Source organism: Acartia tonsa, chromosome 3 (genome assembly GCF_053477335.1).
Source record: "Acartia tonsa isolate MP-2025a chromosome 3, ASM5347733v1, whole genome shotgun sequence".
In the NCBI taxonomy this organism is placed as follows: Eukaryota; Metazoa; Arthropoda; class Copepoda; order Calanoida; family Acartiidae; genus Acartia; species Acartia tonsa.
Genome location: NC_137262.1, coordinates 38,080,104 through 38,535,605, shown reverse-complemented (window position 1 = coordinate 38,535,605; position 455,502 = coordinate 38,080,104). Strand labels below are relative to the sequence as shown.

Below are 455,502 nucleotides of genomic sequence, written 5' to 3'. Positions count from 1 at the left end.
TAATGTATGTACATCCCCAATATTGATACATTAAATAATAAATTATAAATACAAAATTGATTGTCTGTAGATGACAATTAGTGGTTGAAAAGTTTTGATACTCATCTTAATGAACCAACCAATAAAAAATCAATCAAATTTCCTAAAGTTGTTATGCCAACGAATATAAAAACGTTATTATAAAACTTTGAAGTTTGGGGACTAGTGTAATGTCCTCTCCCTTTCTAAATAAAACTGCTAACGCTAAACATGAAGACCATGTACCTACATAATTTAAAAACAAAGCATTACCAATAGATAGACAGATAGACTACTTGCTAATTCCAAATTATAATGATTATAAGAACACTTCGTTATTTGAATATTATCTTTACCTTTCCGCAGTGAGAGAGGGGACATTGGGCTGTTTATAAAACTAGTCCCCAAAGTTTTACAGTTGTGTGTTCAAACGTTTTAACTACTAACTTTAATCTACACAAGGGGTAATTTTGTGTATTATCATTGGGGATGTACATCAATTTATTGACCTTTGTCTTATCCCTTTAGATCCCTGATATTTGTAATAATCCATAGAAAAGATTATTCAGTTAAATTAAAACATCAAACATAAAGAGGTTTAGATTTAGGTTTAGCCCCCCCCCCTCTCCATCATTTAGTGCAATAGAACTTGAAAATATTCATTATCAACTTTAATTCAAAGTCTGATCAAATAAATATTTCTCATAACTATGTTTTTGCGTCTTTTATTTATATGTATTACATCTCACATATTGACTTTAAAAGCGCGTTTAAAAGATTTTCCTAACAAACTTTTCGTGCACCCAGCCTCAGAAAACGCGCTAAAAACCCCTACGGGGGCGCGGGGGGGTAAGTGAGACCAGTACAGGCGATTATAATATGTCTTTGGGTAATCAAATATCGTATTTTTAGCCGGTGGCAACCGGTGAAAACATGTTTCCTCTTACTATCTACTCAAATGTTGATTATAAAACAAACAAAAATAAACTAAAATCTTAACCTCAACTAGAATTATTTAGGACTAATATCTTTAATTTGTGTTTTTTTCTTTTATATTGTCAAAATACATGTAGTGCATGACTCACCTGAAGTTATTTTGTCTAATTACGTTAATTCTAAGAGATTTTATAATACTTTTAAAATTGTTGGTGAAACACAAAATATATGCCTTTTTCTGTAAGAAAATTTTTGCATATCTTGACTTTCAGACTTTAGAAAGCTTACTTAAAAAGCGTATTTTTACGATTCCTTTGAAATCTGATGTACATTGGGTATGATAATACTCATATAATGATTAAAACTTGATTTGGGGGTGGTGAATTGATGCCCCTTGTTGCCCCTATGTGCAATGGGATAAATTATTATTATAATGGTGAAATAAATCCACTGCCATACATGATTTAAAAATTCAAATGAATTACATATTTGTTTTTTAAAAATCTGTCTATTTCTTTATATTTTCCTTCAAAATCTGCAAAGAATAAAACCAGGGTTTCGGATCCGGATCTGGATCCAGATCCGCAAGGATCCGCATATTTTCGAGTCCAAGGATCCGGATCCTTGGACTCAAAAAAATGCGGAAAAAATGGAAAAATCTACCTAAATTTATATACAATCTCAGACATTCTCTTGATGAGAGCCAATTTTTAAGGTTTAGGGTCAGACTTGAAAATTAAAAGTATTTTTGACTTCGAATTAAAGAATAAATATTTTTTGAAAGGTTTGGTGATTTAATTTTTATTGTCAAGGATCCGGAACCGGATCCGGATCCGCACTGACCAAATTTTAAGGATCCGGATCCGCAAAAAATCAATGCGGATCCAAAACCCTGAATAAAACACAGTAAAAAGTTGCCTGAAACCCAATAAGAATTGATTGTTCTTTATAGTTCAATAAAACTATTCACTGCCTGCAAAGAAGATTTTCATCCCTCACCTGGCCGAGCTTTAATATAATTGTGGATAACTTCATAAATTGAAAACAGCTGCTCAGATAGCAGCCGTGACATATAGATAGATAGTTTTGATAGAAAGATACGTGTTTAGATCTATAGAGAGATAAGTAGGGTAGCTAGAAAGGTATATTTTTAAAAGCGAAACTTTTCTATAATTAGAGCCAGTCCAACCATCTGTAATGGATAGGTCTTATCTCTAATTTAGACATGTTAGAATTATCTTATCTATTTTAAACTTGGCATGATGATTCATGTATCTTTTTGGTAATATTTATTATCCATAATCGCTACCATAAAATATGTACATTCATTAAAAACATGTTGAATTTTAACTTATTTTTACAACATAACTATCATATTCATCTGTTTTTTTGCAATTATGAATTCTAGGACAACAAGACACAGTTTTATATGCGAAACATCACTATAATCAAATCCTAAAAATATTAGTATGTACTTCAATAGTATCCTGTTGATATTTTAGCAATTTTGCTACTAATTTACGTACAATTGTCAAGTCATGAGATTCTACAAATGATAATGTTCGTCCTTTTTTTGAGATTCGCTTGTATGGATGTTGTCATTAATAGACAGATAAGAAAGATACAGAATACTAAGCTGTATTTTTTCCTTGACCACACTAGTCCCCAAAGTTTTATACCAGCGTTTTCCTATTCGTTGACTTAACAACTTTTGAGACTTTGTTGTATTTTGTTTGGTTGGTTCATTTAGTTCAGTGTGCAAACGTTTCAACCACCAATTCTAAGAGTATATTTTTTTTCATCATTGGGGATGTACATCAATTTATCGGCCATTGTCTTATCCCTTTAGATCTTTTACCCCTATTTATAAAAAGAATTTGGGATTATTCAGTAGTTAACAAGGATGACAACATACTTGAATATTGAAGCTAAAAAAGTCATATATAAACGGACAAACGGTGAAAGTTAGTTATAGAGCAGTTGTTGAAACGCCATAACAAAAATAAAAATATTGATAATATTTTTAAAAATCACGAAACTTTTTAAAAGTAAAGTTTATGTCTTTTGTAGCATGACCGATTTCAATAAGAGCTGAGAAAATCACGAATTGACTGACTGACGGATAGACAAATTAAATTATATAGTAGGTTCGCTACAAAAAGTTACTTTTATCCTTATGATAAAGTAACAGGATTTTTGTCTGTATTTTTGTACCAAAGAATCTCGCTAACCACTGAACCCATCAGGTTCTCCTTTACAGGGTAGCAGGGTAACAGTCCCCAAAGTTGTTTTGCAAACGAATTATAAAACTATGGGGATCTTTGTAAAAACTTGGATAAGTAGGTAGGGAGGGGATATTATACTGTAAATTACACTGGTGCCCAAAGATTTATTTACACGTTCTTTCATTCGTTGAGTTAAGAACTTAGCAGGATTTTCTTGAATGGTATAACATCCAATGATTTTTAAATTGTACATCAATTTATCGTCCATTGACTTATCCCTCAACATCACTAGGGATAGGTCAATTATTGATAGAAATATCGTCTTCCTTAAATATTTATTTAGTAACGAAGCTACTTTCATATTTACTTTGTCCGTAATTCCGTAAAAATATGGGGTAAATTTGTTTTTCTTGACTGCTTTTTTTGCGAAAATTTCCAATATCAATAAGCATCCAGTATGTAATCTGCTTGTCCGTATTCCCATCCATAATATATTGTGCTTCGCTACTTATTGATGGTGTCATCCTTGTTTTAAAGCTTATTAACTCTATAATAATTAACGTACGATTGTTGTTTTTTTATATTCAACCCATTCATTTTTGGATTAGGGATTTCTAAGATTATTAGGTATGCTTCGTATTTCTCATTTGACAAACACACACATTATTAACAGTTTATAAAAGTGGTCATAACTTACTTTACTATGGATATGATTTTCTAATGACCATATATCATGATATAAAAGTAACAGGATTTGTGTCTGTCTGTGTGTACCAAAGGATCACACAAACCGCTGAACTGATATGGTTCTCGTTTACAGTGTAGCTTCTTATAGGCCCTGGAAAGTTTCATTGGTATTTGAAGGGGTTAAGAGAAATCGCCCTATAAAAAAAGAAACTCCCTCCAAAAAAATTGTTATACTAACTAAAATTGAAAATGGTAAGATCTCCTCTCCTACAAGTGCCTCTAGGGGCGTATCTGCTGGAATAAATGCTCAAAATCTTGATGAAACAGACGAATTCTATACCTTAGTTATATAGTAGCTAAGACACTAATAATCAACAATTTTTTATCTACGAATAATTTACTACAAAAATTTTGTATTAGATACAACTCTTAATTAATTGTTGGAAAAATAAATCAAACATTATAATTATTAGTACAGTCGTCCTATTTGAAAAATATGCCTTTAACATAATAATATTAAAATTTCTTAAAGATTAAAGTATTATTTTAAAAGGTTATTTTACTTTTGATAAAATAAACAAAAAAACTGTTTTGCAATATGCAAATGAGCAAGAAAAATAGCATTTATAACAAAAACTAATAATAGTTATTAATTGCATCATATTATAGACAGCTTTCCGTGGATATCAAAATGAAAAATTTTAAGACCAGTTTTGTAAGACAGTGCCTTCGGCATCTCGGGGCTAACAAAACTGGTATAAATCTTAAATGTACTTTTTTTTATTTGCGGAAAGCTGTTTATAATACAATGCTATAAATAACTGTTGTTTGTTGTATGGAATGTTTTTTATTATTATTATGACTTAGATAACATTAACAAATTTAACTAAAGAAATATTTTGTGCTAGCAGCGGGTATGCCTTTAGAGGCCTCTAGGGGCACTTGAGTTTTTGGAGTAGGGGGGGTTGAAGTCATCCCCCTGTCAGTCAATTTTAGTTTTAAAGAAAAAAGAAAAAAAATTCTAGGGAATCATTTTTATAGGGACCATTTCACTTAGTAAGGTAGGGGTACCTTTCTCCAAAAATATTTATAAACCTTCTCATGACCTATGAGAAGCTATGGGAGATCCATATCGGTTGAGCCGCGAGCCAGAACATTTAGTGCAGACAAACAGTATGACAAACATCCTGTTACTTTTTTGTAAGGATTACATAATGATTTTTATAATTGAAAATATTGTTAGGCTATACCTACCTTCCTAAAAACAAAAAAACATTTAAAGTTTTAACTTCTGAAAATTAAAAATAAATACCTATCATTATTATGTATTAAAACAACTGCTCGATAAGAAAAAACTAAATTTTAATTTACAATTATTTCTTTCTATTGACTAGTTTCTGTTATATTTATTGTAAAAATTTCTTTTAGTTTAATTTTAAACTCCAAAAAAAACCTAAAAAATTTTTGTAGTTATATGTGGCCTTATATTTGTTCACTTTTATAATTATTAACATAAATTAAATACATACAAAACCATCGCGCGTGTTTCAATATCATCAAAATTTCCATATAAATGTTTTTCTTTATAATTCTGATAAATATTCTAACTAAATTGACCAAAAAATACTGTCAAAGTATTTATATTTATAAATATTTCACTTTTTATAGTTTTTTTTGGTCAAACTGTTTTTAAATTTAGAGAAAATCAATTTGAGACCTCTGTTGGGTGATTTTGTAACTAAAGACAAATATATTTTGGTGATTGATTGATTGGGTCTCCAGGTCCTGTGGGTCCACCGGTGCTGCCATAACTGTGCCAAGTGTGCATAATTATCAGGGATCCAAAGGGATAAGACAATGGCCGATAAATTGATGTACATTCCCATTAATGATAGACAAAATTCCTCCTTCTGTAGAATATAATTAGTGGTTGAAACGTTTGGTTACTTAACTTAATCAACTTAAGTCAACGAATAAGAAAACATGGGAATAGTCCCTTTCGTGACATCGCACCTTAAGGGGCGATTTGTCATATTTTTTAAAATGGCTTTTTATAGGCTATTTTAGGTTAGGTTAGGTTATATTGGGTTAGGTGATTGCCCAACAGGGTTAGATAATTGGTCCCGCAGGGTCAGAGCCCCTGCAGGGGCTATAAATAGGAGAAAACCTACTGTGAAAAATACGAAGAATCGCCCCTTAAGGTGCGATGTCACGAAAGGGACTATACCCGAAAACATTATTATAAAACATTGTTAATTTTTCAAGTTCAAAACTAATCATGAAATTGAAGGTGTTATCTAAGGGTTATGTATGCTTAAAGAGGGGGGGGGGGGAGGGGACAAATCAATAGCCTAAAACAATCCCAAAACTTGAAATAGATTAGTCTATAAAGTATCCTATGTTCTATGTGAAGCCCTACTGTAATGGAGAACATAATCGGGTCAGTGGTAGACTAACAAAAACCTTACTACTTTTTATGATATAGGATATTCTAATCTAAAATTTTCTGTTATTTAAACTAGGCTTAGTTATCAAATACATTTTTATTTTAAGGTTATTTTAACTTGGAATACATTAGAAAAGTCTTGGAATAAAAAGAAGCTTATTCTAATTTATTATCATACAAATACTCAAAATGTTGTTTTAAATTTTTATAAAAAAAACTTATTCCCCTGGTCTCTTCTTAGATAATTATTTACACATTTGGTTCAGTTTTCTTTATCCTTTTAGGAGGGTTATAATCCCCCCTTACCCCCCCCCCCCACCCCCCATATATTTGTCAGACTAAATCCCCCTATTAAACCCCTCATATTTTAAAACCATTTCCCCAAATACAAATTACAATATTAATTTACCCCCTCTTTCTTATATTTGAGCAAAGCATGTTTCTATGGTTAATAATATCACAAAATCACAGATCTTTTACAGCCTAACATTAATATAAACTCTGGTGTAATATTACAGTTAAAAGAACCAGCCCAACAGTTTTTGAAGTAATTTTTCCCCCATGACTCTGCCAACACTTCTTTGAAGTTTTTCTCTTCAAAGTTGATCCAATTTGGGTTGGATTTTTGGTGTGTGTGTATGTTTGTGTGTAGTTTTTGTATGTGTTTGTGTGTGGCTTTTTTTCTGTGTTGGTTATGTTCATTTTTTGTGTGGAAGTTTTATTTTGTATTAGTTTGTATGTTTACTGTAAATGTTTATGTATACAATTTGGATCTTCTGCAGTTCACGGTAAAATGTTCCTGATAAGTTGTAACGATTATCTTTAAAAATCTATGAATTTATGAATGAATGAAAGGCTTTAATAGCTGAACGTACATATCATACCTTCACACCGTGTTGAGCGGCATAAGAAGGCCAACAAATAATCTAGAATAGCCAAGATCCAAAGGTGCACAGGGAAAGCTTTACTGAAGAAAGAAACACGTGAAATAAGACTAACGCGCATTTACCAGGAACATTTTTCCGTGAACTGCACTCGACCCTACATTTTTAGTAGCGAAGCTACTCTATAATTTGAAATGTCCGTCTGTCCGTCTTAGTTTGGGGGAAACGTAAATTTCTCGGCTCCTATAAAAGATAAAAGGCTGAAATTTTTTGACAACATTCCTATTATTAAGGAGCACAATTAACTATAAAACATCAATGGCGGTCGGACCGCTTTTTAGCAGGTTTTAGGCTATTTTTGTATTTTTCATATTTTTCTCCATATCTTTGGTGTTTATGGTCCGATTTCCAAAATTTTTTCAGTTAAAGATATCAAAATTTAATTTCCTGTCGATTTAAGAAAACAACTATGACGGTCAGACTGTCTTTAAGAAGGTTTTAGGCTATTTTTGTATTTTTCACATTTTCTTCCATACCTTTGGTGTTTATGGTCCGATTTCCAAAATTTTTTCAGTTAAAGATATCAAAATTGAATTTCCTGTCGATTTAAGAAAACAACTGTGACGGTCAGACTGTCTTTAAGCAGGTTTTAAGCTATTTTTGTATTTTTCACATTTTATTCCATACCTTTGGTGTTTATGGTCCGATTTCCAAAATTTTTTCAGTTATAGATGTCAAAATTTTCTATTGTTAAAAGAAAACAACTATGACGGTCAGAATTGCCTTTTTTTCAGGTTTTTGGCTATTTTTATATTTTTTACATTTTTCCTCATATCTTTGGTGTTTATGGTCCTTTTTTTTTAATTTTTGTAATTAAACATATCAAAATTAAATTTCCCGTTGTTTTGAGCATCCACTATGCAATTTACTTTAACCATCAGTACTGAAATATAAATATTAAGAAATTTTAAAAAAATGTTGAAAAGGTTTCGTGATTTTTTCCTAATATACATACTTTTGACAACTAATATCTAAATTCTTATTTAATTGTTTGTGCTTCGCTACTTATGGATGTTGTCATCCTTGTTTTATATTTGTTTGTTTGAAATTATTGTACATTTTTATGATCAATATTGTCTTTTATCAACTTTGATCTTAACAACAAGGATGACAATATCCAACAGAAGCGAAGCTAAAAAAAATCATTATATGTAAACAACGGCATCGCTACAAATAAATGAATTCATGGGTTCCTGAAATAAGTTCTAATGTTCTCATTTAGCAAGATAAGAAGTGAAGGGGTCCAAAAATTAGAGTAAAACACTAGAGGAGGAAGGGGTTAAATAACTGCATGTCCCAATCCCAAGGACCTTGTGCCGACTCTCAATTGGGTCTTTGAAAATCAACCAACAGCAGAAAACAGTTTGCTAGGAGACGAAAAAGGTCCTAGGAAAAAAGGGGTTAACTGTATATACATACATACTATTGATCTGTTGTCCCAAAAGAAAATTTGTTTGGTCATAAAGTTTGGAATAGAAATTGGAATTTATAAAACTTGTCTTTTATAATTTGAAATTATAATGTTTGAAATAGAATATTCTCTGGTTAATTTGTTTATTTAGACAACTACATAAAGGAGTTTGCTCTTTAAAGAATGAAGGGATGGAACAATGGACCAAAGAAAAAAAACACTAAAACTAAATAAAGAATAATAATCTTATAATATTTTATAAAAATTTTAAATAGATTTAATTTGAAATCTATAATACAAAGTAAATAGAACGATGTCTGTTTGTTTGTCTGTATGTTAGTCTGTTTGTAGCGAAGGATCTCGCTAACCGCTGAACCGATCGGGTTCTCCTTTACAGGGTAGCTTTTCATAAGTCCCGGGAAGGTTTATAACTATTTTCTTGGGGGATGGGACACCCCCAACCCCCCCCCCCAAAAAAAAATGAATAATACCCCCCCCCTAAAAAAAATTTCTTTTAAAAATTAAAATAGTGGGGTCGTTTACCCCCCCCCCCCCTTCCCAAAAGAAAAATTTCCCCCCCCAAAGAAATTTTTTTTTTAAATCTAAAATACGAAAAGTTGGTTTGATCAAACCTCTGGGGGCAAACCCCCCCCCCCCCCCCCCAAATTTTTTTCTTTTAAATCTAAAATACGAAAAATTGGTTTGATTAAACCTCTTGGGGCAAAGCCCCTTGAGGCTAGGGGCGAAACCGCTAGTATAAACATAAACAAAGTAGGATTTCTGTGTGTTTAAAAGTTCTTATAAGGTTTATTTAGGTCTAATGCATTTTTCATTCATTTTGGAGAATTTTCTATAAGACTCAAAATATCCAACTTACAAATTGGGGGGAAATAATAATTATTCATCCAATGTCCTCGTCCTATATCTCTGGTAGTATGAATTAACAAAACAAACAAGGTTGATAATGAGAGAGAGCATTTGGTTCTCTGTTAATTAGACCTGCACAGGAATATAGGTATAGGGTAATGATAGATAGATAATTAGAGAATAGTATTAATTATGTTGGTTCTCTGTTAATTAGACCTGCACAGGAATATAGGTATAGGGTAATGATAGATAGATAATTAGAGAATAGTATTAATTATGTTGGTTCTCTGTTAATTAGACCTGCACAGGAATATAGGTATAGGATAATGATAGATAGATAATTAGAGAATAGTATTAATTATGTTGGTTCTCTGTGAATTAGACCTGCACAGGAATATAGGTATAGGGTAATGATAGATAGATAATTAGAGAATAGTATTAATTATGTTGGTTCTCTGTGAATTAGACCTGCACAGGAATATAGGTATAGAATAATGATAGATAGATAATTAGAGAATAGTATTAATTATGTTGGTTCTCTGTGAATTAGACCTGCACAGGAATATAGGTATAGGATAATGATAGATAGATATTTAGATAATAGTATTAATTATGTTGGTTCTCTGTGAATTAGACCTGCACAGGAATATAGGTATAGGGTAATGATAGATAGATAATTAGAGAATAGTAATTATTATGTTGGTTCTCTGTTAATTAGACCTGCACAAGAATATAGGTATAGGGTAATGATAGATAGATATTTAGATAATAGTATTAATTATGTTGGATCTCTGTTAATTAGACCAGCACAGGAATATAAGTATAGGGTAATGATAGATAGATAATTAGAGAATAGTATGAACTATGTTGGTTCTCTGTTAATTAGAATATATTAACATAGATATAGTTAAGTTGTTTATTTAAAAGATTGCTAAATCACAATTGCCAAGTAATAATTTAGAAAAAAAAGAGAAAAAATGTTTTTTGGGCAATTTTTTTCTACGAAGGATGTAGGCACCCTTCCACTAAAAGATAAAGAATCTTTCTTTGTAATATCTTTAGCTAAAATCTATAAACCTACACACAGACACACACATAGAGACATCCCATTACTTTTGCTTAAGAATTAGCTGGAACTATAAACAATTATGCACAATGCCTAAGATCAGGAGAGGCGTGGCAGCCTGCAGCAGGATCCAGACTGCCACCAACCAGAAGTCCGCTAGGAATGCCGCCAATAGAAGAATGTGGACCGCCATTGCCGCCTAAATTACCAGTAGGACTCATGCCGGGCGGCGGCTGCAGCGGCCCAAGACTTGCGGATAGGATATTCGCGGCTGATCCCAGACTGCCAGAGGTTGACATTGATGAGCTGCTGGCGGCGGCGGCTGTCAATAGACTAGAATTCATGTGGTGACTAAAGCTGCGGAGGTCTAGCAGCGGCTCGCTGCAGGCGGTCACCAGGCTCAGTGGCGAGGGGCTAGGTCCCCCCGGATCTAGGGAGCTGCCCCCGCCGACCTGGGCACCTGGTGGGGGTGGCCCTGGCTGAGAGAAAAGGGGGACTGTGTCCCCGGCCCCGTCAATAGCTTCCTCTGGTCTAAAAAACATTTTGTTTAGTTGTATATGAATAGGTATTTATCACATTGAATAATAGACCGATTTCCGCGGATATTAAATGAAAAATTAAAAGATTAAAACCAATTTGGTCGGCCACAAGGGGCCGCAGGCTCGAATAAAAAAATAGTTTTTAATTTCATGATTTTTATCTTAATATTTGTTAAAAATTGTCTGTAATACAATACTAAACATGATTTTTCAGTATGTCTAAGTGAATATTAATCGGTTTCAAGGCCAAACTGGAAAATAAAAATAAATAACAATATTTTTTTTAAATTAAAAATACTAGAAAATCGATATATTGCTGTATCTTTACTTCATTAAATATCTTACTTAAATAGACAGACAGCAACCATTTTATTATTTGTCAAAAAGTTCAATTCATGATATAACATCTTTAGTTATGACGGGGACTGATACGAACCAGACAACTTACTTGCAGGGGCGGTACCAGAGATCTTGTTGGTCAAAACCTTGCCGACCCCCCCGGCATTTCTTCAAAGGGCTTCCTGAAACAAACATTGCTGCGATTTAAACATGATACCTGCTTGGCACATAGTGATTGATTGATTGATAGATAGATAGATTTAAACATGTTACCTGCCTGGCAAATAGTGATTGATTGATTGATAGATAGATAGATCGTTAAATCAATTTAAAGTTATATCATTAGAAAGATAAATAGGTAATTTGTTAGATTAAAGATAAGATTAATAGCTAGGTAGATCAATAGTTAGATTGTAAGATAGATTGATTGATAGATAGATATACATATATAGATAGATCAATAGTTAGATATATAAATAGATCAATAGTTAGATATATAAATAGATCAATAGTTAGATATATAAATAGATCAATGGGTAGATCCTTAGATAGATTTGTAGATGGATTAATAGAGAGATGGATAGATAGGTTGATAAAACGATAGACAGACCATATAATAGCAAACGGACCGATGAATTATAAATATAACCATTGATTTATAGTTATATTAAAAATGTAGTTACAGATTTTAAATTGTAAAAGTTAGATGGATTATAAATATGAAATTGTTTAAAGAGATTCATAAAAAAAATCCATTCTTAAAAAGTCAAACCTTGCATGTCGCCGTTTTTCTCCCTTTTTCGCTTCTTTTTCTGGTTTACAAATGTGAGCACATTGTTGATATAAGGCAGTCTCTTTAATTGGTATCAATAATTTTGTATTTAGTGTCACTATGCCCCTTGAAAGGGGGTGGGGATGCTCTAGGGGCATTTGAGGTGTTTAGGGGTTTATTTTAGTTTCAAGACACAAAGAAATAAATAAATAGGTCAGGCTATTTTGGAGGTTTGCTAGTACTCTCCATCAAAATAGTTATAAACCTTCTCAGGACCTATGATAAGCTACACTGTAAAGGATAACTATCGGTTAAGCTGTTAGCTAAAGATCTTTTGGCATAAAAGACATACAAAGATCCTGTTACTTTAATATACGTATCTTGTTGATATAAGACAGTCTCTTTAAATTAATTGGTATTTTAGTAATTTAATAAAGCTAAATATTCGTACAGATCTTCCTAGAATCAGGATTAAGAAGGTATAATTTAGAAAACAAGGTATATAACAAAATTAGTAAAAGTTGATTTATATTAATAATGATAACAATAAATTGTAACAAATATTTGTGCACTGCTGGTTGATAGTGGCTAAAATAGTGAGATAATGAAATTTATTATAATTTGGCTCCAAATACATGATTCTACTAATATATTTGTAGCTTAGAGAAATAATTGGGTAACTATGTTCCAGATTTTATCAATGATCTTTTATTGTACTAATGAATGTAGAATATACTTGAATATTATGACAGGAGAAAAATTGTCGTAAATTCATGTTGCAATTTCCCCTCGCTTTTATTGGTTTGGCCGTTTATCCAGTAGGAGGGGAGAGAATGGGGGAGATCATTATTTTAGCCCGCTACAGAGTTCACTTTGTTAAAGAAAATGAAAATTCTTTAAGGAAAAAAATTAACAAAACTACAATTTTAACAAAATAGTTGAAAGCAAAGAAAATTTTATTGATCCTAAAACAATTCAAGAGAATTGTATCTGCGCACATTTCCTTGCTTTGGGCATAGTTGTCCCGCGCCGACCATCCAGGGTACAACTGCATGTGGATTTGACGCTCCTTGCGGGCCTAAACAATTTTATTATACAGCATGACCCTCGAAAAAGTATTTTTAAGCATCTGCAGCCCATATTTCTCAATGAATTATCAAAAAATGTATATGTTCTTGTTCTCTGTAGATTTCCACATAAGTAACAGTAACAGTAACAAGCCCTTTTCACTCCACAGGGGGGAGCATAGGCCGCTGACAATTCGTCAGTGTTTCTGTAACAATGTGGCTTATGGATATGGGATAGAGTTGTCAGCCCTAAGCCCTATGATTGCGGTGTAAAGCGTCTATTTGCCTTCAGACAACCAACCCTTTGATTGCACGACCTTTGTCTGAGAAGTCCTAACTGTGCATGGTAGTGAGTTGCGCCTGTTTTGGGCCAAGGCATTCCCCCTACTCTAACTATTTATGTCGCGCACCTGACATAGCAGCAGTAGGAACCATTTTTAACGTCTTTAGTTATGACGCGGTGTCGGAACGAGATTCGAACCTATCACCTTCCCGACGACGAGCGGATGCGCTACGTGTTGAGCCACGGTCGCGGGTATTTCCACATAAGTAGATATAAAAATATTTTTTTTTTTTACATCAATTAACAGCTGAGATTTTTTGAGCCAAAGTTTTGAAAAAGTGGCTGAGGAAAAAGTAACTTTTCAAGAAAAATGTTTTAAAGTGAAATGACGTGTTTTCCTCATAATTTCAATACTTTTTATAAAACTTATATAAAGATGTTTCCAAGAAATTTATTTCATGCTGAAAGCACTTTTTTTCACTTGCTCTTAAAGGCATTTTTAGATTAGTGTAAATAGCAAAAACACCCTTACAGAAAGAAATCCTATAAAAAATAGTAGCAAATTGAAAGTTTACATAAACAGAAATCAAACACTTTTTTATTTTATCAAAATAAGTTAAAAAACCAAAAAGTTACAGCTACAAACTTTTATTAAACATTTAATAATTTAAATGAATTTTTTATGTGTCTTTGATAAGTGGGCGTGAATTTATTAGTAAAGGTTGCGCTAATCCATCTGGTAATGAGCATAAATTAGGGAGGGGTTTTTTTTAAGGTCATATTAATAAGTGGGAGATATTATAAGATTTGAGGGAAAATGGTTATAAGAAAAATGTATTCAGTAAAATTTGAAAAGTAGTTTTTTATATGTAAAAGTAACGTTTTTAAATGCAATAAAAAATGTATCAATTGTAAACTTGCTCTTCTTTCTTATTTGTTTTTTAACTGGTTGATAAAAAGTAATATACTAATAAAAAACTAAGAAATATTTAGCAATATCCAGTTTCTCAAGCACTTTTTCCAAACTTTGGCATTAAAAATCTCGGCTGTTAATTGATGTAAAATAAATATTTTGATATCCTTTGATGTAGAAAATTATAGAGAACAAGTACATATGAATCTTTTAATATTTTATTGAGAAATATAGGCTGCAGATGCTTAAAAATACTTTTTCGAGGGTCATGCTGTATATTTCTAAATATAGCCTCTAGATGGCCATAGTATAGATGACATTGCGGGCCTAAACAATTTTATTATATAGTTCTAAAAACAGCCACTAGGTGGCAATAGTATATTAGGAGCGCGATGAACTATTGTAAAATATTAGTTTTAAAAACCGTCACCAGGTAGTAGAATATTTAAAGTACCTGTTCATAATACTTGGCTTGTTCTTCTCTAGACAAGGCATGCCACTAAAATAAAAACATTGGTTATAAAACTTTAAATTTTAGATAACTAACAAAATGTCATATTTAGTTATTCATTGACAATATGCATAAGAGTCTTAAGTTATACAGTATAGAACTTATATTCAAAAGTTCTGCATTAATAGAGTTGCTTGTCTGAAGCAAGTTATTTAATGTTTGGTATAACTAAACAATTTTTAAAAATACCTTTCTGCCCAAAATTTGGTTGATAGCCGCACTCTCCTTTAGTGTACATTCTGCTACGACCTAGACAGATATATAAAGATGTAGATAGATAGACAAAAAGATAGAAGTATATATAGATAGATTGATACATAGAAAGATTAATTTGGTTGATAGCCGCACTCTCCTTTAGTGTACACTGCTACGACCTAGATAGAATTTCAATTATCAAAACAAGAAAATAAAGTGAATATAAATTTTTATAAATCACGTCCAATTGAAATTTATCTTGATGAAAAACGGTTGGATACACAAAAGATTTTACTTCACATGAAATTTAGTGACTTAAATTGCCTAAAGAATAGTACTTCAGAGAGATCTTGATAAAACAACTCCTTCCTACCATAAATGCCCATCAAAACCTCGGGAACGGCAAAAAACGTAAAAAAAAACGCCGGTCAGGTAGATAGATAGGCAGATAGATATTATATAGTCCACATAATATGAATAACAAAAGATTATTTGTAAAACATCATGTTTTATGCATTAAAGCAATCTTCAGTTGCAACTATCTTTTAAATACTGACAATAACATTAGTATTCAAAGATTGTTTCAATAAAATTCAGAAGATAGATAGAAAGATAAGTATACCTTAGGTCACATCTCCTTCATGTACAGTATAAAAGCATTCAAGGATAGGAAGATATAAAGATAGATAGATAGATAGATAAGTATACCTTAGGTCGTATCTCCTTCATGTACAGTATAAAATCATTCAAGGATAGGAAGATATAAAGATAGATAGATAAGTATACCTTAGGTCGCATCTCCTTCATGTAAAGCATAAAAGCATTCAATGGTTTCTTGATGTGAGGTTTCTAAATACAGCAGCGAGTTATATACACTTTTTAACAAAATAAAAGGGGGTAGTTGTTATTTGGGGACCCTCCTGACCAAGATAGCCTAAAACCTGTACTTTAGCAAAAAAAAATTTTTTTGAAAATAATAGATTTTTGATCCAGCAATTTATGAATTCTTAATTAACACTCAATACATTTGCCTAATGTAGATATTATTAGTTATTTTTTAACAAAGCTAAACAGACAAAGGAACTAAGCAAGTAAACTATATAAATTTAATGTAGTCAAATGAATTTAATTTACACACAGAAATCTTATTTAAACTTAGCCATATGACGTCATAAAAATGAAGAAAATGAGAGGAGAAGTGGGAAAGAAAACCCCTACAAATGAAATAGATAGATAATCCCTCATTTCATGACGTCATATGACTGATTTTTTTGTTACTTTGTCTCGCCGCTGCTAAACTTCATCGTAGTAAAAAGAACAGATCTAAGGATGAGAGAACGGACAACAGACAAACGGACATTTAGAAATAATATAATGAATCTTTGGGTTGGGGTAAACTGGTGGTTTTTGGAAATTATTTAAAAGTTTTATTGCAAGGTATATGCCTATATAACAGACAGACAAACGAACAGTTATTAATAAAACGTTTATTAAAAGGTATATTCCTTGGATCCATGTTGTAGACCAGGTTCCAGTTTTACCTGCAATAAAAATAATACAATTTGTCTCAGTAATGATTATTATTAATTACAAATATTGCAAACTAGGGTAATTGGAAAAAGAAGAATCATAGAACCTATGTTAAGCTTCCCTAAAATGGAGAACTCAAACACAGAACTTATGTATATCTTACCCAAAATGAAGAATCCTATTGGTTCAGTGGTTACTACTTTATATAATACTAGCGGCTTCGCCCCTAGCCTCTAGGGGCTTTGCCCCAAGAGGTTTGATCAAACCAATTTTTCGTATTTTAGATTTAAAATAAAAAAGGAAAAGATTTTTTTTTTTGGGGGGGGGTATTTTTCATTTTTGGGAGGGTTAGGGGTGTCCCACCCCCCAAGAAAATAGTTATAAACCTTCCCGGGAACTATGAGAAGCTACCCTGTAAAGGAGAACCCGATCGGTTCAGCGGTTAGCGAGATCCTTCGCTAAAAACACACAAACAGACAGACATCGTTCTACTTTGTATTATAGATGATAATTCCTTTTAGTGTTTATTGATGTTTTAAGGGTTTGATTTAAAAAAAAGCATAACTACTTTTTAATTCCAAATGTCTATCCGTCCGTTCATCTGTCCCTCGGACTGTATAAAATTATTTTTGTAAGAAAATTGCTTTAGTTTACCCCTTAAAAATAAGTTATCAATGTTTTAAAGAAAATTTATATTTTTTAATATTTGAATATTCACCAAACCTTTTACAATCAAATTTTATTATTAGATAGATGAAGGGATTGCTAACATGGACCTTATTTATTGGTCAGTTTGTCCATACTGTGGGAGGAGATGGTTAGATTGTAAAAATCGTTATTTTAGCTCGCTGCGAGTTTCACTATATTAGAAGAACATGAAAATCTGGTATAACATCCAAGTAATAATATATCCATTAGTAGATAGAGATGTCACCTACCTGATTTAGCAGGGGTAGCCCCTTGGGAGGGGAGAGGGGCGGGGAGCTGAATCCTGATCCGCCAAACAAGCCACTAGAGAACCTCGAAATAGCACTAGATAGATACATAGGTAATAATTAGATGGATAGATAGATAAATAAAGAAATGGAAGTTGGATAATGATTAGATGTATATATAGCTGGATATATAGATGGATGAATAGATAGATAGATAGATAGAAGGGTAGTTTTAAAAAAATAAATGCATTTAATATGGATAGATAAATAGATAGGTAGATAGGTGGACAGATAGATGGATAGATAAATGGATAGACAGATGGATAGATAGATGTATAGATACATGGATACATAAATGGAAGGATAAATAGATAGATGAATAGATTTATTTATGGATATATCCATAAGAGTTAGATACTTAGATAGATGGTTAATTAAATGAATAGACAGATGGATAACTTTATTAATAGATGGTTGGATGGACAGGTAGATGAATAATATATTGGATAAATAAATTGATATAATTATATTTTTAGATGCATTTATTGATGCAAAGGATAAATAGAAAGAAAGATTAAGGTATGAAAAAATTTCCTATTAGTTGGCTTACAACTTTGGGGTCTTTAGTAGGGTTGGGCCGGATACTTTTTTGGCCGGATACCGGATATCCGGCTGATTTCTAATGCCGGATATCCGGTTCCAGCTGGATATCTGGCCAACGTTCGATATCCGGCAAATTACCGGATAACCAGATATTCGGCGTCAAAAATCAGCCGGATATCCTGTAACCGGATAGTTTTAATATAGTTTTAATATCCGGTATTGGCCGGATATTGAAAATGGCCGGGTAACCGGCCAAACCGGATATCCGGCCCAACCCTAGTCTTTAGTGAATTTGGATAGGTTGATTCATTAAGTTGAGTGTTCAAACGTTTCAAACACAAATTTTAATCTATTTTTGTGTATGTATTATTATCGGGGAAGTACATAATTTTATCAGCCATTGTCTTATCCCTCTTTATCCCTAGAATTAAACACATAGATAGATAGATAGTAATTGATATATTTCCCATATTTTTAGACATATAGTGTGCAAACTAAACTTGATATCTTCTTCAAAAAAAAAATAAAGTAAATAAGAGAGTAAGATAAGTTCTTTTTTAGTAGCGCAGCTACTCAATAACTACTCTACTATGTCCGTATGTCTGTCTTGGACACAAAATTCTTACAAGTTACAATTTACTATTTTCCATTGTTTTCAAACTTTGCATGCAGATGCGTTTGACCTACCTTTTAAAATAGATATTCGCTTGCTTTTATGAATCATCCTTAATCATCAAGATATTGGTAGCTTATAATTACGTTTCAGTTTATAGATTTTGCGCAGATTTTGCAAAAATGTATCCTTGTTTTTTGCTAACATATGGGCACTAAATTTACGCCTTTAAAATGAAAGAGAAAAAAATTAAGGTAACTAGGATGACAGCATACATAGAATAAGATTGTCATAGACGTCCAAGGGGGGGGGGGTAATGGGGCGATTACCCCTCCCCCCAAAAAAAACGAATACCCCCCCCTTAACAAAATTTTACCCCTTATAAAAAGCTTGGACGCCCCTGAAGATTGTTAAAATATGATAGCTAGAATTAGGATGCAATTTTTATTATGCAAAGTTTTATTTCTATGGGACAACTCTTTTAATTTAAACTGTGTAAACTTTAAGGCTAAACCCACATAATTTTCATTTGAACAAAATTGTATTGCCTTGGCTGTAAATTACACTGATACCTTTAGTTGTATAACTACGTTATTTTATTCATCGGTTTAAAACTTTGGGTATTTTTTGAACTTTTGATTAGATTTAGTTGATTCCAAACTTTTACTGTGTCAAAATTTTTGAAGTACAAGAGATTTGATTGTTGATGTATATAAATTTATCGTAGATTGCCCTATCCCAGATCCATGGTTATAAAGCGAATAGCTTTCATTTCAAAGACAAACGAAATATCCTAATCTTAGAAAAGCTTCGCTCAAAAATAATAAGATAGGAAGAATGATAACACTTTGAATGGGAGAGATAGATAGAGAGAGAAAGAGAGACAGTGCAGAGAGAATGAGAGAGAGAGAGATTGAGATATTTAGATATGTTTATCAAAATGTTAGATCTTACTAAATGCAGGGTTAGTAAGATGCGACGATTTAATAAAATTTTAAATGATTAAAAATGATTTAAAAAGAATATTAAAAACGTTCTTTAATAGAATGAGGGAATGCTTTAGTATGTAAACATTCGAATATTTTGAAGAAATGTTTTTTTATCTAATTTCCTACCTGGAAAATAGCTTAAAACATGCCAAAGACCTTTACTTATTACTTTATGTTAAAATCAATCAGTGCATTGATTTATAAGATCTAATTCGACAAACATACATCCAACAACTATTGTACTTATTGGAAGGTTGACACATTGAAAGATATAAGAAATGAGAGGACCTTGGAATGTACACTTAACTAGTACCCAAAGTTGTACAACCATGTTATCTTATTTATTGTCATAAAACCTTTTAATTGAATTTGAGGGTCCTATCTTTCAATTTGACTTATAGAGGGAGTTATTTGGTTCATCATTATTGAGGAGGTTAATCGTTCATTGTCTTATCCCTTAATATACTTATAATATATAAAAGATATAAAATCGACTCATACTAATACATCTGCCTTAACCCCTTTTAACCTCTCCGCCCACTTTTCAGGGAAGTTTCTATGGTCCTCTAATAACAGTAAAATAACAACACATTTCTAGACTAGCCAAGGTTATAAATAAACTGTAACACTATGGTGTTTTTATAACCATAGGAATTAAATTTCAATTTTACATCCCTCTAATATTTACTATCGCTGTAAAAAAAGCATTTAAAAAAATTGTGGCTGCGCCCCTAGCATCTAAGGGCTTAAATCTAAAAATAAAATATCTTAAAACCATTCTGGAACCTATTTGAAAACTCTTACTACTTTATGTTGTAGTACTATCAGCTGAGCCCCTAGCATCTAGAGGATCATAAGTTCAGTTCAGACAAAAAAAACCTTATATCTTAACACAGCAAACAACGATGTGCCAATAATCATTATTTCATTATTGAAAAATCGTTAAAAGGTTTAGTAGATATAGGTTTCTAAAGAAAGACGTATTGCTAGTTTATCGGCTTTATAATATTTTTTGTTTAAAGGATGGGTTATCCTATCATATATTATAGGTCTTGGGAAAGGTTTGTAAGAAATTGGGGGAGTGTATGAAAAAGAAATGAAAAATTGTCCTCCCATAAAATTTTCCTTTTCCTTTTTAAAACTAAAACTAAAAGTTAAGGGTTGACTTACCGCATTTCATCAAGTTTCCTTAGAAGCCTCCAGGGGCGTAGCCGCTAGTATCCCAAATAGTAGCATCGATGTTAATGTTATGCGATATACTCTAATACCAAAGGATTAAGTAACATTCAAAAGACAACCAATCCTTTGATTACTTTGTCTGAGAATTCCTTATTTTGCATTGTAATGAGTTTTTTTTCTGGGGCAACGTATTCTACATACTATAACTATTTATGTCTAACTAATCCCGAAGCCAACAAATAAGAAAACTTTTCAAAAAAAAACTTTGGGGACTAGTGTAATAAACAGCTCATTATCCCTCCCCCCCCCCTCTCTCTCACTCTGAATAAACGTACATAACTTAAGGCTATAGAGTTGTTAAACTTCCATCACATGTAGGTTTAAAAAAAGAACAACCAAAAAACATTAAACACATAGTGACATTTTCAATTTTTTCATCTCTCGTTTTAAGGATTAAATAAGCGGGTTCAGTAAAGTAAAAAATTCCCTATAATAACAATCTACTTTAAGCATTTGGCTAGCATAATAAAGTTTTATCATACTATTGTTACTATTTGACTTTAGAAACCACTATAAAATTGAATTTAAACTGATTTTTTTGTGTATTGGTATATTTTCAAATCAGAGAGAGAGAGAGAGAGAGGGGACAATGGTCTGTTTATTACACTAGTTCCAAAAGTTTTAAAATAACGTTTTCTTAAACAACTTTTGGGACTCTGGTGAATTTGATTGTTTGGATCATTAAGTTGAGTTCAAACATTTCCACCACCATAATTTTAATCTACAGAAGGGGTCATTTTGTGTATCAGCATCTGCATCAATTTATCGGCCATGGTTATCCCTGTTTTTACAATGCAGCTAAACTCAATCTCAAATGATCATGTCCCTTTTTGTTCCAATAACGATTAATGGATGACAAGCAAATTCATGGTCCGATTTTGTACAGTATATACACGGTGACTCAAATAATGACACAACCAGAAGTAATACAGAAAAAAAACAATTATTTTCTTATTCGCCGTAAAAAAATATTTTATTTGTTAATTAATAATTATTTTATAAGACTTGCGCATATTCTCGGACTTCTGGGTATCTTGAACTGATGTATTTATTACCCTAAACCTAAAATATTCCAGTCAGACTTTGTAGAATTGTTTTAGATTGAGTTAGTATGACTCTTGCCATTATTCCATCGACTTTCAGTTAGTTATCCTACTATTAAAGTAGCTTGATGTTCGTCAGTCTATCTGTTTGTACCAACTGAGCTTGTTAACCGCTAGGACTCCTTTAAAGTAATTTTTTTTTATATTTTAGGGGGGGTGCCTTGACCCTCTGGAAAGAATATGCCTGGAGGCAAAATAACCTCCCGATGTTTTTGATTTTTATTTCAAACTAAAACTATCCCCCTTCAAAGATGCCTCTAGAGGCGCGACAGTTAAGAAAATGATTAACCTTGCCCTTTATCCCTCTGCTACAGCCGTTATACAATACAAAATATAAATTCATTTTTTGCTAATTCAATTTACAAATTAATTTGTGTGCATTTTTAACCAGGGATTTGAAGGGATAAGCTAATGAATGATGTACATATCCCCAATGGTAAAACAAACAAAATAAAGATTCAATATAAGTACCCAAAGTTTTCGAGCCAACCAACTATAAAACATGATTAGGAAGCTTTGGGTACCAGTGTAATTTACAGTCCAATGTCCCCTGCCTCCCTGAATTTTACCAGTTTATCTAACCCCTTATTCTCTCTCTAACTAAAATACAGTGGAAAAATTCTATTGGAAAAGAATAAAATTAAAATATTCAGAATAGTTATTTATTGGGTCGTATTATTCATCTACTTTCATTTTTAGACTAAGAAAAAAACAAAATTTTAAAAGGGCGGGGAAAGTTTTTACAAGGGGGATAGTTATAAACCTTGCCTGTACATATAAAAAGCTTCACTGTAAAGGAGAACCATATCGGTTCATTGGTTTGTAAGATCCTAAGTAACAGACACACAGAGAGGCATCATGTTACTTTGTTATTATGATATAATACATCTTTTAAAATTCTAATTTTACAGCATTCTTTGACATAGTGTAGTTGCATCGGTGTCTTTGAAATTCAAGATGAAAATTTCCACAATGAAATTAATTTGGACTGCAAAAAAGAACATTCAGCCAGCAAAATATTGAAAATTATTTTCCAGTATGGCTTCGGAAACTATTAGTATCCACTGGATTAGAACCGGTTCCGAGCCATACTAAAAAAAACATGTATTGTATCATATTGTACACAACATCCCAGGAATATTGAAATAAAAATCATAAAATTTATAACATTTGTTTTTGCCCAGGTTTCAGTTTCGGACAAATAAAACCTAAATTACTCTTTTAATTTATATTTTACTATTTGCGGAAAGCTGTCTATACTACAATTCGATAAAAACTATATTTATTTCTTTCGGTAGAAAAGCTTCTGTATAAGTCAGTGGAGAGTCTCTTAGAATTTGTACTGTATTATAGTTTACTACTTTTTGTTATAAAATACAATTTCTTATTTATTTCTTATTTAGATAAAATACAAAAATCACAATGAACAGTATGTATTAACATTATTAAATTTCCAATTTTCAATGACTGAAAATTCCCTTTTCTATTTTAAGAGATAACTTTATCAGCATTAAGCATTCATGTAATATATTCATCTTTTTGGCGTAGCTACCCTATTATTAGAATCTAGGCACTTCAGTACGTTTTAACAGAAGTCATGGTAAAGTCACCCTGGTTATTTCAAACTTATTCTAGGATGATAATGGTACGAAATATTTCAAAAATTTAGTTCTCTTAGAGGTAGATCAATAGAAAGTTGATATTTAAAGTTTTAAACAATTATATATAAAGATAAAATAAAGAATAATCCTTTTAGACAGCTGTACGTGTATATTAAAATAAAAGAATATATAAGATTAATACCAACTTTGTGAGCACCGAAGGGCCGAAGTCCCGGTCTAAAAAAACTGGTATTAATTTCATGATATTTATCTTAATTTTCTTGGAAAATTGTCTGTAATAAGATGCTAAACATGATTTTTGTATGATTTAGTTCTAATACAGCGGATATTAATCGGTTTGGAAGCCACACTATAAAAATATTTCAAAAACGGCGCTAAACCACAGAAATAGAGTACACATAAGGCACCTTCTTTAATAAAAAACGTAGGTATCCTATTTTAGAAAATAATTTACAGAACAAAAACTTGAACATGTACACGAAAACATGGATATAAGCAAGGACAATTTTGTACATAAGTATCACAGCAATTTAACCCAACAGAATTACTTGTAAAGATATGGCTATAGGATATAAGTGGATATATTGACAGCGGAAAATTTAGCTTGCTAATATGTAGCTCATTTATTGGTCAGATCATTCATCCAGTAGGAAAGGAGGGGGATGGGGGTATCGTTTTTTAGCCAGCTGTGATCAGAAAATCTGGTGCAACATCCAATCAATAAAAAGTTTAGATAAAAAATAACATGTTTATTACCTGTCAGGCACACGGACAGATGCTGATTATGGGGTTGACCACCTCTTTTCAATTTTTGTTTCAGAAAGGAAAAAAATTGTGGGGATTGGGCTCTTTCTTTTGGAAGTTTCTTTCTCGGGACCTAAGAGAAGCTTCGCCGTTAAGGAGAACCATATCGGGTCAGCGGCTAGAGAAATCCTTAGCTTAACACACTGACATATAGACATCCCGTTACTTTTATAACATAATAATAAACGAACAGACTGACAACTACGACTTTCAGATAAGCTTCGCATTTAAAAAAAAAAAAAGCATCAATTCTCCTATTATAGAAAATTAAGATAAAAAGACCTCCCTTTAACTTTAATAAGGTGTACGTACTATACAACTAACAAATAAAACAGCAAAAAGCCTGATGCATTCTAAAATATTGATAGTCAGGAATCTTTAGGGGATAAGAAAATGAACAATAAATTAATGTATGCACATTGTACATCATCAATGATAAAAAAACATAACCCCTTCAATAGATTAATACTAGATTAACTTAAAAAAACAAACTAATTAAAAATATTTTTTAAAAGTAACCAAAGTTTCTAATCCAACGAAAAAGAAAGTGATTTTTAAAAATTTTGGGTACTAGTGTAATTTATAATGTCCGGCCCCTTCATCCTTGAAAGATATATTATCGTAAGATAAGGGGTAACGCTGTGAACATTTAGAACTTTGCTCTTATAGATGGTCTGTAATCTCTTTTTTTTAATAAATTGAAAAAACGCTTAACCAAGTTTGTTTGTCTAAAGCCACATTATTTAAATAATGGCGGGTTCTTTGAACATTTATAATCATATTTTAACACTACTAATCCCCAATGTTAGTACACAACATTACCCCTTCTGTAGATTATAATCAGTTGTTGAAACGTATGGACACTCAATTTGATAAACCAACCAATTAAAATTCATTAAAGTCGCCAAAGTTGTTAAGCCAACGAATAAGAAAACGTTTTTATAAAACTTTGTGGACTTTGTAATAAACAGCCTATTGTCCCCTCTCTCTTTGAAAGAATATAGTATATATACTACTGTTATGTCAGGCGATTGACATCATTATATAAACGTAACAGGACCTATGTCTGCCTATCTGTCTGTACCAAAGGATATCGCTAACCACTGAACCGATATGGTTCTCCTTAACAGAGAAGCTTCTTATAGGTTTTGTTAAGATTTATATTTAGAGGAAAGGGCCCCTAGAGTCCTCTGGTGGCTTATCCGCTAGTGACTATATACAAACCTACATTCCAATGATGACTTTAGAACTAGGCCCTGTAAAATAAAACTCACGAAATTAACTCGTTACAAACAATAAGCGGATTCAATGGGCGATATACTTTGTGTATTGGCTGTTTTTTTATTTAAACAACATGACAACATCCTTGAAATAAAAGCTTTAAAATAAGACAGTAAGATAAAATATAGAAAATAAACTTATAAGTTTATTTTAAAGTTAGTATGTTTTTCAACCTATTTTCACAAAAATAAACTATTCAAAGACATGAAGATATATTTCGATTTTAGCAATCTTTTTCAATTAATTTTGTCAAAAAAAAATGTAGGCATTAGACATTAAATGACATCAAATATGATCAAAAATATCTTACATAAGTTTGTGACAAATAATTGTCACAAATTATTTTGATCCTGGAATCATGATGGTAAGTTTAAAAGCTATATGGATGGAACAACTCAATATGTAAAAAAGCTTCGCTATAAAAAAAAGATTCTTAGTTTTTTCATTGAATATTTAACCTTCTTTTGGTACTTTATGACAATAAAAAGCACTAAAGAGGTCCCGAAAAGTTCCAATTTTGGGCGTTCAAATGTGTTTACGGTGGGTTTTAGAGTCCTTCTATTATATTATTTTATTATATTATCAGATTAGCTTCAGCTGTAAGTATACTGTCATAATAGAGAATTTTATAACTATAGAACCACTTTACTTATATTTGTTGCGTGTTGGTTTTTGTATCAATCGTGAACTTAAATAGATAGATAGATAAATACATGGATGGGTGGATGGATGGATGAATAGATGGATTGATAGATAGATATATTGTTAAATAGATGAATAGATATGAACACACACACAAAACATAAATTATCATAGTCGACATGATCAATTAAATCATAATTTATTTATTTATATTGGTTAGTAAGCTTTATAAAATAAAATAGATAGATAGTTTGAGTGAGTAATAGATGGGTGGATAAATATATTGATAGATAGATAGGAAGAAAATATACACAAAAACATCCTGTTACTTAGTATAATGGGTAGTTTTTGCAAAAGTCGGCATATTCAATCATAATTTATTTATTTCTATTTGTTATATGTAAGCATTACTTTGTGGGATAAAGATATAGGTAACATAAAAAAAACGTCCCAGGACCTAATAGAAGTTACAGATTAAATGAGAAACATATCAGTTCAGTGATTAGCAAGATCCTTCGATACAGACACAGATCCTGTATATAAATAATCTCACTAACCAATTGTTCTAGGCTTTTTTTTCTCAGGTTATTACAATCCCCCTCCCCCTATAAAAAACTACAAAATAATACACCTTTTACTACTTATTATTTAAATTTTCTATTTTTATGGAAATTTTACTTATTTGTATTTCCTAATAAAGTTTTAAATATTCAAAAGAGCAAAACAATTTATGGCAAGTGGCAAAAAAGGCTTTCTATGTATCTATCTGTCATTTAAATATTTGTTGATCTAGTCATTAGAAAAGTAGTTACTCTTAGGAATCTAAAGGAATAAGACAATGAACGACAAATAGATGTACATCCCAAATGATGACACATAAAAAATTTACCCTTCTGTATAAACAAATAGTGGTTGAAACGTTTGGACACTAAACTAAATGAACCAAAATTAAAGTCCCCAAAAATGTTAAGCCAACGAATAAGAAAACGTAATTATAAAACTTTGGGGACAAGTGTAATTAACAGTCACATGTCCCCCCTATCACTGAATTACTCTACATTCGCGTATGTATGTCTGTCTGTATTTTGAGATGTTATTAGTATGTTATTAATGTAAGAATTGCCCAAATCAAAATGAATTATCACATTGTACAGTTAGGGAGTTGAACCCATTTTTATAGAAGCAGAAATATAATCTATGATTATGGTTTGGACCCTCTAAAACTGTAATCTACCTTTCCACTTTCCCCGCTCTTGGTGAAGATATCTTCAACGGCGATACGATTTTTGAAATGTAAGATTCTAATTTCCCTTCTCTTGGTGAAGATATCTTCAACGCCGATACGATTTTTGAAATGTAAGATTCCACTTTCCCCTCTCTTGGTGAAGATATCTTCAACGTCGATACGATTTTTGAAATTTAAGATTCCACTTTTGCCTCTCTTGGTGAAGATATCTTCAACAAGAGAGACAAAAGTGGAATCTTATATTTCAAAAATCGTATCGGCGTTGAAGATATCTTCACCAAGAGAGGGGAAAGTGGAAGGGTAGATTACAGTTTTAGAGGGTCCAAACTATAATCATAGATTATATTTCTGCTTCTATAAAAATGGATTCAACTCCCTAACTGTTGTATCTTTCCTGATTTAATTTAAATTTCTTTTAATGCATTCTTTTATCAGTCTATCTGTACAGGGATGGAGGGGGCATTGGGTTGTTTATTACCCAAAGTTTTATAATAACATTTTTCAATTCGTTCCAATTTTGGGGACTTTTATTTAATTTTGATTGGTTGGCTCATTTAGTTGAGTGCCGAACCGTTTCAACCACTAATTGTATTATACAGAAAGGGTATTTTTGTGTTCAATCATTGGGGAAGTACATAAATTAATCGCCCAGTGTCTTATCCCTTTAGATCCCTGCTATCTACCTTTTTAAAACTGCACTGTATAAGGAGAGGAATTAGTATTAAAAAAGATAAAATCAACAAAAAAAATAAGTTTCATTAAACATTTTATTTTATAGCCGTTTAAATTTTTAAATAAAAACAAAAAAGTAAATAAGTTAAAATGTTTAAGAACAATTTTTATACCTCTAGCTTTAATATGAGCCAAGAAAGTAGGATTAGGATTTTTTATGTTTTTAAGTTGATAGATTAACAGCATAATGTTTTAATCTATTTAATATATTTCTAGAATATCTGTTCCTCTCTGTTATTTGATTCTTATTTCTAGAATGTCTGTTCCTCTCTGTTATTTGATTCTTATTTCTAGAATGTCTGTTCCTCTCTATTATTTGATTCTTATTTCTAGAATGTCTGTTCCTCTCTGTTATTTGATTCTTATTTCTAGAATGTCTGTTCCTCTCTGTTATTTGATTCTTATTTCTAGAATGTCTGTTCCTCTCTGTTATTTCATTTTTATTTCTAGAATGTCTGTTCCTCTCTGTTATTTCATTTTTATTTCAAGAATGTCTGTTCCTCTCTGTTATTTCATTCTTATTTCTAGAATGTCTGTTCCTCTCTGTTATTTGATTCTTATTTCGGCATCTCTAAGTGTGTAGCTAGAGAACTTTTTCAGGCAATGTTTTTTTTCTTCTACTTTTTGCAACACTATTTATAGACAGATGAATTTTATGTAGATGGATAGATACCTAGTTTTTTATGTGAACTAGATAGATAGATAGAAAGTTATATAGTTTTTATGTAAGAAAGATAGATAGATATTTAGATAGATTGATATATAGTCGTTATTATAGTATAGATAGATAGATGAGTAGATAGAAAATTAGATAGATAAAAAAACTATAGACTTGGGGGGGGGGGGGGGTTGATGTTTTACTAAATACTTTGAGGGAAATCACCAGATATTTTCCGTTATTGATGCACTTTAGGTAAAGGTGTTCGGGGAAGAAATTATTAACACAAATCTTGATTGCATATTAGAAGCGAAGCTACTCTATAATTCCAAATAACTTATTTTATTTTCGTGTGTCTGTCTTTTTTACTGTGTTTTTTTCTGTGTGTAATGTTTTCATATTCAAAGAATTTGCCTGGCTGTTTTATTTAGTTTTTTGTTCTTCGCTAATTATGTTTTCAACTTAGTATAAATATATTTCTTAAGGTTTATTATTATTACTGTGTTATAATTTACTGTTTTTCTGTTTTTTTTTATATAAAATCTTGTTCATGATAGTGAAAGAGAGAGAAATAGAGAAAAAGAAAGAAGGAAGGATAGATAGATATAAAGATGAATAGATTGATGAGTGAGAGAGAGAGGGATAGAGAGAAAGCAATGAGAGAGAGAGAGAGAGAGAGAGAGAGAGAGAGAGAGAAAAAAGTGAGAGAGATAGAGAAAAAGTGAGAGAGATAGAGAGAGAGAAGAAAGAGAGAAAAAAAGAGAGAGAAATAGAGAGAAAAAAAAAGAAATTGCAAAAAAGTAATAAAAAAAGTTGGATGCAACTCCAGATTTTGACGTGATTTCTCATGAATTATGGAGGCTAGCAAATTATATATCTTTCTTGATACCTAGATATCAAATTATATATCTTGATTGCCGCTTTTCAATATAACTGTATATCTGCTTTTCTATCCTTGTAACCAACTAAATTTCATGCTATTTATTTATATTCAAGTTGTAGTTACCGGAATTAGAACCTTCATCCAAATGTTTTAATATTAAAAAATAATGAAATATGCCAAGACCAAGACATTGCCCTACTCTTAATTTTGACAAAAACAAGTTGATGTAATTGAAAAAAAAAAACAAAATAATTATAATTTACAGTATGGCTTCCAAACCGATTGATATCCGCAGAATTAGACCTGGTTTCTCAGCCATACAAGAAAATCTTGTATAGGATTTTATTACAGACTTTTTTTTATGAATATTAAAGTAAAACTCACAAAATTAAGGTGCGAAAAATAACTATTCTGTGTCCTTTGCAATCAGTATTGTTATCAACAAAGAAATAAAATACAATTAATAAAAATAACTCTTATTTTGACAGACTCTACAAGAGATTTCATCAGAAGAAATATCCCCTTCCCGCATTTAAAACTGTTAATGATATTTTTATGAAGGAAAAAAATCCGTGGAAAAAAATTCTGTAACTTTATGATCAATTGTTTTAAAAGGGGAAGAGTTTGGGCTAGGTCCAAGAATATTTACTAGCAGTAAAATCACACCATAAAAACACGCTTGAATGGGTTGTAAATATACTGTTATTCTATGGTATGAGATATTTATAAAACCCGTCCCATCATAGGATTCAAATTTCAGAATATCACCGACAACTACGTTTTTTTCAACATTATATTTTTTATCACTTTAGTCAGAAGCGAAGCTCTTCTGTGATTTTGAAGTTGTCTTTACGTCATTATTATTACTTTCAATTGAGTTCTATATATTTATGTATGTATTTATCTATCTATCTATATATATATTTATGTATGTATCTATCTATCTATCTACCTACCATGATGTTAGGTCAGGTGACAAATAAGGATTATACTGGCTTGTGAATGGATATCCTCGCAGACCTAAATATTTAATTAGTAGTATGTTGTTTGCCACTCAAGATATCATAAACCAATAAACCTCATTATAGGGATACCACATAAGCTGATTTTTAAAAGCGAAGCTTTTCTATGATTTGGGTCAGTCTGCTAGTCCTTTTGGGACAGTTGGCTCTTTTCGTTAATTTAAACTGGCTAAATTGTTCTATCGATTTTAAACTTTTCATGGTGCTTCCTATAACCATTAGGTACGATTTTGCCAGTTTTTTTTTGACAACTAATTTTTGTATGTTAGAATTATTTTATTCATCTAATTTTTGTAATAATGATTCCAATTACCGTAAGGTAAAATGTTTTAAGCAAAGCATATTTATAATAAAGTTCTAAAAATGTAGGTATGTCCTTAAACAGAATCCTGTATTTAAGAAGTTTTGCAACAAATTTACTTACAATTTTTTAGACTTGTGCATAAATATTCTGCTTCTTTAAACTTCTGAAACTCTACAAGTGTTAGTGTTCGTTTGTCCTTACATTTCAAACCTTTGTTTTTAAGGTTGTTGTTATCCTTTTTTATATAATACAACAACATTACTACTCTACAAGGACATGTATGTCTATAAGTAGAGCAGCATTATAGTTGTCCTGTGATACAAAAATGTAATAATACCTTTATGTGGCTCTAGGCTGTATGGAATGCCTCCCATATGGGCGGGGGGAGGAGAACCTACAACAATATAATATCAAATATCAAATATCTATGGAATGCCTCCCATGTGGGCGGGGGGAGGAGAACCTAAAATAAATGGAATATAAAATACAGACACCTAGCGACTAATATTAGAACTAAACTATCTAAGCTGTATGGAATGCCTCCCATGTGGGCGGGGGGAGGAGAACCTTAAATATATGGCATATAAAATATAGACACCTAGCGACTAATAACAGAACTAAATTATCTAGGCTGTATGGAATACCTCCCATGTGGAGCAGGGGACATTAACCTAAAATGAATTTAATCTGAACTTTAGACAGCTAGTAAATAATATCTAAACTAAACTATCTAGCCTTAGGAAGAAAATCTAAAATATGCAGATCATCATCTAATGGTTATTAGAACTACACTGTATAGGCTTTCAGAAATGCCTTTTTTTATGGGTTGAAATGAATATACCACTTGAATATAATATTGAATAGAGATGACAAAACGACATCTATAAATAAAATGTTGAACTAAATTCTTACCTAAATGCTCTTGGTAGAAGAATGTGGGGGAACCACTCCGACTCTAAAAAACGGGATTTATATTATCAATCTATCTATGTATTCTCTTCCTTCAGGACCTATATTGTAATTATCTATCTATTTATTTATCTATCTACTTATCCATATATCAAACTTTATTATCTATCCAGTTTCCATCATTATATCTATGCAAGATCTATTTAAATATACATTTGTATATATTTATCTATCTATTTAGCTATCTATCCATCATCTTCTTAGCTATCTTTTTACCTATTGTCCTGTAGCTATCAGCATTTAGCTATCAATCTTCTAGGGACATAAGAGGTCAATTAACCTCTAAACAGTCAAAACACCCCACTACATTAAAAGGAATAAATATCTACACAATTTTTGTCCAATTATCCATCTATCTAAATATCTGCATATATAGCTATCTATCTATCTTTCTAGGGAACCTACAGGTCAATTAACCTCTAAACAGTCAAAACATCCCTCCTCTAAACTCTAGGGAATAAATATCTTCACAATTTTTGTCCAATTATCTATCTATCCATCCATTTATCTATCTATCTTTCTAGGGAACTAATGGGTCAATTAACCTCTAAACAGTCAAAACATCCCTTTAACTAAAGGGAATAAATATATTAACATATTATGTCCTTTCAAAACATATAAGTATTTCACCTAAATTAAACATCTAACTATTTTATTGTAGGTAAGCTAAATATATCTTTGATTAGCAGGGAGTAAGGGAGGGGACAATGGATCGAATATTCAATTTTTAGGAGTCTCAGACTTTGGGGACTGGCTTAAAGGGAACATGCAAGAATTTAGCAGTTTCTAACCAATCTTGGGGACCAATTATGAATGACGTCACGCAAAATCATGCATAATCTCGCGGCAAACTAGCGCGTCAACAAAAACATAAACAATAACAAGCAGACAAAATATTTTGATTTTGAAAATTATTTTGTAAATTGAATCATTACATTTTTTATATCTAATTCTTGTTTAATGTTAATTCATTCCGATTAGTGCGTTGTAGAAAGAAATTATATTAAGATTATTAGTTATTATGAGCAAAGCCTTCCTATAATTAGGTCCCGCACATTTGTACGTCCGTAACGGTTAGCTCTTTTCGTTACTTTAGACATGTTAGATGTTTCTTATTGATTTAATGTAAAGGCAAAAGTTTTTTGTCTTTAGCTTAATATTTCTGTAATTAATGATCCGATTAATTTCAAAATTTTAGGGAAAATTCACGAAGTCCTGAGTTGTTCAAGGTTTGTTTATCATTAAAATCTCAAGATGGTGTTATTTTTTTTTCTGTCCTGGATGCTAGGAGCGCAGCTACCAGTTATCCTAAGATATGTTACTTAAACCTTAAGATCTTTTAAATTAAGATGTACTTATGTTCTCAACTATTTTATTTATGTAGTATGAAATTTTGACGCAATGTATCTCATTTTTATTTCGTTAAATGAAATAACTTGAGTTTAAAGTTCTGTAGGAAGGTAATTGTTTTAGTAAGTTTTGTAATATAATTATTTAAAGGCTTTTTCATGTCTAAGCTTTTTAATAAATACAATAAAAAAATTTGGGTAAAAGATGTTGTAAAAGTAAAATAGTATGTTTCCTTAATTTTCCGAAGTTTTAATAATAATAATTATGGAAATAAATTGTAAACAAGGGTTTTGATCTCTAGAATCAAGGGCTTGAAGTAAAGCATCAGTTTAAGGATGGTGCATTTCGTATGAAAAACAATTCAAAAAGTCAAAAATTTCCACTAAAGGTTGCTATATTGTAAATACTTGTTTTATCTGGAAATATCTGGGTTTTCAACCTTAAAGGGTCACAACTATAAAATTGAATTAACTGCCCATTGTCCCCTCCCTTACTCCCTGTTTGATTAGCCTATCCCTTCATCTCTGGACTTTAAATACAAATTAGGTGGCAAATAGCAGAGCATTCTTTTTTCGCATTCCTATGATTTTTAGCGACAATAGTGAACATGTATTCAGATAAATAAATAGTAGAATATATTCTAACTAGCGGCTTCGCCTAATAGCTAGAAAATTGCCTAAAACCACCACAGGACCAGTAGGTATATTCCCTGAAGAGTAGAATCCGATCGGTTCAGTGGTTACCGAGATCTTAAGCTTCAGACGGACGGACGGACAGACGGACAGACATCAAGCTACTTTGTATTATAGATAATAACATTTTTGCTAAATGGCAGGAAGGGAGAGAATATTGGACTGGTAATTACCAAATTGTTACCCAAAGTTTAATAAAAACAGGTACTCAATATAAAAAAACTTTCGGTAATTCTTGATGAGTTGATAAGGGGTAATTTTGTTTATCAATTTATGGTTCGGTGTCCATAAAAAACCAGAGCTAGCGTAATATTGATGTGCATTAAACTTGATTGGAAAGTTCAAACTTTTTAACCTCTGATTTAAATCTACAGAAGTGGAAATGATGTTTATCTAGAACGTAAAATTGATGTACATTAATCAGCTTTTATTTTATACTTATCTAAATTTGACATAATTTTCTTTTTTTGGGGATATTTTTTCTCTGTTCCTACGAGCGACTTTTACGAAAAAATTTAGCAAATTCTTTCGTTTTGGCCAAATTAGGGTTTGTAACAATTGTTCAAATTGCATTTTAAAAAGTAAGGCTACATTTAAAATATTAATTAGAATCATCCTATCAAACCTTGTATAAATATTCATATAGCAATAAGGTATACTCATAAAGGCGCAGCAACTCAATAATGTTTACTAGACGCTTGTTTTAATGGTTAATCCTAGGACAATGAGGCAACTTATTAATGTAATAACATGCTTCAAATTTTCAAATAAGTGTTTGATGAAAAATTGTAACAATCCCTACAAAAAAGTGTCAATCTTTTACTGGTTCCATAAAACTAAAATACCCTACTATAACAGTTTAATAATATACTAGTATATACTGTTACTTTAATGTTATATTATTATCTTAAAATAACCATGGGACTTAGAATTCTACATTAAACTAAGTGATATAATTATGTCAAAATAAGTCTGTAGTCAAAGAGTCATGACTAGACAAGCGCTACTTGGTCAATGCTAATTTTTTATCCTGTACCCAATAGAAGGGAGAGAGGGAGGGGACATTGGATTTTTATCACATTAGTCCCCAAAGTTTTATAATTACATTTTCTTATTCGTTGGCAAAATAACTTTGATGACTTATTTACTAAGTATATTTGCGATTACTTTTATTTAATGAAATCTTCCAATTTTTAACATTTACAAAACGGCCTGCTTTATTGCATCAAGATCCGTGACAGATCTATATAGGAAATAAACGTCTATAAATGAGCTCGAGTCTTCCAATGGTAGTGTGTTTAAAACTCATAGTGCTTCAATAATCCTCATTAAACTCTCATTGACCAAAGCGATAAGACCTTTATTCTATTTGTTTATGGAATGAATTAAGTTTTTCACTTCATGTTGTTTTTTGAATTACATGGAAGTATTTAATCCTTATTTCATAAATAAAAAATATACGTTCATAATAGAGTAAATCTAAGAAAACTCTATTTTTAAAGAATTCGATTGTGGCGACACTTCCTTTGTGTTAAAATATTAAAACTAAAATTTTAATCATATTAACCCTTTGGTGATGGTAATGTGAAAAAATACAATTGAAAAAATATTTTTAAAATCATTTAAATTAATAAATATTTACTTCTTTCTTTTAGATAGTAATGGCGGGGGAGGAGAATTGATTTATTGAGAAATGGATAAATAGATATGTACTTATAGAAAACTAGCCAATAGCGAGATAGTTATATTGAGCCAACTCTAGTATTGAATATTGATTGGTTCTTTAAGCCGAATGTCCAAACATTTCAACCACTAATTGTAATCTACAGATAATTTTGTGCGCCATTGTTGGAAGTGTACATCAAATTATCAGCCATTGTCTTTTCTCTTTAGATCCCTGGGTAAAATGTCATCAACACGACATGTATTAAATGTATACAGCAACCTTAATAATCATTAGTCAAGGCAAAACCTCTATGTTTAACACGGCATTAAGACATTGTCAGTCAAGTTTAAATAGATTAATTAGATTTGGCACGGAGCGGTGTGTTTAAAGTAGCAAATATAGACAAGAAAATACCTACTAGAAAAGGGATAAGAGACATTTGTGTTTGTGTTTAATTAAATCAATAGTATAGATGTATAAACAGATAACTACCTGCCCCCCTTTTTCATGGACCTTTTTCGTCTGCCAGAAAATTGTTTTCTGCTACTTGGCTGTGTTAAAATTCTCGGCACTATTGGTTGATTTTCAAAGACCCAATTGAGAGACGACACAAGGTCCTTTGGATCATGCAGTTTTTTTAACCCCTTCCCCCTCAAGTGTTTTACTCTAATGCTATAGAACGGGATTCTCCTTTGATTTTAAGAGGCTTGCAATGGGATGTGGTACTATATCGCACTCCATTCGACAGACAAAAAACCATATCATTGCATGATGTGCAAACTGCGTGTTGAAATGAATTAAGCCTGTTTAATTTTATTAACTAAGGTTTTTCCCTTTTTCTTGTCATTAATGCTGCTGTTATTATTTTAACATATCTAGTATGACACAGTTTGATCCAGAGTCCTTTTTTTATACGAATCCTTTTAGTCCCTGGATAATAGTAAATAGTAGTAGCAAGGGAAAGGTGGAAAGAAAAGTTTTTTTGGAATTGTGAAAAATGCTTGAAATTTGTAAATACAAATAAACAAGTAAAATTGTATACAAAAGTAGCGAAGTAATATCAAGATTACAATATTTTCAGCTTATGCCATAAAAGACTAGATAGACTGAGACAAACAGTAAATTAAACAGCAGATTAATAGGCAAACAGAAAGACAAACAGACAGACAGACAAACAGACAGACAAACAGACAGACAAACAGACATACAAGCAGACAGACAAACAGACAGACAAACAGACAGACAAACAGACAGACAAACAGACAGACAAACAGACAGACAAACAGACAGACAAACAGACAGACAAACAGACAGACAAACAGACAGACAAACAGACAGACAAACAGACAGACAAACAGACAGACAAACAGACAGACAAACAGACAGACAAAAGGACAGACAAACAGACAGACAGACAAACAAACAAACAAACAGACAGACAATCAGACAGACAAACAGACAGACAAACAGACAGACAAACAGACAGACAAACAGACAGACAAACAGACAGACAAACAGACAGACAAACAGACAGACAAACAGACAGACAAACAGACAGACAAACAGACAGACAAACAGACAGACAAACAGACAGACAAACAGACAGACAAACAGACAGACAAACAGACAGACAAACAGACAGACAAACAGACAGACAAACAGACAGACAAACAGACAGACAAACAGACAGACAAACAGACAGACAAACAGACAGACAAACAGACAGACAAACAGACAGACAAACAGACAGACAAACAGACAGACAAACAGACAGACAAACAGACAGACAAACAGACAGACAAACAGACAGACAAACAGACAGACAAACAGACAGACAAACACACAGACAAACACACAGACAAACAGACAGACAAACACACAGACAAACACACAGACAAACACACAGACAAACAGACAGACAAACAGACAGACAAACAGACAGACAATCAGACAGAAAAACAGACAGACAAGTCATAGATTATCATTTTCTTCGCTCCCAACGACACATATTTTGTGATTCCCTTTGAAGTGAAGTTGTACTATAACTAGAGAGAGTCTAAATAAATAATTAACATTTCTAAACAACATTCAAATGTACTTGATATCTATCTATCTAACTTTTTAGTGGCTATCTTTCTGTCTATTATATATTTATCTAGATGTCTTTCTATCTATCTATATAAATAATATTTGTATAAATAACTTTCTAACTATCCATCTAACCCGATATAACAATCTATCCATCTATCTATCTTTATCTATCTTGCTGTATTTCTATCCTTTATCTTTATCTTTATATATCCTTATAATAAAGTCAAAGGATCTCTGTCTGTGTGTATCAAAGGATTTCGCTAACCACAGAACCGATATGGTTCTCCTTAACAGGGTACTTTTCATTTCTGGGAAGGTTTTGACTTTTTTGGGGGGAGGGTACCACAACCCTCCCTAGAGAAATAGCCCTCAAGTGCCCCTAGAGGCATCTAGGGGCGTAGCCGCTAGTTTATACATTTAGATTAAATATAGGGGGGAGGGGAGAGGTTACATAATACTACTTACCAAATGTGGGGGAGGGTAGGATGAGTAGAGGGGTCCAAGATACCCTGGGGGTGTAAACGGGGGGCCATCCGGGTCTAGCTTCCCTGAAAAAAAACATACATAATTATCAAAGTTATGACCATTGATACTGCAAATTTTTACTTGAACTTTCAGAAAGCCACCGTTATAATAAAGTAACATGATGTTTGTCTGTTTAGGATCATGCTAACCGCTGAACTGATATGGTTCTCCTTCTCATAGGTCCTATAACTATTTTGGGCCCCCTAAAAGTAAATCTCCTCCTCCACCCCCCCCCCCCCCCTCCAAAAAAAATAAAAATATTTATTTTTATTTCTTCTTCTTTAAAAAAAACGGGATATCGAATTCAACTACTCCTTCCATCAATGCCTCCAGAGGCCTCTAGGGGGTGTAGCCGCTAGTCTTAAATGTTGCAGTTAGGAAAATGAAAATTTTGGCTTACAATCATTACTAACACAGCTTAATGGACAGACGTACAAAAAGATCAAAAGAGTAGATATGTAAAATAAACCAAGACGTCACCGAAACTGTCCCAATTTTGTATAACTTTTGAGAAACAAGTTCCAATTACGTCATATTTTTCTTTCCCGAAAAAGGGAGGGGGGGAAGAAAATCTCTTCAAAAGAGATGGGGAAAACCCCCTTTACTCCCATCTCTTTTTTCTTCCCCCCTTCCCTTTTTTTTCTTACCCCCTTCTCTTTTTCGGGAAAGAAAAATATGACGTAATTGGAACTTGTTCCGCAAAAGTTATACAAAATTGGGACAGTTTCGGTGACGTCATAAACCAATATTAAAATAGGATAATGGTTTATTATGTGAGAGTATAATTATCATTGCTGCGCTACTTATGAACCTTACTATACTTGTTATAAAATATGTAAGATAAACCAATATTAAAATAGGATAATGGTATATTAAGAGCATATTAAGTGGGGGATTAACAAAACAAAACATTTGTTTTCAAATTAATCACTGAGGGGACATTTAATCAAAAATTTTCCCTTTGTGGTATTTTTATGATATCTTATTTATTCACTCAACTTCTATCTTTCTTATATAAAAGTAAAAGGATCTTTGTCTGTGTGTACTAGAGGATTTCTCTAACTGCTTAACATTGTACCTTCTTAGTGGTCCTGGTAAGATTTATAACTATTTTGAGGGAGGGTACCAACACCCTCCCAAGAGATAGACAAATTATTTTTCAGCTTATATATTTTCAAAAAAAACATTTTAGGTTCCGCTAGATGCCTCTAGGGGCGTAGCCACTGGCAATAAAAATTGTTAGAAAGGAAGGCTATATCATAATTTAACCTTGTACCAACAATCCATACTATATATTGGTTTAGAAGGGTTGGGGTTAAAAAATAACAAAAACATTTAAAAAGAATTTGTGAATACTTATCCTTGATGATAGATTACTATATTATTATAATGAGAATTGTCGCGGAGATTTTTTATAACAAAGGGAATATATTTCTCTTAGTGGATAAGTGTTCTAAAATAAGAAAAAATTTATGTGTATGTAGTATAGGATATCTATGTTTATGATCGACTGTCTAAACTAAAAATTTGACCAATCATAAACAGTTTGTTGGGCAGGTTTTAGGCTATTTGTGGAAAATTGGTCAACCTTGCTAAAAGATAAGGGCCAAAGAATTTATTTATTCATTATCTATGTTCTTAACTATTTGGGGGGGATTAGCAATTAAAAAGATAAGGTAAAACTTTCAATCAGATTTTCTTGACAAGACAACAGAACAATAATACTGTAGCAGAGCAGAATGATAAATTGATAAACATTTGAAGGTTTTTAGTATCAATATCTTGTGTTGGACACAATGTTAGTGTGAATATCTAGTAAATAATCTCTTACAACTGCATGTCTATAGTAAGTCAATTATGACAACTTGAATTGACTTTCTAGGCTTTTTAAGTAACAATTAATAATGTAAAAATACAATATACAGTCTCAGAAAAATATTTATTCATCATGTTTATAATTTTTAAAACATTTAGTAAATTTGTACCTTAAAGTAAATTATAATAGAATGTACATTCTAAGTTTTAATTAGTTTAGCAATTAAACATGACACTGACCTTGGAAATATTTTGATGCTAGTTACCTATGACTTTGATTAAAAATTTATACCTGGCAAATACATGGGTGAGGTTGGGGGTTCCAGGTCTGGAGGATCTGGAGGTATCAGAGGTATACCTGGATCCTCCTGTAGCTCAGCCTAGAATAATATAATTAGATATCTCCTTGTTTCATTATATCCATCTATCTTTTTTTTAGGTGTATATAATAACAATCTAGAATTTAATTGAATTAAAAAAATCTTATTTATAGAGGTAATTTACTTTTAAAAATAACCTAAAATCTACCTAAAACTGCGGAGCAGCTTCTCTTAAAGGAACATGAACTCAGCAGTATAATCAACAATACAATATTTTTAAACTAAGGACAGGGATGAATGAAACACTATAAATAAAATCACAAAACCTCATGGTTTTTATATTATTGTTTCTTCAGATGTGTCAGATGTGTGACAAGTTAAAATTGGAAGAGTGAAAAGAAAATGAATCTATCTATCTATTGATCAGAATGACCTGTAATTGTTCACTACAATTCATCTCACTTTCTTCTTCTCCCTCTTCTTTCCAAATCTAAATAAATTTTACTCATTTTGAACTAAGGTGTTTAGGATCTTGAAATAGAAATATGTTTGAAGACTTTTTAAAAAATCTTAAACTAGATGTAAATATCCTGCAAAGGAGATCCTATTTGACACAGAACTTAATGAGGTCAATTGCTTCCTTCATCACAACTGGTCACCTAAAAGCCAAAACTTGTAACTGTACAAATTTTATTTAATAAGAAAATACACTCAAACATATCCTACTACTTTATATAAATAAATAATCTCACCTTCATTTCATCACAACTACTAAGATCAGATGACCTAACTGACAGGTTGACCTCCACAAGGTCATCACACTTGGACCGGAGTAGGTCACTCACCAGCTGGCCAGCTCTGACAGGGAATTATTGTTTTCATATTTATTTAGTCAATAGTTGTCTGTGAGTTGTCAGGTTTGAGTCTGGATTATAACTTTCAAAATTAGAAACATTAAAATTAATATCTTATTTTATGCCAAAAAATGTAGGGAATGCCTGTCATATGGAGGTACAATTAGATTCTCAGACAAAGGTAAGGCAATCAAATTGATGATTGTCAGATTGCTTCTTTTTAATCATGAAAATCTAAACAATTAAACTACTTATAAAATAGTGTAACTAAAGGGTTGGGTGTTAGACAATAGGGATTCTAACTATCATAGTTTCATAATAAGAAAGAACAACATTCCTGGAGGTACTAAGACTGCTGACACCGCTGCTAAGACTTGTGCTGATACTGACACATGAAGGGGAGGCAAAACAGCTGCTCACAATGAGACCAGGTGCTGAGCTTGTAGAATACTTGCTACAAAAATAGTTTGATATAATTATTGAAAGTTAGTTAAAATTTGAGAGATGCTTAATTAGGATACCAAATAAACTTACCTTAATGGTGATGTTGGAGAAAGACCACCAAGAGAATGTGATGAAGAAAGAGGAGGCGGAGAAGACAAATGATGATCTAATGGACCACCAGGAGGATGCAGATCCTGACCTGGTCCTGTTAGTGGAGGCAGGTGGGACAGTGAGCGCTGCTGGTGATGGAGGTCACTTATTGACCTTTGCAGGTCACTGATTGACCTAAATTTAATGTAATTCATTACAATATTTAATCTCTTTCTATTGCAGGAAAAAATACAGATGTAGAAGTTAACTTTGAGAAAAAGAATGAGCATTGACTACAACAGAATATATATACAGCTACCTATCTTTCTATGTTAAATTAGGTACCTAAAATTGATTGCTGATGATGACAAAGAATGAACATTAACTACTACAGAATATAGCTACCTATCTATCTAGGTTAAATAAGTTACCTAGAATTGATTGCAGATGATGAAAAAGAAGTAGCCAAAGAAAAAGCAATACACAAAGATAGTGAAGTTAAGTTTGAGAAGAATTATGAGCATTGACTACAACAAAATATTTATAGCTACCTATCTTTCTCTCTAATTAGATACCTAGAACTGATTGCAGATGATGAAAAAGAAGTAGCTACAGAAGAAGCAATACACGAAGATAATGAAGTCGCAGAAGTAGAAGTTAACTTTGAGAATAGGCTTGAGCTGGAACTGCTGCTTGTGTTGAGACTTGTGATACTGCTTGGGGACATATACTCTGAAGGCATGCACAGTACCTGAAATATAATTTAATTATTTTAACTTAAGTTTTCATATCTTTATATTTATTTCTTTATTCTCTATTAAAAAAAGAAAGAAAAAATACCCTTCCCCAGAATAGTTATAAACCTTTCAAGGACCTATGAAAGGCTATAATGTAAATATGTCTATCAATTTTACTATCCAAACCTTGTAAAAAGAATAGATGTAACAATTCATTACTGAAATCATCTTTAAATCTTTAATTTTTAATCAAAATTTCAAGCCTTCTTTGATCAATCTAATATATCATAATTCTTCTTTTCAATCCAGTGTTAACACTCTATCAATTTATGTTTAATACACCTATCCATCTATCTATTCATCTATGTATAGATCAATCTATCTATCTATTCATCTATGTATCAATATTCTACTTAGACAAAATGTCCCTTTAATCTTCATTGGAATTCATATCTCCTTAAAATTTGAATGCAAATTTGAGTAAGGCTGTTCCTGTGTTTATTTACTACTCTAGCATGACTATAGGATACTACCCTAGGCTTTCTAGTTACTATGCTGTCACACTACTTGTAACATTATTTCCTAGAACCGTCTCTAGTGGATGGACCCTCCTACCAACCTCTTTAAACCCAGTTTTTAAACAATATTTAAAAAATCTTTGACATATAGGACAAGAGTACAAAAAATTATAAGGAAAAATATCAATTTTAGCCGTCCTGTTTAAGGATTATATAGCTGCTGGTTTCTGTTTTTTTCTAGCAGCAAAAATATGCAGAAATCTGCAAACAAACTGCATTAATCTACAGCTGACAACAGGGTGGCTGATCGATTGTGATACCACACATTTTTTTTTTGTCAAGCCCAATGATCTAAAGGGATAAGATAATGGATGATAAATTGATGTACATCCCCAATGATGATATACAAAATTACGCCTTCTATAGATTATAATTAGTGGTTTAAACATGGACGCTCAACTTGATGAACCAATCAATCAAAATTCAATGAAAGTCCCCAAGGTTATTTATCCAACTAATAATAAAACGTAATTGTAAGCCCAATGTCTCCTCCCTCCCTGCATCAAGCCACTATTATTTTTATTTTATTTTTGATTATAAAGAGCAACCGTTTTTTTAACTGCAGCATAAATAACCAAACCGTTAATTTTTCCACAATCTGCAGCTAAACTACTTTTCTATTCAAGAATTTGCAGCCGCTGAAAGCCATTCAAAATATATAAATAGGGTAGATGCTTCTGTGGTCAGCGGATTATTTACTTAAAACAAATTTAGCCATCTATCTTTATTAGCAGCTTAGAAAAATACAAAAGTGATGTCTCCTGAAGCTTTTAGGACAGATTTAATAAATTTTCCAGTATGGCTTCAAAACTGATTAATATACGCTGGATTAGAACCGGTTCTTAAGCCATACTGAAATATCCCACAGTTAATAAAATAAAAATCATAAAATTAATACCTGTTTTGTTAAAACAAACTTGTTTCAATTTGATAATTTTTCATTTTAATATCCGCGGAAAGCTGTCTATGTTTGTGAAAAATAACAAAACAAACCTTTAAACATATGACACTAGTATAAAGAAATCTCAAAAAAACTATTTACTTTTTTTTTTATAGATTTAAAAATATTTAAATTGCCACCACCCCTAGAGAAAATCTAATAACTTTAGGATCTACGTTTTCGGGCGGATTCATTGGGTCCAACCAATATGCATATCCTCTAGTTGCCAGGGAGGTTTGGGTTCCAGTTTTATCCCCTGCTAAAATGTTTAATGCCTGACATTAAAAGAAATAGTAAATTGAAAACGTGATAGTCAAAAAAATGTAGTTAATTCCTTAGATAGGACTTCAAGACAAAGTTCATGAAATCAACGGGCATATTTACTGAAGAAATATGGAAATGGAATCTAATTTATGCTTGTATAATTTTAATGTAAAAATAAAAGTTTATTATTAAGCCACTAAAATTGTGCATTTGATAATGTCTTCCTTGTTTTACAATACATATCTAACAAACCCGCTACTTTCCCTACTCTTTCCCCCTTTCTTTGGCTGTTTCTTTAGCAGTATACTGCCCTAGTATTACCGTGAAATTAAAGTCTTGTCATATTTAACCCTCTACTGTTATTATACTCTAAATAAGGATTAAGGAAACCACTTCTTAGCAATTTCAAATTCTCTTTGAAGATCTGTATAAGCTTTGAAGTCGAAAATTTAAACAGAAATGAGTGTGTGTGTATGTGTGTGTGTGTGTATGGATATGTGTGTGTGTGTAAGTGTGTTTGTGTTTACTTATATAATAATTTCATATCCAAATATAATTTTGAACGCCACTTTTAGAAAGGGATATATCCATCCATCTATTTATCTATTTTACATCTGTCTATTAATCTATATTTCATTTTATTTATCTAATATATCTAACTATCTAAATGAATACATAACTGCGCCCCTAGAATATACTGGCTATGTATTGAAAAAGTATTAAAGGAACCATAGGCGTCCAAGGGGGGGGGTAATGGGCCATTTGGCACCCCCAAAATTTTGTGAACAATACCCCCCCCAAAAAAAATTACCCCTACCTTGGGGGTGCCGTAGGCACCCCCAACGATTTTGGGGGGGGTATTTACCCCCCCCAAACGATTTTGGGGGGGTAATTACCCCCCCCAAAATAAATGTTCTTTAAAAAAAAATTTTGGGGGGGGGTATTTACCCCCCCCAAATTGAATGTTCTTTAAAAAAAAATTTTACTGATAGTTTATTTTAGGATAGGTTATATTGGTTTAGGTGATTGCCCCACATGGTTAAGCAATTGGCCCCCCGCAGGGGCTAGAAATAGGAGAGAAGCTTGTGTGAAAAAAACGAAGAAACGCCCCTTAAAGAGCGTTGCCACAAAAGGGACTATACCCCAATATAGTCCAACCAGTTAAAACAGTTCTTAACCATGATAACAAAAAATTTAATAGTTTGATCATGTTTTATTTGCTTGGGCCTTTATAAGGGCTAAAACCATCCCGGGGATCTATGATGTAATTGTAAAGCACTGAAGATTCCATAAAATAGATACCTAACTAAATTAAATATTTCATTAAATAATGAAAAAGAATTTCTATAGGCGATTTCTTTTGGGAGGATGTCAGGGTGTCTCAAAACTAGTTATAAAACTTACCAGGACCTATAAGACGCTTCACTTTAAAGTATAATCATATTGGTTCATTGGTTAGTGAGTTAATTATTGTATTTTTATGTTCTAAAGAATGAGATACTACTATATATTTGAATAGTAGTGGCGCCCTTAGCATCTAAGAACTCGTGTTTTCTAAAGGGTAAAAAGGGAGGAGAAAAATAGCCTAAAACCACTCAAAGGATTGACCTATAATAGTGTGGAACCATCATGGGATCTATGTGAAGCTTTCCTAAAAAGGAGAACTCAGTATTAAAAGTAATGAAATCTGAAGCTATAGTCAAATAAACCTTACTTACTACTTTATGTTATAGGATAGTACTTATTAACTTAATAGATTAGGTAGGTGCTTTTTTTACATAATTAAATTACCCCCCCCAAAAATTTTACCCCCGGGGTAAATTAGTTTGGGGGAGGTAATTACCCCCCCCAACAGATTTGGGGGGAGTATTTACCCCCCCCAACAGACTTTAGGGGGGGTAATTACCCCCCCCAATCAAATTTTACCCCCGGGGTAAAAATTTTGGGGGGGGTAAAAAAAAATTTCGGCGCGCTTCGCGCGCCATTTTACCCCCCCCAAACACGAATTACCCCCCCCCCTAAAATTTTTTACCCCCCCCCAAAAAAAAAGCTTGGACGCCCCTGAAAGGAACAGTAAAATAGCCTTAACCCAACCCAAGGCTTAAATCTAAAGCTTAAATAGCCTAAAGCCTTCAAAGGATCTATGTGAAGCTTCCCTTATAAGTAGAACTCAATCAGTTCAGTAGTTATTGAAATCTTAAGCTTCAGACAAAAAAGCCTTACTACTTTATAAAATAGGATATAAGTCTTTTGATAAATACATCTATACATAGCTTTTTATATCTAATATCTATTTATCTAAGTAATGGTAATATACATATAATATATAATATGTGGATATTGTGAAAAAGGAATTTTTGTCGCCAATTTATATTGCATATATTGGTCAATACGTTCCTCCATTGTCAGGGGAGGGGATGTGATAAAGTCATGAGGGGGTATCGTTATATTAGCCATCTAAAAGAAACGAGAAACTTTCACAATATCCACGTATTATATATCCATTATCTAAGTAAGGTAGCCATCTATTTATCCAGGTAAGGTGGCTATCTATTTATCCATCTATTTATCCACAAATATATATTTTCCAAAAAAAATGATTAGATTATCAACCATTAAAAAAATTTCAATTTTAATCCTTTCTTGAAAATATAAATTTTTGATGTGCTATCAATTCCGTAAAAATTTTGAAATTATTAAAATGCATTTCACTTAGTGATCATAAGGGTTAAGATAAAATATTTGTTTAAAAGTTAGGATACTACCAGCATGTTAAAATTCTATAAAAGTACCCAAATTTATTGTGTCAAGACTCAAAGATTAAGAAAACGTGGTTATAAAAACCTTGGGTACCCGTGTAATCCACATTGCATTTTATTACAACAGCACAAACTGTTCCATCACCTTTGTTTCACAGAAATAGTTAAAAGCGAAGTTTTTAGGGTCGGTTCGTCTGTTAGACCGTAACAGATAAATCTTTCGTTAATTTTAGTCACGTTAAAAGTGACTTTTAACTTGGCATACTAGAGTAAAACAGTAGAGGGAGAAGGGGTTAAATAAATGTATGTCCCCATCCCAGGACCTTGTGCCGACTCTCAATTGGGTCTTTAAAATTCAACCAATAGTGTCAGGAATATTAAACCAGCCAAGTAGCAGAATTAATTTGCTAGAAGACGAAAAAGTTCATATTTATTACCAGAAAGTATATTTGTTCATTTTAAATTCACTTCATTTTTGGAATATGGTTTCCATTTGGATTAGGGTTCTAAGCTAATCATATCATAAATATACTTTATTTTATTTTTATCTAGACTTCTAAATGTTGAATATTTGATATTATGCGGAATCCATGCATACTTCAAAATTTTGTAAAAATTTCTTTGATCATAAAGAAAATAAAAATTTTAACAATAGTTTAAAGTAAAATTTTAAATATTTTTTTTTCAAAAATATGCTAAATATGTAAAAATTATAAAATAATACTTTTAAAAATGTTTATACAATTGGTTTTGTATTTTAGTGTTAGATAGAATAGCCACATTGTTTTAAAACCAAAAGTTTAAAATTTATTAGAAATGTAAATATTTAAGGAAATAGCAAGGAGAGAGGGGACATTATACTGGTACCCAAAGTTTTTAAACAGGCTCTTATTTGAGTACATTAGAGTACATTATCTATATATCTAACTTCTATGGCTAGCTATCTTTCCATCTATCTTTGTACCTTTTTGTTTCTGGAAGAATTTCTATCTGTAGAGCCGTCATCTTTATGGTGGTCGGATTTGGTGATAACTTTAGATGTCCGAGACACCTTAAAACATAGAAATTGATGCTGTACGTATTGGTGCAAAAAATGGGGACAATTTTTAAATTGATTTGACGGAGCTGTTTATTTACGTCACAAGTGAGGGGAAAGAAAAGGGAAGGAGGAAAGAAACCCCATAGAAAAGAGATGGGGGTATGACGTCACACGCCAAAACAATTTGAAATTTGTCCCCATTTTTTGCACCAATACGTACAGCATCCTAAATTCCCTATCTGTAGCTATCTTTATGGTGATCGACATATGCACATTGGATGTTATTAGCTGACTTAACAGGTCTTTGTAAAAGGTTTCTACTCTTATTGTATTTTACTTTGAAATTCAAAAACCTATCAATATAACTTCTTAGTACAGAAGCTTCTATATAATTCACTTTGTCTGTCTGTCATTTCAGATCTATCTTTAGCTATCCTACTAGCTATCTATAAATTTTTTCTATCTCACCTGTAAAGACTGTTTTCTGGATGTCTTCTTGTTGTGATTGTTGTTATTTCCAGTTATACCCTGTGTTTTAGGAGATAGATAATCACATATGTATCTAGACCACTAACTATCTATTTATTACTGATCTATCTATATATCTACATATCTATAACAGTTATAACCTGGGCACGACAGGAAGATAATTTTGATTCAAGCTATCAGACCAACTAATGTCTGTCTATCTTTCTTATTAAAGTTATATCTTTTGTCAACAGCAATCTATCTAACATCTCTATCGCTCTAATCACCCATAATCCATTTATTGTTCTCTCTGTCTATATATCTATCTATTTATCCATCCATCTATTTATCTACCTATATATCTCTTGCCTCGGGGGAGAGTGACAATTTTTTTCAAACTACATAATCTATCAATCTACCTATCTATCTCTCTATTTATCTATCTATCCATCAATATACTTATATTTCTATCTCTCTATTTATCTATCTATCCATCAATATACTTATATTTCTATCTATCTATTTATTTATCTATCTCCTGCTTTCATGAGACTGACCATGGTTTAGAAACAACATTATCTATATATCTGTCTATCTATCTTACTATCTATAGATATATAGTTATATCTATCTATCTATCTCATGACTTCACGAGAATAAACATAGTTTAGAAACAAAATTATCTATCTATCTGCCTAGCTATTCATATATCTGTCCATGTATCTATATATCGCCTGCCTTCATGAGACTGACCACGGTTTAGAAACAACATTATTTATCCATATATCTTTATATCTATGTATTCATATATTCATATATCTAATCATATATCTATCTATCTTTCTATCTATCTATTTATTTATCTATCTATCTATCTCCTGCCTTCATGAGACTGACCATGGTTTAGAAACAACATTATTTATCCATATATCTTTATATCTATGTATCTATCTAGATATTCATATATCTATCTATCTTTCTACCTATCTATTTATTCATCTATCTATCTCCTGCCTTCATGAGACTGACCCCGGTTTAGAAACAACATTATTTATCCATATATTTTTCTATCTATGTATCTATCTAGATATTCATATATTTATCTATCTTTCTATCTATCTATTTATTTATCTATCTATCTCCTGCCTTCATGAGACTGACCATGGTTTAGAAACAACATTGGAATAAAGTTCTAAAAAAAACAAAGCTCTATGTAATCTTATGATTTTTATGGTTTTTTAAATGCCATTTTTTATAGTCAAATTTTCAAATTTAAGTTGCGCCTGTTTATAGACCATGGTATTCCCCTCTCCTTTGAATATAATTGGCAAAATTCTAATTCTAAATTTTGATATACTTTCAATTAAAAACATGTTTTGTTTTAAAAATGATTATTTAACAGGCAAATTATGATTTTGTTTATATAAATTATATTTAATTATACATAGAGCTTTCCTCTATCAAAATTTAGGTTAAGTTGAGCCTTGTGTTTATTAGCAATCTACAGATAGTTATAGGAATATATTTTTCAATTTATTCTTGTTCATTTCGTTCATTTTTCAAATCTGAAATAAAATTTATTAATTCACAAATAAACAAACAAGGTTGACAACATTAATGAAAGCGAAGCTCAGAAACGGTAGGACAAACGAACATTAACACAAGTAAAGTGTCAGAACTGTATTCCAAAAATCATTATAGAGTTGCTATGCTTTCTAAATCTACCACAGGAATCACCATGCAAAGTTCGAAATACATAGGACAATTCTAACATGTCTAATTAATAGCTTTCCGTTATGGGCGAACGTAGGGATCGACCATAATTATAAAAAAGCCCCCTTTTTAAAAAGAAAGAAAATTTTTTGTGAATGGTTGTCTAAAATTTGCATTTTTACAGGTCTCTTTTGTTTGTTCATTACTTTATGTTAGGTTGGGTTAGGTTATAATTGGTACTAGGTAGTCCCGCAGGGCTAGAACACCTCTGGTATAGGCCAGTAGGATTAGGGCTCCTCGCAACGGTTAGACAATACTAATTATCAAAAATAACGGTGTGCTCGACATGGACTTTAAGGGAAAGCACCTAAGAAACATTAAAAAAGACAGACAAAAAAAAATCCTTCTTTTTAAAGTTTTCTTATGAGTCATTATGTACATAATTATATATATGATTTGAATAATCTGTCATGAAAAACACCCACAATATAATTTATAACTCTTTTTTTATTACTCATGTCTGTTTTATATAGCAAATCTGTTCTTTGACTTTGGTTGGCTGTAAAATTGTTTGCATGATAAAATCTCTAAAATTGCTAGAATTATCATTTAATTTGTCATCGGAAGGCTTTAGCAACTTGGATAGCAGGGTAATGTCATTTTTTACCCCCTTTGGGCAAAATAATCAAAGAAAAGAAAATTAATGTAAAAGAAATATGGGGAACGAGAGAATGAGAGAGAAGAAAAAAAGAAAAAGAGAAAAAGAAAGATAGAGTAATGGACAGATGTAAATTAAAATGTAAAAATTGTATAAGAATTTTAAATTAGATATTATATTACATCTTAAATATGTGCTAACCTAGACAAATTACAGTTACGCTACTTAAACATAAGATGGACAGACAGACAGACATGCTTAAACATTACATAGACAGACAGACAGACATATTTATAACAAAGCTTTCCTATAATTAGGTATGTACGTCAATACTTTTTGCGTCTGTCAAGTTATTTGTGATTTCTTAGATAATGAAATTGAAAATAAATGAAACAAGAATGACACCATCAATAAAAGCGAGGTTTGCCAAATTTGACAAACAACGCATTTAAAATTTAACAATATATTGTATAATTCTATGCAAAAATTGTTTAAAATCAGGGGTACTTAAAGGAAGCCTGCAAGAAATACCAAGCTTTAACTGCTGAAAGACTGCCACAAGTAGACCAAATACCCCAAATTTGAAGCCTTCAGCTTCTATAACAAAAAAGTTCTAGGCATTTTAAAATGACATTTTATGTACAATGGAAATTTTAAAAGAATTGCAATGCTTATGTTGAAAACTTTAAAATTAAACTACGTGGTCTAGAAACAAAATTATAAGCTTATTTTTGTCATAAATTTAGGTTTCCAGTAACTAATTATATTTTTACAATAAAAATACCCATTCTTATAGTCAAAATCATTAAAAAAAATTAAGTTTTACTTGCGTTGTACCGAATGTACTGTAGCCAAACAGAAGGCTGAATCAGCTTAACAACCAATCACAGCTAAGCTTGTATTAGTTTACCCCTTTGTTTCCGCTATGATTTTCGTTTAAAAATGCAATTTAAATCGAATTTTTTTCATAGATTTTGACTATGAAATGTGGTGTTTTTATTGTAAAAATGTAATCAGTTACAGGCAATCTAAGTTTCTGACAAAGATAAGGTTATAATTTTATGTCTAGGCAACGTAATTTAATATTGTTTTTTTCTTTTATGAGCATTGGAAATCTTTCAAAAATTCCATTGTACATAAAATGCTATTTTGAAATGCCTAGAACTTTTTTGTTATTGAAGCTGAAGGCTTATAATTTGGGGTATTGGGTCTTCTTGTGGCAGTCTTTTAGCAGTTAAAGCGTGTTATTTCTTGCAGGCGTCCTTTAATATTGAAATAGTAGCATTTTAACCTTTGATTATAGAGATGCTTTGCTTATAACATTATACCTAATTATCCTAGTAATCCATCATTATCATTATGTATTTTTTAAAGTTTATATCTTTGTTGGTATCCTCTTTTTTCATGAGATTTTAAGGGACAAAAAATTGTCATTATTCCCCTTGATTTTAATCCCATGTTAGGGCTGGTTTTGAAGATAATTTGTTACATAAGTATAACATTTCAATAAAAGGAGCCAAGGTTGTAATTAACTTGTCATAATAGGATATTTCTTTATCAGAGAAAGCGCCTTTTTAGTCTTTAAAAACCCACTCGACTCAAAAAGGAAAATTATATAAATTTCTTTTTACTTTTCTGTACTTGATAAATTTGTTGCTTAAGATGCCAAAAATGGCATAAATGGATTATGAAAGAAACTTGTACTTTAAAATTAAATAAGATTATTCTATCCATCTTGAATGGGTTGTACAACCCTGCAGTGTCCAAACATTTTCACCAATAATCTCAATAAAATAAGTAATCGCAAATTATCAAAACATTTTTATATATTTATATAGTTACGAAGATTTTGCGTATTTTGATATAAAAAGTTCCATAAAACTTCGATTTATCGATTATTTAATAGATTGATTTTAGTCATAGGGTGGAATTGTGTTAGACCTAGATTTTTTCAGGCTGACCTGGTCAAAATTTGTTTCCGCATCAAATTATAATGAATGGTCTTTGTCGACTATCTATAATACAAAGTAGAACGATGTCTGTCTGTTTGTTTGTCTGTCTGTCTGTCTGTTTGTTTTTAGCGAAGGATCTCGCTAACCGCTGAACCGATCGGGTTCTCCTTTACAGGGTAGCTTCTCATAGGTCCCGGGAAGGTTTATAACTATTTTTGGGGGGGGTTAGGACTCCCCCAACCCCCCCTAAAAAAGTACAGCATAAAATAAAAGATTTTTTTTCTATTTATGCTATGATATCATTAACGTTGACTATATGGTATTCAATATGGTGAAAATAGGTCACTATCCCTGATAAATATCTAACTACTAGAAATGCCTGGATGTACCATCCAGGTTTAGATAAATTAGTGAAAATTATTGTTTCCTTCTGTTATAATACATTATTGATATTGCTTCTTATAGCTATTCTTTCATAGCGTAGTGGTATGATATGAGAGAATAGGGTACTAAGAACAGTGGTTCAATTCTTGTTGTTAGAGTAAACATTTTTTATTTCCTTTAAAAAAAATTGAATTTTTTATTAAATAAATAAAATAAAACTAAAACTAATTTTGAAAAGTCACTTAAAATCTTTAAAAAAGCAATTTAAAAAAAATTTTGCCAAGCCTCGAACCGACTTCCTTGGCCCTAAATATTCTAAAGAATATTTCTTTTTATGACATTGTAAACATTATCGGTAATTAATAAAATAAAACTAATTTTGAAGTCACTTAATATCTTTAAAAAGGTAATTAAAAAAAAATTATCGCCAAGCCTCGAACCGACTTCCATGGCCCTAAATATTTTTAAGAATACTTTATGGTAATTGTTTAAATTAACAGTAATTTTAAACTTACCTCTTTAGCTCAGTGGATAAGTTTTATTGTTAATATTTTAAAAAAATATAAAAAATATATTCTTCTATTGTCTTATCCCCAACTAATAGCTGTATTCATCCATTGCCTTATCCTTGACTATTAACCCTTTACTTTTATTGTCTTAACCCTGAATATTAACTCTTTTCTTCCATTGTCTTATCCCCTTCTTTTAACTTTTTTCGTTCATTGCCTTATTCCTAAAAATTAAACTTTTTCTTCCATTGTCTTATCTCTGACTGTATAACCATATTCTTCCATTATTATCTTCTCCCCAACGACTTTTTCTGACATAAAAATCAGCTTCTAATAAAATTAGACAAATTGAAAGCCAATGATTTTCAAACCTGTCTCATTTCAACGTTAAATCTCTCTTTATTTCTCTCTCTCTCTGTTTTTCTGTATGTCTCTCTCTCTCTCTTGTGCGTTCGATCTCTCTCTCTTTCTCTCTTTCTTTCGTGCGTTCACTCCATCTCTTATCTCTCTCTCTCTTCAAATCAAACTACAAATATTAATCATTTGTTAAAGATTAAATGTCCCTCTCTCTATCATCCCTTGTCTTCCATCTCTTTATTAATTTCATTATTTTATTTAAAAACATATTTTTAATTTTGCCTCTCTTTCTTTAAAATATTAGGTATGGGATCCTAATATTTTTTTAAAATTATTTATTTAGAATAGGGAACATGTTATGAAACTATAAATGTTGTGTTCCTATAAGATATTATAATCACGCAACCTCCAAATTGCTAAATGTAAAATCACGCAACCCCCTTGCTTTTTTCCCCTTCAAGGATGATATCTATATTTTTTAGTTTACGAAGCATTCAAAATTAAATAGTTGGATTATAAGTTTATAATATAATGTCTCATCCCTCCCGGATAAAACTTTTAATTATTTTTTTTTCAAAACACAAATAAATAACAATTACAGTATTGTAAAAGATTCCTTCTGTAGTTGCATTAGCTGTGTTGTTGTGAGGGCTAAGGCGTCTAGCTTATGTAACAAAAAAAACCGTTTATATATATCCTATATATATTATATACACATACAATAGTCATGTATTATTTTATTTACAATTTAAAACAGGTTTTAAAAGTAAGTACTTATAAGAATTACATACTTACGCAATTTAACACCCTTAATTTATTATTTGCGTAACCAAATCTCAGAACTTTATTTTTTTATTTAATACATGTTCTTCTGCGTATTAATATATATTGGATATTGAATCACAACCGCATGTTTTACTTGAACTGAACAGAATATGTCATTTACTAAACAACTGTTATAAAGTAATTTATATGATAAAGCCCCTATCTATATATAAATTCTTATGTTTAAAAATGCAGTTCATTATGCCGCTATGGTCTTAAGGTAAAATTTTACGTAACTTGTCTAAGAATTCCAGTTCAAATCTCGGCATGTAACTTAAACGATTGTAGCTATCGTATCCATATAATAAAGTAGCAGGATGTTTGTTTGGCTCTCTGTTTGTTTGTTTGTACCAAAGAATATCACTGTTTATAATACGATGCACACCTCCATACTCAACGGATGTATATTTTTCTCATTTTTGTTTAAGAGCCTTAATTTTTTTGCAAAAATTTCTTTTTTTTAGTCTTGTGGTTAGAGGCCGCGTTCTAAAATTATCACGCGATTGGCTAGATTTATTCAATGTTTTTTTAACTTTCTTTTGGTTTTACAATATAAAATACGCTCTATATTCTTTCATCGTATTATAAACCGCTTTCTACGAATATAGAAATGTACAATGTAAAGTAACAGGATATTTGTCTGTGTGTTTGTATGTTTGGAGGGAAGGGATGTAATATAATAGTTATTTAAAGCATCCTATTATTAACTATTATTATATGTTATATATCAACCTGAAATGATTGTCCATTTTTATATTCATAGAAAACTGGATATAATAAGATGTTAAATATATTTTTCAGTCTGTTATGTTAAACAAAAAAAATGTTGATAATTAATGTCTCTGCCTGGAGTCGATCTTGGATAACCACGACCTTGGCCGTACACCATACCCCTGTGCCACAAAAGCCGCATTAATAACAAACTAAAATTGGTCATTTTTTCACAACCCACAACAAAATTAATAATGGGGGTTAATCAACCCTCCTTTTTCTTCCATTGTTCTTTCCTTGAATATTAATCTTTTTCTTCCATTGTCTTTTACCCTACTATTAATCTTTTTCTTCCATTTTCCAATCCCCGACTATTAATCTCTGAATATTATAAGAGGGGATAGAAATTGAAATTTAGGGAATGGGGGGGAGAGGGTTTACCAAATTTTTTTTTATAAATATTATTATAATAGCTAAAACTATTACACCGATATTAAATTACACCAAACTTTTGTTAAAAATATTGCTATAAGAGCTAAAAAACGTTCCGCCATCATTAAAATACTCTTTTGTTTTAATTTATTGAATATTTTAAATTTTAAAAAAAGTATTTTGGAGAACCCTGATGTATATTGTTAAAAGAATATCGTTTTTAGGATTATTATATGTGTATTTACTATATATATGTACGGAAAGTAAAATAAAGAAAATTTTTTTTAAGATAAGATAAATATCTCAGAAAGTACTTTACGTATCTTATTGGCATGTTTAATAATCAATTTAAAATGAATATAATAATTTTTACAAAGACGACATTAAATGGGTATAATTTTTAAACATGTTGATTGTTGAATTAACACCTCAACATGTGTAATTTCTTGCCGCGTCAAATTTTTAAAAATTAAGTCGCTTACGCTAAAATATAATAGTTTAGATAGATGACCATTATGAAAACATGTGAAATTTTAAAGTATATTATAAGACATAAATTTTTGTATACATTGTCTAATTTTGAATTCGATAACTGGCGTCCTCCATAGCTCAGTGGGAAAGTATTGGTGACTGGTTATAATAATCGAGCGTTCAATTCCCGGCTATGATTTGTTTTTTTCAGTTCATTTCCTTGTCTACCTTGGATGCGAGTTCAAGACTTAAGAAAAACAAATTTTAAAAAATAGCTTTTTGATATTTTAAGTGACTGTTAATACAATGTAAATGTAAATATATAAACTTTTACCAAATATTACTTATTATATCAGAGAGTGAAAATGATATTTAGTGTTTGGGTAGTTTCGAACTGACAACCTTCCAACTTGAATCGTTTCAAAACTGAATCCTCATCTCTACCCCTGAGCTTAGATGACCATTATGCAAACATATGAAATTTTAAGTATACTATAAGACATAAATTTTTGTGTACTTTGTCTAATTTTGGGCATAAAAATTGACGTCCTTTATAGCACAGTGGGCAAAGTACTGGTTATTAATTATAATGATTGAGCGTTCATATCCTGGCTGAGATCTATTTGTTTTTTCAGTTCATTTCCTTGACTACCTTGGATGCGAGTTCAAGACTTACAAAAACAAATTTAAAAAAATAGCTTTATGATATTTTAAGTGACTGTTAATACAATGTAAATATGTAAACTTTTACCAAATATTACTTATTATATCAGAAAGTGAAAATGATATTTAGTGTTTGGGTAGTTTCGAACTGACAACCTTCCGACTTGAATCGATGCAAAACTGAAACCTCATCTCTACCCCTGAGCTAAGATGACCAATATAAAAACATGTGAAATTTTAAAGTATACTATAAGACATAAATTTTTGTCTACATTGTCTAATTTTGCACATGATAATTGGTCTCCTCCATAGCTCAGTATATAGAATGTTGGTTTCCTTATCCATAGATCATGGGTTCGAAACTTTCCGAGAGGGCCGGGGATTTTGATGTTGTTGAAAATTGGGAGTTTCTGTGTAGTAAAAGTTGTCGCAAATATAGGTATTAAATGAATAGATTTTTAAAATAATGGATAGATGAAAAGAGTGCTTATTAGGTAGATTGATATAATAATGATTAGATGGATAGAAAGAAAAATAGAATATGTTTAAATAAAACGTACAATTTAACTAAAAACGTATATTTACGTAAATTAAATTTGAGTAAATCCCCCAAAAGTTTTCCCCCTTTGTATTTATAATCCATGTAATTTGAAGGACCCGTTCCATGGTCTTTATACTATATAAATATTACAGCAGAGTATCAAGTTACTTTTAATTTTAATTCTATTGAAGAACTAAAGTTTGTATTATTTTAGAAACAGCTTTTCAACAAATTATCAGATAACAAATTTCAATTGGATAGTTTTTTAGAAGCGAAGCTTAACTACGAATTTGTGTTAAGTCTGTACGTCATTCCGTCAATTGTATTTTTTAAGGCTTGATTTCTCCAGGGAGAGAGGGGGCAGCCTTCCCAAAACTAGTTAAAAACTTTCACTGGACATATACGTAGCTTCACTATACACAGTCAGACAGAGATCCTGTTACTTAGGGTTCTATAAAAAGCAAAGAGTATATTCTAATGGTCCACATTCGTAAAAAGGGATTTTGCCTTCTAAAATTTAATCCTCATTTAATACTGTAGGTATATAATATATATGTACTTGAAAGAGTTTTGACACGCGCTTGTAGATAGATAGATAAGATAGATCGATAGATAAATAGATGGATGGATGGATGGATGGATGGATGGATGGATGGATGGATGGATAGATGGATGGATTGATATATGGATGGATGGATGGATGGATGGATGGATGGATGGATGGATGGATGGATGGATGGATGGATGGATGGATGGATGGATGGATGGATGGATGGATGGATGGATGGATGGATGGATGGATGGATGGATGGATGGATGGATGGATGGATGGATGGATGGATGGATGGATGGATGGATGGATGGATGGATGGATGGATGGATGGATGGATGGATGGATGGATGGATGGATGGATGGATGGATGGATGGATGGATGGATGGATGGATGGATGGATGGATGGATGGATGGATGGATGGATGGATGGATGGATGGATGGATGGATGGATGGATGGATGGATGGATGGATGGATGGATGGATGGATGGATGGATGGATGGATGGATGGATGGATGGATGGATGGATGGATGGATGGATGGACGGATGGATGGATGGATGGATGGATGGATGGGTAGATGGATGGATGGATAAATGGATGAATTTATAAATGGATAGATGGATGGACAGATGGATTGATGAATAGATAGATAGATAAATAGATTATATAGGATTAGATGGCCATTTAACCAGAAAATAACAGGCGTCAAAATTTTAAGAATAAAATGGGTTGTAGGTGTTTTTACAAAACAGCCCAAAAATTAGGAATTTAATTCAAACAAGCATCTTACTGATTTTTTATTATCAGTTAGAGGCCTCTAGGGACACCTAAGGAAAGAGGACTCCCTCAAATGGTTATAGACCAACCCTGGACTCATAAGAAGCTTCAATGAAAATAGTAAAGCAATATAGTCGGTTAACAAGATCTTAAGATACTTCCAGACAAACAGATAGAAGCCCTGTTACTTTCATTTAAGGTTATTTTCAATAATAACGTTTAAACGTTTTTTTTCTGAAATGTATACAATATAAATAATAATATGTAATTTTTGGGGATTAAGTTTATTAACAAGAACAATTATTTCAATAAGTAGCGCAACACAGAAAAGAAAACAACATAGTTGTTAAGATATTAAAGTAAAATAATAAAGGGGGCAGGAGTTAAATAACTGTATGTTCTCTGTGTCGGCTTTCAATTGGGTCTTAGCCAATATCCGCCAATAGCGTCGGTTATATTAACACAGCCAAGTCGCTTCAAAAGAGTAGAAAATAATTTGCTAGCAAACAAAAAACGTCCCCCACCACTAGAACCAGGTAATCATCTGGGTTATACATCTATACTAATACATTTAAACAATATACTGTTATACAGTAATAATTAACAAAAGTATCCTTTAAAATTTGTTAAAGTGTGTTTTTTTCTTAAATCATTTTCAGGGACAAACGGACAAATTCCAATCAAAGAGAAGCTGCAATCTTAAAAAATAAGAGGGGGGTGAGGGGATTTTAGTTTTGATACTATTATATTCAATAGTGTCAAAAAATGATTTAAGCCTACAATTTATAAATGGGATATTTAAAAATTATTTTATTGCACCAATCGAAAATATCTGACCCCCCACAACCCCAATATAAATTATAAGGAGGTTGAGGGGTATTTTACACCCAACTGGGGTTTGTTTACCTTTTTAACGAATTTTGTTTCCTATTGCTTATCCCCTCGTCAGAGATTTTGGTGGGAGGAGGAGTTTTCCACCCCAAAGACTTTTTGACATTTTTTTACATATATTTAAACAATAATCATAAGATATATATTTAAGTGTTTCTTTTATATTATTAGTTTTCATCCCTTTACAAAAATCTATGGAGGGGGGTTGGGGGGGATTTTACACCCCACTGCCTTTACTAACAATTGTAATAACATTGTTCAAACAATAATTATATAGGACATAAGAAGGGCTATTGCACTTCCAGTAAAACTATAATGCCAACAATTAAACAAATATAAAAAAAATTGTAGAAAATATAATGTACGGTTTGCTAAATATCTTCAATATAGGTTGAATTATAACTCATGATGCTAAATTAAAACTTGCTTCAGTTGTATATTTATAGGACAATTCATTCAAGTATAAGGTCATATTCAAATTACTATCAAGCTTCCCTTTAAAAAATACCAAAAAAGTAAGTAATCCTTAATAATAGTTGCAACAAAAATATTATTTCTATCCTATAATATAAAGAAGTAACCTTTTTTTTTGTAGCGAAGGATCTCACTAACCGCTCTAGGGGCGAAGCCGCTAGTGCATATTTAAACTATTTATTAATTCTAGAGTGCGTAGCTTCTCATTAATCAGTGGTGTGCGTGCTTAGGGCTTTGCCAGGGGGGGAGGTGACTTTTAAGACACCCCCATATGCTGGTTTAACTTTATTGGTGTGTAAATACAGAAATGTCATATTCAGAGATTTATTGACACTAACTGCTAAAACTTACAAAAATAGCTTTAAATCATACAACTTTACTGTATGATACTTTATTATTCTTTTACATTAAAAATCTTAGTTAACTTATTACTGCTGTGAAATTTATCAATTTAAATGGAACACAGTAATAGTGTCTGACTGATTATGACGTAACAAAAAAAAATTAGCCAATGAGAGGCCGTTATTGATCAATAGTAAAATTTATAGTGGCCTCTCATTGGCTATTTTTTTGTTACGTCATAATCAGTCAGACACTATTACTGTGTTCATTTAAATGTCCTTGTTTGAACAATATTAAAATATGATAATCCTAAAATTTGTATTTGAAAAACATATGTAGAAAAATAATGCTTTGTCAAAGACCTATGTTATTTTAAAATACGACAAGAATGACAAAATTCATAAGAAACGAAGAACTAAAAAAAGGAGCTTTTCTATAATTAGTTTTAGTCTTTCCGTTTGTAAGTCCGTGTGTCTTTACGTAATGGAGAGCTCTCAGAGTTAAGTTAGGTATGTTAAAATTGTCCTATGGATTCAAAATTTTTCTTTATGATTCCTGTTACAGTTAGGTACGTTAGACTGTGTAGCAATTTTATAATAGTTACCAGAAAGTCTGTAAGTTCATTAAAAACATTTTTATCCCATCCAATCTAACTGATTTTTGGAACCTTCATTCCTAGGACATTTAGGTACAATTATTTAAGGAAAGGAACTCTCTAATTAAGTCCTAAAAAGTCAGCCGTCTTTTTTATCTATCTACCGAGTAACAAAACAGTCTTAAACAATACCAAGACTCATATGAAACTTTCCTAGGATGTAGATCTCAATTGGGTAAGTAGTTATCGAAATATTAAGCTACGCCCCCAACTCCTAGGGGCTCTGTATTCAAAGAGGCAGATATGGGCTAGAAAAATAGCTTAAAACCATCCAAAGACTTTCATCTTTAAATAGAATGGCCTAAAACCATCACAGGAGATGTGAGAAGCATACCTTAAAAAGAGAACTCAATCGGTTTATTAGATATTGAGATCTTAAGCTACGGACAAAAAAAGGCCTTGCTTCTTTATACAATAGGACTAGCGGCGACGCCAAGAAGCCTCTAGGGGCAATTAAGGTAGGAGGGGGAAAAGTCGAACCAGCCCCATTTCAATTTTAGTTTTAAAAAGATAAAGTAAAAAAAATTTTTTTTTAGGGGGGGATCATTTTTTATTGGAAGGGTGAAGATACCCACCCCCAAAATAGTTAAAATCTTCTATAGACCTATAAGAAGGTCCACTGTAAAGGAAAATCATATTAGTTCAGCGGATAGTGATATCTTTCAAAAAAAGCTTACTACTTTAAACAATAGGATATCTAAACGTTTTGAACTTAAACCCACATTTTTAGATCTTTATCAATCTCTCTTAAAATCTAATTGTTTAATTCTCTTTCAAGTTTCATCTGTTTATCCGTCTATCATCTATACACATAATTATCTTTCTATCCAGTTATACATCCAATTATCTTTCTATCCGAAGTAATGTGCATCTATCTATCTATCTATCATTCTATATGAATTGATGTATACAATACATCTATCTATTCATTAATTCTTTTATTTGTCCATTTATCTATCCATCTTTTCATACATATATTAATCCATCTATCTTTCTATCCATCTCTATATCCACATATCTATTTTCTATCTATCTATAGATATTATGAGTAATTTAAAATCAAACCATAGAGCTCATTTTACATCTATAATACCAGCGATTATACATAGATAGAGATATATAATCTGAAGAAAAGAAGATAGTTTTCTTCCAACCTTTCCGCAATTGAAAATAATATCTAATGCTAAATTGTAAATTAAAATTAAATAACCTATATAATATATCAAAAATCAAATGCACATTTTTGATCACAATAGCTTGGGGAAATATTATTTGTATTATCACTGTATCCTTAAAAGTTTTGACCCCCCCTCTCTCTCTCTCTCTCTCTCTCTCTCTCTCTCTCTCTCTCTCTTTCTTTCTCTCTCTCTCTCTATCTATCTATCTATCTCTCTCTCTTCCCTCAATCTCTCTTTATCTCTAAAAAATTCTAAAATGATATTTAAATTCAAAATGGACACATAATACCATTCTTAAAAGACGGTTCCACATTTATTAATTACTAATATTACAGTAGATTACTATGCTTGTCCAGGCTTTAATCATATTGATAAACTATGATATTACACATCCTAAAACCAATCCTTTATCCCTTTTTAAACATCCGTAAAATCTCAGTTTCAATGTTTGTATGTGTGTTTCTCCTTTTTTTGACAAGAAAAATTGTGTTCGAAAATTACGCAACAACAACAATCCTTTGAAACGAACTTAAACCTAGTCTCTAGTAAACCAAGAATACTAACTTTTAACTGCAAAATCTATAAATTAGTAAGGTTTTTGGTTGTCTGTTAAGATCCAGCTTACCACTTTTGTTAATTCTACAAACATTTTTGCTTTTATATAAACAATGTTATATTAGGTAATTTGGCTTTCAATGATGTTTAATGTCGGTAGATTACTACTGAACCGAATGAGTTGCAGATTTCAAGGAAGCTTCACATAAGCCACTGCCCAAGGATTATTTAAGGTCATTTCTGCCCATATCTTCCCCTTTAATTATGAGACCCTAGATGCTAAGGGGAGCAGCCACTAAATATTTAAAGTAAAGATTTTAGCTGATTTGTAAAAATGTCACTAAACATGAGTATGTTGTATCTTTTTACTAAATAGTGTGGTAACAAAAGAGGCTTATTTCATAGAATGCAATTTTAAAACTAACCAAAATCTAACCTACAAAACAAATATAAAAACCTAAAGCGGGACTTTAAGAGACGAAAAGACATCCTATCCCATTTACATTTGGATTGTTGAAATGATCTATGTATAAAATTTGATATCCAAATAAGTTAAAATGCCAAATCCAAATAAATATTATGTTTCTTAAAAACTTTTTTTTATTTTGTACTTTGTTTTGGTATGTGGTCTATTTTATTTCAACACCCCCCGGCATCGGCTATTTGAAATCTTTTTAAGCACATGTTTGATGTATATCATATTTGTATTACAAATGGCAAAAATTAACCCTCGCTGTCCGATTTCTTATCATATAAAACATGTTGTAGCCCATTTAACCCTATCTTGATGAGACATTGTTTGATGTATTTTATATTTGTATAACAAACGGCAAAAAATAGCCCTTAATTTTTGTGTTATGATAAAATAAAACTGTCAAATTGAGATCATTATCGGTGAATTTTTAATAAATGGTTAAAGGTTAATTTTGAAACTTCCAAAACCATCATTAAAGGGTTCAATATGGGGCATTACACACTTTGACTAGTTTGGCGCAAAATTCTAACAGTTTCTTATCACTCATCAGTTAAGGGTTGAAACCATTTTTTTTGTATTTTTTTAGAACTATCCGCAGAGGGATAAATATGGAATATTACACACTATGACAAGTTTGGCGCAAACTGATAACAGTTTCTTATTACTCGTCAATTAAGGGTTGAAACTTGTACTTCTAAGAGCCATCCGCAAAGGGTTAAATATGGGATATTACACACTGTGACAAGCTCGGCGTAAATTCAGTTAGCCATACCACACGTGAAAGGTTAAAATCCTAATTTTGAATAATAAGTATAAACCATCTGTAAAGGGTTAAATATGGGATATTACACACTATGACAAGCTCGGCGCAAATTGAGTTAGCCCTGCCACGCGCATACAAATCTATTGCTTAGCACACTTGGAGACCATTTTGCGCGCGTTTTAAAGACCAACGGTTTTATTAAAGTCACAGTAAAGTTGTAGGTTTGCTTAGGCTTGAAATATACTGTGACTCTGAGAATCTGTAGGATTGTTAATGCGCTTATCTATCCATCTATCTGGATGGAAGCACACACTTATGCGCGCGCGGCATCCTTTGATCCACAGATTTGGTTGCCTTTAGATTGGCGAAAAAGTAAAGGCTTATTTTTGCCTTTTTGTTTATTAGAATCATAGGAACGGTTATGATACATTTCACTAGCCACTTTATTATTTCACTAAATGTCATTAAAATCATAATACAACAATTGACGACAAATTAAAATACCCTAATTATGATAATCAGAAGTACTTCTTCTAAAAAAGAATAGTAAAAACAAAAAACGTATTTAACACAGAAATGATAAAAAAGATAAACTTTTTAAAAACATTAGTGATAAATTAACTTTAATTCAGATATTATTACTAGAAATATTAGGTTAAAATAAGAGTTATGAGAAGAAGGTCCCAACAATCTATCTCCTATCTATCTAAATTTTTTCTCTATGATAAAAACTCAAACATAATTTAAAAAGCATCATACTATTTGTCAGTTAGGCCTTTTATGAATTATCAAAAAAGCCATCTAAATATCTTATTTTCTATCTATCTATCCAAAAAAAACTGTCTATCTATCTGTCTACATATGTTTTATAAATTATCAGAAAATCCATCTAAATATCTTATTTTCTATCTATCTGTCCCAAAAACCTGTCTATCTATCTATCTATTTTTGTATCTGTCTACATATCTAACCTAATATTTATCAACCATCCAAAAAGCCATCTAAAAACCTTATTTTCTATCTATATATCAAGCAAACCTGTCAACCTATCTATCTATAAATCTGGCATACAATTTGTCACTTAGGCCTTTTTCGTAATTATCTAATAAGCCATTTAAATATCTTACTTTCTATCTATCTATCAAATATACATTTCCATATATCTAACTATATTTCTATATCAAGCAAACTATTTATCAATAAGCTTTTAAGCAATTATTAAAAACCTTCTAATTTATCTAATTTCTTTAACAATCATTCTATTTATAGTGTCTAGGAGAACTGCATTCAAAGAAAAATAAAACTTAAATCTAAAAACAATGGCCTAAAACCATCACGGGATCTAAGTGAACTTAAAATAGATCTGATATTTTATTCAACAGATATGCCTTTTATGGACAAACAAAAAGCCATACATAATACATACCTTATTTTCTAATTATATGTCTGTTTATTTACATAATTATTTAGTTTTAGTATCATGTAACTATCTGTCCAACTATCTAGCTATCCATTTATTCAGCATATTAATTTATTGAAAGGATTTGGAGAAATAATGAAAAAGACATCTTATTTTTTTCCTTTCTATCTATATTACTTTTTAATTCTTTTCCTTAAACCAAAATAAAAATCTCTTTAAAATTAACCTAATAAAAATACAGTATAATAAAAATAAAAATAAATATTACAACATAAAAATTAAAATCGACCAATAAAATTTACAATAAATATCAGATTTCAAAAGACATTTAAGAGGTGGAGTTTAGAATACATTTTTTGTACTTTTTAAAAGTTTGCTAACCTTCCCTTATTTTCAAAAAAAAAGATTAAAAATAAGGTGTTTTTTTGTATGTATTTTTGGGGGGAGGTTATCCCTTCGGTAAGTAAGTAAACTTATCTTAGGTTATAGGCAAACAAACGAAAAAATACACCCACCCCGCTAATTTTCAGTTTATTTTTAAAAGATATGGGGTTGGAAAACAAGTGCTCAATAAGGTACTTTGTGTGAAAGAACCGATAGATGTAAGGATAGATAAATATTAAAATAGATTAATGGATATATAGATATATAGATAAATAGATAGCAAGATAGCAAGATAGCAAGATGGCTAGATAGATAGATAGAAAGATAGATAGATAGATAGATAAATGGATAGGTCCATAGATAGATAGATTGGTAAATGGACAGGTCGATAGTTGGATCGATAGACAGATAGAAAGCTTGATAAATATGGATAGATAGATAAGCAGATTAATAAATAGATATTTGCATGCATTCTATGTCTGACAGACATACAAACAGAAATATAGATAGGTGATAGATAGCAGATACTAATAGCTAAACTTTTTTATTAGTAGCGAAGCTTCTATATAACTAGAATATGTCAGTCCGTCTGTCCGATATCCTAGTTTGTTCCCAAAAAAAACTATAGACAATTTAAAGATCCTAAACTCCTAAAAGAAATAAATAACATAGAGGACGGGGACATTGGACTGTTAATTATACAGGAATTTAAAGTTTTATAATCGCTATTCAGCTCATTTGTTGGCTTTTAACAAAACAACTTTGGGTACTATAAAGTAAATCCTAATTGGTTGGTTCAAACTGGAAATCTTTTGCTCTTATATATATATACCTACTGTATTACAATACACTGTTCTTTTAGAGCTAAATTAATTTAAACTTATTAATGCTGCGCTACTAATGATCATAATTCTCTTTGGTTTTGCTAAATATCTTCGAGCAATGGATATAGAATATACGTGGATATATTGACAAGGAAAAATTTTTCGTTAATTTAGCTTACTGGTCAGTTCATTCACCCAGTAGGAGGTGAGGGAATGGGGGTAAAGAAAGTGGATCATTATTATAGCCAGCTTATCATAGTTATTAAAATCTGATGCAACATCTAAGTAATAATATATCGATTCTCCGCGCCGACAAAAGCCTAGAAGAAAGCCAAGAGAGGGAAAGGAACCGTATAAAAACTTGGGCAAAAAAGTAAGAGAAATTCTTTTTATCAGAGAAATAGAGGGTGCAAAACTATTGATAAATAGATAGAATTATACATACATAGATAGTTTAATTTACATACAACTGAACTAAGAATATAAATAGATAGATAGATAAATATAGAGTTTGATAAGTAGATAGATAGATAAATATAGAGGTTGATGGGCAGATAGATAGATAAATAATACAGAGGTTGATGGGTAGATAGAAAGATAGATATAGAGGTTGATGGGTAGATAAATAGATAAATATAGAGGTTGATGGGCAGATAGATAGATAAATATAGAGGTTGATGGGTAGATTGATAGATAAATATAGAAGTTGATATTTGGATAGATAGATAAATATAGAGGTTGATGGGTAGATAGATAGATAAATATAGAGGTTGAAAGATAGATACATAGATAGATGGATATATATGTTGATATATAGGCAGATAGATAAATAGATTGATAGAGGAATTTCTAAGAGCAAATTTAGCAAATTCTACGAGTTTTTGCAATTACTTGGATTGCTACTAAAAAACAAGGAAAATCCTGTACTAAAGAAGCGCACCAATTACTAGGTAAAAAATTATTACACTTAATATATCAATTCGTTGGCTTAACAACTTTGGGGACATTAGTGAAATAACATATAATTAAAGTGAGTGTTCAGACGTTTCAACCACTAAACTTAATCTACAGATGGGTTAATTTGTGTATCATCATTTGAGATGTACATCAATCTATCACCCATTGCCTTATCCTTTTAGATCCCTGGATTTTAAACGTATGGACACATTGACAGATCTGTGTTAAAGATTTGCTGAACTTTGATCAGATTATTCGTCGTCACAAAATCAGCGCATTTCAAGGGAAATTCTGAAACTGTACTTTACAGGAAAATTTTGAAATTAAACTAATGCTACTTAATATCATTAAAACGGCAGGATTTTGTATTGTTATGTGCTGAATTAAATTGATATTGAAATGTTATTAAACTTTTTATTATTAAAATTATATTTAGCCAGGCAAAGTATATTGAGTAAACTATATTCTATTATGGCTTCCAAAAGATTTTAAAAGAAACTATATTGACTAAAGTTTGCCGAAAAAATATCGATCGCTCTTATTTTGCTGTCTATCTATCTTGATAGCTTCCTACCTATTTTGTAAGTAGCGCAACAATAAGAGTTTACTTTTAACAGAAGAAGTCAAATATTTAAAAAGTTAAGACTGGGAGAATTTTCAAGAAACAATTTTGCCTAAAGTGTGCCGATAAATATATCTATCTATCTATGTATCTAATTGTATGTATATCCATCTAGCTTATGTATCTATTTATCTATATTTAAAAAGGTTTAAATATAGCATAAAACCAACCAAAAACATTTAAAGCTTCCATGAGAAGAAAATACCTTTTGATGAACCAAAATTTATTAGATCCAAGGCCCGAGTTAACAAAACTGATATTAAATTTAGGATTATTATTTTAAAATTCATAAAACAATTGTCTGTAATACTATATGTACATGATTTTTCAGTAGAGCTGAGAACCGGTTATAATCCAGCGGTTATTAATCGGTTTCGAAGTCACACTGTAAAGTTGTCTAAATGTTTTTAAATAATGAAACTGGAAAGTTCACAGAGAGAGAGGGGCCAATGGGCTGTTTATTACACTAGTCCCCAAAGTTTTATAATAACGCTTTTTTATACGTTGGCCTACAACTTTGGGTACTTAAGTCAATTCATTGGTTGATTCATGAAGTTGAGTGTCCAAACGTTTCAGCCACAAATTTTAAACTACTGAAGGGGTAATTTTATTTTTGTGTATCATCATTGGGGATGTACATCAAAATATCAGCCATTTTCTTATCGCTTTAGATCCCTGAAAGTTAAATTGATATTCCCACTTTGCAAGTATTTGACATTACCCCCACGGTTGATTAAGTTTTAAAACTCACTCAATCATCAGTTTTTAGCAGCGTAGGTACTCTTTAATTAGGATCGGTACGTCCGTCCATCAGTAACGATTATCTCTTTTTGTTAATTGTAGAATTTTCCTATCGATTTTAGAATTTGCATGGTGATTTCTATAACAGTTAGGTACGTAGCAACTCTATAATTGTTACCAGAAATGCCGTACGTCCATTTTAAACATTAACAATCCAGAAAAGGAAAGTATGTCTTTTTTACTGTATGTATTTGGTAATTTTGAAATAAATTTAATTGCAATTTAGTTTAGACATACAAATTAATGTTCTGTTTTTTTAAGTTCTGACACTCTAAAAAGAGTTATTGTTAATTTTCCCTTCCTTCTGATTTTGGAGCTTTGCTTTTATTGGTGATGTTATCCTTGTTAGAAGTATATCTACTCTATATATAGTACGTCGTTATGTCCATCAGCCCGACATGTCACAAATCTCAGGGGGTGGAAATTAACCTAAACCTCCTCCTGAAAAAATAACAAAATTAATTAATCTTCAAAAATTGTTTAAAGACAATATTCGTGAGAACAGAGGGGGTGAAATAATTTCCATTCATTTTTAAACTTGACATTAAATAAGAGTGATGGGGAAACAGGAGTGGGTAGAGAGAGAGAGAGAAGGAGAGAGAGAAACAGAGATAGATAGAGAGAGAGAAAGAGAGAGAGAGAGAGAAGGAGAGAGAGAAACAGAGATAGATAGAGAAAGATAAAGAAAGAGAGAAAAAGAAAAAAATAGGAGATAAAGATAGATTGATAGAGAGATAGATAAATAGAGAGAGAGAGAGAGAGAGAGAGAGAGAGAGAGAGAGAAAGAGAGATAGATAGTTAGATAGAGGAGAGAGAGAGAGAGATAGAGAGAGAGAGAGAGAGAGAGAGAGAGAGAGAGAGAGAGAGAGAGAGAGAGAGAGAGGGGGAGAGAGAGAGAGAAAGTTCATTTCTTATCTGCAATGACAGATGTTGACTATTTTGGGTTATTAAATAATAGACACCTTTCTTCTCTATCTATCTATGTATCTAATTTACAGTATATCTATCTTCAACTGTATACCTATCTATCAAACAATTTATCTATCTAAGTATACATACATCAAACTTTTTATTAATTCATCTATTTATCTATCTATACACCAGTAAATAAATTCGTCAATCTATCTATTCATCTAAAAAAGAGATGGATAATCCCTCATATTTATTAAGTCACATGGATCATTTTTGACACAATTTTAACACAATTTGGGCTTTGTATTTAATTAATTGTCTATTTATTTATCTAAATATCTAGTTAATTATCTATCTATACAACTAAATATCTATCTGACTGAATATATTTTCTATCTAGCTATCTACCTCATTTTATGTTATTAACACAAATTTAAAGACCTTGTTTTTAACTCTTAAACGGTGATCAGTCAAAAATTGTGACTACTTTTCCTAAAAGTTCTAAAGTCAATATGTTATAGTATTATAACTGAAGAGTAACTGACTAGCCAAGGTTGTAATTGTAGTGTCATACTTGTATATTGTGTATTTATAGGAAGCACTTATTTTTACGGGGATTTTCTCACCTATTTGAATGTTTCTTAATAAGAGTTAGTAGGGGTAGGACAATTGCAAAGTATAAAAAATTAGCTCAGGTTTAAATCAATATTTCCGTAGATACTCTAACAAATTAAAGTTTACTTAGTTTTAAAATATTTCAACAAACAATAAAAATCTGAAATGGCGATTTTCCTTCCTCACTTATTTTCAAATAAATTAGATTGATGGGTTAGGTTAAGTTAATAGAAGATAGCTCCGCAAGGTTGGGACACAGTGGACCTGGAAAGGGATAGTCATATGAAAAAAGTCCTTTCAATTTAAATAAAAATCAATTGAGACGAGGGATTTGTGCTCGCTACACACTTTGAGGGAAAGCACCACAGTCATTCCTGAGGTGGATTCTTAACAAAATAGGGTTGCTGCATTGATGCCTCACCAAAATTCTTTTTGTGAAAAATCCTCCAAAATTCTTATGTTAATAACTCTTCTTTTATTTTATTTCATTTTTGGAGATTTTTTATGTGATTTTAGAGGATTTTTCACAAAAACAATTTTGTTGAGGATGCGATGCAGTGAACCTATTTTTTTTAAGAATCCACCTCTGTACAATGCATCATCCCCATACACAACTCGTTAAAATAAGTTATGTTTGTAAATAGATGATTTAATAACATGGGAAAAATGTAATATGGAAAAATCTGAAAATATTCTTAAAAAAGAAGAAAAAACAAACGCAAAAACATTTATCATAATGTTCTTAGTTTGTAATTTTTTTAATTAGCAAAATAAAATTGTAAAAATATATATTTTTATTTTTTAAAGTCAATATTAAATCGAATACCATTAGATATAATACAATCCTTTTATATGAAGCAATAAGGTTTTACTTCTGTACTACTGAATCGATTAAGTTCTCAATTTCAGGGAAGCTTGACTTTATAACGAATGTTTTTAGGCTATTTTGCTTTTAGAATTAATTAAGCATAGCCCCTGAATGCTATAATGCTATCCTATTATATAAAGTAGTAGCTGTTTTTGTCTGTAGCGAAGGATTTCGTTAACCGCTGAACTGATATGATTGTCATTCACAATGAAGCTTCTTATGGGTCCTGAGATGGTTTTCGGCTATTTTTTTTATAACTAAGCCTGGGATTGGTTTCCATGTTCCTCTGAATATTGATACCCTAGATGCTAGAGGCGAAGCCGCTAGTTTAGAAAATTTTTAAAAATTAAATATCTTTTGAAAAACTAGTCAAACGCTTATATTCCTAGGCCTGTAAATAAACGCAATGAACTTTTTATAAGAATCATATTTTTTTTTTTTTGGGGGGGGGGTAATTTTTTTTCTAGAGGCGATTTCTATTTGGAGGGTGGTGGTTCCCTCCCCCAGAATAGTTATAAACCTTCCAGGAAGCTTTGAGAAGCTACCCTGTTGAGCAGAGCCCGATCAATTCAGCGGTTAGCAAAATCCTTCGGTACAAACAGGCAAACAAACAAACAAACATCCTTTAACTTTATTGTAAGGATTTTGAATTTTGTAACGTCTACGAACCAAATTTTGATAATGAAGTGCATGTTTATGCTGCCAAACGTCATACAGACAACATAACTTTAATCGCACAACCTTTGTTCCTAACTATTCGCCTGTTTTGGGCCAAGGCATTCTCTCTACTTTAACTATTTAAGTGTTTGGCCGAGATTCGAACTCATCACCTATCCCACATCGTGCGAAAACTTTACCTTTTACGCCCCAAACGCAGGTTTATTTTTGGTTAGGCTTGGTTAAGTAAGTAAAGGAAGAGCCCCGCAGTTAATCATAAGTATAAATATATTTTTTTAAATTGGAAATCGCTTTTTTAACTCTCATTACCCTGCTACTGTGCTCGCATATTATTATAACTTATTGCCTTTAGGATAACAGCTTAGTGTTATTCTTATAAATTTGGTGTTTTAAGATTTTAATCTAACTTTTAGAAGTAACAATTAGCAAAGAAAGATTTCATGAAAATTATTTTGCATAACTAGGAATAAAAGTTTAAAATAGTAAAAAAACATGCTTCTAACGTTCGTTAGTTCTTCTTTCCAAAACTGGTATTAGCTCTGACTAAGAAATTGTAAAAACTCGAATCGTTCTATCAATTCAAAACTTCCTTAAAATTGGGTTTAATAGTAAAAGAACATAAGATTTAAATCTTTAAAAAATTTAATAAAAATAAAATATAATTTTTAGAAGAATTATCCATAATGCATAGCAATTAAATCGTAAACTGTAAGTATGTTTGTATTAAGTATCTTAATTTTAAAGCAATTTTACCCAGAGTAAATTTAATATTTTATAAAGAGTTATGTTTCTTCAATGTTTAAAGCACAGTTTGTTAATGTTGCAATTCTGTTTATCTTGCAGTGCAAATAAATGCGCGAAAAAAGATACATTTAAGCGTTTCTTCTTCAGTGAAGCTTTCCCTGTGCATCATTGAATCTTGGCTATTCCAGATTTTTTGTAGGCCTTTTAATCTAAGCATGTTTGACCCATTTTTTGGTTTTCAAAAGTTGCAAGAGGATTCCTGTAACAAGTAGGTGCAGATTAGAAAGAGTAGCTTATTTTACAACAATTTTCACTTTATGATAAAATTAACCTATTCATTCGCATTTTTTGTAATGTAGATTCCTATCTCGATTAGGCTCAGTGAAATAATCGAAAATATGATATTATTGAATACTAGCTGTGCCTTTACCATCTTGGAGCTTTTCATAGTATGGCCTAAAACCATCATAAAACCTAAATATAAAAAATAGATAGCTCAAAATAATCCCTGGATCTTTTGAAGCTTTGATAAAATGGAGATTCAATCGAGATCTTAAGCCATAGACAAATAAAACCTTACTACTTTAAATGCCAGAGAGAGGGAGGACAATGGACAGTTTATTACACTATTCCCTAAAGTTTATGATAACGCTTTCTTATTCGTTGGCTTCACAACTTCGGGGACTTTTGATTGGTTGGTGTATTAAGTTAAGTGTTCAAACGTTCTAACCCCTAATTTTAGGCTAAAGAAGGGGTAATTTTGTATATCATTATTGCAGATGTACAACAATTATTTATTGACTATTGTCTTATCCCTTTAGATCCCCGATTAAACGCCGTCACTTTGTTGATTAGTTGAGCTTTTCTTTTATGGATGTTGTCATCATTGATTATTATTTTTTTTAAATATCAACTAAATAACATTTACTTACTATCATTATTTAAAAAAAGATATTTTTGTTCAAATCACTAACACCAAATGGTTTTTTAATCACTAAAAGATTACACAAATAAGTTATAATTAAATTAAGTAAAAAAAAACTTTTTGAAAACACAGAAGTGAGAACAAATTAGGACTACAAAACAAATTTCGCGGATTTTCTTACAAGAAAAAAGCTCAGTTCAAATTTTTCGGTTTGCACACTTCGGTGCAAATTTTAAGGTTACTAAAGAAAACCCCCCGCCCGGTATTTTCTTCAAACAACCCCTCCCTCCCCTCTTTCATATGGCGAACTTATTGTAGGAAGGGAGTGTTTGTTTAAGATAAGCTTCGCCCTGAGGGGGAGGGAAGGATATTTAGTGGGGCGCGAGGTCTGCGAAGCGCTTTTGATGATTACATTTTTGCCGCCGAAATTTTGTGAAGACTTTGGGGGGAGGGGGGATTAATAGGGATACAAAAGCTTTGGGGGGGAATTAAGGACATGAAATGTGTGTGTGATTGTGTGTGTGTAAATGAAATGGGTATTTACTATGTATGTGTGTGTGCGTGTGTGTGTTTATGTGGTGTGTGTGTGTGTATGTGTGTGTGAGGGCGTAAGGGAATAGGAGTTTAAAGGGCCAGTAAATGTGTTATCACAAGAACAGCTTCAATAATTATACTTAGCATAAAACCTGTCTGTTTTTTAAATTGCTAAATAGATGCCTTATTTTGCTAAGAAAAGCTTTCTGTTGGTCCTAGGCAATTTATTAATATTTATTTTAAAGACAATGGCCGATAAATTGATTACATACCTAATGAAGATACACAAATTACCCTTCAGTAGATTAGAATTAATGGTTAAAATGTTTGGACACTCAACTTAATGAATAAACCAATCAAAATTCAATAAAAGTCCCATATGTTGAAAGAGGACATTACTATAAAACTTTGGGGACTATTAAAAAAAAACCCCAAAGCTCTCTCCCTCCCTGGGTATTCTAGAATATTATCCATAAATTAGAAAGAAATATAAAATTTGATATAATCAAAAACTATTTTCAAAAGTAAAACCTTTTGCCTATTATTTTATTTAGTGAATTATAAAGAAAAACACAATATAATGAGACCTTTACCTCTAATAGTAGATGAGATATGTGTTATAAAAATAACAAAAAATTTAAGAAACAGTTTCAATGAATTATTTATATTGAAAAAATATATGATAGCTGTCCCTTTACCTAACATTTCTCAACATCTAAGGATAGAAAACTCCTTTGATCTTAAATTCTTACCCTCCCCCCCCCCTCTCATCCACCCTCACTCGTGACACAAAAGTAACCCCCCCTCCCCCCTATTCTTCCTTGGGGAGAGGGATAGCACCCCTCAAAAATATATCACTCAAAGAATTTCATTAACACAAATGAGTATGTTATATGTACAATGTATACACTTCTAGATATCTTTCAATCTAGCTATCTAATTATCTAACTATAATATATATACACACCTCTGGATATCTTTTTATCTAGCTTCTAATTATCTATCTACAATACATGTACAAGCTTCTAGATATCTTTCTATCCAGCTACATAATTATCGGATCTACTGCAGTTCACGGTAAAATATTGCTGGTAACGAATATTGCTAAAAATTTTTGAATTTTAAAGGCTACTAGCTGCCAAACGGCTGAACGTACAGATCATACCCGCACACCATTTTAAGCGGCATAAGAAGGCCTACAAATAATCTGGAATAGCCAAGATCCAATGATGCACAGGGAAAGCTTCATTGAAGAAAAACCGCGTAAAATAGGTCTTTTTCGCGCATTTCTCTGCACTGCGAGATAATTATGCATTATTGATTTATGGCTATTCCAGATTATTTGTAGGCCTTCTTATGCCGCTTAAAACAGTGTGCGAGCATGATCTGTACGTTCAGCCATTTGGCAGCTAGCAGCCTTTAAAATTCATAAATTTTTAGCAATATTCGTTACCAGCAATATTTTACCGTGAACTGCAGTAGATCCTAATTATCTATCTATAATACATGAAAAAGCTTCTAGATATCTTTCTATCTAGCTACCTAATTATCTATCTATTATATATTCTAGATATCTCTTTCGTCTTGGAAAATAGCCTAAAACCTGCCAATAAACATAAAAGAACATCCTACTACTTGCAATAGCGCAAAACAAAGTAAATATTAATTTTAATATTGGCGTTTCCAACTCCCCCCCCCCCTCATATTTAAATATTCTTGTAAATTTGAAAGCGATCGATACTTTTCATTTCTTAGCAAGTTAGCTTCCCCCTCTAAATGTAGATTTCAAGTTTAATATTTTGAGTGTTTTACATTATATATGAACAAGCGCCTACGCCTCTAGGGGCACTTGAGAAAGGGGGTTGATTTCAACAACCCATCTTTTTGTATTTTGGATTTAAAAGAAAAAGTCGACCACCCCCCTTTTTTAGTTTCTATTTTGGAGGAGGAGTTATTTTTCTTTTTTAGGAGAGTTGGGGGTGTCCCACCCCCTGTGAAAATAGCTTTAAACCATCACAGGACCAGTAGTTATATTCCCTGAAGAGAAGAGCCAAATCGGTTTGTAGTTTACTGAGATCTAAAGCTTCAGACAGACGGACAGACAGAAAGACATCGTTCTACTTTGCATCTTAGACTGGCGGCTGTGCCCTTAGTGGCTCCGTTTACTAAGGGGTAAGACAGGAGTCAAATAATAGCCTAAACCATACCAAGACTTAAATTTGAAAATAACATCCTCACAGGGCCTATGTGCGGTTTACCTCAAAAAAGTAAATCTAATCGGTTCAGAAGTTATTAAGATGATAAGCTTCATTCAGACTAAAAACACTTACTGCTTTATATAATAGGATGAACTAGTTGCTTCGCCGCTAGCCGTATATATATGGAAAAGGTGTTTGAGAGATCACATGGGACAAACAGACAGACATACAGTGTACCTTTTATTAGGGTAATTTGGCCGGATATCCGGCCCAATCCTACCTTTATATATAGAAAAATATTTTTAAGGAGGAGTTTTTTACCTCAGTGAAGACTATATTGCCTCCTTTATCTAGGGTACACAAAAAAATTGTAAAGCTTAAATTAAATAGTAGATAGGATAATCCATATCCATATATATATGAAGTAGTAAGTTTTTTTTATCTGAAAATAAAGATTTTTATAACTACCAAAATCGATTGAATTATCTAATTTAGATGACATAGGTCTTGAGATGGTTTTAGACTATTTTATCTATTATTTAAAGCCCCAAGATGCTAGGGGCACATTCGCTTATTAATTTTAGGTATAATGATGAATTTAAAACTCTTTTTTTTCAATAAAACTTTAAGATAGATAAATATTACAATGAATGTTTTTATTTTATTATAATATATTGATTGTGTTTTTTTTTTAATAGATGGATAGAAATACAGTTTTAAATCTATATACAATTTAATGCTTATAAAAAAATTAACAAATGAAAGATGGAAAAATACAAAAAAGACTTATAGACTCTATTTTTCATAAATATATAGATTCATATATCTTTAAGTATATTAAGCACAAAGTGCACCATCTAAAATCGCGCAAAAATTTACTATTTCCCGCATTTTGCAGCCCAAAACTCGGTTTAGGCAAAAAAAATCCTCTAAACCCGGACTTAGTGAGCAGACCTGTGATTGGCCAGAGCGCGGGCGAGTGTGGCCAATCAGGGTCCGGCAAATTTGGCGGCAAAATCTATCAATATTATTCTTTATATTATGGAATATATAAATATGAAATTATTATTTTATCATAATTTTGATATTATGGGGGAAGATATTTTCTTTGGGGGGATTGGGGGAATTATTCGGGGGGTTGAATTTATGATTTTGGGGAATAATTTTATATTTAATATTCACTTTATACTGAAATTACTATTATTTGTCTGTCTATCTATCTATTTATCTTATACTTTTTTAAAAATTTTAAGGGATAAGACAATGGACAACGAATTGATTTACATACCTAATGATAATGAAATTAATTTGTAGATTAAAATTATTGTTAAGATATTTGGACACTACATGATGAAATAAACCCCAAAGTTTTTGACAATAAGATTACGTTATTATCAAACATTGGGTACCTGTGTAATTTACAGTCCAGTGCACTCTTCCTCCGTGAACAAAAACAGATATTGAAACACATATGTATGAATGTATGATCACTTTATAAGATAAAATAATAAGATGTTATCTTAAAGTAAGAATGCTTTTTCAACACTTAGCATTATGTTTGTTTTATTCATAGATAGATAGATAGATAGATAGATAGATAGATAGATAGATAGATAGATAGATAGATAGATAGATAGATAGATAGATAGATAGATAGATAGATAGATAGATAAATAGATAGATAGATAGATAGATAGATAGATAGATAGATAGATAGATAGATAGATAGATAGATAGATAGATAGATAGATAGATAAATAAATAGATAGATAGATAGATAGATAGATAAAGAGACAATAGCTAAAAAATGATGTACATAACCCAATGATCACACACAAAGTTACCCATTTTGTAGCGTAAAATTAATGGTTGAAACGTTTAAACACTCAACTTGATAAACCAACCAACCAAAACTCACTGAAGTTCCTAAAGTTGTTAAGACAACGAATAAGAGAACGTTATTATAAAACTTTGGGGACTAGTGTGTCCCCTTTCTCTGGATATAAATAGATTAATATCTAAATGTAATATTGATTTAAAATCAATAAGAGCGGCGCTTTTTAGTAGCGAACCTACTCTATAATTCACTTTGTATGTCCGTTAGTCAGGTTATATTTATTTCCATCAAGATTTATTCAGATATGCTTCTTGGTTGGGGTGCTAGATCGATTTCTAGTTTTACAAGTTTTCGTGATTTTCTTGACTCTTGTTCAATATAGACGGCTGGAATTTTTATGGATTAAATTAGTCAAAATTTTACATTTTTCACCAAGTTTTATAAAGAATTTGTATAGGTTGTTGTGCTAGAAAGATCCCTAGATTTTAACATTTTCCTTATTACCTTAATTAATGTTTCAAAAGAACATTATACATTTTTAAAAAGGTTTCGTGAATTTTTTTATTTAAGTTTTTTGAGCTTCGCTACTTAAGGATGTTGTCATCCTTGTTTATATGTATATATTAATTCAAGCGCGCTTAGAAGTGAGAAGTTAATAAAAAAGGTTGTCTATATTCAATCTTTATATAAAAGTAACAGGATGTCTATCTGTCTGTCTGTCTGTCTGTTTGTCTGGATCTTCAGATCTGCTGGACTAATATGGTTCTCCTTTGCAGTGAAGCTTCTAATTGGTGCATGGATGGTTTTTAACGAGGTATGGTATCTTCATCCTCCCATGTAAAATCACCATTGGAAAAAATAAGCCTCCTTCCCTTCCCCCCAAACTAAAAAAGTTTTATTGAAATATTCTTTTAAAAACTAAAATGGAGGGTATATGCATAAAACTATAGTAGTATTCTTATGTATGTTAAAGGAGTATGATGTCTATCTGTCTGTCTTTTTATCAAAATGGTTAACTTTAGAGTAAATATTCTTATAGGACCCAGAAAAGTTATTTCTCGTATTCATTCGAATCCGGTGGATAGGAACCGGTTCTCATCCATACGAAATAAACTATGTCTAGCATCGTATTATATCCATCTTTCTACGAATATAAAAAAAAATTGGTTTTAACCTTATAATTGTACATTCTATATCCGCGGAAAGCTGTTTAAAATACGTTGCGAGAAATAACTATTATCGCATCGTTTTTAGACAGATTATATAACTGGAATCAATTTTATCTTTCTATTTTAATATTCGTCGAAAATTGTCTGTAATGCTGTACATGATTTTTCAGTATGGCTAAGAACCGCTTTTAATCCAACGGATATTATTTGGAAGTCAAAGCCATAATGGAAAAGGTTTTTTTTCTTTTTTGGCAACTACATAGATAGACAGATAAATAGCTATCAAAATACAGAGATCTAAAGGGATAAGAATATGGCCGATAAGTTGATGTACATCCCCAATGATGATACAAAAAAATACCCCTTTTGTAGATTAAAATTAGTGGTTGAAACGACTGAACTCTCAACTTAATAAACCAACCAATCAAAATTTACAAATTTAAGTCAACCAACATAAAAACGTTATAAAAAAAAACTAGTGTAAAATACAGCCTATTGTCCCCTCTCTCTCTGAATATCATATATTTGACAAATTAAATTATAAATTGAGTTCTATAACTTTATATATATTAGTATTTGTTTATAAGATTTAAAATGGCCGTTACCAAGGTTTTAAGTTACTTTAGTATGACATCTTAGTATACGGCTACCTAAGACTATATCTATACTATAATAAAAAGACATAAAATCTGTAGAACCGAACTTTAAAATTTCTATTTATTTGTGAATGCATTTAATAAAATGGTATTGTAAATTTTATTTATAAAAACAGGGATGACAAAATCAATAAACGGACATTTTAAGCTTTTTTTTATAGGTGGGGTACTTTTCTGAATTATTGTTTTACCTTTGGTTAGGTTATATTAGGTTATATCATCTCGTAGTTTTAGGGTCCCCCTGCATTAGTTATGCATGAAGAAAAAAACTACCACCCTCATTTTAAATTTAAAATAAAAGGAAGCTGGGGTTTTTGTGCACGCTTGGCACAAAGGAAACACCGATTGAAAACCAATCTAATAAGAATCATCATATCGTGAACTTAAGATCTTTTTCACGCAGGCTTCGCGCTACCTTTTAAGTAGCAAAGCTACTCTATAATTTGAAATGTCTGTCTGTCCGTCTGAAACATTTTGGGGGAAACGTGATTTTCTTGGTTCTTTTTCAAGAAAGACACCTGATTTCAGGGATATGCCAATTAATTGGGGGTGCTAGATTGATTCCTAGATTTTTAAGTTTTCATGATTTTCTCGACTCCTATTCAAGATAAACGGCTGAAATTTTCAGGGATTAAATAAGTTCAGAATACTTCTATAAAGTTTCATTGAGAATCGCTTATTGATTGGGGTGCTAGATCAATTCCTAGTTTTTAAAGTTTTCAATGTTTTATTTAACTCATGGTCCGGATAGACGGCTGAAATTTTCAGGGATTAAATAAGTTCACATTTTACATATTTTCACAAAGTTTCATTAAGATTTACTTATTTGTTGTGGTGCTAGATCGATTCCTAGATTTTCACATTATAAATCATAAAAGGTTTTGTGATTTATTTTATTTTTTTTCCATATGTCCATTACTAATTTTTACCTTCGCTACTTATGGATGTTGTCATCCTTGTTTGATAATTAATCCACAACTGATTAAATTGCTTTATTTTAAGAATACCTTTCTATGATAAAAAAGTTCTTTTTATGATATTTTGATTGCTGCGCTACGTCTGGATATAATCATCCTTGCATCCCATCCTTAAACCTTGAAATTGTCCCTTTTTAAAACTGAAGCTTTAATTCTATAATCAGAGCGGTCCGTGCGTCCGTTTTTCATCTAGTTATATTTGTTTGAATTTTCCTTTCGATTTAAAACTGTGCATGATGTTTCCTATATGTACAATATTATAAGCGAAGCATCTCTATAATCAAAGCATAAAAAATTATGTATGTTCTCTAACAATATTTTGCTTAGACTAACAACTAATGTTTTGCTTTTTTAGTTCTGACACTCAACAAGTGTTAATGTTTGTTTGTCTTTCCTTATGATTTAAGAGCTTCTCTTTTATGAATGTTGTCATCCTTGTTTATATTGAACAAGGGATTAAATTGTATATAAAATTCTGTCAGCTCAATTTTCAGCATGATACCTTTTTTCGCTGACAATACCCCTTTCCCCCTTTTATCTGTATAAAAAAGTAACATGATAAATGTGTGTCTATGTGTACCAAAGAATCTTACTGAACCAATATGGTTCTCTTTTACAAAGTAACAGTACATGGGGTGGTTTATAAATATTGTGGGGAAGGATGCCCCCACCCATCCAAGAGAAATCGCCCTTAGAAAAAGCAATACAAAAAATTTTAACTGCCGCTAGACGGCGCCATGTATGATTTGCTGGATTTCCCTTAGTAAAAGGGTGCCGCAAATTTTTCTTTTAAAAGATTTAAAAATTAAGAAATATAATAATTATTTAATCCTAGATTTATGCATCGGTCTGACATATTTGATCACCTTTGGATAAAAAAAAGGCATAAGTATTAAAAAAATGTTAAATATCTTTTTAATAAAACTCCCAAAGCCAATGAAGAAAAGAAGCTATTTAATTATTAATCTATGTTCTGGATTGAATTAAGTAAATCTTGTGTACAATAAAAATAACCCTGTATATATATAAGAAAAACACATTCTAGTATTTCGAAATATGCTTTTTTTTTCTCCAAATATAAAATTTAAAGCGGTAGGGGGGAGTGTGGTCAACTTGGAAGAAAAGAATATTTTGCCCAAATTTTGAAATAAAATAATTGAAATTTATACATTGTACAAATAATAGTGGCTACTACCCCATCCTCTAGGAAGTTAGAGGTCTAAATCAGAGATTTAAAGGGATAAGACAATTAATTGATGTACATTCCCAATGATGATACATAAAATTGTCCTTTCTTTAGATTACAATTAGTTGTTGAAACGTTTGGATAATCAAATTAATAGACTGACCAATTAAAATTCAATAAAAGTCCACACAGTTTCTAAGGCATAAGAAAACTTATATAAAACTTTGGGGACTAGTATAATAAACAGCCCGATTTCATTTTCTCCCTTGGTCTTAATAGCATATGATATACATAAATGATTCAACCAAAAGGTCCTTGTAAACAACTGCTTTCTGGCTGCGGCTTTCTCGAAGTTGTGTCTACGGCCGCTACTTCAGTTTTGTCTAAGCTGTTATTGCATCGGCTACAATTGCTAAAAGCTGGTTTGTAGTGTATCTTAGGGGGGCCGTGGTTAATTTAATTTTTTTTTATAAATACATAGATAAAAAGCAAAATATATAGATAGATGGATAAATAGAAAAAATACAATGTATAAAATTTGTCAAATCAATAGAGAGATAGACAGATAGCTAAACATATATAATATAGATCGAAAGATAGATTAAATAGGGGATTAAAATGTATAAAATTTGTCAACCCAATTTTTAACTCATGGATAGATGTTGTTAGTTTTAGCAAGAGATTTAGGGAAAGGGCAATAGAAGATAGATAACTTATTACCACTTTTCTAGGGGTGATTTCACTTGGTGTTATTCTTCCCTAAAACTGCTTTAAACCTTTCTAGGACCTATGTAAAGCTACATTGTAAAGGAGAACCATATCAGGAGGTTCAGTGGTTATCGAGATCCTTTAGTACAAACGGATAGACTGACATCCTGTTGCTTTTATATAAGAATAACAATCAGACATCTTTTCCCCCACAATTTACCTATCTCTGTAAACCCTTTTTTTGTATTTGTGTGCATTTTAAAATAGTTATTGATCGCATCGTATTATAGACAGCTATCCGCGGAAAAAAGATAAAAACCAAAAATTTGTTAGCCACGAGATGCCGAATGCAAACAAAACTGGTTTAATTCAATATTCGTGGAAAATTGTCTGTAATACTTGAATGGCTGAGAGGCGGTTCTAATCCAGCGGATATAAATCGTTTTCGAAGCCATACTGGAAAGGGAAATGGGGATAAAATTGATATTAACCCAACATTTTTAAAAACAAAATTTTAATCTACAAAAATGATAATTTTGTAAATAATCATTGAGAATTGTTATCATTTATCGTCTATTGTCGGATCTCTAAATACAACTACTTTTACGGACATGCCGACGTACATACATAGCCCAATCCTAGATTAACTGCGCTACTGTAATAAATTACGATAAAAAAATTTGGGGGTTTGGCTCATATTTTATTCCCCTTGGTAAAGTTTGTCATTATACACACATATACATCTTTTTTAAGGTAGCGTAGGTAATCTATAATAAGTGTATGTATGTCAATCCATCCGTTTGTCTGTACAAGTATTTTAATTCCGCTTACACACTAACATTTGTACAGAAGCGCATTAACTCTATAATTAATGTTTGTCTTTACGTCCATATGTCCGAACGTCCATCCATCCATTCATCTATCTGTACAAGTATCTTTATTGTTTCTATTTTTTAGCTACGCCATCATTGATGTTGACATCCTTGTTTTATAGTGTATAGTTTTGTCATTATCGTGTCTAAATAGAAAATCTTGTTTTACGGCCAGTTCATTGGGCTGTTCTGGATTTTTGGTTCAAAATGTAATATAATAAGTTCAACAGAACATGCCCTCTATTTTTGTGTGTTTCCTACCTATTTTATACATAAACTTGCATTATTTTTAGATTATGTTCTGAATGATAGTAAGCCAGAATTCATCTTTTTCAAAGAAAACTTTTACTTATACAATATGTTTTATGAAGGCTTTTCAAACGATTTTTATCTACAATTATCCTATTTAATCTTAGTTGCAAAAGATAGATCTTTAAAAATAAGCGTAGAGGATGATTTTATTAAGTGGGATGACAACAATTTTTATGCACACTCTATTCTTTTATCTCAATTTACTTGTAAACTCCTTCATAATGCTGGCTTGAATAACAATATGATATATGATTTTATTAATTTCATATCAAACTAAGCCTAACATACACATTGTTTCTTTTATTCGTTCTATATGGATTGATTTATGTCTTTATTTTATTTATCTAATATTATTATCTAACTGTGTTTGTATATTATTTCGTATTGGAATATTTTTTAAATGTCAAAACCAATATAATTTCCGACTATAAGTGAGTCAAAGTCATATGTCTCTTCCTTCATTCTTTTATTTAACAATCTTTGTTTTTAGGTCATTTTTTCTTGAAAATTTTTAATAGCTTTAATTTTATTATTTATATGGCTAGAACAGCATTTCTTTCAAAAAATGTTTATCTTTATGAAAAATTAATATTTTCTTTGCCAGTGTTAGATGTATTTATGGCAAGAGAATTGATTTTACTGTCATTTATACAGTAAAAATTCAGTTTGTCATAAATAAATCCATTGCACTGGCGAAAACACATGCACTGTAAATTTGCTGGATGTGTAAATGGCAGTCCCCCGTTAGAAAAGCTTAATTTAAGATTTGCAGTTAAAAATTACAGTCACAGGAGCCATTTAAAGATTTCTGGAGACCTGGAAGATCATGACCTGCAGGATCATACCTGGAACCTGAAATTGACTTGAAGGAACATTTGTATTTCATGCTAGGATGTACTACTATAGAATATTTAAGTATTTTGGTAGCATAAAATAGTTTTGTTTATAAACATTGGAGATATACATGTATCAATTGATCGGCCATTGTCTTAACCCTTTAGATCCCTTTTTTCTCTCCTTATTACCAATGAACCAGCCCTGTGTATATTGTTAAGAGTGGTTATGTAATATCCCTAAAAGTTGTCATCATATGGATGGTTTCTCTAGATAAAATAATGTAGTGTGACAGTGTAATTTTAGGGCTGGATAGCTATGTAATGTGATGTTATATATTCCAGAATAATGTCTTTAAAAATTACCTTAAACCCAGAATTATATACATTCTCCAAGTTATTCTATGTCATATCATAACAGTATAATAAGACCCAGTCTAAGCCTTCTACTGAGCTGTGTTACTTTTGTTTCTTAAGTCCTCGGGAATGGCGTCATATCTTTTCATATGCTAATATCCCGCAGCTTAGCAGGGTTGTACATATCAGGATAGATAGATAGATAGATAGATAGATAGATAGATAGATAGATAGATAGATAGATAGATAGATAGATAGATAGATAGATAGATAGATAGATAGATAGATAGATAGATAGATAGATAGATAGATAGATAGATAGATAGATAGATAGATAGATAGATAGATAGATAGATAGATAGATAGAAAGATAGATAGATAGATAGATAGATAGAGGGGGAAGGGGTTAAATAACTGTATGTTCCTACCCCGTAGATTCTGAGTCGACTTTCTATTGAGTCTCTAAATATCAGCCAAAAGTGGCGGGAATATTAACACAGTCAAGTCGCTACAAAAGAGTAGAAAGTAATTTACTTGAAGACAAAAAAGGTCCCCAAAATTGGATCCAGGTAGTTAGTTGTCTTGGTCACAGATAGTCAAACATTTAAAAAGATATAAGGATGAAAAAGAAGTATATGCATATACAGATAAACATTGGTAGAAAAGACGACAAAATTACCCTCATATAACCCAAATTATTGATGGAACAGTTTGGTCACTTTTACCTTGTACAAACCAATCAAAAGTCAAACTTACTTTAGCTAGCAAATGACAAAACGTGCTTATTATCTATTATCCCCTCCCATTCTGAATGAAAAGGGAACGACAACCTCCATAAAAGCGAAGCTTAAAAATTAGAAGGAAGGACAAACAAAACTAACACTTGTAGAGTGTCAGAACTTAAGAAGCAGACCATTAATTTCTAAATCATATCGAAATTTTAAGTAAATTTGTTGCAAAATATTGTACCTTGTTTTCCTAAGAATCATTATTCCAAAAATCAGATGAGTAAGATAATTACATCATACAAAAAATTTTGTCAAACAGTTAAAAATCATCATGTTATAAATTTACTTAATGACTTTCTGATAACGATTATAGATTTGCTACGCTTTCTAAATCGTACCTAACTGTTATAGGAATCATCATGCAAAGTTTGATATCTATAGGACTATTATGATGTCTATTCTATACTAACGAAAAGAACTAACAATTTCGCACGGAAGGACGTACGAACTAACCATATTATAGAAAAGCTTCGCTTTCAAAAAAAATAGATAATTAGATAGAAACATATAGATAGACAAATAGATTAATTCAAAAACATACAAAGATTTAAATCTTATTTTGACATCCCCCCAAATTTTACGTGTGTGTGTCTGTTTATGTGTAATTGCAGGGAGGGAGGGGACATTTGACTGTTTATTACACTAGTACCCAAAGTTTTATGATAAATTTTTCAATGACCGGATCATGGAAAGAAAAAGAAAAAAAGGGTTTCGTTGTATTTTCACAATAGCTTTTGATTTTTGAAATAGGTAATATTAGGTTATATTCTTGTATTATAAATATCTACTATACAGTTTACTATTGTTTATTATTGATAAAAATGTACAGGATGTATTTATGACATAAAAAAAAGTTTAGATGTGAAATTGGCAATTAGGTTGTTTAAATGCCTGTGTTATATGTATATTTGTTAGCATACCTACGATATATAGCAAATTACTGTCGAATTTACATCGACAAACAATTTTGACAAAAATACATCCATTGTATTTCTGCCAGTTGAGGGAACTGCAACGTCCCATTAGGTTAGGTTAGGTAAATATTGGCCCTGAGGTTAGGAAATAGGCCCCGCAGGCTTAGAGCCCCCTGCAACAGCTAGAAATAGGAGAAAATCTATTGTGAAAGTGCGACGAAACCCGCTACTTTGTTTTCTGTCCATGATCAGGTAATTGTCTTATCCCTTTAGATCCCTGGTGTTAACATCACCAGAACATATTATGTGTGTGTGTGTGCGTCTGTATGTTTGTGTGAATTTGTGTGTGTGTGTGTCTGTGTGTGTGTGAGTGTGTGTGTGTGTGTGTGTGTGTATGTGTGTGTGTAAACGTCACCAGAACATATTATCATTAACTCAAAATAGCGGTTTATCTTTCAATCAATCTCGTTGTTAAAAAAAAGTCCCCCCCCCAATTTTTAATTCTCTCTTTCACAAGGGAATATTTAATATCTATAATACAAAGTAGAACGTAGTAGTAGTCTGTCTGTCTGTCCGGATTCTGAAGCTTAGGATCTGGGTGACCGCTGAACCAATTGGATTCTACTTTTTTTTACTTACCCTTCCATCAAAAAAAGTTTTATTATATAGTAATTGGATGTGTGTGTAAGTTTTTTCTTGTACGTCCAGTTTTAACAGTTTTAAGGGAGGTCTTGTTTTCAGGTCATGTTTGGTCAGGTTTTATGCTATTTTATGCACAGCTTGGATATTGGATTTTTAGATTCAATTTATTCAGTCAGATTTTTGGCTGTTTGCCTTAATAATTTTAACATTCTTTGTATGAGCTGAGTTATTATGGAAGTTTTTATTTCTTTTGTAATCTTATAAGATTTTTGTATTTTTATTTCTAAATTGTTTTTTTTACTAAGCCAAGGTTGCGTGATTATAAATGTATCATTCTGTTGTAATTATTGGAGATTTCGTGATTTTTAACATACATAGAAAGTTGCGTGGTAAAGAGTTGCTATCCTGAGGAATGAGTTTTTATATCCTGCGGGGGCTCTTTTAGCTCTTTATTTAGCATGTCCTAACCTAAAATATGCATGAATTAAATGTAAGTGATATATCAAACTCTACTATCAATAAGATATATTTTCATAAAATTAATTTAAATAGCAATATATTTCAGTGATTTATTATTACGACAATTCTCTAATTGTCCTGGTAAAGGTTTGGGCTATATTATATACTAGATTTGGGCTCGATATAATTATCTCGCTAATGGCTAGGTTTATTCAATGTTTTATTTATTTTCTTTTGGTTATCTGAATTCTGACTGTTAACCCTATTCTTCCATTATCTTCTCCCTGACGATTTATTTCTTTAAACTATTTTAGGATCTTAATATTTTTTATTTCAAAATATCGTCCTGAAAGGGTTAAAATATTTAGTTAAACTGTTTTTAACCTATTTTTAAAACATATATCAAAAATATACTATGACACCAGTAGAATTAAACTGCAGAGCCTAAATTTGAATTAAGTCCCCAATAAACTTTTTTGAGGGGATTTAAAAATTAATTTTACTGTTGCTGTGGTCTTTTTTGATCAGAGCAAAAGGTATTTTTTTATTTGGGTAAAATTTGTAGCTTTTAGAGTGTTTTGCTTCATATATATAGTATTCTGGTATAGAGTAAAATTAGGCCTTTTGATTTCATCTAAATTAATTCATTAAAAACTTAATTCTTTACAACCCAGGTTCTACGAAATACCAGAAAAAAAAATCGTTTTACCAGAAAAGTGGTAAAGCTGGTCAACCTGGTATAATATACCAGTTTCGTGGTAAATTTTACTAGCAAAAATTTTAGCCAAAAAATTAGTCAAATTTTACCATTTTTTTTGTAAAATTTGACGAAACAAAAAAACCCGTTTTTTGTGTTTTAAATAAAAAACAGCTCTTCATAATCAGTTGTAGTACTTTAAAATAATGACTTTTATACAATGAAGCCTAAATTTAAATTTTTTTTTTTTTTTTCAATTTTACCACTTTTGGAAGTTTTACCAAAAATGTGGTCAATTTTACAACTCTATTTTTCAGGTTAAGTCCGAATTTTCGGACTTAGACAAAAAAACACAATTTGGTCAATTTTTACCAAAAAGTTGGTAAAATTTGACAAGGTATTTTTTTAGGCTAAGTCCAGATTTTTGGACTTTGCCAAAAAAAATGAACTTGGTAAAATTTGACCAACTTTTTGGTAAAAATTGACAAGGTAAATTTTTAGGCTAAGTCCAAATTTTTGGACTTTGCCAAAAAAAAAAACTTGGTAAAATTTGACCAACTTTTTGGTAAAAATTGACAAGGTAAATTTTTAGGCTAAGTCCAAATTTTTGGACTTTGCCAAAAAAAAAAACTTGGTAAAATTTGACCAACTTTTTGGTAAAAATTGACAAGGTAAATTTTTAGGCTAAGTCCAAATTTTTGGACTTTGCCAAAAAAAAAAACTTGGTAAAATTTGACCAACTTTTTGGTAAAAATTGACAAGGTAAATTTTTAGGCTAAGTCCAAATTTTTGGACTTTGCCAAAAAAAAAAACTTGGTAAAATTTGACCAACTTTTTGGTAAAAATTGACAAGGTAAATTTTTAGGCTAAGTCCAGATTTTTCCAAACAAACATCCTTCTACTTAATGATAAAAATCGCAAATAAAATATAATGAGGAAATATTCAGACCTAATACTTTCCAAACAAACATCCTTTTACTCAGCACTATTTGCTTTCGTTATATGGAATATGAAATTAATAAAATATGATGATAATGTTTTTATTTAGAATTTATTTCATATTATAACATAACAGGTCATATAGATATTATCCAGGTCAATACTGAAACTACAAAAGATTGGCATCCAAGATAACAACAGTCTACTACTGATGCCTAAATGTCGATTGATAACAGTGCCACCTGGAGAGGTAAATTGTAATGCTGCTTTTATGGAGATTAATGTACGGAAGAACAATCAGGCAAGTCTCCTACCTGGAGGTACTCTGACTATTTGGCTGGAAGTTATAAAACCTGGACCTGAAAGTGCAGTATCCTGTCTCTCTGGTGACCTGGAGAATTGTTTTGAGGATCCAGAGTTTACTGATTGTTTGATAGAAACTAGTACCTCCAAATTAAAAGTGCACAAGTTTATACTTGCCTCAAGATCTCCAGTATTTAAGGTAGGTTTTTCCATTCTTACTTGTTAATTAAATTCTTGTCAATATTTTTAGGTAAATTTTTAGGCTAAGTCCAGATTTTTCCAAACAAACATCCTTCTACTTAATGATAAAAATCGCAAATAAAATATAATGATGATAATGATTTTATTTAGAATTTATTTCATATTATAACATAACAGGTCATATAGATATTATCCAGGTCAATACTGAAACTACAAAACTTACTAGTATCGTTTCTGTAAATAACATTTTTTAGAATTTTAGCTTGTGGAATGTTTGGAGCTCTCGAGTAGAACTTAATTAATAAACACCGATTGGGCGGATTGTAATCAATACGCTTTATATGTTAAAGTCAATATTTTTTAGAATTTTAGCTTGTGGAATGTTAGGTGTCAACATTGTCGTCATAATAAACACTGATTGTAATCAATACGCTTTATTTAAGTTAATTTTAACTGACTAACAGAATATTCTCTGTTCAACATTGATCGTCATAATAAAACTTATTAGTATCGTTCTGTAAATTATTTGTTAATTTTAACTGACTAACATATTTTCTCGGTTCAACATTGTCGTCATAATAAATAATGAAATTTTTTGTATAATCTGTGACTGTTACATCTTGAGATGGAAATCTAGTTGTTCTCCATGGAACTGCAAAGCTCCACACTTCAAAACTGGTTCAACTCCAAAATCCTGAAAAAGAATATTCATTTTTAAATTAAGCAATTAAAGGATTAACAAATCAAAAAGGCCTTACAAAAAGGAAAGTTAACGGTTTTGGGAAAATTTCATGGAGAAAGTAGATACAGCTTGTGTACGTGCCTGCTTATTAGAGAAAGTTTAATTCAGTTATCAATACATAACCAGACTGAGAGAAACTAAGAATGTCTTATAACGGGAATTTGGAGTTATGGTATGAATTAAATAGTCGTATGTTAGTTTTAAGAGAGAGTCTAGAGATTAGAGCCAGAACTGACAATGTCGAGATCCAGAGGGAGGTTTGTAAGAGGTTATATCAACATGGATGGATTACTACACATCTTAATCGCTGCCGTCCTTCCCCTCTGCTGCCCGCCGCTGCCCAGGCTGCCGAACTGGCAGCTGTTCTTCACGAAGTAAACATGCACGAGGATGAATGTAATGCTGTTTAGATTTTAATAATATCCTGAATGTACTGTTTCAATAATATAAAGTAGTAAAATCTAATTTTAAATAGCTACCTATCTAGTACATTATTTTTATGTATTAACTTTTGTCTAACCAGTTTAATATCTATCTAATAAATTTAATAATAGCTTAATTGTTAATATAATTTAGTATACAGTTTCATAAAGGTAGTTCGATGTGTGTCTGTGTATATTAACTTCATATTTGTTATGCTTGTATACATGGAAACTACCTTTTGGGGCCGAGGTGTTGCCGTAGTTGCGTGTAGGATTATTCCAACTATCTTTTATTACAAATAATTAAACACTTACTTTTAACGGATGAATTTCTGACGGCAACAGCTTCATGTTGGTGCAAGAAATGTTCCACGGTCGAATTGCGGTCAGCTTATAATCGGAGAATAAACCCAGCTGTGTGCGAAGCTAAACCTGAAAAAGAATATTAATTGAAATATAATTTATATATATTTTTAATATTATTTTACATAAAACACATCTTATAATATCTTTCTATTAAGGGTATAAAAATTCGTTACGCTTAAAACAATCATAAACCTTAAAGGGCGAATATAGGTTGGATATAATATGAGCTTATTTCAAAGGTGCTATTATATAGATTATAATAAATAATTTAAAGATAATGACATATCTAATTGTATTAGTCTGTTTACAGCTTATAAAACCTGTCTAACTCAAGATAATATTATGTAATTAGTGTGGTTCCCTAAGAACTCAAACACTCTACCATCACACAAGGCTTCGTAGCAAGGTTGAATTAAAAAGGCTTCGGTAAAGGATAGTCTTAATAACATGGCCTAAAATATCCATGTTCTTATTAAAATTATTTTAACACTTACTTCTATGTAAACCATTCACTAATTGCAGCGCCCATATATTTTCTCACGAATCTGATTCCTGGTTAAGTCTGAAAAACAATATTAATTGAAATATAATTTGTTAATATTTCTATTATTATTTATATATATTAATAGTAGAATACTTTAAATATTAAGAATAGGATAAAAAGTCGTTCTTATATCATATATCAAAAAGGTTTAAAAAATTATAAAACAAACAGTTTATCGAAGCAGCTTAAAACCATGCGTAAGGTCCTAAATTATATTGATTTTTTATTACATTATTTAAACACTTACTTCTATCTCGCCAATCTTTAATTGCAGCGCCCAAATAGTTATTTCTGATGAATCAGTGTTGCTGAACCTGAAAAACAATATTCAATTTAAATATAATTTATTAATATTTCTTTTACATTCATATATATTAAACCCGGATTATTTAATATTAAGAATAGGATAAAAAGTGTTTCTTAGATCAAATCAAAAAGGTTTAAAAAAGGCTTAAAACAATTATCCTATTATATAAATATATTAATATTGTTCTCTTTTACAACGAAGCTTTTTATTTATTTTAATCTATAGCTGAAACTCAAATTAAAAATAGGATGAGGCCTCGACTTTTCTCTTCCTACTTTAAGTGCCCCTAGAGGCTTCTAAGGGGCATAGCCGCTAGTAAAACTTAAACCGTTAATCGAAGGCAGCCTAAAACCGTACGCTCAAGGTCCTATATTATTAATGTTTTTATATTAAAATTATTTAAACACTTACTTTTACGCAAACCACTCTTTGATTGCAGGGTCCATATACTAACAGCCAAGACTGAAGGTGGACACGTACTTTTTTAAACTTCTGACTATCATCTCTTTGATTGCAGGGTCCATATATCAACACTAACAGCCAAGACTGGTAGACAAGTACTTTTTTAAACTTCTGAATATATAGCTCTCTAGGAGTTCTTAACTGACATTCATATAAATCTTGTGACATGGACCATCTCCTGTCAATCATACTTGGATATAACACGTATTTTCTCTAAGAGACTTGAACTATAACACTCATTGTTTACAATAGTTTTCAATCGGTATAGCGGCATTCATGCACATGCTCTGTACAGGTATACAACTTTATATTGAAAAATATTTCTTTTATATCCATTGCAATATATTTTTTTATATTTTATCGATGATATTTCATTTAAGTCATTGCAAAAATATATTACATTCACATTAAAAAAAATTTACATTTATTTAACTTTCGTAACCCTGTTTTCAGATGATAAAATCAACGTGCTGGACAAAGTTGCCAAACTTTAAAAAACACCTTATGTATATAATATCATTTTAATATTTTACCGGTTAATTAATTAAAACTGCATAACTTATATAATTCATGAAATGTTATTATTCGTTGCAATTTTACGATTAAAAATATAACTGTCTTGCAAAGTGTTTTGCCACCTATTCAATCTGTATGTTGGCAACCGTAACTTTCCATCGGCGCAATAATTCAACTGGACTATATGACTACGGTGCATTTTTGTATTTTAGTAATCATTTTTAGTGAAATTACAGTGAATTTTGAAGTTAATATGTAACATTCTGTTTTATAATTCAAATTTTATCATTAATTATTGAAAATTCTTTCTAAAATATTCTTCGTATTCGTTTTTTCTCCCATTTTTGGGACTCTTTTTAGCTTACGTAATATACAGGACTTTTTTAAATGTAAAATTAATAAATATATGTCTTGCACCGTAGTATAAACGGATTGTCGCAAATATAGGAGTACAATTATAAGAATGAAACTACTTTTTTGGCCCAGAGGTGCCGGAGGCACTGGCTAAAAATAACTGTTTTTAATCTTATGCTTTTAGATTTTTATATTCGTAGAAAACCATGCATATAATACGATATGCTAGTTACCTAGTTTTTTTGCGTATGAATGAGAACACCTGTTCCTATCCACCGGATTCGAATGAATACGAGCTATTTTTATTTTGTAATTTTTTATTTCTTAAATATTCTACCTTTTCAGATAGTTCTGAATAACAGGCTATTCAAGTCAATCACCTGGGTACGCGTACATCATAATAACAGGTATGGGTGTATATTAGCTGTATAAGATTTATTTTTTTTCTCCTGTTACAAAATTTGTTTTAAATAAATAGGGGGGGGGGGGGGGGAAGTTTTGACACATTTGCGTAAACAGGGAGTATAGGCTTTATCTTTGGACTGAGAGTATAGGTTATTAGGGATAAAATCATTCTTATATGATGAATTTTCCCAAGTTTTAATATTTTTTGGATAGGCCTCCAGGTTCCGGAGCTCCAGGCCTTCCCCCCCCCCCCCTTGTTTAAGGACAAATAAAATACCGGAAAGTTAAAAAACATTAATCACACCCCTCCCAAAAATAAACAAGACAAACAAAATAATCATTCCTCAAATTAGGATGGATCCATACCAATACCACGAGCTGCATGACAGATGGGACGCCCTCATGGTTAGGATGTTGAGACTCTTCTCCAAGTTAAATATTCGAGTTCAAGAAAAATCATGTGGCATTGATGACGCTGCTGAAATAGTAAAACTGTTATACCATCACGGTTGGGTAGAGACACAATTAAAGAAGAATGAACCTATGCCCGAGAATCTCTACGAGAACGAGAGACCCCGCCTGGATGATACCGAGAGATATATCATTGACCATGAAGCCGACTGTGCACCTTTCCTCACCAACGTCAGCCCTTTTTTCTAAATAAAACCCAGAGTAACAAGGTAAAAACTACGAAATTATTGCAGGGGTGTATATTCTGCTCCGGGGGGGGGGGGGAGGGGAGGGGGAAAAAAGAAATAAGTGGATCAATGATGGAAGTTGCTTCAAATCACCTGCTCTTGTTCATGGCTAGTTGTCTTTTGTAGCAGGGGAAAAAATTGTTTTTAACCAAAAAATGTTTCAGAATTCTTTGAGTTTTTTCATTAAAAAACGCTTTAGTTTTCTCATTTTTAATTCAATGTTCTTTCCTTTCAGGGAAGAGAAAGGAGAAGCTAGGAGAAGCCGAGCTCGCCGCCGGCGATTTCATCCAGCCTCCGGATATCCATGCTGAAAGCGAATTTTAATTGTAATTTGTGGCGTTATCCTCTTAGAAAATTTTGTTTGTATTATTTAACTCCCCATCCCCCCCCCCCCAAACTAAATTGCTGGGTTAGGTTAGGCTAGGTTAAGTTATACGGCTAGGTAGAGGCCAGGCGCCGTTTTTCTAGGGGGGGGGGGGGTATTTCCTAAGAGGATAACATCATTTTGTTCTTTCAGAACATTTACGTTAACCTCTCTTTGATTGCAGCGCCCATATATTTTATAATTAAGTACCCATGGTGACAGTGATCGAGCCCCACTGGTCGTGCAGATATATAATTTCCTGCATATAAACATTAATAAACATTATTTACCCCTAAAGCCGACGATTACGCACGTGTACAGTTTTTTAAGCTTCTGGCTATAGCTCTCTAGGAGATCTTAATTGATATGTTTTATTTTTTGTTTTTTTTGGTTTTTTGATATTTTTGTTATGTTGTTTTATATTATTTATTATTATTTATTTTATAGCAAATTAACAAATTTTCTGGGTTCAACATTGTTGTTATAATAAAACTCCATGCAACTGCAGAATTCTGCAAAAGTCACGACCAGTGGGGCTCGATTATATATGCGTTCGTCGGCTTTTCAGGGAAGGCAGGAAATTTATATAGGTATTATCCAGGTCAGGACTGGAACAAACAAAATTTTATGTATATATTGTATATAGTTATTTTTTTCAAAGTAAAAAAATGTCAGACCAACGCTGGATGACGTATGTATAATTGGATCACAATTTTGATAGGTAAGTTTAATTAATTTTATAGACAATCAAAGAATAAATAAGGGTATTTTCTTATGTTTGTAACTCTAACTCTTTATTTTGTGAGTTCCTTTGACATTTAATTTTGGTTTCAAAAAGTGTCACTCCCCCCCCCCCCCCTTTTTTGCTTTCTCCTTATTTCGTTATATGTAAACAAGTAATAACCTTATTATTATAACCAGGGGTGTATATTCTGCACAAGATTTATTTTTTTTCCCCTGCTACAAAATTTTTATTTTTTTCCCCCCTAGATTTTTCTGAAAAAGTAGGGGGGGAAATAGAAAAATATTTAAAGAACTCTATATTTCATTTATTTTATCCCTCCTACCACACATTTTTTTAGTTTTTTTAACCAAGGAGGGGGGCAAAATGGAAAAAATGTTTTCAGTTTTCTTAATTTTTACATTTTTTTTTCCTCCAACCACTTATTTTTTATTCCCCCCCCCCCCCCTGAGCAGGGGATCCCATGCAGAATATACATCCCTGATTATAACATATACTTCTTATTTCAGGAGTTACCTATACACCCCTGTTAGACGTTATTGAAATGGGAGACAATTTGATTGGTACACTCTCTAAAGCTCTACTGAAGCGTATAAGAAGTGGAGATAAGACGAAAAATGTACAGGTGACTTTTTACAACTAATTATTTCTACATATTTAAGATGAGACCTTACTTTTCATTACTGTACTTAAAGTATAATCTATGCTCGACTTTAATTTCTATTTTTCACTTGCAGTCAGCGCACTATAAACATGCTTGCTCTTACACCAGTATAGTCATATGTACTGTAATCAATTGACACGTGTAGCTTGCCCAAATAATGATCCATAACAACTCCCCTATATTATTTCAAATAAGTAATTCACTAATTATGTAATCTTTTTCCAGTTGCAGCATAAACTGAGGTCCATAAGAAAACTCTTCTGTAAGGTAACGAGAACCAGAAAATGGCGCATGCAGAAACATCAACAAAGTGAAGACAGTCAGCCATTACTAGAAGAAGAACAGCAGGAGGATTTGATGGATGTGGAATATGAGAACGAAACTGCATCGTCAAAAGGTAACCTACAATATCTGTAATATAAAGTAGAACGATGTCGGTCTGTCTGTTTGTTGTTTGTTTGTCCAAATTCCCACAAACATTGTCTCCCAATTTTTGTTTTTTATTTTCCTTTCAATCTAAATTTCAAACAATTGGTTTGATCAAACGTTAGTTAAGTTTGTCTCAAGATATCCTTGTTCCAGGGGTGTATATTCTACATGGGATCCCTTAACCTAACCCACCTTCACCCACTCTCTACATTTATCTACTTTTTCTGGAATTTTTAATTTTTTAACTTTCTAATTTGACTAGTTTTTCTTTACGGCATTATCCTTATACTAAAGTAACAGGATGTCTGTGTGTCTGTTCAAAAGGATCTTGCTAACCGCTGAACCGATTGGGTTCTCCTTTACAGGGTACCTTCACATAGGTCCCGGGAAGGTTTATAACTATAAAACACCATGTTTAACATCGTATTTTTTTAGGTAAAGTTTGTACAGGCTGCAATACCAACTTCACAAAGGAAACCGAAAGTATATGTTATCAATGCTACGCAAACCAAGTTTTGGAGCGATTAAATAACAATCCTGAAGAAACAAACTACATTAATATTGTTGTAGACAATATTAACAACAATAATACCAACGATAATAATGATGCAGACAATGACAGCATTCAAGATGCCGAGGACTGGGACCACGTCGAATTTTTTGATATACCTGAAGATTATTTTGACCCAGATGATGACGATGACCCTGATGACGAACCTGATGGCGAACCTGATGGCGATCATGACGGGGATAAATTCAAACATCTTACAGAACTTGAGAAAGAAATTGTTAATGATTTCAGAAGCGTTTGTGTTCTAGACAACCCCATCTCTCACAACAAAGTTAGAATCATCCTGGCAATTCTGAAACGCTCGTGTATTTTCAAATTTCCGTCATATAATACATTATTCAAACCCAAATACAAAGTTGAAATCAAAGAAAACAAATATAATCCTACAAATGCTCCTGGTTCACTGATTGAGTGCAGGTATGTTTATATACGATTTAGAAAGCGTAGCATTTCTATAATCATTACCAGAATTTCCGTACGTCCATTCTAAACATGTCGATTTTTCTCCTTTTTTAACAACAAACTTTCAAGTGTTCTAATTATCAGTTTGATCATTCTTTGGTATATTGCTTCCTGCGACAACTTGAGAACAATATTATAAGCGAAGCCACTCTATAATTAATTCCTTAAAATTTAAGTATGTGCATAAACCTTATCCTTCTTGAAGTATTTTTTTTTAACAAATTTACTTACATTCAATTTTGGTTCGACTTTAATATTTTTAAATTCAGTTCAGATACTTCACAATTGTTAATGTCCGTTTGTCGTACCGTTACAGTGCTTTGGTTTTTATGGATGTTGTCATCCTTGTTCCATTACTTTTCATCGTAATATTATTTGGAGCCCGATGGTGCAAAATTTCTTTGAATTGTGCAAGTTTTAGTTAAAAATATATTTCTTTTTCCAGATTCCCTACCTATGAGATCCTCCAAGACGCCATCACAGACTTTAAACGGTTGAATGGACAACAGGCCGTTGATGATCATATAACTTTTGACATCTCGGGCGACGGAGTGAAAGCAGCTCAGGGATCTCATATCTCCTATTATACTGTCTGGATTAGGTAAGTAATTAATATATTGTGGATTTGAAAGGGTTGGGTTGGGATAAAGTTCTTTTCATATACAGCATGACCCTCGAAAAAATATTTTTTAGGATTGGCAGCCTATATTTCAAAGGATATCAAAATATTTGTTTTACATCAATTGACAGCCCAGATTTTTAAAGCCAAAGTTTAGGAAACCATTCAATAAACAAATAAGAAAGAAAACTAAGTTTACAATTGATACTTTTTTCTATTGCATACATTTTAAAAATCTGTCTTACTGTATACCAGGACTTAATTAATACCATAAGTAAACCTAGTTTTTACCACTTTTACGGTAAAATTTTACCAGCCTTTACGTTTTATAAATCAGTGACTACAATTTTAAGTCTAAGGTATTAAATGCTATTATTATTAATTATTCTTTATTATTTCAGGTTATTCTTCAACAAGGATTTCAGTGTTATATTGCCAGTCAGCATATTTGAGAAGACGAGGAGGCGTCCCTACAGTTACAACTTTCTGGATAATGTTACCCGATTCATCAACAAACTAATTCAAGAAGGATTACCTGGACATACCTTTCAATGTAGAACCATCATCCACGATGCCGTTGCCAGAGCCGATGTATTCGGCATTCTTGGCCATGGATCAAAAAATGGATGCCCACACTGTGACCTTCCAGGGATGGCTTTTTCACAGACTTATCTCCGTCAAAAGAACTTGGTATTGTTCGAATCAATGAATGTATTTTACCCCAGTGACAGTCAAAATATGGGTACGCCGAGGTCTGACGAGAAATTCCGCAATTTAGAGGAAAATAATCAGAACATGAAAACCAGTTTTTCTGAGCTTGACCCGAGCTTGGATTTAATACAAGATACCCCCAGTGATCCGATGCACGCGTTGCACCTGGGCTATGTAAAGAAAGTGATGACGTACCTGAAGAAAGGACGTAATAGTTATCCAGAATTGGAAGAAGAAGACTTAGTTCAAATGGAGAGAATTACAGGGATGTACTGCATTTGACTAAAGAAATGACGCGTAAAATAGGTGTTTTCTTCGCGCATTTCTCGGCACTGCGATAAAATTCTGCATTTTTAGATTTATGTCTATTACACATAATTTGTACGCCTTGTTATGCCGCTTAAAAGAGTGTTAGTTTGAAAAGTTTAAAGAACTTAAATTTTGAAAATTTTCTCCTTATCACCCATATTTTACCATGAACTGCAGTAACTCCAATTATAGATGAAATCAACGATCAATTGAAGCTTGTTGGCGATTTTGATCGCGTTCCCCGTACGTCCATCATGCGCCTGACAGAGAAGAAGCTAGCCCTCAATTTGAAAAGTTCTGAATTCAAAGTACTGGGCTTTTACCATATGATATTTTATGCAGAGGTAGGTTTTTACCATATTATAATCTTTTTAGAATTTAAAGCTTATTTCAGTTTCATTATATTGTATAGCAATAACATTCTTTTTAAATTTGCGCACGTGTGCTATATTATATATATATTTCTATTGAGGAGGGTGGACTTCCAATAAGTATATAGGGCGAGGCCCCTAGAGGCTAGGGGCGAAAGAGCTAGTTTTACCTTAAATTATTACAATGTTTTTTTTTTCCAGTTGGCAAATCTTAAAGATGAACAACGTCTGATATGCAAGTTTTTATTCCACATATTGCGCAGTCTCGAAGAGCATATAACAACTGAACGTGTGGCTGAGCTCAAGACCATGATAATGGTCCTGAACTCAAAATTGGCGGAGATGTACGGCGAATCGTGCTTGAGTTACAATACTCACATGCTTTACCATATGCCGGAACATGTCCGCCGATTTGGACCATCCATGGCGTTCAGTTGTTATGCTTTCGAAAGTGCCAATCATGTGATATCAACTTACATCCGAGGATATAATTTTGGCCTTAAAGAGGTTTCAAACAGGTAATACTATTTTTTTTTAGTTGAGTTCCTTTGACTTTTAGTTTTGGTTTCAAGAAGTGTCACTTCTCCCCCCCCCCCCCCCACTCTTTACAAATTTTAATGTAATTTTTAAAAATGTAACATAACTTTCTTTCCGTGTATTGCTGATCAAACACTTAAGCTATAACGATTTCACCAGCAACATACCTTTCCGTTTAACAGCCATTAATGACATAAATGACATATTTAGATTGTTGATATTTCACACAGTGAAACCGTACATAAATGAAAAGCTGGCTGTCAGGGGAAAAAGGAATGCCAACAAACGAAAGTTCGAAAGAAATCAATTCTATACAGACTGCCAAGACCTCTACTTTGTCCCAGACTGCCGTCGTGATAAAACAGTATGGTTGGTCCACAAAGTGAGGACATTTTTTCCGGCATACACCTTTCCTGAAGATTCCAGAATAATAGGTAGGGGTGTATATTTTGCACATGATTAATTGTTGTATAGAAATATTTCATGAACTATACATTTCATCTAATTCCTTTTTAACCTACCACAATTTATTTGTAATTCTCTTATCATGCCAGGAGGAGAGTGTGGTAAAGGGGGGGTCTAGGAAATATGAATTAAGTTTTATGGTTTTAAACACTGAAAATATACACCCCTGGTATTAGGAGTAGGCAAGACTGACGATCCCGAAGACTATAGCCATCCTCCAACACAACTAGCCTCCAACCTACTGAAGTACAGAGTAGCACATATCTCCGTACACCTGTTGCATCAAGATGTCTCCATCGTAATTCCTATCGGAATTTAATTTTGTACATTGAAAGCAGAGAAAGGGGGGGGGGGGGAAATGACACTTTTTGAAACCAAAACTAAAAGTTCCATATTGTACCCTTATAAAACAACTGCCATGCAAAATGACAGATCTGTAACTGTTTCTTTAGTTCAGTTCCTTTGACTTTTAGTTTTGGTTTCAAAAAGTGTCACTTCCCCCCCCCCCCCCCCCTTTTGTTATAATATGTATGTAAAATGTTGTAAAATTCAACTGAAGGCCCTTCCCTCTTTATTTGGAATTTATGTGAAATGTACTTTAAAATATTTTTTTCATTAAAATTATTTTTTATAGCTAATTTTAAAAAAGGCATGTCAACTTAATTTAGCAAAACCCTACCTTTTTGGCCATCGATGGGTATGAAGTTAAAGTGTTATAAGTCTAGTCTGTAATTTGAAAGAGTACATGTTTGCAATTTAATTTAATTTTACATAAAATTTTAATTTCTGTCTACACATTTCAGATTTAAAACTATGCAAATTGCCCATGCCAACGACCTGGATACAACAGCGTAATTTCGACTTGCAATTGACCAAGCTAGATCCCAAAATGACGAGGACTGGAAAGAGTGCTAGTTCTGTAAAGGTAAAAATTATATTTAAGGCCTAATTTACTATTGTACAAATTGCTGCTACCCTTCGCTCTTAAAACTTATAAATTCGCATGTTACCGGATCGAAAGGAAAACCTTATCGGTTCATGCTTAACAGACCACAAAAGATTATTGACCAAGTATAATTATTTATTAATTTTCCACAGTGTGTTTAACATTTGATATTAGTAATTAAAATTCTAGGGGCGTAGCCACTGCTATCTAATATCTTATTATGCATTGTAAATACAACAATTATTTCTTGCTTTAGAACAACAAGCCTACTGGAGGTGGCAATCCTAATGGAAGTGCCAGAGGTGGAAGTGCCAAAGCTGCAAATGCCAAACCTGGAAGCAACAAATCTACTGGAGGTGGCAAAGGTACAACAGCAAAGGTAGAATTTTAAGTTTTATTGTTATCGGTTTTTGGTTTGTTGGTGTTTTGTTGTTAAACTAAACTTACTAACATGATGTCTGTTTGTGGGTTGGTACCAACAAATCTCGTTAACCGTTGAACAAATTGGGTCCCTCTAACCATATAACTTAACCTAGCCTAACCTAACACAGTCATTTTGTCGGGAGAGGGGGGGGGGGGAGGGTAAAGTTTTAAAAAATAGAAGAAAAAAATTAGGATAATGCCGGTGTTGTTTAAAACTATAATCCTCGGTAAGTAATGCTTTACAATAATTATCTATATTATTTTTAGAACACAACTAGAACCACAACATCTCCAATAAGGCCAATAAATATTACCCCACCTCCATCTCCACGGGCACGGCACCACTCCGCGAGTCAACGGACCGCGAGAGTTGTAGTTCCTCCTGCAACATCATCACGATCCCAGTCCCAGTCATCACGACCCCAGGGATCATCTGGCCCTTCTGGTGAGATGGAAGAAAGCGAGGTATTATTTTTATTTCATTTTTTCATCCAGAGGATACAAATTACAATTATTTAGGATATATATCGACTTAGCCTGGAAAAAATAACTTGTAAGATTTGACTAAATTTTTGGTAAACATTGACCAATAAAAATTTACCTTGTAAATTTTTACAAACAAGTTGGTCAAATTTTACCAAGTTGATTTTTTGGTCAAAGTCCAAAAATCTGGACTTAGCCTAAAAATTTACCTTGTCAATTTTTACCAAAAAGTTGGTCAAATTTTACCAAGTTTTTTTGTTTGTCAAAGTCCAAAAATGATGGAAGATGCTTAGGATCACTTGCTCTTGTTTGTGGATAGTCTTCTTTTCTACCACGTAGTTTTTAAAATACCAAGACTTGAAAATATGTGGTTTAATATGTTTAATTTTAAGGATTTGTTCACCGGGGCCGTTATGAACCAAATTCAGAACCAATTTCAGCAGCTACGTACTTTCTTGACCTCACAAATGAAAAATCAAATAGAGCCCATTAATGCGTCCATCAGAAACTTGGTAAACAAAACGTCCACAAACCATGAATTAGTGAAGAATGAAATCAAAGACCTGCAAGACAGTGTATCAAGAGATATGGCTGAAAATACTGTAACCCTGACAACAGAAATGAAGAAAACCGGCAAAATTGTGGAAACCTTGGTGACTGATCTAAGAAGACTGACCAATGTGGATGAGCTTGATGAGGAGGAGGCGAATAAAGGGCCTAGTGAGAATCAGGATGTTGTCGTGGACCAGATTTTCTCACCAGAATTTTACAAAGAAAGAATAAAGAACCATGACCCCTTGGAAAAAGATGGTTATATGCGAAGAGAAGAAATTGTCTTTTTCATCCAAAATTTCGAAGACTCACTGAAAGTGGATAAAGGCTGGCAAACCTTACTGAAAGTATGCCGAGACATCATAACCTTCCTATATGTCGTGTTCGAGCAGTTCACCTTTGACGCCCGCATCACCGCTGCCTTTTGGACTGCTCCGGAACTTATTGATGACGAAACTGGTAAGTAAATATTATTTTGTAAATTTGACATGATGAGAAAACGTTTAAAACAGGGAGAAGGGAGGTGGGGGCAAGGGAAATAAACCGAATAAAAGGGGCATTCCTATTCTTGCTAGCAGGTGACCATGTACAATAATCTTTTTATATATATATTTTATTTGTGAAAATAAATCTTGTGCAGAATATACACCCCTGGTACAATAATAAACATGTACCTATGCATAGTTAATTGAAAATTTCATTATTATTTCAGTGGAACGTTTCTTGGATCATTGTAAGTTAGTGCTTAACGAGACGTACCTACATGAAGCTATTCCACCAAATTTGTGGAGAACAGGAACCTATGTGTCTTCAAGCGACCTTTTTCTAGTGAGGAACCACATACAAGCTTGTAGGTAATTCAATTATTTATCGCATCTATTCCGCGTCTATTAAATGTGAAAGTGGTAGTTTCACAAAATGCATTTCAATGTTCTTTAGTTAAAAAAGTAGTTTCACGAAATGTTAACTGCATATTGTATTCTTGTTAAATTGTTAAACTACATTTCTATGGCATATGTTTCAAAGAATTTCAATTTTGTACCATGTATTTTTTTATGTGGCAAGACTTTTAGTTCATCTTTTCTTGATATATGTTATATGTTATATATTGAGACTGTTTTGATATAAACCCTTTTTTTATCTAGGTTCAAGCGCAATTTCGAACACACTTTTAAAAAGGACGCGACTGGTTTTTGTGAAAATATGAAGAGGGCCGAAGATTATATGATTGCTAATGAGGATCCTGTCTGCTGGAGGTTATTTCGAGGGCTGGTAACGCGAAAACAAGAACGCGCATTGTCAACCCCCCTCTACAAGTATGAACAGGTTTTTGAAATCAAGCCAAGCAAGAAGACAAGCAATAAGAAAGGCAAGAAAGACAAGAAAGACAAGAAAGACAAGAAGGAAAAGCCACAGAAACGATCACCCTTACAGATGTGTGAATTGTATCTGGCCCCTGCAGAGATACAAAGAATTAAGCGGCGTATTAAACCGAAGACAATCACAACTTCAACACCAGGTGTTACAGCCGAAGACAAGAAATTTTACTACATGTTAGGTGCCCACTCAATGGGTTGCTTACCCCACGAAGTTCAAGGAAAGAACCAGATTTACTTGAAAAGAAACAATGACAGGTCGAGTACTACATTTCAGATCAAAAATTATGCAGACATTGGGAATGCAAAGAAATCCAAGCAATTTTTCAAGACAGTCCATAGTGATAAGAAGGTTATACAAAGAGCTGTAATGTATTATTCGTACGCCACAAACAATTTGAAACCAGAAATGAGTGAAGAACAGACAAAGATTCACAATGCCAGTGAGAAAGCAACAAAAATTTCCAGAAATAGAAAGATGAATGCTGCTGATGAATCCACTGCTGATGATTCCACTGCTGATGATTCCACTGCTGATGATTCCACTGCTGATGAATCCACTGATGGTGAAGACAATGATGGTGGAGGCAATGCTGTTGAAGACAATGATGCTGAAGGCAATGCTGTTGAAGAAAATGGTATGGAAAACATTGCTGATGAAGAAAGCAACAATGGTGAGGAGCTTGTAATTGATGACGGAGGCGACGACGTTGAAATGAATTCAAATGATGATCAGATTGGGAATGAGTTACGCATACCACCCGCGGAGAATCCAGCAGTAACTCCAGAACCAGTAAAGCAACCAGTAAAGCCACGTAGGTTATATGAAGATCCAATTGTCAACAGCCAGTCCAATAATAAACCCAAAGTAAATGTATTTGAAAACATCACAAGCTCCAAAAGGAAGAAGCATGGAAAGGGCTCGAAAAAGTCGAAGAAGATAATTATTTCTGAAACAGACGATGAGGGCCAAAATGTGGGAAATCTTGATGATACAGTCCCAATGCAAGATGATGAACAACCACCAAACTTTCCACCACTGCAAAGACAGAAAGAATTTTATGGACGAAATAATTCAATCACAGGTACATATTTGTTGAACATTAATTATTATTTATAAGTTTTATCTTTCCTCGTATTGTGTATATACTGCACAAGATTTTTTTTCCTCTGCTACTAATTTTTTTAAATTTTTCTTCCCCCCCCCCCTAGTTTTTTTTCACCAAGTAGGGGGAAAATTGAAAAATATTTAAAGAACTCTATGATTTATTTATTCTATCCCTCCTACAACACATTTCCTTTTAAAATTTTTTTTTCAACCAAGTAGGGGGGGTGGGGGGGTGGAAAAAATGTTTTCAGTACTTGCTTTTTGTTTGGAAACGTATAAAATTAATGTATAAATTAATTATTTACAGGCAACAGTAACGAGAGACAGGTGACTGGAAAGGCAACAAGTGTCGTGGAGGAAAGCAGCAGTGATGAGAATGATGAGGATGCCGAAGGTATTGTTATTTATAGTTTGAAAAACGTAGGAACTGTATCACCTAAATTTAAGTTTATTAATATTTTAGTTGAGAAGTAGTCTTAGATAAAAACCCTGTGGATTAATTTTGTTTTAAGGGAAACTTCGTACAGGCCCTGACAGGGTTTTAGGCTAAAATTTGTATGGGCGCAGCCGCTATCTATAATACTAAGTAGCTTAATGTCTGTCCGGCCGTCAGAAGCTTAAGATCTCAGTAACCACTGAATCGATCGAGGTTACGGTAAAATTTTACCACCTTTTAAATCGTATAGGCTGGTAAAATTTTACCATAAAAGTGGTAAAAACTAGGTTTTTTATGGTATTAATTGTATCCTGGACATCGGATTCTACTCTTCTGTGTATTGGTCCTGCGGTGATTTTAAGCTATTTCCTTGGAGGGGGGGGGGGGGGGGGGTTGGGTAACATTTATACTATTTGAAATAATGACTATAATAATTATTTAGATGATGTGCCGATCATTCCAAAGAAGAACCGGGAGCGAAGGCAAACCGCATTGGAAGCCGAAGCAAAAACCAAGAGAAGTTTACAGCTGGACTCAAATGAACCATCATTCGAGGTTGATAACGAAGATGACGGAAACCAGAGTGACGAAATTTTGGAGGTTGAGGACATTGAGGACAAGAATGACGGCAATGCAAGTAAGGAAATTCGGATACATCCATGTGGAATAATATTACCCAAACTTGCCATTATAATTGAAAACCACACGGGTCATTATGAGGTTGTTGCAGTAGGCTCAAATGTTTCTATATACAACCAAATGGAAATTTTAGAACTCATCAACATTGACGGTAAGTTACAGGTCTTAATGTAATAAATGGGGGGGGGGGGGGTGGGCGAAAGTGACACTTTTTTGGGGCTTTTATTGGCGGTTCTCGGCGGTGGCGACGCCGTTTCTTCACAGTTCCATATTGTACCCCTATAAAGCAACTGCCAATGCAAAATTCCCCCTTTTATCTTTGATTGGCATATAAATATAGGGTAAAAAATATTGCTTGTTTTCATTTGAATCTGATTAATAGTAACTAATGTTCATATAGGTATGGAAATAATATTGAAGCTACAATTATGTACATTTGCTTTAACATTTTTTATTTCTTTGTAGGAGAAAAAGCAAAGTGGAAAAAAGATGAAGAAGAAGGTGATTTAATTTCTGACATCAAAGAAGAAGCACCAGAAAGTGATGATACAGATCAAGGTCATCAATCAGACCCAGACACTGGAACTGGCAGTAGTAGTAGTAGTGAAGAAGAAGAAGATGAACGCAGGCCAAAAGCAAAAGTGGCCCAAAAGCCAAAGCCTACCAAAGAAGTTCCTAAACGTCCCAGAAAACAAACAAAATTTCCATCAACGAATCAAATTGAAGCGGTGTTGTACAGAAACCAGAGCAGAGCAAGCACGAGCAGAGCACAAAATGAAAGCCGGGAATATGCTGAAAGTTGCGGAGGCACATCAAATCCTGATGAAGACGTAAACCCACAACCAGGTTGTAGTTATAGTCAACTCAGTGCAGAGCCAGGTTGTAGTAATAGTCAACTCAGTGAGCAACCTAACCAAATTAGGATGCAGCAAATGTTGAACAGAACAAATACACATTTGCCCGATTTCGGCCAGCGTGGTGAGACTCGGACAAGAAGAGATGCCAACAAACGAGTAAAGGCCAACATGAAGAGGCAAAGATTGTGGGAACAGGGAATCAGGCCTGAAGATGAAGAGTTAGAGAAGAAGAAAAGATCAAGCTCCAGACCACCACAGAGAGCAAGTTCTCAACAATGTTCTCAGAACATAAACAATTACAGTATCTTTGGCAGCTACATTACAGCTGATTCGGGAAAGGGGTGTATATTCTGCACAAGAAATATTGTTTGTCCACGGCTAAAAATTTTTAAAATTTACAAATGTTTTCAGTTTTCTTAATTATTACCTTTTTTTCTTACCTCCATCTATTTATATTTAATGAAATATAATATACATCCCTGTGCAGACTTGGAAAAAATATTACACATCCGAACCATGTAGAATATACATCCCTGGCAGAATGGAGACAAGTATTATTCGTCGGAACTTTCGTCTGAAAACGAAGTACAAGACGAAGAACAAGACGAAGAACAAGACGAAGAACAAGACGAAGACCTGATAGCTCCCAGTCAATCCCAATAATTCCAGGACTTTACGTATATATATATTTATATGTAATTTTTTTTTATGTCATAAGTTTCATCTTCAACTTTTTTTTATAATATCTAGAAAGGAGTAGTTTCCCAAAATGCATTTGAAGTTAATTTAGTGAACCGTATATTTGAACCTGTTTAAATGTGTTTAAACTTTATTTATATGGCATAAATTTGAAGAAAGTTAAATTTTCTACCACGTACTTTTACCATCTTAACAAAGAAAAATATGCAATTCACAAAATTAAGTTCAAATGCATTTTGTGAAACTACCCCTTTCCACCAATTAAGTTTAATGAGCTTAAAGTTAAGAGCTTAAACTGAAAATTTTTTGTTGTATAATCTGTTGCATTTTTGGTAATTCAGTATATAGCAGTTGTAGTTTACCCCCTAAACTAAGGAAAAAAAGTATTCACAACTAGCTTTTGTTAATTTTATATATTTGTTTAATTTTGTATATAAATATTATATATATGACAGTTATCATAGGGAATGTTTTAATTAATACGGTGGTAGATTTCCATGGTAAAATCCGTAATGTTTCTGTGCTGTAATTAAAAAAGAGAACGTTTCAAATTTGTATTAACTTTTTGTAAATGAAATTTGTCTATATACTTGTTTACAATATAAGATATACCAATATGTGATCTTGCTGGACCCTATTATATTAAAATTCCCTACGTCAGTTTTTTGGACATTTATTCATGAAAATTTATAATTACCAGTGATAATTTGTTTCTTTTCAAATTTAATATAGAATGTCCGACATGTCCATGTCAGCCACAGCAGCAGCCGACTTAGAGAGAGACGAACAGCACGAAGAACAGAAGCCGGAAACCACAAGTGGGTGAGTAATATTTTAATATGTATAAAACGAAGTAGAATGATGTCTGTCTGTCTGTCTGTCCGTCCGTCCGTCCCTAGCTATATTTTGGTAACCATTCATCGAATCGGATTCGACAATCCATCACAACATAATTACATAAATACATATTACATATTTTTTGGTAATTACTTCTTTGGGCAAAGGTCCGATTACCTGGGATATATAATATATATTTATATATTTCAGTGATAGCGAAAAAGAGAAGAACGAAATGAGTGTGTCTGAGCCTGAGCTGCCTGCTAAGCTGGCTGACCTGCCTGATACCCCTCCTAAATCGTCTGATACAGAAGATTTGAACCTAACTTTGGATTGCACTACGTAAGTTTATTTATTTTTGTTACCATTCTATTTCTGTTCGGAAGGTGGTAGTAGCCGGATTGAAAAGAGTAGGATAAACATTATTGTTATGGCGAATAATTATAGTTTCATTCAGGGGTGTACATTACGCACAAGATTTATTTTGTTCCCGTGGTACAAAATTTTGTATTTTTTTCCCACCTATTTTTATCTCACCAAGTAGGGACGGAAATGGAGAAATAGTGAAAGAACTAAAATTTTTGGTCCTACCACACATATTTTAGTTATTTTCCCCCCACCACCTGAACAGGGGATCCCATATAGGATATACACCCCTGATATTTCAAATTAGCAGCTACGCTAAACCCTCTAATATGAAGTATATCTCTTAAAGTTTCTTTTGCCACTCCCTTCCCTTGCCGGTACCTATGAGAAGAACCCGATCTGTTCAGTGGTTATCGAGATCCTTCGGTACATAAACACGGACATCCTGTTACTTTAGTATTATTTTTTTTTATTTTTCAGGGACGACGATGGATGGGAGACAATGCAGAAAATAAAACAAGACCTTAGGGCAGCAAAGCAAAAAATTGCTTCTTTGGAAGAGGAGATCGCTTGTTTGGAAACACAAACAAAGTAAGAAATTTTTTTCACTTCTTTTTTTGGTATTTAATCCGGGCGACTGTGTTGTAAATGATTTTTCGGTACAGACAAATTCACCTTTATATATTACAAAACTAGCAAGTATGCCTCTAGGGGTAAGGTGGGAGGGGTAAATGTGGACCAAAAAAAAAGTTTACTATTTAATTATAATATGATTGCTTAATTCAGGGAGCAATCCAAGAGATGTCCGGCGGCACAAAAGGATGACCAGAAGGTCGGACAAGCCTCTGTTATGGAAGGAGAAGCAAAGTAAGATATCCTATTATATAAAGTAGTAAGCGTTTTTTGTTTGTCCCGAAGGATAACCGCTAAACCGATATTGTTCTCCTTTAAAGTGAAGCTTCTTATAGGTCCTGGAAAGGTTTTAAACTATTTTTGTGCAGGGTGTCTTCACCCCCTCCCCCAAAAAATATTTTTACTCTTCTGAAACTGAAATTGAAAATGGGAAGATGTTGATTTTTCCCCTTCCAACCTTAAGTGCCCCTAGAGGTTTCTAGGGGCGTAGCCACTAGTTTCTTTTAATAATCTTTTTTCATACTTTATCCGGGCGACTGTGTTGTAAATGATTTTTCGGTACAGACAAATTCACCTTTATATATTAAAAAACTAGCAAGTATGCCTCTAGGGGTAAGGTGGGAGTGGTAAATGTGGACCATAAAAAGTTTACTATTTAATAATAATATGATTGCTTAATTCAGGGAGCAATCCGAGAAATGTCCGGCGGCACAAAATGATGATCAGAAGGTCGGACAAGCCTCTGTTATGGAAGGAGAAGCAAAGTAAGATATCCTATTATATAAAGTAGTAAGCGTTTTTTGTCTGTCCCGAAGGATAACCGCTAAACCGATATTGTTCTCCTTTAAAGTGAAGCTTCTTATAGGTCCTGGAAAGGTTTTAAACTATTTTTGTGCAGGGTGTCTTCACCCCCTCCCCCAAAAAATATTTTTACTCTTCTGAAACTGAAATTGAAAATGGGAAGATGTTGATTTTTCCCCTTCCAACCTTAAGTGCCCCTAGAGGTTTCTAGGGGCGTAGCCACTAGTTTCTTTTAATAATCTTTTTTCATACTTTATCCGGGCGACTGTGTTGTAAATGATTTTTCGGTACAGACAAATTCACCTTTATATATTAAAAAACTAGCAAGTATGCCTCTAGGGGTAAGGTGGGAGTGGTAAATGTGGACCATAAAAAGTTTACTATTTAATAATAATATGATTGCTTAATTCAGGGAGCAATCCGAGAAATGTCCGGCGGCACAAAATGATGATCAGAAGGTCGGACAAGCCTCTGTTATGGAAGGAGAAGCAAAGTAAGATATCCTATTATATAAAGTAGTAAGCGTTTTTTGTCTGTCCCGAAGGATAACCGCTAAACCGATATTGTTCTCCTTTAAAGTGAAGCTTCTTATAGGTCCTGGAAAGGTTTTAAACTATTTTTGTGCAGGGTGTCTTCACCCCCTCCCCCAAAAAATATTTTTACTCTTCTGAAACTGAAATTGAAAATGGGAAGATGTTGATTTTTCCCCTTCCAACCTTAAGTGCCCCTAGAGGTTTCTAGGGGCGTAGCCACTAGTTTCTTTTAATAATCTTTTTTCATACTTTATCCGGGCGACTGTGTTGTAAATGATTTTTCGGTACAGACAAATTCACCTTTATATATTACAAAACTATAGCAAGTATGCCTCTAGGGGTAAGGTGGGAGTGGTAAATGTGGACCATAAAAAGTTTACTATTTAATAATAATATGATTGCTTAATTCAGGGAGCAATCCGAGAAATGTCCGGCGGCACAAAAGGATGACCAGAAGGTCGGACAAGCCTCTGTTATGGAAGGAGAAGCAAAGTAAGATATTTCTTTTAATATTATTTTTTCATACTTTATCCGGGCGACAGTGTTGTAAATGATTTTTCTGTAAAGACAAATTCAACGTGTTCCTTTATTTATTAAAAGCGAGTACTAGCAAGTACGCCTCTAGCTGGGTAAGGTGGAAGGGGTAAATGTGGAACCAAAAAGTTAACTACTTAATTTAAATAGATTATTATATATATATTGTTTAATTCAGGAACAAAACAGCTGCAGCTGGCTCTCCAGAAAATTCGGATGAGAACGAGGTTAAGGAAGTCACTGTTATGGAAACACCAGCAAAGTAAGATTTTTTAAAAATTGTTTTTACTACTTTATCCTGGCGACTGTGTTGTAAATGATTTTTCTGTACGCTAAACCCTCTAATATGAAGTATATCCTTAAAGTTTCTTTTGCCACTCCCTTCCCTTGCCGGTACCTATGAGAAGAACCCGATCGGTTCAGCGGTTAACAAGATCCTTCGCTACATACAAACAAAAATCGTTTTACTTTGTAGTATAGATTGTTTAATTTCAGGATGGAAGACAAACCGGATTTTGATATAATTTATGAGAACATAAAGAATCCAGGACCAAAAAGCCCAGGTATAGTACAATATTTATACTAGCGACTGTGCCCAAAGCATATAGTGAAACATTTCTGTACTAGGCACTAAGAAAATGCCGTAATACATTGTATTATTACACTAGGTTAGGTTAGGTTAGGTTAGGTTAGGTTAGGTTAGGTTAGGTTAGGTTAGGTTAGGTTAGGTTAGGTTAGGTTAGGCTAGGCTAGGCTAGGCTAGGCTAGGCTAGGCTAAAACTAGAAATATTACTCTTTCTATTAATACACTAGGTTAGGTTAGGCTAGAAAAAAAAACTATTGTAAAATTGAAGTATTTTTTTGTAAAAAAAAGTAATTTTAAAAAATATTTTAATTTCAGTGTATCGGGTGTCAGATGATGAGCAGGAGATGTTTGAACCACCCCCTCCTACAATCACGCCAGCATCAAAACTGAGTAGGCGCAAAAGAAGTGCAACACCGGGGAAAATCAAGACCTGCGCCCATGGACGCAGTCCCCGAAGCGAGCTGCCATTGAACACAAGACTCATCGAATGCACCTATATGTGTCCAGACTGCCGCGTCTTCTTTCACAAGAGGCAAAAACAAAGAAAAGAAGGACAAAAGTAAGCTGATGTATAATAGTCCTTCCAGTCAGATCATATATAAACTATTTGTGATAAAAAAGTGATATATATCAAGATATCTTGAGTCAAAAATATGTTTAACCACCTTTAATTTGTACGTACATTAATCTATATGACAGTTTTGACAGTTTTGTTCTGACGATGAGAATATTCATATAATATTATATTTGAAACCGCTATTCCTATATAGCAAATTTTTGAAAATTTAATAATGGAAAGTAACTTCGTAATATATTTTTCTTGTGTATAAAAATGTTCTAGTATAAAGTACAATTAGAATCCAGATCTCAGTAATTAAAACCTATGTATATTTGTGTTAATTTCTCAGCTTAAACCGATTAAACATGCAGTTATATTATCTGTAAAACTATGTAATATTTGGTCATTTAAACCACGTCTAGAATTATAGACTAATTAAGAAAATTTCTGTGAATATATACCTATATAGTATCGCGCTATCGTACCTATGTAAATCATTATGTAAAAAAATATGTTTAAGTGTTTCAATCAATAAAGATAATAATGAAAACAATTTTTTTTTTATTTTTGCGTTTTGTGTACAAGCGAGGTTTTTCTATAATTAAGGTCGTTTTTTACCACTTTCTCGTGATTTTTACCACCCGTTTTTACCACAATTATTGGTAAATTTTTACCATATTTACCCTATTTCTGGTAAAATTTTACCAGTTTAGGGCAAAAATATTACCAGGTGTTGAACAGTTTTACCACTTTTTCGGTAAAATCTACCAGAAATTTGCGGTAAATTTTACCAAAAAAGTGGTAAAAATTGGTCAAAATCTGGTATAAATTTGCGTCCTAAAATGGTAATATTTTACCGGAAATCTGGTAAAATTTTACCAATAATTGTGGTAAAAATCGCTGGTAAAAAGCGTCACAGAGTACCACCAAAAGTGTTTTTACCACGATTACGGTAAAATTTTACCACCTTTTAAATCGTATAGGCTGGTAAAATTTTACCATAAAAGTGGTAAAAACTAGGTTTTTTTATGGTATTAATTCGATCCTGGGAATATATCAATGAATTAACTTTATCGTGCTTGTTTTCCATCACTTATTTAAAACACAAAAAAATTGGCTGTAAAGGGTTAAATAGTGAAAGATGACAACAAACGTTTACGCAATACAACAATTTTTTTTTTGTCACATATACAAATATGATAAAATATAAGATTATTTGAACTTATTTTTTTAAATATTTTTAAAAAGCATGTATCTTTTATGTGTATAGTTTTCATTCTTTTCATTTTAATTCAATAAAAATTATTTAACTACATTGGAAATAAGTCACTTTGTGAAAACACTCTTTTTTGAATTGTAAAAAACTGAAATGAAACGAGACTTCTAATTGGTTCAGACTTCAGAATAATATGTTTTATTTTAATGTTAAATTTCTTCTATATAAATTATTGTTTTAGAAAAAAATTATTTGCATCGAACAGAGAAGAGTTTTTATTGTTGTATTGATATAATCTGAATCACATCAAATTGTTCTGTAAGAAACAATTTAACCCCAAACTAAAAAATGCTTTTGCTTCCATCAAAATGATCACAGCAACATATAAAATTGACTTTTAATTCCCCCAAAAAAAGTTTATTGGGGACTTAATTCAAATTTGGGCTCTGCAGTCTGATTCTACTGGTGTCATAGTATATTTTTGATATATGATAAAAAAATAGGTTAAAAACAGTTTAACTGTTAAATTTTAGTCCAATATCTATCAATACCACATTACGCACGTATCGCTAGTATCAAATTATTTTAAAACTAAGTTTTCTTTTATTTATTATATTATAAATTTAAATTTTCTGTTTTATGGATAGAAATTTAATACTTCAATATAATTCAAATAGCAACATAAAATAAAAAAATGAATTTATTCTTCATACAGTAAAATAATGGGTCTTATCGTTCTGGTCAATGAGAGTTTATTACGGATTATTGGAGCACTATGAGTTTTAAACATTTATCCATTGGAAAACTTGAGCTCATATATAGACATTTATTTCCTACATAGATCTGTCATGGATCTTGATGCATTAAAGCAGGCTGTTTTGTAAATGTTAAATTGGAAGATTTCATTAAACAAAAGTTCCCGCCAATTATTAAATAAGTATTAAATAAATTAACCAATGTTTATTGATGAAAAAACAAAAACTTTTTGCTTATCTTTTTATACATTTCTGGATTTTTTTATTGATTCTCTATTACTAATCAAATGAATGTATTTCCTAAAATGGTTTAGATTTAACAACAGATTAACGATCAGACTATTTTTGGTTTGTCTATGTTAGATTTATAATATGTTGTTATTCTGCAAACTTTTTTTGTAAATATATTTTTTTGTTGACATTGAAGTTGACATTTACATTTATAAACTGATAATACATCCAAAATGATGAAAAATTACCCATTTTGTAAATTAATCTGTAAAGTTAAACAAGTAAAGTTAAAATTTTATTTGCAAATTAATATAAAAAAAACTTATTTTTTTTTCTGTGGCCCAACTTTATATATTTTTTTTCTACAACACTTAATTTAAAAATGCCTCAATAAAAATGCCTAATTAAAAATACTTAATTTTAAAAATAGCTAATGTTTAAATCACCCACTATAAAAACACCTTATTCATAAATGCCTAATTTTAAAATGCATAACTAAAAATGCCTAATTTAAAGATACCTAATTTTGAAAATGTCTAATGTTTAAAACGCCTGATTTAGACATACCTAATTTTAGAATATCTAATTATTTCACTGAAATATCTAAAAGTTATAAGTTAAGATATGCTTAAAATTAGGTATTTTTGAAGTTAGATATTTTAGTTACAGTTGACCAACCCCCGACTTTTAATTTTAGTTTCAAAAAGTTAGATTTATAAAAAAAATGGCGGGGGGAGGGGCGATTTCTCTTGGGAGGGTGTTAGTGCCCTCCTCTTCCAAAATAGTTATAAACCTTCCTTGGACCTAATAAGCTACCCTGTAAAGGAGAATCATATTGGTTTAACAGTTAGCGAGATCCTATATAAACAGACAGACAAACATAAAGACATCCTATTACTTTATTGTAAGGATTTAAAATAAAATTTTGCTATACAAGAAAATGTTGTAGGGTTCAATAAAAATATCCTCCCCATTCTTAATATTTAAAAAAAACTTATCTTGTAGAATACTCTTCTTAGATCTATCTCATAATTTAATTATCTTATTTATTTTTTTCAACATTGTAAACTGATACTTTAATAATCATGTTTGTTGTAAAAAGTAAATAAATAATTGTATATTATTTGTGAAGAAGTAATGAACTTGGTAATACTATACTTTATATTATCATTTTAATAAAATAAAGTGATTTCTTAGATATTCTATTATATAAAGTAAAAATTTTTTGTCATTAGCTTAAGATTTCAGTAACTACTGATCCGATTGAGTACTACATTTTAAAGAAGTTTCATTAAGGGCCTGGGATGGTTTTAGGTTGTTTTTATTATAAAAATCTCAAGATGGTTTTATGCTATTTTTCTGCTCTAGATGATAGGGGCGTGCTAGTTAAATATTAACAAAAGTTTGAATATGTCTGTCAGACTGCAACTTATTATAATAGTACTTATCAATTTCTCTCATTACAAAAAGAACCAAAAAGTATGATATTTAATATTTGTATAATACTTAGGTGACATATGTAAATGTGATATATTTTTCTTTGATTGTGACCCAAACAATTCAAAGTTCTGATGATCAGTTGGGCAGTGAAAACAAAAATCTACCCAGATCTCAGCAAAATCGTCAACGATGGGCTCAACTGCCCGATGTTCCCAGATTTGGGTCAGAAGGATTTGATTTACCCCCGAGTGTGAACAATCAACAACAGGTGGGGCAACATCATCATCATCCACAGTGTCCCAGATGTCCACCAGGTGGACACCATACTCATCCTGAAGGTGGTCACTGGACAGAGGAGCAGTGGAACTGGTGGAATTGGTGGATGCAATGGTATTACTTCCAGATGCTGCATAGTAGGGAAGAAAGTGAAGAAGGTGAAATTTTCAATTGTACTAACATTGTTGGGAATTATCTTTTTTTTTAATCTGATTATTGTAGATCTTAAAATTAATCTTCTTAGGTTAAAACATAATTCTTCAGGATCTTTGCTTTGTTTTTAACTTTGTAAAATGTATGTTAAAGGAAGCCTGCAAGAAATACCACGCTTTAACTGCTGAAAGACTGCCACAAGTAGACCAAATACCCCAAATTTGAAGCCTTCAGCTTCTATAACAAAAAAGTTCTAGGCATTTTAAAATGACATTTTATGTACAATGAAAATTTTGAAAGAATTGCAATGCTCATGTTGAAAACTTTGAAATTAAACTACGTGGCCTAGAAACAAAATTATAAGCTTATTTTTGTCAAAAATTTAGGTTACCAGTAACTAATTATATTTTTACAATAAAAATACCCATTTTTATAGTCAAAATCATTAAAAAAAATTAAGTTTTACTTGCGTTTTACCGAATGTACTGTAGCCAATCAGAAGGCTTTATCAGCTTAACAACCAATCACAGCTAAGCTTGTATTAGTTTACCCCTTTGTTTCCGCTATGATTTTCGTTTAAAAATGCAATTTAAATCGAATTTTTTTCATAGATTTTGACTATGAAATGTGGTGTTTTTATTGTAAAAATATAATTAGTTACATGCAATCTAAGTTTCTGACAAAGATAAGGTTATAATTTTGTGTCTAGGCGACGTAATTTAATATTGTTTTTTTTTTTAATGAGCATTGGAAATCTTTCAACAATTCCATTGTACATAAACTGCTATTTTGAAATGCCTAGAACTTTTTTGTTATTAAAGCTGAAGGCTTTAAATTTGGGGTATTGGGTCTTCTTGTGGCAGTCTTTCAGCAGTTAAAGCGTGTTATTTCTTGCAGGCGTCCTTTAATAAAGGTGCCTTCAGAATACTTTTCACATTATTATGCATTACTTAAAGTAAATTAATACATGGTATTTGGGCATACTGCTGACTTTCAATGATCATAAAATACAATTTTTATTGGATTCTAACCAAACTTTTTGCAAAAGTTTATCTAATTTCACATTTTTCTACCAAATAATTCATTGCTTCCAGGGCCAGATAACAGATAGGTAAATAATCCTTACCCCCCCACCATGCTCTTTAGGGGACACTTAATTTAGAATTGAATAACCAATTTGTGTATAAATGCAAAAAAATAAGGTGGGTTGGAGTTGGATTAGTGCCAAAAAAAGTCATAAAATTCATATTTGTATTTTTGCTTACAGAACCTGATCCTCCTCCACCCTTTGTACCTCAACCTCCCCTACCTCCTCCACCCCCACCCCCCGCACCATGTGGAGATCCCAAATGGGTTTTAGATCACAGTACAGGTAGTTTTCATTTTTAAAGAAAATGATAATTTACTTTCTCGTATTCAGTCGAATCCGGTGGATAGGAACCGGTTCTCATCCATACGAAAAAACTATGTCTAGCATCGTATTATATCCAGCTTTCTACGAATATAGAAATGTACAATCATAAGATTAAAACTAGTTTTTTTAGCCGGTGACTTCGTCACCTCGGGGCTAAAAAAACTAGTTTTAATTTCATAATTGTACATTCTATATCCGCGGAAAGCCGTTTATAATACGATGCGAGAAATAACTATTTTCTCATATTTATTTGAAACCAATTAATATCCAGTGGATTAGAACTTGTTCTCTGCCATACTGAAAAATTATGTCTAGCATCGTATTATGTATATCCATTTTTCTACTAATATAAAAATGCACAATCATAAGTTTATTTAATCGTTGCCTTCATTATCATGGGGCTAAAAAAACTGGTTTTAATCTTATAATTGTACATTTTATATCCACAGAAAACTGTTTATAATATAATGCGAGAAAAAAACTATTATAGTTCTGGTTATAGTTGATATATGACATAAATAATAGCATCCATATGATGCATAACACAAAAAAATAATGTATAAAAATATAAAAAAAAGTGAATTTAACAGCAGTTTAGCTATGCTCAGCGAAAAACATTCTTGCGACAAATATGGGATTCTAAACCCACGTGGAAAATAAATTTCAGCCATCTATCTTGAAAAGAAGCTCTAAAAATGACATTTCAACTTCAGCACTGGGACAAAGATAGACAAATTGAATTATAAAGTAGAATACTTCTAAAATCCAAAGTAATCTTATTTTAGGCAATTAAAAACTTATCATTCAGGTAAATGTTGGCTTTTTCTTGGTCATGGTATGTCCTGGAATGGAGCAAGGGACGCTTGTCGAAGAGAAGGTGGCAATCTTGCCACTATCAGTTCCCAGCAGGACCAAAATTTTGCTCAGTGTGAGTCTATCTTTACAGTCTCTACTGGGAATTCTACTGAGGATTAGTGTAAACTACACAGAGAACCAAAAAATAAGCAAATCAGAATTTTCATAATAGTAGCGTTATTATTCATTTAGGATGATTATACTGTAATTATAGCAGCTGTCCTTTTTTACTTTCTTTTTTTTTAATATTTCTTTTTTTAGAAAATTCATTAATTAATTTCTCAGTGTATTTATAAATGATTTCAGAATTTTACACACATATTTTCCAATGTTGATTTATCCTCTTGCAAACATCTATAAGAATTTATTAAAAGTTTACTCCTTGTTGCAAAAGATGAACATTTTCTTATTAACATAAAAGAATTGAATGACATTTTTATGACAATTTGGTTTGCTGAAATAAAACTAAAATTCACACAGCACCGAATGCTTTCTATATTTCACTAGCGGTTACGCCCCTAAAGGCCTCTAGTGGCACCTTAGATGTTTTTGTTTGTTAAAGTCTCTATGTTACTTACTTATGTTACGATACCTCTTTATGTTACGTTGAAGTCTCCCATATATTTTTTAGAATTTCGATTTTTTGTCATTTCTCTTGGGAGGGTGGTTGTACCCTCCCCCAAAATAGTTATAAACCTTCCCAGAACCCATGAAAATCTACCCTGTTAAGGAGAACCCGATCGGTTCAGCGGTTAGCGAGATCCTTTGGTACAGACACACAGACAAACATCCTGTTACTTTAGTATAAGGATATATTTCTGTATGTTAATTTCTAGCTCTCCTGTCCGACAAGGGATGTCCACATGGTTGGTGTGGCTATTGGATGGGATTTAATGATATTGGTCATGAAGGAAACTGGGTCTGGGTGAGTGGAGAACCAGGTTTGATTTCTTATTTAATCCCTAATTGTTACAGGCAACTAAACTGTTACTTTCCAGGGATACAGGGATGGGACAATTAGCAATTAATTCAATTTTAAAGTTTTCCCTGAAATGCCATGAAAACCAGATTTATCTAGAAAATTTGAAGAAAATAGTAAAGTGTCAATGTTTATCTAATTAAAACTCCAAAATGAGAGAAAGTTTAAAGAAAAAAAGCATTTACTTGAAAATTAGTTTAGCAGTATATCACAATGAAGTAAACATTCTAAAATTAATCACTAGAAAAATCGTCCTTACAACTTGCTGCCAAAATTTCAGAAAACTTAAATTTAAAATTTCAGGGTTTTAGATTGTTTATTACACAAATATCTCTGTAGGGTTTCTATCTATAAAATATTATTTTCTTGACAAAAATCAATTGTTAGAACCAGCCGAAATAATTTTATTGGATCACTTATAATTTTTTGTCTGCTAGAAATTGTGTAAATTATTTTCATTGTTTTTGTCTGCTAGGATCATAACAAATTCAGCGGCAAATGTGAGCTAGTCCCCAAAGTCAGTCAGAACTAGCTCAATCCTTCATGAACACTTTGGGCAGGTCCCCAAGTTTTGAGACCTCTAAAATATTGAATATTTGATCCATTGTCCCCTTACTCCCTGGTTACTTTCACCTTCACAGTGATGAGTTGTTTTAGACATTCACCCCTCACTAGTCATACACTTTTACATCAGGATGTCTATCTGTCTGGACCAAAAGACCTCACTAACTGCTTTTCCATTTTTTCATGATATGTTTTTAAAACTCAATTTAATTTAAACTAAATTCCCCTATAGGCCTCTGTAGACATTGTAGCTAGTTATTGACATTGTTCAACAGACATAAAGTTAAAATTTTCTGTTAAAGAACAGAAAAAGTATGTACAAACCTTTTGTTAATAGAAGAAAAAATGAAACCTTACGCTTTTTAAGTATTTCTTAGGAAAAGGCTCAACATATTATCATAACAAAAATTGAAAAAAACTATCCTAGTATAGAATAATATTAAATATATATCAATTTTACCAGTAACATACAGAAATTGGCATGGTGGTGAACCAAACAACCAACTCAAGAGTGGTGGTGATTTGGGCTCTGGAAGGGAAAATTGTGGAGAAGTATTTGAAAACAAAATAATTTTTGAACGTTTTAAAAGCACATAAAAAAGACTTAATCAAGCATGATATTATCGTATTTTGCAAATAAAAAAACAAGACAGATCAAGGAACCCAGTAATAGTGTCAGACTGATTATGACGTAAAAACAAATTAGCCAATGAGAGGCCATTATTGACCAATGGTAAAATTTATAGTGGCCTCTCATTGGCTAATTATTTTTTTTACGTCATAATCAGTCCGACACTTTTACTGGGTTCCAGATCAAGGATTTACAAGTTTTAATATGAAACATTTTTTTAGTTGGTAAAACATTGGGGTTTTCAATGGAATGATCATCCTGAAAATAAACAAAATTTTGCTGTTTGCAACAGAAAAAGATAACAGGTATAATAAAAAAGTAGGATTACTATTAGTTTTTACATCTTTTTATTTGATAATTTAATTTTCTTATTATTTATTTTATGCAATTACTATCAATTTTAGAAGAATCTGGCATTTTTCATGTTAATGGTACAAAATAAAAAATGCAATATTTGTTAATTTATTATAATCTATAATTAAAAAATATATCTAAAAATTATGCAACCGAAAAATAAGCAAAAAATAAATGTTATAGAAAAAAGGAGGTTCAAATATTTATAAATTATTTTTCAATAAATTATGCCTTATAAACCGGTTTTTCCAAAGGCCTTGTTTTTGAAGATTTGCGGATTTAAAGATTGTGGAAAAAATGCGCACATTTTTAAAATTAAAATTGCGCGGCTTGCATAAATAGTAGAAAAACGTTAAGCATGCCGTTAGAAACGTCATAAACTCTAGTTTATGGAAATATAAGTACTATTTTTGTGCTATTTGTAGTTTAGGAGCTACGTTGAAAAATGTGAGAAAAATTGTAAAGTACAAGATATTATATGCAACATATTGGTATAATTTTGAATTTCCATATTGATTAGTTTAAAATTCAATCTTTCCTATCTTCATTCTGTACTTTAAACTCTTGAAAAACTAAAACAAGAAAGTTATCATTCCTTTCAGTAATAAAAACAACATGATTTATTTTGAAAATCAAAAGCCTAACAGCTTGCTATCTCATTCCAACTAAATCAATTATGTTGATAAAATAATGTGCAGCCAGTAGTTCAGCATTCTAGGTTTTAAAATCTCTTTTTTTTCATTTATCTAACTGAATACCAAAAATAAACATACCTTTCTCTGATAATTCTTGAATTTTTGGGCTAAATAACAAAATTTATTAAGCAGAAAAGTAAAAGAAAATTAATTTAATTATCAATCTTGACAATATTTAGGGAAGCAAGCCCATTGCAAATTTATAGTTAAGTTTGTTTTAGATTGGAAAGAAAGATTATTTCACCATAAGATCTAAATTCCAATTTGAATGTTGATTGTAAATGTGACTGCAGACTATTAAGAATATTCTTTGAGTGACAGTCTGACAGGCAAAATACATACACTAATTTTCTTTGAAGTTAATTAATTAGAAATCTTACCAGGTATGAGATAGTTCATAACACTTATTATCTGTTGAATCCTCACACTCCTGCAATATTTTTATAATGAGTAACAATAAATATTTTGTGAAAACTTTCTGCACCAATTAAAAAACTTAAATAAACTTAAAGCAATGGTTAAAATCAAACTTACAGGAATTTTTAAAAAGGGGAAAGTTTAGTTATTAGATAAGGACAAAAAATCATTTACATGATTAGGAAGTCTCTAGATAATAATAGACAAACATATAAACCAATTTGTTTCAATTTACAGTATTATCAATTAAAAACTTTCCTTAAATGTTGGTACTTTTTTAACAGCACTGTACCAATCTGCCACAGAACTTGGCCAATTCAAGTATGGCTTCAAGTGACTGAAATAAAAAGATTACAGCAGCAATTAATTAAAACAATTGCATCAGTTATAACAAATTCGCTAGGGTGTTTTTTGTTTTGTTTAATTTATGCACGAATATTGAAAGAATCACATATAGATAAACAAACACCAAAAAATAAATCATGAACTGACCATAGCTCAAAACACTGCGCAAAGACCATGCAATCAAAGAGTTGGTTGTCTGTTGGATGTTACTTAACCTAATATCCAGCAATGGGCATTAGAGTATTGCATCCCATTACAAGCAGATGATGCTCTTGGGTTCTCAAGAAGATCACTTGAAATTGAAGTAGAATCCTGCCCCAATGAGGTAATAGATAACTTCATGAATATTCTTACCATGCATAAATATTTGTATAGCATTCTGGATGATTATGGTAGTTTATTGTACAAGCCTTAATTTTGTTCACAAAATTAATCTTTATAATAACCCCATGGAGACTAAACCTTTCTGAGAGGTTTGAGATTTGAGCTTTAAAAAAATATTTTCTAGTTATAAAAGTCATGCTACTTAACTTTTGCTATCTTTGAAAAAATCCATTTTTTTATTAAACTGCATTAAATCTATTTTTTGAAATGTTTCAAGGGAATTCGATTGTAAAGTTTTTTATTTTACAAAAGCTTCTTAAAATATTTAGCTAAACCAACCATTATGACAAGTCATATGGACATATGAATGAGTAAATCTACCCTTCTGAGTATCTTTCTTTGCTGTTAGAATATTTTTAAATATTGTAAACAATTCCCATATGTGATTTCTTGTAGCCCACTATTTTGATCTTTTTTGGTAATTTTTTCATATCTTTACAGGCAGAATCTTCAGGCACATAGCACCAGTTTCCTTCTTTGTCTGACTAAATATTTAACCAAATTACATTAAAAGAGAAAATCTTCTTCTAAAATAAATCAATCAAAACATTTTAACAAGAATAACCAATAATTAGAAAGCAAATTTTCAATACTTACAGTTTTACACTTTCCATGTATGTTTCCTTGATTAACAACAACTTCTAAGTTAGCACAGTTACAGGCACAATCTTCTTTGTCAATAGTAGGTTTGGGATCCACATTGTCAATAATAGCTTGCACATCTTCTATCTTGATTGTATACTTGATTCCTTGGCAAGAGAGAGAGTGATATAGTTGAAGTGTTAATGAACCAAGAAATATCCAAAGTAGTTCAAGTCAAACCCCTTAGTTGAAATATTATATGTGAGATAAAACCAATAGATGTTAAGTAATAATGTTTGATGAGATCTGCTTCAAGAGACTAGATTTATGTCATACTAAGTGGGGCAGGTGTTCTTCTTTAATTATATTGATTAAAACCTAACCGTAGATCTTGGGGGGGGGGGGGGGGTAATATTACTACATCTTTGAGATGTTGGTAGTACTAAACTAAATATATATATAATAAATAAAGTCCAACTGGTAACTAAACTGAAACTCTTTAAGGAGGGTTTATTTTTGTGTTATTTGTGAAATTAACTCTTCAACTCTTCTTGATTCCTTGAGCCTTTAACTTGTTTTCAAAGATTTTCTGAGCTTTTGGAGGCACCATAATCTGAAAGATATCAATAATTCGAGATAATAACTCAGCAAACTGATTCATCATGTAATTTATGTTAGGGGTAAACTCTGGTTAAACAATTGTTTGGCATTCATCTAACATAGCAGAAACATTATTGTGTTATTACAAAGTTGATATTATATGATTTTTATAATCAAATTTGTGCATACTTCGATGTGAATCATTCCCTTGTTTCAATCAGTTAATTCAAAATCGATTAAGAATATCAAATCATAAAGTATATAAATCATTCATTAAGGTAAATTTCATGCTTGGCAGATGAAAGATAAATAAACCTCAAAAGGTCTTCCTTTCCATGGGCCTGTCCAGAAGTCATAAATGTAATTGGCTTGCAGCATCATAAAGAACTTCATATCCTTGCTATTCCTTGCAGTCACCTCATACACTTTGTATCCATGATATTCTTGAACAACCTCGTTCCTAAAAAATTATATTTGATTTAAATCCAAACTTGTATCTTTACTATCAATTTTTCTTTATATTGTTTTCTTTCTTTTCTTTTGTAAAAATTGCTTTTAACAAAGATAACCATTCCATGAGGTTCCTGCCCTATCAAATACTTACTAATTTGATACCATACCTATAGAACCTTACCTCGTTAGGGTTTTATTCTCCTCAATTTTTAAGCGATCATCTAGCTAGAGAATCCAGAGCATCATCCGCATGTAATGGAGTGTGATACTCTAACATGCAAGGATATTAGGTTTAGTAACATCTAAACAGACAACTATGATTGCATGACCTTTCTCTAAAATGTTCTAACTGTGCATGGTAATGAGTTGCACCTGTTTATGGCCAAGGCATTCCCCCTACTCTAAAGTCATGCACCTGACATAGCACCATTAAGAACCATTTTTAACGTCTTTAGTTATAATGCAGTGTCGGTCTGAGATTTGAACCTTCCCAACATTGAGCAGATGCCATTCTCGCGGGTTATTCCATACCTGGAAAGTCCTGCTCTGTTACCATTGTATGAATTTTGAGTGGTTCTCATAGCCTCAATTATCTCTTGAGTGGCACAGGTAATACCAACAGTAACTAATATCAAAAGTGCAACATTGTTCATTGACTTAGAAATTTTTATCATTTTATCAAGTCTTGGATCCTAAAGTTTACGAGTTATATTATTTTAAAATTTAAACATATGCTAATAAAAACAAAATGAAATAAGAAGTTGTAATCAAAAGAGTTAAAAAAAGATAGAAATAAGGAAAGGGAAAGCAAGCTGTTTTAATATTTAGCGGCTAGAAGAACACAGTAATAGTGTCTGACTGATTATGACGTAACAAAAAAAATTAGCCAATGAGAGGCCACTATAAATTTTACCATTGGTCAATAACGGCCTCTCATTGGCTAATTTTTTTTTGTTACGTCATAATCAGTCAGACACTATTACTGTGTTCGGCTAGAAGCTAAAAAGCGGCCAAGGAGCGGCTATGACTAGAAAAGTAATTTTCTCAAAAAATTTACATAAACCACCAGAAAATTTTTTATGTCTCTATCTGTAACAGAAGCTGAAATAGAGGGGGGGGGGGGATCTATTAAGGTGGTAATTGGGGCCAAATCTGTAAGGGTTAATTCACATTTTATATTCTCTTTTTAAACCAACGGAAAGATTAGACCGCCATTTTGACATGCATACAATTATAGTTCTAAAGTAGCTTTGCTAAAAACAATCTTATTAATATAAATTTGAGATGTAACTGATGTTAGATTTGCAAATTGATGTTTAATTTACACAAAGAATGTTTTCATAACAACAATTTTATTAACACATATCAAGACATGTAATTAATCGAGCTTTTTTACAAGGATGACAACATCTACATACCCATCTGTAAATCTAATTAAATAATTGAACAAACAAACATTTACACAAATAGAATGGCAATTATTTTTATTTAAAATGAATGGATTTCATGAATTTAAAATTGTTTAATTACAGAATGCCTAGAGTAATAAAACCTTATTATAGAGATGCTTTTAAAAAAAAATTAACTTAGGTATCTCAGGTATTTCTGAGTCAAAGTAAGATATTAAATCTCCCAGGTCAAATTTAAATAGATCCAAAATAATCTTATTGAAATCTTAAAATTGATAGATCGATTCTATCAGACATAAATATGTATATAATCCAAGCTTCAAGGATTCTTACTTCTTTAATGTAGAAAAGCTTTGTCTTTAATAAAGTAATATGTATATTTAGCTTTCATATTAAATTACATATGATTAAAGAGGTAGGATGGCTTTATATGTAAGGAAAAAAACAGAAGAAAAAAATATAAATTTATTCTCATTGTCAGAAAAGCTTGTTATTTGTTCAGAGTAGTTTTCATTATATCATTCATTATCATTGGATGTACATAATTATTATAACTATTTATCTGATATATATCAAAATTTATCAAAATTAAGTGAGTTTAAAAAACAATGTTTAAAAAGTTGTTTATGGTTAAAAACTTATATCATTATATCAACATAAGTACATGCATTACTATAGTTGAAGGAACCATGCAAGAAATATACCGCTTTAACTGCTGAAAGACTGCCACGAGTAGACCCAATACCCAAAATTTGAAGCCTCCAGCTTTAAAAGCAAAAAAGTTATAGACATTTCAAAATCATATTTTTAGTACAATGAAAATTTTAAAGTTTTTCATTGCTAATAATAGAATTATCATTATTAAAATACATCGCCTAGAGGGAAAATTATAAGCTTATTTTTGGCAGAAACTTAGGATGCCACAATTTAATAATTATTCTCTGTACAATCCGTGTTGATTTTAGTTTTGGTTCTAGGCACAGAGTATGTTTACTTTGTTTTTTATGGATGTTGTCACCCTTGATTTAACATACAAAGAGTGTAACTGTACTCAATAATATTATTCTCTTTACAGTATGCAACAAGTACAATTATTGTTTATTTATATACATACAATACTAGAGTTGGGCTCGATATAATTATCTCGCTATTGGCTAGGTTTATTCAATGTTTTATTTACTTTCTTTTGGTTATCTGAATTCTGACTATTAACCCTATTCTTCCATTATCTTCTCCCTGACGATTTCTTTCTTTAAACTATTTAAGGATCTTAATATTTTTTATTTCAAATTATCGTCCTGAAAGGGTTAAATGTTTAGTTAACTGTTAAATTTTAGTTCATTATCTGACCACATTACGCACGTATCGCTAGTATCAAATTATTTAAAAACAAAGTTTTCTTTTATTTACTATATTATAAATTTAAATTTTCTGTTTTATGGATAGAAATTTAATACTTCAATATAATTCAAATAGCAACATGAAATAAAAAAATGAATTTATTCTTCATACAGTAAAATAATGGGTCTTATTGTTCTGGTCAATGAGAGTTTATTTCGGATTATTGGAGCACTATGAGTTTTAAACATTTATCGCTTGGAAAACTTGAGCTCATATATAGACATTTATTTCCTATATAGATCTGTCATGGATCTTGATGCAATAAAGTAGGCTGCTTTGTAAATGTTAAAAACTTCAAAAAGATTTCATTAAACAAAATTTCCCGCGAATATAAGTATTAAATAATAGACTTTGTAAAATACAAAGAGTACAATCAACATACAAAGAGTTTACACAATTTAAAAGTATTTATCTCTGTATAACATGCAACGAGTACAATCTGTGTTGATTTTAGACTTGGTTCTAGGCACAGAGGCAGGAGCGTGGTGCTTGTCAACTTTCCAGATACAAGACATATATCTGAAATAATGGATTTATTATTACTTGGATCTTACAATAGATTTTTATTTTATCTAATAGGAAACTTGTAGTGGATAAAAATACTATCTAATGATTGTAATGTATAGAATCTATTTGCTGACTGGAAGTGAGATACCCAACAGATAACAAATCCTTTGATTAAATGGCCATCGTTTGGACAACCTAACTGTGCATAGTAATGATTTGCACCTGTTAATGAACCAAGGTATTCCCCCTATATTTACTAATTTTTTCATGTGCCTAACATAGCAGAAGTAGGTACCATTTTTAACATCTTAAGTATGACCTAATGTGGTTCAGATTTGAACCTGATATCTCCCTAATAGCAAGCTGACACGTTACTAATACGCCAATGCCTTACTCCTAAATGTATTTATTGATGAGGTTTGCCGCTTTAGAGAAGATTGTCTCGGCCCAAAACAGGCAAAACTCTTTACCTTACACAATCTTATTCCAGACACTTGCAATAAAAGAAAGGGCTGATTGTTTGAGTTTATTTTACTATATCATCATGAACATAATTATGCAAGATTTAGTTTAGAACACACGAAATATAAGATCTTATGTTGTATTCTGCCTACTATAGACTATCCCTATAATTGTTCATGACCTACAGACATATTAACCAACAAAGTAGACAAAATATTTAGCCTTGTTTAAAAAAAAGAATTGAACCTGCTTAGTTCTCCATGTTTGATGGGAAAATTGTTTCTTGCGTCCAATCTAAAATCATAAATATATTTGAAAGGCAAAGTGAGATTTATTTAACAGTTTGCTTGAACTAAATGATTTCAAGAATTATTCTTCTAGGATGTCCATGTTTTTAACATTTTTATCTTGATGTATTTAACCAATGATGAAAGACAAAATAACCACTTTTGTAGATTAAAATTATTGTTGGGAAGGTTTGGACACTGCTGAAGTAAGAGAAATGGATAAGAAAACTTTAGATACCCGTGTATCTTACAGTCCAATGTTCCATATCTCCATGACACAAAATTATCCCCTCAGGTCAGGAGTTTTTAGAGTTCAGCCAATAGTGACAAGGGGAGAAGAAGCCACTAGTTGACTAGAAATCAATAACCTTGGAATCTTAACAGGATGAAACTTTGTCTGGAGGTCCTTGACTGCCTCTTTGGGAGGTTCCTAATTATAAAAATAATTATTTATCACATAATATTATGAACACCTTTCCGCGGTTATAAAAATGTACAAATATAAGATTAAAACCGATATGCCGAAGACATGGCTAAAAAACTGGTTTTAATCTTATGATCGAACATTTTCATATTCGTATAAAACTGCATCTTATAGGATGCTATACATAATTTCCCAGTATGGCTAAGAACGGATTCTAATCCACCGGATATTAATCGGTTTCGAAACTGGAACATCTTTTCCAGTATGGCTTTGAAACCAATTGTGAAAAAAATGGGACCCCACTAAGGTGTAGAGGGTGGTTGTAAACGTCCCTAAAATAGTTATAAACCTTATAATTAAATATAAACTAATGAGAAGCCAGGTTAAAAAAGGAGAACAATATCAGTTTAGCGGTTAGCAAGATCTATTGAAACAGACAGATTTACACACACAAAGATGGACTGTTACATTTATATAAGAATTCTTGTAAATTTTTTTAATAAACAATACCTTGAAATCAGCCATAGTTTGGGGTGCTGTGAATTCATCAGCTATTCCTGGGTATCTTGAAACTAAATAAAAAAATAATGATAAATTGATGTACATCCCCAATGATGATACACAAAATTATCCATTACTGTAGATTACATTTAGTGGTTGAAACGTTTGGAAACTCAAGTCAATGAACCAACCAAATAAAATTCAATGAAAGCCAATGAATAAGAAACCGTTATTATAAAACTTTGGGAACTAGAATGAAAAACAGTCCAATGTACCTTTCCTCCATGGAAACAAAAGACTTTTTTAAAAGCGAAGCTTTTCTATAATTGAGACAAAAATAACTGGAATATTATAAAACTCAAGAAATATTTTTTAATGCCTAAAAACCATCCTAAATTGTTAAACATACATAAACAATTGATGGTCTGTCAAAAAAAATTCATTTAGTCATTAAATAATACAAAAATATTTTTTGTTTTGTTTTGACTTTAGCATTGCCATCAACTTTAACACATTGAAGAGAAGATACTAATTTTGTTCTAAAACGCAAAATTTTTAGAGTTAAAACATGATTAATACCTTAATCTCTTCCTTTAAACTTGCTTGACAATCGAAAACGTTTAAATCAACACATTTATTAATGTCTAGGAGTACAGCTCTTCACAAGTAATTTTCACCTGGAGGTCGATTGTGGAAAAACCCTTGCCTAATATCAAATTTTTTTTCATAAATGGAATAGTCTATACTTGGGTAAAATATGGTATCAATTCTAGATTGGAGACGTTATTCTAACTAGTTCTATAACTGATTAATCTGTTTCCAAAAATCTAGCTTTCTTTCTTTGCATTTCTTTGTACTTGTTTTTTTTGTCAAAATGATAAAATGTTTTAACAAATAGTCTTAAATATATGAGGTAATATAAAAAGAAAAGGATATCCAGGGAGGTTGGCTAAATCTTCCCTTATTTTATTACCTCTTGGCTGATGAACTATCCCTTCCTGTTAAACCTACATAAATGGGACACACAAAAAATACATTATGCATGAAAACAACTTTACAGTAGCGAACCTACTTGAAAATTAATTTTGTTTAAACCATAGGGTATGTTTTAGTTATTTACAGGGATAAGGGATGGGAAACGTAAGAAAATATTATTCCAGGCCTATTTTCCAACTAGGCCTAAAAAACTAGTTTCGGGATGACGCAGTAGTTAGATTTGAAAACTATGAACAATGATGAAATAGCTATTATATGAATGCAAAGAAAAAAAGTATAGAATAGAATTCAGGTAGTTGATTTCACCTATCATAAAATATAATAAAAACTTTTCAAAGAACCAATATGTTAGTGGCTTTAAGTAGAATCCCGTTATTACTTCGCCAACCCCCCCCCCCCATTTAAATTTTTTTTTTTGAGATGGTTAAATCTGATTTATTTTCAAACATTTTAAGGGGGGATCTACTTCACCCCAAAATTTGTATATAGAAATAAACACCGCTTTAGCTCCCCAGCTTTAATAAATAAATTAAGTAGAATTGAATAAGTACATGGGTAACATTCTATCAACTAATTGTTCCATAGCAAACATATAAATTAAGAATTTAAAAAAAAAATTTATTTTACGTTAAATATTAACAAAAAAGTTCAATTAAGTGTGCAATAATTTTTACCAAAATTAATGAAATTTTTTTTTTAACAAAACACAGTACACTTTTATTTACATATTGAACTAGTTTTGTATTTGTGATCATTTAGATGGGTTATCAATTCCACATGAAATGTAACTTTTAAATTGTCTAAAGACATGAGTTTTTCACATTGTTCTAAAGTATAAAATGTTGAATCCTACTTAGTCTTCAAAAAACGATCTCTTAATTTATGTTTTGCTATATGGACATTTATTAATGTGTAAATTTAATAATAAGTTGATGTGATTGAACGTCATATATATTGTTGTCATTCTAATAGCAGAAAGTTTCCATTGTTGTCTTTCTAATAGCAGAAATTTATGTTTGGTTGAATTAATTTAGCCAATAATGAACTGGGGGACGTGTTTGTTATTAATTAATTGGTTAATGCTAAAAGCAAGTTTCAGGCTATTGGATATTGGCCTACAGCCAATGAGGAACTGGGGGAAATGAGTTGATTTTATAGGCAAAAAAGAAAAGTTGCCCCATCACTTTTAAAAGGAGGCTGAGACCTAATTTTCGGTCAGGTTTCCCATCCCTTATCCCTGGTTATTTATGAGAAAATATATCAACAGTAACGAAAAACTGTTGAGCTGCAAAATTGTTGTAATATTTATTAATAGCCACAGCCAGCGGCTGGTAGTTTGCAGCTCAACAGTTTTTTATTACTGTTGATATATTTTCTCATAATTAACTAAAACAAACCCCAAAAAAACAAGATTGCATTTTAAATTTTACAAGTGTAGCTGAATAATTGCACCAGTGGTCAGCCGCCAAACCGCTAAATTAAATGTTTTGCAGAATATTTCTAGACTGGGCCATAGTATTATAATTCAGAGCTCTATCTTGTATATGTTACTGTGAAAGTGTACAACCCCCCTCCCCCATATTTAAGTTTAATAAAGACTAAGAGTCATTTTAAATGTTTTAAATTACAAATCTACTTTGACACTTTACTGTTAAATAAAAAAAACAAGGTTCACAACATCCATTAGTAGCGAAGCACAAAATCTATTGTGAAATAGACAAACGGACAAAGTGAGTTATAGAGCTGATTATCTGTTATAAAAAGAAAGAAAAGAAAGATCAGTCTGACCGCTACGGATGTGTTATACTTAATTATGCTCCAAATTTATATGAATAGCTACAAGAATTTTCAGCCTTCTATCTTTTACGGGAGCTGAGAAATTATGTTTCCACCCCCCTGCCCACCCCCCCCCCCCCCCCATTTTGTCTCAAACAGACGGACTGACAGACGGACATTTCGAATGTTAGTGCAGCTTTGCTACTAATAAGAAATAATACATTGAAAAATTATAATTATTATAATTATAACAGCAGTCCGACAGCTATGGATGTTTTATACTTAATTATGCACCATATTGATTGAATGTTTACAAGAAGTTTCAGCCTTCTATCTTTTAAAGGAGCTGAGAAAATATGTTTCCCCCTCTTTGTCTCTAAAAGACTGACGGACATTTTGAATTATAGAGTAGCTTCGCTACTAAAAAAATAATAAATTGATAAATTAAATTTAATAAGGATGACAACATCCATTAAAGCGAAGCCCTTAAGATTAAAAGGAATTGATATAAAATCATGGTTGCCGTTTAAGATTTTTAATATTTACTATACCTTATATTAAACATATTGAGCTGTGAAGCATATCATGGATGCTTATATTCATCACAATCATTGGATCTTTGTTTAGGAAGGCCTAAACACCTATTTGTTAAATCATTATATCATTTTGACAAGAAAAACAAGTACAAAGAAGTGCAAAGAAAGAAAGCTAGATTTTTGGAAACAGATTAATCAGTTATAGAACTAGTTAGAATAACGTCTCCAATCTAGAATTGATACCATAATTTACTCAAGTATAGACTATTCCATTTATGAAAAAAAAAATTATATTAGGCAAGGGTTTTTCCACAATCGACCTCCAGGTGAAAATTACTTGTGAAGAGCTGATTTCTTATACATTAATAAATGTGTTGATTTAAAGGTTTTCGATTTTCAAGCAAGTTTAAAGGAAAAGTTTAAGGTATAAAACTCATGTCAACTCTGAAAATTGTTGAAATGAGAACAAAAATACGGTTTTAACATTTTTGTGTTGGCAGCCATGACTTCACCATAGACGATAAGAAAAAAATAAAATTTTCTTTATATTTATAAAAAAAGGTAACTTTTTAAAACAAAATATCAATTGTTAATGTATTTTTAACAGTTTAGGATAATTTAGGGCCTTTTTCTTTGATGCGTGATTTTTCTGTATTAACATGTATTTGGCTCTCAATTAGGGTCGGTCCGTTCGTACGTCTGTGACGGAAAGCTTTTTTTGTTAATTTAGGCATGTTAGAATTGTCCTGTCGATTTCAAATTTTGCATGGTGATCACTGTAGAAGTTAGGTACAATTTTGAAAGTGTTCGTTACCAGAATGTCCGAACGTCCAATTTCAACATGTTGACTTTTTCACTTTTTTAACAACAAATTTTTATATAATCTAATTATCCGATTGATCTGATTTTGGTATACTGATTCCTGGTACAAGAAAGTACAATACTATAAGCAAAGCAACTCTATAATAAAGTCCTAAAAATGTAAGTATGTCCTTCAATATTATCCTCCAATTTTTCAACAAATTTACTTACAATTTTGCTTCGACTCTTATACATTTATATTCTGATTAATAAGTTTTGACACTCTACAAGTGTTAATTGCCCAATCGTTTCAAAGCTTCGCTTTCATCCTTGTTGTTCATAGGAATATAAAGCTAATTTGGTAAAATAGCACCCTCTTTAGTTTGAATGACAAAAATCGTATAAATTATCTTACTTTTTACAAGATATGTAAAAAAAGAATTTGTACAAGATAAAGGAAGAAATAGTAAAAAAAATATTGTAATATGATCAACCAATTTAACAGATACATAGAATGTCACAGCTTGTTTATTTTACGATGCTTGAATGGTTTGTCCTCTTTCATGATTATGTAGATATTTTGAAGATTGCCCAATGGGTAGTTAGACAGAAAGTTTGATATATAAATCCTAGATTTAAAAGATTTTGTTAAAATGTTGGCCCCCAGCCAAAATATGGTTGATTTATGCAAAAAAAATGACCCAGCCAAAATATTTTTTCTGTAATGAAAAAATTTCGTCGGTGCAAAAAATACCCATGCAAAATATTTTTTCTATAATGCAAAAATTGCGACGGTTCAAGCACTTATTATTAAGGTCCAGAATTCATTTCATCACAATTATGGCTTCATAGTGCTCCCAAGAAAGGCCTTGAGGAGTAGAATCAGGAACTTTTGTCCGTTTCAAAATATCTCGTTCCTAGCCTGTGAAAATCTCAAACAAAAAACTTTTCAAAAACCTCTACAAATTGGACAATTCTCAATAAACTCTAAAAAATGGTGGTCTTTTTAGTCATTTCTAAGGCTAGGAACAAAATATTTTGAACCGGTCAAAGTTTCCTGATTCTACTCCTCAAGGCCTTTCCTGGGAGCACCATGAAGCCATAGTTCTGATGCAATGAATTTTTGACCTCCATAAGGGGGGCCTCGAAATTTCAAAGTGCTTGAACCGTCGCAATTTTTGCATAATAGAAAAATATTTTGCATGGGTAGTTTTTGCATAAATCAACCATATTTTGGCTGGGGGCCAAAATTTTTAAAAACCGGGACAGGCTAATAAATACATATTCTTAATGCAAAGGTGAAAATATAAAACAAAACAAAAATTGGCAATTGTACATAAGAATTTATATTACTTTATTAACATCTCAGAATGAATCTAAACTCTTTATAAATTATTCAATGTTAAACAAAATGTTAAACAATTAAAATGTTAGACAATGCAATGCATGTGTAACAATTTATTATCTAAATCTCAACTACTATCATTCTCAAAATGAATTCAAAACATGTACCTAGCTCAATTCCCCATCCATACTCTTGGTTGGAAGTTCCAGGTAGGGTGTCTGGCTTTATGCATCCTGCTTGGGTGTCTGGGTGAAGTTTTTCAAGTTCCTAGATAGATAGTCAGATATCCAGAAAGATAGATAATCAGATATCCAGAAATATAAGTAGTATAAGTTCCAGGTGGGGTGTCTGGCTTTATACACCCTGCTTATATGTCAGGATAAAGTTTTACCAGTTCCTAATCCTATTATATAAAGTAGTAAGCGTTTTTTGTCTGTCCCGAAGGATCTCGCTAACCGCTGAACTGATATTATTCTTCTTTATAGTAAAGCTTCTTATAGGTCCTGGGAAGGTTTTAAACTATTTTTGGGGAGGGTGTCTTCACCCCCCTCCTTCCCAAAAATATTTTTTTTATTCTTTTGAAACTAAAATTTAATATGGGATGAGGTCGAATTTTCAACCTCCTAACTTAAGTGCCCCTAGAGGCTTCTAGGGGCGTAGCCGCTAGTTAGATATAAAGAAATCCATAAAGATAGATAATCAGATTATCTTAAGAAAGGCGATTATTTACAGCTGACTCTTTATGTGAACGAAATGAAAAAAATATACCCTTTCTTACGCATATGTGTACACACAGTACAACATAATGTCCTGTTTAAAACGTAACAAACATACTTTTTAGAAGGATTGCTATTTGTAATTTTTAACCATTTTTAACCAGGTGCACATTTTATCATATCTAGAATTAAAACACTAAGTAAATACAAAACTTCCGTAAGAAAAATCTGCAATGTAAAATGACAATATAATAGAGTAAATAATTTATAAAATAATATTTTGTTAACTTAATTTCATAAAGGGATTTTTATTATTTATAACGATTGCAATAGGTACAACATATTTATCATTAATACACAGATTAAACATAAATGTGAAACAACAATATGAAGGGCGAAGGCAGTACTTCTTGTGATGGACTTGATCCAAGTAAAAGTTGAAAGAACAGATCAATAATAACTCTAATGTTAAAAGTAAAAAATTTCACTTTAATTCAACCAATGACAAGTGTTTAATGTTCTTTCACCCTCCTGCTATTGGTAGAATCAGACATTATGTCTCTTGACTAAATCTCTCTACTGCTAGTGTATATACTAAATGTGTATCTACTTGAATATCTATATATCAAATTTTGTAGCGGGACAAAGTGTCTCAAAAATCAGCCATGTGACGTAATAAAAATGAAGTAGATGAGAGGATAAGTGGAAAAGAAAACCCCTTAAAAAAGAGATGGATAATCCATAATTTGTATGACGTCACATAGCTAATTTTTATTGATTTCTAACCTGTTCTTTGGCAAACTGAACATCTGACCCATCAAATCTATCCATTATCTTTCCAGATACTTTGTGCTTTCTAAATAGATAGATAGATACATAGATAGATGGGCAAACTGAACATCTGACCCATCAAATCTGTCCAGTATCTTTCAAGATACTTTGTGCTTCCTAAATAGATACATAGATACATAGATAGATGGGCAAACTGAACATCTGACCCATCAAATCTGTCCAGTATCTTTCAAGATACGTTGTGCTTCCTAAATTAATTGATTCTTTTAGTCTGTTTGTCTAGCTTCTGAGGGATCTGTATTCAAAAAGGGTAAGAAATTGCCAGCAGATTAGCCTTAAACCATCCCAAGACTTAAAATTAAAATAGCCGAAAAACATCCCTGAACCCATGTAGTTCTTCTTTAAAGAGCACTCCATGAAAATCCAATAAGACAGACAGACAGATGTAGAGTTAAGATATAAAGATGAAAGACAGAAAGACAGATAAACTGACGAATGATTTAAACTATAGAATAACTGTGCTACCCAAAAATAATCTTACTTTGAGTATGGATTGATGTGAAATTTTCCAGGGGCGGTTTCCGCAGCTATTCTCTCCACTCTCATATCTCTCCTAGATAGATAGATTAATTGATAGATAGATGGATAGATAGTTAGATAGATAGATAATTAGATATATATATATTTATTTATAAATAGATAGATAGATAGATGTTACTTTTTAAAAAATTATTAGGTTATAATGAAACCACAGAAACAAAACAACATAATCATATTTATGGATGACATTATTATTTACTAAGTATATTTGCGATTACTTTTATTTAATAGATTTTTCCAATTTTTAACATTTACAAAAGGGCCTGCTTTATTGCTTCAAGATCCATGTCAGATCTATATAGGAAATAAATGTCTATAAACGAGCTCAAGTTTTCCAAGGAATAAATGTTTAAAACTCATAGTGCTCCAATAATCCATTATAAACTCTCATTGCCCAGAACAATAAAACCCAATATTTTACTTTAATAAGAATAAATTAATTTTTTTTATTTCATCTTGCTATTTACATAATATTGAAGTATTTTATTACTATTCTTAAAAAAGAAAATTTAAATTCATAATATAGTAAATTTAAGAAAACTTAGTTTTAAAATGAGTTGATTCTAGCGCCCCTCCCTAATGTGTCCAAATTTTGAAACGAAAATTAAAGACATTTTAACCCTTTCCTGACAGTTATAAAAAAAAATATATTGGAAAATAAATTCCGTAATTTAAATTGCATTTTTGAAAGAATGAAAATGGCTTTATTATAAATACGTATTTGAAGATTAAATTAAGAAATCAAAAGAAAATGGAAGAAAAAGCAAGTTAGAGAGAGGTTTTTTTTAAAAACAAGAAAACGCTAAGGCAGAATGTTAATACGTTCATAGTATCAAAGGCTTTTATTATAAAATAAATAACTAAAATCAGCTGGACAGAAATTCTAACGTAAGTAGTTGAACTTGAAGTAATCTTTATGTGTAAGTTAATATATTTATCTCTTTCTATTCTATAAATGCATACGAATATTTTAAACTAGCGGATGTGTACCTAGCATCCAGGGGCTCTCAATTAAAAGGGGCAGAAACAGGCTAGAAAAAATAGCTCAAAACCATCTGAAAATGAAATAGCCTAATACCATCATGGGACCTATTTAAAGCTTACCTAAAATAGAGAACCAAATTGCTTCAGTAGTTATTGAGATCTTAACCTTCATAAAAAAAGTGGAAAAACATATTTTTGCAGACAGACTGACGGGCCAATTGAGATGCAGAGTAGATGCTCATCACCCTGTAAAATTTTACCAGGGAAAAATTCATCTTTCTATCAATCAAATGACAATCAGAGCATTACCGATAGACTGACAGACCAGGTAAATTATATAATGGATGCTTATTTGTAAATGAGAACCATATCGATTCTGCGTTTATAGAGATCTTTTAGTACAGACAGACACACACACACACCGAGATCCTTTTACTTTATTTTAAGGACTATAGGCTAGACTTCTATTTTCAATAGAAGAAAAGGCACATTTCCCTACAGAAATTGATGTCATCTGGAGGGTTACAGACAGACTTACCGACTAAATAAGGTAGAGAGTAGATATATATATATCAGGAAAATCTTCTCTAGAAAAAATCAGTCGTGATCGTCTATCTAATTTAGAATTTGATAAATAAAATTTTTACATTTTAAATTAAATGCCTTGCAGGGTATTTCCGACAGGCTGATGGAATAAGTAATTCACATATTGGATGCTTAAAGGTATAGGGTATATTCTCAAAAATTAAAACCATCTATCTTTAATAGCAGATGGTGAATTATGTTTTACCCTCAGACGGACATTTCTAATTAAAGAGGGGCTTCGCGTAAAAAATATTATATTTAATAAAAAAGCAAGGTCAGCCAAAGTGAGGATTAGGGTGCTTTCCCATATCGAGTGCATATCGAGCATTGAAAATACACTTCCATATTTTAGAAATAAATTGTAAATTAGAAGGGATAGTTTTTTTTGCATAAGCCTAACTCCTGCAGGGGGCCCTAACCCACCAAGGTTTACCCTTGATGTGCCCTTACTCTTGATAAGATATTAATTATAGAACATATAGAATTTCTTAGAAATTTTAAAGCTAAACAAGGATGACATCATTTATAAGTCCTTAGTAAAGCTAATAAACATGGAAATAATATCTTTGATAGTAGATGCATATCAAAGCATTCCAACAGACGGACGGACAAAGTAAGTTCATCAGTATGGGGATGTTTTTAATTCCAGCCATTGATCTTTCATAACTGAAGAGAAATTCACGTTTACTTCTTTACTGTTTCTTTCAGACAGACAGACAGACAGACATTTCAATTAGAGTACCAAGAAACATATGATAACATCCATAAACTTTGTGAAGGTTATAAAAATCTAATAAAATAGACGGACAATATGGTTAAAACATTAGATGTCAATAGAAATATATACAGTAAACTTAAAACATAAAATACCATAAAATCTAATTACTAAAACTTTAGCATAATGGACGGACTGACTGACAAAGTTAATTAATTATATATGATGCTTTTTAGTCAGCGAAATCCTCACAGACAAATTTGCTTTTCATTTTTAACTTTAAGTAAATCATAATTCTGATTTTGTACCAGACAGACATACAAAGTTCAAGTAAGATTTTCTGCTAAAATATTTTTTAGTAGAGAAGCTACTCTATAATTTATAATATAATAATTTTTCCTAATTATTCGGACCCTAAGGCGGCCTGAGGCCGCTTCGTCATATCCTAATAATTGCATTAGCCTTCTACCTTTCCAGTACGGATATTTAATATTCTCAAGAGCATTACAGACCAGCGAACAACGTGAGCTGTAGGCTAGTTAAATAATAATTAAGAAAAAGAAATAAATATCTTTTTCTCACGATTTTCTAGATTTTTAAATTATCTTTTGAGTTATTGAAAGGATTTAAAAAAAAACTTCAAATAAAGAATGCATACATTTCCAATATACAGTGTGTTTTTTTATGAGAACTTTTTTGAAAGCAATTTTACCCCACTCACAGTTATCAGAATTTAATGATTAATGTCTTATTTTCTTCGTTTTTATAACCATTAAAAGAACATCAAAAAAATATTTCAGTTTTTATTTAAAAAGTATAGTGAAATAAAAAATTTAAAACTTAGGTGTCAACATCTAAAAATCTATCTGTTACGTACGGACGGACGTAAGGACGGACCGACCCTAATTATAGAAAATCTTCGCTTTTACAAGGATGACAACTTCCATAAAAGCGAAGCTTCAAACAATTAATCTATCAATTATCAATCTATTAATCTACTAGTATACCAGACATACCTTACTCTTTCAATATGTCTAGCATCCTTGATATATGGGCTATGTTCAGAGCTTGCAGAGAGCAATATTGCGCTCAATGGCCCGTTCATATCATCCATACCCGAATACATGACTCTGAAGGCCTTTTTTATATAGAAATATTTAGGATTTTCTATGCATAAAAGGTAAAGAGTTAAGTCAATATTGAATATGAAAACTTATGGAAATAGGTGAGTTGCCTAATTGCAAGGAATAATCAGCATAACCTGGATGGAAAGAGAGGAATCTTAAACTATGGTGTTATCTAGAAATGTTAAGAATGGAATTATTCTTAATCATCATGTTATAGGATCAAGTAGAATTTATCCACTTGTATCTCACTTACCACTGAGCTGATAAAGTTATTAATTTTTCAGAAGCTTAACATAGCTCCTGGGATAGTATTGGGTTATTTTATTTTATCTTTTGTTGGATTTATAAAGCTCTCACTGCCCCCCTAAATAAATAGCCCCTAGATGCTAGGGCCGAAGCCACAATAATGTGCTAAAGTAGAAGGATTTATATGAGTGTATGTCTTCAAAAACTTTTGAAAACCACCACGGTAAATTTTTTTTCAAAATTCATATTTCTATAAACCTAGGTGTATTCTTTTATTTTTTATTTCTAGAACTTTTTTTCACGTTTTTCTTTTTATAGTAATTCTAATTTTGAAAACTATCTAGTATTCATTTTATTAGACGGAATAACACAGGTTTTGGTGGTAGGCATATCTTCATTCAATTATATTAATCCCAAAATAGGAAAACCTCTCTTAATATATCAGAATACTTTTTAACTTCTGTATAGTATAACAAAGTAAATCTAACTAAACTTGTTGATTTTCTATCATTTCTCTAGTTATAATATACCCTAGTGTGACAATAAAATTAAAGCTTGAGCCAGCCTATTACTAAATTATCATAATAATTGATATTTTATTTTTTTTAAAAACACCTTAAACCTGGAATGATTATTATTAATATTAAAACCTCTTGAGTGACAGTATATTAACAGTCTTGGCTAGCCTTTAATTGTTACAGTAATATAACTCATAGACTATAGAAATAGATTTATATTATGGTTGTTACGATACTTTTCCCCCTATACTTTAAATATTCCCTTTATAATTACAACTCTCTGTCTTTTTTCCTATCACTTTTACTTCTTTATTTATATTCTCTTTCTATCTATTTCAAGGGCCTTTTCAGCGGTGTGCAAAACACTTTGTCTAGGGGGGCATTTTGAACATTGTCTCCCTCCCTTTCTTATGGCATTTAACATTTAAGGGGGCAGTGGCTATGGGGCCGTTTTGGGAAATAAAGTTATATACTTATTGCGAAGGGTGCTTTTCATAAAAATGTTTATAAAGCACTGAACCCCCTACCCTCTATTTTATAACCACCGCAGGACTAGTAGCTATATTCGATCGATGAGTAGAGCCCAATTGATTGAGCAGTTACCAAGATCTTAAGCTTCAGATAGCTTGGTCAAGCTTTATAGAAAAGGTTTGCTTTAAAAGGGAATATAAAAAAATAATAGATCAAACTTATACTATAATTATTTGTAGTGTGTTTATTCATAAAAGGGAAAACTACTTTTTATTGAAAACAAGTATCATAATATCCATAGATGTAAAGCCCAACAAACCAAATCTGTCTTTTTGTACCGTAAGATCTCGCTAACCCCTGAATCGATACGGTTCTCCTTTATAGTGTAGCTTCTCATCTGTTCTTGGAAGGTAAATAGATATTTTGAGGGAGGGTACCAAAATAATGGAGGGATCTCTAGGCAGGTATAATCTCTAGGAATTTAGAGGCGTTACCGCTAGTCCTATAGTATAATAAGGTCTTTTTTCAGAAGCTATGAATCTCGAAAATTGATGGTCTGAATTGGTTGCACTTTTCAAGGAAGCCTTATAAATGTCTTTCTGCCTGCCTGTCTGTAGAATAAGATCTCGGTAACCGGCAAGGTAAAAATTCTCTGAAAATATGGATGAGGTCCTGTGGTGGTTTTAAGCTATTTCTCTAAAAAAAAGAAAAAGTCATCCATCCGGATTATATTAATTATATTTTATCATCGTATCTCCATTATCTTTTGGGCAAGACCCCTATAGAAGCTAGGACAAAGCGCGCTACTATATATATTTTTTTAAATTTAAGTCGATAGGACAATTATAGTATATCAAAATTTAATATAAGAGCTATCCTTTACTACACACAGCCGTACAAACCGACCCTATTATAGAAAAGCTTCGATTTTAGCAAGACCTTTCAGATAATTATATTCTGTTAAAAGACGATATTTAAGAATTAAAAATTATTGCGGCATTCGCACTTACACTGCCGCACCAAACCATTAATATAAACAAATAACATGTTCTAAAGTTTAAAAGATTTTAAATTATGTCTATTTTGTTTTTATAGTTTTTTAAATCAAAAATATATATAAATACCTCTATAATAAAGTATTAAGGTTTTTAAATCTGTCGGTTAAGATCTCGCTAACTATCAGTTGAGATTTCGATTAATTTCAGTGGAATCTTTTATTTGGTAATTGGATTATATACATATACGTATACTTTTAAGCTCTTTTCTTCAACTTTCTATCCCATTAAGAAGATGTTTTTTACAAGTTAATTATAAAAATACCTTTTTCAGATTCAAATTTTTAGTTTTAATTTAAATGATACAATGATCGAAAAAGCACTAAAGGAAAAAATAAACAAAACTTTGTGGTTTGTCATTAAAGATCCCTAAAATAATATAACTTGGCCTAAAATCTTATTATTATACATTAAATATTATTAATGTTGTTTTCTAAAGAATGATCATAAATATATACATCTTATATATACACTTCAGGGATCTAAAGGGCCAGATAAAGACAATTGGCCGATAAATTTATGTTAATCCAAAATGACGATATAAAAAATTACCCCTTCCTGTAGAATAAAATTAGTGTTTGGAACGTTTGGACACTCAACTAAATGAATGAATCAATCAAAATTCTAAAAAAAAGTCTTCAAAGTTGTTAAGCAAAAATAGTAAACGTTATTAAAAAACTTTGAGGTCTAATGCAATGAACAGCCGAATGTCCCTCCCTGACTTTAATCGCTAAAAGGTGAATGTTTATTTTTATAATTTGGAAAGAAATTGACGCTTTGTATTGAAAATGAAACCAAGGAAGAAATTGTCATAATTTTTGCTGACCCAACATCTAAGGTAGGGGGGATATATTACTGGTAGTAGCGAAGCTACTCTAAAATTAGGTTTTGTCCGTATGTCAATGTTATTGCCATTTTAGGTAATCAATATATCATTGCCTGGATGCTGCATTAGATTTTCGATTTTCATGTACTCTAATAAAGTGGTGCTCGCAGCTGGCTATAATAACGATAACCCTGTTACTCCCTCTCCTCCTTATTTGTGGTTTAAAATGTTGGGTACTTTAATTTAATTCTGTTTTTGGTTCTATAGTTGTAGAGTTAAAACTTTCAACGAATGATTTTAATATCCAGAAGAGGTACTTTTATTTATAATTATTTTTCATTTATATCAATTATGTCCCTGTATTTTCTGTAGAAACTTACGTTGTTCCCGCATTTGGATGGCTATCCCATTCTCTACACTATACAGTTAATGCTAGTAGGACACCTGCCATACATATATGGTAACAATGAGTATTCTGGAAATTAATATACATCCACAACAATAATAAACCAAATTTCCACCTACTATAAATTACCATCATTGTTATAAAAGTTTAAACCAACCCTTAAAAATTTCTTAAAGTACCCAAAGTGATGGAGGCAAAAAAAGGCAACATAATTAGAGATTTGTGGGTACTTGTGCTATCTTATCTTCAGTTAAATATCCCTCCCTAAGTGATATATGATGTTGAAATGCTTTCCTTTCTAGGATTTGGAGAAGTTGATATTAGACAAATGTGTGCTAAGCCTTGTGTCTGATCTTATATGGACTAAGAAAGAGAGACAGCAAGAACATGAGAATGAAGAAAAAAATAGTATTGAAGAGAAGAAGGAGGTAAGTTTGTGATAGCTGGAAAATATAATATATATCATAGTTACATTTATTTCCCTAACAGGCATACCTATGTAACACAAACATCAGAGATATTTCAAAGAAAATAAAGTAGATTGCTAAGGTACTGTATTATTTTGACTGCGTAAATTCTAGAGAATAAGACTATGTAGATAAGGGATAAGACGATGGCCTTTAAATTAATATATTTTACAACCTAAATTATAATAAACTATTTTACCTTTTTTGTGTGAATTAAGTAAGATTATTGGTAGAAAAAATTAGACATTACTTTCTACCAACCAATCAAGATTTTTATAAAAGTACCTACCCGATTCAAGACCAAATATTCTATAAATTGTTGACAAAAAATTCATAATTTTTTCTATACATAGGTAACTATTATAGGATTTTTAAACAATAAGCCAAATTCTAATCAGTGTCATGCATAGGTTACGGACGGACGGACTTACCCGAATTATAAAAAAGCTTCGCCTTACTTTTTAAAAATCTGCTAGCAGAGAAGCTAATCAATATTCACTTTTTATAAGGAGGAAGATTGGATAGAAGCCTGGGAGAAAGAAAGATTAAAACGGAGGAATGAACTGAAACTTTTAAATAATAGGACTAAGGTAAGGCTTCCCTGTATTGTCTTATGAGCATACATCTATCTATTTCTTGTCTCTATATTAATTCTTCTAACCACCACGAGTCCTTTACATAACCTTACCTAGCAATGATAGCTTTACCTTCAAATTTTAAAATCTTTCTGTGTGTGTGTTTTATTGTTTCTTAGTGTTTGGACCTAAGTAGTCACCTTTCTACCAATTTTTATTTATTTCCTTTATATCTATCTATCTATCTTCTGTCGATCTATGGGCATTTGCGGGAATGGGCTGGGGGAAAGTCGACCCTCCACCCGCAATTTTATTGAGAAGGGTAATTTTTTAGGGGTGATTTCTTGTGGGAGGGTGGAGATACCCTCCCCTAAAATTATTTTAAACGTTCCCTAGACCTCTAAGGAGATTCACTGTAAATGAGAAAATTACAGTTTCATTTTTTAATAATCTATCTATCTAGGAAAGAGAGAAGGAAAGTATAAGCGATGACGAAGCAATTGATCTTGGCAAAGAGGAGATTCTAGACGATAAGGTATGCATACAGTTTTAGGGACAGTGAAAAATATTTTTCTATATATTGTACCAGGGAGGAGGGAGGGGACAATGGACTGTAAATTACAAAATCCAAGTAATTATAAATTATGTTAATCTTAATGTGGTAAATCAAATCCTTTTTAAAAACCTAATATGTAATATTTGATCATCAATTAGGTAAAAAATCAAAAGAATAATGATTTTTGACTGTTCGAATGTAGAAAAGAATTCGCTAACCGCACTGGTCTGATTAGATCCTGTTTTTCTAGGGATCTAAAAAATAAGACAGTGGTTAATAAATTGATTTACATCCCCAATGACGATAAACAAATTACCCATTCTGTAGATTACAATTAGAGGTTGAAACGTTTAGACACTTAACTTAATTAACCAACCAATCAAAATTCATTAAAAGTCCCCAAAGTTGCAAATTTAACAAGAAAAAAACGTTATTATAAAACTTGAGGGACTAGTGTAATAAACAGCCCACGGTTCCCTTTTTCTCATTCTTGTATTACAGTTGGATGGATTTCAAGGGGATAAAATAGAAAGCCATGAAGATGAGGTTAAGCCTGAAATAGATATCAATATTGAGGAAAGTCAAGTGTTATGTAATGTGTAAACTTTTTCATTTGCATGCACTTTTTCTTGATGTTCTACCTGTATGCGTAAATGAGTTGCCCATTTTTAAAAAATCCTTATTAAGGGGGGGGGGGGGGTTTAATGCAACCATCTCGTAATCAGTGAGCAAATGGCACTTACAATTCGAATTTCGATCTGAAATTTTTCATGAGTAATCCTTGGTAGGTCTATTTTCCCTAAATCGAACAAAAAGTTGAAAAAGTAACAGCTAACGGCTCAGCCGTTTAGCCGTTTTTTTGTCTATTTTTAGGGCAAATCTGCCATAAATTATGTAGGAATCAACTATTTGAAACATATTTTTGCTTTAAATCATGTGAAATGATACAAAATTTTTTTTTTAGATTTCTAGTACCAGCAACTAGCGGCTAGAACCGTTTGAAAACGTTTTGAAGCAGCATAGAGTATTATGTGGAGATAGGTTTCGTGATGATTTCCCTTGAAAATAGTTTTAAAAATGACTAAACTGCTGAGCCGCCAGCCGTTAGCTGTTACTTTTCCAACTTTTTGTTCAATTTAGGGAAAATAGACCTACTAAGGATTACTCATGCAAAATTCCAGATCAAAATTCGAATACTAAGTGCCATTTGCTCACTGATTACGAGATGGTTGCATTAACCCCCCCCCCTTTTATTAGTTTTGTGACATACTTATAATTAAGTACCTAGCTAAGAGGATGTTTGTCTGTTTGTCTTGAGAAATCACCCTTTGAAAAAAATTAACCCCCCCCCCCCCAATTTTTTTTATACCTTCCTACTAAAATTGAATGGCGGGGATGTGGTCGACCATCCCCCCCCCCCCATACAAAGAAATCATACACAAAGGAGGATAAATTAAGCATCCATTGTCCTATCCGTGTTTTGGAACTAGCTATCTATTAAATTCTTAAATAACACGTGACTACAAACAGGTTAAAGCAGAACTTTCAGAATTTGAAGATAATGCTATTGTTTTGGAGAATAACTCACGTTGTCCAACAGCAAGTGATAACAAACCTATAAATGTTAACTTAGAGGATTTTCATATGAGTGATCATGTTGACAAGAATGACATTGAAATTCCCGCCAAAAATACTAAAAATGGCGTCAAAAAACGCGGAACATTAAGAAAATCAACTGATAATAACGGAGGAAGACGACCCAAAAAGGCGCGAAAATTGATGAAAGAGGAAGAAGGAGAAGTGGATGGTGATTTTGGGTTAAAAAAATCAACAAATCGCTACGCGGAAATGGAGCCTAAGTTTTCATGTGAGAAATGTGATAAGAAATTTCGCAGAAAGAATGATCTAACCATGCACATTGCCAATGTTCATTTGAAGGTATTTTCATATATTTCATAGGTACTTTTTTAGCACTAATGCTGTTCGACAATTTTAAAATGTTAGTAGTTATGCTTATCTCCTTTCTTTCGGTTTATTCTAACAATGATACCAAATTTTAATATGTATTTTGAAATGATTTGAAACTGATCCTAGAAAGTTTTGATTTTATGACTCCTTCATTAAGATTCAGTCCATGGAATTGAAGGTGTTCTACTTGTGTCAATTTTTCGTAAGGAAATTATATTATACTTTTTATTTTATTATCTAATATAAGTAAGATGTAAAAATCATTTTAAAGACTAATTCATTATATTCTTTCAAATACAACTAGAGGCTACGCCCCTAGAAGCCTCTAGGGACACCTAAGGTGGGAGGTGGAAAAGGTCGACCCTCCCACCATTTTGAATTTGAGTTTTATAAATGAAAAGTAAATAAAATATTTTTTTCGGGGGTCCTTGTTAATTGGGAGGGTGGAGATATTCCCCCAAAAATAGTTAAAAACCTTCCCTGGACCTATAAGAAGCTTCGCTGTAAAGGACAACCATATTAGTTCAGCGGTCCGGTTAGCCAGATCCTTCGCTACAGACAAAAAAAGCTTAATACCTTATATAACAGGATTATTGTTTCAGGTGAAACACCATTGTGATCAATGCGAAGCTGTCCTGTCCAGCACAATCAGCCTGAAACAACATATAAGGTAAATATGATTTATTTTTCATTTCATGTTTTATATTTATGTAAAATTATTCCTAATTTAGATTTTTAAGTAGTTAGGTTCTAATCTATCTATCTAAAATCATTTAATCCATTCATTTTCTAGGTTATAGTTCTTGGTTTTTTAGTTGTCTAACTTGACTATCTATCTATCTCTTTACCCAGCGAAACTTTAAGAAAAAAAGGTAGCATGCTACCTTTTTCGATATCTATAAGAGTAGCATTTTGGCGAACTTTTGTGAGCTCGTATGATGGTAGCTAGCTAGTATTTGCGAGCTCCTACACTAGTAGCTTAATACCTCATAATTTATTAGCTTTTCTGCTAACATTGGCGATCTCGTAAATACTAGCTGAAGAAAAAACGCGATGTCGCTTAAATGTAGCATTTTACATAGTTAACAAACATTAGAAATTAGAAATTAACTTGTATAAAATGTAAAGACTTTTAAATGGGTGATGATGGAAAGACAAATCTGGTATACTCTCTCTCTCTCTGTATATCTCTCTTACCCTCTCTCTATCTCTTACCACCTTCTCTCTCTTCCCCTCCCTCTCTATATCTCTCTACCCCTCTCTATATCTCTCTTCCCCTCTCTCACTTTGCCCCATTTCCTAAAAATGGCCTAGTTGCCCCCACCCCTCCCTATATGTGCTTTGATTCGAGCATGTAAGAGTTCGTATAAGAAATGTTTCGAGTCGCCGTCGATATCTCCTTTGACGCATTTTAATTTGTGCTACTATTGTGCGACTTCGCTTCATACTCTGCTACGATATCGATGGCGAACTCGCATGCTACCTTTTGCTTGAAAGGACGATTTTCCAACGTTGTTCGCCAAAAAATTAGGTGTTAATTCATGGGGAATGGGATTCGAGGTAGCATAGGACTCCATACACATATTGCACGAGCTCGTAGGCGACTCTACGGAGAAATGTCTCGCTGGGTTACCTACCTTTTTTTTTTACTTATTTGCCTATATATCCTGTCTATCTACCTATATAGAATGAAACAGAGTGGGCTAGATGAGACACATGTATGTAATCTTATTAATCCATCTAGGTATCTAACTATATCTAATCTATCTATCTAACTATTTATCTATCTAACTTTATCTATCTAACTATCTATCTATCTAGAATGAAGCATAGTGGGCTAGAAGAGACCCATGTCTGCAATGTATGCGGAAAGAATTTTACACATAAACAATATCTGGACAAACACTTACAAACTCATGAAAACACAGAGAAATCTTATATTTGTAAGGTATTTGATTTTTTTTAATTGGTACGAAAGATGATGAAATCTTAATTGATATTTGTATAAGAAGTAATAGTAGATATTAAGAGATATAAGTTTTCCGGAATTGTAATGTAGGGAGTAGATTTGAAATCTGCATCAAATTTTAAGGATTTTTTTATAGAATTCGTTTTTTGTATAATTCTTTATCTAAAAGCGGAAATACAAATTAAGTTAATTAATTTTGGCATCTGTGATTGGTGGATTTAAAAAATCTGCGCTCTGATTGGATGTCGTACATCATTCAACCAATTAGAGCGCAGGTAGTTTAAAATCCACCTATCCTATTGGTCAAAATTAATTAACTTAAAATGTATTTTCGCTTTTAGATAAAGAATTTTACAAAAAACGAATTTTATAAAAAAAATCCTTAAAATTTGATGCAGATTTCAAATCTACTCCCTACATTAAAATTCCGGAAAACTTATATCTCTTAGTAGATATAGGTTTTAAACATTCGCATGTCATTAATATTTATAGTTAGAACAACCAGACAAAGGTCATGTAATAAAAGGATTTTTTTCGTTTTGGATGCGTCTTTAAAAAAATATCTTTTACCTAGGATCTTTTTAAGATTGTTTTAAATTGTACCTACCTACCTTATTTATTTACAAAATTGAAAATTCTATCAATCTTATATCCACTTAAAATTTGTTTTTTGTCTATAGTTTAGTATATTTAGTAAATATTATCGTTCTACTACTATTTTTAAGCCTTAAAACACACACCTTTACGGATTTTACCCGAAACCTACCTCTCCCTTTATTTTTTAAGGAATGCGGGAAATCTTTTGGCTACAAAGGCTCCTTGAAGAAACATGTTCAAGAACATCATGAAAACTTTTTCAGGTGGGGGTTTAAAGTAAACATTGATGGCTGATATAGTTGAGATCTTATAGCCTTAGGTATAACTTTGTAAGCTGTACCATTAAAGTAAAACAATAGAGGGTGGCACGCACTATGTATAGTAACTCTAACCACATAGTGAAGATCCTGTGCCGACTTTCAATTGGGTCTTTAAAATCAGGAAATAAAATCGAAGATATAAACGCACTCGGCACGCTACAAAAGAACAGAAAGCAATTTGCTAGGAAATGAAATGGGTCTCCACCACTCGGGACTTGGATTATACATCCATACTCATAGATTTATTGCTATACACATTGTTGTGCTACTTATGGACTTTATTATTCTTGTTTATTTAGATATACATGTGAAGAATGTGGACAAACTTTTATAGATCTGTTGAGATATAATATGCACATGGAGACTACACATCAAAAGGAAATTGTTCATAATTAGATAGACTGATAAATGGATGGATAGACAGATGGATGGATGGACTGACAAACTCTAGATATATGCATAGAAACCATGGATCTTAAGGGATAAGACATTGAAAGATAAATTGATGTGAATGCCCAATGATGATAAACAAAATTACTTCTTCTATAAATTATATCATTGGTTGAAAAGTTTAATAATCACTTTTAGTATGGGACCAACCAATCTTTATTCAATAAAAATACCCAAAGTTTTTGGAGTAAATGATAACGTGTTTAAAAACGTTTGAGTACCATTGTAATAAACTGACAAATGTCCCCTCCCGCCCTGATGGAAACAGAAAGAAAGAACCTTTTTTAAGAAAGTATTTTCATGCTTATTTTAGGTTAGATTTGGTTATGTTAAGGTTTAAGCATATGCTTTCAGTCATACAAACAGACATACAGATAGGCCAAACAATTCAACAAACATAAATCTAGTTTATGATCTATTCAATATGAACATTATCAAAATATAGGGAGATAAATTTACATGTAATATATGCGGGAAAGAAATCATTGGGAAGCACAGATATAAAGTTCATATCTCAAGACATCCTAAATCACTTAAATATGTACCTTGTGGAGAATGTGGGGAGGTAAGCTACCCAGATAGATATTGGATATACATATACAGAGAGAATGAAAGAAAGATAGATAGATATACAGCATGACCCTCAAAAAAGTATTTTTAAGCATCTGCAGCCCTTATTTCTCAATGAATTATAAAAAAAATGCTTATGTCCTTGTTCTCCATAGTATTCCACATAAGTAGATATAAAAATATTTTTTTTACCTCCATTAACACCGGAGATTTTTAGAGCTAAAGTTTTGAAAAAGTGACTGAGGAAAAAGTAACTTTTAACATGAAACGACTTTTTTAGCAAAATTAAGGTAGAAATCCTTTTATTTTTGTTACTAGCAGAAACTTTATACAAAAATGAAATAAAAAATTTAGTTTTTGAGTAAAAAGCATTTTTTTACACATATTTTTTGAGTCTTTTTAGTTTAATGATATTTTGAAAAACTTACTTATTAGGCAAAATTGTTTAAGATTAAAAAACCAAATAAATCTTTATGAATATAGCAGGAAAATTGTTTTTGTTTCACAATCCTAACTTTAATAACAAAAAAGTTATAAAGAAAATAAAATTAAAACATGATGATTTTTTTGTCTAAAAAGCTTAATTAACCCCCTATTAAATTATTGAGATGTCAGAAAAGTAGGCGGAGCAACTGTCATAATTAATCCTTTTCTCAAATAAGGGTTAATAAATAACCTAAAATTTGCAAATAATCAATTCATTCAGTAGTATTTTTTGCCATTAAAAATTTATATTTTTTGATGGAATAAAAAAGAAATAATTAGTTAACTTGTTTATCTTTGTGTATCATTATTCAGTTACCAGAAAAACATAATATAACCATCCAAAAAACAAGAGAAACAAAAAAAAATTCTTTTTCTCAGTCACTTTTTCAAAACTTTAGCTCTAAAAATCTCCGGTGTTAATGGAGGTAAAAAAAATGTTTTTATATCTACTTATGTGGAATACTATGGAGAACAAGGACATAAGCATTTTTTTATAATTCATTGAGAAGTAAGGGCTGCAGATGCTTAAAAATACTTTTTTGAGGGTCATGCTGTAGAATCCACATAGTCCAAACCAATAGATATTATTAGATAGATAGTTATACAACAGATATATTACTCAAAGATAGATAGTTTCATATAATTTATCATTTGAGATTCCATATAGCTCAGCCATTAGTTATTAATAGATAGACAGTTAGATAATAGATATATTACTCATAGATAGATAATAATGTATAATTTAGGAGGTTCCTGAAACTTATATGAGATTCTGAAAAAAATATTATTATTATTATTATTATTACATAGCCCATGCCAATAGATATAATTAGATAGATAGTTAGGTAATAGATATATTACTCATAGATAGATAATAATGTCTAATTTAGGAGGTACCAGAAACCCATATGAGATTCCATATAGCGCAGGCCCACAAATCTGAGAACTGGAAGTATAAATGCCCTTATTGCCCGAGGAAAATGGAAAAAGCGGCCTATATTAGAATTCATATTAGGTAAGATGTTTTCTAAATAATCTATAGATAGATACCGATTATAAGGGATAAAATAATGAACGAAAAATTTAGGTAAATCCCAAATGGATAAAAATACCACATCTGTGGTTCAGAATTATTGGCTAAAAAGTTTGGACAGTGCAAGTTTGAAGTGATTGTTTATAAAACTTTGGGTACCTTCATAGTTTAGTGATACTGTGAGTATATTTAAAACATGTATTTCTCAAACTGTACCTAGGCATTTGAATTTTTTTACAAGAGGATAAAACAATACTATTCAATAAATTAGTTAGTTAGAGAGATTATTACAGTATGGCTTTGAGACCGATTAATATCCTCTTGAATGGAACCGGTTCTCATACATACTGAAAAACCATGAATCGTATTTTCCACGAATATTAAAATAAAACTTAGCCGAAGGTCCAGGGTAACTAAAATACGTATTATTGACTAATGTACATATATTATTTTAGAAGTCATACTGGAGCTAAGCCTTATATATGCCAGGGTTGCAATAAAGGATTTACTACAAGAGAATCTATTAAGAAACATATCAAGTAAGTTTTTTTTTTCATTTATATGTATAGCATCTAATAAGATACATTTCCGTAGTTTTAATAAATATGTAAATGTAGTATGAAAAGGACCTTTGTAGGTACTTTCCTTTAAAGTGCATAGCGAGGAAAGATTCCCTATCATTATTAAAGAAATAAATTAAAAAAAGGGGTTTGGGGTAGTTAAATTTTTTTATGTCTCAGCCATGCGAAGGGAGGGCTAACCCGGCGTATTTGCCTACCCTGTATCAAACATAACCTACCTAACCTGACTCAAAGTAAATCATAAACACGAAAAACTACCTACTCTCTTTTTTTTACATTAATTTGAATACAGAGGGGGATGGACAGGGATTTCTGTGCTCGACTAGGCACTTTGAGGGAAACAGTCTGAACTTTGAGTTTTGATCGACACAAAAAGTTGGAATAGCTTTAATCATATTCCTTATTTGAAGTTAAATTAAATAATCTTCCATTTGCCTAAGTAAAACAATAGAGGGGGCACGAGCTAAATATAACTAAACCAATGGGGTGGGGACCCTGTCCCGACTTTCAATTGGGTCTTTGAATACCAACCTATAGCGTCGGAAATATTAAACCAGCCTTAACGCTACAAAAGAGCAGAAAACAATTTATTTGTTAGCAGACGCAAAAGGTACCCACCACTTGGGCCAGGTAGGTGTCTTGGTTTTACATCAATACTTATACATTTATTACTATCATTTTTTCTTTTATTTTTAGGGATTTCCACAATGACGACAAATCTTTGATGTTCTTTGACCGAAGCTTAGATGTTGACGAAAATTTTAAGATCATAAAATAACATAAGTAGTGATAAAAGTACCTTTTCTGTTGTATTTATTTACTTTTAATTAGTTTTTGAAGTATATTTTTTCAGTATTTTCATTACTTTAGGTATTAAATGACAGGTTATACTAAATCTTCTCCTTTTTTCAAGAAGTTACATCTTAGTTTGTCCTGTTGTACTATCCTATAGTATAAAGTAATACGTTTTTTTGTCTGAAGCTCAAGGTCTCAATAACTACCTAACCGATTGCCTTTCTTACTTAAGCTTCAAATAGCTCTCGTGATGGTTTTAGGCAATTATATACCTATTCAGATTTAAGTCTTGGGTTGGTTTAATAATATTTTTCTAGTCCCTCTCTGACTGTTCGATACAGCGAAACCGCTAGGTTGTTACCTAAGCAGTATTCTAATTGTAATTTACAATCAATTAAATTGTGATAGCAAACTAAATTGAATGACATTTTTACCACTATACTATGCATTGATGCAATTTTTAACATACCATGTAGGTATTATTTTATAGTTTTATACCCAAAATTTTTCAGAGTTAAATAGGATGAATCTGAAATTATGACATTAACAATGGGGGTTGCTCAAATACCTAAGTTAAAGGTAAGTTTTGATATATATCTTATATACTAAAGTAGGGGGATGTGTGTGTTTGTCAATGTCCAGTAAGATCTTGGGAATTGATGGGCCAATCTATTAACTATTTTAAGAAAGTTTATTTTTGGTCTATTTTAGGATTTAAGCTATTTGTTGAAACAATGCGGACCGAATCCTAATATATAAAGATAAGTACCTAGTAGGTTTTTGCTTGTTAATATCGCGCTAGTCACTGTACTAATTGAGTTCTTAATTGCAGGAAAACTTAACCTAGGTCCCAGTATGGCATTATGCTATATCATTTTAAGCTTTTATAATTGACATTGGAAAGTCAATTCACAAAAATAACTTATTTATTATTATTTTGTTAGAAGCTGACTGTATACTTACAAGGCGACTATAAAACTGACATTGCTGTAATCTTTGCCGAACCAGATTTAAAGGTGATAATAATTAAGTCGTAATTTGGAAGGATTGGAATATTGGATCCATCCATTAAGTACCTCTACAGTTAAATCAATTCTTTTTTAAAATATCAATCTATCTATCATTGGCAGCCTATCAAGAAAAATCAACCACACTAGAATGTATTAACAATCTTTTATAATTAACCTGTCTATCTATCAATTCTTTATTACTCTTGAATTTTTTTTATATACCTACAATCTACATACTATAGGATGTTATTGTTGAAATCCTGTATAAAAAAAATTCAACTTTACTGGAAAGCATCAATTATCTAAATATTATCAACACTACCTTTCTACTCTACGTGGAATACAAATTATCTATCTATCTACTCTAGGATGTTGAAATCCTGTTTAAAGAAAAGTCAACTATACTAGAAAGCATCAATAATCTACTATCAACTCCTGTCCAAGATATTACAAAGCAAGAAAATGATTTAGGTAAATCTTAATTCGTGTTTTTAGTAGCGAAGCTAATCCATAATTCTCTTTGCCTGTCAGTCTGTAATGCTATGAGAGTGTCTGCGTTTTTTTTGTGTGGATAATACTTATTAAAGAGCATTACTAATGAATATCTGATCTGTAAATAACTTTTGTCAGATTGTCTATTTACGTTTTTTTGTGTGTGTTTCACTTCAATACAGAAAGAGATAGTTATAACTTATGAGTGTATTTTAATTAGATATTAGTGGTCAAGGTATTTTTACAACATATTTTGTTTTACCAATAAATTTTTGTTGACTGACGAAAAAGTTAGAGAAAAACTAGGTAAGTAGTTTTTCTTTCAAATTAAATATATCTCTTTATTTAGAATCAGTTACTGAGCTAGCAGAATTAATTAAGAAAAGCAAGTCAAATAAACATAATACAGAAGATGAGAATAATAAAAAAGTTAAAAATGAAGTAGATAGCAAGGATTTGATAGATATAGAGGTAGGTATCCAATATTTTTATTGACTAGCGGCTGTGCACCCTTGCATCTAGTGGGATATGTATTGAAACAGGTAGAAAGGGGACATAAAATTGGCCTAAAACATACCAAGGATAAAATCTACAATTAAAATAACCTAAAACTATCCAGTGACCTATATGAAGCTTCTCTATAAAGGAGAACACAATCAGTTTAGTAGTTAATGAAATCTTAAACTTCAGACAAAAAACCTTAGTACCTACTTTATATAATAGGACAGAAATAGAAATACTATGTCCGTATTAGATAACAAGGGTTTCCTAGATGTATATTTATTATCTAGGCATCTTATGAATGTCTTTATATAGATGGGTGCAGAATATTAATGCAGTTGTCATGATTATGATTATTTGGATTATGAAAATGTTTAGAGGCAAGATAGACTTTCCTCTCGCCACTGATACAAATCTTAACAATCCCAATCCACCAGCAATTTTGATATGTAATTTAGTTAGATCCCTGGTAAAATATTAAGAAGATTAATAGATAGCGAACAGACATAAGTGAATGAACACATTTTTATTGTAGAAAGCTTCTTTAAAAAAACATTATTTTTTATTATTTGTAGATAAAAGACGAATGTTCTGTACATCAGTTATCAACAGACGATGAAAATGAAATATTAAAAGAAGAAAAAGTAAAACCAAAGAGGGGGAGAAAGAAGAAGATTGAGGATACTTTAGGAATTTTTTGTTGAGTTGTTTCGCCCCTCTTAGCATCTCTGTAAATACCCTTAAACCTGTCCTTTACCACCAATCAATTCTCCTAAAAATATTTGGATTATTCTGACCATTTATGAGATCTTGATAAACATTCACGCACACGAAGAGAGAAGAATGAGAGAGCGAAAAATAACCCAAACCATCCCATTATGACAGTAGAACAATTGTCGTCAATTTAGTTTGCTAACATGGACAGCATATATTGGCCAGGTCGTTCATAAAGTAGGAGGTGAGAAGATGGGATAAAAGGCGTGGATGTGGGGATCGTTATTTAAGCCAGCTACATGTTTCACTTTGTTATGGTACATAATAATCTATCTGGTGTAAGATCCAAATAATAATAAATCCATTGCCTAAAATCACCCGGGTACAACCTATGTGAAGCTTCCCTTAAATAGAGAACTAAATTGGGACAGTGATTTAGCAAGTTAGATTTTAACGGAAAAACAAAAAAAATCACTACTACTTAAAGCTATATTACATAAAAACAACAAAATAATATTTTCGTGATAGACACTAAAGTTTCTAAACTGGATTTGGAAGATTTTTCTGATAATAATTTTGATGGAGAGGTTAGTGGCAGTGATCATGAGGATAATTTTAGGAATTTCAATTAGTGAATTTATCCATGGAAGTAGGGGACGTTGTTTATTACACCAGTCCTCAAAGTTTTATTATAACCTTGTATTACACAATTTTTAGGACTTTATTGAACTATGGTTGGTTGATTAAAAAAGTTAAGTGTCCATTAATTGCAATCTACAAAAGGGGTAATTTTGTGTATCAACATAAGGTCTGTTCCTCATTTTATTGTCCATTGCCTTATTTATGCCTTTAGTTCCTTGGAATTTCTTTATATTTAAAATAAAATGTCCTTTTAAATATAGACGGCTGAAAACCGGTGTAAAAATTCACTTGTTCCGTTGGTTTGATGGTTTTGCTTTAAAAGACAAAAATAATATTTATAAAGGTTTCGTGATTTTATATTTATCTCATGTTTTTCCCTTCTTTTTAATGACAACTAAACATATGCTTGATGAATCATCTTGTTCGTTTGTAAAACAAAAAAGTTGCGATCCTCTAATGATTGATGTTGTCATCCATGTTTCCTTTATCTTAATCACTTGTTAAAACCTAAAATTTAGTTCTGAACCAAAGAAGAGAAAAACCACGAAATCGTCCATGAAATTAGATCCACCCAGCAAAAGATTTGCAAGGTATAGTTTTAATTATTATCTATCTAACAATTTAGATGTCTTATTTCTGCCAAACATCCCTATATAAAAGTAAAAGGATGACTGCCTCTGTCTGTGTGTTTGTACCGAAGGATAAAGCTAAACACTGAACGGATATGGTTCTCCTTTACAGTGAAGTTTTTCATAGGTCCAAGGAAGGTTTATAACTATTTTGGGGAGGATACCATCACCTTCCCAAGAGAAAAAGCCACTGGAAAATATATTCCTCCACATCTCCAATTTTATCCTTTTTTTAAAATTAGAATGTAAAGGGGAAGCTTGACCATCAACCCCTCCTTTATGTGAAACTTGAATTGTAATAAAGTATTTTTCAAGCTATGTAAACTAGATAGACATCTAGCTATCTTTATTATCTATCTAGATATCCATGTGAAAATTGTGATAAAGTATTCTACAAGCCATGTAGACTGGAAAGACATTATAAAAATCATCATGCCACTCAGGAAAATAAATACTTTGAATGCGGTGGGTGATTCCTGAGGGAAAATGAGGCCAAATGCTGTAATCTCATTAAAGTAAAATTACATTGAAATTGTCTATATTTGTTGAACATTTTTGTTCTGTCTTTTCTGTTTCTTCAATAATAGAAGAGCAGTCTCTTTTTAATTGTTACTTTTAATTCGTCTGATTTTTATATTTAATTCAAAAACGCACAAACTTACACGTTGTTGCTTTATAGATAAAAGATTAAAGATGCTCTACTAGCCTTCAGGGTCATACATAACTATAAAAATAGACAAAACCTGCCACGCACCTATAGCAAATTCAATTAAAAGCTACATTGAGGGTTAGCGAAAAAACATCCTGGCTTTAAAGTATCATACATCAAAATGTTTTAAGTATTTATACCCAAAATGTTAGACATGTGATTTCTGTGGTGAGTCAGTATTGAACAAGAAGGCCATGAGACAACACATAAAAGCTGCACACAGCAACGAGGTGGAAGGAAATTATCCTTGTTCTCTGTGTGATAAAAAGCTGTACAGTGAGAAATATCTTCAGGTAATTAGGGTCATAAAAGCGAATTTATTCTAAATAGTGGTTCACTTATGTTTGATAAATTATTATACTCTTGGCGGTCACGCCCTTAGAGGCGCTAAAGTGGGGTATTTGTTTCTTTTTAGGGTAGAGATACCCTCCTCTAAAATAGTTATAATCTTCTCAGGACTTATAAGAAGCTTCACTGTAAAGGCTAACCATATCGGTTTATTGGTTAGCAATATCCTTCTATGTTGTTGTTGTTTTGGCTGCTCATAGTCAGTTTCCGGTCCGGGTAGTCATCAGTGGGGTGAGGGGGGGGGGGGGCGTGGGCTTATGGTGGGGGCTCTGGAGGGGGGCGTTGGAGGGGAGGAAGGCTGGTGAAACTTGGATGGGAGGAGAGGAAGGCAGCTACATGGGTAGGATTTTGCCAGAGGTCCATAGGAGTAAGATTTGTAGGATTATTTGGGCATGAAAAGAGGTGCTGGACTGTTTCTGGGGTAGGATTAACAGGACAGGATGGGCAGTTGGGGGTAAGAGAAGCGTTGATGGAATGGAGGTAGCTTTGGAGTTTAGGGCAATAGTTGGATCTTAATTGGGAGAGGATGGTTCTGTAGTGCCTGGGGAGTTGGATTTCGGAGGGGTTGATGTCAGGGGGAGCTTGATTAAGGACAGGATTAGGGGGGTAAGAATTTATGGCTTGGGTGACAGCTGAGGTGTGGAGTCTGGAGATTGTGGATTTGTAGTTTGTGGGAAGGAGGGTGTTGTCGGGGGAAAGAAAAGGTTGGAGAGTAGGAAGGAACATGGATTGAAGGGTGGATTTTTTGGATCTAGGGCCAGGGGGGGTTGTGACGTTGTGGAAGGATGGGTGGGAGGGGCGGAGGGAGGAGGCCAGGTATTGGGAACAAAGAAGGGAAAGGTGGTTCCGTACTGGTAGGATTTTGGTTTCTTGGTGGAGGTGGCTGATGGGAGATTTTTTAGTGGAACCAGTACAGATGCGGAGGGCTTGGTTTTGGAGGACTTGGAGTTTGTCAATGTTGTTTTTGGAGGTGTTAGGGAACCAAACTGGACAGGCATAGGTGGTGATGGGGCGGAGGAGGGTGTTGTAGGTGGTGAGGAGAGTCTCCTTCTGGTGGCCCCATTTGGTGCCAGCCAGACATTTGAGGATTCTAAGGCGGGAGGAAATTTTTGAGGAAATGGTGGAGACATGGGAACTGAAATTGAAAAAGGTGTCAAAGGTAACTCCAAGGATTTTAGGGGTTTTCTCAAGGGGAAGGGTGGAGCCGTTGATTTGGACTTGAGGATGGAGGTTGGATTGGTGCTTGCGGTCAGAAGTGAAGAGGGTGACAGTGGATTATAGAAGCATACAATCAAACAATCCATTGGAAGATTTTTAGAATTATAGTATCTACCTACGCAGTTTTTCTCTCTCATATGATTATGCATGTATATATTGTAGCCTCTAGTTTTCTTTATATTACATTTTTATTTTTATTTTATATTCAGATTCATATAGAAAAGGTTCATGACACAGCCAAGCCAACTACATTCATGTGTCAGGTATCGTAATAGTTATTTTTACTTTATTTGTATCCAATATTTCACGAATCACCATTATACAGATTTTGAAGTTATACCTAGTTTAAAACAAAACCTCCCCCTACCTCTATCTTGTTTTGAAATGAATTGAAATAATGGAGGGTTGGTTTTTCCTTTTTTGGTTCATTACTCAAGGTCAGGTTAGATTTGGTTATATTGGGTAGGTACTAGGTAGCCCTGCAGAATTTGAACCCTTCGTAGAGGATAGGTAAAGGATAAAAGAACCCCGTCCCCTTCCTTATTTTTGATTATGATAAAAATAGAGTAATGGTTTAATGCTCAATAGCGCCTTTGGTTTGAAAATTTGAAATTAAATGATTTCTTCTGTCTAAACTTTAAAATTTTTGACCAATAGGTAAACAATTTTAGAATACGGACGGAAATAGTTATTTTATTTTATCCTTTTGTTACCTATTCATTAACAAAGGTAGTTTATCATTGGATTACTTACATATTTTTTATTTTGTAGGAATGCGGGAAAACATTTGAGCAAAGATCATCTTTGAAAAGCCATATAGAGATTCAACATGAGAAGTTGGAGAAATTTTCCTGTCAAGAGTGTGATCAGAAGTTCCTTACTTATTACAGGCATAAAACACGTTTAATTCGAATATCTATCCTTACTAGCGGCTACGCCCCTAGAGGCCTCTAGTGGCACTTTGAATGTTTTTTTATGTATAATATCTAATTAGAGAAATAATTGGTTTATGTTTCGTTCAAGTCTCTTTTTCGGGAAGGGGAATTTTTTTCTAGGGGCGATTTCTCTTGGGAGGGTGGTGGTACCCTCCTCCAAAATAGTTATAAACCTTCCCGGGACATATGAGAAGCTACCCTGATAAGGAGAACCCGATCGGTTCAGCGGTTAGCGAGATCCTTCGGTACAAACACAAACAAACAAACACACAGACATCCTGTTACTTTAGTAGAAGGTACTAAAGTAGCAGGATGTCTGTCTGTTTGTGTGTTTGTACCAAAGGATCTCGCTAACCGCTGAACCGATCGGGTTCTCCTTAACAGGGTATCTTCTCATAGGTCCCGGGAAGGTTTAATTATAACTATTTTGGGGGAGGGTACCACCACCCTCCCAAGAGAAATCACAATAAATCGAATTTTTTTTTCTCGAATATGGACCCCTTCGTAACATTGCACAGTATCGTAGAATCTTGATAGAGACTCCTACGTAACATTGAAAGGTATCGTATTATTTTAAAAACAAACATTTAAAGTGCCACTAGAGGCCTCTAGTGGCGTAGTCGCTAGTTTTACACATAACGTTTAAACTCTCAACTTAATGAACCATCCAGTCAAAATTTATTAACTTTCCAAAGTTGTTAAGCTAACAAATAAGTCTTATGCCATTGTGGGGTAATTATGATTCAGAATTGAATCAGATTTCTTACTAGAGTGTAGATCAATGTATTTCTTTGGTAAAAAGATGGATGGTATTTATTGAAGTTACATACAAATTGACTTGTTAGGTACAAATAAATTTGCTTCTGAAGAACTTATCCAAAAATCATGGAATATACATATTATAAGAAATGGAACAGGTTTGGCTTGGCAACATAATCATTACTATAAAATTAAAGATATAAGAATTTAATTAAGAATTAAGATACAGTAAAATACAAATAGCTGCACCCATAGACTCTAGGTAAGGTCTTAGTGTTTTCCTATTTAAGGGACAGATAAACAAACGCCCTTCCTCTGTTATATTTAAACTAGTGGCTCCAAGAGCTATATTAAACTTCATTAGAATAAGAAATCAATTTATTTAGTGGTTAGCAATATCTTAATAGTTGAATAGTTGAAATACCTTTACTAGGTGATTCATATACAAATAAATAGGTTTCAATAAAATTAATAACTACCTGAATATTTATTTGCCATTAGTTTATGTCCTTTTCTGTTTTGGCGCCTAGGAAAATTAATTTAATTTAAAAAAAATAATTTCACATAATTTAATTTGCCTAGAAAAATATATCAAATATTAAAATGAAATAGGTAACTTGTGAATGAAATATTAGAAGGAAAATGAATATTTAAAAAAAAAAATTACCATTTTGTATTAAGAGTTCGGTGATTGCTCTATTTCTTGCAAAGTCCAGAGCTGTATAACCTAAAATTGAAATAAAAAAGATTAAAGGACCTAACAACCCTGCTCATCAATCTACTTTTAGTTATAAGCATTTGAAAAAATCAGCTGCATCTTCGTTGAAACTATCCCATATAATATTGTGAATTTACAATCAAAACATTATTGATTCGAACAAACTTACCTTTTTTATTCTTTGCGTTGACATCAGCTCCACTGGCCACCAGAATCTGAGCAATATCTGCACTGCGAGCATACATTAAACTTGTATCACCTATAAGAAAACATCCATTAAATTGCCATAACTTAAACTGGCTTAATTTTTTAATTGATTCGATGCGATCAGGAGTAGAGGCTTGTTGACTTTGCTGTAAGTTCTTGTGGTGTTGCAACCTCCCCCCCCCCCCCTATAATTAAACATTTTACAGGCTCCACAATGACTGAAAGTCAGCTTCAAATGTAACAGAAAGCATTCAGATGTAAAGCTATATGATGTAAGCTGTAAGATAAACTGTAAGCAGTATGTTGTAAGCTAAACTTACCAATCTATAGATTAGCCTAAACACTTTTACTTCCTCTTTCCTTGTGTATCTGAATCACGATTTGGAGCTGAATCTTGGCGCGAATAAATATGTTCCATGATATCTCATAACCTTTCTCACCTTGATTATTTCTTGCATTTACATCAGCTCCACCTGCCAACAGAATCTTGACCATTTCTGTGCTTCTAGCTGACATTAAACTTGTATTGCCTGTTAAAAATACATTTAAAAAGGAGTTTAGTTATATAAAAAATCTCTAACTATTTGATGTCATTTACGTCCTTCTTAGTATAATATTAATTACCATTGTGATCCCTAATGTTGGCATCAGCACCATAGTCTAACAAAACTAGAACCTTTTCTGTTTGGTCAAACTCGACATACCAGGTAAAAGTACTGTAACCTGAACATATAGAAATATCTAAATAATTGAATCATTTGGTAAAAATAAGTTCTTTTAATCTAACTAACCATACATAGGTTTTTCATTTACATTTGCTCCATTTTCCAATAGTAGCTTTAAAATGTCTATGTCTTTTATTCCATAAAGATTACAGCAGGTACCTAAACAAGAATTTTTACTTGTTTCATAAAGTAGTTCAAGTTATAATAGTAATAATTATTAATAAAGGAGTTAAGTTAACCTTTGTGAAAAATAAGTTTTTATGCCTTTTGATGCATGACCAACAAACTGACAGACCAAGTATACATAGAATATATACTGAAAGCCCATTTTTAAATTCATACAGCTGAGAATGGATAGATGGACAGACTGACAGAATGAAGTGAATTATAGAGCAAGCTTAACCACTAGCATTTTGTGTATTGTTGTTGTTTTGGCTGCTCATAGTCAGTTTCCGGTCCGGGTAGTCATCAGTGGGGTGAGGGGGGGGGGCGTGGGCTTATGGTGGGGGCTCTGGAGGGGGGCGTTGGAGGGGAGGAAGGCTGGTGAAACTTGGATGGGAGGAGAGGAAGGCAGCTACATGGGTGGGATTTTGCCAGAGGTCCATAGGAGTAAGATTTGTAGGATTATTTGGGCATGAAAAGAGGTGCTGGACTGTTTCTGGGGTAGGATTAACAGGACAGGATGGGCAGTTGGGGGTAAGAGAAGCGTTGATGGAATGGAGGTAGCTTTGGAGTTTAGGACAATAGTTGGATCTTAATTGGGAGAGGATGGTTCTGTAGTGCCTGGGGAGTTGGATTTCGGAGGGGTTGATGTCAGGGGGAGCTTGATTAAGGACAGGATTAGGGGGGTAAGAATTTATGGCTTGGGTGACAGCTGAGGTGTGGAGTCTGGAGATTGTGGATTTGTAGTTTGTGGGAAGGAGGGTGTTGTCGGGGGAAAGAAAAGGTTGGAGAGTAGGAAGGAACATGGATTGAAGGGTTGATTTTTTGGATCTAGGGCCAGGGGGGGTTGTGACGTTGTGGAAGGATGGGTGGGAGGGGCGGAGGGAGGAGGCCAGGTATTGGGAACAAAGAAGGGAAAGGTGGTTCCATACTGGTAGGATTTTGGTTTCTTGGTGGAGGTGGCTGATGGGAGATTTTTTAGTGGAACCAGTACAGATGCGGAGGGCTTGGTTTTGGAGGACTTGGAGTTTGTCAATGTTGTTTTTGGAGGTGTTAGGGAACCAAACAGGACAGGCATAGGTGGTGATGGGGCGGAGGAGGGTGTTGTAGGTGGTGAGGAGAGTCTCCTTCTGGTGGCCCCATTTGGTGCCAGCCAGACATTTGAGGATTCTAAGGCGGGAGGAAAATTTTTGAGGAAATGGTGGAGACATGGGAACTGAAATTGAAAAAGGTGTCAAAGGTAACTCCAAGGATTTTAGGGGTTTTCTCAAGGGGAAGGGTGGAGCCGTTGATTTGGACTTGAGGATGGAGGTTGGATTGGTGCTTGCGGTCAGAAGTGAAGAGGGTGACAGTGGATTTGTTGGGAGCTATGGAGAGGCTGTTGGTGGAGGCCCAGTCAGCGATTGAGGAGAGGTGGGAGTTGATGGATTCAACTGACTGGGGGATGTTAGGGGAGGAGTGGAAGGAGTTAAGGTCGTCGGCATAGGAGGAGGTGTGGGCAGGGGGAATGTGGGGGGCATCTGCTATGTAGAAGTTGAAGAGGACTGGGGAGATAACAGAGCCTTGGGGGACGCCAGTGTGGACAATTTTAGGAGAGGCATTGGTGTTTTGATAGGAACAGAAAGCCATCCTGCCACGCAAGTAGCAGGATAACCATCTAATGATGTTGGGATGAAGGTTGGAGGAGGAGATTTTTTGGAGAAGGAGGTGGATGGGAATGCAGTCAAATGCTTTGGAAAGGTCGATGGAGGCAACAGTTGTGCGGCTGGGGGGGAGGTTTTGATTGAAGCCATTGGCAATGGTGGTGGAAAGGTTGAGGAGGGAGGAGGTGGTGGAGTGGAGGGGTTTAAAGCCGTGTTGTGAGGGGTGGGTGGAGAGGGATTGTTTAAGGTAGGGGAGGAGTAGGCGTTCAAGGACTTTTGCTGCAGGACAGAGGAGGGAGATTGGGCGGTAGGAGGTGGAAAGGTCAGGGGGTTTACCAGGTTTGAGGAGGGCAATGATTTTGGATAGTTTCCAAATGGCAGGGATGTTGGCAGCGGAGATGGAGAGGTTGAAAAGTTTAGTGAGGTAGGAGATGCCATTTGGACCAAGGTGTTTAAGGTGAAGGATGTTAAGGTTGTCGGGGCCAAGTGCAGAGGAATTGGAGGAATTTTTAATTGCTTCAAGGACAAGGGCAGGGGTAAAAGGTTGGAAGTTTCTGTTGAGGTGGTTGCGGCGGCGGATTTTACGGATAATTTTTCTGGAGAAAGGGTTGGAAGTATGACGGGAGACAAAGGTGAATTGACTGGTGAAGGATTCAGCAATGTGGAGGTGGGAGGTGTGGACTTTGTTGTTGTTGAAGGAAATGGGTTGGTTGGAGGGAGGGGAGTTGTTTTTACCGGAAAGGGACTTGAGGAGGGACCAGAATTTGGAAGGATTTGTTCTATGGTCAGGTTTGGAAAGGGTTTCTTGCCATTTTTTGTTGGAATGTTGGTTTACTATTGAGGAGATTTGGTCATTAAGGATTTGAATTTGAGGATCATGGGGGTTGGTTTCTCTTAAGGAGTCTCTTTGCTGGATAAGGGGTTTAGCAGACTGAGGGAGGGTAGGGTTGGAATTTTTGATGAAGCCAGCAGGAACAGTGTGTTTGGAGGCAGTTTGGAGGATTTGGCGGAAGGTGGCTTCACCTTGGGAGCAGGAGGAAGGGTCAGGAAGGTCTTCAAAAAGGGTTTCAGTTTCTAGGGTGAAGGTGTCCCAGTCTGCTTTATGGAAGTTGTGGAAGGTTTTGACAGTGTTTTAACAACAGTGTTTCAATATCATAATATACAATTTTGTTTAAAAGGCTAATGATAGTAATAGAAAGTAATGGGAGCGAACTGATAAGCATATTTTAGGTAGAGTAAGCATAAACACAGTTTTTAGAGTAGCTCTGTTCCTTTAAAAATATTAGGAACTCACTATTAATATCTGCTCCATGATTTAACAGAATTCTGACCACTTCCTGGTGTCCTTTTCTTGATGCTAACATAATACTTGACATACCTATATACATACATATAATAGTTCAGATTGTTACTAAATAAATTACAAAACATCATAATCTATTGTATATTTTTTTACATTTCATATTTTACTTAAATAAATAAGAATCTAGTAATAAATGGACTTTTAAATATTATAATGTTACTTAGCAAAAATGATTTACTAAATCTTTTAAAAGAACTAACCGCCTTGGGTTTTCCAATTAGGGTCAACTCCCTCAGCAAGAAGTTGTTTTACTTCTTCAATTCTACCATTTCTTGATACTTCTATCAATTCTAAATTATTTGTTCTTAGAAAGAGATCATAAAATTTTCAGTTATATTTCCAAAATTTTGAAAGAAAATGTTTATCTATAATTATTGTTGATGAAAAATAATTCTTTTAAAAAAACAATTGCTTTATTTTCAAAGTTATATTTAAATTGTTAAGATAAAAAAGTATTTCACAAAACAAAGATTCCTTACAGTTCAGTTACCTTTATTTTTTTCAGTATTTATCACTTTAACACTATTTGAAAGTTTCTCTATATCTTGAATCTCATCTGATGTCTCCATTTCTTAATATAATTCCTTCAATGTTGTAAGTGAAAAGGAAAAATACAATTTTAATAAAAATAGAGGATATGCAAGATATGGGGGAAGATATTACACCTATATCTAACCTACATAGATAAATGTTAAATACCACGACTTAATTGAGTCATTAGCCTAATTAGGACAGATTTTTAAGGATAATAAAGTCTACCAAATTATTATTATTATTTTTAGTTGACTCGTTAATCCACTTTTATTATATTTATTAAGGAAAACAAATTACTCCAGAGTTAAGGGTGCCATTCCAACTCATTAAAAATCTTCAAATTGTATCAAATAAACTTTGTGCTTTGCACAGTGAGATAAAAATACTTCTCAATAAAAATGTTTTCTAATTAATACTGAAAACTTAGGAAACAATTTTGATATAATCTCTACAAAAAAGCATTTGAATTACTTAAAAATAAGGAAAAAACAGACAATCTTTACACAATTATATTACCTTTATTCTCAGCAAAATAGTTTCTGATCTCATCTCTGACAATATCCTATATTTTTGTTATATCCAGTAAAGAGTTTAATTTTAATAAGTAATATATTTTACATAGGTATGAAGTAATATAATATTTTTTTTTATAAAATTTAAAACTTGGTCCTCATACTTTTAGTTTGAGATTGATTTGTTCATGTTTCTTTGCAATTTCTACCTAATAAAAGAAAAAAGTACAAATTTTATAGATATGAAAAAGTTTGATTTTTATAATTAGTCTTACTCCTAATTTTGATACTAGATGAAGTAGATTTTCATCTCTCCTTGCAATTTTGGTCTAAAATTTTAAACTAACACAATTGTGATACATATTTTAAACATTCATTAGTAATCCTGGTAATTTTCCTAATCACAATTTTATTTTTTTCCTTGTCCTCAAAAAAAAAAAAAATTTTAAACCTTAAATTTAAGCTCCAACTGTTTTTCAGTCTCTTTTAGCTTTTCCTGGATATAAATAACCGATGAATAATGTCCTGAATTTTATGTAATAACAATACAATAAATACATATATCTATTTTAGCAATTAAAGTAATTAATAGGTATATGTTTTTTACTCAAATGCTCCAATTTTAAACCCTGTATAAAATAAATTAATTACCTGAAACTTCTGAGTTATGTCATTGAGAAGATCAGAATAATCTTCCCCCGTAACTCAAATTTAAAGAGCAGATGAATATAAATACAAAAAGGATCTTCATCATAAATAATATGTAATAATGAATGCAATATGTTAACTAAAAGAGTTAAAGTCAAGCAAGAAAAATTATGCCCATTATGTCACAAATTCAAAACAAGCATTTATAATACATGGGTATAACAATAAGTAAATTACCTAACTTTTTTTTTGACTTTTTTAGCTGTTTATCTTTTAATATAGTAGTAGGGTGCATGTTTGTATGTCTAAATGAAATTTTGTATATCTTTGTTATTAATATTAGATTTTTTATTTTTATTTTGCTGTAAGTATCAAAAAAAACTCAACTAACTGTTTTGCTATTTGTTATAGTGCAGCTATGCTACAAAAAATTGCTATTATTTTAAACTGGATTGTATTAGTCAAAATGCAGATTAACTTAGACATATAAATTTTACACATGCACAATTTTTAAAAATATCTTGATGTAAATCTTATGCTACATAGTTTTTTACTTGCTCATCAATCTTTATTTTTTAAATTTTATTTCTTCACTATCAAAATATCTTTCCAAGAAAAATTTGTTTTGAAACTGTCTATCTATCTATTAAATGCCTTTATTATTGTTGTATTTGCCTGCTTTTTAATTTATCAGAATTTTAGCATTACACAAATGAAAAATTGATAAAAATATTTTTACTATTAATTAACTATCAATATACATTAACCATATAATAAAAAAAAGGTATTTGGTTTTCTCCACAATTAATTTTTCAAAATACTTTCTCATCATTTGTCTTGTTCTTGGGGATTCAAATATTTACGCTTTATGGTATAAAATATTAGTTTCCTTATTTAGCCATCAGGATTCTACGTTTAGAAACAGAAATAATAATGACCCTGGATTGAATTTGATTCTAGCTTATTTACTCAATTTGAAAATAAAACTAGAAAAATAAAGATATATTAACTATAACATTTATTGAATTAAATTTCAATACAATTTGACTTGTTTCAACTAATTTTCTGCTGTGGGACTTGTCTAAAAATTCAAATTATAAAATGATACACACTTAGAAATAAAAATATACTTTGATATGTTAGGTTAGGTTTAAGCTTTAGTTATTTTATAAAAATATAAATATTAAAGAAAAAATAATTAGATACAAGAAATATTAAACAAACTTTAAGCAATGTTTGGTGGTTTACGTCAATGAAGAATAAAACAGGTTCAATAAATCAACCTGATTTATATTTTTCTGTCAGTTAATATGCTTTCCATTTTTGGCTCCTTTAAAAAAGAAAGTTAGATTTTTAAATTAATTTTCTAGAATAAATGTAAGATTGATAAATACAAAAAAACTCGCCATTTTGTTTTAAAATTTTTATGATATCTTTGTCTCTTGCAAGATCCAGAGCAGTTTTACCTATAATTGTTTAAAAATATTTATTTACTAAGTATATTTGCGATTACTTTTATTTAATGAAATCTTCCAATTTTTAACATGTACAAAACGGCCTGCTTGATTGCTTCAAGATCCATGTCAGAACTATATAGGAAATAAATGTCTATAAACGAGCTCAAGTTTTCCAAGGAATATATGATTAAAACTCATAGTGCTCCAATAATTCATAATAAACTCTCATTGCCCAGAACGATAAGACCCATTATTTTACTTTATTAAAAATAAATTCATTTTTTTCATTTCATGTTGCTATTTACCTTATATTGATGTATTTAATTTCTAATCATAAAAAAGAAAATTTAAATTTATAATATGATAAGTTTAAGAAAACTATGTTTTAAAAGAATTCGATTGTGGCGACATTTTGTGTGTTCAAATATTAAACTAAAATTATAATCATCATCATTAACCCTTTGGTGATGGTAATGTAAAGAAAAAAGTATAATTTAAAAAAATCTTTTAAAAATCATTTAAATTATTAAATATTTACTTTCTTTTAGATAGTAATGCCGGGTGAGGAAAATAGATTTATTGAGAAATAGATATGCATATAGAAAACTAGCAAATAGGGAGATAATTATATCGAGCCAACTCTAGTTTTCTAATAAGGGAATGAATTTTAAATAGTTTTAATTTTTATTTTTATGATATAGCCTTTCAATATAGAATATCCTTTAAGGAATACTAGTTTGCCATCAATATAAACCATTGCATAGATAATGTTATTAAAATTCCATATTAACATGTTCTAACATGCTATATTCATGTACCATTGTACATCTGATGCCTGATAATTTTGAGATAAACAGGGTAAAATTATTTAAATATTAAAACTTCACATAACATATCTTACCCTCATTATTTATCGCATTGACATCAGCTCCACTGGTCAATAGAATCTGGGTAATTTCTGCACTCTTAGCATACATTAAACTGGTATTACCTAAATGAAATTTTGCAACTACAGGAGATGATTCTGGGAATGAAACAATTTATATTCTATATACAACCATTTTACCTTGATATGTTTTACAGGCTATACATTAAACTTGTATAACCTGTACAAAATGTGTCAATTTTTAAAGGAAGTTTGTTCCATGTGAATATTAATATATAAATATAAGCAATCTAACTAAATTATTTCATCACTTAAAGTCACTTAACATCCTTTAAAGTAAAATTACCTTTGTCATCCTTAATGTTAACATCAGCACCGTATTCCAACAAAACCTTAACCTTTTCTGTTTTGTCAAACTTTACCAACCAGATCAAAGCACTGTAACCTCTGAGACCTTAAAATAAATAAATCTGAACACAATAAAATCCTTTTGTACCATCAACTTATGTATATTGATATTTAAATCAGACCAACCATTCATTTGCATTTTTTCATTTACATTTGCTCCATTTTCTAACAGTAACTTTAACATTTCCAAATCTTGTATTGAAAGTAGCAAAGAGTTGGTACCTAAACAAAATTGTTTAATTGGAATATAAAGTAGATAAAGAAATTAAAGTAAACAGATACTATTTGAATTTAAAGGCCTTATCCATAAATACACAAAGACACAAACTGTAAATAATTTCAATAATTAATATTTATGTAATAACATCTCATTGTCATTTTTATGTAATATTGCTCAAAAAAGTAATGAAAGAAATACAAGGTAGTAGTTGTGAATTCTAGACATCTGATAAAGTACATTTAAGATTGTGTAAGCATTATATATTAACTTTAGAAATAGTTTTGTTTCTTTAAGAAATACTTACTATTGATATCAGCTCCATAGTCTAAAAGAATTCTGACAACTTCCTGGTGTCCTCTACTTGCTGCCTTCATAATACTTGAGGAACCTTATTTTAAAACAATTCATGAATTACAAAACATATACCTAGATAATATTTATTTAGAAATTTTAAAATTAATGTCTAGAAATATATTAGATATTTTTTATTCCTCAGCAAATTTGATAAACTGAATCTGCAAATACTAATATCAAACCATCATGATTCTTCCAATTTGTGTTAACTCCATCAGCAACAAGTCGTTTCACATCTTCAATTCTGCCGTTTGCTGATGCATCAATCAATTCTAAATAATTTGTATACAAGGATTTAACCAAATAGGAAGTCATTAAACATTAAGTATTTATTAGAACAAGATTTGATAATTATTTACTTTAATGTAGTACTAAGAGATAGGATAGAACTGGTAATATTTCTATAGTTACCTTTATTTTTTACATAAAGGACAGTGTTTGAAAGTTCCTTAAAGTTTAGATTCTCATCTGCTGTTACCATTCCATAAAATACAAATGTTTTAAGTTAAAACATTTTATAAATACAAAAAAAAAGCTTATTCATTATGTAAAATAATAAAGTTAATAAAATATAAAAATTATTCAAAGCAAATAATAAGCAGTTAAATGTTTTATAAATTAATTTAGACAAACTTTACTCATTCATATTACCTTTATTCTTAGCAAAATACTGATTGATTTCATCTCTAACAATGTCCTGGATATATAATACAGTTAATAGTCATGTTTTATAAGAAATCTAATTTTATTTTTAGAATTTAAAACTTATTCTTATACTTTAAGTTTGGAATAGATTTGTTCATCTCTCTTTGCAAGTTCAGCCTGAAAATTATTAAATAGTAAATATTTGATAGACATGCGAAAGTTTTAAATTGAAAAAATATTTTTAGTGTTGATCTATTACTTCTAATTTTGATTCCAGTTGAATAAGGTGTTCATCTCTTCTTGCAATTTCTGCCTAAAACTCAACATGTAAAGAATGTGATACTCTTGTAATGAACATACATCAGTATTCTTATTTTTGTTTTCTTAAATGTTAAATTTTTCCTAAATGTACTTTATATTTTTAAGATTTTAGTTTTAAAATTGACAACCGTAAATTTTTGCTCCAACCGTTCTTCAGTCTCCTTAAGCTTTTCCTTAATTTAAAAAAAGAATTACCCTAATTTTCTTAATAATAGGGTAGTGCGGGGCTAATGCGGTCGGGGGGTACAATTCCGGTCAATCGACCAACTTTTTTAAAACCGTTTTTTAACAGTGTTCTAAATGTTTGCAAGAGATCTTCAGAAAAGCAAAGTTGTAGTTTATTGCCTATACTTGAAAAAGTATTAAATTAGATATTCTAAGTAGAACAAAATAAAAAATACCTGAAACTTCAGAGTTATGCCATCTACAAGATCAGAATATTCTTCACCTAAACTCAAATTCAAAGAGCAGCTAAATATAAATACACAAAGAATCTTCATCATAACATTTAGTAATGAATGAAAGATGTAAACTAATTGATTTAAAGTCCCGCAAGAAAAGTTTTAAAAAGTAAAAGTATTAGATTAGTCTGTTAAAATATTAAACTTAGCATGTATTATTAATATACATTTGAATATAACTTGTATTAAAATATAAAATATTTTTCAATTAGCAATATTATATGAGTGCTGCCAGTTGTAGAGCAGCTGTGCTGCATGAAAAGTGCTGAGTTTTTGATAAAATATCTAGTTCTCCTTATAAATCTTGTTTTTATTAATCTCATAAAAATGTGTTTAATAGATTGTAGGCTAACTCAACACTAAGAAATTTTACACATGAACAATCTTAATTATATTTTTTAATCTAATGCAATATATCAATTTATTTTCTATCTCTCAGAGTTTAACAAAGAAAAGTTTATTACAAGTTTATCAAAATGTAATTTAAAATTTGGATATGCTTTTTTATAAATTAGTTTTAATGTCTCTTTGTCAATCTGTCAATATATTAAAATGTCAACAATAACTATAAAATAAATATACCTGTCTATCTATTATCCTTAAAGTTATTCATCTTTGAAAAGAATGTGTATTATGAAAACTAGGTTAACCTGCCACATGGAAAAAGTGCACACAGACAAAGCTGAAGTATTTATGTGCACAAAATGCGGGAAGCAAATAGTGGGGAGAAACAGGTTTCAGAAGCATGTCAACCATCATCCACAAAATTTTAAGATGGTTCCTTGTACTATTTGTGAACAGGTATCTATCTATCTATCTTTTTATCTAACTCTAAAGCTATCTATCTATTTATTTACCTATTTGTCAATTTATCAAAATATCCATCTATCAACTTATTTATCTAACTATCAATCTAAAATCTTATTTATCAAACTATTAAATTAATAGAACGTTGATTTTTTAAAGTCCTTCTATACGAATTAGTATCTAGTATATAAATGCAATTCTTAAGACAGTCTTTAAAACTATGTAGTATTTTATCCATCCTTAATTGCGTATTTATTTTATTAAATTAATCTTTCTTCTTAACTAACTAGATATTTTATATCTAACTATCTTTCTATCTTAGTATTCCAGATTAAATATCATATGAAAGAGATGCATAGTAATAAGAAGATGAGATACCAATGTATCTATCTTTTTATCCAAATATCTACTTATATATCTATTTACTATCTACTTATCAATCTTTCCTCTAATATACCTAACTATCTATTTAGTATCTACCTATCTAATCTTTCTATCTATCTATCTAGGTATTCCCTGAGAACCAGTTTAGATGCCATATGAAAGAGATGCACTCTAACAAGAAGATGAGATACCAATGCCCATATTGTCCAAAGAAAATGGAGAAGAGAGCCTTCATTAGATGTCATGTCAGGTTAGTCTTGTGAGAATTAATGAAGAGGGAATTCCTTGATTTAATGACAGGCTTAGAAATGAAATTGAAATGAACTGTTGTCATTCTTTTTATCCTTTTTTTACAATAATGAAAATGATTATCAAATAAATGTAAATGGAATATATAAATCATGAATAGCATGTATTTTAGGCATATATGGAAACCTATATCTTACCTATTTTTATAGTCTAAGGCAATGAAAATAAAATACTTCTCTATTTATATATCTATCACATAATCTTATTTATTCATCCACATATCTGTAAAGTTATCTATCAAATATCTATCTAACTATTTATCTATCTAATTATCCATCTATCTATTTATCTATCTATTCTAGGAACCATACAGGAGCTAAACCATACTGCTGTTTCAAATGTGACAAGTACTATATTAATTCATTCTAAGTATCTGTATATCTATCTATCTATATATATATTCTAGGTCTCATACAGGAGCTAAACCCTACTGCTGTACCAAATGTGACAAGTATTATATCAGTTCAGCCTCTGTTAGAAGACATGTTAGGTAAATTATGCTTTAATTGTCATAAACAAAGAAAAATAAGATTGAAAAGAAACAACAAACTTTCTGTAAAAACATAACTTATCATCTAATTACAATGAATTGAAACTAAACTTCTATCTATCCATGGACTAAATATCCAGCTATCTATCTGAATAAATAGCTATCCAAACATCAATCTTATCTATCTAAAAACCTAGCTATCCATCTATCTATCAAACTATATATCTGTATTTCAGAGATTACCACAGGGGTGACCACTCATTAATGAAGTATGACAGAGAAATAGACAAGGATAATCCGTTTGCCAAGCTCAAAAGTAAATTGTGATAAAATACACGGAAAATAGCGTAACTGGTTGAAACCAACTGATATATATATATACAGGGTGCGGCACATAAATCGAGACATTTTGTAATTTTTAAAGAAATGAACATAAAATGGTCAATTTTAAAGATTTTTTTGAATTTTAAAAACTGGGAAGCAAAATAGGTATATGACTAGTAGATTATTCAACAAAATCGCCGCCAGCCTCAATTACCGCCTCTACCGGCCTCCTCAACCGCCGGCAGGTCCAGGTCAAAATGTACCTGTCCAAGCTGGCGTAGTTCTCCTTGATAGTGGCAATGAGGGAGGTCTTTGTGGTATGGGCACGTCTATTGGTGCATGCTTCAAAGTAGCCCTAGGCCCAAAAGTCCATTGAATAAAGATCGGGCTGCTGGGAGGCCACATTTCCTTAGGAACAAGAGTAACCGCCAAATTGACAAAATCCATGTTTTTGCTCTCATTTGGGCTAGGATTTAGCTACAGTGGACTTTAAGTACTCAAAATGCGTGTCTCGATGAGCTTAAGACACACAAAAAAAAATTGGGTCAAATTTCCAACTCCTTCCCTGTCGGGTCCTACTGTTTGTGATTTCTTAAGGCTCAAAATCTTGAAAAATCGACCTCATTTCGGCTAGGATTGAGCTAAAATGGATTTAAACACGGCAAAATGTGTAACTCAATGAGCCTAAGACACCCACAAAATTTGGGGTCAAGATTCCAACTCCTTCCTTGTCGGACCCTACGTTTTGTGATTTTGCGCATTAAACCACCGGCGCATTTGGAATCTGCCTTGTTGAACATATGCGCGGCCAGCTCGGTGTACACGTCTATCTTCGTCCAAAGATTTTTTTGCGCTAAAAGGTCATTGCCTCAGCTTTTTATAGTAGGGTCAAACGTCCTGATTGGTCAAGTAGTTTTCGCGCCATGGCCGTTTAAAAAATGTCTCGATTTATGTGCCGCACCCTGTATATATATATCTATTAAAATATTTTGCTCAATTTAAAACAAAACAAAAATGACACTATCCATTAACGCTACGCCTATTTAAAATCATCATTTTAAAAATATCATCTATAAGTTATTACTAACATATTTGTCAAAATAGATAAAATAAAATAACGCAGTTAAAATAAACATATATAGTAAAAGTTATTTCTCGCATTTCGCGTATTATAAACGGCTTTCCGCGGATATAGAATGTACAATTATAAGATTAAAACCAGTCTTTTTAGCCCCGAGGTGCCGAAGGCACGGGGTTAAAAAAAACTGGTTTTAATCTTATGATTATACATTTTTATATTCGTAGAAAGCTGGATATAATATGATGCTAGACATAGTTTTTTTCGTATGGATGAGAACCGGTTCCTATCCACCGGATTCGAATGAATACGAGAAACTTCTTTATAATGTTCTAAGGTAATTAAAACTTGGTGTAAAGTTTAACATCATTAGGACGATTCTGATATGCTTAAATGTATAATAAGATCTCATCAGTTACAGACAAACATATTCTAAAATTAGAAAGCTTCGCTTAAAAAAAAGATTTAATGAATACTTAACTTACCTATTTATTTTGCTCAAAATACAATATATCAATATTTATAATTACTTTTATCATTTGTTTAAAAATAAAATTATGTTAATAAGAATATATATTTTGTATTATTGTTTGTTATAAATGTTTCAGACCAATTTAAAAAATGAGTTCGGTTGAAGAAAAGTTAAGAGAATACAGGAGGAGGTTATACACATAAACCATTTTAAACAGGGAGATTCAGAGATAAGACAATGGTCCATATATTTATGTAAACCAAATAGTGAAATGTCCCCTTCTGTTGATTTCACTAATCAATTAAAATATCCCCTCCCTTTTTTAGAATTGGCAAAGGATCCTATTTTATTAAGTACATACTCTGAACTGAACATGTAGATTGTAGCATTATCTATAGTTTAAGATTATTTATAAAATAGTATATCAATGTATATATGCGGTTAAAACGGATATCAAAGAGGTAGTATCTCAGTTTTTCTGTGTTAAAAGATCTCGCTAACCTGATTTAAATTTTTATACAGATACGATATATGTCTTTGGCAGATTTTTATCTATTTTGAGGTTATAATGAATTTCACAAAATAGGAAAAACATTTGGAATGACTCCCAACTCTCAGATAAAAACACTTTCAATCCCTAATCACTAGAGGCACAGCCACTAGTTATTGTGGATCATGGGAAGAAAACGAAGTAGCGGGTTTAGATTTTACAGTATCTTTTTATATGTTCTTATAGGATGGGTTAGGTAAATGTTAATGATTGCCCCGCAGGTTTGGAAAATTGGCCCCTCATGATTAGAGCCCCCCGCATGGGTTAAATAGAAGAAAAGATACTGTGATAAAACGACAAAACCCGCTACTTCGTTTTCTTTCCATGATACGTTATTTTTTTAAACTTGCAGGAAAGAAGAGAATGAAATGAAGGTGAGAAGAAAAGAAACAGTGTGGTATCTTCTGACTCTGCAATGGATTAAAGAAATACTAACCCCCCAACCTCCTCAAGGAACTTATTTTATGTGAAATTCTGCCTTTGATTTTTAGGAAAGAAAGGTTGTAACCAGAATCTTAGTCTTTCTATCGCCCTGGCTATTTCTTTTAAAACATTTCTACCTGTCTTAGAATTATAGGTAATATTTTTTTTATAATTTCAACAATAAAAAACAGCAGTACAATAGGTACGCGTTAATCATCTGATCCTTAAATTATATTTTACTAGCAGCGGCTACCCCAAACCCCTCGCACTAGAGGCCTGTTGTGGTACTTGAAGTGAGGTGGGGGGAGAGAGAAGATCTTTCACTTGAAATTTTAGTTGTAAAAAGAAAAAGTTAAACAAAAATTGGGGATGGTGCATTTCTATCGAGGGGCGAATTTACTTGGAAGGTTGAAGTTACCCTCTTCATAAATAAACACCTTCCCTAGACCTATGATAACCTTCTTTGTAACTTTGGTCGGTTTGCGAGATCCTTCGCTACACATACACACAGAAAGACATCCTATTTTCTAATGTTTGATTTGTGTATAAAAATAATAAATATAAAGTAGTGGAAGAACAGAAACCTATAAAAACATTACAACAGCCAAAACAAGAACTAAAAACCAATTTAAAAGAAAAATTAGGTAAATATCTGTAGATTATTTTGTTATCTATAATACAAAGTAGAACGATGTCTGTCTGTCTGTCTGTCTGTTCGTCTGTCCGTCTGTCTGTCCGTCCCTTAAGATCTCGGTAACCACTGAACCGATCTGATTCTACTCTTCAGGGTATCTACCTATCGGTCCTGTGGTGGTTTTAAGCTATTTTCTTGGGGGGTGGGACACCCCCAACCCCTCCCCAAAATGAAAATTTACCCCCCCCCCCCAAACACATTAGAGAACACATTAGACTATGAGCAGCACCAGTAGTAATTTTCTTGAGAACACATTAGACTATTTTTTTTACGAATTTTGCGAATTCGTTGTTTTAATCGAGAAAATGTTTTCCTGCTGGGTAGGTGCGAAAATTTGCGATCCGTTCTGCTGGGTAAGTAATAGAAGATGTAATTATACCTCTTGGGGCAAAGCCCCTAAAGGCTGGGGGCGAAGCCGCTAGTTATATAAAAAATAGGCAGATGATAAAAAAAGTTCAAAACCTAGGGTGGAATGGAACATTAGACTGTAAATTATATTATATTAGTATTATATTATTAAGTATTATAAACACGTTACTTATTTGTTGGCTTAAAAATTTTGAGAAGTTTTTTCTTTATTGATTGGGCGGTATTAAAAAGTTATGTTTTTCATAATTGGGGATTTACATCCATTTATCATCAATTGTCTTATTGTGGTATCCGCCTAGGTTAAATGGCAGACACCCGAGTTCAAATGATTACGGCAGTGCGAACAGACGTGGACACTTATATTATAGAGAAGCTACGCTTCTCTAGCAATCACTAAATAATAAACAGAGTCTATTCAGATGTTCCTTTATTCAGGGTCTAAGGTTTACTAAAGTTATTTACAACAAACAATAAATACACAGATTGGAATAAGTAATCAATAAAGCAGAATCAATATAAATACATATACAATAATCAGATTGGGCAATAATGATCCCCCATCCCTGGAAAGGGTGGGGGAACCAAACAATACAGCTTAACCATAATAAGGCTGTCAAAATCTATCATTAATTTTAAGGCATAGGGAGGGGTCGGCTGACCCCTTCCCCAGTACTCGGGGGAGGGCCCTCGGCCCTTCTCTGGACCAAGGTCAGGGTTGCCATAGAACATGGCTCACGGCTGCCGAATACCACAACTCTCCCCTCGGAAGGCTGGGAGGGGTTTTCCCTGCCAGACTTCCGACAGTGGTTGAGGCCTTCGGCCCGCTCATTAGGGGCGATTATGTACAAGAGATAATGATTCAATGGAATCCTAGTGGTGATTTTCAGGGTTGATGGGCCCCCAACGTGGGGTAGAAGGTAGAGGCTGGCTTTTGTTGGGCACGTAGCTTGGCGCCAGCGGGTGTCAGGTTGGCATGGGGCGCAGCCGCTGCGGGACCGGTCAGCAACGGGGCATTCTGGTTGTTGTTGGCAGCGGCTGGGGCACTGGCTACCAGGTTGACTGTCTGAGCGACAGCCTGGCCTCCCGAGGGGCCGCGGGGCTTTCCAGAGTGTGGCCCAGGCCTGCCTGGGCGGTCATTTCCACTATCTGCTGATTTCATGGATACCATCTCCTCGGCTGCTTCCCGGCCAATAGGAATGGCATCCCAGTTAACTGAAAAGTCCCGGGACTTGGCATGGGTGAGCCTGGCCCTGGCCAAGGCCTTACGATACAAGGTTGGGTGATACAGGAATACTTGTGACATCGCGTTCAGAGCGGCTCGTACACCTCCTTGTGCAGCTGCCAGGGAGATGATGGTTAAGTCTCCCAGCAGCTTGAGGATAGCAGCAGCAGACACAGTATGGCTGCGCCATCTCCCCACTCGTGAATAGCCTGTCTGAACCCATCCCAGACATCTAGGGCTTCCTCCCCTTCCTCTGCCAGTCGGTCAATATCGTAGGACACGATCCCATGGTCTCCGGTGGCTGAACAGCTGCCTTGCTGGACGCATGAGCCATACGACAGGCCGGTCAGCATGACGGCCTTATACGCCGGGAACGCTAGTAGCTGCTGCCAGTCGTTCAGCTCGGCCTGAGAATACAATCCTCCCGAGCTAAAGTCATCCAAGGGCTCGGTCAGCAGCTGCTTGGGTGTATCCAGCGGGGGCGGCCTCTTCTTAGGTGCAGGAGTTAGCTCTATCCATCCTTCCTTGGCGTGTACAGTTAGGGGGTAGGTGGAGGAGCAGGGAATCTTGGTGGCGTGGCCGCTATACACCTTTGTCACGGCATCTACAAATCCTGTGGGCTCCACCGGCACCTTGTCCCAACATTCATTGCTCTCCCTTACCACGTACTTATTACGTTGGCAGGTAAGCTGGAGCAATACATCTCCCCTCAAAATAGAGAACGTGCTCCCCTGGACACGCACCGGATGGGCCGGGTCTAGCTGCTGGAGCTTCCAGCAATTGGCCGCTACTTCTTCTGCTGCTGCGCTTCTCATCCGAGTTTCCAGGGTAAATCCGATGTAACCTGCATGTATCTGGGCCTGGAGGGGGACATCCACGTCCCTGGCCGATACTCTGGGCAACGCTGCCGCGGCCAGGTCGGCTGCCACGAACAATGCTGGGTGGTTGGTGGCATGGGCCTCAAAGTTGCAGTTCACTATTGAGGTGGGGGTAGTCATGTTGATGAAGAATTGGGCTTGATGGTCAACCAGGAATGCATCCATCACCAGGCTGGGCTGGAGGCTGCGGATCAGCCTCAAGGGGCAATCTCTCCCCAGGTGGTCCCACACGTATGTGGCCTCTCCAGTGATACAGGACAGCTCGGAATGGGGACACTCTAGGGTCAGGTGGTCAGACTGGGACTCCACCCGTCCGTTCTCAACTACGTAGGTCTCTTCCTTGACCAGCAGCTGTCGCTCCTGGAGCACTAATTCATTTCGGTACAGCTGGCCTTCAAAATGGACGTCCTCCCCTTCACAACCCACCCCCTCGGGGCTGTTGACCAATGCGCCTACCATATCGAGGGTAAAGAACAGGGGGTGGTTCAGCTGGAATGTCAATGGCTGGGTCTTGCCTGGCAGGGTGTAGACTCGGCTTCGGGCCAGGTCCCGGCACGTTTCTGGGTCAATCTTGGTTGGCCGCATGAGGGTGGGGACCGAGGTCACCTTCAGGTGGCCCCAGACTCCACACCTAAATGTCCACTGGGACACTGCGAGTTGACAGCTATATCCCGTGGTCTCCCAAATCTTGACTTGCTGCAGGACATGTACCTCATGGCCCAAGGGCACCTCCTGGTGTAGCGGCTCCTTGCTACACATCTGCTCCTTGTTGTAGGCGGTGACATGTGTGGGGTTGGCACAGTCCCACCCTACCAAGACATAGCTAGTTGTAGGCCACACAGCTGCTAGCAATAGGCCCCACAGAACCATCCACCAATGGGAGAATCTGCCAGACAGCCATCGTCCTCGCGCACGCATCTGGGGATCCTCAGCTCGGGTCACAACTGCTTCTTGGGGCTGGACACTGCTGGACTGCTCCTGGCTGGATATAAATTTCCATTGAGTGTTATCTTTGGGCGCCCGGGGCGTCCCGATGCCCTCCCAAATGACAGACTGACAGGCGACTGGCGCCTGTCTGAGCGTCGGCTCCCCTAGCCCCAAGGTGTCCCTTCCCTCGTCCATGGCATGCCCAGTGGCATGGGGCTGGAGTGCGTGTGGCACAGGCTCGCCCTGTATTACATCCCTCCCCTGCCCTAGGAACTCAGGTGCATGTGGCACAGGCAAGTCCTGATAACCCCAAATCTCAATCTCCCCAGCCTCTGGTGCGGGAGGCACAGGCAAGGCTGGAGGGTTACAATACTTTGGATACAATACATTTGTCAATTTTAACTTATCCTGGCTCAGTTGAGGGTGGTAGACAGCTGGACTCTCTCTGCTGGCAGGGGGCGCTGGATGTTGGATAGCTGGACTCTCCCTGCTGGCTGGTGGCGCTGGATGATGGATAGCTGGACTCTCCTTGCTGGCTGGTGGCGCTGGCTGACTGGGGGTGACGGATGTCACCCCTCCCTCTGGGGCTGCAGGCTCGTTCCAGGGTCCAGGTATCTCGGTGGCGGCGACGGTTGTCGCCCCAGGCACCAGTGTGGTGGCGCTGGATAGCACCCCCCAGTCTTCACAGGTGGCGGCGGCGGTTGCCGCCCCAGACATCAGCTTGGGGGTGCAGGGGCGCACCTCTCGTCCTTCCCAGGTGGCGGCGCCGGATGGCGCCCCATACATCAACTCCGATGCGCTGGCTAGCGCCTCTCGCCTCTCTCGCTCAGCGGCCGCCAGGGCCTCCCCGTACACTGTCTCGGTGGCGCTGGGTAGCGCCCCTCCGCTCTTGCTGGGGGGACTCGGTCTGGCAGGCCCCATCATGTTGAGGCTGAATGGTTGAGGCCTCAGGACTTCTGGCTCCGCAATGTTGGTTGGCTGCACGAACTCCGGACCCAAGTGGTTGAGGCTGAAGCCCAGGCCAACCCGGTTGGGTTCAACCGCTCCTCCCAGCACGTTGATCCTGGCTGGGATAGTCCCAAACTGTGGCATTCCTTCTGATTGGCCTGCCGCGCTGGGGGCGGCTGCTTGCTGGAGTGTTGCTGGGGGCGCGCTCCCTTCAATGTTGGCTACTCGGCTGGGCTTCCCTGAGTGAGCGCCCTTGTCAGCTACCCGTCTCCGGCCGGCTACCTGGTCCCAGTCAGCCTTGCACTCGGCTGCCGTATGGCCTGCGTAATGGCAACGTTCACATTTGGCAGGACGGTCACGGCGTGGCTGGGTGCGTCGCTCTTCTAGGCTGACCTCCATAGGCGTAGGACAATCTCTGATTCGGTGGCCCTTCCCATGGCAGCGGTAGCAGCGGCCTGGAATCTTGTCGTCTGGTGCAACCTTCCCCATCTGGTGGAGACCCGGAGCCAAGGCGCCAATCTCCATTGGCTCCGACTCATCAGACTGGGGCAACTGGACGCTGGCCGATCCCGTGAGCCCGTCGGTGGCATCCACTAGGCACACACCCTCCTTCAGCTGCTTGGTGATCATGGTCACGGTGAACATGGCTCGCCTCGTGTACTCAGGTACCGAGGCGATCTCATGACCCATCATAACGCGTTTCACATTAGCGTTACGAATGCCGCGATTTAGTTCATCTATCAATAACTCCAAATCTTCGTGGCTGTAGGCCTCCCAGTACAGCGCACACTTTGTGGATATGTAGGCTTGTATAGGCTCCGTCGAGTGTTGCCTGTAGTCTCTGAAGGCTTGCTTCAGGGTCTGAGACTCATAGGCTGGACGAAATAACATTTCACACTCGGCCTTGACTTGTTCGTATATCAAGGCTTGGCCTGCCTCTCCAAACAGGTGAGAGGCCATCTCCGCCGCTTGCCCCGCCAGGGATAGTAAAAGGGCGTTGCGGCGGTTCAGTGTGTCATGGGGGGGCACACGGTAAGCCGCCCATGACATCTCCAGCCTCCGGATGTGGGAATTCCAGGATTGCTTGGGCGGTCCTCGGTACTCCGGCAGGTTACTCAGCATCAGCTTGCGGTACTCGGCTGGAGCCGGCTGGGGATCGTCCTGGAGCCATCCTTGGAGCTGGTCGCCTCCTTGCGCTTGTGGCTGCTTCATCGGGTCAAAGGTTCAGCGGCGGGACACTAAGTTTTAAGTCAATACTATAGGTGGTTTACACTTATGGCTCTCTAGCCTAGCAGCCAATACCGTTTATCACTTGGTTGGTAGTTTGAACTACAAAGATCTAAAATAGGTGTACACTAAAATACTTGTCACTAGCTTCTAAGCTTTAAGGTAGGCTGGTAGGTGTAGATAGTTGTTGAGGGTCTGAACTGCTGTCAGGAACTGATTTGGTTTTCCTTATCACACTATAGATAGGAGGGAGGAGCTTGCAAGTCTTTTTTTCTAAAAATATCTATGTTGCTATGGAGTAGCTCCTCTCCTGTGTGTGTGTGTGTGTGCGTGAAATCTCCTTTCCTTGCAACGCGCCTACGCGCCGTCAGATTGCGCACACAGGTAAAACGCGCATCTATCCCTCAATCTGCTCTCTCATTGGTCCGCTTTATCTCCTTTGTCCGTCGAATTTTTGTTGCGTCCCAAGCTCCGCTGCGCAACCCGTGAATTGCGCTCCGTTCTCCCGGTCGCTATCTCCGCACAGTGGACGGACTTATCCAAGTGTGGGGAGAAGGGGGAGTGCGTGAGGGGACGGGGTAAAGCCGTCCTTTCCCCCTATGGGGAGGGGGGGGTGCTGCAGGTTTGAAGTGACTGGGTGGTGAGGTAATTGTGCCTCTTCCTTAATCCTTGGCTTATTGTTATGTCACCTCAATTGTATTTGCTTCAATTTATGGTGGGCCCCTCCCCTTCCGTTGGGATAAGGGGGTGTATTTGTCATGCTGAAGGCTTGGGGTCAGATTGTTTACCAATGCATTGTTATCTTACATCTAGGTTCTATTTTTGGCTTTATCACAATACACAACAAATTTGTTTACCAAGCCCTGCCCATAAATCTATTGTTCAGCTTTCACACCAGGGTGGTAATCCATAAAATCTGATATAATATCTGTTTTTCTCAATGGGTGGCTGCGCTGTAGCCTCTCAGGATACTTGGAGTTAACGTAGTTTTTCTTCTGCTTGGTATACTACACTCATATTTTCGCTCACAGCTCGCAGCTATTTGGCTTGTTTCAGCCAGTCGGCAGCAGGGAATGTCCCGTCCTGCAGCGCCGTGTGTCCGAATCCGGTTGGTGGCGGCAGGGAATGTCCCTTCCTGCAGCACCGCGGGTTTGGATCCTGCTATCTCTTGCAGTAAATGTTGGCCTATTTTCAGCCGTTTGCACTTATTTGGCCTGTTTCAGCCCGTCCGCAGGCCTGTTTCAGCCCTTGAGCGCTCAATCCTCCGTTAGATGTCGGTGCTTTTCGCGTTTCTCCGTCAAGTTTCGCTGCTCTCCGCAGTCTCTCGTCCGATTTCGCTACTCTCCGCAGCTCGGGTTCCGCCACACTTAGTGGTCTTTTGCTAGGTTTCGCTTCCACAACTGCCGGATACAGAGTTAGACCTTGCTATCCAGGGTGGGTAATTCAGGTTGCTTGTGTCAGTTTTGCCAGTTTCACTGCTGGGAGTACCTTAGCCTCAGCTGCGCGTCTGCTCTACACTTGTGGTTTGCTGTATTCTCACACAGCTGTCACCAAAAGTTGTGGTATCCGCCTAGGTTAAATGGCAGACACCCGAGTTCAAATGATTACGGCAGTGCGAACAGACGTGGACACTTATATTATAGAGAAGCTACGCTTCTCTAGCAATCACTAAATAATAAACAGAGTCTATTCAGATGTTCCTTTATTCAGGGTCTAAGGTTTACTAAAGTTATATACAACAAACAATAAATACACAGATTGGAATAAGTAATCAATAAAGCAGAATCAATATAAATACATATACAATAATCAGATTGGGCAATAATGATCCCCCATCCCTGGAAAGGGTGGGGGAACCAAACAATACAGCTTAACCATAATAAGACTGTCAAAATCTATCATTAATTTTAAGGCATAGGGAGGGGTCGGCTGACCCCTTCCCCAGTACTCGGGGGAGGGCCCTCGGCCCTTCTCCGGACCAAGGTCAGGGTTGCCATAGAACATGGCTCACGGCTGCCGAATACCACATTATTACTTAAGAATAAGATCAATGATAAAATTATTCTATGTAGGTAGCTTTCATTTATTGATTATCTAATTTTAACCTATCTATGAATCCATTGGCCGATTAATAATGTGAAACCAATATTTAGAGCCTTCAATTGAAAACTTTGAGGAAGATGAGAACATAGAAGAAATTAATGAGAGCGAACAAGGTAAAGAAAATTATCTTTCAAAGTTAGTTACAGTTATATTTTATGCTCTTAAACTAGTTGCTTCGGCTCTAGGGGAGGGCGGAAATGTCAGATAAATAGCCTAAAACCACCCCAAGATATTTAAAACCTACCCGGAAAAGAATTGCCCATTCGGACCATCTATTTGGTCGTTTCTTTTATCTGATTGAAGATAATTTATATCTTATAAATGCAATGTAATGTTCATGTATGGTTAAGGAAAGGACGGACTTAAAAACATTTTTGTATGTTGTGTATTATAAAAATGAGTAAATCTGTCGCTCATTAGAATAAAACTTATTTATACTTTTTAGGTTATATGTCTTGGTACTATTTCACAATCAAATTTCTCCTTTACGCCGTTTTACAGGTTTTATATTTTGTATAGTTTTTGTAGTGCAGCTTCTTTATAACTAGGGTATGTGAGCAGTGGTAGTTAGTGACGTGGGCATTTATTTTTTTACTTATTCATTGCCGGAAGTATAACAGTAATTAATGATCAATATAACTGCCCTTACTTTTTATTATGAAACAATGCTGATTAAAATTTCAATTTGTTATTGCAATAGAAACTATCTCACAAAATCAATACATATTGTCTTGGTACCATTTATTTTTGACCGGCAAAATGCGTTTTTAAAAGCGAAGCTTTTCTATAATTAGGGTCGGTCCGTCCGTACGTCCGTCCGTCCGTACGTCCGTCCGAGATAGATAGCTTTTATTCGTTAATTTAGGCATGTTAGAATTGTCCTATCGATTTCAAACTTTGCATGATGATTCCTGTAGTATTTGGGTACGATTTAGAAAGCGTAGCAACTCTATAATCATTACCAGAATGTCCGTACGTCCATTTTAAACATGTTGATTTTTCTACTTTTTTAACAACAAATTTTCAAGTGTTTTAATTATCCGTTTGATCTGATTTTTGGTATATTGATTCCTGGGACAACAAAGAACAATATTATAAGCGAAGCAACTCTATAATCAAGTCCAAAATGTAAGTATGTCCATAAACATTATCCTGTTTTTAAGCAGTTTTTCAACAAATTTACCTACAATTTTGATTCGACATTTATACATTTATGTTCCGATTTTTCAGTTCAGATACTATACAAGTGTTAATGTCCGTTTGTCCTACCGTTTCAGTGCTTCGCTTTTATGGATGTTGTCATCCTTGTTTATGATGAAATATTTGAAAAATCTAATGAATATGCACCCATTTGTTTTAGGCCATTTTCATAGAGTTGGAGTTTGGAGCTGTCTTTTTCATTGTTGCTGGCTTTTATCTTATGTGGACTAATATGGGCAAAAGGTAGGGACATATAATTTTATATCTATCTGGCTTATTATTTTATATCTTTTTCACAATCATTTATGGATGGACAAACGGATGAGGGTGGATTTGCAGTGTTATCAAACTATTTATAGGAAAAATACGGACTGACTTACGGACGAACAGACAGACAGTGAATTATAGAGTAATCTCGCTACTAAAAAATAGGTAGGACATAAAATCTGACTATTAACTATATATCTTTCTATCTCTCATTATCAATCTCTTAAAAGCTTGATGTCTTTAATTATAATACATTTCTTATAAATACACGAGTGTTTTATCATGAAAAAAAATTATCTAGGTAAGACATTTGTAAAGCTGATGTAATGTTTTACTGAAAAATACTGACTTTTTATTGACTCCGCATTTCATATGAATTATTAATTTTGTTATTTCAAAATATCCCATAATTAATGGCGTAAGTTAATATTTAAAGAAATTAAAATGGAAACGTCAAAAACTTAATAAAGATGAATAGAAATATGATTGATAGAAAATAAGGAAAAAGTATTATATTTTGTATCTAAAAAACATCATTATAGTGTCACTCTCATAAGTAAAGTTAATGAAGTTGTAAGTTTTGTAGAGATTAAAGTATTGTTTATACAAGTTTATCTTATTTTCTATATATTGATCCTTGAATCAGTATTATTTATCTTTTTCCATTTGTTTGTCTGTCCTTTAGCTTGCTGCTCTTTCCATCAATCTATAGCCATACAAATATCTTTCTATGTCAATTCTATCGATTTCAATCTATCTATCTATCTATCTATCTATATATCTATCTAGAAAACAAGGAGAGGCAAGTGCATACAGTGTATTCAACCCCAACTGTGAGTCTATAGATGGAACACTAACAGCTCAACAGTTTGAAAATGAAATTAGACACAGAAATATTGCAAAATAAACAGAATAAACAAATATTTAACCAAAAATCTACAAGAAATCATTTGTACATTTAAAGAGTGTTTGGTATTATCCAAGATTGAAAGGAGAAAATTTATTTGTTGCTTTAAGATCTTTATTTACTTTTTAAATTACTAGCGGCTTCGCCCCTAGCCTCTAGGGGCTTTGCCCCAAGATCTTTTATTACCTGGAGATCCCCTACTCAACCACTATTTTAAATAATTTAAAAAAAAAGCCGGGGGGATTTTTTGTTTTTTTTGGGTGTTTGGGGTGTCCCCCCCCCCCCCCAAAGAAAATAGCCTGAAACCACCACAGGACCAGTAGGTATATTCCCTGAAGAGTAGAATCTGATCGGTTCAGTGGTTACCGAGATCTTAAGGGACAGACGGACAGACATCATTCTACTTTGTATTATAGATTTTACTTTTTCTTTTATGGTAAATAATTCGATGTTTTTATTTTAAAAATTTGTTAAAAAAGAAAAGAAAGATGTGATTAAGATCTAGTAATACAAATTTCCTGTCTCTTGCCTTTGCATTGGTAACGTTAATCTTCATATTTATCTAATATGTGGTACATACTGTGATAAAAATAAATAAAATATATGTTTTATACCTCTTATTTTTCCACTTAAAAGAAAGAATCTTTCTGTGTTTTAGACTATTACAAAGCATTTAATAGATATTTTTTGCAAAGCTCCTTTATAACTAGGGTTTTTTTTATTCATGTCCTCTTCTATAAGTATAAATAACATTGTTAAAAAGATTGTGGTTTATTTAGCATTTTTGGTTATTGGCAAATTGTAATATATAAAAATATGTATTTTTTCCTGCAAAAACTTAGATTTTCATTTATGCTAATTTGTTAGTTGCGCTTATTATGAACTTTATTATCTTGTTAAAATATTTGATACTACTATACTTCTTCCACAATCTAATCTATTTTGTTTAAATAAATTTCAGACAAAAAATGTTAATTTCAACTTTAGAATAAAAGATATTTACGATGAGTGTTGAAAGTAAAAGAGAGAAAATAGCCGAATTTTCTCTAGCTCAGGTAAATAAAGAAATGTGGTGATTTACGCATAGATCTTAAGGGATAAGACACTGGTCGATAAATTGATGTTTCTCCACAATGGAGATAATTCATATGTATTAGTTTCAAAGTTCGGTCACTGCTACGTTTGAACCTACCAATAAAGATTTTAAAAAAGATTTTGGAAAATATTTTCACGTATTCATTCGAATCCGGTGGATAGGAATCGGTTCTCATCCATACGAAAAAACTATGTCTAGCATTGTATTATAAACTGCTTTCTACGAATATAATATTACCTCGGGGCTAAAAAACTGGTTTTAATCTTATGATTGTGCATTCTATATCTGCAGAAAGCCGTTTATAATACGATGAAAGAAATAACTATTCCTGTATGGCTTCGAAACCGATTGATATCCACTGGATTAGAACCTGTTCTCGTCCATCCTGAAAATCATGCATAGAATCGCATTACAGACTGTTTTCCATGAATATTAAATTAAAAAATATAATTTTCATAGCCGTGGAAGGCTTTCTTTAATATTAATACGAAGTGATAAATAACTGTCCGAGACTTCTTGTGGGTTTGTATGTAGGGACACAAAAGTACATGGATTTTTATTACATAAAGGAGGGTTTTCATCAGGGAGGAAGGGAGGGGACAATGGATCGAATATTCATATTTTAGGAGTCTCAGACTTTGGGGACTGGCTTTAAGGGAATGTGCATGAATTTAGCAGTTTCTGACTGACTTTGGGGACTAAAATATGAATGACGTCACGAGAAATCATGCAACATGACGGGGCATTCTTATAAAAACTAGCGCAATAAAAAAAAGATAAACAATAAACAAACAGACAGAAAACTTTAATTTAATTAGTTAATTCAGTGTACAACATTATTAGTGTGAAACACACACACACACAAGTCTTTATATACACTCACACTTCTGAATATAAATTTAGTGACACGTAGCGATTTTTGGTTTACCTTTTTTTAAATGATTAAAAGTTGTTTTATTGACAAGATTGTATAATGTAATATTTGTATCCCTTTATATATAGTAATACGTTTTTTTGTATTTAAATATAGTTCTCATTTTAGAGATTTTAACATCCCAAGATAATTTCAGTCTATCGATTATTCTATAATGTTTTTAAAGCGAAGCTTTTCTATTATTAGGGTCGGTCCGTCCGTACGTTCGTTCCTTACGGTTTGTTCTTTTCGTTAATTTAAACAGGTTAGAAATGTCCTATCGATTTCAAACTTTGCATGATGATTCCTTTAACAGTTAGGTATGACTTAGAAAGCAAAGGAACACTATAAGAATTATTTTTTATATTTTTCAGATGAAATCTTGTATAAAATAAAAAAAGCTGAAAATGTGCTACTGCATAGGTTTTTAGGAGAAGAAATTTGAGCAAGTGGATAGCACAGAATGGATAAGGTATGAATACAATTTTTTATTGTTTATATTTTCAATCTTATTCCTATAATTTTAAGAATATAAATTTCAAGTTATGGAATTTTTAACTAGGTAATAAATTCAATGGTATTATTGACATAAGTTTTTTTTGTATTAAAAAATATGTATTTCGACTAACTAACCGCCGAACTGATATGGTTCTCCTTTTATCAAAGCATCTCATAGGTCCAGTATTGACGAATTATTTTTTTGCCTTAAAGTTAAGCCGTCAGAACAAGCAATTTTGATAAATGCTAATAAAAACTTTATTTATTTCAGAAGACTAACAAAGGGAAAATTAGCTTTTCCGAAAGAAGAACGTGCGAGAAAGAATTAAAGATACATCACGGAGGCGTGTAGGGGCAGTCTGTGGTTTGACATTTACTATGATTTAATATTTTTTAAAAGTTTTATTTAAAAGGGGGTCTTTTACTTTACTTCTTTTCCATTTGTTTTATCTGATACTTTCCACAATATGTTTTATTCAGACTTTATCAAAGAAAAGTAATTTTGTGTAACTGGACCAAATATTATTTAGAATTGAAACCATAAATCTGAATACAAAAGTATTAAAAAAGCGAACACTTAATATTAGAAGCTACAAGCAGATTGATATAAATATCGTTGAGGCATTCTACTTTGAAACTTTTTTAGATCATAAACATTTTTAATCGATTTATATTTTTTACCTAGTGTGAGTAGGTACGTCGTACAAATACTTTAAGCTGACATTTTTAAGATTTTAAAAAGTAGAACTAATGGATATTTTTACGATAGGACAATTGACAAATTAAATATATATATTGAATTTAAACATTTATTAAGCTTCACCAGTTATTTACTTACCAGTTACTTATTATATTTTTGTATGAATTTAGTTATTATTCTGTTGTAATTTAATTATTTTTAATTCAATTGTTTTATTTACCCTTACCAGTTCTATTATGATACGATATATTATGTATGTAGAATTTTGTTGTAATTTTAATCATTTTTAATACAATTGTTTTATCTACTTCTTGTTTTTTATTTATGACGATTTAGAAACCATAGAAACTTAATTGTTACCAGAAAATCGGAATCCGTATGTTATTCATAAAAAGCTCATACTTATATAATAGCTACGCTAATCCTATTATATAAAGTAGTAAGCGTTTTTTGTCTGTCCCGAAGAATCTCGCTAACCGCTGAACCGATATTGTTCTCCTTTACAGTGAAGCTTCTTATAGGTCCTGGGAAGGTTTTAAACTATTTTTCGAGAGGGTGTCTTAACCCCCCTCTCCCCCAAAAAATAATTTTTATAACTCTTTGGAAACTCAAATTTAAAATAGGATGAGGTCGACTTTTCCTTCTCCTACCAGTGCAGTGCTCCTAGAGGCTTCTAGGGGCGTAGCCGCTAGTATCCTATAAAAAGTAGTAAGTTTTTTGTATAAAGCTGAAGAATTTGGTGTTTGATCCGATTGAGTTCTACATTTTAGGGAAGATTCATAAAGGTCATGGAATGCTTTTAGGTTGTTTTTTTATTATTAAAATCTTAAGTTGGTTTTTTGCTATTTTTCTACCCTAGAAACTAAAATTAATATTTTTTGGTAAATGAATTGCTAGCAATTTCTTAATTTTTATAATCCTAGGCTTTTATTATAATATCGTTTTGGGTATGGTGCATTTTGAAGTAAAATTTATTAAAAAATAAATAAATTTCCAATAAAAGTTGCACTATCCGAAATACTCACTTTATCTGGAATTATCTGGTTTTTCGACCTTAAAGTGTCACAACCATTAAATTGAATTAATTGCCCATTGTCCCCTCCCTTCCTCCCTGGTTTTCATGAAACTAGGTAGTTCTGCCTATCAATTAAGCTATCCAAATATTTTTTGTCTATTTTATAAATCAATCAGATTAGGAATAGAGGTCAAAGTTTTCTCCATTGAATCTTTTTTTGTCTATCCATTGACCTACATATCCATCCATCTAACTTCTATCTATCTACATGTCTAATGTACATTTTATTTTAGGCTAGAAGATATCAAACAGCCCAAGAGTGGGGGCGAAGCTTCCCCCACTATCTTGTTGTTGGACAACTTAAACCAGAAATATTTAGGAATTGCTATATAATATTATTTTTTTTTACTTCAATTTTATTTATCTTTAACTCAAAGTTTCATGCTTTCTCTATCTAAATATTATATTTAACTACTAGCGGCTTCGCCCCTAGCCTCTAGGGGCTTTACCCCAAGAGGTGATCAAAAATAAAAATTTAGAGGCCTCCTTAAGGCGCACTTCTGAGAAATTCCTCGAAAAGTTTTATTAAAATTTTTAGCCTATACATCTAAAAAACTTCATAGAAGAAAATGTAAATTAAATGTACGCATGTTCACTGACCAAGTAAAAAAATAATGTTGAATATGTAGCAATTATTAATTCAATTGCAGACAACAATATTTGGACGATTTTCTAACTGTGGTTGGAGCATTTAGTTTGGAGCTAGAAAAAGATGGAAAGCACAATAAAGTTTTACAGGTTTTTATTATTTTATCTTAATTGTCTATCAATAAATATATATGTTGGTGGGATCTTATGTAATAAGACAATTTCCAAAAGTAATTGAGAAAAAGTTTCTGACTGTCAAAATTTCAAAAATGAATTAAAATAAAGGGATCTAAAGAGACAGATAAATTGAAGCCAACGATTAAGAAAACAGAATAAAATTTTGGACACTAGTGCAATCAACAAATCTAATGTCCCCTTCCTCCCTGGTTTAAATACCTACCAAATTCTTATATTAGTTTTAGATATAAGAAAACAACAATTTTGCAAATTTACCTACAAAACAAAAATCAATACGTTTCATCTTATTAATGATTATTTTAGCAGTCATTTTATCTATCTATCTCTCCCTAGGTATATGAACAAGCCACAGAAATCCTGCCTGACCATCCAAAACTCAACACAAACTATGCCAGTGTTCTATTTAAACAGGTATTATCATCAATAGAGGTTATGGTTAAATATAGATAAACTTACCTTAACATTAAGATATTCTTTACAGCCATTTTAAAGATACTAAAGGACAATGATATCTAGGAGCTAGAGACAAACCAACAAACCAATATACTACCTACCTATTTATTAAAAATATAATTATAGACAGCTAGATAGATAGACAGATAAACATCATATTACTACCTATGTTATTTCTAGGGTAAAACAGAAGTAGTTGAAAAGTTGTTAAGAAAAGTATTATCCCAACTATTTAAGATAGAAAGACTTCTTTCTATTTTATAGGCTTATGTGAATAGACAGATAGACATCATATTACTATTATTTCTAGGGTAAAACTGAACTAGCAGAAAAGTTTTTAAGAAAAGTATTATCACAAGACCCCAACTATTTATTGGCTAAAGATAGGCTGGAAAATTTGGCATCCTCATTATTAGGTAACTTCAATGTTTTTTATATCGGTTTTATTCTTAGGAAGGAAGGGGACAATGGGCTATTTTATGTCATAGTTTCCAAAGTATTTTAATAGCGTTTTCTTTTTCGTTGGCTTTCAGCTTTGGGTACTTCTATTGGATATTGATTGGTTAGTTCATTGAGTTGAGTGTCCACACATATTGTGTTTTATCATTGGGGATGTACATCAATTTATAGTCCATTTTCTTATGTTTGTTTTGTAGCCCGTACATTTAACCTCCGTCATCGTTTATTCCAGGTAGTTCCAGGAAGGCTGCCACTTCGACTGGTTTCTCCCAGAGTGATTTTACTGCTAGTGTGGTAGGTCTTGTTGGGCAGTTGAAAAGATGTTGTGTGTCATGTGGTGTGTTGTTGCAGTGTGGACATTTGTCTTGAATCTCAGCAGAGAATCTGTTGAGAGTGTTGTTGAGGAATGAGCTCTTGCCAGATCTGAGCTGCGCTAGTGTAGATCTGGTCTTCCTTGGTAGTGTTCTCTCAGTCTTGTTGACTTTTGGTGCTGGCATGTTTAAGACAGGATTATCTTTCAGGTTTCTGATGGTTTTGGACACTTCTCGGGTATGAATCTCCTTGAGTTTTTGTTTGTAGGTGGTGTTGTCAGGGACCCTGTTTGGCAGTAAATTACTGATTTCATCACCAAAACGTGTCTTAAAAGTATTTTTCATTACTCTTGGTGGTGCTGGGGCATTTAGGTCGCTGTTGCATGGATGGTCAGGTTTCTGGGTTGACATCAGGTACTGCTTGGAGATCATCTCACAGTGGGCTTTTACAGGCATGATTTTTGTTTCTGAATGAAGATGTTCGATATTGGTCATTTTCAAACAGCCTGTTGCCACTCGTAGAGAGGAATTCTGGGCCACCTGAAGGTTGTTCCATGATGTATTACTTAGGTGGGGTGTCCAGATGGGGCATGCATAATTTAGTTGGGACTGTCCAATAGCTTTGTAGGTGTTTAGGAGGACTTCTTTGTCTTTCCCCCAGGTCGTGCCTGAGAGAGCCTTGAGCACGTTGGCCTTAGATTGCACTTTAGCTTTCAGGTCGTCTGCATGATGTTTGAAGGACAGGAGGCTGCCAAAGGTGACGCCTAGAAACTTTGGCTGGGTGACTGTGGGTACTTGTTCACCATTGATGTTAATTGGAAGTTCAGCTGACAGTTCGTTGCTGAAGGTGGTGAAGATGGTTGCTGATGACTTTGATGGTGAGATAAACAAGTTTCTTGATTTGAACCAAGCATCAAGTACATCAAGGTATGCATTAAGATCAGGACATATTTCTTGAGGACGTTTGAGTCATCAGCATAGGACACAAGTTTGATGTTGTTTGGTGGAACGGGCATCTTGGACATATATAAATTGAACAATGTCGGAGATAGCACACCCCCTTGTGGGACTCCTTGCTTGACTTTTCTGAAACCAGATTTAGCTCCCCTGTATTCAACATATGTCTGTCTGCCTCGGAGGTAGGCGCAGAGGAATCTCTTGATGTAGGAGTTGAGATTGAGCTGAGATATGTCGTCCAGGAGTTGTGCATGGTCAACTGTGTCAAATGCTTTTGACAGGTCAATAGCAACAGATATTGTTCGGCTGACTGGCTTCTTCTGGTTTAGTCCTTCAGTCACGTGCTCGTAGATGTCATGTAGAGCAGTTGTTGTGGAGCGGCCTTTCCTGAAACCATGCTGGTGGTCTGCAAGGTTTACTGCTTCAGTTATTGATGGGAGGAGAACTGCTTCCAGGATCTTAGCAGCTGGGGACAAGAGTGAAATTGGTCTATGACTAGAGCCAATATCAGCTGGTTTGTTCGGCTTCAAGATTGGAATAATTCTTCCTGTCTTCCACACCGATGGAATTGTTGTGGTCAGCAGGCAGCGGTTGTAGATGTTGGTTAGGAAGGTCAGTCCATTTAGTCCGAGGTTCTTAAGCATGATTGGAGAGAGTCCATCTGGTCCGAGTGCTTTGGAGTTCTTAGATTTCTTGATAGCTGTTACAGTCTGCTGCACTGTTATGGTGACAGTTTGTTCTTGTTTGCGCAGCTTCTTTAATTTTCTGATGACATGTCTAGACTGTTTGTTTGGTTTGATGTTGGTACCAGGTGTATATAGTCGATTAAAGTTGTCGGCTATCTTCTTTGGATCGTTTGTTGTCCTGCCGCCAAAGTTTATGCCTTGGTTGGCAGGTTGTTGATGTTGATTGTTATTTAGCTGTTTGATGGTTTTCCACAACTTTTGTGATCCAGGGGCACATTGGTCTAGGTGTTCTTGCCATTTTTTCTGCTTGTGCTCATTTATGTTCTTTGTGATGTTCTTGTTGAGGTCAGGTATTCTTTGGTCAGATGGGTCTTGTTCTCTGATTCTATCACGCTCTTTGATCATGTCAGCAGCTTCGGTGGGGATGGAGTTGATAGGTTTCATGATGCGTCCTGATGGTATGAATTTCTTTGCTGCTTTTTGAACAATTTTTCTAAAGAGCTTTTCACTTTTGTGAACGTTTGTGACAGCAGGAGCTGTTGCAAAGGCGTTTTCAGTGAAGTCTTTGAAACCTGTCCAGTCTGCTTTGGCGAAGTTGGTGTATGTTCTATTTGCAGATTTATGGCGCTTGAACTCTCCGTTTATTGTTAGTATAATAGGAAGGTGATCTGAGCTGAGTTTGGTCTCTGTACTCCAGTCAATGGACGGTAGGATGTCTGATGTGGCGAGTCCAAGGTCAGGTGCAGTGCTGGAGCCATTGGCAACTCTAGTGGGTTGATCTTCATTGGTGAATCCAATGTTAGTACCTTCTATTATTTCAATTATTTGTTTTCCTCTTGCGTCTTCATTTCCCTCAGTATACCATGTTCAGTGGTGCGCGTTGAAATCGCCGATGACAAGTGATGTTGTGTTGGTGTCGTTAAGAAGATCTTCGATGGCAGGTGTGTACTGAGTTTGACAACTGCTGGATGGTGGTATGTACACATTTCTGATGGTAAGGTTGCAGTCTTTGCCAGGAATCTTGATTGTCTGGGCTTCTATGTGGGGATCTCTGTCCAGAGCAGGTGGATTTGGCTCTGTTTGGAAGTGGATGGTTTCGTGTACAAGGAAGGCAATGCCTCCCCCTTTGTCGGATCCTCTATCTTTCCTGACCATTGTGTAGCCTGGTGTTTTCTTCGGCTTTGATTTGCCAGTCAATTTTGTTTCTTGGATTGCTGCAATCATAATGTTGTTGTTGTCCATGAAGTTGAGGAGTTCGTCTAACTTTCCGTTTATGCCATTTATGTTGTGTTGTAAAATTTTTAAGCTATCTTCGTTGCTACTGTTTGAGGGGGGTGGTGGTTGTGGGGGAGGGTTGCGTCGGTGGGGGGGGGTTTGCCTACGAGGGGGGTGGCGTGGGTTGGGGTGGGGGGGTGTCGGCCTTTGGTGGGGGGTGGGTTGGGGGGGTGGTTGTCGACTTGGGGGGGGGGGGGTGTTTCTGCGGGGGGGTGGGGGAATGTAACAGCAGGGTCCTTGCCAGGTTGGTAGTTGGCGTCTCTGTTTGGATGATGTTAGTCCTGAGCATTTTATGTGGATCCAGGTATGGCAGGATGAGCATTCAACTGATATGGATGACAGGTTTTTCTTACAGATGTTACATTTCCAGACAGGGCCTGGATTTTGCTCTATTCCAGCTCGTATTAATAATAGCCAAAGCAAAGAGGCTGGTATATGCTTTGTTGTCACACTAGTTAAAAATTCCAATTAGCTGAGGGATACTCATTGTCTGGCAGCTGGAAAAACCGGATGTACGATGACGGTGGTTGATGATAGGGAACGGTTCTTGTTGGTTCTTGGTCCCACGGTCGCCCCGATGTTGATTGCAGTTGTGGGGGTGGAGATACTGCGTGGGGGCGACCTCCTTCCTCTGCCTCCACTCGTAGAAGTGACCAACATTATCTCCTCCATCCATTTTCTTATCCTTTTGATCCCTGTCCTATTCTACTTTAATTTAGTAAAAAAGCTACTCTTATTAAATTATTTTTTCTTTGCTGTTATGAATATTTTCTGATTGTCTAATTCTATTGACATTAAGAATGTAAAAACCTACAAAAATATCTAGGGTTTTTGAAAGCGTTCTCAAATAAGTGTCATTACTCAAGTTTATTTTTTTCTGTATAGAAGTTAACTATTATTTTCCTTTAAAACAAATCTTGATATTGCTGCACTGCTTTTTAACGTAATTGGTCTTATTTTTTTTAGACAGATGGCATTTCCCCATGTTGAATGATAGAGTTAGAAATAGCAAGTTTGAGAAAGCTATTGAGAACAGAGTTAAGAATGGCTGTGATACAGTTCTAGATGTTGGCACGGGTACTGGCCTGTTAAGGTATGTTCCTTATGTTAAAAGTAATAGGATGTCTTTCTGTAGCGTTTGATTTCGCTAACCGCTGGACCGATAAGGTTTTCTTTTACAAATAAGCTTCTTAAAGGTCTAGGGAAGGTTTAAAGAATTTGGGGGAGGGTATCCTCAATCTCCAAAGAAAAATCACCGTAAAAGATAACCCACCCCAAAAAAGGGGAGAGTGTTCCTTCACCCTCAAAAGAAAAAAATCACCCCTAAAAAATCACCCTTCCCTTAATTGCCCATAGAGGCCCCCAGGCAATGGCATATCCGTAAGGTAATCTACACATTGAGTAATTAGATGCCTATCTCTAATAGCAGTGAAGAAATATTTATCTATGAGATACAAGGACATAAATATTCTTTTATGAGAGTTTCTACATATTAATTTTGAATAAAAGATAAAAGGAAGTATAGGTAAAAAGTCAAAAATAGACAAATAAACATTATCTTACTGTGTACCTATATATTTTGTTTTAGTTTGTATGCGGCTAAAGCTGGAGCCAAATCTGTCTATGCTTGTGAATCCTCTGAGGTAAGATTTTTTTCATTGCGGCTGGATTAGTACCTGTTTCTATCCGCAGAAAGCTGTCAGTTTATAATACGATGCGATAAATAATTTTTTTATTAAAGTTATAAATAAGATATAACTTAAATTTAATTAAAATCTGATTTAAAGATAGATGGGCAATAATTATCTCTTCTTTAGTCTGCGGAAAATTGTTTATAATATAATTAATTAGCCATTGAAAAATATACCTACATAATGAAAGATTTATTAAAACATTTTATTGTTAGGTTATGGCTATAACTGCTAGAGAAGTATTTGAAGTCAACCATGAATTAATTATTAATCCAAGCAATAATAGATTTTCAAATGGTATCAACAACTCAGCTAATAATAGCAGGCATATTAAATTCATCATTTATTTAGTTAGTTACAGATAATCAGGTATCTTAAGGGATAAGACAATGGAAAATAAATTTATATGAATTATGATAAACAAAATTGTCACGTCTGTAGATTAGAATTATTGTTTAAAAAGTTTGGACACCTTTGATTTTGAATCAACAAATTGAAATTGAATTAAAGTTTTTGAGCAAACGAATTAGCTTATATTGTAATATTACCATTTTTCCAAGAAATGACATATAAACTACTTATATCCCATTCTCGACTATAAACAATGAATTTACACTATGCCAATTAGAATCAAGCTGATCCCCAAGCTATCCCTGGACCTAACCAAGACTGATGTACCTGAACCTATTCAATTACTCATCACTGAAACTTTAGATGCTGGGCTTTTAGGTAAGTAGAAGAGATGATTAGGTATTGTAATTATGCGGTAATAATTGGAGAGAGGAATTACTTTCTCAACCTATAATATTGCTCATCACTGAAACTCTAGATGCTGGGTTATCGGATAAGTAGATGGGAGGGAGATGATTCCTGAAACTATTAGGTAATAATAGGGGTTTCTGAAACTTTATAATTGCCAATCCCTGAAACTCTAGATTCTGGGCTATTATGATGGGATGATTCCTGAAACTATTTGGTAAGAAAGGGAAAGAAACTCTTGATGTTTTATTTTTTTAAGTTTGGTGCAAGGGCAATGATTAAGATTCTTAAAACTATAAAGTAAGTTTAGGGGGGATGGGGCTGATACTACAAATGCTGGACTAGTAAAGTAACAATTTCCAGGTGAACATATCCTGACAACACTGCACCATGCCTGGCAGACCCACCTTCAGTACCCCAGTCCTGGCAACCCTATGGCCATGCCCAGCTGTGTCATACCATGTGCTGCTGACTTCTATGTTGTTCCCATACAATGTCAGCAAGTGCACCACAGCCATTCTTTTATCAGGCAAGGATTATTTTATATAAGCACAAGTTTCATATTGAATTTTTTTGTGAAAAGTTTCATAAAGCTAGATCTTCAATATTTATATCAATAACTTTGCTACAGAAAACTATCTCTTTGATTGCATGATCATTATATGGATGTCCTAAGTATGTTAATTATTTGGTCTGTTAACTGGATAAGTTATTTCCCCACACATTTGATATTGCAGCTGTATGTTAAAGTTTGGATGTAATGGTATGAAAATCAAGTCAAATTCAAATGGAGAAAAATATTAAATTAAATTATAATGAATTCTTTTATAGCTAATCAAAGTACCAATTATACAGTACAAAAATGTTGAACAGATAAAGCAACAGATTATTTTTTTTCCTTTAACGTGTGCATATATAAATATGTTGTGTAGACCAAAGCATGGATATCTTGACCTGAGTGGTCTTAGAATTAGATCCAATTTTTATGGCGGGGAATCATCCCAAGAACCTTACTCTTCAGAGGATCTTGACTCTATACCAGGTTAGTTAGATACACTCATGGATTACTATGCAATGAGAAAGTAGTCATATATAGATTTTTTTTTGTTATAAAAATACCTTTTAATTACTATTAGTATAGCCAATAGAATGGCATAATTGTACTATAGGCTAATTAAAATAAAGTACTAATACACTGTGATCTATTTTTGTAACTAACTACAGGAGGTTTTGCCTGCCTAGCCCAGCCTAAGTGTCTCTTTTCTATTGATTTCTCCAACAGACATAAAATTGAAGAATTAGTGACACAGGGAATAAACAAAAGTGTCATCTTTCCTGTAACTAAAGATGGAACTTGTCATGCAATAGCCGCATGGTTCACTCTCCATCTGGATGAAACTCAAAAGTTTAGCACAGCTCCAAGAGGTTTAGGCCCCGGAGGGGCAGTGAATCACGAGAAAACTTGTTGGCAGCAGGCAATATTCCCCACATCACCCAGCAAGACAACCAGTAAACAATATGGCAAATTGTACAAGGAAGTATCTGAGATTAAAGCTACATTTAAGATTCATAATCATGTAGAGTTTGTATCTTATGAAGTGTCAACTGCAGCTGATCATGAGCCAGCTATTAATGGAAATGGTTGTGCCTCAAGATGGGAAACTAATGGGCAGGGGAATAATTCTCAGCTGGTTGAGTTACCTTCATCTTCTATCAGGTAGTTTTCAATCAGTAATAAATTTTTTTTTTTATTTTTCAATGGATATAGTTATATCCCCACCCAATAATTCTCAAATATCTAAAACTTCAACAGATAAACATATCAATAATTCAAACATGTTAATTAATCTTTAATCTTTAGATGGTCGAACTGTGATAAGTTAGAGCAGGTCGCCCAATGGTTGGCCTACTACGCCTCTAACTCTGAATCTGGAGTCAACTGTGCCAATATCCTGGATTTAACTGGAGAGGTATCTGTGTTCAGCCTTCAGCTGGCTAAAACTTCTCCAGGTTAAGTATTTAACATTAATCCTATTATATAATATAAAGTAGTAAGCTTTTTTGTCAGTAGCGAGAGATCTTGCCAACCGCTGAACCGACATGGTTCTCCTTTACTGTGATGCTTCTTATAGGTTTTGAGATGGCTTTACTATTTTTCTGCCATTCCATATCCTTTATATAACCCCTAGATGCCAGATGCGCAGCTGCTAATATTGATAAACTAGTAATAGGGTGTACATTTTTATATGTTCTTCGGCTAAGACAATAAATAAAACACTTAAAATATTATATGCAAACATAATTAATGAAGAGTTTATTTGATTATTTAAACTTTACACAAGTCTTGGGGCGGTATTTGGTTATTTTTCTGTCACATCTGTACCTTACGAAAACAAACAAAAAAGCAAGGGATGTATTTGATAGTAGATAAAAATATGCGCTACTTTAAAATTTTGTTGTCATGTTAAGTTACTTATTTCAGGTAGCAGATTTACCCTGAAGATGGATGTTGGCGAGGGACAACGGGGAAAAGTGAGTTGTCTGTTGGATGTTTTGGCAGCCATAGCCAAAGCTAATCAACTTTCATTGAACAGATTTTCGTGTATTACAGGTAATATTATTTCAAGTAATAAAATGAGTTGTAACACCAAGGAGGGAGGGGAAATTGGGCAGTTAATTACACTGGTAGTTGGTACCCAATGTTATATATAATAAAGTTTTCTTATTCGTTGGCCTAACAACATAAAGGACTTGTGAATTGTGATTGGTTGGTTCAAAGTTGAGTATCCAAACGTTTCAACTAAATCATAATATTCAGAAAGGGGTACTTTTGTGTATCATGATTGGGGATGAGAATCAATTTATACATAGTCGCCGTTATATAAATTGCAAACTTTAGTCATTAACAAAAAGAAAAAGTTTATTTAGTTTTTATGAACTTTGAAATTAAATTTTAAATGTTTTATAAATGTAAAATATACCTAAGAATTACAACTTTTGCTGTTTTTACTAAGCGGACATTAAGGTTTGGATAAGAAATAGTATTTTACTGTTTTTTTCTATGTAAGCTTGATACAGTGTTTAATAATAATTTACTTCATGCTTATCAAGTTTTGACACCTTACTAGTGTTAATGTTCGTTTGTTCTATCGTTTGATTTTAGAGCTTCGCTTTAGATAATTTTAATTTAAAATACATTTTATGTAAGTTTATCCTTTTAAAATGATAAATATTTTTAAAATATATTTTAGAGTTACCTGAAAGCACCTCAGAAAAGTTCAACCTCTGCCTAATCAACCCAGTGCAGCCCTGCGGGCGGTTGGACCAGTCTGTAATGCTCAGCCTACACCAGACGCTGTCCTACTTGGTGCCCAGACAAGGCTTGATACTTCCCCATAAACTCCAGCTCTGGGCCCAGGTTTTTTTTTACATTTTTAAAATTCAAACTGTGCGGCTTGTGTTAATAGTAGAAATATTTTATGCATACCGTTTTAATCGTCATAAACTTTAGTTTTTGGAACATAGAATACCACTTTTGTGTTATTTGTAGTTTAGGAGCTACGTTGAAAAATGTGGGAAAAGGGTTGAAAAGTTTTCAGTATGTTGGAATATTTTACCACATAGGTATCTATTTATCTATCCTAGATTATATAGTGCGGCCAGCTGTGTGATCCATTACATTTAAGGAGTACTATATCTCTTTATTTATCCATCTATCTATCTAAATATCCAAATTATTTATCTATCATAGATAATAGAAAGTGAGCAGCTATGTGATTGGTCACATTTGCGGAGTAATGAGCCAGTGTCTGGGTTTAGAATTGCTGATCAAATAAATATTTTGGCCGTCACACATCAACAAGATTTGAACTATCAAACTATGCAGAAGAAAGGTATATATCCATCTAACTTTAGTTGTATTTCAATCTAATCGTCTTTCTATCTATCTATCTATATATCCCTCTATCAATATCTTAATCTATTTATATTATTTCAATCTAATCATCTTTCTATCTATCTATATATCTATCCCTCTATCAATATCTTTATCTATTTATATTATTTCAATCTAATCATCTTTCTATCTATCTATATATCTATCCCTCTATCAATATCTTAATCTATTTATATTATTTCAATCTAATCGTCTTTCTATCTATCTATCTATATATCCCTCTATCAATAACTTTATCTATTTATATTATTTCAATCTAATTATCTTTCTATCTATCTATATATCTATTCCTCTAACAATCTCTTTATCTTTTTATATTTTAACTGTAACCTATCAAAAAGTTTTTAACTGATAAACAATGCTAAAGCAATGTATTTGTTAACCTAACTATTTAATTATCAATAAACTTACTCCAATGTATTTATCCATATGATTACCTATCGGTCTTTTAAATTTTTGTAATCATTAATTCATCGTTTTATTACACAATGTTTAGGTATTTTTTGTCAATATATTTCATTCCTAGGTAAAACCTCCCAAATAAGATAAATTATTTTAACTTTATGTTATGATTTAATCTTTTCAATATCCTTATGATAAGTAACAGGATGTCTGTCTGTTTGTCTGTGTGTGTGTTCGCTTCTAATCGAGTTTTCCATTACAGGGTAACTTCTCATAGGTTTATAACTATTTTGGGGGAGGGTACTACCACCCTCTCAAGAGAAATCTCCCCCAGAAAAAATACCCCCCCCCAAAAAAAAAAAAAAAATTCATTAAATTTTTTAAAATAAAATTAAAAATGAAGGGTACACCCGCACCCCCAAAAAAATCCCCCTTCACAAAATATTTTTTTAAACTTTTCTTTTTAAATCTAAAAAAATGGGTTTTAGAATTCAACTCCCCCCTCCTTAAGTGCCCCTAGATGCCTCTAGGGGCGTAGCCGCTAGTTAGAGATATAAAATTGCTCATACACTTAATAACCTATTAATCTTTTAATTTCAGTGTTAAGTGAACCATTCCAAATCAGAGAAATCAACCTAACCAATTTCTCCATGGAAAGAGAGTTTGTCTCAACAAAAGTTGATATTATTGCATCAGGTTAATATTTAAATTCTCCTATAATGATAAGCTTGCAAAGTCTGAATTTTACACATAACAATAAGTGTTCTTTATCCTATTGCCAGGGAATGTAAAATTATACTGGTACCCAAAGTTTTATAAACACTTTAGCTCAGTATTTTGCTTAAAGCTTATGTTTTTTTATGAAATCTTGATTGGTTGGTTCAAATTAGCAGGAGTGTCAAAACTTTTCAGACAATAATTTCAAACTACAGAGATTTATCAATTTATCGTTCATTGTCTTATCCCTTTAGATCCCTGACTATTCGTGAACTATAAACAAAAATATTCATTTGTAGGCAAGGCCCATGCAGTGATATACTGGTTCATAATGGACTATGGATGGAATTTATACCTATCTACCCTAGAATCTAGTGCTTTTAGTCAGGTATGGACATCTTTCTAGCTACTTTCTATCTATCTGACTATCTATGAGTGAGTTTATATCTATATATCATAGAATCTAGTGCTTTCATCTTGGTATAGATATCTGTCTAGCTATTTCCATCTATCTGATACTCTACGGATGGAATTTATAGGTCTACCTTAGAGTCTATTGCTTTTAGTTAGGTATAGATATCTTTCTAGCTATTTTCTATCTTCTACCCGCAACCCACTGGTCTCTTTGCCAACCATCAATCTTTTTAATGGATAGTTATTCATTTTTTTTTGTACAATTTACTCTTTTTATTATATAATTCTTTTTGTGTGACCTAATTGAGCTTATTTTTAGTGTGCTTTGATGTGTAAAGAGACACCTGTTGACAATAATGAGAACTTAGAAGTTTCTGTTCAGAGTGAGGAGGGGTTACTATACTTTCATGTCAAGAAATCTTTATAAAAAGACATCCTAGTTTAAAATATTGACTAAAGCTAAAATTGTGGGGTGATTATACGTTGTTAATTTAAAATTTTTGTGATAAGTTTTGATATATTTTGAAATATATTTTTTAGATTCTTTTTTTTACATTCTTTTCATTTGTGCTGACGATAATCTAACTAATCTGATAAGGCAATTTATCAAGTTTACAAGAAGAAGAGAAGCGTCTTCTGAGCAGTACAGATAGACCTTCAAACAAAGTTATACAGTGAAATATGCACATTGGTTAGCTATATCTTTACACAAATTTCAGTCATCTATATGGAATAGTATCTGAAAATTCACGTTTCCCCTATCAATTTCTAATGTGTATAGGAAAGGACTAATGGACATTTTAAAAAATTTCTCGTATTCATTCGAAACCGGTGGATTAGAACCGGAAATCTGTTTACGATACGATACGAGAAATAACTATATTATATATCTTGTCCATCCAGAATTGCTTCGTTACACGTTTTTTTAAATTTTATTGGCAAGAACCTGCAATAGATTTCTTGAAAAATGTCGACCGCTTGTCTTTTAGATAATACAAGACTCAATTCTACATCTATATACGTTTATGTTTGTTTTTAGATAAGCTACATTAACATTTAGTCATTCTAGTATTATCTTTCTATTTTATTTTACTATAGAAAAAGAAGAAAAAAAATCTATGCAACAATTGGTCAAATTAAATAAATTTAGTATTTGAACACATGTTCAACTGATTGTTTAATATAATATGAAGCAAAATCGGATCTAGTGCCGTTCACGGCAAAATGTTCTTGGTATCGATTATCTCCTAAAATCTATGAACTTCAAAGATTACGAGCATTCCAACTGGTTAACATATATGTTATGCCTGCACACAATTTAAGCAATAAAAGAAGGTTTACAAATAATCGGGAATAACCATTACTCAATAATGTCCAATTATCTTGCACCTCACTTGAGAGGGGAGTTGAATCCCAAAACCCAATTTTATATGATTTAGATTTTTTTTTTGAGGGTAGTGGGGTGCCCCCCACATATTTTTATTTTAGTTCTTTTTTTGGGGGGGGGAGGTAATTTTTTTATAGAGGCGATTTCTCTTGGGAGGGTGGTTGTACCCTTCCCCAAAATAGTTATAAACCTTCCCGAGGCCTATGAGCAGCTACCCTGTTAAGGAGAACCCGATCGGTTAGCGAGATCCTTCGTTACAGACAAACAAAGAGACATCTTGTTACTTTATTATAAGGATGGTTGCAAAAATGTATGAATAATATTTGGGAGATAATTTTCTCATGGTATCTATGGCGTGCAAATATTTACAAATTGAACAACAATCTCCGCCTAGAAAGAATGTGAGAACTTATTTGTCTTTAAGGTTTATATAGAATAATATTTTGGGTATAGCGTCGGGACATATTAATATCCACTGGATTAGAACCGGTTCTCAGCAGAACTGAAAATTATCTATAGTATCGTATTACAGATAATTTCCCCCCAATAATAAAATTAATACCAGCTTAATCAACTCAGGCCTTCAGCTTCAGTCCTCTAGTACACAACTTACTTGGTCTGTCAATCTGTTGGTTATGCTTTGAAATATTGTATAATTTTTATTACGTTTCATGTCTCATTTTCTGTCTAAATATCCAGAGCATTGGGTTAAGTAACACACATTAGACAACCCAGACATTTGATTACAAGACTTATGTCTGAAAGTACTTTTTTGGCTTAGTCATTCCCCCACTGCGCATACTGTTGAAGTAACGCGCCTGACATATCTAAAGTATTTACCTTCTTAAAGTCTTTAGTATGGCGTTGTGTGGTTGGGACTCTAGCCCGTCAGCAACCTGAATAGATACCATAATTTCACTAATTAAAATGTTTCTGATAAATAAAAAAAAAAACAATCTCAGTTCTTTAACTGACAAATTTTTAAAAAGCTTCCTACATAAGAGAAATATGATTTGATCAGGAATAGAATTGATTAGACATGAAAGTATAGAACAGAGACGGCATCAGCTTAATGTAATTCTCCCTTCAGGGCAGGTACCCTCAATAGCCGAGTCCTTACAAAAGAAAAGAAAATTGGTAGAGGACGAAAAGGGTTCCTGCCACTTAGGGCAGTTTTTTTCTTCTGGATTATACATCTATTATTTAGACAAAAAATTAAGGGGGTTAGTGGGTAAAAGTTTCCTGTGCACGCAACAGCTTGGATAAGTAGGCTATTATGTTAAGATAGCTCAAAATGGTTTAACTATTTGGGACTTTTTAAATAATGAAATAAAAATTAATTTACCTTGTATACATGTTTAAGAAACTCTTTTAAATTTTCCTAGATAAAATACAGTATATTTATTTATCACATCGTATTATAGACAGCTTTCAGTGGATATAAAAATGAAAAATTTATAAGATTAAAACAAGTTTTGTTAGACCCGGTTTTTAAATGTTAGTGATCAAAATTGTCTGTAATTGAATAATATACATGATTTTTCAGTATGGCTGAGAACTGGTTCTAATCTACCGGATATTAATTGGTTTCGAAGCCATACTGGAAAAAAACTTTATTGACAATAACTTTATTTGACTAGAAAAGATGGAGGTATTACATATTTTGTTCAGATGTAAAATCCCCAGCAGAATCTATTCCTGAGAATTTGGGTGGGTCCTGTGTTGTAATTATCAGATCCTTTTCATACCATAGTTGACGAATAATTTTTTTTCAGGGATCTAAAGGGATAAGACAATGGCCGATAAATTAATGTTTATATCCAATGGTACACAAAATTAGCCGCTCTTTAGATTACATTTAGTGGTTAAATCGTTTGGACACTCAATTGAATGAACCAAAATTTAATGAAATTCCCCATAGTTGTTAAGCGAAAAAATAAGAAAAGTTTATTAAAAATTTTTGGACTAGTGTAAAAAAACAGTCAATGTCCCCTCCTTCCTGTATTTTTTAGTGATGCTACATAAATGTAACCAAATATTTAGGCATTAAAAATCTTCTAAGCCTAATAAATTTTGAACTGAAAGGGCGTAGGGGGGCAGAAAAAATAGCCTAAAACCATCTCGGGACCTATGTGAATCTTCGTTGAGCTCAATCAGTTCTGTAGTTATAGAAGTCTTAAGCTTCACATGAAAAAACCTTTAGAGGACGATAAAATGAAGTCTCTTCTATTTATATATATGCAATACGAATGGTTAATGGTAGATTAATCTCTCTGCCTAAAACCTATCCGTCTGGAAAATATTTTTTTGCTGTTTTTTTTTTTTTTAAACACTTCCTTTTAGGGAGGGTCGCAGATCGACGACGGAAGAATCTTGTTAAGGACGACTTGACAATTTGTCATCTTGGAGGGTTTTAAACGTACAGTTTTAACAGTAAAATTGAAGTCTGAAAGAGACCTGAATTGTACAGTTATATCATGATATTCAGGAGTATTAAGATCCAAGTTTTTCTAGTAAACATTTATGTAATATTGGTTTGAAAATCCTTTTAACAGGGGGAACCAATTGTAAGCTTCCTTAGTAATTGTCAAATGATACTTTTTAAAGTAACTAACACATATAATTATACCCAGTGCAGTGTTCGAGAAAAATCCTAACTGACCTAAAAACTTATTCTAATTTGAACAGAGCATCCTTAAATCTGTTCTCCTTTGAGTGCCATACAATTGTTGATAATGCAAGTGTCTTGATTTTATTTAGATTTTCATTAAAGTGATAATTCCAGCTGGCTAAAATAACGATACACCCTCTCCTCCCCTACCTTACTACTGGTTGAACTGACCAATGAATGAGGTCCATATTAGCAACCAATATTGATGACAATTTTTCTCTGTCATTATATCCACATATTCTATATCCATTTGTCTATGACTAGAAATATAAAGTCCACTCAGTGATACAAACTATGACATTAGATTGTTTATAACAATTTACAACCCATATCAAATTACTTTAGTTTCATCCCATATGTATTTTATTTCAGGCTTGTGACAAATTAAATATTTTGATTTAGACTCATGATATGAATGAAAATATTATGGTCAGTTTTACCACATTAGCAAGGTAATACAGGTAAAACACTAGTCACCATCTGGCCCTCAGATGCCCCACAAGCTAATCTCAACCATGGGATGAAGGTCATGTCTTATGTCCTCTGTGTATCCTTAGGCACAATTGAGTTACTAAAGAAAGACACTTATATTACAAAAATTTCACCATAAATGTTAAAATGCAAGGAATGTAAGCATTTTTACATTCGATGTTGTTTAATCCAACAGGAGTATCTAATTTTCCCAAGAATATTTCTAAAATTATTAATATTGCTGAAATGTTTTTAAAACCAAAACCTTAACATTCAAAATGTTTTTTAAACCTAATGAAGGTGTATCAACTTTTTTGCTTTTTATTTAAGATAGCTAGCCGGTTCTTTCAGTAAGTAGTAAATGTAAAATTTTTCATAGAATTCAGATATGCAATCGGTTTTTTTGTAGACCTCTTATTTTTTAAGTAATTAAGTTTTTTTTAAAAATAATTAAGTCGGTTTTAAGGTACTAAAACGCAACAAAATAAAAGAAGAAAATGGCCAGTATGAACAAAAATAGTAAATAATTTGACACCTTACTTTTAAAATTCTGTTGAGTAATTATTGAAAAAATCTATTTTTTTAACCTCGGTTTAATAAAAACTTTAGACCTAAATATTTTCTCAAACAGACATAAAAAACATGGGTTCATATATACCTTTAGAATCAGAAAAATATTACGAATCTATTCTAAGCAAAATTGAAAAAGTTTTATAAAACTATAATGAAAAAATAATTTTATTTTAAGAATCATAATTTTCGGCTTTAAAGGGTTAGCTTGAACCAAACCTGAACCAAACCTAAACAAAAGACAATGCAATGTAGCAGATATTTTTTAAACACAAGAAACAATACTGTATTTTTAACTGCATTGTTTTGAAGTTTATAAACAGACTGATGCATATTTGTTCATAATTTTTCATTCTTTACATGTTCTTTAACATCACTATATTTATTGTAGTATCTATTGTATATATTGTATGAACGTTCTCCTTTTTTACTGGCAATTCTATAGGTTAATTTTATAGGTTGAGCTTCCCGATTCGTCAATTTTTGCGATTTGTGATTGGCTAATTTAGTAGTTACAATTCTTAAAATAAACTTTTTATTTTTTCTATTTTTTTATTACAATTTTTTAAAACTTTTTATTTATTGTTATATTTCTTTGTATATGATAAAAGCTCAATTTTATGTGCTTAAATAATTTAAAACTATCCTTAACAGAGTTGACTGTAAAGAACACCAGAAAAGTGGTCTGAATACCTGAACAAGGTAAATTCTTTTAAAGGACTCTCTGGCTGGTTGTTATTTGTAACAAAGCCACTGGAATTGGTTTTATTTTAATTATCATGGTCAAAAACTTTGAAAAAGTTTGGTCATGTTTATATAACATGGGATCGAAGTATAATTTACATTCCAATGTCCCCTTCCTACCTGATTTATATAACACATTTGTTGTTTAACTTTAAAATCTCCCAACAGACGGTTATTTTTCAGAGAGGGAGGTGACGTTTGATTTTTTGTTACACCAGTCCTTAAAGTTTTATAAGAATTTTTACTTTGGGGACTTATTATGATTGGTTGTCAATTAAGTTGAGGGTCCAAACGTTTCAACCACTAGTTTTAATCTGCATTAGGAGTAAGTTTGTGTATCATCATTGAGGATTTACATAAATTTATTGGTTATTGTATTATCCCTTTAGATCCCTAATCATTTTTACATAGATAACAGCCATTGATGTATATAGAAACTCTTTTTTTGGTCATATTCGGAGAACATTAAATAGTTGGAGCCTCGCGTTGATGAGATTGAAAAATTGTAGCAAGAAGGGTTATGAAGTCGTGACTCCCATGTACATGTGTAAGTAAATGTGTTCACATAAAGTGTACAATTATTTTCCATAGTGCCTTAAAAACCGATTAATATCCACTGGGTTAAAACGGTTTCACAGTCATTCTGAAAAAAATACATGCTTAGCACCGTTTTCCTCGAATGTAGCACAGGACTTTGGACACTCGAGGCCAACAAAACTGGTTTTAATCTTATAATTTTTATCTTAATATCCGCAGAAAAGTTTCTATATTATGATAAATAACTATTACTCTTTAAATAGCTAATTACAAGAAAGCTTCTTTTGGCAATTGTTGGAAGAAAAACTTCTTTTTTGTCGGGGGGGGGGGGGTGCTTGTTAATTAGGGAAAGTTTAGGTAACATCCCCCAAAATAATCCTTTCATTCCAAATTTTTTAAACAAAACATTAATTCTTTCGCGAGTGGTTGGTTCAATCCACCAAAGTCTAAAAATTCAGCATATTGGACCATTCGCAGTTTTACTAGCAGTTTTGTATAGTGTATATCTTCACTTAGAGAGCCCGGAAGTTGTTTGGGGATATGAATACCAAGAGATTTAATATATAGAAAGTATAGATACCTAATCCCTAAATTAGACCATTTGTAACAGAGAGTAGGAACAATCCGACAGCCTTATTGGTTAGAAAAGTGTCATATTTCATTTTGTTGCTAGTATCAGTAAGAATCATGAACATAGAAACATAAACAAGTAGGTATTCATTTTTTATTTGGACGGATTTTTGGGTGTCCATCTAGCGTATTAAATCTTTTGAGAATATATTTAAGATTGGTTTATAATATTTTGAGAAGATATTATCTCAAAGCTGAAAAATCATGTATAGTATCGAATCAAAGAAAATTTTCCACAAATATCATTTAATATCATATAAATGATTTAAATCTTTTCATTTTAAGAGTTGTCTAAACTCCGATGCGATAAATAACTATTATGATTTTTATACTTTTGAAAAATTGTCTACAATACGATGCTATACATAATTTTTCAATATGGCTGAGGACCGGTTCTGGTCCAGCGGTTATTAATCGGTATTGAAGCCATACTGAAATTTTTTTTAATTGATTTATATGTAGTTGCTCAACTTGCAAAACATGCGATTTTTTAAAACAAAATATTATCCTTTGCATATTTTAAATCTTGATGTATCTTGAAATTGGTTCATAACCTTCTTCAGCTTCCGTTTGCAAAGTCATCTTCTCTAGCAAAATTAAAACCAATGAAATCTTAAATTTTCTATCCATATACTAAAGTAACAGGATGTTTGTATGTGTGTTTGTATGTTTTTACCGAATTATCTCGCTAACCGCTCAACCGATCGGGTTCTCCTTAACAGGGTAGCTTTTCATAGGTCCCGGGAAGGTTTATAACAATTTTGGGGGAGGAGGGTACCACATTTTTTTTCGTATATAGACTCCTACGCAACATAGATAGGTATCGTATTATTTTTAAACAAAATCAAACATTTAAAGTGCCACTAGAGGCTTCTAGGAGCGAAGCAGCTAGTTTCTTCATTAAATTTTCAATAGAGGCGAAGCATTTTCAAGCCAGTAACTGTCTACAAACTTTATAAGCAAGGATGACAATATAGCGAAGAACTAAAACTTCATGGAAGGACAAGCTTTTTTAAGCATTACCGACAGACTTACGGACAATGTAAATTATATACTTGATGCTCATTGATATAGGAAATCTTCACCAATAATTTGTATACCTTTAATAGCTGTTGGGAAAAGCAGCAGTAGGTACAAGCTTTAATGTCCTTAGTTATGACACAGCCTGGACCGAAAATCGAACCGTTCACTACAATTTAGCAGGCAGCTTTGCTACGGACGCAAAAACAAGAACAAATTAACCACAGAGTTTTATTTGTTTCATTAACAAAATAGGTAAAATATAAAAAAAACAGGAGTTTTAAAAACATTGGAAGTAATAATCTAGATGGAGAGTAATTATAACATATTTACAATATCATACAACATTCACGCTTATATTGTCCATTTTAACTTTAAAAATGGCACTCACAATTTTTCCATACAGTAAAATAAAAAATATCAAAAAACATTCTTTAAACAGAAAATATTTAAAATATAGAGATACAATATTAAAAAAAAGATATGAAATGAATTTGTAATTGTTTAGGTATAGGAAAGGAAAGTATACTTGAAAAAAAAGTTAAATCTAATTAGATGGTCGTGTTTTTGGTTCTAGGGGGATGTCAAAATTTTCGGGTGCGCTTCACGCACCTCATGCCAAAACCCTTTGCACGCCATTAGGTTTTTCAGTATACTTTCCAATTCCAGAGTATGGCACGAAAATTTATTTATTTTCGTTTGGAGATTTTTTATAGTCAAGATTTTGAAAGTTTTTAAATTTTGAAATTTACGCATTTTTCATAAAAAATAAAAGAAGTTATTGAACCAATAAAAACCTTTTAAAGCCTTAACTTTAAAGAAAAAAGTAAAGAAATACTACAATAATTAAAAATAGAATATAAAGAAGTAACAGAAAAATATTAAAGCTTTCGTTTGTCATGTGAGACAGAGAAAAACAGAGTATATAAAGAAAATTAAAGCTATATACCAAAGTTTTAATATTAAAAATTTAAAATTATACAGTATTGATGTAATAGTTATAATATAAAAGGCCCAAAAAAGTAAGAAATATTTTTTGTTTATGAATTTTGGATTTAAACAAAACATTTGATAATTTTCCAAATTTGGCCATTAATTGATATAGGAGAGGCGAAGCCTCTCAATAATTTATTAAAGCTGCATTACCATAGACTTAAAGCTTTCATTGTTCACTAGAAACGGTAAGAGATTTATCACTTAAATGTAATACATATTTATTGTATTAAAGACAATTTTCCATGGGTAAAAAATGAAAAATTGTGAAAATTGTCTATAATACATCGCAAAACATGGCTCAGAACTGGTTTTAATCCAGCAGAAAATCATTCGGAGCCATACTGGAAAATAATGCCCAATATCTGACTAGATATTTTTAATTTTGCCCATTTTTTCGTAGATTTTTTGGAGTTCTAAATTCTTCGTTTCTTATCGTCATAGTAATCGTAGTAATCGAATTCTTGTTCGAATAGTTTTTGATCCGAAAGGAAAACTTTGACAATTTCTGTGACAGATTTGGGGCGTACAGTTGTCACCTCCTGAAAAAGAATATTAAATAAAAATTTCGGAATTAGGATATTTTATGTCTGTCTGTCTATTTTACTTTTGTTTGTCTGTCTATCTATCTGTAAGTGTATCTGTCGATCTGATTGTTAGTCTTTCTGCTTGACTGTCTGTTCTGTCAGTTAGTTGTACATTGTCTGTCTGTTTGACTGTATGTTAGTCTGTCTGTTTGTGATTATGTCTGATGCCTGTCTGTATCTTTCACTAATTGTCTGTCCTGTCAGTTTATCTGTATGTCTATTTATTTTTCTTCCAGTCTGTCTACATGTTAGTCTATCTGTCTTTCTGTTTATCTGTCTGCTTTTAAGTAGCGAAGCTACTCTATAATTCACTTTGTCTGTCCGTCAGTCAGTCAGTCAGTAACGCTATGGGGGAAACGTGATTTTCTCGGCTCCTATTAGAGAAAGACAGCTGAAATTTTAAGTGAAGATTACTATGACATGTGCGCATCTAATCTATACATTGTTTTGTCCATCTGTCTAATAATTGGGGTGCTAGATCGATTCCTAGATTTTTACTTTTTTGCAATTTTCTCAATTCCTGTTCAAGATGAATGGCTGGAATTTTCAGGGATTAAATAAATTTAAATTCTACATATTTCCATCAAGTTTTATTAAAATGCCTTTATTGGTTGGGGTGCTAGATCGATTCCTAGATTTTTAGATTTTCTTGATTTTTTCGATCCCTATACAATATAGACAGCTGAAAATTTCAGGGATTGAATAAGTTTAAACTCTACATATTTCCATCAAGTTTTATTACGGTACCCTTATTAGTTTGGGTGCTAGATCGATTCCTAGTTTTTAAAGTTTTTGTGATTTTCTTAACTCCTGTTCAAGATAAACGGGTTTAATTTAAAAAGGTTTCGTGATTTTTATTATTGAAGTTTTTTATAACATACTCTATAGATCATTTTCCCCAGATGTCTATACATAATTTTTGAGCTTCGCTACTTATGGATGTTGTCATCCTTGTTTTCTGTTTTCTCTTTTTGATTGCTTATCTGTCTGTCTGTCTTTCTTTAGACTTAGCTAAGAGTTATATTACATGCTTACCTACATCTGTCTGTCTGTCTGTTTGTCAGACTGTTTGTTTTTCACTGTACATTAATTAGGACAATATTTACAACTAGCTAAGAATTATGTTCCAAGCTTACCTTAGCAATGCTACCTACAGAAGAATCTTCCTCAAAATTAGATCCACTACAATATAATTATTCTTCATTAAATTGTTTTTAATTTAAATATTTTATTTTTCAATTTACAGTTGAATTAATTGATTAGTTGGTTTACTTCTATGATTAGACTAAAGTCAATTTTTTATATATTTTTTGCTTTGCTTATTGTAATTTGTTTTAACACATTAATCGTAAAAAAGTTTAAGTAAGTTTTGTGTATATAGATCAATAAATGAGGTCCATATTAGCAACCTAAATCAACGACAAACTTTTCCTGTTAATTTATCCACGTATACTATATCCGTTATGATAATATATAGAGCGTATATCTAGAGACGGCTAATAAATCAAACACAAAAGTACGTTTGACCATCTTATAAGGCCTATTAAAATGACCAGCAAAGCATAGTTTTTAAAAATGATACATTTATGTTTGAATTTTCATATGTTTGTTGATGTAGTTTAGCCATATATTAAATTGTTGTAATATTTGTTAAATCTTAAAAATGGGTCTAAGAAACTTTTTCTAGTATGGCTTCGAAACCGATTAATATCTACTGGGTTAAAACAGATTCTCAGTCATATGAAAAATCATGTATAGCATCGTATAACACAAAATTTTCCACGAATATTAAAATAAAAATCCTGAAATTAAAACTTGCTAGCACGGGCCTTTACTTTTTTATATTCCTCTTAAGAATGGCAGGTATTATCTTCAAATTTTCAAAAAGTAATTTTATGTAATTAATCCCTACTGCAAATGGCCTTAATGCATCTGATTAGCTAAGGTGCATATGTAACAAAAATTATTAAAAATATATCCTCGAAAGATCTTCCCCTAAAGGTGTTTCCGCATTTTAACATAAAAAAAAATCAAACCAGTTTTGTTAAACCTGAGGGGCCGAAAGCCCGGGGTAACAAAACTTTGTTTATAGGCATGCCAACCGGCTACGTACGTCCCTAGCTTCCAGGGGCTCTGTATTCGAAGTGGTAGAAGGGAGCTAGAAAATCGCTTAAACTATCTCAAACCTTAAATCTGAAAATAAAATATCCCTAAACCATCACTAGGCCTTTGTGAATCTTCCCTTAAAAGAAAATCACAATCACTCAGTAGTTATTCAAATCTTAAGCTTCGGATAAATAGATAAATAAAGCATAATTTTGAGTAAAATATTGTGCTGTTACTTTTGCAATACTTAGGAAACACTTTGCCCCCCAAAGATAAAATATTTTGACAAGCAAATTAATTTAAAATATTAAAATTTTGCAGTAGATTTCATCTTAAAAAGATTCGGCGCATCAAATTTATCTGAAAATTAGATAATTATATCAATAAATTTTAATGTAAGGGGAGTGCTGAGTATTTTATGCTATAAAAAATCACGCAACCTTGTTCATATGAATATAATTTTTTTGCTACTATACTATTGTCTTGTATTGGGTTTTATATATGAAGGAAAAGTCTAAAAGACTTATTTTTAGAAATAACTAGCCTAAAACCATCCAGAAGCTATGTAAAGCTTTTCTAAATGGGTTAAGGGGTTAGCAAGATCGGAAGGGATAGACAAAATAATCTACTTTATATATTAGGACTATCTGTTCATTAAGACCTCAAGAACAGCAGCCGCCATTTTGTTCCAAAAAGTTTTTAAAAAATAACTATGTTTTGAAGTCTGTTTTTTTATGGTAAGGTTTTTTTAAAAAGATTTTGGAAAATACTTGTCAGATTGAGTGTACTTTTTCGAAAAGTTTTTGATAAATGTCTTGGAGGTGTTCTTAAGCAGGGAGTAAGGGAGGGGACAATGGGCAATTAATTCAATTTAAGATTTTTCGCTGAAAAGCAATGAAAACCAGATTTATCAAGAAAATTTGACCCAAAATTGTAAAGGGATTATTGTAATATAATTTAGAACAAAATTAGTTCTAAGAAAAAATCATTTACTTGAAAATTAAATTACCAATACATCACAATGTAGTAAACATTCTGTAATTAATCACTAGAAAAATCTTGTTTAGAACTTCGTCAACCCTTCTCATATATTTTAAACTGCCACCTAAATTCAAGGGGTTCTTAGATTGTTTAATACATAAATATCACAGTAGAGTTTCTATACATGAAATGACATTTTCTTGGGAAAAAATATTTGTTAAAACCAGCCATCAATAACAAATTTTTCTGTCTGTTATATTCAAAACTAACTCAGCTAGTTAGCGGGGCATTAATGCGCTAGTACCCAAAGTCAGTCAGAACCTGCTGAATTCGTGCACATTCCCTTTAAGCCAGTACCCAAAGTCTGAGACTCTTAAAAATTGAATATTCAATCCATTGTCCCCTCCCTTACTCCCTGGGTCTTAAGCTACTTTACTGACCTCCCGCTCTCTTCTATAAGCTAGGGGCGAAGCAACTAATAGGATATAAATCAGTATGATTAACAATTGCTGACTGAAATCAAACTTGACAAGCAAAGAAAAATCTAAATCCTAAGTTCTCATTTAAATAGATTACAAATAGTGGTTGAAACGTTTGGACACACAACTTAATGAACCAACCAATCAAAATTCAAGCCAACGACTGTTAAAACTTTATTATAAAACTTTGGGTTCTAGTGTAATAAACAGCCCAATGTCCCTTCCCTACCTGCTAAAAACTGAACAAATAAATATGATATATGGGGAAGTAAAAACAGTTAAAAGACCCTAGCAAGCAAAGCTCATTAAAATACATCTTCTTGAAATTAAAACTGACAACAACCTTTGTTTTATGTGCCTTGAATGCCACAAATAAAGTACATTTCATTGCTAAATATTATGTTTGTAAAATTTTATAATTAATGTATAACAGTCTACTGTTATATTTAAAACTTTATTGACTTTTATTGCTACTGTACTTAGTTATTCTTTTCCTAGTATGGCTTACAAAACGCTTTATATCCGCTGGATTAGAATCAGTTCTCAGCCTTTCTGAAAATACATGTATAGCATCGTATTACAAACACAATATTAGTTTTTTTGGCCCGGGTCTTCGGCCGTTCTGGTATAGCAAAACTGGTTTTAATCTTCAATATTTGCAGCTGTTTATAATATGATGCGATAAATAATTTTTGTTATAATAAAAACCTTAGCTTGTTTACTAGAAATCCTATTTCATACTATTTTAAATAGCTATATTCATTTAACTTATATTTCAAACATTGTTGAGAATATGAATTTAAATTAAAATAAATAAAAAATATATAGGCATACCGATACGTTAAATTAGTCTACCTATATATAACATTGGTACATCTTTCTAGCAGGTTTCAGTAGTTTTTAAGTTTAATGAAATATTTATCCCCTAAATTAAAAAAATACAGAGCTTACTGGAGATAGGGTTGTGCAAAGTATAATTTATCCTCTTTTTATATATCCATAATTTAAATGTTTCTTTCCATCTGACTGTCTAATAAATATTGTTTTTTTTAAGTATTAATATATAAATAGAAAAACAAGGACCATTGATTCATCAAAAACCGCAGCAATGTTGATAAAAAGAACAATTAAGTCGATGTTTGAAAGACATTTAAAAAAAACAATAGTTAATCAGTTAAAGCCCAAAATTTTAAGTAGATTATGTTTTTAAAATCCTTCAATAAACAAAGAATTTGCATTTATTTTTCATTAAATGGACGAATGTACGTATCTTAGCTATAGAGTAGCAGCGCTAATTAAAACAAAAAAAATCTAAAAGTCCAATAATGTTGCAAATTATCAAATCTATAATGTGCAAAATTGGAGCAAAACAGGACATGGGGTGAAGGGGGATATTGTTAGGGAAATAAAAAGTTAAAGTGGTCAGAGTTCAATCATATTTATCCCCCCCATCCAGCGCCAGAATTATTGGTCAAGCCCCGGGCATAAGTGGTCATCACAAAAAGCATGACCACAGTGTAAAAAATAAATTAAATTATGGATTTTATAATAAACAATATAATATTTTTTTTCACATTTCATTAACATTTCAGCTAACGAAAAACTATTTTGCCTTCTATTTTTCTACCGAGCCTAATTCATGGTATAATTCAAAATAATTATAAACGAGGACGAAGAAAGTCCCTTAAAAAAATCAGCATGTTACGTCATAAAAACGAGGGATTATCCATCTCTTTTTTAGGGGTTTTCTTTCCCATTCTTCCTCTTCTCGTCCCTCATTTTTATGACATCATTGAGGGACTTTCTTTGTCTTCCTTAAAAACAGCTTCACAAATTATTAAAGGACATTTGACTGTAAATTAAACTAGTATCCAAAGTTTTAAAATATAAATTATCGCATTGGATGACTATAATAAAAATGAATTGATTGGAACCCAGTAATAGTGTCGGACTGATTATGACGTAAAAAAAATTAGCCAATGAAAGGCCATTATTTACCAATGGTAAAATTTATAGTGGCCTCTCATTGGCTAATTATTTATTTTACGTCATAATCAGTCCGACACTTTTACTAGATTCAATTGATTGGTTTAAACTAGCAGTGTTTAAAGAATCAGTTATTTTGTTTATTATAATTGTGAGGTATATCAATCTATGGTCCATTGTTATTTGTCTTATCTCATAAAATCCCTTTTTTTAGGGATATATTTATATTCTACAACTTTTGTAGAAGTAAAAATATTAATATTTATAATAAACATCCACAATATTTCAACTGTCCCTTCAAATTGTAATTCTTCATTTTGACTCTGCCCCCCCCCCCCTCTCAATCCTAAATGAGAGAAAGGGCTAATTGGCCGTGTTAACAAGACAATTAAATGTTTTCATTAATTCTGAGGCCCAGGCAGAGATATTTAGTCTGAAGAATAACAATTTTGCTTTAAACTTTTGTATCAGTAAAAAATATTGTTTTTCATAAGAAATTCATAAAGCTTTCCTGAAAAGTACAAAAAATTTAATTCGTACCAGTGATAACTTACTGTTTTATTTTATACTAGCGGCTACGCCCATAGAAGCCTCTAGTGGCACTTTAAATGTTTGCTTTTTTTCTACGATACCTCGCAATGTTACGTAGGAGTCTCTATACTTTAAGCTTCCCTGTTAAGAAGAACCCGATCGGTTCAGCGGTTAGCGAGATCCTTCGGTACAAACACACAAACATCATGTTACTTTAGTATAAGGATTATTGATTATTATTTTATATTATGTCCATGTCCAACCCTGACTAAGTCCATCAGTTATTAATACATAATGATTTTAAATTATTAAAATGGTTAAAGTTACAACCAAACTAAGACATTGTTGGGTAAAAAAACTTTACATCTCTTTCTTAAACCTTATAAAAGCTACCGAATGTATAATATTACTCATTAAAGAAGGGAATTAGGTAGAAACTCTATTCATTCATCATTATTATATCTATTTATCCATCCAATCTTGAACTCGATGCGAATTGGTAATTATAGGTTATTACTGACATTTACATTAGCACGATTTTCACTCATTTGCTTTTACATTTAGTCTTGACCCTTAAACATGAAAAAAGTAGAACAATTTTAGTAGATATATCAATAAAACACTGCATATGATATGTTTATTGGATATCTTATTTAGCAAGACAAGTAGGTGTTTAATTTCAATAATAAAGTTGACGTATGTTCTTATTTATAGAGTAGCATCGTATTTAAAATGTATTTTTTTAATTTGCGATATTTGTTGTAAAAAAAGATTATTTTGAAAATTAATGAAGAATTATTAAATTGCCTGTCGAACGGCTTGGGCGTTGGTCTGAAATTGTTAGAAAACCTGGCATTAACGCCGATCCGCCGGAAGTTATTCTTTCCTCTCCGCCGACCGCCGCTTCCGTCGCGACTTCCCGTTATGGCGTTGTGTGCCTCGTCCTCAAGATTGGGCAGGGGCACCGTTACAAGGCTCTCTGTGGCGGGGGTCGTTTCTGGGGGCGGGGGTGTCGTTCTATCATAGATACTTAAATTATTTTTTTAATAAAAATTATTCAACAATGATATTTCAATCATACCTTAGCATATTATAGGTTGCAAACCAAAAACATGCGATTGAGGTTGGTTTTAGGCCATTTTATTTTTAATACTAAGGATTAATTTATGCTATTTAAGTAACCCTTCAAATACTTAAAAGTCCCTAAACATGGTAATTATCTATTAGAAAAATTAGTTTAAAAAATAATTTAAGGTATCATGCCTAGGACTGGGCTCCTGGAGGAAGGCCGTGGTGACGGGTGGATCTGGAGGCCGCAAGGTTGTTGTCACCAACAGGTTGTCCAGGTCTACAGTTGGCCTGTAATAAAACATATAGTTATACATTACAATCGTTTCATAGTAATTTAGCCTCTTTACTTGACACTAGCAACTAACAAGTAATTTTTAAGGGGTGTATTTTTGGGTAGTTTTCTCTAGGGAGTGTTGAGGTACCGTACCCACAACGAAAATGGTTATGAACCTTCTCTGTACACTTCAATTTGCACTTTATACTCTTAAACGAAAAAAAAACTTTGTGTACTTTTATCAAAATATTTATAGGTTGATTAAAACTAACAGTGTACGTACTTTTCTAACAATAATTTGGATCTACACAAGGGTGATTTTGTCCATAAAAATACATGAATTTATCTTCCCCATTGTCTTAACTCATAATAGATTATCCATTAGGATATATAAGTTGGAAGGAATTTTAATGTTAGGGGGAGATTTGAAATCTGCATCAAATTTTAAGGATTTTTTTTTATAAAATTCGTTTTTTGTATGATTCTTTATCTAAAAGCGGAAATACATTTTAAGTTAATTAATTTTGACATCTGTGTGATTGGTGGATTGAAAATTTCTGCGCTCTGATTAAAGAAGCTTAAGTATCGTACATCATTCACCCAATTAGAGCGCAGGTAGTTTCTAATCCACCTATCCTATTGGTCAAAATTAATTACCTTAAATTGTATTTCCGCTTTTAGATAAAGAATTATACAAAAAACGAATTTTATAAAAAAAAATCCTTAAAATTTGATGCAGATTTCAAATCTCCCCCTAACACTAAAATTCCTTCCAACTTATATATCTTATTATCCATGTATTTCAAAACTTACTGTTTTTGTTTTTTCTTCTAACCTTTCTAATCATAAAGTTCCTTTCATAACATTTTCTAACAAACTATGCTTTGTTTCTTTCTTTTTCATAAAAAATGTATAAAATTGAAATTGACTCGTCAGCATTTAGAAATAACAGTTTTGGAATTTGGCGCTCATATAATCCAACTTAATATTAGGCATTTTAAATAGCTAAAATGATAAATATTGAATATCAAATAAATTAGCATTTATTAACATTTCAATATTATGTTAACATTAAAGTAAAAGACTAGATGGGACATGAGCTATATTAAAATCTGCCCACTAGGCCGAGATCCGGTCCCGATTTTGAATCAGGAAATTAGCTAATAGCATTGGATTTATAAGCACAGCCGAGCCCCTACAAAAGGAGAGAATGAAATTTGCTAGAAGAGAAAAAGGGTCTTCACAACTTGGCCAGGTAGTTGTCTCGATTATACATCTATACTTATACATCTATTATGTCAACGTCAGACTCTTTTATTTAATAACCTATTGTCAATATTATGACAACAAAATGTTAATTAAAGGTTGAATATTTTAACTTTTATGCTATCTTTTATTAAATTTTTTTGCTATTTTTTGTGAATATTTTGATCTGGCTTAGATTAAGTATGTATGATTAATTACCTAAGATGTAATACATAAGGGTATTTTTCTATTTTAATAATATTAGATTGCGGATTTTTCAGAATATGGGGTGGAAATATTTAGGTAAACAATTTTGGGGTTTAAAGTTTTAGATAACTTGAATACTCGATCCTTTTTGGGATCATGTACAGCTCCCAATTTTTCTTCAAGGGGTGTTCTAGCCCCCTCCATTCCCCATAATTATACACTCTGCTGTAATATCTCTATTACGGGACTGTGGAATTTAAGTAATCAGTTTTCTACAGTCTAAGAAGCTATATTGCAAGAGCCAGGGATAAATGGGACTTTGGACTGTAAATTACACTGGTACCCAAAGTTATTCGCGTCATTCTATTCGTTGGATCTAAAACTTTGGTTACTTTTATTGAATTTTGATTAGATAGTTTCAACCAAATATCTTAATATACAGAATGGGCAATAGTATTTTTCATCATAGGGGAGGTAAACCATTTTATTGTCCATTGTCTTATCCCTCAAGATATCTGGAATTAGCTAGCTGTACATAGCACCCCGTGCTACTGAAAGTTTTAAAAACATAATTTTTCCCCCTACAAAAAAAACTTAATGTACCAGTGTATTACAAGTTCAATATCCCCACCCTCCCTGCTAAAAAATAACCTATAAAAACATATAAAATTTTAACACTTTAACCCTGCAGGGCTTTAAAATTAGTTTTCCTTTTTTTGTAGAATAAGATAATTCTTATGTTATTGGATTTTAAAAACTGAACTATAGCCTACTTTAACGGCTAACAAGGTCTAAATCTTAAAAAAAGAAAATCTAAATATTAGAATACACTATAAAATAGATTTTCATATGATCAACATATCTACAGATGTCTCATACATCTATAATACAAAGTAGTACGATGTCTGCCTGTCTGTCTGTCTGTTTGTCTGTCTGTCTGTTTGTCTGTCTGTCTGTTTGTCTGTCTGTCTGTTTGTCTGTCTGTCTGTTTGTTTAGCTGTCTGTTTGTAGCGAAGGATCTTGCTAACCGCTGAACCGATCGGGTTCTCCTTTACAGGGTAGCTTCTCATAGGTCCCGGGAAGGTTTATAACTATTTTCTTGCGGGGCAAGACACCCCCAATCCCCCCAAAAAAGGAAAATTCCCCCCCCAAAAAAAAAAAATTTTAATACGAAAATACGAAAAATTGGTTTGATTGAACCTCTTGGGGCAAACCCCCTAGAGGCTAGGGGCGAAGCCGCTAATATGATATAGAGTAGAATAGTCTGTCAATTATAATAAAATTAAGATCTCGGTAACTGCTGAACCAATTTTGTTCTACTCTTTAGGGAATATAGATACTGGTCCTGCGGTGGTTTTAAACTATTTCTTGGGGAGTCTATTTTATAAAGAGTTTTTTTTTAAGGTTTGGACTCTATACCCAACTCATCTCACATAATCAATTAAAAAGTAGCCGAGATATGAACTTAATTTTCTATATATCAAACAAAACTACATAAAAACCTCTCGTAGCAGTTAAGAAGATGAAATTAAGTCTTTTTCCAGCAGGTATTGTAAATAAATCAATGAAAAATGACATTAAGTTATAATCAATCTATGATTCTAAATTTATTATATTCGTCAAAAAAGCAAGGTATAAATTGTCAGATTTCTTAAACAAAATAACAATGTAAGGGACAGATATATATACAGACAGGCCTTAGTTATAGAGTAGCTGTTCTGTAGAATTTTTTTTTAATTTTCAAAAAAGAATTGAAAAAAAATATAAAAAATAGTTTTAATGATCATCTCAATAACGGGATTAATAGATGATTAATCATTAGAAAATAATAATCCCCCCAAATTTATGAAAAAATGGAAAGGTTGGGGTCTTTTTATGCTTTCATGTGCGTTTTTGCTTAATAGGTCAAGGCAATAGATTAATTATAGATTATAGAAGATTTTTAGGGTGCATTTTTACTTTCTGGTCATCTTAAACTATTAATTAATGTATTAAAATATTCGACAATTTAGTAGTGAAGCTACTCTATAATAAACGCTTGTCCGAACCCAACAATTAATAGTACATCAGAAGTAAACAAGGATGACAATATCTATAAGCAGCGAAGCACAAAAAATCATGAATGGACAAGTGGACAAAGTAAATTATATAGCAAATAGTCATTAGTCATAAAAATAAAGAAAAAAAGGATGAAAATGAGGTATATAAGAATGATAGAAAATCATAAAATTATGAAAGAAATAAATGTCTTTTGTGGCAAGAACGACAGTCCAAGTAAGTTGTATATTGGATGCACTTTGGTAAAAGATATTTTCAGACAAATTATCAGCAGCAATCTCAAATAGCAGCCAGAAAATCATATTTTCAAGTTCAAAGTACTTTTTAAAAAGAGACATTGAAACAGAATAAATCCTCGAACCAAATCTGTAACTCTATTAACATATCTAATGGTCAAACGGTGATTTATTTCCACAAATCATTATCTAATTGATTTAGACCGTTTACAAACAAAGAAATTGATTTTTATCAATGATTAATTGATACAGTTATAACTATGTTATTCACCTATCAACAGGGAGCTTAAGGGATAAGACAATGGATGGTAAATAAAATTATAGTTATTGGTTGAAAAGTTAGCACACTGAAGGCTTGTACAACATGATCGTGTTGCTTTCTAAAGTTATTTTAAAGCTAACAAAAGCAGATTTTACATATGAACAGAAAATTTATTTTTTCTATGTTATATCATTGTTAAAAATAGCCAATGAAATAAAGAAAGGTAAAAAAAATAACCCAACCATTTAACACCATTAGATTTTCTAAAAAAAAATAAAAGTTATTGGGCCGTTAAAATAAACTTGGTTACCAAAAATATTCTGCATATGAATATATCATGATTCTGTAGAGTTGCTATGTTTCTTTACAAATGTGGTAAAATTTAAAATTTTCTTGTCTGGATTCCATTTAGTATTTTGGTTATGGAAAAATTGTCTGGATTATATCAGTACAATACCTTTAAAAATTAAACTTTATACAGTAGGGAGGGAGTTGACATTGGACTGTAAATTATACTGGTTCCCAAGGTTTTTATTTACACGTTATTTCATTCCTTGGCTCAAAACTGTATTGGATTTAAAAACTAGTAAAGTTAAAAAATTTCCACTAGTAATTTCAATATACAGAATGGAGACAATTTTGTTTATTATAATTTGGGTTGTACATTAATTTAACGGACCTATAATAACTAATTTATAAATCTTTAAAATTATTAAAAATACTATTCGATGTCTACAGAAATTTTAAAACTCAACTGATTTACCAATCCTAAGTAGCGTAGCTGCTTCAAAGTTGTGTCTGTACGTCCGTTACTACGTCAATCATTTACTCCAGAACTGCTTACGACATAATAGTAAATAATTGTAACTTTTTTTGCCTATTGAGTAATGTTAAAAATGTTGTATACTTCGAAAATAAAAGATATTCCTGTATAATAGAATGTTTGTTTTTTAAACATAGACACATTTTTTTCAATAATTTTTTAGTTAGGTATTCATAAAACAGTTTGAATAGTTGATGTTTATAAATTCAAAATGTTTTGATTTTTATCACATAAACAGTTTCTTTTTATTTATTGACCTTTTGCGACTTCATAATATATCAATGTTTTTACCATTTGGCAAAAAATTCTTTTGCTAATTTTTTGTTGACTTTATGTCATCACTAGCGGTTAAGCTCCTAGGGGCCTCTAGTAATCCCTCCCCCTTTAATGTTTGATTTTACTCTTTAAAATTTTTGTAAAACATTTACGTGGGCCGATTTCTTTTTGGAGAGTGGTGGTACCCTCCCCCAAAATAATTAAAAACCTTTCTTGATCCTTATATGATGAACTACATTGTAAAGGAGAACCATATCTGTTGAGTGATTAGCGAGATTCTTCGGTACAAACAGACAGACAGACTGAAATTCTTTTACTTTTATACAAAAGGACCAACATCAAATATAATTTAAAGCATTGTTCTGTCAATAACAAAATTTAAAATTTTTTGCATGAATATTTTTTCAGTTTGCAAAAACACTCCAATTTATCAATGAGCAATAAATATTCAGGGCATATATCTGAAAAATTTTCATCACCCTTTGGGTTAGGAACAAACATTATATTTTTAATTTCATACCTATTGTTAAGGGATCTTAAGGGATAGGACAATGAACATACCCAATTATGAGAAACATAATTAACTCTTCAGTAGATAAAAAAATATTAAGCAAAATGTTAGGACACAGCTATTTTATACTATTATGATTTAGTAAAAGATTCTAACCAATGAATATGAGAATGTTATTACTTTAGAAAGCAAAAGTTTTATTTATTTGTATCATCTATCATTTGTTTTTAAGAATAAATGTCTTTAGAAAATCAGCCGTTAGGTGAAGTATATGATCCGTTTAATCAATGAGCTTTTTTATGATTTAAAGTTTCATTATTCAATATTTACAGTTTTTCAACTATGAACTTATTCTGTTAAAGTAGAATAATGTCTGTCTGTCCGTCCGTTAAAAATCTCACCAACTATTGAACTTTTCAATGAATTATTTTAATCCCCGTGGTTTTAAGCCATTTTTTGATTAAATTTTAAATCTGTGTTTCAGTTTACTATTTGACGAAAGCTTATAGAGCCTATAGAGCACTGAATCCTCCCTATCTTATTTAAAAATAATTGAAAGTAAAGTGAGGGACCAAACCATCCTGATAATATATTTAGAAATAATGGGGGGGGGGGAGGGGAAGTTCTGTCCTCGACTAGTCACTTTGAGGGAAACCGCTTCATATTTTATGATAAATTTTTCTATTTAATATCTATCTATATTCTTTTATCTCTAAAAAAACCGCAGTTAAAATTGAAATCATGTGCCTCTAAAGATGGCTTTTACCAAAAATACATTAACGGGTAATGAAGTTTTCGGAGAGGATACAACGATAAGGCAATGTAAGATAAAAATTATCCATATGCTCAAGTTTTAGTTTTTTTTTAAATTCTGATTTTGGTAGTCTAGAGATATACAAACTGTACCAAGGAAGGGGTTATTCTAAATCACACTGGTACCCGACGTTTTATATCCACGTAAACTTATTCGCTGTCTCAAGTACTCAATACTTTGAATTTGATTGGTTGGTTTAAAACTATGTAAAAGTGACCAAAATATCAATTCACCGTTCATTGTTTTATCCCTTACTATTCCTTGCTCATTAGTATCATGTAAAACTTATATTAAAAAGTTTTTAAGATCTTAAGAAACACACTGTATAACACACAGACAACTATCTTACTACTTATTTCAATATCTTTAATCAATAAATATTTATTGTTTATATATGCGACATTAATATAACATTTGTTTACCCTTTTCAATACCAAACAAAATAGTTTAAAATTCTGCTCACAATTTCAAATACATTATAAGTGTCCCTTTAAAACACAATTCAAAAAATATGGCAATTTTTAACTGCTTCTGTATTTTTCAGGATTTTAGGGAAGGTTTGCAGGTTTGAGGCTATTTTATATACCAAAAGGGTCATTTAACCATGCCAAAAAGTAAAATTTATTTTTGTTAAATAGAAATGTTAAATTACATTGCACATTGGGGCAAATCAACCAAAAAGGGGATTTAATTATTTAGTACCCTTAAAATTCATCTCACAAAAATTTCATTTTATACTTTTTTGTAGGTAATTTAACAACAAACAAATTTGCTTTTATGTTTTTTTTTGTCATTTGAAAGGAACATGGAGATAAAGGTCATTTTATGAAGGTAGATATAAAATTACCAGATTAACCCCTCCCGAAAATAGCCCCCCCTCTTACTCTATCCATCTATCTATCCATCAATCTATCCATCTATCTATCTATATATCTATCCATCTGTCCATCCATCTAGCTATCCATCTATCTATCCATCTATCTATCCATCTATCTATCCATCTATCTATCCATCTATCTATCCATATATCTATCCATCTGTCTATCCATCTATCTATCCATCTATCTATCCATCTATCTATCCATCTATCTATCCATCTATCCATCTATCTATCCATCTATCCATCTATCTATCCATCTATCTATCCATCTATCTATCCATCTATCTATCCATCTATCTATCCATCTATCTATCCATCTATCTATCCATCTATCTATCCATCTCTCTATCCATCTCTCTCTATTCATCTATATATCGATCCATCTATCTATCCATCAACTATTCATCTATCTATTCATATATCTATCCATCTGTCTATCCATCTATCTATCCATCTATCTATCCATCTATCTATCCATCTATCTATCCATCTATCTATCCATCTATCTATCCATCTATCTATCCATCTATCTATCCATCTATCTATCCATCTATCTATCCATCTATCTATCCATCTATCTATCCATCTCTCTATCCATCTCTCTCTATTCATCTATATATCGATCCATCTATCTATCCATCAACTATTCATCTCTTTATCCATCAACTATCAATTTATCCATCCATCAATCTATCCCTCTATCTATCCATCCATCTATCCATCTGTCTATCCATTTACTTATCCATCTATCTATCCATATATCTATTCATCTACCTATCCATCTATCTATTTATCAACTATCTTGAATTTCGTGTTTAAAATGTCTAAATAGGGGTTTTGGTTATCAGAGCAATATGAGAATTTTTTAGTAGCGCTGCTACCCTATCACTAGCTTTTTGGGCCCTTTAAAGTGTAACTAGGTTAATTGTAGTCTGATTTTAGTGTTCAAAGTGTCAAATTTGGGGTCATGGAATTCATTTCAGTAGGAGGGGAGGGGATGGTGTAAATGGGGGTGGATGGGGATCCTTATTTTAGCAAGCTACAAGTTTCACTTTATTTTTATGTTTAATAAATCCATTATAAATGTGGGCATGATTAACATAAATTTTTATTAACTAATATCTATATTTATAATGATATTATGATTCTTGTTTACTGTTTATATGTACACTAGCGGCTTCGCCCCTAGTCTCTAGGGGATTTGCCCCAAGAGGTAATTAAACAAGGATGACAACATCCATGAAAGAAGCGAAGCTCTGAAATGGAAGGACAAACGAACATTAACACTTTTGAAGTGTCAGAACTGAATATTAATGCATGTCTATACAAAATTGTAATTAAAACTGATTAAATACATGTTACATACTGACGTTTTTAGGACTTGATTATAGAGATGCTTCGCTTATAACAATAGACGTTATTGAAATAGGAATCAGTATTCAAAAAATCAGATTAATAGGATATTTTTAACATTCAAAACAATTATTTGTTGTCAAAAAAGTAAAAATCAGCTTGTTATAAATGAATGTACGGACTTTCTGGTAACGATTATAGAGTTGCTGTGCTTTCTAAGTCGTACCTAACTGTTGTAGAAATCAGCATGAAAAGTTTGAGATCGATAGGACAATTCTAGCCTGTTTAAGTTAAGTAAAAAAACTAACTGTACCAGACGTACGGACGGACCGACCCTAATTATAGAAATATGAAAAAATTGAGGAGGATTTTTATTTTTGAAAAAGATCTTTAAACAACCACAGGACAAGTAGATATATTCCCTGAAGAGTAGAATTCAATCAGTTTAGTGGTTAGCGAGATCTTAAGGGATGGGCGGACAGACAAACAGACATCAAGCTACTTTTTATTATATATGAACACCTAGGGATCTAAGGAACAAAACAATAACCGATTAATATGTACATCCCCAATATTGATACATATTTAATAAATTATATTACAAAATTATTTGTCTGTAGATGACAATTAGTGGTTGAAAAGTTTTGACACTCATCTTAATGAACCAACCAATAAAAAATCAATTAAATTTCCTGAAGTTCTTATGCTAACGAATATAAAAACGTTATTATAAAACTTTGAAGTTTGGGGACTAGTGTAATTAACAGTCCCCTCCCTTTATAAATAAAACTGCTGACTTTAAGCATGAATACCCTGTAACTACATAATTTAAAAAAAAAGCATTACCAATAGACAGACAGAAGACTACTTGCTAATTCCAATTTAGAATGATTATAAGAACCTCACGTTATTTGCATATTAACTTTACCTTTCCGCAGTGAGGTAGGGGACATTGGGCTGTTTATAACACTAGTCCCCAAAGTTTTACAGTTGTGTGTTCAAACGTTTTAACTATTAACTTTAATCTACACAAGGGGTAATTTTGTGTATTATCATTGGGGATGTACAACAATTTATTGACCTTTGTCTTATCCCTTTAGATCCCTGATATTTGTAATAATCTATAGAAACGATTATTTAGTTACATTAAAACATCAAACATTTAGTGCAATAGAACTTGAAAATATTTATTATTAACTTTAATTCTAAGTCAGAATAAATATTTCACAATATGTCTATGTTTTTGTGTCTTTTATTTATTTGAATTATATCTTAAGTTTTGACTTTAAAAGCGCATTTAAACGCCTTTTCTTACAAGCTTTTCGTGCACCCACGTTCAGAAAACGGGCTAAAAACCCCTACGGGGGCGCGGGGGGGTAAATGAAACCAGTACTGGCGATTAAAATATGTCTTTGGGTAATCAAATATCGTTTTTTTAGCCGGCGACACCCGGCGAAAACACGTTTCCTCTTACTGTCTTCTTAAATGTTGATTAAAAAACAAACAAATAAAAACTAAAATCTTGACTTCAACTAGAATTATTTAGGACTAATTTCTTCAATTTGTGTTTTTTTCTTTTATACTGTCAAAATATATGTAATGCATGACTCGTCAGAAGTTATTTTGTCTAATTACGTTAATTCTAAGAGATTTTATGATACTTTTAAAATTGTTGGTGAAACACAAAAAGTATGCCTTTTTCTGTAAGAAAATTTTTGCATTTCTTGACTTCCATGCATTAGAATGCTTACTTAAAAAGCGTATTTTTACGATTCCTTTGAAATCTGATGTACATTGGGTATGATAATACTCATAGAATGTTTAAAACTTGATTTGGGGGTGGTGAATTGTTGCCCCTTGTTGCCCCTATGTGCATTGTAACATTACCTAAAGGTACGGATTGAAGAACTTTACCATTAATTGTTTATTTAATTTCATGAAAATCATCACAAATTAGCTAAAAAGCTTAGAAATTAATAGTAATGAAGGAACATATTGGCAAAGTATTTTTCGTGCATTCCGTAAGAGTGAACAATTTATGTCTAACCGTTCAGTACTCACATATGTACATTGTATGCATATACACCAAGAATACAGGGATCTAAAGGGATAAGACTATGGTGAAAAATTTATGTACATCTTTAAATGATAATAAATAGATTTACCCTTTTTCTAGATTACAATGGGTGGTTGAAACGTTGGGACACTTAACTTAATGAACCAACCAATCAAAATAAAGAAAAACTTCCCAAAGTTGTTAAGCCAACGAATAAGAAAACGTTATCATAAAACTTTGGGGACTAGTATAATAAACAGCCCATTGTCCCCTCCCTCCCTGATATACAACAAGAATAGTTATTTCTCGCATCGTATTATGAACGGCTTTCCGCGGATATAGAATGTACAATTATGAGATTAAAACTAGTTTTTATAGCCCCGAGGTGCCGAAGGCACCGGCTAAAAAAATAGTTTTAATCTTATGATTGTACATTTTTATATTCGTAGAAAGCTGGATATAATACGATGCTAGACATAGTTTTTTCGTATGGATGAGAACCGGTTCCTATCCACCGGATTCGAATGAATACGAGAATATAATATTAAACTATTGAGTTGGCATTATATCAACATAAGAATATAGTAATATAGACTTTTAAAAACACATCCTGTATTATTACAGGAATCATCATCCAAAGTATGAAATCGATAGGAAAATTATAACACTACTAAATTAGCAAAAAAAGCTAACTGTGACGTACGGACGTACGAACGCACACGCTCTAATTATAAAAAGCTTTGCATTAAAAAAAGGACAATTAAAAAGTTTCCCTGTAGAGCAAACCTCTATTGATAAAGAGATTACTGAGTTTTATTTTGCTTCTGACAACCGACAGTCTTACAGACGAACAGTCTATTACTATAATTTTGGATATTCCTTTACTATATTGTGATTGGAAAAAAAACAAGACTTGATGCAATTCTGAAATATGTATTAATGATTGCGGACAAAATATTATGTTTTTGTATTCCAACTTGGTTTATTGATAATAACTCCTAATACATAGATTTTTATGTTTTCATTGTGTAAAATTTTCTGTTTTTTGGTTAAAAATATAAAAATTAGATCTTCTACATATTTTTGATTGGCTCTCTAATAACATAATTTTTTTTGCGATTTTGTATCCGCATATGTATACCAAAAACATCATCTAACATTACGGTTGTCTTTTTCCTGGGCCGAAAATTAATATTATCACAATATCTTAATTTTTCATATTTCAATTTACCTCCCGTGATCTTAAACTTTAATTTGACAAAATCTTATTCTAACGATTATTAAATGACATCTGAGTTCATCTTATTTTTTTTTATATCAATTGTACACGTCCGCGGAAAAGGGATAAGACCATACATGATAAACTGCAGCACATTGTACAATGTTTATTGTTTGCCCCCTAATTTACCTTGAAAATCTAATACAGTACATACCAGTATAATTTACAATACAATCTCTCCTCCCTCTGTATAAAATAATCTGCTAAATAGGCTTAATTGCTTACATTATATGTTATATATTTTGACACAGACAAAGTTAATTATTGAGATGTAACGATTATAACAATTAGAATTTACGTCACTTACCTAAACGTTGTTATTGATGAATTGTTGTGAACAGAATTTCTAAAAAATATTTTGATAATGGCAAAAACTATATTTTAAAATATATTATTAACACAGCAACCAAATGTCATCAACAACGTCGATAATATGTCAGCCCATGTCACCTTAATTTACGCCTTATAGTCATTCAGGGAAGTCCAAGCTTTTTTTTGTTAAGGGCGTAATCTAAAGTATTTTGTAAAGCAAAGGTTTTCAAAGTTTAATGGACCCACCTTTGGACATATATGAAGTCAATGTAAACCTTTTTTAGGTTTGTAAAAAGGATCAAATCCCAATATACTGAAATATGCATTGATAAAAGTATAATGTTATTTATTTCTACGCTATTTAAGAACTTGTATCCTTGTTGTCTTTTATAATTAGATTATCCTATCTTTAAAATCGCTTTTAATCTAAGGATATTAAAGAATTTTCTATCGTCTAGACGCTAATGGTCACTAAAAAGTTGAAAGGGTTAATGAAATGAAAACATTTTACAATACAAATTAAGTTTTAAATAGTGCTTTTACATAATAGCTAAAGGGTTAGCTATTTAAAAAAGCTAAATATATACTATTATAAAAACACAGGGTAGGAAAGGACAATTGAGAATGAATCAATATTCTTCACAGATATAGTTCAATTTACCCAAAATAATTTTGTCAACATATTTTGTGGAACACCTTTATTAGACCTAACATTATTTTCACTCCATTACCTCAGCATTTTTGTAACATTTTTGTAACAGGTCACTAGAGCTCGATCTTTAAATCATTTTAATGGTGGTTTAGATCGGGGTGCGCGGAATTTCAGCCAATCACAGCGTGGCATTTTTAATATCACTAAATGATTAAAAGATCGAGCTTAGGAGAAAAAAATCCAAACTGTAAAATTAAACATATCATAGATAAAAAAGTTTTAGAATGTCCATTTTTAATGTACGTGTAGTAAGTATTATGTCCAGTATGGCTTCGAATCCGATTAATATTCGCTGGATTAGAACCGGTTCTCAGAAATACTGAAAATTATGTATAGCGTCGCATTAAAGATAATCTTCGACGAATAATAAAGTAAATCAATACAAGTTTTATTCCGGCCTTCAAAACTTGATTTAATCTTAAAATTTTTAATTTTAATATTCGCGGAAAGCTTCCATAATAAGCTTTGTTAAGTTATACTTTTATTACCATCAATTTTGCAGTATAAATTATGCAATAAATATGCACAAAAAATATGAAAAATGAAACGGCACAATTCAATTCCATAATTACTGTTTTTAATTCTAAAAATTCAACGATTAATAACTTTATTTCCTTATTTTGTACGGGATATAATTTCATATTTTCAAACTCTGATTTAATACATTTAAATTTCAATGAATTACCGTTAGAATTGTTTTTGAAGATTTTTTTGAATTTTGCATTAAAAATACGGAACTAGTGATTTGAATAATAAAATTTTGAATCCTTTTTTAAGCACAGTAAAGTATTGTACAGAGAAAAGGTAATTTTTGGCAAAAATTGTATTTCAGGATTTAAGCCAAACCCAAGGAAAAAAAGGTCAATGGTAATAGTTATTTCTTTCATCGTATTATAAACGGCTTTCCGCGGATATAGAATGTACAATCATAAGATTAAAACCATTTTTTTAGCCACGATATGCCGAAGGCACCGACTAAAAAAGCTGGTTTTATTCTTATGATTGTACATTTTTATATTCGTAGAAAGCTGAATATAATACGATGCTAGACATAGTTTTTTTTGTATGGATGAGAACCGGTTCCTATCCACCGCATTCGAATGAATACGAGAAATAAATTTATATACTTCTATAGTAGATTAAAGTATTGGTTGAAAATACTAGACACCACTAGTGTTAAACCAACCAATTGAAATTGAATAAAAGTGACCAAAGTTTTAGAGCCAACCTTACTTCCTTATAAAACTTTGGGTACCTGTTCCCCCTATCTCCCTTTACATTTTACAACAAAAATGAAATGTGAGGATACTAATACCCCTCTCTTTTTTGGGTGGAGGGAGAGGAATTAACATATCAAAAAATCTGGTTCGATTGAATGAATATTAGGGCGGGTTCACATCGGAATTAGACAAAGAGGGGATATGCAACAGATAAAATTAACCTTAAAAACATTTCTGACCGAAAAAGAATTTTAAAAAATTGAGTTTTAGAACGCGACCACTAAAAAATATATTTCATTACTTATTAATATGCAAAGACGACATTCATTTTTTTTAAAATCAGAACTATGGCTTCATGGTGCTCCCTGGAAAGGCCTTGAGGAGCTGAATCAGGAACTGTTGTCCGTTTCAAAATATCTCGTTCCTATGCTTATAAATCACTAAAAAACCACAGTTTTTAAAGGTTTATTGAGAATTGCCTAATTTGTAGAGGTTTTTTAGATTTTCTCTGTTTAGAAACGAGATTTTTTCCTGATTCTACTCCTCAATGTCTTTCCTGGGAGCACCATGAAGCCATAGTTCTGATTCAAAAAAAAATTTACTCCCATTTACATATAGCTATACGATTGAATGTCTGGTCGTCAGCGGTTTTAAGACTTAGGATAAATTTTAAATCATCTAGAGGTGTATTATACTCATACAAATCATTTGCAGATCCCCGCTTTGGCCTCAGAAAAAAATGTCCAAAATCGACCCACCCTAATGAATATCCTTTAGTAGCGAAGCTAATCTATAATCCACTATGTCTGTCCGTCAGTCAGTCCACTATTTTTACCGTTACAGGGTAAATGTGATTTTTTGAGCTGCCACTGAAGATAGACAGCTAAAACTTTTCAGTGAAGATTCATATATGCGCACAAAGTCAACACATTGTTGTGTATGTCTATCTGTCGGTCATGCTTTATAAGATTTTGTGATTTTCTTTGAGTTTTACATTTTTTTTCTTTTTCTTTTATGTTCTCACTTTGTTCGTTTGTTCATTCCATTATGTTTAGCTTCTCAACTTATGGATGTTGTCAACGTTGTTTTATATTTTTATAAACAAACAATGCCCATTTTTGGAACTAATATAAAAGGGAGGCAACTTAATAAAGATTAGCACTCAAAACAGGGAAGGGTTAATAGAAGATGAATCTATCCTTCCACTTAATATTATCCCCATTAATTCCCGCATGTCCGTAAGTCTCTACATTAGTCATTAAAAAATTAAATACATCTTCTTTGTTAAGCTTCAACTGTATAAAATTAATGAAAATTACATACTTTGTGATTTGTTGACATTGAAATACAAAATTTAAAATCTAATTAATCAATACTGTTAAATAGCTAAATTGTCTTTTTTATGATTAACTTGTGGAGATTGTTATCATATTTTACTGATATCATAAATTTGTGTCATTATTGCCTGTCGTCATTGTTATGCGTTTGTCCTCTGTGATGAACATGTGCTGAGAAACTATTGTGCTGGCTCTCCTCCCTTTCATCAGAGTTGTCCTTGTTGTTCAGGTTTCCTCCTCCTTTGAACTTGTTCTTTCCTTGTTTGGCTTGCTTAGCAAGGATGTTAGATTTTACTCTGAGGTTGGCAACAATTTTTAAAAAGATTCCAGGGCAGGTTTCAAGCTATTTGGTGGTAGATTTGACAAAAGACGATAAATCTACATCCCCAATAGTGTTAAATACAATTTACACTTTTGTAGATTGAAACTGAACTCAATGAACCAACCAATCAAAGTTAATAAAAGTACCCAAACTTTTTGGGTACTATTATAATTTATAGTCCAATGCCCCCCCCCCCCCCACCTCTTTGATTTAAAAAAAGGAAAACTAAATGCTAGGTAGGTCATTTTAGAACTAAGGGGCGACGCCACTACATGAATATATAAAAAAAAAACCGGCAAAAATGTGTGTTTAATAGAGCAGTTAAATATTAATTAAGCCAGGTATTGGGCATAATTAATCAAGAATGGCTAATTATCATCCCAAAACTGTAACAAATGAGTATTTAGAAACAAGAGAGATAAAATCCATAAAATAAACACATATTTAAAGTAAAAATCAGAATTTTTACGTTTTAGAAAGGTAATACTTTAATTGATACTGTAAGTTTACTCCCGGATTTAAAAGAATAAGTCAACGATAATCAAAATTACCCCTATTGTAGATTACAATTATTGGTTAAAACGCTTGAACATTCAACTTGAGAGCCCACCAATCAAAATTCAATAAAAGTTCCCAAAGATAACGAACAACAAAACGTTATTATAAAACTTTGGGGACTAGTTTAATAAACAGCTCAATGTCCCCTTTCCTCCCAGAAGTTTGCTTCTGTTCTTAAGCCTACTGCAATACATACAAATCATTACTATAGAGTATATTCACTCTAAACAAACAACCTCCCCATATATGCGATACACCCACTAAAATTGGGCGTCTTGACAAAACATCCTACTACTTAAATTTGCTTAAATAAAATCACACACACAAAAACTAATTTTCGCTTTTTTTCTATTAATTAAAATTACAGCACTCTTTAAATAGTGTAGTATTTTTGAAGTTCGATTCCTAGCTACTACATATGCTAAACAAAATATTTAGCGATTTTATGGCAATACCTACTAAAAAGATTGATGTTAAGTTACAAATTGCATAATTTGTTCTATCTTCTCATGTATGATACATATTTGAATCAGAGAGGGAAGGAAAATTACAAAATACCATAAAGTAGTAAGTTTTTTGTCCGAAGTTAAAGATCTCGGAAACTGCTAGTCCGAATTGATTGTACTTTCCAAGAAAACTTTATAAATGTCTATTGTGGGGTTTAGGCTATTTTCCTGATTTCTTTCGCCTTCCCCTATAAGCTAGGGGTGAAGCAACTAGTATTAAAATAATGTAAAGACAATAAGAAACAATCGTTTTCTTCTAAGAACGATGTCTTTCTATTCCACGTTAAATTCACTCAATGTTATAATTCAGCTTTACTAGTTGCTTCCGCCCTAATATGGGGAGGACAGGGATGTCAAGAAAATATTCTAACACCACCCTAAGACATTTATAAAGCTTCCCTGGATAGAACAACCATTGGAACCTGCAATTTCCGAGATCTTACGCTTCAGACAAAAAATCCTAATACCTCATTTTATAAGATTAAGACGTTAAACTACGAAAAACGACTTTATGGCCAAGTTGAAATGTGATATTGAGGCATTTATTGACATTATTTTTTTATATGTCAACCAAGCAAATAGTAAAAGGGTTTCCAATAGTTACTTAGAAATGCTTAAAAATCAATATTGTTCAAATCTATCTAGAAGTAATAGTTTTTTAATAGATACTCTTTCCATATAGATAGCCTTTTTAAGTTTCGCCGTTATAAAGGATATTAATAAAAATCAAGAAAACTATACATAAAAGTATGAAAATAACATCATAAGATTCTAAACGCATTGATTTTGGGGTTTTGGAATCTTTGTGGACATACAAAATTCAAATATTCATCCTTGTTTTTAAAATATTATATTATGAAGTAGTGTGAGTGTATGTGTGTCTCAAAAGATCTCGTAAACTGCAAAATCAGTGGACTTTAAATTGGTATATAACTATAGATGAAAAACAAAACTACCCGCTAACAAACTAAATCAAAATTCTACAGAAGTATCCAAAGTTTTTCATCGAACGTATAAGATAACTAAGTTATAAAACATTGGGTACCAGTAGTATTATTTATAGCCCAAACTAAGGAAATTGGAACTAATATAAATTGACACCTGTTAGTAAGTTATCCTTGTGGATATATATATATGTGGGCGTTAGGAGGATCATTATTACTTTACCTATACTATATATTTATGTATTAAAGATAATTAGATATATTAGCAAAAGTATCTGTCTATGTGTTGCTTTATATCTCTAAAACGGATGGTATTTTTAGTCTGAACTTTACAGGAAAATGGCTAAAAACCACCCGATGACATTTATCAAACTTTTCTGAAAAGTAAAATCCATTCGGATCAGCAAATTATAATTTTCCTATCATTATATTAAAATGTTCAAATATAATATGGGTATAATACAAAAGCAGAAGATACTATTCGCATAACACACACACTTACACACACACATACATAAACAAACATAAAGTATAAAGGGATTATTTAAATTTAAAATAAAAGACTATTTAAGATAATTGATAAATGAAGTGAAGATGTAAATTTAGAAACTTAATAAGATTATCACATTATATAAAGTAGTAAGGTTTTTTGTTTGTTCGTTAAGATCCAAGTAATCACTGAAAAATTAAGTTTTTTATTCTAGAGAAGCTTTATATAGATCCAAAACGACTTTTTTATTTTCAAATTTTAGTCTTGTAATGGTTTTCTTATATTATTGCTTAAATAATTTTCTAATTCTCCACCCCTTACCACCCTGAAAAGCACAGATATAGCAAACCATTAACCTTTGCAGCGCTCTAAAAGCATTCACCCACAAAGTGTTGCAACGTTTCAGCAAAAAAATGCATAGCAATTGTTAGGTTTAAATTAGAAAGAAGTCAATTTATTGCTGTTTTTGTTGTGATATATATATCTCTAAACTGGAAAGCTTCTTGTTGGTCCTTGGATAGTTTTTTAGCTATTTTTATTTGTCTAAATTTTTGTCTGTTTGTCTGTAAGAACACATACACACGATGAGCGGAGATGAAAGAAGAGTATTAACTGTAAATAGGATGTGCTGAGGCTTTAATAGAAAAATTTAGATACATTAAAACCTTAAAACTTACATTTTGATTAATAATAATTGTTTTATTTGTTTTTAAAATAAGTTTCTTGCTATTATAGGGTTTATCATAAGAGAAATGAAATGCTTACATAAAATAAAAACAAACTTACAGATAGACTTGTCCTGTTTATAACGAGGTTCACTATTAAATAATAGATACTACACGCCAGGCTACAATTGAATCAAGACAAAAGTAAGTGCCGAGCTCTATGACCTATGTATGGTGAAATTAGACATAAAACCATGATGATTCCAGGTAAAACCAAAATATTTCAGCGGGATCTTTATGAGAAAATTAGATTTCAAAATTTCAAGTTCAATTTTCACCCCCAAGGAGTTGCCGCATAATCATGACAAGAAAAACAAAGATTATTTATTTAAAATTTTGAACAACTTTGCTTTAATGAAGTCTTTCATAAAACCTCTCTATATATGATTTATTTAAGGCTGAATTTCCGTGACCTTAGCAAAGCAACGGATAAAAATGGCAGTTAATTAACTCTCTTCAGGAGTGGTTTTTGAAAAACTTTATAAAAGCAAAGTTGTTCAAAATTTTAAATAAATAATCTTTGCTTTTCTTGTCATGATTATGCGGCAACTCCTAGGGGGTGAAAATTGAACTTGAAATTTTTAAATCTAATTTTCTCAAAAAGATCCCGCTGAAATATTTTGGTTTTACCTGGAATCATCATGGTTTTATGTCTAATTTCACCATACATAGGTCCCAGAGCTCGGCACTTACTTTTGTCTTGATTCAATTGTAGCTTAGCGTGACTAATAATGACATAGATATTAAAAACCCATTTCACCTATATTCAATATTCTAAGTGAAAAATCTACTAGGAAATTTATATACCCTAAGAAAAAATGTATTATCTAAAGGGTTGAATCAAATTTTATCCCTAAATAAATAAAGTTCATAATCAAACTAAATAATAGATTATTAACTGATATTATGCATTTCTTCAAGTAAACCTATCATAAATAATTTTTTAAAAGTTTAACACATGAAAACTGTATTCCAAATTTTTAGCCAAAAAAGCTTCCACAAAGTAATTTTTATAGAGCAAATCCACTCTATAATTATAAGTTTAAAAATTGTTGATTCCTTGGTTTTCGTCCATCTGGCTTCACTGCGGGTTCCTCGTAATCGTAATCACTCTGAAAATAAAAGGTTTCGTTAAAAAATCTATTAAGTTATTTTATTGATTATTCCATCAAATTTTTTGTTCTCAAATGCTTAAAATTAAGCATTATTGTACTATTTTGAAACTTACATTAAGATTTTAATAGAACTATGAAATAAGTACAAATAAAAATCTCCATAGGTAGCGGAGCACAAAAAAACAATGATTGAAATGGAGATAAATCAATTTAGAGTAGTTTCCAATTTTGTTGCGGACTGACGGACAGACCGACAAAGTGAATTATAGAGTATATACATTGCTAGTGTTAGATTTATTACTTCTAGATAAACAAAACAACTATGTGTTGTGTTTAAGCTATTGCGAAGTTTTTCAAATAAGGAGTTTCGCCAATGAAGTCAATATTTCAAAATGACAGCATCAAACTTTCGGACAAGCAAACAATAACAATTAGCGCTTTTAATATTGTAGAAAGTTAACTTCAGTATGGCTTCAAACCGGTTAATATCCGCAGGTTCTCAGCCTTACTGGAAAATCATTGATAGCAACGATTTACAGATAATTTTCCACGAATAATAAAATAAAAATCAACAAATTTACCAGTTTTATTAGCCTGAGACCTCAGCCCATCAGGACCAACAAAATTGGTTTCAATTTTATAATTTTTTATCTTAATATCCGCGGAAAGCTGTTCATAATACAATACGAAAAATGACAATTGATAGTGGGACGTGTTTAAAAATTATAATTATAATTATAGAAAACTGCAGCGCTTTCTATATTGTATTTAATTTTATAGGAATCATCATAGATATTTATATTTTTGCGAAAGTGTTTGCTGGATTATTTGGGTACTATTTGAAATATTGGTTGTGATTATGTAGTCTATAGGAAGCACATCAGCAAAATTATACTCATTTCATACCATAGACAGGCAGACAGGAGATAAGACAATGGCCCATAATTTGATGTACATTCCCATTGATGATATACAAATTTACCTCTTCTGTAGACTTAAATTTGTGGTTGAAAAGTTTGGACACGCAACCCAAAGTTGTTAAGCCAACAAAGTAACGTTTGATAAAACGTTGGGGATTAGTGTAATAAACAGCCCAATGTCCCCTCCCTCCCTGGATTTCATACCATACAGGGAAACAGAGGTTACGTAAATGGAAAATAAATAGTAAGGAAACTATAAGACAATTGACGATAAATTGTTGTGCACCCCCATTTACATAAAACAAAATTACCCAATCTGTAGATATTTCAATATTTTACGTTATATAACACAACTTACTTAAAATGATTAAATACAACCCAAAAGTCACTTTTTAATGTTAAAGTTAAAATGAAAAAGTTATAAAAATGCAATTTTTGGGAATCAATGTGAATGTTAATGAAAGCAATACTAGGGATGGCATTTTTTACTTGTTGAATAACGCCAAAAAATGCAAATCCGCCAAAACAAAACAAAAACTTAAATGCAAAAAATAGTTGTCATTAACTCTTTTAAATGCTTTGGTTGTTTTTTGCTTGAATAAAGGAATGGGAATATTATAAAAGTAAGTTTTTATATGAAACAATTCTTTCCAAACATACTAATAGTATTAAAACATATGCACGTTAGAGTAAAAACATTGCTGTCAATATATTAAATTTTCATTTTAAAAGTATAGCTCTTTATTGTGCCTATAAAAAATGACGTCATACTATAAATATGACCCATACAAAGTCTAAATTACCAATTGCAGACCAATATACATTTTAATTGACCAGTGATAGGCACTATAAAAAGCTTCTTTAAAATGGTGATTCCTATGATGACTAAGGTCGATGTAGATATTTTTGATAATTATTTATTATTCTCGCAATGGCCTATTCCTGTATTCGCCTGACTATTAATGCATCTTGAACATATTGTAAAAATGTTTAAAAGTTTATGTTTGTCATGATCCACTATTATCAGGTATGCAGGGATTTGTAAATCCAGCATAAAAATTAATATATTCCCAAAATGCTTTTAAATTTGCTAAAAATCAAAGGCGGTTTACCTCAAAATACTTTTTGAACTCGGAACCCCACCCCTTATTTTCAAAAATAAATTAAAATAAGGGGGTAGTCATTAGATTTATATTGCTTTAGGTCAGTTTATGTTAAATTATATTGGTTACTTGGAGTTTTGTGTCAAGAGAGAAGGTGGAATAACAATAGCATATAACAAGGATAGGCAAATCAAGAAAAGTTGAGTAATTGATACTTCAAATAGTCAGACATATTACAAAACAGATTATTCCTGACTATTATATTTTTGTTGTCATTCTATTTCCTTATTTAATTCTCTTGTTAACAATAAAATTTTAAAACAAGATCACAAGCTAGGAACCCAAGGATTTAAAAATGCCCAGTTAGGTTTTTATTTCAAGTTAATATTTTGTGTAAACCTAAATATCCCTTTCCTTCGTTAATACATTTATTTCTTTGGCTCTTTCCCTCAAAGTGCTTGTTAAACACTGAAAACCCCTTAACATATTTTTTTATAAATGAAAAAAAGAGGAGGTATAGAATATTTTTTCCTATGTCTAAACCCCTAAAGTATTAAGTAAACAAACGTAAAAACTACCCCAAGCCATTTATTTAGTTTCTATGAAAAGGAGGAGGGATCAGTACTTAACAGAAACTTTGAGGGAACTGTCTTTTCTTTCATCTATTCAGGAATGTTAATAAATGCCATTAATGTGTCTATTTATTTCTTACCTCAAACTGTTCTTCTTCAATATTATTATCATTATCTTGATCATTAAAATCAATGGAACGGCCATGTGCTTGTCTATTAACTGGAGGCTCTGTATCTTCTGATGGAGTCTTCTTACCAAATCTTCTTCCATTTCTAAAAAGAAAAAAAAACATTTGTAAAATTTATATTCCAATTTTATTTTCAGGCCCCATCGTCTGCTATTCTGACTGTATTTCGAGAGTATGAGTGTATTACTGCCTGTCGCTCGCTATAACTGACTGTATGTATAACATTTTACCTATCTAAATGTCTGCATAAATGACTGTCTGTTTTTGTAACTGTATCTCTGTGCGACGTTCTTTTTATTTGGCTGTCTGTCTATGTAATTGTCTGCCTATATGTCGGTGTTTCTAGCTGTTTGACTATTTAATTGTCTGTCTTTTATGACAGCCTGTCTATCCGTATCTCTGTCTATCAAGCTCTTTGTCTATCTGAATAAATGTCTGTCTTACTTTTTATCTATCTGTCTATTTGTCTGCATGTCTATCTAACTTTTTTCCTAACTGACTGTCTGTCTATCGGACTATTTGTCTAACTGACTGTTTTTTACTTTCTATTACTGTCTTTCTGATTATTTATCAATCTAACTGTCTATCTATCTAAATGTCTGTCTATCTAACTGACTATCTATTTATCTGACTGTTTGTCAATTTTACTGACAGTAATTCTGACTTTTTGGTCTGTCAAACTGACTGACTATGTGTCTGTATCTTAATCATTTTATGAATCTAAATGTTTTCATGTAATTATTTATCCTTACCTTAGATTGGACTTGACTCTGGGAGCTCTGCCGTCAGGAATAATTTTCAAAATTGGTTTTTCTTCTTTCTCCTCTTTTACTAAAAATACATTAACTTTAACAACAGATTTACATTAAATTCTACTTAAGATTCAATTGCAATAAAGTTCTTTTTTTTTCAATCAAATGCAACTGTAATTAAAAAAATTTACAGTTCAATCATATATACAGCCAAACCCAAAATAACATTCAATGCATAATGTATATGTACATTAGAGCCGTTCAGAATAAAAAATTTTGAAATTTTTTGGAGATTAAAATGATTTTTTACAGGCCAAAAAAAACCTTTCATGTAGACTCCAAATCTATAATTTAGGGAACTCCTTTCTAGAGGTATTAAAGAAATTTAAGAAATAACTATTTAGTAATAGTTATTTATCATATTTTCGTAATATTGTGAATGCTAGAAAGGATATTAAAATTATTTCAACAATTTTGGTCATGTGATCAAAATTTGAATTTTCCTTCTACTATTGCCCCCTCTGGGGGCGAAGTAGGTGGAAATTTAAATTTTTGTCACTTGACCTTAATATTGGTGAAATAATTTTGAATGACCTTTCTTGTATAAGCAATATTAATAAAATATGATACTTGGTTTTGTCTCATTCTCTATCTTTTTCTTAAATTCAAAAAAGTCTATCAAAAAATTTACATCATCTAAGGGTGAACAATAAATATCTCTGTCTATTTTTCTCTATATTTCTTCCCCCTCCCCCCTCCCTCACTTTTCTGTCTATTTCCTTCTCTCTCTCCTCCTCTTTTGTACGTTCATTTATACAATAGAGATAACCTAGAGACAGCACAAGGGAATTTTGTTTACATTATGTATCAGCTATAAATTGTTGAATATCTTAGGTTAAAGCTTTCCTTGGGTGAAATATTTGAAGAAAATATTTCTTCCATCATATAATGTGAAGCGTATGACACAACATATAATAAGTTAGTTACAAATAATTTAATTCCTTATAATAAAGTTATCTTTCTAAAAATTATATCATTGCAAAATTTAGTTGCAAATAATGTTGCCTATAGGGCTGTATTTCATACACAACAAAAAGTGAACAAAGGTTTCTTTTTAAGAAAAAAATGGGGTCAGATTGACCATCTATGTCTAATGTTTATACCCACATCAAATATTAAATTATAACAATGTACAGTAGAGTGGATCAATTTTGGACATTGAATTTGTAATCAACATCTACAGTTTAAACGTCATATAAGAAACCTAAATATAAAAAATTGATTTTGTCCTTGAGGGGAAATGGGGGGAAGGTGTTTCCATGCATTAAAAATTTTAGAAGTTTATTCTGGAGGTGCAACTTTTTTTCTTTCAAAGTATTGCTTTATGCATCTTTTTGAATTTGTCTTGTTGATTAATATAAGAATATCAAATTGGTTTTAAAAAATATTCATCCAAGCATGAAAAATCTTAAATTAAATGTAAAATCTCTTGGTTTTTAAATTTAATTATGGATTTTTCTTGCTAGGATCAATAGTTTTAAAAACAGATTTTTTATTCTTATTCTACTCTTCAAGACAAAATATTTTCTTTTCATTTTTTGGTCTCTTATATGATGTTCAGACAGAAAGTGTATGTAGCACATTTAAAATTAGAAAATCATTGAAAATCAAGCCACTCTAATGTACAGCATTTATTTCTTCAATTCCACAGTACAAAATTATTCCTGTATTTAAATTTAACTTATCATAAAGGAAAAAATATTCTTGTATTTAAAATTAAAAGTCATGTTGGAATTTTTTTTACAATTTTAAAATTTTTTGATAATGTACAGCAAATTATTTCCTTTTTATCTCATGTTTTGAAATTTATAAGATAGTTAGAATAAATTACAGAAATAATGAAAGATTTAAAGAAGAGAGCGTCAGGGGGGGGGTCGAGGGGGGTTTCCCCCCTCAGGAGAGGGGGGGTTGAGGGGGGTCTCCCCCCTCAGAAAAAGCTTGGGCTTAAATCTTCAACAAATAAAGAAAACAAAATTATTTTAAAAATTTCTTTTTTATGTTAAATACTATCATTTTTGTGACACTTGATTTTGAATGACAAAAAATGTTGAAATAAATATTACCCACTGTATGAAATGTTAAATTAGAAATCAATAATGATGTTGGAAAATTTATTCTCATTTTATACTCTGAAAAAAGGAATTGACAAAAAATAATAATTTTTATTCCAAACTTTTAAAACAGCATGCCTATTTCTTATTGGTTGACACTCGAATTAAAATAAAATAATAAATATTATTTCAAGACCAGAAATAAATTTGAATTAAATAATTTTCTTTCCCCTATATTTTTTATTCCAAAATGCCAAGAATTAATTTTGAAATAAAATAATTTTCTTTCCAATATTTTTATTCCTTTTTCTTATTGGACGTCATTTTGTGTCCAATGAGAGACTAGTGTTTAAATATTTTAAAGCTTATTACAGCATTTATTTTGAATATGATAATAGCAACATTCTCACATTAAATGTGATAAAAAAGTTACAAAAATGGACAGGTCTATTCATTGAAGAAGATTGCAAAACAGCTTTGATGTAATGTTGATATTCAATTAGAAAGGCCAAGAAACAAATTTTAGTAGCTAAATCTGTGCCAAAATTGTATGTGTAAATAGTATTCATGCAATTCAAATATAAAAACTTATTCAACAAGGATGAACATAAATGAATTAAGCCAAGCTTTAAAACTGCACATTGAAATGTACAATGAAATAGAGGTTCAGATTAGTATATATGTTTGAAATTTTAATGATTATTGAAGAACAATTCTTCTTCTTCTATTTTTTTATATTAAATACCACACGAACTGAAAAATGTAAAAACAAGAGATATTGTATATAAAAAGAACAGAGGAAAAGTTACACGCAAAAAAAGACTTTAATAGTTTGTAATATTGTTACAGCTGATAAAACAAAAACAAATTGATACAATAGAATAAATAACAATTAATGGAATAAACTACTCAAAGCCGAAATATTTGCTTCAAAATTGGAAATACACTTGTCTTTAGCAATATTGCAATAACATGGCAAAAAATTGTGGAGGGTGCAATTTATTCATTTCCAACTGTGCTAAAATGTTATGCTGAAAACAGTTTGCCAGGGATAAAGGAAAGGGTAATACAAGTTTTCTTTGTATTTTTGATATCTGCATTTTGTATAACAAGTGATCCCACCCATTCCATCTAGGGGCCTTGTATTCAAAGGGGTAGTGAGGGAACAGAAAAACAGCCTAAAACCACCAAAAGACCTAAACCTAAAAAAGAACTAGTATAAAACCTAAAACCATCCTGGGACCTTTATAAACCCTCCCTTTAATAAAGAACTCATTCGGTTCAATAGTTATTGAAATATTTAGTTTCAGATAAATAAGGAGTACTAATGTATATTATACATAACATTTAGATTAACACTTGAAATTCAATGTGAAATTTATGGGGAAAACCTTTAACCCATCCTTTATCCCTGGTTAGAAAATGATTGATTGTATAGATGGAAATCTTTAGTATTGAGAAGTTGTAATCTTCGTAGCTTAAGAGATCTTCATCTTGCACCACACTGCTGTGTCAGGCGACTGACAAAACAGCGCATTTTCTATTTGTATGTGTCACGGGTGAATTTGTCAAAACTGTGTCATATCAAAGATATTAAAGATAGTTAGAATTAAGATTGAAAATGGGAGTAAAGCAATATATTTTAATTTGGACAGCTAGACCTTCAAACAAAGGTCTTAACGGTATAAGATATAACAATGAAATTAAAGAAATTTGGATAATCCCAATATCTAAGAGAAACTTTATTATATTTTGATTTTAAAAGTTGTTTGAAACATTGTATGTACATCTAAAATCAGATGCTTTACATCTTTGAGATTGGGTATAGCTAATCAAAAAAAATCTGAATACTTTTTTTTCAAATCATGATTGAAATAATATTTTTCGTCACATTTTTAACAATATGTTGAGTTTTTCTTAACATATAGCTGCCAATCATATTGTGCAATTTGTACGTTCCGCTAGTAGTCATGTAAATACTTTTTCTATATAAGTTTTTCTGATTTTCAATCATGAAAAGATCGTTTTTGCTGTGATAAACCCACCACTACCCCTCTCTGTAGTATACTGATTTGAAAATCATGTATGCTCTTAATTTTACCATCTTTCTCTCTCACTCTCTCCTTTTTCTCTCTCCTTACCTTTTTCTAATCTTTTTCCTCTTTATCCCCTTTGTTCTTTTCAAAACCCAATTTATCATTTTCCAATCATAGGTGTTATTATTATGACTTTAAAAGTTTAAGGTGGTAAACAAGGATGACAAAATCAATAAATAGAAAAAAGCTATATAATAATATATTAAAAACAAAAGAAAACAAGTAAAAAATAAGATTATTGGCTTTCAAGGTTTTACTTTTAAAACAATAAACTGTTATTCAGGATTAAATCTTTATTAAGAACAATGCAGTTCCTCTAAAGTCTATACTTACACAGTTTATGTGCCTCTGCCTATTAATTTATTTGTTAATAGTTTCTTTGGTAAACTTAAGATTTTAATTATGATCGTTCAATCATCTTTAAATATCAATGCAACAACTACATATGTATTTAATTTGTAAATTTGGAAACTTAGATTTTGAAATCAAGGGAATGAAAAAATGACAAATTTCTCGATATCTAATTAAAATAGTTTTTTTTATTTATAAAGGGATCACTCATTTATTTATTGGAAGAGGAATTTTTTTAACAAATGAGTTTCAAAATAAAATACTAACATACATGAAGAAATTATTCAATGCTATTTTTACATATACCTTTTCCTCTGTTTTAGAGATATTATCTTAATTCATTTGAATATTAATAATAGCGATCCATCATATTTTTGAATTACTTTAGATAATATTGAGATTTTGAATTTTTCTTTTATCATTATATTTAACATCTTGAATTTTAAAATATCAAAATATGCGAACTGTACCTAACTGTTATAGGAATCATCATGCTAAGTAACATGCCAAAATAAATGATGAGTGCTATCCGTTCTGGACGGAAAGACATACCTTTATGTTGAAAAGCCTCGGTTTAACAAGTAAAAATCTTACCTTCAATAATTTCATTTTCTTCGATATTTGGAATATCAAAAACATTCTATTAAAAAAGACACAGATAATATTGTATTTTCTATAATTAGATGTGAAGCTATTCTAAAATAAGAATTTGTCAGGACGTCGGATTTTAACATTCGTTGGTTAAAAAAAACTTTTAAAGAGATAAGACAATAGACGATGAATTGATGTACATCCAAACACAATAAACAAAATAATCAGGAAGAGTCCCTTTCGTGGCAACGCACCTTAAGGGGCGATTCGTCTTATTTTTAAAATGGCTTTTTATATGTTATCTTAGGTTAGTTTAGATTACATTGGGTTAGGTGATTGCCCAACAGGGTTAGGCAATTGGCCCCGCAGGGTTAGCGCCCCGCGTAAGGGCTAGAAATATGAGAAAAGCTACTGTGAAAAATACGACGAATCGTCCCTTAAGGTGCGTTGCCACGAAAGGAACTATACCCAAATAATCCTTACATCGGCAATAATAAATAAAATTACTCCTTCTGTATACTTCTGTTTAGAAACTGCTAGTTTGAACCAACCAATCAAGATTTTATAAAAGTACCCAAATATTGAAGCCAGCGATTAAATGTACAAATTTACAGTCCAATTTCTCCCCAATCCCTGAATTTTCTGCATTAAAACAGATTGTTGGTAAATGAAATATAGTTTTCATGTTATTGCTGCTTTAGCTATGGACATAATTGTCTTTGTTTCAACAATATCAATGTGTTTATTTTCCTGTTGCTTCGCTCTGATGTTACTCTTCACTCTTGGTGACCTCCCATCCATGCTCTTCTCCGGAGGGTGACTGCACATGTCAAAACAAAATTAGATTTAGTAGACTTTTTCCCCCGAAGATTTTTGTTCAGATTTGAAAGAACTTAATTACTTCGTTGTCATTGGCCATGTGGGTAAAAAAAAGTAACAGCCATTATTTTCAAAATTATATTAGGGAATATTTTTGATTTTTTTGGTGGGAATAGAATCATTAAAACCAAAAGCATCTAAATAAATAATTCATTAATAAGTTGTACATATTCTAATACGTTGAGTTGTAACTTAGTAATGTTCACAAGGATTAATTATATAAGATCGAAAAATAACTGAAAATTCTTTTTAGTATATCAAATAGATAAATGTCAATATTTTAAAGACAAATGAAAATCTATTGTTACCTTTTATTTATGAATAGCATATTAAAAGCATAATCTTCATTTTTACGGGATAAATGTAACTCCCATATACCTCTCTCTATATCCCTGATAATTATTGGCCGAGTTTGGTAGCAAATTGGCATTTCCTTACCAAAATCATAAGGACCCACAGTTCCACTTAACCCATATTGGAGTTTTAACTTTGGTCATGGCTCCCAAAACTTTTGATGTATAATTTGTCATAGAAATTTCTAAAATTTCTAAAATGGCTAAAAAATATACTAAATATTTTGTTTCATTTTAGGCTTTTGTTTCATAAAAAGCTACAGGAAAGAAAGTAAAATAATCAAAGGTAAAATGAAATAGTTGTTTCTAGCATGGCTTCAAAACCGATTTATTTCCGCTGGATTAGAACCAGTTCTATGCAATACTGAAATATTATGTATAGATTTCTTTACAGACAATTTTTCACGAATATTAAAATAAAAATCATAGAATTAATAATAGTTTCTTTTAGCCCAGGCCTTCGACCCCTAGTGTCTAACAAAACTGGAACTATCCTTATAATTTCTCATTTTAATATCCGCGGAAAGCTAATACGATTTAATAAATAACTATTATGCATTTTAAGCTACGTTTTTTGGCAGCCCTGAAACCGTAATGCTGCCCGTTCCGCGTCCAAGCATAATTGGCCAAAATGATTTTGCCAATGAAATTGCACACACACCCACACACACACTCACACCCACACACACACATACACATATACACACACACACACACACACACACACACACACACACACACACATACACACAACACATGTGCAAAATCTGGTAATGGGTGTAATTTGCGCGGTGGAATGGGGCATTATTATTATTATTGTTATTGGCCAATCAAAATGATCGAGGCCTCCTAACTCAAGTTCTGATGCCCTTTTTTGGTATTGGTGTTGATCTTTTATTATTATGATTTTGTATGTCAGTCTATTTTAACTAATTATAGGAGAAATAAAATTTAAAACATGCTATTTTAAGACACTCAAGAAATGATTACTTTTGTCTTTATAACGATCAATTTTTAATTACATGAAAACGTTTTTTGGGGGGGAAAATCATCTATGAAAAAGCTATTTAAGTAGAAAGTTTGAATTTGTTTTTATATTTGTTGACGATTTTAATAAGTCATATATATCTTTTGAAATGTCTTTCCTTGTGTTTTAAAGCCTTGTCAAATTCTATAAATGTTGGGGGTTGGTTAATTTTCATTTATTTAATTATGCTTGTAAAATTGAAATTAAAGACCTTTAGTACAAATAATTTTCTTTCAAAAATTTACAATTATTTTCGGATTGAAAAAAGTATTAAATCAGAAATATATTTATTTTGTATCCTGTAAAAAAGTTGTGTTGTTTTTATTTCAACATATAAGTATGCAGTCAAAGTGTCATTAGACTACTACTAATAATATGTTGATATTATGTCATCTACGACCACCTATATTTAAGCTATATAGTTGATATAAACCCTAGAAATTGCATATCAATGAATGCAAACAGTTTTGACACGGAATACAAACAAAAAAGAATCTTTAGTAAGCTATAAAAATTGGAAAGAATTTTAATGAATATAATAGATTTGAAATCTGCATAAAATTTTAAGGAATTTTTATAAAATTCGTTTTTTGTATAATTCTTTATCTATAAGCGCAAATACAAATTTTGACATCTGTGATTGGTGGATTGAAAACTATCTGCGCCCTGATTGGAGAAGCTTAATTGATCATTCAACCAATTAGAGCGCAGGTAGTTTCCAATCAACCTATCCTATTGGTCAAAATTTATTAACTTAAATTGGATTTGCGCTTTTAAATAATGAATTATATAAAAAACGAATTTTATAAAAAATCTTTAAAATTTTATGCAGATTTCAAATCTATTATATTCATTAAAATTCTTTCCAATTTTTATAGCTTAATCTTTAGGGATAAGATAATAGACGATAAATTGAAATACATCTCCATTGATGATGAACAAAATAATACATCTGTAGGTTATAGTTGTTGGTTGAAAAGATTGGACAATTCTAGTTTGGAACCAAATTTCAATAGAATTGTCCAAAGGTTAAGAGCTATCGAATTATAAAACTTTGGGTACAAGCGTAACTTACAATCCAATGTGCCCTTCCTCCCTGCGCAATTTTTATTAATAGTCCTAATTTATGTTTGTATTAATTTATATGCTGTCTGTCCGCTTGTCTGTCTGTCTGTTTGGTCAACTTTAACCCCAGTTTTCACATTGTAAATTTATAATATAAGTGCCTTCCATTTATGGCCTATTGTATTCATTCAATCTAATAAGAGGATACAAAAATTCAAAATTTAACTTTACAGACAATTTTGCAATAAAAATTCCCTTTCTTTTTTTTACAATTAGTGGTTGAAACGTTTGGACACTTAACTTAATAACATAACCAGTCAAAACTCTGTAAAAGTCCCCAAAGTTGATAATCTAACGAATAAGAAAGGCAACGTTATTTTAAAACTTTGGAGAATAGTGAAATAAACAGCCAAAAGTCCACTCCTCCCTGCAAACTTGATGATATAGTCAGTTAAGAGTAAGACTTGAAGAAAAATTATTTAATTGTCTTTAAACTAATATATGTTATAATAACATTTTCTTATTTGATGGCTTAATTACTTGGAGGCTATTTGGAGACTTTATTGAATTTTGATTAATAGGTTTATAAAGTTAAGTGTCAAAATGTTTCAACCACTAATTTTAATCTACATAAGGAGTAATCATTGGGGATGTACATCAGTTTATCGGGCACTATCTTATCCCTTAAGATCCCTGCATCCTTCTAGACAAACTACATATTGAAATGCTTTGCAAGCTTATTTTGAATTTTTGCTAAAAATAAACTTGTTGCAAAAATTATGTTTTGCGCATGTCTTATAATTGGCAAACCACAATGAATAATAAGTCATCAATATACACAGTATACCAGGGATCTAAAGGGATAGGATAATAGCCGATAAATTGATGTACATCCACAAATTTTTGACACTCAACTTAATAAACCAACCAATCAAAATTGACTAAATGTCCCTAAAATTGTATAGCTAACCAGTAAAAACACGTTAATATAAGACTTTGGGAACTACTGTAATAAACAGTTCATTTTCCTACACACAATGTAGCCTATAAAAGTAATTTAATTTATTGGGGGGGGGGGGGGGGGGGAGCTTTTTGTCATTGTATCACCGGGATGTATACACAAAATCATATTATAAGCCATTGTCATACCCTTTAGATCCCTGGAAACATGTTATAACTCATCAATATGGGAGAAATAATAAGGAAATGCATAAATATTAAATATTTGTCATAACAAAGAACAAAAGTATGAATAACGAGATAATTACCAATAACCAGTACCTCTTTTAAATACAGGGAAGAGACATTCGACTGTAAATTTAACTAGTACCCAAAGTTTTTTAACCATATCATCTTATTTGTTGGCTAAAAAATTTTGGGCACATTTATTGGATTTTGATTAGTTGATCACAACTTTTTAAACAATAATTTTAAACTATTGAAGGGATAATTTAGGAATAGTCCCTTTCGTGGCAACGCCCCTTAAGGGGCGATTCGTCGTATTACAAAATGGCTTTTTATAGATTATTTTAGGTTAGGTTAGGTTATATTGGGTAACGTATATAAATTTATCGTCCATTGGCTTATCCCTTTACATTCCATATATATATAAGTCCTTACATTTTCTGCAAATTGGAATAGGTCAATAGAAGAAAATTAATGGTTAATTTTTTCCCGCATTTAAAGAATAACAACTTAAAAGTTATGCAGGGACAAGTGATTATTCATCTGAAGAAAGCCCAATTTACGATTTTTTACCGGTAAAAATTAACTCATTATCTATTTTTTTTTTACAATAATAAAAAAAATAATTTATGTATTTAGTCTCGATAACATTTTTAACCGGGGAGAAGCAAAATAGATTTTCTGTGGATATATTAACAATAGTCCTTGGACATAACAAACTTATTTTTTAAGATACTAATGTCTGACTCATAGCTGACTGTTTCACATCTCTACGGCCTATTTATGAATTTAATTAATCACAAATAACAAAAATGTAGAATAAATTAGCTTATCTGCATTTAAATATACCCTTTCCCACTTTTAAAACGGAAATTCTTCTGATTTTCTATGTATGTCCTTAAAAGAAGACTAAAGCAATAGTTCACGAAAAAAAAAATATTTATAAGCATGGGATCTTAGAAGATAAGACAATGGACGTCAAAGTGATGTACATCCCCAATGATGATAAATAAAGTTATCCCTTCTGTAGGTTAAAATTACTGTTTTAAAAGTTTGAAACCAACCAATCAAAATTCAATAGAAATATCCAAAGTTTTGTTAAAAAAGACTTTGGGTACCAGTGTAATCTACAGTTTAAATGTCCCCTCCCTCCATCTTTGACTTGTACTGAATTCTTCCTTATTTATTTGACTAGATGATAAGCCTTGAAATTACCATTTAACCCTAAATTTGAACTAGAGATACTTTAATTGTATGTTTATCTAGTATTTATCTATAAGAAATAGACGAAAATAGTGTATTAGATTTGTACATTAACTATGAAATACATTAGAAGATGGTTAAGTTAAACTAGCGCTTGCGCTCTTGGTATCTAGAGGCTCTGTAGGGGGCATAAAAAATTGTATAAAACCATCCCTAGGCTTAAATATAAAAAATAGCCTAAAACCATACCGCTGTCCGAAAAAGGAGAACTCTATCAGTTCAGTAGATTGTAGATGTTGAAATCTTAAGCTTCAGACAAAAGCCTTACTACTATATATACACATACAGTTGGATATTCGAAAAAAGATCTCACTAAACACTGAACCTATTGTAAAGCAATTCACATCGATCCTTGGGTGGTTTTACGTTATTAAATTCTATGAAATAAACTGTACAAACGTCATACATGACTCTAGACGATTTTATTTCATAAGATGCTTCCGAATTTTTATTTCGGAAATGTCATATCAACATATTATGTCGACAGATTTTAGGGTACATTCAAATTATGCCAGGGCTAGCAAGGATAAGATAATGGATGATAATTTGATTCACATCCCCAATTATGAACAAGATTACCAGGGTACAGCTAAATGTTCACTCCTTACCAAAGTTAGCTGGGATAAGCATTTAGATTAGAGAGAGGGAGGGAACAATGGGCTGTTTATTACACTAGTACCCAAAGTTTTATAATAACGGTTTCTTATTCGTTGGCTTTGGGGACTTGATTCGTTTAGTTGAGTGTTCGACCACTTATTTTAATCAACAGAAGGGATAATTTTGTTTATCGTCATTGGGAATGTACATTAATTTAATCTTTTAAAACTGCAACATTATTTTTAGTCAATATAGAAAGACATACCTAATTCCACCTAAAAATAACAACCAAAAAAACGAACGTTCTTTAACCTGAAACTAATTATTTTGCCACCGTAAAACTTGTAAAATCTAATTTTGACTTTCCTAAAAGCATCGGGTAGGGTATGGTCATGATGTAGATTTCGGTCATTTTGACCGCGGTCGCCGGTCAAATGTTCCTCTGCTCCCCGGTCATTGGATCCCAGGTCAACGAATGTATTATCACTGAAGCTGCTGTCATCATTTGACTGGCCGCGGTCATTGATGCGATCATCCGCAGGCAAGGCCCTGGGATTGGTTACAAAGAGGTGCGCGTTGTCCGGGATGGTGAAGGCCTTGTGGTCCGGGAACGGGGAGGGACTCGTGACGGGTACCTGCAACAAAAAATAGATATATAGATAGATAGGTAGATAGATAGATAAATAGATAGATAGATAGATAGATAGATAGATAGATAAATAGATAGATAGATAGATAGATAGATAGATAGATAGATAGATAGATAGATAGATAGATAGATAGATAGATAGATAGATAGATAGATAGATAGATAGATAGATAGATAGATAGATAGATAGATAGATAGATAGATAGATAGATAGATAGATAGATAGATAGATAGATAGATAGATAGATAGATAGATAGATAGATAGATAGATAGATAGATAGATAGATAGATAGATAGATAGATAGATAGATAGATAGATAGATAGATAGATAGATAGATAGATAGATAGATAGATAGATAGATAGATAGATAGATAGATAGATAGATAGATAGATAGATAGATAGATAGATAGATAGATAGATAGATAGATAGATAGATAGATAGATAGATAGATAGATAGATAGATAGATAGATAGATAGATAGATAGATAGATAGATAGATAAAATCAATTACTACCTCATTTAAATTTCTAAACGGTGAAAAACTGGATGGCTCAAAGCTTCGCTTGGTGGTGGTTCTTGACTGGAGGTTCTGGGTGACGGGCAACAGTGTCGACGTGAGCTGGAAGATAGGCTGGGGAGTCGTGTGACGGATTATGCCGCTGTCTCCCGGTGTTCCCTGAGTGAGTTTTGGAAATGCTTAAAGACTGGTTTTATTACGTATACGATTCCAAACTCTCTCTCTCTCTCTCTCTCTCTCTCTCTCTCTCTCTCACACACACACACTCTTTTCCTCTTTTTGTATGTCTGTCTGTCCCTCTCTATTGTTTTTAATTAGTTTGGTATATTTGTATGTTATTAGTAATACACAATCCAATAGTAAATCCAATAATAATAATCTTTAAGTTTCCTGTATGACTCTAGGACTACGTTGTGTGGTTATTTCTGGGAATAGTTGATTAATTGATTGGTCCGGCTGCTCCGTTACAAATTGATTGATTGATTGGTCCTCTGTCGTTGTTGTTTGTGGAGTGGTGCGGCTTCGCGCTAGCCCGGGACCGCGTTGTGAAAACTGTTGTCTTTGCCTGTTATCATGGGGTCTGTGAGATTTTTTTTTACTATACACACACTTTTGCTGGGACTTGAACCTTTAACCAAAATGTAACTTGGTTTAATTACTAATAAGGATTTAAATTTTCTTAACTATTTATTTGGTAATGAAAGTTTACTGAAGAGAATAATGGATATTTTTATATGAGGCTCCCCACAAATAAACAGTTATGTTTAATAACCATTTATAACATATGTTCATATAAACTGTTCATTAATTTTTTTTTGCAAATGTTTGATGGGTTTTCATAATAATATTAAAATTTTATCCATGTTTAATTTTTCTTTAAGAGTTCAAACCCTTTGATTGTATGACCTTTGTCTATCAGTATCTTTTATTGTTTTTGTATGTACTATTGTAGCATAGAAAAATTTATTGTTTTGTTAAAACACTGTGCGCCTAATAACATTGAAATATTGCAAATCACTATCAAGACTCATCTAATTATTATTAAATACTATAAGTTAGACATTTAGTATACCATTAAAATTTTATAGGACAATAATGAACTAATAACTTTAAATACCATATATATACTTATTAAGTATGTTTGATTATACTTATATAATTATCAGTTTTGCTTTTTAGGAAAGGTTCTACTTGGACATTTAATTTTTTTTGCCTTGGTTTAAATCGTCTGGTACTAATACAAATTGAAATTTTGATTATTTAGTGAATTTAATGTTGTTTTATGTCGAACTAGCTGCTCTGAATTACTAAGAGAAAAAAGGAAGAAAAATAGCTTTGCATTATCCCAATACTTTAGTCTGAAACCATCCCGAGACTTCCCTGAAAATGAGAACTAAACTATTTCAGTTGTGCTTAAGCTTCAGACTAAAAACCTTACTACTTTTTACAATAGAATGACAAACTTAGATAAAAATCTTAAAGAAGCTCATATTTGTCTAATGGTATACCTACAAAACAGTCAAAACGTTATTTCAGGAAACGGAGTAGGAACTAAACGATTTTCGTAAATTGTAATTATGTTGTTATTAGTTAAGCTATTCTACATCTTAATATTTTATTGGCTTCTATTAAAGTAAGAAAGCTTATTTTTTGTGCAAATATTTTTCTATAAATTAGCATTTATCATATACCACACTTTATCCTTAGGTAATGCTATGGGGTCACTGAATTTCTATATTGATATATCAAAGATATTTTGAGCCTTGCTTTATCATCTTCATTATGCAATTTCAGAATCTTTATGTCTATTCATCTATCCTTTAGGGATAGGTATGATTAACTTACAAAATATTTCCATTAATTTGTAGGAACACTTTCATGATGCTGATTTGTTACATACTGTTTGTAATTCCAATGTAATGCTGATAACAAATCTATTATTTATTTATCATTCAATCATATTGAACTTTATGTTGATTATTATCATACTTTTTCAATAACTTCTGTCGATATTGATGGAATTTGGGTATTTTAGTTGCTAATCAGTGTAGTCAATTTGTCAATATTCGTTAATATGTCAACCATCGCCATTTTATCTAATTTAAAATTGTCGACATAATCTATCCTTAATATTATGGTTTTGATAGTGCCTTAATAATTACTATCGATTGCGCTTCAAGCATCTTCTGTATTCAAAAATAGGAAAATAGCCAAAACCCAAACTTAGATATGAAAATTAATTAACCTTTACTCAATCGGTTCAGTCAGTAGTTACTGAAGCTACAGACAAAAACCTTTACTACTTTATATAAAAGGATTTCATTTATTTAAACTAAGGATGGACAATAAAAGAAAAAAATAAACAGTTTTGCTGTTTAATTCATCTTGTTAAATTGTATAAAAAATACCGCTATAAAATAAAAGAAAAATAAAACAAATCTTTTTTTGCCCTTTTCTCGTATCTCAATTTATTTGAAGTTTGCTGCTATTCTTAAAAGTTAAAGAATTAAGGGAATAAAACTGCAAATTTTGCTCAAAGCTATAATTCGGCAGATAAAAAACAATTGGATGCTTAAATAGTACATTTGTTTCGATTTTGATTATATTATGATTGGTCAAATCCGATGTTTTTCAGCTTTAAGTATCTTATCCTTTTTTACGGAATAGTTACTTTAATTCAGTGAAATCAATCTTAATCTTGTATTCTTAGTAAGTTTTTTTTTACTTTTTTGTTCACATCTTTACCTTTATTAGGCCAATTCTAAAGTTTAAATGTACAAAAATATAACATGTTTAAAATTAAATAAAGCCAACGAATAAATATCCTTTTCTTTTTCTAGCTTTGTGTTATTTTTATAACTATAAAGATTTTTTAAAGATAAAACTTAAAGATGTGTTATATAAAAGAAGTGTTTTTGTATTAACTAAAAACTTTAAAGCCATAAGAGAAATCTAAAGTCGAAAAGCATTAACTAACAGATATTGAAAACATTTCAAGGTATTTTTTACCACACAGAAAATCTAACTATTTTAACTAAGTCTATCTGCATTTTAAAATGGTTGCTATTACTTGTAATAATTGTCTTCTTATGTACATTTACTAAATGTGCCTTAAGATATTTTACTTTTTTACTTTTGTTCAAAATACTTGTGAATATTATCATCTCAAAATATTTTAGCTGTAATGTAATTTAACTAAAATAAATAAAAGAATCTTTTCATAGCTGTTTAAAATTAAAATGAATTATGTAATCTTCATAAAGCAAAGATTTTATACAATTGCGGTCTTTATGTACACTCATATGTCTGTAATAGATTCTTTTAACAATTAAGTAAAAAGTTGAAATCATTACTTGAAAGATCAGTTTTAGCAAGTTGATAAAAAAACTATTTTGAAACCAACATTTTACTCTATTCTAATATCTTGTTTTATGGATTGGTGAATACTATGACAATCTATCACATATTTTGGGCGAAGCTTCTCTATAGTTGTTAATATTTGTATGTCTGACAGTCAGTTTTAATGAGCTTTACTTTTATGGATGTTTTAATCCTTTTTTATATAGATAAATCTTACACTAAAAAAAATAATAAAAGCCATTCTAAAAAAGTAAAATGAAATATAAATCATTATTCATTTACCTTTGCTCTATTTCGGAACCTAGTAATAGTATCGGACTGATTATGACGTAAGAAAAAAAATTAGCCTATGAGAGGCCACTATAAATTTTGAAATTGTTCAATAATGGCCTCTCATTGGCTATTTTTTTTCTTACGTCCGACACTATTACTAGGTTCTCTATTTCGTCTTTATCTTCTGAATTCTAAGGTGTTCTTTTCGTTAAAATTTTTTTTCATTAATCTATCCATCCTTTTTTTATTCTATCTCTCTTCTTCATAAGTATTCAAAGGACAATAACAGTTTAAATTTTTTAAATTATCATTATTTATACATATAAGTCAAAAAGTAATTTTAAAGAATTTCATATTAAATTAAGAATATAGTTTACAAATAAAATTGAAATTTTTCATAAATACCTAATTTTAGTGATATAATTAGTGTTGAGCCCCTAGAAGCTAGGGAAGGAAGGACTGAAAATTGCTTAAAACCACCCCAAGATCTGCATGAATCTACCTTAAAGTGTTAGATATCTTAACAATCAAACAAAAAACTTTAATATTTTATATAATAGGACATCTGTAAGTAGCAGAGCTTCTCTTTAAGCTGCTCTACAAGTCCGGATATCCTTCCTGTGTGTGTGTGTTGGTCTGTCCGTGTGTGTGTGTGTGTGTGTGTAGTTGCTTCCGCATAGTGGGAGAAGGGAAGTGTAATTATAAAGAATATCATAGGACCTTTTTAAAATCCTGCCAATTAAAGTATGAGCTTTCCTGAAAAGCACATCTTTAGCCATTAGCTAGCCATAAGATTTTAAAAGACATGATTTTAAAGGATAAGACAATGAAGGATGAAAAAATTACGCTTTCTGTAGATTAAAATTATTAGCTAAAAATTTTCATTATTTGCTACTTTTTCTTTGAATTTTTTAGTTAAAAGGAAGACACGTTTAATATCATCATACAGTAAAGAATCGTATATTTTAAAGAAACAACAAAAATATTGTTTTTCTTAAAAGACCAATATAAAATAATTAATTCAGCATCATTTAATATCTTAAAAGAAAGTTAGAAAGCAGGGAGGGAGGGGACATTGGGCTGTTTATTACACTGATCCCCAAAGTGTCTTGATATCATTTTCTTTTTAGTTTGCTTAACAACTTTGAGAACTTAAATAAATTTAAATTGGTTGGTTCATTTAGTTGAGTGTCCAAACGTTTTAACCAGTAATTATAATCTACAGGAGGGGTATTTTGGTGTATCATCATTGGGGATTTCCATAATTTATCAGCCATTGTCTTATCCATATAGATACCTGGTTAGAAAAAAATGGTGGTATTGATAAAACACTTCAAAGGGATGAACTAAAGACTTTTTGGGCCCATTTTTTTCTCGTTTTAAACACCATGTTTTTCTTTATCTTCATGATCAATTACAGTCATAAGCATCCTAGCTTCTGGGAAAGTACAGGTATAAGTAAATGGATTAAAAACTAATTTTTCCTAAATTTTTTCAAGATATTTTATAGCTATCAGTGGGGAACAGTATCCAAAGTTTATTAAACATGTTTCCTCATTCATTTGCTGAAGGGACTTTATTATTAATGATTGGCTGAAACAAACTAGCAGTGTCTAATTCATCATCCATTGTCATATCCCCTAAGATCCCTGATAATTCGGATATATATTAAAGAGAGTTCGATGTATAAAATTTATTTCATCATTACTTTATAACAGTTTACTATTCGTTTGTTAAAAATCATTAATAGTTACTTATCGCATCGTTTCATACACAGCTCTCCACGGACATCGAAATAAAAAATATAGGATTAAACCCAGATTTGTTGCCCCGAGAGGCAGAAAATATTTTCTTTACATATCCATTTATCTATGAAGTAATTATATATGATTTTTATAGTTATTTGTTTTGGTTTTATTTCATACAGAAATGCATATAATTAGTAATACCAAGTATCTTTGGAAGGGATAGTTTCAAAAGAATAACTACTATACTCCAAAATGCATCAGATGCTTTTTTTGGGGACAAATTGCCTTGTAAATAAAAAGGTTTAACTATTTACTTCTGGAGAAGTTAAACAATATCTTTAAGTGCACATAGAATAAATACTAAAATAGTTGGTTATACAATGATATTGTACCTGACTTCTCTTAAACTACAATATTTAAGAAAGCTTTGTATGAGTCTATGCATGTTCAATGCTATTTTACAAAGGTTGATATTTGTATATTTGTCTGTACTGTTGTTCTGTTCTAAAATTTTCATCAAAATAATTTTCCCCAATCATTATAAGGTTAAGGACAACCTCAATTAAGACTAGACTTTTGCAGGGATAAAGGGGAGAGATACATGGAAGATAAAGTATTGCTCTCTCAATAAGCCTTAATAGACAGAGAGGGAAGGGACATTGAATTGGTATTTTGATTGGTTGCTACCAAACTAGAAGTGTTTAAACTTTTCAATCAATAATTTTAATCTTAAGAGGGGGTTATTCTATTTATCATCATTGGGAATGTATATCCATTTATCGTCCATATCCATACCCCTCCTTATAATATTTTGAAAATATTTATTCATCTTCTATTGTCCTATCCCACTATTCCTGCAACTTTTGGCTTTCTCCTTCTTTCTCTGTAATGACAATTTATGATTTCATTAGAGTTTCATTTTGGTTTTAGACGATTTTTTACCGAAAAGTTGCGAATTGACTAAAATAAAGGTATTTTAGAATTGTCAGGGTTTTAAAGGGATAAGACAATGGACGCATATCGATATACAATCCAATTTATGAACTACAAAATAAATACCCTCTCTGTAGATTGAAATCAATGATGGTAAAGTTAGGACACTGTAAATTTAAAACAACAAGTCCCCAAAGTTTAGAACTTAAAGAAAACATATTTTTGCTTTAATTTTTCATTCAATAATAAACACTTTCCTTTCAAAAATGTTTTCTTAGCTATGACAATCAAAGCATGCTATTCAATAAAAGAAAGTTGAAATAAGGCATTTGGAGACAGAACAGTTTTTCTTCAGATGCCTAATGTTAAATCTTCAATCTACCTTATGGTAAACAATGCTTGATAAGCCTAGACAACCTTTGACTTTTTAATAAAAAGAAAATAATTATAACAACACTGTCACTATAGAAATTTAATTAATATTGTTTTATTATGAGTTCAATTTCTTTTTTTAGTAGCGAAGCTACTCTATAACCAAAGCCTGTATTTGCTTCTATATGTACTTCATACGTCAAATAGGAATGCAAGAATTACATTTAGATATGAGCTCTTATTAGTTGGCTTTAAAACTTTGGCTTCTTTTATTAAACTTGATTTGTTGATTTAAACATTTCGACAAAAAAATTTGGGAGGGGCAACTTTGTTTTAATTAATTGAGATTCTTACATAAATTTATCGTCCAAATATTCCATCCCTGATTCCCTGATGGATAATGGATGAATTAGCAGGGAGTAAGGGAACATTGGACTATAAAATACACTACTACCCAATGTTTCATTAACTTGATCTCTCATTGGCTCATTGTTCTCTTATTAAACCTTGATTTGTTGATTTAAACATTTCGACCTATAATTCTAATCTGCAGAAGGGCCAATTTTTTATCCTTATCATTCTCTACAATTTATTATCTATCAATCCATCCCTAAATGCCTGATAAATAATGGATGAATTGGTCAATAAAAATTCAGAATATGTGTCTATCATGCGTATCAGTGAGCCAATATTCCCGCTATTTTTCTAAAACATCGCAGCCACTTTAGAGATTTAAGACAACAAGATTTTTTGAAGATGCTTAAAGTCCCTCCACAGATTATGAGGTCATACGATAGAATAGTTAATGAGAGTCCAGTATACAAAGTAATTGACCAATGGTAAAATTTATGCTGGCCTCTCATTGGTTATTTTATCATATGCCGTCATAATCTGTGGAGGAAATTTAATCATCATCAGAATTTTTTTGATTTTTAACAGTTAAACTTTTTAAGCTACTAGTTAATTATAAATTTATGTCTGCAGAAGCAACCATCTAAGATTAACAACAATTTTTGTAAAGATTCTCTATACTTATGTTCATCTTGATTCGTTGGTTTCTTGTTCATGCTACAAAAGACTATTTGCATAAAAATAAGCCTTAAAACAACTCCTTCAGTCAAAATTTCAATTGTTTTAAGATGTTAAACTATGTTCATCATTGATAAAAATTAATTATTGTCTTAATGATTATATCTAAAAATTAATTGGAATACAGAGTAACATCATGACAATACAATAGTATAAAGTATTATGGTTTTTTTTATCTGAAGCTTAAGCTTTCGATGACTACCGATTAAGTTCTCCCGTCTAGGGAAGCTCTTCATATGTCCACGAGGCTATTTTATTTTAAGTCTTGTAATAGTTTTAGGCTATTTTAAAAAAATCTTTGCATCTGCAAGGGGCGAAAGCACTAGTATTTTAGAATGTAATATCAACTGGTATTGGCTATTTTTACTAAAAGCCATAATAGCCGTAGTGTCCGAATACTAATATGCGTAACAAATATATTCTAAGATGTGCATAAGTGTGCATCGAGATGTGCATTTCAATATCCACACTAAATTTTTCACCAGAAAAGTGCAATATTTCAAATATTTTTCCCATGCCCCGGCCCTCCTTTCAATATACAATCGATACGGCCTATTGAACATATATGGTATTAGGTCAATAGGAGATAAGTTAGTATTCCCTTTGGTAAACTAAAACTGTATTTGATGAAAACTATTTTGCTATTAGGTTTTCCACCAATCAATATATATCACTTTTGAAACAAATCTCTACATATATCTAGCTTTAGTGAAGTGCAAAAGAAGTGTCAACACCCCCACCCAATCGCCTTAAAATGTAAATTTATTACCCTGTCTTCCCCTTTTTAAGCCCCTGTCAAATGTACGTTCACACTACTGAAAAGTTCTTTAAAACAGATTTCAAACTAAAATACACTATTAGGCTAAACTTACCTAATATAACAAAACAAAAACAAAAAAAACTATTAAAAGTTCACAGACCCCTGCCTTATTTGGTTGAACCGAGTTTTAGCCTGCAGCCTCTTGTTCTGAAATCTTCTTGTACCCGCCACATTGGATAGCAGTGATTCTCGTTGTCCTGTCTCCCCAGAGTGACGGTTCTTGTTCTCAACTGAAACGAAAATAGGCTTGTATGAAAACAATGTGTAAAAATTCACTTCTGCATTGTTTATAAATTTTGGATTGATTTTTAATTATAAAAAAAAGCATATGAGTAAATTGATTTTTTTTAAATACCAAAAGCTTAAAATATTTATTAAGGAGGCAAAATGTTCGTATTTTCTACATTTGACGAACATACAAACCCCATTGCCTGCTTTTTTAAAATTTATTATTCAACTTAGCGCTATCTAAATCTTACTTAACCTAACCTAACATAACAAAAGCATAGATGTTTCCAACGCGAGAAGGGTTTGTTGGACTAACAAAATAAAGGATTTTACCGCTAAACCAATATCTATGGGTGTTAACCCCTTTTTTCTGCTGATTAAACCCAAATCAATAAAGTTTAAAAGGTATAATCATATATTTTTCTTGAAAACCACACTATGTATATATAAAAAAAGAGTAGTGTTACAAAAAATCTTTATATTAAAATACTTAATAATAATAAAGATATAGTTCAACACCGTTGTTTAAATATTTTTTTGTAGTTTGCTTTTGCCACAAAATTTTCCGCTAGTCTAAAATTATTATACTCAAAATGCATTTTGTTCATGCTGTTATAGTTAAAAACAAAGAAAAACAAACATTTAAAATATTGTTTTTATGATTTTTTCTAGCATCATTTTTATCCCAAATCTGTCTAAAGTTTGCAGGGATTTTAAGGGATAAGACAAGGGACGATAAATTGAAAATTACCCAAATGATGATAAACAAATTACCCCCTCTGAACATCAAAATCATCAAAGTTTTTGAGCCAACGAATAAGACTGTAAGTCTATTACATTTTGGGTACCAGTGTAATTTACAGTCCAATGTCCCCTTCCTCCCTGAAAGTTTGTGTGTTTAAAATAAATATACATTCAATATGGGCGTAGAAAAAATCTAAGAGGTGTTCTTGAAGAATAGCTAAAAATTTAAATCTTTTTGTTTTATTTGATAATTTTGTCTTTTTATTCATTTAATCAAGTTATAGTAATTTTGCCGACTGTCTCATGAGTAGACTGACAGACTGACAGACAGAGGGTCGAACTCACTAAATATAATTAAAGAAAAGCTTAACTCCCTGTAAGGCTAAAATTTTAGGCTGATATTTTAGTAAGATTGTATATACACCATGCAAAGCTCTGTTTTACCTCAAACTATGATTTGTTCTGTATCTCAGTTGATTGATTTGGTTAAATAGGTTAAAAAAAATAGATTGGTGCTTTACCTCATAGCGCATGTTGAGCTTTAAACCCCCCTTTTTTGGAGTTGAAAATAAGGGGATTGAATATTTTTTATATGCCATTGCCTAACCCTTATTGGGTTCACTACCACTTCACTGCGGGGATTACAGTACCCAATGTAACCTAACCATACTTGTCTCAAATGTAGAACTACCTCATCCCCCCCACTCTTATATTCAATTCATTTTAAAAGTCACATTAAAGCAATAACATGCCAAAAGATTAATTTTCAAATGTTCAGAAAATGTAGAAATTAATTCATTTTTCCTCAAAAATAATCATTTTCATTTTGCTAAAAGGTAAAGTGTCTAGGATTCTAAAAAATTGCTTACCTATTCTTTGCAGGCTAATCAAGGGATTTGTCGTCGTTGACGAGGGAACGACAACCGTTATCTCGTTCAACAACGATCGTTCTGTCGTTCCAATGGACGCGACACTGTTGGTCAGCGAGTTGAACACGCTTTTGCCGCGGTTACCGCCACGCCGATCGTTATCGTTAATTTCATTGCTGTCAATTTCGTTCTTACGATCGTTATCGTTATTTTCCTGTTTGCGGCCAGTTCGTCCTCGGCGGTGTCCCAGAATTGTGTCGCGGAACTGCGGTGAAATCCGCACCGAGGACTGCTTCTTCTTCTTTTGTTTTCGAATTGTGCGGGAGCGCGAGTTGCGCGGATTCCAATAGTTGCGTTTGCGCGCCTTGATGTTGGACTTGACGCGCGGCTTGCGGCCGCCGGCAAACGTTTTCGGCGGACACTTGAACGGGTTGGAGCAGCGTTCACGCTCGGACGGCGGTAAAGTCGGGCGGATGAAACGAATATTTGGCGGTAGAGTGGTCGAATCTGTGTCAATCTCGTTGTCGAAGTTGTTGATAAAGTTTGTGTTGAAGTCGTTTGTGTTTGTGTTGGCGTCATCGATGGCAGGACGGCGGGGTTGCTCGGCAGGCACAAATCGGTTCTGATTGTTGAACCTAAATATATAAATGTATTAAAACATATGTAAGATGAAAACATTACAGAAACCTACAAAAAACTTTACATTTCTTTAATTAAGACAATTTTTTAATCCTCCATTAAAATAGTTAAAAAAAACCATCTATTGTATAATTAACTGTTAAGGAGAGCAGTATACCTTTAGCAGTTAGTAAGATCTTTGGCTATAGACACACTCACGGAGAGACAGACAACCTGTTAGTTTTATGTAAAGATGAATCAGAGATAGGACAATGGATGTCAAAGTTATCTTCGCCCATTCCATATCCAAGAAAAACTTTGAAGAGAAATGTTGGAAATTATGAGCTGTTAACCTTTCACTGGATAATTTTCTTATTAATAGTTTGCGTATAATGAAATAAGGGAAATGCGCCCACCATAATAACCCATTTGTCAATAAAATTACTTTCAAACATTTTAACAATTAAGCAAAATGAGCTATCTTTCTCAGGGAGGGAGGGGACAATGGGGTGTTTGTTACATTAGTCCCAAAATTCTTATAATTACGTTTCCATCACTTATTGTAATCTACAGAAGGAGTTATTAAGTTTATCATCGTTTGGGATGTACATCAACTTATCGGTTATTGTCTTATTCCTTTAGATCCCTGTATGAAAGAGCAGAAATTCTAAATTATTTCCCCCAAACATCAAATGTATAAAACTCTGATTTTAGTAATTCTTGGAAATAATGGAAGAAGAAAGGGCTGTAGATTAATTTCCCAATTATGAAATACAAAATTACCCATTCTTTAGATTAAAATTAATGGATGTAAAGTTAAGTTTGAACCAACCAATTATAATTCTATGGCTGATAGATTTATGTGCATCCCCAATGATGATACATAAAATTACATTAGTGGTTGAAACGTTTGGACACTCAACTTCATAAACCAACCAAAATCAAAATTCAAGAAAAGTCTCCAAAGTTGTTGAGCCAAAATATAAGAAAACTTTGGGGACCAGTATAATTTCCAGTCCAATGTCACCTCCCTCCCTCTTTCTATTTCTCGCCGCAATATTTCACCCTTCATTAACCATTCAGGTTCATCAATATTTTCCCATATTTAGAGCGGGTTCTAGAGAACACTTTTGATTAACTGTAAATTACACTAGTACCCAAAGTTTTATAAAAATTTCATAACTTTTTGGCTGAAATACACTTTTAATGATCTTAATTAATTTCTTTTAAAAATATAGTGTCCAAACTTTTCAACCATAAGGCTTGGGTACCTATATGATTATGCTAGTAGTGTACAAGTATTGTACAAGGCAAAGTATCACAAATATACATCAAGATATAACAATGTCTGTCTGTCTGTCTGTCCGATTCATAGAAAAAGTCAGTGTTGGTGTGTTTATTATGGACATAATTGCCCTTGAAGATTTAACTTTCTTGTCAGTATTATGATATAAATAGAATATTGGTTACGCCACCAGAGGCCTCTAGGGGTAATTTAGTAGAGGAAAAATTTAATTTGATAACCCATTTTTTGGGGTATAGTCCCTTTCGTAACATCGCACCTTATGGGGCGATTCTTCGTATTTTTCACAGTAGCTTTTCTCCTATTTCTAGCCCCTGCGGGGGGCTCTAACCCTGCAGGGCCAATTACCTAACCCTGTGGGGCAATCACCTAACCCAATATAACCTAACCAAACCTAAAATAACCTATAAAAATTATATAGTATGTTAAGTATAAAAATTATAGGGGGAAGTTTTTTGAAGGAGGTTGTTTAAATTTTTTTCTAGGGGTTATTTCTCTTGGAAAGGTGTCGGTACCCTCCCCAAAAATAGTTATAAACCTTCCCAGCGGTTAGTGAGATTAGTACAAACAAACAAACTTTATTATAAGGGTGTGATAAATTGACTGTAGAAACCGCCATTAATGATGTATTATTTAATATCTAATACAATTAATTTTGGCAATATAATTATGAATTTTGTATAATATAAATATACTTAATCAATGCGTGCACTGAGCAGAATGCTGTAAACTATTGAGATTGGGCCCCACAGGGATTAGACATTACTTAGAAAGGGATCAGATTAAAGAATAGAATTGACGTTAAAAATCTTTAAAAATTCTAAAGGAATATTTCCCCACAACCCCAATCCCTTTTTTCTCCCCCCCCCCCTTATTACCCACTTCCCTTCAGTTACATAAAACACAATTCATACGCCAACTTTACCCCAACAAAATATCAAATTTTGCAGAAATTTTAATTGGAATTAATTGGCTGAATAGCAGCTCCTGAATAGATGAAATAAAATATCAGATGTATTATTGTTGTGAATATGTTTTCAATTCAATAAATAAATTATTATTCCTAAAGTTGACTGTTTTTTTTGTATTCAAAAATGTGCTATAATTCATATGCATAAATAAAAGGATTTTTGGTTACCAATAAATACAACTTAATCCTTAAAAGACTCTCTGCTTAAAATAATTATCAAATAAAAATTTAGTTCTTCAAAAGATCACTGAAAACCGTTTGAGGAACTTTAAAACACACAAAAATCAACTATTCATAAAAAATGTATATACAATACATATATGTATGTGAGCGAAAAGTTTTCCTTTAATGAACCTGAACACTTTTATAGGAAGGAAAGGGTTATACAATGATACATACAATAACATTGATTTTATTCATAAGTAGCGCAGTAATAACAAAATGAAAATATTTTATACTTAAGGCTTTATATATGATATTAGTTGCTTCGCTCCTAGAATCTCGGGGAGGGCAAGAGAGGTCAGAAAAATAGCCTAGAGCCACTCCAAAGAACATTTATAAAGCTTCCTTTAATAGGCAATCAATTCGGACAAGCATTTTCTAAAAGCTTTATTTTTAAAAAAGGATACAGAAAGCAGAGAGAAATTTTAAGACTTATTATCAAGATTTTCAATATTTTAAAGCAGTTATTAACAAAAAGACACAACGCTTTAGAGTTAGATTTTTCTATTTTTTTTACTGTTGGACGTACATACATACTTTAGTATTAAAAGAGTATCTTCGCTCCCACTAATATATAGTCTACTTTAGTATGAAGGATGCTATGTTTCAAACTTTGACATATTCAATGACTTAAAAGGCTTTTAAGCAGGGATATAAAGGGATAATACAATGGCCTATAATTTATGTACTTCCCAAATAAGGATACACAAAATTACCATTCTGTAGATTAAACTTAGTGGTAGAAACGTTTGGACTTATCAAACCAACCAATCAAAATTCAATAAAAGTCCCCAAAGTTGTTAAGCCAATGAAAAAGAAAGCATTGTTATAAAAATCTTGGGGACTTGTGTAATAAACAGCCCAATGTACCCGCCCTGCCTGCTTTGAAGTGTTTATGGTTGTCTGAATTAGGGGTATGTCGTGTATACACAAGGATAGAGTAATGACAGATAAGAATTTCAATGTTACAATGATAATAATGGTGATTTAACATAAAGTACCCAGTTGATCACTGATAACCCCCTGTCCTGTTTTTGAAATAAAGGGGTCGGAGATAGTTTTTAGTTTGTTTCTTTATTACTTTAGGCCAGGTTAGGTTAGGTTATTTTGGGTAATGGGCATTCCCCCTTATTCTATCACTGTTGTTCAACAATCACTTTTGTGAAAGTTTGATATTATTTCATTTTATAGTTTTATAAACAATTTTAGCCCATTTACATATTTTTATTTTTCAACTTTATGTATATTATCATAGTACTTTTAAAAGACTTTAATTTTTTGATTTTTTAAAGGCAATGTTTCTGCATATCCATGTTATTTTACTTTTAGATTTTAAAAAGGCTTTTTTAAAAATTTCTTTTAATTATGACCTATTATATGATTCTCCCTTCTTATAATTTGATTGCTATTGTTCTATATTTTAGCCAAGAACATTACTTAATATATAAAAACTTTCTCTTTCTTTCCTTTAATTGATATTATTGCTTTAAAAGTTTAGAAACAACTTGTCTGAAACCAACCAATCACAATTAAATAAGTCTATCTTAAGTTTTGAGCCATATATAAAGATAAAGGGTTTATAAAACATTGGGTACCAGTGTAATTTACAATCTATTGTCCTCTTTCTCTCTATATCTAAATGCACTTTAAAAGTAAAATTTAATGACTTACCTAACAGCTTCGTCCGACTTGACTCTTGGCCGCTGTCCAAACCGGTTCCTGTTCTTGATCAATCCGCTGCGACCCGTGGACGAGAAAGGATTAAAGTTGGCCTCCGTGGGCTGCACCTGCTGCTGTTCTTGCGGCGGTCTGAAGGCCGGAGCCCCGCTGGGCACACTCAGCCCTGTCTGGACTGTGTTAGAGAATATCTCATTTCTAGGTGTTGTAGGGCTAAACGGACGGCCGGTAGAAGACGGGCCAAAATTAAAGCCATTTCCACCAGGTGACACACCAAACGGTCCAGGCGAGGATCCAAACGGATGGGGCGTTGGACGGGTCCTGATAGGACCTGGCGTACTGCTAGGTCCAAAGTTAAAGGGCTCTTGAGTGCTACTGGGACCAAAATTAAACGGTTCTTGGGTGCTGCTGGGTCCAAAATTGAACGATTCTTGGGTGCTTGGACCGAAATTGAACGGTCTGGGGGTGCTGCTTGGACCTGAGTTGAAGGGCTGCAATGGGCTGATGCTCTGTGTGTCCAACTGTGGCTCTGTCCTAATGTTGAATTGAGTATTAAACGGATTAGGCGTAGGGCTGACAGAGTTAAATATATCATTAGCCGGTGAAGTTGGTCCGTTATTATTATTATTGTTACCAAAAGACAACAGTGGGTTGGGTGATGTAGCCAGCGAATTAAATCCTGCGGGTTTAGGTCTCGAGGGGAAGGAAGGCCGGGGCGGCTTAGGCAAGCGGTCCAGCACAGATTGGGGTATTTTTGGCTGCGGCGGCGGGCCTAGGTTAAAGTTCGGCCTTGGTCTGTTTTGAGGTGGCGGCAATCGGTCCAGTAGTTCTTTTGGGATCTTAGGCTGGGGTGGGGGACCCAGGTTGAAGGGGTCAAATCTGTTGGGCGGTGATGTTGGTTGTCTGCTGGCTGTCGGAGCTGGAATATTGAACGGCTGGGGAGTGGTGATAAACGGCTCAGGCGTAGCCGACGGGAAATTGAATCGATCAGGGAATCCTTGCGAATTTTCCGGCTGTTCATTCCCGCCATCTTGAATACTATTGTCTCGTGATCCATCGCCATCACGAGATTTTGCCGCCAAAATGTTGGCCTTGACACGTGGCCGTTTACCGTCGGGGATAACGTCCGGGCCAAAGAAGAAGGGCTCCTCGGTTGTGACAACGTCGGGTCGCGGCTGGATAAAGTTGATGTTGGCCAGTTGGCTGCGGTTCAGCTCTACCTTGCGGCTACCCTGCTTCTTGGGCTTGTTTTGTCGTGTTTTACCAGCCTACAATTGAAAAATTCTTATTATACTGAAGTAGATATACAATACATATATGTTTCTATCTTTAATACAAAGTAGAATGATGTCTGTCCGTCCGTCCGTCTGAAGCTTAAGATCTCGGTAACCACAGAACCGAATGGATTCTACTCTTCAGGGAATATACCTCCTTGTCCTGTGGTGGTTTTGGGCTATTTTCTATTCGTATTTTTTTCCGCTGGGTAGGTAGTAGAAGATGTAATGATTCCCATACTCATTTTTTTAGGCATGTCCTTAATTTTTTTTATTACTTGTTAAGACAAAGCCCCTAGAGGCTAGGGGCGAAGCCGCTAGTCTAATGAAATAGTAATACCAATAAAGAAGATAATGGGTATAGAATACGTGGATATATTGAAAGGGAAAATTTGACATCAATTTAGATTGCTAACATGGAACTCGTTTATTGGTCAGTTCGTTCATTTCCATTTAAATAATATATGTTTGTATATGTTTCTATCTACTAGGATAGAAAACCTATACATAAGATTGATATTACTTGATTACAAAAGTCAATACTAAAAGTAATTAGGCGGGCGGACTGATAAATCTATCTACCATTGATCTATCCCTGTATCTTACCTGTTTAAATCTGTTATCAATATTGGCCTTGACCCTGGGTTTCTTTCCATCTGCGCTGATGAATGGCGGGTTGTTGAAGGGATTTACAAAATCTTCGTCTTCCACGCTGTTTATATCTGGTCGCGGCATTTTCCATCATTTATTAGTTCCAGTTTACAAAGGAGGCAGGGAAAGACAAAGGACCAAAGGACGATAAATTGATGTACATCCCCTGTCATGATAATCAAAATTGCCCCTGTTGATTAATATGCTTGGTTGAATGAATCAAATAATCAAACTTTAATAACAGTACCCAAAGTGTTCAAGGTAATGAATAAAAAACATGATTTTAAAACTTTTAGTGTAACAAACAATTAATTTATGAGTGTCTTTCACATAATTGATTAAATGTAATGCCTTTATTTAAACAAGGTTGATTAAGCCTCAGTAACGCATCAATGACAGGTAAATAATTATTTTTTCTGGTTGTGTCCTATTGCACAAGGCAGTAACGTTTTTTGTTTCAAGCTTGATATTTCCATTACTAATTATTGGGCAAGCTTTACATGGGCCCTGGGATTTATTCAGGCAACTTTATTTTTAGATTTAATGTTTGGGATGGTTTCAGGCTATTTTTCTGCCATATGTTACTCACCCCATTAAAAACAGAGCTTTATATTGTCAATTAAATCGTTAATGGAAAATGTTCCTATAGAGCTGATGGAGGCAGATGGTGGCTGTCTGGAGGTTGCCTTTGTGGGTGGAGGTGTGGTTATCCCAGGTGAAAAGAAACTGTTCTTGTTTCTGTTCTTCTGCAGGTTGGATTTCACCCTAGAAATAATTATAATTTAGATTTTACTTACTTAGTATGCAGTGATCTTAATTTAGGGATAAAACAAAAAAACGATAATAGTTATTTCTCGCATCGTATTATAAACAGCTTTCCCCGGATATAGAATGTACAATTATAAGATTAAAACCAGTTATTTAAGCCCCGAGATGCCGAAGGCACGGGCTAAAATAACTGGTTTTAATCTTATAATTGTACATTTTTATATTCGTAGAAAACTGTATATTATACGATGCTAGACATAGTTTTTTCGTATGGATGAGAACCGGTTCCTATCCACCGGATTCGAATGAATACGGGAAATTTGCATACATTCTTTCGGTAGTTTAAAATTTTGAATCAACCTATTAAAGTTCAATAAAGAACAGAAAGTTTTGAGCCAACGAATATGATAACATGGGTTTTAAACTTATCAGTCTAATTAAATATTTGATAATATATTAACTGACAAAATACCTACACTATTTAAGATATACTTTAAATAATTAAAATATAATCTTTTGTGGAAGTAATCAAAACTTTAACGAATTCATAGGACAGTATCGTAATTAACTTTAAAATTACTTATATTCTAATGAGTTTTTTTCTTTTTAGACCATATACTTCTTCATAAAATGAAATTGTTTCAGATATTTTTGATATTAAAAAGTGCCCTTCCAAAAATATATTAAATGTATTTTTTTGTTGAAAAAAATGCATATTTAAATGATTCATCAAAGCATTAAAAATGTACTCAACATCCTGCAATTTTGTCGGGGATACGTATTCTGAAAATTAAAAACAGGCAAATCAAATCCCTAGAATGGTGATAATCCCCATTGCAAAAAAATGTTTTTAGCCTTTTTTAAAAAACGATTTCAATTATTGTTTTTTTACATATATGTTTTAAACCCTTAATTTTACCCCCTAATAATTGAGATAAAAAATACATAAGTTTAGCCCCCTCAAATTTTTGAAGTTCCTTATTTTTCACCTCTCAAAATAAAAAACTTGGTCGTCACTATATGTCCTATTGCTTTTCCTTTCCTTTATACATGGAACTGTGTTGTTATAATTATGTATAAACAAATATTAATCATTGCAAGTGAACTAAGACTAAGCAATTATTTACTGCTTAAATACTGTATAGTGTATATCTCTGTGTATCTAAGAGGTATACTCTTCACATTCAATATCAATAGATTTTGTCGACAAAACAACAATTTAATTTTAGCATTCTGTATGATACTAGTATTGACAGTATGTCTGACCAGAGATCTTAAGGGATAAAACAACGGATGTACATCTCCAACGATAATAAACAAAATTATCCTTTCTTTATTCTTGGTGGAAAAGATTATACATTGCTAGTTGTACCATCTAATTAATATTTATTTAAAGTCACTAATGTTTTTAGGCAATACTGAGATACTGAGCTTATAGAACTTTATGTAACACAATCATTAAAAGTTTAATGATCCAAACCTCCCAAAAATGTTTCAGCGTTTTGTCGTTAATATTTCATCCATGACCACTTATTAAAATGTCTTATAGTTGACATAAAAAGGTCATGTTAATATTATGTCAACTCTGAATAATATTAAATAAAATCTAGTCGACCTAAACCAGGGATAAGGGATGGGAAACGTAGGAAAATATTATTTCAGGCCTATTTCAAGCCTAGGCCTATTTCTAGCCTAATAAACCAGTTTTGGGATAGCGCAGTGGTTCGTATAAAATGCTAATGAAAAAGCTGTGTGTGTGTGTGTAGATTAAGTATAGAATCAAATTCAGGTAGCTAGTTTAAAGTAAAAAACATAACTTTTTATAAACCTATATATTAATGGCTTTTGTTAAAATGAAGTTTTTTCTCTCCCAAAATTTTTTCTCTTTTACTTTGGTAATTTGAACTGTCAGAAAGCTATCGTTGGGTTTCCCTCAGACAGATTTTAGTTTGTATTATTTGCATTTTTATTAATGAGTAAAAATTTTATTTGAAAATTTCATTGCTAATTAAAATTCAAAATAAATAAATAAATATGCACTTGGGTAACATTCTATCAAGTTCTTTGGATACTATACTGGATATAATGTAATGATATATCTGTACTGTGTTGTATTGTACAAAAATTAGGGTGAAGGTGTTGTATCAACTCCATACTAAATTTTAAAAATTCAAAATACAACATCTAATTTATAAACTACCAAATGAAAATTCGTAGCTACCTTCTTTCCAAAAAAATAATCCCGTTATTTTTGTTTTTTCTATGTGGCCCTTTTTTAATGTTTAACTCTAAGCAGATTTAATAATTAAACTAATGTGATCTAACACCATTTATATTTATTTTTTCGTAGCAGACGAAATCATTATTTTTTCTAGAATTGTCTGCTTGTAAAATTTCCGCCATCTGTGATTTGGGCTTGTTTTGTATCAACCAATCACAGAACACTATTGGTTTAGAGCGGTAGCCAATATGAGCCGTCCGCCAGTAAGGTCATTAAATTAGGCAAATGGTAAAAGTTGCATGATCCCTTTCAAAACCAGGCCGAGACCTAATTTATGGCCAGGTTTCCTATCCCTTATCCCTGACCTAAACCAGTAAAATTGTATGGTTCTATTATATTTTCAGTTTCTATCTTCATAACTGTTGTATAATTGGTACATATGTTATACTATTAGTACTTCATGCTATAATTTTATATTTATTTTATGCTCATAAATCTAGGACCCGTTCCACCTATTAATTACGGCCCCTCACATCCCTAAAAGACCCGTTTAGGGTCGGGTATTAGCATCAGGTGAAAAATAAGAATTACATCATGCATTTGAATGTTTTTTGTTTATTTATTAGTCCTAACTAGGCATTGTTATGAGTTACTTCTGTTTTGGGTCAAGGCATTTCCTATAAATCTATCTATTATTCTATCTGATAAATCTTTAGTAATAATTTTTTCAACGTCTTTTGTTATGACGCAGTTTTGTGTCCAGATTCGAACCCATTAACATTTAGTTGCAATTGTTTTTTAAACAAAAAAAGTAAGAGACAAAACTCTTTTAATTTAAGTACCATATCCCATCCCTGTGTTTATCATTATACAAGGAGGAAGGGTACATAGGCTGTTTGTTACACTAGTCCCCAAAGTTTTCGTATTCGTTGGTTTTAAAACTTAGGGTACTTTAATAAAATTTTTATTGTTATTTCAATCATTAAAGTGTCAAAATGTTTCAACGACTAAATATAATATACAGAAGGGTAATATTATATGTTATCATTGGAGATGTACGTATATTTATCGCCCATTGTCTTATCCCTTAAGATTCGTGTATCCCATCTCTGAGTTTATTATTATATGTCATTAAAGTTAATAAACATTAAGAATGGGTTAAAAGGCATTTCCTAAACTCTATGAACTTGCCAAGGACAGGGACAGTTATTAAACAATTTTCCAGTATGGCTTCTAAACCAATTAATATCCGTTGAATTAGAACCGGTTCACAGCCATTCTGAAAAATCGTGTATAGCGTCGTATTACAGACAATTTTCGACAATTTAGTTTTGGTAACTTGGGCCTTCGGCCCCTAGAGGATAAAAAACTAAGAATTAATCTAAACTTTCCCCTGTTATTATCAGCTCATACCAATAACGAAATTAATGCGGGGAAAAAATCACGAAACCTATACGTGTTTTTCAGCTGTCGTTGGAGGGCAACACATCGTAAAATTGACGACCTCTCCATTTGCCCCCCAAATATTATTTTAGATTTAATTCCCTTGTTGGTTATACCTTATTCCTGTGTTAATATATCTACGTTTTCTAAATCCATTTTGAACCCGATTTGACGTTATGACAGACAGTCATATCTTATTAATATGAGAAGGTGCTCTACTAAAAATTTACATGATTCAAATTGAATAAAATAGCTGAATATATGTCCTTAGTTTCTGTAAAGATATTTCATGTTGATATAAAGTGGTGATTATAGAGCCTATTATGCCTTTTATCTTTTTACATATATGCAATATGTGCATATATATTTATGTATTTAATAAGCTTGATTAAAAGTTTACCTAAAAGATAAAATAAATGAAAAAAGTAATAATATAAATTGACTCTAGCAATTTTAACAGTCTAGTGACCGAAATTTTTTTATAGTAAATCATAGTTTATCATGAAATTTAAATAATTAAATTGATTTAGGTCTTCAGACTTGAAAAATCAACTTAAAAATTAACCTTATCAAAAAAGGAAAAAATCTTTTTTTGGAATTTTAATTTCAAAGGCTTACTAAAAATTGTAAACGAATAAAGATTAATTATAACATTTTAAGTATAACATTTCTCATTTCTTTACCTTTTTGTACTTTATCCATTTGTTACAAGAAGTTTGTTTAATTATAAAGGCTTAAACAAAAATGTTAGTTTGTGCCTTTTTTAGTCTAAAAAGCATTACAATTATGCAAAATACTTAACTTCTTGACTAATATTAAGGGAATCTTGTAAAAAGTTTAGATTTTCTAAATCTTTTCGTAAATATTCCTTGAGGCAAAAGAGGTTTGTTTAATTATAAAGGCTTAATCAAAAATGTTAGTTGAGATGGGGGATACCTTTGACTTTAAATGCTTGACCTAGTCACCTTAAGTATGCATACAAACTAACATGTTTTTTTATAATTTATATATTTCTAGAATATGTTCATTTGCTTCTAAAATATTACTAATATATCAATATTATTTATCGCAGCTTTAGACAGCTTTTCGCGGATATTAAATTGATAAATTGTAAAATCAAACTGGTTTTGTTGGCCCCAAGTGGCCGAAGACCCGAGCTAATAAAACTAGTACTATTTTTATGATTTTAATTTTAATATTCTTGGGAAAGTGTCCGTACTACGATGCTATACATGATTTTTCAGTATAGCTGATAACAGGTTCTGTTTCGAGTTTCAAAGCCATGCTGAACAATTTTTTTTAAAATTCAACTGTAATGCATAATACACTGTATCTTCAGTCAGCTCAGTTTTTAAACTTTAATTTTGGGTAAAGGGTTATTTTTAAAATTGTTATCTAGGGTCAGATCTTCAATGTCAAAATACTTTAATTGGATGTAAAGACTCTTAAGGATTGAGCTCTAACTGTATTTATAGTAAAAACATCCTTAAATAAGAATTAAAGATAATTTTTCTGCTTTTTGATATTTTTCATCAGAAAAAACCTCTTTTTTAGAAATGTAAAATTTTGTTTTAAAAATTGTTCATTATGCATTTCCTTTTATCTGTTTGATTGTAATGCACACACGAACACACACACACGCATAAAAGCACAGTTTTGTGCATACTTTTACACATATTCAACACTTTAATTTGGAATTTCAAGAAATGTAAATATTTCTTTTAACATTTATAATCCTTACCTGATCCATTTAAAAGTATATACAAATTACAAAACATTGAAATTGAAGAAAAAAAGCATAGTTTATGAACAACTTCAAATTAAGAGAGTTACATACATTTATATAAACATACAGAGTGTCCGAAAGCTCAGGCTAACAAAATTGGTATTTGTTTTATGATTTTTATGTCAATATTCCTTGAGTGTAAATCAATGCTATACATGATTTTTCAGTATACAGTGGATATTAATCGGTTTATGAGCCATACTTGAAAAGTATATACCTTGGTCTAGCATTTGGAGGCCGTCTGGTTGTAGTAAACCCCACAGGTATAGGCGTTGTTGCTATTGGTGGATTTACTCGGCTGTTCCCGCCAAAATTATCTCTCAGCTGATTGTTCCCGCCAAAATTGTTATTGCCGCGGAATCTGTTATTGTTGCTTGGCCTCTGATTGCCAAGGCTAACATCTTCATCCTAAGAGTTAAGAAGTTAAATTTTCATCATTTTTAAATGTCATAAACAGATAGCTAAAATCGTAAATTTAATTATTTTTTATTTAAGGTTTCATGATGATTCCTGAAAAAAAGTTAGGTACAATTTAGAAAGCGTGGTAAAATTATTAACAGAGATTCTGTTTGGAACATTTTATACATTATACTATCAAATAAATATTTTACACAGGTGATTCCTAACTTACTTGTTCATACTCATAATCATAAACGAGGTCATTGATGGCTGGACCGCTTGATCCCTGTTGCCTTCGGTCATCATTCAGCAGTCCACTAGGAATTAACATTTTTAGGAGGTCGCTCATTGGTCATGACTGCTTGTAAATTTTCGTTGAATATAGTGTTATTGTTATATCGAAATGATAAAAGAGTCTAAATGCAGGGGGAAGGAGACATTTGGACGGCAAATTACACTATTAGCCAAAATTTCTAATTCGTTGGCCTATATCTGTTTTATAGTTTATTTATTAGTTTATTTTTTAGTTCCAAACCAATAATTTTTATATGAAGAGGGGGTAATTTTGTTAATCATTACAAGAACTATATATTAATATCGGGTCTAAATGTCATGTATTAAACTTTTGCTATAGGTTTTTAGTATAAATGCTTGTAAATAAAACTAAGTAAAAATCATCATTCAGATGGAAAATAAATAGTTTTTCTTTAGAGGAAACCTCCCTACCTTGTTGTGAAACAAACAAGAAATTGAGTAAACGACTTGTGGAAATCGGAAATTACCCAAAAACACGCCCATTTCTTAAATTCTCTCATACATTTAGAATTTTAAGCAAGCATTAAGGGGTATGGCATTTGGAGATAAACTATTTTGCTTCCCGTTTTTTGGTCAGTCATTAAACAATAGCCATCAATAGTATATCTTATTTTATCTATCATCTAAAAAGTAGTTTTTGGAGATTAGAACAGTTTTTTATTTCATCTACCCACCAATTTTTCTTGAATCATGACATATACGAGAAAAAATTTCACATACCATAAAGTTATTAATAGTATACGTTATTAACTTAATGTTATATCTAAGTTTATTTAACATATGAATCTTACATGCCAAGCTACTGTATAATTCTAAAGTTTATTGGTAAAAAGACTTATATCTGTTCATCTATGTCCTTCTGTCCGTCTGTCGTAATCGCTGAAAAGACAAAGTTGTGTTTCTCAGGGAATATAGAAACTGGTACTGCGTTGGTTTTAAGCTATTTTCTTGGGAGCTAGGGGTGTAGACACTGGTGTAATAAAAAAAACAATATGGTTTGAAGAACCTAAAATGTTTTTAAAAAACCGAAACATAGACCCACCACTATTATCGTATTGATTTAATTAGGTTGATGTCAAACTTTAGCCTCAAGCAAATATAATCAACTAATTTCATGGGGTCGCGTGCCCATTACCATAATCTGTTAGTGTCTATCTATCTATTTATTTTTGTATGTCCCTTTGTATTTTGTCTGTCTAGTTGTCTGTTTGTATATCTTTGTCTGTCTGGTTCTCTGTATATCTGTTTGTATGTATATTTATCTGTTTGTTTGTAAGTCTGTCTGTTTGTCTGTTTATGTATCCGTTTATCTTTCTATTTGTCAGTCTGTCTATCTCTCTGTCTGTCTATCTATCTATCTATCTACCTTGAGAATGATGTCCGGCTATTGCCTAAAAAACGGTTGTTCTGCTCGTTTTGGTTGTTTCCGCTTCTTGTCTGCTCCTGCCCGTTGTTCAGCTGTTGGTCTTGCTGTTGCTGTGGCTGTGTCTGTTCTTGTGGCAGCTGCGGCTGCTGCTCATCAAAATAGTCTTCATAGCTGTCGTAATAGTCTATGGTTCCACCGCCTTTGCATATTGAATTTATAAAAATTACAATAATTATTGAATATAATAAGAATATAAGGGGGTGCAAGATGTGTAAACAACCAAATTTAAGCATTTCTTCCCTTTTTCATCCCCAAAATGTTCATACCCTTTTGTAAATCCTGTGCACGCCACTAGGGTCCGTAAATTCCTTTTCTATTAACAGATTTATGAACTACAATCTCCTTGTTAAAAATTTGAAATAATAATATAAAACATTTGATTGCAAAGTATAGTAATGATTATATGTATTTTCGTATTAATAGCACTGCTACTATATAACTATGGCCTATCTTTCTGTCTTATAAATACATTCCTGAGCCGGTGTTGGAGTTAGAACTTTGTATCCGGGCATCGAACGCGAGGTCTTCGGGGAAGAACTGAAAAAGATATGACCAGTAAGTATGAGGATGTATGTATGTCTATCGAAAAGGTCTAGAATTTTTAAGGAAGATTTAATTTAGTAATGGGTTGGATTTTTTCCTATTTAGAGGAAGGGTTAACCAAAGAAAAATAACAATAGGAAAAAAACAAACTTTTTTGAACAAAAAATCTTCAAAAATAATTGTTGTTATGTTTTGTTCAATTACTGTAAAGTAAATTGATTCGATAATATATTTTTGTGTATTTCATTCATTTCAACAATGAGTTAATTCATTTATTGTTTCTTTTAAAAACAAATAAAATGGGCCTTGTCTCAGATTTTTAAAGTTTTATATTTGAGATGTTTTGAAAGGATAGGTTTTGATTTTTAAAAAAATTACATAATGTTACAAAAATCATTAAAATTTCCCTTTCGTTGCAACGCACTTTAAGGAGCGATTCTTCATATTTTTCACAGTAGCTTTTCTCCTATTTCTAGCCCCTGCGGGGGGCTCTAACCCTGCGGGGCCAATTGCCTAACCCTGTGGGGCAATCACCTAACTCAATACAACCTAACCTAACCTAAAATAACCAATAAAAAGCCATTTCAAAATACCACGAATCGCCCCTTTAAGGGGTGTTGCCACGAAAAGGACTATTCCCTTAACCTTGCGGGGCCTAAATTGTGTTTCATTAACAAAACTTGTAAAAATACGCCAAACCTTTAATTAATAAAATAAAAAAGTAATGTTCCTTGAATAGTTAATTTGTAATATGTAATTTATGTAATTAATGTAATTAGTATAAGCTATAATTAGCAACATTGGATATATTTAGAATACGTGGATATATTGACAGAGGAAATTTAAATTGTCGTCAATTTAGGTTGCTAATATAAACATCATTTATTGGTCATTTCCTTCATTCAGTTGAAAGGAAATGGAGGAATAAAGGGGGTGGATCGTTATTTTAGCCATCTGCGAGTATTTCTTTAATAGAGTAAATGAAAATATGGTGCAACATCCAAGTAATAATAAATCGATTTTACATTTAGGCATTTGTATGTACTATCATTTTATTATGCAAGAAATTTTTTCTTCTATAGACATAATTGGCAATGTCTCTAGTGTCTCAAAGTGTAAAAAATCTATCAGTTCACATCTAATTTTTGTTAAAAGACAAATAAAAAGTAGCCTAAAACATGTCCCAGACCAAAAATTAACATACTTTAGTATTTAGTATTGGGTTGATGATAATAGCTGTATTAAAAGGCATGTGTAACAGGAAGGGATGGGGCGTTGGACAGTAAATAACACTAATGCCCAAAGTTCTATAACAAGTTATCTCATTCGTCTTGGCATAAAAACTTTGGATACTTTTATTGAATCTTGAGTGCTTGGTTACAAAACAGTAATGTCCAAACTTAATCATCAGGGGGATTGTACATCAATTTATAGTCAATTGTCCTATCCCTTAAGATTCCTGAGATATATAAAGGGAAAAAACATAAAAAGGATAAAATTACATAAAATATTATAAATGTCTTATTTCTAATCAGTCAACTTTTTGGAGTAATTAAACATTACATACCTACTGCACTTATCTATCTATCTCTCTGTATGGTTATCTATCTATCTATCTTCCAGTTAATCAATCTAACTCTCTATACATTCATGACCAACATTTGTCTATCTATCCCTCTATCAATCTATCTATCAATATATATCCTTCTGTCTATTTATCTATCAATCAATCAATTAATCTATCTATTAATATATCCTTCTTTCAATAAATATAATCAAGTATGTTTCTATCTCTGAACTTCAATCGACATATCCTCCTATCTATCTATCTATAATACAAAGTAGAACGATGTCTGTCTGTCTGTCTGTTTGTGTGTTTGTGTGTTTGTGTATTTGTGTGTTTGTGTATTTGTGTGTTTGTCTGTTTGTTTGTAGCAAAGGATCTCGCTAACCGCTGAACCGATCGGGTTCTCCTTTACAGGGTAGCTTCTCATAGTTCCCGGGAAGGTTTTTCACTATTTTCTTGGGGGGTTGGACACCCCTAACCCCCCCAAAAATGAAAAATACCCCCCCCCCCAAAAAAAAAAAATAGTGGGGTCGACTACCCCCCCCCCAAAAATAAATCCCCCCCCAAAAAATTTTTTTTTCTTTTTTATTTTAAATCTAAAATACGAAAAATTGGTTTGATCAAACCTCTTGGGGCAAAGCCCCTAGAGGCTAGGGGCGAAGCCGCTAGTTCTATATAACTTGCTATTTGTTTGTCTATCAATCTATCCATCTATCAATCAATCAGATTGTCTATTCATCTACAAATATACTTCTATTTAAACAAGTATGTATCTATCTATCAATCACTAAATCTATCTATCAATCACTAAATCTATCTATCAATCACTAAATCTATCTATCAATGTATCCTTCTATCTGTCTATATACCTAGCTGTCTATCTATCAATCTATATTTCAAGACACATTACAAACTGTCCCAATTTTGTATAACTTTTGCGGAACAAGTTCCATTTACGTCATATTTTTCTTTCCCGAAAAAGGGAAGAGGGAAAGAAAAAAAAGGGAAGGGGGGAAGAAAAAAGAGATGGAAGAAAAGGGGGTTTTCTCCATCTCTTTTGAAGAGATTTTCTTCCCCCCTTCTCTTTTTCGGGAAAGAAAAATATGACGTAACTAGAACATGTTCCGCAAAAGTTATACAAAATTGGGACAGTTTGTAATGTGTCATATTTCAATATATCCATATATCTATCTATAAATACCTGTGTTGATTGTGTACAATCCACCTCAAACCAGTTTGTACAAATAAGATGCTGTTGAAACTTCTATACATATCTATCTAATTATCTATCTATCTTGCTATCTATCTCTCTTACTAATTATAAATACCTGTGTTGATTGTGTACAATCCACCTCAAACCAGGTTGTACAAATAAGATGCTGTTGATACTTCTATACCTACCTATCTAATTATCTAACTATATTGCCATCTATCTATCTTGCCATCTATCCATCTTGCCATCTATCTCTCTTACTATCTATCTCTCTTACTATCTATAAATACCTGTGTTGATTGTGTACAGTCCACCTCAAACCAGTTTGTACAGACAAGATGCTGTTGATCAAATACTGTGTCGTTGGGACACAGAAAATGAAAATCTTGAAACTGAAAGAAAAAAGTTGGATTATTAAACTTTTTGCACACTTTAAAAAACCTTATTTCGAATTTAATGATGATAGATTATGACACATCAAAAAAATAATTTAGAATATAATTTCCAATAATTTAATCGAAGCATCTCTAAAATCAATTCTAAAATTATTAGTATGTCCTTAAACTATAATTAAGCAACACTTATATAAAATAAAAATTAATAATCTGCTTATTGAGTTCTGACACTATGAAAGTGCCAATGTTCGTTTGTTTTAACGACTGATTTTTAGATTGTTGCTTTTATGGATGTTATCATTTTTTTCATTTATTTGGTATAATAGTGATATCAGAAAAAACTAAAATATATAAAAACAAATAATGATTCTTACCTCAAAGTCAGATACTTGAACACACACATGGAAGAGTTGACAATCTGCTTCTATATCAGCATAATAACTACCAGATACCTAGAAAGATAGATATTATTAGATATCTAGATAGATGGATAGTTGAATTATGGATAGATAAGTTATGCTTCTATATCATCATAGTAACTACCAGACACCTAGAAAGATAGATAATTAGATATCTATAGATAAGTTATGCTTCTATATCTTCATAGTAACTACCAGACACCTAGAAAGATAGATAATTAGATATCTAGATACATAGATAGTTGAATTATGGATAGATAAGTTATGCTTCTATATCATCATAGTAACTACTAGATACCTAGAAAGATAGATAATTAGATAGATAGATAGATAGATAGATAGATAGTTAAATTATGGATAGATAAGTTATGCTTCTATATCAGCACACTAACTACCAGATACCTAGAAAGATAGATAGTTAGACATCTAGATAGAAAGTTAGGTCGTTAGATATCTAGAATAAAATCTGCTTCTATATCAGCATAGTAACTACCAGATACCTAGAAAGATAGATAATATTAGATATATAGATAGATAGATAGTTGAATTATGGAAAGATAAATTATTCATCTATATCAGCATAGTAACTACCAGATACCTAGAAAAGTAGATAGTTACACATCTAGATAAAATGATTGTTATTTAGATAGATAGTTGAATAGATAAAATCTACTTCTATATCCGCATAGTAACTATCAGATACCTAGAAAAATTGATAGTTATACATCTAGATAGAATGATTGTTATTTAGATAGATAGTTGAATAGATAAAAGCTACTTCTATATGTATAATCATAGTAACTAACAGATACCTAGAAAGATAGATATTATATCTATTCTAGATAGAATATTAGATAGATAGTAAGATAATGTCATAGTTCCTAACAGATAACTAAATAGAAAGGTAGTTAGTTAGATAGATAGTTGAATTATGGAAAGTAAAATCTGCTTTTATGTAAGTAACTGCCAGATACCTAGAAAAATTGATGGTTAAATAAATAGTATTATACTACATACGATGTAGATAAATAGATATCTAAAAAATATAGATAGATAATCCGATAAACAAGATATATAGTTAGATAGAAAGAAATACAATTATATAGTAGGAAAATAAAAATGGTTTTATGGATATAACGATTTTAAAATAAATTGATGTACTTTTTTTGTTTACATAATAATATACAGTAAACTTATAATTATATTATACATTCATAAATAAATAAATAGTCATTCATTTATGTATTTTTAAATTAATTATTTCCTTTTTCACTTCTTATAAACTATAAAACACACAACATAAGTCTTTGCTTTTTATCACATGTAGTTTTCAGGGATTAAAGGATTGGTCAATGAAATAGACACCCTCTCCCGAATTACAGATATGTAAATGTAGTCTTTACTGTTTAGTTTCTTGAGTGAATTTTGGGCGATTTTCTTTCAAAAATTCTATTGAGCACAGAAAAACGTTAACTTATTTTTTAGATAAGTTACAAATAAAAGTGGGGAAAGGGGTGAGGGCTAATATTTTTTTATTTGTTTCTTCATAATTTTAGTTCAGGTTAGTTAGCTTATATTGGGTTATGGGTAGCTCTGCAGGGTAAAAGGCACAGCAGGAATAGGTCCCGCAGGGGTTTCAGATTAAATCTTCACCTTTGGTTTAAATTTATTATAAATATTAAGGTGGGGGTGGGGGAGGGGTAGGGGTTAGGAGTCAGTGCTCGAGAGGTACTTTTATAATTTTTTTTTTATTATTTTAAATGATAGTTTTAAGAACAAAATTATAAAATTTTCGAAACAATCTATTTATCTCACATTGAACTATCCTTTTAAATTCTGTGCTTACAAATATATTCAAGCGAAATTAATTAGGGTAATAGATTATTGATGTTTTGTCAATGTAACCATTTGGAAAATAAAATAAAAGCAACTCGTAATTATATTGAAATTGATATAAACTTAAAAATGGAAAAACAAAATAAAACTAATAAACTAATGAAGTTTTGGTATTATTGGACGTTTTTACCCTTGTTTTTAAATGAAAAAAACTTGTATGAAGTAAGAAATTAAATTCCAAAGCCAGTCAATAAATTAATACTTACATAGCTCGTTTATCATTCATAATTAAAGCCTTAAAAACTTGCAATACATTTTCTATTACTATAAATAATTGGACGACTTTAATATTGTCATCATAAGTGCACCTTTAATGTAATCTAACAAGCTCTTTGATTGCACTACTTTTGTCTGCAGGCCCTAAACTTTTCACCTATTCATTGGCCTAGAAAATCCAAAAAAGACTTTAATCGTCTAACATACCAAAGTACTACACCTACCTTAATGTCTTTATTATGACGTATTCTGAGAATAAAAATTAGAAGTTAAAAATCATTATGGGCAAATAGTATTTAACTAAATGACTTTGCGAATTTTTCCCTGCTAAACTATCTGCAATTACATTTTTTCTAATAACATATTTTAGATGCTTAACAGAGATAAACAAGGATGACATCATCCAGAAAAAAATATCTGAGGAAAACGACTTTGCCTAAAATGTTTCCCCTCTTAATGCATGTTAACTTAAATGATACAAAGTAATAAGATGTCTATCTGTTCTTCTGTCCATCTTTCTGAAACATATTTCGTTTACAGAAGGGCAAATTTGTAAAGGTTTAATGGCTTTAACTTAATTAGCCAAATTTAAACTTATAAGTCCAAACTAAATCATATGTAATTTTTTTGCAAATTTTTTTAGGATACTGTATATGTTACAAACGTACATACGACCGGATGTACGGACAGACCGACCTTAATCATAGAAAAGCTTCGCTATTTAAAAATATGTTTAGGTATAGGATTCCTCTGTTTAGATATTTCCTTAAATACTCAGTGTCAGATTTCAATATTTGCAAACATTTGCATCACATTTAAATGCTCGGATAAATCAATAAGTAAGTAATTCATATTTTAGTAGATTTTATTAGAGACTTTTGAATCTAAAAAAGCTTGGCCAACAAACAAAAATTGTTGATTTTTAAAGTGGTATTGCCACTATAATTTTTGCAAATAAATCAATTTTAATTATGAAATGCTTACAGTTGCACGTTTTATAGGGATAAGACAATAGACGATAAAGATATGTACATTCCTAATAATGAGAGAATGTAGTTCACAATTATTGGTTGAAAATTTGGCGACTACTAGTTTGAAATGAACAAATCATAATTCAATAAAAGTACCTAAATTTTTGAGCCTATGAATTTAAAAACCATTCCAATAAAACTTTGGGAACCAGTGTAATTTACAGTCAAATGCCTCCTCCCTCCTTAAATCTCTGAAATTGATGGTAATGTATACTTTTACAAAATGGAATGTCAGCAATTTTATTTTTTAAGGTAATGTTAAATAAAAATTAAAATCCCCTTTAGAGCTTTAAAATGGCTGAAAGGAAAGGTTCAAAAGTTTTAAAAGAAGCTAAATTTGTAGGTTTCATGCTATTTATTGTATGTATAAATCATACAGTCAATTCTTTCGTTTACTATACATTAACGTACGGAAATATCCTTATTATATAGTAGCTACGCTACTTTGAAAAAAAAACATGTTGATTGAATAAACTTTTTAATTGAAAAATGCAATTGATCTTTCCATTGTAAGATATTGCTCTTCTCTCTTATAGTACGAACATGGATCGTTATTCTTTCAGTCATTTAAGTCTAAAATTTTGTGTTTATTTCAAGCTTTTATCCGATTTAAGCATGCTCAAAAGCCAGATATCTTAAAGGATAAGACAATGGACGAAAAATGTATTCCTATTACAAATTATGATAAACAAAATCACCCCTTCAAGTGAAATTTCTATGCTAATGTCCCCTAAAATTACTCAATTTATACATTTAAATTTATGCTATAATTGTATAAGACTAAAATATATCATTATACTATTGTTAAAAACTAAAAGGGCAGAAAATAGCATAGAACCATTCTAGGAACTTCATGAAGTTTCCTCAAAATGAAGAACTCAATACTGTAACGTTTGGTGAGATATTAACTGACGAACATTTATAAAAAAGTTCAAACTAAAAAATAGGTTTAAATTACTAAAAATTTTTCAGTGTTTGTGACTATTTTTCTGCTGAAAACCATTTACTTTGCCTTGCTTCATGGATGGAGGGGACATTGGACTGTAAATTATACTTGTAACCAAAGTTTTATAACATTTGTTGACTGATAAAAATTTTTACTTTGGTAATCGGGTGGTTTCAAACAATATTTTTAATCTATAACAACGTGTTAATTTTGTTTTTCATCATCGTGTATGAACATGAATTTATCATCCATTATCTTTCCCTTTATATCCCTGACATAGCTCTGACTTTATGGGGTTGAAAAAACCGCATAACTGTAGTGCGTAAAAAGGTCTTCGGATTACGGCATGAATGAATTGTTAAATAATTACAATTTTTTTTGGTTGAGCAACTAATCAAAATCTTGGGTATGTCTTTACTTCCATAAGTTCGTAATATTAACATAATGTCGATAGAAATTGGTTATGTCGGCTTTATGTTACCCATCATCACTTTTAATTACTGCCATATAGGTGACAGAAACTAATATAAATGTTGTCGAAAACAAATTTTATTCGTTTTTACAGGGACAATCTGACAATGTTTAAATGTTGGGGTAAGCTGGCCAATTTACAAACCCCTTCATCTTTTAAATTTTGGTTTATGAATTAGGGGGGGGGGGTAACATTAACCCCCCCCCCCTTTCTCTCTGCCACGAATTAGGTAACAAAATATTCTGGTGATTAATGAAGAGATCATATAATCTAACAGAGATTTTAGAGTACAGAAAACCTTAAAAATAAAACCATATTTGACATCATTCTGTCATTATATAAAAGTAACTTGATGTGTGTCTTTCTGCGTGTACCAAAGGATCTTGCTAACCACTGAACCGATATGGTTCTCTTTTACAGTGAAGCTTCTTATAGGTCCAGTTTATAAATATTTTCCATCCTACTTAGAGAAATCGCCCCTTCAAATGCCCCCCCCCCAAAAAAAAAAACATTTTAGAAAAATCTATTTAAGGTAAGATTAATATAGTTCCAAAGATGGTTTTAGGCTATTCTATTTTGACATTGAAGTCTTGAGATGGTTTTAGGATAGTCCCTAGGTGCAAACAGAGCAGCCGCTAGGAGATTATGTACATGGATATTTTTAAAAAGTTATTTAACCCTATCAACAATCTACTAAAATCTGTTTTTTCACACTATTAAACAAACCTTCACAAAGGCCGGGCATAAAAAGTTCAATTTGATTTTAATGGTAATTTTTTTCAAACATTTTTTTTGCATAAGCTTTGTAGATTTTCTTTAAACCGTTCTAAATGTTTTCATATTTCGATTAAGACTTATATTACTATCTAGAGGCTAGGGGCGAAGCCGCTTGTGATGTAATAAAAGAGAGAAAACATGTATATCAAAACTGGGTACCAGTAAAATTCCAGTCCAATGTTCCCTTCCTGCCATTGTATTATGAAATTGAAATGCTAGAACGGTCATGACTCAAATGACCACAATTTTTTGGGTCATTCGGTTCCTAAAATGTTCTTACACAGTGTTAATCTCATTAAGGTGTAGAACAATTTTACAACTAGCAAAAATATAGTCTCTGTATTTTTGACGATTTGGTTTATTTTTTTGTAAAATGAGCTCTAAATTGGATCATTGAAAGAAAACGAAGTAGCGGGTTTCTTCGTATTTTCGAAGTATCTTTTAATAGATTAGGTTAGTTAAATGTTAACGATTGCCCCACAGGGTTAGAAAATATTGCCCCCTCCTATGTATATTACCCGCAGGGGCTAGAATGGGAGAAAAGCTACTGTGAAACCCACTACTTCGTTTTCTTTCCATGATCCTCTGAATTTAACAGCCTAATTGAATTTCCTGGGTGTAAAAATGACAATGAAACTGTGTCAATGGCAGTTGGAAAGGTATACTATTGATATGAACAAAAATAGAACCACTTTTTTTTGTCAAAAACACTGACTGTCCCTTTGCTAGTTGAGAAAATAGCAGCACCTTCTTTTTACAGCACGGAAGTATTCATAGATTGAATAATTTTTAAAAGCAAAGCTTGCTTAATTTTATTTTGTGTCCGTATGTATGGCCTAAACCGTATATTTTATCATGTTTGATTAGTCCAATAAATTTTAAATATTTATACTAGTGACATTATTACACTGGTACCCAAAGTTTTATAATACATTTGCTCAATCTTGGAATTAAAAAACTACTGTAATTAAATCTTGATTAGTTGGTGCAAAATAGGAGTATCCTAACATTCCTAGAATAATTAGACACAATATACACGAGACAAGGAACTCTGTAACCATGACGAAAAAATGTAAACATTCAAAGTTTAATTTATTTTCAGTATGGCTTTGCAACCGAATAATATCCACTGGATGAGAACTGGTTCTCAGCCATACTAAAAAATCATGTGTAGTATCGTATTGCAGACAATTTTTCACGAATTTTCTTTTATTTTTTTTATTCGCGGAAAGCTGTCTATAAAACAATGCGATAAATAACTATTGAGTAATAGATAATCAACTAATAAGTTTTGTTCTCACTAATAAAACCGTTTGAGAGATCTTTACTGATTCTATCTGCTTTTCCTGGTTTGATTAAACCGCCTGAATTCTGTGACATTGATTATCTATGATTTAAACCTAAATTTCTTGCCAACCTTTAATTGAGTGTCATTGTAAAACCGCTAATGTTAACAGCAAATGGACAACAAATTAGTTTTTAAACTAATATTTTTAGGGATAGGTCCGTCCGTCCGTCCGTACGTCCATAACGGTTAGCTCTTTTCATTATTTTAGACATATTCACCCCCCGCAATTAAAAAAATGTTGATTTTAACCTTTTTAATAACAATTTTTTATTTGTTATAATAATCCTTTTATTTGAATATCTAATAATGATTCCTATAACATCAGAATGTTATAAGCAAAGCATCTCTATAACCTAGTTCTAAAATATATAAGTATGAACTTAAATAATATCCTGGATTTAAGCAGTTTTCGAAAAATTTACTTTTAATTTTGTTTAGACTCATATATTTCGTTCTGCTTATTTAGAACTGACACTCTACAAGTGTTAATGTTCGTTTGGCCTGCCGTTCCAGAGTCTTGCTTTTATTGATATTAAAGAATAAAATCTACCAAGTTTAAATATTGTAAATCAAGTTTGAATTAACTATCATAATGTGATTTTTCTGGTTGTAATGTATGATCATAATTTAATTGAATTGCAGATAATAGTGCCAGAAAAACGTCTGTATAAATTGTACAGGTGTTGAGAACATGAACTACTAAGTTATGTGCATCCATGTACAAAGATTTGCAAGGGAAATATAAGACCCAAGGGGGGGATAGGTATTAGGTATATTCCCATGGTTTAATTTATAGTTTCTTCACGGGTTAAGTGGATACTGGAATATAAATTACACTAGCACCGAAGGTTTTAAACCACGTTATCTTATTCGTTGGCTTTTGTTTCATACTAGTAATGTTCTAACTTTTCAACCAATGATCTAATCTACAGAAGGGATAATTATGTTTGTCATAATTAGGGATGTATATAAATATATTATTGTCTCATTCCTTTAAATTCTTATAATTTTCTCACCCTAACCTAACTTTTAAAAAAATGTTGTTTTAGAGTTGTATTGGACAATAAATAATTTAATTCTTTATAGAATACTATTTCTTCTTATGAGTCATAAAAAAAGAACCTTGAAATTATTTCCTTTAGACCAAAAGGACAATTTTTCACACCCGAAGAGAAACCAAGAAAAAACGTTTAATCATACCAAAATATTACACGGTGCCAAAATCTTCCATATTTCTTAAACATAAGAACATAATAGCTAAAAAAAAGATATATTTGTATTTGTAAGCTTAAAGTTTTTCATATTCTTGTTTTTATTATATATTTCTTTTGTTTTTTTTACACTGTATTTACTTAAAAGTAAAGAAAGATGAAATTTAAAAAAAACAATCGTAAAGCGAAGCTTTTCTATAACTATGGTAGGTCCGTTCGTCCGTAACTATTAGCTCTTCTAGTTAATTTAGACATGTTAGAGTTTCAAACTTTGCTTGGTGATTCCCATAACAATTAGGTACAATTTAGGAAGTTCTAACAAAATATAAGTTATTGTTTGTTTGTCCTTCCTTCTGATTTTCAACCTTGTTTTATTTTTTACATATTTATCACCTAATCTAAATGATGTGCGCAGCGCATCTAGCACATACAAGCATACATATATTCGTTAACAGCGAAGATGTTGAAATGATACACCCATTAAAGATTGATAAATTATGTCATTTTCTGTTCTTAGTTATTTTTTAAAGCCAACTATGTTAAAAATCATTGAATAGGTTTTAAAATTGATTTTATTTGGTCCTTTATAAGTTTTATAAAGGTCTCTATGTGTTTTATCTGAATGAATATAGTATATACGTAGATATATTAATAGAGGAAAAGTTGTCGTCAATTTAGATTGCTAACATGGGCCTCATTTATAGGTCAGTTCGTTCATCTAGTAAGAGGGGTGATGATGGGGTAAAGAGGCTGGATGGGGGATAACGTTATTTTAGCCAGTATCATTTTATTACATTACATGAAAATCTGGTGCGACATCCAAGTAATACTACATAAAATACCTAAAAACCGTGGGACAAACAATGTAAAATAAAAGAGCAGCTTTGGTACAAAAAAAAACTGTTCCATCATTTTTCCATGAATGTATTTATTCCCAAGGTTGTCTATAATATTTTTAAAGTCAACAGGCTTAAAGGAAAAGGTATTTGTAAAATGTTTAAATTTTCAATTATAAAGAAATAATAGTTATTTATCGCATCGTATTATAGACAGCTTTCCGCGGATATGATAGTGAAAAATTATAAGATTTAAACCAGTTATATTAACTTCGAGGAGCCGGGGTAACAAAACTGTTTTAATTGTATGATCTTTATTTTAATACTCTAGAAAATTGTCTGTAATACGATGCTATACATGAATTTTCAGTATAGCTGAGAACCGGTTCTAATCTAGCGAATATCAATGATTTCGAGGCTACACTCCGAAAGGATTATGTGCTTTCGTGTACAAACTTACAAACCCAATAGAACCTCTAAAAGTGTTTTCATTCTTTTAGCGAAGTTTTTTTTTTACAGAAGAGGGGTATTATTAGCCTATATGTTTATCCCTCTATCACTGATATTTATCTACATTTGAGTTCCATTTACCCACTCATAAACACAGATAGCCCAGGGAGGGAAGGGACATTGGGCTGTTTATTACACTAGTCCTCAAAGTTTTATAATAACATTTTCCCAATCGATGGCTTAACAACTTTGGGGACTTTCCAAACGATTTTACCACTACTAGTAATCTACAGACGGGGTATTTTTGTGTATCTTCATTGGGGAGGTACATTAATTTTTCGGCTATTGTCTTATTCCTTTAGATCCCTGCATTTACCCACTCACATATAGACTCATCTTTATTCAGTAGTTCACGTCTGACCATATAAATAAGGATTATTGGTGTCCCCACATAAATGTCAAAATTATTGGCAACTATCTCTTATTCATTGAACTTAATGGGTAAGAGAAGGAAGGCTTGATGCACAATCATTAAAAACAAAATTACCCCTTCAGTAGATTATAACTATACTTGGATAGAAATGTTTTGACACAGTACTCAAAGTTTTAAAGCAAAAGACTAAAAAATAACTTTGGGGACCAGAAAAAATTTACAGGCCAAAGTCCACTTCTTCATTTCCTGGTGTTTTAAGTTTTAAAAAATACTTGCTAGTTAATTTTTTGGTTGTATATTAATGCACACCAATCTAAATTAAGTCAACAAGCATTTCCCATTCGGGGTTTTGGCCTATTTCTAAAACAATTGACTTGGAATTAAGGTCAATAATAGCAGACACGTTGTGATGATTTAAATTTTGGACAATTTTGTTTTTATTTTTGATTATTTAAATAACATTGACAAGGATTAACATTATCTGCATCTGTCCTGTACCGAAGGATCTCGCTAACTGCTAATCCCATACGGTTCTCCTTGACAGAGTAGCTTTTCGTAAGTCCTGGGAAGGTTTATAGCAATTTTGGGGGAGGTACTCCTTACGAAATATTTTTTTACTTTTTCATTTTAAAAAGATCGGGGGTCGATTTCAACTCCTAAGTGTGTATCCCTAGAGGCCCCTAGGGGCGAAGCCGCTAGTAAGAAATAAAGTAATAGCAAGTCCAAAGCCTCGGATAGAATGAATAACAATGCACTCTATAGTTTGAAGTACCCGTCCGTCCGTAGGAAACATTTCATACATACAAATTCCCAATGAAGATTTAAACACTTGGTCCGTTCGTCTGTCTATCAATATGTTAATTACATGCAATTTCATGAAGAATTTTTGTCAACTCTGGTAATATTAGAGATAATAAACTGAAATTACTAAAAAAATTCCTTGTACTCTTTAACTTTTAAAAAAGTTTGCGGTTACGCCCCTAGAGGCCTCTATAAGTACTTAAAATGGTGAAATCGACCCCCCACCACATTCAATTTTAGTTTTTTAAGAAAAGAAATAAAACAATTTTGTTTTTTGGGAGAGGGGAGAAATTTTTTTCTAGGGGTGATTTCTCTTGGGAGGATGGTAGTAACCGCTTCCAAAATAGCTGTAAATCTTCCCAGGACCTATGAGAAGCTATTCAGAAAAGGAAAATCATATTGGTTTAATGGTTAAGGAGATCCTTCGAAACACATTCAGACAGACAGACAGACAAACATAGATCTTGTTATTTTATTATAAGGATAGACAACTGAAATTTCTGTGCTTTGCTATTTATGGATGTTAAAAATCCTTATATTTTTATTATAAAAAAGCTTTACGAAGGTAAAAACAATTTAAAATAAATCCTTGAAAACACATGTTTAAAAACAAAATACTTAAAACTTAATTCAACAACAATATAATTTTACTCACCAAAAAGTATTCTTTCATTTTTAGTTGGGTAGCTGATCAAAAATAAGTCCAAAAAGTTTTTTTTTCACTTTTTCTTTAGTTACTAGTTTTTTTACATATATAATATCTAAACTTTTAAAAACTTTTTTAAAAACTAGCGGCTGTTAGAATCTTTTGGCTCTGCATGCAATGGTATAAGGGACATAAATTTATCCTAAAACCACCCCGGGACCTATACGAAGATTCCCTAAAAGGAGAACTCATCTAGTTATCAGTAGTTATCGAATTCTTATTCTTCAAGATGATCCCAAAATAAAATTCAAAACTTATGTTAAGTTTAAATGACAGAAAATATTCATTAGTAAATATGACAAAGAACAAACAGTTGACACCATCAATTTGTATAACAAAATTGAAAGCTAATCAATCCTTATACTAAAGTAACAGGATGTTTGTCTGTTTGTATATCTGTGTGTCTGCACCGAAGGATCTCGCTAACCGCTGAACAGATCGTGTTCTCCTTAACAGAGTAGCTTCTCAGAGGTCTCGGGAAGGTTTATAACTATTATCTTGGGGAGTGGGACACCCCCAACCCTCCCAAAAATAAAAAATATCCCCCCCCAAAAAAAAAAAATTCCACCCCCCAATTTTTTTTACTTTTTCTTATAAAATCTAAAATAAGAAATTGGGTTATCAAATTCGACTTCCCCCTCCTCAAGTGCCCCTATAGGCATCTAGGAGCGTAGCCGCTAGTTAAAAAAAGAAAATATTAAAATAAACTTTGTAAAAAATGCGTGTAGGTGGTTCTAACTCCTTATAAACAGCGCACGCCCCTTTCCTTCCTTTCTAGGAATCGATTTATAATTAATTGGATATTGCACCAGATTTGCATGTACTCTGATAAAGTGATGCTCACAGCTGGCCTAATTAACGATACCCCCCATTAACCCTCGTTACCACATCTCTACCCATCCTACTGGATAAATTGGGTAAATATAAACAAGCTTGATTTACAACAAATTTTTCCTTGTCAATATATCCACTTATATCCTATATCCATTTTCCTGGGACGTGTATTTACGTGTTAATACTTAAAGAAATTTTTCCATAAAAAAAATATGTTTTCATGACCCTAGGATAATTTTAAAAAGAAGGGATAAGACAATGGACGATGGAATATACCCCTTTTATTGAGATAAACAAAATTATCCATTTTATAGATTAAGATTGTAGGTGGAAAATTTATACAAAACAATCAAAATTTAATAAAAAGTCCCCTAAGTGTTTTATCCAACAAATTAGAAAAGGTTTTTTATAAAAATTTTAGCACAGTAAAATGTCCCTTTCTCACTTCAAAATATTTTTAAGATTTTTGGTTCATATGAAGTTTATATTGCTACAGCCTTTGAACAGTGTTTTCATTTCTTTACTTGAGAAATTTTGCTTTATTGTACGATGATAATATAATTTTTAAAAAAATAACCTTATTAGAAGTAAAGAATCATTTTTCCATCTTTTCGCTGAGAGGTTTTAATGCTTAAAAGACGTTTGTTGATAATATGTTTCTTCAAAAATTCAATGATTTTAATAGAAAATTTTAAGAAAGAAAAAAATTAGTAAAACATACCTAATGATTAAACAATGATAGAAAAAAATAATAACATCAATATTTAGGTTACAAAATAATATGACTATTTTACCATATTTGCAGTATTGAAATAGATGCCTAAAATGATGCATACATACTACATCGCCATAGGCATAAGGATATCATGTATAATTTTATATGTCAATCAGACGGGTATAATAATCCCTCCCCCCCCCCCGCCCCCATTATGGATGTAGGGAGGGGGGGGGATAATAATTTCTCCTTGAATGTATCATCAACACAAGCGATGCCAGGGAAAGCGAGAATAATCATAAAAATAAAAACAGGACTTGATAAATATTATACAGTTTCAAAGGCAATTGAAATCAAATTTCCTTCTTTTTTGCATTTATGTAAATAAAAGAAGGGGGGCGGTAGATTGATAGTTAGTTTGTTTGTAACTTTAAGGCAGGTTAGGTCAGGTTATATAGGGTACTAGGTAGTAAGGCAGGCTTAGGGCATTAAAATTGCATTTCACCTGCATGTTAACTGTTTTGATAAGGCCATCCCTTTCATTGCATGACCTTTGTCTAACTGTTATCTTTAAAAAGTCATTGCATTCTCCCAAATTTTAATATTTTGTCAAGCTTCTGACGAAACATTGGTAGGAATAATTTTATTATCTCCTGTATGACGCCTTTTAAAATGGATTCGAACCTGCTACCAAACAGTCAACTTTGTAATACTTATGAACTTTTTTTTATTTTTAATAAAACCAGTCTCTTGCCGTGTGAAAGATGAAGAAAAGCGCAACACTGTATCTATACGTACAAGCATATATGCACCCAAAGAGGACTATCCACGAACCAGAGCACATGATTCTAAGTACCTTCCAGCATTGACCTTAAGTATTTTCTTTCAGAATATAATAGGTCACCATATATTATTAATATATTGACGAGAAAATTTATGTTTCACCATGTTTTTTTAGGTATTTTAATTGATTTGAAAACTTTTATGAAGCTAATTCTTTTAATAAAATGGATATTTGATGTTACATATGCGAATACTCGTGTTATATAGATTGTAAATTAATTGATATTAGCATTAAATTAAACATACATATGTGATATAGTAAATGTGCTTTGGACTTTTTTTTATTTTTATCATTTGACAATATGGACAATTAAAGACACCCCAAACTCAACAAAACGTTTGATATAATTTTAACAAAAAATGGTGGACATTTTTTTACTTTTCTTCAACTTGAAGTGGTGAAACATAAATTTTCTCGTCAATATATTAATAATATATGGTGACCTATTATATTCTGAAAGAAAATACTCAGGATCAATGCTGGAAGGTACTTAGAATCACGTGCTCTTGTTCGTGGATAGTCCTCTTTACATATCAAAATTTACATAAATTCTTCCAAAAACTTTTGAACAATTTAAGGTATTTTTATATTTTCTATGGTTTACTAAAAACCATCCTGGAACCTATGTGACAGGTCCATAAAATTAAGAACTAAATCGGTTCAGTAGTTGTCGAAATCTTAAGCTAAAGACAAAAAGCAATAGGATATTTTAATCAATATTAAATAATACAATATGTATAATATGGGTCACAATTATTTGTTTGAATCATAAGATATCTTGAATGGATAAATTAATTCGGTTAAGCTTTTCAGTAAAGCTTCTTATTAGAAATTGGAAGAGTTTCATAGTTATTTATCGTATTGTATTACAGACAGCTTTCCGCGGGTATTAAAACGAAAAATTATAAGATTAAAACCACGTTTGTTTACCCTGAGGGCCGAAGTCCGGGTCTATCAAAACTGGTATTAATTTTTATGATATTTATTTTAACATTCATGAAAAGTTGTCTGTAATACAATGCTATACAATGCAATGAGTTTTCAGAATGGCTGAGAGCCGGTTGTAATCCAGCTGATATTAATCGGTTTCGAAGCCATACTGGAATATGTTTTCTATTGTAAATATAGTTTCATGAATATCAGACTTTCAATCATTAAAGTTAACCCATATATGTAAACTGCAAATGTATGGTTAAAGTCAAAATGAAATCACACAATACTTTGATCCTAACATTCATGATTTTTATGTGTGATTTCAATGAATTTCATTCAAACGGGTATTGTACAGAGAGAGAGTGGGGACCTATGGGCTATTTATTACACTAGTCCCCAAAGTTTTATAATAACGTTTTCTTATTCGCTGGCTTAACAACTTTGCGGACTTTAGTGAATTTTGATTGTTTTATTCAAACTTTTCAGCCACTAATTTCAATCTAAAAAAGGGGTATTTTTGTGGTTCATCATTGGGGATGCACATAATTTTATCGGCCATTGTCTTATCCCTTTCGATCCTTGCAGGGTATTGAATCAATAGTATGGTTATCGCACATATGAACAATGAACATTTAAATCTATAAATATGTCCTTCAATATACAAAACTTAGAAATAAAGGAAAAGGTAAATTGATTGGTTTATAGCTGTTTTTGGACCACGACAAACTCAGAAAAACATTCATTAAAATATTGTCTCAAATTTTTTGAAGATTTTTTATTCAGTTCTGTTGTGGTTTTAGGCTATTTTTGGATAGTTAAGGAGGTAGCCTTGATTAAACTAGTACTCAAAGTTTTAACTTTTTAACCATTGGTATGCAGAAAGGGTTACTGTGTCTAGCATTATTGGGTGCGCACATCAATTTACCTTCCATTGTCAATTATTCCCAGATAATTATTTCTATCCCTATGTGTGAGATTTCCCTGAGTTATAACCCGATAATTTTGCATTATTAGTTATTGTATAACAATTATCCCACCCCTTTTCATTAAACTCCCAATTTAGGTCAGTGTTTCTATTAACCAACACAGATTACGACAGACAAACAGTATATGTTAATTATAAAAAGCTGTTTTTCAAGTTAAGTTTTTGGAGTAAATAGATAAATATTGTTCTAACATTATAACAAAATATTAATAACAAGTTGTTAAGCCCCAACCATCTCGGGGAAGAGAGGAAAATCGCTATTTTTGCCTAAAACCAACCCAAGACATTTTCCAAGCTTCCATAAAAAAGCTCAATTCATGTGGACAAGCAATTTTCAAGATTTTTAACATCTGACAGAAAAAACTTATTAATTTAGGATAATTTAATACATATTACTGAAAAACTTTAATGTGTTTAAGCTACATATAACCATCCTTTACACGTAATTTAATATTATTAAACAAACCCATATTCCACATTGAAAGTTGATATTCAATTCAGATCAAGTAATAGGTAAGTGAATAAATTATATAACATAATATAAAGAAGTAAGGTTTTATGTTCAAAGCTAAAAAATCTTACAAATGATGGTCTTAATTGTTGAACTTTTAGTAAAGGTTTGTTAATGCCATGGGGGTGGTTTAAGGCTATTTTCCTAAACTCTATCACCTTCCCTTAGAGGCTAGGGCTACAACTATTACTCATATTATTTACAATTCCCTTTAACTCTGAAAAAGGATGCATCGCGTTAAGCACATATAACATGCATGAAATAGGGCTTATAATGCTCTCATTTTATTTATATAACATAACTTAATACAGTACATCTAAAGGCATATTAATAAATATAAATATAAAAGAACAATTTTATATTTTATTTTTGTGATGTAATCAAACAGTTTACTAATATACAGTAATTACAGTTTTTTATGGGGACATTTTTGAAAGCAATTAGCAAATAGTTATCAGAATTTAATGAAAAATAGTTTATTTCTTCGTTTTTTAATACAATTTATAAAACAACAAAAAATAATTTAGTTTTTATTTAGAAAGTACAGTACAATCTAAAATTCAAAACTTAGGTGTGAACATCTAAAAATGGTTTTAGCGCATCTTTATTATGCTCAAATCTTCTACCCTTTGAAGAAAAAAATTGGATTTTCAGAAGTCGACGTTGAGGGGCCTCACTGGTTAAAATATGGCCTTCAAACTTTGAAATGCTCTAGAACATGTCCCCAATAGTATCTGTATACATTTTTAGCTCTATATCTCAACTTTCAAGCGTTTTGCAGCCATTCTTGCAAAAGATAGAAGATTTGAGCATAAGAAAATGCGCTAAAACCATTTGTTGATGTTGACACCCAAGTTTTTAATTTTAGATTTTTCTGTACTTTTAAAATAAAAACTGAAATATATTTTTGTTGTTCTATTAATGGTATTAATAAACGAAGAAAATAAGCCATTTGTCATTAAATTCTGATAACTATAATGGGGTAAAATTGCTTTCAAAAAAGTTCTCATAAAAAAACACTCTGTATTTATAGTATAGAGTATTATATATGCAAATATTTAGGTTGATTTATAGAGGATTGCAGATAGAAATACTTTTATTTACATTGCATAATAAAGATAATTCAAACTTATCCTGGTTAGAATTAGATCACCAAGCAAACAAGTTTTATCTTACCTGAAAATTTTTTTGGATTTTAAATATAATTAATTAATTATTAATGTTAGACAAATAGATTGAAAAATAAGGTTAAAACTTTCTATGATAACGAAATATTTATTAATAAATAGTGTGAGTTATTGCCCCTATAATAGGTAGATAGATGGATCGACAAATAAATAGATAGATAAATCTATAGATAGATAAACAAATAGATAGATAGATAGATAATTTGTATCTTCCTGTGTGAGTAATAACCTCCCTGACCCTTTCAGACGTGGTACAAGATTATAATTCAATACTAAACAGTGAATAAGGGATAGGCAATGCAAGGTAATTCTTATATAAAAGTAACAGGATGTCTATCTGTGTGTACCGAAAGATTTCACTAATAGCTAAACTGATATGTTTCTCCTTTAGAGTGTATTCTCTTAAAGACCTTGGAAGGTTTATAACTATTTAGGGGTTACCACGACCCTCCTAAGAAAAATCACCCACTTTTAAATAAGCAGTTTTAATCTTCCGAGTAGTTATCCTTCTATTCTTGTATACAATATGACTCTTCAAACATCTTACTTGGCAAGTCAAATAATTTGTGATGGCTGTATAAGTCAAAATTAAATAATAGCCTAGAACCTGACCAAATTAAATTATATGGCTTTCAACAAACTTAGATATTAAAAACTCGATATAACTAGTGATTTGTAGTAAAATCCATTACCCAATAGCTCAAATATTTGATTTTATAAAATTTGTCGTTGTGTCAAAATTACGAAATATTTCGTCTGAGAATTTGTAATAACTAAAACTTTCTTGAAAATCCGCAAATCACAATTTGAAAATTAGCCAATAAAAAAGATATTTCAGCATAGTTTTTATCACAATTTATTATTTAACTATTAATTTTTATTTCAAAAGTAACATGATGTCTGTATGTTCACCGAAGTATCTTGCTAACCTCTCAACCGTTAAGGTTCTCCTTTAGAATGTAGCTTCTTATAGATCCTGGGAAGGTTCATAACTATTTTGGGGAATGGTGCCACCACACTCCCAATTGATAAATCGCCCCTAGAAAAGAATGACCCCTCTCCAAAAAAAAATTCCCCCTTCCCTCACCTCAAGTGCCCCTAGAGATTAATTAAGCTATTCAGATTGCTAAAACACTAAAAAGCACTGAAGAGACAGAAAAATGGGCGAAGAACAAAAACAAAAGGTATAAAACAAGTATGATATTCTACAAAAGTAGCCCAGCTGACAACAATCCAAAAATTCATTTGTGTATCTTATTAGTTGATAGCACAACGCATGGATCAATTGACGCTAAATTGATATACATCCCCAATGATCTTAAACAAAATTAACCCTTCTGTAGATTAATATTATTGCTTGAAAAGTTTTGAACCAACCAATCAGACTTTAATAGTAGTACCCAAAAGTTTAATCTAACAAGAGTACTTGATTATAAAACTTTGGGTACTATAATAATTACCAGCAAGCCATCAGAAGACAAATTAATCTTTCCCCCAAGTGATATACTGTTTTACTTTTTAAACCACCCATAAAAACTAAAGACGTACATACAGCCCTGTTTGTATTTTAGCTTCGCTACTTACAGAAAAAAATCCTTGAAAATTTTGATATTTGTCAAGGAGAGAGAGAAGATGATATTAGGCATTGGGAAATAATAATTATCAATCCATTACCAGACAGGGATAGACCAGTGGAAGATAAAATGGGTGTGCTGTTATTAAAGTAACATAAGACTGTAGTAATTCCGGCATTAGAATAATACAAAATATGTTATGGTCATAATATAGATTCTAGATAATTATAAAAAATACTTCATAATATGTCAAAATTGACAACTTTTATTTAAGGGCCTGGGTCGACAAACATTCTAAAGTTATAATTTGAATGGAAATAGCTTTTTGATTTCTGTGACATATCTCTTTCTGTTTTCACTAATTATTAGAGAGAGAGAGAGAGAGAGAGAGAGAGAGAAATAGAAATTAAGAAAGAGGATGAGAGATTAATTGATTTTAATTAGGTATTGACATACAAACGAAAAAAAAGGGAAAACCTAAAGATTTTTTCAAAAATATTAGATTTTTGGAACCTTTAATCCTGAATTGAACCTATGCAAGCTTCCAGCCTATTTGAGATCTAAGCTAGATGACACAAAAATAACTTTAATTATATTGAAAAGTACATTGGGCCTCTTTTATGATGTATATTTTGTATAACAATTTTACACTTATTGTCTTGTGAATAATCAGGAATAAAATGACATTCTAAGTAAGCCATGTCGATGATAGGTCAGCCATGTCCACTTTTATTTAACAACTTTAGTAATCAACATTATACATTGGTAACCAAAGTTTTATGATACCCTTATTTTACTTCTTTATTGTTTGGTTAAAACTTGTAGTGTTTAAAATTTTCAATTAATTACTTTAATCTACAGAAGTGGTAATTTTGTGAAATATCAATGAGAAAGTATACAAATTTATCATCCAAGACGAAGACGAAGAAAGTACCTCAAAAAATCAGAATGTTACGTCATAAAAACGAGGGACTATCCATCTCATTTTTAGGGTTTTTTCCCCACTCCTCCTCTCCTAATCCCACATTTTTATGACGTCATTAAAGAACGTTTTTCGTCTTCGTGCTATCTCTTAAATCTATGCAGCCATAGTCACTACACATATTTCATGAACCCATCCCTATACTCCCTGCGAATAATAAAATTTTGAAAAGTGTTGACTCATAACTTTTTTATCTTGGTCGTTTGTCTGTAATAAAGATTATTTAATTTCTTTACTTTTATTGCATTCAAAGGAAACTCTTTTTATAATTATATACTAGCGACACTGGTATAAAATTATAAAACTATTTTTAAAACCTATTTTCTTCGCTTTTATTACATTATATTAGGCTGAGTTAGGTTCATATGTTTTAAGAGCCATAAAGGGCTTGTGCTCTGAAGGGTTAGTGCATAAACAAAAACATTTTTGTATTAGCTTTATTTGTTAGAATCAATGGCTTTCTTTTATTATATTTTTAAGATTAAAAGTAAGATTTTTATCCCATTATGAAGTAGTAACGTTTTTTTGTTTTTTCGTTAAGATCTTGCAACCAACTCTTGATCTAGGGCTTTATATTTAAATCTTGGAATGGTTTTTTTTCTTAAGACGAAGAAAGTCACTCAAAAATCAGCATGTTACGTCATAAAAATGAAGGATTATCTCCATCTCTTTTTTAGGGGTTTTCTTTCCCACCCCTCCTCTCCTCAACCCTCATTTTTATGACGTCAGAATTTCTTTTTGAGCGACTTTCTTCGTCTTCATAACAAAGTTTTTCTACAGAATATATATGTAAAACTATCCTTATTCATTCTCATATACACATAAATAGCATCAAAGAGTTTCGTTTTAACCCACAAAGTTCTCATTGCAGTGAGAACTAATTTTTTTTATGACCATGCAGATTAAAAATGTTTATATTGCACTTTTGATTATATTTTTATTGATACTTTGCTAGGCATGAGTTTTATAATAAAATTATTTTTGCATTTTGTTATAATCCATTTTCATATTTTCCAATATGGCTTTCAAACCTATTAATATCCCCTGGATTAGAACCAGTTCACTGCAATACTTAAAAAAATTATGTATAACATCGTATTACAGACAATTTCCTACGAATTTTAATAAAAATTCACAACAAAACTGTTTTTGACCTTATAGTTTTTCATTTTAATATCCGCGGAAAGATATATATAATTATCTGTTTCCATTTGGCTAACATTTGGACCATCAAAATTTGTAATTTGAAGGGAAAAAATCTAGCCTATATAGGCCCTATTCCAATAACCGTTTTTTCCCAAAATGTTCATATGTTAATGGGGAAACTATTTTTGATCCAACGAATAAGAGATTGTTTGTATTAAGCTTTAGGTATCAATATAATTGAAAAACAAATATCCCCTCCTTCCCTTTGTTCAGATGTACTATCCTTTTTATCCATGTTGAAAAAAAAAGATTTTAAAATGTTTATGAATAATAATAAGTTTATGAGTGAGTGACTTGACTGTCATAACAAAAACAAACAAGAATACTAATATTCAAAATATGATAACAAGTATGATTTTGTTCTGAGGAAGCGAAGTTTGTTTTAAAAAAAATCTTACAAAGATTTAAGCCAAACACAGAAAACTGGGGGGGGGGGAGCAGTAATAAAGGAGGGGAAAGGGGTAGTGGTGTGACTAATATCAATTTCAAAGGAGAATACTAAGATTCTTAACATATTCTTAAGAATTAAATCATACATATGAAGATGCAAATCACACAAAAAAATACAGAAAGTGTTGACTTAGAGAAAAGAAATTTAAAACAACTCTTTTACTCTAAAACCTTTGTATTTAATCATATTTATCAAAAAAGACTTCCTAAAATTTGATATTCTTATCCTTGTTAAATTGAAATTTAAATGTAATGATTATAACAAATTCAAAATAAAAAGATTTAAAATATTAAATCCACGTTGACTACTTTATTTGGCTAATCTTTATTAATGTTATCGCAATGAATTACAAGATTAGTCTCACACCAAGAAAAATTTTAAAGCTTAAAGCTTCTTAAAATGTTTGCAAAATCCTTTAAATCTACAACACTACCCCTCGCACATTATATTATTTTATTGATTTAATTGAATACTATTAGATGTGCCCCTATCAAATAGTAGCCTAAATCCATACTAATGTGAACTTATAAAGCTTCTCTAAAATGAAGAACTCTTTTAGTTTATTGGTTAGCGCTATCTCAAAGGACACACAGAAAACCTTACTACGTTAAAGAAAAGTTGCGATTCCATAATTGAATCCAAAATTAGGTACAATTAAAGAATAACTTCAAAGGTTTGTTATAAATTTTCACAGGCATACAAATTTCCACCCAAAAGTGTATGAAAGGTAATAAAAATTGATGCCATGATACCAAACAAATAAATAACAACTTTAAAAAATCAAGAACGATTACATTCATAAATAGCGTTGCAATACTTTTAGTTTAAAGCAACTTTTTATTTTTAAAATCTAAAACCAATTAAAAACAGTTAAAAAGACATGTTTGAAACAAGTCTAAAACCAGTTTAAAACCAGTCTAAAATCAATCAGATGCCATCTTAAGTTCTTGTACGGACATTCTGACATATTACATATTATAGAGTAGCTTCTATATAAACTACAAGCTATATAAAGAAGGCAGAGAAAGAAAGTAAACAAAAGAAAATGACAAATTTCCGTTGCCTATTATATCAAGCTTTTGTGCCCAAATTCACTGTGAGATTTGTGTGGATATTTTGATAAATACAAATCCACAATGATGAGAAACAAAATTATTATTAGTTGAAAAGTTTGGATACTTCAAGTGTGGAACCAACCTATCAAAATTTGAGACTACGAAAAACATAAAGTGGTTAAAAAACTTTGGGTACCAGTATTATTTATGAGAATTAAAGGTCAGTAAAATAAATATCTTTTCCAATTTCAATGCATTAAAAGGTGTAAAAAAATTCATTATTATTCAACTGTGTTTAAGACTATGAATAAAACCTTTTTTTGCAATTGCAGAGAGAGGATGTTGAATTATTGATGATGGCTGGGGGGAGGATTAATATTCTTAGGTTTTTTTTAACTGAAGCTTAAGATTTCAACTGATTCAGTTCTCCATTTCATGGAAGCTTTAAATAGCTCTTGGAATATAAAACAATCCCATGGCCCAAATCTAATAAGAAAAAAGCCTAAACCCTCCCAATACCTGTGTGAAGTTTCCCTAAAAAGTATAACTCGATCAGTCCAGTAGTTTTTAAAACCTTATGCTTCTGACAAAATCCTTACTACTTTTATATGATAGGATATTGAAATATCTGTCTTTTGTTTTCAATAATACGCTTTCCTTTCTGCCACAGTAAGAAATATTGAAACAACAATAATAATAACAGTTTTCAGACTTTAAACAAGAATGATATACTATTCATACGTAGCGGAGCTGTAAAGTAACACAACGTTTGTCTGTCTATCTGTAATTGAAATATCTGAAAAATAGCTTAATTTAGGTTTATTTTATAAAAATATTATAGTTAGGTTAGGTAAACCACTTTCATAGGTTTATTCCCCCTGCAGGGTTAAGTGCCTTAAAGTTGATAATAGGTACATTAGAAAAAAAAATAAATTCCAACCAAATATTAACAAACTAAATGACACTATTTCAAAGTAGCAGCGCTACTAAATAAGTCTGTCTGTCTGTATTGATATTTGTCTGTCTGTCCTTCTGTCTGTATGTTTATACTTATTGAATCAAGAGACGTATTATACACAGGGATCATAAAGGATAAGACAATTAAGATAAATTGTTGTACATACTCGTATTCCCCCTTCTGTAGGTTGTTATTATTGGTTAACAGGTTTGTACACTACTATTTAGGAAACAACCAATAAAAATTATCCAAATTTTTAGAGCAAAGTGATAAAGTGAATATAAAACTTTGGGTACCAGTGAAATTTACAGTCCAATGCATCCTCCCTCCCTGAAATAGAATATTAATTTGTATTCATAACACAAACCATCTTCAGATTATATTAGTTGGGTTAAAGGGATAGATCAATGATAGATATTTGAACAGTGTTAAATTTCTTTATGTTTAGGATATCTTATTATATAAAGTGGTAAGGTTTTTTTTGGCGAAGCTTAAGATTTCTATATGTTTTGAACGGATTGAGTTCTCAATTTAAGGGAAGCTTTACACATGTCCAGTCGTGGTTTTAGGTTATTATATTTTAAAATCTAAGTTTTAGGTTTGGTTTTAGGCTATTTTTTCTGCTGTTACAGAGTCCCTATATGCTAAAAGACAATTGCTGATAAATTAATTTACAATCCTAATGATGATACACAAAATAACCCCTTCTGTAAATTACAATTAGTAATTGAAACGTTTGGACTCTCAATTGAACGAATCAACCAAGTCCCCAAGGTTGTTAAGCCAACGAATAAGAAACTTATAAGACTTTGGGGCCTAGTGTTACTAACAGCCATATGTCCCATCCCTCCCGTGTCTGATTTTTAAGTATTTTCAATATAAAGTTATATAAATAATTATATAGTGTACAAAATTTTCTTTGTAATATACTAATTACTATTTTGTTCAAGAACAAAAGACCTTTTTAAGTATTCATGAAAACCTTTTTTAAGCAGAATCATTTTTATTGGCACTCCCAAATTATTAAACCATGTCTCAAATACTTTAAATATTAATGTTTTATGATTAAACTAATTGAACAAATTATGATAAATTACAAAATGTTTTTTGTTTCATTCAGGGGATATTAGACTTTAAATTACACTTATACCCAAAGTTTTTAAACTATGTTTTCTTATTCGCTGTCCCAAAAATTTGGGCATTTTTTTGGGGACATTTGACAGTTTTATGAAAACATTTTCTTATTCATTTTCTCACTCGTTGGTTCAACTTTAATTTGTTGGTTCCAATAAGTAAAATCTAAGCCTTTCAACCAATAATTTAATCTATAGAAAAGGTAATTTTGTAAATATAATCATTGAGAATGTATATAAATTTATCGCCTATTGTCTTATCCCTTAAGATCCCTATTTATTTGACTTAGCAACCCACTTCCGTATAGAAATTAAGTTAAGGAAATAATTTCACTAATTTGAGCATGACTTTGCTGGCTATACTTAGAAAAAGTGCAGGGTGCTTTAACAAAATATACAACCATTAAACTTATTTTAAGAAATTTCGTCAAAAATCTTAATTTTTTTCCAAAACATGATAATTCTTGTCTCTTTATAACTACATGTGGCTTTTACCTTAGCCTTTAAAGAAGAAGTAAGGAGGTGAGGAAAATAGCCTAAAACCAGACAAAGCAAACTACAATCAATTCCGACCAGTAGTTTTTCCGAGATCTTTAACTTGAGACTGTATTCGAAAATTTGTAAAGTATTAAAATAACCAAAAAACCAAATAGAGACTTAGATATAACATTGAATAGCCTAAAATCATCCAGGAACCTATGAGAAGCGTCGGGACAGCGCAAGTGGCACAAAAAAATGACGTCATAAGATAAAATAACCAATGAGAGGCCCGTATAAATTTTATTATTGGTCAATTACAGTGTATACTGGACTCTTAATGGTCAACTTCATTGTATGACGTCATATTTTTGTTGCCACTTTATGCTGTTTCTGATTAAATTACCAAAACATATTATTATTAATATTACAAAAAATGATGTCCAAGTTAGCAACCTGATTGACGACATGTTTCCTCTGTTAATAAACCCTGAACCACTTCATTATGCAATCTACATTTTCCTGGATATTTTGTTTACGGTAGACCATAAGTGTACAGCTTTACAGTACATTGTTTCTATTTGTTAAAGCAACACGTATGATAAAAGAAAAAGATTCTGTTTAAAGTAAAATGCTTATATTTCAATCAAAATCTATATTTTTGTATTTTTTACCGATCCACTTCATTATGCAAATCAAAAGAAAATCAATGAGAAAACGTTTGTTTTGCCCTTTTCTCCACTTTTAAAAAATAATTCTGATAAAATAACAATTTTTTAAGGGATTTATGCATTAATTATAATAAAAAACAGTTTAAGGTAGATTTTATTGATTTTTCTAAATAAGAAATAATTGAAAAAAAGAAATTCTATCCCTATCACTTTAGAGGACAGCTGCCGACCCCCGGTCTTATGGATGAAGCTAAATACATGTAAAAAATATAAATTTGCCTGAAAAGTATAAAAAAAATGTTTTTTGATGTGTTAAAAAAATCCATTTTAAAATCTTGATTTTGAGGATGATGGCCTTTAAGATGCTCTTACTGGTGGTGATGGTGAGCTAAATGTTATCAAAGTGCATGCCCTTGAAGAAAACATATATACTGAACTATGGTCCAATTTTTGTAGTCATAGCAGCCTCCAGCCAAGCAATATTAAAAAAGAAAAAAATTGCAATTTTAATTACTAAAATTCATAAAGTAAATAATGTAGTTTTTAGATAATGGTTATATTTCATGTCGAGAGGCTCCACTGGAGGCTGCTATGACTACAAAAAATGGTACATAGGTTAATAGACAAGTTGTTGTAATGGTCATGTACTTAGATAACATTTAGCTTACCTTCACCACCAGTAAGAGCATCTTAAAGGCCATCATCCTCAAAATCAAGATTTTAAAATGGATTTTTCAACACAATAAAAAACATTTTTGTATACTTTTCAGGGTAATTTTTATCTTTAACATGTATTTAGCTTCATCCATAAGACTGGGGGTCAGCAGCTGTCCTCTAAAGTGATAAGGATAGAATTTCTTTTTTTCAATTATTTCTTATTTAGAAAAATCATTAAAATCTACCTTAAACTGTTTTTCATTATAATTAATGCATAAATCCCTTAAAATATTGCTATTTTATCAGAATCATTTTTTAAAATTAGAGAAAAGTGCAAAACAAACGTTTTCTCATTGATTTTCTTTTGATTTGCATAATGATGTAGATCGGTAAAAAATAAAAAAATATAGATTTTGATTGAAATATAAGCATTTTACTTTAAAAAGAATCTTTTTCTTTTATCATACGTGTTGCTTTAACAAATAGAAACAATGTACTGTAAAGCTGTACACTTATGGACTACCGTAGACAAAATATCCAGGAAAATGTAGATTGCATAATGAAGTGGTTCGGGGTTTATATCCATATATTCTAAATCCAAACACCCTGTAGACGCGTAATGCACATGGGGTAATCCGTGGCTTCAGCCATAATTTAAACAATTAGAGCCCCTTCTAGGTTTGTTTTATTATAGAAAAGTATTACATTGTAAAGGAGAACCATATCGGGTCAGCGGTTAGCAAGATCCCACGATACACACAGACAACCATCCCGTTATTTTTATATAAAGATTTAAAATCCAAATACCCATAATTTTAATCTAAAGAAAGGGTAAATAATGTTTATCATAATTGAAGGGTGAACATGAAATTATCGTCCATTGTATTTTCCCTGGATAAGATAAAAGTTAAATAGATGAAAGAATTTAGTGTATGAAAGTATTTGTTATATAAAAGGGAGGCTGTATATTTTTCATTTAAATATACATTTATTTTTCTACCTTATTTATCCTGTTATATAAAATAGTAGTTGTCTTAGGCTTAAGATTTCAAGAACTTCTGAACCAATTGAGTTCTTTATTTTAAAAAAGCTTCAAATGGTTTGGATGGTTTTAGGCTATTTTATTTTTGTATTTTGGTATTGTTTTGAGCTATTTTTTAGCCTATCCCTTCGAATTAATATGGTAGGGGCGCTACATTTAGTAAGAATTATGAGTAAACTAAATTCTTTATCATATTATTGGGTTTTTCATAAGCCATACTACAGATGGAGAGAGTAAAAAGGTTACTAGGGTCGAACAGATTCGGTTCCTAGAGTTTTAGTTTTATAAATGGAACAGTTCAATACAAATAAAACTTTGACTGTAATTCTTGTGTGATACTTTGCATTTTCAGTTTACGGAACCGGATTGGAGAGATTTGGGTCGTGTCAATCTTTTTTATACAAGAGAGAGCATCCAAATCGTGTAAGACAGTTTTCAATCATCAATCTTTAGTATTTTTAAATTATTTTATTTTAATTCATACAAGTTGCTTCTCCCCTAGCCTCTAGGGAAAGGTGGGGGAGGTCAGGAAAATAGTCTAAAACCACCATAAAACATTTATAAAGTTTCACTGAAAAGAACAACCAATTCATACGAGCAATAACATGTTTTGAGATCTTTAGCTACAGACAAAAAAATCTTACTGCTTTATGTTAAAGGATATAGTTGATTTTACATAACTAATTTAATAGGCCCGTAAGTTTCTAAGTCCTTGGTTTCTAAATTATAAAATAATTGTAAAATTCAACGCTTAATTGCTCTTTTTCATATTCAGTTTAGAAGGAGGAAATGGTATTATCCTCTTAGAAATTTTTTTTTCAATATTGAAAATTTGAGTACCCCCCCCCCCCCCCCCCCCCCGACAGCGAACTATGAACTCTGGCCGCAGCGCTCGGCTCCCTAGCCTGCCTAGCCGCAGCGCTCGGCCCCCTTGCCTGCCTAGCCGCAGCGCTCGGCTCCCTAGCCTAAAACCTAACCTAACCTAAAATAGTTGTTCGTCGGTAGTCGGGAGGGGGGGGGGGGGGGTACAAAATTGAAAAAAATTGAAAATAAATTTTCTAAGAGGATAACGCCGAGGAAATAGTTAAATAGATTAATTAAATAGTTTTTTATAATGATTTCTTTTGAATAATTATAAAATCTATGTAGATATTTTATTAATCGTTATATGTTTTTATGCTATCCTATTAGGCTATTATGTAAAGTAGTAAGGTTTATATGTCTGAAGATTAATATTTCAATAACTAATAAACTGATTGAGTTCTCTCTTTTATGCTTCACAAAGTTCCCTGAATGGTTTTAGGACCTTATAACAGAGCCCCTAGATTCTAGGGGCGCAGCCGCAAATTGTAATTCAAGTGATAAATAAGTAATAGTAAATTTGCGTATTGTAATTGTTGTGAATAAAGAAAATAAAGAGCCTTATTATTTACAGATATTTTTCAAAGGCAAAATTTTGCTTTTTAGGTGAGATCATTTTCTGTCATTGTACTATCCCCACAAAGTAAATTGGTAAAATATTAATTTTTAGTTGCCTGTATGAAATTTGTATTTAAGTAGCAGAAATTTGCCAAGACAAAAGAAAAATCCCACAAATATACACAAGTGGCGCACCTATAAGTAAACCACCCCAGGGAGGGAGGGGACATTGGACTGTTTATTACACTAGTCTCCAACGTTTTATTATAACGTGTTCTTATTTGTTTGCTTAACAACTTTGGGGACTATAATTGAATTTTTACTTGTTGGTTTCAAACACTAATTGTAATCTACGGAAGGGGTAATTTTGTGTATCATCAATTTATCGGTAATTCTCTTATCCCTTTATATTTCTAACACAACACTCTGTGTAACCCAGGAAAAAATATTTTGTTTATTTTGTTATTGCTGCGCAGCTTTTAAATTTTCTGCTTGTCTGTTTTTATTGTTTAGCGGACGGTATTTCACTATAAATTTAAATATTCCCATTATAGCAAATAATGGACATAGAATACGTGGATAATGATATATTGACAGGGGAAAATTTGTCTTCAAATTAGGTTGTTAATATGGACCTCATTTATTGGTCAGATCGTTTGCCCAGTAGATGGTGTAAAAGGGGGGTGAATGTATCGTTATTTTAGCCAGCTGGAAGTTTCATTTTATAAGATTATATGAAAATCTTATGCAACATCTAAGTAGTTATATATCGATTTAGTAGATAAACATAGATTTTGATTGCACGAAATTGTACGCAAGTTCTAACAATTTTCATATATCTTTTGTATAATACAAATTGCCAAATAACTTAATCTTAAAAATAACTAACCCCATCATTTCAGAATCCTTTGTTAATATATATTCTTAAAGCTTCAGTTTCCTTTCTTTGTATATTTGAATTCTTGTTAGATTTTACTGGATTTGATCCAAGCGACATTTTTCAGACTTACAATTTTTTTCAAGGATTTGTATAAGCTTTCTAAAAACCAAACAGAGATCCTGCTTACAGGGATAAGTAAATGGTACTTAAATTAACTAAATTAAGACTGTTCGTCAACATAAACATGATGATTATAAACTTTTTGGATATCTTCAATATTACATACAAAATGTAAGTCAATTCATTTTAAGCAATTTATGATGGAATTGCATCAAATTTAAGTTTAGCCATTTAGATAACTTTGTTGACCCCTGCATTTATCAGGTTTCATAATTATTGGTTAAAAAGTTATGACACTACAAATATATTGAACCAACCAATAGATTCAATAAAAGTATAGTATAATTTACAGTCCAATGTCCCCTCCCTCCCCAGTGTTTAATAGTTTATTGATTATTTTATCAGCAAATATCCATGTCTTTGATATCATTGAAAATGGGATGGGGGGAATTTTGTCATCCTTAAGGGACCACACCTTTATTCACACAAGAAAATTCTGGGGGGAAGAAATATCCGGAGGAAATTATGGGTTGTTGTCTGTCAGGGAGGTAGCAGACATTAGACTGTTGATTATACTGGTACCCAAAGTTTTAACATCCTTAGAAACCTTTTTATACTTTTATAAAATCTAAACTTTTCTACAGGAGGGTAAATTTTGTTTATCATCATTGTGAATTTACATCAATTTATTTTCCGTGGTCTTATCCTTTTTGATTCCTGGTGACTGTGTTAAAAAGTTACTTAATCACAATATTTGGCAATTTGTTATTCATTAAACGCAGCTACTCTGTATGTAAAGACTTTGTCAGTGTCTCTCCATTTTCAATTACCTATTTTGACGCTAAACTTGAATTCTTAAATGATGATGCCAATAACGATATAGCATAATATAAAGTCCTAACTTGAAAGCGGCTCCACTGAGCCTGATTTTACAATGGGGAAAGTTTTGTAGTACATTTTCGTTTGTTCGTATAGTTTTATCCTGTAGTTAAGATTTCAATAACTACGAAAGTGATTGAGTTTTCTATTTTAGGGAAGCTTCACGTATGTCCTGGGTTGGTTTTAGGCTATTTCATTTTGTTTTTATTCTAGTATTGATATGGTTTTAGGCCGTTTTTAAAAGCGAAGCTTTTCTATAATTAGGGTCGGTCCGTCCGTCCGTCCGTAACGGATAGCTCTTTTCGTTAATTTAGGCATGTTAGAATTGTCCTATCAATTTCAAATTTTGCATGGTGATTCCTTTAGTAGTTAGGTACTATTTAGAAAGCGTAGCAACTCTATAATCATTACCAAAATGTCCGTACGTTCAATTTAAACATGTTGTTTTTTTTACTTTTTTAACAACAAATTTTTATGTGATCTAATAATCCGATTGATCTGATTTTTGGTATACTGATTCCTGGGACAACAAAGTATAATGTTATAAGCGAAGCAACTCTATAATCAAGTCCTAAATATGTAAGTATGTCCATAAACATTATCCTGTATAAAGCAGTTTTTCAACAAATTCACTTACAATTTTGCTTCGACTCTTATACTTATATATTCTGATTATTCAGTTCTGACACTATATAAGTGTTCATGTCCGTTTGTCCTACCGTTTCAGTGCTTCGCTTTTATGGATGTTGTCATCCTTGTTTTCCATCGTTTTACTTCAAATACGAAACCTCTAGATGCTAGGGAAGTAGCCGATAATACATATTATATAAGGCTACATATGTAGTTGTATATAAACCTAACAATATGCATATTATGAATAGGTGGGAAGGTGGAGGGTATTATGCAAGAAACAAACACATTTAATATATTCCATTTAGCCTTTGTATGTGTATACATTTCTTAAACCCAACAAATTTGCATTTTAGATTATTCATATTACACCTTTAAGCTTTATGTTCTTAAATATGTTAGGGAAAAGTCAATGGAAAAACATTAAATTGTAGGTGCTTTCATAGAAAGTATCTTGTTGAGCACTGATACTGCCCATGCCCCTTTGTTTTTAAAAATATTTAGGGTCAGGTTAGGTTAAGATATATTGCATACTGTGAAGCCCCGCAGTGTTAGGCATAGGAAAAAGAATCTTCCTTTTTTTCAATTTATTTCTAAGGGGGGGAGGGGGGGCTAAAACAACATATTATGTTTATAGATGTATTTCTTCTTTAAATTAAAAACTAAAATAGCCAATTTCAATATAAATTCAAATGAATTCTTAAAATTTAAAAACTCATCAATTACACTATGCATATATAATATGTAAAAAGCTCTGCCTAAAAATACACTCAGCTATGGTCAAAACTGAAATGGAAAAATGACTGATGCGCAAAACAATTGAAATATTTTTTGGCCTACAAAAATTATATAGAGATTTATACAGCATGAACCAATAATAATAAAAATATCCAAATATGCTTTTGAGGCAGACACGAATAAATTACCAAAGAGAAGTTTTTATTATAGTGCCTTTAAAAAATAGCGTTATACTGGCCTACCATTGGTCAATTAAAATGTCTACTGGCTTGCTATTGGTAATTTAGTCTGTGTATTGTAATTATCATTGGTCAGTTTAATTGTACTATAAATACTAAATAGCTTTGGCTTTTACTGTACAAGTTTTCACATTTTACAGCCGCAGCCGCAAATTTAATTGCATTTGCAAAATACTTAGTAATTTTGAAACCTCAGCCGTAGCAACAAACATCTGTCTGCAGCCGGATGTTTAAAATTTTGTTCAAAAGTCTGCGTTTTGAACTGAAGCCAAGACATTTAAAATCAGCTGTATAAATCTTGTAAATCAACCAGTACGACTTTTCGACACTCAATTACCGTAAGAAAAAACGTCGTCAGAAGCTTTTTTTCAAAGAACCCTCAATATAAAATGCATCCTTAAATATTTATATTGTGTTTTACAATCAGCAAAAAAGGCAATGTTAATTTTTTTAATTTTCATTTTTGACAAATTTTGGTAAAGGTTTTGCTCTTGGTATACTCAGAGATCTTAAGTGGTAAGACGATGGACGATAAATTGATATACATCCCCAAGGATGGGAATAGTTATTTCTTTCATCGTATTATAAACTGCTTTCCGCGGATATAGAATTTACAATTATAAGATTAAAACCAGTTTTTTAGCTCCGAGGTGCCGAAGGCACGGGCTAAAAAACTGGTTTTAATCTTATGATTGTACATTTTTATATTCGTAGAAAGCTGGATATAATACGATGCTAGACATAGTTTTTTCGTATGGATGAGAATCGGTTCCTATCCACCGGATTCGAATGAATACGAGAAACAAAATTAGCCCCTTTGTAATTCAAAATCATTGATTAAAAGTTTTTCCACTATTAGTTTGGAACCAAAACCTAAAAATTCAGTAAAAGTACCTAATGTTTTTGAGCTAAAGAATAATAATATTAATACTCTAATGACCCTCTCTCCAAATTTTTTTTTGTAATTTTTATTTGTTTTTTCCCAATTTGTACCTATTCCCTTATCCTTTATTTTAATGCACTAGCGGCTACGCCCCTAGAGGCCTCTAGTGGCACTTTAAATGTTGTTGTTTGTTAAAGTTAATTTTTTATGTACGATACCACCTTATTTGACGTTGAAGTCTCCCCTAAATTTAATTTTTTATTTATTTTTTTTGTCATTTCTCTTGGGAGGGTGGTGGTACCCTCCCCCAAATTAGTTATAAACCTTCCCGGGACTTATGAGAAGCTACCCTGTTAAAGAGAATCCGATTGGTTCAGCGGTTAGCGAGATCCTTCGGTACAGACACACAGATACACACACAGACATCCTGTTACTTTAGTATAAGGATAACCCTTTCACTACATAATAAACTTGTATGGACTTTTTAATTTTTTGTTCATGCACAAAAATGTCCATAAAACCCTTTAGAATCCTAAAATTAACCCAGTCATAGAGACCTATAATTAAATTATATTTCTAATTAAATAATATGAACAAATATTAGGAGTTGTATATTTTGTTTAAGTACCTATATAATGAATGAACTTTTAAACCACAAGATTGCCATTATTTTCCATTTCTTACTTATTTAATCACCATTATCCTGGGGCGCTAGGATTACGTTAGGGGCGAAGTGTGGGTGGGTGTTCGTGTCTCTATTAGCTCCTAAAAGAGTTAGAGTTTGAAAATTTGTTTGTAGCCTTTTTCATAAACATTTCCGAATATAAAACAGTCTAGTTTATATTTAGCCCCCTTTCGCCTTTTAATTTATCAACCTTTGTCTGAAGGTTTCATAGATTTAACAACTGATTTTACCCCTCTTCGTGGCAAACGGATACGACAAACCTTTTAATATTCAAATTATACAATGTTTATCCTATGTCCATCTATGTTCTTCTGTTTAAAGACTATCAGAGAGAAAAGGATAGATAAATAAGAAAACAAATGATATATGTACAATTATAATTTTTGTTAAAGCTGATCTAAAATTCATGTTGTCTGTCCGTTTATCCGTAACTCGGAGGAGAAAATATACTTTTCTCGACTGCTATTTAAAATAGTCTACCGAAAAGAGCATTCTTTATATGACTTACTCGGTCTAACTGTCTGTCGGTCATCTTGTGTATTGATTTTTTGGAAATGGTTCATGATTTTTTATTGTTTAATTTTCACACATACTCTCTTTCTTTCTTTTTCTTTTTATGACCATTGAGCAAGAGCATCTGCTCCATAACTAACTTTGTCAGTTTGCCCATCCAAGATTTTAGTTACATAATCTTCCTTTTTCTTTTATTTACCCATCCCCTATATCCTTGGTAACTATATAATGGATCATGCTTATTATTGTGTTGACCTTTATATCCTTTGCTTGTGTTGTGTGGTAGTGTTTCAAGTGTTTGTCAGGAAAATAGGGAGTTACAAATCGGATAAAAAAAAAATTGGATTTAGAACAGGGATTTTGCACCCGAGAAAAAACTACTACAGTCACAGTAAAATTTAAACTTTAATTTTGAAATTGTATAACTAGGATCTTGGAGCTATGTAAAGTTTCCATAAATAAGGCACTCAATCAGTTCAGTAGTTAACAAAATCTTGGGCTACAATAAAACAAAAAAAATATTACTGCATTATATAATAGGATAATTACAGCCATATTGGCATGCCTTTATGGAATCCTATTACATTAAGTAGAAAGGTATTTTTAATTGTCTGTTAAAAACTGCTAACCTCTAAAGTTGGAACCAATTAGGTTCTCATTTAAGACAAGCTTCATGTAGGTTAAGGGGTTGGTTTTATTCTATTTTCTGCCTTCGTTATCGTCCTTCTAATACAGAGCCTCTAGATGCTACGGGTGAAGGCACAAGTAAGATAAGAAAATAATGAATTTTTGTCTAAAAACCATAGGTAATAGAAAAATTCGAATACAATTTAATAAAGATGATGTACCCAAAAAATAAATCTGCTAAAGATATGTAGACAAAGATATATTTTTCGTCCATTGTCCTATTGGTTTATCCCAGGTGTTTATCGTGTTTGTCCTCTCTCTTCCTTATTCTTGATTCATAATATTATTATGTGCATATGTGAGTTAACTTCAGGGGGAAAGGGAGAGGACAATAAAAGAAAACTGCATTATTATCTTTTTCCAATTATCAATCTGAGACTAAACATTTGTAATATTTGTATGGCTGGAAGTAATCAATTGTATGAGTGTGTATGTTCGCTAAGTATGGACAATTTGATGAATTTTATCTCTCAATATTATTTAATGGGGTTTTGTGTTTTTAAGAATTTGGGGTGGGAGATTAAATGCTTAAATTCCTTTAAAAGGGACTAAAAAAACTAAAACTCTATTTTATTAAAATTGCAAGCATAATAAATGAGTCTTAATTGAGTTATTTTAAACTTATTCTTCCTTAAACTTTATCAAATGCCATAGCATTCCTATAAAAAATTAAAAAAAAAAAACTATTTAAAAACTGATACTAGTATGCTAAATAAATAAGATGCGATGGCTATTGTATGCAATAAGTTATCGCTATACAGATACAAACCAGGGAGGAAGGGGACATTGGGATGTTTATTACACTAGACTAAAAAGTTTTATAGTGTTTTCTTATTCGTTGGCTTAACAACTTTGGGGACTTGCATTAGATTTTGATTGATTCATTAAGTACAGTGACCAAACGTTTCAACTACTAATTGTTATATGCAGAATGGGTAATTTTTTGTGTCATCATAGGGGATTTATATGAATTTATCGGCAATTGTCTTATCCCTTTAGATCCCCGAAAAAATGCGAATAGGGATTAGGTTTAGGTAGACATGAACAATTATGTTCATAAGTGGCCAGGTATCTAAATGCATACGACAATGGCAGTTAGATTGATGTATATCCCCAATGATGATACAAAAAAATTCCCCTTCTGTAGATTGAATGTAGTTTGACATTCAACTTTATGAAAATCAAAATGAAAATGAAAGTCCCCGAAGTTGTTTAGCCAACGAATATGAAAATATCATTATAAAACTTTAGGGACTAGTGTAATAAAAAGACCAATGTCCCCCCCCCTCCCTCCCTCCCTGATAAGTAGCGCAGCAATAAAAGGCTAACAGCATTTTAGATACGTTACACATAAGCGTGCACCATTGGGGTGTCAATACTCGACATTTTTTTGTAAATAAATCACTGAACATGACATATAAGTTAAGTTTGAAAAAAGTCTTTAATATTTGAAATCTGACTATAAGAAAGTGAGATATAAGTAAGCATATAAAGAGCCAATATTTTTCTTTGAATCCAAATCCCCCTCCCAATGTTTACATACATAGGTCCCATTAATCCTATATTTATATAGTGGAAGAAATGATCATTACATAAATACAGCCATGACACTTTTGACCCCCTAGATCCTAGTTTCATTACAGGGATACATCAGAGATTAAATAAATTTAAGTGTTTAAAAATTTAAAGGATCTCTAAATAAAATATATTAATAAATTTAAAGATATTTTTTTATAATATTAGAAGATTTTTATAGTTTTATTTTGGCGAAGCCAAAAAATATTGATTAAAAAAATTGGAGAAAAATATGTAGAACCAGCAGGATTTAATTTCATATTGTTTTGTACTAATTAAGGATATTTTAGTAGTTTGGCCACATAAAATGCTTTATTTAATTCCAAACTTAATTAAAAATATACTTTTCTCTTTACCAGTATGACCCTGCCAGGTTTGCTGGCATCCTGAACCCTTCAGGGTGGAGATATTAAAAAAAGTTTCATCAAACAGTTGTGTGTAATACCAATACTTTGTAAGTTATTCAATTACAGCCCTCTATTTTTCACACACAAAGATTAAGAGAAAAACCGGAGAAGGGGGGGGGGGACGTTCAACACACATCTTCACCCCCCCCCCCCCCTCCCCAACCGTAATGAGTAAATGAAATAATGTAAAAAAAAATCTTTGGAAAGTGTCATGTGTGACGTCATAAAATACATCTATTATCCATCTCTTTTTCATGGGTTTTTTCCCCCACTTATTGTATCATTCCTCCTTTTAAAACGTATTTTTATGACGTCACAAATGACAATTTCCAGCGATTCAATGTAAATATTGAATAATTAATTTCTTACCTTATCCTGACAACTAAAGCTTGTCTCTGGAAGAGCATCTGGACTAAAATTTCTGGGTCGGGTCTGACTGTAGGCCACGTTATAACCATGGTACAGTAATAATATACCTAAAATAGAATACAAAACTGTTAAAAAATTACATCATATTTCTATTTTTGCGATTTTTGAAAAGTTATTTCATGTTGATATAATTACAAATATTAGAACAGTTAATATTTCAGAGTGACAGACAGATGTACAGAAAGAAGGACAGACAGAAGTACAGACAGAAGGATAGACAGAAGGACAAACAGAAGGACAAACAGATGTACAGACAGAAGGACAGACAGATGTACAGACAGAAGGACAGACAGAAGTACAGACAGGAGGATAGACAGAAGGACAGACAGAAGGACAAACAGAAGGACAAACAGAAGGACAGACAGAAGTACAGACAGAAGGACAGACAGAAGTACAGACAGAAGGATAGACAGAAGTACAGACAGAAGGACAGACAGAAGGACAGACAGATGTACAGACAGAAGGACAGACAGAAGGACAGACAGAAGTACAGACAGAAGGACAGACAGATGTACAGACAGAAGGACAGACAGATATACATACAGTATACAGTATACACACAGTAATGACAAAAACACAGACCAAAAAAAGAGACAAATTTACAGACAGATAGACAATCATCTTATCTATAATACAAAGTAGAATGATGTATGTCCGTCTGTCCCTTAAGATCTCGGTAACCACTGAACCGATCGGATTCTACTCTTTAGGGAAAATACTTACTGGTCCTGTGGTGGTTTTAGGCTACTTTCTTGGGGGGGGGGTGGGACACAACCCTCCCCAAAAACAAAAAATCCCAACGCCTTTTAATTATTTAAAATAGTGGTGGAGTGGGGGCTCTCCAGGTAATAAAAGATGTAATTATACCTAAAGGTTAGGGGCGAATCCGCTAGTATTTGTTATATAATAGTAAAATCAGGCAATCGATCACCCTTTGAAAACGACATGTACACAAAACAATTGCTTTAAATTCTACACCCCCTACTTTCACACAGGGATCTAAAGGGATAAGATATTTGCCGATTAATGTACATCACCAATGATGATGCACAAAATAACCAAACTTTAGATTAAAAGTAGTTAAAACGTTTTGACATTAACTTCATGCACCAACCTATCAAAAATTTTTTTAAAAAGTACCTAAAGTTTTTCAGCCGGATTAAAAAACATTATCATAAATCTTTGGAGACTAGTGTAATAAACTGCTCAATGTCCCCTCCCTTCCTGACTTTCACCAGCCCTATATCAATTTCTTCTTACTTATAAATTGTGATTTATAAGCTGTATCAGCAAAGAATGAGATAGTGTTCTTACATTACAGTTAAATGTTTGAGCTATTTTTACTTTAGGTGTATTATTCTCTTGACAAATTAGCGTTTAGAACGCCAGGTCATTAAGATATCAATAATAACTACTTTTAATACTTCTCCCGACTTAAAGAAAAAGGTTAAACAATCAAATGTTTTACTGTCTATAATGCTACTTTTATTTGGTTTTAGGACATGTTTAAACCCAGGGAGGGTGGGGACATGAGGCTGTTCATTACACTAGTCCCCAAAGTTTTATAATTATGTTTTCCCTTTCGTTGGCTTACCAACTAATGTTGAATTTTGATTAAGTTAGTTAAGTAAGTTATGAGTCTAAACAATTCAACCTCTAATTTTAGTCTACAGAAGGGGTAATTTTGTGCATCATCATTAGGGATGTACATTGTTTCATCGGCCATCGTCTTATCCCTTTAAATCCCTGTTTAAACCTTTGTTTTTTAAAATATATACAGTGATATAATAAGAAATTAAATCTAGCAAAAAGTAATTACGAAGGATAGAAATTTCCATTGTGTCTGGTATGGGAAGAAATAATTTATACTTAGCAGTAGAAGCATTTAGTGTTCATAATAAATGATTTATTGGGATTTATAAGTATACTTTGAGCAAATTACCTTATTTGAAGTCATGTAAGTAAATATCATCAAATTAGCAAAGAATTGATTAGTATTTTATGTTTATTATGGAAATCTACACATAGAAAAGTTAGGATGGTATAAATGATAGACGGACAGACGAAAAGGGGCTAGTCAAAGAATAGCTACACTTCTTATTTATCCTTATAATAAAGTAATTGAATGTCTGTCTATGTGTACTTTAAATTCTTGCTAACCGCTGGATCGATATGGTTTTCCTTCACAGGTTTAAGCTTTTATAGGTTCAAGGAATAATTTATATCTATTTTAGGAGAGGGTTCCTTCACCCTCCCAAGAAACATAATCACTGAAAAAAACCCGATTTTTTTCCATTTCCTTTTAAAATCTAGAGTGGAGGATCGACTAACCACTTACTCATTCAACTAGGGGCTTAGACGCTAGTTAAATAAAGAAATACAACTAAATTTCTTTGCCATGTATGAAATATTAATTTTGTAGCAGCTAAACCATTAAGAATTGATGTCTCTGGAATTGGAAATCGTGTTCGGGCTCTAATTGATTTAAGAATCAATATATGCTGCCAAAACATATGTTACAGGGGGTTTTAGTAATTCTACACGAAAAAATAAGAGCCAAGTTTTAAGGTATTTTGAAACATCTCTCTATAATATACTTTTTAAGGGGAGAGGATAGTTTTTAGGGACGATTTCTCTTGGAGAGGTTGGAGTTGCCCTTACATGAAAACCTTTAGAGTATCTATAAGAAGCTTTAATTCAAATGAGAGTCATATCGGTTCAGACAGATAGATATCCTAGCACTGCAACAATCAATAGGACAGATACAATGCATTATCTCGACAAACCTATAGAAAATCCTAGTTAAAAAGTAGCTGTGCTTTTAGTATATACATATAATTCACAATGTAAAAACACCGATTTTTCTTACAAATATATCAAATATAATACTTCAGACAAAGCAATACTTTTTTTCATCTTTCAATTGGTTAATTTTTTAGCTCTTTTTAGAATAGAATATTTTTATATAAGTAATCTATTTTTACTAAATATTTGGATTGTTAGAAATGATGAATTTCTAGAAAAGCTGAAGAGTACAACATAAAAAGATTTAAGAGTAGCTTCGCTTGAAAATCAGACTTTGCTTGTTAAGGCCTATAAGTACAAAGACCATGTATAGACTTAGACTAATTTTAGTGTTTATTCACAGCAACTAAATTTAATTTGTAGCAAAGTTAATCATATCAATATATAGCAAACTTTGAAGGATTATATTTACCATTACATTGGCAAACTTTGGGGGATTATATCTACCATTACATAGGCAAACTTTAAAGGATTATATCTACCATTACTTTGGCAAACTTTGAGGGATTATATCTACCATTACATAGGCAAACTTTAAAGGATTATATCTACCATTACATTGGCAAACTTTGGAGGATTATATCTACCATTACATTAGCAAACTTTGAGGGATTATATCTACCATTACATTGGCAAACTTTGGGGGATTATATCTACCATTACATTAGCAAACTTTGAGGGATTATATCTACCATTACATTGGCAAACTTGGGGGGATTATATCTACCATTACATTGGCAAACTTTGGGGGATTATATCTACTATACATTGCATTGGCAAACTTTGGGGGAATATATCTACCATTATACTCCCCCTTTATATCAGAAAATAAAAAGCAAAAAGTTATGAATTTTTTTATTTTGCAATTGTAAAAACACCATTAGTTTTGAGCAAATTTTAGGGTATGGTAACTGACAAACAAACAAGTACATAAAAGAATATAAAATCAGACTAGCCATATAAACAAAAAGTTAAGAAATGATGTACAGTGGAAAAATTATGGATATAAAAAATATATCCTGCAAGAAAAAGTGAAATTTGTTGTAATTGAGTTGTGCCTTTGAATGAAGCTATAGAAATGTCTTGGGATGTTTTAAGGCTATATTCTTTACCTCTTTCACTATTTGCTAAGGAAGGAGAAGCTAGTTAAAAATAGACTCTTATTTTCAAGTCTAAATAATCTAAAGAATAAAAAAAAGGGAGGGGGTAGAACACGTCCTAAAAACAACCAAAGAATTTAATCTTAGAATTAAAATAGCCTAAAACTATCCAATGACCTATGTTAAGCTTCCCAAGAAATCAATTGGTTCAGTGGTTTTTTATATATTAACTGACAAACAACAAAACATTATTTAACATAATAGGATTTCTACTTCTAACTTTTGTTTACTGTGTGTGGAATGAAAAAATAATAATATGGGAAGACACAAAATATAAGGTAAAAGTCTGCAAAAGCGAAGAAGGAAGTATTTTATTTTGTTTGTGAGACCATGCGCATTTTTCTTTATACAGGAATAAAGATGTACTTATAGTTTTAAAGTTAGATAATTTCAGTATAATGAATCTTTAAATTAGAAATATTTCTAATAGATAATTATATATTGATTCATCCTATTATATAAAGTAGTAAGGTTTTTTTGTCTGAAGCCTGAAGCTTAAGATTTCAATAACTACTGAACCTAATGAGTTTTCTTTTTTATGGCATCTTTATATAGGTCCTGGGGTGGTTTAAAACTGTTTTTATCCATAGATTCTTGCGGCCCAATATTGAACTAGCAGTTGCACTCTGTATTCGATGGGGTAGGGAAGGCCAAAAAATCCTTAAACAATTCTTAGACTTAAATAAAAAAAATTGCCTGAAACCATTCTAGGACCTATTTAAAGATTCCCTAAATAGATAACTTAATCGGTTCAGTAGTTATAGAAATCTTAAGCACAAGACAAAAACCTTACTTATATAATCAGATATCAAAAATAACATCTAAACTTTTTTTTACCCCTGAGTAAGGGTGGATGTAAGTAGAAAATGACTTTGTTATTTTATTTTATTCTATACAATCATGAAAAGTCTGGGCCTAAACATATAAATATTTAATTGTACCACATTAAAATCTTGGAGAGATATGGCAGCTACAGAAAGAATAATTTGCACATTATATTTACACCATTCAAAAATATCAAAATGTAGCTCAAAGAAAATAATAACTAATTTTGAAATTAGTCTTCCCTAAAGCCAAACCACGGCATAAATAAAGACAAAAAATAACTAACTACATTTTAAGGTCGTAAAATCATAGGGTTGGTTGGTGGAAATGTGCCTTTGCGATGATCTAACTTTTCCAATAACTTTTAAGACACTACTTATTGTTTTACTAAATATACATAAAATAAAATTAGGATACAAAAGACGTACAAAATCATTACTAATTGATCAGCTATTGTTTATAAAAATGAATAATTTCGTATTTTCCCTGATATGGCTCTATGGGCTACCCAATCCCCCCCACCCCCCAATTATTCAAAATTTAAGCTCAAACTCTGCGGGTACCAAACCCTGTCTTAACAAAACCTAACCAAAATAGCATTTAGATTTTTGTCTTAAATGGTTGGATATGATCCATAAACAGTTTGAGGTAAATTGCAAATAATTTATATTTAATGATATGTTACAAAAAGCTAGAGTCATTTAAACCACTTGTATATAATTGATCAATGTATAATGATCAGGATGGGTTAATCATTCGATAAATATTTACTAAACAAGGCAGACGAAGATTTGAATATGGATATGTGTAAACTTAATACAATTTGTCACCTTAATGACAATATTTTACTCTACCTATGATGATAATTACCTACAATTGTTTGAAATTTTGATTGGTTGTTTTATGTAAGGACCGAAAACTTTTATCTACAGATTGGTAATTATGTTTATCATAATTTAATATGTGTGTACATCAATTTATCGTCCATTGTCTTATCCCTTTAGATCCCTAAAATAAATTCGATTAAAAGAGGGGGAGGGGGGTTAAAACTACAATGATACCACTTCAGAAAAAAAATTATGTAAAGTTAAATTAAACAATATTGGATGGGATAATGAATACTAAATTTATATACCCGGTATACAATTGCCCTTAGGACTGTCGTGGTACCCACCCCCAAAATAATTATATACCTTACCAGTACTAAAGAGAAGTTACATATATTTTAAAGAAAAACCATATTGGTACAGACAGACAGACACACAGCTATACATCATGCTACTTCTATATAAGGACATTGAAAAGTTAATCTAAGTGAAATAGGAAACCAGATAATTTGTTACAGATAATTTTTCTCTATCCCGGTAGAAAATTACATTTTTTCAGACAATAGGAATGAATTGATTGCATGTTACATGTGCGCAATTTTAAGAAAGACATGATGTTTTGAAAATTAAGCAAATTTTAATCAAAATAAAAGTACAAATAAAGAATTCCAGGATAACACGGTACATTATTATGGGCAAGTCTTCTCTATAATCATATCCTTAAGATGAAAGTATGTTGTTTAACTGTATCCTGTTTTTACTCAATTATGCAACAAGTTTATGTACAATTTAGTTTAGACTTGCAAATTGATGTTCTACTTATTAAGTTCTGACACTCTTCAAGAGTTATTGTTCGTTTGGTCCTTCTTTTGATACTAAAGCTGCACGATTGTGGATGTTTTTTATCCTTGTTTAAAAGAGAAATAAAGCAAGTCTATACATTATGAAAAACCGAGTAAAATGCCCGATAGAGAGGTGACAATGGGCTGCTTAATAATCTAGTCCCGAGAGTTTTATAATAATGTTTTCTTATTTGTTGGCTTAACAACTTTGGGAATTTTTCATACATTTTGATTGGTTGGTTAGTTAAGTTGAGTATTCGAACGTTACAACCAATAATTATACTCTACAGAGGGGTAATTTTGTGTATTATCATTGGGTATGTACATTATTTTAACGGCCATTGTCTTATCCCTTTAGATCCCTGCTAAAATGCACCACAATTGCTAATAAATAATATTGAAGGAAACACAAAAACGTCAATGAAGATGGACAATAGTATGTTATAAATATATTAAATTAGCCCTCATTAGACAAATTCCATTGTATTCTGCATTTTTTTTTTACAAATCATTTGACGAAAACTTCGTGGATAAGTAATTTTAGAACATTAGGACAGATAGCAGCAAGAAAAAGGTAGGTGAATCAAGCCCCCTGGCAAAATAAAGGGGATGGAACACAACCCCTCAAAGGGTTCTATATTCCTAACACCTATCTACACCTATCTTTACAGGGATTCTAAACCAGGGATCTAAAGGTAATAAGACAATGACAGATAAATTTATGTACATCTCAAATGATAAATAAAAATTACCCTTTCTGTAGATTACAATTAGTGGTTGAAATATTTGAACACTAAACTTAATGAACCAAACAATCAACATTCAATAAAAGTCTCCAAAGTTGTTGAGCTAACGAATAAGAAAACATTATTATAAAACTTTGGGGCCTAGTGTAATAAACAGCCCAATGTCCCCTCCATCTGGGTCTAAAACCTACTGAAAAATGATAGCTTAAGTAAAGATATGGTTTTGTTTTGAAGAATACATATCTTTCAATTATTATTGAAAAAAGGATTTTATATAACAATTCTTTAATTGATATTGTAAACAGTTATAGTCATAAATCTAAGCATAAAAAAAATGTTACTCGTACCAAAGACTTTTAAATTTGAATCTTGGGATGATTTTAGGATATTTTTCTGCTTTTCCCTTCAAATGATATCTTATTATAGATCATGTCTACTCGTCTTAATTTAATCTCTATGCACGTGCATAGTCTAGACATAAAAGCACGCGCCAATTAATCAATAAGCAGCGACTTGTGCAAAGTTAATTTGACCATAATTTTAACTCTGCGACTTGTGCGCAGAAAAAATATATTTAAAGGTATTTGTAAAATATTTTAAAAAATGACATTCTCCTGACTTTTATTATGTCAGTGATCTTAAGGGAAAAGGCAATGGACAATACATTGATAACCATTCCCAATAATGAAAGACAAAATTATAACTTTTGATTTAGATTACTTGTTTGGAACTAACAAATCTAAATTCAGTAAAAGTATCCAAAGTTTTAAAACCAACGAACAAGACAACGCAGTTATGAAACTTTGGGTACCAGTAAAATTTACAGTTAAATATTTCCACTTTCTATTATGTGATCTTAAATAGCCAATGTTGGGTGAAAGAAAGAATATTATATTTTCCATTCACATATCACTGCATCCCTGAATAATTTCGTGACCTATAACAATAAAAATTGATGAGATAAAAAGGTTGGCATAATTATAGTCGCAAAATAGAGTTATTTAGAGTGCAGAACATACCTAGCATAATTATGGTTGCAAAATAGAGTTATTTAGAGTGCTCACCATCCCTTCCCTTGATAAAAAGGTTGGCATAATTATAGTTGCAAAATAGAGTTAATTAGAGTGCTCACAAACCCTTCCCTTGATAATAAGGTTTGCATAATTAGAGTCTTAAAATAGAGTTAATTAGAGTGCTCACTATCCCACCCCTTGATACAAAGGTTGGCATAATTATAGTTGCAAAATATAGAGTTAATTAGAGTGCTCACCATCCCTTCCCTTGATAAAAAGGTTGGCATGGAAGACTGCATGGAATGTCAATTATAGAGCAGCCTATGTACTTTACTTATCATATACTATTATATAAAGATTATTTAAGGTTTATTTATTTGAATCTAAAGATCTCAAAATATATATTGGTCCGAATGGGTTGTTCTTTTCAAGGAAGATTTTATAGGTTTAGTGGTTTCAGCAATTTTTCACCTGCACTTCCTTTTTGGGCTAAGGGTGTAGCAAATTGTACTCAATACAGGAATTTTTTTTCGTTCAATTAGTCTTTTAAGTGTATAAGTGTTATTTTATTCTATTTGTCTCTTGAATTTGGGTAGATGGACATTTATCCTATTTTTTCTCTCTATAATCGCTCTAGTTGTATGAATCTCTATTATTGCGGAAATAAGAAAAAGCTCATATTATTATATTTTGCTATGGTGGTGGTTAGACGGCCCATTCATTTCAGTTTTAATTATAAACAAATAGCTAGGATATGAATATATCCTATAAACCAATAACTAGTGGATGCGCCCCTCACATCTATGTAAAAATAGGTCATAAAAATAGCCCCAAACCATCCCAATGCTTAAATCTAGAAATAAAGTATCCTAAAACTATCTCGGAACTCTAAAAGGAAGAACTTAATCAATTCTGTAGTTATAGATATGTTAAGCTTGAGACAAAAAAAACCTTACTACTTTTTATAAAGTAGCTTAATAACTTTGGAAATAAAAAAGAGAATATTATTTCAAATTTCCTATTCTTCTTTTCTTGTACGTTAAGATCTCACTACCCTCTTAACCGGTTGAGTTTTTCATTTGAAGGAAGTTTAACAAAGTTCTTATGATGCATCCTCAATCAAATTAAATGCTAGAGACTAAGCAACTAGTATATAACAAAAAAGAGATATTAAATCAATTAAAATAGGAAATTATAATAAAATAAAGGTCATATGACCTTTTATATTAATTAACCTAGTAAAGAATAAATGAAAATTTTATTCTATAGTTTAAAAGAATGCTCTAATAGCCTTTTAAATTGTAATAAAACTAAAATTAATTGTACGGGATTTAAATATAATTGCTTTAATGATGTTTCAAAAATCTTAAAATGAAATTATAAGAAGTTATAAAAATTTACGATTTTATTTCTATTTACTGTGGTTGTCTATCTATCCAACTTATTTTCTACGTACATGTCTGTCTTTCAGTTTGCTTTTAAATTATCTTTGGTCGGTTAGTCTTTTCGCATTTCTTTATGTTTGTCTTTAAGTTTATCTATCTCTTCATTGGTTGGTACAAAGTAGTAGTGTCTAAACTTTTCCACTCATTATTTTTATCTACTGAAGGGATAACTTTGTCTATCATCATTAGGGTGTAAATACAACCATTTACAGACCATTGTCTTATCCCTTAAGATCCCTGATCAAATCTACATATCTATCTATCCAGTAGCTAAAGCTGTAACTATTTGTATGTATGAATGCATTATCAAATTGCAACCATATTTCTGACCATTTCTAAAGACACAAAGTCACAGTAGATGATAGCACAGTAATACGCTGTCCTTGGCTGTATGCCTTCTGTTACACTATTTATTTTATGAACTATGGAACCCTTGTTTTAATCTAACCCATCCTTATGCCAAGTTTGGAAAATAAAACAAGTACGAAACATTTGTATTACAACGTAGCTTATTTTTATAATCGATATATGATAAGTTGGATGTTGTACCATTCATCCCCTTTACCCCGTCCCTTACCCTCCTACTTAATGAACGAACTGGCCAATAAAAGAGGTCCATAAATTAGCAACCAAAATTGACGAATGTCAATATATACAAGTATTTTATATCCAATATTTTTACATCAATATAATTTAATGATTTAGTGAAATTACTTTTTATTTATCCAACTAAATAGAAACCTCTATCTTCAATAGAGCTTTTTTACATTATAGAGTTGCAACACCTCTATCAAACATGGAACTAAAGGCAACCATCCAAAAACAATTTGATTCCTCTAACTAAAGATGGATTGTCTCTTTAACCCATCCCTAACAACCAAAATAATCACATAACATTTACATACATCTATAGCTGTAACCTTAATGTGAATATATTAAACAAAAACTTTGAAACCCGGCAAAGATGAATTGTCTCTTTGATTGGTAACTATTCAAGAAGAATTCGAGTGTCCATTCAAAATATATCAAAATAAAAATAGTAATATAAGAGTTTTGATTCATTCAGTATAGGTAAGAGTAAGGTTCAGGTCCTTCATTATCTTGCTAACAATTTCGTTTGGCACTTTTAAAGGGATATGAAAATTTTTTAAAGAACAAATTTGCCTCATATATTTCTCTTATATAATTTAAACAACATTTATCCATTTGATTATATAAATGCTTTCAATAAGGAAAATATTATTTTGACTGGCAGATATGTTAGTAGCAAAATATTTTTCTGCTACATTGCAGTATCACTGTAATGGTTTTGGTTAAGGAAAGACATATATAATAGGTGTGTTGCTTATTTAGAATCTAAATAAAAGAAATGAATATAGGAAGTACATATTCATGATTTTATTAAAGCAATTGTATAGCTGCCTGCGAGTGTTACATAAGATCTCTCAACCAGCTATGCCCCTAGTGCACTTGACTAAATGGGGGAAGGGGAGCGGTCGACCCACCACTTTTAGATTTAGTTTTAATGAAGAACTATACATTTTTTAGAGGGGGGGGGGGGGAGGATTTTCTCTTGTGAGTGTGGTTGTAACCTCTCCCAAAAGAGTTAAAACCTGGAACTATCCTTAATCGTTAAAGAGAACTTTATCGGCTTAGCGGTTTGTGGGATCTTAAGCTATAGACAGCCACAAAGACCCATAGAAGACAGAAACTCTTAAATTTACTATTTTTGTTAGATTAAAATGACAATCACATTTTAATTTTTTGTTGGCAACAATATTTGTGGAGATAATTATCCTTGTTGAAACATCCTAAATTAGGAAGTATGTATACAAAGAAACAGGGAGGGGGGGGGGACATTAGACGGAATATTACACTGGTACTTTATCTTATTGGTTAGCTTAAATTTTTGGGTACTTTACTTAATTTTTATTGGTCTGTTCCAAACAGTTCAACCAATAATAAAATCTCCAAAAAGGTTATCTATCATTATTCGGGATACATCAATTTATTGTGCATTGTCTTATCACTTTACATCCCTGAAAACATAAGAGACAAAGGGAAGTAAAAACCAATTAACTTTTGTCCTTGTATCAATAAATAACCCATTTTAGTCATTTTAAGAAGAAAAAAGAATGATAATTATGTTTAGAAGTAGCGTTGCAATATCGAGAAAGAAAACTGTTATCTATTTTTCAATATGGCCTCGAAACCGATTAACATCCGCTGGAATGGAACATGTTCTCAACCATACTGAAAAATCATGTATAGCATCGTACCACAGTCTTTTTTCCATAAACATAAAAAAATGATAAAATTAAAACCGAGGAGTTGAAGGCTTTGGCTAACAAAATTGCTTTTAATTTTGTAACTTTTCATTTTAATATCCGCAGAAATCTGTCTATAATAAGATGCGATAAATATGAAAAAATTGTGGTAGAAAAGGGGGGACTGCCATTTACACATCCAGCAAATTTACAGTGGATGTGTTTTCGCCAGTGCAATGGATGTATTTATGACAAACTGAATTTTTACTGTATAAATGACAGTAAAATCGATTCTCATGTCATAAATACATCCAACACTGGCAAAAACACATCCAATATTTTTATACACATGTCAAAAATACATCTGACACTGGCATTTACACATCCATACGTTTTCAATTATATGTCATAAATACATCCAACACTGGCATTTATACATCCATAGAAATTTAATTTAAAATAATAAGAAACCAACTTTTATATTATTTGAGTTATAATATATTTGTCAGGTTAAAATAAAAAGCATTATAAAGATTTAAATTATAATTATAATGTGTTTAAAATACACTGCAGAGTTATATTTTAATATTTTATATATTCTTCTAAACATAATAAAAATTTTATGTTTTATCCCTTTCACCTTACCCTACCTAAATCTCACAACCCTATTTTAGAAATTTTCTAGAAAATTTACAAGGCTTAGTCATATCTACAACATTTTAATTAAGATTTATTTTATCAAATGTTTGTATTTTATTTATTGAAACATTTGATAAAATAAATCTTAATCTGTTATTTTATCTTTAGTTATTTAACTGAATTGTAATTCAATGAAACTAAGAACTTATAATGTAGTAAAGCATAACTTGATATATTTAAATCTTAAAATGCTTTAAGCTAGACCTAATAAAGAACAATACTTTAATATAGCTCGAAGTTGTTCATCTTGTTGTTATAAATGTATTGATGTTTTGTAGGGAGCATCTTACAGTTAGGGAGTTGAATCCATTTTTATAGAAGCAGAAATATAATCTATGATTATGGTTTGGACCCTCTAAAACTGTAATCTACCCTTCCACTTTCCCCTCTCTTGGAAAGATAGATTACAGTTTTTAAAGGTCCAAACCATAATCATAGATTATATTTCTGCTTCTATAAAAATGGATTCAACTCCCTAACTGTCTTAAGTAAAAGAGAAGTAAATAGGGGGAGAGTATCTAAAATAGGGCAAAAATTAAAAACCTATACATACTGTACAAAATCTAATTAATTGTATATAAATGAATATTCTTATAAATTAATCTAGATGTATATTTGCCAGTGTTGGATGTATTTATGACATATAATTGAAAACGTATGGATGTGTAAATGCCAGTGTCAGATGTATTTTTGACATATGAATTAAAATATTAGATGTATTTTTGCCTGTGTTGGATGTATTTATGACATGAGAAAAAGGAAGAAAACATTTTGCCAAAAATACATCAACTGTAAATTTGCTGGATGTGTAAGTGCTATAGCCCCTAGAAAAGACAACACCTAATTATAAAGTAGCTTCGAAAATGTAATAATTTTGACAAAAATCTTCTTCATTTTTATTATAATTTTTAATTTCAAAGTATAAAAGAATGAATTAGGATATGGAAATTAAGACACACAGAAAACTGTCCCGAATTTGTATTAATTTTGAGGAACAAGACTCCAGTTACGTCATATTTTTCTTTCCCGAAAAAGGGAAGGGGGAAAGAAAAAAAGGGAAGGGGGGAAGAAAAAAGAGATGGGAGAAAAGGGGGTTTTCCCCATCTCTTTTGAAGAGATTTTCGTCCCCCCTTCCCTTTTTCGGGAAAGAAAAATATGACGTCACTGGAGTCTTGTTCCTCAAAATTAATACAAATTCGTGACAGTTTTCTGTGTGTCGGAAATTAAATGATTTTGGTCAAAAAAATGTATGAATTAAATTGATTTTTATATTAGTGTTGAATTAAGGATTGGCTGTACAAAAGATCTATAGTATAGATGTATATACAGATAACTACCTTCTCCCCTTTTTTAATGACCTTTTTCGTCTGCTACTAAATTGTTTTCTGCTTCTTGGCTGTGTTAATATTTCCATTACCATTGATTGATTTTCAAAGACCCAAATCCCTCTAGTGTTTTACTCTAATGGCCATACAGATGTCTTTTCTTATTTCAGAACACTTTTCATTCATTGAAGTTTAAAATGATTAAAAGTATTGAACTAATCCACCATAAAATAGATAAAAACCTGTTTTGTTGATACTTCTCAGTAGCTGTTAAGTTCTAAAGTATCATCATATAAGAAATATAATATGATGTATATCAGAGAAAAAAGAATGGCAAATTACTTACAAAAAAATACTCCTTGATTGGTTGTTACAAACTAGAAATGTCTATGTAGACCTTACATACAACTTTTTTTATCTGCTAGAGGGGTAATTTTGTTTGCCATATTCATTGTCACTTGTCTTTTCCCATAAAATCCTTTATTTCACTGAGTTTCAACAGTAAAAGCTACTACAAACCTATATCTAACACCTGACAGCATTTAAATCTCAGCTTAACAAAGACAAATATCTTTGATCTAACTAATTATCTCTTTACGCCTGTGTGTAAGGTGTCTGATCTACACTTAGATCTGCACTTAGATCTGTACTTAGATCTGTACTTAGATGATGTAATATGTCACCATACCTATAAATCTTACAAGAGTGACAACATCAATAAAAGCTAGCCTTAAAAAATAATACTTTTCATGTTTCAGACTTTACTTTTATTAATTTTGAATGAAAAACCGACGTTACTTTATTTCGATAATCATAAAATATACATAGACAAATTTAAAACTTGAATTGTAATTATAGAGCTGCTACACGTGTATTGTCCAAGGAATCTCTTTTTACAAGTCAAAAGTAGTTAACGAATTGTTTTTTTTATGCTTAATTCTGGGCATAATTTGAAGGTAAATAAAAAGCAATTCGATCTTTTTTGTAACAAAAAAAGACATCTTTTATAAATGCTATTTAGTCGAAATAAACTATTGAAAATAAATTACGATATTTTTCTACTTGGTCGTTAAATTCTCTATAAATTTCAGGAAAGAAGGGGACATTGGGGACTGTTAATTACAATGTTTTCCATATCATTTGTTAGCTCAAAATTTTGGGTACTTTTATTGAATTTTGTTTGGTTAGTGTCAAAACATTTCAACCAATAATTTTAATCTACAGAAGGGGTAATTTTGGTTATCATCATTGTTGATCTGTATGAATTTGTCGTCCTTTGTCTTATCCCTTAGGATCCCTGGTAAATAAGCTTAATGAAACAAACCTAGCCCATCCTAACCCAACCTAACTTTACCATAACCATACAAGGTGGCAGTTTTTGATGAAAAATTAAACGTATGTCACGAACCTTTCAGGATAGGGCACCTCAAAAAAATCTATTTTTTGTCATCAATAATTTTCCAGTATAGCTTCGAAACCGATTAATATCCGCTAGAGTAGAACCGGTTCTAAGACATACTGAAAAACGATGTATCGTATCGTACTCCAGCTAGTTTTCTACGAATATTAAAATAAAAAAAAAACATAACATCTCATCGATAGCAGCAATGAATATTGGTACATTAAGACGACGCCAACAAAATGTATTTGAAATCGATATAATATATTGACTTGGATGTTGCACAAGATTTTCACGTAAATAAGTGATAATTCCAGCTGGCTAAAATAATGATACCTCCTCTCCTCTCTTGCACCCATCCCCTCCCCATACATGTTGAAATCCTATTTCTATTGCAGCAAAGGAATAATACATTTTGTCTTATTAACGATAATTTTCTAATACAACATGTATTCATCTTGTGGGGCATAGTTCAGAAATTTGAATGATAGTTTATTTAGGACATATAAAGATTCCCAAATTTGGACTATGACTTGAAAAATACCCTTAATAAGGTCTATATTGGTATATTTTATTATGGGAAAAAATAAAAATAAATTCTTCTTTTTATAAAAAATATATTACATCTTAAATTTAGTTTGATAAAGAATAATCATTCCCATATCGCTTCGAGACCGATTAATATCCGGTGGATTAGAACCGGTTCTCTACCAAACAGAAAAATTATGTATAGCATTGTATTTTATCCAGTTTTCTACGAATATGAAAATGTACTATTATAAGATTAAAAACCTGTTTACCCGTGTACATTTTATATCCGCGGAAAGCTGTTAATAATACGATGCCAGAAATAACTATCACAGTATTTTGATAGTTACAAGTTTTAAAGCTATAGTGCAATTTTATCAGTCCATAGCAACAAACAAGATGCATGTAAAACATATTTATCCATGATGCCATAGACAAAACTGTAAATATAATTTTCAAATTTATAATAATAAAAAATTGGGCCCAATTTTCATAATCAAATTTTTTTCTTCCTTATTCCATCTTCCTATTTTCCATACCTCACACAGCCCCTCAAGACAATTTAGACATTTGGATCTAGTGCAGTTCATGGTAAAATATTCGATTATCGATTATCTCTATAAAACCTAGGAACTTGTTTGCCAAACAGCTCAACGTATATATATATATTATGTTCGCACAAAAGAAGGCTTACAAATAATCTGACATAGGCGTTACTCGATTAATGATGTACAGTTTTCTCGCACCGCACAAGAATGCGCAAAAAAGACTTATTTTCTCGTAATTTCTGCAGTTAAGCTTTCCTGTGCATTATTAGATCTTGGTTTTTTCAGATTACTTATTGGCCTTCGTGCTCCGCTTATTTAAATGTACGTTCAGCCGTTTAGCCGTTTTAGAAAAGATTTTGAGCAAACTAATGAGAGAATGTGTCTCTTAAACTTTATGGACCAGTTTAATAACAGTCCAATGTACCCTTCCTATTTGCTATTAAGCATTTAATTAATTGTGAGGATATTAAAAAGAAGGTTAGGTTCATTTTGGTCTTATTTTTGCAAATATTAAACATTTTGTTTGTATTAAGGGAGGGTGTGAGATATTTGTTTTCCATAAGATAGGAGAGATAATAGCTCAACTATTCCTTCCATACAAGTATTTTGTAACAAGGATAAAAACATCAAAAAAACATAACTTTATATTGCATAAAAATTTATATACAACAAGGACAACTTTAGCCATAAGTAAACACAGTTATAACTAAAATATCCATAACATAAATCTTAAAAGGATCTCGCTAACCGCAGAACCGATATGGTTCTCCTTTACAATGTAGCTTCTCATAGATACAGGAAAAGTTTATAACCATTTTGGGAAAGGGTACAACCAATACCCCCCCCCCCTAAGAGAAAAAAAATAAAGACATAGCTAGCATCTACAAAAGAGGTGTCATACTCATAGAATGTCTACGATTTTCAAAAAAGTTAATCAATCTTCTATTCACCCATCCCTGTTAGCCTGGGACACAAAAGTGTTGTGCACGACTTCTCGATTATAACCTGACAATTTCGACAATCAAATAGATAGGAGGGGCACAACACTCACAGATACCCGGTAGTATATATGCAAGTTTTAAAAGTACTAAACAAACTAAGTACAAAAACAGATGTATATCACAAAAAGTTGCTACTTATTAATATTATTGTCCTTGTTAAAACCATCATACAAATTCAAATATTTAAATTTGGCGCCAAAGCATTGATTAATTGATATTTGCATTGCAGTTTGTGTTTTAAATATGCAAAATAAAGTGTGCATTCATTTCCGCATATTATCACATCAACACCAGGAATCTAGAGGGATAAGACAATGACCGATAATAATGTACATCCCCAATGATAATACACAAAATTACCCATTCTGTAGATTACAATTAGGAATTGAAATGCTAGGACACTCCACATAATAAATCAATTGATAAAAATTCCATTAAAGTCTTCAAAGTTGTTAATCCAACGAATAAGAAAAGGTGGTTATAAAACTTTGGGGACTAGTTTAATAAACAGCGCAATGTCCCCTCACTCCATGCATCAGTGTATTGTTTAATAATTACAATAGGTAAAAAGTAAACAAGCATGATAACAACCATAAGTAACAGACTAAAAAAACAATGGATGGACAAACAAGCAAATTTTCATACACTTTGTTTAAACTTGCAAACTAATTTTCTGCTTATAAAGTTCTGAAACTCAAGACACAAGAGTTATTGTTCGTTTGTCTTTCCTTTTAAATTAAATTAGAGCTTAGTTTTAAGCATTATGTCATCCTTGTTTTCTTAATGTAAAAATAAAGGCATGTAAACGCGAGCGCAACAAGAGCTTAGACGCGTGAAACCTAAATATCTTATCCAGATTATTTCGTGAACAACACATTTTCACAGAAACAGATTTGCATTCTGCTATATTTGTGGGTATTTTTGGCAAGTTTTTAATAATTTATATATATTTTTTTTACAAAATGTTCGTTTTTGTAATAATCTATTGGTGTAAATGTTAGGACACTAATAGTTTATATCAACCAATCAAGACTTAATGTAAGTCACCAAAGTTTTTAAGACAACGAATGATTTAGCGTGTTCACTAAACTTTATCCAAGAGAAAAAGGATACAGAATATTCGTGAAGAAAGAAATGGGAGTAGATTATTTTTTATTTGACATCCTTTTCCCCGTTAAAATGGCACTATATGTAAAAGCTTTTCGAAGATGTTATAGTAAAAGTAGACTCATTGTTTTCGTTTGAGAAATAAAATTAATATATCGTATGTTACAGAATTAATTTTTATAATTCACTAGGTAGGCATTTTATTAGGATATAAAGGCAAGCTGCATTTTTGCATGTTAAAATTTTGGGGGTTGGGGTAAAATGAGAAAAACACCCCTTTTCCTCCCCTATCCTCTTGGACGTAATTGGCAACTCTAAAGGTTTGTTATAAATAAAGTACATTATGCCATTTTCTAAATTAAGCCGCTAAACTGAATCATTATAGTTTCCCTTTGAAAAGTGGTGTCCTGATATGGTTTTAGAAAGATAGGAACATTAGCAGGAATAAATATTAATAAAATCAAATTATCCTCATTTAAATCTTTCCCAGGAAAACAAGGTACAATAGCGAAGCATTTCTATAAACAAGTCCTTAAAATGTAAGCATATCCTTAGACAGTATCCTGTATGTAGGTAATTTTCAATAAATTTACATACAATTTTTGGCCTATTAAGTTCTGACTGAGTTTGCCACTCTACAAGTGTTATTGCACGCTTGTCCTAAATTTTGAATTCAGAGCTTTGATTTTATTGATATTATCATTCTTGTTAATACTTTATTTAGTTTTGAAATTTAGAACAACAATCCGTCCGTGAATATAAGGTCCTAGAAATCTTGAAATGAAAATCAAGATATCCTTATACCACATGACATTAAACCCAGAGAGGGAGGGGACAACGGACTTAGATGAAATTCTGTTCACCATATTTTTTTAACACATTCTCTCATTTATTAGCGTAGACAATTTCATTGCAGATACAGACTTACATTAAATTTTTATTGGTTGGTTCATTAAGTTAGGTATCCAAACATTTCAAACAAAGGTTTTAATTTACTGAAGGAATAAATGTTTTTAGATTTACATTAACTTTTCGTTCATTGTCTTATCCACAAGATCCCTACATTAAGGCATAGTATAGGGATAGAACAATGGGAGTTTAATTAATTTTTCCTCAATAAAATGAAACTCTTTGCCCTTTCATTTTGTCAAGATGTATATAAAATTATAACATCATAAGAAAAAGGCAATATTAATAATTTGCTAGCAATAAACCCTTTACCAGTATGGCTTCGAGACAGAATAACATCCGCAGGATTAGAATCGATTTTCAGCCATACTAAATATCATGTATAGCATCGTGTTACAGACAATTTTCCACGAATACTATAATATAAATCATAAAATTAATGTCAGTCTAATAAAACTTGTTTATTATCCGCGGAAACTGTCTATAATACGATGCGCTTAATAACTACAATCCTTTGTTTATTTTGTGCATTACCTTTTGTTAAAAAAAACTTATTACTTTTTCCTTTTAGTATTAAGATAAATATGTCAAAAAGTTATCAAAATATATATTTTAAGTCAACAGTGAAAGCCTTTTGTGTTTCTTATTATGGGTATTTTGTTAATTTTTTTGATAAGTATAATGCAGTTTTTTTTAACTTAAAAATATGTTAAAGCATAAGAACAAGAAACATCTTTTTCAAAGCATTCCAGTAAGATTACTTATAAAACTGGAAAAAAGGTAGACAGTTATATAGATTGATAAAAAAATGATGTACAGCTCCTATTATAATAAACAAAAGCACCCCTTTATTTGGCTTAATAAAATTGTTGGTGTAAACAGTATAAGTAACCCTGATAAAACACAAGGAGGGAGAAAACATTGGATTGTAAATTCTATAATAAAGTTTCTTATTCGTTGGCCCAAAAACTTTGGATACTTTAATTGAATTTTGATAGATTAGTTCCAAATTAGAAGTATATAAACTTTTCAACAAATAATTTCAATCTACAAAAGGAGTAATATGTATATCAGCATCAGGTACGTACATCAATTTATCGTCCATTGTCTTATCCCTTAAGATATCTAAAAAAGTTTAGAATTATTAAGGGAACTGAAAACTATAAGAAACGCCACGCAACATATAAAAAAATGAAAACCCACGTGTGGTGGTGCCTATAAAAACACAGGCTACGCTCAGGATAATTGGTAAAATACGTTGAAAAATAGATATTGAAATTATTTTTGGGGGGTACAGAGGTTAAAAGGTCGGGGGCCTGAAGATGGATTGAAAAGGATACACTAGCATTCATTAAAGTTCTATCTTTAGGGGAAAAAAATGAAGTAAAATAATTATATGTTTCAAAACAAATTAAATCAACAAAATCTTTTAGACAGCTCATAATTCAAAATATCAATATCAACAGCTCTCCGCGGATATTTGGGGAAAATTGTTTGTAATTAGATCCTATGCATGATTTTTTAGTGAGGCTGAGAACCATTTCTATTCCAGCGGAAGTTAAACGTTATCGATGCAATACTGGAAGAAAAGTTTTTTTTTATCTTTCTTTACTCTATCCATGAATTAAATACTAGCTTTTTCTTTCTTTTTTTATAGAACTATATGCAATATCGAAAGGTGATCTTTAAATTATATTAAAACAGCGTAAAAGAAGTAAAAGGATGTGTGTTTGTGTCTGTCTGTGTGTACTGAAGGATCTCGCTAACTTCTGGACCGATACGGTTTTCCTTTACAGTGAAGCTTTTCATAGTTCCTGGGAAGGTTTATAACTATTTTTGGGGAAGAGTAGAGGTATCCTCCTCCAAAATATTTGAAGTTGTTGTCAATAAAGTGCACTTTGAAAAGCCATTATTCAAGTTATCAATGTGTATATATTTCGACTATTTGGCATTATAGAAAAGTGTTAATAGCTGACATATTATCAACGTTGTTCTATAGACGTTTTGATAGTGTAAGGTGCTATACCCTTCTTTAAAACTATTAGCATAGCAAAATCACAGCTATTGGCTTTAAGGATTTCTCAACGTTTATTGCGTAAAATTGGTTGTTTTATGCCAAAACGATGAACTTTTCATCATATGTATGTAAATACTGACAAGAATGGTTTTATGTATAAAAAAAGAAAAAAACAAGAAAAGCCTTAAAAACTTTTTTCAATACTTGCTTTAAAAGTCCATACTTTTAAGTGGGAATCATTTTTTTTCATTCATCGGATTAAAATTTTCTCTTGGGAGATAGGAGGTACCCTTCCCTAAAATGGTTTTACATCTTTTGTTCATTTATGAGAACTGTAAAGGAGAACCATTTCGATTAAGCAATTAACGAGATCCTTTGCTACAAACATAGATATACGGACAACTTGTTACTATAAGGCAAGGATGTAAGCCAATGCCAATTTTCTGAAAAGGCACATATACATTAAATAAGATTTCAGCATATTACTTTAAGGTTTAAACATGATATTATAAGGAAAAAATGAGAGAATCTAAGCTCTATAGAACTATCAGTTGGTGTGAAAAAATTAGCTTGCATTGCATATATCATGGAAAAGGTCAAGTCAACCTTAAAAACTTGAAAAGAAAACAGAATATTCAATTCAAATGCAAAGATTATTGTAAAAGGGAAAATTTTGGGAGATTTTTTGCTATTTTACCGCTTTGACCGTATTTTACATCTTTTATCTGTTGTCCTTTCAGGTGATTTTTATGAAATTTCTTTAGTATTGGACTTTATTTAAAACAGTTACAATATGCTAAAGTATTAACAAAGGGGACAGCGGATAGTACATGTCATGTGTGACGTCATAATAATACGTCTACTATCTATCTCTTTTTTTATGGATTTCCTTTCTCATTTCTCCTCTCATCCTTCCTTTTTAGAATTATTTTTAAGGCGTTATACATGACACAGTAATATGTTATACAGTAAACTAAGCCCAAATATTAATTTATGCTATTTTTAGTAATTTTAAATATCTCATTTATGCACTAAATTTCAACATTCCTAACCAACTATAACGTACGTACAAACTTTCAAATTATAGAATAGCCTCGCTATCAAAATAAAAAATAAATTAATTTACCTAATAAACTTTTTGTAATCATATTTAATATTTATGTTGGGGGGTGTCTGTGGCGTGTGGGGGTTATTTGGTGGGCTCGGGGGGCCAATTCAGCGGGGGCCCACACGGGATTCAGGGGGGCCCGCAGGGCTCTGGGAGGATTCTAGGGGGGGAGGGGACGGTAGGACCCGCGCATTGATCACTTATCTGAAATAAAAATAATATAAGTTAGTAATTTATTGGGAATGTTCGTTTGTCCGTCTGTCTTGATTTCTATTTTGTCATCCTTGTTTTTAATAATTTTCGATATGATTGATTTCAGATTCAATATTTGATATGACATTTACACAGGGAGGGAAGGGACATTGGACTCTAAATTTCACTGGTACCCAAAGTTTTATAACCACGTTATCTCATTTGCTAGCTGAAAAACATTGGGTATCTTTACTTGGGGATTTTGTTGGTTGGTTCCAAATTAGTAGTGTCCAAACATTTCAACCAATAGCTTTAATCTATAGAAAAGGTAATTTTGTTTATCAACATTGTGTATGTATATAAAATTATCATGCATTGTATTATCAATTAAGATCCCTGTATTTTTCGTATCACAACACAAAGGCCAATACAAAGACCAATTACATATTTTTTTTTTATTTGAAGATTTTTTTGGATCAATCATTTTTTAGTCACTTAGCATAAAAGTGCAACTTTAGGTGTTGGTACGTCACAGCAGATGTTTTACAACTCGTAATTTATTCATTTAATTTTATGTGAAATAGTGTTAAAATGTGTGTGTTTTTTTACCTTCTTGAAGTGGGTTGTATTGGTTGAAAAGTTTATACAGTGATTTTTTAAGACAGCAATTTTTTCATAGTTTTTATTGGTATTTCATATTTTAACATCGTTTTTAAATTTTTTGTCTTTTATCATGTTTTTTTACACATTATAAACAAGCAAAGATAGAGAGCTTTGTAAAGGGGAAATAAAATAAACTTACATTAATCTGCCCCCTGTATATAATTTATTATTTGTAATTGGGGGATGCGGGAAGATTAATTTATCCTTATTTACCTATCATAATATAAAAAAAAACATATATACTCATCAAACCAAAAACCATTTCTGTGTTAAAACCAATGATTCGATGTTTATCCAAAAAAGTAAACAAAATTAAAGCATTAAAGCAATAATTTTTCATTAAGTATATACAAAGGAACAATTTAAAACAAACTTTTAGTTTGGCAACTTATATTTTAGGAATGGTTTTAGGCTATGTTTCATCCCTTTTATGCAAGCAACTGTTACCTTTGAATGTTCTAAACATATTTGTTTTGTAACCAATATCCTTTTTTGTTAAATTATGTGAGCATTAAATCAATGAGGACCTCATCAACCCCCTCACCCACCCCCTCCCTACCCTCCAATTCCCTAAAACTCAGGGATATAAAGGATAAGACAACGGACAATAAATTAATATACAACCCAAATTACTCTTTCTGTATATTAAATTTAAAATTGGACAATGCTAGTTTCAATGATACTATAGATATTCAAAACAAGTACCCAAAGCTTTTAAGCAAACCAATATACCAAGAATCTTTGGGTACTATAATAATATACAGTCCTCAATGTCTTCTCCCTCCCTGGTAGAACTCCTTGAAGGGACCAAACATAGTCATATAACAATTAACCTTTCCAAAATTGCCACACCTTGTCGGAGACATGGATAGGTTATCCACGGTTTTATTTAATTTTCATCATGCTATAGTGCAATAATTATTTATAGGAGCTTGATGCACGGACTAACAATACTGGTAATAATCTTATGATTTTCATGTTAATTTTCGTGAAAAATTGTCTGTAATACATTGTAATACATGATTTTTCAGTATGGTTAAGAATCGGTTCCAATTCAGCAGGTATTAATCGGTTTCTAAGCCATACTGGAATTTTTTGTGTTTCAATATTCCAATTTTAATTCGGTATAACATATTATACGAGCTAAAGTTTGGTTTCATCCAAACATTAAATGATTGAATAAAAATAAAATCTCTGAATGTGTATCCCTATTCAATTGATAATGTACAATATAGTTATCTCCTAAAATATTTTTTCATTTAAAAAAATAAATTTGGCCTTTATATTTAACAATTATGTACAGTTTTCTTCTACTTCAATTGAGAAAAAAGATGATTCAAGAATAAAAATTTTTCATCAAAATAATAGTTTAAAGGAAGACACAAAATAATATACAGAATTAATAAAAAAAAACTATAGATAGATTGATATAGACTAAAAGATGTCTAAAGATCGACTAGTCATACAGCAGAAAGATAAATAGAAAAAGAATAGAAAATCAATAAAAACAATTTTTATACAAAAAGATAGACAGCCAGAAAGACATCTTTTCTCTTTTAGACTACTTTCATTAAGAATTAGTATTGGAATTGTGTTAGGATAACTTTTTGCTCGAACACGGAGCCTCTAGAATATAGATGACACTAATTAAAAGGATAGGTTTTGCAGACAAAAAAAACGATTGATGGGATGATGGTTAGAAGGATAGTAAGAAATACAGACATACATAAAAAGTAGATTTGTTTCTAAAAACAGTAAATAGCAAACAAAAATAAAACAAAATATTAAAAAAGTTTATGTATTTTAAAATGTGCTTATTGCAATCATAGGATAATTTAGAGTTCAATTTTGTACATTGGACTGCATATTTTAGGTTTTACAAATATATTTTATGGTTATACATCGCATCTTATTATAGACAGCTTTCTGTGAAAATCAAAATAAAAGATCGGTTTTGAAGCCATTATGAAAGATAGTATATTTTCTAAAATATATAAAAACAAAAACTAATTCCACCTTTAGAAGCATTATTTTATTGGTTATTTGTCCTTGTACTTTTAAAACCTGCGTACATTTTCTGTCCATTGGTTATCTATAATCACTTATAGCATTATTTACAAACAAGCAGGTAGACTTTAACAACAAGTGTAAAATAAAAGGAGTTTTTAGGGTTAGAGCGGTTATTAATCCATCCAATTATTTTGGTATGGTTTTATGCTATTTTTCTGCCTTGTCTATACCCTTGAATAGAGAGCTCGGAGATAATTTTTTTTCTCTCTAAAACTTTGCATGATATTCGAAGGGGTTGGGAAGGACAGATAAATAGCCTGTAACCATTCTGAGACCTATAAGAATCTTCCCTAAAATGGAAAACTTACTCGGTTCTGTAGTTATCGAAATTTTAAGCTATAGACAATAAAAAAAACCTTGGTCCTTTTATTATAGGAAGTATAACTATTTTTCAAGTAACAAATATTTATGTTTAACTTTGCTTACGGTTGGTCGTTCAAACCTTCGTTATAGAATAGCGTTGCTACTAAAAATATTTAAAATATCAGCACAACCCTTTTTTTCTAATAATAGAATAAGGCAAAGTTCAAAGTATTCATAAAATATTTGTAAAAGCAAAGATGAGCAATGGCATGAGCGTGTGTTTGTGTGTATGTGTGTGTGTGTGTGTGTGTGGCTTTGTACTAGTGACGTCATATAAGGGATTCAAAAACGTTGCTCATTTCATTAAATGACAAAATATTTTATCAAAAAAAAATTATTTTTAAAGTAAGAATCTTATATGATTTTTAAGTTCTTTTAAAGTTGTTTTTTTTCTTACTTTTTTGGTGTACTACTAATATTAAAAGATATAGATTTAGATAAACTAAAAAGTCTTAAAAGGAAACATCATAACCAAGAATGACAACATTCATAAGTGGTAAGGCACAACATCTTAGACAAATATGAAAAACAAAAAAGTTATAGAATTGATCAAAATGTGCAAGTAGAATCTACACAAGTATTTAAACTTTAAAATGCCTTGTAAAGACGTACATACATAATGTGTTTTTGCTAGAAAAATAAAACAAATTATACCCAATTAGAAGATAAAACATCTTTTTTGGCTATTCAATTATAAATTGACTCCTCTTTTGAAGAAAATAGATTTAGTGTGATTTTGCTCTTTTTGTTACGCTGTAAAGTTTAAAATGGTCCTTAAAAATGTCACAAAAACTTCTGGTCAAAAAGGCTCTTTTCTATACTTAAATTAAATGCTTTTTAGTATGTATATTTAATATTGAGATGTTGCACTCGACATTATATTGTAAGAATTAAAAATTAATGCTAAAACTTTATCTACCATGCATGCAGAGCAATGAAATAGCATAAAAATATCCAAAGACTTGAATTTAATTAGAATAGCCTAAAACCATCCCTATTTCTATGTAAAGCTTTACTATATTAAGTAACTTAATCATTGCAGCGGTTAACGAGATTTTAATGACCAAACAACAGAAAACTTTATTTGTTATATAAAAAAAAGCCTAAAACCATTTTATAAAACTGAAATAGCATAAAACCATTCCGTCACCTATGTAAATCTTTCCTATATTTAAGTGCTCAATCGGGCAATGATTAACGAGATCTTAACAAAAAAAACCTTACTACTTTACATAGTTTAAATCTTTAGAATATGAAGTTATCGTCAAAATTTATTGATCCTGGTTAAACCTATTTATACAGTTTATTTTTCTAAATTGTAATAAAATTGTAAAAAAAAGGAATTTTTATGAGAGCAAATTCTTTCATTACCTCATACATTTTTGTATTTTTTTGAAATAACACAAAAAAAATATTTTATTTATTTATTTTTTATTGTTTTCTAATGAATCTGAAATTGTAATTGTATTTTGTTTTATATCCTTCCACTTATTCATCTCTCTCTCTCTCTCTCACACACACACACACACACACACACACACACCACAAACACACACACTCCCCACCCAAAGAAATTATGAGCATAATTGAAGTAAGCAAAGTTCAATGCTAGCAAAAACAATTATCTGTGACAAGCTAATTTATCTCTCTATCTATCTCATTTTCTATCTTTTGTGTTATTGGCTATCTAGCTGTCTATCTTTGAATTACTTACCGCTGCAATGTAGGATGCATGACATGAATCAAGGGGGATGCAATGATAATTATTGAAACAAACTTTAAACTTTATGATGTTCAAAAGTGACGTTATTATTATTCAATGACCTATAATGACCTCTATCTATCTATCTAGCTGTCTATCTTTGAATTACTTACCGCTGCGATGTAGGACGCATGACATAAATCAAGGGGGATGCAATGATAATTATTGAAACAAACTTTAAACTTTAAGATGTTCAAAAGTGACGTTACTATTATTTTAATAACATACCCAACAAAAAAAATTCGAATTTGGCAAAATCAAATTTATCAACTATATATTTTTTTTATCCAGCTAGCTAGCTACTATCTAGTATCTATCTATCTAGGAAAAATTTATTCCAGCCACTATCTATCTGACTACCTATCTATCTATCTAGTATCTATTTTTCGTAGATAGGAGAACAATTATATGTGACACAAGCCAATTTATCACCTTCTCAAAATGTTCAACACTGGCTATTATCTTCATACAAAGCTTAGACCGTGCGCTTATGAGCTGACAAACATTTTTAAAAATTTATCTGTAATGATAATTATTTTGTGAAACTATCTTTGATAGAACTGCTCTATTGATTTAAGCCATTCAGTCCATTTAGATCAGTGGTGTGCACAGGGTTCTGCCAAGTAGGTTATGAACCTTGAGAATAGGAAAATTTAATTTCAAGGGGTTATTTTCATCACCACCTCACCCCCCCCCCCCCCGATTTTCAAAACATATCTTTCGCACGTTTATAAATCTTATATTACTGTTTTAAAGATTAAGAGTTTGTTGCTTCAGATATAAATTTTTTAAAAATATTGAAAAATTCATGTCAAGCTCTTTATGAGATCTAACTGAACAAAAATAAATACATGCACACAGTCATACATCCTGTTACTTAGTTTCTTAGGATAAAAAGTATAGTTCTTTGATAGATAGATATTTGCAAGGAATTTGATGCATCAAGCTTTTTAAAATAGGTTTTAAGAACTATTATTTTAACATAACAGTTAACACTTGCACTATAATAACAGATAAGAAAGATATAAGAAATAGATATTTAACTGCTGGTAAGTTTTAGGCTAGTTTACTAGTCCTCTCTTCCCATAGAGGCCTCTAGGAATGGTCATTTTTAGTAGGGCCGATTTGTCTTGGCAGGATGGTGGTAACCTCCCACAAAATAATTATAAACCTTTCCTGGACCTACATTGTAAAGGAGAACCATATCGATTCAGCAGTCCTGCAGTACACAGAGACAGACAGAAATCCTCTTACTTTTCTTTAAGACTATATAGTAGTTACCTTAAGTTAATGGCTTAAATTCTTACGCACTATTTTTGCTTAACAGGTATTTAATTCTCTAAATGTGATGATACCTTTATTATAATAAGAATCTTCCCTGTCATTATAGAAATAATTTAAACCTTTTCATCTTCTATCTATCTATCATGCAGGAGACGTTAAAAGTTCCTACTTCTGCTCAGTCTGATATGTGACATTAAAAGTTAGAGAAGTGGGAATGCCTCGGCCCTATAACAGGCACAGCGAGTTACTATTCTACCCCATCATTAAATAAAAAGAAAATTAACGATGGAGGGTCAACCTCATCAGCCCTTAAGTAATATAGTAATGGTTATAAAGTCAAATGAATAGGAAACAAAAACGGTTATCCATCTAAAAATATACAATTTACCTTGAATAGTAGTACTCATGACTAACGGTTTAGGATACAATACCTTTTCTTATACTTATCTAGTCAGACATTGCTCATTCTGACCCAATGACTCCAGCCAGGGATTTTAGTGGATAAGACAATGGACGATAAAACATTGATTGGTTGAAAATATTGGACACTATGAGTTTGTAAACAATCAAATTTATTAAAAGTACCCAAAGTACTTAAGCTAACGAATAAGATGACAAGGTTATAATACTTTGAGTACCAATGTAATTTACATTCCAATGTCCCCTCTTTCCCTGAACTGAAGCTCACTCAAGCATATTCATACTGGTTTCCTGATTTAACTAAAACATTCTGTGACAAAGGAATTCAGGCCTTTAAAGAAATAATACTGCACTGATATAATTAGGTTTCTTATGACTCTGGAATCCATATTATATAAGAGAATATAATAGAGTCTGGTTGATATAATATAATAGGCAAATAAGGTAGTATTGTCTCTATAAATAGATGCTTATTTCCTCATGGGGTGTAGGACAATTATGTTATAGGATTTATAAGGAAACTAATATTGGTTTGGTTTTGTCTTCTAAAATTAGTCAAATAGGAAGGAGACATAGAACTGTAAGTTACACTGTCCCCACGATAATAACCGCATTATCTTATTTATTGGCTTAAAAATTAAGGTACTTGAATTTAAATTTTGTGGGTTGGTTCTAAACAAATCCGTTTGATCCATATGAGGGTGTTTTTGTTTATCGTCATTGGAGATTTATTCTCTATTGTCTTATCTCTTAGTTAATTAGTGAACCTGTAAACCTTGATATGTTTAAAATATATCAATTCATTTGAAGAGTTTACAAGGCAGAAGTGGGTCATAAAAACAAGGATGACAACATCCATAAATGCGAAGCTCTGAAATGGAAGGACAAATGAACATTTACACTTGTTGAGTGTCTTAACTGAATAAACTGAATATTGATGCACATGTCTATACAAAATTATAAGTAAATTTGTTGCAAAACTGTTTAAGGACATACTGACGTTTTTAGGAATTCTTTATAGAGATGCTTAGCTTATAACAATATACCAAAAATCTGATGAATCGGATGATTTGTTGTCAAAAAAGTAAAAAATCAGCATGTTCTAAATGGACGTACGGAATTTCTGGTAACCATTATAGAGTTGCTGAGCTTTCAAAGTCGTACCTTGCTGTTAAAGGAATCATCATGCAAAGTTTGAAATCGACAGGACAATTCTAACCTGTTTAAATTAACAAAAAAGCTAGCTGTAACGGACGGATATCAAAACTTTTTAGTTTTAGTGTTATAGGGTTGCTTCGCCAAAAGAGACGAGAAATGAACAATAACATGATGAAACGGTTCTTCCTAATTATTATAAACAAAAATACCCCTAACCTTTATATATTGTCTTATCCATTAAGATCTCTGCCATCCTCAAAGTTATAAATAGGTAGATAAACCCACAAAAAATATTACACAGTGACATTTATAACATAAGTGTTTTAACAATCTAAGAATTTAAAATTTTAGCCAAATATTAATAGTTATTTCTCGCATCGTATTATAAACGGCTTTCCGCGGATATAGAATGTACAATTATGAGATTAAAACTATTCTTTTAGCCCCGAGGTGCCGAAGGCACCGGCTAAAAAAACTGGTTTTAATCTTATGATTGTACATTTTTATATTCGTAGAAAGCTGGATTTAATACGATGCTAGACATAGTTTTTTCGTATGAATGAGAACCGGTTCCTATCCACCGAATTCGAATGAATACGAGAAAAACTTTTAAAATATTTCTCATAATTCTATACAATATTTAAGGATAACTAATATTTTTTTGCTATAAATTACATTTTCCTTCGTTGGAAAAACTTCTATAAGAAATAAAATTTTGCTATTAAAATTACTTTTTCACTGTGTAATATGAGAACACTATTTTTATCAAATATTAAATCTTAGGCGGCAAAGATTCAATTTGTTTAGATAAAAGGGCAGCGCGCTACAATAGTGTTTTTACAGTGCTACAAATATAGTTTTTAAAGCTATTGACCCATCTCAACCCAAGACTTATTTATCAAACTAACATCTTTTTAAAACTAAAAAGTGTATTTTTGAAAAATCCGAATTAGATATTTCAATATATGAACAAATATAAGTAATAAAAACAGTTTATTTTTAATCAGGAGATAATTTTTTTCTGTTATATAGACATTCCCTTAAAATTGAAATTGGGTAGGCCAGTCCCCCTTTTTTTATACACTACAGTTCTTCACACACAAAAATCCTGTAAACGCCACTGCAAAACAGTATAAACAAAAAGAAGATTTTTACAGGGAATCAATGATGTTTTTTTTCTGCTGTTTAAAGCTATTTTTTCACATTAAAAATCTTATTGGTGATGGTGAAGTTGTTATTTGCCTATTTTGAATAAACATTTACAAACACACAAAGAAAACTAACATATAAATCATCATATTATAATAAAACAAGGACAATTCTTCAATAAAAATATTTAAATTTTATAGACCCGTTCTCTAATTCGTTTTTTTTAAACTTAGGTTAATTTTATAAAATTTTAAAATAACGTTTTCTTATTCGTTAGCACAACAACTTGGTAGGCTATTTTAAATTTTAATTGGTTAGTTCAATAGGTTAAGTGTTTAAACGTTTCAACCACTAATTTTAATCAATAAAATGGGTAATTTTGTGTATCATGATTGGAAATATTTATCAATATATCAGTCTTAGTCTTATCCCTTTAGATCCCTGGTTTAAACTAGTAGTCAAAAAATGCACAATTCTGTTTATCTGCATCAGCTGGAATCACTTCATTTTATCGTCCATTGTCTTTCCCTTAAATTATATGATAAAAAAATCTACCAGATATGTCTCCCCCGTCCCTGACTTGACTATGAAAAAATAAATCAAATTGTTAATCCTATGTGTGACGCAGTTTGACGCATTTGGGGTCACATTTTTTTGCGTAACATTTACGCAATGCGCGAAAATATTGCATAATACCAAACATAAAAAATTCAATTTGAAAACCGTTACATTATGTTTTGGTCAATGGCATAGAGATAAAATGTCAGGTTGCGATATTGGACAAAAAGTTATACAGGTACCCAAAGTTTTATAATCATATTATCTTATTCGATGGCTCAAAAACTTTATGTTGAGATTGGTTGGTTTTAAATTAATGGTGTCCAAACTTTTCAACTGATAAGTTAATCTACAGGAGGGGTAATTTTGTTTACCACAATTGAGGAAAATTAGATAAAATATCTAGATTTTTTTAAATCTTAGAATTTAGGAAGATATCTAAAATGAAAACACTGAAGAATACTTTAGCTTTTAAAAGAAGGGTAAACGACTAATGAGTAAATGATTGTCGGGTCTAGAGCAGGGAAAAAGGGATAGATAAATCGTAGCTATGGTACTATTTAATTGATAGCGTTTGCCCGTCAGTCGATCTATCTCCCCTTCTTTTGTAGTTTAATTTTCTTATATCTTTCCTTCTTTTTGCAATGTTCGCGTTTTCATTAACTTTAATGTTATTATTAACTTTACTCTCTTTAACATTTCCAAATATTTTATAGTTTTTCACCTAAATTAAGTCTCTTAAGGGATAAGACAATGGATGATAAATTTATATAGATCCCCAATAATAATAAACAATATTACCCCTTGTGTATTGGTTGTTGCAAAGTCAATCAAAATTATTTTAAATTACTTAACGTTTTTGAAACAACGAGATAACTTTGATAATTTAACTTCTAATGTTCCATCCCCTCACTCCCTGGACAAATTGTCATCATAAGCGTCTATAATATCCCATCCCTTCTTCCCTGGACAAATTGTCATCCTAAGCGTCTATAATGCCCAAATTAAAAATCCATTTCCTTATTTTGATTTCTCCTTCAAGGGCTTCGTAAATATACATTAATAGCTATTTAGCGCATCGTATTATAGACAGCTTTCCATGGATATTAAAATGAAAATAAAACGTTAAAGCCAGTTTTGTTATCCCCGAGGGGCTTGAGACCAGGGCTATTACAACTGGTATTAGTTTTATGATATTTATTTTAATATTCATGGGAAATAGTCTGTAATACGATGCTATACATGATTTTTCTGAATGACTGAGAACCGGTTCTTATACAGTGGATATAAATCGGTTTCGAAACCATACTGGAAAGAAAACATCTCATACATGTTACTTAAAATCCCTAAACAGCTCTTAAGTAGTCAAGATTAATATCTAATTTTTTAAACATTATTCTATCATGTTGAATTATTTATTTTTACAATAGAATTTCATTTAGATCGATAAAGTAAAAAGCATTAGATTTTAAAAATGATAACATTATCGAATTCGTATTCTAAATAAGAGTATGTCTCTGCCTGTACCAAAGGATCTCGCTAACCGCTGAACATGTATGGTTCTCCTTTACAATATAGCTTCTCATAGGCAGGTTTAAAACTATTTTGGGGTATGTTGGGGAACCTCTATTATATTAAGTAGCTAGATGTAGGTATGGGAACCTAGTAATAGTGTCGGACTGATTATGACGTAAGAAAAAAAATTAGCCAATGAGAGGCCACTATAAATTTTACCATTGGTCAATAATGGCCTCTCATTGGCTAACTTTTTTTCTTACGTCATAATCAGTCCGACACTAATACCTTTTCTAGGTATGGTTGTCTGATAAAATTTCATAAATGGCTGAAGTTTACATTACAATTCAATTTCATATCTTTACCAGGCCATGTTATGTTTTTATGTAAGGTTAGAGGAAAAATTTTTTGTTTTATTTTCAGGTTTGATGCCATTCTAATAATAAGATTCTACTATTACTCATGAGTGCATGAATAGCAACTTTTGAATTGATAAAATAAACAGTTATTCTTAGAGAATCTTCATGTAATACAAACTTGAGAATTGTTATTACTATTTGTAGCGCAGCTACTATATAATTAGGTTCGCTTCGTCTGTACGTCCGTCCATGAAGGATATCTTTAGCATGAATAGCAAATTTTAATTGATAAAATAAACAGTTATTCTTAGAGAATCTCCATGTAATACAAACTTGAGAATTGTTGTTATTATTTGTAGCGCAGCTACTCTATGATTATGGTTGCTGCGTTCGTATGTCCGTCTATCCGTCGACTTTAAGATTTGATAATTTCTTAAAAAGTAAGGTACAAGCATATCCAGTCTATGATTATATCAAAGGTACTTAAAGTAGTGTCCAAACTTTTCAACCTGTCATTTTGATTTATATGTTTATCACCATTACAGATGTACATTAATTTATTGTCCATTGTCTTATCCCTCTAAATCCCTGATATTACCCAACTTCCTTTTAACTGTATGTCCTTCTTCACGTGTATATACAAAATAACACGGATCTTAAGGGATAAGACAATTGACAATAAATTGTTGTACATGCCCCATTATGATAAACAAAATAATCCCCTTATTAAATAGATTGATAAGGGTTTAACAAAGATAGTTTAAACAAACTAATCAAGATTTAATAAAGATAACCTTGGTTAAAAAACAAATGAGATTGTGTTTCTAAAACTTTGGTTACCAGTATAATTTAACATTGAGTACTTTAAGTAACTTTTGATTGAATTGTACAAAACATAAGTGTAAAAACTTTGCCACCAATGATTTAAAAATAAAAAAGGGATTACTTGTTTATAATTATTAGGGATGTATATCAAGATATCGTCCATTGTCTTATCCCTGGTATATTACTGTTAATTTTAAAATAAAATTACATAAAACCAATCCCTCATCCCTGTATCCCAAATTACACTAATATTCCATGTAGAATAATATAATCTTCTAAGATCTAAGCTAAAATTATGAATAACTACATCCTTTCAGGGTGGGAGGGGACATTGGACTGTTTATTACACTAGTACCCAAAGTTTTTTATCACAATTTCTTATTCGTTGGCTCAAAAACTTTGATTTTGGTTGGTTGGATCATTAACTAGCATTGTCCAAACGTTTCAACTAACAATTTTACATTTGTACAGGGTATTTTTGTTTATTACCATTGGAGATGTAATTGAAAGCAGTTCTTATGGCGACATTATGGCATTTAGTCAACACGAAGCTTATTTATTGGAGTAAAATTATTTTTTTTATTGTCCTATGTCTCTATTCCTAACATCCTTTACATTATTTAATAACAGACTAAACTTACTTTATAACGTAATTCGTCTATCTTTATATCTTTGCATATCTCTAAAGAATTATAACAGTAAAAAGTTTTTTAAAACATTTTTAAGAATTTTCATTTCTTGGTCCTAATTTTTTTCATTATTAGAATGGCGTTTTATGCGCCAAATCTATGTAAAATCGTATTAATTACTGTATACTGAATTTTAAATCAGCGCAAATAAATCGGATTCGGAGCCATAGTTTCGATGTATCGTTTTATACATCGATTATAGGTCAGACATGACCATTTTTTATATTCGTATTTGTCATTGAAAAATATATGTATAGAAAGATATATATAGATGGATATCTATATAATTCTATATCTTATAATCTACATAGTATTAGGAACTAATTACTAGATAGCAAGAAAGACATAGATATTAGATGTCTCTGAAATTGATCGAGTATTATGATTTTGGGGATAATACTTCTTGCTGGTTTTTGAGTCATATAATTCACCAAAATAACACATCAAAACCATTCCGGGTTTAGTATAACTTCTAATGTGATTCTAAAGAGCGAAGCAACTCTAGAAACCGAACTTTAACTGTGTTGCCTGTCTATAATGAAGCTACTTCCTAAATCAAAGGAAACTAAATGTCAATGTTGACAGTGTTCCCGCAATATAAACACAGGATAAAATCTTCAAAGAATCTTTAATAGTTATTCATTGTATAGTAATATAGACAGCTTTTTTCCGATATTAAATTGAAAATAAAAGATTAAAACTTTTTGTATGCCTCTGAGGTCTGCAGGCCCGAGTTAACAAAACTGGCATTAATTTTACGATTTTTATTTAAATACTCGTGGAATATTGTCTGTAATTCAAGCTGATATTAATCTGTTTAGAAGACATATTAGAAAAAGAAAAGTGTATCTATCTAAACGTTAGGCCAACCTTTTTTTTAGGTATATGCTATAATGATTAATGATACCATATACATTTTGTTGTAATGCACGATAACTTACAATATCAAGAAGAAGATCCCATTTCTTTGAATGTATATCAAATAGAGTAATCAAAAATCTTTTTTCCAGTATTGATTCGAAACCGATTAATATCCGGTGGTGGTTCTCAGCCATACTGAAAAATTGTGTATAGAATCTATGATATCCAGTTTTCTACGAATATAAAAATGTACTATCATAAGATTAAAACCAGTTTTTTTAGCCCGTGCCTTTAGCATGTCGAGGCTAAAAAAACTGGTTTTCATCTTATAATTGTACATTTGATATTTGCGGAAAGCTGTTTATAATTCGATGCGATAAATAACTATACCTTAATCTACTTACTTAAAACCAAGGGCAATGGGCGATAAATTAATATACATTCCAAGTCCCGATGATTGTAAACAAAATTACCCCTTATGTAGATTTTGATTATTGTTTGAAAAGTTGGGAAACTACTAATTTTGAAACATCCAATAAAAACACAAGAAAAGTACCCAAAAGAATAAAAAATCGGGTTTACAAACTTTGGGTACTAGTATCAATTCCAGTTTAATGTCTCCTCCCTCCCTAAATCCAAATTAATTCATTTGTACATATTTCTTTTACAGTAAAATGTTATACTATAAGAAAAGTTTATTGGATCTTTGTGAAATATATTTGAAAATAATTGTTCTAATATATTATTGAATGGCGGTATTTTACTCTAATTTATCATCAACAAGAATGAAACAAATCTTAGTGGGAGAAAAAGACATATATAAATTCTAACGATTTAGGGTATATTAAACTTATTTAATCATGGCCAAAGACATATCAAAATCTTTTCAAACTTTTTGTACAATTTTAAAAAAAAATTTTAAAGTAGCTGCGCAATTACCAACATCAACACCAGGGATCTAAAGGGATAAGACAATAGTCGATTCATAGATGTATCTCCAAAATGATGATACAAAATGTTACCCCTTCTGTGAATTACAATTAGTGGTTGAAACGTTTGGAGACGCAACTGATGGAACCAACCAATCAAAATTCAATATTAGTACCCAAAGTTTTTGACTTAACGAATGAGATTACGTCGATATAAAACTTTGGTTACTGATTTATTAAACAGTCAGTTGTCTCCTCACTCCCTGCCAAACAACAATGTGTCAACAAAATCCAGGAAAAGGATATTTGGGGGAGGGGACAAGGAAGGTCAAAGGCAAAGGGGAACAAATTTCATGAAAAGTAGTAATTTTTTATTCAAATAATTATTTTAAACTACTTTTGTAGTTCTAAACTTTTCAACCAATAATTTTAATCTAAAGATGGAGTGATCATCATTGTGGTGGATGTATAATTTAGTTTTCATTGTCTTATCCCTTATGATCCCTGCTTTTACTAAAGTTTGTCTGTCTGTACAACTTATTTGCTCAAAGAATATATGATTTGATATTATTCAACATAATTAAAATCGCCTAATATATGTCTCCATCTTTAAAGATGTTCCAAAAAGGATGTGTGTATAATTGTTATAGTCTAGATCAAATTTCATCAACAAAAGTGTTTATTCACAGCCGCTAATTATAATAGGAAATTATTAATACAGAAACAAAACTATAATTCTTACAACGTGTTATTTAATAATGGTATAATCAGGCAATATTAGCCAAAGTTACAATCCATACTTTTATAGTGGTCGGATTGTTCCAACACTATGCTTCTAATGGTCAAATAAAGGAACAGATCATTTCTATTTGTTAAATAAATAGATTATCTGCTGTTATGATACCTTTGCCGTCAAGATTGAAACACCTAAAAATTATTTCATATTTTAATTACATCAATCTTAGATATATATTAAGGATATAGTAATCAGGAATATAGAGATGGGACAATCGAGCTAAAATGCATTCTTTTTGTTATCTTAAATTTTGGGTACTTAAACCAATACTAAGTTTCAAGACTTTGGGTACTATCACAGAATATTTTTTCTTATTTTAATAAGCTAAATGAAAATAATAAGCTTAGAATTTTCAATTCTATTTTCAGAAGAAAAATCATCGTAATTATTTTCTAGGGGCGATTTGTTAAAAAAAAAAACTTTCCTGGATCTATATTCAGCTTCACTGGAAAGGAAAACCATTTTGGTTTAGCGGTTAGAGAAAACATTCGCTAAAGACAAAAAAATACTACTTTATATAATACTAGCGGCTACGCCTCTAGAGGCCTCTAGTGGCACTTTAAATGTTTTTGTTTGTTAAAGTATCTACGATAATTCTTTATATTACGGATACCTCTTTATGTTACGTTGAAGTCTCCAAGATATTAAAAAAATTTCAATTTTTTGTCATTTGTCTTGGGAGGGTGGTGGTACCCTCCCCCAAAATAGTTATAAACCTTCCCGGGACCCATGAGAATCTACCCTGTTAATGAGAACCCGATCGGTTCAGCGGTTAGCGAGATCCTTCGGTACAGACACACAGATACACAGACAAACAAACATCCTGTTACTTTAGTATAAAGATTATTATACATGGATATATATATGGATATACCAAAAATAATTTCCAATATCTCCATGTTAAAATACTTATCATATAACATTTATAATTCTTATCCCTCTCTGTAATTTAAAATATATCTTCCTTGTTTCCTATTTATATTTCATACATAACTTTTGTTATAATAGGATAAACAAGGATGATAATATCCATAAGTATTATAGCTTTATATCACGAATATAAAAACAAATATATAATACAAAGTAGCTTGATGTCCGTCCGTCCGTCTGAAGCTAAAGATCTCGGTAACCACTGAACCGATCGGATTCTACTCTTCAGGGAATATACCTACTGGTCCTGTGGTGGTTTTAGGCTATTTTCATGGGGGGCGGGACACCACCACCCCCCCCCCCAAAAAAAAAATTCCTTTCCCTGTTTTTTTTGTAGAAGATTTCCTTGGTCCTTCTTATTTTTTTTAACGAATTTCACCTTAACTTTGAATATTGAACTGCAGCACAAATGGAATTATTAGATTTATGTATGGACTTTTTGACTTCTTATCCTGGAAAATAGGAGAAAACCTGCCAAGAGCACTTTCAACACTTTCCTTAAAGGGATGCCATAATTGACTCAGCCGTTTGAAAGATCTTAGATAACAAATATAAATAAATTGTATATTTATTGTTATTTCTTATCAAGAACTATACTAACTCTTGAATAATGGACATACAGACGTATTGAATAAAAGTTAGAGTAGCTACGCAACTGAAAAAACAGCTCTATCATTATCATATAACATCAAATTATGAAAATAGCATTTTACACGTCTTACATACAATATTGTAAGTACATAATGGATTTATGAGAACATGGATATTGTCAGAGATTCTCGCAAACCCTGATAAAATGTATGTTCCAGCTGGCTAATATAACGATCCCCCTTCTTTATGACTTTATCCCATCCCCTCTCCATACCAAGGAGGGGCGTATTGACCAATATCTGAGGACTATATTAGCAACCTAAATTCTCCTGTCACAATATCCACATATTCTATATCCATTCCTACATACAATACCATATTTGCATACGTAATACAACAGAAGGCTGTGTAAGACATAAATATGTGCAATATTTTTACATACTAGGTTTACTTTCAATTTGAAGGAAGAAAAGGGCATATATGTTAATTTATACTCTTTGATTAATCCAAAAAATATATTTTTTTTAAATAACATTTTTCTAACCCTAGGAAAATTCATTAACCCTTAGACAAAGGTTGTTCAATCAAATCTGTTTGAGCTAGAGCAGATCTTCCCTACAAGAAACCCCCCTCCCCCTAACAACAATAATATAAAACTGTGGGGGGCACTTTTACATATACCCTTTTCAAGTATATGTAAAAGTTTTTTTCACAATAGTCCAGCTTCTAACCCATAGTGAAGAGGGGTGCATAATAATATACGTGTGAATTTTTGGCGAATAATTGCGAGAATGGGCTAGCAGACCAGTCTTTTAAAAACACTATTTCTATCTTCTTTTTTTTGTTTTATTTTGTAATGAATTTCTTTAACATACCTATAACATAAAGATATGTTTATTAGCTTTTAGATATATTTAGAGGCATCACTTTTCTTTAAGTCCGTTTATCTTGAATGTATATTTTAACTCTTGTATAGGTAAGGTATATTGGACTGTAAATTCTTCTGCTACCAAAGTTTAGTAAACGTATTCTTAAATTCGTTAGTTTAAAAACTTTATATACTTTTCATTACTCTTGATTGGTTGGTTTAAATTAGCAGTGTCTAAACCTCTCAACCAATAGCTATAGAAGGGTTAATTTTGAGGAATATCATAAATTTATTGTCTATTTTCTTATCCCTTAAAATCCCTAAAGCTTTCTAACCCCTTTAAATAATTCAGAAAAGCTTCCTATAATTGGATTTCTAAAATAACTTTTTTAGTATGCCAAAAATGATATAAATATATTTTTAAGAATATTTTCTATTAAAAACTGATTTTCCGACATTGTTAACAAAAATTCCCGTGGAATGAAAATCATTTTTTCCCCAACAAAACATCGTGGAAATGACATAGCCCAAAAATTCAAAATTTTGTTGCTATTTTTTACACAATTTTTCTCACAGTCTTAAGAAATGTTGTAAAGTTCTTTTAGTTTGGAAAACATTGTACTTTTTTTACTTGTTACCAAGAGGACGAAGAAAGTCGCTCAAAAAATCAGCATGTGAGGTCATAAAAATGAGGGATTATCTATCTCTTTTTTGGGGGTTTTCTTTCCCACTCCTCCTCTCCTCATCCCTCATTTTTATGACGTCAGAATTTTTTGAGCGACTTTCTTCGTCTTCGTTCCCAAAGTTTTGTAAAACATTCTTCGACGTCAAAACGATGGGTACTTTGTGTTAATCTTGATTGATTGGTCCAAACTAGCAGTGACAAACGTTTCAACCGATAATTTTAATCTACCGAAAGACAATTTTGTTTATCACCATTGGATATGTACAACAACTTAAGGTCCTTAGTCTTATCCATTAAGATTATTGTTTCTTTTTACTACTCCTTGTCATTTTCCTGTTCGAAAAAAAAGATGCGATAACGGTTTTATTAATTAAGTTTTATTTTTTTGGAATAAATGATCTAAAAATAACTTAAGATACGTTCTGACAAGGATAATTATATCCATTCAATCCTCATATAAAAGTGACAGGATCTTTGTCTGTGTGTACCGATGGATCTCACAGCTAAACCGATATGGTTCTCCTTTACAGGGTAGCTTCCCATAGGTCTTGGGAAGCTTTTAACTATTTTGGGGGATGGTCCCACCACCCTCCCAAGAGAAATCACCCCTAGAATTCACCTCTCCCTCATAAAGAGCCTCTAGAGGCATCTAGGTGACCTATCCGCTGGTAATAAGATAAACATGACATTTTTAACGTCTAAATAAAATAGTATAGTAAGTTTGAATACAGAAATATAGTAGATCGATTTAGGCAATGTTCAGTAAATGTAAATTTAGATGGCGGATATTCACTTTACATTTATGTGTGACTTACTGGCGTAAATACACACCCTAGTTATAGAAAAGCTTCGCTTCTAAAACATGGCTTAAGCAAACGATCATCCTTTATCTGTTTAAGGTGTTATATGCTCAGAGCGAAATTAAAGTGTGTATGTGTGTGTGTGTGTGTGTGTGTGTTTGTCTGTTTGTTTTAAGACATGACTTAAGTTGGATGCTATATAGGGTTAGTTAAATACTCTTTCATATAGAATTGTTCAATTTAAATGCTCATAGAAATTTCATTAATTACATTGACTATTTGGAATTAAATAAAAGCTTTAGATTTTAATGGCTTCTAAGCAAATTGAGATTTCCATTAAAGGAAATCATCACATATGTTTCGGGTTAGTTTTTATATTTTGTTTTTATAAAGAAGTCTTTGGATGATTTAGACTATTTTCTGCCTTTCCTTAAAATTTTCGAATACAGAGCCCTTAAATGCTAGGGGTGCAGCCAATATATCATTAGTATGTCTGATATTCAATGCCATTGATTTTGACTTTATTATTATATTAACTAATATCATAACAGTATATGCCTATCCCTTTATTGCGGCCATGATTATCAAAGTAAAATGTATGCATGAAATAAATCATATACCCAGAGAACAAGGTATTTGTCAATGCACAATAAAAAATATTTTATTATTCATTGAAAATAAGTCAGCCGCGCTACTTTTAAGCTATTATAGTAGACATAAACAGCAGTTAATAGTGTAGTTAAAGTAAGCAGGTCGATATTATCTCAGCCATGTTCTCCTTTTATACTAGCTGCCTCGCCCCTAAGGGGTGTCTAGGGGCACTTGAAGGATTTTTTTTTGTTGGGGAGGAGGGGGGTAGGTTCTTTTTTGGAGTGTTGAGGTACCAACCCCCAAAATAGTTATAAACCTTTCCTGGACCTATAAGAATCTTTACAGGAAAGGAGAACCATATTTGTTTAGCAGTTTGTGAGATCTTTAGCTACACACAGTCAGAAGACATCCTGCTACTTTTATATAAGGATAATATCAATACTAAAGAATTATTAATGAACATTACCGCGCAGAGAGATAGACATCTCATTACTTTTACAAAAGGATAATTTAAATTATTTACCCATCTATATATGCCTGAACTAACCATATATAGAATTCACACTTCTTCTATATGGCTTTCCATCTAAACATATCTTCCTCATTATAATTTTAAGTATGTATGTACACTTTTTTAGTAGCGAAGCTACTCTATAATTCCAAATGTCCGTATGTCCGTCAGTTAGTCAGTCTATGATGCTATTCAGGTAATGTGATTTTCTCATCTGCTAATAAAGATGGGCAGCTGAAATTTCAAATGAAGATTCCTATGATACGTGAGCATCTACTCAGTACATTGTTTTGTCCGTCTGTGTGTCGTGAATACTGCATACGACATAAAGTATATCTTTTCCCTTTGTTCATTCCATGATTTTTTATGCTTTACTACTTTTGGATGTTGTCATCCTTTGTTATTAATTGTAAGAATGATTTTTGTATATTTCTGTTTCATAATATTGATAAGGTTAATAAGAACTAACTTTATAATTGAAAATATATAAATATGAAGTACACTTTTTTGTATATTATGAATAATAAGACGGCTGGATTAGATTAATAGGATATCTTTTTGTATGTTCGTAAAATTTGTTATTTTTTGGATTCTTGGAAAGTCAATACTAACTTTTTTTATTTGAATATATCTTTTCTATGTAATCTAAAACATGTATGAACTTTTTTATAAAGTATACAAGAGTAATATATATTTAAAGTGTTAGGTAATGAGTAAAAATGGCCTAAAACCATTCCAAAATATACATATGTTTTTCTTATTATTTGGACTATTAATTGGTTGGTTCAAACTAGAATTGTTAAATCCACAGAATTGTTCACTTTGTCTATCATCATTAAGCTTAACATTACGTGTATATCAATATATCGTCCATTGTCTTATCCCTTGGATCCCTGGTTTTCTGGGTCTATAATTTTTATGTGTAACCAAAATTTTATCAATTTAATGGCAGATTTTAAGAAGATTTAGAGGAAGTATTACACAAGCAATGTCAGGCGCGTGTATAGGATGTTGCTAGAGGAGGGGGGCGTGAAGCGCTTCAAAAAAAAAGTAAATCTCAGCACAGGCCATTTGACTGTAAATCCTGGTACCCAAATCTGTCATAAAAGTTTGAGAACTTTAATAAAATCTTGATTAGGAAGTAAAGATCTTTAGTGTCTAATCTTTTACAACAATAATTTTAATCATAAAGGGGTAGATATGTCCCTATACCTTTAAGTATTATTCTTTGACTGATTAAAATAGTTTTATAAAAACAAGGACAACTTGCTATACAAATTTATTATATTGTAAGTTTTTTAAAATCACTATCAGATTGGAGCTTGGATTAGGGAAACATTGATTTAATAATGCAAAATTATTGTTCTTCTACTTCTATTCTGAACTTTAACCAACAATTTTAAATCAAAGGGGTAATTTTATTTATCATTATTGGGGATGTACATAGATTTATCGTCCATTGAGATCCCTAAATTTTTCTCTTCTATTAATGGGAGGGAAATATTAGAATATCTTCCATTGATCAATCCCTCATTCCCTGATATTTAAATGACAAGGTTGCATGTTAAGCTTCCATAATTCAAGTATTCAAATTGGCGCAATATCAGGGACACTAATGGATAAGACATTGAACCATAAATGTGCATCACCAATTATGATAAACAAAGTTGACCCTTCTGTAGATTTAAATTAATTGTGGAAAAGTTTGGACACTGCTAGTTTGTAACAAGCAATCAAGATCTAATAAAAGTACCCAAATTTTAAAGCCAACAAGTATGTGAACTTTTTTGGGGGCCTCTCTTTTTTATTCTTTAGTAAACAGATCTATAGTATAGATGTATATACAGACAACTACCTCCCTTCATTTTTTCAAAAACCTCTTTCGTCTGCTTCTAAATTATTTTCTGCTACTTGGCTGGGTTAATTTAAGCAACACCACTGATTGATTTTAAATGACCCAATAGGAAGATTGCACAAGACGGTTGCGATGGGGAGATACAGTTATTTAATCCTTTCTCCCTCTAGTGTTTTACTCTGATCTTTAGTACCCAAATTGTTTTGTTAGCTAACAAATAAAGGAACTTGTTTATAAATTTAGGTACCAGCGTAATTTACAGTCCAATGTCCCCTCCCTTTCTGGTAAATAACTTTTGGCATTTCTTGAACTCATAGCTGCTATCCATTAATTCCTGTGTTTAATTCATAAGCGCATTCTATTATATATGGGTATTTAAAAAAATGTTCATACGTAAAAGTAAAACTTTTTTAACCAAGACATTATAATAGTCACTTTGATAAAAAGTACACAAAAATTTGAAGTGAGACAAGTGTTTTTTGAATGAGAAAAAAAACTGTTGGTACCAGTATAATTTACAGTCCAATGTACCCTCTCTGCTTCAAAAACACACTTAAATATCATTTCTTATTTAGAAAAAAAATATTAATACTTTTTGAAAATTTTAATACTTTCCTTTTAATTATTAAAAAATAGATATCATATCAAATGATAATTATTAATTTCGAAATTTATTTCACATACTTAAACATTACAAGTATTTATAACCATAATTGTGCTATATATTCACATTCAGTAAAAGAAGCGGGTTAAAGCACATAAGTAAATCTATTTTTTTTAATGCTTCGGAACTATGATTTACATGTGATTAGCAGACGAACGTACAATTAAATCCTAAAAATAAAGTAGCTTCGCTACTAAAATCACACATTGTGAAATTATGAACTATAGATATTAAAAGGAAGTGGTTTTTATTGTCTTTTTCTATTTTAATTAACACAATATAATAAATCCATACAATTAAAACAAAAACATTATATTGATATATTTAGCTTTAATTTCAAAGGGAAATTTGATGAATTAAAAGGTTAAAGAAAAGGTTAAAATTTATGGATATTTTTGAAAATAAGTCAGGGTCTAAGTAAGTTTCAATACCAAAAAAATTGATAATACAAAAGGGTTGTGAATGATGATTTGTTGAACATCCCCAATGCAATGGTTATACCTTCTGTATATTAAGATTTATAGTTGAAAAGTTTCGGCACTACTAGTTTTAACCAACCAATAAGTTGAGAAAGGTTATTTATATAACTTTGGGTACAAACCTCTTTTACAGTCCAAGATATTCGTTGGCTAAAAAACTTTGAGGACTGTGATTGGTTTGTTCATTAAGTTGAGTGTCCAAACTTCTCAATCACTAACTTTAATTTACATAAGGAGTAATTATGTATATCATCATTGGGGACGTACAACAATTTATCTGCCAATGTCTTATCCCTTTAGATCCCTGAAGATAACTCAACAATGTTTGAAAACAAAGGAGCCAAAACAATTTTGCAAACAATTGCATGTCGTTTTTAGTAGCGCAGCTACTCTACAATTAGCTTTGTCCGTACATTATTTATAATCTTTCATGGGAATGAAAAGAGGATGGATGGGTATCTGTGTATGTAACTTAATATATCTAAAACAACCTTGACCGACAAACCAATCTTTATCAAGAAAGCTTAGAAATTTGTCTTTGTATTAAATATAAACTCATTAAATAGTGCACACAAAATTGTATTCTTATGGATGTTGTCATCCTTGTTTTACAACGTAATGTTACATTGCAAAGTCATGAAGAAGAAAAAATGTTTAGGATGCCATCTTATGATTGCTATGGGGAAACTTCACTGAAAACAGACATCAAAGGTTATTGTAGATTACTAAACTATAAGGAATTATAGATGTAAAGACCCTAAGAATAAGAAAAAATCTCACAAAAATCAACAAATAAAATCCCAAAGCCAAGTAAGAGGTGCTAATTTAGAACATTGAGACAAAGATTTTGGCTTTAATGCGTGAAGGTTAACTTGCTGAATAGAATCGAGATGCTGTACATCCTCAATAATATTAGGCCAAATCAACCCTTTTGTAATCAAAATAAGTAGTTAAAAAATTTGTACAATGCACGTAGAACCATCAAATAAAGAAAAGAAAAATAGGACCCGAAGTCACTTTTTGGCAGATTTTCATACGGACAAATCCTAATTAGGGGGGTATATTAGTCTGTCATAGGTTCAACTTTTCAACCAATAATTTAATATAGGGAAGGGATTTTTTTTATTTGCAGTATTGTGGAAGTACATCAATTTATCGTCCATTGTCTAATCCCTTCAGAAACCTGGCTAGTTATAGAGTAGCTAAACTCCTAAAAAGCATTAAATTCAGATTCAGAAGTTTGAAAAATTTTGAGGACCAAAATTGTATTCAATTTCATGCATTTTCTGAATATTTTTGTTTGTCTCGCAACAAAGAAACTTTTTGTCATCTTTAAATGCTTTTTTTATCAAAATTTATGTTTGACATTTGAATGTTATATAGATAATTAGATCAATTTAGACTTGTATTAATTTTAACATAAAAAGTAAAAGGATGTCATTCTATCTTTCCTTATTTAAAAATGGTGTAAATTAGAGGATTCTCTAAATTGTATTGGGAGGGAATTAACCTCTCAAAAACGTCCAGGCTATAAGAGGGGGGAAGTGGTATTTTTACCAAGGGATATTTTCTTGTTTTGGTTGACTTACTTTTCAATAACTGAAAATCATCCCACAACATAAAAGAAGCTTTCCAGTAAAGCAAAAACAATTTGATCCAGCGAGAACAGGCAAAGGTATACCTAAAAACGTGTCCTATTTTTAGATTGACCCAACGAAGACCGAGCTTAACCTTTGAAAATTTAATTTCTGTCCTAACTGTCCCCCAGTTATGAAAATGAAATACTAGGTCTTCTTAAGGACGGGAATAGATCATCATAAATTTTAATTAATTTGAATTAACAAATTTTTTTTATCTTTTTAATCAAATATCCTTAATTTTCCTATAATTTTTAACGCCATGTTGATATATTGTCGGCCATAGACACTTTTCATAAATATTACACAGTTCAAATTAGCCATTGAAATTAATGGATTGATTATTTCACCAGATTAACATGTACTCTAATAATGAGAAACTTGTAGCTGGCTAAAATAACGACCCCCCTCCCCTTATTCAAAACATTTTACCCATCTACTCCCCTCCTACTGGATAAACGAACTGCAAATAAATGAGGTTCATATTAGCAACCTAAATTGATAAAAAAAATATCCTTGTCAATATATCTACGTCTATCCTCTATCTATTTCGGAGAATCAATGTCCACGTCCGTTAGTATGTAATGTATGAAATATGACCTACTCTATGACGACGAGCATTTACCAGTAAAAAAGAACAATCTTTAATAGTTATTTATCACATCGTATTATAAACAGCTTTCCGCGGATATTAAAATGAAAAACCAGTGTTGTTGGTCCCGAACGGACAAACTACTGGGCTTACAAAACTGGTAATCACTTATGATTTTCATTTTAATATTCGTCAAAAATTGTTTGCATTACGATGATCTACAAGATTTTACAGTATAGCTGAGAGCCAGCTCTTTTTCAGCGGATATCAATCGGTTTCGAAGGCATACTAGAAAAAAATCTTTGAATTTTTATTTAAAAACTGAAGTTTTCAACTATGGGCATGAAATATCTTTTTAGCAATTTTAAATGTTCCCACAAAATTATTGAAAATATTAAGAGAAAAAAAATTTAACAAGTACTTTATATCTAACAAAGAGTTTTAGAAATTGTTTGTTATTTACATCACTATTATGTCCAACATTAAAACCATGATGAAACATATTTTTTGTAACGTCATTGATTATAACTATAATTTCATAAGTATTTTGCGCATTTAGAATAAAAATAGCCATTAAAAAATCTGCGAAAATGTTTGAACACTGTTTAGCAATTCTTAGGTAGCTTCAGTGGACAATAATATGTTTTGCAACCGTACAAAAGTTCTCAAGACGTTTAGGATGGTTGACTTATTTTATACTAATAATAAAAAGTAGTAGAAGGCTTTTTTTGTGTATTACTAAATTCTGTGTTTTGCAACGATCAAAAGAGTATTTAAAAGGTTTTTAAAATGTAAAGTAATATGTTTGTCTGTTTGTTTGGTTTGTCAGAATATCTGTTTGTCCATATATCCTTCTGTATGTATAATTTTTTATCAATCTGTTCGTTTCTTAAGACCTCTACTAACACAGCTTTTCAGGAGAGCTAGAACTTGGAAGAAATAAACTAAATATATGGTGAAAGTTGGAATGAGACATACCTATAACAAAATAGAAAGATTATTTATAAAGCTCTAATTAAACATACTTGTGAGTTTAGGGGGTGTCAACACCCTCCTTAATACGAAAATATTTCCCTAGCTTTCCCTTCCTTTATCCCTTCAAAGTTTTACACCCCGGCCTTGGTAAAACCCTGAGCACGCTTCTAATTTTAAACCAAAAAAGACCATTCGCTACATGAAAGCAGAAAGCAATTTCTTAGCAGACGGAAAAGGTCTCCACTACCAGTGGCCAGGTAGTTTTAATATTTATGAGATTAATTCAAATATTAAAAATTAATTGAGCCAGCCTATTTGTTTGAAAACATTACTTTAAAATGCAGTTACAAGGAATGATGATATATAGCGGCATAACAGTACCCCAAAAAAACGTACACGATTCAAAATAGAATTTTCATGATGGCAGTCAAATTTAACATGTTACAATATAATTTATTTTTTCTAGTAGTAAGGTTTTCTAAGCTTGAGATATTAATGACTGCCAAACTGATTGAGTTCTTCTTTTTAAGAAGGCTTCAAATGGGTCCTGTGACTATTTTATTTTTAAATATAAGACTTGGGATGTTTTTAAGCCATTTGTATGTTTTTTTCATTCTTACCCCTATGAGATCTATGAAATTGCTAGACTTATATGTCTGTAGTTTTCAAAAGAGCTTTATACTGGGAAGATTTTTTGCTAGTTTTCTAATTGTTGGGGATGCAAAAAGATAATGTATAAAATCGATATTGTTATCCATTGGAAAGTTATAAATAATAAACTTTTGTTTCTATTCATTTTATTTTAGTTTCGAATTTCAAAGAAATATGAAATATACCCCCAACAAAGGAAAAGAGCCATGCGTTCTAAAAATAAATACCATAAGGGTATTTTGTCTGAAGCATAAGATCTAGAAAATTACTTTTCCCACTGGGTTGTATTCTTTAGGAAAACATTATGTATAACTTTCTTTAGGTGGTTTTAGGCTGTTTTCCTGGCCTCAACATGTAAATTTAAGAATGTATTTCCAGCCCAAAGTAGGGATGAAATAAATGTAAACCACAGAGCGCAAATAATCTTAATTACTCTATATTTCCTCTTATCACGGATAAAGGAATATATAAATTATAATCTTTATTATGATTAGATTATAATAAAGATAGATAAGATAGATCTGTTTATAAATAGAGAACAGTAAGATTTATAATTTGCAACCTTTGTCAGTAAATCACTAAATATGTAACAATGGTTGTATAGATTATTTAATTTAAGGTAAAGTTATTTTTTAAATTCTTCTAATAGGCCAATAAGCAAATAGTTTTTAAAACATAAGTGATGTACTTTCTTGTCCATAAACCCCTGTTTTATGCATCCTGTTTCAATACTTTTATCCAAGGAGGTAGGAGGCCAATTTATTTAATTTACAACCCTTCTTTCCCCTATAATTTATCAGATTACCAAAGGCTGAATACCACTCTTTGCAGATTAGTAGTGGTAAAGACGTATAAGCTTTTTATTTTGGGGGTTTCACAGGATAATCCATTGTATTTGTAAAAAATATTAGGAGGGTAGATTGAAACCTTTTAGTTTGCGGGGGTGGGGGGGGGGTAAACATCCATTTACCCTACACTTGGACGCTATGGTGGGGGAATAAATCTTTGCTGACAATTGTCCTATCCTGAGTTGTCTTCAATAATTTTCCTTGTTTTTAAAGCATAAACAAGTGTAGTACGGATTTGTGGGTTGCATAGCTGGGAGGGAGGGGACATTGGGCTGTTACCTAAAGTTTTACAATCACTTTGTATTTGGGTATTTAGTGTCCAAACGTTTCAACCATTAATTGTAATCTACAGAAGGAATAATTTCGTGTATCATCATTGGGGATGTAATCAAGTTATCGGCCATTGTCTTATCCCTTAGATCCCTGTTTAAAAATACATTGAATTTGTACTGTACAAGATTCTTTTAAGGAAGAGGATGACTTATCTATAGTCCAACTTTTGGGACTCTAAATGAATTTTGATTGGTTGGTATTTTAAATTGAGTGTCCAAACCTTTTTAACTACAGAAGGGGTAATTTCGTGTCTCATCATTGGGGATGTCATCAATTTATCGGCCATTGTCTTATCCCTTTAGATCCCTATTTAAAAAAAAGATTGAATTAGTACATGAAGATTCTTTTAAGGAAGGGATGGCTAATTTTTGATGGATCCAAGAAGGAAATAAATCCGACAAAATTTATAATTGATTTTTTTGTTTTTGTCATTTTTGGAATGTACTTTTACATATTGTATCAAATTAATATCCTGATTTCAAACAAAGGTTTGTACTTTAAGATCTTGCAAGCAGCTTTTCCAGCGACTTGACTATTCTTTACAACCAGTTTAACGTCTCATGATGTATGATTTTGAATATAGATTCCAGTATGGCTTCGAAACCGATTAATATCCGCTTAGGATTAGAACCGGCCACTAGCCATACTGAAAAATCAAGGAAAGCATTGTATCACAGTTAATTTTCTATTTTCATATCTGCGGAAAGCTGTCTATAATGCGAAAAATAACTATTTAAATATTACATCTCCCTGACAACTAGAGAACTCACTTAATGCTAGTTTTAATATAAGTATATGTAGTTTCGGTTTCAGAGATAATAAGCCAAAAAATCCATTAGCGTCAATTATTGGCAAGAAAAACTAATATCACTTTTCGCCAATGACATAGGGATAGGGAATTGGGAGACAAATAAATACTCCCTCAATGAAAATAGAAGAAAACTGTTTTTGAGATACTAATTTTCCAATATTTAATGTAGATATATTTAGGTATAAGACAATGAATGATAAATTGATACACGAATTTCTATTGATGACAAACAAAATTATCTATTCTGTAGAATAAGATAGTAAGGAAGCTGGTGGTTCGTGTAAATATTTGAAATAATCTCCAATGTTTTTAAACCAACGAATGAGGACCACTTTTACAGCAAAAGTCACCTCCTTTCTTGATTTTATGACATAATTTGTACTCGTAAATTTACTCCATACACTTATTCGTTTATACCTGATTTTCTTCCTCTCAAAAAGACAAATTGTTCTATCATCAAGGATTCTTATTTAAAGGTTAGAAATTGACAATTTGGTCTTTTTTATCAAATACTCAGGAAGGAAGGGAACTGTGATTTATACTAGTCTCGAAAGTTTAATGACCATGATTTCTCATTTGTAGGCTTAAAAATTTTAATTACCTATTATAAAATCTTGATTGATTGGTTGAAATAATCTTTGTCGAAACATTTCAACCATTAATTTAGATATTGGGAAGATTAATTTTGTCTATCATCAATTGAGATGTACACCAATTTACATTTACATTATCTTATCCCTTCAGATTCCTGCATATACTATAAAATCGAAAAAAAACATTGAAGTTGACATTTTTTCATCTTTAACGTAGGGGGATAAAATCACTCAAAAAACAGCTAAGTGACGTCATAAAAATAAGGGATTGTCCATCTCTTTTTTTGGGGTTTTCTCTTCCACTTCTCCTCTCATCTCTCTCATCGTGGCTGAATTTTGAGTGACTTTCTCTGCATCTTTAACGTAAAATATCCTGGTATGTCATCTGCCTCAATTTAATGACGTCTCATGGCTGATTTTTAATTGACTTTCTTTCCCTATTTCTTTAACGTAAAATATCCTTGTATGTTCAGAACTGAGAAGATATGATTTATCCCATAGAAGGATAGCTAGATATCCAGACATCTAGCAGGGGGACATCTAGAAGTGGCAGCAACAATGAAACACCGCCGCAGCCCCCCAAACCATTAAATTGATGGTGATTACAGATGAAATGGATTCATATGCAAAAAAAAAAATGGATTTATCATAACATGGATGTTACACCAACTTATCATGTACTCTAATAAAGTGAAACTTGTAGCTGGCTAAAGTACCAATCTCACCCATCTTCCCGTTACCCCAACCCCACTTCTCCTACTCATAAACACGAACTGACCAAAAAGTGACAGAGAAAATAGCAACCTAAATAAACGACAATTTATCCCCTGTCATGATATCCATGTACATTCTGCATCCATTAAAAAAAGGCCTAAACAGAAATGGGTGGGGAGCAAAAAAGGGAAAAAGGGGGCGGAGAGGAAAAAAGGTATGCGGTGAAAAGGGAGGAGTTTTTGCTTCTGGTCTTAGTATACAAAAATAAAAGAGTTAAAAAATGAGCAATCAAATTATTTTTTAAAAGAATCAATAATTATTTATCGCATCGTATTATAGACAGCTTTATATGGATATTAAAATAAAGAATAAAAAGATTAAAACAAGTTTTGTTTTAAAATTCGTGGAAAATTGTCTATAATGCTATACATGATTTTTCAGTATTGTTGAGATCTGGTTTTAATCCAGCGGATATTAATCGGTTTCGAAGCGGTAATAGAAAATATTTTATTAAGCTACATACAAAATTATATGATTACTCTATTACTCATATTTTAGACTTACAGAAAGAGAAATATATGTTCTTATGGTGCATATTACTTATTCATATCTATTATATCTATACATACAGTGATCTTAAGGGATAAGACAATGAACGATTAAATAAAATACGACGCAAATAATTAAAGAGACAAAAGTATTCCACTAGATTAAACGTTCAACTAAATGAATCAACCAATCAAAATTTAATAAAAATTGTCCAGGGATTTTGAGCCAACGAATATGATATTCAGGTATTCATAGCACTGTATATTTGAATGATTTCATGGAACTTATGTCCCCAAACTTTTATCCAAACATGGAAGTGTTGTTGTTTTTGAAACCGCAGTGTAGCCAAAAAATCTTCACCAAAAGTACAACTGCAAACACACACAAAATAAATTAAAATTTGGTGGGCATCAAACAAGTATAACACAGTCCAAAGTTGCTTAAGTGAACTTATAAATTTAAAAGTAGCTTTGTATAATACTAGCGGCTACGCACCTAGCATCTAGTGGTGCTGTACTCAGAGGGCAGAGAAAAATAGATTTAAATCATTAAATCTGAAAATAAAAAAGCCTAAAATCTACTCAAAACCTATGTGTAGCTTCCCTAAAATGGAGAACTCAATCTGTTCAGTGATTGTTGAAATCTTAAGCTTCAGACAAAACCTTTACTATTGGTTTAATAGGATATAATTTAGATAATATATACCGACATACTTATAAACCTATTGTCCTATTATATGAATTAAGGTTTTTTGTGTGTATGTTAAGATCTTGCTAACCAGAGAAACGTTCTTCATGTTAAGAAAGCTTCACATAGGTCCTTAGATGGTTTTGGACAATTTAGAATTAAAGATTGGCTTCCTAAACCATCTGTGCAGTAAATTAAAAGAAATAAGAAAGAAAAAAAAATTTGGAAATTTTACACCTTGAAAAAATGTAAACTTTAAAAGCAAAAGCAAATTGGCATAGTCGTTTACACAAAGTAGGAATTGCAATAAAATTTGAATCATTTAAATCTTGCATTAAAAATCCGTGAAAAAAAATGTTAATGTGCATTCAAAGTTTAAATTCTACAAGAAGACAAACACACGAGGATAAAAATGTACAAAAGTGGCATTCCTTGCGAAAAGATAGGGTTTGATTTACTTCTTACTAGAAGCTACGCCTCTAGAGGCCAATAGGGGTAAACTAGATATCTAATTTTAGCTTTAATAAGAAGTTTTAGGGAGGGGTATTTTTTCCAGGGACGATTTCTCTTGTTAAGGTGGTGGTACCCTCCCCCTAAAATAGTTATTAAACTTCCCTGGACCTATAAAAAGCTTACTATAAAGGAAAACAATGTCAGTCAAGCGGTTAGCGAGATATTCAACTACAGACAAATAGAAGTCCTATTACTTTTATACACGACTTAACAAATGGGTCTTTTTTTATCATACCTACTTTAATTTGTAAATACCTACAAAAACAACTAATGACACATGACTAAAGACACTGACAGGTAGCATATTTATGGAAATGTACTGACGTACAATATAATATGACATAAAATAATACATAATTATGTAGTAGCTGTACTACTTGAAGCATACACATACCCAGTGTTTAAAATCGAATCTATGCAATGTTTGCCATCAAAGATACATTCTATGATAATAATCTAATAATATATATGGATGTGTCATATCAAAATGGAAAATAGTCTACCAAGAAAATTTGTATTAAACAGGACCACAGCAGTCATAGATAAGAATGAAGATTTAGAGAAAGAAAAAGAAAGATAGAGAAAAAAGAGAGAGAGATAGAGGGGAGATAGAGAGAGAGAAAGAGAGAGAGAGAGAGAAAGGAGAAGAAAAAAAGAAAAAGTGAAAGAGAAAAGGAGTGGGTCAATAAGTTATTGGGTAACAGGTCAATTACAGAGATGATACGCATCTGAAAAACATCTTCGGAAGCATGACCGATAGACAGACAGACAAAACAATGTATAGAATAGATACGCTTATACCATAGGAGTCTTCAAGGAAAATTTAAACTGTCTAAAATTAATAGCCGCCGAGAAAATCACATTTCCCCTGTCCAGAGCCAAAGTAGCATGATAAAAATATATTCAGAACATCATTTTAAAAGCAAACTTGTTAATAAATAGAGTAACTTATCCATTTTCTAAAGTCCATTGTTTTAAGATCCAAATCTTTGTACAAGAGGACTGATATAGATCTAGTAACACCAAAGTTCGGGCCTCCAAAAGTTTCTTCAAGTTAACACTAACTTTTTTACCTTTTAAGGATTAAACTTAGTTTTATTTTTTGTGTAAAGAGAGATCTGTTGTCAAGACCTATCTCTAGCAGGTATCTAAGGGATAAGACAATGGCCGATAAATTTATATACACCCCCGATGATGATACACAAAATTACCCCTTCTGTAGATTATAATTAGTGATTAAAATGTTTAGACACTCAGCTTAATGAAAAAACCAATTTGAATTTATTAAAAGTACCCTAATTGGTAAGCCAATAAAAAAGAAAACTTATAAAACTTTGGGGACTAGTGTAATACGTAGCCCAATGTCCCCTTGATCCCTGTATCATAAGACCTTAGTAATTTGAAAACCAAAGTATAAATTTATTTTAAGAACTGGACCCTAGTTCAAGTGTCAAGTCTATGGTATGTACAAAACATGTACCAGCTATTTAGCAAAATGAGTAAGGAACGAGAATATTCTAATCTATTCGTAGAATATAAAAAAACTATTAGGATGTCTGTCTGCCGCCCTGAAGGAATCGCCCCTGCAAAGAATAACCTCCTACCCACATGAGAATAGGATACACCACGAGATCTTAATTTGATGCATCTAAGAACCAAATCTTGTTTAATTGCTGTGCATGATCATAGAGTCGCGTGCCTCTAAGACAACCCTTTGATTCCACGTCCTTTGTTTGGCAAAGGCATTCCCCTTTAAGACAGATCAGGATAGGCATAGATGTAAGTTTAATAGAATGAATTAAAAAGTAAAATTGATCATGGGAAGAAAATAAAGTAGCAAGTTTTCATCGTACTTTCACAGTAGCTTTTCTCCCTTTTCTAGTCACTGCAGGGTCTTTTTCCTAACCCTGTGGAATAATCCTTAACATTTATCTAACCTAACCTAAAATAAATCAAAAGCTACTGTGGATATAGGACAAAACCCGCTACTTCATTTTCTTTCCATGATCCAGTAAAATCAATCAGTTTAAAGGAATGAAAATGGTTTAAATTTTATAATTTTCATTTTAATATCTGCGGAAAGGTGTCTATAATACGATGCAAATAAACTCTTATCTCCCAATAACCAAACCCTCCACTCCTTGAGTCCCCCCCCCCCTGCCTCCCCCCCCCCCCCATTCGAACTACAGACCTTTTAACCTGTAGGCATGTGTTAAAAAAAGTTTATTGGCCCAAATCATCCTAAAAGTTTATTTTCAATGAAATTTTTATGAAAGTTGTATATCACAGCACAGTTAATGATCTGTTTTAACCTTAGTTTTAAAGTTTAAAACTCTTTAAATCATTTGTAACGTTTAGTACTCTTTTTATTACAGTTACATTCTTTATTGCGGCTACGTCCATAAAGGCTTCGACCAATATCAAATTTTAGTTTTAAAAGAAGAAAAAATGCTTTCTAGTGTAGGAGCGATTTCTCTCTGGTGGATAGTGGTACCCTCTCCTAAATAGTAACATCCTAAAGACAAGCCACCCTTTCATTGCACGAACTTTGTCTAGAAGTCCTAAGGATGCAAGATAATGGGATGTACCCCCCCACCCCACTCACTATTAGTGTCACGTGTCAGACATAGCAGCAGAAGGTACCATTTTTAACGTCTCTAGTCTATGCGACTTATCTTATGTCCTCTTAGTCCTTAATAAGTGATTCATTCCACAGCGGGATGAATCATTGAAGTTTTAAATTGACGTTTTATTATTTGTTGGCCTAACAACTAGGGTTGTGCCGGATATCCGGTGTGGCCGGATATCCGGCCATTTTCAATATCCGGCCGGATACCGGATATTGAAACTATCCGGCCGGATATCCGGCTCTATAATTTGTTATACTTTACACCAAAAATCTCTGCTTTTTAAAATCTTAAATGGCTATAATTTTCTTATTATTGAAGCTAGAAGAACATTTTTTCTGAATAAGTTTAACTTTATGTAAATTTATATAAGATTTCTGAAGAAAATTTATTTTTACTACTTTAATATCTGGTTATTTGGCCGGATATCCGGTAATTTGACCGGATTACCGAATATTTGCCGGATATCCGGCGTTGGCCGGATATCCGGCCGGTTACCGGATATCCGGCATTTTAAATCAGCCGGATATCCGGTATCCGGTATCCGGCCAAAAAAGTATCCGGCCCAACCCTACTAACAACTTTGGGGGACTTTTATTGAAATTTGTTTGGTTGGTTCATTGATTCAACTAGGGTAATGGATATTCGCAAGGAATAGTAAAGTTTTGTTTGTCTGGAGCTTGAGATATCGATAACTGCTGGAACGATTGAGTTCTCCATTTTAAGGAAGCTTCACACTGGTCGTGGGATGGTTTTAGGCTATTATACTTTTTAATTAAAGTCTTGGAACGGTTTTATGCTATTTTAAGCTCTTTTTCTAGATGCTAGGGGCACAGTCCCTATAGTAAATAAATATCTTAAAACATACACAATGCATATATATACATAAATGTGTAGTATGTGCGTTTGTGCACGTTACCGTGTATGTTTGTGCTCGCTCCTAAGCACATAAGGTCACCAGAACTGAAGGTTATTCGTGGCGACGACGAATAGAGAGGAACTATCTATTTATCTATCCATACCCATATTTATCTATCTATTTATGTGTATGAAGATTGGTTAAGGAACGCGCAGAGCGCATCTTTTACGCTCAAAGCTGTTACATTATAACCACGGATTAGGGACAGTTATTTGTTTAAATCATGTGCAACTTAGCATCTAGGGGCTCTGTATTTGAAGGAAAGTCATGGGTCAGAAAAATAGCCTAAAACCATCCCAGAACATATTTGAAGGTTTACAAAAATGGAAAACTTTTGAATGTGGTTTTTTCTACTAAGATCTCAAATACAATTTCACCGATCGTTCAACTATTTTCTGAAAAGCTTAGTATAGGTCCAAGGCGGGTTTAAGGCTATTTATTGTTATTACCCATCCCCTATCAATGCTTAAAAACCACGAAGCACCACAAACACCCATACACACACATATACACACACAACATATCCTTCCCTCATATGAAAGCACAGATGTATAACAAGAGAATAAGGGATGGGTCGTTTGAAGATAAATAAATCATCCCCCAATTACTAGTTTAAAAACTTCTGTTTTTCATCTACATTTAAATTTTGAAGGAAAGAATAGTATTATAGACAGCTTTCTGCGGATATTAAAATAAAAAATCATAAGATTGAAACCAGTTTTGTTTGCAACGAGGGGCCGAAAAACTGGTATAATTTTTATGATTTTTAGTTTAATATTTATAGAAACCTGAATACGATACGATACATGATTTTCAGTATGGCTCAGATCCGGTACTAATCCAGAGGATATTAATTGATATTGAAGCCATACTGAAGTAAATATTCTTCTGTTTGCATATCGCTGTATCTGTGAAGGGCCCAGATGTATAAACAAACTGCAAGCCGCCACAAACCCCGCAGGAAATATTTATTCAAAGTTTGTAACTCAAAACCAAAAGGGAGGTAGGGAGGGGACATTGGACTGTATATTATTATGATACCCAACGTTTTATAGTCGCATTTTTTTCAGACAGTAACTTAAAACTTTAGGTACAGCTTTATTACTTGGTTGAAACTTCAGATAGGGTATCTTAGTTTATTATCATTGTGGATGTACATCTTCTTATCTTTCATTGTCTTATCCCTTTAGATTCTTGATGAAAACTTCCAAATAGTCGGAAAGCTCATAATAATATTAAAAATATATATAACAAATATGCTTGTTGGTCAGAGAAATATTCACAAGAAATTTCATTCTTCTATCTATCATAGCAACCGAGAAGAAATTTCATAATGCAAAAGAAAGAGACTAATTTCTTGTTTTGGTTCGTACTAGAAGCTTAATTTGCTTTACATATGTAAATATATAATGTAATGAATAACTTAATATTGAGATAGATTATGGAAGGGTGGATTTAGAAATTTCAATAAGTCAATAATTTAATAAAACAAAAAAATATTAAATGCAAAATTAGAGGCCTCAAGGGGCACTTGAAGAGGGAGGAGTTGAATTTGACAACCCAATTTTTAGTAAAGGAGAACTATATCGGTTCAGCGGAAAGCGAGATCCTTCGGTGCAGATAGACAGACTTATACCAAATATATATAAATGTAGGAAGAAAACTTACCTTTTAAGAAATTCATTGTAAGAATTTGTTACTAAAAATTCAAGTATAATGATTTTGCCAATCTTACTTGGATTTAATCTTCTTCAAAAAAAAGCAAAGCAACAAACCTTACCTAAAATAAGAAAAAATAGGTAAATTTTAAAATGAAATTTGTGATTAAATCAATTTATGTCTTTAAAAATCCGCCAACAAACTTGGGAGATGTAATCAACTTGTTAAAGTTATTTTGTTGTGAGGTAAAAAAGCATAAAGATTTGATAAACAAGTAAAATATTTAAAAATGAAGTTGAAAGAATGCAAATTTAAGCTAATTAATGCATGCAAGGGGTCAAATTATTTTTTTTTTTTTGCAAAAAAATGTTTACATCTTAATTTTACAAATATTTGCTAAAATTGCACTTAAAATTTTGTTCTATATGAATATGCTATTTGCTGAGCCCCTAGCATCTAGGGGCTCTGTGTTCAGAGGGGTTTAAAATAGCCTAAACCATGCCAAGACTTTTGTCAAGCTTCCTAAAATGTAGAATTGGTTTTTCTGTTTGTAAATTCTTGTGGAACAGATAGATATATAGGTTATATGCAAATAAATGATGACTGACGTAATCTATTTATCTTATCAATTATTACAAGATTAGTTATTTATCGTATTATAGACAGGTTTCTTAGGATATTTTAATGACAAATTGTAAGATTAAAAATAGTTTTGTTAGCCCTGAAAGACCACGGCTCAGGCTAACAAAACTTGTATTAATTTTATGAATTTTATTTTAATATTCGTGAAAATTTGTCTGTAGTACATGCAAATTATGTTTCAGTAAGGCCGTAAACCGGTTTTAATCCAGCGGATATTAATCGGTTTCGAAAATGTATGAGGTTTTAACTATGATTAATTAATTTATGTAATCCTTCTAGTAATAAAAACCCTTCCTTACGCATTTTATAGACATGAAGAAGTTAAAAACCAAGGAAAAAGAGATAGAAAAATGCACGCCTACCAATCATCTACTAGAAAATAGCTCAAAACCTGACCTGATATATTCAATATCTATTCTCAGAATGTATGTCAGCTGTTTTAGATTTCTTGATAAACAAAGGCCGTTTGACAAACACTAAAACATCATACTACTCACTTTAAATGTAAGGAGTAATAATATTTGAATTTCATTGTTAAAACTTCCATCTATTTATTACATTTTTTTAAAATCCTTATAATTAAAGTTTAATATTTATCTATAGAGAAAATTAGAGCAAAACACTAGAGGGAGAAAGGGTTAAATAACTGTATTTCCCTATCGCAATGACCTTGTGAAGACTCTCAATTGGGTCTTTAAAATCAACCAATGGTAACAGGAATATTAACACAGCCAAGTAGCAGAAAACAATTTGCTAGCAGACGAAAAAGGTCATTGGAAAAGAGGGGGGGGGGTAGAGTTATCTGTATATACATCTATATTATAGATCTGTTAATTGAAACATAACTTATATATTTCTAATTTTATTCGTGGAATTCATCATTTCATTAATTAAATAGATCAGCAGTTTCAATATTTAATAGTTACAATACAATTAATATAATACAATTTCACCCCTGAAATTTACAAATTGTAAAGCCTTGCATGACACTAAAGTTTAAACAGTTATTTTTATTACATTATGCCATTAAAAAGTGTTTGGGGTGAGATATGCACACAATTTTTGGTGGATTATTTTATGAGCTTTTAGTTTTTTTGTAGATTTTTTGATTAAATTAAGTTTTCATTGGCATAGTTCTCTCGCTCTATCACTATCTCTCCTTCTTTCTCATAATGTTTATCCCAATGTATTAAAAGCTTTATAAAACATTTCAACCAACAAACTTAGTCTACAAAATGTAATTTATCCTCATTTGAGATGCACATCAAATATTCCTTATTTATTATATTGGTATCCAAAGTTTTATGAACAGGTTCTTTCATTATTTAAATTGTCATAAAAACTTTGGGTACTTTTATAAAATCTACACAAAGGACAATTTAGTTTATTATCATCAGGGATGTACTTCAATTTATCGTCCATTGTCCTATCCCTTAAGAGTGTTACTTTATTATTCACACGAGAGGTGATATAACGTGTGATAAGAGAGAAAACAAAACAACACAAACAAAAAATAATTTTTTTCGCTCCAAATTTATACTTTTTTTTATTTTTGATATTTTTTGTTGTTGCAAATACTGCCGACATAAGCCATAGGAGTTAACAGTCAATATAATTTATTGTCGTACACACTAGCAGCTGTGCCCCTAGAATCGGCTTTGAATTCAATTAAGGAAGCATTTAATAAATCCAATTAAAGGACATACATTTTTAATTGAAAAAACCTAAAACCATCACGGGATCGTATCAAAGCTTACCCAAAATGAACAACTCAATTATTTGATTGCTAAGCGCGATCTTAATGGACACAACATAAAAACCTTACTACAGAATACTATACTCCTAGCGGCTTCGCCCCTAGCCTCTAGGGGCTTTGCCCCAAGAGGTAATTTTTAAAAAAATTAGTTTAAAAAAAAATTTTAGGATTTCTGGTGCTGCAATTTATTTTGAAGTAACTGCCTAAAAATTATTTTTTTTTTTGGGGGGGGGGGATTTGCATTTTTAGGGGTTGGGGGTGTCCCACCAAACGAGAAACCTTAAAAGCTTAAAACCACCACAGGACCAATAGGTATATACCCTGAAGAGTAGAATCCGATCGGTTCAGTGGTTACCACGGTCTTAAGGGACATACAGACGGACGGACGGACGGACATCATTCTACTTTGTATTATAGATAGTATTTTTTATGATAACAGCAATTATGTAAACAAACCTAATTTTTACACTGGCTAAATAGTACAGAATTAGTTATCTATATATTGTATTTACACTAATATGATATGCATGAAAAAAGCTAGTTCCGCATTTGGAAACTTGTATAAAAGATGACCAACCATCAGGGATATAAAGGGATAAGACAATGGACTATAAATTGTAGCAAAAGAGTCGAAGCAAAATTATAAGTAAATTTGTTAAAAAACTGCTTGATACAGGTTAATTTTTATGGGCGTACTTATATTTTTAGGACTTGATTATAGAGTTGCTTCGCTTATAATATTGTACTTTGTTGTCCCAGGAATCAGTATACGAAAAATCAGATCAATTGGATAATTAGATCACATAAAAATTTGTTGTTAAAAAAGTAAAAAAATCAACATGTTTAAAATGGACGTACGGACATTCTTGTATTGATTATAGAGTTGCTACGCTTTCTAAATCGTACCTAACTGCTACAGGAATCACCATGCAAAGTTTGAAATCGATAGGACAATTCTAACATGCCTTAATTAGTGAAAAGAGCTATCCGTTACAGATGTACGGACGGACCGACCCTAATTATAGAAAAGCTTTGCTTTAAAAAAGGTTTTATCCTTAAAAGTCATAAGGATTTTTGTCTGTATCTTAAGATTTCGATAATTGCCTAACCAATTTAAATCTACAATTTAGAGAAGCTTCACATGGGTTCCGGGATGGTTTTAGACCAATTTTTAGATTTTAACCTTTGAATGGTTTAACATATTTTAAGACTTTTCTATCCTTCGCGAATGCAAGGGGCTCAGCAACTAGCACTTGTAGACTTTAACGTCTAAATTAACACTTTCGTAATTTTTACTATATTATTGAGAAAAATCAATCTTCACCATTGTTTATCTACCAAAGACAAAATTATAAACATACCTATTACCAACCAACATAAACATACCAAGACTTATAGTGCAGCTTTGTAGTAAAATCAATTTAAAAGAAAATTTAGTAAAACTCAGCAGATGTGCCCGTAATCAGAGATAGAGGGAGAGGAAAATAGAAGAAAAGTTATTTAATCGTATTATATACAGTTTTCCGCGGATATTGAAAGGAAAAATTAAAGGATTAAATCCAGCTTTGTAAGCCCAAAGGGGACGAAGGCCTAAGGTAAAGAAACTGATATTAATCTTATTCTTTTTACATTTTAATATTCGTAGAAATTTGTCTGTAATACAATGCTATTGATGATTCTTCAGCATTGCTGATAACCGGTTATAATCCTGATATAAATCGGTTCATTTTATAAGGGAAAATATTTTTCAAAATCACACAACGATTTTTATGGGGTGAATATAAATATTATCAACCATTGACACATCCCTGACAATGTATATAAATATTCACATGCGTGTAAATGTAAATTTTGGGGCGTTTTCTCTTGGCAAAAGTCATTTTCAATGTTTATAAATGATTTAATTGAAACTTGAAACCAAAGCTTAATAATTTTGTGTTTAGAAAATTTAAGAATTATATAGAAATTTATATTTTATTTTAAAAATGGGATAAGACAATGGAAGATAAATGTCCTTTTTGAAGAATAAAATCAATTGTTATAAAAGTTTAGATTTCTAGCTCTTGGATGGGTGATAGTACCCTCCCCCAAAATAGTTGAAAAGCTTCCTATAAGTTATAAGAAGCCACAGTCATACCGGTTCAGTGGTAAACGAGATTCTTTGAAACAGACAAACATCCTGTTACTTTTATATGAATTTATTGTCTAATTTGAAAGCAAAAGTTCAAAAGGTTTTTTTTAAATTCCATAAAAACAAATATTTATTAAGTAAATATTCTAGAATTCCTAAATATTAACCTAAAAACGCCTTTTTGTTAAACATTACAAGAGTTCTTACAAAATAGGGAAAAAAATAGCAATACTTTGGAAATCTTGACTGGGTTGTTCAAACTAACACTATTTAAACTTTTTTCCGATATAAATTGATATACATCCCAAATGATGTTACACAAAAATACCCTGTATATGTAGATTACAATTAGTGGTTGAAACGTATAGACACTCAACTTAATGAACCAACGAAGCAAAATTAATAAAAGCCCCCAAAGTTGTTAAGCCAACAAATAAGAATACTTAAAATATTTTGAGGACTAGTGTAATAAACAGCCTTTTGTCCCCTTCCTTCCCAGAAATACGGTTTGAAAAAATTGCTGTTTTAACAGCTACATCGGAAGAAATGTTTAAAAATGTGTATAAACCTCCCCGCAAAAACTCTAGGACCCAAATTTCAAAGGTTTTTAGGACAAAAACTTAGACAATTGGAGAAAAAAGTATATTAAAAGTTTAAAGCACACAATGGACGGATGGTCAGTAAATTGGACAAAATAGTAAAGAATAATAATGGATGTTAGAAAAGGGAAAATAGTCGTAAATTTAGGTTGCTAACATGGAACTCCTTTTATTACTCAGTTCGTTCATCCAGTAGGAGGGGAGGAGATGGGGTAAAGAGGTGGATCGATATTTTAGCTCGCCGCGTGTTTCAATTTATCAGATAATATCATAATCGTAACATGAAAATCAGTAATAGACTGTTTTAAAGTAGCTTAAAATCTTCTTCTTTCCAATATAAAGCTTATCTTAAAGTTATTAAATGGACGGATTCGTAATTATAAAGATTTCAAGTAAAGCCTGGACGAACAAACACATAACCTACTAAACAATTGGCAAGGTTTAGGCTATAGTGTAAAATAAGAAATACATATTGTATGTAGGTGGTTAAATATCTGCTAACATTAATACACTGATTATATTCGCCAGTACATAAAAAATCTAAAGCACTGAAGAACAAACTGACAGAGAAAATTACGAAACCTATAAAATATGCTGCATACTCACCAAAAGTACAGACTTCTATCTTTAATAGAAGCAGATATGATCATATTTTCGAAAAAAAATTTAGACGGGAATACTTAAAATTATTAAACACCAGTTTTCCTTATCCTACCGGGTGCCCGCGGATAATTTGATGGGTTATATAAATGGATATAGGATAAACGTGGATATATTATCTGGGGGAAATTTGTCGTCAATTTAGATTGCTAATATGGACCTCATTTATTGGTCAGTTCGTACATCCAGTTGAAGTAGAGGATATCGGTTAAAGGGGGTGGATGGTAGGTATCATTATTTTAGCCAACTGCGAGCATCACTTTATCAGAGTACATGGAATTCTGGTGCAACATCCAAGTAATAATATATCCATTGTTATGTATGTGCTCTACTTCGCTCTGTATGATGTCATGGGTCAAAGCAGAGATCAAACCCATGCTCACACTATTTAACCAGCCACCTCACATCATACAATAGTATTAAGCTTTTTGTTTTATGTCTGCTTTTGTTCAATAAAATTTCAGAAAAGCTTAATCTCTCTTTAAACAGCGACATCAGTAATAAAATCATTTTTTCTTGGCTGTATATGTCCTTTAAAATCTCAGAAAGTGTACTCTTTAACCAGCAACCTCACGCCTCTATTTTTTAATCAGTATATAGCGCCGAGAGACTAAAGGCCAGGCTAACAAAACCATTTATTTTATTTCATGATTTTTATGTTAATATTCTTGGAAAATTGTGAAAACCGGTTCCAAACCAGTGGATATTAATCGGATTCGAAGCCCCATTAGAAATATCTTAAATATTCTCTCTATTTTGAATTAGAGGTTAGGGGCGCAGTATTGTTTTATCACAGGAAATTCCTATATTATATAAACAATGATACATGGGTAATTAAGTAATTTTTTAATAACCAAAAATAATAAAAGTCTCGTCTTGTTTAAAACCTCAAGACGTGCCCAAATTATCAGGGATCTAAAGAGATAAGACAATGGTCGATGGTTGTACATCCCCGATGATGATACTCTAAATTACCCCTTCTGTAGATTATTAGTGGTTGAAACGTTTGGACACTCAGCTATATGAACCAACAAAACAAAATTCAATAAAAGTCTTCAACGAATAAGAAAAAGTTATTTAAGTTGTAATAAACGGCCCAATGTCCCCGCCCTCCCTGTGTATGACCTAAGCTGACCTCGGAGAGAGGTATGAAAACCCACCACGAGGATATTGGACTGTAAATCACACTGGTAACCAAAGTTTTATAACCATATTATCTTAACTTATGTGTTACTTTTATTTAATTAAATAGTTATAAACTGGTAGTGGCTAAACTTTTGGTACTTACATCAATTTATCGTTCATTGTCTCATCCCTTAAGATTGCTGAGACACACATACACACATCCATACACATTTATGATGAAGTGGGGTAGACATGATTCAAACAATTAGTCTAGCCTCATATGCATATCATCTTAAGGGATAAGACAATGGATGATAAATTGATGCAGAACTAAAATCATTTTTTGAAAATTTGAACCTGCTAGTTTAAACAAACCAATCCATCTACAATAAAAGTTTTTAAGCCAACGATTAAGAGAGCGTATTTATAAAACCTAAGGTACCATGATAATTTAAAGTCCAATATCTGATCACTCATTTGAAGAAGTAAACGTAATAAGGGTGCAATTTTAGAAATGCTACGTTTGTGTTATTTTACCCATTAAAACAAAATATTGTCTAAATTTGAAATGTATCAATGTACAATTTAATGTCTATATATGACTACTTTTATACTATATTTCCAGACATATATATCCTATTACACATAATAGTAATGTTTTTTTCAAATATCTATTGAACCAATTGAGTTCTCCACTTTATGGAAGCTTCTTATATGTCCCTGAATGGTTTTAGGCTATCTAAATGTAAGTTTGGTTTAGGGCTATTTTTCTACTTTCCTTACTCCGTCAAATACATAGCTCCTAGATGCTAGAAGCTCAACCGCTAGTATGTATTTAAATCAAAATCGTATCATAGGTGATTTTTCTCTATGATAATATGAAAAAGTTTTAAACGTCTTTATGATGCCAAACCGCCAAAAAGGTCGACCTAGAAATTCAAATGTCTTTCTTAAAAGTTTGGCTAAAAATGCGGATAGCCAAAGGTTTCATGAAATAGCAATAGTTCTCATAAAAAATTTCTACTAAATGAATCGATATGTAATTACTTTGATTTTGCATCACATTACATGTACTCTGATAAAGGGATGCTCGCAGCTGGATTACATAACTATTCCCCCATTTCAGCCCCTTTACCCTATCTCCTAACCTTATACAGGATGAACGAACTGACCAATAAATGAGGTTCATATTGAACACGAAAAAATCTCACCTGCCAATTTATCTGTATATCCTATATACATTAATATGACAAATAATATGATACGCAAATTGATCAAAAATATTGAAATAAATTACTACAGTAAATTTCAATTTTACTTAAAGAATAAATCTATTATTTAAAGGTATTTTTAAAGTTTTTTAATGTTCAATCTATACATATATATTTTAAAAGTCTTAAAAAAGGTAAAAGTATCTCAGAGTACATTAAACAAGTATATGCCAATAAATGGTAACATAATCACAACAAATAATAACATAATCAACATTTTCTTTACTATGCAAATTTCTATGTTTAAAGCTTGAAATAAGTTTTTAAGAAATGTTTTTTTACATTTACTTATCCCTGAACTCTGTGAGTATGGTAGATTTACAAACAGCTGCATATAATAAAATTTTTTTAAGGATTAATACTATCAGGTACAAAATTTAATACAACACCTTTTTTAAAGTGCAACTTAATTGGATTAAATGAAAAGATAAAAAAAACCCAAAAGTTTGTGTGCTTTAACTCATACCTACATATCCCATCATTTACCATTGTTTCTAATTTGGGGACGGACTATCTCTGTGAAACTCCTATAACTCTAAATTTGCCTAACCTAAGACAATATTATGTAAGTGTGTGTGTGTGTGTGTGTTTTTGTAAAGAATTATATATTTTGTTAACTTTTACATTGGTATCCTTGATTAAATCTTCTTGAAAATAGGGTAATAAACTTCTGTTTCTACATCCTTCCTGTATCTATATATAAGTATTTATATATTTTAGCAAATTAAATTAATGTTATATTATTATTATCTGATTCAATAAGACTGACATCTACTAATCTATTTTAAGGGTTGATATGGTATAACAATAAGAGTTTACATTTTTCTTTTTTTATAAATACAAATACTTTCATGCAAAAAAAACAATAAAATGAAAGCCTTTTTCAAATTTTAAATATTTTTTGTGACACAATAAAATAAAATCGTATAAATATCTTATTTGCATGGAAACATACTTTTTGGTTTAATTTTAGAAAGAATATTTAAGTAAATTTAATACTTAAAAATGAACTTAAGAAGAATTGTCAGAACACTGTTTCATGACAACAAGAAAGTATTACAATTAAAAACAAGGATGAATATTACTATAATTGCACAGCTTAAACAATCAAAGGCTAATTTTCATACTATATATACCCAAACACTATTATTCTCATACGAAATTTAAATTAAATAATTCTTATATCTGCAATTTTTAAAAGCCACATTTTTTTGTATCTGGTCGGTTAATCCGTCCGTTAGTGAATAACGTAGAGTTCTGCTTGTTTTGGTATACTTACTATCTCAAATTAGGAGTACAATAAGGAATATAAGGAGTATTTGCAACAAATTAACAACGAATTTATATTCAAATTATTTACTTTATTTCGCATCTTCATTATAAAAAGTCACTAAATTTTCTTTTACGTTATTCTCTTTGAATGCTCACTTGAGTTATAGAGTAGCTTCGGGTTTTTTATGACGGAGTGAAAGAGTGGGAGGAGTTACAATAAAAAATAGGAGGGACAGTTCTCACCGAATATTATTTCTACCTTCTGCAGCGCAACTACTTTACAAATAGTCAAGATTTTTAAAAACTTTTCAAGTCAAAACCTTAATTATTTACAGTCTCCGTCAATAGACATTAGATCAATAAAACAATTTACAGTTTTTTTCTCTGGTCAAAATAATTTGTTTTTTGTTCACAACAATAACTTAGATATTATTTTTTACTAATAACCGTTTGTTTATTTTATTCGTATTTTCTCTCCTTTTTCTCTTGTCTTGTAACTGTAGGTTTTTAAAAACAATCAAGAATTGTCCCCAATGTTGTACATACATACAAACTAGACGGAAGAGGGAAATTGGAGAGATTCAACTTATCTTAAGAGAAGGTAGCAATGACTTATATCTATTATTTGTACAGACATTTTCAATGTACCAAAAATTTAAATTGTATGCTTTTATTCTATAGTATAAATTGATAAGGTGCATTTTGTATGTAGCGAAGGATCTCGCTAACCACTGATACGAAATGGTTCTCCTTTACAGTGTAGCTTTGCATAGGTCCTGGGAACGTTTATACCATTTTGGGGGAGGGTACCATCATCTTACATTTATGTTTGAAACTAAAAAGAATGGGGTCCAATACAAGTGCCCCCAGAGGCCTTTGGGGTATAGCTGCAAGCTGTCATTATTGTGACAAAATCTTTTATTTTGGAAGTATTAACAACGTAAAATATAAATATGTCCAATCTTTACCTATACATATTTTGCAAGTTAATCTTGCTTTGTAATAAGAAATGTAGAAGAGTTTTCTAAGAAAGACCTGAATATGGATTTGTAATAGATGTATTATTATGTTTTTATGTTCTCTAATAAAGTGAGGCACGCAGAGGGCTAAAATGACGATTACCCCCTAAACCTCCTTCTACACCATCCCCTCTCTTTCTACGGATAAACTAACTGACCAACACAGGAGTTCCATGTTTGCAACCTAGGTTGACGAAGATTTATTGTATAGAAGAACCATACAAGTTCAGCTGTTATTGTGATCCTCTAGTATACACAGACAGACAGACTCCCCTACATCCTGTTACTTTTATATTAGGAGTATTGTATATATGTACAATGTACATATGAAGGGGAATCTATCTAAATATTTATTAAAATTGGTTGTCACGCGCTCCTACTCTTCCCATTTAATCTGGAATACAGGGATAGAACCATTGACTACAAAGTTATACCCCCTCCCCCCGCAAAAATAATTATGATCAAAAATCGATAAACCTAGATTGGACAGTGGGAAAAAATAATTTTCGAGAAATCTAAAACAATATATAAAGTAATAAAGACCAAGACATAATAAATGAAGTAATAATTATTAGCCACTAGGGGAGCTTATTGTTTGTCAGAAAATAGCCTAAATCCATTTTAATTCTTTCCTGAAAAGTTTTCTGAGATCTTTAGCTTCAGACAAAAAAGGATAGTATAGGCCAATATAAATATAGGTTAGAGATATTATTTTATAGCCCATTGTCATATCACTGTTTTCCAGAAATTATTTCTCTTCCTTCTTCCAAGTATAAGATGTGCTCAAGACGTTTTTACAATAATGCAATATTGAGCAGCACAACATATCTCTGACTAAAAACGTCGGTACGTGCGTAATAATGTATGTAAAGCAGAGTAGATTGCATTAGTGTTTCATGTCCCAAAAGGTCTAGTAAAGGGCTGTAATGGCGTTCCAACTTTTCAGGAAATGGTAGTGTTGGTTTGGGGAAGGTTTTATGCTATTGAATATAGAAATATCGAATCCTCATCATTGTAAACAATTTATATTTAAAAAGCTAATAATTTGAACGATTTATTGCTAAAATTTGGAAAAATTTTTGTTGTTGAATGAAATGAATACCAATACTCAATCTTGTTGTATCTTATAAATCATTATACATAATGGGTCGCGTTAAACTTAACTTCGTGGCGTATAATATTATAGGAAACGTTTCTTTGTACAATGTTATAGGCAAAGCTTCTCTAAAATCAAGTTCTAAAAATGCAAGTATGTCCTCAAACATTTTTCTGTATATAAGCAGTTTTGCAAGAAATCTAATACAATTTTGTTCGGTAAAGTTTTTACATTTACTACATTTATATTCTGTTTATTCAGATCTGACACTCTACAAGTGTTAATATTCATTTGTCATAAAATTTCAGAGCTTCGCTTTTATGGATGTTGCCATAAATTCTCATATATTATAAACGTACATAAAAGTCCATAGAAAAGTCTTGACAAAATTTTAAGTAATTTGCTGCAAAACTGATTGATTAGAGGATGCTGTTTAAGGACAAGACATGTTTATCACATATTTATTTATGTATTTTAACGCATATTTTCCTGACAAAAAGATTGGCAAGGTGAATTATAGAGTAGCTTTTCTCTTAACTTGCACTTCTCATAAACTTGATAGGTCACTCATATTTATTATTATGGTGTTTCATTCTTATAACAAAATAAATGTGCTATACAAAAACTCAAAAAATAATTTAGTTTATGAAAACTAGACTCCATTAAATATAAAAGAAGACAACAAAAGAAGATGAAATGCAATAAACTTTAGCAGAAAATATTCATTACATATTGTCAATTGTTCAATATGTGAATATAATAGATACATTTCTTAACTTTTTATATTTTGTTTTCAATATTAGGATACATAAACATTTGCTATATTGTTAATTTGCAGAAATGTGTGAAGGACTTAATATCATAACGACATAGTGTGACATTAGGTGTTTATACATTACAGCTAAGAAAAAATAACTGGACTCTCAGTTTAGAGGAGACTGGTTTTGTCCAAAAAATTTTAATTATAATTTTCACAAGATTTATTTGAATAATAAATGAAAATATGTAGAAAAAACATTGCTAATTAATAATTTATTATTATTTTTCTTTTTAATTTAACGGTAAATGTATGAACGCCATGATCTGCACCTGTTGTCTACTACTTCCTTTCTCTCCAAACGGGCGTTTACATAGGGGGGATAAAGGGAACAGACCCCACCTTTTTTAAAATTCAGGAGAAGACCAACTTTAACTTTTAAACTCCAAAAAATTTTAAAGTTTGTTAACCTCAAAAAGAAGTATTATTGTATGAGGTATAATAAAAAGGTTATACCAATACGATATTATAAGGAGAATAAATAAAAACCAAAATTTTGAAGTTTAAATGTTTACCCCCCTAAAAGATAAAAAGCTTGGACGTCCTTGCCTATATAATGTAAAGATTACCCCCCCCCCACAAAAAAAATGAAATTCGGGTTGCCATAGGCCCCCCCACAAAATTTGGAATTTTAACCCCCCAAAATGAAAAAACTTGGACGCCCTTGAAATAACCCCACTTTTTTGGGATTATGAATACGAACTTTCTGTACGATTTTTCCAAATTTATGTTCTCTACGAAGAAACTCTCACGAAAATGATACCTGCAATCTGGTGATCACTGGGATTTTCGAACGCATAGAACTTTCGTACGAAATTTCTATGCGTTCGAAAATCCCAGTGATCACCATTAATATATGTCAAGCTTCTAGAAAAAGAACAAAATTAAGCCTCGAAATTTCAGTTATGTTAATGTTCAGATAAAAGTATAACAGGATAGCAAAAGATAATATTTTGTTGGATTTTTTTGTAGTTTTATGGAATGCCTTGGCAAGCCAATTTTCTTAAAAGGTTGACTCAGATTGACAATTTTAACACCATTGTTGGCAACAGATACAGAAAAAACTTCCCAGATTTTCAGGGGTAAAGGGATAAACTTTTTTGCTTACATAGAATTTAAATATAATTGAAAAGGCGAAGCTATTTGCAAACGCATATCATATAAGCATCTCCAAATCTTAAATATAAAACATAAATAGCCTAAAACCTTCTTGGGACCTATGCAAAGCTTCCCTTTAGCTATTTACTACATTATATAAAAGAACTTTTAAGTAACTTTATAAAAGTAAGTAAGATTTTATTTCTTTAATTATCTTTTATTCCATTTACTTTTCTTTTTAGTTCCTCCCTGCATAAAAAAATACACGAAATTTCGTAGTTTTAGAATAAGCATTGTCCGTTTTTTATGGATCCTGTAAAAAATCTTTAAGTTAAAAAATGTACAAAAGGCTGGGAAGGTTTTAGGCTATTTAGAGGGATGTGGGTAAGTCTAAAGTTAGCTCAATTATGCCAAATCCAAATGTAGATGTTATCATAGGCGGAAACCAAATGTTTTCAAAAACATTTTTTGGGCTTCCTAACAGCTCAGCGGCTGAAATGTTTCTTCTCTCTTGAAAACGTGATTTTAATTAAATCTTAGCCTCTATACCAAAGGATTAAATGGTCTTTTTGATTTTGATTTTTCATTTTGATTGGATTAGCATTTAATAAACATGGTTGTGTTCATTTGTAGCGAGGCGGTTTAAAATGAGCAAGTTTATATATAGGCATACTTTAAAATTTAGAAAGCAAGCAAGAAGGAAAGAGAGAGAGAAAGAGAAAGCAAAAGTGAAAGAAAAATAAGAAAGAAAATAAGAGAAAGAGAAATGAGAGCGAGAGAAGGAAAGAGGTAAAAGGAAGAGAAAAAAAAGAGAGAAAGAGAGAGCGAGAGAGAGAGAGAAAGAGAGAGAGAGAGAGAGAGAGAGAGAGAGAGAGAGAGAGAGAGAGAGAGAAAAATGAACAAATAAAGCTAATAGCTTCACATGTATGACAAAATCAAAGCTCACCGCCTGATATCAACAACGACATTGTGACATTAGTGTAAAACACTAGAGGGAGAAAGGGTTAAATAAATGTATCTCCCCATCACAATCGTCTTGTGCAATCTTCCTATTGGGTCATTGAAAATCATCCAATGGTATCGCTTATATTAACACAGCTAAGTAGCAAAAAATTATTTAGAAGCAGACGAAAGAGGTCTTTGAAAAATGAAGGGAGGTAGTTGTCTGTATATACATCTATACTATAGATCTGTTATTATGACAAACATTAGGCTTTACTTGCAGAAGACCATAAAAGGATCTTACAGTATATGCCTTTTAAAGAAAAGAAAAGAATAATCAACCTCCTAACTTCCTCAAGGAATGAGTTTGGTTTCAGAGTTAATAGTCATACCAACATTAAACTAAGATTAAAATTCAATACAAAAAAAACTCTTCAATTTGCACTTTAAAAGAAATAACACTTTCTACTTCCCTTGAAAAAAACTATTTAAACAAGAACAATTATGCCAATATGAATCGCAGCAATTGAAAATTTTCATAGATTTTAATATTCTGTGAGTAAGGGGACATTGGACTGTAAATAACACTTTTTTTAAGAAAAACCCCTAATTTGTTGGCTTTGAAAATTTTTAAAAAACCTTAATTGTTATGTTTCCAAACTTTTTCACCAATAATTTCAATCTAAAGAAGGTTTAATTTTGTTCAGTTAATTAAAACTAAACTAATAGCGTGGATTGCGTAAAGAAAACAAAAAACAAAAAAATTCTAAACAAGAAAGTTTGGATCATGGAAAGAAAACGGGTTTCGTCGTATTTTCACAATAACTTTTCTCCTTGTTTTTTAGCCCTAGCGGGGCCAATTTCCTCGCCCTGCGAGGCAATCATTAACATTTACCCAACCTAACCTAAAATAACATATCAAAAGCTACTAGAAAAGACAAAAACCCGCTACTTTATTTTCTTTCCATGATCCAAAAGTTTTTTTTCTATTTTTTATGTTTTAAAAATCTAAATAAATCTGAAAACAATTATTGATGTGATAGGCCCTCGCTATTATTCAAATTGACATCTGAAATCTTCTCTTAGAATTCTAAAATGATATTTATGTTCTTACAGAACCTACGAAAATTTAGATATGTAAAACATCCAATTCTTTATAAAGCAATCTTATGTTGTATTTAATTTGATTCTTAAATTATATAAATCTATCGGCTGCGCCCCTTATGACAACTTGATAAAGAGAGTAGTGGCGAGTGGATTGACCCAACCTAAGTTCATAGTTTTGATAAAGAATTTTTTTTAGATTGGAGGACGATTGCTTTTTGAATGGTGGAGGTAAACAATGAAAACCTTCCTGAAACTTTTAAGGAGCGCCACATTGGCGAGAGATTTCGATACAAACAAACAGACATACTGTTACTTTTATATTAGGATAACGAAAACAAGAAGTCTATGATTTTCTTCGGCGGTTTTAAGCTATTTTTCAGAAGAAATAGTTGGACAAGTTTTTCAAAACAAAATCTTTCAATAACGCACGGACACCAATCATATATCCTTCCATATTACCATCGCCGCGAGCAACTTTTTTATCATTTCAAAAGCGGGACATCTTGGAGTAAAAATTTATAGATTCAATTTTTAATTCATAAAAAAAGATGAGTAGATAATGTGTTAGGCATACTATAATTGTTATTGATAAAGAAACTTGGACAAATTTAATTGCAAATTTCATAATTGATTGTTAGAAGCAAATTTACTTTATAAAACATTTACTGAACATACCTGAAATAGAATAATATTTGTTAAAAATGATGAAAAAAATCTAGTTTATCATGCGCGTCATAAAAATCACAATGTTTCTATAAAATTAGGCGCTAAAAAAGAGCATGATCCCATTTTTATAGTATTGTAATAATTGTTTTTACTAATTATATAGGAAAGTGTTATTTTAATGCCACGCGTTAATATATCAGGCAAAATTGGCTTTCATAACCTACAAAATCAATTCAGACAAAAAATATTGCCAATATTATAAAAAAAATAATTATGCAGAAAGTAATTAATGAACGAAAGCTTAACAAATTAGATAAATATTATGAAATAGAGTTAATGAAAGTCGAACCATGATTAATTTTATAATGAACACGTAGTAATCCACTAAAATTCACTCGCTTTTATAGCTGTTTATTCAAATGCAAACAAGATTTACTAAAAAATACAAAAAAAAATAATAATAATCATGATAACGTATGCAACACGTGGTTATTAAATCAAATGAGTGAGTACATTTTCTAGCTGGTTATCCAACTTTTAAAAAATAGGGGGGGGGGTGAATAAATGTAAATTTTGGGGAACAAGTATAATTTATAAATTAACAAAAAGCACGTTAATACCCTATTTACATGTTGGAATCAAAAATTCTAAAAATGGCTTAAGGAGTTGTTTCATAAATCCATATAAAACTTACTCCATTCCTAATTCTATCCAGCGGACAAAACAAAAAAAGAACAGGAGCTAAAAAAAACTTAATACGAATCATTTGAAATACCAAGAACAAAAAGAAGCAAAACTTTTTTCATGACAAATTAGAAATTTTAAAACACACACGAAGAAAAAAAGTATATTATAACCTATCGCAACCGTGTCCGCTAATCAAATGAGTGTTGGTGATCCAACAGAGTTTAAAACCAGTTTTGTACGAGAGTACACATTGTGTACTACACAAAGAGAGGAGAGGTGGACAGACCACCTTCCTTCTTGGTGTCTCGTACTCAACTCCAGGCATAACCTTTCATCGGCATTATATCATCAACAAACAATTTTCTAGTATGGCTACGAAACTGATTAATATCCGCAGGAATAAAACCATACTGAAGAATAAAGCATCGTATTAAAGACAATTTTCGAGAGCCTCGGATTTCTTCCCCGCGGGGCTAATCAAAACTTGTTTAAATTTTTATTTTCATTTTAATATCCGTGAAAAACTGTCTCTAACATAATATCATAAATATAAATATTTGTTAATAAATATTCTCTTAGGGACAAACTTCCAATCCATATCACACAAAGTCTATGGCTAATCTATGCTAAAAATCATAGATACAAGGGCGTTTAAATACCCCATATCTACAGTCTACACATACAACTATACATATGTTGCCGATGACTTTTTTGTTCAAATCGATCAATGTTATAACATCATATTGAATTTCTTATAAGAATATAAATATACATATAATAATATCTATGATATAAAGCAGTAAGTTTTTGGTTTTGTCTGCTGAGATCTCGATTACCATTGAACCGATTGAGTTCTCCATTTCAGAGAAACTTCACGTAGATCCTTGGATGGTTTTATGCCATTTTATTTTAAAATCAAAGTCCTTGGATTGTTTTAAGCTGTTAGTTTGATGCCAATTTTTCGCCTTTTGAAGACAAATCTCAAGATGGACTTTGGGTTGACTTTTTTTTACAGGCTGAGACCGTTTTTGTGTTCAGTTTTCTGACTCCCTAACTGAGAACTTTCTATGAATAATGATTTCCTTATGTTGATTTAACACTTATGGCCCCATATTTTATTAGAATCTAGAAAGCTATAAATTATTAACACAGCAAGATAGAATTAAGGCATAAATGAATGATTAAATAAGTAAAACTTTCATAAAAATAAGGATTTTTTTGTTTAATAGTGTAGATGCTTAATGATGCTATCCTTATATTAAAGTAACAGGATTTCTAATTGTCTATCTGTTTTTTAGATGGATATCGCTGACCGCTTAACCGATAAGATTATTCGGTACAAAGTAGCTTCTCAAAGGTGCTGGAAAAAACTTAAATATTTTGGGGGAGGTTACCACCACCATCCTAAGAGAAAACGCTCCTAGAAAAAAATGACCACCCCAAAAAAAATTTTTACTTTTTAAAAAAAAAATTACAATTTAAAGGTGGGGAGGGACCCCCTCCCCCTAAAGGCCTCTAGAGGAGTAGCCGCTTGTAGATATAGATAGAGAAGAAAATAAAAAAGGAGAAATAGAGAAAAATACAGAGAATAGTTATTTCTCGCATCGTATTATAAACAGCTTTCCGCGGATATAGAATGTACAATTATAAGATTAAAACCATTTTTTTAGCATTGAGGTGCCAAAGGCACAGGCTATAAAAACTGGCTTTAATCTTATGATTGTACATTTTTTTATTCGTAGAAAGCTGAATAAAATACGATGCTAGACATAGTTTTTTTGTATGGATGAATACCGGTTCTTATCCAACGGATTTGAATGAATACGGGAAAGAATGTTAATCTAAAATAGTGGAACACTACAGAAAGACAATTAATACAAAACATAATATTAATACTTGAAAGTTTCAGGAAGCTATTATTAAGTTTTAACTTAGTTATTTATCCTTATTACCCTGCATATGTATATATTATTTCTATTCCTTTGATCTCAGTTACTCTCTGTAATATATCATGGCTCCTTTTTTACACCTATATAAACATTTATCATGCATTTCAAGTGTTTATTCTTATTTGCATTAGTTGTAAACATTCTTGAAAAATCCTTTCACAAGCAAGTACGTGGATTATCAAAAAACCTCCCTCCGTGAGCTTAATAAAACCCCACCCCTTAAATTTAAAATAAATTTAAAAATTTTAATTGATTGGTACAAACTATCAGTGTCAAAACATTCCCACCAATACTTTTAAATTCCAAAATGGGTAACTTTGTTTATCATTCATATAGTAACCTGATATTCGTCAGACTAATTATATTCTACCCTATAGATAATTTTGTCTGTCTGTCTGTTTAAATTAACATTTTTATTATTTGTATGCTTCGCTACTTATAAATAAACAAATTAAAAGGCCAATTAAAGGGCATAAAATAGTGTATCCAATTCATTTAAAGCTTAGGATTAAATTCTTAATCCTAATAAGATTTAAGTTAAGTATTATCTTATACATTAACCTTATTAAATAATCTTAAACAGTAATATGTAACTGCAAATCAAATTAGGACACATCCTATCATATAAAGTTTTTCGTGTGTCCTTTAAGATTTCACTTGCACCACTGAACCGATTGAATTCTTCATTATAGAAAAGCTTGATATAAGTCCCAGATTGTTTTTTGGCTGTTTTATTTTTGATTTAAGCACTTGGGATGGTTTAATGCTATTTGAATGACAGTTCCTAAACTCCTAGATGCTAGGGGCGCAGCTGCAAGTTTAGTATATGTATAAAATAGATAATAAAAAAACGGGTTGGTTCTCTGTTTTGTTAATCAGAAAATGTGTCCATTTCCATGATTAATGTATGGGTATCATATTAATTAGTTTTGAAGATCCTATTAGGTCATACTTCTACAACATAACGTTCCCGTTTAATTCCTAGGGTGCAACATAAAAATCTTATATGAAATCTTAAGGGATTAGACAAGATTGATATACTTTCCCAATGATGGTTAACATAATTACCCCTTCTTCAAATTAATATCATTGGTAAAAAAGTTTAAGCCAAGCAGTCAAGATTAAATAAAAGTACCCATAGGTTTTAGGTCAACGAGTTTTTAAATCTTATTACTAGGTTCAAAAACTTTGGGAACCTTTAATGAATTTTCTCGTATTCATTCGAATCCGGTGGATAGGAACCGGTTATCATCCATACGAAAAAACTATGTCTAGCATCGTATTATACCCAGCTTTCTACGAATATAGAAATGTACAATCATAAGATTAAAAACAGTTTTTTTAGCCGGTGCCTTCGGCACCTCGGGGCTAAAAAAACTAGTTTTAATCTCATAATTGTACTTTCTATATCCACGGAAAGCCGTTTATAATAAGATGCGAGAAATAACTATTAAAACTTCTAGTTTCCAAACTTGTATTCTACAGAAGCGGTAATTTTGTTTATCATCATTTGGGATTTATAACAATATATCGTTCATTGTCTTATCACTTTAGATCAATAACGAGTTAAAGCCCCCTTATCTCAATCTAAATCTAGAATTGATCTGTTAGAAGCAATTAATCAAGTCTTATATAGCTGAATAAATTATATAATACGCTTCCGAAATATAAATTACATGTGTAATAAAAAGTATTAAGATGTATGTCTGTCCATTTAGATCTGTCAAACAGATTACCAATTGGGTTATCAAGGAATAGCTTTACCTAGTAGATTTCAAATTGTAAAGGATAAGACAATGGACGATAAATTGTAAAACTTTCTACGCTAATAAATGAGAGAACTTTGGGCACCAGTACAATTCAGGGAGGGAGGGGACATTTGACTGTTTATTACACTAGTCCCCAAAGTTTTGAATAACGTTTTATTATTCGTCGACTTAACAAGTTTGGGTACTTAAACTTGGATTGGTTCATTAGGTTGAGTGTCTAAACGTTTTAATTGTAATCTACTGAAGGTTTAATTTTGTGTATCATCATTGGGGAAGTACATCAATTCGGCCATTGTCTTATCCCTTTGGATCCCTGAATATAATTTCCAGATAAAATGGGAAGAATCTCTAAACATCTCACACTCACATCTTTTAAATGTGGGGTGTCAGTTTTCTTGTTAAATGGTGTTGTACCAAAAACGTCCAAAAAAACAAAAACAGAGAATTTATTAAAGTTGAAATCAGGGATAGCAGGAGGGGAAATTACACGTTTACTCATTTGTTGGCTTAAAACTTTGGGTATTAAATACTGATTGCTTATTTAAAACTAGCATTTAGGATGTATATAAATTATCGCCTAATGTCTTATAACTTGAGATATTTGAGTAGAAATGTTATAATATAAATATGTTTGTATGTATAAATTTGGAAAATCAATTTATATTCAATTGACCAATCCCCGAGTTCTTAGTACAAACTAGAATTTGTATATTCGTGTAAGTTAGTTCCTTACATAGGCCAGGTTAAAAGTCAGGGGTCGTAAGGGATAAGACCATGGCCGATAAATTAAGGTACATCCCTAATGATGATACAAAAAATTACCCCCTTTGTATATTACAATTTGTGGTTATAATGTTTTTGATGAATTTAATGAACCAAACAATCAAAATTCAATAAAAGTCCCCAAAGTTTTTAAACAAACAAATAAGTTTATTTATTTAAAACTTTGGGGACTAATGTAATAAACGGCCCAATGTCACCTCCCTCCTGGCTAGGTTAAAAGTGTTATGCTTATGTGTATCAAAACACCAAGGAGTGGTCTTTCTTCGGATAGGGATGTTACAATTGAAGATGAAAAATAATCAAAAATGTCAGTAAAGGAGGGGATATCCTATTATATAAAGTAGTAAGCGTTTTTTGTTTGTCCCGAAGGATCTCGCTAACCGCTGAACCGATTTTGTTCTCCTTTACGGTGAAGCTTCTTGTAGGTCCTGGGAAGGCTTTAAACTATTTTTGGGGAGGGTGTCTTCACCTCCTTCCCCCCCTCAAAAAAAAATTATTCATTTTACTCTTTTAAACACAAATTTAAAATGGGATCAGGTCGACTTTTCCCCCCTCCTACCTTAAGTGCCCCTAAAGGCTTCGAGGGGCGTAGCCGCTAGTTGTAGTATAAATTAAACAGGAAAACAATATTTTATATAAACACTTTAACTTACTCGTTGGCTCACAATAAATGCAACCATAACTTTCATCTCAGAAAATGTTTTTGTTTATTATTTTTTTTCTGTAGTCTTATTCTATTGCATATAAGCTTTATGTTTAGACACTTTTTGTCAAGTTTTTATGGACAGTAGCAAAAGGCTTAAAAAGATGCTGTTTTATACTTTATGGACGTTTTAAAAGTATTACTGTTTGAAAATCATTTTTAGGCCTCAAAATTAATTAGCATTCCTTTTAGTTTTTTTTTTCCTATAATGTCCCATTCATCATCAAAGGCAGGTTTTAAGCTATTTCAAAGGAGATGGGTCAACCTCACAGAAAATAAGACCAACCCAATGATATAGAAATCTAATTCAATAACCAGTTTAAAGAAGAAAAAAAGTATTATATTGTTTTTTCGTAATTTTGGACTAAACTGTCCTTGTTTCCTAATAAAGATAAAAATCTGTTTAACAACTGAAAGAATCATCTTATTACAATCAAGTTTTCAGCCATATACAGAAATACCTAGGTGGGGCATTTCTATCAACATTTTTGGTAGATTTGTTTTTGGGTATTATCCTCTTAGAAATTTTTTTTTCAATATTGAAAATTTGAGTACACCCCCCCCCCCCCCCCCCCCCCCCCCGACAACGAACTATGAACCGTGGCCGCAGCGCTCGGCTCCCTAGCCTGCCTAGCCGCAGCGCTCGGCCCCCTTGCCTGCCTAGCCGCAGCGCTCGGCTCCCTAGCCTAAAACCTAACCTAACCTAAAATAGTTGTTCGTCGGTAGTCGGGTGGGGGGGGGGGGTACAAAATTGAAAAAAATTGAAAAAAAAATTTCTAAGAGGATAACGCCTGTTTTTGTACATGGCACTTTTTTTTATTTTCCTTCTTCCGGTTTTCATTTTCTATCTATCTATCTGTCTATCTATCTATCTATCTATCTATCTATCTATCTATCTATCTATCTATCTATCTATCTATCTATCTATCTATCTGTTTGTGTGTGTGTAAATTTAAAAACATGTAACAAAACTAAATACTGGAGATTCCTATTACGAATAAGCAAACACAATAGAAACATATCTTGATAAATACACGCTCACTCAAATGTATGTATGTATAGTAAATGTGTATGTTTCTTATATACTTATATTTATGTCTTCTTATTAGGTATGCTTTCAAACCAAATAAAAAAAATAATGAAAATAAGAAATTTTTTATATATTTTTTATATGTGTGTGTGTGTGTTACTAACCACTGAACAGATATGGTTCTCCTTTACAATATATCCTTTATAGGTCTTGGGAAGATTTAAAAGTATTTTAAGGCAGGGTATCACAAAAAAGTACCTTCTTATATTTGCTATATATTTGCTGCGCTACTCAAAGTATTTGTTGAAACGTATTGACACCCATCCGTACAAAGCCGTGTTTAATTAACTGACGGAAATACTATATTCTATCTCCCACTGTGTGGATGGGACTTAGGGCCTCCAGGGAATAAGGTATAGGACAATGGTAGATTAATTAATACTAGAAATACTATATTCTATCTCCCACTGTGTGGATGGGACTTAAAGCCTCCAGGGAATAAGGTATAGGACAATGGTAGATTAATTAATACTAGAAATACTATATTCTATCTCCCACTGTGTGGATGGGACTTAAAGCCTCAGGGAATAAGGTATAGGACAATGGTAGATTAATTAATACTAGAAATACTATATTCTATCTCCCACTGCACTCTGTGGATGGGACTTAAAGCCTCAGGGAATAAGGTATAGGACAATGGTAGATTAAATAATACTAGAAATACTATATTCTATCTCCCACTGTGTGGATGGGACTTAAAGCCTCCAGGGAATAAGGTATAGGACAATGGTAGATTAATTAATACTAGAAATACTATATTCTATCTCCCACTGTGTGGATGGGACTTAAAGCCTCCAGGGAATAAGGTATAGGACAATGGTAGATTAATTAATACTAGAAATACTATATTCTATCTCCCACTGTGTGGATGGGACTTAGGGCCTCCAGGGAATAAGGTATAGGACAATGGTAGATTAATTAATACTAGAAATACTATATTCTATCTCCCACTCTGTGGATGGGACTTAAAGCCTCAGGGAATAAGGTATAGGACAATGGTAGATTAATTAATACTAGAAATACTATATTCTATCTCCCACTGCACTCTGTGGATGGGACTTAAAGCCTTCAGGGAATAAGGTATAGGTCATTGCTAAATATATAAATATTCTCCAAAAGTTTAATATTCAACGATATGTACGATATGATTATAGCAGTTTTTAACCATCGCCTTTATTTTAATTTGAAAGTAAATATAACCATTTTTTCTAAAATCTTCTTTGAGTTTTTATTCCTGTGCAATCCTAAGCTAGAGAGATGGGTCTTATTTAGTAAAGGAAAAACCTAAAATTTACAAAATTCCCTAAAGAATTATTAAATTACTTTTTTCGAACAGTTTTTTTTAAACCAAAAAATCTGATTTACTCTAGTATCATTATTATACAAACAAAAACTCAAAATCAGTATTTAAAAAGAAGATATAGATTTCTAAGAGTTGATAAAATGTTAGTTTTGTAACCTTAATTCCAAATCCAAGAGGGATTTCAAAAGTTAGCAGAAATTAGACTTGAATAAACAAGATAGCAAAACAGTTTGCATGGCACAAGTTCAATTAAAAAACACATTAACCCATGATTAAATGACTATTAAAAACGTAATAATGCTATTTGAAACAAGGATGACGAAATCCAGAAAAACGAAGCTCTGAAACGGTATGACAAAGTTTAAATTCGATAGGACAATTCTAACATGCCTAAATTAACAAAAAAACGGACGGACAGACATACGGACCGACCCTAATTGTAGAAAAGCTTCGTACATTATATATACATAAGTTGTTTGTTACTACAGCTTATTATATTTTTGTATGGAATATTTCAACAACAAAAAAAAGACATGGTCCAAAGTAGCAAGGAAGGGAGGGGACGTTATACTGTAGATTACACTGGTAACCAAAGTCTTATTACTTATTACCTTTGTTTTTTCATTAGCTCTAAAACTTTGGTTACTCCAATTGAATTTTGATTGGTTGATTCAAAACTAATTTTTTACCAATAATTTAAAACAACAGAAAAGATAATTTGATTTTCTTTAAAACATTTAGAAATGTTTGTTGTGATTTAATTTGAATACAATTAGGATTGTCCCTTTAATTGAAAACCTGTGTGTCCATTTATTTGTCCATCTAATGTCCATCTTTGGCCTTTTATGCGGCCGGGCCATTAATCTGCCACAAAAAAGGGTTTGTCCACCAATTTATCCATCCCAAAGTGTTCATAAAAAGCAACCAAAATTATTTTCCAACAACGATTACGTTGCAATAGAAAAAATGATAATTTAGAAATAGATAATCAAAAAGTCCGAAGTTGATATTTTTTTTATTTTTTATTTTGGTATAAGATACATATATTCATTTTTCAGAAAAAAATAAAATTGCAGTTTTCAGTATTTTCAAATAAGCACCCATTAATCCATTCCCCCATATTAAACGGACATATTTACTTTTTTTAGTAGCGAAGCTACTCTATAATTCACTTTGTCCGTCCGTCCGTCCGTCAGTCCGTCAGTCCGTCAGTCCGTCAGTCCGTAACGCTATGGGGGAAATGGGATTTACTCAGCTCCTATAAAAGATAAAAAGCTGAAATTTTTTGACAACATTCCCATCATTAAGGAGCACAAATAACTATAAAACGTCAATGGCGGTCGGACGGATTTTTGGCAGGTTTTAGGCTATTTTTTTATTTTCCACATTTTTCCTCATATCTTTGGTGTTTATGGTCCGATTTTCAAAATTTTTTCAGTTAGATAAATCAAAATTAAATTTTCCGTCGTTTGGAGAACCAACTATGACGGTTAGACTGCCTTTTTGCAGGTTTTTGGCTATTTTTATATTTTTTACATTTTCCCCCATATCTTTGGTGTTTGTGGTCCGATTTTCAAACTTTTTTCAGTTAAAGATATCAAAATCAAATTTCCCATCGTTTGAAGAAAACAACAATGACGGTCAGACTGCCTTTTTGCAGGTTTTTGACTATTTTATATTTTTTACATTTTTCCCATATCTTTGGTGTTTATTAAACGATTTTCAAAATTTTTTCAGTTAAAGATATCAAAATTAAATTTCCTGTCGTTTGAAGAAAACAACAATGACCGTCAGTCCCATCCACGAACTTTTGTACTTCGCTACTTATGGATGTTGTCATCCTTGTTTCTTTTTAAAAGACTCTTCTGTTTATTTTTTTCCTAAAAATCGAACATTTTTCTGCTATTTCCAATAAGCATTAAGCATAGATTACTTATGTATGTTGTCATCCTTGTTTACATAGTTGTCAAATAGAAAGAAGAGAATATTTTCTTGGCTAAAAAATGTAAAAACTACGGAAATGTTTCTTATTGTTGAATTGTTAAGTTTAGGAAAGGGACGACAACTCAAAAGGATATTATCAATTTTTTTTTGGATATTTTCAACTTTACATAAATATGACAATATAGGAATGAGGATGATTAAAGTCCCTTAACAGATTATAACGTCATACGATAAATAACAAATGAGAGGCCAGCATAAATTTTACCATTGGTCAATTATACTGGCCTCTCATTGGCTATTCTATCGTATGATGTCATAATCTGTTGAGGGACTTTAATCATCTTCTATAGGAATAGTCATTTATCGCATCGTATTATGGACAACTTTCCGCGGATAGTAAGATAAGAAATTATAAGGCCAACAAAAAAGTATTGATTTTATTTTTTGGGAAAATTTTATATGATACATAGTTTTTCAGTATTGCTCATAACAGGTTTAATACAAGGGAAATTTCAATATGTTTATTAGCAAAACACAGACTCCACTTTATAAAAATTAAATAAAATTACAGAATATCTGTCTATATTTTGTGTAGGGACATGTTTTCTATATTTTTACATGTTGAATTTACATCAGTAGGAACAACCAGGGATGTTTACACATTCAAGCAAAAATTCAGTAATAATTATTTTTGTATTTGATGGTTTCTACCAAGCAACTGAGAGTTCTAATCCAACAAATAATTCACCTGCGGCGCTCTAAAAACATTACTTTAGCTTACCTAAAAGAAGAAAAACAAATAAATATCAATATTTAGTTTGGTTATTTGTAAAAAAAAATCCTCCATTTTGCTTAACCGAAGAATTTTTAGTTATAGTATGAAAAAGTTACGATTTTAAAATTGTAATTTTATCAATTTGATATCAATGACGTCATAAAAAGGAACAAAATTAAAAAATCTACAATTTTTTTAGTGTAGAAGGAAGCAACATCATGTTTAGGGGGTGTGGCTGTATGTTGTTTTACAAATGAGGGCATAATCTTTAACAATCTTTGGAAACATCCCACAAAACGTTAGTGGACCAAAAAGAATAAGGCAATGAACGATAATTTATAGCTAGAAAAGTTTGGCCACTGATTATTTTTACAGTCCAATCAAGCTTAAATAAAAGGTCCCCAAAGTTTTAGAGCAAACGAATGTAAGAACGTGTTTACAAAACTTTTGGGACGAAGCCCAATCTGTACCACTTTTGATTTCTCTGACGTAATAAAAATCCATCTCTTTTTTAGGGGTTTTCTTTCCCACTTCTCCTCTCATCTCCCTCATTTTATGACGTCACAGGAATCAAAAGTGGTACAGATTGGGCTTCGTCAACATTAGGGACTAGTACAATTTAAAGTCCTTTGTCCTCTCTACCCATGAAAAAAATGGTAGACGAAGAAAGTCCCTCAATGATGTCAAAAAAAAGAGGGATGAGGAGAGGAGGAGTGGGAACGAAAACCCCTAAAAAATAGATGGATAATGACGTTTTTATGACGTAACATTGTGATTTTTCGAGGGACTTTTTCGTCTTCAAAAAAATGTATATTTGTGATGCTTTATTTACACAGTTTGGATAGGTTAAATGATGGTAAACAAATTAATTTTCTTAAATAATATAAAGCTAGAGTGAGGTTGAAGGGAGGGGGTGATAGATTCACTAAGCTATAAAAGGGATTAGGACAAATCTGTCTCTACCCCCATATGGGGATTCTACTATCCTTTATATACTATGCTCTAGAAATGGACTTTTGAAAAATACTTTAGAAAGTCTTTAATTTAGATTTCACAAAAAATGGCAGAAAAGCTCCTCTAAAACTGATTAATATAAAATTATAAATATGTTATATTAGACAGGAAAGGAGGTGACATTAAGGTGTAAATTACACTGGTACCCAAAATTTTATAATAACATTATCTAATTAGTTGTCTCAAAAACATTGGAAACTTTTATGGAATTTTGATTGGTTGGTTTTAACTATTAATGTCGAAATTTTTCAAGCAAAATAAAACCTAAACGGAAATTTTGTTTAATATCATTGGGGATGTATATCAATTTATCAACGATTGTCCTATCACTTGTCAGGATGCCCCTAAATTATATTTTCAAAGTTTTTGATTCAAAGCTTGCTAAAATATTTTTGCACATTGCTGCCAGTGTGTGCCAAAATGGCTGGCAAAAACTAGCGCACAACAACTCAGAACCACAAACCTATCATTTTCAATACTCAACCGTTTCCCAGTCATTAGGTACATAAAATAACTTTTTGTTGGGGGAATTTTGTAATTTGTTACTCCCTAACTCATTGATGCCAATCCCTTTATTTATTACTAGCGGCTACGACCCTAGAGGTCTCTAAGGGCACTTGAGAAAGGGAAGGGGGTAAGTAAACTCTTTAATTTCGTATTTTGTAAAGCTTTTTATATTGCCTATAAAAAATGACGTCATACTGGCCTACCATTGGTCAATTAAAATGTATACTTGCCTGCCATTGGTAATTTAGTCTGTGTATTGGCCTACCATTGTATTGGATGACGTCAATTTTTATAGGCACTATGAAGAGCTTAGCATTTAGTTTTCTAAAAGAAAAAAAATGTGGGGGATATTTTTTTCTAGTGGCGATTTCTCTTGGAAAAGTTGGATGGTTAGAACATTTCCTGGACCTATAAGAAGTTACACTGTAGAGAAGAACCTTATCTGTTTAGTGATATCTAGACAGATAGACAGACATCATGTTAATTTTATATACGAAACTATAGAGTCTTATGTACTAAGTCTCATGTACTTATTAAATATTTATTTGTCTATTTGTTTTAGCTTCATGTACTTGAAATATAAGTAATGTTATGTATGATATTAAGATTGGTATACAGTTACTTAATATAAGCTCATCATTATATCATACAGTTTCTACGCTTGTGTAGTATCACATTACATTAACATGCAAACTAAAGCCTAATTTCAAATGTTCTAATAAAGCCTTAAATAACTTTAGAACCTAGATGTTATATCAAAATGTTTAAAAGTATAATTTTGCCAGTCTTGAGCCAAAACTGAAATAGATCATCCCTACCTCTGGCTGTTATGTAATATCAATTCTGCATATTACAATATCTGCAGACTGATATTCGCAACAAAGCAGAAATCTTAAGGGATAAGACAATGGATGATAAATTAATATATATCCCAAAGGAAAGGCTATGTGACTTTTTGCGCTGTTTTAATAATACCTTTCAGGTGAGGATATATGTATCTTATACCCCATGTGTGAAAATGAATGCACACTCCAAGATTAGGTCGGGACAGACATGCCTTTTAAAAAACAGTTATCCTAATGAATTTTTAAACTATTTCAATACAGGTTCTTATAGATAGGTACGGATAACAACATCATTTAGTAAGAAATCACACAAATAAAACTTTTCTTGTAATAGGCAATAGGTTGAGAGACAAAGTAAAGTCTACAGTAGATGCTTGCTATTGAAGAGAATCTACACAAGCTATTACAGAAGCATATCCTATGTAAAAGCCCATTGATCCCATTGTAGAAAGTGAGTTATAGAGTACTAAAATCGAAGGTAAGGACAGAAAATAGCCTAAAACAACCCTAAGATTTAAATATAAAACAACTAAATAGCCTAATACCATCCTGGGATCAATTCAAAGCTTCCCTAAAATCGTCAACTCAATCAATTTAGCAGTTATTGAAATTATAAGCTACAGACAATAAACTTACTACTTTATATTATCAGAAATGGTTATTTTATATACACATGTTATATTCTCAAGAAATTTGAATTTGAAGTCAAATAATACATATTTCCATCAGACAGACGGACCTACAGACAATATGTGTTACAGAGTAGTAATGATAAAATGCATTCTTTTTAATTTAGTAAATAAATCTTTTGTTTACAATTGCATATGCACTATGACAATTCATAATATATAAAAAGAAGAAGATACAGTTGGGTTGTGGATATGTTTCTCTCATCTTGAATGTATGGGAGTCATTAAAGTAAGATTATTATTTTGCCTTTTTAGAAAATTATTAGTTATTTTAGGAGAAAGACAATGTACGATAAATGTATTTACATTCCTATAAATGAAAACAAAATGACACATTATTTGATAAAAAGTTAGAAAATTATTTGATAAAAAGTTATTTTGCTTACGAATGAAAAACATTTTAGAACTAGTTTGTTTAGAACTAACGAATCAAAATTCAATAAAAGTCCACAAAGTTTTACAGTATACTCCCCAAAAGAAAATAATATCTTTTTCAACCTCTGAACTAAGAGATGTGTATCTAGAAATTATCATATGGTAAATCTTTATTTTTCTTTAACAGTTGCATAATTAAGATGTAGGAAACATAAAAACTTTATGGCAAAAAAAGACACTGAAAAAATTGAAAACTGTTTTTAACTAATTAAAATGTTTAACATATTTTATGCATAAAAATCGATTTATTATTTCTTGGATCTTACACCAAATTAGAAATACTCTCATGAGGTGAAACTTGTAGCTGGTTGATACAATGATCCTCCCAATCATCTCTTTTCCCATCCCCTCAACTCCTACTGAATGAACGAACTGACCATTAAATGATGTCTATATTAACAACCTAAATTGAGGACAATTATATTCTCTATACATTTGTCAAATTGTCTCAAAATTTACATTTTAAGATCTTACACACTAATGAAATTTGTTTTTCCATAATTCACTATGAATAAAAATGCGCTAGTGTAATGGTAGGTAATTGAATGGCAGTCTTTTTGACCATGGTATGCAACAAAAAATGTTTCAAAGATGGTATCAAAAATGCTTAATAGGGGATGCAAAGAATGATTTTTGTTGAATGAAAAAAATTTAACATTTAAAGCTTTTGAAAACAGAGCCTCTTTATGCTAGGGGCGCAGCCGCTAGCTTATTATTATAATTTATACTTTGATAAATGCTATTCTAATAAATTATCATTTATGTATGAACATCTTTAAGCGGGGGGTAGGGTAGATTCTAAGGCCCGTTTTTTGACCTGCAATTTGTATTATACTGTTTTAATTATTACTCAGAGTAGTGCAGGGACAAGTTATCACAAGAAAAACAACAAAAGTCGACCAAGTTCCTTTTTTTTACTTTGTCGTTATTATATTCATTGTAGTTATGCCACGACCATCAGGAACTTTACACTAGTCCCCAAGGTTTCATAATTAAGTTAAGGTGGTTTAAAAACTATGGGGACTTTTATTGCATTTTAATTAGTTGGTTCATTTAGTTAAGTGTCCAAACGTTTAAAGAACTTATTGTAATCTACAGAAGGGTTAATTTTGTGTATCATCAAAGGGACGATTTTCATTCAGCAAATAAAGTCTAGATTTAGGTAGTATATTGATACTTATCAAGCTATCTTTTGGGGATCTTAAGTAACAAACAGACAGTCAACCATTTTATTACATTAAAGGATACATGTCTATATGCCTCAAAAAATGTTCTAATACCACCGTTAGCTAAAGAAGACCCTTACTACACAAATTACATAATAAATCAAGTACATATATACATTCATTATAGAGGAACGATGCTACTCTTTAGCGTTAGTTCGTCTGTTGTATATTTTGTTAATCAAATAACATTATCTTAAATATTTCTTGACAGATTTTAGAAATGTGACATTCTAAATAATCTATATGCCTAACTTAATATAAAATAAATTAATAGAAAATTGAAAATACTAGAGAATTTGGTATTAAGATAAGAAATCCACACATGAAAAGAAAAAAAAAACAATTAGGTACTTTATCTAAAAAAAATATCATACAAAAGAGTTATTTTTAAAAAATATTGTATAAAGTTGCTATTCTTAAACTCTGTAGATAAAAACTATTGGTTCAACCGCTTAGACACACAAACCTAATTAACTAATCAATCAGATTTAGGAAAGGGACACATGAAACATCAAAGACTGTTAAAATAGCATTCTAATATCCCCTCCCTCCCTAAAAACTCTTATATGTACAAACTTGCAATAAATAAAACAATGGCTTGGAAGAAATATACTATTGAATAATTGTTGAATAATCATGCTAAGTGTTCAAGCAAAAAAAATAATATCTCAAAAGTTTATGTAACATTTATATAACATTTAATAAAGGTTATCTAAGAGCTTATTTTGAGAGCTGTTTTATCTGATAATTAGTTCGACATATCGTATATACATATACTAATAGAATCCTAAATATTTAGGGAGGAAGAGTACATTTAAATGTAAATTCCACTTGAACACAAAGTTTTCTAAATATGTTATCATATACGTTGGATTAAAAACTTTGGGTACTTTTATTAAATGTTGATTAATTGGTTCCAAACAAGCAGTGACCAAACCTTACAAACAATAATCTAAATCTACAAAGGAGTAATTTTGTTTATCATCATTGGGAATTTATATAAATTCATGGTCCATTAGCTTATCAATTAGGAGATAAGTCAATCAAATAAAGAAATCCACAAAGGACAAAAAAAATCTGCGAGATTACAAAAACACCCCAAAAGTCTAAAATTGCATGATTCACACGGACTAAAAATTAAATAAAATTAAGACAATTCTATAGTTTATTAATGCACATAAATAACAGTAGAAAACATGAAAATTTATGAATATTAATGTCATGTGAAATCCAGTTTATTAACACCCTTAAATAAAATGGATATATGATATAGGTGGATAGAATGACAGGGGAAAAATTGTCATTAATTATAAAATCACTTATTGGTTCGTTTATCCAGTAGGAGGTAAGGGGATGGTGTAAGGCGGGTGAATTGGGAGGATCGTTATCTTAGCCAGCTACAAGTTCTTTAAAGTATACGATAATCTGGTGTAAACTCCAATTAATAATAAATCCAATTAAATAAATAGACAATTTCTTTTGTTGCTAATCAAAGACGGAACAAGAACTGTATAAAAATAGTTACATATTGCTTTAGTCATTTTTTACACTATGGTATATTTATGTAATATTTATTATATTACAAAAAAAAACGACCTAAAAAAAAAAAGTTTTATAACAATGAACTTATATTCTCTCTATACCAAAATAGAAGCATTCAGAAATGAATTATAATAATTCCAGCTTTGTTAGCCCAGGCCTTTGTATCAATCCTGTAATCATATTTCTGTGGAAAAATTCTCTATAATATGATACGATACGTGATTTTTTAATACAGCAGAAATGAATCGGTTCAGAGTCTTACTGGAAACATACTTTATGAGTCAATCTATAGATATAATGTTCTAAGTATGTCTATTAAGAAATTATTTCAATCCAAATCATCTAAAATCAAAAGATTTTTTAGCCACTCTCAGTCAATTGTGTATTATGTTTATTTCCGTTTTCATGATTAGTATATTCGGTGATTAAACATAGAAAAAAAGCTAACAAGCAGTCGCACCCAGGAAAATGGACAGACATTCTACCATTTAATTAGATTAAAATCATGTTATATTTTTGTTCATATCATTAAATTTACCCCTAACAGTCCCCTTTCTGGACGTTTATCTCATCTCCTTTAAGAACTATAAAACTTTAATAATTTGTCGCTACCCTATTTAATAAAACATTTCAACCTTTTATTGAACAATCTTTGTTTTTAGGTCCTTTCATTGCAAGATCAATTGATTCTGGTAATGTTTGTCTCTGTCCTATTGCCGAGTCGCACCTTTAATAAATTATGTATTTGTATAATTATTCACATGAAAGACAAAGTATTCTGTTAAACAAATTAAAGGGCTGGATATAAATACACAAATCAAAGGTGATTTGAATTCATTTAGAAAGATTTGAACTTTTAGTTTGGTGCTAAAAGCGATGTCTCTCTATGATTAGTCCAAATCACATTGGTTTATAGTCTCTGTATATCGTATCAAGCCTATTTAACTTTTTAAGCTTTAAATTAAAAAAAAAAAAATTGCTTAGATTGGTATATCCTAACTAATATAAATATTGTTTAGTTTTAATACATCTAATACCATCACAATGTAATGTTCTATCTTGAATAGAAGGTGAAAAAATCTAACTTTCTGTCTTACATACATTTGGACATACAGACACCTGAATTTATAGAGTAAATACGCTAATTAGAAATAGTAAAAAGACTCACCTTAACGCATAAAAAGTGGGGTACGAGAAATGTCCCGTAACGACCACATTTTCAAAAATACACACAAGCCAAAAAAAAACACCAAGAAAAAAATCACTCTACAAAATTCACTGTTTTTTGTTTAAGGATAAAATTCACTCCATTTTAATAAAAAACCTATTTTCAATCAAAAATGAGCACCTTGGAGGGGGCTTTTTATTGATGATTAGGCTTTTTTTCTTTGGCTGAATTTATATATAACTAGGATCACTTGGGAAAAAATCTGAAATAAAACATAATAGATTAAATAACAATATATTTATAATATTAATACAATGTAGTTATAACATAAAAACATGATTTTGATGAAATTTTACATTAAAAACTAAAATAATACTAATAATTTCCAAAAGATGCATAGTCCTAGTAAAAAAAGTATAAAAGTACGCCTATCTTTCCTAGCAACTGATATAATATGTTTTTCTAAAAGGACAGAATGGCCTAAGTTATAGAAAAGCTTTGATTCTAAAAATGATCCTCTAACCGTTTATTGTAACTGAGTCATAAATAGGAAGAGGAATATTTCTGTAATGTACACATTATCTATTATTAGTCTATTGTATGGATTATACAGTAAGTTACACAAATGGTTTACTAAGATTTGAGCAAAGTATCTAAAGTACTTTAAGTATTAATCAATATCTTGGTTTTAGAAATATAACGCTTTAAATTATAGACAGAAGATAGGACCAAATATGGAGCAGTATTTTAGTAGGATGAACATAACGACAGAAAGACAAAGACAGTTTTAGAGTAGCCCTACCAATACATAATAAAAGCAATCACATATCTAACTGATCTAAGTTACTGTATAATCTATTAGTGTATCTAACTGATCTAAGTTACTGTATAATGGCAGGAAGCTTAATCAAAACCTTGCCTATTCTTATATCATTATTAATCATATTATTCAATAGATAGAGCCTCTCTCTCTCTCTCTCTCTCTCTCTCTCTCTCTCTCTCTCTCTCTCTCTCTCTCTCTCTCTCTCTCTCTCTCTCTCTCTCTCTCTCTCTCTCTCTCTCTCTCTCTCTCTTTCTCTTTCTCTTTCTCTCTCTCTCTTTTCTCTTTCATTTCATATCTTTTTTTTTCCTTTTTAAAAGCCTCTATTTGACATCTTCCTCAATAATTTGAATCAGAGAGTTGGATACTACTTTTCTGCAAATCAAAAATGCTCATAATTGAGACAAATATAATTGTTTTCTTTACATAATAAGCCTGGTGTAACAAAGAGATAATAATGACTTAATAAAAGATTTTATTAAAAAGTCAAAAACTATATTTTTGTATAGCAAATTGGGGATGTACATCTATTTATCGTCCATTATCTTACCTCTTTAGATCCCTGTGGTGTATCCCTGTTCATAGATGCTCCACCCTTTTCCACATATGGTTATACCATACCCCCATTTCCTACATCCTCTTTTGTATTTCTATTTCCCTATCCCCACCCTTCCTTTCCAATAATGGGATCTTCTCTCTCTTTTTAGTAGAGAAGCTACACTAAATATTGAAAATTTTCGTCTGTCCTTCCGTACCCCTGAGAATGCAAACAATATGTGTGTTTATTGATTTATTTTTAAAATTAACAATCTTGTTTACTTAAAAGTTAGTAAAATATATATAACGTATGTGCCCCTAGCATATTGGAGCTCTGTATTCGAAGAGCTGGATAAGGGCAGAAAAAAAGCCTAAAACCAACCCAAGACATATATCTAAAGCTAGAATAGTATAAAAACCATCCTGGAACAAATGAAAGCAGTTTTCTTCAAATGAAGAACTTTATCGGTTCGATGAATATCGAAATCTTAAGCTACAAGTAACTATAATAATCCAGAGATCTTAAGGGACAAGACAATGTGCCGAATGAAAAAAGGCAAAACTAGAAAAAAATGAGGAAACGAAATTATAATACTTTTGGTAACAGTGTAATTTACAGTCTAACGTCCCCTTTCTCCCTGATAATAATAACACCGCTATTTCATATTAATATCTATCAATCAATGCAAGCTCCTTTTTTATACATTCATACATTTTATATCTTTTCTTTAAATTTTGATATTTGAATCTGGTTAAATGAGTTATGATTATTGATTTGTTTATTAAGAATTTGTTATCTTAGACAGGGATCTAAAGGGATAAGACAATGGCCGATAAATTGATGTACAATCCCAATGATGATAGACAAAATTAACACTTCTATATGTTAGTATTTAGTGGTTGAAAAGTTTGACACTCAACTTAATGAACCATCCAATCAATTCAAGTGTTGTAATAGTCCCCAAATTAATTGAGCCAACGTATAAAAGAACGTCATTATAAAACTTTGGGGGCTTTTGCAATAATCAGCCCAATGTCACCTCACTCCCTGTATTTTAGTTACCTAATCAATATGTTTACAGTTTCAGTTCATTTGATTGATTAACCTTTGTCTATAAATATTATTTCCTAAAAACTTAATTGATTAGTCTTATAATTACAGATAAATCTTATACGACGTTTGGTGGTTGTCTATCAAGATCTCGTGAACAACTTTAAAATTGCAAAACCTAGGGGAGGGGGGACATTCAAAATCTCTGAAGACTTTTTTATTGTTAATTTTTATTAGTTGTTATCAACCAATAACTTTAATCTTCAGAAGTGGGGTTATACTGCTTATTATCCTTGGGTGGTAAACCAATTTATCGTCAATTGTTTTATCCCTGAGATCCATACAGAATAAAAACTTGAAAAATTTAGAAACTCAAAAACTGAAGTTAAATAGGCGTATTTAAAAATATTTATGTTAAAATCGCAACAAAAATTTTTTTAAAAGGCTTCCAAGCAATAACCGCAGAAATTCTAATCATACTACCAAGCTAACCAAGTTAACACAAAAAATTGACTGATTAAAATCTAAATTAATGTCTTACAAATAAGCAGGGAACGTCAGCTGCACCCGTAAACATATTAAAAATTGTCGCATTAATATTGAAGTACATTTTTATATAAAAAAAGGGCAACATCCATAAAAGCGAATCTCTAAAATTAGACGTATGGACAGACTCTAATTATAGAAAAGCTTTTTTAAAAAAATAACTACATTCTCATATAATAGTAGCTCAAAACAGCGGCTGTCGAACCCTTAAAAGTGCAAAGACTTTTTTAAAGAAAAGTGTTTTGTTATTTAAAGTATTAAAGCCACATAATTAGTTGAGTTTAGACAAAAATGTAAATAAAATCTTCTAATCAAATTGTAAGAAATCCTCCAAAATTTCTACTACTTTCTACTAATATGGATAAATTGTTAAACAAGGATGAAAACAAACATAAATGCAACGATCAGTAAATCAGACAAATAAACAAACGAACATTTTTTTCGTATCTTTAATGTTGCATAATATAAGGTTTGAAATTGATAGGGCGATTTTAACATGCTTTAGTTGACTATAGTAGCTGGAAAAATTTAATATTTGCTATTTGTTTATTGATTTTTTTGCTAGTTTTCATGAAAATAAAAATCAATTATTGAAAGCTTTCTCTAACAAAGACAATTTTACACAAACTTTGATTGATTTGAAATTAAAGAAATTTTAAATTTCTTATAGTTTTGCAGGGAGAGAGGGAATATTGGTCTGTTTATTACACAAGTCCCCAAAGTTCTATAATAGCGTTTTCTTATTCATTGGCTCAACAATCTTGGGGACTATCATTGGATTTTGATTGGTTGAGTATTCAAACGTTTCAACCATTAATTGTAATCTACAGAAGGAGTAATTTTGTGTATCATCATTGGGGTTGTACATAAATTTATTGGCCATTTTCTTATCCCTTTAAATCCCTGTATGGTTGTAGTGAAATTAACCAGAGCCAAAAATGCTTTGTTTTGATTTTGATTAATTTGTTTCATGATTACTTATTTGTTATGTAAAATGAGTTGCATGGGAATATTATGTCTTTATGTAAAAATCAATCAATCTATGATTTAAAGTAGTACGATGTCTGTCTGTCTATTTGTCTAAAAAATATATTTTTTAGGAACTAATTAAAAAGACTATTTATTAATCGCATCATATCATAGACAGCTTTCCGCGGATATTAAAATAAAAAATTTACAAGATTAAAACCAGTTTTGTTAGCTTGAGAGGCCGAAGGCCCGGTCTAAAAAATTTTATATTATTTTGAAGAAATTTACTTTTAGAATTCGTGAAAGATTATCTGTAATACAATGCTATACATAAATTTTCAGTTTGACTGAGAAACGTTCAAATCCAGCAGATATTAATCGGTTTCGAAGCCACACTGGAAAAGTGATGACAACATACAATATATTTACAACAAATATTACAGACAAACGTATTAAGTATGATATAGAGTAGCTTTCCTTTAAAATTGCACCACCCAACAAGAAAGAGAAGAAAAAACTGATCCAATATGAAATACTTAACTCCAAAAATGGTCAAATGAGATTTTATCCCGAAATTGGCTGTCAGTAGCTGAAACTTGAAAATTAATAATTCTTCATATCTAATAGTTTCATCAAAATTGATGAATTTATTACAGCAATCTTTAGGGATAAGACAATGATTTGTAAATTGATGTACATCCCCGATGACGATACACAAAATTATCCCTTCTGTAGATGACAATGAATGGTTGAAACGTATGGACACTCCTCAAAGTTGTTAAGCTAACGAATAAGAAAAGTTTGGGGACTAATGGAATATACAGCCCAATTAGCATCCCTATGACTAAGTATTTAGATTTATTCTTTCAATTTTTAGGCCTGTAATTCATAAAAAAAAAGATCTTCAAAGTGCAATTTGTAATGTTATACTTTGCTGTGCTACTTATGGCTAAAAGTGTTCTTGTAAATACATAACTTATTTATCTCATAATCTTTATCAAACAAACAAAAACATTTGCTTAAAACCCCCCCAAAGAATTGCTAAATATCTTGGGGAAAATAAAATACCGTTTTTTCGCCCAACAAACAACAAAAACAAAATCTGCAAAAAAAATCTCCATTCAAATATTACACCAAAGTGTGAAAAAAGTGCCCATACTTTGATACTGATTTTAAAACAGCAACCAAAAAGAAGTTAAAATGTTTTGAAATACGTTTTATTGCGATTCTTTTAGGTTTGGTTAGATTAAGTATGGTTCAAAAAAGCCCCACTAAGACATAAAAACTATCAACTTAGTATTTCAAAGCGAAAAATAAAGACTGCTGTGCTCTTTTATTTGAGGGGATGTGCAAAAACGGCCTGAAAAATTGGAAAAGCATGGTGAATCTGAAATTACAAAACATGTTTTTGTGTCAGTAACGAGCATTGCAGGGATAAGACAATGGCAGATAAATCAAGCTTTGCTATCCTAATATAAACAAGATCTTTGTGTGTGTCTGTAGGTTCTGATGGATCTTGCAAACCGATACGTTTCTCCTTTTCCTATAAGTTCTGGGAAAGCCAGTAACTATTTAAGTACACCCTTTTTTCATTTTATAGCAACGAAATATTTAGGGAAAGATTGAATTATCTTCCAATTACATATCCCTCAATCCTGGGTTGGTAATGCAAGTTTTTGCATATAACAAGAACAACAACATGAAAGCGCAGCACTAAACTGGAAAAGTGGTAGTTCAGCATTCATCAATATTTCAAATCTTAATCTAGGAATAGAACAATTTGAAAATACTAGTGGCTCTGCCCCTAGAATCTAGGAGCACTCTGTTCAAAGGGGTAAAAGATACAGAAAAATAGCCTGAAACCATTCGAGAACCTATATGAAGTTTACCTAAAAAGTAGAACTTAATCAGTTCCGTAATTATTGAAATCTTAAGACAGTTATATAAAGTCTTACTACTTTACAAAAAAAAGTTTACTCCAGATGCACAGAAAATTATTGAGCAGTAACGATCATAAAAATAACACCCAGAAAGCCCCTAAAACACACACATAAATTTACAGTTATTCTAAAAAAACATCTTCAAAAAAAAACCCTCATTTTATCCACTGAAAAGAAAAGTTTAACATGCCAATGTGACCAGTTTTTATGTTGCTTTTAGAACGTTATGTGATTTGAAACGCATCAATATGCATACCTAAAAATTCTTGGGCTAGTCTCATCTTGAGGACAAGTCAAGTAAAAGTGACCAGCTAAACAAAAAAGACCTAATTCTTTAAATGTTTTATTAATAACGAAAATATTTTTTGAGTTTTTTGTTTGTAAAGCTTTTTGAAGATTGTCTAATATTATTTCTAGTATCGCTTCGAAACAGATTAATATCATGTGGAATAGAACTGGTTCTCAGCCATACTGAAAAATTATGTATAACATCGTATTATATCCAGTTTTCTACGAAAATCGGAAAGCTGTTTATGATACGATGCGATAAATAACTATTCTCTCTCTCACACACACACACGCACACACACTTTTTTATCTATCTCCCTCTCTTTAAAATTGTGTTGATTTTTTTAGTTTTTTATGAATTCGGCCGTTCAAATATATCAGATTAAAATTTATTACATACTTGAATGGAATATACTTTACAAAAAACTGTCTCTTCCCATTACGTCATGTCAGGAAACTTAAGGGAGCTGTTTATTACACTAGTCCCCAAAGTTTTAACATTTAAAATTACATTCGTTGGCTTAACAACTTCGGGAACTGTGTATAAATTTTATTTGGTTGGTTCATTTAATTGAGTGTAATCTACAGAAAGGGCACTTGTGTGTATTATCATTGGAAATTCTCAGTAATTTACCAGCCATTGCCTTATCCTTCTAGATTTTTATTATGTATACTTTAAAGTGACCCCAAAAAAAAAGCGTTCATAGCCGTCTGACTTTTTAATATTGGGGGGTGGTCTTTTGCAGGGATCTAAAGGGATAAGACATTGACCGATAAATTAATCTAAATCCCCAATAATAAAGCACAAAATTACCCCTTATACAGAATACAATTAGTGCTTGTAACGTTTGGACACTAAACATAATAAATGGAACAATCAAACTAAAAGTTGTTAAGCCAACTAGTAAGAAAAGGTTATATTAACTTTGGGGAATGGTGTAATAAACAACAGCTCAATTTCCCCTCCCTCCCTGGGTCTTTTGGCTCTTTTCAATTGAACAATAAAAAGATGAGTGTAGCAAAAAAGATGATTCATTACTGCACAATCAAAAGGCCACAAATTTCTTTATTCACAATAAATATCGATAAATCATAAATAAGGTGTTTTTTTGGTTATGGTATAACGGAGTTTGTCAGTTTTAATAAAAACATAATTTTTTTTAAAATGATGATAAACAAAATTACCCCTCCGGTAAAATAAAATTATCAAAAGAAAAAAATGGGCTCTACAAGTTTGGTATTAATTAAACAAAATTCATCATAAGCACCCAAAGTTTTAGAGCCAACGAATAAGATAGTATTGTTATACTACTTTGGGTATTTACAGTCGTTAACCCCTCCCTCCATACAAGAAAATACTTAGGCAATTATACTTTTTAAAAAACACGGCTTAAAACTTAAAGTACTTGAATAGTTTGTTTAAAATAGCAATGCCCAAACTTTTTAACCAACAACTTTAATCTACAGAAGGGGAAATTTGATTATTATCATTGGTAATGTAATTATTAATGCCTAAAAAAGTTTCGTAATACTGGACCTTAGATATATTTTATTTTAGATTTAGTATTGTTTAAATTTTAAAATATTTGGGTCATTGTTCTCATTAAAGTCATTGTCTGCCCTTTCAAAACTATTTGAAAATTAGTATGACACGGTCATGGTCGCAACAACTATGCAACAATTAGTTTTACACAGGGAGGGAGGGGACATTGAACTCGGACCCAAAGTTAAAACAACCCTATAATCGAATTTGATTGCTAAAAATTTGGCTTTAAATTTATAACCAATTATCTTTAACTAAAAAAGGGGGTAGTTTTATCTCTTATCATTGAGGATATATGTAAATCATCTCTCGTCTTATCCCTTAAGATCCCTGCATTTACCCAATCTGTAAGGAAACAATGATGGTAGCAGACATGTAAACCTTCATATGTTTCAGTTCAATGGAACTTTGTCTCAAAATTTTACTTTTTTTCATGAGTTGTCATTCTTATACATTGCTCAATAGTTGGGATTTTACAAAATAAAAAATTTGAATATAAACAATGGAAAAAATATTTTTAAAGCTGTCACAGATTTAGAAATTTCAAATGAATTTTGTCTTGTCCGAAAGTCTTTAAAAACACATTCTTTTATTTGTTGGTTCTGAAACTTTAGGCCCTTTTAATAAATCTTAATCAGTAATGTATCAATCTACTGGAGGGGTAATTTTGTTTATCATAAGTAGAAATGTACATCAATTTATGTTCGATTGTCTTATCACTTTGTATCACTCGGTAAGGGTTGAACACGAGAAAAGAATAGTTATGGGATGAAATAGGATAATCGATATATTATTACTTGGATGTTGCACCACATTTTCAAGTATTCTAATAAATTGATACTCGCATTTGGCTAAAATAACGATACCAATTATCCAACCCCTTTATTAAATCCCCTCCTATTCTACTGGATTTTCGAACTGACCAATAAATGAGAACAATATTAGCAACCTAGATTGAAGCCACATTTTCCCCTGACAATACATCCACGTATTATATATCCATTGATAGAGGATGCATTTCCTTTAATTGAAACTTTTTATCAGCATAGCTACTCTTGAATTCACTAAGTCTGACACTCTTTACGTCCCAAATGATAAACATGTTTTGCTCAGCTGTTATAAAAGATGTAAGTCCTATTTTTAAAGATTCTCTTCTTCTTAATTTGTATCTGCATTTAATGCTCTTATGCTATTTATTGTGAATATTCCCTTGAACCTTTTCTTTTACTCAATTATCCTATCTATCCATATGTCTTCAAATTATCCCCATTAGAATGTATTGTCTCAGCTGCTATTTTGTCTGATAAAGTATTTTTCTTGGCCAATAAGCCTCTACTCTTTGACTTATTTTATTCGTCAATTTATTTACAAAATTATATTCCGCTTCTATATTTGCTACTTATGGATGTTGCCATCCTTGTTTCTGCATTTAAGGAAGATGAATTGATGTTAAAATCAATATTTTAATGCAATTTCAGTAATTTATAGCAGATTAAATGCAAACCTTTTAAATATTGGACCATGTATACAGGAATAGGTTATTGGAAGATGAATCAATTTTACACAATGAAATAATGGATGGGGGAGGGATGGGAAAGTGGACTGTAAATTATCATAGTTCCCAAAGTTTATAAAAATTATTTATTTTAATTTATTAGCATTAACTTTAGATTATTAGCATTAACATTGGATATTTTTATTAAGTCTTTGTGTCAAAAAATTTTAATCAAAAAAAGGAATTTTTTTTTCATCACTATCGGGGCATTGCGTTTTATTCATTTTAAAAAAAAATTCTTCAAGTTCAAAAGATTTAATATATGTATGATGTAATATGTATAAAAAAAATATATATATCCCAACAGACAATCAGCCATTTTGGGAAAAAATTTGTCTTTTCCTCAAAAGCATAAAAGATGTCAAGTTTTACATTTGATACAATTTTTGGAGCATTTTTTTTGATAACCGAAGAAAATTATTAAATTGAGAAAAGATAGACGACACACAGGGATACGCCATTAGATTTAGGAATATTTTAATGGATAAAGCATTTAAGCGGATATTTAGACAGGAGAAAATTTGGTATTAAATTAGCTTGCTAATATGGACTTTATTTATTAGTCAGTTTGTTAATCAAATATAAGGGGATGGGATTGGGTAAAGGGGGGTTTTGTTTTTTAGCCAGCTGCGAGCATGACTTTATCAGAGTACATGAAAAACATCCACGTAATTTTACATCGATTGATATGTTATCCCAGAAATATTTTTCTCTATTCAAAAATATTAAGCTATTTCATTGTGAAGTACTGCATAGTTTTTTTCTATTGATAACAATTACATCATGCTATAATCCGCATGGAAACACAATATCGTATTATATACAACTAATGCATAGATATTTCAACATCTTTACTTATATATCACCACTCTAAGCTAAAATATATATTTAGTTTTAAATGCAAAGTACTCTTCCTTTTGCTGTAAAAAAACTTATTTTTTCATCTTAATTCTGGTTTTAGCTTTTATTTATCTCATACGAAACATCTAAAATAAACAATTAGCAGCTTTTAAAAGAAATATCAAGCATAATTGAAAGGAAAGCTAATATTCATTTAAGCATTTTATTTGACTAATTTAAAGGGAAAATAACAAGGACGAAAACATTCATAAGTATCAAATTACAAAAATCATAAACGGACAAAGAGAGCTAAAAAGCGGATGTTCAGTTGTTCTAACAAAGCAAAAAAAAGACAAAATACGCAAAAAAAAATCAAATAAATCACGAAACCTTTAAAGATTTTAGTTTTCGCAAAAAGGTCTTAATAAACAAACCGACATTTAGACCAAACTACTTGCAAAACAGCCTTGCTACAAAAATACGTTTTAGTCCTTTTTTAAATTATTTTTCACGCACACCTATTCTCCTTTATGATGCCTTAATAAACAGTCATAAAGTGAATATTATCTGACCATAAAATCTTTATAATATCCTCTTTTTCAGTATACAGGTATATGACAATTGATATAAATCAATGTTTCTAACTTTTAAATAGGTGCTACCGTGCTTTTCAATTACATTAAATCAAAAAGTACCAGAAGTCCGTGTTTCCAAAGATAAACTTTTGAGCTCTTAAATTAGAAAGAGATTAATTTTTCTGCCATTAACCTATCAGGGCCACCTGATTCATTTTATCTTTAATAAAAAGAAATAAATTGATGTACATTCCCATTGACAATAAACAACCCCTTAAGCAATTAAAAATATCAGCTGAAATATTTTGACACTTAATAAATTAACCGACCAATAAAAAATTAATAAAAGTACCAACAGTTTTTAAGCCAACGATTAAAACAACAGTCCAATGACACCTATACCCCCCTGTGTATCAACCAAAAAAGTAAGTTTACATAACAAAGGATGAATATATTTAAAAACAAATACCGTTTCTATTAGTTTTCCAACCGCGAATTAAAAGTTTAAACTGTGAGAAAAGGTATAAACCAGAAGAAAAAATAATATTTCATTTTTTTGCCAATTTATGGTTGCAATAACTTAATATTTATTGGAATTTATAAGTTATGTCTTTAATTTGTGCTTTAAGCTTCATTAAATTAAATCATAATAAATATTTTAAGATTTTAAATTCATAATTAAAATGATTTATTATAGTTAGAAGATAAAAACAAAAGTGTCTTTCGAAAAAATATTTATATATACTTTAAAGAGTTATTTGAAGAAAGCTAATTTGATGCTCTTTGGGCTGTGCCCCTATCATCTAGAGGCTTGGGTGCTCAGTCAAAAGATATATATTTTCCATTTATAAAAAGGTAGTTAGCCTGAATAATAAAATTGCTTTAAAACCTTCATATAATAATACAACGCTTTAGCTAACCCTGTCTCACATATAGAATCTTTGAATTTTATGGAAAAACTTTTCAAAGCATGACTGGGTTAACAAATTAATTGTTAGAATACAAGTTCATGTTAGTAAATTTATCTAATTATCATATTTGATAGACAAAGTGCGAATCCAATATTCAATGACCCGTGACGAAAAATCAAGATAATTAACAGCACACTTTTTTTGTGATGTATCAATTTGATTTTGCAGCAAATTTCTGATTTTTTTAGTGATGTTACTCTATAATTCACTCTGTTTAAATATACGTTCGTTTTCAGAATTGGTAGACGGCCATAAGAATGATAACGATTATGTTTTTCATTTTTCTTTGTAGATTGAAAATTTTTTTTAAAAATTATTCAAAAATGTGTTTGATTTCGTTATCTACTTAACCGATTAAGTTCTCTATTTTAATGGAGAAACACACAGGTCCTGGTTGTTTAGGGGCTGTTGAATTTACGTCTTTGGATAGTTTTAGGCTATTTTTCTTCCTGTTTCCATTCTCTATCCAATACAAACTCCAAAATATTTGGAGCACCTCCAATAGTTATTCTCATAAAGCAATAAAATACAAATTGTTGCAACATAAAAAAGGCTTTACAATCAATTCATATTTCATTCTTGTTTTAATTTTCTTTTAATCTATAATGCATGACTTTTTTCAGAAATAAATTTATCTACAATTTAGAAGAAAAAATATTTTCCTTATAGTAAAAAATTACTATTAAAAAAATATATCAAGAATTATAATTTCTATTTATTTTCAATACCTATTAACTAGAGGCTTCTAGGGGCATTGCCGGCCACTAGTTTTCGAAATAAGATTCGAAATGATTTTGATCCCTGAATTAAAATCGCAATTAGCAATGCACTTTTTATTTCCGGTCTTAGTTTTTACTTTTGACGTTTGATACATTCTAAATTTACAATTTTATTTAATAACATAGATTAGTTATTTATTGCCTCGTATATAGACAGCTTTCAGCGTATATCAAAATGAAAAATTATAAGATTAAAACCAGCTAGTTAACCCCGAGGGGTAAAGCCCGCCTAATATATTTTTTTTGATTTTATCTTAAGATTCCTGAAAAAAATGTGTAATACGATACGTCACATTATTTTCAAGTATTGCTGAGAACCGGTTCCAATCCAAGGGATATCAAGGGATATTTCGAAGCCATACTGAAAACTGTTACTCACTATATTTTGCCCATTGTAGCTTGTAAATCATCAAAGAGAAAACTTTAAACTCTTTTTGTCCTAATAAAAATCAGAAGTAGCTTAGATTATATCTTTAAAGAAAATTGTCGTACATAATATAAAAGTATACATTATGGTGATCATACATTTCATAGACAAATTTTTCACAAGATTTGTAATTTATTATGGATTTAAGTTACATTGGCTAAAAAACTTAATAAATTATGTATTATGTATTTGTCAGGAGGGAAAATTGAGACTATTTTGCCATGCTGGATTACTAAATAAACTATATTACCAGATAATAATGGGTTTGCCCCTAGTCTCTAGAAAAAAAAACTTATAAGTAGCCCAAAACCACCCAAAACATATAAAGCTAAGAAAAATCATAAACTTTACTAAATGCTTCATTTTACACATATATACCAACTAACAGAGAGAAGGACCCATTATGAAAATTGATATAAAAAAATTTCGAGGACTTATCAAAAGTTTCACTGAAAAGAGTACTAAATCGGCTAAGTAATGGCGAAATAATATGAAAGAAACTTATGAAAGACTAATCTATAAATATAATTTTCTTTGATTTGATTAAACATAAGTTTATGTATAAACTACAACAGTCACGGTGAGAGAGTTTGTAATAAAAAAGCTCACAAACAGCAATATAGACAATTATTCGGAAGAAAAATTAAGCTTCTATTATGGGATGGACAATTTGTCAGTTGTGACCTCTTTTATATAATCAACTACACAGAACCATTACAATTCAGAGAGGGAGGGGACATTAGACTCTTTATAACATCAGTCCCCAAAATTTTATAATCATTCCTTTATCGTTAGCTTAACAACTTTGGGGACTTTAATTTAATTTTAATTTGTTGGTTCATTTGTCCATACGTTACATCCAATAATTGTCATCTACAGAAAGGGTAAATTTGTGTATCATTATTGGGATGTGCATCAATTTATGGGCCATTGACCATTTAGATCCCAGCGTTGAAATGTTTCATCTCCTTTAGATTTGATTTCTAAGTTTTTCTTGAATACCCAAAAAAAATTCAAACAGTTAAAATTTATACTTTTTTTAAAAGAATTTTATTCCTTATTTCTACTTATGACTTTAATCAAACAAAAAAGTTGAAAAATTGTTGCAATGTTGATTTAATGTTTTAATTACACCCTTTAAAGAAATATAAAACTTGTTTGTTTAATAATAATAATGACAAAAGGACATATGATTTTTAATAACATATTATTAAAGAAATAAGTATCTTTTCTTTTTTATTTAAATAACGTTTTTGATATTTGTCTAATTCAAAATTCTTTATTTTGATTACATACATATTTATAATATGTAATTATATACAGAGGAATGTTTTATTAAGAAATTTTGTTGTTTGATTTTATTATATTTACAATATCAATGTTTTATTTTAGTTTATTTTTCAATTTAAGTTCCATAGTTGATAGAGGCACAACTGCATTTTACATGGTAAGATCTGTTTGATTGTCTCTAAAACTCTTGCTAACCACCAAACCAATTGAATTCTAAACATTTGTTAAGCTTAATATAAATCCTGGGATTGGTTAAGACCTTTTTAGATTTAATTCTGATTTGGAATGTTTTGGGCTATTTTGGGGCTCCTTACTTTCCTTACAGATCCGCTAGAATAGGACAATTGAAATGGAGGAAAATCTTTTAAAATCTAAGTATTTTGAAAGATACATGAATGTCCAACACACAAAATAAATTTAAATGTTTTGGTACTTTGTATGTAAACTTGTTGAAACAGTAAAGTTCATATCTTAATGTACCCTAACCTCACTTTTAGTGCACCTTCAAAGCTGCAAATATTTAAAAAATCGACCAAAATAATCGTATCCTTAAGAAGTACAACAATTAAAATTGGTAAACACTTTCTTTGTTAAAATAAAAGAGTAAAGTATTAAACAGTTAAACTTTTTCTTCTTATATCTATCAAAATGTTCTGTCGTAATAACTGAATGATGAATGATAAATTGACCTACACCCCCAATTATGATAAACAAAATTACCCTTTCTGTATATTTAATAACCATTGATTTACTTCCAAATCAAGATATTTAAAAGTTTTCAAAGTTATTAGGCCAACAAATGAGAAAATGTAGTAATAAAATGTAATTATAACTGAAAAAAAATTCGAACAGAATTTTTTTGCAGTTTTTTGCGAATACTTGCCTCTACTCTCTTATTCACACATCCTCGTATCTTTGCCAAATATTCAAAAATAAAATGTTTTTGCACACATATACACAAACATTAGACGAATAGAATTTGAGTTTTAGACTAATCAGACGAATCATTAGCTTTACTTGTCTTATTAATAGGTATTCAAAATAATATATAGTGAAATCCACGTAGGGAGGGGACATTGGGCTGTTTATTACACTAGTCTCCAAAGTTTATGATAACGTTTTCGTATTTGTTAGCCTAACAACTTTGGGGACTTGTATTAAATTTTGATTCGTTGGTTCATGAAGTTGAATGTAAAAACGTTTTAACCACTAATTGTAATCTTCAGAAGGGGTAATTTTGTATATTGTTATTATTTTGCATATGAAAAACTATAAACCATTTATGATAGTTCTAAACTAACTCTATTTTAACCTCTTAAGACCTCTTTTTCTGCCTTCTTTTATATAAAAACTACTCAACAACGTTTCAATTTACAGCTATATTGCACAATTTTATATTTGAGCATGGGGAAAAAATACGCAAATTGATTTTGAATTTTTACATCAACATATATGAAGTAGTATTTAGGGTTTTGTGTGTTCGTTTAACCACTGAACCTATTGAGTTCTCTGTTAAGGGGAAGCTTTACATAGGTCCCATGATGATTCTATGACATTTTACTATCTCCCCCCCCCCCCCTCCCTTAGATACTAGGGTCAAAGCCGCTAGTAAATAAAATTGTAAGAACTGAAATTTCAACATTTTTTTACCACAATATCAATTTTATATTTTAAAAAAAGATACACAAATAATTCAAGTTTAGGAACTTTTTTTATGATTCCTTTACCTGATAAAATTATTACATAACGTTCGTAGCCTATCCCAAATCTAACAGAATTTTATTTAGCCGCGGTATTTCACGTATTTTAGCACATTTTTTCCAGTTTCGTGACTCGCTAATGATATATTATTTTTCTGCTTAATGTACATATATGCGTATGCCATATATGCAGGGAGGGTGGACACATTGAATTGTAAATTACACTGGTACCCAAAGTTTTATTACCACGTTATCTTAATTGTTGGCTTAAAAACTTTAGGTACTTTAATATCAATACATAAATAATTAATGAAAGCCAAATTAATAATTTAATATAGTTTTACATTCGATATGACCCTTATACTAATTGCTTGAACCATTGCTTCTATGGGAAGACGGTGAAAATCAAGAAAAATAGCCTAAAACCATACAAAGGCATTAATACAGCTGCACTAAAGTTTTCAACATATTTCTTTCTGATATCTTAAGCTTCAGACAAAAAAAACTTACTACGTTATGAAATAGAATAGAAATTACGCTTATTTATTTTTACAGCCTAAAATTTGCACTGATAAATTCCATGTGGAAATTATAGCACATATTCTGATATATGGATCAAATTTATGCAATTTTTGGTTCTGATGAAATGTCTAGATTTAATTCTTGGAATAGTTTTAAGCTATTTTGCTAACTCCTTTCTGCCACTTAGAATATAGAGTCCTTAGATGCTAGGGACGCAGTCGCTAGGTTATTTCATATTAGTTTATTTACGAAAAAAGCTTATTAATATTCTTGCTTAAATTAAAATAAATTATTAAAAATTTTAAGCAAAAAATTGGGAAGTGTCTTAACTCTTAATAACTATATAGAAATCATAGACCGTATCAAATTCAATCATGAAATATTATAATTAGAAAGTCATTATTTTTAATCAATTTTAATATTCATAATAAATGATAATTGCATTTCATTACCTTATATCCTAATATATAAGGTAGAAAGATTTTTTGTCTGTAGCGAAGGATCTCGCTAAACGCTGAAGCGGTCCAGGGAAGGTTTTTAACTATTTGTGGGTAGTGTATCTTCACCCTCCAGAAAAAAGATAATTCCCCCCAAAAAAGTTTTTTTTCTTGAATTTTCCTATTTAAAAATCAAATTGAAAATGGAAGGGAGGGTCGACTCCCCCCCCCCCCTCATTCTACCTTCTCCCGGGATAGATTTATGCTATTACATTTTTTATTTAAGTCTTGGAATGGTTTTTAGGATAGTTTCTATCCCCTTCTTACCCCTTTGAAGAAAGAGTCCTTACATACTAGGGGTGCAGTAGCTAGTAAAATGAATAAATAAACAAAAATAAGCTTTGGACACATTAAAGATATTAATAAAATCTTCAAAAATTTCTAACAAATCTACCAATTTTCAATTTTTCAATTCATATAGAAATTTTCAATAAAAATTAGGCAAAGAAAAAAGATCTATCGAAGAAACATTGCAAAATTTATTTTTCACTAAACCCCTCTTCAAAAATAACTCATTCAATGAAAAAATTTATTTTCTAAACATTTCATTTTTCTAAGAAATATTATTTTCAAAAAAAAAATAAAATTGAAGTGTTACATTAGAATGTTTAAAACAAGAAGGAAGGGGACATTGGACTGTTTATCATACTGATACTTAAAAACTCTTTCTCTTATTCGTTGGCGAAAAACTTTGGGTACTTTTATTAAATATTGATTGATTGGTTCAAACTAGTGGAGTCTAAACTTTTGAACCAATAATTAAATTCTACATAAGGGATAAAGTTAATCAAATACATTGTCTTGACCGTTTAGATACCGCTTGAAAAGGCGAAATAGAGTGGTAACAAATTATATATGGGTACGCCGACTATATCACATTAAATGACTTAATATCCACCCCATTTTCCCCATTACTTCCCCTCCTACTGGATGAACTTACTGACCAATAATGGGGTCCATATTAGCAAGCTAAATTGACGACAAATTTTCCCCTGTAAATATATCCTATATCCAATAGGGTTTCATATTCTATTTTATAAAAATCTTGTATTTTTAAGGAGTGCTTGTACAGGAAGAATTTTTTATGTTATTTCTATTTTTGTCCTCATATTAGTTAGGCCCATAAATATCTTTGTAATTTCATTTGGTTAACTTTCAAAACTGCAGAATTGTAATTTTAAGATATATCTAGGTTTAGTTTAAATAGCAAATAACAAGTTTTATGCATATCATTGACGATATTTTTGTTCAATAAAAGTGTTCATAGCTGACGTAATGTCTTATCCAGTATGGCTACGAAACTGATCAACTGAACCAGCTCTTAGCCATAATGAAGAATCATGTATCACATTGTATTGGAGACAATTAAAATTACAGTGTTCTTAACCCAGGACTTAACATTTTTCATTTAACATCTGCGGAAAGCTCTCGAGAGCTATAGATCTATAATACGATGCAATAAATATCTATTATAAACTAAAACATGGCTTAAACGTTTGAAAGGGTTTGCTAGATTTTTAAAAATGGTAAACATTTGTAATATTACAGAAGCATCTCATTTGTATGGGAGCGACGTCATTAAAGGGTAATTTTGCAATTTGTTCTTCCTTAGTTCTTTGCAAAGTTTTTATTTTTATTTAAAAAGGGTTATTCTGTTAATTTGTTAAAAGGGTGCGTCAATTATTTATGTAAGTTTACCCTTTTCAAGTAGCTTTATAAATAGCCTAAAACCATCCCTATCTTTAGAGAAATAACAACTCATTCAGTGATTCACTTCATAATAAAGATTCATTTTCATTTAGTTTAATTTTGTATTTTAATTTCATCAAAATCATATATTATACAAACCTTAAAATCATAAAATAATTTTCACTATATATGTTAAATTATATCAAATTCACAAAAATCCTTTACAATATAACCATCAAAACATGTATAACATTAAATGCTTTTTAAAAAGCATAAAATTGCTTATAAATTATAAATATTTAGGCTCATACATGGAAGGCCTGTGAACGTAATATGCATATCGGAAGATTACTGAGCTATTCGCCCGTAGTTAGTTATGGGAGGGATGAGACGTGTAAGCGCAAACATCAACAACAATATCTATCTATCTATCTATGCACAACATTCAACAACCATACATATATATATATATATACAACAACAGTAGAGATCGTAGAAAGGGATGTTGTGTAGCCCTCTTTAACCCCTACCCGCCCCCTTGCCCTAAGGGGTTATATGAAGAAGGGTATTATTTTAAATGAATATATATGAAACAACCATCCCCAAAGTTGCGTCGCAACCCCCCAAATTTTCGGGAAGATATGGGAGCGAGAAGCCGGGGGCGCTCATCTCTAACAACCCCAAATTGTTGTAGGTGTGTGTGTGTGTGTGGTGTTGTGCTCTTCCCACAACGGAAGATGAGCACAAGACCCGGCCAGGGATAAATATTAACAATTTCGCGCCAAAATTTTAAATATTTTCGCGCAATTTTTTGAAAAAGTTTTTATTTATATTTTATTTAAAAATTTTTTTATTTAGGGGGGGGGAGTTATTATTTTTGTGTGGGGTGGTGACCCCAACATCGCATAAATAGGTATCGCGTTGTTGCTTTGCATAGCTTTGGGGGGGAGAGACATAGTTAGTTTGGGGGGAAGAATTAAAAATAGACTTTTTTTTCAGCGGATGAATGTGGATAGATGGATAAAAGTGTTGCTTTAGATAGATAGATAAACATAAAGATGCGTTTTTGGGAATAGAAAGATTATATGGTTTGAGGTTGGGGATTTTTAGATAGATAGATAATTTTTAGATATATACTGTTTTATTTATTTGTTAGTTATAAATAGATTTAATTATATAAAACATAGGTATATCTATCTAAAAAAGGAATCCCAATTTTTAATATTTGTATATATAACTTTTAAGATTTTCCCCATATGAAAATACTAGTGGCTGCGCCCCTTGCATATAGATGATCCTTATTCTAAGATTAAATAATCAAAAACCAACAGAAGACTTAAATCTAAAGATTACAATAGCCTTAAACCATGCCGGAACTTATGTGAAACTTCCCTAAAATGCATAGCTTAATTGGTTCAGACGTTAAAATCTTATGCTTCAGACAGAAAAACCTTACTACTTTATGTAATATGATATGGGCTTTGCTTCTGAGGGAATCATTAGAAAAATAATTTAAATCAGTCAAATGACATTAAACCATGTGTAATTCTGCTCTGAAAAGTAAAACTTGTCATTTTTTAAATCATTTGCTTAAGTCAAATAACCTTATTTTACTTTACACTAGCGGCTACGCCCCTAGAGGCCTCTAGTGGCACTTTAAATGTTTTTGTTTGTTAAAGTTATTTTTTTATGTACGATACCACCTTATTTGACGTTGAAGTCTCCCCTAAATTTTGAAAAATTTCGATTTTTTTTGTCATTTCTCTTGGGAGGGTGGTGGTACCCTCCCCTAAAATAGTTATAAACCTTCCCGGTACTTATGAGAAGCTACCCTGTTAAGGAGAACCCGATCGGTTCAGCGGTTAGCGAGATCCTTCGGTACACAAAGACAGACAGACACACAGACAGACAGACACACAGACAGACAAACATCCTGTTACTTTAGTATAAGGATTATAGTTGGACTAATGGCTGCGCTCCTAGTTTTCTAGGGGCTTAGAATTCAAAAGGGACAGAAAAAAGCCTAAATCATCACAAGGCATTAATTTAAAATTAAAAAAGACTTCAACCATTTCGTGACTTATGTAAAGATTCCCTATAAAGGAGAACTTAATCAGTTCAGTTGTTGTTGAAAGCTTGAGCTTTAGACAAAAAAAAACATTACTTATTTATTCTATAAAATGTAAACATAAGATAATTTAATTTGGGAAGGTTTAGTGAATATACTATATTTTTTTATAAATATTAAATGTTTACAATAGATGAATAGTTTCGCCTGAAAGCATCTAGAGGCTCTCCCCAAGAGATTATATCCCATAGGGGTTTTAACGAATCCCCACACCAAATAATCTGAATTAAATCTGTTTCAAAGATCTTAGTGAATATTCACAAGCTCAACTTCTTTCTTTATAATAATGTTTAAATAAAACAAAAAAAATACAATAAAAGGATTATTTAAAGCAAAAGAAAAAGACGTTTCAAAATTAATTTATTCTTTTAAAGCGAAGCTTTTCCATGATTAAATTTTGCATGTTAGAATTGTCTTATCAATTTCAAACTTTGTATCAAATATTTTAGAAATTGAAATTCTGCTATAAGTTCTGGCACTCTACAAGTGCTAATGTTCGTTTGTCCTACTGTCTGATTTTAGATCTTCGCTATTATAGATGTTGTCAACCTTGTTTTTTCTAAAATTTTATAAATTTAACTTATTCAATAGCGTAAATATCTTTATTACCATCTTCAAATTCTATGAAAAGAAATCTTACTTAAAATTTGAACAAAATCATTAAAATGTAGCAAAACTAAAATATAAAACAAGTCTATACTTACTAAAAAACTTTTTGTTGTTGTTTAATATTATATATTTTATCTTAGTGGAGCTACTCTAAAATACTGGAAGTCTGTACATCTATCCGTATGGAAAAATTGTAGCTTACTAAGTTTCGTAATTTTTCAAATTCTTAGACTTTTAGTATTAAAAATATGTTGTCCAAATTTCTTTCTAAATAAAAGTTTATGTTTTCTTATCTAAACTAGTGTAACCTTATAATTTCACTTTACTCATACACAAATATTTAGGTGTTTTAGCCATAAAAGTGATCATATTATATTATCTTATACTAGCGGCTACGCTCCCTAGAGGCCTCAAGGGGCACGTAAAACATTTTCTTTTCGACCTATGTTAAGATCACCCGTTTAGCAAAAAAATATATTTTCGCTGCTAGACTCAGTGATTAGCGAGATCCTTCATTACAGACAGACAGACAGACACACAAAGATCCTTTTACTTTATTATAAGAATTTTTTATTTTGTATGAACATCCCAAAGTTGCATGCATCACACTTAGACCATGACAAAAAAAAGGCAACACATACAAATTCTAATTTCTTTTATTTAAAAAAGACAACCATTTTCTCAAAATTTTTGTACTTTTAAGTTAAGAAGTTACTAGTGGCTTCTTCTCAAAATTTTTCGGAAGGGCGCGCAAAAATTTGTTTTGTTAGAGATTTTCTATTTTTGGGGGGTATTTACCCCCCCGAAATTGTTTGGGGGGGTAAATACCCCCCCGAAATTGTTTGGGGGGGTAAATACCCCCCCCGAAATTGTTTGGGGGGGTAAATACCCCTTCCTAAATGGGGGGGGTAAAATGAAAAAAATTTTGGGGGTGCCTACGGCACCCCCAAATTCGTTTGGGGGGGGGGGGGGTAATCGCTCCATTACCCCCCCTCTTGGACGTCTATGTTCAGCAGTTTCCGAGTTTTTAAGCCTCAGACGGATAGATAGACATCGTGCTACCTTGTATTTATAAATTTTATTAATCCATTAATTTATTTTTATAATTTAGGCTTTGCAAGGTTTAGTGATTTTAATAATGTAAATTTGTTTGTTGTTCAAGGTCGCAAGGTCAAATGACGTCATATAAGAATAATATACTATTCTAACATGACGTCATTCGTGATACGTTGATCACAAGTTTTTAAAATATAACCCCTTTTTATAGGCACTATAAAGAGCTTTCTATAAGTAAGAACTCTATATTTTTGTAAAATGTCAGTATAATTAGTAAGTTATTTACCATTTTCATCAAATTTCATGATTAATATTCCAGTAAGGCTTTGAGGCCAATTAATATCCGCTGGATTAGAACAGGTTCTCAGCCATGCTGAAAAATCATGTTTAGCATCGTATTACAGACAATTTTGATAAAAAAAATTTGAATAATCTTAGAATTTTTCTTTTTAATATCCACAGAAAGCTGTCTATAACAGTATTCGCTGGCCAATATAGAAAGTATTTAAAGCTAAGCTACGGTCGTTATAACTGATGGATAGGAGAGATATTATTTAGATAGCCCTGTTTTATTAGTCTTTGTAGTTTTCTTTGGTTTACTTTCAAGTGAAATATATTCTCTGTTTGCCAGGGATGTAGGAGACATTGTACTGTAAATTACACTGGTACCCAAAGTTTTATTATTTTTCTGGTTTGTTAGCTTTGATTTTTGATTGGTTGGTTACAAACTAGGAGTCTCCATACTTTACACCACTGATTTTATAAGTTTTATTTATTATCATTTGGGATATTTAGATTTATGTCCATTGTCTTATCCCTTAAGTCCTCGATGTTTCCCAATATTGTAATAAAGATCGTGACTGCCACAATGATTCTCGTAGATTTCTTTTATTAGAAATAATTCATTGTTTTTAATCTTGTTTTGTTTGCTGCAAGCGAAGCTTTTATATAACTATGGGGTATGATGTACGTCAAGCAAACTATATTTGTTTCATAGGGTATAATTATCTGGACCTTATGAAACGATGTAAGTGATTATATGATGATTTTAACTTGGAGGGAAGATACATTAGACTGTAAATTAAACTGGTATCCAAAGTTTTCAAAGCATGTTCACTTATTCAATGATAATTAATGAATCTTAATTAGATTTTTCGAATTAAAAGTATATGCAAACTTTTCAACCAATAGTTTGAATCTGCAATAGGATTACTTTTGTTTATAATCATTGGAGATTTGCCTTTTGTGACAAATTGTGAAAAATACTTAAATTCGCTACCTTTCTGTAGTGTTATACTTGTATTTATATCATTTCATAATAAAGGGTTTACTGCAAGGGTCAAACACTTAATTTCACTTGAATCAAAATGAATTTAATACAAAGTATCCAAATGACTTACAAATCCCCTCATTGACTTAAATGATTTAAGATTTTATTTCATATAAAAACTATTTCAGTGTTTTCCCTTACAGTGACTTGTTGAGTCCCGAACACCCCTTAATTTGAAAATAAGGAAGAGGAGAGTTTTAAGTTTGTTTGTTTATTATTTTAGGTCAGGTTAGGTTAGGTTAAATTGGGTAAAGGGCAAATTTAGGACACCGCAGTGATGAAACAAGGGATAATACACCCCCACCCTAATAATTTTACTTCATTTTTTTTAAATAAGTGGGGTTTCAGTGATTAATAGGTACTTTGTGAGAAAGCACCATTTTTTTCAGCTTGTAAGAAAAAATTCAAACCAATTAATATCTGGGGGATTAGAACAGTTTCTCAGCTCTACTGAAAAACTATGTATAGCATTGTATTAGGTCAGTTTTTTACGAATATAAATTTTTCTTAAGATTAAAACCAGTTTTTTGCCAGTGACTTCATCATTTCAGGGCATCTAATTGTCCATTTTAATATCCGCGAAAAGCTGTTTATAATACGATGAGATAAATAACTATTATAATATGAATATATCTACTTTGTTTATAGCATATGTTTATTTGATTCGACCTCATAAATCTTTCTAAATTTTCAGGGATAGAAAATTGGATAATAAAGTGTTGCATACCCTAATTAGGAAAATCAGAATTACCCCTACTGTATATTTAGACTAGCGACAACGCCCCTAGAAGTCTCTAGGGGCACTAGAGGGAAAAGTCGACCTCATCCCTTTTAAATTTGATTTTCAAAAGAGTAAAAAATATTTTTTGGGGGGGAAAGGGTTGAAGACACCCTCCCCAAAAATAGTTTAAAACCTTCTCAGGACCTATAAGAAGCTTCACTGTAAAGGAAAAAAATTTCGGTTCAGCGGTTAGCGAGATCCTTTGGGACAGACAAAAAACGCTTACTACTAACTTCATATAATAGGATTATCGTATGGAAATATTAGAAATAACTCAATTACACAACCAATTCAGTACCCAATATAGAGAGAAGAAAGGGTTGTAAATTAAATTTAAGTAGTATTGTCCTATCTTTTTCTGAAAATTTCTAAGTTTATAAATCATAGTTTAAGGTGTGTCTTTCTAGGTCAATTATAAAGAACTATGTATGTATGTATACCAGAATATAGGTATGTATTTTGATGTGCAGAAAATGGATTGCCTATTTCTTCAATAATTTCCAAACGTGTACAGCAGATAACACAATTATTGCAAACGCTATTTTCAGCTACTCCGGTCTAAGGGAAAAGCGATATAATGTATACACGATTTATACATTATACATTCAAAATTTAAATTTTTCAATTTTTTTTTTTGAAGTTTGAAACTATTTTAGCTAGTAGTAAATATTGAGATAAGACGCGGAGGCTAGGTACACTTTCAGAAACTAAAATTCAGTTCATCTGTATATTTTAATACAGGGAGGCAGGGAACATTGGACTGTAAATTACGCTTGTTCCCGAAGGTCATAAAACCAGGGATAAGGGATAGGAAACCTGGCCATTAATTAGGTCCCGGCCTAGATTCTAAAGGGATATTGCAACTATTACAAATTACTATCAAACTGGCGGACGCTCCCAAGTAGCTATAGCTCTAAACCAATAAGAATCGGCCTGTTTTTAACAACCAATCACCAATTGGCGAAAATTTTAGAAGCAGACAATTCTGGGAAAAATAATGATTTCGTCTGCTACTAAAAAATAAATATAAATGGTGTTAGATCACATTAGCTTAATTATTAAATCTGCTTAGAGTTAAACATTAAAAAAGGGCCATATAGAAAAAACAAAAATAGCGGGATTATTTTTTGGAAAGGAGGTAGCTACAAATTTTCATTTGGTAGTTTATAAATTAGATGTTGTATTTTGAATTTTAAAAATTTAATACGGAATTGATACAACACTTTAACCCTAATATATGTACAATACACAATACAACACAGTACAAATATATCACTATATAATATGGGTATACTCCTTTTCACAACATCCCTCCATATGAAGCGATGATTTTAATTGATCGCCTCTTATGACATGGGGCGATGTAATGGCTCCTTGAAAGGGGCAATTTAATAGCTCCATATAATAAGAGGCAATGTTATGACTCCTTGAAAGGAGCGATTTAATAGCCCCTTGCCCTAAGAGGCGATTAAATGATCCTTTATCGCTCCTTTATCGCCCCTTCTAAAGAGGAGATGATATGTCCTCTTATCCCAAGGGGCTATTTAATTAAATATTGCCTCTTCATGGCCCCTTCACTATTATATATATCTTAGTCACTTGATGGCCCCTACATCGCTCCTACATCGCCCCTTCATCGCTCCTCCATCGCTCCTTCTCCAAATTTATATTACATTGTACTTTGATGGCCCCTACATCGCCCCTCCATCGCTCCTACATCCCCCCTTCATCGCTCCTTCTTCAAATTTATATTACATTGTACTTTGATGGCCCCTACATCGCCCCTCCATCGCTCCTACATCGCCCCTCCATCGCTCCTACATCGCCCCTTCATCGCTCCTTCTTCAAATTTATATTACATTGTACTGTGATGGCCCCTACATCGCTCCTACATCGCTCCTTCATCTCTCCTACATCGCCCCTTCATCGCTCCTTCTCCAAATTTATATTACATTGCAACTTGATGGCCCCTACATCGCTGCTACATCACTCCTTCATTGCTCCTACATCGCTCCTTCATCAATCCTTCTCCAAATTTATATTAAATTGTACTGTGATGGCCCCTACATCGCTCCTACATCGCCCCTACATCGCTCCTACATCGCCCCTTCATCGCTCCTTCTACAAATTTATATTACATTGCAACTTGATGGCCCCTACATCGCTCCTTCATCGCTCCTACATCACCCCTTCATCGCTCCTTCTCCAAATTTATATTAAATTGTACTGTGATGGCCCCTACATCGCTCCTACATCGCTCCTTCATCGCTCCTACATCGCCCCTTCATCGCTCCTTCTCCAAATTTATATTACATTGCAACTTGATGGCCCCTACATCGCTCCTACATTGCTCCTACATCGCTCCTCCATCGCCCCTTCATCGCTCCTTCTCCAAATTTATATTACATTGCAACTTGATGGCCCCTACATCGCTCCTACATCGCTCCTACATTGCTCCTACATCGCTCCTACATCGCTCCTACATCGCTCCTACATCGCTCCTACATCGCTCCTCCATCGCCCCTTCATCGCTCCTTCTCCAAATTTATATAAAATTGCAACTTGATGGCCCCTACATCGCTGCTACATCGCTCCTCCATCGCTCCTCCATCGCCCCTTCATCGCTCCTTCCACAAATTTATATTACATTGTACTTTGATGGCCCCTACATCTCTCCTCCATCGCTCCTCCATCGCCCCTTAATAGCCCCTTACCTTAATTTATATAAAAAAGCCCCTACATAGCCTCTCCATCGCCCCTTAATAGCTCCTTACCTTAATTTATATAACATAGCCCCTACATAGCCTCTCCATCGCCCCTTAATAGCCCCTTACCTTAATTTATATAACAAAGCCCCTACATAGCCTCTCCATCGCCCCTAATAGCCCCTTACCTTTATTTATATAACAAAGCTCCTACATAGCCTCTCCATCGCCCCTTAATAGTCCCTTACCTTAATTTATATAACATAGCCCCTACATAGCCTTTCCATCGCCCCTTAAAAGCCCATTACCTTAATTTATATAACATAGCCCCTACATAGCCTCTCCATCGCCCCTTACCTTAATTTATATAACATAGCCCCTACATAGCCTCTCCATCGCCCCTTACCTTAATTTATATAACATAGCCCCTACATAGCCTCTCCATCGCCCCTTAATAGCCCCTTACCTTAATTTATATAACATAGCCTCTACATAGCCTCTCCATCGCCCCTTAATAGCCCCTTACCTTAATTTATATAACATAGCCCTACATAGCCTCTCCATCGCCCCTTAATAGCCCCTTACCTTAATTTATATAGCATAGCCCCTACATAGCCTCTCCATCGCCCCTTAATAGCCTCTTACCTTAATTTATATAATCCTTACCTTAATATATATAACATAGCCCCTACATAGCCTCTCCATCGCCCCTAAATAGCCCCTTACCCTAATTTATATAACATAGCCCCTACATAGCCTCTCCATCGCCCCTTAATAGCCTCTTACCTTAATTTATATAACATAGGCCCTACAAAGCATCTCCATCGCCCCTTAATAGCCCCTTACCTTAATTATATAACATAGCCCCTACATAGCCTCTCCATCGCCCCTTAATAGCCTCTTACCTTAATTTATATAACATAGCCCCTTCATAGCCTCTTCATCGCCCCTTACCTTAATTTATATAACATAGGCCCTTTATGGCTCCTGTACAGCCTCTGTAATTGTATTGCCCCTTCATTATAGAAGGTAGTGCATTAAGGTAAGGAAGGAATGTGACCCTCTACAGTTTTAAATTTAAGTTTTAAAAGGATGACAAGGATGACAACATTTATACTGAAACAGTAGAAAAAAGTTTAATGAACATTAATAATGTAGAGTGTCAGAACTGAATAGTCAGAACATAAATTTAAAATTCGAAACAAAATTGTAAGTAAATTTATTGAGAAATTGCTTACATGCAGGAAAATGCTTAAGGACGTACTCACATTTTTTTACTTGATTATAGATATGATTCGCTTATAACATTCTATTTTGTTGTCCTAGGAATCAGTATCCCAGAAATCAGATTAATCGGATAATTTTGATACATAAAAATTTGTTGTAAGTTAATAATTAGTATGCTTAAAATGGATGTACGGATATTCTGATAATGATTATAGACTTTCTAAATCGTACCTTTCTACTACAGGAATCACATGCCTAAATTAACGAAAATAGCTAACCGTTACGGACGTACGGACTGATCCTTAATATAGAAAAGCTTTGCTTTTAAAAAGTTAAAAAGATTTTTTGAGGGGATAGGGTAATATTTTTCTTGGGGTGAATTTTCTGGGAGGGTGGAGATACCCTCCCTCGAAATAATTATAAACCCTCTATGAACTTAAAAGAAGCTTCACTGTAAAGGAGAACCATATAGGTTCAGCGGTTAGCTTTTCTACAGACAAAAAAAGATTACTACTTTATATAATAGGTTATGAAAAAGGAAAAAAAAGCAAGATAACAAGGATAACAACATTCACAAAAGCAAAGCTCTAAAATCAGGAGGTCAAACATAAATTTTGTTAAAATTAGCGTAAATCTATAATACAAAGTAGAATGATGTCTGTCCATCCGTCTGTCTGTCTGTCCGTCTGTCTGTCCGTCTGTCAGTCCCTTAAGATCTCGGTAACCACTGAACCGATTATATTCTACTATTCAGGGAATATACCTACTGGTCCTGTGGTGGTTTTAGGCTATTTTCTTGGGGGGTGGGATACCCCCAACCCCCCCAAAAACAAAAAAATCCCCCCCCATTTTTTTTTTTGCTGAAGATTTTCTTGGTCCTATTACGAATTTCGCCAAAAAAAATTTTATCACCTCTTGGGGCAAAGCCCCTAGAGGCTAGGGGCGAATCTGCTAGTATAGAATATAGTAAAAGGGCATAATTTTATTTTTAGTATTTGATTATAATACTAAACCTTGTTGTCCTAAGAAACATTACTCCAAAACCCAGATGAATGGGACAATGATATTATACAAAAAAAATGGACGTACATGCTTTCTAGTAATGAATATAGTATTGTACCCAACTGTTATAGAAATCATTCTGCAAAGTTTGAAATCGATAGGATATTTATAACATGTCTAAATTAAAGAAAATGTCGTCTAACCGTTTGGACGTACGGACAAACCAATCCTTACTATAGAAAAGTTTCGCATTTAAAAAGGAAAATTATAATGAAAATATAATGAATTAATAAAATAAATATAAATAATATAATAACATAATGAAATAAAGAAAAAAAAATAAACTAAGAGAATGAAATTTTTTAGTTAAATAGAATATTGAATAAGGATCATATAATGGACAAACAGACAAAGTAAGTTATAGAGCAGACTTTAAGAGAATATGCTATTACTCAAAGATTATCACGAAACCTAAGTCTTTTGAAGCATAATTGAGAGACAGACAAAATAATTTATAGACTGGATATACATATGTCATGGGAATATTCACTAAAAATCTCAACAGTCTATCTTTAACAATAGCAGAGAAAACCACATGCTTAACTTAATGAGAAGAGCAATGACAAAAGGACTAACCCTAATTGTAGAAAAGTTTCTCTTTTAACAAAAAAAAGTATTTTTTTTGGTCTGAAGCTTAAAAATTTCATAAACTGACTAAATTCTCCATTTAAGGGAAGCTTCACATAGGTCATGGGATGGTTTTTTGCTTTTTCATTTTCAGATTTAAGCCCCTAATTGGTTTAGGCTATTTTTCTGCCTCCTTACATTAAAAAGAGCGCAGCTGCAAGTGAATAAGAAAAGAGAAATATAAAAGGAGAATACATATTATCCTATTATATAAAGTAGTAAAACATAAACAAACGTTGGAGTGGACAAACCTAGGAATGGGACAATCGTCGGAGTGGACATTGCTTATGTAAAACGCAGGAGTGTCTTTTATTTTATTTATAAGATAAAAATCTCTCAAAACAAAAAAAAATCTTGAATATCTTTTCTCACAGGCTGAAATTTTAAAATCAGTCTGACAGTTTTCCAAAGTAGGTAAGTTCTATCGAAAGGCAAAGGTTTGAAACAGATAGAACATTTCATTAAACTAAAACATATTTTTTTCTCACATTGCACAGTGGGCCAGAATGGCCCAAAACGGTTCAAAATTCAATAACTCGAAAACTATTGGTTTTACAGAAAAAATTGTGAAATATGAAATGTCTATCTATGCAAAAACTAAAAGTTTGCTTATTTGTGTATACTCAGTTTTGGGGGAATTTTCGCGGATTTTTTTTTCAATTACTACTAAACTTCATTTTACAGTTTCAACATCAAAAGAACAATTTCATATTTTTAAATTTTAAGTAACTTTGCTTTTATGTACAATTAACCTCTGACTACTCCTTCATGTGGTTTTTGTGAATTTTTCGCGGATTTTAAAAAAAATTACTACTAAACTTCATTTTACAGTTTTATCAAGAAAAGACAAATTTTATAATTTCAAATTTTAAGCAACTTTGCTTTTATGTACAATTAACCTCTGACCCCTCCTTCATATGGTTTTTGTGAATTTTTCGCGGATTTAAAAAAAAAATTAATACTAAACTTTTTTTTACAGTTTCAACACTAAAAGAATAATACAGTTTTATCAAGAAAAGACAAATTTTATAATTTCAAATTTTAAGCAACTTTGCTCTTATGTACAATTTACCTCTGACCCCTCCTTCATGTGGTTTAGGTGTATTTTTCGCGGATTTTTCAATAAGTCACTATTAAACTTTGTCTGACAGTTTCAACACCAAAAGAACAATTTCATATT

At 31.7% G+C, this 455,502-nt stretch overlaps 22 protein-coding genes and 1 long non-coding RNA gene across 35 annotated transcripts; 14 read left to right on the top strand and 9 right to left on the bottom strand.

The window, feature by feature from the left end:
- Positions 1–4,244: 4,244 nt before the first annotated feature.
- Positions 4,245–50,593, bottom strand: LOC145314088 (uncharacterized). 8 transcript variants are annotated; one of them, XR_013877617.1, is made up of 24 exons: positions 50,484–50,593; positions 50,173–50,220; positions 49,027–49,086; positions 48,484–48,570; positions 42,817–42,992; positions 42,242–42,436; positions 42,048–42,161; positions 41,606–41,714; positions 41,287–41,343; positions 40,826–40,913; positions 38,659–38,741; positions 32,338–32,380; positions 31,763–31,819; positions 31,056–31,119; positions 17,688–17,781; positions 16,727–16,760; positions 16,006–16,070; positions 15,214–15,273; positions 14,968–15,012; positions 13,259–13,328; positions 12,251–12,290; positions 11,588–11,660; positions 10,694–11,131; positions 4,245–5,677 (listed from the first exon to the last, which is right to left on the bottom strand). XR_013877617.1 is itself a non-coding variant. In XM_080153838.1 (24 exons), exons 2-24 carry the CDS (start codon positions 50,188–50,190, stop codon positions 5,605–5,607), a joined length of 2,163 nt encoding a protein of 720 aa, XP_080009964.1. In that variant the 5' UTR covers positions 50,191–50,220; positions 50,484–50,593; the 3' UTR covers positions 4,245–5,604. The 8 variants fall into 8 exon arrangements, 7 of the variants coding, with proteins under 7 accessions (XP_080009964.1, XP_080009967.1, XP_080009965.1 ...); XM_080153838.1 differs by having other exon boundaries at positions 11,588–11,675; positions 12,251–12,292; positions 13,256–13,328; XM_080153841.1 differs by having other exon boundaries at positions 12,251–12,292; positions 13,256–13,328.
- Positions 50,594–91,379: 40,786 nt separating this feature from the next.
- Positions 91,380–95,398, bottom strand: LOC145314087 (uncharacterized). 3 transcript variants are annotated; one of them, XR_013877615.1, is made up of 4 exons: positions 94,032–95,398; positions 93,561–93,627; positions 93,264–93,331; positions 91,380–92,835 (listed from the first exon to the last, which is right to left on the bottom strand). It is a non-coding gene; the product is annotated as an uncharacterized LOC145314087 (long non-coding RNA). The 3 variants fall into 3 exon arrangements; XR_013877616.1 differs by having other exon boundaries at positions 91,380–91,933; positions 92,719–92,835; positions 93,561–94,278; XR_013877614.1 differs by having other exon boundaries at positions 93,561–94,278.
- Positions 95,399–96,816: 1,418 nt separating this feature from the next.
- Positions 96,817–100,899, top strand: LOC145314870 (uncharacterized). Its single transcript, XM_080154949.1, has 6 exons — positions 96,817–97,140; positions 97,671–97,786; positions 98,051–98,222; positions 98,690–99,242; positions 99,733–99,888; positions 100,308–100,899. The coding sequence occupies exons 1-6, from the start codon at positions 97,113–97,115 to the stop codon at positions 100,897–100,899; spliced, it is 1,617 nt and encodes a 538-aa protein (XP_080011075.1). The 5' UTR covers positions 96,817–97,112.
- Positions 100,900–101,449: 550 nt separating this feature from the next.
- On the top strand, positions 101,450–102,794 carry LOC145315245 (uncharacterized). The gene is made up of 3 exons (XM_080155274.1): positions 101,450–101,815; positions 102,045–102,268; positions 102,476–102,794. The coding sequence occupies exons 1-3, from the start codon at positions 101,607–101,609 to the stop codon at positions 102,616–102,618; spliced, it is 576 nt and encodes a 191-aa protein (XP_080011400.1). The 5' UTR covers positions 101,450–101,606; the 3' UTR covers positions 102,619–102,794.
- Positions 102,795–103,555: 761 nt separating this feature from the next.
- LOC145314086 (uncharacterized) lies at positions 103,556–105,467 on the top strand. The gene is made up of 2 exons (XM_080153836.1): positions 103,556–104,133; positions 104,544–105,467. Exons 1-2 carry the CDS (start codon positions 104,119–104,121, stop codon positions 105,168–105,170), a joined length of 642 nt encoding a protein of 213 aa, XP_080009962.1. The 5' UTR covers positions 103,556–104,118; the 3' UTR covers positions 105,171–105,467.
- A 32-nt stretch (positions 105,468–105,499) lies between these two features.
- LOC145314869 (uncharacterized) lies at positions 105,500–109,879 on the top strand. The gene is made up of 5 exons (XM_080154948.1): positions 105,500–107,164; positions 107,495–107,581; positions 108,066–108,260; positions 108,728–109,460; positions 109,870–109,879. Exons 1-5 carry the CDS (start codon positions 105,907–105,909, stop codon positions 109,877–109,879), a joined length of 2,283 nt encoding a protein of 760 aa, XP_080011074.1. The 5' UTR covers positions 105,500–105,906.
- A 426-nt stretch (positions 109,880–110,305) lies between these two features.
- Positions 110,306–113,283, top strand: LOC145315244 (uncharacterized). The gene is made up of 4 exons (XM_080155273.1): positions 110,306–110,640; positions 110,866–110,997; positions 111,502–111,612; positions 111,808–113,283. Exons 1-4 carry the CDS (start codon positions 110,552–110,554, stop codon positions 111,890–111,892), a joined length of 417 nt encoding a protein of 138 aa, XP_080011399.1. The 5' UTR covers positions 110,306–110,551; the 3' UTR covers positions 111,893–113,283.
- A 117-nt stretch (positions 113,284–113,400) lies between these two features.
- Positions 113,401–115,220, top strand: LOC145315243 (uncharacterized). Its single transcript, XM_080155272.1, has 3 exons — positions 113,401–113,784; positions 114,018–114,085; positions 114,424–115,220. The coding sequence occupies exons 1-3, from the start codon at positions 113,768–113,770 to the stop codon at positions 114,669–114,671; spliced, it is 333 nt and encodes a 110-aa protein (XP_080011398.1). The 5' UTR covers positions 113,401–113,767; the 3' UTR covers positions 114,672–115,220.
- Positions 115,221–117,932: 2,712 nt separating this feature from the next.
- Positions 117,933–123,774, top strand: LOC145314084 (uncharacterized). The gene is made up of 8 exons (XM_080153834.1): positions 117,933–118,015; positions 118,380–118,743; positions 120,006–120,110; positions 120,961–121,080; positions 121,844–121,948; positions 123,014–123,102; positions 123,403–123,486; positions 123,586–123,774. The coding sequence occupies exons 1-7, from the start codon at positions 118,007–118,009 to the stop codon at positions 123,481–123,483; spliced, it is 873 nt and encodes a 290-aa protein (XP_080009960.1). The 5' UTR covers positions 117,933–118,006; the 3' UTR covers positions 123,484–123,486; positions 123,586–123,774.
- On the bottom strand, positions 123,628–127,721 carry LOC145314085 (uncharacterized). The gene is made up of 10 exons (XM_080153835.1): positions 127,543–127,721; positions 126,874–127,018; positions 126,522–126,571; positions 125,974–126,130; positions 125,755–125,861; positions 125,347–125,403; positions 124,908–124,984; positions 124,611–124,662; positions 124,309–124,337; positions 123,628–124,107 (listed from the first exon to the last, which is right to left on the bottom strand). Exons 1-10 carry the CDS (start codon positions 127,683–127,685, stop codon positions 124,064–124,066), a joined length of 861 nt encoding a protein of 286 aa, XP_080009961.1. The 5' UTR covers positions 127,686–127,721; the 3' UTR covers positions 123,628–124,063.
- Positions 127,722–130,212: 2,491 nt separating this feature from the next.
- On the bottom strand, positions 130,213–143,635 carry LOC145314083 (uncharacterized). Its single transcript, XM_080153833.1, has 9 exons — positions 143,480–143,635; positions 142,865–142,986; positions 139,506–139,577; positions 138,959–139,028; positions 137,624–137,723; positions 132,012–132,073; positions 131,446–131,507; positions 131,037–131,084; positions 130,213–130,340 (listed from the first exon to the last, which is right to left on the bottom strand). Exons 2-9 carry the CDS (start codon positions 142,972–142,974, stop codon positions 130,220–130,222), a joined length of 645 nt encoding a protein of 214 aa, XP_080009959.1. The 5' UTR covers positions 142,975–142,986; positions 143,480–143,635; the 3' UTR covers positions 130,213–130,219.
- Positions 143,636–145,543: 1,908 nt separating this feature from the next.
- Positions 145,544–153,360, top strand: LOC145314082 (uncharacterized). The gene is made up of 11 exons (XM_080153832.1): positions 145,544–145,593; positions 146,032–146,103; positions 146,800–146,925; positions 147,474–147,554; positions 148,003–148,074; positions 148,597–148,672; positions 149,627–150,033; positions 150,666–150,733; positions 151,885–152,011; positions 152,819–152,892; positions 153,249–153,360. The coding sequence occupies exons 1-11, from the start codon at positions 145,573–145,575 to the stop codon at positions 153,343–153,345; spliced, it is 1,221 nt and encodes a 406-aa protein (XP_080009958.1). The 5' UTR covers positions 145,544–145,572; the 3' UTR covers positions 153,346–153,360.
- Positions 153,361–153,848: 488 nt separating this feature from the next.
- LOC145314081 (zinc finger and BTB domain-containing protein 8B-like) lies at positions 153,849–156,978 on the top strand. The gene is made up of 4 exons (XM_080153830.1): positions 153,849–153,964; positions 155,346–155,470; positions 155,944–156,027; positions 156,766–156,978. The coding sequence occupies exons 2-4, from the start codon at positions 155,364–155,366 to the stop codon at positions 156,845–156,847; spliced, it is 273 nt and encodes a 90-aa protein (XP_080009956.1). The 5' UTR covers positions 153,849–153,964; positions 155,346–155,363; the 3' UTR covers positions 156,848–156,978.
- A 370-nt stretch (positions 156,979–157,348) lies between these two features.
- LOC145314080 (uncharacterized) lies at positions 157,349–159,586 on the top strand. Its single transcript, XM_080153829.1, has 5 exons — positions 157,349–157,443; positions 157,809–157,880; positions 158,243–158,345; positions 158,716–158,837; positions 159,443–159,586. Exons 1-5 carry the CDS (start codon positions 157,402–157,404, stop codon positions 159,569–159,571), a joined length of 468 nt encoding a protein of 155 aa, XP_080009955.1. The 5' UTR covers positions 157,349–157,401; the 3' UTR covers positions 159,572–159,586.
- A 526-nt stretch (positions 159,587–160,112) lies between these two features.
- Positions 160,113–178,473, top strand: LOC145314076 (uncharacterized). The gene is made up of 10 exons (XM_080153823.1): positions 160,113–160,200; positions 160,742–160,813; positions 161,214–161,295; positions 161,714–161,854; positions 163,337–163,390; positions 163,899–164,017; positions 176,730–176,886; positions 177,402–177,526; positions 177,992–178,075; positions 178,312–178,473. The coding sequence occupies exons 2-10, from the start codon at positions 160,779–160,781 to the stop codon at positions 178,400–178,402; spliced, it is 888 nt and encodes a 295-aa protein (XP_080009949.1). The 5' UTR covers positions 160,113–160,200; positions 160,742–160,778; the 3' UTR covers positions 178,403–178,473.
- Positions 164,858–171,488, bottom strand: LOC145314077 (mitochondrial disaggregase-like). Of its 3 annotated transcripts, XM_080153824.1 has the most exons (14): positions 171,337–171,488; positions 171,137–171,181; positions 170,850–170,894; positions 170,690–170,735; positions 170,130–170,210; positions 169,840–169,929; positions 169,571–169,654; positions 166,538–166,630; positions 166,371–166,469; positions 166,187–166,276; positions 165,709–165,798; positions 165,489–165,548; positions 165,301–165,347; positions 164,858–165,004 (listed from the first exon to the last, which is right to left on the bottom strand). In XM_080153824.1, exons 5-13 carry the CDS (start codon positions 170,206–170,208, stop codon positions 165,319–165,321), a joined length of 714 nt encoding a protein of 237 aa, XP_080009950.1. In that variant the 5' UTR covers positions 170,209–170,210; positions 170,690–170,735; positions 170,850–170,894; positions 171,137–171,181; positions 171,337–171,488; the 3' UTR covers positions 164,858–165,004; positions 165,301–165,318. The 3 variants fall into 3 exon arrangements, with proteins under 3 accessions (XP_080009950.1, XP_080009952.1, XP_080009951.1); XM_080153826.1 differs by lacking the exon at positions 166,538–166,630; XM_080153825.1 differs by lacking the exons at positions 171,137–171,181; positions 171,337–171,488 and adding an exon at positions 170,961–171,083.
- LOC145315242 (uncharacterized) lies at positions 172,344–176,152 on the bottom strand. The gene is made up of 14 exons (XM_080155271.1): positions 176,026–176,152; positions 175,753–175,797; positions 175,563–175,616; positions 175,436–175,480; positions 175,310–175,355; positions 175,070–175,129; positions 174,841–174,930; positions 174,609–174,692; positions 174,211–174,306; positions 174,023–174,130; positions 173,692–173,781; positions 172,740–172,799; positions 172,617–172,663; positions 172,344–172,414 (listed from the first exon to the last, which is right to left on the bottom strand). The coding sequence occupies exons 1-13, from the start codon at positions 176,125–176,127 to the stop codon at positions 172,635–172,637; spliced, it is 909 nt and encodes a 302-aa protein (XP_080011397.1). The 5' UTR covers positions 176,128–176,152; the 3' UTR covers positions 172,344–172,414; positions 172,617–172,634.
- A 1,603-nt stretch (positions 178,474–180,076) lies between the features above and the next one.
- Positions 180,077–192,627, top strand: Saysd1 (SAYSVFN motif domain containing 1). 2 transcript variants are annotated; one of them, XM_080153828.1, is made up of 7 exons: positions 180,077–180,139; positions 180,852–180,952; positions 181,492–181,566; positions 189,341–189,403; positions 189,736–189,791; positions 190,651–190,733; positions 191,547–192,627. In XM_080153828.1, the coding sequence occupies exons 1-7, from the start codon at positions 180,099–180,101 to the stop codon at positions 191,662–191,664; spliced, it is 537 nt and encodes a 178-aa protein (XP_080009954.1). In that variant the 5' UTR covers positions 180,077–180,098; the 3' UTR covers positions 191,665–192,627. The 2 variants fall into 2 exon arrangements, with proteins under 2 accessions (XP_080009954.1, XP_080009953.1); XM_080153827.1 differs by having other exon boundaries at positions 181,489–181,566.
- Positions 192,624–203,958, top strand: LOC145314075 (protein arginine N-methyltransferase 9-like). Its single transcript, XM_080153822.1, has 10 exons — positions 192,624–192,719; positions 196,180–196,265; positions 196,597–196,684; positions 197,066–197,143; positions 197,496–197,601; positions 201,840–201,966; positions 202,462–202,516; positions 202,780–202,889; positions 203,193–203,293; positions 203,687–203,958. The coding sequence occupies exons 1-10, from the start codon at positions 192,669–192,671 to the stop codon at positions 203,941–203,943; spliced, it is 1,059 nt and encodes a 352-aa protein (XP_080009948.1). The 5' UTR covers positions 192,624–192,668; the 3' UTR covers positions 203,944–203,958.
- Positions 203,959–204,222: 264 nt separating this feature from the next.
- Positions 204,223–209,357, top strand: LOC145314074 (protein arginine N-methyltransferase 9-like). Its single transcript, XM_080153821.1, has 9 exons — positions 204,223–204,365; positions 204,548–205,040; positions 205,185–205,333; positions 205,806–205,934; positions 206,575–206,741; positions 207,075–207,216; positions 208,281–208,376; positions 208,697–208,785; positions 209,131–209,357. The coding sequence occupies exons 1-9, from the start codon at positions 204,245–204,247 to the stop codon at positions 209,236–209,238; spliced, it is 1,494 nt and encodes a 497-aa protein (XP_080009947.1). The 5' UTR covers positions 204,223–204,244; the 3' UTR covers positions 209,239–209,357.
- Positions 209,358–217,058: 7,701 nt separating this feature from the next.
- On the bottom strand, positions 217,059–255,591 carry LOC145314073 (uncharacterized). The gene is made up of 11 exons (XM_080153820.1): positions 255,527–255,591; positions 254,778–254,825; positions 249,626–249,704; positions 248,826–248,958; positions 246,037–246,087; positions 241,559–241,728; positions 238,157–238,195; positions 225,768–225,863; positions 225,312–225,521; positions 219,558–219,603; positions 217,059–218,376 (listed from the first exon to the last, which is right to left on the bottom strand). Exons 1-11 carry the CDS (start codon positions 255,573–255,575, stop codon positions 218,251–218,253), a joined length of 1,047 nt encoding a protein of 348 aa, XP_080009946.1. The 5' UTR covers positions 255,576–255,591; the 3' UTR covers positions 217,059–218,250.
- Positions 255,592–259,714: 4,123 nt separating this feature from the next.
- Positions 259,715–288,056, bottom strand: LOC145314867 (uncharacterized). The gene is made up of 13 exons (XM_080154947.1): positions 288,044–288,056; positions 287,764–287,962; positions 286,315–286,399; positions 285,901–286,091; positions 280,111–280,230; positions 279,421–279,538; positions 277,535–278,808; positions 272,751–273,385; positions 271,010–271,139; positions 262,708–262,873; positions 262,312–262,476; positions 261,506–261,778; positions 259,715–259,723 (listed from the first exon to the last, which is right to left on the bottom strand). Exons 1-13 carry the CDS (start codon positions 288,054–288,056, stop codon positions 259,715–259,717), a joined length of 3,378 nt encoding a protein of 1,125 aa, XP_080011073.1.
- A 226-nt stretch (positions 288,057–288,282) lies between these two features.
- On the bottom strand, positions 288,283–424,516 carry LOC145314866 (U-scoloptoxin(01)-Cw1a-like). Its single transcript, XM_080154946.1, has 6 exons — positions 424,259–424,516; positions 351,972–352,157; positions 329,323–329,429; positions 291,916–291,993; positions 291,437–291,538; positions 288,283–288,360 (listed from the first exon to the last, which is right to left on the bottom strand). Exons 2-6 carry the CDS (start codon positions 351,991–351,993, stop codon positions 288,283–288,285), a joined length of 387 nt encoding a protein of 128 aa, XP_080011072.1. The 5' UTR covers positions 351,994–352,157; positions 424,259–424,516.
- Positions 424,517–455,502: the final 30,986 nt, after the last annotated feature.

Coding starts and splice junctions, on each gene's coding strand:
- LOC145314088 (XM_080153838.1), bottom strand. Junction 40,914..41,286: donor ATTGTAGTGAACAATTACAG/GTCATTCTGATC, acceptor ATATTATTCTAG/GCTGAGCTACAGGAGGATCC. Junction 11,676..12,250: donor GAAAAACGGCGACATGCAAG/GTTTGACTTTTT, acceptor TTTAAATCGCAG/CAATGTTTGTTTCAGGAAGC.
- LOC145314870 (XM_080154949.1), top strand. CDS start 97,113: ATGTATAATTGGATCACAATTTTGATAG. Junction 98,223..98,689: donor CGAAACTGCATCGTCAAAAG/GTAACCTACAAT, acceptor GTATTTTTTTAG/GTAAAGTTTGTACAGGCTGC. Junction 99,243..99,732: donor GGTTCACTGATTGAGTGCAG/GTATGTTTATAT, acceptor TTCTTTTTCCAG/ATTCCCTACCTATGAGATCC.
- LOC145315245 (XM_080155274.1), top strand. CDS start 101,607: ATGATAATGGTCCTGAACTCAAAATTGGCGGAGATGTACGGCGAATCG. Junction 101,816..102,044: donor CTTAAAGAGGTTTCAAACAG/GTAATACTATTT, acceptor TGACATATTTAG/ATTGTTGATATTTCACACAG. Junction 102,269..102,475: donor TGAAGATTCCAGAATAATAG/GTAGGGGTGTAT, acceptor CCCTGGTATTAG/GAGTAGGCAAGACTGACGAT.
- LOC145314869 (XM_080154948.1), top strand. CDS start 105,907: ATGAAGAGGGCCGAAGATTATATGATTGCTAATGAGGATCCTGTCTGC. Junction 107,165..107,494: donor ACGAAATAATTCAATCACAG/GTACATATTTGT, acceptor AATTATTTACAG/GCAACAGTAACGAGAGACAG. Junction 107,582..108,065: donor GAATGATGAGGATGCCGAAG/GTATTGTTATTT, acceptor ATAATTATTTAG/ATGATGTGCCGATCATTCCA.
- LOC145315244 (XM_080155273.1), top strand. CDS start 110,552: ATGTCCGACATGTCCATGTCAGCCACAGCAGCAGCCGACTTAGAGAGA. Junction 110,641..110,865: donor AAGCCGGAAACCACAAGTGG/GTGAGTAATATT, acceptor TATATATTTCAG/TGATAGCGAAAAAGAGAAGA. Junction 111,613..111,807: donor TGTTTGGAAACACAAACAAA/GTAAGAAATTTT, acceptor TGCTTAATTCAG/GGAGCAATCCAAGAGATGTC.
- LOC145315243 (XM_080155272.1), top strand. Junction 114,086..114,423: donor TCCAGGACCAAAAAGCCCAG/GTATAGTACAAT, acceptor TTTTAATTTCAG/TGTATCGGGTGTCAGATGAT.
- LOC145314084 (XM_080153834.1), top strand. Junction 118,744..120,005: donor TAGGGAAGAAAGTGAAGAAG/GTGAAATTTTCA, acceptor TTTTGCTTACAG/AACCTGATCCTCCTCCACCC. Junction 121,949..123,013: donor CTGGGTGAGTGGAGAACCAG/GTTTGATTTCTT, acceptor CAATTTTACCAG/TAACATACAGAAATTGGCAT.
- LOC145314085 (XM_080153835.1), bottom strand. CDS start 127,685: ATGATAAAAATTTCTAAGTCAATGAACAATGTTGCACTTTTGATATTA. Junction 126,131..126,521: donor TTTGAAAACAAGTTAAAGGC/TCAAGGAATCAA, acceptor CTCTCTCTCTTG/CCAAGGAATCAAGTATACAA. Junction 124,663..124,907: donor TAAAAAAGTACCAACATTTA/AGGAAAGTTTTT, acceptor TAAAAATATTGC/AGGAGTGTGAGGATTCAACA.
- LOC145314083 (XM_080153833.1), bottom strand. CDS start 142,974: ATGTATTCGGGTATGGATGATATGAACGGGCCATTGAGCGCAATATTG. Junction 139,029..139,505: donor CACATCAATCCATACTCAAA/GTAAGATTATTT, acceptor CTATCTATTTAG/AAAGCACAAAGTATCTGGAA. Junction 130,341..131,036: donor AAACATGGAGAACTAAGCAG/GTTCAATTCTTT, acceptor CCATTATTTCAG/ATATATGTCTTGTATCTGGA.
- LOC145314082 (XM_080153832.1), top strand. CDS start 145,573: ATGATCGAAAAAGCACTAAAG. Junction 146,104..146,799: donor TTGCTGACCCAACATCTAAG/GTAGGGGGGATA, acceptor TTTCCTTTCTAG/GATTTGGAGAAGTTGATATT. Junction 148,075..148,596: donor AGGAGATTCTAGACGATAAG/GTATGCATACAG, acceptor CTTGTATTACAG/TTGGATGGATTTCAAGGGGA.
- LOC145314081 (XM_080153830.1), top strand. CDS start 155,364: ATGAGATTCCATATAGCGCAGGCCCACAAATCTGAGAACTGGAAGTAT. Junction 155,471..155,943: donor TATATTAGAATTCATATTAG/GTAAGATGTTTT, acceptor ATATTATTTTAG/AAGTCATACTGGAGCTAAGC. Junction 156,028..156,765: donor TCTATTAAGAAACATATCAA/GTAAGTTTTTTT, acceptor TTTTATTTTTAG/GGATTTCCACAATGACGACA.
- LOC145314080 (XM_080153829.1), top strand. CDS start 157,402: ATGACATTAACAATGGGGGTTGCTCAAATACCTAAGTTAAAG. Junction 157,881..158,242: donor TTGCCGAACCAGATTTAAAG/GTGATAATAATT, acceptor TATCTACTCTAG/GATGTTGAAATCCTGTTTAA. Junction 158,346..158,715: donor AAAGCAAGAAAATGATTTAG/GTAAATCTTAAT, acceptor CTCTTTATTTAG/AATCAGTTACTGAGCTAGCA.
- LOC145314076 (XM_080153823.1), top strand. CDS start 160,779: ATGAAATTAGATCCACCCAGCAAAAGATTTGCAAG. Junction 161,855..163,336: donor ACAGTGAGAAATATCTTCAG/GTAATTAGGGTC, acceptor TTTTATATTCAG/ATTCATATAGAAAAGGTTCA. Junction 178,076..178,311: donor TCTGTTAGAAGACATGTTAG/GTAAATTATGCT, acceptor TCTGTATTTCAG/AGATTACCACAGGGGTGACC.
- LOC145314077 (XM_080153824.1), bottom strand. CDS start 170,208: ATGGAGACATCAGATGAGATTCAAGATATAGAGAAACTTTCAAATAGT. Junction 166,631..169,570: donor TCATGGAGCAGATATTAATA/GTGAGTTCCTAA, acceptor ATTCTTGTTTAG/GTACCTGCTGTAATCTTTAT. Junction 166,277..166,370: donor CAACATTAGGGATCACAATG/GTAATTAATATT, acceptor TATTTTTAACAG/GCAATACAAGTTTAATGTCA.
- LOC145315242 (XM_080155271.1), bottom strand. CDS start 176,127: ATGATGAAGATTCTTTGTGTATTTATATTTAGCTGCTCTTTGAATTTG. Junction 174,307..174,608: donor CTATGGAGCTGATATCAATA/GTAAGTATTTCT, acceptor AATTTTGTTTAG/GTACCAACTCTTTGCTACTT. Junction 172,664..172,739: donor AAAAATTTTAAAACAAAATG/GCGAGTTTTTTT, acceptor TCTTTTTTAAAG/GAGCCAAAAATGGAAAGCAT.
- Saysd1 (XM_080153827.1), top strand. CDS start 180,099: ATGAGTTCGGTTGAAGAAAAGTTAAGAGAATACAGGAGGAG. Junction 189,792..190,650: donor TCCTTTACGCCGTTTTACAG/GTTTTATATTTT, acceptor CATTTGTTTTAG/GCCATTTTCATAGAGTTGGA. Junction 190,734..191,546: donor TGGACTAATATGGGCAAAAG/GTAGGGACATAT, acceptor ATATCTATCTAG/AAAACAAGGAGAGGCAAGTG.
- LOC145314075 (XM_080153822.1), top strand. CDS start 192,669: ATGAGTGTTGAAAGTAAAAGAGAGAAAATAGCCGAATTTTCTCTAGCT. Junction 196,685..197,065: donor AGCACAATAAAGTTTTACAG/GTTTTTATTATT, acceptor ATCTCTCCCTAG/GTATATGAACAAGCCACAGA. Junction 197,144..197,495: donor CCAGTGTTCTATTTAAACAG/GTATTATCATCA, acceptor TATTATTTCTAG/GGTAAAACTGAACTAGCAGA.
- LOC145314074 (XM_080153821.1), top strand. CDS start 204,245: ATGTTGTGTAGACCAAAGCATGGATATCTTGACCTGAGTGGTCTTAGA. Junction 208,377..208,696: donor AGTTGATATTATTGCATCAG/GTTAATATTTAA, acceptor ATTCATTTGTAG/GCAAGGCCCATGCAGTGATA. Junction 208,786..209,130: donor AATCTAGTGCTTTTAGTCAG/GTATGGACATCT, acceptor GCTTATTTTTAG/TGTGCTTTGATGTGTAAAGA.
- LOC145314073 (XM_080153820.1), bottom strand. CDS start 255,575: ATGGATGGGAGGTCACCAAGAGTGAAGAGTAACATCAGAGCGAAGCAA. Junction 246,088..248,825: donor TTGAAGAAGAACAGTTTGAG/GTAAGAAATAAA, acceptor TTTTATTTTCAG/AGTGATTACGATTACGAGGA. Junction 225,864..238,156: donor TCATCAATAACAACGTTTAG/GTAAGTGACGTA, acceptor GTTTTATTACAG/GCCAACTGTAGACCTGGACA.
- LOC145314867 (XM_080154947.1), bottom strand. Junction 280,231..285,900: donor CCTCCAAATGCTAGACCAAG/GTATATACTTTT, acceptor AATTATTTCTAG/GGTGAAATCCAACCTGCAGA. Junction 278,809..279,420: donor TTGATAACAGATTTAAACAG/GTAAGATACAGG, acceptor TTTCAATTGTAG/GCTGGTAAAACACGACAAAA.
- LOC145314866 (XM_080154946.1), bottom strand. CDS start 351,993: ATGATTACAAAAAGTTTATTAG. Junction 329,430..351,971: donor GATTACAAAAAGTTTATTAG/GTAAATTAATTT, acceptor ATTCTATTTTAG/GTATATTATTACTGTACCAT. Junction 291,994..329,322: donor GCTTTAGTTGTCAGGATAAG/GTAAGAAATTAA, acceptor CTATCTTTCTAG/GTATCTGGTAGTTATTATGC.